At 36.1% G+C, this 576,716-nt stretch overlaps 2 protein-coding genes and 1 long non-coding RNA gene across 3 annotated transcripts; 1 reads left to right on the top strand and 2 right to left on the bottom strand.

Annotated features, from left to right (window-relative positions):
- Window positions 1-33,097: 33,097 nt before the first annotated feature.
- Window positions 33,098-187,001, bottom strand: VWC2L (von Willebrand factor C domain containing 2 like; the record flags this gene model as incomplete). Its single annotated transcript, XM_081242548.1, has 3 exons — window positions 186,606-187,001; window positions 164,118-164,247; window positions 33,098-33,246 (listed from the first exon to the last, which is right to left on the bottom strand). The coding sequence occupies exons 1-3, from the start codon at window positions 186,993-186,995 to the stop codon at window positions 33,098-33,100; spliced, it is 669 nt and encodes a 222-aa protein (XP_081098674.1). The 5' UTR covers window positions 186,996-187,001.
- Window positions 145,284-148,098, top strand: LOC308622040 (ribonucleoside-diphosphate reductase subunit M2-like). Its single transcript, XM_081243091.1, has one exon. It carries the CDS (start codon window positions 145,324-145,326, stop codon window positions 146,500-146,502), a length of 1,179 nt encoding a protein of 392 aa, XP_081099217.1. The 5' UTR covers window positions 145,284-145,323; the 3' UTR covers window positions 146,503-148,098.
- A 3,673-nt stretch (window positions 187,002-190,674) lies between the features above and the next one.
- On the bottom strand, window positions 190,675-529,573 carry LOC308622136. Its single transcript, XR_014016570.1, has 3 exons — window positions 529,546-529,573; window positions 446,057-446,122; window positions 190,675-190,993 (listed from the first exon to the last, which is right to left on the bottom strand). It is a non-coding gene; the product is annotated as an uncharacterized lncRNA (long non-coding RNA).
- Window positions 529,574-576,716: the final 47,143 nt, after the last annotated feature.

Here is a 576,716-nt window from a genome sequence, read left to right as displayed (position 1 = left end):
CATTTTATTGGATTTAAATCATACCTTTATTAGATTGATTTTTAACATATGATTACTTTTCTCCTGTATGATATATATTCAAGGGCTCCATGCTGCTTAAATATTGTAAATATATCCAAATTCCTTTCTCTGGGATTCCAGGCTTCCATGATCTGGCAAATGCATTCTCTGTGGCAATTCCTGATTCATCCCATGCTCACGCTTACCAATCTACTCACCATTCCCAAATATGAGTGTTCCTTCCTAGCATACACAACTTAGCTCTCCCTAGTCTCCCCGCATGAAAGGTTTTCCCACTATCATTTCTTAATTTTCAAAATCCTATCTTTTAAGGCTAAAGTCTAATAAGTCTTTCTGGATTCTACAATCTGAATTGTCTTTCTCTTTTTGGACCACCACAAGTTACTTGCCCCATTCCATAGAATGCATATGAGGATGCCTTACATTATAATTAGATTGTCTATATGTTTGGCATATTGGTCATCTACCCCACCAGACCTAAGCTCCTGAACGACAAGGATGTTTTCTTGTTCAACATGTAACTTCAAGAGTTCTCTGTCTATAGTAAAAGCTCAATAGGTGCTTGTTAAGTTGAATTATCTCACCAGTTCTAAAATATCTGGTTTTAGGATAGGTCTGACGGCTAACTATGATTATACTCTTCTTTTGTATAGCAATTGTTTTTCCTGGCATTTCAAGTTAGCTTTGTTTTCAGCTTGTCATATACACCTCTATCTACCCTGTAGGCTGCCTCATTTCTCATTTTCTTTACTGTTATGAGTTTATATTGAATACTAATATTTTAGTGGTATAAAGAAGAGATAAAAATGAGTGTTTAATCCATTATTTTAAACAGAAAATTCTGCTGTAATATTCTAGCTATCCCAATTCTGTACAGTTACATACTATGTTCTGTTACTATGTTATCTCTGCAAATCTTTCTCTTTGGGGCTTCGCTTCCTCATCTATAAAATGATTGGGGTAAACAACATGAACTTTCAAACATTTCATGTTTAACATTTTAGTGCATTGGGGTTCTAGGCAGATAGTTATTTTTCCAATATTGAGAATTATTTGTGCACACCTACCATAAGATACAATTATAGGAGAGAAGAAAAGAGTGATGTAGATTTAAGTGAGTTTACAATGATCATTATTCTAGCAATGATTCCTGTTAGCAGCTTTTGAATGAGATAGGAGGACATCCTGTTGTTTTACATAGAAAATCCTTGTGTCTGTCTTTGCACAGAGATCTGATCGTCCTTCAAAAAGCCAAAACAGATGCTAGGAAACAGTCTTTCATAATCCCAAATGACCCTATGTGTGCTGTGGCAGCTCTAATGTGTAGGAGTAGCTTTTTAGAATGATTTATTTATGGTGTACAAGATGGGGTGATCTTAACTGTTTTTCATTGAAATGCTTTACAAATAAACACTAGTAGTAACACATAAAAGTCTACCATCCTGAAGAAGCTGTCTCATATTATTTGCCAGTTATTATAACATTTACATTATTTTCTCCAGATTTCCAAAGATGTGTACCACTAAAACAGAAGTGTGAGGTACAAAACTGTGCTCATGAGAGAGGAAATCTGATCACGGTGAGTAGAATACAGTTTGTTTTCTGGTGGGTTGTACTTTTCTGGGAACTTCATATGTGCACTTAGAAGATATTACTTTTCAGTTAATATTTAATTAAACCTACCTCCCATAACTCAAGGATGTAAGACTGTTACTGTTGGAAATGTTACTATTGGAATTCAGCATAATACAAGGATGGGGGAAATAGAAGGATAATAACCCTTCATTGACAGAGGGTGGAGGAAGGGAAATCACTGTGTAACTATGGAATAAAGTCTCTATTTCAGTTGAAGGCTGAGTTTGGGCTCCTTCTGACCTGTAAGGAAAGGGAGGAATCTGAAAGAAAATGCTAACATCCTGGTCCCTGAACTTCAAAGTCAGGAAACAGAATCAGAACCAGGGGGGATTGTCAGTGCTGTGAGAATACTCTGGGGAGAAGGGTTGCTTGCTAAGCAAGCACAACAAACTCACTATTAATATTAATGCCTTGGTTATACAGAAACAAGATCATATTTCTGCACCTTGGAATCCCCTTGAGGTGTGTTGTAGCTTGCCTTTCATTTTCCATAGAGACTCAAATGATTAATTTAGTATGTAAACTACTCTGGTTGAGGACTCCCAGCCTGGAACAGCTAAAAGGTAAAATGGTAGCCAGTTCCCCTTTTGGAAAAGAGAACCTTAGAAGCTATTGTTCGTTTTTTTCATTTTCTTCAAAATGACACAACAGCAAACAACAAGCTCAAAAGGAATCCATCAAACACATCCACATATGTAACTTACTGAGTGTACAGTAGCAACATGAGACACGACACATGCATTCTAAAAACTCACCCTACAACTGGAGTTGCAGTGAAAATAAAAAAATGCCACAGCAGACATCTGAAGTTCATGACAGATGCTCTTTTGAGCTTGGTGAAGTAAAACTAACAATCATCCTCCTCAGGATCATTTCACTCAGAATCCCTTATTTTTCTCAGATGTTACTCAAGTATAACATGACACATAAAGTGAATAAACAATGTATTCCCTAAATAGATCAAACACTTCATTTTCTCCTCAGGGAGGTCTAATGGGAACCATGTAGCAATGGTTACCCTCTTTGTTCTTCCAAACCTCTAAATGTGAATTTTTGAATGCAGTATCATTCAGTTTTCAGAGTTCAAAACCCACTTTCAAAATGTCATTCAGTTCTTGGACTGGAAGAATCAACACTGTGAAAATGACTATACTACCCAAAACAATCTACAGATTCAGTGCAATCCGTATCAAACTACCAATGGCATTTTTCAGAGAATTAGAGAAAAGTTTCACAATTTGTATGGAAACACAAAAGACCAGAATAGTCAAAGCAATCTTGAGAAAGAAAAACAGCTGGAGGAATCAGACTCCCTGACTTCAGACTACACTACACTACAAATCGTGATACTGCTGCTAATCACAGTTTCCAAGGCATACAATCACCTTCAGCTCTCCTACATATAACAAGAGAACTCAGGACCCATTTACACACAGGTAAACAGAAAGGAGCAGCCTGGTGAGGATAACTTAATGGCAGAGGGCAAGCTGAGAGCTCTCTCAATGCTTAGAGATCAATCGCCTTTCCACGTAAGATGAAGTGGTCATATTTCTAAGCATTTTCTCAACAGCTTCATTGCACCTTTATTTCCACCTTGACTGTGCATGCCCTATTGGGTTTCATGGGGATGATAGCATAATTTCTAAAAGAGCCTTACAAGTCAAGATGTAGGTGACTCAGGGTTTTATAGGAAATCTGCTTTCAAGAGGGATGAAATGTCTATGAGGGCCTGTTTCCTTTCCAAATGTATCACTGCCTAGAGAGCTTACTGTATTAATTTTATGCATGAGTGCCTTATTTGTTTCATATGAGATACAGCATGAGGCTTCCGGAGCAAAATATCATTAGGTCTGGAAAAGGATTGGGTCACTAATGCTTTGTCATCAAGGATCATTGGACACAGATTTTGTGTAACTTTTCAAGTATTAAGTAATAAATATCAAATGAAGCGTATTGGTATGTTGTACAAAGGAATGACGCTTGAAATCTGTTAGTAAAGTGATATCCCACTTAAAAGCAAGGCACAAGTGCAGCTGTGTTTGTTACCAGTCTATGCTAGGGCACCTGTAGCGATTGGTCTTCCTCTTCTAGTTTTGACTCTGGCATTGGTGGAAAAGATAATCTTAGTCCAATTTCACTGCTGATGATATTTTCTCATGGGTCTAGGCCTAAAGGCCTACTTAATACTTTGAAGAAAAGGAAGGGGCAGGGTAGGGTGTGAGGGATAGTTACAGGTGCCTCTGGATGTCTCTGCCTATCTGTAGAGATAAGTTATTTTCATGTATAATGTATATTGTTATAACTTTATGTAGTAGGTAATAGCAGATTCAGATTGCTTGGGTTTGGTTCTCAGCCCTACAGCTTTAAGACCTTGGGTAGGTTAATCAGTCTCTCTGGTTCTCAGTTACCTAATCATCTTGCAATTCTACCTTATCTCGATTCTATTAATGGAGACGCTCAGGTACAGAGGACTTAATAGTTTTCCTGACCTCACACATTTAATAAATGGTAAAGCTGCGGTTTGAACCCAGGTTGTCAGTTTCCAAGTCCATGTTTTTTACACTACATTCTGTTGCCTTCAATTTTTGTAAGCATTTAGAACAATATCTGGGACTTAGAAAATGCTTATTATATGTGTATGAGAAAGTTAGCTGCTGCTATTCAAATTTTTGCAGAGCATTGTTATATGCCAGTCACTCTGCTAGATGTTGGGAGTATAAAAGTGAACTAAAGCTGACACTATCCCCATGGAGATGATGGTGAATTTGCAGAGAATGATAATTAAAAAGGAGACAAAAGTCTAATTATAAACTGTAAGAAAGGCTACAAAGTGAAGATACTTGAAATTCTAGTAGTATATAACAGGGGAGTCTGACACAAACCAAGAGGAAGGGAAAACCTTCCCCAAAGAAATGATGTTTGAACTGAGATCAAAGAATGAATAGACATTAACTAGATAAAGCCAGTAGGTCGGGGAAAGAAGTGCGACTGAAGGGCTGGCCTTTCAATCAGAAAGAGAAATAGGAAGCATAGCCACTTTGGGGAAACTGAAGATGGCTGGTGTGTTTGGAGGGTCATGGTTGTGGGAGGTGGAGGCACAACATGGGACAGAAGATATTGGCAGGGAACAGATATTGCCAGACCATGCTGACAATGTTAGGGAGTTTGGATTTTTCCTAAGCGTAACGGAAAGTCATTGAAGTGTTTTAAACTGAGGAGTAACAGGCTTGACTTAGAAACAGATGGTTCTGACATCAAGATCTTCACACATCCCAACCCCCCATAAGACTTAATCTTCCTCATCCCTTTCTAATAATAAACTTTGAAGCAAGTTATTATTTGCTCCAGGTTCTGCATGTATCCTATGTACAAATTCTTGCCTATCTTCCAGAGAACTCTAAGCTTATGAGTTATAACCTGCTTATTCTAAGTGTTGGAAACTTCTTTATATACTACATAGTAGTATTGCTGCTGCCTTTAGAAGGTTTCTTCCTCTTGCAAAGTATAATTTGTAGGTGTTATTTAAGGTTCAGTGTTTGATCCCTTTCCCTAATTTCTACATCATTATACTTTGCTATCCTAGTCTTTTCCATTGGTTCAGCTATAATCTTTATTCTCTTATCGAACAAATATTTTCCCCCAGGTTTACTGAGATATAATTGACTTAAAACATTGTGTAAGTTTAAGGTGTACAGTGTGTTGATTTGATACACTTATGTAATGCAAAAAGATAACCACCATAGGTTACCTAACACCTGAATCACATGACATAATTACCATTTCTTTTTTGTGGTGTGAACATTTAAGATCTACTTTCTTAGTAACTTTCAAGAATATAATATGGTATTGTTATCTACAATCAGTATGCTATACATTAGATCCCTAGGACTTATTCAACTTGTAGCTGGAAGTTTGTACTCTTTGACCAACATCTTCCCTTTTCCCCACTGAAATATTTATTAAGTAAATACTCTTAGTAGTTACCAGATTACATGTTGAATATTCAACAGGGAGGAAAACAGACACAATTTCTGTCTTCACGGAACTTAGGTTTAGGTCTGCAGGTGACTTCCAAAGTCCAGACCTGTTCATCCAGTGGTCTGCTGGCCCGGTCTCTAGGATCAAGGCTTGGAAATTACGCAGCATATTTTCAGCAAGCTTTACTATGATGATTCCACATTTCAAACTTCAGAGCTTTCTTGGCTGAATCCTTCCTGATGCCCTACTCTCCCATTGACCCCTGATCACAAATTCTCTCCCTTGAGACATTTGGCAAAAGCTTCCTCTACCTCGTTCTTCAAATTCATTCCCTTCTTATTTCCAGAGCTATCATCCTAGTGAAGGTTTGTTCCTTCGTACCTGGATCATTGCTTTAATAAACTAGCTGATCTTGTGGATCTGTGGTCTTTCTCTTCTCTAGACCGTGATACTCCTGTGATGGCAGAGTCATTTTCTAGATGTACAGTTCTGATATGTCACTCTCCTTTTCACAGCTTTCTGTAGTGCCCACATTCCTACTAAAAGAAACCCCAACTGTCCAGATGGACCCTCCAGACCCAAAGGTTCAGTACCTTTTCCTCCTCTCCAGGCATCTTACATTGCAGTTAAAATGTATTACTGCTCTTCTCCAACACATCTCATGTTTTTTGCTTTTGTGTCTTTTGCTAATGAGGCTCCATCTGGAATATCTTCCTGAAATACGTCACCTGTCAAATTCTTTCAAGACCCATCCAAAATGCCACCCACTTCATTAAGCTGTTCTTGAGTTCCCCAACCAGATATGTTCGCTTTTTTTTTTAGCTCATCAGCAGACAAATACTAATAAAAGACAGCTTGTAAACATGTGTTCATTTTGGCAGCTATTTATTAAACTATCAAATTAAAAGAAAAACACTGTGCCAGGCACATTTTTTTGTCATTTCTCACGTATGTACTTATCACATTCTATCTTATAATCCTGTAAACTAGAAGCTAGCTCATCCATCCATTCATCTTACAAATATTTGTCAGGTACCTGCTATGTTTTAGGTACTCTGCTCCTGAGTGGGCTGAAATGGAAAGCCCCCGAGTGCATGGAGCAGATGTGTGTAAGGAGAGATGTGTCAGTGCTGGCCTGGCAGGAATATTAAGAATGGGAACTGGACATGTGTTCCTTTAAGTGGCAGAATTGTTTTTATGCAGTAAATAAGGTGTGTCTGGGTGCTAAAGTGGGCAGGGGTGTAAGAGACAGCAAGCCCACACACCATTCGAACTCCTCTTAAGTGGTGGTTCGTTCACTCTGCGTCTCAGCTGGTGGCACCCTGGGAGGTGATATAGGAAGTCATGCTATTCTTTTGTATCAGTGGTTGTATCTTTGTCCTCTGTCCATCCCATGTTCTGCTTATGTGACAGTAAACCAAAGTAAAAACTCATTTTGAACTGTCTCCTAGTGATAATTCTCATGCAGGAGGTATCTGATAAGGTCTTGAGTACTCTAGTTTTGAACAGTCATGCCTTACAAAGTAGGAAGCAGGCTTTGGTTCTCAACACAGTATGCTTCTTGGCCTTACCTCAGTATCAGCAAAATTACCCTAGACCCCATGGGGCCTTTCTAGCTTCAGATGCTATAGCATCACCCTTTTTAGAGCAATAGAGGGAAGGGAGTCTGGCCATGTGACCTGTGTAGACTGCACACGTTTCTCCACATGTAGATATGTAGACTGCCCTTCTTCTTCAGGGGAGCAAAGATTCTCCTCACTTAGTTTCCATCAGAAGGGATTTTTCCTAAAGTCTCCAGCTCTCTGTACCATCACCTTCTCCCACAGAAGTAGAATGAATTACCTAGGTTATGGCTTGACTGAACAAGTTAATTTATCAAGTCTGTGCAAGGTGGATTTAGCAAGAAGTAAAAAAAAAAAAGCCTTAGGCCCCTCCTTAGCACAGACCACTTCCAAGGCCCTGGTTAAGGCCTCTTCAACTCAGAGAGTGATTAAGATTAGTTGCTGCAATGAAATACTTAAAATGTCCTAAAATTCTACAGCTCATATGTGAATGAAACTTGACAGAAGTTTTTCCAAATTCAAGCCCGAAGACACCTTATCTAAACTCTCAGTTAAAAAAAACATCATTCTAGAGAAAAGAATGAATTATCATTTTTATCTCTGTAGAAATATTATAAAATTTTTATCCTATGCAAAGGCACCCAGAGTATTCAGTGGAAAAAAAAAATGGAGAAAAAGAGGGTTAGAGATGAGTCCTAGGAAATAAATTAATAAAACTATTATGTTATCTTGTAGTTTTTGATACTTGTTAGGGTTAAATTTTTGTTAAACTTGTTTCTCTGATTCTAAGTGAATATTTACTTGGTACCTAACTTTGTATTTTTTTTTCCTTAAAAAAGACCTTGAAATTGTGTTGACTTCAAGCTCCTCAAAGCCTGGATCTACCCCCGCTTTCTGCATTTTCCACTATAGACAAGTGAGAGGTGGCGACTCTAGGTAAGTGTGTCTGCCGTGCAGATCCACACTTTCTCTGTTTGTGCTTCAAATCAGTGGTTCCTAAACTACAGCATTCATCAGAATCACCTGGATTGGCGGTTCCACTGTCCATCTCCCCCAGGGGTTCTAATTCAGGAGGCCTGACCCTGATTTGCATTTGTAACAAGATCCTAGGTGATGCTGAGGTTGCTGTTCCAAGAACTCCACTTTGAGAGTCACTACCCTAATCCAGTGGTTCTCAACTTTGGCTGCACAGTGGAAGCACCTAGAGGGGGTTTAAAACTACTGATGCCTGGGGCAAGTCCTTAGTGAGTCTTCTGATTTCATTGGCCTAAGCATGGAATAGTTCATAAGTTTTCCAGATATTTTTAAAGTACAGTCAAGGTTGAGAACCAGTGGTCTAGACCAGCGGTCCCCAGCCTTTTTGGCACCAGGGACCGGTTTCGTGGAAGATGATTTTTCCATGGGTGGGGGGGGTGGTTCAGGTGGTAATGCGAGCGATGCAGAGTGATGGGGAGCGATAGGGAGAAATGGGGAGCGATGGGGAGCGGCAGAAGAAACTTTGCTCACTTGCCTGCTGCTCACCTCTTGCTTTGTGCCTGGGTTCCTAACAGGCTGTGGACCAGCACTGGTCCGCGGCCCAGGGGTTGGGGACCCCTTGTCCAGACTGTGCATCAGGAGTCAACCCACTTAGGTAGCAGATCTAAGCTATGCTCTCGCGTTATCAGTAACAAGGGTGACATTTTACACATCGTTTATTGTGCCCATGGTAGTCCAATGATGATGACATATGAAGTCTATTAACTGAGAAGACTTTGTTATATGAAACAAGTGTACATAGCGTTACGCCACCTATAGCTTTTTATATTTTTAAAATATAATGTCAATATATATATGGAAAATCTGCAATTAATATGTTGGGGAAATCACGATAGAATTCATTAAATGGAAGACTTTATAAGAATTCAGAAAATGAACAATCTTCATCTTGGACTAGAAGTTGGATATTGTAGAATTTGTATTGGTGTACATATCACACGCATAATTTACCATGCTCTGGAAATCTGAATTAGCTTGAAGTTTCTCAGTAACAGTTTTTAAATTATAATTTTATCTTCTTAACTAATTTCATGCCATTTCTCAATTTGATCTGGCTTAGCAGCTCTAAGAAAATGTATTATAATAGTTTATTTAATGCTCAATTTATAATTTTTTCTCACTGGAAACAAAATCTCCTATGATGGTATCTCTAAAACATAGCTGTTAGCCTCATTCACTAAGAACCAAAAGGATTATGGCATCTCTAGATTTCTTTTTAGCAAGACCCTAAAACAGCTGGCCATTGATCCTCTAGTGAGCAGTGGCTTGAGAATGAAAGTAATTTCTTCCTCTGAATATCTGTGCCTCATGGAGATGGGAAGTCTTTAACTACATACTACATCTCTATACTTATTATCATTCCATTTGGAAAAACATGTCACACAGAGCCAAAGAGATCCAGTTAGGCTGTGGATTCTGCTTAAATGAATACCCGATGAAGTGATAAACCCATTTTAAAATGAATTTACTGCTCCCATCAATTCTTTGCAACTCTGAAAAATGTATCAAATAATAAAACTTGAAAATCTGACCCTGCTAAATGCTGCAAGCAATGTCCCAGGCTGCACATATGGTGAGCCCTTTATTTATTTATTTAATTCCTAACAGAAAAAAAAAAAACCCTCTGTAAAGGAATGTTTTTTCCATCTTCCAGATAATGCATTAAATCTGGCTACACATGAAACTGAAACAAACTGTATTGGGTTATTTGGACAAACATGGAATTAATTTGCATTAAGTGCAGGGTGACACTGTCATTAATTATGATAGAACAGAGTATTACAATGGGAGCAAAAAATGCCTGATTCTTGTGGCTGATTTTACCACTGGACAGGTCATGCAAGGAGGTCAGGTTTCCAACAGGGGAGTTATCCTCATTGACAGTGGAAAGAGCACACCTAGTGAGGTTATCTTCTGTTTCACAGCCTTTTGAACTCCATGTGAATGGTCTTTGGGGTGAGGGAATGTATCTTGATCCAAAAGCCATTATTAGGGCTGGAAATTCATGCATCCCACAAGTACTGGAAATTCACGCATCCCAGAAGTACAACTTTTATCAAAGTGCCTCATTTTATCCTGGTGAGAGATTAGTGAGTCTCGCAGGAGCACTGAAACTAATCATTACAACAAATTAATTAATGACATGTACACAGGAGTTATTCCCTTGCATGGAGAGGCCTAGAAAGGCAGCAGATATCATTTTTCTTAATAATTTAATTATAACGGAATGACTGTGGTAGCACCTTGTTTCTGCAGGTCTTCAGAAATTGAAGGCTTAGGTGTGATTTTATCGCTGGCTGGGGATGTGTTAAAGAACCTTTCAGTGTCACTATTCATTTGCTGCTTTCCCATACCTACAGAGCACCTTCCAAATGATAACTACTACTTACCATAATTACTTGTCCATATGACAGTGTAGTGTTGACCCTCCTGCAGTAGAAAATGGATTTTTACTTAATTTTTTTTCCAGTTGTAGTGATAAGTTCGTACTGGGCTTGCCATGCTTTTTGACTTCACCCTCTTTGTGATTAATAGTGTTTTTTTCTGAGATAACAACTTAAGCCTTTGATGACTATCTATTGGTTTTGCCTGTCATTTCCCCTTCTGATAATAACACTCCAGTGTTGGTGGGAGAACCAGCCCTCACCCATTTCAATCCATTCGGTTGAGGTGGTTGGTCCCTCTCCTAGACTCTGGGGGTGGGTACATGGACCAGACATGGGAGATGAGAGCCCAGCATGTGCTTAGATACACTGATTGGTTCAGGGATAGTCATGTGATCATGAAACCTGGGATACTTGCTGGAAATTTTAGAAAAGAGAAGTTTCATGTTTTCCTTCTGGTGTTGCTAAACTGGTAGTATGTGATTTGAGAGCTCCGTTGGACCTTTATGTCGTTATTTGAGGAGAGCCTATCTGAAGAAAGTAGACCTGAGAGATGGAGGGGGTGGGATACAAATGCCTGAAGTTTGAGCACCTGAATCCAGCTATGCCTGAAGCAGACACTTGAACTGTTGAATTGTGAGAGGTTCAAAATCCTTCTTTTTGTTGGGTTGAATTGGGTTTCTATTACTTGCAACCAAAAGAGTACTCTTATACACATGTTCTGTGGTCATCATTCTGAGAATACTAACAAAGAGAAAAGTGCAAATAGAGTCCTCCCAAGTTATACCTGTGTAATGAAGGGTCTAAGTCATGGTGTTTCTAGCCAATTTCTCTGCATTATATTCCACATCAATTCTAAGTCTCAGAGTTCCTGAGGCAGGAGGGAGCTAAGAGTTTCTCACTTTAAAGTGGACAAACTTGGAAATCTTGAATGCTTTCATGAGAAATCGGGAACGTTGTTACTGTCTTCTGCATCTGAATGTGAAAGCCCTTGTCTTTATTTTTATTTTTTTTTCCTTGCCTTTATTTACAACCAAGATTTGACCAAACCAAGCAAAAAACAAGAGAGAGAAGATACATTTCTTTTTTGTACAGTTTAGAACAGGTTTCTCTGTAGAATTCCCAGTCTTTTACAGAAGGGAAAGCTAGAATGGTTGATAAATGGGGGTAAAATATTTGTGAGTAATGATTATTCAGTTTAAATTTACCTGTAATTATTTCATTAGGTGCAACAGAAATAGTCACAGGAGAACAGAGTTGTTAACCCCAGGCTATGATACATTCAGGTACTTTTATTTGAGTTTATTGCACCTGTGCATCGGTTCGTGTAGACTGTTCTGTGAAGATTTTGTGGGGTGTTTTTTTTTTTTTTTTTTTTTTTGACGGTACGTGGCCCTCTCACTGCTGTGGCCTCTCCCGTTGCGGAGCACAGGCTCCAGACACGCAGGCTCAGCGGCCATGGCTCACGGGCCCAGCAGCTCCGCGGCATGTGGGATCTTCCCGGACCGGGGCACGAACCCGTGTCCCCTGCATCGGCAGGCGGACTCTCAACCACTGTGCCACCAGGGAAGCCCTGTGTTTTTTTTGCACAATGTTTACCACCCACATGGTCCTGGAGGTCTGAAATAACATGGGAGAGTCTGTTTGAATTGGGATAAAGGTAGCCTCCCATTGCCTCTTTCCTGCTATTAGGCTACAGATTCTGGGACTCAGAAGTCAAGGCTTTGTGAACAGCCAGTGCCCTGTTTTTTATTGGCTTCAGTTGTTCCGTGGGTCAGTCGGCAACAGCTAAGTGGCTACTGATGTGGAGGGATGAGGGAAGGATGATGTAGGATCTTGGCATTGCTAGCGTTATCCTTGAAACCCCTGAGCACACTGGACATAGAGGGACAAATGAGCAGCTGGCAGGTCCAGCCTTTTGTTTGGCCACAGAGCTCACCAACACAGGTGTCATAGTGCATCTGAAAAGGAAGAAGCTGAATTTAGAAACCTCATTCTATCATTCCTCAGCCCCCCTCCTAATATTTGACCAATGAATTAATATCCATAAAATAGTGACTTTAGTTGGGGATGAGCTTAAACTTCTTAAAGAAAACATTTTTTTCCTTTATATATTTGAAGTATTGACTACGGGAAGCAGGTGTTATGGGTTGCACTGTGTCCTCCCCAAATTCATTTGCTAAAGTCCTAATGCCCTGTATCTCCACATGTGACTTTATTTGGAGGACAGGGTCTTCACAGAGATAATCAAGTTGAAATGAGGTAATTGGTGTAGGCCCTGATCCAGTATGCCTGGCGTGCTTATAAAAAGGGGAAGTTTGGATACAGACATGCACAGAGGGAAGACGCTGTGAAGAGATACAGGGAGAAGACAGCCATTTATAAACCACGAAGAGAGGTCTGGACTGGCTCTTTTCCTCACAGCCCTCAGAAGGATCTAATCCTGCTGACACCTTGATTTTGAACCTCTAGTCTCCAGAACTGGGAGACAATAAAAACCTGTTTTTGAAGCCAGGCAGTCCCAGCAAACTGACACAGTCAGCCAGTATCCAAGGCCCTATAACTCAGGATATCTCATTTAATCATCCCCTGTGACATAGTCATTACATTTCCATTTAAAACTCAGGAGACTTGGTCACAGGAACACAGCTATCTAGTAGAAAAGCTTGAATTATAAACCAGGCATTTGATTGCAAGTCCAGTGGGTTTTCCACTCCCAGAAAAACAATTTCAGGAAGCTAAGGGAGATATATTACTTTTCTTAAAAAAGGAAAAAAAAAAACCCCAAATTTAAAAGGGCACAAAGAATACTGCTTATAAACACCCATTTAGGTGCCATCCAAATTTAACAAATGTTAACATGTTATTATGTTTCCTTCAGACTTTTTTCTTCAAGACATAAATCATTATGAATATTTTTCTTGTGTTTCTCTTTACAGATCACTCCTTTTTCTCCTCCCTATAGGCAAACAGAGCCATTAATTTAGTTTATATTCAGTCCATATTTTAATATTCTCACTATATTTATGTTCTAGTAAAAATAATTCTGTGCAAAGTAATACTTCAGTGGAAATCACTGAGCATGTCCCTTGTGTATGTTTGCAAGAGTTTTCTTTAGATTCATATAGCTGGAAACCAAATTGATGGGTTACCAGGTAGGCACTTCTCCATTTTTACTAAATATTGTCAAATTGATCTTCAAGTGGGTCATACCAAATCATACTCCCACTTACAGCATATGAGAATTAGTTCTCCATAACCCTGGTATTATCAGACTTTAAGTTTTTAGCAATCTGTTGTAATTTTAAAATGTCATATATATACACATATAATAGATGTATATGTACATCTATACATATGTATTCATAAATAACATAGTATTTTTTCCATGTTTTAAAATTTATGCTAAATATATTATACTTTTATGTATTCTATTGCAACTTGCTTTTTTTCACTCAATGTATTTGTGAGATTTATCTAAGTTAATCTAAGTTGATGCTGTCCTTTTTACTGTTCCAGTTCATTCATTTTCACTGCTATATAATATGCCCCTGTGTAAACATATCCCAGTTTATTTATTCATTCTCCTCTTGATGGCTGTTGAGGATGTTTCTGACTTCCTGGCCATGGCAGTCAACATTGCTCTGAATATAGTTATATATGTCTCCTTGTACATACATGTCAGGGTTTCTCTGTATGCCCTAGGAAAGAAATTGCTGAGTCATAGGATGAATGTTAAGCAGTTTAATATTATTATCACCATCATTATTATTATACCTTGCCTTTTAAAAATAGTTCTCTGTGCTTTAGTCCGGGTGAATACTTTCATACCTGCCTTCAAATGAATTATTTCTCACTTTGTATCCAGTGAATCATTTATAACCTATATTGAAATTAGTATTTTTAAAGTCTAGGAATTCTAATTGGCTCTTTTTTATTCTAGTCTACTTATTCTTTTTTTTTTAAATTAATTAATTTGGTTTTGGCTGCATTGGGTCTTTGTTGCTGTGCGTGGGCTTTCTCTAGTTGCGGCTAGCGGGGGCTACTCTTCGTTGTGGTGCGCGGGCTTCTCATTGTGGTGGCTTCCCTTGTTGCAGAGCACAGGCTCTAGGCACGTGGGCTTCAGTAGTTGTGGTATGAGGGCTCAGTAGCTGTGGTGCATGGGCTTAGTTGCTCCCCGGCATGTGGGATCTTCCCAGACCAGGGCTTGAACCTGTGTCTCCTGCATTGGCAGGCAGATTCTTATCCACTGCGCCACTAGGGAGGTCTTAGTCTACTTATTCTTGATTCATACCTGACTGCTTTAGTCTCACAATTTTTGTGCTTATTTTACAAAAGTTATTTCTTTATTTCTTTGAAGATATAAAACATATCTACTTTAGGGTCATTTTTGACATTTCCTATTTGGATTTTCTTCCTTTAGCTCTGTTATTTATCACATACTTGAAATTTTAGTTTGCAAGTTCATGTTGAGTGACAGTTCTTTTTCACACTGTGTGTTCATTTCTTCCTGTCTCTGGTTTTGTAGAGGCTTCTACACTGACTCTGTTTTCTCATATCTCAAGCCAGGCTCCATAGTGGTGCCTCTGTGCTCTTGTCCCATGGTGTTGCTGGAGAAAGTTCAGACTCAGTTGTGACCTTTTGGGCAGCCTGGCTGGGGTCCCACCTGTACGGCTGTCTCTGCTTCGTTTAGCCCCACTTCCCCCACCAAAGTATATTGCTTCACATGAACCAGTGTCCTGAGAATTTGCATAGCTTTCCCCACTTTTTAATGCTTCTGATGCCTTATTTCAGGTACCTGGTTTAATACAATTAGTCTGCTTCAGTCATTTCCCCACATTGTACAGGAATAAAAAAATCTCAGCTGCTGTTTCCAGTTTTCAGTTCCCCATTAATTTATATGTGTGTGTGTGTGTGTGTGTGTGTGTGTATATATATATATATATAGAGAGAGAGAGAGAGAGAGAGAGAAAGAGAGAGAGACTGAACAGTTGCCTCCCTCCACCCCATTCATATATTGAAGCCCTAATCCTCAGTATAATGGTATTTGGAAATGGGGTCTTTGAGAGGTAATTAGGCTCAGATGAATTCATGAGGGTAGGGCCCTCTTGATGGGATTAGTGCCTTTATAAGAAGAGGAAGAGGCATAAGAGCTTTCTTTCTCCAAGAGCATGCACTGAAACAAGGCAGTGTGAGATGCAGCAAGATTTCAAATGCAAACCAGAAGGAGGGTTCTCACCAGGAACTGAATCTGTTGGCACCTTGATCTTAGACTTCTCAGACTCCAGAACTGTGAGAAATAAAGTCCTATTGTTGAAACTACCACTCTACAGGATTTTGTTATAGCAGCCTGAGCTGTCTAACACATGTACAGTGAATAATTCTGGAATCTGGTTGATCTGGTTGGCTGTAGCCCCTACTTATCTCTGTTTCTGTTCTATTTCCAACTCTTGTGAATATTTATATACTTTTTAAAATGTCTGTGGTTTTAATATTTTTAAAAGTGTCTCATCTATCAGTACTGTGTGTGTGTGTGTGTGTGTGTCAAAGAGAAAGTTGAGGTATTAATTCAAGGCACCATTTTGAATGGAAGCCTTTAGGCTATTTCTCTAGGAAGTTCTGTTAAAAAAAAATGTAAGCTCAAATGATAATACGACAGAGATCGAGGTATGGATTAAGATAGAGGTAGCATGTTTAGGACAGACGCTCATTATCCAAGAAACCCCTGGCATTTGCAGATTTAACATTTGCAGTTTTGAGTTTTCCCAATTGACCTCCAGAGGGCCCTGGAATTTTGCTGCCCCCAGCGAGTGCATCTCAACATGACTTGGTGGTCCTTTGTTCTTTATCAAGTGATCGTTATTGAATGGTGCCATCAAGTGCTCACAACTGATTTTTTTTAATGTGTGTAAAATAGAGGTGAAATAAGATATATGACAATAAACAATTAAAAAGAGGTAAATTTATTGGTTAGATATGGAAAGGAAACAGGTAATTTTCAGTAGAATGTGGTTATGGAGAAAACTAAGATACTTTGCCAAATGTTTTGAAATAGTGAATTTAAGAATATGTGGAGGACCCTGGAAGTATTCATAATGAATGTTGGATGTCCATGGTAAATATTTGCCATCGAAATACTTGGAATTGGTCTTGGAAGTTGCCTATGTGATATGATTTGAGAAACAATAGGAAGACTCCATTGTCCCTGAATTCCTCCCTTACTATCAGTGTCTGATATTCCATTGTGTGAGATTCATTACTTTGTGCTTTGACCTCTCTCCAAAGATCTCTTTTAACATGCATTTATATCCATTATTGTGAAAGGAGAAAGTACATTGTTACCAACACTTTAGGCTATAGATTTTCAGATCCACAGAAGCAGCATCTCTTGAATGTCTCTTATATGTGAGACTCTTCAAGGTACTATGAATGACATGAAGATGAAACATAGATACTTGTCTTTTGGGAACTCATGGTCCAGTGGAAAAAGGGATAGAATGAAATATTAAACTATGATATAATGAGTGACATTAAAATGTATCAGTAAAGCTATCCTCTGGCAGCCTAGAGAAGGGAACAATGAATGATTCCAAGAGAAATAAGGACAGTTTTTAGAGAGGAGGCCACATTTGTGTCTTATGAGGGACAAGAGGTACTGGCTTACTAGGAAGAGCTGGGAATGATTCTTCTTATGAATGAGACCCTTAAGTCCAGATCTGGAAGGTGAAAATATGGGTAAAGAAATGGGGCTCTGGGGGAAAGGGTACGAATGGCATAGACAGAGTTCATTTCTCAGTTGTATTGTCATCTGTTTCAGCCAGTTAAGAATCCTAGGAAAAATGCTTTATTCCATAACACTAGGTGCTCTTCATAGTCTGAGTAAGACCTCAGTGATTTTATTTTATGTATGTATGTTTATTGCATGCTTGGGGTAGAGTAAAGACAAAAGTTTGCCTAAAAGTCTGAAGACTTAGCTTCTAGACCAGTTCCACCATTTACTAATCATGCAATTCTGTGCAAAACATTTAACCTTTTGGAGCTTCAGCTTCCCCAAAACGATAATGCAACACTAAGAGCTGCTCTGTCACTACAGTGAGTTCTTGGGATAGAAAGTTAACTAGCATATTTGAAAATACATTGGAAATTGCAAAGTACTACAGAAATATAAAATTAAGTATGAAGTATTCAGCAAGTCAGTGGGTCAGACTAATGCGTGGATCACCAGGGATGAAGTGTTGGTAAAGGCTGAGTTTAAGGCACACAAGCTAGTAAAATAGTATAGAAGATTTTTTGCCCAAAGATATTTCCTGTATTGTGTTTGAGCTGTTGCCAGAATGAGCATACTCTACACTTGGTTAACCCAACCCTAGTCCTATTCCTAATCTGCCATTTTGCAAATAAGGATATAAATATAGCTGGGGATATGCAAACTCACGTTTAAGAATAAGGAAACAATTTAAGGGAATGCCACTGGACCAGAGGGACATCCCCTTTGTATACAGACATCCACCTCTTTAGTCACGAGGAAAAGTGAGTTGAGCTGTTCGTTCTTTAGCATGCAATTGCTAACTTAGCAGAAACTGGAACCCACATCTCCCATCACACTGTTGTCTTTTGTATTTTGAGGAAAACAGCATTCCTACTCTTGTTTTTTGTACATGATACAAAATTAGCTAAAGACTAATAAGCTAAAGCAGTAACCTTGAATTTTGTGAAAGTTAAGGAAAATCAAATGTTGAGAGTTGCATGTCTGCAACTGAAGTTAGTCCCAGGACACCCTTCTGCTCTCAGATTCTGGGCATACCAATAAAATACCCGAAGACAAGCAATACAGTGAAAATTGGTCCTTTAGGTATCATAGCATCTTGACTTAGAAGAGCTTTAACGTTGGCCTCATGCTTCCTGTGGGGCCTGTTGTTGATGCTGTGTAGATGCTAGAATTATCAAGCAGCACTCAGAATGTTTCATCTGAGTAAAATTAAACATGAAACCTTCAAAGTCCTATTGATTCTAGACATGTTCTCAGTGCATTAAATTGAACTTAATGGATTGAGAAATGAGCATTTCAGCACATATAGGTAAAAATTATTTGTATGAGAATCAATTACTCACATGCCCTTTATTCAGCAATTTATGTATTTATCTACATAGGTAGGTAACACCAAAGCATCATGTTGAATCGCTCTGAGATAACTGAGAGTCACTTTTCATTCAAGCCACTTAAATTTGGCTCAACATTAATCCATCATTAGCTCTTGGCTTTGCTTCTCTAAAATATAAGCGACACGATTTTATGAATATTTTGACCATTGGAAACACTGAGTAAGGGCTTTAGCATGAATAGAATACAGAAGAATGTGTGGCTGTACAGATGGATGACCTCCTGATCATCGCCCCATGTATCTTCACTTGGCTTGTTTCTATGTATTATAACTGATATTTTCCCAGCTCTATAGTCTTTACTTGTTCAAGCGTATCTGCTTCATGTCTTTTATGTTAGGACTCTTCACCCTGTATTCCTATTTTAAGCTTGGCCTTGAACTTCAAACTCATATATCCAATGGTCTGCTGGAGAAAGTGACTTAGAAATCTCACACAGTCACCTGTAATTTCACATGCTTAAAGTTGAAAGTCCTACTCCTACAAACCCAACCTGTTTTTCCCCCTGTAATTCAGCTCTCACTCAGACTACACTGCTTCCTCCTTTCAACTCCCATATTCAATTCTCAAGTCCTCACTTTACTGCCTAAAGTTAGCCCAGATGGAACCATTTCTCTTTACCCCTATAAACAGTGCTCTAGTGTAGACTTTTGAGTACAGCTGCCCTCTAATCCTGCTTCAGTAGAGCGTCACTGCCCCAGATGCATTTTCATGGTGTAGCCAGAACCAGAATCCTCTCTCCAGTTTGCACATTTGACCACATAGCTCCCCTCTTGAGAATCTCCCAGTGGTTTCCTGACATCTGCCAACAGGAGTTTAAGTTCTTAACAGAGCTCACAAGATCCTTCCAGATTTGGTCTACACTTGTCTTATTAGCTTCGTCTCTCAATCCGAGGGTACCATGGATTTGGTCATAACTCTCCACACTTGCAGTGCTGCCTCACGTTGCCGTCCTTATTTGTGGTGTTCCCTTGGCTGCAACAGTCTGCTCAACCTTTTTGCATCTAGTTAACCCTTGTTCATCTTTCAAGACTCAGATGCAGCATCCTTTTCTCCAGAAAGACTTCTCTAAAATCCAATGTGAAGTAATCCTCTCTTATGCTCCATCACCTCTTATGCAAACCTCTATATGTTGAAATTTTATTGACAGTTTTGTGTCTCTACTTCTCTAGGCTATAAAGTTTTTTGAGAAAAATACTACTTTGTATTCATCTTAGTACCCTCAACATGAAGCCCAGTGCCTTCCATCTGGTAAATGATTTAAAATGCTCATTAAATTGTCTTTGGGTTAAATTAATACATTTAATAGTTTTATATAAGATTTCCTTTGGCTGAAAGTTTTAGGTAATTGGGTAGATTATGGAAAAGAACTTTGGAAGGATTCTTGATTTAGATACTCTCTGTGTCACTTATAGGTTGGAAACTGGTTTTAAGAGCAAGCATTGTGTTAAGAAACTCCCAAGGGATATACACCAAAGTTTCAGCTTAGTGTTTTAAGATACTGGCTAAAAGTTTCTGGGAACTGGTGGCACTGCCAGGATTATAGGATTGTTGCTATTGTGTAGTAACATGTACTATGAGTGAGTTTTAATTATTAGAAATGTGAGTACCTTTATGTGTCAATTATCAGTAATAATTAATGCCCATTAGATTAAGGAATTCACAGCCTCTGAGGCCCTTCCAGTTTTGGAGTTCTAGGAACTCCTAAAACTCACCCCTAAAAGAAGTCAGAATTAAAATTGTTTTAACTTTATTGTACCTGCCAAATCAGACTGTCACTTGGTTCTGTTATCTATAACTGCAAAAACTGAACCCATCATGTGACCATCTGAATCACTTTTAAAGAAAGCACTTTGTATCAACATGCTCTCTTGGTCATTTTAGTCAATTTCCTCACAGTCTAAGAGTCTTGAAAGAAGAAATCAAAAAGTCGAATTTCTCTGAAGAAGCAGGAGGTTAACCTAAAAACACACAACACTTTAACTGTCTCCTCTCTTTGCTAAATACTTCATCCTGAATGGATCCACTAGCTGTGAGGAGGGGTATGCGCGTTACAAGTTTTTTTTAAAGATGTCATTTAATGCTCTCCATGGATCCATTTGTATGAGATGGTTTTTAAGCAAATGTGTTTGCTCTCCTGATTTTCCATTCATTTGGTGGGTTTTGGCACCAAAATGCTGAGCAGCTGGACCTCTAATTTAAGGAACCTATAATGCACACATTCCTGGAAATGAGGAAACATTTTGTGTTTAGAAAGAAGGAGATTTATTTGACATTGAAGAGTTTCTGGTTTGTTTGTTTATAGAGAGACTTACATATTTCTCCTGACATGAGAACACCAAGAAGAAGGAAACAAATCATAAAGTTTAGGGATAAAATTGATTTTGTATCTTGAGGACTTCTGAAATATTTAATTTTGTTCCTTTATTAATCACCCATTCAAAAAATACTAGATGAATATCTGCTCTGTGCCAGGAACACTGCTAGATGCCTCATCAGCTTATAGTCTGGTGGAAGGGACAGCTAAAAAATGTTACTTATGGGGTCATAAATATTCCAAAAAGAGAAGTCCAGAGGGCTAGGGAAGAACATCCTGGGGACCTGATCCAATCAGGCTGGGAGGCTAATGCCCTTTACACTGAGAACTGAGGGCTGGAAAAGAGAAGGAATGGGGGCAGGGGGGGGTCCAGGTGTGCCAAGCCAAGATTACAGAGCACATAGTTCCTGCTAGGATGAGTTGTCCCCCTTGGGAGATATTTGACACTCTCTCTAGTCTCCAGTGACCCCAGCTTGGATGTCATGCTGCTTGTTCCTTCTCTATTTCAGAGCTAACCTTTCTGAGCTCACTTTCTAAGCCAGCTTAAGACTTTACTGATGAATGAAGGGAGGTGGTGATAAATGACAAATTTGGTTAGAAGTGATGAAATACTACAATGAAGGACAAGCCCTCATCTTTAAAAATAGAAACTGACCTTGACTGCTGGTGCTTTTTAACATTTATTTCTGCTTTGAAGCAGCTCCCTATGTAGGAGCCCAGCACATTCGTAAATTAATGTATATTATTAAAACCATAGAAAAAGAAGAAAAAAAGTAAGTTTATAAGAGTTTTTTCCCCCATCTCTGATCTCTGGGTGAGATTTTAGTTTTTTTTTAATATTAATGATTACATTTCTCCTAGTAAATCAAAGGATGTAGCTCTGGCAATGAAATCAAATCTCCTTTTCATAAAGAAAATAAAGGAATGTAATAATATGGATGAATTTCACAAACAAGATGTGGAATGAAAGAAGCCAGGTTCAAAAAATACATATTGTCTGATTCTATTGAGTTTCAAAACAGGCCAAAGTGAGTTGTGCTGTTTGCAAGTTCACCATGCTTGGTGGGGGGTTATCCTTGGTGGTGGTGAGGGCATTCATTGGAAGGGGGCACACATGGGGACTTCTGGAGTGCTAGTGATACACCCTGTATATCCCCTGTCATAAGTATTATATGTGTGCTTGTATGTATGTATAGTGGAAGTCAATGAGAAGCTTAAAAGATGTTCACTTACAATGAATCCTTTATACAAAGGAAGAAAGCATTTGGCCTTGCAAACGTGGTTCTGGCAATATCTACAGAGCCATTAAGTGGGCCTTTACAAAGATCCAGTTTCTTTGGTTCAGCTCAGTAGCCATAAATCAGTGCTCAAAGAAAATTATTTTGGACTAGATTATTTAGTTCAACCCCAAGTCCGATGATACTAAAGATGCAATTGCTCAAACTAAGCAAACAGTTTAAAAAATCTGTTATCTCATTGTGTGTGTCAGAGTTGAGGGTGAAAGAACATGTTTCTAGGTTGTATTTCACCACATGCGTGATGCATTTCCAACATGCCCTTTTATTTCTCCAGAAGGCAGCTAAAGAAGACTGTATGGTTGCTATATACTCAGTCTATATACAGTGGATTTATATGTCCTGAAATATAGATTTTATGGTAAACAAAGAATATTTTTCTGAGTTGACATCATTTCAATAGGCATGTGAGTTGGATGACTGACCTTCCATTTTCTGTAAGAGCAAATCAATGGGATGGAATATGTGATTACAGATGTACATTCTGGCTTTACTTCCACAAGTGCAAAGAAGGAATGTATCATTGCATGCTACATTGATGTTATGAAATATAATTCTATGCATTCCCCCCCCCCTTTTTTAAGATACTTTATGCTTTTGGGATGAATCATTTCACAACTTTGCTACTGTGACCCTAGCCATCCCCGCTCATTGGAGGATACCTAAGGGGTTTTTTTGGTTTTTTTTTTTTTTTTTAAAAATAAGACCTAGTCAGAATCTCTTAATAAAGCTATTATAGGCTGCTGACTCTGGAGGCTGGGTAGCCAGTGGCCTGGCTGCTGATAAAAAGCACATGCTGGAAGAAAGGGAGTGGGGAATGGAGTACTGCTGTCTCTGCTCTCATTCATGACTGATGCTGGGGCCTCTCCCTCTACTATTTATATCCACAGTGGCCTGCATAGAGCTGTTCAATCACTCATGAGCTGGAAGATACAAGTGGGTATCTAAAGCAAACTCAGGCAATTAAAGTCAACATTCCTGAGGTCAGAACACTTGTCAGGCTGAGAAACAGGCAATTGAGTGGTGAGAACCTCCTGGAACATTGCTGAGTTCTCTGGAGAACCCAAAGTGGCATCCAGCCCAGCCAACAGGATAGGAGCATGCTTTATGTAAACAAGTGAAGCAGCTTGGAGAACATTCTCCCCTGACTGCACGCAGGTACCCCCTGCATATCTGGATACTCAGGGGAGTCCTTCTCTGTTCATCTTATAGCAGTAATGTCCTGCAGGACCACAAGAGACAGTAAACAGAGCAGATAAATGGAAGATATGTCCTCTTGAGCAGAAAAAATGACTGCCTAGTTGCAAAACAAAAACAAACAAAAAACAACCCCCCAAAAAGCAATCAACCCAACTATATGTTTATGTTAATATTTTACACATTTAATAAGAAACTTTTCTTCTTTATATGTATATCGCATTGTCACTGCAATGATTTTAGGTTCCACACAACTTGATTTTCATTCCCCTCAGCAACTTTCTTTTGCTCATGTTCAACCTTCCTCTGAAATCGATGTACCACATGAGACACAAATGATTAGGGATGGAAAATTAAATCTATGAACAAACAGAACTAATGAAATGCTTCACAGCAAGGCAAAGGTGGGATAAGAATTACTGTAGGCTAAACAAGCCTGCAATTGTTAGGCACAAAAGTGGGAAACTGTTCTAGCTTTATGGAGACATAGCAAGAATGTGATCTTAATGACACAGCCATCAGTCCACCGTAATGTCTATAGCTTTTTACATTTCTATCGATATACAGTCCTGTACTATTAACACACGGATACAAATACACATATGCACCTTAGACATTTTCTACTTGCAGTTTAGAAATCGTATGCCTTATATTTATATATCCAGTAACCACAAATCTTCTCTATAAGATGTTGCCTAGCATCTTTTTAATTATCTCTTTGTAAAATTTTAACCCAGGAAACTTATTGACAGTTGGTTTCAAGGCTAGTCTTATGAGTTTATAGAGCACGCGGTCATCCTTAGATTGTCATTTCTGAACATTTGGGAAGGGCTCCTTGATCATCAGTATGTCTCCTGCTTGCTTTCTGATGTTTTAATAGGGGCCACAGTCTTCTATTCCACAGTTGAGCCTGGTACCAGGTAGGACAAGTCAATAGATTAAGCCAAAAATGTAAATACGATGGAAGGATGGCATTACCCAAATTCCTACTGAGATGCAAGGACAAGTTTTGATAAAAGGCAGTGTACTTGGTACCCCAGTTGGGTAGAGGACAGTGAACTCCACTGGTCTGTAAGCTGATTATAGAGCAAAGGACAGATGGCACCGAGATAAGTAAGTGATTCCTTCACAATAGGAAGGTGACATTTATTTATTTGCTCAAAGTTCTTGGTTTAGTGTCAGGCACATATTTACTGATTTGAATGGATTTCATTATTAGCAACAGGGGGGCAGTTACATGGTCTGAGCTGTATCAGTAGAAAGTTCACCTTATATATCAATACTACACGAGGGCATTGGATACTTCCTCATTCTTTTGTCTAGGCTTTTCCTGTTTTAAAACTTATCGCACATTCCATCTCCCAGGAAGCCTTCCTGCAGGCCTGGGATGATGCCTTGCCTTGTGCAAATATTCTCAGTATACCTGTTCATACTTGGAGCACAGCATGCCCCTCTCTGTCATTGTGGACTTGCCTAGCTAATTTGCTCCACCAGACTGTAAGCTCCTTGAGAGCAGGAAAAAAATGCCTCATTTAGTTTTTTTTTAATTAATTATTTATTTATTTATTTATTTTTGGCTGCATTGGGTCTTTGTTGCTGCTCATGGGCTTTCTCTAGTTGCAGCGAGCAGGGGCTACTCTTTGTTGTGGTGTGTGGGCTTCTCATTGCGGTGGCTTCTCTTGTTGCGGGGCACGGGCTCTAGGCACACGGGCTCAGTAGTCATGGCACGCAGGTTTTGGCTCACAGGCTCTAGAGCGCAGGCTCAGTAGTTGTGGTGCATGAGCTTAGTTGCTCTGCAGCATGTGGGATCTTCCCAGACAAGGGCTCGAACCCATGTCCCCTGCATTGGCAGGCAGATTCTTAACCACTGCACCACCAGGGAAGCCCTGCCTCATTTAGTTTTAACCCCAGTGCCTAGTTTCCTAGCTGGAACATTATTTATTGAATAATTGAATACACTTTATTGAATATGACAAATCAAAGGAAAAGTCTAGATGCAGTGATTGGGTTAGCCACAAGGCAACATGGAGAAGAACCAGGAAGCTTGAGCATTTACTTTATTAACATAATGCACTTTAAAAATTCAAATCTATTTTTCTGAATTAAAAAATGACTTTACAGTCTTTTTCTCAGAGTTTGTTTGCATAATGAATTTGCAGTGGAGGAATCAGATAAGAGAGTCTGGATAAACTTTTCTGTGATAATTGAAAGGGCCCTAGAGAACAGTGACTTCTGAAATGGCCACTAAGTCATGAGAAGAGTAGGTGGGTGAGGGCAGCTATTGCCTAGAAGCTAAATAACCTGTGAGTGTGCCTACCTTTCCCTTGAGATGGTAGCTACTGGGAGCCAGAGACAGACCTTTCAACAAGATTAAAGAGATGTTATTAATTACTATTGATCATAGGTCAATAAATTAAATTGCATCTGCAACTGCATCTCTGAAAGGTCTAAATGAGAAATGCAGTTAATGGGTCTAGCTGACCCAATGTTGTGATTAAATAAAAAGTGAATGAATCCAAAAAACAAACAAAGGCCAAGAAAAATGTAATGGGAACAGGGTGGATATCCTTGGAAATCTCAGATTAAAAGGCTCTCCCAGAACCTAACTTGTCACCTAATCCCTGTATGTTCTGAAAGAAAAAAAAAAAGAGAAGGCCACAGTGGATGGTTGAAAAAATTATTTCTTTTTGAATTTCCAAAACCCTGGTGAATGATAATGTAAAAATAAAACTGACATTTATATTCTGAAGGGGCATGAACAGAGAGAGGTGTTGGAAATCTATAAGCAGTTTGTATCATACTATGCAAAAGAAATTATTTCACCATGGTGTGAGATTAATATTTACCACAAATTAGTAAAGAATTCTGTTGTTCTTTCAATGCCAACCTTTGACTTCCATTTTAAGAATACTATGAAAACATGTATGACCAGTGGAGGACTTTGGCTCTTCAAATTGCAATTATTCAAACCAGGATGAAAAAGGCACTGGCAAATAGAAACAGAGTGGGCTGCCCTGTAGACAAGCATATCTGAGGTTAATCCTAAATACCTTGGCATTATCAGCATCTTCAGCATAAAGTCTAAAGTGGGGTATGTGCCACCCCCAAAGAAAGCATGAGCTCCATGCTTTTGGTGGTTGTTATTAGCATCAATATCCTTCTAATCACCTGAACTAGAAATGTGGGCTGCTTTAATTCTTGAATCCCATTTGTTCCTCCATGAAGTCTTGTTGTCCCAACCAGTCTGTTCGAGTGTAGCCACTACCAGATCAGATCCTCATTATTCTTTCCTGGACTCTTGTAATTGCTTCTCCTTAGTGTCTCCACCTCTCTCTCATTAGACCCCATCCCGTCCTTCACTCTGCTGTCAGAATTGTTATTCTAAGACTTACATGTGGCCGTGTCACCCTCTTTTTGATGTTAATTAATCCACAGTATCAATAAAAACCAAGTCCAATTTTCTGAGCATGATTTTCCATCACCTGACAGCTAGGTTTCCTTCCTGGACACATCTTTCACCATGTCCCACCATCTTCAACTTCACACTCAAATCACACCTGTGCTTGTCACACTCCAAAGATACTATTTATTTATTATTTTTCTATTTTTAATGTTTATCTATGATCTATTTATTTTTAAATATGCTAATAGCAAACCCCAAATTCCTGCCCATCTTTTACTCAAGCTTCATGATCCAAACCTAGGGTTACCTTATCCATGAGATTTCTCTTATCATACCATAACCTCATAATGATAGCTGACACATAATAGACTCTTCTTATGTGCCAGGCTCTATTCTAAACTATTTTATGGGTAGCATTCTGTTTAATACTTACAGCCCTGATATAAAGTTGGGCGAGCCTGTGAAAATGACTGAACTTCTCCGAACCTCACTGTTCCAGTCTGCAAAATGGGAATGCTAGTTCATGATTTCATGATAGTTATCAGAATGGTTGAGCTGATGAATGTAAGACATTTTCTCTTGTAAAGTAGCCAATATAGTATCTGATGCACAGAAGGGGCTCAAGACGTGGTAGCTGACTAGCTGAACTTCATATCCGAATTCCTCCCCCACCTCACATAACTATTCATTTGAAAGGCTTTAAAACTGAAAATTAATTTTAAAAGTACAGCTTTTTAAAAAGGGCCCCTACTCAAAGCCAGGGAGTAAGGTAAGCACGGGGATAAATTAAATTGGAGTTTGGGCTTCAAAGAACTATGAGTTCAAGATCTTCAAATTTAAAGAGAAAACCATTAAGTCATTACCACAACTGAAAATGTTTGGCATATAAAACAAATTTTGAATCCTTAAAATTCAAGAAGTTCCTTTAACTCAATGTATTTAACTCTTATTCTGTGAGAGGCACTAAGGCACTAGCTCATCAAAAGAAAATATGCCTCCTGGGTCTATAAGGTTGATCAGGGCGAATCAGGTGTTCATACCAGACAGTACAGTTTGAGGCTCACTGATAAGACTACCCCCCCAGTTGGAGGTATAAATCCCTTATAAACAGGGTAAGAAAGTACAGGTAAGGTTGCCAACTCAAAGATAGCATTTGTCCTTCAAAATCATGAAGGTACCTTTCTTTAAAAGAGTAGTATTACCAACATAAACCCTGAAATAACAACAAACCCAGCACTGTCTCAGTTCATAGCTTTCTCTCCTATGCTTTGAAGTGCCCTTCCATGAAAGTTGAATCAGAAATGAACTGTAAACAATCGTTTGCAAGGGGCATAGGGAAAGAGTTGGATGGATGGGAAACTGAAAAGCACGATAGTCTAATCTTGTTTTAAGAAAATGTTGGTGGAGCCGGAGGTGTGTATCCTTGTACGGGGGATGCCATGCCAATGTTTTCTTAGTGGTTGGCTTTTTTCTTTCTTCCTCCAACAATGCAGTAGATGATGGCAATTTATAAAGTATTGTTCAGCTTTACTCTGTTAGGCAATATGTTTGTCTCAAGGAGAAGGAGAATAACAGTTTGCACTTACTCCATAAGGAAAGCTTACACACGTATAAAAGGCGGCGTCCTCTGGGTGCTGGTCATTGGAAATGGTTCTGGGTCTGGGGCTTTGTTGCCGATATTGGTAGAAAGCCTCTTGCCTACTGCTTGACCTGCTTAGAGTCTAGGGAGGAGTTTAACATGGACTTTAAAAGAGTGATTTTCCCCAAAACAACCCTCTGATAACAACAACAGACCCAGGAGTCTGTCAGAGTTCACAGCTGTCTGTTGGCAGGGTTCACATCCCTACTGTGGACTTAGGAGACATAACAACCAAATGCAATGTTACAGATGGTTTGCTTTGGATCATGCAAATGCCCCTCCTCCCCTGTAGTTTAGAAAAGTCTAAGAAATTTGAATATAAACTGGATATTGATGATATTAAGAAATTATTAATTTTGTTAGGTTTGGTAAAAACTATCCCTTTTTTCAAAGAGATGATTACTCTCTTTGATGATGTAGGGATGAAATATGCCTGATATTTGCTTTAAAATATTCAAGGGAAAAAAATACATGAATTATTATGCAGAACCTTGAGAACTGTTGCATCTTGGCAATGGGTAAATGGAGGTTCCTTATACAATCTTCTCAATATTTTTATTTTTTTTTTTTTTGCGGTACGCGGGCCTCTCACTGCTGTGGCCTCTCCCGCTGCGGAGCACAGGCTCTGGACGCGCAGGCTCAGCGGCCACGGCTCAAGGGCCCAGCCGCTCTGCGGCATGTGGGATCTTCCCGGACCGGGGCACGAACCCGTCCGTGTCCCCTGCATTGGCAGTCGGACTCTCAACCACTGCACCACCAGGGAAGCCCAATCTCAATTTTTGTTTATGATTGAAAACTTCTACAGTAAAAAATTTCTGCTTTGCCACTTAAGGTCCTGTGACCTTGGGCAAAGCATTTAACCTCTTCGTATTCTGGTTTCCTCAACAGCAAAGCAGGGATAATAAGAGTCCCTGCCTCGTAGCTGTGCTGTGTGGATTGAATAGAAAAGGTTCAGTGCACAGCACAAGGCCTGCCACAGAGTAAGCCCTCAAAAATTACAGATTATCATTAGTAGTGTGCATGGATCTGGGCCAGGGAAATAGTTTTCCTATCACTTACCCTCTCACTGCTGGTTTGAGTTCCTCTCTGATCCCTAAATCAGCCTTGCCTTTTCTTAGGACAAATGAAAATGTACTCAGACAAATGCTAAAGCTGATGCCTAATTCTAATTGAATATAGCTCTAACAACACATGTATTTTCAGATGATAAAAGTCACTTAGAATTAGTCATTAAATGAAGAGTAGGGAGAAAGGAGAAATTTAGGAAGGAAAATATACCACAAACCACATTTGCTGGTTAACACACTTTATATTTAACAAAATAGTTTTTTAATAATATATTCTTTTACACATCAAATATTGTTGCTAGAATCCCCTTTTTACAGTTGAGTGGTTTTTTTTCTCACTAGTTTTCAGGCACACCATTTTTCAAAGATTTTAGAAACTGAATCGTTTTTTTAACAGGTGTCAGCTGTCAATCAGGATGTTGATCCCTTATTTAAACAGAGCTGTAGTTAAAGCCAAGAACCAAAGGCGGAGGAGATGTAGGAGGGTAGTGGTGATGGGGTAGCTGCAGACAAAGCTTTCAAAAGAGAAAAAAAAAACAAAAACAACAACAACAGATGAAACCAGAACTGTGTTGTTCAGAGTTTGGAAAGGATTTCTCAATGACCTGGGTAGAAGGAAGTTGTAAAGTGTTTATCAGTTTATGAGAAATTCTGTCACAGTATAGGTTCATCTCTCCCTAAAGGGGGAAAAATGTCAGTGCTACAAAGTCTTAAAGGAAACAGCTTGTAGTGAGACTCTGAGAGGGAAAAAAAAAATCCAAGGACAACAATAAAATAATCCCTCTCTCTGGCTGGTAACAGAGGCTGCTGAGCAGCCTTCATTCTGCAAACTCTCTGAAGAGAGTTTCTTGATGGGTATTATACTTCATTCTCGAAAATTCTTGTTGTGACTCTCACTGTGCCCAGCCTTTGATGCAAAATTTCTGTACCCTGGCTTCCCAGTTGCTCTCACCTTCTGTTTTCTACAAAGGACATAGTAACTCCTTAATAATAGATAGGGTACTATGAAACATGGCTCTATTAATGATGTTTTCTGGGTTTCAAACCTTATTCCTGTCATTTATTATTATTATTTCTTTCCAAGAGTGAAGATTTTGAGGCTGGCAGTAGACAACCTCAGGGCAAAGAAAGCTCTATAATACATCTCTGTCTAGAAACAAGCTGAAGTGTGGAGTGCCTTTACTTTGAAGTGCAGGAATAAATCATGCAGAATTGTTCATGAATGATTCATGACTGTCTTTATGATGTATCCAGGGTGGCAACTGAAAAGTACCACCCTTGCTTCGAATTGGTGTTCTAAGGGAAGGCGGCTTGATGTTCTCCCTCAGACGGCGCCAGCCTGACTATTGGTATCAGAACACAAGCACAGTGTGTGTGAGAAGTGTCAGGTCCAACTCGTCAACACATTAATTTTGGAAATGACAACTCTTTCTTGATGACGGGAGGAGCTTCCAGGGAGGAGAGGCTTGACGATTTTAAAGGAAAACCCAGTTGATGAGACTAAAGAGATGTGTGTCCTGAGGGGGGACCTGTGGTGATGAAGCATCACTCCCTTTGGAGGAGACTGACCCATCCCCTCGGGGCTGCTGGTCGTGCCTGTCTGCAAGGGCTCAGAGGCTCACCAAAGCCACAGCCTCAGCCAGACCTTGCCTGGTACTTCCCCCCACCCACCCACCACGGGGCGGGGGAGTAGAATCTGTACTGATTATTCTAGACCAGTGGTTCTCAACCAGGTGAAATTCTGCCCCCTTCCACACACCCTGGGGACATTTGGCAATGTCCAGAGACATTCTGTTATTACAGTTAGGGTACTGCTCTTGGCATTTAGTGGATAGAAGCCAAGAATGCTGCTAAACATCCTAAAAATGCACAGGACAGCTCCCAATGACAATTAATTGTCTGGCCCCAAATGTCAATAGTGCTGAGGTTGAGAAACCTTGTACAGGAATGCAGCAACTCCACTGGAGCTGTGGCCAAGCCCAGGTGTGAGGGAGAGAGAAAAGGAAAGAACATTGGTAATGAAGACAACCTTCAAGGTTCCTCAAGGACCCTACCAGATCTGCGCCAGGGTTTTCAAGACAGGAGAGTGGAGTAAGTGACTAGCTATGCCATGTGGTTTCAGAATTGTTAAATTTGCACTTGAGTAGAGGTGACATCAGATACCCTGTGTATTTTATTTTTTCTGTTACTATACTAGCAGCATTACCAGGGCAACCTTGAGACTCTTCAAAGGTTCACTTTAATTGTTCAGTGTCTAATATATACATTTTAAAAACTGTTCAACAAATGGAATTGTATTGTGCAAGACTCACTCTACCCTAATCTTTAAATCAGCACTTGAGGTGGAAAGAGTGTCCTGAATCTGTGTTTTAGACAGAGGGCTGAGCGGTCATTACTGTAACATGGCAAACACAGTCCCGAACCAGAAAAACTGCCTGTGTGTATGACTGGCTTTCAGCCACATCTGAACTCAAAAGCCAGAAGTGTTCAGAAGGATTCAGATTCACAGTGGGGCTATTCACCCTGGTTCTGGTATTTATCGTGCCAGGTGACAGAGTGGGTGTAGTGTGTTTCGTTATAAGCCGAACTTAAATTCAGCATCATGAGAAAGTCTGGTGATTGATGCTGCAATTTTGAATACCTGTCTCCCTTTGGATTCTTTAGTGAAGCTCATGGTATTTTTCACATATTAGTTTTTGATTGGCAGTTTCAAAATTTTGTGAATGAAATGTGTGGTTTGTAAGAATCAAATTGTGAATCTCCACATAATGCACTGAGCTCCAGTTCCCCGCCCAGCCCAGCAGTGGGTCCATCTATGTGCACCTCTCTCTTTTCCCTGCAGGGCAAGATTCACTCGAGGGGAGTGATTGCTTGGATGCTTTTGCATCTTCCTAATCAGGAGGGTCCTCACTCCTGACACTGCTTTACTGAAGCTTATTTGACACAACTCAAAACCTTACTGTGCAGTCAAATCTGGCCCCTTAGACTCTAAAGAGGAAAAAGCAAATCACTCCAAGAGAAAAATGCCAGGTTTACAGAAGAGTAAAAATGGAGAAAATCAGTAGATGGTGAGCTGGCAGGCCAGAGGTGTCACCAGAGAAGAAACCTGTACAAGGCTATTTCTTTCTTTTTGTTCCAGAAATCCAGTTGTCAAGTCACCATCAAGCATGGATAATTACAAAAGCAGTTTTGATAGCTATATGCTATATATATTTTATATAGCAAGAAAGAAAGAGAGAAATTTCCTCTTAGTAAAATATTCACTTTTGTCAACCCTAAAAGGTTTTGCTGGTGACCCTGTTGTAGCTGGCAGGAGTTTGTTTGTTTTCTCTTGTTTTAAACGTGTGCAGAGTAGAAGCCATAGCATTCTCTCCTAAGAGCTCGTCATCGGGTGGGAATCTGTTCTACACAGTCTGCTTGCCTTGGCATTCGCGTTTTGAACACTGAGCAGGCTTCCACCAGTCCCCGTTGTGACAGTGACAGATGTTACATTCATCCACTTTCACTTCAATGCCAGCCGGAATGATCGTAGTTCCTGCAAAGCAGTTTGGACCTGGAACACATACATAGGCTGATTAATTGATTAAGTCTGAGAGGCTCCCTTTCTTTCTTCCCGACCCCAATAAAAAGAATCCAACCCCCAAAGCCATGAACGCGTAGGTCAGACTACTCTTAACAGTGTATCTTTAAGGAATTTTCTAGTCATCTCCCTTAAATGCAAACATTTAACTCCTACTGTCTTTTGCATACACCTCATATTCCCCACGTATGTCACGCATTCAAAAGAAAAAAGATCCAATGCTCAAAATGTCTTAGGGTCTGTTACTAAGTACATGCAATTTTCTAAAGTAAGGTAAGGATTAAACTCTATTTGCTTTATGCTCTGGGGTGTAAATGCTGCCAAAGTGTCCCCTGAAACCATCTAGCATGGTCAGCATCACTTGTCGGTACCCTGTGGCCTGTCCTCTCCCTTCCCATGGTGGGTTTGAGACAATGAACTCACTCATTCCCTGGTTTTAGCACTTCCCTAAGCCCAGTTCCTGGAATCCCAGCTTGTTTCTTGATAACAATGAATAATTCATGACCAGATGATTTATTCATGTCCCAAACAAGCTTTGTTAGAGGTTCATTTGATTTTTGTAAATGGAGTTCCTTTAATCTGCTGGTTATCTATTTCTTTAAAGAATGACCCAAAGGTTTGGCTTTTGTAAGTCAGCAGGAATTTTATTTTACTTTTTCAGATTCAGAAAAGCTTTACTGAAAATATCACTTGTTCGTTAAAGATGGATGTTTTTTAAAATTCACCAATCTGTTTTTTACTTCTTATCTTTCTCCTCTTTTCCTTACTTTCCTTTTATTTTCTCTGGTTTTTTTCCCCCTTTGGTTTTTGTTTTCTTTTAACCTTCCCAATGTAGAAATGCGCATGTTCGGTATTGGTGATATTATTTCTCAAATTTAGATGGGATAAAGATTGCTTCCCAAGATGCAGTGGATTATAGCGGAGTGATGCAAATTGCTGTTTCTTAGAAATGATTTGGTATAAGTCTCTGAGGTACGTATTTAGATAAATAGAGGGGGCACTGAGTTGTGTCTACTAGTGATTTATTCATCCAGCATTATTGGCCACTTGCCATTACCACTACAAAGTAGCATGGCAACATACATTGACATCAGTGCCCTACTTTCATTTGCTTACCACTTGATAACGATTTACGAGACTATCTTTACCATGAAATAAATGAAATCGGGGTGATTTGTAGTTCACTTCATAATTGGAATCTTGCCTTTCTAAAAATGGTAACTATTACATTACAGTGTTGATTTCTCAACACACAACTATTCAATATGCTACAGCTTTAATCACCATTGTTTCAGAGCTCCCGGAGCTCAACTGTGCATTTATTTACCAACTGCGTTTACGTACCTATGCCTTTCCTTCACTCAGGTGGACAGACACCTGGGGTGTGTGCCTGGGCATGAAGAGCCAGCAAGAATAGGAGGGATATAATGGGTCCACACAGATAAATTAAACAGCTTAGTGAGCTGTCTTTTTTCGCCCAGGAAGTGCTTCTTCTTAAGATGCTGTGGTTATAAGCTCTTGGCCATCTTAATTGCCGATTATTTAAGGATCACTATATCAATTCCATAAGTCTTAGCGTTTAAGTCATTGTTTGATAGCCTGAACTGTCTTTGGGTCTACACCTCCCTGAGAAAATTCCACACCAAATCATGAATGTGTCCTGTTATTAGAGAACTTGGCAAGGAGTCTTTTTCAGAACGTAGCTGGCTATCCCATGGCTGCTGTTGACAGACCTCTCTCAGCCCTGCTGGTTCTCAGCCAGACAGGGTCTGACCACAGCCATACTAACTTCAGAACTTGAACTAGATGAACACTAACTACTGTTTTCCCAGAACTAGCCCAGAGAAAGCAATAGTCTCTCTCTTTCCACTTCTCCATATCCAACCAACTGTTTTCACCCTAACTGTATACTTTTAACTTTTCCAGATGGGAAAATAATTTATTTTTTCTAAACAGTGGCTCCCAAACAAAGAAGTCCCTGAAACAGAACAGGTAGAATGTTACCCAGAAAGAGTTTTCCCAGCTTCTTTTTTTTTTTTTTTTTTTTGCGGTACGCGGGCCTCTCACTGTTGTGGCCTCTCCCGTTGTGGAGCACAGGCTCCGGACACGCAGGCTCAGCGGCCATGGCTCACGGGCCCATACTCTCCGCGGCATGTGGGACCTTCCCGGCCCGGGGCACGAACCCGTGTCCCCTGCATCGGCAGGCGGACTCTCAACCACTGTGCCACCAGGGAAGCCCTCCCAGCTTCTTGAAAGCATTTGGAAATGTGTCAGTAGAATCTTCACACACTCTCTCTCGTCTGTCTCCCTCTTTCTCCCCCTCTCCCCCCCTCCTTTTCTCTCTCTTTTTCTCTCTTTGTGTGTGTGTGTGGCACACTACTGGCTCACAGGGGGCAGGTTCATCTCAGTGGAACAATAAGAGAAAAAGACAGGGATGGATCTTGGTAAAAAGAGATTTCTAAGTCATCGTGCTTATCTTGAAGAGGGTTTTTACTAGAGCTCTGGTTTTCATATCTGCCCCTTTTGGCATATGCTGCTACCATACAGTGATCAGCATGTATTTGATCAGCCTCTGTACATCATTTCTTAAAACTCATTTAGAATTCCTGCACTCTCAGCTCAGGAAATATTAGTTTCTATTGATTGACAGAATGAAATGAAAGATCCTTTGCACTTTGCCAGGATTGACCAGTCAAAGGCGCTGCCTGTAAATAACATAGTAACCTCTGGACAGTCTACTTGGCAGCCAGAGGTATTGTACAGAATCAAAAACTCCTGTTTGATCTCATTAACAGTGATTTTATAAGCACCCGTCTGAGAACTTCAGGTGTAACTAAAGCAAGCCCCATATTTGCTTGTTAATAGCCTTATCTGCTTAAAAGTAATTTAGATAATTGTCAAGCAAAATGTTTGGCACTATTTAGAAATTCTTCTGGTTTTGGCCCTTTTTTCTTAATAGTGCTGACAATAAATGCTATTTGCTTTCAGCGTGTGAGTGTCCTACATGAATTCCTTACATAGGAGATCTGTCCTTCTATCTACTCTCTTCCTTTTATTTGGGGGCTGCTTTCCTTTTGTCTTGGTTTACGTGAAAGAATAAGTTGCTTAGAAGAGTGACCTCAATGGCAAAAGCAACAAATTTTAATGCTGAAGACTTGGAGAGACTCCAGAGGGTGCAGTGAAAATGATTAAACTGAAGGCTGGCAAATAAGACCTCTGAGAAAAGGTTAAAGGGATTGGAATTATTTAATCTAGAAAGGGAAAACAAAGGTATAACTCAACTCTCAGGGGGTGAAGGCTTATTATGTGAAGAATGGTGACCAAATATTCTATCTTCTGACACCCAGAATAAGTGGAAATGGAGATGCATTGATTCTCAAGGAATTAGAAGCACACACACAAATTACTCAGCGAACTGAGAATTGAGTGTGGCAGTTGCCAATAGTGTGGTGAGGCCTTCTCTCTCAGAGATCTTTCAGAGCACAGGAGGTCTCATCTGTTAGGTAGATTGAAATTGTCAGTTCCTTGAAAACAGGAACGGAGTATCTGTTATTTCTGATGGTCCAGGCCTAATACTGTGTCTTGCAAATATTAAAAACTCAGTATGTGTTTGCTTAACTGAATGAAATAGTATGAACTAACTAGTTATATATTGGAAGCAAAATTATTTTCTGAACTTATAGATCCGGCCTTACATATATATCAGGCCTAGCCCTAGTAATATAGAAATATTTGACCCATTGAGGAAGTTGGAAGTTGAAAAACCAATGGGTTTAGAATGATGAGTGTACTGAGAAGTGACTGGGAAAACAGTGGTGTTCTGAAGCTGGGGACTCCTGTTGGCTTGAGAGAGCCATTATTAAATATTCAGGAATTTTATAACCTTGTTGATATTATTTTGGTAGCTTGAAATTAACATTTGGGAAGTATTTATGCCACTAAAATCAGCAAATGCTACAAATCAGGATTTTAACTCCCCCTCTCCCCACCTGAGAGCCAAATGGTGTAATCATTTATATCATTAGGTTAGGGCTCAGGGTTCAGGGCATTACTGGGAATGTTAAAAGCAATGGGAAGCCAATGAAGTATTTAGGTAGGGGTTCGTGTGTGTGTGTGTGTGTATGTATGTGCACACATAAGCATCTGTGTATATGCAGGCACGTCGATAATCATGAAGTAAAGACTGATTCCATAAACTGCACCAGGGTCATCATGTGATTGGTCCACAGTGCACCCATCTTTGGACTGTCCATGATGTCTCAATGGAGGTAGGACCTTTGAGATTGCAGACAAAGAGTAGAACCCTCACAGGCCCTGGCCACTGTGTGATTCCTTTCTCCTTTGCTCTGAGGCATTAAAAGTATCTGCTAAAATGCTGGGGTAATATTAAATTAGCATCAGCAATTAACACATCGGCTTGAATTAACTGATCAGATTACCCCTTATAGAAAGTAAGGTCCTAAGGGAAAAAGCACCAGGAAACGTGCAATTTCATCTGGAAAAAGGCAAAGGGTTGTTGGGGGGAGCAGGTAATTGCTAGGAAGACAGTTTAGCTGGAGTCTCTTAGGGGACCAGGGTCACTTTTAATCTGATGGAGATACTGGGCTGTTTGGGGAATTGGAGGATCCTATCAGTCAAGCAACAAACCAGTCCTGGATAAGTCAAGCATAAAAGCACTAATTAAAGTTGTATGTAGAGAATATCCAGAATAGCCCAAAGAACCACGCCTGGAGGTAATACAATCAGGAACAAGGGCCAATATCATGCCACAGATATGACCCAGTGAAGACACACCTTGGGTGCAGATATAGCAGCCTGCTCCATCAATATTCCCAACCCAGGACCCTGGATGCTGCTATGAGGACCATCAGCAGAGCTAGCTCCCTGACCAGTCTTGCCAGGATGAGGATTGTGTAGTTCTTCTTGAAGTCACTAGCTTTCAGTGGAAAGTGTGCAGCGGGTCAGCCTGGGGACAGAGCCCAGTCAAACTCCTGCACCCTAGCTGCAAGGGAGGCTGGGACGTGGGTACCTGGCATTTGTAGCTTCTCTAGGGAGAGAGAGACTTTCTTCATACATAGAGGATTCCCCAGTCACAGGAAGGAGGCAGTTGTTCATTTCTGATGCTAAGATGGATGGGGAGAGGGGTCAATGAGGGCAGATTTCATCTGCTTCAAAATTTTTTCTCTGGGGCTGACTGCCAGTGTGCTTGTCTAGCAATCAGGTAACAAATATTCAGAAAAAGGCCACTCTAAGCATGAGTGATACAGCTGTTAAGACAGAGTTCCTGCCTTCAGGGAGTTGACATTCTAGTGGGGTGAATCAGACAAACAGTAGAAAAACAAACAGGACATTTCAAGTCATTCTGAGCTATGAAGAAAATAAACAAGGCAGTGTAGTTGAGGGCCTAGACCCAGGGAGGGAACATTCGTTAGAGTTTACAGAACATATTCATATATGTTTTCTTGTTTCATATTCACCATAATGCTGTAAGGTGTCATCACGAATCCCGTTGCATACATGAGGAAAGTAAAGCTCAGAGAGATTAAGGGACTTGATAAAAGGCAGAGAGCTAGATAATGGGAGAGTTTAAATACCAACGGTCTTATTCTGACTACTTTCCTCAAGGAGAGGCTTTTCTATGTGTCCTATCACTCCCAATGTCAGCCAGGATGGTACCCTTTCCTGTTCCTGACTCCCCAGCTTGCTCTGGTAGGAAGCTCAGATGAGATCCAGATCCAGTTGGCAACAGTGAATTCAGTGAACACGTTGGGAGTTCTTTTTAAGAATTTTCACGCACAACCTTATTTCCTCCTCACATGAGCTACTATTTCCTGTGTATTATAGGTCAGACAATGAGGCACGGAAGTATCAATGACTTTCTCAAAGTCACACAGCTAGTGAGTGATTGAGCTGCGACCCAGAGCCATTTTTCTAGGCTCCGTCCCAGAAGTCAATCTTCCTGTGAGTAGGAGCTACTTTTCATTTCCTGCAAGTTTTGTAGGTTTTTTTTTGTTTTGTTTTGTTTGCGGTATGCGGGCCTCTCACTGTTGTGGCCTCTCCCGTTGCGGGGCACAGGCTCTGGACGCGCAGGCTTAGCGGCCGTGGCTCACGGGCCCAGCCGCTCCGCGGCATGTGGGATCTTCCCGGACCGAGGCACGAGCCCATGTCCCCTGCATCGGCAGGTGGACTCTCAACCACTGCGCCACCAGGGAAGCCCTTCTTGCAAGTTTTAATAGCACCTGGGATGGTATGGGATGGATTAGAGGGAAAAGGTTAGGATGTTTAAGTTCCTGTTTAAGTCTGTGTGTTTGTGTATGTGTGTGTGGGCATGCACACATATGTAAGTAAAGGGAAGGTCTGGCTACACAGTCCCTGTGGGGCAGAGAATTGAGCCCCTCCAGCAGCATTATTCAGCTTCTTCTCCATAAGTGCAAAGCAGGAATTGCTCCCAAGAAGCAGTTGTAGCTGAGAAAAAGTGTGGCTCTAGCGATCGTCTCCAAAGGCCACCAGGCTGGTGCTGAGATCTCTCAGTAGGAGATGCCCTGTTCTTGTTGCCCCAAATCTTCACAACCAAGCCTCCTCCTTCCCGGAGACTTGGAAAGCCAGGATGGTCATGACCATTTTATAGGCACTTCTGGATTATAAACTGGTATATGGCGTCCCTGAAAACCCTCCTTCTGACAACAATTTCATATTGCCTGACAGGCCTTTTTTAAGTATTGCAATTTCTGGCCTTGATTTGAAAATTTATTATTGATGCTTGGTGTCTTTTAGAAATTGGCTGTAAACGATCTTCCTGCTGCATAAATGAGGCAGATTCCTATTGTGTTAGGCTATAAACATCCTATATTTATTTGGCAGGGCATCTAAATCATTGTTTCAGCAAATAGGAGGCTTGTAGGCATCAGTCTGGGATTGAATTGGATTGGAGTATGTTCATCCTTTTAACTGATCTTAATTCTCTGCTTCAGGAAATCTGACAGATGTTATTGTGCTACCAAAAAGCAAGTAGGCTTCCGATCAGGTGAACCCATTTCCGACTATTAAAATCTTGGAGAAAATGTTTCTAGCAACAAGTAATTAGAGCTGATTGCAGTGAAAATTGAACTAAGTGACTGAAACCTGCCCAGTAGCACATTCCAGTGGCCTAGTTAGGCCTGGACAGAGAGCAGAGATGAGATTCAGGTTGTTAATGGGAGCTTGCAGACTGGAGAATGGGGTGCTGCTGTCTACCTGCTTCTAGACCCTCATCCCTATGTTACTTTCCAACTATTTTATTAAACCTGAGAACAAAAACTTCCTCAGATTAAGGTGGCAAGTCAGGAAGGATTGTTTTCTCAGAGGCTGCCCAAGAGGTGCCTGTTAATCATTTTATTTGAAAATTCAGTACTGCTGAACTCCCACACAAATTTCAGTGTGAGGGCTCTGGAGAGTTTTTTGGCCCTTAAGTATGTAAGATTTATAGCATGGTGCTCCTATTAAGCAAAGTCCGAAGACTGGAGCAGAGAGAGGAAGGACAAGGTCAGGCTACACAATAGAGGTAAAGGTTGGCTGCTTTTTTCCTAATTCCAGGCAAATCAGCAGCTGTGAGAATCTGGAGTCATTCACAGTCTGCATTAGCTGGCCCTATATGTCCAGTCTCACCTTCACCAGGATATGTGTGGTCAGAAAATGGCTTGGTTTGCTGTTGTATAAAACACTATCTGGTGAGTTTTTGCTTCAAATGATGAAATAGTCTCAGCCCAATTTTCCAACCTTAAACCAGCTGACCTCCCCTTGTTAGAGCTTTCAGTGTTTTTCATGTTTCTTCTCAGCAATCCTAAAGGTAGGAAGAGCTGGTATTACTCTACCCATTTTACAGCTGAGGGCACTGAGTTTCAAACAGAGAGGAGGTGAGGCGATTTACTACTTATTTCCCAGGTGAGGCACTTTATTTCGAGGTGAGCAGATAGAACTCTGGAGTCATACTGTCTACATTTCAGTCCTCCTTCTGCTATTTCCTGGAGGTATCATCTCAGTGTCCTCAGCCATAAAGTGGGAATAATATTAAAATAATAAGAGTTTTTACCTTATGGAGATTTTGAAGAAGCAAATGAATTAACATGTGTAAAGTACTTAGAACAATGCCTATCATGAACTAACAATAAATGTTAGTTGTTGCTATTTATCACTCTCATTATTATTACTACTTGAGTTACCATCTGTGCTACTTTGCATAGCTTATGGATTCCAGGACCTTTGATTCCTAGTCTGTGTTTCTTTTTTTAATTTTAAAATATCAGTGAAGAAATTAATATGGTTAATGTCAACCAGTATTTTTTGCAAAGTGAGTGGATGTACAACAAAAAAATCATTCCTGTGTGGATTTTCCCCAGCTTTGTTTACTATTTACCAGGAAGCCAGACAGTTGAAGAGAACAGCTGAATAGAGAAAGCATGACTGGGGAGAGTTAAGGGGAGATATATTAGTCTGAACCAGTTGTTGACTGTGGAAGAATTCATTGGGAAATTGATTTAAAAATGATTTGCTTGGATGGTACAGACAACTGGTTTCATTTGTTGGAAATAAAGAGCCCAGATATGGTGGGAGAATGTCTAAGGTAAAGGCTAACAAAGAGATTGAAAACTAATTTATTTATTTATCTATTTTTTAATTTTTTTTTGTTAAATTTATTTATTTATTTATTTTTGGCTGCATTGGGTCTTCGTTGCTGCGCGGGCTTTCTCTAGTTGCTGCGAGCGGGAGCTACTCTTCGTTGTGATGCGTGGCTTCTCATTGGGGTGGCTTCTCTTGTTGTGGAGCATGGGCTCTAGGGGCGCCAGCTTCAGTAGTTGCAGCACGCAGGCTCAGTAGTTGTGGTGCGTGGGTTCTAGAGTGCAGGCTCAGTAGTGGTGGTGCATGGGCTTTGTTGCTCCACGGCATGTGGGGTCTTCCTGGACCAGGGATGGAACCCACGTCCCCTGCGTTGGCAGGCAGATTCTTAACCACTGCGCCACCAGGGAAGTCCTTGCAAGCTAATTTAAAGAGAGAGTAGGAAATGATAGCTATCTATGGATTGATCAATTTATCTACCTATCTAACTAAAGGTTTCTGCTTTTTTATAGCATTTTCTTAGTGCTTAAAAAAAGGATAATGTGTAAATGCCCAGCAATAACAGAAATAATGAATGAATTATGGTACTCCACTTCATAGACTCTTCTGTAGCCATGAAAAGGAATGAACTATAACCTCTAGCTGACTTGCAGGGATTTTCATGAATTATTATTGAATAAGAAAAGAATTATGCAGAGAAGTGGGTATAATATCCTGTTTAAAAAAAATAGACAAACTTCTGTGTGTACATTTGTATAAAATTATATGAGGATGGAGGAAAAATAAAGAAGCACAAATACTAAGTTGTTAATGTGGATTATCTTGCTGGAAGAAGGGATTGCTGATGGGGGAGGAGATGGGGATAGGACAAGTAGCAGGAGGAAAACAAGTGCATCACGAAATATTTGGTTCTATAAACAAAAATAAAGAGAAGTTTTAGACTGACATGCATTTTAAAATCAATGTGTACATTTAATGCTGTAATTGTTCCTTTTTTCCTTTAAATCTGTTAAATCGATAATATGTCTGACAACCAGGTACATCTTAAAACTGAGAAAATGTAGTGAAAGTCATAGAAGTGGGCAGACCATGAAGAGCCCTCAGTGCCCCAGTTTTCTTGACTCTAAAGTTCTATGGCACTGCTGTCCATTATAGCAGCCACTAGCCATATATGCCTATAGAGCACTTGAGATATGGCTAGTCCAAAATGAGATGCTCTGTAAATGTCAAAAACAGACATCAGACTTCAAGGAATTAGTAAGTCTTTGAAAGTAAGAGAAAAGGAGTAAAATCACTCATTAATATTTTTTATATAAAGTATGTGTTGGGTGACAATATTTTGGATATATTGGGTTAAATAAAATGTATCAATAAAATTAATTTCATCTTTTTACTTTCTAATGTGGCTAATATAGAGAATTGAATTTTAGGAAATTTACTTAAATTTGAAACTAAGTTTAGGGAATTTAAAACTCAGTGTATGTCTCACATGATATTTCTATGGGGCAGTACTGGCTCTAAGGAATTACAAAAGGATGAAGAGGTGTTAGGAATGGCCAAGAGGAAACTAATTTTTACATAATTTGGGAGGAAGGAATGCTAGCTATTGTGGAAAAGGGCATAACTTTAAGACAGACGTTCTCAAAACATGCTCCCTTGATCAATAGTATCACTGAGAATATCTTTGAAATGCAAATTCTCCAGCCCCACCAGATACCTACTGATCAGAAACTGTGCATATGGGGTCCAAGATCTGTGTTTCTGTGTTTTAATAAACATTCTAGGTGATTTTGATGCAGGCTAAAATTTGCTTTAGGATAAGGCTTAGATAAAAGCTGTAGAAGATAGCGTGGTTAGTCTGAGTTTTAGAAGATGCCTCAAAATAGACTAAGCTTACCCCAATGGCAGTGAATTCATCATGCTACACAAGCTTTTAGCAGTGGGTCATTCCTGAGGAGAAACTCTGAGCAAGAAAATGGTTAAATGCTTCAATTACTTTCAGGTTTCAGCATCGGACTCTGAGCTGTCATTATTGTGTTTCTTTGTTAAGTGTGATTTTTATCCACACGATAGCTTTGAGAATCAGAGTCATGTGTGAAACTTGGCATTTGAAACCATTCTGGATGCTTTGATGACCTCACTTTCCAAAACCAAGTTGGTTATCACTGGAAAGAAAATAATATATATTTATCTTTGGGATAGAAACAGGTTAGAAAAGATTGTACTACTCAGTTTTATCTAACTTTCATATAAAAGATAGAATTTCTTTAAGCAACAAACTTTCTATCTCTGACAGCGAATTTAGTATCTTTAAAACTGCCTACCTCATTGATGAAAAAATTGCAAACCTATTTTCATTTCCTTAAAATGCTTGAGTGAATGTACTAGAATGGAAGTAGTGTCCTCACTGTGGGGGAGGGGCATGGGACATGGAGTATGCTTGTCAACAAAGTGGGTACCGACACACACACACACTATCCACACAGCATACTTCATAATGGAGATGAAACAGAAAACTTTCCATTTTCATTTTCTGTGTTCAAAGACACAAAATGTCTTGCAACCGAAAAAAAAGAAAAGGTGATGAGCAGGTTATTTCATTAGTGGATCATATGACCAAAGGTGCCCTATTGACATTTCCATGATTTTCATGGTAATGAATTACTTGACATGCCATGGGTAAATTAAGAAACAAAATGACATTTTCTTTAATGTTCATCTAACAATGCCTGTAGATAGCTAATAACTGTGGCACAGAAATGAGAAAAAGATTAGTAAAAATAAATGGTTCACAAACTGTATACTGAGTCTAGTCTAGGAATATTTCTAGTCTAGAAATATAACGTTTAGTAGGCGGGCCTATTTCCTTCCTGTATGGATGTGGCAAAAGTAGATACTGAATATAAATAACAATGGGATAAAATTTGTAAAAAATAGTAAACATATTAAGGGGATTTAATTTGGTCTAGAAGTCAGAGAAGGGTGCCTTGAGGAGGTGATAGATGATAATGAGAGGGAGGGGTCAAAGGAGCTACATGTGAACATCTCCTAAGTGCAACAAAAGCTTGACTCTTAGGGAAGCATTTAAAGTACTGCAGAATAGAGAGCCAGTGGAAGCGGGGACCAAAGATAAAAGCAGAGACATAAGTATGAGCAATTTCTTAGTATTAAAAAAAAACTATATTTGGAGTTTTGGATTGCTTCTAGAGGGCATTGAAACCATGCCATCATCAGATTTACTTTTTAACTAGATTATGCTGGCTTCAATGTAAATAATGAGCTGGAGCAGGGGTGAGGGCCCTGTTGCAGAAAGTAGACCAATTGAATCAGTTCTTACATTAGTCCAGGCAAAGGTAAGTGTGGCCTAGACTAGGGTGGTGGCCATGGGAATGGAGAGAAGTGAATGGATGTGAGCAGTATTTAGATTGAATCAACATGATTTGGTGGTGGAGCGAATGTGTGGAATGAGGTAGAAGATGCTCCTCAAGTTTCTGCTGCAAGCAAGGATATGGGACACTGATGAAGGAGCAGGGTTTGGAGGAAAGAGAATGCAGTTAGTGTTAGGAACATTGAGTTTACACACACGAGTCATCTAGGTGGAGATGAATAGCAGAATAGAATTGACTGAGCTGCCAGGAAGAGTTGGGTGTCCCTGGCAAATGAGTGGTAATTGAAGCCAGGGGAATAGATGAGGGGTCCCTGGAGCTTTTGGTGTAGGGCAAGAAGAAAGAGGGCCTAGGACAGCAGATGGGACAGTTGGAGCCAACTAAGGTGACTGAAATGAAGTCTCCAAAGGGGAAGGAGAAAAAATTAGCCATACATGGCGTCAGAAAAGCAAAGGAAGGGAAATGTTTCTGGTAAGGGCAGTGAAAGCAGTGTTGAATGCAGCTGAGATGGCAAATGAGATATGGGCTGAGAGAGGTTTATTGGTAACTGACAAGAGCACTTTCTGTGGAGTAGTAAAGGCAAAAGCCAGAAGGCTGAGGGAGGGGTGGACATAAAGAAAGCCTGGTCAGTAGCTGAATGAGGCCAGGGTTGAGGGAAGATATTTAAGATGAGAGAGAGAGAAATATGTTTAAATGCTGGTGAGAATCTCAGGGGGAAAGAAGAGTTGAATGTAAAAAGGTGGGATGTGGGGGGAAGATAATTGACAGAACAGAGTCCCTGAGAAAGCAGTAGGGCATGGGATTCTCTGTTCTCAGTTGGGAGAGGGGGAACTTCTTCTATTGTAATAGGCGATAGGAAGCTGCAGGAGTTTCTTTCTGATAATTTCTATTTTCTTTGGGAAGTAGGAGGGATACTAATCTGCTGAGAGTGAAGGGAGAAGATGAGGAAAAGAGAGGGTTGACATAGTCATTCCAGGAATGAAAAAGATAGCGGCCTGGGGAAGCATAATGGAATTGTCGAACAGGGTGAGGGTCCCGATGAGGATGCTGACTATAATTTGCAGTGGTACCCATTTGATTGCTCCTGTGATCTTCCCACTGGAGCCCAGCAATATTGTGGAAGAGTGCCCTAGCAGAGAGCATCATTGAATAGCCTCGTGACCTTGGGCGAGTCACTTATTCTCCATTTCCTCATCTGTGAACTGGGAATAACAAGAGTACACATCTGATAGGATTGTTGAGATTCTTAAATGAGTTAATACACATAAAGTACCGAGAATAGTTAGTAGATAGTGTACCCTGGATATTAAGTGGTTAGCTATTCTCCAGCTTTGGGGTTTTGACAGGCATGAGATGATAGGAGCAAAGGAATGGGAAATATTAACAAGAGAGCGGTTGAAATTGTAGATGAGGAGTTAAACTGGAGAACAAGGGAAATGAAGCCATAGATTTTGAAAATCGCTAGATTGTTTTGTATTTACTGGAAGTCCTCCTGGTATGGATTCCTGGCCTAAAATTAGAATACGCTAGTTTTGCTGACAGAATTGGAGTGTTAATGGAAAATGAATAACAGTTTCTGAGCTCTGTTATTCCAGCTCCCATTCTATACTTTGGCTTTGGTACCCAATTACACAAGGAATTTACATCAAAAAGATTTCGCTGTTTTGAGAATTTTAGCTTAAAGCAGGTCCTGTGTGTGATATTTTACTTTCTGAATTCCTGTGAAATGGGAAAGTTCTTAAAAAAAGAAACAAATTTATAAGAAGCAATATTAAGGGAATCCCCTCAAGTTAAGGCAATTTTGTTTAAAAGCTGTAAATTTGCCAACTCTTCCTGTTCTTTTCCTTGAGGTCCACAATGCAATTTAAGCCAGAAAAAAAATCAGTTTGGCCCAAGCTTGAATTGCTGCAGCATATCAGCCTCCAAACGTGAAATTTAAAAGGAACTCTCTGCATCGCTGATGGGCACTAGACATTCACAGGTGTTATTTTGTCTCCAAGAATAGATTTTGTATGGTCACTCAGATCACACGCTGGGACCCTGGCCTTTAATCATAAATGTAAATGGACTTTAGACACCAACATTTATTTCCAGGTTGGAAAATGAATGAGTTTTTTTTTGTTTGTTTGTTTTTTGCGGTACGCGGGCCTCTCATTGTTGTGGCCTCTCCCGTTGCGGAGCACAGGCTCCGGACGCGCAGGCTCAGCGGCCATGGCTCATGGGTCCAGCCGCTCCGCGGCATGTGGGATCTTCCCGGACTGGGGCACAAACCCACGTCCCCTGCATCGGCAGGTGGACTCTTAACCACTGCGCCACCAGGGAAGCCCATGAATAAGGTTTTATAGGTAAAAATATTACTGACAAGCCTAGTGAGCTGTCTGAAAATAGTTTCATGCGCTAACAAGCAAATAAATAAAATACAATTATAGACTAGGGCCTGTCCCCCTAGGAGTCTAGAAATCTTGATTTTATTCTTTCCCGGGCAAATGATTTTTTCTTTATTTAGAGGAGACATTTAGAGGTGGGGAGGGTGGAGAGAAGAGAGATCAGAGTGGTCTATCTCAGGTGCAAATACCACCATTCTTATCTCAAAAATACCCTTTAATCTGTTGCCTTCCCAGAAATTGCCAATGGACAGATATCAGTTATTAAGGATAGTTTATTTATTCATTTATTCAAAAGCATTTATTGAAACCTTCCTATATGCCAGAGACTGTGCACATCCCTGGAGATACAGTGAGCACAAGACATATTCCCAAGTCTCAATGGGGTATACTCTAGCGGGAGTGAGGCAAGTACAAAGTTAGAAATAGGATTTTACAGGAGGATGTGTGAGGGAACCTAATCAAAACAGAGGAAGAAGGAGGCTTTCTGGAGATGCAAAGACTGAATGAATCATGAGGGGTGAATGGGAAAAATTTTGGTAAAGAATCAGGACGGTGTGGTGGTGAGTGGGGAAGTTAGTGGCATAAGCAAATAAGGGGTTATGGCCCATTGGAGAAATGTAAGAAATTGTGTAGAGTTGGAGCTTAGGGTCCCAGGAGGAGAATAGGGAGCTGAAACTGGAAGAGAAGAAAGGGCAGTGGCCAGGTTCTGGAAGACCTTGTAAGCTGTACTGAGTAGAATGGACTTGACTATTACAGCACTGTGGGGACACTGAAGAATTTTTAAATGGTGGAGGGCTGTAACCATACTTATGCTTCAGCCAGATTGCTCCTGCTGCTGTGTGAGGTGGGTTTGGAAGGTCCCCAGCCTGGTGGAAGCAAGAGCAGTAATTGCTCCAGGAAAGAAATGGGGAAGGTCCACACGGAACCAGTGGCTGTAGGAATGGAGAAGGGGGGATAAATTGGGGTGATCTTAAAGGGAGAATTAATAGAATGTGGATGTAAGTGATACGGAAGAGAAAGGAAATAAGATGATGTCCATATTTTTTGCTTATGTACTGGCTAGCAGGTAGTATCTTCCACGGAAAGAAGAAATATAGGAACTAAGGCAAGTTTAGGTGGAAGGTCCAGAGTTCAGTTCTAGACGTATTGAGCTTCAAATGTCTTTAGCTTATAACAAGTGGAAAGCTTCGAGTAAGTAGTGCGATCTATGGCTTGAGATCTCATGGGAGATATTTGAACTGGAAGCACCAATTAATTTAGAAGTCTTCGGGATATAGATGGTGATTGAATACATGAAAGTGGCTTCTCAGGAAGAGAGAGAGTAAATAATGGGAAGATTACTATTGACAGAACCCCAAGGAACTAACATTTATGTCATGAGTAGAGGAATGGAGCTCTGAGAGTGGTGTGTGAATGAATGGTTATAGAGATGGGAGTAAGACGTATAACAGAAGTTAATGGAGAAGAAGATTTCAATAAGGAGTCAGTTCTGCTGGATGTTAAATAAAATAAGGGTTGGACATATCCATTAAATTTAGTATCCAGCAGGCCCTGGATGGCCTTGGCAAAAGCATTTCCACGTCATTGTGGGGATGAAGCTTGATATCAGTGGGTTTAAGAGTGATGTGTGCACAAAAATATGTAAACTACACATTCAAGAAAACATGTTTTGAAAAGAAGGTGAAATGTAGGGCTAAGTGACGAGGGAGAGAATGTACTGGGCTGGAATTGAGTAATTCAGTCAACTTCTGAGTTTTGTTATTGCTCCTGTTTTTAACATCAGGAGATGTGCCCATCTATGTGCTTAGAGGAAAAAGCCCCTAGTGAAGGGAAAATTGCAGGTTTGGAGAAGAGGAAGTTCTGGATGTTCTGATAAGGATGAGTTCTAGGAGTTGTTCATCGAAGTACCATGATCTTAGGGCCAGCAGCAAAGGCATCAGCAGAGAGCTTGTTAGAAAAAAGTAATGTCGGGCCCTGCCCTAGATTTATGCAACCAGAATCCACCTTTTAACAGAAAGAACATTCTCCTGAGATAGATAGGAAGATAAGGACAGATAAGTTTCTTGATGTTGACCAAGAAGGGAGTTAAAATGATGTTATGTCATTTTGCTGTGAGGGAGTGAAGTGATTTACTGAGAATAAGTAGGGGGCAGTGCATGTAGTAAAAGAGAGCCGGCTAGTGGGGTCTGAATGGGTAGCAGTGAAAGTGACAGAGAAAGAAACCCTGAGCTTACTGTGCTCTGTATGTGAATGTTTGTGTGGATGTCTCCAACAGCCTAGGGCTGGTATAGGAGTGGGCAGACACTTAGGTTGATGTAAGTTTGGAGTTTTAGCAAAAGTGGAAGTCAGCAAGAGAGAGGGTGAATGAATGAACCACAGGGTCTCTGTTGGAAAGAGAAGTCAATGAACATCAATGGGAGCTGATAGACTGGAAGGAAACGGGCATCAATCATAGTTATTTATAGAAATGAGAACTATTACACTGCCAGCAACAGTGGCCACTCATCCAAAAAAAGCTCTCCCTTCTCACTGCAGTGTTTTTGTTTGTGTGTTTTACAAATAACACATTTAAAACATTCACTATTCTCTCTCCCCTAGTCACCTATCGAACTAGAGTCTGAGGCTACTCCAGGCACTGAAACTGCCCACTAAAATAGCATCTTCATTGTGCTATCAACTATGGCTTCTCAATTCTTTAAACGGGAATAAGAAGACTCGTAAGATCTGGCTGAGGGCTTTAAAAGATCAGAATGATATTCTTTGCTACCTTGAATGCCCTTTTTAAAATAACTATTTGCAAAATTTTTACAGGAAGTATGTTTTATGAATATTACACTGATTCTTCACCCAAATGTTTTTTCTTTAACTTTTGAACCTCAAAGCACTTTGTTCTTCCCTTATGACACTATTTAACTATACAGTTGGCCCTTGAACAACACAAGTTTGGACTGCGCTGGTCCACTTATATGTGGATTTTTTTTCAATAATAAATACTATTGTATTACACAATCCATGGTTGGTTGAATACAGATACAGAGGAGCTGCCTATATGGAGGGTCAACTATAAAAGTTATTCACAAATTTTTCACTACACAGAGGGTTGATGCCCCTAACCCTCACATTGCTCAAGGTTCAACTGTGTGTGTGTGTGTGTGTCTCTTTCTCTCTATTTTTAACATAGCTCAGTACTTTCATCCCTTCTAAGAGACTGTAAAATTGTGAATATTAGGAGCTGTCTTGCTAATTTTTGTTGCATTGCTGAGCAAAGAGAAGGTTTTCTAGCTGAATCACAGGGTTCAGGAATAGGGTAGAGTATGCTAGAGAGAGGACTGGTAGAAGATTATGAAATGCCTTTTAGACCAAAATTAAATGTCTGTATTTTAACCTCTAAGATAGGCAGTCTCTAAAAAGTAAAGTAGGGAAGTGATATGATATGCATCTTCTGGAAGCTCACGCTGTCCAGTCCAGTGAATGGAGTACTGAACAGAGATGTGTAAGATGAGAGCAAGGACATGGGTTACAAAACCATTGTGTTCGTCCAGTTGAGAGACAAGCATCTGAAATGAGGCATAACTTTAAATATGGACAGGAAAGACATTTAAATACTACATTGTAGAATTTAATGACCTTGGAGTGGGGATGAGACAGGGGAAGAAGGCTGTAGCTCACTCTGGGTTTCTGGATTGGGTGACACAGGTAATGCCATTCACTGAGATGGGCAGAGAGAGAAACAGGTTCAGGGAAGAGGAAGGGGATGGTGATGATACGTGAAAGGTGGGGAGTGATCAATTTTAGAAATTCTAAACTACTATACTTATGGTAATAAACATTGGTTGAATACGCTAGAAGAAAAATGAATATGAGACTGTTTTGAACTTTAAGGAAGAGCCAAGGTTGAAATGGAAACATATTATTAAAAATGTTTACATTTATTTCCCCCAAGTGGAAATTATAAACCACTCCTACTGCCAAGTCTCTGGTGGGGAAGCAAAACATCTGGTTGAAATTCCACTGACCTTTAGATACACCTGAGTTTTCCTGTGATGCCCATTTTCATTCCAAATGGTACAGCAGAGCCCTAGGGATTGTACTTCCTGGAACATTCCACCAATAAAGAGCATTTGTGCAGCACTTACATTTCACACGCAGGTTTTTGAGCCAACTTGGTTCTAAACACTGAATTGGGCACTTTAAAAACATTTGCATATCTGAGTTTGTTACTTCTTCACATCAGAAAGTTTGCAGAGTGATCGTGAAAGAGCTTAGGAAGTAAAGTCTCTGATCTAGTCTGTTTTTCTCTGAACCTTAGCAGAGGCACATGGATAAGACAACAGAAGGGGCGTCAAGGATGTCTTGATTAGGAATCAAGAAGGAAGATTCAAGAAATGCACCCTATATTTCTAGACAGGTCCCAATTTTTCACAACATAAATATGTGGCTAGGCCAACTTCTTAATACAGCTTGTTTCCAGTGGCAGAACTTAATGTTGTCCTAATTGCTTCTTTTCATTTGTGGTTCTCTGATGCTTTTGAGGGAGGTATAATGTCCTAAGTATGTGGAGCTTCTGTTTTTGTGTCCCCTTTGCTCTGCCACCTGTGGTAAGCTGAATAATGGCCTCCTTGAAATGTTCACATCATAATCCCTGGAGCCTGTGAATATGTGACCTTATGTGATCAGAGGGGGTTTACAGATGTGATTAAATTCAGGATTTTGAGATAGGGAGATTATCATGGATTATCCACATGGGCCCAACATAATAACAATTGTTCTTATACGAGGGGAACAGGAGGATAAGGGTCAGTAGTAGGACATGTGATTAGGGAAGCAAGAGATTGGAGTGATGAGAGAAAGGGGTCATGAATCAAGTATGCCGGTGACTTCTAGGAGCTTGGAAATGCAAGCAAACAGAGTCTTCCCTGATGCCTAGGGGAATGCAGCAGCCCAGCCTACACGTTGATTTTAGAACATCACCCCTTGAGTCAACTTGCAGATGATGCTAGATCAGGAAGGGTCAACTTAGATATCAAGCAGTATTTCCCAATGGATTTTAAAAGAATTTCAAACTGTATATTGATTACTAGTGCTGTTATTAGTTCTCTTAAAAAGAATCTCTGGAGGGGTAAAATTTGGTCCACCTTAAACACAGAAGGTCAAAAAAGTTGCCCTTCTTAAGCAGGTTATTGTGGTGGCCACTTGGCAAATTGTCTATGTTGACAACGTGGTTAGATTTGACTGAAGCATTTGTTGTCTGCCCTGACCTGCTTTCTGTGTACTTAAATCAAGGATTCTTCTATGCTCTCAGAATGGGACTTTGATCCACTGGATTTGGTTGAATTCCCTGCTCAGATCTGAATTTGCAGGCAGCATTTTAGAGTATTTATATCCTGTAGGGAAAACATGAAAATTTATTTATGAATTTAAGTCCTGGCTTCCCCTGTTCATTTTCAGAAATCAAAAGTACATTATCTCTGCCAAATGCAGTTTTTTTTAAAAAAATGCCCACGCAGATCCTAGAGCATATTGGCATAACATTTTTTACAAACTTGTGTAAATGTTTTAAGCTTATAAATGACAAGCCTTGTGTTGTCAAGTAGTGATGAAACACCCATAACACAAGGAGAGACGGTGAGTCACATAGCTTAACAGAACTAACAAGTTCTGAGTAGTACAAGTGACTAATTGCTCTGCTAGTGTACTCTGGGCGACGAGCCCCAGAGAGGAAAACTTTCGTGAGTCATAGGATTTTTGTAGATTTAATGACAACCCTAGAGTTACATTAGCATTGCCTCCAAATTGAGAAGACATTGAAGAAAGCAGAATTCAAATGAACTGGTGTGACTCAGTGTGAAACCTAAATCAATATAAAGAAGCTGGAAGAAGAAATAAAAACTCTCATGCATACAGAAGAGGAAAACCTTCATGTTTTTATGGATTCACTCAACAAGCTCTACTCAGTGCCTACTGTATATCATACACTGTGCTTTTTCAGGACAAAATAATTTGCTTCCAATTGTGACTATGGGAGAGTGGTCATACTAAGCTGAGAATGAATGAGGTCTTGGCAAGACTGTTTTCCGCTAAAACCCAGGTACTTAGAGGATGTGTTTTACTTATTTGCATCCCATGAATTTCTGTACTTTTGGGTATCTGTGACATTGAATGTACTTAGAACACTTTAATGATTGAGTCCTGTTACTAGTGGAGAAAGCTAGGTCAGATTTTGCTGAGTTTTGTTCTGCATGATCTTCAACGAGTGCTGCTCAATTGGTCTCTTACTCCCCAGTAACTTTTATATTGAGGCTGGTATTTATCATTAAAAAAATTAATTGTAGCATTTATTTTTTAAATAAAGCCAGGAGCACAGATGTTAAGAATCACAGATCACTTGGTGAAAAATCTTTGAATACCTCCTATGCTGTCAGCCCTAGTAAATTTTACCTTGTCCCAGATTGTGTATGTAAAATGTTCTCCAGCTTACTCTAGGCTGGATTCATCTACACCTGTCTGTTTTGTGCTACTCTTGCTTGAGTTCTACGGTCGATTCAAGGATTTTAGGACAGTGTAAACTCAAAGGTTTGAGGATGTAACCCCAAGAGTTCTATTTGTTTTCCTAGAATTTACTCAAGCTCTCAAATCATTCCTGGATACATACGGTGACATTCAAGGGGTTCTTCAGACCCCAATTAACAAAATGCCACCAGTTCCAACTGCCCATCCTCCCTATAGGACCTTCCCTGACCTGGGTTCTGTTCTCTATTGTGGCATCTGTCACAGAAGGATATTTATTTACAAGTTCATGTCCATGCTGGACTTTGAACATCACAAAGGCACTCAGCACAGTGTACAGATGTTCAGTAAATGATTGTAGCATTTATCTAAATGTACTCCCGAAAGGAGGTTTTGCCTTTGGTATTAAAAATAGGGTATCATTCTCCTTGGGATTCCTTCTGTGACTCTTGGTTTTGGCAAAGAATCACTTGAACATGCCAGCTCTACCAATGAAAACCCTTCTCACTCAGCCACTTACATGGTTTGTGACATTCAGTGCTCTCAGTGTTCGCTAAAAATGATGTTCATAAAAACTGGAACTTCAGGGATGGAAGAATGACATTCATTTCAAATGTGCCAACATGATCATATGTCAAATGACAAGGTTTCCGAACATGGCATGAATTCTTCTGTTGTTAAAAATCTGATATTTACAATAATTACTTGGCCTGCCTGTAAATGCTACACTTCATTTTTATGAAACTAATGACATCTGTTGCGTAGAAGTGCGCTATTACTCCTACTGTGGCCATTTCTAGAATAAAACAGAGCTTTTGCATGTTCCCCATTAGAACGTTACTGAGAAAGGAAGGAAAACGTTAGAATTCAGGAGAATCTAGGAGATTTTAAAAGATTCAGCAAACAAGATCTAGAGAGCATTTGCTTGAAAGAAAAATAGCACAATGAACATATGGTAAAATCAAACTGAAGTTTTGTACATCTTAATACCTTTGTGCCAAATGCCACAGCGATTCCTTCTCACTGCTTAGTAAATGGGTCCAACCGTAAGAGGAAATGAAAGATTCAACATCGCGAGAAAGAAGAGAGGATTAAGGCTTAGCTTGCTAGATGGTTTTAGGGGCAGTTAATTTCCTAGAGCTATGCTAGGGTTGTTTCTCTCTTGTTTATACAAGTTACCTCCCCCATTCAACCCCAAGCAGGCTAAATTTATGCTCTGGCATGAGATTGCAAATCAAATCCATAAGTTAGTGAGTAGGGTTAGAGATGGAGGTGAGAGGAGAGTGAATATAGAAAGAGTTTACAGGAAGAGAATTATTTTTTGTGAGCATCCCTCAGTTATTTTTGTTAGTTCCAGTGTAAAAAATTCGAATCAGTTGATGCTGAATGATTAAGTGATTTCACGGATTATTTTCCCTCTAAGGTGTAGGAGTGTGGAAAATCAGGTATTCCTCCAATTGTATCGTGAGGACCAGTGGGATATCACAGTTGTCTTTGTGGTGAGATTCTTGGAACATTGTTGTCAAGGATGTTTATGGAATTTCTTGTTTTCTCTGATCTCTACCAAGAAAGTTTTTTTTTTTAACCATATTTTCAATTTGGCTGAAATTAAAAAAAAAAAAAAACAACCTTATAAAATTGCCACAGAGAAAGTTTTTTCAGGAGAGGTATCAGTGCTTTTAGCTTTCTGCTAGCTCTGAAACAGAAATATCACATTATTTAGAAAAACATTTTGTTTCATGTAAGATGCAATGTTTGCTTAGACTTAGTATTACTGTCACAAATACGTTTTGTGTTTTGAGCAGAACGATGTCTTGTTCAAAACACACCCTTTACAATGATCATGTGCTACAATGGTACTTGGTTAAATATAAGTTATGTCATTAATCCACCAGGCAACAGCCATGGATAATTCTATATTTTCTACAACAGCTTGGATAGCACTGTTATGCAGCGTGTTGGCAGAGATATTACTTAAGGATGAGCAATTAATAGTAACAGCTTTCAACGTGAAAGCATACACAGATGTAGCACATGCCAGTGCATCTGAAGTACCTGGTAGGTTTTTTTTCCTATTTAACTAATCTTTACAAAATACCTGTGCTGTAGATAATTCAGCTTTCCAGAATGACTTTGACTATTTTACTACTTTGCTTTTATAGTCTATTTTATAATTCTCCAAAGTTCTATTGAAGAATACATACATCCCATACTCTTCATAGCAGCTACCTTATCATTGCTAGAAGATGCATTTAGCGATGAATTCCTGGAGACTGGGCATTTTACATCCTGCTATCCAAAGTAATAAACATTATTTTACAGTTTAAGTCACATGGAGTATGTGAAAAATCAGGATAATTGGGAAGCAGCATAGCATAGTGAATTTGGGAGCCTGGGTTCAAATCTCAGTTTTGCTACTTACTAGTTGCATACTCTTGATCAAGTTACTTACTTTGTCTATGCTGTAGTTTTCTCATCTTGCAAAATGGCATACTAGTACTACCTCATAGGGTTGCCAAAAGACATAAAATAATGCCTGATCCATAGTACAATCTAAGAGATTAATCCATTAAGTTCTGTAATCTTCTCAGAAAATTTGCAAAGAATGTAGAAATATCTCCCATTATAGACAAGAAAATTGGAAATCAGAGAGGTTAAAAGACTTCCCAAAGGTCAATGTCAGATCCCTGCACCATTCACCATTATTCAGTCACCTGTTGGTTACCAAGTCTTGGCTTGAGAGTCTTTACCCAACTATGAGGATGGAGTGGCATGTGGGTCAGGGAGTATCAGGGGCACCAGTCTTAGGCTGGAATGTCCTAGGAAAGATAGCCAGGTGTAAGAGGGGTTCTTGGAAGGTTACCAGGCCTAAGGAACTTGTAAATTACAGAGGGGCTGAAGAGAGGCACTGTGCTATCCAGTTTGGGTCAGTGGCTCCAACTGGCTGCTTGCTGGTGGCAGCTACTACCTTCTTGAAGGCTTTACTAGCCAGATCTTCTCACAGCACTGGGTTCTAGCTACAAAATGGACCAGCAAATCTGAGGACACATCTCTATGCCTGTACAGACACATGCCCCGGAATATTCTGAATGCTAGGCCTTGGCTGTTCATGTCTGGAGTCCCTCCCCTGTCCCCTTAAATGAACACAAAGCAACGGACTTGGAATCAGAGGCCAGGAGCTCTAATTTCGGTTCTGTATCTTTTCAGCTATATAATCTTTCTGAATCTTAAATCCTCATTTTTAGACAGGGATAGGAATATCATTCCTGTATTTTTATCCTCATAGGGTTGCAAGTTTATCAAATAAAATAAGTAAGAAAACATTTCCATAACTTGAAGAGTGCTATGGTACTCTTATTTCCATAGTCACAATATTGGCAAATAATCACACTTTCTAGGTGCACCATAAAGACTCCAGGTTTTCCTCTTACCCAGAAACACAGTGAAAGTGAAGCCATTTGGCAGATCTGGCTGAAAGCCAGGATTTCTTAATGCCCTGTAGGAACCACTTAGCACTTTGGAATTAGCCAGACTGTTTTGGATTTGAGAGGGCATGTAGGACACTATTTGGAATTCCCTTGTTTATTCAGTTAAGTTGAGACCTTGCCAACCATCTTTATTTTCCTCTCTCGTTTCTCTTGCTTTCTTTGGTCAGTGTATTCTGCTAGAGGATGACTAATCTATAAGTTTTCTGGGAGTAAATACAACATAGTTTGTATTTCTGGAAAGTGCTCTGGATAAGACAAATACTTTTTGTTGGTTATTCAATAACTATCTTGAAAAGCCCCTGTTTATGAAATGAGAAGGGAAGAACCTGATCATATTGATTCGGTTCGCTTGATTAACTTTTTAAGTTGTGAAATCGAATTAGGTTTTCCCTATGATTTCTATTAAATTGAACCACACCCACATGAAATTACTGTCATGATCAGTATAGTTTTTGTAGTTAAACCAAATATATTTCAAGGAAAACTCCCTGGAGAATTGAGAGGCCTCAAAAATGAATCAAAGTTTGGCTCGGTTGGAAATTATGTTTGAACACATCTGAATGAAATCACTCCTGTTCAACCTTTTTAAGAATTTTGGAGGAACATGGGGAGGGGTCTTTTTGTAATTTAACTTGGAAGTCACGTTTTCACACTAACCTTAAAGGGCTGCTGTCACGAGGTTGCTGTTGCTACTGAATATCTGTCAGAGAGATGCACGCTAAATACTGCATTCTCTTAGGTATGAGTCATTCTATGAGTAGGATTTAGATTTTTCAATGAGAACCATCAGGAACTTACAAAGAAAAGGACTTAGTGTGATACAGTGACAGTCTAACACAGGATAGGCGTGCAAGATATGTTTGCTGAATAAAGGAACCTCAAGTTGGCACATGGTTTCTAAATTGTGCACATGTGTCGGTAATGGGAAGGTTTATATAAAACCTTGTCTTGGATGAAAGTGTACGAAAATTGTACAACCATTAGCTATAATCACCCCTGGGATAAATCCATTCCTAGAGTGGGAAAGCCAGACAGAGGATGAAGGTTGAAAAATTGGAAAGGGCATAAGAGAGACACACTAGGGGGATAATCAGATGCAGGGAGCTTGTTTTGATGGATGCCCGCAGCAATTTTCGCTTGCCTGGGGCACCCAGCCACCCCGTGGTGGACACTCACTAAAATAGGAATGGCCTCCTCAGCTCTAGCACCGGCATCTGGATCTTGCATTAACTGCACATTTCTGACTGATGTCAGGGGCAATCGGAGCCAGGCGGCAGCAGGAGAAGTTTGCAGTCACTTCAACTTTGCTCCCACCCCTGTGTTAGGACCATCAAGTCTTGTCAGCATCAGTGATTGCTCACTGATGCACCAAGCATGGAAGATGGAGAGGCACTTGGTGATGCTCGTCCCCAGACAGACACACAGCTGCTGGGTCAGGTGCCTGAGAGGCTCTGCGCTCCTGGTCGGGGTTTGAAGGTGTTGGTGTTATTTTCCAGGCTGCCTGGAAGCTTGGTGGGCTGTGTACAAATGATCAGATGCAAATCGTCCCCAGTGATCACAGCTTGTTTTCCCCAGATTTAACTGTGCTGCACTCAAGGACAAGCTGAAGGGACTCTGTTACTAATCTACCGCCAGAGCCACCTAAGATGCCGGGAAGCCATTAAAGCCAGACAGACTGTCATCGGCATTCTATTCGCCCCGGGGAGCCAACACTGTCCCATAATGAACGCCTTCTCCCACCTGAGCAAGATAAAACAACCACGCAGCTCTTCTGCAGCTGAACTTCCCTCTGGTGGCTGTTTATTATTATTCTAAATTAGATGGAACACTTGCCTCAGGAAAAGGAAAGACTCAACAGTGCTTACTCTTCCCCAGAATGCTAATGCTATTCTAAAATTCACCTAGAGGATAGGACGGTCAATGACTCATTAAAATCTCCACGTTATGAGGGTAAATGCATTAACTGCTTACCACCAAAAAAAATAAGCAACACTATTACTGTATATTTGCTTGGTGTCAGGCACAGAGTTGAGAGAGCCTGGAACAAGCTAATTGTCCCAGTTTTAGGGATGGGGAAGCCAAGGTATGATGGGGTTGAGTGACTTGCCCAAGTCCCCAGCAGATGTATAGGTAGGGCAGGGATGCAAAATGAAGACTGCCCTCCCCCCAAAGCTGGAGTTCTTCACCGTGATGCATACTGTTAGTTTTATCCATGCACCACTCAGAAAATTCTTCCATTATAAATTTGCAAATTCATTCAATGACTTCCTTGACAAATGTTGTTTGAGTTCCTATTCTACGCCAGGGAGCAAGCTCATCAATGAATCACGACTACATGAAGTAATGAGGCAGCTCTCCTGGGGATGGGTTAAGGAGCCCCCAATAGGACGTGTGCCTGAGATGCTCAGCGTGAGGTGGAAATAGCTAAATGTCATTCAGAGACATGAACAAGGAGAACACACACAAGGGAGAGTTTTGGTTTTTGTTTGCCTCTTAGGGTGGTACCAAGACTGGAAACAAAATGAGGGAATTAAAAGGGATGAAGAATCAGCTATGTAAAGAGCCAAATGGCCTTGATAGGTGATGGCAGAATAGAGGACATGTTGCTGTCCATCCGAACCCAGGTAGTTGTCTTTCACAGCTTCCCACCACTTTGGGCCAGAGTGTTTCTGAAGTTGGTCTGAACAAAACACTGAATTTTACTAGCGGAAGTACCAATTTTCTGTGATATTATCCCAAGTATTATCATCTAACTAGCATGTTAAAAACTAAAAACAAACAGAAAAACCCAACAACGACAAAGTGCCCCCTGAGATGGAAGAGGAAAAACTAGATTTTGAGACAGGAGGAGGTAAAAGAAAGTGAAATATTTGGTGGCAGGGTGTGGTGCTTTATTGGCTTCTTTCCTGTGCTGTCTAGAGACAGGGTTTGGTCCCATCTTCTCACCATCTGGTAAAAGAGAGGACATTCTGACAATGCTGAGGGCACATGTTACAGCATCATAAAATCTACCCCAGGTCTCTCTCATCTTGCTTTTCAATGTGTTGTTTACAGATGCTAGGCATTTGAGAAGAAAAGCTGTTATTTACCACACATTTCTCAAGGGGCAAATTAATGTCCCTGGGATTCCTCTAACACAGATGAGGTCTGGGTTCTTCTCATGCAAATATTAGTGAAAGTTTAATGTTGAAAAACATGGAACTCTGAAAATAAATGTCTTCCATCCAGGTACAGAAGATGTTGGTTATACATAAGAAATAAAGACACCAACTCTCCAATATGTGCCCACCATATATAAGGAGAAACCATCTCTTCTGGGAAAAGATAATGTTTCATTCTTAGATGGTATTGCACACTGGTTCCCAGTGCGGGTCATAGGGCCACAGTGCTTGGCTTGGATCTTGCTCCAGAATTTGCTACCTGTAGGATCTTGGCCAAGTTACCTCACTTCTCTGAGCTTCAGTATCCTTAGTTGTAAAATGGGATGTCATGCTCTTAGGTTATTGAAGATTCAAGAGATAATGCACATAAAGATTCTACTAAGTGCCCATTAAATATCGTTTTTGTTGTAATAGTCTATTATCTTCTTTCTGATTTTTTCCAATACAAGTGGCTTATGTGGTATCCTTAGGACATGTAGATTCTATTCAATAAACATTAGAGATTATCTACTATTTTATATGAGCCTCTCACCAAACAGGTGTCAACACTTCCAGGGAGATACTCAATTCTAAGTAGGCTTTCTTAGGAAGGATGAATCAGAAGTGGTATGTTCTAAATTTTGTACCTCATTCCTTTAGCTAATTTATCTGATATTTTGAGTTTTCTGTGAATTTTGCTAATGCAAAACACACACCAATAGCCCTAGGTAGCATTAAAAATATATATACCCCAAATCAAAATTATTTTAGAGGTGAAATTTAAACTGTTTTAATTAAATTGTGCAATATGTTGTATTAGCCAATATCAGTGATGTTTAAAAGTTGTAGTTTATTTTAAATGAAGATAAAACAGTCTGTTCCAGGAAACTTAGTATCTTTGTTAAAATACTAGCTGGAAAAAGTTTAAGCAATTTAATCACAAGTTGCCTATCAAAAAGAAACAGTACATCAGGAGAATACAGAATACAAAGCAAAACCCTCAGCTTATATTAGCTACTTTTAAACAAGGTCAGGATAAGTTCGTTATTCATTAACAAAGTTTGTGGATAAATAGGGAATTTAGAGGTTCTTGATTTAATGGTTCAGAATAATAAGTAGTCAGACAGTAATGGACCTAAAAGTTCTATTTCATTCTCATTGATCTTTTTTTCCTATTTGGTACAAGGTACACACAGAGATTTCAGTTGGCAGTGACAACTTTACTAACAGTGAACTGATCACAGCATTTATTTTGCATTTGCATTTTTTTTTTGATTAAAGTTTTTTATTTATTTATTTATTTTTTTAAATTTTTTGCTTTATAACAAATTTAATCAGTTATACATATACATATGTTTCCATATCCCCTCCCTTTTGCGTCTCCCTCCCACCCTCCCTATCCCACCCCTCCAGGCGGTCACAAAGCACCGAGCTGATCTCCCTGTGCTATGCGGCTGCTTCCCACTAGCTATCTACCTTACGTTTGGTAGTGTATATATGTCCATGCCGCTCTTTCACTTTGTCACAGCTTACCCTTCCCCCTCCCCATATCCTCAAGTCCATTCTCTAGTAGGTCTGTGTCTTTATTCCTGTCTTACCCCTATGTTCTTCATGACATTTTTTTTCTTAAATTCTATATATATGTGTTAGCATACAGTATTTGTCTTTCTCTTTCTGACTTACTTCACTCTGTATGACAGACTCCAGGTCTATCCACCTCATTACAAATAGCTCAATTTCATTTCTTTTTATGGCTGTGCATTTTGATTGTGGCAAATTTTGGAAAAAGGAATGAAAGGGCTACTGAAATAATTTTATAAAGTTTTCAGCAATTGAACTGAATACATTTAAGGAATAAACAGTTTTCCTTGTTGCCAACTGGGCTATGCTTTTTTGTGCCTCTAAGTTGATTTACATCTCCTTTGCAATGTTATCAAGTGTTTGTTATCATTCTTAGCCAAGCATGGTAGTCCCCAGACAAATCAGAGGCAGTATGACCACCAAGGAGAGCACTGTCACACTGCCTTTTAAAAAATTTAATTGATTGAATAGTTGCTTAATTTTATGAGGAGGCATTACAGCAAGCATTGCTAGACATGAAGCCAGAGATCCATTCATGCAAGGAAGATCTATAGATGCAATTTAAAAGTGCTCAGTTTAGAAATTATGAGGGTTTGTCCCCAGTGGAAATTTTAATGTGTGTTGTACAAATAGCCTAGATAGTTAATTCCTCTCTCAAATAACTGAGAACTGAGGGTTTTGATAGAAGTCATCCTGCATTCATCCACTTAATGTCTACTTCTTAAGTAACTTAGAGTTGACAAAGCAGAGTATCAAAATTAAGGTAGCAGGAAGTAAAATATTTTATAAATGTACTTGGGAGAAGGTGGAGAATACATTCCATTGAGACATTTCTTTAACTAAAAGTATACTGTTACACTAAATTATATATACTAATATAATGTATACACTAGTATATATACTAAATTATATTAAAATTATACTGACAGTGAACTCTAAGGATCTGTTTGAATTTTTGAGTTTTCATTGCAATAGTCACCCAATAAAAATATTTACTTTAGTCAAAATATTTTTATTTAGAGTATGTCCTCAGCCACAGCATTTGAAGCCACAAAGTTACTTGCTCAACACACTTTTAATGAGCTGATTGAATCAGAGACGTTTGTACATGATAGTATTTGTTTAACTTGCATAAAATAGGCTAAGCATCTCACTGTCCTTCTACTCATACAGGGAGCCAACTGTACTTACCTCCAGAGTAGGAGGCTGTCTATGGGTCTAATCAAACTGATTTTTTTTTTTTTTTTGCGGTACGCGGCCCTCTCACTGTTGTGGCCTCTCCCGTTGCGGAGCACAGACTCCGGACATGCAGGCTCAGCAGCCATGGCTCACTGGCCCAGCTGCTCCACGGCATGTGGGATCTTCCCGGACCGGGACACGAACCCATGTCCCCTGCATCGGCAGGCAGACTCTCTACCACTGCGCCACCAGGGAAGCCCCAAACTGATAATTTTCTAGAGTGATAACAGCTTCCAAGTATGTGAACAAATTAGTAGTTCATGAGGACCCATTCAGCAATAGTCAATGAATAGCACTCAGTCTGTCTCTCAGTTTTTTATTTTGTCTCTTGTGGTCATTCTGATATTGGGATCTATGCTTCTCACATTGTTTGCCGCACCTTCTTGCAATCCAGTTCTGAGCAAAATCATCGCATTTCCTACAGTACTCTCATGTAAAATGGCAATAAGAATACACTTGTCCCCCAAAGGAGAAAACTGCCTTGGGAGAGGGGATGGGCATTCATGATGACATGCAAATTTACCCAGTGTCCAATTCAAAATCTTACCCGTAGCAAGCCCACCAGAAAGTCCACCACCAATCCATTTGGAAGCAATCTGCTTGTCCTTGGTTGGTTGTTTGGGTTTATTCATTGAGTAAATAGGTTCAATAAGAAATCCATGTAGAATCTTTCTGGGAGGAAGTGTAAAATTAAAAAGGTATGGATATATTCCTTTGTTCCATGAAGTTTTGTTAAGTTGTGATTATAATAATAAGCATTATATTGGAACCTGGGGATCCAAAGACATTAAGACTCAAACCCTGCGTTCCAAGAACTTACAGACTACTAGGGAAGGGGTGAACTGACAGATGAGTTATGATAGTGAAAGTTTTCTTTAAGAAGGCCACCCAACCCAGCTTATGGGAACATGTGCTGGGTGATGACTTGTATGTGTTTCTGGAAGACTGATCCCTGAGCTAATTAAAAAGATGAATAGAGATTAGCCTGGTGTGTGTTTCAGATATGAGTTTTGGGTTTAGGAGAGAGAGGCATTATTATACAGAGAGGAACAAGAGGGAGAACAAAGAAATCTGTATTTAGGAACTTGAAGTATTACAGATTTGTTTTGGGGGTGGTGGTGGTTATTGTTGGGAAGAGTGCTAGGGCATGAGCTTGCAGAATAAGCAGGGGCTGGATCATCAAGCTTTTGGTAAGTCGTACCGTGAATATGGATGTTACACTGAAGGCATTTGTGGGAATTTTAAGCGTGGAATGAAAAGATCAGGTATATATTTTTAGAAAACTCTCAAGAGGCAGTGAGGGTAAAACACTTGGTTAGGATCATAAGAACAATGATAATTTTTGTTCTGTAAGAAGAGGTATATATATATATATTCTGTAAAAGAGATAAACGTAAATCTTTGTTTCTTTTTTCTATTTTTACCCACAAATTTTAAGTTTTTGAGCCTCAATTGGATGTCACCAAAGTTTGAAATTTCCCATAATGGTTTAAGTAGGTACTGGCCAGGGCGAGGCCGTCTCTTAGCTGGCTGAAAAGAATACAAACAGTACGGGAAGTAGCCAAGGCCATGAAGTTCACTCCTACACATGGTGATCATGGGGAATATAGAAGGTACTGCTGGTCTAAGAACTGAATTCAAGTCCATCTAAGGTATTTTCTCAGCCTGAAAGCTGACCTTGAATTGAAAGTGCACTACAACTTAGATACATGTTTACCGAGTGCTACTATAGACCGGGAAGGCCCTGTGGCAGTTACTCAATAAATGTGTGTTTCATGAGAGAAAAAAAAAAAAAAAAAACTCTTTTTTTCAGTAATCCAAAAAATATTTACTGAGCCTTTACTATGTATCATACAACATGCTAGCCAATGGGACTCCAAGGTGGATGAAAATAGGTTCTTATGGGAGTCAGAGTGTAGTGTAATAATGAATGGGTAAGAAAACAGAATAAACACATCTCCTTTCTTATACCAATAAAGATACTGGAGAATATTTAAATGAGTGTGCCAGGAGGACTGTCCAGGGCAAAGATTAGCCTTGGATGGAAAGCCCGAGAAACTGAGACAACGTATGCCCATTCTCTTATAGAAAAGGGCATAAGTTACTCACTTTGTAAGGTCAGAGCCCTGTCTTCTCTCTTGGATGTTCCCAGGTATAAAATATCATGTGTGCATGTGTTTTCATTTTTGTGACTTGTGTTTGAATTTCTATGATGATTTTTAACTTCTGCTATAAAAATCCATTTACCGAATTGAGCTCAGTCCCATGTAGCTGCTTCCAGCCTGAGTTAGGCTGACAGCCTAATACCTACTGTTTGAAATTGGCACGACTTGCACAATTTTAAGAATCACCCTTCTGTTTATATTTCTAAAATAAAAACATATGGTTTAAAAGCAATCCTAGTGTCACTTAGATTATAGTTTTTAAAGTGGATCCTAAGTCTGTTTAAATGCAATAAACCTGGTGTTTTCCATCAGGAAACCAAACTCGGCTCACATTTCAATAGGCCAATGTGGATACAAGGGACTCTTGATTGGGGGGGTGTGGCCTCACACAGTGTGAGAATCTTGGACCCAAGGAGTTGAGAGGGACATGGGAAATTTTACAGAAAATGTATCTTCAGTGTATCTATTTTATAAACCAAATGACAGACTGTAAAGCTCAGTAAAAAATTTGGATGGTGGTGTGCAAAAGTTAGTTTGAGAAAACAGGAAAGAACAGAGTTGTGTGTGTGTGTGTGTGTGTGTATTTCACTCTCCCAAATCAGGAATGTTGCTTTGTTTGTGTTTGATTTAAAACAGATTTCATTGTCTTTAATTTGCATGTAGTATTTTCATTAATTGTGAGAGAAACTAAACTGGTCAGCTGTCCAAGGATTTAACCTCTTGCCAAAGGCCTACTTCAAAACAAACAAGATGATTGGGAATTTCTTCCTGTTTTCACTAATATGACACTAGTTACAAAAACACTGCTTGAAGGAGGGAAACGTTTGCATCAGTCCTATTACTTGATGTTTATGAATTGATCGTGACTAAGAATATTATTCTAAGAGCTAGAGTTAATACTGGAGATGATCTCATGTAAACTTCTTGTTGAAAATGAGAAAAGTCAAGACCCAGAGAGCAGAAGAACTGGCACCTATGTCTCCTAAATGGACATTTCTAATTTATTTGAGTCAGTTTTTCTTTAGGAGGATTTCCCTAGGGATATCTGTGAGCTTGAAGGATTTCTTCACAGCACAACTCCAGGGGGCACTGTTCACATTGTGATCTGAGTGAATGGTGCCCCTTAGGGATATGCATCAACTTGAAGTTGTATGCTCTCTGCAACCCCTACCACTGCTTTCTCGTTGGTGGTGATGTTATCTCTGTTTAAGTGGAAGGTGCTCAAAAGCAGTCCCTAAGACTCCATCCATATCACAACTTCAGTTTTGAAATGTTTCTGTCAAAGAATCCAGGGGTACTAGGCAATGATCTGGAGACTCAAGGAATGCAACAATTTCTTTTAAATCCTAAATTTTAATTACAGTGTGTGCAATGAAAATGTATAGTGCCCAGGACAGTGGTGACCTGAGCAGGATGCTGCAGTGCCGTGAGATGGGCGTTGGGATGCGACATGGCTTTTCAGTACAGCTCAGTGTTGGCTCTGTTTCACCATCTTGGCTGCAGTATTATCAGTACCTCGGACACTTACCACACATCTCAGAGATACACGATGTGAATCAGAGGGTCCGATTTGGCCCTAAGTATGTCACTCTGTGAACCTTTTCTGGGGCTTGGCCCTTGATTTCAGCCACCAATATCTGCAACTGAAGGGAACCAAGACATGCTAGGGTTCTGAAGCTACGACCAAGAAAGAGAGAGAGAATTGAAAGTGTTCCATCCATTTTAATGGCAATGAGTCAAGGAAAACAGTTTAGAAATCTTCGTTCGAAGAGGTACTCAAGAAGTCATGGTTACGTGGAAGGTTTATGGCTAAACTCTGCCTGCCGTTATCCATAGATAATCCCAACAATTTAAATTATAGAAGCCTCATTCAGATAATTCAGGGCAAAGTCATAGGCAGTCCCTAAAACCTCCTGTTTTTCACTTAGTTGGTTAAAACCAGAAAAATGTCTGTGACTTACTAGACAAATGCCTTAAATCAGAGAATTCCATGTGATTTTACTCTTGGGCTGAATTTGCATTTATATGAATAGAAATAACAAATGTGCATTTGAGGGATATATCCTGTCTCTTATCTGATTTTTTCAATTACACTTATTAAATCCCTTGGCTTTTTTTCTTTTTCCCCTCCCTAGCCTTTTAAGGGAGTTCATCACTCTAGATTGATTTAAGGATGCGTGTTGAGGCAGGGAGAATCCAGAGTGGAAGTTACACAGTACAAGGCGGGGGTGAGGGTAGAGACCTGACAAGAACAGCTCTAAGTCCACTGCTCAGTACTAACAGCCTGTGTAGAGCAGACTATGACAGCTGCAGGCTTATTCAATTATTCTGACTTTATCTTTAAATATTGCTACAGCATCTGATAAAGCTAGTGCTTTAAATATATATGTATGCACACATATACATATGTATTTATAATGACTGCTCAAAACAATCCCATGAGATAGATTTGCACATTTCTGTGTTTCTGGGTTGCAAGAGAAAGTGGAGCTTGGTGAGATTAAGTGGTTTATCAGGTAATTGTGAACAGAGCTGTGAATCAGGTATAGCGAGGCAGGCAGAATTCTATTCTGCTCGCTTGTAGAGGTTGTGGGCTTTCCTGGGTTTTGTTCTATAAAAAGAGCCATGACTCTGGAATTTGGTATATGTTTCAGAAACTACTTTGGGTTGAGGAGAGGGGGTCATGAAAATGCACATGGAAGTCAGCCTACTAGGGGCCAATCCCTCCAGCACGAGGTCACTGGCTCTGGTATCTAGTTCCCCAGGCCAGCCTCATGGGTTTTAATGGGGTTGCCTCTGGCTCTTCCCATCCAGGCTCAGGTGGCAGAGACTCAGGTGGGAGAAAGTTTGAGGTTTGTAGACTGACATCTGAAGTGAAGTGAACACTGCCTGTTGCTCCCGACCCCACCTTCTATTCCCAGTTAGTTGAAACCACCAAATAGATAAAGTTGCCATTGTCAGTCTCTTATGTTCAGAAACATGTGACTTAAAAACAAAACATACAGGGCTTCCCTGGTGGCGCAGTGGTTGGGAATCCGCCTGCCGATGCAGGGGACACGGGTTCGTGCCCCAGTCCGGGAGGATCCCACATGCCGCGGAGCGGCTGGGCCCGTGAGCCATGGCCGCTGAGCCTGCGCGTCAGGAGCCTGTGCTCCGCAACGGGAGAGGCCACAACAGTAAGAGGCCTGCATACCACAAAAAAATAACAAAAAACAAAAAAACATACAGCAACACACAAAAAAAATTAGATTGTTTCGTAAAAGCCAGTAACATTACGGTGGAGTTAAAAATCAGAGATATTAGCCTTTCTCCTTCTCTCCTAATTTTGGTACCAACAGAATAGAGATGGATTTAAAAGACATTTCAACATATTCATAAAATTTTTATTAGACGGTTGGAAGAAATGGTGGGAATTTTGTTGATCCTACATGTCAGTGGAAAGGCTACTCATGTCGCATATGTGGGGTCTGTTTCTTAGTGTGGATCCAATGAAGTGAGTTATAATTTTTTTTCCTAGTATACTTATCAAAAAACTCACATTCTTAACCTCAGTATCCATGTGAGTAAAGCAAGAAATCAGATTTTATTGCCAGTTTTTACATCTAGAATCTGAAGTAAAGATGATACGCCTAATATTATTACTACCCTTACTGTGACATCTGGCTATTTATTGCTTCCCTACTGTGTACCAAGTGCTGTGCAGGTGTTTCACTGTGATTGGAAGTGGATTGGATTATGTCGGTCATAGAGCAGTTTTTTGTCAGTCCATCGTCTGTTTCCTATCTCCATGGCTACCTGTGCATTCTGTGATCTAAAGGTTTATAACTAGGCTTTGTGGAAATTCCCAGAGAATTAGATTTCTTCTTCTTCCCATAATCTTACTGAGCCTACAGAGAAATAGCAAGTATTAAGGGATAGCTCCTTTTGGAGGAAAGACTGTGCATTGTAGAAATATAAAATTAGTGTGTAAGGGGAAATATAATATTGCAACTGAGTATGTTACTATAGTTTTCATTTTTTTTTTCTTTTAACATCTTTACTGGAGTATAATTGCTTTACAATTGTGTGTTAGTTTCTGCTGTATAACAAAGTGAATCAGCTATACATATACATATATCCCCATATCTCCTCCCTCTTGTGTCTCCCTCCCACCTTCCCTATCCCACTCCACTAGGTGGACACAAAGCACCAAGCTGATCTCCTTGTGCTATGTGGCTGCTTCCCACTAGCTATATTTCTTACATTTGGTAGTGTATATATGTCCATTACACTCTCTCACTTCGTTCCAGCTTACCCTTCCCCTCCCTGTGTCCTCAAGTCCATTCTCTATGTCTGCATCTTTATTCCTGCCCTGCCCCTAGGTTCTTCAGCACCATTTTTTTTTTTAGATTCCATATATATGTGTTAGCATATGGTATTTGTTTTTCTCTTTCTGACTTACTTCAGTCTGTAGGACAGACTCTAGATCCATCCACCTCACTACAAATAACTCAATTTCATTTCTTTTTATAGCTGAGTAATATTCCATCGTATATATGTGCCACATCTTCTTTATCCATTCATCTGTCAGTGGACACTTAGGTTGCTTCCATGTCCTGGCTATTGTAAACAGAGCTGCAATGAACACTGTGGTACATGACTCTTTTTGAATTATGGCTTTCTCAGGGTATATGCCCAGTAATGAGATTGCTGAGTCATATGGTAGTTCTATTTGTAGTTTTTAAAAGAACCTCCATAATGTTCTCCATAGTGGCTGTATCAATTTACATTCCCACCAGCAGTGCAAGAGAGTTCCCTTTTCTCCACACCCTCTCCAGCCTTTATTGTTTCTGGATATTTTGATGATGGCCATTCTGACCAGTGTGAGGTGATACCTCATTGTAGTTTTGATTTGCTTTTCTCTAATGATTAGTGAAGTTGAGCATCCCTTCATGTGTTTGTTAGCAATCTGTATATCTTCTATGGAGAAATGTCTATTTAGATCTTCTGCCCATTTTTGGATTGGGTTGTTTGTTTTTTTGATATTGAGCTGCATGAGCTGCTTGTATATTTTGGAGATTAATCCTTTGTCAGTTGCTTCATTTGCAAATATTTTCTCTCATTTGAGGGTTGTCTTTTCACCTTGTTTATGGTTTCCTTTGCTGTGCAAGAGCTTTGAAGTTTCATTAGGTCCCATTTTTTAATTTTTGTTTTTATTTCCATTTCTCTAGGAGGTGGGTCAAAAAGAATCTTGCTGTGATTTATGTCATAGAGTGTTCTGCCTATGTTTTCCTCTAAGAGTTTGATAGTGTCTGACCTTACATTTAGGTCTTTAACCCATTTTGAGTTTATTTTTGTATATGGTGTTAGGGAGTGTTCTAATTTCATTCTTTTACATGTAGCTGTCCAGTTTTCCCAACACCACTTATTGAAGAGGCTGCCTTTTCTCCATTGTATATTCTTGCCTCCTTTATCAAAAATGAGGTGACCATATGTGCATGGGTTTATCTCTGGGCTTTCTATCCTGTTCCATTGATCTATATTTCTGTTTTTGTGCCATTATCATACTGTCTTGATTACTGTAGCTTTGTAGTATAGTCTCAAGTCAGGAAGCCTGATTCCTCCAGCTCCATTTTTCTTTCTCAAGTTTGCTTTGGCTATTCGGGGTCTTTTGTGTTTCCATACAAATTGTGAAATTTTTTGTTCTAGTTCTGTGAAAAATGCCATTGGTAGTTTGATAGGGATTGCACTGAATCTGTAGATTGCTTTGGGTAATATGGTCATTTTCCCAGTGTTGATCCTTCCAATCCAAGAACATGGTATATCTCTCCATCTGTTTGTATCATCGTTAATTTCTTTCATCAGTGTCTTATTGTTTTATGCATACAGGTCTATTGTCTCCTTACGTAGGTTTATTCCTAGGTATTTTATTCTTTTTTTTTCAGTGGTAAATGGGAGTGTTTCCTTAATTTCTCTTTCAGATTTTTCATCGTTAGTGTATAGGAATGCAAGAGATGTCTGTACATTAATTTTGTGTCCTGCTACTTTACCACATTCATTGAGTAGCTCTAGTAGTTTTCTGGTAGCAACTTTAGGATTCTCTATGTATAGTATCATGTCATCTTCAGACAGTGACAGCTTTTCTTCTTCTTTTCCGATTTCCATTCCTTTTATTTCTTTTTCTTCTCCAGTTGCTGTGGCTAAAACTTCCAAAACTATTTTGAATATTAGTGGTCAGAGTGAGCAACCTTGTCTTATTTCTGAGCTTAGTGGAGATGGTTTCAGTTTTTCATCATTGAGAATGATGTTGGCTGTGCGCTTGTCATATATGGCCTTTATTATGTTGAGGTAAGTTCCCTCTGTGCCTACTTTCTGGAGAGTTTTTATCATAAATGGGTGCTGAATTTTGTTGAAAGATTTTTCTGCACTTATTGAGATGATCATATGGTTTTTCTCCTTAAATTTGTTAATATGGTGTGTCACATTGATTGATTTGCATATATTGAAGAATCCTTGCATTCCTGGGATAAACCCCACTTGATCATGGTGTATGGTCCTTTTAATGTGCTGTTTGATTCTGTTTGCTAGTATTTTGTTGAGGATTATTACATCTATGTTCATCAGTGATATTAGTCTGTAGTTTTCTTGTGACATCTTTGGTTTTGGTATCAGGGTAATGGTGGCCTTGTAGAATGAGTTTGGGAGTGTTCCTCCCTCTGCTATATTTTGGAAGAGTTTCAGAAGGATAAGTGTTAGCTCTTCTCTAAATGTTAGAAATCCCCTGTGAAGCCATTTGGTCCTGGGCTTTGGTTGTTGGAAGGTTATTAATCACAGTCTCAATTTCAGTGCTTGTGATTGGTATGTTTATATTTTCTATTTCTTCCTGGTTCAGTCTTGGAAGGTTGTGCTTTTCTAAGAATTTGTCCATTTCTTCCATGTTGTCCATTTTATTGGCATATAGTTGCTTGTAGTAATCTCTCATGATCCTTTGTTTTTCTGCAGTGTCAGTTGTTATTTCTCCTTTTTCATTTCTAATTCTGTTGATTTGAGTCTTCTTCCTTTTTTTCTTGGTGAGTCCGGCCAGTGGTTTATCAATTTTGTTTATCTTCTCAAAGAACCAGCTTTTAGTTTTATTGATCTTTGCTATCGTTTCCTTCATTTCTTTTTCATTTATTTCTGATCTGATTTTTATGATTTCTTTCCTTCTGGTAACTTTGGGGGATTTTGGTTCTTTCTCTAATTGCTTTAGGTGTAAAGTTAGGTTGTTATTTGAGTTGTTTGTTGTTTCTCGAGGTAGGATTTATTGCTATTAACTTCCCTCTTAGAGCTGCTTTTGCTGCATCCCATAGGTTTTGTGTCATGGTATTTTCATTGTCATTTGTTTCTAGGTATTTTTTTTATTTCCACTTTGATATCTTCAGTGATCTCTTGGTTATTTAGTAGTGTATTGTTTAGTCTCCATGTGTTTGGTTTTTTTAATAGATTTTTTTCTTGTAATTGATATCTAGCCTCATAGCGTTGTGGTTGGAAAAGATACTTGATACGATTTCAATTTTCTTAAATTTACCAAGGCTTGATTCATGAGCCAAGATATGATGTATCCTGGAGAATGTTCCATGAGCACTTGAGAAGAAAGTGTATTCTGTTGTTTTTGGATGGAATGTCCTATAAATATCAATTAAGTCCATCTTGTTTAATGTATCATTCAAAGCTTGTGTTTCCTTATTTATTTTCATTTTGGATGATCTGTCCATTGGTGAAAGTGGGTGTTAAAGTCCCCTATTATGAATGTGTTACTATTGATTTCCCCTTTTATGGCTGTTAGAATTTGCCTTATGTATTGAGGTGCTCCTATTTTGGGTGCATAAATATTTACAATTGTTATATCTTCTTCTTGGGTTGATCCCTTGATCATTATGTAGTGTCCTTCTTTGTCTCTTGTAATAGTCTTTATTTTAAAGGCTATTTTGCCTGATACGAGAACTGCTACTCCAGCTTTCTTTTGATTTCTCCTTGCGTGGAATATCTTTTTCCATTCCCTCTCTTTCAGTCTCTATGTCTCTAGGTCTGAAATGGGTCTCTTGTAGACAGCATATATATGGGTCTTGGTTTTGTATCCATTCATCCAGTCTATGTCTTTTGGTTGGAGCATTTAATCCATTTACATTTAAGGTAATTATCGATATGTGTGTTCCTATTACCATTTTCTTAATTGTTTTGGGTTTGTTTTTGTAGTTCTTTTCCTTCTGTTGTTTTTCCTGCCTAGAGAAGTTCCTTTAGCATTTGTTGTAAAGCTGGTTTGGTGGTGCTGAATTCTTTTAGCTTTTGCTTGTCTGTAAAGATTTTAATTTCTCCATCGAATCTGAATGAGATCCCTGTTGGGTAGTGTAATCTTGGTTGTAGGTTTTTTCCTTTCATCACTTTAAATATGTCTTGCGACACCCTTCTGGCTTGCAGAGTTTCTGCTGAAAGATCAGCTGTTAACCTTATGGGGATTCCCTTGTATGTTATTTGTTGTTTTTCCCTTGCTGCTTTTTTTTTTTAAATTTATTTGACTATGTTGGGTCCTTGTTGCTGCGCACAGGCTTTCTCCAGTTGTGGTGAGCGGGGACCACTCCTCGCTGTGGAGCATGGTCTTCTCACTGTGGCGGCCTCTCCTGTTGCGGAGCACAGGCTCTAGGCACGCAGGCTTCAGTAGCTATGGCACGCAGGCTCAGCAGTTGTGGTTCGCAGGCTCCAGAGCTTAGGGTCAGTAGTTGTGGCGCACGGGCTTAGTTGCTCCATGGCATGTGGGATCTTCCTGGACCAGGGCTTGAACCCATGTCCCCTGCATTGGCAGGCATATTCCTAACCACTGCACCACCAGGGAAGCCCTCCCTTGCTGCTTTTAATATTCTTTCTTTGTATTTAATTTTTGATAGTTTGATTAATATGTGTCTTGGTGTTTTTCACCTTGTTTTTATCCTGTATGGGACTCTCTGCACTTCCTGGAGTTGATTGACTATTTCCTTCCCCATATTAGGGAAATTTTCAACTGTAATCTCTTCAAGTATTTTTTCAGTCTCTTTCTTTTCCTCTTCTTCTTCTCGGACCCCTATAATTTGAACGTTGGTGCGTTTAATGTTGTCCCAGAGGTCTCTGAGACTATCCTCAATTCTTTTCATTCTTTTTTCTTTATTCTGCTCTGCAGTCATTATTTCCACTATTTTGTCTTCCAGGTCAGTTATCCGTTCTTCTGCCTCAGTTATTCTGCTATTGATTCCTTCCAGAGAATTTTTAATTTAATTTATTGTGTTGTTCATCATTGTTTGTTTGCTCTTTAATTCTTCTAGGTCCTTGTGAAACGTTTCTTGTTTTTCCTCCATTCTATTTCCAAGATTTTGTATCACCTTTACTATTATTACTCTGAATTCTTTTTCAGGTAGACTGCCTATTTCCTCTTCATTTATTTGGTCTGGTGGGTTTTTACCTTGCTCCTTCATCTGCTGTGTGTTTCTCTGTCTTCTCATTTTGCTTAACTTACTGTGTTTGGAGTCTCCTTTTTGCATGCTGCAGGTTTGTAGTTCCTGTTTTTGGTGTCTGCCCCCAGTGGGTAAAGTTGGTTCAGTGGGTTGTGTAGGCTTCCTTCTTGAGGGGACTGGTGCCTGTTTTCTGCTGGATGAGGCTGGATCTTTTCTTTCTGGTGGGCAGGACTACGTCCGGTGGTGTGTTTTGGGGTGTCTGTGACCTTATTATGATTTCACGCAGCCTCTGCTAATAGGTGTGTTTGTTTTCCTGTCTTGTTAGTTGTTTGGCATACAGTGTCCAGTACTGTAGCTTGCTGGTCATTGAGTGGAGCTGGGTCTTAGTGTTGAGATGGAGATCTCTGAGAGAGCTTTCACTGTTTGATATTACATGGTGCCGGGAGGTCTCTGGTAGACCAGTATCCTGACATCGGCTCTCCCACCTCAGAAGCTCAGGCCCGACACCCAGCCGGAGCACCAAGACCCTGTCGGCCACATGTCTCAGAAGAAAAGGGAGAAAAAGAAAGAAAGAAAGGAAAATAAAATAAAGTTATTAAAATAAAAACTAAAAATATTAAAAATTAAAAAATTAGAAAGTAATTAAAAAAAGGAAGAAGGAAAGAAGATAGAAACCAAACCAAAAAACAAATCCACCAATGATAAAAAGCACTAAAAACTATACTAAAAAAAAAAAAAAACCAAAACTGGACAGAACCCTAGGACATATGGATAAGCAAAGCTATACAGACAGAATCACACAAAGAGGTATACATACACATACTCAGAAAAGGAAATATATATATAAAGAAAAAAGGAAGAGAGGAACCAAATCAGTAAACAAATCTACCAATGATAATAAGCTCTAAATACTAAACTAAAATAAACATGAAACTAGAAACAAATTACATGCAGAAAGCAAACCCCAAGTCTGCAGTTGCTCCCAAAGTCCACCGCCTCAATTTTAGGATGATTTATTGTCTGTCCAGGTATTCCACAGATTCAGGGTACATCCGGTTGATTGTGGGGATTTAGTCTGCTGCTCTTGAGGCTGCTGGGAGAGATTTCTCTTTCTCTTCTTTGTTCACACAGCTCCTGGGGTTCAGCTTTGGATTTGGCCCTGCCTCTGCGTGTAGGTTGCCTGAGGGCATCTGTTCTTAGTTCAGAGAGGACGGGGTTAAAGGAGCAGCTGACTAGGGGGCTCTGGCTCACTCAGGCTGGGGGGAGGGAGGAGTAAGGAATGCAGGGTGAGCCTTAGGTGGCAGAGGCCGGCATGATGTTGCAATAGCCTGAGGCACGCCGTGTGTCCTCCTGGGGAAGTTGTCCCTGGATCACGGGACCCTGGCAGTGGTGGGCTGCACAGGCTCCCAGGAGGGGAGGTGTGGATAGTGACCTGTGCTTGCACACAGGCTTCTTGGTGATTGTGGTAGCAGTCTTAGCTTTTCATGCCTCTCTCTGGTGTCCACGCTGATAGCTGCGGCTCACGCCCGTCTCTGGAGCTCATTTAGGGGCTGTTCTGAATCCCCTCTCCTCTCGTACCTCGAAACAGTGGTCTCTTGACTCTTAGGCAGTTCCAGGTATTTTCCTGGATCCCCTCCGGGCTAGCTGTGGTGCACTATCCCCCTTCAGGCTGTGTTCACGCCGCCAACCCCAGTCCTCTCCCTGGGATCTGACCTCTGAAGCCCGAGCCTCAGCTCCCAGCCCCCACCCGCCCTGGCAGGTGAACAGACAAGCCTCTCGGGCTGGTGAGTGCTGATCAGCACTGATCCTCTGTGTGGGACTCTCTCTGCTTTGCCCTCTGCACCCCTGTTCCTGTTCTTTCCTCCATGGCTCTGAAACTTCCCCCCTGTGCACTCCCCATCTCCACCAGTGAAGGAGCTTCCTAGTGTGTGGAAACTTTTCCTCCTTCATAACTCCCTCCCAGAGGTGCAGGTCCCATCCCTATTCTTTTGCCTCTGTGTTTTCTTTTATCTTTTGCCCTACCCAGGTAAGTGGGGAGTTTCTTGCTTTTAGGGAAGTCTGAGGTCTTCTGCCAGCGTTCAGTAGGTGTTCTGTAGGAGCTGTTCCACATGTAGATGTATTTTTGATGTATTTAGGGGGAGGAAGGTGATCTCCACGTCTTACTCCTCTGCCACCTTGAAGCTATCTCCTAGTTTTCATTTCTACTCATCCTTTTAATCTGCTAGTAAGGTAACTGAGGGAACCTGAATCCTGACATTTAAACTGGCTCTGTTTCACTAACAGAATATGATAGTGGGAGCTTCCACTGACAGTCGTATTCCTGTGTGGGCTCTACCCCCGACAGTCAGTAACATGAGAAACTGCTTTGGTTGTGGTGTCCCTTGGGCCACTTGTAGCTCTGACTCTGCCTTAATGTGAAGCAAGCCACTTCTGCAAAGAGTCCACTTAAGAAATGGTTTTGCTCGACATCTGCCTAGTGAAGAGTTCACCCTCCCCAAAAAACAGAACACTTCACTCCCAGGAAAGTTGATTACCTGCAAAATAGAGCTAATACTCCAATATAGAGAAAATGCAAAATTGCTTCTTTTATTTCCACATTTTTCTACTGTGCCAGAACGAATTATCTGTTCCTCTATACATTTGGGAGAAGGAAGGGCAGACTAAGGAAAAAATAACTTGATCTAAAAGGCATTTGTTAATTCCAAGTAATAATTATTTGGCACTGTTTCTTCACATCCTCAGCAGAAAAATGGGTCCTGACTAACACAATCAGAACGTGTTGACATGTGGAAAGTCCTATATATATTTGCTGGAGAGATACAGCCTGCTAGTTGTTTTGCTTGTTTTCCTGCATTGCTTGCATTTTTTATGTTTTCTGTGATCCCAACATGATCCAAGATTTGTAGAGGTGTCGGTTGGAAGGCCCCTGGGAAGTAACCACTTTGTTTTCAATCTCATTGTGTCTACAGAGAAGTAGCAAGATCAGTGCCAAAACACAGTGAAGTTCACTTAAGAACGAGGACAGAAATATCCTAGATTAGGGAAACACTAAAATTACTTTGTCGGTGGAAATATTAAACCACCCCTCTTGCAGATGCTACTGTAGTTTTCATTCTACTTCTTCATCCTAACATGATTACCAATGCCTCTAACTAAATCACACAAAGTTAATATGGCTGTTTAGGCAATGGTATAGAGATTTGGGGGTCTCCCTTTTATACAGGTGCCATGTTTTGTTTTGTTTTTTTAATTTTTAAATTTAATTTTATTTATTTTTTTATACAGCAGGTTCTTATTAGTCATCAGTTTTATACACATCAGTGTATACATGTCAATCCCAATCACCCAGTTCATTACACCACCATCCCCACCCCCCCACGGCTTTCCCCCCTTGGTGTCCATACATTTGTTCTCTACATCTGTGTCTCTATTTCTGCCCTGGAAACCGGTTCATCTCTACCATTTTTTCTAGATTCCACATGTATGCGTTAACATGCGATATTTGTTTTTCTCTTTCTGACTTACTTCACTCTGTATGACAGTCTCTAGATCCATGCACGTCTCTACAAATGAACCAGTTTTGTTCCTATTTATGGCTGAGTAATATTCCATTGTATATATGTACCACATCTTCTTTATCCATTCGTTTGTCGATTGACATTTAGGTTGTTTCCATGACCTGGCTATTGTAAATAGTGCTGCAATGAACATTGGGGTGCATGTGTGTTTTTGAACTATGGTTTTCTCTGGGTATATGCCCAGTAGTGGGATTGCTGGATCATATGGTAATTCTATTTTTAGTTTTTTAAGGAACCTCCATACTGTTCTCCATAGTAGCTGTATCAATTTACATTGCCACCAACAGTGCAAGAGGTTTCCCTTTTCTCCACACCCTCTCCAGCATTTGTTGTATGTAGATTTTCTGATGATGCCCATTGTAACTGGTGTGAGGTGATACCTCATTGTAGTTTTGATTTGCATTTCTCTAATAATTAGTGATGTTGAGCAGCTTTTCATGTGCTTCTTGGCCATCTGTATGTCTTCTTTGGAGAAATGTCTATTTAGATCTTCTGCCCATTTTTGGATTGGGTTGTTTGTTTTTTTTAATATTGAGCTGCATGAGCTGTTTATATATTTTGGAGATTAATCCTTTGTCCGTTGATTTGTTTGCAGATATTTTCTCCCATTCTGAGGGTTGTCTTTTCATCTTGTTTATGGTTTCCTTTGCTGTGCAAAAGCTTTTAAGTTTCATTAGGTCCCATTTGTTTATTTTTGTTTTTATTTCCATTACTCTAGGAGGTGGATCAAAAAGGATCTTGCTGTGATTTATGTCAAAGAGTGTTCTTCGTATGTTTTCCTCTAAGAGTTTTATAGTGTCCGGTCTTACGTTTAGGTCTTTAATCCATTTTGAGTTTATTTTTGTGTATGGTGTTAGGGAGTGTTCTAATTTCATTTCTTTTGCATGTAGCTGTCCAGTTTTCCCAGCACCACTTATTGAAGAGGCTGTCTTTTCTCCATTGTATATCCTTGCCTCCTTTTTCACAGATTAGTTGACCATAGGTGCGTGGGTTTATCTCTGGGCTTTCTATCTTGTTCTATTGATCTATGTTTCTGTTTTTGTGGCAGTACCATATTGTCTTGATTACTGTAGCTTTATAGTATAGTCTGAAGTCAGGGAGTCTGATTCCTCCAGCTCCATTTTTTTTTCCCTCAAGACTGCTTTGGCTATTCAGGGTCTTTTGTGTCTCCATACAAATTTTAAGAATTTTTGTTCTAGTTCCATAAAAAATGCCATTGGTAATTTGATAGGGATTGTATTGAATCTGTAGATTGCTTTGGGTAGTATAGTCATTTTCACAATATTGATTCTTCCAATCCAAGAACATGGTATATCTCTCCATCTGTTTGTATCATCTTTAATTTCTTTCATCAGTGTCTTATAGTTTTAGGCATACAGGTCTTTTGTCTCCCTAGGTAGGTTTATTCCTAGGTATTTTATTGTTTTTATTGCAATGGTAAATAAGAGTGTTTCCTTAATTTCTCTTTCAGATTTTTCATCATTAGTGTATAGGAATGCAAGAGATTTCTGTGCATTAACACGTGCCATGTTAATGCTGTTTTTTTTTTTTTGTAACAAGCTTTACTCAGGAGTATGCATACATTTTATGTATCCTTACATCATTAACTTGCTACATGTTGGAAACAGATAACAGCTTCTTCTGCAACTAATTTACTTTCAGAACTTGCACAAGTTATGCATAATTTACTGAAGTTGATTTCAATCCCTAATCTCCTCTTTATCCTCTCACTACCTGAAAGCTCCAGATTGGATTCCCCAAGTGGCTCCTCTTCTGGTGTTTTTCTCTTTACTCTTGTAGGTGGTCATGAGCCCATGAGCCAGGAGTGGCTGGCCAGGTCTGCCTATCTTTGCAGCTTCATCTGTGCTAAGAATGTGTTTATATTAAATGACCAGCTGCTATGGCATTGGGGCAGAGATAAATGTTACCTCTTGTGTGTTATAAACAAATGTCTAAGTGGGGATCAGTATTAATATTAGAAAATGAGGACTCTGCCATCACTCACAGCTGAACTCAACAGCAATCTCGACCCCCTCTTCCCTGCTTTTGGCATAAACTTGCCCTCCTCATTGAATAATTGCTGGTTGTCTGTGTTACCCACACACCATGAGCCATGGAACGGATGCTCTCATGACTTCTGCATTTTAACTAAGGAAAGGTGAGCTGTGAAGGAGAGAAGGTTTGGCTTGAGCCCCACTTGGCAGGAATTCATTTTAAAAGTACTCTGCAAAGAAAATAGAGACCTAAGTACAGAGTAATTTCATTTTTTCCCCCACATGGTTAAGTTATTTTCTGAACTACTGTAATTCTCATGACTCTGACATAGTTATTGCTATTTCAGCTGCTGGTGCTGTGAGATCTGAAGAACTACCAGTTGGGAAGAAGCTTGTTTTTTTTAAATTTAGGATGCTATTGAATTTACTGAATTGTATGACTTTATAATGGAGTCTCCTGGAACTGCCAGTCCCTCACCTGATAGAAGATCAGAGATAAAACTATCAAATATCTAAGCTTAAGCATGAATGATTTTAATAGATGCACAGACATGATTTGGTAATTCCATCTATCTGAGAGAAATTAAAGAAACCTGAGTGACTGTTTGAGTTCCTCACACATGGATGTCCTATGCAGGATCCATGCAATAATGGAAATGACTCAGCACTTTCCCTCTGAACCCAGTTTGTAGAAAACTTTCATAATTTAGATGTAAACCTGTGATGGAGCAAAACCTGAACCTGGTGATGGCTTTGGTACAAGTGCTTTTTGCCTCACAAGCTTTTCCAAATTATCTTCATGGTTTCCACTGCCTAAAGATGTAAACCAAATAGGCTTTCTTGTGTACTTGGAGGGAGAAATGACTTATAAAAAAACATACATTAAAACGAGAAAACAGATTTTGGTCATTTTGCTCCTATAGACTTTTTCAAGTTAAAAATAGTCAGAAAACCCCTCACAACCAGGAACTATTAATAGTAAAGGCAAATGGTAGCAGTGAAATAATGAAACTGTCACACTTAGAGCCCCCGTGTTTCAATTCCCAGCTCCCTGATTTGTGATTTTAGCTAAGGTAATAAATTTCCCTGAGATTCAGTTTCTACATTTTTTTAATGTGGAGAAGATGATGGAATCTGTCTGGCAGTATAACACATTCACTTCCTTTCTAGGAATCTGAAAGGCTGCCCTCAGGTAAAGACTGTGTGATATGGTGACAGGAGTCTTGGCTCAGGAGTCTGGCTTCTGATCCTGCTCTTGTCACTACCTGGCTTGTGATCCTGGGCAAGTTACTTACTCTCCACTAACTAATTTCTTCACCTGAACAATGTTTATAGTGTCCTTTGTTCTTATATACATGATATAGTGGGTCGAGATCTAAGAAATCACTATTTTTTCCAGCTTTATTGAGGTATAATCAATATATAGCATCTTGTAAGTTTAAGGTGTACACCATGCTAATTTGGTACACTAATACATTGCAAAATAATTACCCACATATCGTTAGCTAACAACTCTATCATCTCACAAAATTACCATTTCTTTTATGTGCTGTGAATATTTCACATCTACCTTTTTAGCAACTTTCAAGAATATAATGCAGTATTGTTAACTCATCACTGTGCCCTACGTTAGATACCCCAAACTTATTCATCTTGTAACCAAAAGTTTGTACCTTTGGCCAAACATCTCCCCATTCCACATACACCCCCTTACCCTCTATCCGCCATTCCTAGTAAACACCATCTGGTCTCAGCTTTTAGATTCCACATATAATGATATCATACAGTATTTGTCTTTCACTGTCTGACTAATTTCACTTAGAATAATGCCCTCAAGTTTCATCTATGTTGTCACAAATGGCAGGATGTCCTTCTTTCTCATGGCTGAATAATATTTCATTGTGTGTATATATACATATATGCATACACTACATCTTCTTTATCCATTCTTCTGTTGTCAGACACTTAGGTTGTCTTGGCTATTGTGAACAATGCTGCAGTGAACATGGCAGTGCAGATATCTCTTCAAGATCCTGATTTCATTTCCTTTGAATATATACCCAGGAGTGGAATTGTTGGATCATATGGTAGTTCCATTTTCAATGTTTTGAGGAATCTCAATACTGTTTTACATAGTAGCTGTACCAATTTACATTCCTACCAACAGTGCACAAGGATTCCCTTTGCTCCACATCTTTGCCAACATCTATCTCTCATCTTTTTGATGATAGTCATTCTAACAGGCATGAGGTGACAGCTCATTGTGGGTTTGATTTAAAAATTGCTATTTTTTGTAAGTTAAAATAACCACATATTGGCAATTTCATGTAATTTGAACTAAGTAGGATTTTTTATCTTTATAAATTTAGAGAGACTATCATAGTGATCTCAAATTTAATTGCAAAAAAAGGAAATAAAGAGACAGGAAATGATTAGAGAGTGGTGGAGGTTTGGGGGGTAAAAGGGAGGCCAGTATTTTCCAGATTCTTTCCTTTTATTGTTTCCCTTCTCTGTGTTAAACTCCTGGGTGGTTTTATATATTTTGTTGTTGTTGTTTTGACAACATGAACATAGTTTTCGACAGATTGTTTTATTCTGCAGTGATCAGGTCACTTGTGGCAAGGGGTTCGTTTCTGGGCCCCACCTGCTAAGAGGACTCTAGAGACAGTGGTATAAATTAAGAAGATTGCCCCCAGTGAGAACCTGAAACAATGGCATGTTAAGAATAGTTGAAAGAACTAATGATGATATCCCAGAGAAGAGAAAAGTTAAGGGGATATTACACTTGTCTTCAGAAACATAAAAAGCTATTGTGTTTAAGAGTGATTAGGTTTATTCCACTGAGATTTAAGATACTGAAATCAGACAAATGGGTAGAAGTTAATGTGATCCTGTCTCATCTCATCTTTTTAGATTTTCTAAAAGTCAGACGTCTCCAAAGAAGAGAGGGTTACCTTAAGAGGCTGTGAATCCATTATTAATGGAGGACAAGTACTTTGTAGGAACATTATGGAAGGGATTCAAATATTAGATGATTGGATGGTTTTGAGGCTTTTTCATGGTCTTCTAGTGCTGAAATTGTATGACTTCATAAAATTTTGATCCTTTCAGGGTTGTTACAGGATCAACAAAAAAGCAGAGAGGCCCATTATTTGAAAACTGTAAAACACTTTGCATATGAACTATGTAAACTTTAGTTTCTTCTATGTGTTACCACTATTCCTACACCAAAGGAGTGTTTTAAAATTAATGTTGAGATATATACCTTGCAATTTACTGTGAGTCATAAAAAATGAGTTAATGTTTATCATAGTGGCTGGGACTTATAGGTCAATAACAATAGCTAAATAACTAAATAACTTCCAGAAAGTTAGAACAGTTGAAAGATTTCCCTTGTGCCGTGCAGATAACTAATAAGAACAATTTTGTGCTAATATTAATTTATTAATGTCAAATAAATATTGGTACTTTAAGGGAAATAAAACTGGTGGTATGATAGACTTAAGTAGGGAGAGGAAGAGTAGGAGGGCTACCTTAGATTGAGTGGTCAGGGAATGCTTGTTGGAAGACATGTCATTTATCATCTCCTACCAGCTCAGATGGTAAGATGAAGTCAAGTCAGGCTTGATCTGGGGGATAAACATTCCAGGCAGAGACAATGGCAAGTGCAAAGCCTCTGAGGCAGGAAGGAGCTTGGTTCAAGGAACAGAAAAATAGCAGGCCAGGATGGGGAAGAGTGATGTGAAATGAGGGGTCAGAGGCAGCAGCAGGCCATATCATCTGGGACCTCATAGACTGAGTTAAGGATTCCCTTCTAAGCATAATAAGTCACTGGAGAGTAATAAGTAGGGGAACAAGCTGGCTATCATGTGGTAAGTGGGTTTTAGTGACAAGCAAAACAGTGGGAAAAGGGAGACCAGTAGAAGGAAGAAGAGACTTTCCCCAGTCCCTTCTAGTTGGGTTCATGATAATGAATCAGTTCAAAGGAGAACTAAGTAGAACTAAGTAGACAAAGTAGAACTAAGCTAGGCTTGAGTCATCTATCATCCTTATGCTTTTTGTCCTTATATCAATAATAAGGACTTTTTTAAAAATTGTGGTTTTAATTGTGGTTTTGCCATGAAATACCTCAGACCCTAATTGTGTTATCTATTTCATTTTACTGTAAAAAATTAACTAATGCAAAGGAACTGTCGTATGAAGATGGGGCAATGCTGGCAGGAAGATTGATCTGTCTTTATTGCCTCTTTAACCAAGTATCTGAATGTTGATGTAGCTCTGTGTATCTGTACAGAGCAAAATGGAAATGTATCCAACTTTCTGGATAGAAAATGGATATTTTCCCAAATATCTGACTTTCTTTCTCCCAAATATTTCAGTTTATATTCAGATACTCTGAGAAACAGTAGCCACTGCCTGCTTCTGAAAATACTAATACTTATCACCTCTCCCTGACTATGTAAAATATTCTGAGCCGATCGAGCAATACTTAAGCAGCAAAATATATTAATGTAGCCACAGAAAATAAAAATTATAGCTAATATTTATTGGACACTTCTCTGCTGGACACTAACTGAAGTGCTTTATATGTATTAACTTATTTAATTCTCACAGTAATGGCATACATAGTAGGTACTATTTTTCACCCATGTTTAACATGTGGGAAAACTGAAGAAGAGAGAGGCTTGCTGAGAAACATGCTCTAACCACACTCACATTACGTTTAAAAGGCCAAAGGTTTCGATAAACAATAAAAAGTTCCATCAAAATAAGGGGACACTTATCTGTTTTTAATCTATGTCTCAACATTCACCAGTAGTGTTATTGATTGACTTTTTTTCTCATAGGAGATGATCTCCTTCAGCCAGATTCATTGATGGGTCTAGGAGTGTGGTAAGGACATGAGGAATAACTTATTTCTCAGAGTGTTTCTTAGACCACCAGTTAGAAAAGGCAATTCAAGCCTGGATATTGAAAGAGGGCTCCGTGCTCAGAGCACTCAGGGAATGGCTCCACATACAGCATCTTTTCAGGGAAGTGCGGTGAGCATTAATTTACTAAAGCATTTTTAAAAATTATTTTGAAGACTCATTTTAAGCCCAGAATTTTCCAGACTCATTCACTATGGAGACATTTTCCCTTCAAAATAATAGTAATATCAGTTTTTGTAGAACACACATAATGAAGTACAGTCTTTTGTAGAATATAGCAGTCAACTTGATACTCTGATAGGAGTTGATTAACTTGGGATCCACGAACTTCCTAAGACTAGCTGCAAAATTGTGTATATATGTGCTATTGCACACAGGTACTGCCCACCTTTTCTAGCCCCCCCTACCTCCCAGGTCTCAGGTTCATTGCCTTCCTCTGATTCTCAAAGGGACCTCTGACCCTCAAAGGGACCTCTGACCCCCAGAATGGTTAAGAATCCCAGACAGGGATTTTCGCTGCAGAAGTACATACTTGATAGAGTGAAATCCTTTTTAGCTAGTGTAAAAAGAATGTATAGAGGGACCAATGAGCTCACTGTTTATTTAAAGTTAAGAAAATAAAAGAGAGAACGCTGCTCTCCCTGACCCCTTCCAATTCCAGGCTTTTAAAAACACAAATCACTCAATAAGTGTGTGGCTCTGTCTTGTACTTGGTATTTCTAGGAAGCATAAAGTCAACTGAAGTATGTTTTCTCTGAAGCCATCAGTGAAAAAATGAAAATGAAATCTCTTTGTGTTCCTCTAAACCTTTGTTTGAGCCAAGATTACATGATAATTGTCTGTAATATATATATATATATATATATATATATATATATATATATATATATATATAGTTTGATGGTCAGATGGTCTCTGAAAAGTAGAGTCTTGCTCTTGAGAAGACCAGGATGTGAGTGAGAGAACAGCGATAGTGGAGGTCACAACACAGCATCGCATTTCCCTCACAAGGGGTAAGTGAGGTGCACGCTGGGACCCTGTGCTGTGTTCCCCATTTGTTGTTGGTACTTAACACAGTGCCTGGCACGTGGCAGTGTTCACTCAATATTTGTGGAGTGAATAAACAGAGGGGCCTAGAAACAGAATAATTTTCATTTTATTGCCCAGAATGTTCAGGGAGTCCTTCTGGCTTAATCCTTTCATTTTTAATATATGAGAAAACCTAGGCTCTAACTCAGACTAAGGGAGAAAAATTCTCAGAACTTGGCGGAGATCTAATAATTTTACAGAAGGTAGAAACTCTTGGAAAAAGAATTTCCAGAACCAGGTCTGGTGACCTTTAGAAAACTGAGATACTATTCGTTCTACTGTTAAGGTGACATTATGTGATTGAACTTCAACATTTAACAACTGAGAATAACTTGGATGGATAGAACCAGGAAACTGAGAGGTTGACAAGACACAAATCAGACAAAGAGGGAGGGACCAATATAATGTGAATTTTATTGCTGTTAGATGACAAAGCATGTATTATGATAATTTGCTTTTTAAAAATGACTGTATAACAGGATGTGGTATGGTTCAATCTATTTGAAATTTTCTTCTTTCATTTTGTTCTCCTGTAATGAATAAACAATGATTTACTTAAAATAAGCTTATGGCTGTATGAACAATGAATTTCTTAATTTTCCTCCCCAAATTAACCTTAAATCATTCCATCCACCATGCTTTCCTTCATAAGCATAGCTAACCCCAGGAAGTAATTATTACCAGTAAAGGCAGGCAATTTGGCAAAACTTGAGTCTCTTCAAGACTTTAACAGTAATTTCATATTCATTTCTCTTTGGTGTCTCAAATCATTTCTTTTTCCATCTTTGAAAAAAAGATCTCAGCTTCTCAGTTAAAGGAAGTAGACGTTAGGATTTCTAAAATACTTTTCTAATGAGGAATCCTCACATTTAAAATGCAAAGGACACCGGCAAATTAGAAGCTTGTCAAACTATTGTAAATGTGTTGGACATCTTAGGGAAATGGGAAAAGCAAAAACTTATCAGATTCCCAGGCTTTTACTGACTCTTGGAAAATAAGAAATAGGTAACTCAGACCCATAAAAAAAAAAAAAAAAAAAAGGAAATAGGTAACTCCGTGGCACTTTTCTCAAGAATGTGAATGCCCCAAAGGCTTCTGTGCTTTGATTCCTGTTGTCATAGAGGTCAGAAAGTTAGGACATGACTGGAGTTAAAATGAAATGAGGTGATGATGGGAGACCAGGAGAACAAGGCCTGGACATTGACACTGTAGCCTTAGACAGAAGTCACTGCTAAATGATAGAATTATGATGAAGTTATTCCTTTTCTGACAAAAGTCAACAGAAGATGTTCACCTGCTTCCTTTCACCTGAAAGTTTAGTAACAAAGCCTGATTTGTTAATGCTTATTTCTATATGGATATAATGTCTGATGAAGTGTCTGAAATATATTACATTTACAAGCAATCAACGTGTTTCTTGAATATTAAAAAAGTTAGCTTTGGGACTTTTACCTTGCATACAAATGTTGTTTATTTCTTTCTTATTGTTCTGTGTTTTCAATATAAATATTTAACATATCAAGATTTAATAAAACCCAAAAAGAGATAACATTTGGAAAAGCAGCTTCTTAGTCTATAAAATAGCTATGGTATTTGTCTATGTGCAAACTTGTATTTTCATAGCTCATAATGATCATTAAGTAAAATGTTTTTAAAAATTTACTCAAATGTTAGGGGTGTTTTTTTGTTTTTTATTTTTTTAGGTAGGTAATATATATTTAAAATACTGTGTGTATGTTTAAGGACTACCATAAAAATTGTCTAGTCGTTATCTGGATTTTAACAAAAATAGAGGCAAACTTGCCATTTATAAACACGAGAACATATCATATTTACATCATTGTTTCCTGTCTTCTATCTTCTCAAAATTTATTAAACTCAATACTAATACAGAGAAAGTACAGTCATCCTATTAATGTAGGAAGGACAATAGTTTGTATTCTGACTTTGTCTCCCTAAGGTAGCCACTTTGCTCACAGAGGTGGCATTTCTCATGGACAGAGGGCAATATTACAAGCCAAGGCCCAGTTAATGTTTACTGAGATAAGCAACTCCCAAAGTAGTGTAGTTTCAGGGGTGTCAGGAAGTGATGCTTCAAGTTATAACAATGCTGATCCCTTGCATTTGGGCAACCCACGGTCACTGTGGGACACCCAGAGTATCTCACGTTCATATCTTCTTGAGCTAGAGGATAAGATCTTTTTCTGGCAAAGCTGGTCAAATTTTATTGACAACGGTTTTGGTAAGGAACCCTTTTATTTGAGAATGGCTGTAAAAAACGTTTACTGCTTTTTATGATTTTTTAAAGGTTTTTTTTTTTAAATTACTTTTTATTGGAGTATAGTTGATTTACAATGTTATGTTAGTTTCTGCTGTGCAGCAAAATGAATCAGTTATACATATATCCACTCTTTTTAAGATTCTTTCCCCATATAGATCATTACAGAGTATTGGGTAGTGTTCCCTGTGCTATATAGTAGGTTCTTATCTATTTTACATATAGTAGTATGTATATGTCAATCCCAGTCTCCCAATTTATCCCCCATTTTCCCCCTTGGTAACCATAAGTGTGTTTTCTACATCTGTGACTCTATTTCTATTTTGTAAATAAGTTCATTTGTACCATTTTTTAAGATTCTACATATAAGCGATATCATATGATGTGTGTCTTTGTCTGACTTACTTCATTCAGTATGACAATCTCTAGGTCCATCCATGTCACTGCAAATACTCGTTGAACAAATACTCATTGACAAAAAAGCAAAAATATGGTAAAGTAGGAGGAAGAAGAGGAAAAATCAGGATCTGTGGAATTAGTTTAGCTTGGGTTTAAATCCTGGCCTGGCCTCTATCTAGTTTTCTTGCCTTGATTATGCTTTTCTGTAAATGGCATATTAAAACTTTGTAGAGTTCTGAGGATTAAATGAGATACTGCATGTCAATTACCTCACATGTTTCCTGAAACATGCAAGCTTTTGAATAAGTAGTACATATAGTATTATTAATATTATTACATGAAAATAGCTGTAATTTAATATTCTACCACCAAGTGCTGACAATTCTAACATTTTCATGTATTTCCTTCTGTTCATTTTTTTTAGAGTTTTAAAGTTTTATTTCTTTGTAAAATGCTTATCAAGAGTTCAAACGGTGCTCGCATTATTCTCATTGTATTTTTTTAGTATATCTTTATTGGAGTATAACTGCTTCACAATACTGTGTTAGTTTCTGTTGCACAACAAAGCGAATCAGCCATATGCATACACATGTCCCCATATCCCCTCCCTCTTGAGCCTCTTTAGGCATACATTTACATTGTTGAGATCATATTATATATACAGTGTTTTATACTTTGTTTTATTTAACACAAAAAGAGATAGTTTTTCATGTATCAAGAAGAGATAGTTTTTCATGTATCAAATTGGCAAGGGTGATAAAAAGATAACACTTGAGACTGAGAGTTACAAGAGCCGTTGTTTATCATCGGTGACAGTATCAGCTAGTATAACCTTTCTGAAAAGCAATTTAGGAAACATATTTCAAGAGCATTAAAAATCATTTATGTTTGACCTGGTAATTTTACTTCTATATAGCCAGTCTGAGGAAATAAGTGAATATATGAACAAGGACTCATGGTCAAGGCAGTTCTTTGAAGGGTCATTTATAACAACAGGAGGATAAAAATCATTACTTCCTACCATAAGGAAACTGCTAGATAAATTATACTACATTAAAAATATAAAAATAAAATGTACAAAGACTAATTAATAACATGGAAAAAGTTCTTGTTATGATGATGCATGGAATGAACATAATGCATGCTGCAAAACCGCAGTATTTTGATTTAGTTTTTAAAAAAGCAAGTATGTATGGAGAATGGCCTGGAAAAATATATGCTTAAATGTTAGTAATGATTATCTCTGGCTGTCGGGATTATATATGATACTCATTGAAGTATTTAGTTGTTTATTGTATTTCTCAAATTTTCTGCTTTGAATGTGGGATTATGTAAACATAAAAGGTGAACAGATATGTATGTATGTATATACACACACACACATACATATATGCATGTTTGCACACACATACATGCATGTTTGCACACACATATTCACCTTTTATGGTTACAGGTATTAAATGCCAGTGTTCAATGCAGAAAATTTGAGAAAAATACACATATACACACACATATATACGTATAAATGCACATACACACACATATGAAACAGAAGCAAACATCATATCCTGAGAATTTTCCCATGCCATTAAATAGTCTTAAAATTTCAGAACTATGTATTTTTAATAGCTTTACAGTGTTTCATTTTGAAGATATACCATAATGTCCTTAACTTTTTTTTGGTATTGTTTAAAATGTGTAAATAATGGCAATGTACGTCTTTGCATATAAATATCTTTGTTAGCATATCTAGACCATTCGCTTTGTGGTGCAAAGACATTGCTGGGTCACGTAAGCAAACCTGGGGGGAGTACGCTTGGGCGTGGGCATACACACACCTGGACATGCCCCTCCAGGAGCAGGAAGGAGGAAACGAGACCAACCCTTCAGAGAGTGGAGAGAAATGACGGGGCATTTCTGGGAAGGAAGGAAAAGGCTTTTCTAATTGGAGACCAGCATATTCTGAGGATGACCTATTTCTTGGGAGAGAATTAACCAGCAGGCTGCTGTGGCCGCTTCATGTTTTGTATTTTTGTTTTTTTTCTTTTATATTGAACTTTCCTTGAAGATTTCTTTGCCTGACAAGACTCTTATCTTTCAAGACACACTTGCACTCTAATGGTTTCCAATGTGGGCTGAGAGCAGGGCTCTCACAGTACCCTGTGCCCACTTCCATCTTTGCAATTTCCCTTCTATGTTGATCTGATCTATATACTTAAGTGGTCTCCATACCCTGCTCTCTTGCATGCACCTCAGGGGCAATCTCAGGGGTAATGAGGCTAATTCTTACTCATTTTTATGTCTCCAGTGCCATGAAAGGTGCTTGGCACATAGTGGGTGCTCCATAACTGTTTTTTTGGGGCCAGCAATACATTGGTACGAAGTGGAAATCCCAAATGGAAGGACAGTGGAGAGGGACACGTGTAACCCTGTGTTTTCTCTCTGTCCTTTGCTCCCTTATCACACTGATTATGAATAAATCAGCATGATGTTCATGTTAAGCCTCTCTAAAAGAACAGAAATTTTCCCAAGCTACCTGCAAACCCGCTTTTTGCCATGATGCTCACTGTAGCTCATTGCGGTCACGTGTTTTTTCTATAAGCTTGCATTAATGTGCTGCTAGTGAGGATCACTGGCCTTCCAGTAAGATCCAGTATTCTCTTTGCTGAGCATGTGGCAAATAAAGCAGGATATTCCCCTAAGGAACTCAAGGGCTTTGTAGAAGTAAGTTATCCAATGTGAAGGTTAATATTTTTATTGCAGTTTATAAATTAAAAGTGATTTCATCTACATTATCTCGCTTAATTTGCTGATATTCCTTTGAGAATATCAAAGTTTATTCCTTTGAGAATAAAGCTGTTCATGCCACAGTTTCAGAAAAATCTTTAAGATAGAATCCTACTGAGAAAAGCGATCCCTGTAATGGTACTGTTATCAGATCATCTTCTTCTGAGAGGTATTCGTAAGTGGACAAATCCTGGTCTTGAAGGATAGGAAGGGGGGAAAATGACATAAAGGAGAAGAAGCACACCAATCAGAGAGAAGTTTTTCATGCTTCACAGTGTTCCTTGCGGTAGCTCAGGTTGGAGGAAGAAAACCCAGCTTAGCATCTATTGTGGTTCTCTTAAAATTGAAAGCCCAGTCATAGGCCAACTTCTCAACTTAATTCCCCTAACTTTTGCAAAGACCTGCATCATCATCATAATCATCATCATCATCGTCATCATCATCATCAAATGTGTGTTTGCTATGTGTCAGATTCTGCTCTAAGAGTCATATATGAATTCTCTAAGAAATTTATGAGATACGTTTATTATTATGTACATATTAGAGATGAAGAAACTGAGGCACCTTGCCCAAAGTCAAAGAAAGTGGTGAAACAGGAATTTAGATCCAGCCAATCTGACTACAGTTTCCTTATCAATTGATACACAGCACTACTTCTCCTCATTTTTATCTTTATATTCATCATGAGCCCAAATCATCTCTATTTGCTCTGAATATTTTAATTACTAGTACTTTATAAGTATATATGTTATGCCATCTTTCAAATGATATTGTCTTGTATTATAGCCATTGGTGTACAAATATTATATCTTACTTTCTTTGCTCCAGTATCACTAGCCTTTCTCCTCTTTGTTATTTACTTATCTCCTACCTTCCCCATGGAGCCTTTCTATAAACTGTTTCCTCCCCTTGGGATTGGATTTTACTTCTCCTTCTTCATCTAAATCAGTGTTTCTCAATGTTGGTTGTACATTGTAATCACATGGAGATCCTTAAATAATACTAATGACTCGGTCTCACCTCCAGAGAGTCTGATTTACGTGGTATGGCCAGGATAGCAAGATTTCCAAAAGCTCCCCAAGTTATTTAAATGTACAGCCAAAATTGAGAAACACTGGTCTGAACATTTACGACTCATTTTTCATATCTTAGTTGCAGCATTTTCACCTCCTTCACTAGGGTTCAATGTCCCTATTACAATCTGTCATAACATGATGTAGTTATAGCCCATAGACCCCTGGAATTGGTAGTGCCCATGGGAAGGAGGGGAGCCCTGAGAGTCTGGGGTACTGAAAGCAAAGTGAAGAAAGTATATGAGCGAGGAGGGGTTGATTAGCTGTGTCACATGCTAAGTCATGAAAGATGAGAGCAAAGACTTGACCAATGGATTTAGTAACATGACATCACTGGTAGTCTTGACGAGATCAACAGAGGCCATTGGAGTGGTGGGAAATACAACCCTGAGTGGAAAACAAAAAACCGATGATGCAGGAGAGAAAGGGAGACAATCGTCAGGGCAATATCCTTGGGTAGGCGAGAGGGATGGGGTTTAGTGCGCTTCATCTCATTTAATCTTTGCCACAGTACTAAGAGGCAGATATTATTTTTATTTCCATTTGACATTTGAGGAAAGTGAGGCTTAGAGAGGTGTCTAACTTGTCCAAGTTCACAGAGCTCACAGTTACCAGAGCTGGGATCAAATGTAAGTCTACCGGCCTACAAAACCCTTAGCAACTATATCCCCTTGTCTCTTATTGGTAAGAAATATCCTTTTATTTGCAGCTAAGTCAGCTGTATATGCATTTCTTCCCGAGCTTATTATCTTTAAGAACCCGTTTCTCCTAAAGCAAAATTCTGCTTAACGATAAACTATATACAATCTATATAAACTAGAGACCAATGTACTCTTTAGATTAAAAGAGAGAAATCTTTGAGACCTGAAACTCTGATCAAACTATTGAGCATATTAGCTTTCTCTGTCAGTGACAAAACTGCCTGTTCAGGTATCTCCTGGCTTCAGGAGTCCTGGTAGAGCCCTGATCCCCTGGCACAAGTAATTCTCAGGATCTCTTACACTCTTGCAGGAGCCTCATAGCAGCTTCCCACAAGCTGGGCTGTAAATGACTGAGAGTCGGTAGCTGGAGACTGAGGTAGAGGATGAGTGTTGGTAGGTGAGGGCAGTATTACACCTGATCCTTGATGAGCTAACTCCTGGGGTGATACAGGAAGAGTAATGTGCTGATAAGTATTTAACAACCAGCTCTAGGAAAAAGAAGAACCCTTGCTTGTAGTACTTGCCCATTTCTGTGGTGTAAATACTCTCACCATGGCTAATTTCAAGCTATCAGCTTGAAGTCCCTAAATGGTAGTCAGGAAGAGATGAGAACAATAGACTCTCAAGAGTCTGTACAGAACTGGCTCCAGCCCACCATCAGATAAGAAAAAGTTTTCCCCTGTATCGCTCAGTGGACATTCTTACTTCCTGAAGCAGCAGAAAGTGAAGCAGCATGAAGAGACAGAAAGAGCATGGTATTCACATTTCCAGAGAATGGCAGTCTGGTTCTGATTCAATGATTAGCCATGTGGCTTTTGCCAACTCGCTTAGCTTCTTTGGACTCTGAGAAATGAAGCAGCTGGCCCTTGAAGGCTCCTGAGAGTTTGAAGATGCTGTGATGCAGTAGCACATAGGATGCTAGAAGTCAGCCCTCTCCTCCGTAGAGGTGGAGAAAATCTCCTGTAACACTGTGTGCTACATTGTGCTTTGGGGTTTCAGATGAAGCCTTGCCTTTCCTCAGTGGCTTGCCCATGCTGTTCTCTACCACTGTGGCCTTTGAGATTTCTCAAAGAGACCAGCAGGGATGTTTGAGGCTGTTCAATGAGGCTGTCTAAATAATGAAAAGGAGTATGCAGTCACACCAGATAACTTCTCATTCTGGGGATAGATAGAACTGCAGTCTTAACCTTTAATTTTACGGCTTTCCCATCTTTTTGCCAACCCTTTAACATTATATTAACAAAAGATGGACTGGGCAGGAGCAGGGAAGGGCTTAATGCTCTTTATGATCTATTTTAACATTTTTATCTTTCTTAAAAATACAGTTTCGTGGCTTCCCTGGTGTCGCAGTGGTTGGGAGTCCACCTGCCGATGCAGGGGATATGGGTTCGTGCCCCGGTCCGGGAAGATCCCACATGCCGCGGAGTGGCTAGGCCCGTGAGCCATGGCCGCTGAGCCTGCGCGTCCGGAGCCTGTGCTCCACAACGGGAGAGGCCACAACGCTGAGAGGCCCGTGTACCGCAAAAAAAAAAAAAAAACCAACCAAACAAACAAAAAACATTTTCCATAAGAATTAAAACTGTATTTTATCCTTTTAAATGTAGCCTTAGATGATGTAGATAACTGTGCTGGCAGCCAGTCAAGTCTACACAAAGCCCAAATTGAATCTTCCTTCTGACTACAACTGTGCATGATATTTTATGCAATTTTTTATGTGGGTCATAAATGAGGTGGAAACCGTGATTATGCCAATTATGGAATAATACATCTCCACCAAAAAAGCAACGGCCAGTTTTCAGACATGTGTATGTATTTACAGGATCCAGCCCTCCTTTTCTCATCACTAGATTGCATGTTGTTGACCTGATAAAAGATTTCTGGGTGAAGTGCTGTAGGCACTTAATAACCTATCGCTATAGAACCTAGGATTGCAAAAAAGTATCACGATTTCCTCTTATAGCACTATCTATTTGGTAAAATGTAGCCCTTTAGCCACTGAATATTCTGAAGTAGGGGGTGGGTTTTAGCTGTAAAAACCTATTCCACTACATATGTAGATGGATCGGCCTAGCTACCTAACTAGACAAAGACCAAAAAAGAATGGGAAGGGAAGTTTAAAAATACAGAAATATCATATTTCACTGTGTTACATGAAATCGTGTCAAGAAAGAAGAAGAAAAGTATTACCTAAAGATGAGGGATTGATGCTTTTCTGATTCTCTTGCCTATGCTTGACACAATATAGATGCTTTCTGTCTGCATCTAGTATTAACACAGAGATTATCTTTAAACAATTTAAATTGGAAAGTTTGAGAGGGAAAAATTAAAATGTTAAGTAAATGATTACAGAATAAAATAAACCTTTGATGTGAACCTTAACAACTGTTTATCCAAATTAACATGGCATTACATTTCAGGCTGTAAAGATGAAGCTATTAGCATGAGTCTGTGTATATGGGCTGAACCATCAATCAGTTCTCACTGACAAATAAAACCCAGAGCCAAAGATATTTGCTCCACCAGCGCTTTGCTGTCATCTGCGGACCACTTCTGGCAGAACGACAGCCCTTCAGGTTGCTGACTGAACTGAGCCTGCCATGTGACCAGCAGAGAGCACTGTAGCTGCAGGCGATCATATTAGGGGGCAGATTTCCTACATTTGAGAATTTGTCTTTAGAGCTTTCTAGAAGGTTTTAACCAGAGACTGGATGACCACTTGCTAGGGATGCTGAAGATGATATTATTGCATTGGATAGAGGGTTCTGTTGTGTAACTTACATTTTTTCCCCCCAACTTTGTCCTTTATTCCATAAAAAAAGAGAGAATGTGTCTCATTAAGACCATCAGTAGCAACTTCTGTTTGGCAATGAGCAGCTCTCCAAAATTATATGTTGAATATTTGAATGAATGAATGAATGGCAGATCTGGCCAGATACCATGTTGAATTCTGTGCCACTGTGTCATGCTTCCGAGGAGCGTCAATAGTGAGAACCTTCTCTGCCACGTTATGCGTGTTCATATGTAATTCTTGAACTGCAGATAAAATATCAGGTGTCAAGGACCTTCTTCCCTCTCATCTTGGCCTAATGGAAGAATAAATTGGGATTTTGCACATCTTCAGAAACGTTACTCGGGATTGTAATTTTGGCATCTTAGGCATCATTTAATAATCAATTCACAAACACATTAGCCTGGCTTGCATAAACATTGGATGTTCCTGATTGGGAAGGCTGACTAATTAAATTTCAAGATAAAGGCATTGAAGCTTGAAGGTCAGATTAAAGGTCTAGTGTACGTAATGATTGGGGAAATACTGATGGCTTTCCTTGACCTTAAGGGAATCACTTATCTGACCAAAATGACATTCATTTTTAAGGTGTTAGCATCAGTTCTAGGACAATTCTAAGATTTCCCTTGTTTGTAGTTGTGCAATAATCTTTTATCTAACTGAGTTTAATGACCAAGATGCAGGCTTCTTCTTGAAAAGAGCTTTGCTGCCTTTGTCCACACAATATAGGTAAATTACCACTACAGTGGATTCCAGAAACATTCAACCTTGAAAATCATATGTCAGTAGATTCTGTGTGGAGTCAGCCTTGAAAGCCACTGATGTTTCAGGAGGAACTTTCTAGCACATGTTTTACTGAGATACTGTAGTTTATGCAATCATCTTCTAGCTATGATTCATCTTGCCAACCTTCATACATAAAGTCAGAAACAATTCAGTTTCCAGTTATGTTCACATTATACATTCTTCTTATGGTCTATCACTGTTGTACAGGGAAACTACCTCTTTTGACAGCCTTTAGATTTGAAATTCTTAGGTGTTGGATTTAATGCATCTCCTCTTGAATTTTGTATTTTGACCTGATGGCAATGGTTTTCGGCTTGCAGCATAAACCCTATTATTCATCAGCAGGTACCTAACACATTGATAACAGAATTTTAGAAGGGGATAATGATTGATTTTGAAATGCATTTGACTCTTGTCACACTTCAGTAGAAGAGGTGCCATAAAGATGGAGTAAACATGGCAAACAAAAGACCTGCTGAACTATTTTTGCTTCAACAAGTAGAATACAGTTTCTTCCCAGCTAATTTGTTGTAAAAAGAAAAAATCATTTCAATTCCTCTTGCATGCATTACACAAAACCATAATCAAATGAGATCAAGGCTATAATCAAATGAAATGAAGACTATAATCAGATGAGATCAGGTGAAATGGATGGTCTATTTGTGAGAGAGGGATAGTTTGTAAATAACATATCTCAAAAACAGAAGTACAAATGACAAGGATTAAGTTCATCACCCCTTGGGATCAAGACCAAAACCATCATATATATATACATATATATCTTTTATTTCATCCAATTCAACATCCTTACATCATTAGTTTAAATTATGCAGGATTTCACCAGATTATGTACATCTTATGGAGAAATGCCATGTGATGTCTTTTCCAGGTGTGTGTATTAGTCTGCTTGGGCTGCCATGACAAAATACCATTGACTGGGTTACTTAAACAACAGAAATTTATTTTTCACAGTTCTAGAGCTGAGAAGCCTGAGAGCAAAGTGCTGGGAGGGGTGGGTTTTCTGGTGAGAGTTCTCTTTCTGGCTTCTAGTAGTGTTCTCCTGTGGCAGAGAGAGATCTCTCTCTTCTTTTTATAAAGCCACAGTCCTATCAGATTAGGACCCCATCCTTATGACCTCAGTTAACCTTAATTACCTCTTAAGGACCCTTATCTCCTGTCCCACTGGAGGTCAAGGCTTTATCATAACAGAATTCAGTCCACAGCAGCAGATTTATGGGTTTTCATTTCCTGGCCACTTTAACAAATATTTACATATAGGTTCAAGGTGTTATGTTGGTGCATAAGAATATAAGTAAGACTGGATTCTTAACCTCGAGGATCTTACAGTAAAGCTTATTGGCTTCTTGCTCTCGAGGGACTTACAGTGCAAAAACAGGGTAAGAGACACACACACAAAAAATCAAAATAAGCCATAAAAATTTATGAAAAGGAAAGATCAGTTCATTTGGGGAGGAGGAGACATGAAAAGGTTTCATGTGGAAGTGGCATTTAAGATGGTTGCTAGAGGATGGATAGACTTTTTGAAAAGCAGAAACAAAAGTGAGGATATTTCAGGCATAGAGGCCAAAGACATATTATTTTCTACTGCTGCTGAAACAAATTACCACAAACTTAGTGACTTACAGCAACACAAATGTATTAAATCACAGTTCTGTTGGTTAAAATCTGTCACACTTGGCTAAAATCAAGGTGTCATCAGGGCTGCATTTCATTCTAGAGGCTCTAGGGGACAATCCATTTCCTTGTCTTTTCTGCCTTCTAGAGGCCATCAGAATTCCTTGGCTTATGATCCCACCTTCCATCTTTAAAGTCAGCAAGATTACATCTCTCTGACTTTAGCTGGGAAAAGGTCTCTGCTTTTAAGGACTGATGAGTATATTGGGTCCAAATTAAGGGTAGTCTCCCTATCCCAAGTTCAGTGACCGTAATTACATTTGTAAAGCTCCATTTGCTTTGTAAGGTAACATATTCATAGGTTCTGGGGATTAGGATGTGGCTAGCTTTGAGGGAGCTATTATTTTGCCTAGTATATGGGCCAAGAGTAGAGCTATTCTAGGATTCATTCTTTTATTCAGTAGTTATCTGTTAGGGAATGAGTGCATGCCAAGCAATATACTCAGTGGGTGCATACTTAAATGGCTGAGGGTGGAATTCCAACTGAGTAGAGGAGCCATTAGAATGTGTCTACAAGGATCAGTAAAAGTCTCAAGTAAGATTAACCTTTCTTTCAGTGTTTTACATTACATTAAGCAGCCCTTCCCAGAACTATGAGAGGGGATACTAGGAGAAAGTTAATTTACTACATGAATCTCCTTTTAAATAGAGGGGAAAACAATCTCAGAACCACAAATACCTTGTCTGCTTCACCTAGAAGGATAAGTTGAAGAATAAGATGTGGAGGAGAAACCAGAAATAATATAGTTCTCTCAGGAGACTTTCTAGAACTAACTGAAAGCAGCTCCCAAAAGAGGAGTTAGATAACATGTGAATGAATTAAGTACTTAATGCATAATACTTAATGCATAAGAGGAATAAATTAAAATTTCTAAACATTTCAGCAGAGCCATAGAGAGTGCCCAGAAATATAAACATAATTGATCATCACAATCTCTGATAGTCAATTCAGCTTACATCTGGATCCCATTAATCAGTTATTAGGATTCAAAAGTTTCCAGAATGAGTGTCAAATGGCTTTCTGATTCTGAAGAAAGAGAGACAAAACTATAATAATGATTGGGATATAATAGAGATTTAATTAAAAAGTAAGGCCCATCAAAATTGAGCCCGGTGCATTCTGCACCAAAATTGTATATATTTTATGATCCTCTAGTCACAAATGGGATCTTATTTTAATAGTTCATAGTTATATAAGGTATAAGGTACATTTTGCTGATATCTTTATTAATAAAATGCAAACAGCTAGCATCTATTTTAATATGGCACTCTGATCACATGCATTCGTTTCCTTTCCTTCAGGAGGCCATCCTTAAGTTGATCATAAAGTGACTGATATAAAAATGTGTAAACCTACAGTCATGAGAATAGGAAATGAACCATCTTCAGTAGGAAATTTCAGCAATGATCTGGAAGAAGGAGAATAAATGAGCTTTAAAGTGGAGCAGAGAAAGCTGTTGCTGAACTTATGCAGTAAGAGGTTAAAGCCAAGCAGAGTCACTGTGCCCTGCAGAACCCCAAAGAAATTCAGCTCTCAGATACACTGGGTAGAGCAGAGGAGACACTGAAGAAGTAGGTAACAAGGTCGTCTTCAAATCAATTGTATCCTCCTTGCCACCTCCCTCCCCAACACCAACCCCACCATCCGAATCTGCAACATCCAGAAGTGAAGACATTTACCTCCCAGGCAAATTCAACATCAGCAGTAAACAAACAATTGTTTTTAAAGTAGTATATTTTTTCTTTAAAGAAAGAAAACCCAAATGTCTTGGCAGTGTATGGGCAGTGTCTTAGGAACTAGAGGCTATGACAGGTATTAAGGGTATTCACGCTTAAGAGCACAAACATCTAAATTGGTTAAGTAGGAATCTTCCAACAAAATGAATGCCTTATGACAATTTAATCAATTACTTTACAGTTAATGTGAATGAACAGTCAAGGTCTGACACACTTTAGAAATTTACTGTCTTCGTTTCAATGCAAGTACAGTTGGGCCTTGGTGTCCATGCGTCCTGCATCCACTTGGGGTGAATCTGAGGGTGCAGAACCCGCAGATACCGAGGGCAAACTGTACTATGTGATTTTATGTAAGGAACTTGAGCATACGCAGATTTTGGTATCCATGGCGGCCCTGGAACCAGTCCCCTGTGCATACTGAGTGAGGACTGCAGTTTATTTAGGAGGTGATCTCTAGAAACTCTAGTGGGAGAGTAGGGGAATGAGACAAGGAAAGGAAGGAGGTGATAAAAGCCTGTGTACAAGTGGGGCCCAATCTCACTGAGAACCTCTGGGACACTGAAAACTTGTTACAGAGTGATCAAACAGGGAGCAGGGATCCTGTGAGCTGTTATACCCAGAAAGTGAAAGAGAAAGGCAAGAGAAAGAGGGAAGAGGAAGAAAAGAAAGGAAGGAAAGAAAGAAAGGAAAGGCTCATGACTTCATGTCTCCAAGGCTGTTCAATACAAAAAAAGTTAGAACTTCCAAACTAAAATTCAGATTAAGTTCTTAAGTAGAGCTGAGAAAAAAGAAACTTCATTAGTAAAAGAAAAAGAGTATACTACATAAAAAGTAAAATCAGAAAACTTGAACAGTTTCTGGAAAGTTAAAAGTGATTATGATTAAAAAGAAAATCCATGGAAGTATTAGAAGAAAAGTCAAAGAATTTTATGAGAAAAAGGAAAAATAGGGGGAAAAGGAGATGGGAAACTCCAGGTCAAAATAAACATATACTAGTTATGCAAGAAGGGAAGTGGGATTATAGTAAACTACTTGGTTGTTAGTGAAAAAAATATTATGTTGTCAGTTATATTGTTACCCTATTTCTAGTTCCATCATTTAAAGTCACCCTATGAATGAAGCTTGACAGACAGATTGTAAATGTCACCACCTTTGATCATGTAAAAGTAGAGATGGCAGTTATAAGAAGTAGAAAGGGAAAGGTAGGGTGAAAGGAAGGGGGAGACACACTGATCATCTTACCAAATGAGAAATCCACAGGTCATTTCTATAGTTTTGGAAAAAGAAATAAAGGTATATCACTTAGAAGTTCGAAAAAGTAGTGATAATTTAATCCCTTACATTAATTGGCTTTTAAAACAATGTTCATGTAATTATCTGTTAAGATTTTGATTACATTTAAAAATGCGACAAATTGCTGCAAATTCTTTGAAACCCACTCATCAGGTGAGAAGTAGGCTGTATGCCATCTAGTGGAAATCTGAGCCCACTTCAGGCTCATGACTGTCTCCAAGGCTGTTCAATACAAATATGTGTTGTTCATCAAACTCACCGGTTACAGATGATGATATACTTAACTTTAAGAGCAAATACTTTTGGTAGAATCACATGAGTGGATAAGAGAGAGTGATTATTTTAGGGTGCCAGCATGGAATATTGGCACAAACTCTGGACTTTGGTCCAGGATTAGAAATCAGAGGAAAAAAAGTCAAAACTTGGTTCTATCACTGATTTGCCAAGAGACTTTGGGCAACTTCCTTAATTTTGCTCTAACAAATTTCTCCATATCTCTAATCAGAAAAGCACTATTCCTATTTATAAATATAAGGGTAAAATATAGTAATGTATATGAACATGATTATTAATGACTATTAATCTTTTTATGATCATTTTATACCTGCCATTATTCTATCTGATTCACTAATTAGTGGATTTCCAAATTATTTAGCACAGAATTAAGGAATCCAAATAGAGTTCAATTTGAAATTAAACTGTATCTGATTATGTTGGGTAGATAATGACATTTGTCACTTTAAATTTATTAGTGAATTCCTTAATAATTTTAAAATATCTATGGTTTGAATATTGTGCCTTTATGGTCTTTAGACACACAGATTAAATATTATAAATATTTTCAGTTACATTTAATTGTGGCAGGTCTAATTTTAAAAACATGTTTCTGCTCTAGTACTTATTGCTTCAAAAAAACATATTAATCTTGACCTTTTTTTTTTTTTTTTTTTTTGCGGTACGCGGTCCTCTCACTGTTGTGGCCTCTCCCATTGCGGAGCACAGGCTCCGGACGCACAGGCTCAGTGGCCATGGATCACAGGCCTAGCCACTCCGCGGCATGTGGGATCTTTCCGGACTGGGGCACGAACCCGTGTCCCCTGCACTGGCAGGCGGACTCTCAACCACTGTGCCAACAGGGAAGCCCCTGAGCTTGTTTTTTTTAAATAAATTTCAAATTTTACAATCATAAAATAGAACTTATTCCTTGTAGGGCATTTTACAAAAATTAGACGAGAAAATTTCCAGTAATTTCAACCACCTAGGTATAATTCCATTAATATTTTAATATATTTCTATTCTTCTCTCTGTATACTTAGACATAATGTTTAAAAAAATTCGGATAATATAGTTTTATATTTTGTTTTCCACAAAACATTATATCATAAGTATTCTCCATGTCATTATATATTCTTCAGAAATAGTTTTATTGGCATAATATTCAAGTAAATGGATGATTAATATATATTTCTAATTTTACTGTTGACATTAGATTATTTCTATTTTTGATATTACAGATTTACTGTGATATTTGTTATGATAAATAACTTTTTATGTAAGTCCTTAACTTCATCTTTGAAAATAATTTTAGAAAAAATTCTTAGAAGTAAAATTACTAAGTTAAAGCATGTGCTCATTTCCAAATATCAGTTTTACCCTAGCCTCTCCAAATGTCAGGTATTATGATTTTAAGACATTCTTAAAACTGATATAGGAGTTAAGGGTTATTTCATTTTTTTAATTGAAGTATAGTTGATATACAATATTGTATGTTACGAGTATACAATATAGGGATTCACAATTTTTTAAAGGTTATACTTCATTTATAGTTATTATAAAATATTTGCTATATTCCTTGTATTGTACAATATATCCTATATATATTTTATGCCTAATAGTTTGTACCTCTTAATCCCCTTCCCCTATGTTGCCCCTCCTCCATCCCTCTCCCCCCTGGCAACTACTGGTTTGTTCTTTATATCTGTAAGTCTACTTCTTGTTATTTTCACTAGTTTGTTTTATTTTTTAGATTCCACATGTAAATGACATCATACAGTACTTATTTTGTCTGACTTATTTCACTTAGTATAGTGCCCTCCAAATCCATCCATGTTTCTGTAAATGGTAAAATTGCATTTTTTTTTTATGGCGGAGTAGTATTCCTACTCCGCCATAAAAAAAAATGCAATTTTACCATTTACAGAAACATGGATGGATTTGGAGGGCACTATATATATACACCACATCTTCTTTATCCATTCATCAGTTAGGTTGTGTCTGTATCTTGGCAATTGTAGGTAATGCTGCTATGAACATTGAGGTGCATGTATCTTTTTGAATTAGTGTCTTTGTTTTATCTGGATATATACCCAGGAGCAGAATTCCTGGGTCATATGGTAGTTCTATTTTTAGTTTTCAAGAAACCTCTATACTGTTTTCCACAGTGACTGCACCAATTGACATTCCCACCAACAGTGTGCAAGGGTTCCCTTTTCTCCACATCCTCGCCAACATTTGTTATTTGTGTTCTTTTTGATGATAGGCTTTCTGACAGGTGTGAGGTGATATCTCATTGTGGTTATGATTTGCACTTCCCTGATGGTTAATGATGTTGATCATCTCTTTATGTGCCTGTTGACCATCTGCATTTCCTTTTGGAAAAACATCTTTTCAGGTCTTCTGCCCACTTTTTAAACAGTTTTTTTTTTTTGATGTTGGGATGTATGAGCTGTTTATATATGTTGGATATTAACTCCTTATTGGTCATATCATTTGAAAATATTTTCTGCCATTCAGTAGGGTGTCCTTTTGATTTGTTGATGGTTTCCTTTGCTGTGCAAAAGCTTTTAAGTTTAATTAGCTCCCATTTGTTTATTTTTGCTTTTATTTCCTTTGTTTTAGGAGATAGATCCCCCAAAATATTGCTATGATTTATGTCAAAAAGTGTTCTGCCTATGTTTTCCTCTAGGAATTTTATGGTGTCCAGTCTTACTTAGGTCTTTAATCCATTTTGAGTTTATTTTTGTATATGGTGTTAGACAGTGTTCTAATTTCATTCTTTTACAAGTAGCTGTCCAGTTTTCCCAGTACCACTTATTGAAGAGACTGTCTTTTCTCCATTGTATATTCTTGCCAAGGGTTATTTCATTTTGATTTGTATTTCTTTGATTACTAGTGAAATTGACCTACTTTATGTTTCTTAGTCATCAGTATTGTTTGTATGTGATTCTGTTCATGCCCCTTGCCTGCCTGCATTGGTATTTTTGTATTATAGACTGCTTTTTATATGCTAAACATATATGTCATTAATCTGTCGCACTTGTTATAGTTGATTACTATTTTTTGGCCAAATATAAACTATTATACATCACTTAAAGTAGAAGGATAAAGATTATGCATGTCCATAGAAAACAGTCTTGTGAAAGACTAAAGATGGAAGCATGAGATAATATTTTCCAAAGTCTTTATTAAACTGCCCTTCATGAGACCTTGTTATTGTTGTTAGAATTAACCATATGTATAATATTTCCATATATATTATTAAGCAATAGAGTCAGATTGCTTGGTGTGAAAATAAGTCATCATATTTCCAACACTTTTTGCTGTTCCCTATCCACACACACCCCCCCATTATCCATAAGAGATTTGGAGATTTAAAAAATCTCCAAAATCTAATGTCATAGCTGAGAGATTTGATCATTTTAAACAATCTTACTGGAATATGGGTTTATACCTCTTTCTGCCCTTCCTCTCCAACCATTCTTATGCATTAAAAAAATTTTAGTGATTGGGAATGTTATTGAATTAAATACAGTGACAGAACATGATCTACAAAAGAAGATAGTTTTATAAGACAGTTAAGATTTTCTCATTGACATTTTCTATTGTAACTCACATTGCCAATTAATTTCTTAATTCATTATCAGTGTAACAGAAGAAAAGACTTTGAAAACACTGTTCTTTGTGTAGATGTCTTTTAATTATGGCTAATTAAATACTGTGGAAGGACCTGATTATACCTTTGAGTATTTCTTAGTCTGAAAACAGGAAAAGAAGAAAAAAAAAACCCATCAAGACTTGTAGTCATGAATACATTGAACAAAAGCTGAATTCAACAACTCTTTTTAAAAAGTGAAAACTTCAAAAAAAGGAACAAATTATAGAGCAGCACTGGGGGAGTATTCTCTAAATATGTGTGCAGATTCTCTATGGAGGCTTATGCACCACTGTTTGTTTTGGTTATTAGGCAGAATCTCAAGTAAACCCAAGTAGAAATCACACTGATTTTGAAAATGAAGAGCAGTGCCAGTGGGTAAACAGGTTCAGGGCAAACTGAAGCAAAAGTCCTTCGAGTTAGGCACAGATTTTTCCAGATGGCCACTGTGCATATGGCTGGGGTACTGTGGTAGCCAAAATAGGAAACGAGAACATGATTCTTTCCAATTAAATCACCACTGTCCTTGAGAAAAGAAATTTCACAGACCATGTCCAGAGGGATGGGGGCAGATAAGAAATAGCATTCAAGTCCATCAAGACATCTTTAATTTAACTAATTATACTATCTTTTTTAAATGTTCAGAACAGTCAACTCTATTTTGGGAGTTTAGGTGAGCAAGGCAATGAGCTAAATGATGCACTAGAAATTCACAGCTCAGAATTCGACTTGTCTATCCTCTTTCATTCTGGAACATTGGGTGAGTTACTTAATCTCCCTGTGATTGTTTCCTCCTGTGTAAAATGGGAATCATATCTCCAGGCTACCTAACAGGCTTGTTGTAAAGATAAAATAATACATGTTATGAGGCACTTTGGAATCATGAAACACTGGATTGTATTTTCCAGGGCTTGGAGAGAATAACCAATGACTTCAGTTCATGCTGTGGCTCACAGCATGGTCTCTCTTAGGGAAGATGTTACTATTTATAATGGGGTAGGATTTCTAGCCTTATTTAGGCCCTTACCCCTGACAAATTCTTTGGTGGTTATTCAATTCATCTTAATTAAAGAATAATTTACCAGCCTCTGTATAATCAGCTTGGGTGGAAGCTGACTTTTGCTGGGCAATCTGGTTGAACTTCTTAATAAATTTCAGGTTCCTAAACCATCAGCCACATAGGCTACTGTTACATACCCTATCATAAGTGAGTAATCAGGGGGAGACTCTAAATACATATACATGGAAAGCAGCCCATTCTTGCAGGACCTTTGATACATCCAATGAGTGCAGGGATCACAGGTGGCTAGTTTCCACACCAGTCATTCCAACCCAACTATCTCTTATTTTCTCTTTGCCTTGTACATCTTGATTTCACCCTTCTCTTAGGGAATCATCTAAAGCTATTTAAAATGAACAAAAAGAAACTTTCTCTCTTCTTGCTTTGAAATGTACAGTTTTTTCATTTTTTGCTTAGTATTTCAGTCTCTACCCAATTGGTCCCATTTGTACACAGACCCAGCTACAATTTGTATAATGCACTGGAATCTCAGCTTTTTTCAAGGCTAATCTGATATATTTTGTTTGCCAGTGTACAATAGAAGTGGTTGTCTTGTAGTTAATAAATTGTGCTCCTCTTCTGTAGAATAATCTACCCACAGATAGAATTTCAAAGGAATATCAAGTAGTTGCTGATCATGGAGCCAACAGCTTAGTACTTGCCATACGCAGGTGGTGAGAACAAATCAATTAGGACAAAAAAGTTATAAAGCAACTCATACTCATACCTTATTTGTCCCATGCCTCAACTCTGTTCCATAGAGACAACAACTTTCATCATTTCTGGCTTTACTTCTTTAGTTTTCCTCTAATTCAGTGTGTAGTAGAATTACCTAGATTGCCATTAAGAATGCAGATTCCTGAGATTTATTCTAGCCTTGCTTAATGGAATTGCTGCTACTGTCTCTGAAAATCCATAAGAGAAAGATCACAGGAAATTTTAATGCTTTCTAAATTTTGAGTATGATTAGCCTAATAAATCTTGGGCCACATTATGACTTTCTTGGGCTCGAGGCACTTTTGACTTCATGGGTCTCTTCCTCCATAAAAATACTTTAAATTATATTTTACTACTGTGTTAGTATATGGATGAATATGTTAATATTATAATAGTAAAATTTTTTTCTTCAACCTAAGTTCGTTTTTTCCTTCTGATTGGAAAAAATAAATAAATATTTTCATTGGCCCCTAAAAGTATTGTGGGCATTAGACATTGTGCCTCCTGTTTCTCCTACAGCCCAGAATGAATCCAAGATTAGTCAACCTAGGGAACTAGCAATCAAATATTCTGAAAATTTAGATCCTAAACGTATCTTTGACATATTACAATGAGATCCAGATCAAAATTTGTTGGAGTTCAGAGGATACAACTTTGCATGAAGAAAATTTGCAGGTTGTCCTTTTGCTCCCAGCTGGATGCCTAGAAATGCAGGCAAGCAGAAAGCTTTCCACTGACTTCTCAATACTGGCAGATGCAAAAGGGGAGGAAATACTGGGTCACCAGTTTGCCCAAGCATTACCATCCTATTTATTAATACTAACAAATGCATTTGACAGCTACATAAAATACAAGTTTATGGAATATTAGGCTATAGGAATAGCAACTATTAGGGCCCAGTGGCTGCAGTCTAGAAAAGCTTCTTATCGGAAGCAGAAGAATGGGGAGGAAGAGAAAAGGAACATGAAAACCACAGTGTAGATAAGAAAGAAGTTCATAATATATGATAGCACTCATGAGAACTTCTAAGAGGAAGCAAGTAAGAAAGACCACCTGATGTTGTACAGAAATAGAGGGGGGACTGCAACTGATAGAAGACCATAAAAATGACCATCTTGGATCCCTAAGAAGACTGGGTATCATTTTAGAGTTTCAAGAAGACAACTAACAGCAAACAATGCTTGAAAATGGTTGTTACTCTGAATGTTTACACTTACTCTTACATTTTCCATTTACAAAGCGACTTACGTAAGAATAGCTAATATTTATTGAGAACTTGCCAATATTTCAAGTTCAGTGGGAATACACACTGAAGCCAAGACTAGATAAGAAGGAAACAGTATAAAAATTATAGAAGAAGAAATAGCAGGGTGTAATTGCTTTGGTTATTGATTGTTCTGTAACAAACCACCCCCAAATTTAGCAATCTAAAACAACCAAGACTTTATTTGCTTCATTCTTGCCATCTGGGCTGACTCAGCTGAGCAGTCCTGCTCACCTCGCAGGTGGTCACCATGGGGCTGTAGTTAAGCAGGTGAATCAGTGGGGACCTGGCTTAGCTGAAACCCTGGGACAGCTGGATTTCTCTTCCTTCCTCTGTAATCTCAGGTCCCCTCTCTCTCTAAATGGCCTTTCTGGAAGGATAGCTTGATTCTTACACATTGGCTCACAGGTCTCAAGAAAGCCATCGAAGCAGCAAGTGACCTTTTTAAGTTTTAGGCTTAAGGCTGATGCATTCTTTTGGTTCAAGCAGATTGAAGGGAAGGGTATACACAAGGGCCTGTATTCTGAGAAGAATGATTCCCTAGGGCCACAACTAGGCCAGATACCACAAGTGTCAGGGAGAACTTTTTCCCCACACCTCAGATTTCTTTCCAGGTGGTGATGACAGTGAAATACTCCACTACTGGGTGACTTATCTGATTGCTAAGTTTGTGAAATATAACAGCATGTTGGCCTCTTGGAAGTGAGCTTTTTCTGTGGGAGTCCAGCATTGCCAGTAGGAAGGTCTGTATTATTTTGGGGTTCAGTAGTAGCTACCGACTGATAAACCTGAAATCACACCTTCCAACTTGGTCTCTATGAGTAACCAAAATGATACTTGCCTTCCATCTGCTACTGCTTTATTTTATTTCCCCAATTCAGGGAACAGAGATGTTATTTGTAGACTTCCTCAGGGATTATAGCAACCTGAGGAGATTACAAATGATGAGATATGTGTGGAGACTCAAAGAAAAGGAATGAAGAGTAAGTGATGAATATACTGAAAAAGGTATTCTATAACCTAGGGAGGATAAATGATTGACAGGATTATAGAATTTTAGACTCATATTTGGCTATCAAATGGAGGTTGATAATTTGTTTACACCTCTTATAACTGAAGCCATAGGTATTTGGTTTTAGTAGTCTACTAATATTGATTTTCCCCTTCCTCCTTATATAACTCTGATCTTGTTGACGATAGCAATGTATACAAGTAAAAATATGTCTCCTAACATTCCTTGTAGATAAAGGGGCCATATGACCAACTGACTTGTGACAGAAACGGTTAGGTGAGGGTGTGGGAGAGTTCTCCAGAAGCTGGCAGTTAGGGGTAGAGACCAGGAAAGCAAATTCAGATAGGAGGTGCTTATGTGCCCTTGTTTTCCTATCTGGAATTTAGACATAAAGCTTATAGCTGCAGTGGTCATATTGTGACCATGAAGTGAAGCTGAAGATGAAATCCATGCACTAAGAATGGAAAAGCAAAAAGATAAGAGGCTGAAACCTTGATGCTATGGTGGAGCCCCTTTTCCAGCCCTCCATCACCTGCTCCCCGACTTAAACTGACATGAAGGAAAGAAAATACCCTATGTTGTTTATGCTCCTGTTTTTTGTTTGTTTGTTTCTATTACTTTGCAGTGAAACACAGTTCCTGAGTGACCATTTTATCAGAGCAGACAAATAAAAGCATATGGATAATGCTTTTTCCAAGAAAGTTGACATATTTCTTTTTCCAAGAAATACGTCACCATTTAGGTGACATATTTATTCAAAATCATATAAGAGAATTTTCTTAAATGGGCATATGCTAGAGATTTCTCATATAAGATAGACTCTTTCATCAGAGCAGTAGCACTTTTTCTTACCTTGCCTGATACTCTTCTCATGAATATTCACATGGCACAACCTTCCCTTCACTGGGGTTTCTATTCAGATGTTTACAGCTCAGAAAGGACTGTCCTATAGTAATAGCCCCATAACACTCTATAGCTTTATTCTATTAACTACCTACTCTTGACATTTTTTACTTCATGCTTTGTTCATTATTGTCCCCTCAATGCTTAGAGGAGTGTCTTATACTTAGCAGTTGCTCAGTGAATATTTGTTAAACAATTGACTTAGGAAATGGAAAAGGCATAACTAATGCACGTTTGATTCTGAAAGTTTTCTGAGAAAACTACCAACAAAACAATGTGTGTATGAAGAATTAGAACTTACAGCCCGTTTCAGGTTGAGAACTTCAAATATACTGTTAAACTTCAGGATAGCTCTGTGCCTATTAAAATAATGTGTCTGTTAAAATTGTTCAGTGTAACTGGCAATGTTTAAGTGAGAAGGCAATTTTTCAAACTTTGCTGATTTCTTCACTTCAGTTTTATCTGAAAGAAATAGAACAGTGAGATATAAGCCTCAAAAGGCACATGAACATATTTGTAAATCACCTTTATGTTGACTTGGCCAGGTAGTCCTTAATTTTTCCTGGGCAGGTATACCCTATGTCTCCTTAGTAATAGAATGAACACAAAGCAGTGGTTTATGTTCATGAAAACTATATCTGTTACACAACAAAATCCAGCTGCAGATATACATGTAATGTACATATATGAAAATGTATATGATGTGTGTGTGTGTATATATAGAATACATGTGTGGGTGTATGTGTGTGAACAAGGAAGTTGTACAAATACACAACTTTCTTGTTTTTCAATACCAGGAACATATTGCTTTACCCACCAACTTTTATGTATTATAGTATTCATATAGCTCATCTGCAAAATTTCACAAAATCTACCTGTGTTTCTAGATAACCAGGGAGAAATGTTAAGAAAAAGAAATATGGAGGATTCAAACAGTTCAAGAGATAAGGCTTGAGGGGATCCTGGTTTTCCTCCTCAAGCAGGAAGTTCTGGAAATGGGGGTCTTTGAATAACAGAGCTCCAATACTTCTCAATGTGTTGTGGAACTATGCACTTTGTTTACCCTCTGGGTGGCATTAGTGGCAGAGATGCCAGGGTCCAGTAGAGTGTTGCTCAATGGTGCACAGTGCAGTGCACAGTGGTTTCGGGAAATAGGCTGCCCAGGGACTGCTTTCCCTAGCACTTTCCAGGCCTCAAGGTGGAATCTCAAGTTCATGCCATGGGGATATAGACAGAAGTGATGGAGGCCACTTCCAGGCCAGGCCCATAAAAATCTCCTAGGGGGGGTCTTCCACTCTCTCTTCCCTAGTTGGCTGGCTGGATGTTGATATTCAGAGTGACCCTGGGAAACATGGAGTGAAGAAACAGAAGCCTGTCAGGCTCAGTCCCACAATGACTGTCTAGAGCAGAGCATCTCTCCCTGTATGTCTGTCTATTGGGTTAAGTCACAGAGATTTTTTTTTTTTTTTTTTTTGCGGTACGCGAACCACTCACTGTTGTGGCCTCTCCCGTTGTGGAGCACAGGCTCCGGAGGCGCAGGCTCAGCGGCCATGGTTCATGGGCCCAGCCGCTCTGCGGCATGTGGGATCTTCCCAGACCGGTGCACGAACCCGTGTCCCCTGCATTGGCAGGTGGACTCTCAACCACTGCCCCACCAGGGAAGCCCGAGATTTTGGTTTTTACTGTTATATCACTGGGCACTACCTCAATTACACATATGCTACAGCTTTAACAGAGGTTATGAAGTTACCATCATTAGAGAAAGCTGACTGAGCAGAGAGCAATAGTTCTCAAACTTCAGAATCTTCTGGAGTGAGTTTGTTATGAATACGAATCCCCAGGCCTCTCTTCCAGATTCTGATTCATTAGATTTGGGATGGGGCCCAGAAATAGGCCTTTTAATCCCAACTCCAGGTGATTTTGATGCACATTTGGAAGCATACTAGATTTGCAGAAATGGCAGCTAGGAGTCTGGGGTTGGAAATGGACAGCAGGTTATATCCTGAGCCAAAGTATGAGCTGGATGAATTAGAAATCAGTGAGTAAGTGGAAAACTTGTCAAAGAAACGTTCCTTACTGCAGCAATGAGTACTAATACTTGGGCACTTATGACCCTGCCATCTCTCAAGGAGGAGAAAGTCTCAAAGATGGGGTGGCAAAATGGGGTGAAGCCAAAAAGGAAGCACTTGACATTTAGAGAGGCAGGAGAGGATAGTTTCAGTATAAACATTTGTTAACAGAAGCCCCTTTAAACCGGCATAGCAAAAGTGAAATAGATCATTTAAGGGAAGCAGTGGTTTTGAGGCCAACACCACTATCAACACCAATTCGCCTCTCACAGAAGAACAATATGTTGGAAAAACAGGAGCTTAAAATGAATGTTTCTTTTTCTTTCCAATACACTATCAAATAAAAATGTTACAGGCCTAAGGCCGGAGACTGTTCTTGGATTGGATCTTTTCCAATGATCTAAATTTAACCAGCTGGGATTCTGTAAGTACCAGTCTATTCAATCTTTTGAAATGCAGAATTTGCCTTTTAGTGGGAAATCTGCATTTCACCTTAAGTGGAACAAGCCATCTTTTCAACTCAAAGAAATATAGTCTTTTGGTACTGTATAATTAGCACAAATAAAAGAAAAATTGTAGTAAGGGGTGAAAGGACCAAAACATACAAATCACCACATCTAATACTAAGGACCATGAAAAATGTACCTCTATTCATGGTTAACTACAGGCCATATCATGAATACTTACTAGGTATGTTCACCATCGGGTTTTTACTAAGAAATGTCTATGTGATGAGAAGAGAATTTGAAAGAAGTGCACTTTTAGAATAAAGGGTTGATAAAATTATAACTTTTTAAGTTAAAGTGTCACTCATTTATTGAAGATTGAATTGGTCAACAGCAACTTTAGGCAATAGTATACAGTTGCATAGGTTGTCTCTTCAATTGTGCTTCTTTTGGGAATTAGGTGCTCTAGTTAAAAACATCTTTGTACTTGTGAAATCCAACTCCAACGTGGACGAAGCAGAGTGGTGAACCTGCTCTTAGAAATAGCAAATTAATTAAGGGGCTCATCAGTGCTCTGAAAGCCAGTGCTCTTGTAGATGAACAGGTCTGGAGACCTAAGCGTAACTGATATTGTAAAATAATACAGGATAGCACCGGGTGTCATGGTCTGTGGGAAGATACCTGATAGCTTGAGTAAGGTTAAAAACAAGTCACAGAGACGATGATGCTTCCTATGCTTGCAGCTATTCTATTTCATCTTTCTTTTCAAATATGTAGGATATTCAATTCATGAAATATCTGAACAAACTTATTGGCTTTTTTAAAACCTTTCTTGTAATTTACATGTTTTGAAGCTGGTCATGAGGATTTCAGAAAGAGGTCATGCTGCTGTTCAGGTTTATATCTCTTGCCTGTAAAATAAGAGTTTGAATGTGAATGTTTTGGGTGCTTCATACTTTCAGAAAAATGGTCACAGCGTTTTCAAGTTTTTCAAATACTTTGACAGAGATAATTCATTTGACATCCACGACAGCCCCGTGTAGTAGATGCTGGAAATGTATTGGTGGAAGTGTATTGGTTCTCATTTTACAGGTGAGAAAACTGAAACAAAAAGAGATTAAGTAATCCCACTAAACTAGAGGGACAGTGAGGTGGTCTGGTGGTGGTTCCCAAATACTGGTCAGTCAGCTGAGCAAAACTGATGTTTGAAAGACCCCCCGATTCATTATCTTTGAAAGAAACAGAGAAGTGAAATCATTCGAATTAAGAAATGTTTGTTGAGAAGCTACTCTGGCATTTCAAGTGAAACAAAGATGAGAAAGCACAATCCTTATCATCGAGAAGCTCACAGCTTTCTGGGGAGAATAAGGCAAATACTTTCAAAACAGGCAAATGTGGGGTAGAAGTTCAGCAGTGACAGATCAGTAAATGATGAGGCACGGGGATAGGCTCAGCACCTTATGTACTTTAACTTCTGCAACCCTTGGTGACTCGATAGTGGGAGGAGAAAGTTGACAAAGTCGTCCTCCTTGACCAAATTTAGGGCTCTTAGGAGCCCTCTTCCCAACTAGGCCTTGACCTTTGGACTTACGTGTCCATCTTTGCATTGCCCAATTTTGACACAGTCTTGCTAAACAAGTTTAGCAGAATCCCCACCCTGGATGTCTGAGTACCCACCACACCTGATCCAGTTCCTCATTCCCCAACATCTCCCAGGTAATATTTCATCATCCTGGTCTGCCTTCAGCAAGAATCCTGTCAAGCCTGTTAGTCAGAAATCTCCCTTTACCCTTGACATACCTCTTAGTAATTTTCCATTCACTGACCATCCTCCCCCTGCCCCCCCGCCATAAGCTCTTCCTTGGCTGGAAATCCCCACTTGTCCATGTTGTATTTAGAGTTGGGGCCAGTTCTATACTGAGGTCTCTTTCCTCCTATTCCAATGGTGCCTGAATAAATTCTGTTTTTACTACTGTCAGGCTCTTGGTTGTGTGTGTGTGTGTGTGTGTGTGTGTGTGTGTGTGTGCATGTTGTTGTTGTTTACAAAGTATTAGCAGAATATTTTTCCAATCCAGATTAAGTATAAAGTCAGACTAATGTAAAAAAAAAAAAAAGTAAAACACATCAAAAATCATTAAGCTAGTCATCAATGTAAAGGTATGCAATACTTAGTTGTTCATGAAAATTCTAGATAAACCAGACCACTATGAAAGCGTTGTAAAGACTATGATGCATTAGAAGATAGTTCAGAAGTAAAGACCTTAGAAATCTAAGAGTTGTTCTAGATGGAAAATTTAGTGGGCAAATGAGAGCAGCAGTGTATTTGTCACTTTTCCAGAAAGTTTTTTATACTTGAAGTATGTCCTTGAAAGGAAAAACAAGAAGGAAACACCCAGAACACCAAATTAGAAAGTTAATTAAAAAACAAAGTACCTGGTGCTATAAGAAAACAGTTGTGTAACATTTCAAGGATGAATTTTAAGCACATTCAAGTCTTGAGGCAGGCAACACTTGCCTAGTTCTGATAAACTTTAATTTCTGATTTGACTTTAAGAACCTCTGCGAGGAAGGGGTAAACAAAGCTGATCCATAGAGACTTTGAGACTCAAAGATAAGCTGAGATTTTCTCTTGAAATGGAAGAGACTGTCACAAATGTGTGAGGTCAAAGAAGACGGGCTCTGAAGAAGGTGAAGGTCAAAGTCGTTCCCAGTGATCCTCAACTGGGAAAGTCTTCAGCAACATGCAGAAATGGAGTTTCCTTGTTTGGTTTGCTGCTAAAATGCTTTTGGCAGTGCGGTTGGCAATACTTATCTGTCTTAAGTCATTCTAATAGCCCTGTGCTCACTCTGCATGGGAAAGCAGTTTTCTTTGCTAAAACATATTCCAAATCAGAATAATTGAGAAGTACTTTACTTCATGTCTATGAGAATAAATTATAATATTTTATTATACCTAGGACTGGATAAATAATTGAAGGCATTGTAGCAAGAGACAAAACCTGAGATAAGCAATTTACAGCATTCCCTGTTCATCTGGGGGTGAGGTTATGCTAAGTAAGATGACTGCAGTCTCACTGTGTACTGATGAAGACATGGTGGGTGCCTTTAGCATGAAATATAATAACTATAGCAAAGTAGAGTGGACCTCTCCACTGATGTCCTTTTGAACTTTAGAAAACTAGGAGTAGGATTATAGAATTTGGCTGTATAGTTGTTCTTTAGCCTATTAGGAGCTGGTGGTACTAGACAAGTACATTATGGAGACAGAATGAGAGAAAAAAGTGGGTGAACAGGGTAAGAATAACCTCACCCCAGAACATTTACAAGTCGAGGATTTGATGTACTTTGCTTGCTTGCTTTCTGTGCAGCAATTCCTTGGTCAACAACCTCTTTGTCATCTCGGTAACAATCCTATTCAGTCGATGAGGTCCAGGTAATCGCCTGCTGCCTGTCCCCTGCCTCCAGTACATAAGATGGAAGGTGACCAGGGCCTGAGCTCAGAATAATCTCCTTTTTGGGTTCAGAGGTGGACACATGACTCAAGCTCAGTCAGACAGAATTCTCTTCAGAAAATTTGTTGGAACTATAAGAAAGGCATTTCCTTTTTTTTTTTTTTTTTTTTACTGCAGTTGCTAGCTTCATAGGTTATAAAACTGATCGTGGCTGTCTTTGCCACAAAAATTGGTGGGATGCCTAAGAATGAAGGGAATAGAGAGGAGAGAAGTGCCAAAGTCCAGAAAGACAGAGACAGGATCCTTAAGATATTTCTGTACCTCTGGGTCTAGCCATGCATGAAAAGATACCTATCCTTAGATTTTTTTTCAGTTCTTTGAACTAATAATTTTCCTTTGGATCTTGTTAACATGGGATTAGGTTTTGTCAGGTGCACAAAGTTGGCTGCCTAATTGAGTAGAACAGGGGTTAAAAGAAATAATACTTATTGATCTACTCATTTAAACCCTGCCTCTCAGAAGCCATAAAGTTCTTCCCTGAGTTATTCTGTTGTGGTGGTAAGGTGTTGTTATGTTTTCCCTAGCTTTCTCAGAGAAGTTAATGTAATCTAACCTGAACCAGTGAATTTTTTCTTTTTTTTTAATGTGCTAGCACTTTATTTTTTTTAAATTGAAGTATAGTTGATTTACAATGTTGTGTTAATTTCTACTGTACAGCAAAGTGATTCAGATATATATATATATACACACACACACACATTCTTTTATATATTCTTTTCCGTTATGGTTTATCTCAGGACATTGAATATAGTTCCCTGTGCTATACATTAGGACCTTGTTGTTTATCTATTCTATATGTAATATATGTAATAGTTTGCATAAACCCCAAACTCCCAGTCCATCCCTCCCCCAGCCTCCCCCTTGGCAACCACAAGTCTGTTCTCTACATCTCTGTGTCTGTTTCTGTTTCATAGATAGGTTCATTTATGTCACATTTTAGATTCCACTTATAATTCTTTCTGACTTACTTCACTTAGTATGATAATCTCTAGTTCCATCCATGTTGCTGCACATGGCATTATTTCTGAACTAGTGAAAATTTAAAAGTTTAACAGATACACATATGCAGATATACTCTACATTAGGAATATACGTTATGATAGATTTTAATATAGTTCTCAATTATTTATCTCCTCTCTCTGTAAAACAACTCTATTTTCCTGCCCCATTAGTACAGACTTGGTCAGATGGTTTGCTTTGACCCAGTGGAATGTGAATGGAAGTGATGAGCCCCATGTGGGATCAGAACCTGTAAGAGCCCTCATTCTTTCTGCCATTGCTTTTTCCCTCCTCTGCCGAGAAAAGTATGGGTCCCAGATAGAGACTGCTCCTTCAGCATAGGCTCCAGAATGAGGAAATTGTGAGAGGCAGAGTCATAGCCAGCTCACATCCAACATGTAAATGTCAACAAGAAATAATAGCTTGTTGTAAGCTTCTAAGATTGTGGGTTTGTTTGTTACAACAGCAAAACCTAATAAACACTGACTGGTACATTAGGCATAAAAAACCTTGAAGTTAAGAAAAAATGTTTATTAAAAAATTTTTTTTTTATTTTACAATTTTTAAAAAATAAATTTATTTTATTTATTTATTTTTGGCTGCATTGGGTCTTCATCACTGTGTGCAGGCTTTCTCTAGTTGCGGCGAGTGGGGGCTACTCTTGGTTGTAGTGTGCAGACTTCTCATTGTGGTGGCTTCTTTTGTTGTGGAGCACGGGCTCTAGGCACGTGGGCTTCAGTAGTTGTAGTATGCAGGCTCAGTAGTTGTGGCTCATGGGCTCTAGAGCGCAGGGTCAGTAGTTGTGGTGCACAGGCTTAGTTGTTCTACAGCATGTGGGATCTTCCCGGACCAGGGCTCGAACCTATGTCCCCTGCATTGGCAGGCAGATTCTTACCAATGCACCACCAGGGAAGCCCCAAAAAATGATTAGTTAAAATCAATTATTTATAGGATCAGTGGATGTCTTCTCTAAATTACAAGTTCCTCTGGTGCATTATAATATTCAATTTACAAAAAAAATTTATACTAGATAAATGAACACATTCATTGTAAAGCCCTCCCCAGTCCTGAATGTATTGTAACTCCATTTTCTTCCTTGGTTGTTTTTTCTGGCCTCTGGTGGTTCTTGTATGTCTCACAGATACAGTACTCCATGGAACTGAACTGTTGCTTTGGTAGATCTCTTTGATGCATTGTTGTTCTGACAGTTCCTCAGGTGCTCTGCCAACAAATGTCACAAGAGAAGGCACTTGTCACAGCTGCACCTCCTTTGTAATAACCTTTTGTGATCATGGTTGATGGCCAGTGGAGTTCTTTGAACACCTGTTCCCCATTGTCACACATCACACTCTGAATGCTGTGCACCCCTAGTACCAACGACTACCTCTAGGAATAGTCATCATGCCCTCTTGCTTCCAAGAGGCTTTATGTTGCTTAGTGGGTTACCCCATGTCCTATCATTCATCCCAGAGTTACACACAGAAAATCACTCTGACTTCTCCCTCTTTGATTTTTTCTTCGTGTTTAATTTTCTAAGATCAGCTGTCATGCTTACTTTTATCCCTCTGATATTATGTTCCCAAAGCCCTAAAGTATTTTGAATTGTATTACTTTCCCTTTCATATTTTTTGGCAAATATATACATGTAAAATAAAAACATAATACTCCTTATTAGTTGCCAGATTTCTACAAATTTCAGTATTTCATAATTGGGAGGAAACCAGAGAGTGCGGTTGGAATGCAGGAAAAAAAGGGGGAAGAAGAAAGCTTATTATGTGCCTATTATTGGGCTAGGAACTATAGTGACTAAAAAGTAGATATTAATTTCCCTATTTTACACATGTGGGAATAAAACTCAAAAGGTTAAGTAAAATGACCAAAGTGCCATAATTAATGGTGCTGGGATTCAAACTTATTTTCATCTTGCAACAAAATTCTTTTCTTTCTTCTATGTGATGCTGTTTCTTAGCATTAGGTGAAAAAGTTCTCAGGGCATGAAGGAAAACTCATACTTTGGGGAAAGTTATTTAAGCTTCCTAGTTAATGATGAGGTTGATAAAAAATTACCATAAGGAATCATAACACTCTATGAATCTAAAATGGTTGACCAAAAGCCTTTCTAAGCCAAGGTCTGTTCCTGGAGTTTGGCTACATCCCTGCCCTTGAGATCCAACTGATCCATTCCCAAATATGTCATCAGCTTAAAATTTGTTCTCTATGTCCATTTGCTTCTGAAAACTCTGCTCAACAATTTGTGGCAGAGACTGGCTAGATAATGGCTGTTTCTTCTTCTCAGGCACGCAGCTAAACTATTCCCAACCTCCTTGCATCCAGTGACTAGTTCTTGCCAAAAGAATGTGACTGAAGGTGATATGTTAACTTCTGGGCTTAGATGCTTAAGAGTAGGTGTGCTTTCTTCACTTTTTCTCTTCCCCCATCTAGTGTGGGACACTGTCAAGATGATCTTGAAGCCACATATTGAAGATGAAAGGTCCTAAATGATTGCATGGAATGGGTCAGCCTCCACCCCAAGGCCACTTGAACAAGAAATAAACTTTTATCGTGTTAAGCCCCTGAGATTTAGGAGGTTTAGCTATAACAGTTGTAACAAGATTACTTACCCTGACTAATGTGTTGTCTCACAGCCACTTCAAATTCAACATGCTTAAAACCTCATTTGTAATCTTCCCTTTCTCTCCAAAGCCTGTTATCTTAGGGAATGATTCTGTGTTAGGAAAAACCCAGCCTTCCCTTCTGTGTTTCTCCTTCACTCACACTACAGCCACACTCACAACATTTCTGACCCCAGATGTGTGAGGGATTTTCCCCCACCAGATGATTCTCTGTGACGCCAGCTGAGTGTCCTACAATTTAACTCAATTCTGACCCTATTTACCTGGAGATAGTATCAGATTCCATAGGTTAAGGGCTCAGTTCCACAAGACTGCTGCCACCACACTCCAGATGCCAATCACAAGTCCAGGTTATTACCTGTGATTCTGACCGATTGGCTATAAGTCTAAGGTTCCCATAAGCTTTGGGTTCAATTTCTTTGCTACAGTGGCTCACAGAACTCAGGAAACACTTACCTATATTTACCGGTTTATTATAGGATATGCTAAAGGATACAGAGGAACAGATGAAGATATACATAGGGAAGATCTCTGGGAGGGCCCCAAGTGCAGAAGCTTCAGTGCCCTTAGAGTTGGGGTGCCTCACTCTCCCACCCTCCCATTATGTGGGTGTGTTCACTAACCTGGAAGGTCTCTGAGATCCATGCTATTGGGATTTTATGGAGGCTTCTTCATGTAGGAATGTTCAGTTATTAACTTTATTTCCAGCCCCTTTCACCTCTCTAGAGAAGTGTGTGTGTTTGCGGAGGGATGCTGAAAATTTCAAACTTATAATTATGGTTTGGCCTTTCTGGTAACCAGTCCTCATCCAGGAGCCCACCAAGAGTGGGACCCATAGAACAAAGGATGCTCCCCGTACTCTAATCACTTAGGAATTTATAAGGGTTTCAGGAGCTCTGTGCTAGGAACAGAGAGCAGAGACCAATATACATATTTTCTTTCATTTCACAAGTTACTGTCCGTTTAACCAGAAATCTCAGCATCATACTTGATGGCTCCATCTTTTGTAATTTCCAGTTATAGCTGGTCGGCAACTATTATTAATTTAACGTATTTAAAATCTCTCCATTCTACCCCCCCACCCTTTTTTTTGTTTTTGCGGTACGCGGGCCTCTCACTGTTGTGGCCTCCCCCGTTGCGGAGCATAGGCTCCGGACGCACAGGCTCCGGACGCGCAGGCTCAGTGGCCATGGCTCACAGGCCCAGCCGCTCTGCGGCATGTGGGATCTTCCCGGACCGGGGCACGAACCCATGTCCCCTGCATCGGCAGGCGGACGCTCAACCACTGCGCCACCAGGGAAGCCCCTCTACCCCCTTCTTGCCATCACCATGGTCAATGCCTTAGTTCTAATCTTTGGCATCTCTTGCCGGGTGACCACATAAGCTTTACAACTAGTCTCTTTAGGTTATTTCACTTCAAACCACTCTTTTCTTTTGCTATACTATAGTTAGCTTTAAAAAAAGATTCATATTTTATTTCTCTTAATCTTTTAATGACTCCTTAACATCTTCTGGATAAAATCTATGAAATTCCATTTACCTGGCACTATCATAGCCCACTTCTGTAGTGACTAATTGGAATTATTTCTTTGAGCACTAGTTGATATGATTATGGCCCAAGGTGATCAGATGAGGGATAGGAGACTGAACCAGCAGTGGACTTCTGATTAGTGTGTAGCAGCTAATGAAGTAGCCTAGTACTACAACTCTGCCCAACGGGGTTTCCCTATATTGACTGTGACTTATCAACCCAATCAGACTCTCTATCCAGTGGGTTTAAATGTGAGGCATGAGAGGAACATAAATAGTAAGAGCATCACAGATAACAGACTTATGTGAAGTGCATCAAACAAAGCCATCTGTGAGCAAAAGCTATAAAGCCATAGAAGCTGCAGTAAACAAGATCCATGGATTGGAGAGACAGGAAAGAATTGGTGGGGAGAAGATGTAGATTTAGGCACAGTAGAATCAAAAGCCTAGGGGAGTAAAATCTAAAGTGTAGTGAATCCCCGGAGGAACAGTAACAGACACGCATTTTGGAGGAGATGAGTTTTGCTAAAGTAGCCAGAATATCAATAAGCCGAGAGCCGTTGTTGCAAGCTGATCAACATTCCACTTTGTGGTGAGACCTGATGGTTTGGATTATGAGATGTTTTCTGTGTTTCTTCACTCTTCCACCTAATCTAATAAAGCCTTATCACTTGATTTAAGCTGAATATGGCAGCTTGGTTGCGTGCAACCAGAGACGTCATGGTCTACAAGGCATCCTGACTTGCCATCTGCTTGCTTCTCCAGCTTCCTCTCCTAATACTTCCATGCACATCAGACGCTTTAAGCATGCTGGCTGCACAACATTCCCCAATGCATTGTGCTTGGGGACACAAATTCTCCAGTGCAGCTCCTGGTGTCATGGCAGGACCCTTCATCGTCAGCTGATTTTTACTCATTCTCCAAAACGTAACGGTTACAAACATCAAAACATAATGGTTACAGACATCTCTTGGATGACTTGCTTGTCTTCAGCATGTTTTGGATTGTATGTCTCTCCTCATACACACTGGGCATGACTCTTTCATTGCTAATTTATCACACTGTGTGATAATCCTCTCTTCCTCTGTCTATCTCCTCTTGAAGGCTTGCAACCCTCCTAAGGCCAGCAACTGGATAGAGCCTGGCACATAGTAGGTGCTCAGTAGTGAGCACAGTAGGTACTTACTAAGTGATGGATTGAATACCTTCAGTTCTTCGAGCCAATGCTTGACAGTTAGTAGTGAATATAAAATTACGATTACTAAATGTATTAGTTTGCTAGAGCAACCATAAAAATGTAGCACAGACTGAATGGCTTAAACAACAGAGATTTATTTTCTCACAATTTGAAGTCTGGAGGTCTGAGATCAAGGTGTCAGCAGGGTTGGTTTCTTCAGAGACTTCTCCTTAGGTTGTAGATGGTTGTCTTTTCCCTGTGTCCCTACAGGATCTTCCCTCTGTGTGTGTATCCTAATTTCCTCTTATAAGGACAGCAATCATATTGAATTAGAGGCCATCCTAATAAACTCATTTTTTTTTTTTTTTTTTTTTTGCTGTACGCGGGCCTCTCACTGCTGTGGCCTCTCCCGTTGCGGAGCACAGGCTCCGGACACACAGGCTCTGCGGCCATGGCTCGCGGGCCCAGCTGCTCCGCGGCATGTGGGATCTTCCGGGATAGGGGCACGAACCCGTGTCCCCTGCATCGGCAGGCGGACTCTCAACCACTGCGCCACCAGGGAAGCCCTAATAAACTCATTTTAAATGAATTACCTCTTTAGAGACCTTATCTCCAAATGCAGTTATATTCTAAGGTACTGGGGGTTAGGTCTTCAACAAATGAAGGCACAGTTCAGCTCATAACACTAACTTACCAAATTTGGTAAGTTGTTTCCTTGGGAGCTTTGAGTTTCACTTTAAGTGCAAAGTATATTAAAAGCAAACTAAGAGCAGCCTAAAGCAGACCCAGTGATTACACAGAGAAGCTGCAGCTGACAATGAGGGAAAAAATAAATGAAAAATAAAAACTCATGGTAACCAGACTTATTGTGGAGATAATTTTGAAATGTATAGAAATATTGAATCACTGTGTTATACACTAGGAACTAAGGTAGTGTTGTAGGTCAATTATACTTCAAAAACAAACAAACAAATAAATTCATAGAAAGAGAGATCAGATTTGCAGTTAACAGAGGTGAGGAATGGGGGGAGGGGGAATTGGATGAAGATAGTCAAAATGTACACACTTGCAGTTATAAGATAAATAGTAGGGATGTGATCTACAACATGATAAATATAATTAACACTGCTGTGTGTTATATATGAAAGTTAAGGGAGTAAATCCTAAGAGTTCTCATCACAAGAAAAAATATTTTTTATTTCTTTAATTTTGTATCTGTATGAGATGATAGACTCCTACTAACTTATTGTGGTAATCATTTCATGATGTATGTAAGTCAAACCATCATGCTGTACACCTTAAATTTATACAGTGCTATATGTCAGTTATATCTCAATATTACTGGAAGAAAAAATGTGGCTATGTATTACAGAAATAAAATAGACAAAATATTTTTATGAAATAAATAAGACAAAGGACCCAAACTGGACATCACATGCAAAAAAATGAATCTAGACACAGACTTTATACCTTATACAAAAGTTAACTCAAAATGGATCATAGACCTAAATTTAAAATGCAAAACTTTATAGTTTTATAAAGTTTTATAACTCCTAGGAGGTAACACATGAGAAAACCTAGATAACCTTGTGTATAGTGATGCCTTTTTAGATAAGACACCGAAGACATGATAATGAAAGAAATAACTGGTAAGGCTAGACCATTAAAATTAAAAAGACAAGCCACAGACTAGGAGAAAATATTTGCAAAACACATATCTGATAAAGAACAGTTATCCAAAATCTACAAAGAACTCTTTAAAGTCAACAATAAGAAAAACACCAACCCAATTAAAAAATGAGCCAGACTTTTACAAACACCAAAGAAGACATACAGGTGGCAAATAAACATATGAAAAGATGCTCCACATTGTATGTCATCAGGGAAATGCAAATTAAAACAACAGTGAGATACTACTACACATCTATTAGAATGGCCAAAATTCAAACACAGATAACATCACATGATAGTAAGGATATGAAGCAACAGGAACTCTCATTCCTTGCTGGTGGGAATACAAGCCACTTTGGAAGACAGTTCGATGGTTTCTTATAAAACTAAACATACTCTTCCCATATGATCCAGAAATCATACTCCTTGGAATTTAGGCAAAGGAGTTGAAAATTTATGTCCATGCAAAAACCTGCACATAGATGTTTATAAGCAGCTTTATTCATAGTTGCCAAAACTTGGAAGGAACAAAGATGTTCTTCAGTAGGTAAATGGATAAATCGTGGTATATCCATACAGTGGAACACTATTCAGTGTTAAAAAGCAATGAATTATCAAGTCATGCAAAGACATAGAGGAACCTTAAATGAACATTATTATGTGAAAGAAACCAATCTGAGAAGGCTACACACTGTGTGGTTCCAACTATATGACATTCTGGAAAAGGCATGAAGACAATAAAAATTAGTGGAGACAATATAAAGATTAATGTTTGCCAGGCATTGGGAGGAGGGGAGGGATGCATAGATCACAGAGGATTTTTAGGGCAGTGAAAATACTCTTTATGGTATTATAATGATGGATGGATGTTATTATACATTTGTCCAAACCCATAGAATGTACAACACAAAGAGTGAATTCTAAAGTAAACTGTGCACTTTGGGTGATGATGCTCTATCAATGTAGGTTCATCCTTGGTAAAAACAGTATCATTCTGGTTAGTGATACTGATAATGGGGGAGGTATGCACGTATGGTGGCCGGAGGTATAGGGGAAATCTCTATGCTTTCCTCTCAATTTCACTGTAAATCTAAATCTGTTCTGAAAAAAACGAAGTCTTTAGAAAAAAAACAAAGTACAAACAAACAGAAGAACCCAAAGGCCCCACTAGTGAAGTCCCTGGGCAACAAATATCACGATTTCTTCCAGGCTTCCTGCATGTAGGGGCAGTAGGGTCCCCTGCCCTACCTTCCTCATCATGGCTAATTTCTATTCATTGATGCAGAGATATGCACATAATTACCAGAGTAGTATGAGTGCTGTTCTGAGCAGCTCTCTGAAGCTGCCAGATGCACAAGAGAGTCTGTTTGGGGCGTGAGAAGAGTTAAGGGGAAGTGGCAGCCTGTCAGATCAATTTTCAACCCCAGTCTCCTAAGATTTCTTGTAAGAACATACTATTACAAATACTGGTGATAACTCATGTGCAGTGGTGCTAAGCGGTAAATAGAGGATTCGAGAGCTTCGAGCTCTAACACCTGCTTTGCCATTGATTGACTGCATGTGCCTCACTAAACCACTTAACCTTTTTATGGCTCAGGGTCTTCTCTGTAAAAAATGATGGTCTCAGTGTCATTCATCATCAGGTTGTTGTGATACATAAGCAATTACAAAGGCTCTGAGTATATAAATATATCTAAATATAGCAATGGCTATTTCCTATTTACACACACATACACACACACACATGCAGACTACACTCATACATTACATGGCATGGGAAGGAAAAAGACCTCTCAAGATTATTCTCTGATGAAATGGTCCAATAACAAATTCATTATTAGGGGTCAGGGCCTATGCCAACTCTACCTTTAATAATTTATTTCTATGAAAAAACTCTTTCAGGTTTTATTATGTCTTTTCATATCTACCATCATAATGATAATTTTCCTAGTACTTTTTTCTTTTTACTCACTTATTCATTCTTTTTGTGGCTGTTGACTCTGCTGGGTACGAGAGAGGGAAAGATGAAAGAGACATGGTTGTTATTTGTTTTCAAGGAGAAGAAACATGAGAACAGTTACAATCCTAAATTCTGAGTGTGGATAGAGATATGTGTAAGGTAGTGCTGGCACAGAGGAAGGAAAAACAGGCCCTGGGGGTGTGAGACAAGGTTGTGAATTTCAGCTTCCCACCACCTTTTGCTGTCGGGTTCTCCTTTTTCTCCTCTGTGCCAGACACTGAGCTAAGTGAGTTTCATACATTATTTCTCATGTCTTATGGCCACCCTATGGAAACAAATATTGTTTTAGCCTTATTTTTCAGATGAGGAAAAAGAGACTCAGAGAGGTTAAATAACTTGCCTAAAGTCACAGAGCTAATGAGCGGCAGAGCTAGAAATCAAATCCAGTCTTATCTCTTTACGACTGCACACTCTTTCTTCTCCAACAATTTGTGTTTAAGATACAGAGTTCTAAAGGTAGAAAATGTTTGTTTTTCAAATTTTAGCTTCAAACAACCCCTTAATAATTTTCATGATGATGTATTTTTTATGTTTATAAAAATATAGATGATCCAGGAATAAGTGCTGCTTAAAAGTTCATTGTATGGAATGATCTCTATCAACATTACTCTGGTGCCAAGAATTTGCGAGAACATGTAGCTTGCAAAAACCAAATTCAATTATGAAAAAACAAAACAGGTGTTATCATGTTGTTTCAGTTTCTACCATGCCTTAGAAAAGCGTTTCCATAGAATTTAAAATAAGCATGTTAGGAATAAAGCATAGTTTTTGAGCTATAAAAACTCCATCGATTTCTGTCTGATGCTGTATCTTAAAATGGAATTCATGTGAAGGCCAAATTGAAACTTGCACTCTCACTGACCAAGCTACCTGTTTACCATTGCTCTGTTGCATGAGCATTGCTCCCTGCTGGTCAGCTGGCTGATAAGTGTGTGTCATTGTTCATAAGGGGAAATTGGGATGGCTGACACTGAGCACATGAGAGGGTCACAAATGGTAGAGTTTTGGAGGGCACTCAGAGAACATCTAGTTCAAAGCCCTTCATTTTAAGGCAAAGCGCTGAGGCTTAGAGTGGTAAAGTGAGTTGCCCAGTGTCACACAATTAGCTTGCGACAAGTCTCAGGGAATTCAAACCACCTGAATCCCTCTCTAGCATCTCTGCATTGGATTGAATAGTGTCTCCCCAAAACTCATGTCCACCCAGTACTTCAGAATGTGACCTTATTTGGAAATAAGGTCTTTGCAGATGTAATCTGTTAAAATGAGTTCACACTGGATTAGGGTGGGCCCTGATCAATGATTGGGGGTTTTTATAAGATGAAAAAACAGACACAAAGACACATAGGTGAGAAGGCAATGGAGGCAGAGGTTGAAGTGATGCTTTACAAACCAAGGAACACTAAGGATTGCCAGTAACTACCAGAAGGTAGAAGAGGCAAGGAAGAATTCTATGCTACAGCCTCTGAAGGGAGGATCGCCCTGCCAACCCCTTGATTTCAAACTTCTAGTCTTCAGACCTGTGAGAGAATAAATTTCTGTTATTTTAAGCCACCCAGGCTGTGGTCAGTTATTTTAAGCCAGCTGGTTTGTATGGCAGTCCTAGGAACCAAATACAATCTCTTCTGCCTAAGCGTGGCTCATCTTGGGCATCCTTCTAGATGGAAAGCCCAAAGTGTACTTCCATTGCCAGTACACTTAAGCGTCCTAGCTGCAAATATGAAGGACAGCATTTTAATCTGTAAACTGACGGCTCTTACACTCACACCTGACAAACACACTTACTGTTGCTTTTGTTCCAATTAGCTGTAAATCACCTTAAATCTCATCATAGGAAGCAGTGATCTATTTAAATTGAATGTAAATATATTGCTGCTTGCTTTTATACCAAACAGAACTAGAACATGGACAAATTACTTACTAGGTGTTATGTGTCTTGAAATCTAGAACTGATAAGAAAGAATAGATTATTGGAGGTCAGGGTAAGAGAAGTATTGATATTCTGGGTACTACATCATCATGGAATTGACTGCCACATTGCAATTTTCAAAATCCTCTTTAAAAAAAAATCGCCAGATACATTGTTCTGATTTTTACCAAGGTCATCGAAGGTGAAAGTAACAGAAAAAGAAATAGTTGAGCCGTTAACTCAGATGACTATATTATGGTTTATCAGAGTCTAAACTCATCTCTGGGGTGTTGTTTATTTGCTTTCTTGGACATCGTAGCAATAGCTGATTACTCTTACTTTGCACTTAATCTGCAGTCACACGGGAGTAAGGTAGAGTTGAAAGCTCAGGCTCTTGACCAGAAATGTCATTTGAGACTGAAGCACTTAGGTTTTGTTTACATGACACATAAACGAGCCAGTCAGTTAGAACTTCACATTTCAAGACCGCTCATTCTTATACGAGAGAGAGTATATTGACTTCCAGCCCACTGCTTGTGTACTGCTGCTTGTGATCAAAGGAGAGAGAGAAGGAGGGGTAGGTGCTTTGCTGTCAGGAGTGGGCTGATAGACTGAACACAAGTGCTTTTAGTGCAAATGGTCTTTTGACATTGCTATGTGGCCCTGGAATGTGCAGATGCTCAGAATCCAGGACAAGAGGTCACAGGGAGAAATGGGGGCGGGGGGGAAACTGGCCATCAAGTACACTAAAATCAATGTTGAATGACCATTTAAATTTTATCTTATTTTTTTGTCAATTTGGAGCAACGTGCAGACATAGTTATTGCTCTTGAGTAAGAGAAGAGGAGGGAGACGTAGAGAAAATTTTCTCCAAGCTGGTGCTGGGGTCAATGAGGTAGGGGATGGTTCACATCCTCAGTAAGGAGTTGAGAGGAAGGAGGAACTGAGTGATATGTTTTAGGAATCTGGTCAGCCTTACATCTCATTTTGGGTCTTTTTAAAGCTTTATTAGAATAAAAAAAATCTTTTCATATACCCTGGGGTATCAAATGCTGTTGGTGAGCACTGAGGAGGATGAAAGCATACGGGTTTTTTTTGTTTGTTTGTTTTTTGCGGTACGCGGGCCTCTCACTGCTGTGGCCTCTCCCGTTGCGGAGCACAGGCTCCGGACGCGCAGGCTCAGTGGCCATGGCTCACGGGCCCAGCCGCTCCGCGGCATGTGGGATCCTCCCGGACCGAGGCACAAACCCACGTCCCCTGCATTGGCAGGCGGACTCTCAACCACTGCGCCACCAGGGAAGCCCCTAAAGAGTTCCTTTAATATTGTGGTACTATTATCTAAGAATGAATGAAACTCAAAGCAAGATGAGGCCTTTCATTATACCTTCAGCATAACATATAGGGATTAAGAACCAGCCTGCCTAGGTTCACATCCTTCCATATCATTTACTAGTTGTGCGATTTTATGCAAGACACCTAGTATTTTAAGCCTTTGTTTCCTCAGCTGTAAAATGGGGATAATGATAATTATAGCTGCCTCATAAACTTGTTGTAAGGATCAAATGAGCTCATCCATAAAATATTAAGTGTTCTATACATGTTAGCTGTTTTTGTTATGGTTCCAGAGACAGTGATGAAATGAAGCAGGACTGTCTGCTTTTCTGAGGTTGTGGTCAGAGAAGCAAAGAATATTTTCTTATAAATCAAGGGGGTGCTGCAAATCTCATAGCAAAGCTTTGTGCCAGAGAAACGAGTTCCCACTAGAGTTGAACCAAGGATGACTTCTGCATCTCTCTCAAGGCTTGCCTGCAATTCGAAAGCACAGCTGTGGCTTCCAGGAATGTGGTGGGTTGAAGGAGAGAACATCCTGGTCCCTTCCATACCTTGGGGAATTTTCCAGCATTGATATAGGACAGTAAGAACTCAGTTCACAGCCTCATTAGGGAGTGGAATGTTCACACAAATGACATTTTCTAATTCATTGAGGTCTATCCATTTTTGTCCTTACATAGGTATTCCTGACGCTTCAGTTCTGAAGGGATGGTATTAGCTGCAGGTGTCATGTAGCTTTAGCAGATGGAAGATATATTAAATTTGGCAGCCTTTTCCTTTTTTTCCTGTCTTCAGAACTTTTGATTTTATCACAGCATAAAATTCAGTCTCTCTGAGTACACGGTTCTGAAAGGGGTTTAGACCTTAAGGGAAGTTAATCAGTGCCCTTAGATGTGGAAAGCGTACCTTGGTTTCAGCTACATAACCAATTGACAAAATAAATGTTTGAAGTTCAGCTTTTCTTACTGAGTTTCCACACGGTTAATAAATAGATGAAGTACAAAAATACATCAATAGCTCAAAAGGAAAAAGAGAGAGAGCATGAAAAAGGCAGGGGAAAGATGTGGTTTCACTTCCAAATGTGCTGAATAAAAATAATTATGGATGTAAGGAGGCCAGCTTTAGGTTTTAATCATTGTTCTTCCACTACCTAATAATTTGCTATTCAGTTCCTGCTGTCATATAGCTTTTGGGTTGGATGGCATAAGCTCACCAGGTAACCACAAGTAATCTCTTTAGTTTAAGCCTGTGGTGCATCAGAGCATGAGAGGCTGGACCAATTAGATGCACTATGTAAAAAAAAATTTTTTTTTAATTAATATTTGGCATTTGATGCCCTGATCTGTAACCAAATGAGTAATTTTGACATTGTTATGCTGTATGGAAACTATCATGTTGACCAAAATGTCGATATGTGGTCTTTAAATTTCCTACTGGGTATTAAAAACTATGCAAGCTAGCAGTTAGAATGTGCGTGGTTTTGTTCTGAATGTATATCATTGAAAATATTGATTTAAATGATACAATATGTGTTGCTTGTACCAAATCTCTCTGCATATTGGCTGCAGTATATTTCCTTAAATCTACCAAGACATTAGCTATCAAGCAGAAGATTGCTTTCTGTGAGTGGGGGAATTATTATCACACTAAGAAAGGAAAAGAGGGGGGTCTTATCATGTCCTAGATAATACATGAGAAAACGGGGAAATTTCTTGAGAAAAAAAAGAGGAAGAAATAATAAGAACATGTATTTTTAACTGGTCTGTTCTATTTTCATGAATTCTGCTGTCAATAATATTGTGACTTCTTTAGATGTGAAAAGACAGACTGATTTTCCTGGGCTGGGGGGTCAGGAGATCCGGGTTCAACTTCTGGCTTTGCCAATATCAGTGTGACGTTGACCAAGTCACTTAGCCTCCTTTGCAATCTGTTACTTCTCTGCAACGGAGGCTCTTGCAACTGTCAGCAATCACAGAGCCACATTTGGCCTACAGATCTTTTTTGTTGACCAGTATTGTTTGTAAATTTCTCCAAGCCAAGCCAACGCTCAAAAGTTGGGAGATTTCACTTAAAAACCAGGTTTCTGCCCTCCATTCGAATATTGGAAGACTTAATACCAGCCTCACATTCTTACATGGCAGAATAGACTAGAGCAGAATGGTGCCTCCAATTCAAATGGCATCTGCTTCCCCCATTTGTCTCAGTCTTCACCACTCCCTGTTTTCACCCCAATGCAGGGACTGATTGCTAGTTCCTCTTGCTATGCGTATTGTTGATTTTCTTCTAGTATGGGTATATATTTCAGTATCCACCACCATCTCTGTCTAATTTGGAAGAAATAAAAGTCAAGGCATCCACAGGTTTCAAAAATATATGGGAAGAGTACCTTTCCTTTTTAAATGCAGACTATCTCTTTGGTTTTAAGATGCTAACAAAGCATTCCTGTTGAAAGAATAGGAGCCCTGCTTCACTTGTTTATGTTACTCTCTCTAGGCATTTAAGTTTGTTATCCCTGGGTCATTTAGGAATAAATGCTATAATTCTATAACTTCATGAAGAAACTTCTCAAAAGATGCCTTCTTTTAAATGTCCCATTGATGTTCAACAAAGAGAGAATTTCTCTGGGAAGATGTCTGGGTCTGATAACCAGTAGAAGGGCTTATACAAGCTGTAAAGCTTTCAAAGGAAGGGCTCTGGGGGCCAGACAGTAGCTTGCTGGACAGTTACAAGCAATTTGCATTAGTTCAGGGGCCTCGGTGAGACTGCTGTGTGCTAGAGAGGACGGCTTTCCCATACCAGATTCCATTTCTTCCTGTATATTCCTTCATTTCCACAATGAACCAAAGATTTCTGTTCTTCTTGCCACTGCATTGAGCTTTTTTGGCAATCAGAGTGACCTTGAGCAGGGTGGGAAGCTGAAAGAAGCAAGCCTGAGGGAAATAACATATCATACCCTTCCTGATAATACATGCTGGCAAATTAGGGTGTCTGTTATGTGCCAGGTGCTATACAGAGTATTTTACATACACTATCTCATTTAACCCTCATAATTAGTTTATTAGGAGCATTATTTTCCTCAATACACATGGGGAGTCTCAGGTGTTGGGAGGCTAAAGAGCTGCTTCAAGGTCACACAAGCAGCACTGGGGAGTTGGTCTCCCTATTGCCACAGGCTCTGCTTGAAATCACTTCACTGTATTATATCAATATGATGGCTACAATGGTTTTAAAAAAGAAAGATCAGGGAATAAAATGAATGGTTTACTTATGCAATAATAGAAAGTATTTTCCCCTCAAATGTTGTAGTATTTCTCTATAAATACACTCTTTTGTCTTCCTATAATTCATATTTGACAAAATACTATCGTACACATTTAGCTCTCACAACAGACTCAAGAGGCAGGCAGGCCAGGTCTTAACTGACAGCATTTTGCAAGTGAGAAAACCAAGTCCCTAGAGGTGAAGTGGCTTGCTCAAGGTCACACTGCTAAGTGAATTGAGCGATAGTTCTCATGTGCCCCGTGCTTGTCACTCCCTAGGACGCCATGCTACCTCCTTCTTGTAGGTAGTAGGTTGATAAATTTTTATGTATGAAAGAGCCTCTCCTCTCACAAAGTGAGGAGAAATGACCTGCTCTCTATGTAAACTATTCAATATAAGATTATTTTCTTCTTTCTCAATTATTCTTTCAATATTACAAGGCAGATGGTAATAAAACAAAAATATTATTGGAAATTAGGTTATACTGATATAGCCATCTGTTCATTTTGAACCCTCAGATTCTTCTATCTGCCCTGGGTAGACTTTTCAGACTGGCATGCCATCTTTGAGGTGCCTGTGATGATTAAATTCTTTCCTCATAGTATCAGGGACCCCGTTTATAATTGATTAGCTCACTTAGACATGTGTTAATGAGACCAAGATAATGATGTAGCTTTGCTCATGTCCATAGATACAGATTGTCCCCTGACCTTGACTGTGTTTCCCAATGGTTGTAGGAAGGACAAGAAAAGTGAGCTATATTTTTGATACCACCAAAATTGTAAAACTCAGTGCTTTCTTTCCCAAACTCAGCATATCAAAAAGCTATGTGTTATATATGGAATCTAAAAAAAAAATGTTCTGATGAACCTAGGGGAAGGACAGGAATAAAGATGCAGACGTAGAGAATGGACTTGAGGACACTGGGAGGGGGAAGGGTAAGCTGGGATGAAGTGAGAGAGTAGCATTTACATATGTACACTACCAAATGTAAAATAGATAGCTAGTGGGAAGCAGCCGCATAGCACAGGGAGATCAGGCTGCTTTGTGACCACCTGGGGGGGATGGTTAGGGTGGGAGGGAGATGCAAGAGGGAAGGGATATGGGGATATATGTATACATATGGCTGATTCACTTGTTATACAGCAGAAGCTAACATAACATTGTAAAGCAACTATACTCCAATAAAGATGTTAAAAAAAAAAAAGCTACGTGTAAACTAGGTGTAGTGCTCTATATATTCCTACATGAATATTCATTGAGGGGGAGGCATAAAAATGGAACATTTCTCAAACTCTGTTCCATGAAATGCTAATAGATATTCTGAACAGATGAAATTACTGCCACCATGGTGACATGGAATGCCAGTCCGTTAAAGATAGGACCTGTGTTCTAGATCTCTTCCATCTGTTGACTGTCTTTGGGTGATGTTCTATATCAGGATTCCTTGTATACAAAGGTGGTTCTCACTATCAGGTATGAGTTAAACATGCAGAAGCATGACCATGATATATTTTCTATCAATGTTTGCTTGGTCTTAATTATCCTTGATGTGTATGTCACTGTTATTCACAAACACCTATAGCTTTGGTGCCTGTGTATGAGACTTTTTTATAGAAAATTCTTATATTTTCTTCTAATTCTGAACTGTAATGGAAATGTCATGTTTTTTGACACTTAGGAAACATTAACCTTGTTTTCTGAGTATAGTACTTTTATTTACCTTGGGAAAATACCCACTGTCACTACCCTGTGACTCTAGTGGTATTGTCTTCATCCCCACCTTCAGGAATGGGAATGTGGCTCTAGCCTGGCCAACTGAGTGTCACGTTCTTCTGTCGAGGGGGATTGGTTCAGGAATTTCTTTATTTTTGCCAATGTGAGTCACACAAAATACTAATGTTAGATAAAATATCTATCCATTCCTTCATCCTCCACTAGATTTAGACATATGAGGAAGTAAGTCTGAACCTGCTGGCAGCCATCTTGTCACCATGAAGGGCCTCAAAATGCAACCAACAAGAGAAATGCAGAACAGAGGAATGACAAAAAATCAAGTCCTCATATTGTCTGAGTCCCTTGATTCATCTAGGTCTAGATAGAGCTGGTGCCCTTGGATTTTTCAGTTAGGTGAAACTTTTTGTCTGACATCAGCTGGAGCTAGTTTTCTGTTATTTGCAACTGAGCAAGTGCTCATCAAAGCAACCAGGGAAAATAAGGAAGCTAAAGGCAGAGGGCAGAGCACATCTATAGTATTAAAGCCTGTAGAGTCCCATGAGTTTGCTCTAGGGCCCCAAGGCCCCATTCAATTCTCCTTTTATTAATGTAAGTATATGAATGACAGTGTTACACCCAGGAAGTCTGCTTATAGAGTACATGTTGGCTGTGTGGTTTAGTGGAAGGGGCATGGGCTTTGGACAGGAAAGAGTGGTGAAAATAAGTGCTACAATTTTCCAACTATGTGACCCAATGATAAGTTTCTAAGCCTCAGTCTCATCTGTACAAGGACTGTTGGGAAGACTAAATGAAATTACATGTGTACAGTAATTGACATAGATGCCCAATAAATGTCTATTTCACAGGCAAATTTACCTTTTACAGCTTTACTTTCATCTAACCTACTCATCTGACAGTGCATAAAACAATGCCTACTTTACCCATTCTTGCCTTAAATTATTCATTAATTCGTCAATTTTAGTCTCCAATGAATTTCTATGAATGACCTTAGTTTTCCATTTAAATTTCACATACGTACCCATGAGATGCAAATTAAAGAGTCTACAAGCTTTTGGGGGGCAGGATTTAAGCTTTGAAACCTTTCTTCTCCCAAGAGATTTCCAGGAATGTAATGCAGCTTAGAACATGGCCAGTCTGGACAGTGTTATCTTCTGCACACTGGGAAGATTACTGAGACATTTGTACCAACAGTAAAAATTTTTGAGAAATCATTGAAATAACCTTTAAAAATTCTTGTGGGAAAAAAGATGGTTTGTAATCAAGAACATACATTTCATAAATGACCTTGGGCAAAATTAATTTTTTTTTAAATTAAAGTATAGTTGATTTACAGTAATATATTAATTTTAGGTGTACAATGTGGTGATTCAATATTTTTAGATTATACTCCATTTAAAGTATTATAAAATAATGTCTATATTTCCCTGTGCTGTACAATACATCCTTGTAGCTTATTTATTTTCTACATAGTAGTTGGTGCCTAGTCTGAATCTGCCCCATGATGTGCTCATTTATCTCAGTAGGGGCTACAAACTGAGGTTCTATTATTTCTGCTTGCTTATTCTTTGAAAGGCAAATACTTTTATTTTCCTATAGGGGGTCTTTCAAACAACTTAAGGCATTTTCTGTTGAAGTCCCTGAAACAATAGTGGAAGTCAATATTTTCCAGTTCTAAGAATTAAAGGAATATGTCACAGATGTTATCATTTGGGATTAGATTGTTCTTTACCTGCTGGTGTTTTAATTGTAATTATGGATGATTTAAGTATCTAGGACTGTCAGAGGCATGGAGGAATGATGATTGAGAAATATCAAGTGGTGTGGGAGCAAAGAGAAGAAAATAAAGAAACTCACAGAACTTTTAAAATAGACTTTCCAATCTGTATCTCCTTAGTTTCCTGGGCTCTAATCTTTAATTCCTATTTTTATTTTATTATTGTGTGAGTAGAGAACAGGAAGTAGGGCAAACATCTATTTGACCCACCAATTCCTAACACTCTGTCAATCCTTTGTATAACCAGACACCAATAAAAATACATTAAACACATTAAATTACAAGTACATGAAATCAGTCTTTGCAGCTGTGCTCAAACTAGTGGACATAATAGTTCAAAGATTCTGTAGAAGGGAAAGCATGAGGATCGGTAGATTTCCCCATATTGGTTACTTATAATTAATTCTTTCCAATATAGCCAAAGTGACAAAGTTCTGTTTACTTTTTTCTCCCTCTAGGCACTCTTTGGCAGATTTTTGCTATAATTTTCTTTGAGCATATTGCAATAACAATTCATTGGCTCTTTTTTGTTTGCTTGCCTAGATTTCCCTTAAACCTGGAGGTTTCTTGAAGGTAGGGACTAATCTTGCTCACCATTGCATTTTTAGCAGTTCCAGCAACACGGCTGGTATGTGGTGGGTACTCAATATATAAGTGTTGACTGAGTGAAGGAGGGCAATAAATACTTGCTAAACTGAATTGAGCACAGAAGAGTTGATATTTTAATTTTCTTGTGCTGCAGGATATATTCATCATGACAATAACAATATGTGTCACTAGATAGATATGGATGCTAAAAAGGAATTCTCATCAGCCATTTTTCAACATTTCACTAAAAAATGTTGGCATCTTTTCTCCCAAGAATTACTTTGAAATCGGTTCCTTCTTTCCCTCCTCCTTTCATCCCTTCCTTCCTTCCTTCCTTCCTTCAAGTTGGCCCTGAGGCATGGTGTTTCCCAAATTTATTAACATGCCAGATCCCCTAATCTTTAATAAATATTGTCATTAACATTCTAACCACAATTTTTACTTGTAGGTACACAAGTACTTACAAAATCAAAAATAGCCTTAAGAATCATTTGATTGGCACTCAACACCCAGCAGCATATAAAAACAAATTAAATTCTATAAAATACTTGTCAAAAATGTACAAGCATTCCTGTTAAATAAAAACAAACCGACAAATACCTGTGGGATATCACACAGAATATGTATTTCTTTAGTTTAAAACATGGGTCCCCTGAGAGTAGCAAAGCTGTGTTGTAGTCCTGGCTCTTTCTGCTTAGTCTTCGAAGATTTCACCTTCACTTGCCATCCTTGGGTTTTTCTTCAAGTGCAAAACCAAAGATTTATATCAAATAATTTCCAAGGTCTCTTTCAGTTTTAAAATTCTATTTTTCTATGATTTTCAATTTTCTCTAGAAAGTAACTGGGGAAAAATTTATAGAGTCTGCTGTCCAGCCCTCTTCTTAGAACTATATTTATTCTATAATGGGTCTTTATCTGTATCCACACTGTCACCATATTGTTTTACATATATTAATAGTTTCTCTGAGGACTTGGATGTAACATCACTTTGCCCTTTGCATTTTTTTTTTAAAGTCAAACCCTGTTTAAAGTTATTAGAGTTTCTTTTCCCTCTACAGGATTTAGCTCTAAGTTCCTTGGATGCTTGAAGAATGCCGTGACTTAGGGAAAATCAGCTCCATTTCTATTCTTTACAACCATGCTACAAAGAAAAGTAATCATATCATGAGTATTCATTTGTACAGCCAAGATTTTTTCTTAGGTCTCTCTTCAACAAGAATGAAATAGTCAAAGTTTACATTTTACTTCAATGTAGGAAATTTTAAGAAGCTGAAATGAATAAAGAGTAGTTTTAGAAAATTTATTATTTTGTTCTAATACCTTCCAAGGTGATATTTTGCTTTCAGTTTTCCCTGAGGAAGCAGAGATCTCAAATACTATTATATTTTCTTTTCATACTCCCATATACATTGTACCCATGATACTTTAAGAGCTTTTAGTGAGGAAGTATGACTCTGAAGCAGACCCACTTCTCATGTAGGGTTGTAGTTGACTGCATTGGTTACATTGGAGCTAACTGGTCATTCCTGACTCTTTGATAGCATCATTAGCACAAAATGTATGGGGTTTTCTTAGCTTTACCGTATTTTGTGTACTTTTCATCATTGGGTAATTCAGTAGTAAAATGCAATCATTTGATGTTTTGTAATAGTTACAGTAACACAGATGTTTTAAAAATGGTTATATTTTGTACTGAAAATATTTATTAAAATTTTATTTATTTAAAATATTTAAACCAAGATCTGAGAGTGTCTTTCAATAAAAAGAACATGCTTCTTTGGTAATACTTTTAAGTCAAAAAAAAATTGGATACCTTTAACGAAGTTTAACTTGGTAATATTAAGTTTTAAAAAGCTCGTATCTTCAATATCTAAGAAGGGGGTTGTAAGCCACCAAAATAATACCGCTTCTAAAAAGTCCAAATGTTTTATTGCTAAGTCAGCAACCATGTACTCTGTTTGGTGGTTTGTCAAATGGAGCAGTTTCCTCCTCTGAGGCTTCCTTCAGATTTCTGAATTTCTGGGCCCCCTTCTCTTCTACTACAGATTCTTGTTCTTAGTGTTTGGCATTAATCTGAGTAACAAAATTACCCACTTTATATTCTTTTCATTTTATCACTTTCATTCGTGCAATATAAATTGTCTTTCCCTGTTGATCTACAGAAAATCTCTTTTAAAATTCTACTAGTCAGCTAAATCTTTTAAGGTGGTAAGTTAGAAATGTTTTAATATCCTCAGCTGGAAAGCACAACTAGATAATCCATTATTAAATGTCCTATTTGTATTTTATGGTAAATAATAACCATAGACCTACGGAAAGTGAAAAGTCCTTGGAATCAGAATCATCTGAATTTGAAAGCTAAATACATAACTTACTGGGTATCTGGCGCATTATTTCACATCCCTAAACCTAATTTCCCTCATTTACATGAGGTAAAATTAAAAAAGAGGTAAAACCTCATAGTGTGTTATTAAGAATAGAAATAATTTGTGTAAACTATCTAGCAAAATGGCTAAGACATAGTAGGTACTCATTATTTGTTGAGTGACAACCACTTGGCAGTTACTGAGAGGGCAATGGATATTACTATTTTAATTTGTTTAACTATGAATTGCTCAGCACTGTTGTGACAGGTAGAGATTGTACAAGCGTGGGTCTCTGTTGAAAAATACAAGTTATGAAATTAAACTATGCTTTTCCAGTTATGTCCAAGGTAGAGTAATTGAGAAGATTTACACCCCCACTAGAAATCATGAAAAACAAATAGAATATGTGAAACAATCATTTTCAAGACACTGGATATTGGGCAAAGGACAGTTATCCCTGAAAAAAGGGAAGCAAATAAGGGGTGTTCTATGATTGCCCTATGTTTCTGCCTTGGGAATTTCTAGTTCATAGTTCTTGGTAGTGAAACCCTGGTGACTCCCAGTGTTGAGGAAACAGAGCTAAGGTTTTGTGGAGAGCAAGGCACCTTGATTTTGCAGGGCAGAGTACTGGTGAGGGAACAGCTGCCCAGAGACAGAACTCCAGAGACCTGCAGATGGTTTCCCTCAAGCATTCAGCTGAGTACTGATCAGGGTATGCATGTGAGGAAACTACCCAAGGCAGGGAAAGAACTAACAGGGAGTAGGGCTGGGGAAAGTACCATCCCCACCAGCCAGACTGAAAAATCATATGATTACCAGGGTATTGAATCCAGTAGTCAATAATTTTTACCTTAGTAGGGAAATAATTAGTCCTGGACTAAGCACTGTTCTAGTCCTGATGAACAATTCTTAAAAGCCAGATGTAAAAGGAAGAAAATATTTCCAAGTAACTTAACTTTGTACTGCAGGAAATCTCAAAAATATTTATAGAAATGCAAAATGTCCAGCACTTAACAAAGTAAAATTTACAATGTATGACATTTCAATAACAAGAGAAAGAAAAACAAAAAGGATCTAGAGCCAACACCTATTAGAATAAGCAGGAAAAAATAAGTTATAATTTTTTTCCATATATTAAAAAAATAAAAGTTGAAGCCAGGAATGCAAAACCAAAACCAACAACAAAAAATCTACCCTCTAGAGATGAAAAGTACAAAGTGTGAATATACTAGATATGGTTATTGTCAGATTAGATAATGCAGAAGAAAAGATTAGTAAGTTTTAAGACATTAACAGTAGAAGCTATACAAAATGAAAATCAAACAGAATGGAGAATCAGGAAAGGTGAATAGAGCATGATGTGTGAAACAAGTTTTGGCAGCCTAATACATGTTTAATTCGGGTTCCTAAAGGTAGAGGACAGAAAAAAAATATTTGAAGAAATAAAGGCTGATTTTTTTCCAAATTTGGATGAAACTATAAATCCACAGAAGTTATTGAAGCACAAGCATAAGAAACACTAAGAAAACTATGTCGAGGTATATAATAATCACATTGCACAAAAACAGTGGTAAAGAGAAAATCTTAAAAGTGGTGAGGGGGTGGGGTTGGAGGGAAACATGTTCACAGGAATAAAGATAACAGCTGACAGCTTGTCTGAACAAAAAAGGCAAGGGAAAATACAGTGGAGCAACATCTTCAAAGTACTGGAAAAAAAAAAAACACCCAAAACTCATCAACCAAGAATTCTATAGACCACTAATGATGATCAGATTGGATTAAAAAGCAACACCCAATCTTATTCTGCTTATAAGAAAAAGACGTCAAATATACAAACAGAAATAGATAAAAGTAGAATGATAGAAAAAGACACAGCATCTAACACTAAACAAAAGGAAGCTCGATTAGCTATTTTAATGTCAGCACAAAGTAGATTACTGAGAGAAGAATATAAAGGCATGAAGAATGTCATATAATAATCAGAAAGAAGTCAATTTATGAAGAGGTCATAATAAATCCTAAATATTGATACACATAATAAAAGAGTTTCAAAGTATAGGTTACAAAGCTGATAAAACTGCTAGAAGAAATAGACAATCCAAGTGTAGTCAGAGGTTTCAATACCCCTCTCTCAATAATTAATAGAACAAACTAGACAGAATAGCAATAAGAATGTGAAAGGCAACACTAACAATCAACTTGGCTTAATTAATAGCTATAGAATCCATACTCAAAAACAGCAGAATATATATTCTTTACAGGCACACATGGAATATTTCCAAGATAAAATGTATTCTCGGCCATAAAACAGGTCTTATTAAAAATTTAAAAAATTGAGTAATAAACACATGTTCTTTCATCTTTGTGAAATTAAATCTGAAATCAATAACATAGATACCTGGGAAATATCCAATATTTGGAAACAAATTAACACATTCTAGATAACCTATGATTCAGAGAAAAAATTAAAAAGAACATCAGGAAGTATTCTAAATTTAATAAATGTGTGAACACAACATATGAAAATTGGCAGGTGATGCTAAAGTAGAACTTGGGGTGTTTATAGAAACACCTGTATTAGGAAAAGAGAAAGGTATCAAATTTATTATGTCAGATCCTAACTTAAGAAATTAGAAAAAGAAGAGCAAATTAAACCCAAAGTAAGTAGAAGGAAGGACACAATGAGTAGAACAGATATCAATGAAATATAAGAGAGGAAATATTAGAGAAAATCATTGAACCCCAAAGTTGGTTTTTTGAGAAAATAAAATTAATACATATTTAACTAGACTAATCAGAAAAAAAGTAGAAAGGATAAATTATCAATATCAGAAATAAGAAAGATTAAATACCTACAGAATTTGAAGATATTAAAGAATTCTAAAGGAATATTAACAATCTTATGATTACAAATTCAGAAACTTAGATGAAATAGTATATTCCTTGAAGACACAAATTTCCAATGATAACTCAAGATGAAATAACCCAATCACCCTACACCTATTAAATAAATTTGTGTTAAAAACCTTTCCACAGAGAAAACTGCAGCTCATAAAACTTCATAATTCATTGGTGAATTCTGCCAAACATATAAGGGAAAATTAACACTAATTCTACACAAACTTTTCCAGAAAATTAAAAAGACAGACTATTTTCCTAACCCATTCTATGTAGTCAGCAATACGTTGATGCCCAAACCTAACAAAGACATTATAAGAACAGAAATCTACAGATTAATATGCCTCATAAACTTATATAAAAAATTTAAACACAAATTTAGCAAATAAAATCCAACAACATTTAAAAAGGATAGTACTTCATGACCAAATGAAGTTTATCTGAGAAATGGAAGCTTGGCTTAATATTTAAAAATAATCAACGTAATTCACTATATTTATAATTATAAAAGAAAATCACATGATCATCTCTATAGATACTGAAAAACTCTTTTTTTTTTTTTTTTTTTTTTTTTTGCGGTACGCGGGCTTCTCACTGCTGTGGCCTCTCCCGTTGCGGAGTACAGGCTCCGGATGCACAGGCTTAGCAGCCATGGCTCACGGGCCCAGCAGCTCCGCGGCATGTGGGATCTTCCCGGACTGGGGCATGAACCCGTGTCCCCTGCATCGGCAGACGGACTCTCAACCACTGCGCCACCAGGGAAGCCCTAAAAAACTCTTAACAAAACTCAGTCTCCATCCCTGATAAAATCTCTTGGCAAAGTAGGAATAGAAAGGGAGTTCCTCAGCCTGATATAGGCATCTGTGAAATAGCTACAGGTAAAAGCACATTTAATTGGGAAAGACTGAATGAGTTTTATTCCATATCTGAAAAGCACAAGGCTGTATGGTTTTAGCACTTCCATTTAATACCGTTTAAGATATTCTAGCAAGTGTAATAAGACAGAAGAATAGAACTAAAAGGCACTCAGATTGGTAAGAAAGGAATGGAACTGTCTGTCTTTGCTGGTAACGTGCTTGTCTATGTAGAAATTCCAATGGAATCTACAAAAAAAAAAAAAACCCCAAAACAAAAAAACCCCTAGATTTAATAATTGAGTTTAACAATGTTTCAGGATCCAAAATCCATATACAACTATCAATTTTATTTCTATATGTTAGCAAATAATAAGATTTTAAAAAATGTATACTAACTACAGTAACATTAAAAAAATAAAATACTTTGGAATAAAACTGATCAAAACACTGCTGAGAGAAATTAAAGAACTAAATAAATAGACATAATCATAAATTGGGAGACTCAATACTGATAAAATGTCAATTCTCCTCAAATTGATGTAAAATATTCAATGTAATGCCAATCAAAACAGACTTTTTCTTTTGTAGAAACTGATAAACTGATACTAAAATTCAGAAAGAAATGCAAAGGAACTAGAATAGCCAAAATAACCTTAGTGGAACAGAATGGAGAGTTCAGAAATAGATGAAAATGTATATAGGCATAAATAGACAACTGATTTTTAGCAAATGTACAAATAAAGTTCAGTGGAGAAAAAATAGTCTTTTTAACAAATGTTATTAAAACAACTGGATATCCATATTAAAAAAAATCAATTCCTTGCATCATATTCACAGTATAATGCAAAATGAATCATCATCCTAAATGTCAAATGTAAAATATTTCTAGAAGAAAACAGGAAAAATACTTTTGACTCTGGGTTAGGCCAAGATTTCTTCGTTACAACACTAAAAGCAAAATTTATAAAAGAAAACACTGATAAATTGGAATTTGTCATAATTAAAAACTTTTGCTCTTCAAATGACACTGTTAAGGGAATGAAAAGACATACCACAGACTGGAAGAAAATATTTGCAAATCATATGTCTAATAAAGAACTTGTCTCTAGAACATATAAAGAACTCTGGAAACTCAATAATACAGAAACAAAAACCCAACTTTAAAAAAGTGGCAAAAGATTCGAACAGACATTTCTCTAAAGCAGATATACAGATGGAAAATTAGCATATGAAAAGATGCTCAACATCACTAGCCATTAGAAAAATGCAATTTAAAACCATAATAGATTCCCGGACCTGCGCGCAGCCCCACCTTGCCGAATCGTATGCAGCCATGCTCTCCGTCCGCGTCCCGCTCGCCACCATCGCTGACCCGCAGCAGCAGCATCCCCACCAGCTCTCGCCTATGAAGGGGCTCAGCCTGGCGGACAAGGAGAACACTCCCCCGTCCCTCAGCGGGACCCGCGTGCTGGCCAGCAAGACCGCGAGGAGGATCTTCCAGGAGCCCGCCGAGCCGAACCCTAAGCTATCTGCCCCCAGTGTGGAGGATGAACCACTTCTGAAAGAAAACCCCCGCCGCTTTGTCATCTTTCCTATAGAATACCATGATATTTGGCAGATGTATAAGAAAGCTGAGGCTTCCTTTTGGACAGCTGAGGAGGTGGACCTTTCCAAGGACATGCAGCACTGGGAAGCCCTGAAGCCTGAGGAGAGATATTTCATTTCGCATGTTCTGGCCTTCTTTGCAGCAAGTGATGGCATAGTAAATGAAAACTTGGTGGAGCGGTTTAGCCAGGAAGTTCAGATTACGGAAGCCCGTTGTTTCTATGGCTTCCAAATTGCCATGGAAAACATCCATTCTGAAATGTATAGTCTCCTCATTGACACTTACATTAAAGATTCCAAAGAAAGGGAATTTCTCTTCAGCGCCATTGAGACAATGCCTTGTGTAAAGAAGAAGGCAGATTGGGCCTTGTGCTGGATTGGGGACAAAGAGGCTAGGTATGGAGAACGAGTCGTAGCCTTTGCCGCAGTGGAAGGAATCTTCTTTTCTGGTTCTTTTGCATCGATATTCTGGCTCAAAAAACGAGGACTGATGCCCTGCCTCACATTTTCCAATGAACTTATTAGCAGAGACGAGGGTTTACACTGTGACTTTGCCTGCCTGATGTTCAAACACCTGCTACACAAACCTTCGGAGCAGAGAGTCAAAGAAATAATCGTCGATGCAGTTAGGATAGAACAGGAGTTCCTGACGGAGGCCCTGCCAGTGAAGCTCATTGGGATGAATTGCACTTTGATGAAGCAGTACATCGAATTCGTGGCAGACAGACTTATGCTGGAGCTGGGTTTTAGCAAGGTTTTCAGAGTAGAAAATCCATTTGACTTTATGGAGAATATTTCACTGGAAGGGAAGACTAACTTCTTTGAGAAGAGAGTAGGCAAGTATCAGAGGATGGGAGTGATGTCCAGTCCGACAGAGAATTCCTTTACCTTGGATGCTGACTTCTAAGCGAACTGAAGATGTGCTCTTATTTTGCTGGTTTTTCTTTTTTTCCTTCTCATCAAAAGAGAAATCAGCTACTTGAACTGTATTAACCGGCTACACCATAAATCGCTCATAAAGTTCATTAATGGCATGTTTAAAACTGTGTAGCTACCTCAAAGTCAATCCTGTTAATGCTAGTGGGGTCACCTAGGTTGAAAGCATAGACAGAAGCTACTCGGATTCTTATGAAAGATCTTGTCCATGTTTGGCGTTTGCAAGCAGGCTGGCTGTACACGACTTCACCCTGGCTCTTAACAGCACCTTCCTTGGCCTCAAAGTGTGGGGAGTCAAGCAAGTTTGATCCAGCAGGATTAAACAGTTACTACCACAAGGCAGTAGGAAGACATCAAACTCACTGCTTCAGATTTTAAAGCAGATTTTAAAGTTTACTTATGATTTGTATATAGAACTGGCACTTTACACACAAATAAACATAGTTTGTACTGTCAGGGTGAAGGCTTGATTTAACCTAAATTTGTTGGTTTCTATACCAAATACAAAAGTATTCTATTTACCACTAACGGGGGCCAATTCAAGATTTACTAGGTGATCAACGTAGGTTAAACCTGTGTAAACTAAGGGTGTTATTTTTATTCTTTCTTTTCTTTGATAAATTGAAGAGCTTTTAAACTCAGTCCTGTGCACACTTAGGTATCAGTATCAGCCAGGTGGTGCCACACAGAACACAGGTTGGTTTTGTGTTCTGTAGCCCACGTCGAGTATTGCAGGGTAAGAGATGTGGAGAAAGGAGACTATTAACTTAGGTCATTAGGAACTGAAGTGTGATCCGGACTCACTGTGGGTAACCTGGGTGTGCATGGGGGCGGTATCATTTAATTTCTCAAATTGTATGTCCCCCAACTTCAAGTTAGTATGAAAGGTCCTTGAAGAGTTTTCCTAGCTGGGATCCAAGATATTAACTTTGTAAATTGGTTTTCAAATCATCCCTGAATGAAAGGACCCACGTAAGATCTTTCTCCTATTAAGTGGTAAAACCAGGACTGAAATTGCTTCTCCTAAAAGTTGAGTGTTTATTCTGATTTTGTTTAATTTGTGTGTAAGTAGGTACTGTTGACTTAACCATTTGTACTTTAAGTTAGAAAGTTGTTCTGCTATTTTTTTTATGTCATATCTGTAGTTCATACTTTGAAATAATTACCCAGTATTGTTTTGCAGTTCGTAATTGATTGAGTGAATATTGTTCCGTGCAATTGCTCCTAGGATTTGTGTAAATATGAGCATCATCTACTGGATTCTTAAACTTCAGTAGAAAGCTGGTGTTATGTGAATAATTAATACATGTTCCACTCAAAAATTAATTTCAGAGAAAGTATAAACTTAATAGATATATTTAATAGGGCTAGTTTGAATCCATCTGCCTTTCTGTTCCCTCCCGCCTCCAAAAAAGATGTTACGTGGAAGGTAATGCATGACACACACCGATCCTTTGGCCGTGTTTGTTAACACATTGTGTTGTGTGTTGGCTGACCACTGGCCTGTTCTACTGTCAGTTTTCTTCATTTATTGTATTAATATAAATGGTAAAATAGTCAATTTAAACACTTCTGTAGTATGGGACCCTTTTCTACCTTTTAAATTATTGTTATAAAGTTAATCTAGATTTTACGGTCCTTACACTTGTGCAACACAAAAATAAACACTTTGCCTGGCGTTGTCAGGTGCAGGTGGCACTTGGAAGCAGATCTTGGGATTCTACCTCCCATTAGCTGTGTGATACAAGCACTAGCTTCTGCCAACTAAGATTCGGTTTTTTAATCTGTTTAAAGGGAAACATTTTGTCTAAAGCATTTCAGAGTCCTGATGTTGAGTACTGCGCAGGTGTCAGTGATTTAAATAAAACCGTTCTCATGTCCAAAAAAAAAAAACCATAATAGAATAATAATACACTTCTATTAGAGTAGCCAAAATTAAACAGGACTGATGATCCCAAGCACTGGTGACAGGTACAGGAATAGGCATTCTCACACATTTTTGATGGAAATTTCAAATAATACAGCCACTCTGAAATAGTTTGGCATTAAAGAAAAAATTGTGAAATATACACATACCATATGATCTAGTATTCCACTTCTAGGTATTTTCACAATAGAAAATAAAGCATATATCCATAAAAAGACTTGTGCGAGAATGTTTGACAGCTTTATTTGTAATAATCAAAAACTGGAAACAGTCCAATGTCCATCAACAAGTGAATGGATAAATTATATGGTGGTGTATCTATATAATTGGGTACCATTCAGAAATGAAGAAGAAGTGAATTAGGATACACACTACATGAATGAATTTCAAAATAATCATGCTGAATGAAAGAATTCAGACAAGAGAGTACATATTGAACAATTACATGTATACCAAGTTCTAAGAAATGCAAATTTATGTATAATGACAGAAAGCAGAACAGAGGTTGCCTGGGTTGGGATGGGGCAGAGAAGAGCTAAAGGGAAGGATTACAAAGGAACATGAGGAAAGTTTTGGGAGTAATAGGTATGGGCACTTTCCCAACTATAATAATAGTTTCACAGGTATACATATGTCAAAACATCAAATTGTACACTTAAAAAATGTGGAGTTCATTTTATGTCAATTAGACGTTGACACAGCTATTTAAAGGGATTAAAATATTCTTAAATATATTTATGACTTATAAAATGTTAATTGTTTTCGTAACTTAAATTCAGAAAATAATTTATTTGAAACAATCACTTCATAGTAGATCAGTGTCTCACATTGCCTTTCCCTTCATTACGGTGCCTTCCTTAGTGACTTTTGCTGCCTTTAAAAATCAGTTGAATTTCGTTCTCAATGATCACGGCTTTGTTATTAAGAAATCTCTTTGGGTGCGACCATTCTTGACAGCTTACCTTGAATATCATCCTCCTGGTATGTCCTGCCTACATCACTTCTAGGCCCTGGGGGACCTGCATTTGCCCCTATTTGGGTTTACCATTCCTGGATCCTCTCCAACCTAAGTGCCCTTGCTTTGACTCCAGGGCATTTTGTGTCTAACCCTTCCTTTCCAGCCTTGTCTTACTTCTTGTCCTGGTATAACATTATCTCCGATACCACTGACTAACAATTATTCACCTTTTACTCCCCTAGCTTCCCCCAACACACACATCCTTTATTTGAAAGAGAACAGACTCCCTAACAGACACCTGTGAAGAAGTCCATGGTTCTCAAACTTTGAGCATCAGAATCACCTAGAAGCCTTGTTAAGGCACAGAATGTTGGGTCCCACTCCCAAAATTTCTGATTCTGTAGATTTGGGATGGGCTCAGACATGTGCATTTCTGACTAGTTTCTAGATAATGGTGATGTTGCTGGCCCAGGGCTACTTTGAGAACAAGTGGTTAGACACTATGGCTTTGAAGTTGGATAGAGCATGGTTCAAATATCAGCTGTATATTGGATGGTAATTTATATACTTTAGTCTCAGTTTTCTCCCCTGCAATAAATGAAAGCTAGTGCTACTCTTAGTTGTTAGGTTAATTATTAGTATTAGATCAGTCATTGAGGAAACATATGAAAAAGGCAACTATTTCCCTCAACATGCACCATCAGCAGACATGTCGGTTCATTTCAACCTCCCAGCGTTCATGGCTCCCTCTCTCACCCTAAAGGCACCTGTGTCAGGCGTTCTCTCTTTCTCTGGTACAGTACCTTCCTACGGTTTCCCTGTTATCCCGGGTTTACTCTTCCCCACATTTAAACTAACTGGGCCTATGTTTGATGATCTAGTCATCTGGTAAACCCAAGAAAAATATATGTGACTTAATTGGTGTCATTAATACCTGATGTACTAGCTATTTTTCTCAAGTTTTTAGTGACATTAATTACGAAAATTTAAAAAATAAAAGAAATTATGAGCATGAAAGTATGTATGAATGTGTATGTGGACATGTACGTTGGCGGGCTAGAAGGGGCACTATTTTTGATGGGTTGAACAGCTTTCAGTACATCTCAGATGACATTGCATGGTGGCTGATTACTTCACTGAGCTTAGGAATCTGACTATTGCATTTACTGGGAGTTAAAACAGAATCCAGTTAAGTTTTTTGCCATCCACCTGGCTTGAGAGGCTTGCATGCCCTCCTCTACACTGCAGTTTTCTTCCTTTGCTGCTGCTTACTGTCATCTATCTCCATTCTTAAAGAAATCATCAAATCAAATCAAAGTGGGTAGGATAAAACAGACACTGAGAATCCCACATCTTCAAACAGGCCATCAGCCCCTGGTGCCCTGCATCTTACCTCTGTTTTAAATCCCAACACAGAAAGATGGAATGAACAGGCTTTTAAGATTTGGATACTACACTGCCAACTATTTTGTTATTTAATGTTGTTGGAAACTAACTGAGCTTAGCCTTCCAGAAGGCAGGTATGTTGCTCTATGGACCTTTCTGCAGAATGAATAAAAGTGATGGGTGAAAGGAGGAGAGGACTCAGGCCTGGCTAGTTACTACCCGGAGCAGCAGCAGCATTACTGGCTGCTCTTTGCCATCACCTTGTACAAATGAAGCTAGTGTGTAAGCAAGATAAGTATGCATGCAGGAACTTCCCATTTCCTTTTTCTCAATTGAGGGGCAACCAACCATAAATATGTTTCAAAAGAGGTTTAACATTTCTGAGGGTTTGATTTGAAGCAGCTCAGAGCTACATTTAAACATCAGAGGTCTTACTGCAAGGGCTTCCTACCTCAGCCTCAGCCATCCTTAGAGAGTTTCCCAATCACTATATGCCAGAAAAGATATTGGTTAGCAAGTTTCCTTTGTCCCGGTTTTATGCCACATTTCTGATATCTTTTTCAGTTGCACAGTTTGATTTCTAAAATGAAATATTATTCCCTGCAATCAGTTCTCCCTCTGCCCTGATATCAAGTCCCATTTTCTGACTCCCTTTACCAAATGCTGACAAATCACATATTCAGTCAATGCTCGAGGCTTCCTTAACTTGTAAATAGTCCAATCCCTATTGTTAGATGAAATATATCATTGTAGATAATACTGGCTAAAACATTACATTAATTTTGCACTGAAGTGACTCATAGGTTACATGCAGTCATTTCTTAAGAAACAGAAGTTAGGTGTCCCTAGCAAGGTTATCAAGCAGTAAAATATCAAGCTGACACAGTTTCCCCTGGAAACCAGTCTGTCTCTACTAGATCACCTTGATATGCATCCTATCAATATATGTACCACTAATCCTAGTGGTAAATTAAAGCAAACTTAATTAGGAAAAAAATCTGATAAGCACCCTCCTTCCCACCACACGATGCCTCCTAAGCTCTCCATTTGAAAGCTCTTCTCTGTGAAATAGAAGACAGACTTTTCAAAAGAGAAGCTAAAAGAACTCAAAGAATCAATTTTCTTATTTAATTTTGGCTCTTCCAAAGGCACAATACAGGTGTGCATTCATTCATTTATTCACATACATTTGCACCTACAATGTGTTGTAGGTAGTAGGAATACAACAGTGAACAAAAGAGACAAAAATCTTTGCACGAACTTTATACTTCTGTGAACAGGGGAGACAAGCAACTAAATAAGTAAAATATATACAATTCAGGTGGCAGTAGGTGTGACAGAGAACTAAAAATCAGAGGCCAGGACTGGAAAGTGGTGACTTGGGGTGTTACCTCTCAGCTCATAGCACCATATGGAGATCAGAGTCCTGGGGATGAGGGGTGACTTGGTGGTCCTGGGCTCCTGGTGGGGTCTGAGCTAAGCAGGGAGAAATCAGTCCTAAGTGTCTCAAGCCCAACGATGAGGATGAGGCTGTGATTGCTGGCCAGGGAGGTGTTAGGATCTTTTCAAGAGGACCCAGAATTCTGGATCCCGTCTTTACCAGTGACGTGGGATATAGAATCCCAAGAAGTTTGGTCTTATCTGTAAGAAAGGGAATCTGTGCCTCTGAGACGAGTCTGTTAGATGCTCTTGCTTCAGACCTCTGAAACTTCTGAGGAAGATAGAGCAATACCTTCCTCGAGGCCCCCCAGGCTCATCTTGCCCAGTGCTTTAGAAGACACTCATTCAAAGCAGGTCAAGGAACACAACTTGCATGGCAACCTTGTTTTGTTTTAGTCTGACTGCACAAGGTTTACACTAGTAATTAGTGAAGGGGAAAAGGGGTGCCGGTGGATGGACATGGCCTTTCCTGCATCTGAAAATCCTGAGTTTCTACATGGCAAAGACATGACTTAAAGGAGGGAATGCAACTTTCTAACGCGTCTACCTCAGGAAGGAGGTTTGGATGAAGGGAAACTCTGCCTTACTTTGTGCCTTCATCATCGGTAGTGACCCATTGGTCTCTGGGTGCCTCTGAGAGCTACACGGATGCCTGGACTGTGTGAGCAAGAGCTTGGGGGTCATTATGGAACGGCAGCCCCATACTCCTGACACAAGCAGTTGTGTTGCTCCCTCAGGGAGGCTCTCCCATGGCCAACGACTCAAGCCTCCCTTAGATAAGACTTGGCAAGACCAAATGCCTTGGCTTTCCCGTCAGACCCCACCCCCTTCAATTAACTCTTAGAATCAAATCCAACTCCTAAGGATTGTACAAATGAAGCTAGTGTAAGCAAAATAAGTATGCATGCAAGAACTTCCCATTTCCCTTTTCTCATTTCAGGGGCATCCAACTATAAATATGTTAGTGATCCCAGTTGCCCTTTTGCCATCATCCACAGTTCAGAGGTGTTTTATTAGAGATTACTGTATACAATCCTAGAAGTCAGCACTATTCTATAAAAACATAGTTGAAGAGAGGCTCAAGAATAAGAGAGAAGGTGGGGTTAAGAATAGAAATGCATGGGCAGTTTGGGGAGATTTATTCAACCCTCTGCCAACCTACTGTTTTTGAACTAGATTATCTGTGAGGTTATCTGAATGTGTAAGAATGAGACATTCAGTACATGTGTGCGCATTACCCTTCTTCAGGGCCCGTAGGCTCCCTTTGGGGTGGTGCACTGAACATCAGAATACTACGTGGTATTGGAAGGTGTGAGCTCTACTTCTTAACATGTCTCTTCTCACCTAGGAGTGTGTGCTTTGTGGGAGGACCAGACCCAACGTTCTAGATGATTACATAGGGAAAAAGTAGTCCCTAAGCATTTCCTATATGTTGAGGAGAAAAAAGAGAAAAGTTCTCATTTTTGCAGTTGTTGGTCTTTTTCCCTTCATTTTCTGAAGGACTGGGGGGCCCCGATAATTAAGTAGAGATGCAATTAGCAGGAAATGAATGTGGCATTAATTTTCATTGTGTCAACTTTGTCAAATAATCTTTTTGAAATCTAATTTGCTGATGAATTGAGAAGGAATCCTGTTGGTTTAAGACAACATAAAAATATTTCCTTTCATACTTTGGAGGAAGCTTTATGAAAGCAATAGGAAATTGTGGCTCATTAAAAGAGCTATTTATAATTACTCTGTTTTGACATCTACTTTATACGAATATGATAATTCTGACTTTCAGTTATGAAGTCAATGAAATGCAGGCTTTGAAATTGCCCTTCATAGGGTATGCTTTCATCACAAACTATTTCAGGGCTCTGTAGCCAATGGATATGTGCAAGTGCCTGAAAATTTTTCATCTTCAGTGTGTTTGTTTAATGTCTGTGTTTCATTTGTTACTAATTGTCTCCCTAAGAGGAAGTGAGAAAATATCAAATTAAGGTGAAAGACTTGCATCTAATTTTCAAACTTAAAAGGCTGAGTTTGCAAAATATCTTCATGAAAATGTAAATGCATAGACTTAAGTGAATACTTTAACAATTACCCTAATAGGTACATAAAATGGGCAGTGATGTTTTCCAAATTCTTTACAAAGAATCTCACAGTTAAAGGATTTGAAAGTCAAGTGGTAGAATTATTAGTTGGTTAATTAACTATAGAGTACAAATTATAACAAGGAATCAGTGCAATTTCTAATAAATGGCATGTCATTGATTATTAAATCATAAAAATAGAAAAAATTTTACATTATCTTTTTAAAGAATTTTTCTATTTTCTCCTTTATTTTTTATTTTATTTTATTTTTATTTTTTTATGTTTTAGAGTGAGACTGTTACAGTGATCTTAGTTGCAGCTCTGCCTCTGGCTATCTACACCTAGAAAGCCAGGCCCTCTTACCAGAAAACCTGTACTTGAATCAGCCACAGATGCTGTGTCTCAAAATTTGGCATGAGCCTGTGGGCGATTGTGCTTGGGGGGTTGCAGTCTGTTAATTCTGTTTATACTTTTCCAGTCTATCTGAATTCAACTCCAAGTGAGTTTATTTATTTATTTATTTTTAATTTTTATTTATTTATTTATAGCTGTGTTGGGTCTTCGTTTCTGTGTGAGGGCTTTCTCCAGTTGTGGCAAACGGGGGCCACTCTTCATCGCGGTGCATGGGCCTCTCACTATCGCGGCCTCTCTTGTTGCGGAGCACAGACTCCAGATGCGCAGGCTCAGTAATTGTGGCTCACGGGCCCAGTTGCTCCGCGGCATGTGGGATCTTCCCAGACCAGGGCTCGAACCCGTGTCCCCTGCATTGGCAGGCAGATTCTCAACCACTGCGCCACCAGGGAAGCCCTCTATTTTCTCCTTTAAATAGTAATTTTAAATCACAGGGATGACGCAGATTTGTTGTAGGAAATTTAGAAACTAGGGGCTAGCAAAGGGAAAAAAGGTAAAAATCATTCATTAGGCTACTACTATTCAGAGTTATGTGCCATTAACCTTTTGAAGTATTTTCTTCCAGTGTTTTTCTATACATACATTTTCTTTTTAACAAAATTATTTTTAAAATAGTGCTTTCTGGCCTACTAGTTTAATAATATACTCTGAACATGAATTTTTTTTGTTTGTTTTTTTGTGGAGATGTCCTTAATTTGTTTTCCATGACATCGTTTGTAATAATTTTTTAGTAGTTAGTCCATGTAGATATCCTATGGTTTTTTAAACAACCTCCTTATTGTCAAATATTTAGCTTTCAGGTTTTCCAAGATTTTGCTATTATAAACAGCTCTGTAATAAATACCTCTCTATATAACATGTTTATATTCTTATCTGATTATTTATTTTTGATCAATTTCTAGAAGCCACATTGCTGGATCAAAGGTCTGCACACTTTTACTGCCCTTCAGAGAAGATATATTGGTTTACACTCTCATCAGTAGTGCTTGAGAGTGCCTGTTGCATCTTACCTTTCCAAAGTTAATTTATTAAGAAATTTAAGGATAAAATTATATGTTATCTAATTTGAATTTTAATTTTTCCTTTTATAAATTCTTTATTTGCATTTATGTTTAGGAAGACCATCCTGATCCTAAGAGTAAGTTAATGTTTACGTTAAAAACAAATCCCTTTATGATCTCATTTTTTAGATTTAGATCTTTAATCCAACTGATAGTTACTTTTGTATAATGGGTAATACCGGAATGTAATTTCACTTTTGTAAAAAATGATTAACCTTTACTTTTAGAATAACACATTCTTTCATCAGACACTTGGATGTCACCTTAATTGTATGCTAGATTGTGATACAAATGTGAATTACTTTCTGATTTTCTGTTCTATTTATCGACTTATTTTTGTTCCACTATCACACTGTTTAAAACTATTATACCTTTACATATTATTTTAATATATCTGGTAGATTGAATTCCCCAAACGTACCAAGTACATTCTTTTTTTTAATTTAAATTTATTTATTTGTTTATTTTTGGCTGCATTGGGTCTTCGTTGCTGCGCGGGGGCTTTCTCTAGTTCCAGTGAGCGGGGGCTACTCTTCGTTGTGGTGCATGTGCTTCTCATTGTGGTGGCTTCTCTTGTTGCGGAGTTCCAGCTCTAGGCACGTGCTGGCTTTAGTAGCTGTGGCACATGGGCTCAGCAGTTAGTTGTGGCACACGGGGCTAGCTGCCCCGTGGCATATGGGATCTTCCCGGACCAGGGATCGAACCCACATCCCCTGCATTGGCAGGCGGATTCCCAGCCACTGCGCTACCAGGGAAGCCCACCAAGTACATTCTTTTTCATGTATTTAAATTTTCCAACTTTTGCCAACTTACAAAAGAAAATTACATTACATGGAAAATTTGATAGATTTCCATTTATCATTAGAAAAATAGCATTCTAACAAATTTCAGTTTTCACATTAAAAATCAGTTATGGCTCCTTACTATTTTAAAAAATAGTTCTTAGTAAGGTTTTGTGACTTTTTAATCTCTCTCTCTCTATATATATATATGTCCTCCACACATTAATATCTATTTTAATGTTTTAAAGTAGCCTATTATCTGTTGATTCTGAGTAGATTTCTATTAGTTTCACAGTTTTGAGCCATTTGAAATTAGTTTAAAATGTATTATATGAGATGAAAAACATAAAGGTAAATAGAAGCTAGTAAAATTATAAATCAATAAAAATATTTGAGTATTTAAAGAAAGAAATTATCTTTTTTGACTATCAACTAATAGCATGTTAAAAGGAAATTTAAATCTATAGTTATTTTTTACAAATTTTCTGATTATTCTTTATTAGTAGTAAATCTGAAGTACAACATAGAAGATGAACAACATTATTTGTCATTTCACGCATCTGTAAATAGAAGTGGAGTTGCTGAGATAAAAGATATATGTACTTTAATTTTGACATATATTGTCAAATTTCCTTCCATGGGGATTGTACAAATTCATACATTCACCAGTGATGTGAAAGGCTGCCTGTTTTACCACGGGTATCAACAACAAAGTAGGTTATTAAATTATAGGATATTTGGCCAATCCATAAGTAAAAAACTGGCATCAAATTTTAATTTGCATTTTCCTTTTAGCAATTTTTTGTATGTTTCAGGAAATTTTGGGTTTTGTGGAATAACTTTTGAAGTTCTTTGCCCATTTTTAAGATTGAGTTGTTGATCTTTCTCCTTATTAGTTTCAAAGAGATCTTTATCTATGAGAGACATAAACCCTTTGCGATATAAGATTAATTTTCCCTTAGTTTTTAATTTGTTTACAGTGGTGTTTTGTTTGCTTTGGGGAGATTTTTTTGTTTGTTTTTAAAATCTAGCCACTTCAGGATTAAAAATCAAATGTCTAGGTTTTCTTCTTGTACTGTTTGGGAAAATAGCTTATATTTAAATCTTTGTTGAATTGAAAGTTTTCTTGAATTATGAAATAATGTAGGATTTTAAAATTATTTTTTTCAGGCAACTATCCAGTTGTCCCAACACCATTTCTTCTACAAATTAACTTTCCCCCATTGATTTGAAATGCTATTTTATCTATCATGTATCAATTTTCATATGTATGTTAGGTCTGTTTATGAAGTTTCTTATATTCCATTGATATCTCTGTATCATGTACCAATGCCACAATTTTATTTTCATAATATACGTACCTATATATATATATATATATATATATATATATATATATAGAGAGAGAGAGAGAGAGAGAGAGAGAGCTCTGTATTCTCATTTTGTACCCTGCTATATTTCTAAGTTTTTGTTATAGCAGTTTTTAGTCTATAGTCTTGGGTTTTTCAAGTATACTCTCATATAATATGCAAATGGTAGTAGTTTTGGCTCCCAATTTTTCTCCTCTGAATTCCTTCTTTTCTAATTATAGTAGCTAGTTCATATCTACAATCTGAAATTTTGAATAATAGTGGACAGCCTTGTCTTGTTCCTGACTTTATCAAGAATGCCTTTAATGTGTACCTATTAAGCATGATTCTGTCTTTTGGGGCTGAGGTAAATATATTTTATATTCAGTTAGTCTTATTTTATCAAGAGTTTTAGTCATCTTTATATATGTGTGTGTATATTTATATAGAAATAATATGATTTTCTCTTGAATTTAGTAGTAGGATAAATTATATTAATATAGAGTTCCTAATTTTGAACTATCTTTGTAAACTCCACTTTGTCAGAATGCACAATTATTTTAACCAACTGCTAAACTCTGTTTGCTAACACAAATATACAGTCCCTTTCCCACAGTCTCTGAAAACCCAATGTCTTTTCACAATTTTGATACCAAAACTCAGCTGAGATTAAAACCTGACCTGAGACGATGGGAGACTCTGTATTTATTCCATCTCCTTGGTATAATTATCATATATTTTGTAGCAGAAGGGTTCATGTGATTGATTGAAGAATGCTGCTCTAGACCCATTGGGTGATATAATATATGATTGGGGATTTTGTGTTTTAATAGATCCCCATTACTTTTTCTTAGTTTGTAATCTTTGGTTTGTATCAGTATTGTACTTCAGAAAAAAACTGTTCTTGTCTCTCCTCTGGAAGAGTTTAAATGACATTAGAATTATCTTTTCTTTATAGGTTTGGTAAAACCTTTTAACTTATAAAAAATAGTTTTTTGAAAATTCATTCAGTAAATAGGCCCATGAAATAAAAAGTTAAAGTTCTCTGCTTCTACATTCTCACTTCTACTCCTTAATTACTCTTGTGATCACTGGATAACTGTTAAAAATTTGGCACGTATTCTTACAGAACTTTCCCTATGCTACATACAAACATAATAAAGAAGGGTTTAAAAAATAAAAAGCAAATTTGTTAGGTTGAATAATTTTTATATTTTTTGAATATTTGTATTTTGTTTGCTAACTGCCTGTTTGTGTACTTTTCTGCTGTTTTTATTATCAGTCTGTAAAGATTTAATATTTTAAAGAGATTAACTCCTGTCTCCCCTACTTTTACCTTGACACTTTTATTCCCTAAAAGTAATCATTGAATCATTGTTAATATTCTATTGTGTATCCACATTTGGCTCTTTTCCTATGTACATATAAATGTAATATCTATCTATTTAAAATTATATATCAGTTAAAAATAAAAATGTCTTATATATCACTTAAAATGTACAAATTATATATAGAACACATTACTATATTATGTATAAAATATTTGTAGTCTAGTATACACTCCTTGCTTATTTTACACAGCAGTGAAAAATGTTAGTAGGATCTTTTTAAAGGCTGCAATATATTTTCACTACTCCACTGAAGTACTATTACATTTCTCCGACCTTTATGCTCTTAAAATGCAGTGGAAATTTAGTGCATGAATGTGGGACAAAGTACAAAAAGTAGAACTGCTGACTTCAAATTTCTTAAAAGTTGTTCCAACATTTTCTCAACTCTTAGTATCTTTGCTGATTTGAGGTATCATCAATCTCAAGTTATTATCAATGCAATATTAGTATCTCATTGTTTTAATTTCTATCACCCTGATCCCTTGTGAGGTTAAGTGTATTTTCATATATTTATTAGACATTTGGTTTTCTTCTCTGAATTTTCTTTGTATACCCTTTGCCTATTTTCTTCCCTGTGGAATTATTTTTCTCTTATTTATTTCAAGGGGCTCTTTGTATATTATATGTGTCAACACAAAGCAGCGTTTTACCCAAGCACCTTTAGAAGGCGTTGGATGGCTCTAAAGTCCTCTCTCTTATTTGTTCACTTCCCATCCCTTTGCTGTCTTCTTTCCATTTACCTTTTGGCTAGTCTATTTCCTTCTTTATTTGTATCACTACTAAACTGGAAGAGAGTAAGGGATATGAAATTAAATATTTGAACAGGGCTTATGACAACTTCAGTTTAGTTGAAAAGGATATGTAAACTCCTCACTTAATGTGCATGGACGATTTTGTGGGTTGTTCCTCTCTATTTCAATTTTCATGAAGTGACCTTTTTTCCGAACCATGAATAATGACTGACTATATATTCCAACGAAAACAGAGAACTCACTGACATACTGACAGATGAAATGTAAAAAAAAAAATGCAGTTAGTCTTTTGGATGATCTAATGATCAAATACTTCACTAGTTAAATGAATGGTCAGTTACTGAAGATTTGAAATATTTACATGACACTCCAAAATGGAACTATTTTCTTTAAGTAGGTGCTGTGCTAACCTATTTTTCATATTATAAAAACAAAAAACCATAAAGAATATTAATTCCCATGGAAAGGACTGGAGCTGAAAGACAGGCCAAAGTAACACAATCTTGGAGGAAGAAAAACAATCTAGAAATGTTAGATCTTTCAGGAAGGCATTTGGATTGCTAGCTCATGAAGATTTATAGAGAAGGGAGAAGCAGATGCTTAATAAAATTGTTTAAAACAGTCAATTCCTATATGAATCACCATAATCATCCTCAAATAAAAAATAACTTTCCTCCTTCTCCTCCTGTTTTGTGTATGCCCAGCCATTCACATCTTTCCTTAACGTTTCTATTGTATTTTATTCAGACTAAATTAATAGACTTTTCTTGGTGCTAAACTAACTTTAATAAGAATGGAGTATTTTTAATGGCTTGGTTATATTTATTGATAACCACTGGAAAATCTTGCTTGAGGTAACCATTGAGACCAAGAAATTAAAAATTTTCTTTCTTTTTTCTTACATCATTAGAGAAATATTTTAGAAGTATAAGTCTTTATATTTATTCTTACAAATTATATTATGGAGAATAAAAAGGCTATCATTACTTATCTAGGGATCAGATTACCTTGCACTTTATAATATTAAAAATACTTATTTGTAAGGGCAATTGTTACATTTTCGTTGGTAAACTACTGTTTTCTGGGAAAATTTCATATGCCTACATATATATCATTGTACTGCTTTTTTTTTTTCTTGCTCTAATCTGAGAACAAAGATTTTGATATTAGCTGAGTACTGTTTGTGGTAGAATCTATTGCTTTAAACTTTCATTTTATATCTTTAATGTCTCTTACTCTTGGCAAGTTATAATTTAGGAAGGCAGAAAAATCAATCTTAGTATGAAGAAAGAGTTTGGCAGCCAAGATAGTCCGCATTTGTGCAAACTAAATTTTTTCAACATTTATGAAGATTTAAGAAAATATAGAAAATATTATAGGACTGTTTACAAATTAGGATCTATTGCCTCTACCTTGAATCCTGAGGGTAGATGTTTATCTTCTTGTTGCTTTTTTTCCAAATCTAAGAAAATAGTACAATGCTTTAAAAATAGTTTACACTATACTGGGCAAATTAATCTTGTCATTTATAATAAGATAGTCTTATCATGTGTTGGAAATTTAAGAAATTGCTCTAGTTATAATCTCTCAGAGTAAACATCTATTTCCCGCCTGGCTCTTCTGCATATGGGTCATCTGTTTCTGTTTTCTGAACTAAGAATGAGAGTCAGCAAGCATTGGGGCTCAGTCTGCTCACTCAAAAATACTGGTACGTGGTCATAAGGATTCTCCAGCAGTCCTCAATATGCTCTTCTTTGACAATGATTATACTTTACTTTTGGGGCATAAGTGACTAATTAATGGCATTTAATAATAAAAAAGATAACATGTCATAATGTATTACATCCAGAATTAGTCTTTGGGCTAATTTTAATTCAAGTTAATTTTCCTTATTTAAAAAAGAAAAACGTTTGCTTGGAAATGGCAAAAGGGAACAAAAGTGGTTGTTTTGTAGTGCTTCATGAACAAAAAATTGGAAAACCTAACTAATATATTTTGTTCTCTCAACATTTTTCAGGAATACTAATGGCTTACTAATTAGTTACCTAATTAATCGAACAATTAAAGTTCATTGATTATATATTTTTGTACAAGGAAAGTTTCATTCTAGGACAGATTTCTACTCTGGCATGTGACAGAAATAAGATAATCTTGGGTGACATAAAATTCAGTGTAACTAGTTTGTTGTGGCTGATTTAACATTTGACATAGACATCAACTCTGGATATACTATTGGTTTGGGTGGGCAGTACCTAGTATGGCGTGGCAGATGCATGTGTAAAACCTGTATTCTAAATATACAGTCTAGCATGTTTAATTCTCTGAGTATTCTGAGTATGTCCAGATGAGAGTTTTTAACTTTCAGTATAGTTTTGTTTACCCTAAATGTGTAACATAGCCAACCAGGGCCTTCTAGGGAAGACAAGATCCTCAAAGACCTGTTTAGATAGTTGCTCCTAGAAAAAAATGGTCTTTAGTCAAAGACTTGTCAATCCTATTTTTAAGGATTGATTAGGTAGCTGATTTTTTCTTCCTTCTGTCCTTGGAGAAAATGAAAAATAACAGGTGCTCTTCTACTTTAGACTAACCATTCATATACTTTATGACAGTTAGGTCTCCCTGGAGCCTTCTCTTTTCCAGGACAAATTATGCAAACTCCTTCAGTCTGTCCTCATAGGTCCTATTCTTCAACCATTAAATCATCTTATTTTTCTTCCCTGTATCTTTTCCAGTTTCTTCAATATCCTTTTAAAAATATAAAGTCTTAAATTTGATACCTTTGCAAATATTAGATCAGCTTGAACTTCAGGAGGATATTTATCTCCACCTTCTAAGTCAGAGAGATTCTCACTATGACACACGTCAGTTGGATGAGAAGGATAAGAAGAAAAAGAGAAGCCAGGTGTGCAGTAATATTAGACTCAAGAGATTTACACAATCAGAAATAATAAAAACTGTGCCTGAAGAAATGTCATAAGGGTTCTTTATAAGTCATTTGAGAAGATACCAAAACACTACAAGTATTATAAAAACAATCAGAGTTGCTTGTGTTTTTTCTTTGGCTAAATAACCTGATACCTCTTTTCACTAATTATAATTCTGCAAGAGAAAAAGATTAGTAGGTGATCTCACATAATGCCAAATTCTGGACCAAAAAAATGTGTAATAGAGAAGATGAGAGTTGCTAATTCAAGGAAAGTCATAGGGATTCAGCATTACAGTGACCTCAGCTTAATTAAGAGCTAGAACTACTTTTTCAAGCATATATTAATGCCAAGTGGGGACATTTGTGGAATGTTACACAGTGAAGCTTTATTTTTTGGTTGGTATATGACCAGTAGCAAGAGTGTGATTTTGACGTTGCTGATATGCTGTCCTAGGTTAATGGCATTGCATTGTCTTCTCTGCAGCCTCACCTGGATTTTGGGTGATTGGCATGCCATAGTCATTTCAACCTCTCCATCCTATGAGGGCCAAAAGGAACCCATAAACTTATAAGCCAAGTTCCCCTCTATAGCAGTTACTCTGAGAGCAGTTTTCCATTGTAATAAAAACCTAGAATAAAAGCCCTAAACTTTCTAGTCTTCCTTACTTCAACTTAAGTGTATGAGTAATTGAATTCTGTAATTCTTTGATAACTTTAAGCCTAAAGTCTTATCTATGCCCAAAGCAAAATACCTGGCATTTATCCTACTCTCTATCCTGGCTTATACACTAGGAAAAGCTTCATAGCCTCCACAAGAGAGAAATTCAGTCACTATAAAAAGATGGTACTGTGTTCTTTCCAAAATTCTCCGTATAGATCAACAATAAATAAGGACCACAACAGAGTCAGCTTATAAGAGTTTTAATTCTCCAGGTGGAAAGCTTCACGATTCACCCATTGCTGGCTTATTTTCACTTTAAGATGGGATAGAAATATTAATTGGCCATGCCCACATTGAAAAACCACAGGCAGATCTTAGAGGGCTTTGGCATTGAATGGTGTGCAGTGGTGGAATACCTGTATTTTGTGCTAACCGCTCTTTGAAAGCTAATGCAGTACGGTCTTACCATTTTTGCAGACAGGACAACATTGTTCTGGTTCATAGACTGGGTTGACACACTCAGGAACTGCGCAGTCTGCTACAACACAGTGAACTTCATTGCTGGGCTCACAGCGACACCATTCACATGGAGAGGGCTAGGAACAAATCTAAAATTAGCCCCTTTTCTCCTATAACTTAATGCTTGCACATTCATATGCTGTCAGAAGACAAAACATCAGTGTTTATACTGGCTTTACTGTATTAACTCCATTTACCATGTGTATGATCACTCTTCCCCCATGGAAGGCCACCTGGACATCCAAGCAAAGGTGGGTTGCCATGTGCAGCTCAGGTTGCCATGAGCAACCAGAGTGCTCATGTATGACTTTTCTTATGTCTTATGTTCCTACTTTTCAAAGAAAGGTTTGGACAACAAATAATGTCACCTCCTGGTTTGGTTTCCAGATGCACTTATTGCTCTGCCTTCCTCTGGTAAACAGGAATGACACTGGAGCATGTGAAATAAGTTTTTGCCATTTTTCATTTTATTTCCTAAGAAAGAAAAGGATTACTGAGAAACAAGAAAATAGTAAATGGAGGTCTGTACCCTTGGTAGAAACTCCTTTTCAAGCTAACCTAGACTCTAAAGGGCGTTTCTTTCCAAGGTGAATTTTAGAGGAGATTGTATTTGGGATCCAAACATCCAGGTACTGCCTCTTGAAAGATTTAGTGAATACCTTTCATCTTGCCTGCTTGCTTTTATGAATGGACTAAAATTGATTGACTTAAAAAATTGACTGACTTAAATTGTCACTATTTAAGAGTCAGAAACTCTAAAAATGGAATTGAAGTGATTAGTTTAGAGAAAAAAAATTAAAAAGCAGAAATTTTTTGTCTTCACAGTACTTACCAACCAAGAATGAGTTTAGGGTTTGGTGTTTCCTTTCTAGAAACTTTCTATACCACAAATAATCTAAAGCAGTGGCCACTCTGTGACTATCTCATCCTTTATACTTTCTAGGTTTCCCTTCTCATAAAACAGAAATTGAGAATTCTGGAATGAAAACTTAGAGGTCTCAGAAGTTATATAGGTCCATACTTCTGAAAACAAGCCATTTGTTCCTGGAAAATTCTGTCTCCAATTCTGTGCCACAGTGCCTCACTTCAAAATTGTGTTAATTAAAGTCCACAGCCTTTATCTCAGTGACTACTCTCCATAATGCCTGCGAGCTCTTGTTTCTTCATGAACTTGACAGTTTGGGTAATATCAATGTTTCTTGACTCAGGTGGTCTGTGAGAGTGGAAGCCTTTCAAACTAATTATTTTTAAATTAATTTTCTCTTTGCTTTCTGCTTGAAGAATGATGGTCTAGCTTTCAACGAACTATTTTACTTTCAAATTTAGTAGAAACAAGAGAATTAGCCATAGAATCTGTGGAAGAAACATTGCTATTTCTTAGCATGGTCAATAAGTTTATTGAAGAGTACGGTTAAGCTCTTTACCATGTGGTTGAGTTGTGTTAAGTATTCCAGAAAAATCTACTGGATCATCCCAAGGGCGGGAAGTTTCCTGAAGCTCCCTCCACTGAAAACCTCAGTAAATTAAGGAAAAGGTTTGTTACCACAACGCATTATTTGATGAAGGAAATTTTGAGTAAGGAAATAGCGTGAGAGATGGATATTCTAGCTTCTATACTGCCTCTTATTTTGCAAGTCCCATTGTGATATCTTAAATTCCCAAGCAAAATTGTCAGAGGTGTCTCCCTGTTCTTGATCAGTCACAAAGAAGTATTTTTGCACAGCCTTCTGAAGTACAGCAAGGACTTGGCCTGCATTTATTGCTAACATGAGAGAAAAAGGGAGTGGCTAACATTGTTTCTGCACCTTGCTCTTCCACAGCTGTGATTGTTCTTGCTGTTTCCCTTCTAGCTGAAGGAGGGGCTGATCTATGCAACTCTAGTGGACTGATTTTGGCACTAAAAATCCCAACGATCCCCTAGATTTTCCAATGCAAAATGTCTACCTCAAAGTAACTGTGGTCCTTGAGAAAGATTTGTTGGATTATTAGATTCCCATCACAGACTGAGGAAGAACACCATTCTGACTCAAACAATGTTTTTGAACATTATTAACTACTGGGTATCATGCTAGAGCAATTTACTTATATCAACTTACTTATTTTTCATAATAACCCTATGAAAGAAGATTTGTTATTATCTCCATCTCACAGATAAGGAAATAGTCTGAGAGAGGTTCAGTAGCTTTCCCAGGTCCTGTAGGCAGTAGGAGAAAGGGCAGGTTTTGAATCTAAGCATCCTAACTGCTATATGGTACTGCCATGTGATAGCAAGCATGGCTATTCTGTGCACTCCCATCTGGGTAGTTTATTGTCCAATGTGTTGTACACTTCTTCAGGCAGACCAGATCCATAGGAATAACCATTAGCAGCTGAATGATTGATTTATAGAGGATAGATACTTCCTGTTAAAGAGAATTTCACTAACTAGGGTAGTTAGTGCATAGATTATTATGGAGCTGTAGAGCTTTTAAACTTTTTGCAAATGTGAGTTTGTAGAAAATTGTAATAGGCTGAAGTTAGGTTGCCACGAGGCTCATGTTCTTGGGGACTTTGGCACCTTCAAGTCTTGTAACCTGGTAGCTACACTCGTGGTAGTTATCTGGGAGAAGCAATAACAGATAATGGTCCAGTAAAGACTCCGGGGCCTCTGCCTGAAATCAGTGGAGGCTGGATGTGTGTACACTGGAGTTCTGAGAAATACTCTGAGGAAGAACTAAGACTGTAAGGTTTAGTGATAAAAGGATGCCAGACTTTTAAAAGGGATTTTAAGTAATGAGAAACATAAATTAGGAAAATTAGACTATCACCCTAGCCATTGGCAACTTCTAATCAATCCTTCCCTGAACCTGGCTTTATGCATATACCAGTCTCTTTCTTCCTGGCCCAGAATCTCTTGTCAGAAACATGTTATTTCCTCTTTTGTTATCATTCAGTTGTTTTTAGAAAGAATGCCTCTGTTACAGCATATTCTTCTCATCTCAAGTCTCTGTGTGCCTGCCTCCACCCCTCCAAACACTCTATCAGATTTAATCTACTGACCTCACACTAAAGCCCCCTCCATCCTCTCCAGCCTCGCCAAGTCTCTTTCCTTTCATAAACTGGCCAGTTTGCACATCATTGTTTTCTTGCCTCGCTTGACTTCCTCTACCACCCCTGCTTCCCACTGTGCTTCTAAAAAGGTGTTGCTTATACAGCCAGAAGTTCCTAGGGGTGAGCAGTGTGCTACTTTGACATTAACATTACTGTAAAAATCCTTCACATTTATTTACATTACCGTAAAAACCCTTCCCACCGTACAGCATAAAACTCTGAAAGGTTTGATGCTTTGAATAAATCTTTCCATCTTAAGTACTGAGCTGGTTACAAATTTCCTTTTATTAGGCTTTTCAATGTGATAACTATAGATTAAATCTGAAAATATGGCCTGTAAAACCAAAGATTAAACAATAAAGCTATCCTTAGAGGAACAGAGAACATACTGGAACAAGTACTTGAGAAAAAATTATTCTTACTAGCTTTTTTTTTTTTTTAGAAGAACATGTGAAATTATGACCAGTACATGGCTTTTGTCAGTTAGAGATCTGGTCAGTAAGATGATTAAATGACACCATCCTAAAATTTTATACATGGCAAATCTTTTTCTAAGAAATCTCACAGAGCATTTTACTTCAGTGAAAGCTTTGAAAAATAAAGTAACATTCAATATATATACAAACATTAACAAATAATTAACATTATTTTTTAATTATTTGTTAACAATTAACAAATTATTTGTTAACAAATTTGTTAAAAAGTTATTAATGTTAATACAAACATTAACAAATAAATAATTATTTGTTAATGTTTGTATAAGGTGATCTGAATATTATATGTCTGTTATGAATCTGTATGCCTTTAGCTTAGTGTTTTTTGAATATCTAACATGGGACTCTGTTTAAGCAGAAACCATATATTTCATCTGTAGTTCTCACTGTCACTGAATATGTTTGCATGGCAAATCCAAATGCTGTCCCAGCTGTTCCTAAAGTTCAAGGGGTTTCCTGCTAGATATATATTTATTTTAAAATTAATAGAATAAAACGGGGCTCTTTCTAAAATATTGGTTTAGGTGACTAGAATCCAAATCTTCCTCCTTGGTATTAGAATGGAAACATGGCAATACACATCCTTTAAACTATGGTTCACTTCTGAAGACCTTGAAGCTGAAATCCCAATGCCACTGACTGTGACTTTGGAGAATTCTAGGAGAATTGGAATTCCAGAATCCCAGAATCCCAGAATCCAGGAAACAGTAGAATGCTCCACAATATAAAAATGCAAAAAAGTAGCCTGAGAACTAGTAACTTAGATTAGCAGAGTGACTGAATAACTCCAGAAAAACAATCAAATATGACCTTTGTGAGAATTTGGAATCTAATGGGGTCATCAAGCGTTAACATAGGATTATTAGAACGTGTTATTGGAGACTGGTTGCAAGGAAGTTTCCAGATGTTTATAGAAAATACACCCTTGTACTCTGAATACAATGAGACTTACTTATCCATACATGAGGAGAGGCTGGATGTTTGGTCCACACAGTAATACCTCGTGGCATTGTTATTTATGTGATGGCTGTTACTGGCATTTTGCATGTAGGGTGCCTGGGAGGAAATGGCCACAGTCTGTAAGGTTTGTTATACAAATTCAAACCTCCAAGTGACAAGGGACATGGCAGTGTTCAGCTTGCTATTTTAATTTGGTAAGGTTTAAGACAACAACACTCTTACAAGTTAAGGAATTCTAAATTAGGAAAAACTGAAAAAAAAATTTCATTTTATTGGCTTCGTTTCAGTGGCTGTGGTATCATGGTTAAAAGCAAGTTCTCTCTAGCCTTAGGACTTGAGTTCGAGTCTCAGATGCTTTACTTTAGTTGTGAATCTTGGGAGAATTACATAGCCTTTCTGTGCATTAGTTTCTTAATTTATAAAACAAAAGAATAACAATATTACCAGCCTCACAGAGTTACTGGGAAGCACATAAAATATGTAAGAAATATAACATTATTATTATAATTCACTTGCATACTTAGCTAGTGATGGCTTTCTGAAAAATAATTCAAAAAATTGGAAGCACGCAACTGTATTTAAAAGAATATTCAGGTTATTTCTCTTATTCAAAGTAGTATATGATTGCAGAGGTCGTTGCAATAAAGTTTTATAGGACTTGGTTTGGTGGGGAGATTTGTGAACTAATAGAATTAATCATGTCAGAAACACACCAAAGAAAATTTCTTATTAGAAGCCTCTAGATAAAGAGTAATCGTGAATGGTTAAAATGACCATTATAAATCACTCAGAAAAAAAAAAAAGAAAGGCAACAAACCTATTTTCTTTTCTTGAAGTCTCATCATTTAGGTGTCAACTCAAATGCCTTCTCTCCTGGGAGCTCTTACACAACTATTCCTCCATCACCTTTCTCCAACACATTGCCCATTCAGTGCTCTCATCAGTTTATGAAATTACCCTATTGATTTGCTTATATTTGTTTATTTTTATCTGCCTTCCCCATAGTTTATAAGCTCCTTACAGTATACTGTTCTTGGCTGTATTCTTGGCACCAAGAAGATATCTTAGTACATAATAGATACTCAAGAAATCTTTGTTAACATATACGTAATTAATTCTGCATGTTCTATGTTTTCTTATTTGTTAAACCACACCTCTGGGCAGTTTCACCTGTGTTTATCATACATGGACAGGATTGTGGTTCAATAAGATATTTGCATTTTACTTAAATGTTGTAAAGGGCACTTTGAGGGGGAAAGCTTTCTGATTATGGGTCATGAAATAAACATTTGGGTTTTGGCATTATGGCAATGAATAGTAAACTTACTTCCTAAAGGTAATTCGAAATTCCTTGAATATCCATCATGTGGATCACCAGTTAAGTCAATTTTCAAGCACTCCACTGACTAGACTAGCAGTTGATGACTACAGACTTTTGTTGCACTAGAAAATACCATGATAATTAAGATGAGAACACATGTAGAGGTATTGTTAAAGGGTCTAAGAAAAAGCTAGCCTCATTTTATAGTGTGTGTCTAGTTTAATGGTTACTTATTAAACAAAATGATTGTAGTATATTGTAAAATATTTTTCAGAAAGAAGCCCTGATTTTTTTTTATTGGAGTATAGTTGCTTTACATTGTTGTGTTAGTTTCTGCTGTACATTGAAGTGACTCAGCTATATGTAAACCTATATCCCCTCCCTCCTGGACCTCCATCCCCCACCCCATCCACCCATCTAGGTCATCACAGAGCACTGAGCAGAGCTCCCTGTGCTATCCAGCAGGTTCACACTAGCTGTCTATTTTACACATGGTAGTGTATTGATGTCAAACCTAATCTGCGAGTTCATCCCACCCTCCTCTTCCCACCCTGTGTCCACACGTCCGTTCTCTATGTCTGCATTTCTATTCCTGTCCTGCCCTGATTTTAAATATGTCCTTTTTCCTAAAGGATGAGTTAAAGTACAAAGTCCAACAAAACACATGCTGAACACTCTGAGAAACAAAACTTGATTCCTAGAAAGTCCTCTGTGAATATTGTTGAAGATTGAATGGATGGATACATAAATGGATAGGATATATTCCTTTTTTTTTAACATCTTTATTGGAGTATAATTGCTTTACAATGGTGTGTTAGCTTCTGCTGTATAACAAAGTGAATCAGCTATACGTATACGTGTATATCCCCATATCTCCTCCCTCTTGAGTCTCCCTCCCACCCTCCCTATCCCACTCCTCTAGGTAGTCACATAGCACCGTGCTGATCTCCCTGTGCTATGCGACTGCTTCCCACTAGCTATCTATTTTACATTTGGTAGTGTATATATGTCCATGTCACTCTCTCACTTCATCCCAGCTTACCCTTCCCCCCCAATGTCCTCAAGTCCATTCTCTATGTCTGCATCTTTATTGATAGGATATATTCTAAGTGCCAAGTTTTAGCATAGTAACTATATCAATGACTTCTGTCCAAGTGATAGTGGGCCTTGGATCCACGTGGCACTCCATTTCTTTGATAACGGGCAAAAATTTTCAGAGAGAACATAGCACAGACTGCTTTTCCAAAAACTTCTTATTAAACAACTATTTAAAATCTGATCTCTACCAAGGAAATGATTCTGCTTTAAGAAGCACTCTTCTCATAGAGATAATTTATGGCATAAATTTCATCACTTTATGGAACAAATCTCATTACTTTCAGACTCTATGAGAAATTTGGAAGACTCTATTTCAAAGTTGCTGATGCCTGTCAGAAATCTCACTGTTCACTTCATTAAAATATACATTAAATTACAGAGTACAAGAGTATTTAACAACCACTGCCAATCCTATAGCCAGTAACTTGCATGTGGCAGATGTCACCTAATAATCAATGGGTCCAATGGATTTTAACCAAAATTCATAATCATCTGAAATAAGACCCATTGTGTCACTGATTAAAATGCCCCTCATTGTCCTATGTCTAATGGGATTGTGGTGACCTTTTCAGTGATTTGTCCTATTGATTGGAGCATATTTGAAACACTGAGGTTTTAAGTCTAATCAATTTATGGACATAGAGCTGGAACTTCTTTATGAATTTCAATACTGCTGAAGCAAATAAAAAACAGGTGTATAGAATTCTTTTTATATAATCACCTCCATTGGTCAGCAGATGTGTATGATTGTATCATTTGCATAACAAGTTAAGTAGTAGATATTCTTTCTGAGAAGTTGGTATTTTCATAATATATGCTGGAATATTATTTCTAGGGTGTCTGTCAAAAACTACTTCATGCTTGTTGAAAACACAAACATTTTAGTCAAGAAATTGTAAAGAGTGCACATAGCTTTGCCCATGTAGATACAGTAAACTAGGTAGGTAATAAGCTAAAATTCAGAAATGATATAAATTAAAAAAATTATTTATTCAGCATATTTATTAAATGTGTATTATACACAAGATAATGTATATAAGGTATACTAAGATGAACTCCATAGCTAGCCTTCCCTCAATAATGGCAATAGTGACAATCTAGATGTCTATAAAAGTAAGTTTTGAGTTTTTAAATCAATTGATTATTTATAAGAATAACTGATGGTACTATTATAATAGAAGACAGAATTATTAAATTTAATCCTTCTACTCATTTGCATTTACTCTGAGCTAATGTAAAACACAAGAATGTTGCAAAAACAGTTGATGAAATACCCAGTCTAAAATTATCATCAAATACAGAAAGTTTATTCATTCTTGAAAACTCATCATTATAGTTGCAACACAACAATGACATTATATTAATGGGTTTTTTTCTTTAAAATATCTTCTTCTAAAAATTATTTAAATATATGTTGGCATTTGTTTTAAGGACAGGCAACTCTACAATTATATATTGCATATTCTGATAAACTGATGGTATATAGAACCATTTGATTAATCTGAGTATTTTCTTTTTTTTTTTTTTTTTTTTCTTTTTGCGGTATGCGGGCCTCTCACTGTTGTGGCCTCTCCCGCTGCGGAGCACAGGCTCCGGACGCGCAGGCCCAGCGGCCATGGCTCACGGGCCCAGCCGCCCCGCGGCATATGGGATCCTCCCAGACCGGGGCACGAACCCGTATCCCCTGCATCGGCAGGCGGACTCTCAACCACTGCGCCACCAGGGAGGCCCAATCTGAGTATTTTCAAGGAGTTTTATGACAATAAAATATAGCTTTTTCTGAAAAATGAAGACAAGCATAGAGAAAAATAAAATATAGATAAGGAGAAGGTAAGCAAAAACCACTCTTCAGTTGCAATCACAGATGTATTTTTTTAAGTAGGCAAATGCACACTTAAGAAGAAATATCGGTGTGTATTTAAGAGGAAAATAAAAGATGTTTCAGTTGCCTCTAAGATCTTCAAAGGAGAACCCAAAGGTGTAGACAAAGGCTAGCAGATTCAAGATAAAGATTTTGATAAAGTATTGATATCACACCTATACTTGTGAAATAGCCTAGAAAAGCAGCAGTCTCTAGTTCTTCACTGATACTCTGGATTGACAATTGCTTTTAGTACAAAGGTCTTTGACAAGGAACTGAATATTTGAAGTACAGCCTGTATGTCTCCATGCTAAGGATGTTCCATTTATTACCCATTTATGCAACAAGGGAAAAGTGAGCAACTGCATAATTTCAAAACTTTCCTGTTGACACTGTGAAGGACAGACTGTTGATATCAGTTAAAAGCCTATCATCTACAACAGCATTAAAATAAGGTCATGTGTGGGTGGGGGAGAATACATCACTGTGAGAATTCTACAATGTGAAAGTTCACGTAAGAGACAAATACGATCAGTTCTATTCTACAGGAAACACTGAACGAAGGTGATAACAGAGAGGGCCATAAACTCTAGCCTTCTAGCCTTGCATGGATGATACTGAATTCATGGCTTTTCAGGGTCTGCGGGATGGGAGTTATAAGCACTCCTGTACAAAAATCCATTTGTTTTAGGAATGCCTATCAGATTATTACTTAACAAATCTTTTCTTCATTTTCCATTTACTACTAATATTCTTTTCCATGTTATAAATAGAGAGTAATTAAAAATTAATAAAGTGCTTTATAATTGCTAATATTAAAATATTTTCATTTTAAATCCAAACAGCAACTTCCTACTGTATTTTATACTACACTATTTGATACTTAATTCATAGCTTACACCTTGTTCCACAAAAATATATTGGGATGGCTTATGGGCAATAATATGAAAGAATATTGTAATTGAAAATTACAATATTGTAATTGAAAAAATCTTGAGTAATTTCTTGATAAACTTTCTGACTTTAGTGTGTATCTTTTGTGCAAGGAAAGCAGAAGCAGTCAAAACTTTGTAGCTGTGTATAAAAATTGTTAGTGCTATGGACCAATGGAATTCATCTATTGGATAATGTGGAGTAGGCACATTTGGAGCTCAAGTCCTGCCATCAAACACTGTTGTATTACCTTGGACAGGTTATTTAAACCCACTTGACACTGGGTTTTCTTATTTGTAAGATGGAGTTAATAATAACATAATATTAAGAGAGCTCTAATTTTCCTCATTGGATTCTTATGAGACAAAAAGGAAATAATGTAATATTTGAAGGAGCTTGTAAATTATGCAGCATTAGGTAAATGACTGTCATTGTCATCATAGCTTTCAACTTCACCAGTGTTTTATTATTTTTTTTAATTTTAATTTCCCTTTGTTCATTTTCAGTGGCTGTGTATTTCTCAGAAAGTATATTGATCATAAATTATTTTTATTACATTATCACATAATCATTTCCAATATGAATTATTTGAGATATTAAATTTGTAAAGAATATATATTTTAGTTTTGAGAGCAATCTGTGCTTCATCTCTAAAATGTAGCAATGTTTGTACTCAGATTGTGTTTAGACTAAGAATGACATTGGACAACATTTTTTAGATAGTTAATTAGATTCTTATTTACAGCGATGAAACTTCAGTCTTTCATCAGAGTCTTGCCAAAAACAGATTTGCAACAGGGTAACTTGAGCTCACATTTTTTGGAGTCCTGATTAAAGTATCTTCTAGTTTCAATGTGAAAGGCCTAGAGTCTCATTAACAAAAGGAAAATTCTCTGTGATTGTCCTTTTTCTCCCTAAGGAAGTTTTCTAAATCTCAGCAGTCAAAGGTTTGCTATTTTAGCAGAATTTATTTTTAATGTTGGGAAAAAATTAAAGTTAGACTGAACAATTTTAATTTTTTCTCTGTCCTATTTAACATACAGTGAAAATAAGTGGTGTTTCAGGGAGCTGGGCTGTCCTCTCCTCATACAGAAATAGGGCTTCATTTGGTAAGCACTGGGAGTTTCTACAATGACTCTGGTATTTCTAAGGCCACAAAAAAATCACTTTCAAGGCCCACATTTTCTTCATTGTTGCTTTTAATTTGTGTTTTCCTGATGCAGAAATTTAAAATGAAAACAATAACTAAATTTGCAAAAATATTCCTGGTCAATCCTTACTGCATTCAGAATGTAGGTTGTTTTTTTTTTTTTTTTTTTTTAATAAATCGTAATGCACCTTAGATGCACCCTTCTTTATTGCCATGGGAGTTTTTTAAGTGAAGCCAATTGAGCCATGTAAAACGTGGAGCAGGCAAAGAATTTACCTCATGTTAGCAGTGCACTACATTTCTGTCAGAAAGATATGAGACTTAACATGAAATATTTCAGAGTGATAATTGAACAGGTATTCCAGAATATAGGATGTGCTCACTCAACTGAAAAATAAGCCATCTCTATCACATTTCTTTCATAATGTCCATAGTATACTCATGGAATCTGGGCAGGTGTAATGGAACGTTAGAATTAGAGTCAGAAGCCTCCCTTCTTGTTTATAAAATGAGAATAAAAATATCTTAGAACTAAATCATTCAATGAAGGAATAAAGATGCAAAATATTTCATAAAATTGTCAACAATTATTTGTATTTCCCTCGGGCACAAGTCTGGTTGTGTCACTTCCCTGACTCAAGCCATTTGGTAATTTTCCACTTGGTCCAGGCTTTGCCCCAAGCTCCTGAACCTGGCATCCACATTGTGAGCGGGTGCCACACTCTCTTCTCTCTCTTATCTCTCACTTTTTATCTTCTCTATACCCTCTGCTCTGGCCACTTGGGTTAACTCACTTTTCTCTGAATGTGCTTTCCATTGACTTTTGCCAATTTTCCTGTTTTGTCTAAAATGTTTTCAGTGCACTGAAATCCTCACTCTTAGGATCTTCCTAAGCTCTTCAGACTGAATTATTTCTTTCTTTATATGAGTTCCTAGAGCAATCAGCCCATGCCATCTGCTATTAGTGGTACCTGTGTTATTCATTTTGATAGACTAGGCGTACCTTGAGGGTCTTATACATTTTTGTACACCCCCCAAGACCTATCACCTCTCTACATGTCAGAGACATTTAGGACATCTAATAGAATCAAACCATGGATTATATAAGTTGACTTGAAAAGATGTAGTGAACTTAATAAGTGAGCAGACAATATACATATTTTCATTTATTAATATAATAAGAAATATATCTATTATATTACACTAAATGAAAAATACCTACTTGTCACACTGTCAAAGGAGAGCAGATGGGATATCAAAATATAAGACATTTTAATCATCTTTGCTTATCTATTTCATCCAAGAATGTCATCTTTGCTTATCTATTTCCATCCGAGTAAGTGGAAAGCTATTAAATTATTATACATCAATGCAAAGAGCAAAGCCGTACTCCTTGGAGACAAATGTGCAAAGAGACTTAACGTGTCTGCTGTTAAGTATGTATAATACATTTAAAATAGGCAAATTTTGATGCCTTTGAAGATTTACACACGTGGAAAGACATCCCCGAGACCACCTACAAATGAAGTAAAACCTATACCTAATAGTACCCAAAGAATTTGTAACTTTGAAGAATGCGGGTTACATGAAAGTACAATTTGAGGGAAGTAGAATGGGAAGGAGAAGAATTTGATCCTAGATCAGAAGTTGGCAAACTTTTTCTACAGAAAACCAGACAGTAAATATTTTTGACCTATTTGGGTCATATAATCTCTGGAGCAACTACTCAGGGCTGGATTGCAGCCCGAAAGCCACTATGCACAATACATAATGAATAAGCATTGTTATTTTCCAATAAAACTGTACTTATAAAAACAGGCGGTGAGCTGAATTTGGCTAATGGATTGTAGTGTGCTGATCCCTGTCTTAGATTTTTGGTTATATGTAACTGGCATCATCATTAGTATTTTGAATAAGTCATTGTCCATTTAAATTGTTTTATGTAACACAAATTAATAAATTACCATAAATAACCACATTAACTGCAATTTGGGAAACTTTAAAAAGGACCAGGCAATAAAAGATAAGCTGAGATACATAGATTTTTATCATTAACTGCCCATCAGAGTCAGATAAAGGAATAAAGGATGATCTTGGTCATTAACAAAATACTTCTTAAACTGTTTCATTGAACGCTTATGAACTTTAAGATGTTAATAGATGTTCAGAGAAAAAGTATTCTGCTGTTACATAAATCTGTGAAATACTGGACTTAAATACAGGTAAGTAATAATAGTAGTAAAAATGTCAGATAACTTTTATGAATCCCTTATTGTGTTCCAAGTAGTTTTTACTATTATCTCTATTTTAGAGATGTTTGCACTAAGACATAAGAGGTAAAGTAATGTGTGCCTAGGTCACTTAGCTGGTAAGTGGTAGAACCTACTGTAAAATATAGTTTTCCCCATACTGTTGAGCTCTTAGCTGTTGAACTGTGTACATACTGACTCTCAAAGCTTTAAAAAATGTTCAAGCACTGTTAGTATATATTAATATATACATTCAAGCACTGCACATTTCCAAGAGATAGTAAAGTACGCATCATTTCTCAAATTTACTTGACCATGAAAAAGAATTAAAAATCCTTACTAAAATTCCAGCTGATCATTAGAATAATCTGGGAAACTTTAGAAAAATATAAATTTAAATCATTTCAGTTGGCATTGTTGGCATTGAAGAGAGAGAGTTCAAGGGATGTGAATTTTTTCAGCATTCTTGCCTTAGATGATACTGATCTTATGCCAGTTTAGGGATATCCCTTTGTTCTAATGCATGCAACTAGAGATTTTTGTACACTCCATCCATTTTTCATACTCCATTCCTGTCATGTAGTGAGAGGTGGGAGTTTGCCGAGTGAAAAAAAATCAAGAACACAGGTCCTCAGTTCCTAAAATCAACTATATGGCAAGAGCAGCTAATTTAGTTCCTTTGTTACTTCCTAGTATAGTCTCCGTGAAAATAAGTAGGTAGTGTTTAATATATTATAATTTTATTTTGGCCTATACTGTTTGGTTTAATTACAGAATTTTTCATTTTTAGACAAAGGATCCTCTTTTTATTAGAGCCTTTGTAAACTTAGGCTCCTTTTGCAAATTGTCCTCTATTTGTATCAAAGACAGATTTTAGATATGGCAATATTTTATTCTTGTCTACTTGTAACTCTGGGTTGTCATGGAGCTAGGTCCTGATATCACATTTCTATAGGCAATTGGATGAAATGAATGTTTGCATCCAGTGTATTTATTGGAAAGGAAGATGCAAGTGAGAATTAAACCTGAAGGCTTAAAATGTAGATAAAAGACCACAGGAAAGAAATATATTTATATTGCCTTTGCAAATAGTAAGCTATGCCAGCCATTGTGGTGTTTTTCCTAAGTTTCTGTTGGTCTTTGTTTTATCATTTGTAAAATAAGTTCAAAGTTCTTTTCCATATCCAAAATTCTATTGTCAGCTCTTAAGAGTAGGAAGGACTTAGATTTTTTTTAAAAAAAACAACCCATAATGCTTGCCTTTTATAAATAGAACTTGTATAAACTCAGATACTAGAAATCCAATCCCATGCCAAGAAATAACAATCATAGTCAAGGGTCAATATTAAAACAAAATGATTTCAAAATCCCAACCAAGTAATGTTTAATTAAAGAAAAAACAACACAAACTTTTGAGCAGTCAGAATTGTTAATTATAAATTGATATGTAATACTTTAATTTTCAAATTCCCAATACTATTAATTCTTTGTAAGACATATGATGACATTATTGTATCCATCCTATAGATGGAAGGATTAAAATTATTTGAGTTTTGTTCATGGTCTCATGACATAATAGAGAGGAAATTAAGAGTTGTGTTCAGTGGATTTGTATCCACTTTAAACAAATTTATACAGTCATAAAATAATATCTAAAAGCTTTTTCAGGACATAAATGAATTTTTTTGTCACTTTAGTACTTTATTCACTCTTTTTGTGGTGTCATTAAATTCTTGCAAAGATGGCTTTATTGTGATGTGCTGTATGGCAGGCTGGAAGCAAGGAAATCAACACTAGGTTGATTTGTGAGACTGAGATTACTGATGCTAATCAGTGGTGATTAATAGTCCAAAGTACAGACTCTAAAATAAGTCAGTCCCCAATTAATAATGACTAAGGCTTGAGAAAGATCACATGGGTAAGCAAACCCACTGATCACTTCAAATCGCCTCTAGTTATTTGTTTCAAGCTCTTCCTCGAAAGCTTGGCAAAATACAACTAAAAAATAGACCAATAGTTTTTTCTTGTGCTCTCCTTCATAAAACACACTGCTTGATATATAAATCAAGCTATAGGAAAACAAAACAAAACAAAAATATTGTCAGGGAGAAGAAGGAGGAGTAGAAAAAGATTTTCTTAAAGTAAGAACATTTCCCAGCTCCCTCAAATTTCACACACATACACATACAATGCGTGTATGAAGCAATTTCAATTTAGACTTTATAGATTATAGGTTAATACACAAAATTTGCACAAAATATGTAGACCTAATTTATGAAATAAGATATAGGAGACAGAAAAAACATGCTTGTTTGTATCACACCATTGACTAATTATGTGTTTTTATGAGTAAAACCACAATGAAAAATAAGCAAATTTCTGACATATTCAGAATCTTGTACAATTAGAGTTAAAGTTTGGAGGGGAGACTACCAGGTCACTCTCTTTTCAGGTTCATCTTCTCACAGTATTGGAGAGACAGTAAGGAATGGACAGCAAAGTCTACACACAGCTCATGACTGACCTCAAGTCTGAGGTAGTCACTAGCAGTGAAAAGCTCCACACATCTCAGATGTGGTCGCAGATCAAACACCAATCTCCTGGTGTGCCCAGGAAACAGAAGCCCATACACAAATCTCTGTAGTCATGCTTATCACACAGTTATCACCGTTAATGGCAGCATCTTGCCATATGAAAGACAGTGATAAAAATCAGTGGGTGAGTCTATATATAACTAATCAAAGGGCCAGCTGACCATCAAGTCTCTTAAAATGTAAAGCAAGTGACTTTTTCAGACTATTTCATCCCTTCAGGGGTTAACTTGGAAGCCATTTATTTCTACAATTATAATCCCTCATTTTAAAAAGTGTTGAGGGTCATTTCCAGTTCTCATCGGGGCTTTTGAAAAATTATTTCAAAAATCTAGTCTATTTTCTAGATTTAATGTAGTTTTGTAGAATTAAAACGTGTCAAGTGAGCACAATATATAAAGAAAGAGAAAGGTTTGAGGAACTTTATAAAGTTTGAACAAAATTGACTTCTAATCTTTGAAACTGGTCAGACATTATACAAATTGAGCAGAGGCTCCCTAGTTATTTACAAAGATGGATGTTCTCCATTGAGAATTATCCACTTTGAGCTTGTTTGTTGTACAGGCTGAGGGCTGAGCTTCAGAGGAGCAACTGTCATTACTGATTAAGATTACTTAATCACTGTTATTTTGTAGCTACTTGAAAGGAGAAGGCATTCTTGAATTCACTCAAAGGCAGTTTCAGTATTAAAAACTACAGCATGTTCCGCAAAACAAAAACTGCATTTTGCAGAGTCAGTGATTGTGGAATTAGTCTTTTCAATCTCCCAACAAAGACCTCAATTATCTTTGTTGTATGAAAGTATGATGTTTTCTAGGACTTTCTTTGGATGAAATCTTACAAATGCCCCTGTTTGTTCCATTAATCATTTGTTGAGAACTTGTATATCCTCTCTTGGGAAAAATATCTTTAAAAATCCCACCCATATTTTTAAAATTCACCCATTTCTCTGTTATTAAAATAAATACAGAGGGTCAAAAAATAAAAAATAAATAAATAAAAATAAAACAAAAGAAACCCTTCCAGTTGTTAGGATGAAACTTTCACTGCCTTGCCTCTAATATTTCAGCAGGACATAACACATTTGATTCCCTTTGGTGGCATTAAAATACATACATACAATCTTCATACCTCTGGAAAGATGCATTCTGTACCCCTCTGTCCAGTACAAACATCTTAGTTTCTGTGCCTCTCATAGAAACTGGTGCCATGGCAGATGAGTGGGTGGGGTACAATAAGCTGTATTTCTGCAAAGTGTTAACTATTAGTCGCTTCAATTGAGATTTCTTTACAGCCCCTCATTTTTTCCTGTTCTTTCACATATGTGGTTATCAGTTCCTAGAATGTGTTACTTTCCATTCTTTCTGTGTATTAAAACAAACAGACATAAGAAAAAACCCTCCCAGTCCTAAATTCAAAAATCCTTTCTACTCACTTTTACAGATTTAATGTTACATTTAATGTCCATTAATGTTAATTGGACATTAATGATGGGGACATAGATTAATGGGAAAGTTGGGAAACCTGTCTTCCTATGAATGTACCCAATTGAAGAGCAAGTCAGTTCTAAACCTTAGTTGGCATCGACATTTTTTATGGGTGTGATGATTTGGCAGAATACTCTGAGTGATTAATTTTCTGTCCTCTTTGCTGCTTTCCTCAAGATTTAAATGTTAAATCCAAAATTCAGGGCAAAAACTAGGCAGCTTATCACAGCATGAAAACATGTTTTTTTTTTTAAAGCAATAACATATTTACAAAATGTGCAAAATGAGAAAATAATCACACTGAACCTATTAAAAATAAAACCCAGAAACCTGATCAGCTGTCAGTGTCTGAAATAAAACTAAAACAGTACAAGTTTTAAAGTATAAAAAAATCCAAAATGGCTAATTCTAGCTGAGTGAGAGTTATAAAAATACTGAGCAAAATAAGAAATTATTTCTCCATTTAAGAAACTCAGCATGAGATAGTTATCACAGAGCCAAAGCTGATAGAACCTACATTTCCAAACACGTTTTTCTGTAGGAAATGCTATTGTAATTTATTATTTATACTTCTTATTTCTCAAAAAGTAGGTTCCAGTGTCATTTTGCCTGAGTACACATAAAAGAAAGATGAGAAAACCTACTATACAATGACCTTTAACTTAATACAATATTACCAGAACACTGGAAAATTTACAGTTTTCAAAAAGGGTAGAGGGAAATCCATTTTCAAAGCTTGCATCAATAAATGTTGAAAAACCCCCAACGTTTATAAATAACATTATTTTTCCATCAGGTGACACATGTATATCAATTTTTTTAACCACATTAAATGTTTATTTTTTACTGAGGTATAGTTGTACAATGTTATGAGTTTCAGGTGTACAACATAGTGATTTACGTTTAAATTAGTGATCAGAAAAGACTGAAATAGGGACTTCAGTATGTCTTTGTAACTGTATAGAGTGAGACCACACAACTAAAACACTGGATGGTCATTACAACACTTGGGATGGAGATGCAATGCAAGATGAGTATTGGTTAGGAAGGGGGGGTAGGGGAGAAGGAGTAGAAAGTAGAAGCAATATGGAAATATGTGCTTTATGAACAATGCGTGTCACCTTTAGGGGTCCCAAGAGCACTCTTTACCTGAAGCTTGAATGCTTCTCTAATTAAAATGGAGAGGTCAAACATAAACAGAAAGAAATTAAGGCATTTTAAAGGAACTTTTTTTATTCTATGTGTTCAGTTATAATCTGACTCATTTTGTTCACCAAAATATATAAGTGCCTGTTATGTGGTTTATATGGGGCTGGGGTTGGGAACAGAGGAGAAAAAAGAAAACACCGCCCCTAGTCTCAAAGGGTTCACTGTCCAGTGGGAGAGACAGGTCCTTTCACTTTACATTATTGCAGTGTGACAGAGGTGGTAAAGGTGGTGAAGAGTTTATATTCTGAAGCCAGGATGCCTGGGTTTGAATCCTAGTTCTTCTACTTTAGATATGGTGTTGGGCAAACTGTTTACACTTTGTTGCTTCAGTTTTCTTGTCTGTAAAACAGTGCTAAGAAAAGTGTAACCTCAGTGTCATTATGAAATGTGCTATAATACATATAACGGTCTTAATGGTGTCTGGCTATGATTATTGTCCTTGTTATAATGTTGTGAGATGCAGCCCAGGATACAGAAGTAGGACAGTCAGAGAGGGCTTTGCAGTTGAGATGAGATTTAAATGGAATTCTGAAGCAGTCTAGTAAGACTTATACAGTTGTGTATAAATGGTGAAAAAGTATGGGACAGCATGTGCAAGCACACAGGGGAGAGAAGCCACTGAGAGTTTGAGATACTTGGAGAGGTTGATGAGTAGAATCTAGACTATACTAAGGAATTTAGATTTTTATCCTTAAGACTGCCCTGAATGTTTTTGTCCTTTGCATGCTGGTCATCTCATTCTTTGTTTTCTGCAACAGTCCCACCTCCCCAGCCATTAATATCTCTTCACCTCTATTCAGTTATATACTTGGTTATAAAGTCATTTTGTTTAAAAAAAACATATTTATCTAGGTCATCTCTATGTATAACAACCTGCATTTTGTCCCTTGTTATTCTTTAGACTGAATCTAAATATTTTGGCCCAGTACTCAAGTTCCTCTTTCCACGTTCCAAAAATGCTATGCAAATTTACCTCTCTCTCCTTATAATGGCATTTTAGTAAGATCCAGCTTCCTGTTATCCTCATCTCCCTCCTCTCCTTGCAGATTTTATTCATCCCAATCTCTGATTTTTCTCAAGCAGTTTCCTCTTTGGAACTTTAACCTCCCTGGATAAATTTTAATTTTTTAAGAACAGGTTCATCTGTGACCATCCTGAAGAAAAAGAAAGTTTGTCTGACCAAACCTCACACCATGTTGATAAGCTTCTGGCACCACAATCCCTTGGTGTTGACCTTCAGGGTCACATACTTTAGACTTCCTTTTCCCCACTTCCCTCTCCATGTTGTTCATGCCTTTCTTGTGGGTGGAGATTTTGCCTTCTAGATACCTTACTTTCTAATGTATGTACAGTACATCTACAGTATCTTATATAACAAAAAGCCCAATAAATGCTTGTTGGATGAATATATAACATGTAAAAATATCTTGTAATACAAGCTTCTTAATAACATGCTAAGATTATTATGTGAAAGTTGCATACAGCTTTAAAGATCAGCTTACAAGAGACGAGAAACTAAATTAGAAGAGAATCAGATGGCTGATATTTACTTAGGCATACATAGTTCACATAGATAAGTAGAACATTTTTTAAAAAGTGTTGAGTGACTTTTAAAATTGAGCTTCCATCATAAAAATATAGGTGAAGACATGGAGCAATGGAGAATTTAGAGTAAATCCCTGGACATCAGAGTTCAGAAGGAGTGAAACAACCTTTTGTTCAATATCTACTGTGTACCAGTCATCACAAGACTGCTAACTTCACATAATTATCTCACAAAATCTTTCCAACATCTCCTCCCATCAGAAGTAATGATCATGATGGCCATTTTGTAGCGAATGCTACTGTGGCTCTAAAAGTTTAAGGACTCCTTCCAAAATCTTACATCTAAGTGATGAATTTGGGATATGAATCCAGGTCTTTCTGACTCTAGAGCCAAAGTGCTTTGATATACGCTTTCTTGTTTGAATGTATTTAGAAATAGGTTAAATAACTTGACAATTTTGGACAGGTAACAAACTTTCTTGGTCTCAGTTCTTCATTCTTATTAATGGTCTCTAAAGCTCTTAAAACTAAATCCTTGTGAAAAAGTGGCATCTGTTTTCTTTTTTTAAATCACACTGATTTAAAATCAATGATATTGAAAGTCAGAGAAAAAGTTGTGCATATCAACGGATTAAATATTAACTATGGCAGGGATAGATAGTTGGAGTAAAGGAATTACTAACTTGATATGTCTTTATTGTTTGACATGGTAAAATAATTACCTTTGAAATAAAATAAAATCTAATAAAAACAGGGAAAACTATAGCATTTTAAGTGGTGAGCTAAGTTAAAAAAAAAACAGTCAGTATCTTTTCTTCTTTTATATAATTTGGTAATCAATATGTAATAATCTCACATTTTATCTGGGGTATTTTTTGCTTGGGCTAGGCTATCTTAAAATATCTTTTTGCATTCTACTCTAGATAAATATGCATGTTAGGAGAGTGACATGATTCTAGAACCATGTCTAGAGTCAATCACGTGTTGATTATTTGCATTTACTTTTGTTAACCTAAGAGTAAAAGTAGCTAATATCAAAATGTGTCCAATATGTTAAAGACCAGAAAGGCATTAATAAATATATGATACTCAACTATTATTTAATGTCAATAATGGTAATTTTACTAGACTCTCAAGACTCTTCTCAATATTGTGCAACAAAGTATCATAATATGTGAAAAAAAGTCTAGAATAACACTTATGTGTAAGAAAGTTGAATACAATAATTATCATTAAAATTTCTCTCGTGTCCTAAGGAATCTAGTTAAAATAAATGGGTTCCTTGGGTAAATTAGAACTGGTTTGAGCCCATAACTTGGAATAGATCAAATGCAATGAATTGCCAATACACAGGAAGTACTCTGATCATGATCAGTTAAAACCTTTTTCCACATATTGACTTCTTCCACCATCTGATTCTTGTAAAGAAGGAAGTTGGATCAGTGCTAATAACTGAACATTTCTTCTCTCAAACATAAACAGTCTCACTGAAAACTAGCTATATCTTCTTTTGCCTACAAGATTCTGAGCACCTTGTCACAGAACTTGGTTAGGTGAAATGAAAATCTTTATATCAAGCCATCAGTATGACAGAAACTCCAAGGCACAAACTGCCATTACATTTGAGGACATGTTGATATATTAATTTATACCTTAAGGGTTCATACCTGGCTGTAGGAAATGCTAATTAAAACTAGCCATTAGAGAAAAGAGACTCCAAAAAGAGATAAAAGTGAATTCCAAGTTACTTGAAAATATGACACAAGCATAAAAGAAAGACTAAGAAATACCATGGAGCCTGAAAGGCTGAAAAATTAGTCTTTTTTTTTTACTACCTTTTACAAGGGACTATGATAAAAATTCAGTTCTCTCTGGGGTCCTGTAAGTAAAAAAAAAAAATCTAATGAGCAGAGAACAGAATGGGGACCACGCTCTACAACAAGTCCAATGTATATTCTTAATATAAAGACCACAGCTCAGAAGTGTCTCTGTAGCACTTGCATTTCCATACACTAAATAGATAACTCTAGGCTATAATTAAATGGCTCCAACTACAGGCTAATAAGCCACACACACACACACACACCCAAAAACTCACAAAATTTAAACATTAACTTAATGGACACATAGCCTTTAAACAAAGTTGTTTCCTTCAGAAAACATATTTTGTTATAACACCAAAGAAATGTTTAAGGGCAAAAATAAAAGATGGCAACATGCTCCAAATACTTCTGAAGGAAAAAGTTATTGTGAAACCCTACAGATACTGATCAACAAACCAATTACCTATTTGTTGACCACACTGGTACTTATGCTAACTGGAGTCATACTTTTGTAAATCAAAGAGAAATTTAAAACTGTGTTTTTCCAACTTTAATTTTAATGTAATAATCTAAGTATGTAGTGTAAAAAGTTAGTATTCAATAAATAAAAAAGGTAACTCATACCTTAAATTCCTCCAAGATTTTGTAATTTTTCCCATGATATTCACAAGAGTTTTTCACTTCTTTGCACTCAGGACAGCATCCATTGTGCTCCACTTTAGTACACTTTGGGTGAATTTTAGGGCATTCTGGCTGGTCACAAACAGGTCCATCCAGAGCACAGACACATGGACAGTTGGAATGCCCTGGGAAAAATCGTTCTCCCAACTTGTATACAAAGCCGCTGTCATCCACACACCCTTTCCCTCGATAGTCATCAAAAATCAGATTGTCATTACTGGAAGCCTGGTCACCTTCATCAGCAGGATAGTCTTCATGACTGATGGCAGCAGAAGTGACCAATCTGGGGATGACCAACAGAAGTACGCAAGCTTCATGAATATGAAGAGCCATCCCCCTCCTCAAAGGATTCTGGATGTTCTCCTAATATTAGATATACTCAGCTCCTTCCATGAAAATACAAGAGGGGTAGGCTGAAAAATAAATATTTAAAAAGAATAATTTGACATATATAAAGAGAATATTGATTCATTTAAACCCATGCTCTTAATATGTTTATTTGAGATCTATTTGGAAGCTACTAAGACCTCAAATCGACTAAGTTCATGCAACTATCTACACTTTATTATGAAGTTTGGATGATTGATCCTTGGCAATATATGCATTAAAATTGTCCTTTATGGACTTATTTTACCTAGGAATCTTCAGCTTAGCTTAAATTTACCTTCTGAATTTCAAAGGTCTAGCTTTGTCTAAATTGTAAGAAGTGGTTTTACCGAGACTCAAAGGGTGATCTTACTAATAGTTACAAATAACTCGAGAATATTTGAATTCACGTTCTCTTTGAATTCACTGATTAATGAGTGACAGAATGTATATATGTTATAATCATCTGAAAGAAAACTCAAGAGATTAGTGAGAAGACGTTCTACTTCTAAAAGAAAGGGAAGAAACCAACAGCTGAATGTAAATTATCATTGGATTCAGCTACTACAAAGGTCTTCCTACCTCTTTACGTCCATAATTGGAGAACAGTGGTCTCAATATAGGTGACTTGTTTAAGTGAACATGAATCTGGATTTTGAAACATAGTTAAGAAGGAAAATAGCACAACTATTCCACAGTGAATAAAAGAAAGAAAACTTTAAATAATAAATAAGAAAATGCCAGGTATTGAAAAGGATTTGTTAAAAATTTATTTGTATTATTGTCCACACCTTTATTTTACTCAGGAAGTAAGCTCCTAGTGGACAGGAAAGATGTATCTGTAAATTATTTTTACAGCAACTTGACTCTAATATTCATGTAATAAATACTACTTGAATTAATTACTTCAATATAAAATAAATGACATTCACATACTCTTGAAAACATAACTTTTTTGACATGCCAAAGATACTTGCATTTAGGCAATTTGCACAAAAATGCCAGTGTAACTGTTTATTGAAGTTTCTTAAAAATAGGGCGTTGCCAATTCATAGAAAATATGCCTTATTAATTTGGTGTTATTGACTTTTGTACACTTCACTTAGTATTAGTGCTTGGTGGGCAGTGTTGGCAGTGGGCTCTTATTTAAATTATCAGAGTGACTAACTCATACAAAGCCTTGGGAAAACTGTGACTTTAGGGAGTAATAGATAAGAAAAGTGTAAAATAGTTCATTTGCCTATTTAAATGGTGCTGGCTTTATGCCAATATTGCTAAAATTGTATATAGGACATTTTCAGATCATTTATAAATGTTATTCGTTGGTTTATTTTCAGATTATAATAGCAATGATAAACCATTGATTTTTAGTCTAACATATGCAGATAATTTTAAATAAGATAAAGATAGCACTAGAAAACTTCAAGAACTATTATACTTGCATTTTAAGTTAGATATGCAAATTCTAGTAATAATAAAATGGAAGGGAGTATATTCATGACCTCCTTTAGGAGAAAACTGCTCTCTAATATTAGAATTCCTTTTGGGTAGGTAATGAAAAAGGAGATGGATTTCTTTTAAAATATGTCAAAAACAGTGAGTCATGACAGAACAACAAAAAAAGATGCAAACCTATAATTCTACTTGAGAAGCTGGAAGCTCCCTTTGACAAAGCATTTTTTCCCTTAAATTACTACAGAGCCCACAAACATAATACAAGCTTCTGAAAAAGAATAATTTTCCAATTAAAGCATGCATTTCCCACATATTTAGAAAGTTTATTTTAGAAGAAAAAGGAGCTATTGTGCTTTCTTATAGTTTTCTAGTAGTATCTGTCAATACATGCAAGATAAGCTGTGTAAAATACACATATCATTCTGTTTCAAAAGGACATAGAAAATGATCTCTTTGTAAGCTACAGGTAGGTATTAATGTGTCAGGTTAGAGTGAATGTAAACTTAAAGGTAAAAATAGGGATGCAATACCTACTTTATATAAACATTAAGCATGCTTTTATTATATGAAATATATTTTAAAATCTGCATGGAGAAAACAAGGTCTTCTTTTCAGTATTAGAAAGTTATTTTTTTCAAGAGCATTCTTCTTAAGCTACTCTAGTGCAGTTTAATATTTATTTAAGAGAAGAAACATTAGAGAACTCAAAATGTTTATCTGAAGATTTTTTAATAAGTAAGCAAACATTGCTAAACTGAGGATCACTTCCCAGCTAAACTTTCCCCCCACCCCATATTGCTACATATGATTTTAAATGACTGCATCTATTTCTTTGAGAAAACAAACATAACTCATGTCATGAGATACACTTACCTAATCACTCTGGAGGTTAAATGGTGGTGGTGGGGGTCATTGACCAATACAAACTAAAAGATCAGATATGTTTTAGAAAAGCAGTTTCTTTTTAATTATCCAAAGAATACATTTTCAGGCTTGAATTAAAGGCAATCCATTCTACCTCCCATTTCAAAACACAGTCAAGAAGCAGTCTCCCGCCCTTCCAGAGAGAAACACTGCAGACACACATAAGAAATATGCTTTGGATCTGTCTTCAGAATTCAAAGCAAGGAGCAATGCTGGTCCTGTAGCAATCCAGACCCCAGTAGCAGAATCATGTTGAACTTATTTTTAGCCTTTTCCCAGATCCTTCTATGAAATTTCCCAGCTGATTACGCCTCCTCCACACATGAGTTCACTTACACAGTGTTTGATATGGCAGTAGAGGTGATTTGGCTAGGCTCTGAGGATCAAAATCAGCAACAGCATGCTGTAGCTTAAAGCCCACTCCACTGGCAATACCGTCAGCATCATCCACGATATGTTGCTTGAATCCCCTCTTAAACACCAGAAAATACTAACTGTGGACGTGAAGGAAAGGAGCAACTTTAGCTGGGTTTCTGCATCACTGAGAGCAGTTTGCAGACTGCTGATCTGGAGCTCATTCTGCCGGCAGTTGGGAATTCCTCAGCACCACGGACAGCGCCAACAACTGGCTTCTGAGCTGAGCTCGGTCGAAATCCGAGCTGCTCCTTTGGACCAGGCTAGAGCGTTCTCTAAGCAGTCGCACTTTATACAGTGGATGCATGCATTGGAAGGGGGAAAAGCATTTTACGTGCAAGATATTTACTTGCATTGAGATTACGATTTTTTTATTTTTTATTGTAATTATACTTAAGGCATTCTCCCATGGGCTTCAGAGATGAAAGTTCTGGAAGAGCCTAGCATTTAGACTTAAGCCATCTGCAGTCTCTGATTATTATTAACAGATAAACTGTAATCATTGTTAAAGAATCTGTGAAAATGTATGCTCCCCAATTCTACTTGACCCTTTGCTTACAGAAAGACTTTCCCTGTGCTACATGATTAAACTTTAGGTTTTCCTGCAGTTTAGATTTGATTTTTTTTTTAAAAAGTCGTCTGGTTCTCCTGCAGTTTGCTTTGTAACATTCAAAATCAATCTCCTGTAATTCATCTAGTCTGTCATTAGGCGTCATTGTAAAGCTGTTTCTTCCAAACTGCTAGCAAAGATGCTCTGTCTGGAAATTCTTATCAAAAGGAGAAAGAAAAAGACCCAGACACAAATAAATCAGCAGAAAGTTATTTTTTTAATTGGGAACAGTAATGAGCACTAAAATATATGTCCAAAGCATGTTTTAAAGCAAATTGTAAATGTTACCTGCTGGCATATTTAACCAGATATTTACTGGTTTGGAACTATACAAGGCATTTTCAAACCTTAAAGGGAATGCCCTCTGCATTGGGATATGCTGACCGTCAAGACCACGTTCGAATGGTGCCGTCGGAGTCTCCAGAAAACAGAGTCTCTCCGTCATGAGAAAATACGACCGTGTGAGCCTCACTCTCGTGGCCCATCAATTTGTGGATCTGCCCCGATTTAAGATCCAGCAAATGGATAACCCCATTGCCACTTGCCTGAGCTAAAACTTGACCTGACAGAGAGAAAGAGGGAGGGAGGGAGGGAGGGAGGGAGGGAGAGAGAATGAATATCAAAGTTTTAATTCAAGCAGTCACAGTTTATAAGCAACAGAATATACAGTATTGTTTCAACTGTAATTCAGATTCATTTTACGTTAGATGTCAGTCATTAAATATGAACTAACTCCTGGCTGTATAGGAAATAATTCCAGTTAAAATTAAGATATGCCAATGATTAGATTATAAAATTTTAAAATGCTCTACTTTATATGCAGAGGTCATCAAATGCCCTGCTAGTCTCCTTATATTTGGGATTAATAATTTTGAGAAGATGAGATTGAAAGCAATTAAGCAATGAAGGCTTTCTTTTTTCAAGTGAATTACTTCTGAAAAAAGCTGTTAAAAAATGGGATTCAAAATGTATCTAAGGCAAAGATATATATATATACATATATACATGTATACATATATACACATACACATATATACATATATACACACAGTGGGTAATTTATAACTTAAATTTGTTTAGTATACTAAATCACTACTTAGAACTAATAATATACATTTATACTTTAAAAATTGTGGTACTCATTAGCGCAACAAATTGTTTTTGGAGTTGAAGTGAAAATAAATACCTCCATTTCAAAGATGTCTTAGGTTTTTTTAATCTAATTTAAAATTCAAAATTCTGTTAAACTAAGATTTTGTGTCATAAGAGAGCTAAATACAGCACAGAGTATTCTCATAATATTTATACCATATATTTGTGAGTTAATAATTTCCTTAAAGTGAAAAACCTATCAGCAATCTCATTCTAACTAATACTTTTTATTAAAGAAGTCCAGCAACAAACTATCAGGGAATTTGGAGGTAAGTAAAAACAACAGAATATGTCTACATAAGTATGTGAGTTAAATAAATGAGTTTAGTACTGTCACTGGGATTATCTAATCATACTTAGAAGGCATATAACATTATCATTCCAGTAATGCCATTTAAAATTCATTAAACTCTTTCAACACATTAGATACTAGATTTAGTACCTAACATATATATTGATAATTCCATATAATCCTTACAATATCTAATGATAAAGAAAATAATATTAACTCCATTATAAAGGTGAAGAAGGAGAGTCCTGGAAAGGCTAAGTAACTTGCTTAAGATGACACTCTAGATATGGAGGGAGTTAGCCTTTAATCACAAGCACTTTGAATCCAGAGCCTGGGGTTTTAGTAATTTTTTCCATATCCAGCACAGCATTTTTATCAGTGATGCCTTCTTGACAGATGTTAAGTAGGTGATATATTGTTAAAATAGAAATTTTCCATTCCGTAATAAAAATTCAATAATAATATTGCCATAACAGTCACAGTCAAATACTTAATCAAGAATTATAACCCAAATTGCCATGAATATCTCTAAAACAGAGAAAAGTTATAAAAGTAAAGTTAATCATAATAAATATGGCCTATTTGCAAACCTTTATATCTACTGAGCTTCTTCATCTAGAACAAAGCCTGACACAGCAAAGAACCTTAGGATGGATTAGAGTGTCCAAAGCAGCAGATGTGAATATTTATTATAAAGCCCCTTCTACTAAGTCTGCACACAGAGGCATTACATATGGATTACACTTCCAGCCACACATTGTAGGCAGTTGTTGTTTGTGACTTTCCTAAGAATCAAATAACTTTTTTCTTGTATTCTTCATACAACAACTAAGAAGGTGGTAAATATCATTTTCTATTTTTGAAAACAAAACCAAACAGAATCAAAGCCTGTAAAGAAAAAGGAAAGAATTTAGCTTTTAAACCACTATCTTTTGTTGGAGTCAAATCTGTAAAAATTTTAATTGGAAGTATTTATGAAAGTTCTTGGTAATTCCTGAAAGCTTGTTCAATAAAATAGAGAAGATGGTAATATTGGAATTTAATGATAAGATTATATAATTCAGCAGCACCGTGCCTCAGGTATCTAAAAATTGTGTCTGTTAGAACAAATTTGAGTCAGCAAGTTTATGGTGAGGTTTGCAGGTTTACTTGAACTCATTTTTAAAAGGCTGTATGATTGTGTGTGTGTGTGTGTGTGTGTATGTATGTATGTATATATAAAATCATGTTCATTTCTAAATATTGGATTATTACATGGCATATAATGTCTGACCCCAAAATTAGTTTTACTGGGATCTGAGATGCTGAACTCTTTCTAGGTTAGGAGATTTTCAAAATTACTTACCAGGATGTGTCAATTACTACATTAGTATCTGTTGGTGTGAGAGACAGAGAGGTGGCTCTCTCAAAAGAAAAAAAATCACAGTATGACTATTGGTGACATCTCTACAAAGAAGAGTATTTAGAGACATGTGCATAGTTATCTTTCTATATATCCTGATGATTGGTAATAAAAAGTAAACTACAATATGAATCATTTGTCATACCAATGTCAGTCTTAATGACAAATTTCGGAAGAATAGAAGTTGTACCTATATCAAACTTGGTCAATGGAGTTAAAATATGGTGGATATGAAATTTTAAATAGTACTATGAGGATTTATGAAAACTTGTACCAACAATGTTCATGTTAAAGTGAGTAAGCCTCTTTCAAAATAGAAATATAATTTATTTTTTATTTCACATTTAAAAATTTTATAACATTTAAATAAAATATTTAACCATTATAACATTTTAATAAAATTTTGTCTTCTAACATGCAATTCCTGAATAGATTATTTAAAATGTCATTTAGCATGGTATTTTAAGAATAATTATACTAAATTATAAATGCACATATTCCACAAATATCACATGGATTTAAAGTATATTATTAAAAAACATAGAATAATATAGTTTGCCAACACTGATTTAAATTTAAATTTATCCATCAAGACTTCAGAATAATTTCTTGTTGGTTAAATCAGTATCTTGTTTGCTGACCAATGAGTTTGAATGAGTATAACATGTATTACTATCCATTTTACTCTATTGGATTAATTTGCTAACTTCTTTTGGCTAAAGAAGGTAAGCACTAAATTTCACCTTCAAAGTATTGCTCTGCTATTGGATGAGTGAACAAACCTTTAAAAATTAGTGTTTCCCTCAAATTTTAGTTCTAAATTAACATAATTTACTTAACATGATAGAGCTTCTTTATACTCTTTTAAAAAGTAATTTTTTGAAAAATATAGGTTTAATAATATCTTGAGCAAAGCAGTCTCAATTGGATTTGGTATAAAACTTGAATGTTTGAATCTCTTGAAGTTTATAAAATGAATTAACCCATGGAGATTGAGTGGTAACATTTTATCTGGGTATGTGTAATCACTTTGTATGAACCAACAAAAACTGGAAACTCATTGCATGCTAACAAACTGTGCAAATAAAATATTGGCACTTTTTCAAACTAAAGAATTTAAAATTAATTTTAGATACTTACATGTGTGAAAATTCAATTTGAGAATATACACCTAAAATACCCAGGAGTTACCTGAATCTTTTAACACTTACCTCCTAACCTAGACAAATTCTTCTTAAGTTTAGGAATTCTGCATATTACCTACTACTGAAATATTTTTGACACTAACTATGAAACTTGACATAATCAGTAATGACTACATGCTTGTTGCAGGAGGAGTTGTGGTATGATATAAATAGTAGTATAATATTGATTTTTTTTGAAAAGAAAGGATATGAATTTCTTCGTCTTTCAGATCTGCTAGAATGAGTTCACAGTAGCCATCGTTTATTGAGCATCTAGAGCTCCACTGGTTACCTCACATGTTCTGCACTCAATCCTTACAGGTAGATATTCTCCCTTTTTAGCTAATGAAGAAAGAGACTCAGAGAAGGTCAAGCTGGGATTTGAATTGAAATATTATTCAAAACGTCTTGCTTCTTTTACTGGCTTTAAAATTTCTTTCATAAATTACAACTCAGATAAGTGTGACACTTGGGGCTTCTCTTTGAGTGCCACTGAATTTCCAAAGTAAATAGGCTAAATTTAATGCTCATATTAACACTGAAGAAAAGAATTATGGGATTGAATTTACGACTTTGTGAAACTCAAACTAAAACATCCATGGGCTTCACATATCAATGAATTCTTTTTTAATTTAATTTTTATTTTATATTGGCGTATAGTCGATTTACAGTGTTGTATTGTTTCAGGTGTACAGCTAAGTGATTTAATTATGCATATACATATATCCATTCTTTTTCAGATTATTTTCCCATATAGGTTATTACAGAATACTGAGTAAACTTCCCTGTGCTATACAGTAGGTCCTTGTTGATTATCTATTTTATATATAGTAGTGTGTAATGTTAATCCAAAACTCCTAATTTATCCCTCCCCCGCCTTTTCCCCTTTGTTAACCATGTTTTTTTCAAAGTCTGTGAGTCTGTTTCTGTTTTGTGAGGAAGTTCACTTGTAACATTTTCTTCTTTAGATTCCATATATGTGATATCATACGATATTTGGCTTTCTTTGTCTGACTTACTTCACTTAGTATGATAATCTCTAGGTCCATCCATGTTGCTGCAAATGGCATTATTTCATTTTTTTTTATGGCTGAGTAATGTTCCATTGTATATATGTAGCACATCTTCTTTATCCATTCCTCTGCTGATGGACATTTAGGTTGCTTCTATGTCCTGGCTATTGTAAATAGTGCTGCAATGAACATTGGGGTACATGTATCTTTTAGAATGATGGTTTTTCTCTGGATATATGCCCAGGAGCGGGACTGCTGGATTATATGGTAGTTCTGTTCTTAGTTTTTTAAGGAACATCTATACTGTTCTCCATAGTGGTTGTACCAATTTACATTCCCACCAAAAGTGTAGGAAGGTTGCCTTTTCTCCATACCCTCTCCAGTATTTATATTTGTAGGCTTTTTGATGATGGCCATCCTGACTGGTGTGAGGCGATACCTCATTGTCATTTTGATTTGCATTTCTAATAATTAGTGATGTTGAGCATCTTTTCATGTGCTTTTTGGCCATCTGTATGTCTTCTTTGGAGAAATGTCTATTTAGATCTTCTGCCCATTTTTTTGATACTGAACTGCATGAGCTATCTGTACATTTTGGAGATTAAGCCCTTGTTGGTCATTTTGTTTCCAAATATCGATATTTTTTCTCACATTTTGTGGGTTGTCTTTTCACTTTGTTTATGGTTTCCTTTGCTGTGCAAAAGCTTTTATGCTTAATCAGGTTCCATTGGTTTATTTTTGTTTTTATTTTCATTACCCTAAGTGGTCAATCCAAAAAGATATTGCTTCAATTTATGTCAAAGAGTATTCTCCCTATGTTTTCCTCTAAGAGCTTTATAGTATCCAGTCTTACATTTAGGTCTTTAATCCATTTTGAGTTTATGTTTTTGTATGATGTTAGAGAATATTCTAATTTCATTCTTTTACATGTAGCTATCCAGTTTTCCCAGCATCACTTATTGAAGAGACTCTTTTCTCCATTGTATATTCTTGCCTCCTTTGTCATAGATTAGGTGGCCATAGGTGTGTGGTTTTATTTCTGGGCTTTCTATCCTGTTCCATTGAGTTATATTTCTGTTTTTGTGCCAGTACCATACTGTCTTGATTACTGTAGCTTTGTAGTATAGTCTGAAGTCAGGGCATTTGATTCCTCCAGCTCCGTTTTCCTTTCTCAAGATTGCTTTAGCTATTTGGGGTCTTTTGTGTTTCCATACAAACTGTAAAATTTTTTGTTCTAATTCTGTGAAAAATGCAATTGATAATTTGATAGGGATTTCATTGAATCTGTAGTTTGCTTTGCGCAGTATGGTCATTTTGAAAATATTGATTCTTCCAACCCAAAAACATGGTATATCTCTCCATCTGTTTGTGTCATCTTTGATTTCTTTCATCAGTACTTTATAGTTTTCTGAGTACAGGTCTTTTACCTTCTTAGGTAGGTTTAGTCCTAGGTATTGGGTTGGCCAAAAAGTTCATTTGGTTAGTGAATACATTGTTCAATAAAATTCTTGGTGAAAATGAAAAATGTCTTACTTAAAACCAAACGAACTTTTTGGCCAAGCCAGTATGTTCTTTTTGATGTGTGGGCAAATGGGATTGTTTCCTTAATTTCTCTTTCTGATCTTTCTTTGTTTATTAGTGTATAGGAATGCAAGACATTTCTGTGTATTAATTTTGTATCCTGCAACTTCACCAAATTCATTGATGAGCTCTAGTAGTTTTCTGGTAGCATCTTTACGATTTTCTATATACAGTATCATGTTATCTGCAAACAGTGACAGTTTTACTTCTGCTTTTCCAATTTGGATTTCTTTCATTTCTTTTTCTTCTTTGACTGCCATTGCTAGGACTTCCAAAACTATTTTTAAGTGGCAAGAGTGGATATCCTTGCCTTGTTCCTGATCTTAGGGGAAATACTTTCAGTTTTTCATTGTTGAGAATGATGTTTGCTGTGGGTTTGTCATATATGGCCTTTATTATATTGAGGTAGGTTCCCTCTATGCTTACATTGTGGAGAGTTTTTTTTTTATATCATAAATGGGTGTTGAATTTTTTCAAAAGCTTTTTCTGCATCTACTGAGATGATCATATGGTTTTTATTCTGCAATTTGTTAATGTGGTGTACCACATTGATTTGCATATATTGTAGAATCCTTACATTCCTGGGATAAATCCCACTTGATCACAGTGTATGATCCTTTTAATGTGTTGTTGGATTCTGTTTGCTAGTATTTTGTTCAGGATTTTTTCATCTATGTTCATCAGTGATATTATCCTGTAATTTTCTTTTTTTGTGCTATCTTTGTCTGGTTTTGGTATCAGGGTGATGGTGGCCTCATAGAATGAGTTTGGGAGTGTTCCTTCCTCTTCAATTTTTTGGACGAGTTTCAAGATAGGTGTTAACTCTCAGCAGACTGGTGCCTGCTGCAGGGTTTCTTAGCAGCGGTGGCAGCTTGCCCACTCCCCAGGACAGCAGGGACAGTGATTGGTGCCTGCTTGCAGGTCCCCTCGCTGCAGCCATGGCCCACGCACTCCAAGGACAGTGGGGGCAGCCATTGGAGCCCACTTGCGGGTCTCTTAGTGGTGGTGGCAGCCTGTGCCCACCCTGGAGCTCAGTATGGCAGTGGTGGCTTGCGCCTGCCCCCAGAGCCCTGAAAGCACATGCGTGCAGGGAAAGAAGCTCCTATGGTGGTCCTGCCCCTCTCCTCGTGTGCCCCCCAACAATGGTGCCTTGCCTTTCTGGCAGGCCCAGGCTTCTTCCGAGTGACCTTCAGTTGCTACACTCCAGCCTCTTCAGGCTGTGCGAATCGTTCCACTTGTAGATGGATTTTTGCTGTATTTGTGGAAGTGAACTGCATGTTCTACTCCTCCATCATCTCCCACATATATCAATTAATTCTTAAAAGCACACATTGTAGCGTATATATTGTACCTACTAAACTACAAACTCATGTTACATCCCTTCCCACATCTCCAGCAAAACTATCTGTCTAGTTCTTCCATTTCAATTTTGAATACTATATTCTGTTTTTCAGAGTCCAAACTGCAGTGGCAATCATTTCACACCTTTTCTCCCTCTCCATCCTTAATCCAACTTTTATCCATTTTTCTTTGCTACTTTTCTATAATTTTCCCATTTCCAACTGTTATGTTTACAATACTGAAGTGCTTATTTTTAAGATGTCAGGACCATTGAAAAGATAATCCCAAGTGATTTTTGGTTACAATTTCTTTACCTTTAAATCTACCTACATTAATTCTTAAAGCTTTCTTCAATTATGCCACTCCCATCCTAAAATACCATAAATTTGAATAGAACAACAACAAAAACAGCAGGAACAGTGACAACAAAGAGACCCCTTACAACTCTTGACATTCTCAGGTTTTGTTTTTTTTAGATCAATTACGTCACTTTAAAAATACACAACTGAGATGAAGTGACTTGCCCAAGGTAAGAACTTGGCATATTCATGGCAATTGTAGAACTTGGTTAAAATCAGATCTTTGACTTCCAAATCAGTGCTCTTTTTACTATTTACTTCTGACACTGAAAATATCCTAGTATCTTAGCATGGCTTTTAAACCCCCTTCGCTAATACAGATCTGCATGTACTCACCCAAGTACACCCTTACATGAACCCTGTGTTCTCCATCAAAAAATTGCCATCATTTCTTGAGGGTATTTTTTCACTTCCCCACCTTTGAATTATTGCTCCTATTATTCCTCTGGTAGAATATTTTTCTTAGCTATCCTTCATGGTCCCTTACTTTATCTTCCTGAGAAAAGTCAACCCATTGATTAAATCCCAGTTCAAAATGATTTTCTTCACCAAGGTGGGTACAAGGCAACTGTACTGGGGAAGATCTTCCTCTTCTGAGCATTTGCTGCATTTTATTCGTACATTCATATGGTAATAAGATGCCATAAATTATAGTTAGCTGTTTATCTTGCCTTCTTAACTTTGTAATTACTCAGGAACAGAGTCATGTCATATATTTTTGCTTTCACCCCAGCTTAGCACCTAGGCTGCTGTAGTCAATACTCAGTTATAACAGTAACAGTTTTCACAACTACCTTTTTTTCATCCTTTTTATTTGCCAAACACCTTTCTAAACACTTTACACACATTATCTCATTTTATCCTTACAGCAACCCTATGGGGTGAATATATACCTGCACTATCCATGATAGCAGCCCCTACTCACATATGGCTACTGACTGAGCATTTGAAATGCAGCTAGTGCAAACTGAAATGTGCTATCATTGTAAAATGCTCACCAGATTTTAAAGACTTAGTATGAAAAAAGAATGTAAAATATTTCATTAATAATTTTATATCAATTACATATCACAATAATACTAATTTGGATGCATTGTATTAAATTTAAAAAATTTTTAAACTAATTTCACCTGATTTTTGAAAACATGGCTACTAAGAATTTTAAATTATATATGTGGTTCACATTATGTTTCTACTGGACGGTGCTGGCACACACTCTGCTTCATGCAGGAGGAAAATGAGACAGATAAAAGCAACTTCCCCAAAGCCACGCAGCTTATAAGTGGTGGAATCTGGAAATGAGGACTATCTGACTCCAGAGCTAACACTCTTATCCTCCACGTCATGCCCTAATACCTCCAGATGAATTTTTATTGATTGGCTCAATGTTGTCTTTAAGCTGCCCTTACTGAAATGTAACATGAGTCAGAGTAAATATCTCTTGGGTGTGCAGTTCCAGTTTCCGGCTGAATCTATGCTTGCTCCTAGGAATACTTTAAAATTAATTTCTATTTAAGTACAAGAAATATTTCAAAAATTTCATTTCTGTGGTTACCCTAATGGTACCTATTGACTCCAAGAATCTTATTGTACAGTTAGTTAGCTTCCTGGGAATATATGAGAGACTTAGGAAAGCAGGTTTATCCTTTTAGAGCTCATAGAGCCCAACCACGTACCCAAGATTCAATAGAGCCTTAATGAGCAGAAAGGTAGATACCTCCACATCTTTGGCAAGTGTTTTATATTAAGATGTTATAAAATTTATTTTATTTTTGCTCTAGGGGAAACAAACCAGAATATATCATCCTTCTGATGCTATGCTTTCAACATTGACTGACTAACATTTCCTCAGATTCACTCAAATAGTATTTCTGAATATAGTGAACATAGTTTGTCCAATTTCTTACACTAATTGTTCATGAAAACAGTTCTTGTTTTGTTGAAAGATTTCAATTTAGTTTTGCATAAGAGATTCCTTCAGAATTAAAAAAATTAAGTTGTTAGAAAATAAAGTAAAATTATCTAAAATCGAGATATTGGAATTTGACTATATGATAATTCATATTCCCTGAAATTCCAAACGAAAATCATGAGATGAATGAAACATTTCAATAAGTAACAATTGGTGGTCAAGTTTTAAGGAGGTAGTGGTTCAGTGACACTTTCCACAGTAGCTTATACAGTGGCCAAAATAATGCCATTTTGTAATGGAACATTCAGATAAGGAAAATAGGTAGTATAAGGTTATGAAATTTACTAAGTCATGTTGACAGGAATCTTTGGCTTTTTCGTTATAATTCACAACACTAGTTAATGTATCAAGACTTAGAAGTTGAGCTTCCTTGGAAAAGTCCTTAATCTAATAATATTTACCCAATGAATCAATTGTTTGGATCAAAGATGAATAGAGCCTATTTAATGAGACTCATTAAATGCTATATCTGTTGAAACTGTACACTTATTGTTAGACAATTAATTTAGAAGACATACTTTTCTTATTACTCTGTCTATATACTTAACACATATATTAGCAAAAAAGGTCACAATGTCCACTTGCATGTTTGATCATGTTACCAAAATATAACTTGCCAGCAATATGAGTCAACAGTTGACTAAAACTATGCAGTTTTCTATTGTTTATACTACCGGGAATAGCATCATTCTGGATTAAATGCATGTGTCTACATGAATTCTGTTATAAGAAATAGAAACAGACTCAAAAAAAGCTTAAATTTTAAGATTACAAATAATGAAAATGTGAATGAAAAACATCATTACATTTCTCATTAAATTCAGTAATTTCTGATGATTATTCATGCTTTGATTAAATTTCAAGCAATATGTTCCCCCAAAGAAACAAAAACACCCATTTTACATTTCAAATCAGTCTCATACACAGATCACAGGAAATTTGTTTATCACAGATATACATGAAGTCTAAAACAGTTGTATGCCACATATGAAATAACAGAGTGGAGAAGGGAGGCTTTGATCAATAAGGAAATGATTTTTATACACATCTGAACCAATCTGAAGCAATTCTCCTGATCAATATAGATAGGCAGAAATGCTTCTCAGCATTTATTACCTGTGGAGAGCATTATTGATTAATTGTATTGATTTTTAGAATGCATGTGGAGAGGCATCTGTTGTTTCTTTAAACGATGCCTCAAGAAAAGTATCAAGAAACTATTTAAGTTTTGAGGATTTGCATTAATGGCTCAACCTGGGTCATTACTCAGAATTTCAGAAACATCACTGAAGGAGATGTGAAATTTGATTTAGTTTACTTTGCACCCTATCACTAATCAATACGTTTCAGGAAAAATTATTTCTTGGCAATTTAATTTACTTAAGTGCTGGTAACAATTTTTAAACTTTTTCAGTATTTTTTTTTTACTATGTATACTCTTGCTAAAATGTCTTAACTTTTCTCTTGCAGGTTGTACCACTGGAACAAGGATTGAGTCAAAGTGTAAATATAGGTTAAAAATAAATGCATTTTAAATTTCTCTTGGTGGAAACTCACATCATAAAATGACACCAGAAAGTTTCAACATCTTATCTTAGGACTAGTCAAGCAGATATGTTATTTAGAATAGATAATATGTTTAATGGACATAACAAATGGAGAGGATGAAGATAAAATCTACTGTTACTTAAACTTGGTATGGAATGTTATTTATTAAGTGAATTTTGTTCCACAGAGTATGTTTTATCTGCTCACCCTAAATAAAGTTTCAAACAAATATGGTAATTGTTTTTTGACTTACACTTGAAATCCACGTCCTATATAGGAAGGCAGTTCTTTGACACTGCAGAAATTCCTAAAACTCAGCAATAAATCCAAAAAGTAAAGTATTTCCCTGCTAGGAACAGAACATTTGATCTTACCATATATAGTTTTTAAAATAATTTCCCCCTATTTATTAAGAGAGCATGAATGAATATCTTTCTGAACAAGTGCTTTCCTATGTGAGCTGTCTTCTAAATATTACAGAAATCCCTTGTGAGATGCACCCTAAAGTCCTAAAAATGTTCTAATTACTGAATCTATTTAGAATATCAACAGCCACCTGCTTTCATTAAGAAATCCTTGTAGACCTCTTTCCTAACTTGGTCTTCACCTATGCAGCTGATCAGTGTTGAAATAATATTTATTCAGGGACCCATGCACCTGGAGATATGCAAACACTTCAGAAAAGCTTTTGCTGATGTCAGAGGAAAATCTAGTTTCAGTTCAGTTCTGAGGATCAGATAAGCTATGGTAAAGTGAAGCTGAGAGAAAATCATAGACTGCAATATCTTTTTCCCCATTATTCTTGAGTAGAGAAAGGACCTGAAGGCTTATATTTTATACCAAAAAGTAATTAAAACTAACTTTTACATATTATTATAATTAAAGTACTTAGTTTTTTTTTTTAACTACTTAAACCATAATGCGTACTACAGTTTAAAAGTCAGAGTTCTAATATTTCGGAAATTTTTCCCTTTAGGGACATTTGTGTCATCACTACCTTCGTCATAAGGGAATCCCCTTTCTGAATGTGGAGTCCTATCTGTGGGACAGAAAACCCTGTCAGCTTCTGTTGGTTAATGTTGAGATGGTGAATTATTAATAACTGCATCCTTATTTTTAGGACTTCATCCTTTTCTACTCCAGGGCAATATCGTCCAATGGGTGAAAGTTGTTAAGTGATAAATCAGCATCACTACACCATTAATAGTTATAGGCAAGAAGATACATATATGTGATTTAGTAGTTACAGTCAAGAAGATGCAAATATGTGATAAAAGAATTATAGCCTGATGATAACCTCTCTACCCACTGCCAAAAAAACAGAAAAGAATGGCTGGGATACCAAATGTAAAAGTTCTTTTGAGTATGGAGTGGCTAAACAAATTAAAGATAGTATAATTTGCTTGGTTTTAGAAAAATCATTAAACTCTTTGAAATCATAGAGATTAGCCTAAATTTCAAATCTGTCATAATTCATTACCTGAGGAAATACACAGTCCTACCATCTAATTGACATTTTACCTTCAAAGAGATTTGAAGGGGTTGATAAAAGATAATACCACTAGTTTCCGTGTTTTAGGTGGCGGGGGGGGAATGAATCAGGAGCTTGGGATGGACATACACATGCTACTATATATAAGATAGATAACGAACAAGCGCCTACTGTATAGCACAGGGAACTTTAATCAATATTCTGTGATAACCTATATGGGAAAAGAATCTGAAAAAGAATGAATATATGTATATGTATAACTGAATCACTTTGCTGTACACTTGAAATGAACACAACATTGTAAATTAACTACACACCAATAAAAAATTTTTTTAAAAAACCACTAGTTTCCATTATCTACTTTTTCCTCAATATTTTCTATTATATTCTGTAATACTTACAACCATATGTGAAGAAAACATTATTTTCATGCTTCATTTCAGAGAAAGAAATGGAATCATAGAGAACTGAAGTAACTTCTTTAAAGTAACAGAGCTAGTGTTAAAGCAAGAATGGCAACCCAAGATTGTTGTAAACCTTTTCTATTCTATAGCCTGGGGAAAAAGGAAAGTAGTTATGTCAGAAAGCTAAGCTGATTTGGTTATTACCTGAAGTGCTAAATAAATTTATATTAACTCATAATTCTGTGAAGGCATCTTTATGGAAATCTAAAGTAATATTCTAGTATATTGCATTCTGATGGTCTGGATTTGTATCTCATAGAAAATTTAAAGCAACTATATGATTAGTTTGTTTTTACTCAGACTTTCTCCATCATACTTTTTCATTCTTACTCTCTTAATCTGGCATTCCAACTTATATCAAATGGGCTTTTGATAAAAACTAAGAGACAATTTGAGATTTAGGGCCCTGATGAATACTTGGGGTTAAAGTTACAAGACACAAATGATTTAGGTGTGTACATGAGGCATAAAAATGACAAAGTTGACACTGCAATTTTTTTTTTAAATAGAATTTGACTTGTCAATAGATGGAGTATTAGTTCAGGAACTGTTCAGTTGCAAGTGAAAGAAAACTCAAAGTGGCAAAGAAAAAAAATAAGAATATAGATTTATAACTCAGAAATACAAGTAGACTGAAATCAGAAATAGTTAGACCAAGAGGTTGGAATGATGTTATAAGAGTGCCATCACTCACTGTCTTTCAATTCTGCTTTCTGCAGTGTGGATTTACTCTCAGGCGGGCTCTGTCTACTTGGTAGTCCCGACAGGTTCAGAGCCTCCCAAACTTAATATCCATGGCAAGAGTACCTTTATTGCTCAGCAGTTTCATGCTGGGTAAAAATATCCCACATTGTCAAGCTGGGATCATGTGCTTATCCCTGGACCAATTACTATGGCTGGCAAGTGGAAAGGTGTGATGGACAAAGCCAGGACTGACTGCCCACTACAAAAGCTGAGAGTGTACAAGAGTTACCCAAAGGAAGATCAAAATGCTGTTATTTAAGAGAAATGAACACTTTGCATGAAAAAAAAAAACCCCAAAAACTACAACCTACTTTGGATAGTCATTCCACCTATGCAAAGCCAGAGTCAATTTTTGTGTTAGAGAAGAAAACAGACAAAAACAAGCCACATTCTAGGTCACTGAAACAGTACTTTCCCACTATTTTTCCATTTGACAATCTATCTCATTCTATAATCTCACCCTCTAAAAGACTCCAGTGTGAATAAATTTCATCTGACTTCACTAAGAAATCAGCACAGTTATTTTGTTAAACAGATTGCCAATGTTTGGAGTCCCTTGATTTACAGTCAGACTTTCAAATGCAGAAAAATCCCAAGGAAAATTGCAAGGAAGGTGGGGGTGAAATGGGAATTACAGTTGCAAAGAAAAGAAAGAGCTGAACACCTATGTAACAAGCAATGTGTGTTAGAAAGTGGAAAATATCACCTAAACTCAAGCCTCCTTTGCACAGACTAGATATTCTGATTATTAATATCGGAGTTCCATTCATATTCCAGATTATAACCTCCAAAAGGAATGCCAACCCAGAAAGTCACACCGAATTTCCTTTAAGTTAAAGAATAAAACTGTTATAATCTCTATAGTTAGAAACATATGTCATAGTTTTTAAAGAGCTTTCCTAATAAACTCAGTGTTTGCAGGAAAGAAAATGACTTCAGAAAACTGTCTTTTCAAGGGCTCTTCTATCTAGGTTGATATACTTTAAGTTTCAGTTAACAATCTTGCACATGTTCAAAAGAGCTTGATGTGATTTACGAAGAGTTCTGAACACTAAAAAGTTTAATATTTCAGCTAGCTCTAAAATAGAGACCATTTTCAGAAAAAAAAAGGCTAAAAATATATACAGCCAAAAAGATAAAGGTTATTTTGAGAAGTCATTATCTTGAGAAAATATACTCTTTTTGCTGTAGTCAGTATTTACACTAAAAAAAAAAATCATTCTTTGGGAATTGTTTCAGAATAAAATAGATGAAAATGCAAGGAGAGGGTATTGATGAAACAAAATTGACAGAAAATCTTAATCATTGGGTAAATGGTGTTCATTATACTATTTTCTCCACTATTATGTTTGGAAAATAAAAATTGAGTTTAAGGAATATTAGACATATAATAAAGTCAGCATTACTGTGTAGTCATTTCTTACATTTAAAACTAAAAATATGTTTGATTGTTATCAGAGAACAACAGTGTTCTAGAACTAGGTATATATACAATGTGTCTAAGTAATTATGTTACCACCTATAGAGAGCCAGATAATGATAACTGAAGTTACTAAATATAATGTGTTAGAAAAACAAAATTGAAACCAAGATGAGATTAATAGATCATTTTAATTGTAATTTGAAAAATAAAATACGTATTACTTAGGATGATCTTATCCTAAGTGCTAAAAAGTAGTTGCTTTCAATGTCTTTTTGAAGTCCTTAACTCTTGTACATAATTCTGAATTAGCATTCAAAAGTGTCTTCTCGACATACAGATGGCCAAGAAGCACATGAAAAGCTGCTCAACACCACTAATTATTAGAGAAATGCAAATCAAAACTACAATGAGGTATCACCTCACAGCAGTTAGAATGGGCATCATCAGAAAATCTACAAACAACAAATGCTGGAGAGGGTGTGGAGAAAAGGGAACCCTCTTGCACTGTGGGTGGGAATGTAAATTGATACAGCCGCTATGGAGAACTGTATGGAGGTTCCTTAAAAAACTAAAAATAGAATTACCATATGACCCAGTGGTCCCACTACTGGGCATATACCCAGAGAAAACCATTATTCAAAAAGACACATGCACCCCAGTGTTCACTGCAGAACTACTTACAATAGCCAGGTCATGGAAGCAAGCTAAATGCCCTTTGACAGACGAATGGATAAAGAAGTTGTGGTACATATATACAATGGAATATTACTCAGCCATAAAAACGAAATTGGGTCATTTGTAGAGACATGGATGGATCTAGAGACTGTCATACAGAGTGAAGTAAGTCAGAAAGAGAAAAACGAATATCGTATATTAAAGCATATATGTGGAACCTAGAAAAATGGTACAAATGAACTGGTTTGCAGGGCAGAAACAGAGACACAGATGCAGAGAACAAATGTATGGGCGCAAAAGGTGGAAAGTGGTGGTGGTGGGGTGGTGGGATGAATTGGGAGATTGGGATTGACATATATACACTGATGTGTATAAAATGGATCACTGATAAGAACCTGCTGTATAAAAAAATAAATAAAAATTAAAAAATTAAAATAAGTGTCTTCTCTACATTGTGAACCATACCATATAATTTTAAATATTTAAAGTTTTAAAATTAAATACTAAGATTTGTATATACTAGGAAACAGTTATTTAGCCAAAGAATTATAGTAATAAGCTATGCTGATACTGAAAAATAATTACAGCTCAAACTCAAAAATTTGAATCCTGAAATCGTTACTATATACCTCCAATTGGACTTAAAAAAAAGTTGCCTGTGTAGATGTAGCTTATATTATAGACACTAAAATAATACAAAGATTTTTGTTAAAAAAGCACTATCCATCATAACCAGAAAGCAGATTGAAAATACAGAATGAATTTCCTGGCACACACTCTATGAACTGGCCAATGGTAGTACCCAAATACACCAGATAATTGTTCCACCATCTGCTTCACATTGATTACATAGTCCTGATGGTACATTTCCTATGACTGAGAGATTCCATTTAAAAAATTAAACATGATTTGGACTTTCTAAATTAGGAGTCTCTTCAAAATAGCATAAAAACTGGTTTCAAAGCAAATCTAAAGCTTTGATATGGTTCTCTTTCCTAGGAATTAACATCTTTAATATTTCTCATGTATAACATCTTCCTTGTTCTTTTTTTTTTAGCTTCATGTTAATAGCGTTGTAAAGCATGAGGGGTTTCTAGTTTTTAATCGAGTGCAAACATGCCTCTGAAGCTGTACAGGGTCCTGTTTAATCCTGCACATAAAACACATGCACACCTTCACTTAAATCATCCTAACTGATATGAATGGCAACTTAATTTACTAGATAACTATTTTGCAATTTTGGCAAAAAATATTTATAAAAAGTATTTTATTCTTTTCCTAAACCTGAAAGTACAAATCCTCATTTATTATAACTTACTCCAATAAATATCTTACCTTTCATGTTTATTATTTAGTGAACTAGTCAAAGAGAAAAAAGTAACATTTTTTTTTTTAACACAACCCTAGATATTCTTGAACAAAGCTTTTCCAACTGGTGACAGAAAGGAGATGGCAAGACAAAGGCAATCAAATCTTACATATTTCCTTCAGGGGCTGACAGCCAAAGAGCAGGACATAATTGTAGGAAAACTGTATTATATTGTATCATTCAACCAAGAAAAGGGATAAGCTACCAGGAAGTCATCTAAGATTCATGAACATATCTTTAATTTCAAGAAGAGAGATTGAAAGGCTGCTTCCATCTGAAATATTTGCATTTTAAATTAATTTTGATTTTTATTGAGGGAATATGACATGGTTAAAGAAATCAAGTTCTATAGGCTTATAATAAATAATACTTTTCTGCCCTAACTCCTTTCACATCACATGGGCCCCTTCCCCAAAGCACCTATTTTAAATCCTTCTAGCTGCTGCTTTGAAATTTGCCACCATATTGGACAATCATTTGTGCCACTGCTATTTTTCAATGTATCAATTTCAGACATTTTCCATGGAATTCCTATTAGGGAGAATATTAGACTTTTATGTAATTACACTCAGTTCTCATCTCTCCATCCTTCCAACTAGTTGAGATCACAATTCTAGGTTCAGTATTAACAAATTCAGTTAATACTTAGTTCAGTTACATTATTATGACATCTATCCTTATCATTCACTGCTGACTCAGTTAGGATGCTCTGATTATATATCCCTTGTTGCACAAACTTACTTCCCAGATTTTTTTTCTTTCTGGGTTGGTTTCCATGTACCTATCACTAATCACTCTTAAACTCTTCTCTAGAACTATAGCACTTCTTTCAGTACTATTCCTTGCATGGTCAAATACATCAAGTTTATTTTTGGATTATTTCCTGGAGACCATACCTCAAAAACAAGAGCTTCATTGGTTGCATAGGAAAAGTCTATCTGGGGGTTCCTAAGAAAAGGTATATGTGTGGATAAAATTCTAAGTGGGAGGCAAACTGACATTTTCATTGTGTGTAATGAAAATTATCCCCTCATGTCACTATCTGTAGGCATTTTCTTTGGGTTCTATTCAATTCTTCCAGCAATGAATACTGCATGGTGGCCTGTGTTCCAGGAGCTGAATGAGGGGAAGGGTGGAGAGAATGTTGCTGGTCAAAATCCATGTTTTGTATTTACATTCTGTGCTTTGTGTTTCTGAGTCCAGAGCCCCTTCTGATTCAATTTTTCTGGAGAACAAACCTTTCCTTTGAGAATTGTGGTTGAAGGGAGAATGCTTGGTTGAACAGGGTGGGAGAGAAGCTCTCAGGTTTAAACTGCTCTTTATATTAATAAAACCATGTCAGCTCCATGCCTCTTCCCTAAATTCTTTGTAGCAAGTGACATCAGTTCCAGAATCATTAGGGAGCTCTGTTGTGTAAATTAGCACATAATCTTAAAGTTTTCCTTTATAGGCACTTGGGTCCCTGCATCCTCTACTTTGCTAAGTCAGTTATCACTCCTTCACCTGTCTCCTACTGACATCTCTAGCCCATTACAGTATTCTCTTCATTTTCTGTCTTTGTGTATTTATACCCATGTCCTTCTTTACTGTCATTGTAGTGGTGTCCTGGCATTTAATTCACTATATTTAATGCATTCTTCAGTGTGATATTTACATTTTGGTGAATAAAAAGTGGTGCCAATTTTCCATATGTATTCTATTCAATAAATTAGGTAATCTAAGCTTTAAGTATATACTTTAAAAATTATTCCACAAGATCTTAAATATGAATTTGAATTAAAAAGATGAATTCCCCTAGTATTTCTGTTTCTCCTTACTTGGCCTTCACTTTCCATAGGTGTTTTACATGTACTAGCTTATTTATTCCTCAAAATCATCCTAATGGTTAATACAATACTACAGAAGAAATTAAACTCAAAGAGCTTCAGGAAATTGCCTTGTGTCATACACCCAGTAAGTAGTAGGGCAAGAATGACCATGCAAAAATTATGGGTATTTGCATGGAATCACAAAACACCCTGAATAGCCAAAACCACCCTGAGAAAGAATAACAAAGCTGGAGGCATCACACTTCCTGATTTAAAACTGTATTATAAAGCTATAGCAATCAAAAAGGTATGGTATTGGCATAAAAAGAGACACAAAGATCAACAAAACAGAATTGAGAGCCCAGAAATAAATAATAAAGACATATATGGCCAATTAATTTATGACAAAGGAGCCAAGTATACACAATGAGGAAAGGATAGTCTTTTCAATAAATCAATGTTGGGAAAACTGGATAGCCCATGCAAAAGAATGAAACTGGGCCCTTATCTTATATCATGCACAAAAACCAAGCCAAAATGGTTTAAAGACTTGAGCATAAGACCTGAAACAATAATGCTGCTAGAAGAAAACGTACAGGGTAAAGTCCTTGATACTGTTCTTGGCAGTGAATTTTGGAGTTGACATCAAAAGTGTAAACAATGATAACAAAAAAGCAAACAAACCAAAAAACAACAAAACCTACCTCAGGAGGTAAAAGACCTGTACTGGGAAAACTGTAAAACACTGATGAAAGAAACTGAAGATGACACAAATGGATGTAAAGATATACTGTGTTCTTGGATTGGAAGAATTAATATTGTTAAAATGATCATATCACCCAAGGCAATCTACAGATTCAATGCAACCCCTATCAAAATACCAATGGCATTTTTCACAGAAGTAGAATAATTTTAAATTTGTATAGAAACACAAAAGACTCCAAATAGCCAAAATAATCCTGAGAAAGAAGAACAGAGCTAGAGGAATCATGTTCCCTGCCTTCAGACCATGTTACAAAGGCACAGTAATCAAAACAGTATGATACTGGCACAAAAACAGACACATAGATTGATGGACAGAATAGAGCACCCAGAAATAAACCCATGCACTTATGGTCAGTTAATCTATGACAAAAGAGGCAAGAATATTCAATGGAGAAAAGACAGTCTCTTTAATAAGTGGTACTGGGAAAACTGGACTATTACATGTAAAAGAATGAAATTAGATCATTCCCTAACACCATATACAAAAATAAACTCAAAATGGATTAAAGACCTAAATGTAAGAGGGGAAACCATAAAACTCCTAGAGGAAAATGTAGGCAGAACACTCTTTGACATAAATCGTAGCAATATTTTTGTTGAATCTGTTTCATAAAGCAAAAATAAACAAATGGGACTTTAAACTTAAAAGCTTTTGCACAGTAAAAGAAACCATGGACAAAATGAAAAGATAACCTACTGAATGGGAGAAAATATTTACAAATAATATGACAAATAAGGGATTAATATCCAAAATATATAAACAGCTCATACAACTCAACATCAAAAAAACAAACAACCAATTAAAAAATGGGCAGAAGACCTGAATAGACATTTTTCCAAAGAGGACATGCAGATGACCAACAGGCACAAGAAAAGATGCTCAACACTGCTAATCATCAGAGAAGGCAAATCAAAGCACAATGAGATATCATCTCACACTGTCAGAATGACTATCATCAAAGTGTCTACAAATAACAAATGTTGGAGAGGATATGGAGAAAAGGGAGTCCCATACACTGTGGGTGGGAATGTAAACTGGTGCAACCATGGTGGAAAACAGTATGGAAGTTTCTCAAAAAAAACTAATAATAGAACTACCATATTCCTCTCCTGGGTATATATTTGAAAAAAAAAAAAAAAAAAAACATTGATTCAAAAAGATATATGCACCCCAATGTTCATAACAACATTATTTACAATTGCCAAGATATGGAAGCAACCTAAGTGTCCATCAACAGGTTAAGGAAGATGTGGGATGTATATATATATATATATATATGTAAATGTATATATATATACACACACATACACTCTTTACATATGTATGGTGTATATATATGGTATATATAGTATATATATGTGTATATATATGGTATTATATATATAGATGTGGTGTGTGTGTGTATATACATATATATACATACAATGAAATATTACTCAGTTGTAAAAAAATGAAATTTTGCTATTTGTAGTAACATGGATGGAATTGGAGGGTATTATGCTAAATGAAATAAGACAGAGAAAGACAAACACTTTATGATATCACTTGTATGTGGAATCTAAAAAATAAGACAAACTAGCAAATATAATAAAAAAGAAACAGACTCACAGAACAAATCAGTGGTTACCAGTCAGAAGAGGGGAGGGGCAACATAGGAGTGGGGATCAAGAGGTACTAACTAATATGTATAAAATAAGCTACAAGAATATATTGTATAATACTGGGAATATAGCCATAATTTTATAACAACTATAAATGAATTATAACCTTTAAGAATTGTGAATCACTATATTGTACACCTGTAACTTAGATAATATTGTACATCAGCTATACTTCAAAAAAAGATGAAAAAGAAAACCAAGTGGCACCACTTCAAACTAAAATTCTTCTGCAGAGCAAAAAAAAAAAAACATCAACAAAATGAAAAGGCAACCTACTAAATCAGAGAAAATATTTGAAAATCATACCTGATAAGGAGTTAATATCCAAAACACATAACAAACTCATACAGCTCAATAGCAGAAAAAACAACCTGATTAAAAATGGGCAGAAGATCTCAATAGACATTTTTCCAAAGAAGAGGTACAGATGGCCAACAGGTACATGAAAATGTGCTTAATATCACCAGTCATCAGGGATATGCAAGTCAAAACCACAAGGAGATATCTCCTCATACCTACTAAAATGGTGACTATAAAAAAGACAAGAAATAACAAGGGTTGGTGAGGTTATCGGGGAAAGGGAACTCTTCTGCACTGTTGGTGGGAATTTAAATTGGTGCAGCCACTATGGAAAACTGTACGGAGCTTCCTCAAAAAATAAAAATTGAATGACCACATGAGCCAGCAATTCCCCTTCTGGGTATTTATCCAAAGGAAACCAAACACTAACTTGAAAAGATACAATGTTCATTGCAGAATTATTTACATTAGTCAAGAATGGAAGCAATGTAAGCATCCATCAATGTATAAATAGATAAAGAAATGATATATAAATGGTATATAGGTACAGTGGAATATTATTCAGTCATAGAAAAGAAGGAAATCTTGCCATTTGTGACAACATGGATGGACCATGAGAGCACTACTCTAGGTGAAATAAGTCAAAGAATGACCAATACTCTACTATTTCACTTATGTGTGGAATCTAAAAAAAAGAAAAACAAACAACCCCAAAACAAAAAACAAAACATGAACTCATAGATACAGAGTACAGAATGTGGCTGCCAGAGGCAAGGGTTGGGAAGCAGGCAAAAGGTACAAACTTTCAGTTATAAGATTAATGAATTCTGAGGACATAATGTACAGCATGGTGACTATAGTTAACAATACTGACTGTACATTTAGAAGTTGCTAAGAAAGGAGCTTTTAAAAGTTTTCATCACAGGAAAAAAATTTGTGATGGGTGTTAATGATTACTACCATAAATTTAGTTAACTAAATTTATGGTAGTAATCATTTCCCAATATATACATATATCAAATCATGTTGTACAACTTAAACTAATACAATATTGTCAATTATATCCCAAAACTGGAGAAAAAAATAAAATTTAAATATAGAAATTCTTAGGCCAAAAAAATGAAGTTTGGTTCCAAGATCTCTCCTCTTAACCATATGCATATGCCTGTTTAAATACAGGTCATGGTTTTGTGACCTTTAATATGATAATACTTACCTCTACAGCCCTTAAGAGCTCCCAAGAACCATCATGTCTAAAGCTACAGATATATCTAATCAAGTGCCCTCCTCAGCTAATGATCATCAGCTCTGAAACATCTCTGGGCTTTGCTCTGCACTTCCTTTAAGCTTCTTTCCTCATGGAACATTTCTTAACTATGCTTGTTAGTTTCATATGTGGATTTGTCTCTTTTGCCTCTTATTCATTGGCAGCTCAATTTTGGACCATGATTTTGAGTCTGATCTGGCTCTCCATTGGAACTGTGCTTCTGGTAATTTTTCCCTGGGCTCCACATATTCTATCTAGTTGAATATGAGCCACATGACCAACACTCCCCTCTGGAATCAATGTTGTATTCCCTGACTACCACCTGCCTCTCTCATCTCATTGGGGAGGGGAATGACAGTGTTCTACTGTCTTTCTAATTGGATGGTACTGGATTTTAACTGCCCCTTCAAATTATATTTTTAGTGATATTTAATTCATCATTCAGAATATGACCATTTTTAACCAATTTATACTCAAAGTGAGCCTGAGATAAAACGAGAGCTGGGTGGTGTAGAAGAATAGTCACTTGTTTGGCTATCCAGGAAGCCAAGTTTAATTTTAGCCTTGAGAGAATTTGAAATCATTATAATTAGATGAGTATTAAAGCCCACAAGTGAAAAGGACTCTTTTTTTTTTTTAAAGCACACCCATTCATTAAGCATCAATTCACAACTGGCAGTTCATTCTCCCAAATGCTTTATCACTGAGCACGCATACAGAGTTATCTGGAGGAGTTCAAGTAACTTGGAAATAGGTCACTGCTGGGGATGTGATATAGACACTATATTTAACTGGAATATCTATAGAAATGTATAAAATGTATATTTGTAGAGAGGAAGATTATATTGTTTCACGTATCTTATGTGATGCACAATAATGGGATAGTTGGTTTAGAATGATTGTAGGGTACACCCTGCACATGGTGCTGGGCCTCAGTACAGATGTTAGGTAATAACCACTCCTGAGCTTGGGCTCCAAGGTTAATTTGAAGTGCACTGCAGAAAAATAGGCACTTATTTCACAGTTGCTTTACAATGCTATGTAAGTTCTGTTTCAGTCCAGACTAATGTCCTGATTGAAGAATGTCAGTAATATGATGATCTGAGGTATCCTGAGAAACAGATGAGAAAATATGACTGGCAGTTTAGTCTTCTAGCCCTGCAATTCTAGAACTAAAAGGTGTTTTTGTAAGATTTAGAAGAAAACAGCTTCAAAAATGGGCTTTGGAGTTTCCAGTAGAAAATGAAAGCAAGGACTCTTAACATAAGCATGTTATTGTCATCAGTGGCGTCTCTATTAAGCTTGTTCCCTTACTTAAACACTCCTATTACTGTCATCTCTCAGGTTTGTCATACCCACTGCCCTGACAGTACAAATATTCCATTGTAAAATCTGTCAAAGAGGCCAGTTGATTTCCTACATCTGCCAACACATGCTGCTCTTAATATCAGCCTGTCAGAACACCTAAGAGAAAGGCATCAGCTTACACGCTTGGAGCTGAGGCTAGGACTACCATCACACACACTGTAATCGTTAGCCTTTCCCTGCTATAAAATTCTGCCTTTTGGAACCATAGAATCTGTTGCTGGAAAATGCTATTGGCATAAATCTATCGTGCAAATTAGATTGCACACATCTCGGTGGAACTAGTTATTTCAAAAAAACATTTCTTTTCCTGGTGTGAATCTGCTTTAATTTCTTTAATGATACGTTGTTTTCAAATGTATATTGGATTTTCCTCTGCCACAATCAAGTGATTCCTGCATAGAAGTCAAGAAAAATATTTTTGGCTTGACTTGTCTTGATTATATTCTATTCTTGTGGGATATATACACCCTTGCATTCATCTTAAGTTTGTCTTATCTGGGGAGGAATGTCCCTTTTGGTTTCAAAAATGTGATTAGGTAATTTCAGGGTGACATACTGGACAGTTTTTCATTTACAAAAGATGGTTTTCTTGGCACCCCATGGGGAGGTCATTGAGCTTTTATGTTCTCTCTTTTTATCTGGTTCTCTTGTGGTATGTGTTTATGGGAGGCCTGGGGAAAGACTATTAATATAAGGGATGTTCTCATAAGAGAATGTAGCTAATTTTATAACAAATACAACAGAACGTCTAAAATCAGTACACATGGTATATTCATGTGATCACCTTGGGAGGATGTGGACTTATCCCAAAGACCTTTATTGGAATGCCTTCAGAGTTTACGGCAGCAAATGCTTTTATCCCTACTCAGTAAAGTTTATTTTAGTATTTGAAATTAAGAAGTCATACATTATCACCATAATAATGAACAAAAGTATCTAAAATAAAAATGATGACTACACACTTACCCCAACAACTTACTTTAACCCCTGGCTTAACTCCCCCTTGATGAAGCTAATTTTAGTATCTTGGTTTATAATCATTCCACAGTTTTCATCTGCTCCTAAAACCTATACACTATATATGGATTTAATTTTTAAGGAGAATATATAGATTATATATATTCTTTAACTCGTTCTTTTCCCTTTAACAATATATTGTGGGTATGGGCAGGTTTACCATGAAATAAATGAACTATGAACTTTAGGGTCCCTTACTTTCATGGGCCCTTTCCAAGGTCCTGAAAGGGGGGAGATCCTAACAATTTTTTTTTATTATATTTTTTATTTCTGAAGGAGGCCCTTGACCTTTTAATGTACCAGGCTCTACAAAATCTGGATCTATTTCTGAGCTTGGACATCTTTCTAGGCCAGTAGGTCTGGTCTATGTATATCCTTTTTGTTCTAGTATTCTCATGCATGTGAATCTTTCCAACAGAAGAGAATTGTCAAATATACAAATAAATACATACAAGGATTACTGTAACATTTTTAAAATATTAAAAATATAACAATCTGGATCTTCTCATCATTTGCAGAGAAGTGAAAAAATTATGGTACAACCATACTTTGAATATGTGTGCTTTTGTATTTTCTAAAGTGATGGCAAATTGTTGGTTTCTAAGGATAGATTCGACTTTTGGAAGCAATCAAAAGGTATTCAGAGTCTTGTGAAAGAAGAGGAGACACTGGAATAGTATTACCTTTGGCTAAACCAAATTAGAACATGACTGCAAAGTCATGGGATTATTTATTTGGCCAAATCCTCCCTTCAACAGCAGTACATTGAGAACCTGCTTTGTTTCAGGTATTCTGGTGGTTAAAACAGGGCCCCATTTTTAAAATGGAAACATTTGCATGATAATCCCCGTATAATGCAGAGTCCCAGATAGCAGGCACTCAATGAGTCTTTGTTAAAAGAATAAGGAAGTAAGAGATAAGATTTGTGGTTACAGAAAGAGGGGTGTTGTGGTGAGGGGAAATAAATGAAGGTCGTCAAAAGGTACCAATTTCCAGATATAAGATTATAAGTACTAGGGATGTAATGTACACATGATAACTATAGTTACGATTGTTTTGTGGCATATTTGGAACTTGTTTAGAAAGTACATCCTAAGAATTCTTATCACAAGGAGAGAAACTTTTCCTTTCTTTCTTAATCTATATGAGATGATGGATGCCAACTAAATTTATTGTGGTAATCCTTTCATATACTGTAAGTCAAGTCATTATGGTGTATACCTTAAACTTATACAGTGCTGTAGGCCAATTATATCTCAACAAAATTGGAAGAAAAAGAATAAGCAAGTGAATCAATAAGATGCTATAATGGTATTATGTATATGGCATTATAAGAACACAAAAGAAGGAGAGATGTTAATTACTTAAGGGTGTGAGACAATGCTTGCTTCACAGAGGATATGATGTTTGAGCTTAATCTTTAAAGATAAAAAGAAACCAAAGGGAAAAAAAGAGTGAACAGGAAACATTTCGGTTAAAAGGAAGTAGTATATAAAAAGGCATAGATGTGTAAAATTGGACTTGTATTAATTGGGCTTGGAGTACAGGGTCTGTATATGATTAATAGAAGCTGGGATTGAAAAAGTTAGGTAGCTGCCCAAAGGCAAGTGGTTCTCGTCATTTCATATTCTTATACTGATTCCTTATTTTCATTCCTCAGTGGTCTTTGTTAGAACAAAATTTCTCTATTGGATGAACTTTGTTTACCATACTTAGCTGACACTTCCCTCTAATGTTCTTTTAAAAATATTCACAGTTTTTCCCTTTCTGGAGCATGCTATGAGGTGGTTATTATCAAAGGTATATACAAGGTAAGAGCCAAGTTGAAATATTAATAGAAAATCAGGGTCATGCAAAAAGATAACACACAAATGGCAACCAGAAAATTCAACACAGTGTCTTCATTATTGAACTTCAGATTTGAATCTGTGCTTGCTGGTAACTGAGTCAAAAAATCAGTTCACAGTTTTAATAAAAAAAGATATAACTCTGAAAGTAATATTCTTTGTGTCTCTATAAAGAATAATTCTTGGAGTCAGAATGCCTTGGTGGTAGTTACTTAAGCTCTCTGTTATAGCAAATGGAGATTTTATGTGGTTTAAATGAGATACTAATAGGTAAGAAGTTTAGTATATGTTAGGAACTGATCTAAGTACTTTACATATATTAGGTCATTTAAACCTCACGGTAACTCCAAAGTTGGGGACTGTTATCTTCTGCCCCATTTTACAAATGATGCACTGAGAAGTTAAATAAGTCTCCAAAGAGCATATAACAGTGAGTGACAGAGCCAGAATTTGAACCCCAGTTGGCCCTGTTCTGAAGCCAGGCTCTGAACTACAGGCCATGCTGCCCAGGTGAAACAATCAAAGCCACCAGACAGTGCCTGGCACATCGTGAGTACTTAACATCTAATGGCTCTTAGTGCTATGATAGAGGACAGAACATTTTCAATCCCTATCTGAAAGCAAACATAGTCACCTAAAGATGACTTCTTTTAGTTCGTCTCCCACATTGCAGATTGAGGAAGCAACCATATGCTTTGGAAACCAGATCAGCAGATGGCTTGTTTGGCGACCTATTGCATAAACTGAAGAAATGAAAGAGGTTTCCTCCCTAGAAAACATGTTCTGTCACTGGCATTCAAGGACCGACCTTCTGTCTAGAGTGGGATGCAGGGTGTTTACCAGGAGGGCATCCAAGATACTTAAGACGTTTTTATATAAGTGAAATTGTGAGTGGAAAAGTAGAGATAGTGGTTGTGAGGAGGAAAATTAGTTAAATCTTCCTTTCCGTGAAACATGGCAGCACCCTGAAACCCAGCATGGTTTCCTGAGTGAAGATCACAGCAAGAAACAGAGGCAGAATGAGAAGTATTCATATTAATTGTCCCATTTAAATTCCATAACCTGGTGTGTCACGAGATTACTTCTAGAGAACAAATGAGTGCTAATAAGTGCTGGTATTATTTAAATAGAAAAGGAGAATCCCACATATAAAATAAAAATTATTGGAAAAATTTAACAATTGAAAATATTATAACAAATAAATTTCAGGTGATAACTGTCATGCCTTGGTAAAGAACAAGTCCTTTCAGACAACTCAAATATCTTTGTATCCAAGATCAAAAGCAGAGACTTGGTTTTAAATTGAAATGATCTGGCATGGTCTTGGACAGGTCAGTAGCTCATATTCAAAGTAATGATGCTATTTTAGAAGTCCTGGACCTAGTATCTTAAATATATATTAATCACCTGTAGAATAGAAGAAATATGTCAGTGACAACAGCCTAATGGGCAAAGTTGTTTTATCAACAGAGATTGATAGAGGGATTGTCATCACATGCGTGAATTTTTACAACATTCTCCACTCTGGTCTCCCAGCATCTTCTCTTCTCTCTCTCTCTAAACAAATCTCCACAAAACAGTGAGTTTTAAGAAATCTAAACCTGATCATGTCACTCACTGCCGGTCCTTTGATGGATTCCCATTTGCCCTATGGTTTACATAATCTCCCTTCTGTTCAATTTTTATATTACCTGCCCCCACCTGTCTCCCACCTCCCAGCCTTAGATTCTCTCTGGTGGAATGTTCTTCCCTCCAAGCACCTCCTTTTCCTTATTATTAAATGAGTTCCCTTCTAGTTCTAGTCCACAGGTCCCTCCTTTTGGGAGCCCTCTTGGATCTCTCCACTATGTCTAGGACCTCTTATTACATGCCTCCACAGTACCTATTCCTCTTTCCTGCACCATGCAACATGTAATTACTTCAATTATTTGTGATAATAATGCCTGTCTTCCCCACTAGACTATATATTGCCAAGGACAAACACTGTACACTGTGCTCAATAATAGGTTTACTGACTGAATGGAATTTGTTGCTTAAGGGATAGGAGAGAGAAGGAAGGGACTAAGTTAGGGTGGCGGCTTCAGCATGAGCAGAGGCACAGAGGTGGGGAGCGCATGGCAAGCCTTTGGATTGGTGACACTCAGTAATCCTTTAGGAAAGGCCTTAGCAACAGTCGTGCTGAGAGAGGCAGAAGGAAAAACAGGCTGATCCGATGGGGCCCTTTCTACTCTATGATTTTCTGTATCTGGCACATCGTTTTACAACTCTCAGAGGAAAAAGCCCAGTCTCTGGTTGCATATTGAAGAACTGTTTGGACACAAAAAAGGGACACGAAGGCAACGTTCTTCATTTAGAAAAAGATGCTCTTATTCAACATGAAAACTTTCAGTAAGCACAGACCAATGTCATGCGCTTGGTGGGTACTCAATAACTGAGCTATTGCTGCTGAGAGAGGATGATGCCAACTCAAAGAGTCTCTCCGCCACTATTATCTTTTCAAACACACCCTCCTCCATGAGAGCGATTAACTCTGCAATTGCAAAATCTGCTGCACAGAGCAGCACCTGCCATGAGTTATAAAGGTACTTATTACACTAATTTTGAGTCACTGGATAGGGAACAACAAAATCTAAGGTTAGGTATGAAAAATGTAGGATCTATCTTGCAACAAGTAGGTTTTGGTTTAGGGATACTGAGCATTTCTTCTCAGTGGAGTTATGTTAACAAAAAGCCATTTTGCAAGGATGAATTATGCTTCTTTGCACATTTGTAATGGAATTTAGTTCTTAGTCAAACATGAATCAGGTTAGAACCCTTCCGTATTAATCAGATTTTTTTGAGTATTTGATCTTTCTGGTCATTGGTGTCATTCACATGGGTAAGCCACAAATATTTTCTATTCACCACATGGCATTCACCCTGGCAACAGGAGGGATAGTCAATGATTCTGCTGCTGCAAAACCTGGTTAACAAATCACTGTGATGTTTATTTTTCTTTTTCCAAATCTTCAGAGAAATAAATTTATGGATCACTTAACCTTTTGCCCAAGGAACAAATCCAAGTCAGTTCTGAATTAATATTGCTCTGAGGATGCAAAGCAAGGTCTGTTTTTCAAAGCAAAGCTGAGGGTTAAGGCAACAGTCCAGGTAAGAGGTAGAACTGCTTATCCTCACCTGATTTAAATGATTGCTCCAGCCCTAAGTATATTTGCATAGACATCTAATAGAATGCTTTTTGTTTGTTTGTTGTGCTTTGCTTTGTTCAGCTTGTATGAAGTAACAAACTGCCTACTACTTTGAACCAGAGTTCTCCAAGGCCAGAAAAATGACAGTCACCTATGTCCCATTGGAGATGGCACAGATGCTGATGCTCCTTCCTCACCTGAAGACCCCAGATCTGGCTTCACCCATAAAATTTGCCTGTACTCAACATCAGAAGGTGTGGAGAATGCATCAAAAATTTTGTAGATGGTTCTGACTTCTACATTACATTCCACAGCTTGCCAAATATGCTGTAAATGTGAGGTTCTAGGCTCCTATTCAAATAATAAAATCTCCTGGGCTTTCTGAAAATATTTTACTCAAAATGAAAAATGTTGGCAGAAAAGAGGCAACCATCTTTGGGAATTATGCCTTCCCGTAGCTCACGCTCAACACATGAAGAACTTGCCTACGTGAAAGGGCATCATTGCTCTTTCATACTTGGAATAACTTTTCCAAAAGAAAAGCACCTCTTGATTTTGCTAAGTTACCAAAGATCTGGTTTGATACAGGAACTGTTAGAAATTTAGCGTTGGCATGCATTTTCTTAATAGTAACTGGGAATTTTAAACTATTTAGAAATGGCACCTGCTTTGCGCCTTCCTTTGAACTATCCCCTGAACACACTGAGCATTCTTTAAAACGTGACAATCAATACTTTGAAATGTACTGCTTCTTAGAATTGTTGTCACTAAGCTTACAAATTTTTTTTTTTACATCTTTACTGGAGTATAATTGTTTTACAATGGTGTGCTAGTTTTTGCTTTATAACAAAGTGAATCAGTTATACATATACATATGTTCCCATCTCTCTTCCCTCTTGCGTCTCCCTCCCTCCCACCCTTCCTATCCCACCCCTCTAGGTGGTCACAAAGCACCAGGCTGATCTCCCTGTGCTATGCGACTGCTTCCCAATAGCTGTCTATTTTACATTTGGTAGTGTATATATGTCCATGCCACTCTCTCACTTTTTCACAGCTTCCCCTTCCCCCTCCCCATATCCTCAAGTCCATTCTCTAGTAGGTCTGTGTCTTTATTCCTGTCTTGCCCCTGGGTTCTTCATGGCATTTTTTTCCTTAAATTCCATATATATGTGTTAGCATACGGTATTTGTCTTTCTCTTTCTGACTTACTTCACTCTGTATGACAGACCCTAGGTCCATCCACCTCAAATTTTCTTGAAAAAAAAAGTGTCATTCTACTTTCCCTTGCAAAGGGAAAAAGGGTATTTACAGGCACAGCAGTACCAAGAATTCCCTTATGATCTGGAGGAAACTAGGAGTGATTATCCATCCCAGTGGATTCAGTAGCAAATAGGGACCCTTTTCTGCTTATTTACTGAAATTGCCTTAATAAATTCTCCTCTGGAGAGTAAGAACCAATTACACTAATGTAGATGTGGAACCAATAATTGACTTCACATCATGGAAAACATCCACTGAAAATGGTGATGCAAACAGTGGTGGCCACGTTCAACTCACTGCTGTTGCCTGATATGTGCTGTGGTGTTTATCACTTCCACTCTGTGATTTCAAGTCACAGCTACCATGAAAAAATGTTCTGTGGATCCCGAGAGCCTCTGAGCCACCTCATGTTGGAAGTATGCTCTGTTTTAACTTTGTTATACACTGATCTATCTCTAAATTAGAAGTAAATTAAACAATGTATATGCCAGTAAATTATCTCTGGAAACTGACTCTAACAGGGTCTTTACTTTTTTTCATTAATAAATAAAATAAAAGAAACTTGGGTCCCATTCTGTTGCTCATCTTCTGCATATTAAAACTCTCACTCATTATTAACAGTTCTTGAACAATAAAGCAGAAGCAGTCACACAGGACTACATAAAAGGCAATTGCAGCAGGGTTCAATAGAAGCATTTCTGAAAACTGTTTTAGGCATTTTCTTCGAGACTGCAGGGGACTAGAAATGCTTTTCAAACACCAACGTTTTGCAAAGCCTGAAAAATTCACATGTTGCTTATTGGGTAAAAAGATCTTTCGTTTCTACCCCATGAATGCCAATAGTGGAATCTGTGCTACTTTAAAGGTCGTCATTATAGGTCTGGGACTTAAGGATCTGCCTTGCTTAAGGCAAGCTGTTCCGTAAATTTTGTTGGATAATGACATACATCCACTGTAAACACACTGTTTTACCATCTTGCTCTATCCTTGCCTTCCTCTCTGCTGACAAGATGTTTGCTAAGTTGACCATTCTTTATTTAGTCCTTCATTTAACAATAATGATTTGTTGGGGGTCAGGCACTGTACTTGGAACTGGAGATGCGGTGTTTTTAAGATGCAGCCTCAGCCCTTGTGAAATTCAGGGTCTGGACAATTCATACCCTGTTTCCTGGATGCTTGGGCTCTCCTGAGCTGTATATATGACTGGGGCAATTTGAGTGTCCTTTCTGAAAGGTCTCCAGAAACAGAAGGAAGAACATGGGCTTAGGAATCATACTGCCTCAAGGTTAATAACAGCTCTGACATTTACAAGCTTTGCAAGTTAGTTCTCAAATTTCCCCTTCTAGAAAATTGCAGAAAGTAATGCATTGAAGGTTGGAGATTAAATGAAATATCTTACAAATAAGTGTATATAGCTCAGTACGTACCTTATCGCTACCCAACTGATATCCTTTCTGTATCCTTTTTTTCTCCCTGTATTACTTTGCCAGGCTACAGGGCTGGTTGGGTAGGAAGTGCCTGAGAGCTATCACATCAGATACTTGTACAACACATATGAAGATGCAGATTTCAATGCAGTAATGTATACAAAGGAATGTATCCATTTTCAAAGGGAATGCACCATTTTTAGGGATGATTCACAAGAGGCTATCTGGTGTCAATCTAATCCCGAGTTCAGCAACCTGCAGCAGATATGCCAGACGGTGGTGTGATGAGCCAAGGTGCTGGGCATGTTGCCATTCCCCAGGTGGAAAAAAGTCCAGAGTCACTGCCAGTCTGAGCCTGGCAGAATGAGTTGTGAGTTTTACTAACTGCTGCTGCTACTTCTATTACACAACTGTCCTTACAGGGCAAGGGGAAACATGGCCAAGTAAAAGGTGGAGCTTGTTTCCTAGTCCTGGGACTGAGGGCACGGTATCCCTGGAACTTGTTTAAGCATTCTCACCCTTACACTTTCCTAATGACAGGATTTTGTGATATACTTTGTGGGGCATTGCAAGTATTCAATCTGCCTATGTTTTCCTCTTGCCCTCTTCTAGTAGAGTTCTGATTTCATTCAGGCATCTGCCCTGTCACAGGTAGCCCTTAAGGGAAGCTCCAGGGATGGGCCCTGATTTGTCCAAACCTATCAAGGTAGATAATTAGGAGAAGCCTGGCTTTTACTGCTAAAGATCAACAAGGAAGCATTTAACTCTAATTGCTACTGGCAGTCTTCTCAAATTTATAAGGGAGAAGTCAATAGAACAGAAATACCTACAGAGCAGAGATACAGGAATCAATTAAGTGGCAACACTGATGATATTACTGAGAAAATGTACTCTGCCTCTTATCAGACTTCCTAATTTGCAAACCAGTGTACTTTCTTACTATTTAAACCAGTTTGGTTTGAAGTTCTTGCTATTTGAAGCCAAATTATCCCTAACTGATTTCCCTTTTATACCAGTTTCTTATTGCTGCTGTCTCCATTACCGCAACTTAATGGCTTAAAACATACAAATTCATTATTTTACAGTCTTAGACACCAGAAGTCTGAAATGGGGCAAGAGAGCTGCATTCTTTCCAGAGGCTCTAGGGAAGAATCCACTTTCTTGCCTTTCTGGGCTCCTAAAGGCTGCCTGCATTCCTTGGCTTGGCTATGGCTCCACCTCTACTTTTGTCATCGCATCTGCTTTTCGGTCTCTGATTCTCCTGCTTCCTCTTACTAGAACCTTTGTGATTATATTGGGTCCCGTGGATAAATCCATGATAACCCCCCATCTCAACAGTTCTAATTTAATCACATCTGCAAAGTCCCTTTTACCCTATAAGGTAACAGAGCCTCAGATTCCATGGATTAGAACAAGCTATCTTTGGGGGGGGCATTATTTTGCTTGCCACATGTCCTTAACATAGCCACATGGTCCCATTTCTAAGCACTACTAAAACCACATTTTACATTTAAAAAATTTGTCATTCATTCATGTCATTTAATCAACATGTATGGAATCCTACCCCGCATGCTAGCCATCATGCTAAGCATCTCTCTTACAAAGATGATTGTCTTTGTTCCTCTTCAAAACAGGAAGACAGACAAGGAGTCAGGAGATCTCTTTAGAGAATGTTTAGTGCTGTAGGGAAAGCTGTGTGAACAGAGAAGGACCCTCAGTCTAACTGCTGAGTTAGGCTTGGTTTCGTTATAATAAAGTCTTTTTAATTGAAGATATAGTAGATTCACTACAACACAAGATTATTATCAAGAAAAATATCATTTTAAACTAATCAGTTTCCAATTTAGTTTTTATCATTTTGAACTATTTTTTTTCCCTCAGATTTCTGCAGGTCTGGTTTTCTGAGGTCAAGCAGACATAGTTTGAGAAAATGACTGAGAGGTCTGAGAAATGTGTTCTGGATAAATTTGCACAATATATTTAAAAGCGAATTCATTTCATAATCTATCTATTGAAACAATGTTTGCTAAGTTACTAAGTTACCAAGGAGTATGCTGTATCCCAGAGGTAATTCAAAATTGATTAAGACATCATGGTCTCTTGTATTCTAGTTAGAGAGAGGTCAGGTATACAAATAACTAAAATACATTTAATACACTCTAGAATATTTAATTCTGCCATGAATTGCCCATTATCAATTTCTATTTTGTTTTTCAGCATTTCCTCTCATTTTTTCCATTCATTATTTTTTACTCCTTCCTCTGTTATTTAAAAATTTTAAAACACAGGAAAACAAAAATCACCTATCATGCAACAGCTTTAAAAATAGCATAACTTAAAGAATCTAAGGCACACAGATTGAAAGATGTGCTGCTATTTTATGTGTCACTAAGAAAGAGAAGAACACTTCCAATTAAGCAGACACATTGTCAACTGAGAAACGATTCCCAATCATGGAGATGTTAACTCGTGAAATTAGGAAAATCTCCCTTTTCCTTACCTCTCATTTCAGAGGTAAACGCTATGCTTAGTTCAATACCAACTTTAGATACATGAGAAAAAAACCACAGGGGGCATGATGTTGTATGATTCCATGGTTAAGAATCTATATGCCGGGCTTCCCTGGTGGCGCAGTGGTTGAGAATCTGCCTGCTAATGCAGGGGACACGGGTTCGAGCCCTGATCTGGGAGGATCCCACATGCCGCGGAGCAACTAGGACCGTGAGCCACAACTACTGAGCCTGCGCGTCTGGAGCCTGTGCTCCGCAACAAGTGAAACCGCGATAGTGAGAGGCCCGTGCACCGTGATGAAGAGTGGTCCCCCTTGCCACAACTAGAGAAAGCCCTCTCACAGAAACAAAGATCCAACACAGCAAAAATAAATAAATAAATAAATAAACTCCTACCCCCAACATCTTCTTTAAAAAAAAAAAATCTATATGCCTAATATTTATAGATATATTGATAGACAACAAAGCATACCAGGGTTACTATTGCCTTTCTTCACTGTTTCCATGTGTTTTTGTTTATATGAGGTGTGTGTGTGTGTGTGTGTGTGTGTTGGTGGGGGGAAGTGTATAAATGTCAGCATGCATTCATGACATTCATGTGCTGGTGGAGAGTCTACTCAGTGTAGACGGTAATGAAAAGCTATATTCTAGTCTCAGGTAATGAAGAGAGACTATGAAGGCCAAGTTAAGGAAAAAATAAACAAGACAAAAAACTGCCACATTTAGTAAGCTGGTTTTTGGCCACTGTTCCCTAACAAGTTTCTAGAAAACCAAAATAGCTCATTATGGAGATACTTCAACTCTTATGTTTTCTAACAATTTCACATATTTTCTTAGAAACCCAAACTCTTATTCATACTAGAAGACCATTTAAAGTTCCGTTTCAAAATTAGTTGAGATCTAGAAAAGCTAGCAAGTGCTAGAGAAAGGGAGTGAGCTGAGGCTGCTTTCCTTCCCCTAAATCTTTAACACTCAAGGGGCTGAAGATGTTAGTTCTACATCTAATTAAAGGAGAAAAGCCCTGTTTTGACATGTTCTTGAAGACCCATATTTATACTAACACAGTAACAGCATGCTTATCTTGAGGGCATTTTGATATTAAAAATCTTAAGAGTACAGTGTATCTTTCCATAATATATCAAGAATGTAGGTGACATGCCACTGTCACCTAACAGGATTTTGAATCATGCAGACCTCATCTCCAAAGGACATACACCAAAAATAAAAGACACAGTGCCCGCTCTAAGGAAGGAACTTAGATTTATTGAATGCTTACTGAGAACCACACATTGAGCTAAATGATTTTGTTTGTGGTGCTTTATTTAATTGAATGAGGCATGCATCTACGTCGAGGTAACTTTGGTGCAGAAATCAAATGTTCTATTTCACATAATGATTAGCTTAGTAAATTACTCTAGTGTTGCTCTAGTGTTTGGGGTCCCCGATTATTCAACACATTTGCTTTTGGGGTGGCAGGTGCAGGCTGCCTCTCCAGAGTTTTGTACTTTGAGAAATTTAGAATTTTTGATGTTCTTTTTGTCTCCATTCTATTTGAGAAAAGAGTTTATGATACCAAATATTTTAGAAGAGAGAGTTTGTCGGGCAACAGGAGCTAGAGGAATAAGCTGGTAAGTGAGTTAAATGCTGGCTTATTTTTATTTCTGCTGAACATTCAGAGACGTTAGTTAGTGTTCTTATGCTGGTAACCCCTCGAATTTCCTGTCCTGTTTAATGTATAATCAGATATATTTCATTGTAAGCATTGATTTTAACATCTATCAAATAGATTTTGGACAAATTTGCTTATTTGGGAATTGGATCTGAAGAAAATCATCCTGGATATTTTTAGAGTCATTCCAGATTCCTTCCCTGGCATATTGCTGCCAAGCACACTTTTGGATGTTCACTTAAAATAATTAGCATAAAGGCTGTCTTTATCAGTTGCCCTTGAGGTAAAAATCCAAATTCTATAGTGTACAGTTCCAGGTAGGTTCTCACAGGCTGGCCTCAATCTACCTCTAGGCATTGTTCTTTATGGACTTTGCATGCTTCTGTTTTAGCACTTTATCCTGCCACATTCCAATTTTGCCTGTTTTTGGCTCTCACTTGATAGACAGACTCAAGAATGAAAACCATGTCTGTTTTCCTTGCCTTCATATTCCTGAAACATGGTCAGTTTTGTGCACGTAGTGGGTGCTCAAAGGAATATTGCTAAGTGAAGGAACAATTTCACATTATTTCAACTGTAACTGTGATTGATGGAACTATTGCCATGAGAAAATGAAATCTGAACAACTTCTATTCCATTCATCATTGGCAGGAGATAAAAAAGTTGTACAGCAAAAATCAATTACTCTCTCCACCTCTACCTCTTCACAAAAGAAGGCCCCTCCCTTCAAGTTTGTACACCCATCAGCAAAGTAATCTGTCTGTCTCTGTCTCCCTCTCTCTGAATGATCTACCAGAACTTTTGAATTAGAAACTAAGGGCCTACAGAGTGAAGTAAGTCAGAAAGAGAAAGACAAATACTGTATGCTGACACATATATATGGAATTTAAGAAAAAAAAATGTCATGAAGAACATAAGGGTAAGACAGGAATAAAGACACAGACCTACTAGAGAATGGACTTGAGGATATGGGGAGGGGGTAGGGTAAGCTGTGACAAAGTGAAAGAGCGGCATGGACATATATACACTACCAAACGTAAGGTAGATAGCTAGTGGGAAGCAGCCGCATAGCACAGGGAGATCAGCTTGGTGCTTTGTGACTGCCTGGAGGGGTGGGATAGGGAGGGTGGGAGGGAGACGCAAAAGGGAGGGGATATGGGAACATATGTAAATGTATAACTGATTAAATTTGTTATAAAGAAAAAAAAAGACACAGGGATCTGAAATGAGAAATGAAATAAAAGCAGACCTCTACGCCACAAAAAAAAAAAAGAAAGAAACTAAGGGCCATTGTTCTGGTGAAGTGGGGGCTTTACTCTGAGATTTCTCTATTTCTTCTTCTACACATTGATTAGTAAGTTGAGCATTGCAAGTCATGGACTGCCTGCATAATAATTTAAGACATTTCCATTTTGAAAATTAAAAAAATTATTCACTTTTATCCCATACAAATATACTAGGTTTGATATTGTTCTGAGAGGATGAGCTGCGTTATAAGGTTTAACCATATAATGTGTGGCTCTTGTAATCACTTTCGTTGCTTTATAGCCATGTCTCATATAATCAATAGTATCATGAGAGGAAATGTAATCCTATATTTTTACTTTGGCATATAGCACCTCCATATCCTCTCTTCATAATATCTGTTGGTGGTGAGAAAGTGCCATTTTATTAAAGGTATTATAAAATTGTCCAAACAGATTCTTGGTATCATTAGTTTATTCTGAAAGCATTTTTTTTTCTGAAGCAATTATTTCTTGTTATTAAGAAAATACCAGTCTGGAGGCATATAAACCTCATCAGGATTTCATAAATAAGGAAAACATATAATTTTATTACATTCTTTGATATACTCTGATTTTCTCATAGACTTGGAGTTACCTAAAATATTCATTGTGAGTTTCCTTCCTTCTTGAGTATTGCTTTGTCATCCAGAGCAGCATTTCCTGGTACATATATACATTTGAATATTTCAACCCAAATAAAAGTTTTATTTCTAATCTTAAAAAATATCAAGATGGGTACAAAATATCATGGCATTTCTTGGGGCCAGGGAGGAAGTGATAACAAAGGAAGGGCTGAGATTTTTTTACTACAGGTTGGAAAAAAATGTTATAATTCTTTTATTCTTACAGTCTAGGAATTATGTCATTATAAAACACTCTCTTTGCCCTAAAATGTAAACTTCTTGGGACAAAGTCTCTGGAATCCGTGTAGTTCTCTCTAGATGAGTGGATGAACAACACAGAGAAAGCACTTATGGACAAGGCTTGACACCTACCTTTGCATCCTCAGCAAAAAATGGCTACTTTTTTTCTGTTTGAAACAGCTCCCTAGGATATATTTCAAATGAGGTTAAACCGGAAAGTTACTTGTTTTTCATTCTTTTTCCTTCAAGCTCTTGTGGTATCCTTGGTCATATGCAACTTGATTTTGTTTGTTTTTAGGAAAGGAAGTCTGATTTTTAAACATTTTGAAGCTTAAATGATAGAGACTGGTTAGTTACACTGTTACGGTGCTTCAAGGAAAGCTGAGATCACTATTTGTCCCATCTGGCCGTGGAAAGGAAATAATATAAACAGCCTGTAGTGCATTCTACCTCTATCATAGAGATAAAGCATGCAACAACGTGGAATTTAGTTTTATATATAATTCTCTATCTTCAAACCTGGTATAAGAAGAGTCACTAATATCTGATTACAGTATGAATCTTCTATATGGTATATCAATTTTATTCAAAATAGGAAATATCTAATAGGAGAAACCTATGAGACTGAGATGTATCTCAAAGTTAAAAGAAGACAAGGGAAGGTCGAGTAATAAACTATACACAAGATATGTACACACACACACAGATCAGACTCTTCTACTCTTTGCAAGAAAATAAATTCACATAAGCCAACGATATGAATTATAATGTTTTCAGATTTAGCTGCCTTTACAGAAAACCTCTAACATAGAGCCTGGCACAGAAGAGCAAGTGCTAATGTGCAACTTGTGCTTGTTCAGTAATTGATTGGCTGTTGTTACATAGGAACAATGGACTTCCCCATAGAGGACTTCCATTAGGGTGACTTCACTGAAGAACACCCTTAGAGTTATCCTACATTCTGAAGGTTTCAGTCAAATATAGGGAATTACCCTATACCCTAACAGTCTATCTTAGACTGTGAACTTGACAATGGTTCCATTAGAGTGACAGCCCTTCAGAGCTCTAAAAAGACCCAGAACAACCATACTAGATGGCAGTTGACCTCCTGGAAGTCAAACATCCATCTACAAATAGGCCTGAGAGTGTCAAGGAGTTTGGGAGTATATAGAAAACTTGACTGAAACATGACTTCACTTGTTCATCCTCACAACACAATCCTATTATTATAGTGTGTTCTAACACATGTTCTTAAGAAGCACAGCAGGTTAGATTTTCCAGGAGAACTGAATTCTTCAATAGAGATGAATGCATTTTAGGGTGAGCACTACAGCTTTGCAATATGTGGAACAGCAAGGTTAAGTGGAGGCATGTTGGAGACTGGATGTGGTTCAGGCATGGATGGGAAGTGGTCAAATAGCTTAAACATTTTGTTATGTTTTTTTGAAAAAAACACCCTACTTAATGAGAAATGGGAAGAAACCTACCATTTCTTTATATAATGTCAGTCCATTTGGAGAATTTTTATGGTAGAATTGAAGAAGAGCAATTAGTAAAGAAATATACACAAGATGAGTCAGAAAAAGAGAAGAAAAAGACAAAGAAGGGCGGCACTGTAGCCATCACAGGAAGGTATTATCAAGGAATAGGTTCTGGGCAATAATGTCAATAGGACATTTCCAAGTAGGAAAGACTACTTGGGGGGAGCATTCACACTAACAAATGTGCTTTTCTGAACTGCATCAAACCATTTTGGTGCTCTATATAACCTAAGTTACAGCAGATGGCAGGAGCTGAGCAATTGGCATTTAATACCATTACTTATCTTCTTGCGTTATCACATTTTCCCCCAATGTTCTAATTATTTCCTTCCAATGACTGGAAGCTCACTGAAGCATCAATCAAACCAAGCTTTGGTTAATTTTATGGTAACTCAAACATACTCAACGTTAAATGATACAATGCACAAAATTTAACGCCTATTCATTAAATTCCAAATTCCCTTGAGTCAGCTATTGGAATTTCCATTTATGGACCTTTGCACTTACTTGCTCACTGTGTTCTTTATGCCATATATGTATATACACACACATATACACAAAATATATACACACACACCCTTATATATAGATATTTCTTATGTATCACATATATCTGTATATATGTGATATGTGTGTGTGCGTGTGCTAGAGATACATATTATATTCATTAGGTAGACATGTACTAGAGATTTTATTAAATATTTTATATATATTTTATTATATAATAAAATCTCTAGCACATATCTATATACATACACACACATTTCATTTTATACTATGTTGGGTAGTTTTCCTCTGGGGAAATGTTTAAATACTTCTGATCTAGGTGATACTTTGAAAAAGTAAGTCATACCCAAACTATCACTCAGTAGTGGAAAAGCATTTTGATAGAAGCTTTATACCTACTATCTGACCATAGTCACAATTTCAGTAATGCACAGGAAACACAGAGTAAAGACCTTTAAAAGTTATCTGACAAATATAGTTGTTCTGATGACTAGCCTCTTACATTTTTCCTAGGTATGCATTTATAGATTTCTTTTTTATTTTCAGTTGTAAGGATAAATTTATTGGTGCTTTATCAAGGCTACTTAGAATGTGATAATAGAATGCATCAGACTGTCACTTTTAGAAAGAAACAGACCCTGAAGACAGTGAAGAACTAGTTTTATATGACAGAATAATAAAAATGTCAGCTCTCCCTATCATCTTGTTTTTTTTGCAGTACGCGGGCCTCTCACTGTCGTGGCCTCTCCCGTTGCGGAGCACAGGCTCCAGACGCGCAGGCTCAGCAGCCATGGCTCACATGCCCAGCCGCTCCACGGCACGCGGGATCCTCCCGGACCAGGGCACGAACCCGTGTCCCCTGCATCAGCAGGCGGACTCTCAACCACTGTGCCACCAGGGAAGCCCTATCATCTTGTTTTTAATGTCATTTTTCACAGCAGGGAAAATTAATATATTTCAAAAGATATAAAGTATAGGAAATGGGCATCAGTCACCTTCATATTTTTAATGGAAATACTGTGAAAAATATAATTTTAATCAATTTTAGGGAACTATGATTCTTTTTTTCATTTACTCAGCTCTTAACACTACTCTCTCTATTATATAAGGAATATTCCTGAAGCATGGATTTTCTTCTATTTAAAATTCTTAAGGTTACATTGCTTATGTCTTGTTTAATTTTGCTATTCACTTCATTGGTAGTGCTGCTTATGATTTAGCTGTCAGATACATTTGGATGACAACTTCCAATCAGTCAAAATGGCAGTCATTCATTGAAGGCTGCTGTTAGCAGGAGAATTTGGTCTTGAATATCTTACCAAGTGACAGTTCCCTAAGTCATTTAATAGGAAAAGGAAAGCAATCCTGATATGAAGAGTTTAAGTAAGTGCTGATATTCAAGTTCAAATTCATATTTGCTCTTCAAACTCACTATGTCCAAAATTGAACTCATAATCTCCTACAAACTTAGGCTTCCTCTTGTATTTCCAATCTCTTGTTAAAAGCAGGAGCATCTCTCTTTCACTCAGGCTTGAAACCTTAGTTATCCTCTTTCTCCCTTATCCTCTAGCAGCCATATTCTTCAGTTTCTAGGATGGTTCCTTTACAATGTGTCTCCTACCATTCTTGTTTTCTTTTTTTTCCCTATAGCTCATTTACACATTTCTTCCTTTCTGGACTGTTGCAATATCTTTCTAATACCTTTTGCAGCCTATATCTCATTCCTTAAGACATACTGACATCACAGTAATCTTCCTAAAGTTATAAATTTGAATAAACAACTCCTCTGTGCTCACAAAACACACAAGCTCACCTCTGCCCAGAGGAAAATAATATAATAAACACACTTGCCTGTTGTTCAACTTACCCCATAATCATCTGTGGTCTACCCTCCAAATTTATTTGCCATTAATCCTTCTTCCGAAGTGTCCCTGTATTTTAGCTGAGTTGACTTTCTAGGTATTCTTAAAGAATACTCTGTAGTTTCAGTGTAAACAGAATGCCATTCTCATCATACCAGAATACAATCCATTTCTAAAGTCCTGTTCAAATTCTATCTCCTGTGTGAAGCTCTTAGTAAACTCACAATCATCCAAACATGAAACCATGAAGATTTATCTAAGCATTGTAAATATGATGAGGATACTAAAAAATATATAACACTGATGCATATCCTCAAGAAGTTAATTGTCTAATGGGGAAATAATATGAAAACAAAGAGTAACATCAATATAACATAAATGGTATGTAACTCTTACCTATAATATGAGGTATTAACAAAGTACTATGGGAACACAGAGGAATGGGTATGTCTTTACTAAAGAGTTAGGGAATATTTTATAGAGTGAGTGTGAATTGAGTTGTTTTCACAAGTAGAACAAAGAAAGTACTTTTCATATGCAGCAAACAGTATCCAAAAGCAGTAAAGAGTTAACCTACTCAACAAGTATTTGAGAATCTACTGTATATCAGCATCAATTATGTATTAGTATAATTACTGGAGATACTAGAGAAGGAAGGATGGAGAGGAACAGAAAGAATTAAAAGACATGTTTTAGTAGAATGAAAAGATAATAGTTACTATTTAGTTGTAATAGGGTGTGAAGATGGAAAAACCCACTAAAACTTTTGGGTTTCCTGATTGGAAACGATGATAAGCCCATTAATTGAACTAGAGAAGACTGGAGAAGGAGTATGTTTGGATCACTTTTCAACCTGTTAAGTTTTAATTACAGGTAAGATGTTCACATGGTGAATGGAAATGTGGGTCCATAGGAGTCATCAACATTTAAATAATATTTGAAGGCATGGGGGTGGATTTTATTTTAAAGAGAGAAGATGTACATTGAGACTAGAGGAGATGTCTCAGAGACTAAGAAAAGAATGCTTAAAGATATAGGAAGTGGTCAACAGCCTTAGATAGTAAAGAATAGTTATGTAAATTATTTGATTCAACCATTACAAGGACCTTTTAATTTGGTCTTTGAAAACCCAGTCCTAAAAGAATGATGGCGGAGGCAGACTGCAGTGGTTTGAGCTGTGAATAAGAATTGAGGAGGCAGAGGTAGTAAGATTATTTTCTAGCTCAAGGAGCTTTAGAACTAAAAGAAAAGTGAAATATAGGTATGTTCAGGAAACGATGTTATTTTTGATGGAGAAAAAAATTGGGTAAAGTGGTATATTGAAGAAAACACAGTAATGGAAAAGTGATTAAAGCTATGGGAGAGAGGGAAGAAATGATAAAGCAGACTATGGAGAAGAAAGAGGGAATGGAATTAAGAGTCTTGGTTAAAAAAACAGGAGAATAACAAACATTTAGAGACTAAACAACATGCTACAAAAACAAACAAACACCAATGAGTCAATAATGAAATAAAAGAGGAAATCAGAAAATACTCCCAAGACAAATGAAAATGGAAACACAACACTCCAAAATCTATGGGATACAGCAAAAAAAGTTCTAAGAGGGAAGTTTATAGAACACAGGCCTTCCTCAAGGAATAAGAAAAATCTCAAACAACCTAAAAAAAATAATAAGAAGAAGAAGAATAAATAAAGCCCAAAGTCCGCAGAAGGAAGGAAATAATAAAGATCAGAGGAAATAAAATAGAGATTAAAAAAATAGAAAAGATCAATGAAACCAAGAGCTGCGTTTTTAAAATGATAAACCAAATTGATAAATCTTTAACCAGGGTCCCCAAGAAGAAAAGAGAGAGGACCCAAATAAACAAAAGAAAAGAAAGAGGAGAAATAACAAATACCACAGAGATACAAAAAATCCTAAGAGAATACTAGGAATAGTTACATGCCAACAAATTTTATAACCTAGAAGAAATGTACAATTTTCTAGAAACATATAGCCTGACAAGATGGAGTCAAGAAGAAGCAAACAATTTGAATAGATTACCAGAAGTGAAATAGAATTTATAATTAAAAAAAAACTCCCAGTGAACAAAAGTCCAGGACTGGATGGCTTTACAGGGGAATTCTACCAAACACATAAAGAAGAACTAATGCCTATCCTTCTCAAACTCTTCCAAAAAATTGAAGAGAAGGGAACACTCCCAAATTCATTCTTATAAGGTCACTATTACCCTGATACCAAAAACAGACAAAGAAATTCAAAAAAAAAAAAACCACGTAAATTACAGGTCAATATCTTTGCTGAATATAGAAGCAAAGATCCTTAACAAGATATATTAGGAAACCAAATCCAATGATACAGAAAAAGGATCATACATTGTGATCAAGCTGGATTTATTCCAGGGTCATATGGATGATTCAACATTCACAAAATCAATGTGGAACACATTATCAAAAGAAAGGATAAAAATCACATGATCATCTCAATAAGTACAGAAAAAACATTTGACAAAATTCAACATCCATTCACGATAAAAACTCTCATCAAAGTAGATATAGAGGGAACATATCTCAACACAATAAAAGCCATTTACAACAAACTCATGGCCAACATAAAACTTAACATTAAAAAGCTGAAAGACTTCCTGTTAAACTCAGGAACAAGACAAAGATGCCCACTCTTGCCACTTCTGTTTAACATAATGTGGGAAGTCCTAGCCATGGCAATCAGACAAAAAATAAAAGGTATCCAAATTGGAAGAAGTAAGAATGTCACTATTTGCAGATGATATGATAATTTCTATAGGGAACTCTAAAGTCTCCACCCAAAACTACAGAATAAATGAATTCAGCAAGGTTGCAGGATACAATATCAATATTCAGAAATCTGTTGTGTTTCTATACACTAATAATGAAATATCAGAAAAAGAAAGTAAAAAATAATCCTGTTTAAAATCACATAAAAAATTACCTAGGAATAAACTTAACCAAGGAGGTGAAAGACCTATACTCTGAAAATTATAAAACACTGATGAAGGAAATTTAAAATGATACAAAGAAATGGAAAGATGTCCCATGTTCTTGAATTGAAAGAATGTTGTTAAAACGGCCATACTACCCAAAGTAAGCTACAGATTTAATATAGTCCCTATCAAAATACCCAAGACATTTTTCACAGAACTAGAACAAATAATCCTAAAGTTTATATGGAACCACATAAGACCCCAAATTGCCAAAACAATCTTGAGAAAAAAAGAACAAAGCTGAAGGTATTACCACCCCCAGACTTCAAACTATATTGCAATGATAGAGTAATCAAAACAGCATGGTATTGGCACAAAAACAGACACATATATCAATGGAACAGAATAGAGAGCCCATAAATAAGCCCACACACTTATAGTTAATTAACCTACAACAAAGGAGGCAAGAGTATACAATGGAGAAAAGACAGTCTCTTCAATAAGTGCTGGGAAAGCTAGACAGTCACATGTAAAACAATGAGACTAGAACATTCTCTCAAGCCATATACAAAACAATGAGACTAGAACATTTCTCACAACATATACAAAAATAAACTCAAAATGGTTTAAAAACCTAAATTTAAGACCTGAAACCATAATATTCCTAGAAGAGAACATAGGCAGAACACAGATAAAAAAACATTGACATAGATAGAATAATATTGCTATGATTTATCTCCTAAGGCAAAAGAAATAAAAGCAAAAATAAACAGATGGATCCAATTAAACTTAAAAGCTTTTGCATATCAAAGCAAATCACTGACAAAACAAAAAGCCAACTTATGGGCTGGGAGAAAATATTTGCAAATGATGTGATTGACAAGGGGTTAATATCCAAACTATACAAGTATCTCATATAGCTCAATATCAAAAAACCCCAAACAACTCAATCAAAAAATTGGAAGAAGACCTGAATAGACATTTTTCCAAAGAAGACATATTGATGGCTAACAAGTACATGAAAAGATGCTCAACATCACTAATTGTTAGAGAAATGCAAATAAAAAGCAGAAGGAGGTATCACCTTACACTTGTCAGAATGGTTATCATCAAAAAGTATCTACAAATGTTGGAGAGGATGTGGAGAAAAGGGAACCCTCATGCACTGTTGGTGGGAATATAAATTCGTGCAGCCACTATGGAAATCAGTATGGAGTTTCCTTAAAATAAAACTAAAAATAGAACTACCATATGATTCAGCAATTCCACTCCTCAGGATATATCCAGGAAAAACAAAGACACTAATTTAAAAAGATACATGCATCTCAATATTCATAGCAGACTATTTACAATAGCCAAGACACGGAAACCATCCAAGTGCCCATCAACAGACAGCTGGATTGAGAAGATATGGTGCATATATATGCAATGGAATATTACTCAGTCATAAAAGAGAATGAAATACTGCCAATCAAAGCAATGTGGATGGAGCTAGAGTGTGATATTCTTAGTTAAGTAAGTCAGATTGAGAAGGCCTAATGCTGTATGATATCACTTACATGTGGAATCTAAAAAATAATACAAATGAATGTACATGCAAAACAGAAACAGGCTCATAGATAGAGAAAACAAAGTTATGGTTACCAAAGGGGAGAGGGGCAAATTAGGGGTATGAAATTAACAAACTACTAGATATAAAATAGATAAGCAACAAGGATATACTGTATAGAACAGGGAATTATACTCATTATCTGTAATAACCTGTAATGGAATCTAATCTGAAAAATATTGAATCACCATAATGTATACCTGAAACAATATTGTAAGTCAACTATACGTCAACTGAAAAAAAAGTCTTGATGGAGTGAGTGGTTTAGGAACGCAGGAGGAACATAAATAAAGATAAATGGTAATTAAATTTAGGGATGGGAACGAGGAAAATTGGGGGAGCTCAATGGCTCCAATTTTGTGCGTGTGCATGAATGGTTCCTACTGTGTTATGGCATTTTCTATTTTTTAAAACACTCATCACATTCTACTCTGAATCACAGATGTACTTGTATTTTATCTTCCTAATAAAATTAGAAGCTGCTTAAGATTAGGTAACATGTCTCGTTTTCTTGTTTCCTCCATGCACTTAGGCAGTGTTTGGTACACTGCAATTTGGGGGGAACTTATATAATGTATTTTTGTAGCTATCTCATTAAGTAATAGTTCAATATATATTCGTTAGGTAAATTCTTTATCGACTAGCCATAGTGAAGAGGAAGCCACGGGTATAACATGAGATTATGAGACTGGAGAAGAGTGAGAGATTGTCAGGATTCAAATTCATTCTCTACTTAAAACAAAAAACTAAAATTAGATTAAGAAGTGATCTCACAGTATGAGTAACAACTCACATTCAATGTGACTACATAATAATAACTTTAGTAACGAAGGCAAAAACATAAATTAGTGTGTGTATGTGTATGCATGTGCATGTATATGTGAGTATGTGGGTGTGTAGCCTAAGAATTCCACTTCACTTGATATCTACATTTCTAAATTATATTATTAGTGGTGTCCTGATCACTTGAAAAATAGTAAGGTTTCAAAAAATCCAAGAAAGCATACATCAGAGATGAAGGATTTTAACTTGCTGATCAATACCAAACTATTGGCAGCTTCTCACTGGGACAATGCAAAAGACAATTTTAAATTGTAACAACTGTATTACACTGAAGTGGTTTCGTTCAGTTTGAGAAGTTTTGACTCTAGTAGCCTACTTTAAGTATGTAACTCCATAGCGATGGACTTTTAGCGTAAATGGAACTGCACCTACCTCAGAGTATCCTATAAATGACAATAGAAGCTTTGCTGAATATAAGGTGGCTACAGAATCTTGCTTCTGTGAAAATGTTAGAGCTTCCTAAAATTGTTGTAAACTATCTTTGAACTTGTTTATAAAGATGAAGTTGGTGGAAAGTTATAGAATACCTAGGCTTTTCAATTGGTTTGTTATGGTTAAAATGAGATGTCAACACCAGAGTTTATTTTTAGTGATTTTTTCTGTCTGTGGCTGTTTAAGAGTTAAAGAAACATGTTTGAATGTCTAAAATACTTGCTTCTCTTGTCCAGAAGAGTATTCTAATATACTTTAAATCTATTAACATCATGTTGACTTTTTATCAATTCATAATCCATCAGTAATTTGGCTGAGAGAGCCATTAAGGAGAAACTACTGATGTCCTAAACATTACAAATCATCTCATTTCACGATAAATATTCTTTGTGCCCTGTCCCAAGAAATGACACAACTGTGGTGATTTATGGCTGGAGGAAGGTGACAGGGTAAACTTGCATACCAAGTTCTGCTCAAGAAGTTGACTCAGGAGGTAAACTTCCTGCTTGTTTTAGAGTGCAGCACCTGAGACCAATCTACATCTTGACAGTGCTCATTAGCAAGCCAATTGTAGACTCAACACTCTCCCTCAGAGGAGCTTTAACCAAGTCAGAGCTCATTAGCAAGGAGTCCTTGGTGGCCAGACAAGTCTCCTGCAGTTTATGCAGATCAAACCTTCTTCATTTAAGTCTGGTTTTAATAATTTATCTCAATTTTTCTAAATTAGAACAAATTGACACTATATTTTCCTTAATATAGTTAATTAACTCTTTAATGATATATATGACATTGGGATACATTCTGTTGCTCTGATCACTGATTTCTCTCGAAAATTTCTTGAATCTAACTTCGGCCTTATGATCCTCTGATATTTTCTCTATTAAAAATGTAAATAGAACCCTGGAGCGACTAATTTGGAAGTTAATAGTTCATCCACAATTGATGTAGAAATACACGACACAGGCACAGCCATGAGAATTAAATGTTCTTTGTAAGGCTAAAGAGCTGGATTTTTCTCAGTTGTTAAAAATATTGTCTTGTGCTCTAAAGTTGTACTAACTCTTTAGCATCGCTGAAACGCCTTTTTGTTGTTGTTTTGTCAAACAAAAATACTGCTTCCCCAAGTGCCCAATATGATTTTAGAACAGTAGCCTATTTGTTGCACAAAGAAAGGACATGAAGTCTGGAGTCAGGCAGTCCTGAATTTAAACCCTGATCTGTCACTCACTAGCTCTATGAACTCAGAAAATTAACTTCAAGATTATTTCTTCATCTATAAAATGGAGATAGAAGTGGCACCTCACAGGGTTGTTGTGAGGAATATAAAATTTTGTACATGTGACGTACTTAGAGCAGTGCCCGACACATAGTAAGCTCTCAATAAATGTAAGCCTGTATCACTATTGTTGTTGGTGTTATTATCTATAAAACAAGAATAAAAAAATAACATATAGGTAGTACCTAGCAGGGGCTTATAGTAAGCCTTTAGTAATTGATCCTTCTCTTCCCCTTCACCTCTGTGAGGTCGTGAAAAGAATCACGCATATATTTACAAGGGGAATAAAAGGAGCAAATTGATATAAATGGGTTACTTGTTACACAAGAATAGATTTAAAACTAATAGGGAAAAAACACTGTAGTAATATGAAATAACAGTGTGTTTGGCAAGGGGAAACTGAAAATACCCAACACAGTCAACTGATCAGCCTGACAAGTCAGAAGTACATCCTTCCTACCGTTATATCTTTCCCAACCCTCATCATCATTGGAAACTCTGTAGACTCTCCATAATGAAATAAGGCCACCAGAGTTCAGAAGACTGCAACAACCAGAGCTCCTAATTCTGGAGCCATAGCTGGTAAAGATCCCCTGCTCACAGAGGTGATGTGAGCAGCAGGAATAACAGTGACTAAGTCTGTGATTTCAGAGTAGGTCCTATAGGTTCTTTTATTTTGGCAATATGAGAGACCAAATGTCTAGAGAACTGCTTCCAGTACAAAAACATATAGCAATGCTCTACAAACTAAAAAAAACCTTTTGAAATGCATTCCTTAATTTATAGGGGAGAGTGGGTTATAGTTTAGGAAAAAAAGTAAAAATGCAAAAATTCTGAAAGACAGAAGATCATTAAAGCTTGAGTTTGCCCTAGAGAACTATCTGCTCATTTCTGGTGACCTGGTACTGGGTAGAGATTGTGCTTTAAGGAATTAAGTGACATTGTGGGAGGGATGTGGAAAACTTGGTGAGCAAAGTGAGCAGTCAGGTCAGAGACTCATTTAAAACTAGGATGCCCAAATGATGACACCAAGACCATCATGCATACTTGCAAACGTTGTTCACTGCACAACCCCAGGGAGTGCTCTTTCCATGAACTACAATGTAAATGTAGGCCACTCAGGCTGTACATGGCAGCTCTGGGAAACACCAACACTGAGTTAATTACAGAAAAACATGCATTTCAGAAGGATCCATCAAGGATATGTGCATGTTCCAGCCATGACTCTGGCTAAAAAGGAGAAGATTTTTCTTGATTTAAATCTTCTGAAAATTACTAATCATAAACTCACACTCCTAAGAGTTTGGGCCCCAAATTCACACTAACCACGTGATCTGAAAACTCCTGAATTCAACTATTTGAAGTTTTCCTGGGATAGCAACATCTCCAGACACTTGCCAGAGCACAAGTAGATCCTCCCTAGCAGAATCTCTGAAATCAAACTCTCAAAGAATTCATATGGGACAGGAGTCACCATAAAGAAAATCACAGAATAAATCAAGTAATAAGCTACAGGAGGGATGATTAGCAGAAATAACAGACTGCAAAATCAGACCCACAAAGACTGCAGATGATATTATCAATACAGAATATAAAATAAGCATATTAAATATATTCAAGAAAATAAAAGACAGAATCAAGATATCATAAAAGACTCTACAAATGGCTAGGCATATTTGAAAAGGAACCAAATATAATTTCCAAAAATAAAAAACTGAATAATTGAAATTAGAAATTCAATAGATGGGATAAAGTGCAGATTAGACACAGCTGAAGGGAACCTGAATAAACTAGAAGATAGAGCAAAAGAAATGAAACAGAATGCAGCATAGAGACAAGAACAGATGGAGATATAGAGGTGATAAGAGAAGGAACAAAGAAGGAATATGACATTTCTCACTGGAATTCCAGTGGGAGATAACAGAGAGGCTGGGGAGATAAAAGTATTTCAAAAGAAAATGATAATTTTCCAGAGTTGATGAAAAGCACCAATCCTAAGAATAATATATTTAAAGAAATTCATGCTAGGCACATAGTAGTGAAATTTCAGAGCACCCAAGACAAGGGAGATCATAAAGCAACCAGGAAGAAGACAGGTACCTTTTAAAGGATAATTATAAGATTGAAAGTGCTATCTCCATAACAGCAGTGGAATCAGAATGGAGAGGGATATCTTCAAAGTGCTGAAAGACAACTGTTGATCTACAAATTTACACTAACAAGACTTCCATGACGATAGGCAAAATGAGGGTATTAGAGAAAACACAAAGTATTTAGGATGAACAGAGCATCTATAACATTTTCCAGAATGAAACTGACCACAAAAAAAAAAGGTATCAGATGGAAGAAAACTTCAGCTCAGGGGATAGTAACCATTTTGGAAATACTAAATCATTATTACCATTTTAACATTAAGTGTTAAAAAATTAAGATAGAATTAAAATACCATCTTCTAAAAGTTTAGTTAAGAGAGGACAAAGTAGCTTGAGTTAAATTGTTTAAAGTCCCTTCCATTATTCTGGAGTAGAGTTAACACAGATTATCTTTATGGTAAACGTTTATGTTGATATTTCTAGAGTAAATGCTAAAAGAAGAGAAATAAAGTATATAACTTCTGAGTTGAGAGAGGGATATATGGATTGAGGTGGGGGCTTTCAATATATACAAAAGAAGAGAAAAAGAAAAACTTAAAAATGCATTTGAATTTTTTTTATTAACTGTTCTGCTCTCTGACACACATTAAATGTCTTTCACAGAAAAGCTTAATTATGGGAGGCCTAGATTACACACACACATGCTCACATGCACACACACACACTCCCTTTCTTCCACTTTATATTGGTTGGTAACATTTGTATGCAATCCTACCTAGGGACAAGTTTTCCCTCTTTTCTCCATAATTTTATTAACCTTTTCCCCTAATTTCTTTCATTTTTCTTCACATAATTTCTAACTCTGTTCAAAAAGGACATGGAATGTATTTATTGGACATGTTTATTTCAGGGGGGAGAAATGTATATATTTGTTGAAGAATATGACCAGGAAGAGACTGACATCAATAGAAGTGACTGATTTCTCCAGTTTACATTTTCAGGTGTATATTTCTCATTAACATAATTCAATCGCAGCTAAGACACACACTGCCATGCGGAAAACAAATGTAATAGAAGCAGACTAGAAATTAGTGGCTTTGTTCTATTTTATATTATAGTAACTGCAATCGCAGGTTATCATTGACCATATAAATAGCACGTTGATTTTCATGTGATGAAAGAATTAAGATTTAGGGGAAGTTTAAATGTCTTAGAATTCTAAAGGAGGCCTTACATCTCCATGCAATTGCATCTTTTATTCCTGGGTGATTCAACCCTGCCTATTAGCATTTGATCCTTGACTAATTGAGTATTTTGTTGTCTATGAAATGAGGGCTTAATTTGTAAAGAGAGTAACTGATCTGCAGACCTCTCTCTTGCAGAAAAGAATGGCTTTACTGAGACCTTCATCAAGGATTGCCCACATCTCTTGCAGATAGATTCTGGGTACTAGAACATTATACAATTTAAAACCTAAATGGTAGGTTTGAAAATGTGACTCTTTAAAATCCTTGATTATCCTTTGAGCACAGTAGTTAGGCTTTGGAAATTTATTATACTGATCTCTCTATGCACAGTGTTATCACAGGAGTTAGAAAATGAAATCAGAGTTGATTTTTTTTTACCCTCAGCAATTTCATATATAATTAGTAGTAAATTTAAGAAATGTTAAAATTAATCAGCTTGATTTTTAGTGTTTTGACAAAGATACCTCCCTATTTTTTGTCTTTGGTTTTTTATGACTTAGTGTGAATTTTATGCAGTAAAGAAACACTGACAGTTGGATCAAATCAATATTTAGATTAAGTCCCATTTGTAACAGGATGATGTAAAAGAATTCTATAGGACTCCTCAAATAAAGAACCAGGAAATCTTTCCATTTGTGACAATAAGGATGAACCTGGAGGGCACTATGCTAAGTGAAATAAACCAGACAAAGAAGGAAAAATACTACATAATATCACTTATCTGAGGAATCTAAAGCAGTCAAACTCATAGAAACAGAGAGTAGAATGGTGGTTGCCAGGGATTGAAGGAAGGAGAAAAGGGGGAGTTAGTAGTCAAAACTTCAGTTATGCACAATGTGTAATTCCTAGAGATCTACTATGCAGCATAGTGCCTATAGTTAATAATATTGTACTGTAGACTTAAAAGCTTGTTAAGAGGCTAGATTTTATGTTTATCATTCTTATAATGATGGTGGAGAAGATGATGATGATGATAGGAGGAGGAACAGGAGAAGCAAGAATAGTAATAATAATAATAGTACAGAGCACAGGTGGAAATTTTGGAGGTAATGGATATGTTACAGCATAGATTCTGGTGATGGTTTATGGGTGTATACTTATCTTCAAACTCAGTTTGTATACATTAAATATTTATAGCTCTTTTGTATATCAGCCATAACAAGCAAAATAGAACGAAAAAAGATACAAGTAGAAAGAGCAGTGAGTTACATATTAAATGTATTAAACGATTTATAAGAAAAGTGGAGGATTCCAACAGACCCATTTAGATCTAGAATCACAGGAGAGCACTAATATCACAAATGAGGTAGTAGAGTAACTGTATCACTAAAGGCTCTCTGTAAAATTTATGAGAAAATAATTGAAAGTAAGTTCAATGGCAAAATAAAATGTATGCTAAAGTTAAATCATTAGCTTGAAGACAGCATAAAAACTGAAGGAGTATAGTTTGAATAGCCAGCAGTAAAAGAGCAAAAATATAAATCTAAAGGGAGAAGGAAAGCACATGGATTTCCCAGGATTTGAAAAGTATACTTTAAAATGTCAAATAATTTCAAAAAATAAAAATCTAGGATAATAGTAAAATGCTGTAAGCAACATCCAAAAAGGAGAGAAGAACAAAGTGTTAGGAAGGACTAAGTGACAAACACACACACTTACACTCACAGAAAGAAAGAGTCAGGAAAAAAATTATCATGTGACAAAGTTAAAACTCTGAGGTCCGAGTATCAGGACAGGATAAAGACTGGAGAAAGTCAGAATAAAGGCAAAATCTCTTTAAGGAAAATGTTATGGAAGCAATTGTGTATTATCAAGTGTATCACTTAATCAAGGGAACTAATATGCGATTTATCCTTCAAATATATGACAATAAAATACTTGGTCTCTCTAAATCATTAAAATTAAAACTTTAAAAATGGTGATAACTTTAAGGACTCAGCTAGGATATCTGGGATACTTGATTAACAGAAACTATTAACTCATATACCATTTAAAAAGAAATTATATTGCTTTTTTATGATGTAAATAGAATACATGTTAATTGTAGAAAGTTAAACTAAAAACTAAAATAATAACATGGATAACAAAATTATCTCATCATATACTACTGTCAATATTTCAGTGTTTTTATATATGTATATAAATAAAAATATATATGTATGCATAAATATATGATCGTATATGATACATGATAGGTAATTTTAATATATGTACATACTTTGATAGAAGTGAAAGAAGTGATCCTACAATACATATATGTGTATACATACATACAGGCAGACACAAACCTTGTTCTTTCTCCTCTTGTAATTTCAGATTTGATTTGCACATTCATTTTTCCTCCTAGTTCTTAAATGAAAACATTAGAAAATTTTCATAGTTTTTCTGTTAACTGTTAGACTAAAATAGACTTTATTCCAGACTATTCATCACATGTCCCCATTCCCATACAGTATGAAAATCCCTGCTCTCATCCAATGAATGATTCTCCCCTCATTCAGCTCAGATCTGCTAGATGCGTGCAGTGGAGGAGGAGTGTCTGGTTCATTATATTTCTTTTTTTTTTTTTTTTTTTTTTTTGTGGTACGCGGGCCTCTCACTGTTGTGGCCTCTCCCGTTGCGGAGCACAGGCTCCGGACGCGCAAGCCCAGCAGCCACGGCTCACGGGCCCAGCCACTCCGCGGCATGTGGGATCCTCCCGGACCGGGGCATGAACCCGTGTGCCCTGCATGGGCAGGCGGACTCTCAACCACCGCGCCACCAGGAAAGCCCTATATTTCTTTTCTTAATCCAATTATTCTCAGTAGACATTTTGGGGCAACTCCAGGTTGAGTTCAGAGAAGGTTATCTTTCTTTCATGGGTCTCCTTTGGAGATTTCTCAGAGAAAATCTAACGGGTGCTGGGGTCAGAATGCTTACTGTGGATCCATTGATCTGGTATTGCCTTTACTCCTGCTGGCTCGACAATTTCCTCTTCAACCTCTGAGCTTCCAAAAGGTCATTATTATTTATTTTATTTTATTTTATTTTTGGCTGCATTGGGTCTTCGTTGCTGTGTGTGGGCTTTCTCTACTTGCGGTGAGCGGGGGCTACTCTTCGTTGCAGTGCACAGGCTTCTCGTTGCGGTGGCTTCTCTTGCTGCAGAGCACGGGCTCTAGTAGTTGTGGTGCACGGGCTTAGTTGCTCCGTGGCATGTGGGTTCTTCCTGGACCAGGGCTCAAACCTGTGTCCCCTGCATTGGCAGGAGGATTCTTAACCACTGTGCCAGCAGGGAAGTCTCCAAAAGTCATTATTAAGTTGGAATTATGTGGCTTCCAAGAGACTCTCTTAGAGTCCCTCTTGAGATGAACCTGAGGCTTGCAAGGAGACAACATGTAGACCCAGAGAAATATGCACCATTTCCTGCCTCTATTTATTAGTGTGGAGTTCACTTCCAACCCAGCCAACCTCATATAACTTTTCAGTTTCAGATTTCTCCAAGGTCAGGTCAGACAATTCTTATCTCGCTCACATGACAAAATACATATCTACTCAGGGAAGTTCTCCTGAAGCCTGCTTACTAAGCTTAAGTAGAAAGGAAAATTCTAGAACTGAAAAATGCAGTATTTGAAATAAAAATTCACTAGATGGGCTTAAAAGCAAAATGGAGATGACAGAGTAAAGAGAGGAGGTGTGAAAATAATAAAACTATATAATCTGAAGGACAGATAAATAAAAGATGCTAAAAACAAAACAAAAAACAAAAAACAAAGCTCCAGGGACCTGTGAGGCAGTATCAGAGGGTTATTATATGTGTAATTGGAGTCCCAAAAGAGAGAAGAATGAGGAAGAAAAAGTATTTGAAGAAATAATATTTGAAATTTCCCCAGATTTGTTAGAAGAGATAAATTACAGAATCAAGAAACCCAGCCAATCCCAAGCAGATTTCAGCTGGAGAATGAGGTAGTCTTGAGGGTCCAGAATAGCTTCACTCACATATCTGGTGCCTTGCTGAGAATGGCTGGAAAAGTGGGCTTAGCTATTGATAGGAGTGCTAACACAGGACTTCTTTAAGACTGTAGTTTCATACCTTGTGGCTCAGGGCTCCAAAACCAAGTTCTCCAGTGAATGCTGTAGAAGGTGAATGGCTTTTTATGACCTAGTCTCAGAAATCACACAGCATCACTTTCTCACTATGCTGTTATTGAAGAAATCACAAGTCTGTGCAGATTCAGGAGGAGAGAACATAGACCCCATTTTCCAATGGGGGAGCATCAAAGAATTTGTGGCTATGATTTAAAACAATTTACGAAACCCAAAAGGAAAATAGCAAGAGACTTAAGCCAGAAAGTCTTCATAAAAGAAGACACCAAGATGGCCAATAAATATTTGAAAAACTGCTCAACCACACTAGTCATCAGAGAAATGAAAAGAACATAATGAAACATCACTACACACCCACTGGAATAGCTAAAATTTAAGACTGACAAGATCAAGTGTTTGAAAGCAGGTGGGCATTCTCATAAGCTTCTGGTGAGAGTATATTTGGTACAACCACTTTAGATAATTGTTTGACAATTATTAAACCTGAACATATAAATACCATTTCAAAAATATTTTATACCTAACATGACCCAACAGAAATATATGCACATGTGTACTGAAAATTTTTACATGAATGTTCACAGCAGCGTTATTTGTAAAAGGCTAACCTGGAAACTCAAATGTTAGTCAACAATACAATGGATAATTTGTGGACTATTCATACAGTGGAATTCTGCAAGCAATGCACTGAATGAACTATGGTTAATTTTTTAAAAAAAGAAAAAAAACGGGATGAGTCTCTAAGATGTGAAGTTGAGCATAAGAACATATACTATGTGCCTCTGTCTGTTTGCTGTTCGATAATAAGCCAAACTAATGTATGGTGTTTTAGGAGGGGCAGAGGGCCATGTGCTCTGGATGAATGTGAAATCACTATGGGGTTACTTTAGGAGGGAGCTCAAGCAATTCCTCCATCATGATAGGAGCCATCTACTGAAAAGGCCATCAGAGCCCAGAAGAGAGGCCCAAGGAAAGCAGATCTGGTAGAGGAACTTGGTATTTGGGGATCTGTGGATCCTGGGGGAAATCTGAAGCTGCCAGTTCTCCCTGAACCCTAAAAGGACAATAGTTACCACAGGATAATAGTTACCACTGGGGATAAGGGAGCAGAAAATGATTGGGAGAGGGCTTGTGGGTTGCTTCTGAGATGCTGGTAATGTTCTATTCTTAGACTTGAGTAGTGGTTTCAGGTGTATGTTCACTTTATAATAATTCATACTACTTCACACTTAGGATTTGTGCATTTCTGATGCAAGTTATGTTAATTAAAAAAATAGAGCAGATAGATTATATACTGGAGTGGGAAAAAAAGAGAGCAAGACTGTTTAGAAGAATATTTAGTCTAGGAAAGAGATAAAGAGTCTGAGTTAAGGTAAAGACAGTGACAAAGGAGGCAAAGGGAGAGATGAGAGTCTAATGGAAGCTGGTTTGTCACTAAGACAGAGAGAATAGGAGCTATCACATCCAAGAAATTAGAAATATTTATAGGGTCTGCATCTGTGCTCAATACAGGGACCAATAGCAGATAACAGCCCACAGTGCAGGCAAATGGCAAGTGAACTTCAACAAAAAGCTGTTGAAATCCAACTGTGAAGGGATGGCGATACTAGGACTCTAGTCCTAGAAGTATTAGAAAGACTAGGTTCTGGAAGCAGAACTGGGATACTGAGTTCAATAGTCAAGTAAGACTACTTTACTCTCCCATTAGACTTTAAGTTGACTAAAGTAAGAATTATTGTTCTTCATGATAGACTAACAAAAAGGCATGTGCCTAGAATATAATAGGCATACAAAAATCTGATAAATTGGTCAATAAATAAATAAATGACTGGAATAAAGAATAACTCATTCACTTGAGCTGAGGTTCAAGGGGAGGGTTTATACAAATTTGTATAAATTAAGATCCCAGTTACTAGAACAAGGTGATATCAGTCAAGGAACAAGATCATCTGGAGCTAGTGGTTCAGGATTGTGTCTATTTCCTTCTTTGTTAACGGGGATGATGTCAGAAGATAGTTTGGTCTGAAACTGCAAGTATATTTTTGTAGTTCCAGCTTTGTATGTAATTCAGCTACAAGAATAGTCATGCACATAGGAATGACTTGTATTAAATTCCCATGTTACAAACCACATATGAACCATTATTTGAAGGACACCTTAGATAAGATCACATTAGAAAAGACTCAAATTTAATCTTAATCTCCATTAATTCATAAAAGTAAGAGAAACATTAAACTTTAAAATATTGACCCTGTTTTTTGGCTAATATTAAAGAAAGGTGTAGAATCATATTGAATACAGCAGATTTTCAAAAGAACCTGTCATTTTTACCAATAGTAAAAATAATTTCTTTAAGTCATTCATATATATAAAAAAGCAAGGAACTATACACCCAAACTAAGTCTTTCGATTTTTTTTAAAGCTCTAAAAGCAGAGTCAAGTTGAAGCCTTCACAGTACTAGGAAAGCCAGTTTTTATTTCACATACTTCAAAGCTATGACATTCTGATTTTTAAAAGTTAAATGAAGACTTTGACTTTATTAAGTGTTATCCCCTCTGCACAAGGAAGTCAGGTTTTAAAAGGTCATTCAAATGCATAGCATCTATACATATCTCCTTTTCTAATACATATTGATACTCACTTGAATATAGAACAGTGTTTTCAATAACTGGTATCTGATAAATGTGCTTTTACCGAAAGTATATGGGTTAAGAAAAAAGAAAAGTTCTGTGGTGGAAATGGAGACCATTATTAAGGTAAAAGAACAAAAATCCATTTATTCTTCACAAGCCATTTGCATGTGGTTGAGTTTGAGTCTCAGAACTGCATCCTGAATACTCTCACCTCATTATTATTTCTGGGTTCTATCTCATTGTTCATTCTCCCTTATTCAAGCTCAGCAAGGCAGATGGTCAATTTTATTAATTATGCTCAGTAATATTATTTACAGTATTGGGAGTTAGTTATGTAAGTTATGATCTATTTGAAATTTGGAAGTTAATTTAGAGGCCATTCTGGAGTAGAACTATCAATAGAGTAACTAAATAGAAAGAGCTTTTAATTATTATTTTAAAGTCTAATACCTCATTGTATGTAAGTTTACCTGGTTAGCTTAAACGTGTGTTAGTTCTGTGACCTACTAGGGCTAACGGTATAATCACTGACATATAAAACCTTCATCTACAAAATCAACATATACAAATCAATTGTGTTTCTGTACTTACAAAAGTACCTGACAAAGAAATAAAGAAAAAACTATCCCATTTACAATAGCATTAAAAATAATAATACTTAGGAATAAATTTAACCAAGGAAGTTAAAGATCTATAGACTGAAAATTATAAGATATTGATGAAAGAAATTGAATAAATGAAAGATATCACATGTGCATGAATCAGAAGAATTAATATAATTAAAATGTCTATACTACACAAAGGCATTTAGAGATTCAATCTAATCTTATCAAAATTACAATGGCATTTTTCAAAGAAATAGAAAAAAGCAATCCTAAAATTCTTATGGAACAACAAAAGACCCAGAATAGCTATTGGCTAGGATGTGGAGAAAAGGGAACACTTGCACAGTGATTGTGGGAATGTAACGGTACAATCACTATGGAAAACAGTGTGGAGGTTTCTTTAAAAAAAAGAAATAAGTAATAGAAATGTCAGAAAGAGAAAAACAAATATCATATATTAACGCATATATGGGGAATATAGAAAAATGGCACAGATGGACCAGTTTGCAAGGCAGAAATAGAGACACAGATGTAGAGAACAAATGTATGGACACCAAGGGGGAAAGTGGTGGTGGTGGGGTGGTGGAATGAATTGGGAGATTGTGGTTGACATATATACACTACTATGTATAAAATAGATAGCTAATAAGAACCTGCTGTATAAAAAAAAATAAAAATAACGTATGATCCAGAGAGTCTACTTCTGGGTATATATCCAAAATAATTAAATCAGGAGCACAAAGATACACTCCTATAGTCATTGCAGCATTATTCACAATAGCCAAGACATGGAAGCAACTTAAATGTCTATTGATGTATAGATGGATAAAGAAAATGTAGTATATATATACAATGAAATATTATTCAGCCTTAAAAATAAAGAAAAGCCTGTCATTTACATCAACATGATGAAGGTGGAGGACATTATACTCAAGTGAAATAGGTCAGATGTAAATGACAGATTATATTACACCACTTATATGAGGAATCTAAAATAGTCAAAGTCAGAATCAGAGAAAAGGATGGTGGTTGCTGGAAGCTGGTAGGAGAGGACAACAGAGAGGTCAAAGATACAAAGTTTCAGTTATACAAGATAAATAAATCTGAGTGATCTACTGTATAACATAGTGTCTACAGTTAACAGTACTGTACTGTGTACTTAAAAACTTACCAAGGGGTAGATCTTATATTAAATATTCTAATCACAAGGAAAAAATAAAAAAAGAGGGCAGGAGGAAAGTTTTGGACATGATAAATATGTTTATGGTATATATTGTGGTGATGATTTCACAGAGGTATACTTATCTCCAAACTCATCAAGTTGAATATATTAAATAGCTACATCTTTTTGTATGTCAGTCATATCTCAATAAAGTATTTAAAAAAGAAAAAGATAAGGTGGTATTTAAATAATGGAGTATCAGTTCCTAAAAGGAAAGAACCCATACTGAGGAGTTCATTTTGCATGAAATGATAAGTTAGATTCAGGGAAGAAATAAGCATGCTATTCTGATCCTACAAGCTGAGAAGTGTGTTTTGTTTGGCTAAAATAGAGAAGTTAAAGTCCTCAGAGTATCTCTTACGACAAATTGCTTATTAGGCATTCCTTAGAATGGCTTGACTGTCTCGAAGAGAGATCTAATAGTGAGGTAAAATTAAATTACAACATTACTTTGATTAAATCAATCAAATAAGATTTAGGCTTAGCCAATCTAAGTCCTATACTTATTTTATAACATTTAAAATTAGTCATTTTGGTAATTTTTGCTTTACTCTCATATTTTTGTCTAGTATCTGTTTTATTATAGACCAACAATAGACATTTGAAGAGTGAATAATGAATATATACTTTTATAGTACAAAAAACTGTTTTGAGTTCATTGGCTTTTTAGTTTTCTGTAATGGAGGAGCAGCAACCATCCCTCATTATCTTACCAAAAAAAGGCAACCCCGTCACCTCTTAGCTAACCCAAATTTCAGGCAATTGGCTTAATAAACAATGTAATTACCTCTAAATAGTACCTTACTAAATTCAATCCTTTTTGAGCAGAAGTAATCATCATAACTTCATTTGATTGGATATTTACTGTTTTTTTAGTTTTTACTTATAATTTTGGTTGCTGTGGTTGGATACCCATGAAGTATCAAAAATATTCTGTTGGCAGAAACACCATTTAGGCATATCAAAAATGAAGACAATATTAAGCAGTGTTAACAAAGCACTTGATTTCAATATTATCCAGTGTCAAAATGCATGGTTCAGGCAATTATTACAATTAGTAGTTGTCCAAGGAAGTCACTAAAAAGAACAACAACTATTACTCTTTAGTGTAAATATTACATACTAGGACTGGGGGCATAAGAGAATTATAAATCGTTGGAATTTCTGATAATTAGACATACTTTAAAGATTTTAAGATTTTTACTTTATTTCTATCAAATCATTTTAGAAATCTATTACAGACAGGAAAAACTGACAGAATGGAGATTTGCCTTTTCATTCTATTCCTGTCCATCCTCAATTAGAAGTTAAGTTGATGCTAAAGACAGAAGCAAGACAAGAGGAGAGAAAAGCAAAAGACCCAAGGACTAATGTAATCTAATCTCCTATCTATAGGAATCCTGTTGGAGAAATTTTTTTCTTGGAGGTTGAAGGAGATAGAATCCATTTTGAATGATAATCCATTTTGAATGATAGTACATCTATTAATTTAATAAAAATTCTCAACTCTGTTGCCTCCTTTTTTAGAGTATATAAGCTGAAATGAACTGCTTACAAATAAGAACTTTGGGTTTCACCTATATATGCCTTTTTTTTCCATTGAAAGACTCTAAGTTCTATAGTGCTTTACAATTTTCAAAAGTTTCACTTAGATGATTTCATAAAATCCCATAATAACCATTTTTTTAACCCTACCCTTTTATTGCCCCTCCCCCTTCCCTCTCCCCACTGGTAACCACTAGTTTGTTTTCTTATCTGTGAGTCTGCTTCTTTTCATTTTATTCACTAGTTTGTTGTATTTTTTAGATTCCACATATATATGACTTTTTAAAGTGGATGGTATCTTTAAACTATTAAAAATATTCAAGTATCCTATTCGTACCAGTTTAGATAAAAATCTCACTATCCCTAGCACTACTCATGTTCCTCTGGAAGAAACTGTCCTTTAATTTCTAGAAGGAATCCAAGTTCTTGGCTTGAAAGAAGATTTATCTTAAGGCCTCAAGTAATTCTTTGGTCACCTAGTTTCACCTTCTTGTTTTCAGGTAGAAATCGTTAGCATCCAGCTTTAAAAAAGAAAAGGCAAGAAAAGAAAAAGCCCTGATTTATAATGTTTGTTGATTTCCAAAGTATAAATACTCCCACCATGGGGCAAATCAAGCTACCAATGTAACATCACTGAATACAAAATTTAAAAGAGAGATGCATATAATTGACTCTCATGAGGCAGTGACCATTCTCTATAGCTATATACTTCCTGGCTAAAAGTATCCATAGGTGATTCTTGTAGTTTGTTTTGTTTTCCCTAGAACACCAGAATGATAGAGCTAGCTTTAGAAGAGCCAGACAACATTCATTACCCTCCCAAGGTACTCCTAAATTAATCTGATATGTAATAGGACATGACTGCCATTACGGTATGGCTTTTCTGCAATTATGAATCAGAGATGACAATTCATGTACCTGCTATTTGTATGGAAAAAAACAAAACATACTTATGGGGGTCTTCAAAGTAATAATTTTGACTCTCTCGTTGATAGATGAGGAAACTGTGTCCAAAAGGGGTCAAATGACTTACTCAGAGTTAAGATTTTTAAGATTTCTTAGTAAGTTGATGAGTTCATTTTTTTGTGGGTTTTTTTTTTTTTTTTTACAAGTTTCCTAAACATTCTTTTTTTTTTGCCCATGGTATTTTTACATATTTGAACTGAGAAAACTTTACTATAAAATAGAAAATATTGGTTTAGATACAAGAACAACATCAGCAAACCCCAGGGATTTATATAGATGGGATCAACACCATGATTTCTTAGACATTTCAATAGGGCCCCAATACCGTGAAGCTGTTCTTTCAGGAGTGGGGGACTTGAATCATTAACTTGCGGGCATGTTCTGCATTACTTGTATTTCTGTTCTGTTTAGACTTATCTGTATTCAGCTATACTGAAAGAAATGAGGTAGCATAGGAGCTTCATTCGGCAGTAGAGAAGTAATCCTACATCTCGTAGCCTTTACTGTTGGCAAATTATTGACATCTAACATTAATCCTTTTAGATTATTCATAAGCTTTTCCTTTCAGCTTTAAGAAGGTGAGAATGGTAGCCAGAGTGGCTCAACACGCAGAGCACTATGGAGATAGTTGTTAGAACAGAGATCCTGGTACAAGATAAATAGGCAGTCAACAAGAAAATTTCTCAATCTATAGAATCTAAAGAAATCATGCATGCAAGATCAGGAGGCTGAACTTAGCTCTACCAATAAAAAGTCAAGATGCCTTGATCTGGGTTACCAGGCCTGAGTCAATGCTCACATCCAGGACCTACTGACTGAAGAAAAGGTTTGATCCCCTTGATGAAGAGAGATGTTGCAACATCATGGAAAGGGTATATGGTAATCATTCACTTGATTCTTCTCCAAAGGTATCTATGGCCATTTCTTCAGATAACATGAAGGAAAGGAAATACCTAGACAATGTGTGTCCTTTTGACATTAATCGGTGGAGACTTAAGCATCACATCATGACTCTCTTTTTAGAGTTGTTGAAGTACATAAGCAGATATAGGCAAGGTAATTAAGGATACCCTATCCCAGTTCTAGGTCACAATTCGTCCATGAATCCATCTAGTGATCATTTCCCTGGCCACCAAACATGTAATTACAGTGGATTTACATCGTGGTTGGCTGAACTCACGTTGGTTCCTTGGTTTCTGGAGTGACAGCATAATGGGGAAAATCAAATGGGGAGTATTTGTAGAAATCAGTGCCACTCAAAGATTTAAAAGACTGAAGTATGATAGTCCTCATAATATCCTCATTTAATTAACCAGTCTGGCCCCTATAAAAACTACACAGATCTTGATGAATTACAGTGCACTGCTGCAAACTCAAACAAGTATTTGTCCTAATGCATCTGGGGCATCAGTATCTCTGATAGAGCAGATGAACACAGTTTCATATACCTGGAATACTACAACTGTGTTCTCTTCCAACTTAATCAGGAAGGAGGATCAAAAGCAGTTTGCATTCATGTTGGATGGACAACAGTACACAATTATGGTCTTGTCTTAAGGCTATATTAACTCTTCTGCCCTCTGTCATAATACAGTCTGAAGGAGTCTGGACAACTTGGAACACATCAGTCCACTCATGTGAATATTTAGGAGTCTGCCATATCAGTGAGGTCTTCAGAGGACCCTTGGTCTGAGGCATATCAGTGCATCTTCTCCAAAAATAAAGGGCAAATGATTGCATCACATAATTTCCACCACAAAGAAGGAACCATAATGCCTGGTAAGCCTCTTTGGGCTCTAGAGGCAGCATATTCTATGCCTATGAATACTATTTCAAATCATTTACTGAGTAGCATGAAAAGCTGACAGCTTGTTGTGGGTTCTAGAGCAGGAAAGAACTCTGTAGAAGGTCTATGCAACCTGGCAGACCATATAATAACAGATACCTATCTGTGGTTGGAAAAAAATATATTGTCGGACTTAAGGCAAGCCCATATAGGAGAGTCACTCACAGACAGCTCAGTTTCTGAAGCAACATCAGGCTATCTGCCTCAAAAAACTATATACAACTCAAAAAACAACTGCTGATGTTTATCACTCTGGTAGCAACAGGCCACTGTCTATGGGACATCAAATAACCATGTGGCCCAAACTGCCTATCCCAAGCTGGTTTCTGCCATAGGCACTAAATCATAAGTTTGAAGGTGTCCAGCAACAATCTGTAATCAGATGGGAGAGACACATCTGGGATTAGTCACCAGTGGGATGAGAAAGCATAAGTAAACATGAGGAAGTTGCATGAGTGGCCCAGACCACGTTATTATTTACCCTTGTGTCAGCACCTCTCCTTCAGTTCACACCTATGGCCATATGGGGGTCTCTTATACGTAAGTGATACAGAAGGCTAAAGGGCAAGCTTGTTTCACTGATCAGTCACATCAGTGTGTGGGTGCACACTGAAAATGGACTGCTAATTCAGCCCCACATGGGGGTAGTTCTAAGTCAGTGGTGAAGGGAAATCCTCCCAATGGGTGGATTCAGGTAGTGTACTCAATTATCCACTTTATGTTGGAAAAAAAATGTAGCCCGAGGTAAGATTACACAAAGACTCTGGCAGTGGCAAAAGTCTTGGTTGGTCAGGGGCCTGGAAGGAGAAGTACTGGGAAGCTGGGGACAAAAGGAATGGAGAAGATATATGTAGAGAGACATATGGGAGTAAACATAAATCATTAACTTTAAATCACATGATAATGCCCTCAAGAGTATCTACTATCAAAGAGGCACGAAAAACCCAAACAGATAGATTGACTTGGCCATTTGATGTCAGTCCGTATCTGTCATCAAACATCCCAACAGCTATGGTGTCATAAACGTACCCATGTGTGGACCAAACATATTGGGATTCCATTCCCAAATGCTGATTCATTCTGAATGTACAACTACCATTAAAAGAAACTAATATTAAGTCATGAATAAAGCAAAATCCCTCAAAGAATCCCGCAAACCTACATTGTGACAAATATTTTTATTAGACACTTTGTACCCTGGGACAAAGTCTAGTTTTAATTAAAATGGATGCATTTTCCTGGTGTGGGTTTGCCTCTCCTGCCCACAAGGCTTTGACTAGTTCCACTATGAGAGGGTTTACAGAGCATTTGTTTAAATGACATGGAAAAACACAAAATAAACTTAGACCAAGAGATGTTTTTTCACGGAAAAGCAGGTATGAAAATGGGCACAGAATAATAGGTGCCATAAGGCCTACCGTATACTCCACTATGCCAAAGTTGTGTGCATGAGAATTATGGAATGACCTTTTGAAATTGCAGCTGAGAGGCCAGCTTGGAGGAGGAGGAACCTTACTCCCAGGGACCCATTGTGGAATTTTTGCTTTCTATCTCTGGAACTTTAAGCAATGTAGATGTAGTTTTCAGGGGAAAACCATTCAAAAGGGGGGTAGTTAGAGTCCCATTAAATTTTAACCTATGACTGCTATCTGGTCACTTCATGTTCCTTCCAAGAGTGCAGGAAGTATCAGAGGAGTCACTGCCTTGGCTGAAGTAATTAACCCCGATGATCAGGAAGAGGTAGGGTTCTGTTATACAAGGAGAATCAGCAAAGAACATGTTTGGAATCCAAGTGATATACTTCAGCATTCCATGGTTTTTTCCTTGGCCAATTTTGACAGTAAATGAAGAGGCAAAGTTATTGTGGCCTGAAAAGGGTGTGGTGACTAGGTGCTCAGACCTATTATATTTTGGCTTCTTCCTAAGGCCAGTCAGCACAGAATGACTGGTTGATGCAGGGGTCAAAGTCCACACCTGCTTGCTTTGATTTGGGACAATTCTGAAGGGCCATCCCAAATTCAGGGCTTCCTATAGGATTGACTGAGGCATCTTTGTTGATGCATTGCAACTTCTCCCTTTGCCCAATTATGTTTCTCTCATTCTCTTACAGGTGCTCCCAAGAGCACTTTTCAATTAACCCCCATGTCAGAGTTTTTCTTGGGGAGTCAAACATAAGGCAGTGCCCTTTCCTTTTCTCATAACATTTCCATTTTTTCTACTTTATCTTCAACGCTATTCCCATAGAGCTAAGAGATCTAGCTGTGCTTGTCCCATAAACTTTTCATTTTAAATTGTTCACTTTCTGGCCTCTTTCCTCTATCTTCTTTTCCTTTTTTCTCTAATGGCCCTAACATAACTGAACTTTTAAGTTGACATCCCATTGATGATGTAGGGGCAAAGTTGGAACCTTTGCTAAAAGCAGTGTTTTATAGTCTTGTGATATTTCACCTGGTTAGGGTACCATTACCGGGCAGTGTTACATTGATTTATATACTCTAGTGAAAGTACTTGGAAGAAAATCCTACCCTAAGGGAGGTCTTTAGCAGGAAACAACAAGACAAAAATGCCAATCTGAAACTTCCTTTTCAATCTTTTTCTAAGTAAATTTTTAAACCTTCCATGCAGAGCAGGTCAAATATTCAACTGTCTGTTCTAGAAATTTTAAAAATTTTCTCCTTCCACCATTCAAATCTGAGTGGATTTTAGAAATTCTATAAAGTACTGCATATGAGCATCCACTAATTTCAATTTGTCTTTTTTTTTTTTTTTTGCGGTATGCGGGCCTCTCACTGTTGTGGCCTCTCCCGTTGCGGAGCACAGGCTCCGGACGCGCAGGCCCAGCGGCCATGGCTCACGGGCCCAGCCGCTCCGCGGCATGTGGGATCCTCCCAGACCGGGGCACGAACCCGTATCCCCTGCATCGGCAGGCGGACTCTCAACCACTGCGCCACCAGGGAAGCCCTCAATTTGTCTTTTTAAAAAATCCTTTTGAGTGCTGCTTTCTGAGCACAGAGAATACTGCTGTTTGATTCTATCTTGTCTATTCAGTTGTTTGATTTAATCAAGTAGACTAAATGAAGAATACTGAAAGTTAAACTTCTTTTCCAAATGTATCAAAGAGAAGTTAACAAAGACAAGTTAGAAATATACATAAAAAGTGATTCTTTTAAGAATTGTCACCAAAGAACTGTAAATAATTTTGAGTTTTTTTAAACTTTATTTTCTGCTATGTTGGCCCCATCGTGTCATACTTGGCACTCCACAGAGTTGATTTTAGATGGAACATTCCTCTGCTTCAAAGGTAGCTTTATTCTTTGAACAGCACTGCTTCTCACAGAATTGAATGAGAAACCTTTGTTTCTGTGTCACAGACTTGCCATTTGTTATTGTTTGCAATGATACTTTTCTAACTATCTTGGTGTCCCTGGCTGGGCAAGTAACTTAGCTTTTCTGTGTCTTGGTTTTCTTATCTGCATAATGAAGAGTTTAGGCTAGTTTCCTGAATAGTCCTTCAAGCTTAAAACACACACACACACACACACACACACACACACACACACACCGAGTACATAGGAAAAGATATATAAAGTAATTTCACCAATGCTTGGAAACTAGTAACTTGTCAATGAATGTTAATTTTTAAGATTGTTATTATTGCATGAATTGAAGTGTTCATAGAGTAAGAAGCTATAATAGAAAATACCAACCAAAAGTAGATTTGAATAATTATAATGACAACATCAAAAGAGGGGGGAAAAATTCTGATTAATATAGACACTTTTTCCTTACCATGTGAATTTTGGACTTTTTATTTTGATGAAATGGATTTAAAAATATAAATCTGATATATCAGATTTAAATACATATGTGTTATTCATTCTATGAGACCATCACTACCCTGATGCCAAAACAGAAAAAGACACTACAAAAAAAAGAAAATTACAGGCCAATATCTTTGATGAACATAGATGTAAAAACCCTCAACAAAATATTAGCAAGCCAAATTCAACAATATATAAAAAGGACCACACACCATGATCTAGTTGGATTTATTCCAGGGACACAAGGATGGTCCAATATTCATAAATCAATCATTGTGATAACACCACATTAAAAAGAAGGATAAAAATCACATGATTATCTCAGTAGATGCAAACAAAGCATTTGACAAAATTCAACTCCCATTCATGATGAAGCACTCAAAATGGGTAGAGAGGGAACATATCTCAACTTAATAAAGGCCATTTATGACAAATCTATAGCTAACATCATACTCAATGGTGAGAAGCTGAAAACTCTTCCTCTAAATTCAGGAACAGGACAAGGATCCCCACTCTTGTCACTTCTAACATACTAACACAGTATCGTAAGTCCTAGCCACAGCAATCAGACAATAAAAAGAAAAAAATACATCAAAAATTGGAAAGGAAGGAGTATAACTATCACTATTTGCAGATTACATGATACTTTAAATAGAAAACCCAAAAGCCTCCATCCAAAAACTATTAGAATAAATGAATTCAGTGAATTTGCAGGGTACAAAATTAATATACAGAAATCTACTGCTTTTCTCTACAGTAATAATGAACTATCAGAAAGAGAAAGTAAGAAAAAAATCCACTTAAAATCCCATCAAAAAGAATAAAATACTTATGAATAAACTTAACCAAGCAGGTGAAATACTTATACTCTGAAAACTGGTAGATATTGATGAAGGAAATTAAAGATGATACAGAGAAATAGGAAATGCCCCATGCTCTTGAACTGGAAGAACTAATGTCATTAAAATGACCATATTACCCAAAGCAATCTACAGATTTAATACAATCCCTATAAAAATACCCAAGACATTTTTCACAAACCTAGAACAAATAATCCTAAAATTTGTATGGAACCACAAAAGAGTCCAAATTACCAAAGCAATCTTGAAAAACAAAAAAAATATGGAGGTATCACCCTCTCAGACATCAGACTATACTACAAAGCTACAGAAATCAAAATAACATGGTATTGGCACAATAACAGACACATAGATCAATGGAACAGAAGAGTCCAGATATAAACTCACACACCTATGGTCAATTAATCTACAATGAAGGAAGCAAGAATATACAATGGAGAAAAGAGAGCCTCTTCAATAACTGGTGCTGGGAAAACTGGACAGTCACATGTAAAACAATGAGATTAGAACATTTCCTCACACCACATAAAAAGAAAAAAAAAAACTCAAAATGGTTTAAAGACCTAAATGTAGGACCTGAAATCATGAAACTCCTAGAAGAGAACATAGGCAGAACAGTCTTTGACATAACTCATAGCAATATTTTTTTATCTGTCTCCTAAGGCAAAAGAAATAAAAGCAAAAATAAACAAATGTGACCTAATTTAAAAGCTTTTCTACAGCCAAGGTGACCATCAACAAAACGAAAAGACACTGTACAGAATGAGAGAAAATATTTGCAATCAATAAGGAGTTAATATACAAAATATATAAACAGCTCATACAAACAATATCAAAAAGGAAACAATCCAGTCAAAAAATGGGTAGAAGACCTGAATAGACATTTTTCCAAAGAAGACATACAGATGGCTAACAGGCACATGAAAAGATGCTCAACATTGCTAATTATTAGAGAAATGCAAATCAAAACAAAAATGAGATACTATGTCAAACCTCTCAGAATGACCATACAAATAAGAAATGTTGATGAGGATGTGGAGAAAAGGGAACCCTTGTAGACTGTATATGGGAATGTAAATTGATGCAGCCACTATGGAAAACAGTATGGAGATTCCTCAAAAAAAATAGAACTATTATATGATTCAGCAATCATATTATACTCTTGGGTATATACCAGGAAAACAAAAACAAAAACAGTAATTTGATACATGAGCTTCAATATTCACAGCAGCATTATTTACAATAGACAAGATATGGAAGCAACCTAAGTGTTCATCGGCAAATGAATGGATAAATTAGATGTGAAATATATATATCCACACACACATATATACACACATTGAAATATTACTCAGCCATAAAAAAGAATTAAATTCTTCCATTTGCATCAGTGTGGATGAAGCTAGAGGATATTATGCTTAGTGAAATAAGTCAGAGAAAGAAAAATACTATATGATATCACTTATATGTGGAATCTAAAAAATAAAACAAAGAGAATATATATAGCAAAAGAGAAACAGACTCACAGATACAGAAAACAAACTACTGGGAGAGAGGCAAGGGGGGAGGGCAATATAGGGGTAAGAGATTAAGAGATACAAACTAATATGTATGAAATAGATAAGCAACAAGGATACATTGTATGGCATAGGGAATTTTAGCCATTATCAGGGAATTTTAGCCATTATCTTGTAATGTTATCTTGTAAAAGTTATCTTGTAACTTTTAATGGCATATAATACATAAAAATCACTATGAATCACTATGCTGTACACCTGAAACTAATATTTCAAATCGACTATACTTTAATAAAAAATTAATGCTTATAATAATAAATCAGTGAAAAAAGTATGTATGTGTTTGAACTGCCTAAATATGTAATTCCCAGCCTACAGCAATTTAATGCAAAAGAATTGGAGCTTGGGGGTCCAAAGTATACTGGGATTCAATGTGATACCCTTTAACCAAAATTTTATTAAGGACTCCTTTATATTATCAATTACCTCCTGTTCATGGACTAATATACAACATGAGTTCAGAATAAAACTGAATTTAACACAAACAGCTTTTCTTTAGATTTTTTTTTATAAGCCTGCTTCTACCATAGAGTCTCCAGGAACCTGCACATAGATGACATTGAGTTAATACAGTGTCAGATCATTCATTCCATGATCTATAACCCACCCTGCTGATGCTCCAGTATCAATCAGACAAGTGACTAATTAACCAGATGGGCCCTCTGCAAAGTTCTCTGCAGGCCAACAAATTCCAGACTTTTCAATCAGGAAGGAGAAATCAAGGAACATTTAAAAAAAATAGAAGAAGGCTATACTATATTTTACCTTTTTACCTTTTTACTCTCAAGGAAATGCAGGCTCTCCTAGTAATAGATCTTGGACAGTCTCATGACTCATGAAATGATGTAAAGAACAAAAATAATTTGATATCTAGAATCTGTACCTTATATGACTTCATAGAGGTAAGTTTGTAGTTTGAACTGAACTTTAAAAAGTATATGTTGCTCCAATAAAAATTAATGTAAAAAAAGTGGGACTCTAAAACTTAAACAACAAACCGACTAATGATAAAGAGTTTATCCTAAAAGTTCCCAGAATGAGAGGAAAAAGAAAACAAAACAGGTCACCAAAAAGGGCACAAAATTTTAAATTATACTGGTTTTCTCACCAGCAACATTAAATGCCAAGAAACAATGGAGCAATTTATATAAAGTTCTGAGGGACAATGATTTCTAGAAAAATCTCAAATGCTATAACCAAGCAAATATGAAGCGAGTATCTCTGGTTAATGGGACAAGGTATTAAAAGGTTAATTTTTTTAAAAAAGTATATGATGGCTATGGGACTGCTTGAAAAATTAAGATTGTTAAAATATCTTATTATTTTTAGTCCAGCTACAGGCTTGAGTGAATACATTCAACAAATACTGATTGAACTCCTACCATGTACCTGCCACCAGACAGTAATGACACGATATGCCAAGGTCTGTGATCTAGACCTTAAAACTTTGTCTCATTTAATCCTCACATTTCTAAAAGAAAACACAATTTTTATCCTTGGGAAACTAAGACACAGAAAGGTTAAATAACTTGGCCAAGGTCTCACTGTCCCTGGATGGTAGAACCACAATTTAAACCCATGTCTATCTTCCAACAGAAATTGTATGCTTAGCTTTTATTCTTAACTGTTTCCTCTTTTTATCCTGTCATTGAAATAACTAGTCTTTTCATTGAAATGATCAGGAGCACTGATGCCTCACAAACATGGTCTAGTTTGATTATGACATGAACATTTTATAATTCTTAAAGTTTTTACAAACTAGATGTCAAAAAGTTATTTACAAAAGTGCTAATCTTATTCCAGAGAAAGATATTCGTAATCTTATTGCTATCTAATATTCAATATTTTCACCTAACATTTTGTCTTCTGTGGACAATTATAAAAGCTTGACAACTAGTCAAATGTTGTAAGTCTTAGTACACCAACACTAATATATAGAACTAATATGATATTTGATATTTCTATCATGCTGGGCTGAGAAAACCTAGGCAATTTACCTCACCACTCTGGATGCCCCTTTCCCTGTCTTTAAGATTAAATTTCTAATATCTGTTGTCCTTCAGTTATTCAGTCGTTCCATGAATTTTTGCTTTTTTGCTTACTGTATTAGTAGCTATCTGTGGCTGCCATAACAAATTACCACAAACTCAGTGACTTAAAACAACAGAAATTGATTCTCTCACAGTTCTGGAGGCCCAGTGTCCAAAAGGAGGTGTCAGCAGGGTTGTTCTTCCTCTAGAAGCTCTAAAGGAGATGATACTCGTAGCCTTTTCCTTCTCCGGTGGCTGTAGCTGCATTACTCCAACCTCTACCTCCACCTTCCTGCCGCTTCTGCCTCTGTGTGTTTGTGTGGGCGTCTCTTCCTCCCCCTTATAAAGACTCTTGTGATTGGATTGAGGGCTCACCTGTGTAAACCAGGATTCTCTCATCTCCAGGTCCTTAGCTTAATTACACACACAAAGACCCTTTTTCCAAATAAGGACATATTCACGGGTTCTAGAAGTTCACATATCTTTTGAAGGGAGGCCACTGTTCAACCCACTGTACCTACCAGCTGCCAGGCATTGGACTTGGATGCTGGGACTATTTTGGGGAAAGAGGCATAATCCTCAAGTTTATGGAGGGCATTTTAATTGTTGCAAGAACTTTGGAAATTATAAAATCCTGTAAAAATGGAAGTTATTATCGCTTAAAAATTAATAACTCCATTTCTCTTCTTGCTTTTGCCTCAGTATGCTAATAAGAGAAAAATAATTGGACTACCCAATTGTTTGATGTTACCCTTCATTTGTGACTAGAACACATGTCAAAGGAAGCTGATCAATAATAAGGAGTACTCTGGGAATAACTGAAGAAAGCATCAATCAGAAACACCTGTTGATGAGGGTGTTTTCCAAGTAGCTAAGAGTAATAATACTTAACGTGGCATGATTTGATCTAAGGACAAAATAACTTGTAAATGATTAAGTTTGATTAAAAAGTTAACCTCCCTGAAAATGATGCCCTGATAACATCATCATTACAGATGAATTTCTTTGCATCTTTAAGGATTTTCATCATAATACACTCCTCTCCTCTACCTTAAAAGTTCTAGAAAGGATAATGCCTTACAGGTTAGCTATTAACACTTGGGGGGAAATAGTTTTGTTCCTTGATATTCAAAGTGTGGCCCACAGATTAGCAAAAACGCTATCGCACAGTAGCTTGTTAGACATACATAATCTCAGGCCCTGCTCAGAGCTACCAAACTGGCATGTAGGTTTTAACAAGATCCCTAAAAACTAGAAGACACAATACATTTGAAATGTTAATTATATCCTTTCCAACTAGTACAACATGTTGAAACAAGGCATTTGTTATACTAGTTCTCAAAAGGTAGACTGCGGCTTTTGTTCACTTATGACAAAGGTCACCAGTGTGTGAAAAAATGAGAAAAATAAGCTTATTTAGTGGGTTCTGTGAAACTACATTTACTCAGTTTAAAGAAATACCCTTTATTCTGATATTAAGAGCTTCCTATTATTTCTTCATTTCATTTCTTTTCCAATGATGATAATATAAGATGGCATGTATGCATGTGTGTACAGGGATGTTTAACCCTTTATTGACAAACTGAATTGGAGAAATATCCATGGTATTTTTTCCCCTTTAAATTATTTGACCTGTAAAATCCAAAAGTGTTATGGACAGAAGATGAGCCACTGAAGAGAAGGGTGGAGTTAGAAGAAAGAAGGGAGGGTGGGGTGAAACGTCAAAGAGGAATTTTTCTTTACATTTTTACTTAACATTTTCTTTACTTTTTTTCCTTAGGCTGAACCTCTTTGGAGAGACCACACGGACAAGGCTTGACAGATTACCATAATGCCACTCAGCTTGGGAGTACTATTTGATAAGCCCTTATTCCTGCTAGAAACGTTCATCAGATACTGTTCACTCCATGAACTACTAGAAAACTTGTTACAAAGTAGCAGACCATGGTGTAGAAAGTATTCTTAAGTTCTAGAGTCTTCCCAAAGGGAAACTCTTGCATGTGCATACCCACCAAATATCCCTTTTCTGTTCTTTGAAAATAGAAATCCATGTTCAAACCTTACCCTTTGCTTCAGAGGTGGTTCTATTTCAGTTAACCTGAACCAGTAATTGAAACATTAAAAACTTTGAAAACTGTGCAAATATATAATATTTCTTCAAAAGTATACTTTGAAAGAAATGTTAACAGGAGAGTGAAAGGTGACAAGGTCTTTGAAAATGAATATCATAACATTTGTGCATTCTTTGAATAAATTAGTGACATTTAAGATTGCTAAATTAACATTTTAATTTTTCTGAAGCAACTCAGTGATTCAAAAGGCAAAGTCTTAAGCTATTTTCCTTTTCTCACAGATCCCATTGTTTCTGATGTAAATGCATAATGTGCACTCATTAATTAAAGGTTATGCTACAACGGATTCTTTTCTCATTTACCAAAGATCAGACCTTTTAATCATTAGGACAAGCATGTTATTTAGTAAACTAAAAAATGCTTATAGATCAAAGATAAAAAAAAAATTCAAGTTTAGAAGATTTTTCCTACACAGCTTTCTTAACAACTAGTTCATGTTCCTTACCTTTCTCATAAAATTGGAAGTAAAACACAAACACATGGGTAAATAAATATTTGATCTTTCCTAGGACTTGTATCTTATAATTAATAGTGTGATGGGATTTTAAATGTTAAGGAAATAATAATTTGCCATGAACAGGGATGGGAGAATTTTGTTTATTAGTTTAGTGTGATTCAATTTGTGAAAATGTGCTTCATTGATCTTTGCAAAAGAACTTTAATTGGAAATGAATATCACAATTTGCCACACCAATAAGCCCAAGTTGCTGCAGTTCATTAAGTACCACACCTGCTATTTAATTTTCCATGGGCAGAAAAGTAATTGATTTAATACACTTAAGGGTGGCCAGCTGGGAGCTCAGAAAACAATTTGAACTATTCAATACTTATTTCTCTACTCATCCAAGTTGTTAAAATACACCCCAATTCCCTGCTTGAGATAAAAATGCCCTAATACTTGATCTGGATATTACTTTATCCTTTTGTATAAATTCTTTTCTTAAATACAAATGTAATCCATTTAAATAATATTCTTTAAAAAAACTCACAAATAAATGAGGAAAGTGCTTTTTAAAAAAAAAAAAAAATACCAGCACACACGGGTTGCCAGATCACCTTTACAAGCAATCTGAAGCTCAGTGGGGTGAGAAGAGGAGAAAGAACAGGGACTTTTATTAGGATAAAAACCATAGGAAAGATACTAAATAAACAATATCAAACAGCCACCCTCAACAGGACAGATACCCTCAACAAATAATCAAGAAACAGCGGTGGAGAATAAGCAACACAGTAAAGAATAAGTGAGCAGTAAATTCCTTTAGATGTAAGAGCTAAAAATAACTGAGGGCCTAAGAAAGACTTCACAGCTTTTAGTTATTTGAAAAATGAGTTCTTACATCAGTCAGTAACTGGATTTGCAGGAACCCTCTGTGCTTAAGCTTGAAACAAAACTAGAGCCATCGGCTTGGTCCCCACATGGAACAATCAACATGGCCATGAAGCAGTTAGGCTCTAGGCTGTGGATTCACATTGTGATTGTGAGCACAATAAGGTCATGGTAGGGCATGGCTTATTACCAACCCACCTTTTTCCCTGGAGAAGTAACTCTCACTGTGCAATTTTCATTTTTACAAAGAATGGTTAGCACTTTTCTGATGGTAGGTGAAGTGAGATGGTTAATATCTTAACTATATTCTAGAAATATTTGAAATGTTCACTAAAATTTACAATTTAAACTTTTTAAAGCCAAATATTCCTCCATCCTCCATCCAAAATATATTCCAATTTTCTATAAAACTATAGGAAAATATCATTTAATTTTTGGAAATATACTTCACTATCAATGTTTCTGTGATGCATTTTTTTCCATAAGGTGAGGCATTTCTGTATGCAAATTAGAAATAGGAGATTTAGATATTCTCCATTCCAGTTAAGGCAATTCTGTCTCTTTAAAAAAGTTAATCAATTTATTCAACCATGGGTATCATTTTCTTATGAGACTTTAAGATGAGGAAAAAGTAGGGATGGGGGACACATAGATAAATCAGACGTCATTAACACTTGGGATGGTTTCAAAAATGTGACACCTGGTTTTCACCTCGGTCAGATGAATGAAATCAAAATTTGGGGAGGAAATGTCAGTATATTTGAATTTCTTGAAAAATGCCATATGTGATTCTAATGTGCAGCCAGGGTTGAGAATCACTGGAACAGTGCAAGAAAGAGCCCCAAACCAAATAATTATAAAGCAATGTGGTAACAGCACTGAATGAAATATATAACAGACAGAGAAAAGTGTAGAAGAAAACTCAGTTATTTCTCTGATTAACTCGGGACAGCTGGGCTTGGAAGAGGGGAGCAGGAGGTTGCCAGTCCTTTTTTTTTTTTTAACACAAGTCTGTATACATTCCTTTCAAAAGAACAGGTGTCACTTTTGAAACTTAGAAGCCAGCAATACATTAGGAAGGTTGAAATAACAATAATATGTGTACAAAATATTATAGAAGCACAGAAAATAGCAACTAATCTAGGTTCTATGACCATAGAAGGCTTTCTCAAGGAAACACAAGTCTAATCTTCAGGTTAAACATTTACCTATCAATCAATTTGAAAACTATTTCAAATTCTCTTATCAAGAAAATACTACACAAATATAAAGAGAGCTTATTTGTAGCATTTATTTAATTTCCAATAATATTCTAGTTTAATAAACAATTATATTCTAATAAACAAAGACATTATATCCCAGATTTATTATTGGAATCTGTTAGTATTTCTGTACTTCAAAAAAAAGTGGTCTAAAATAATTAGGATAAATGTTTCACTTCATGACATTTACATTTTAAAAAACTATACAGTGGTTTTAAATAAATTAAAACAATTTAGTAATAGATCAATTTAACCTACTGAATAGGGCAGAACCAGGGCCACTGCCTTTGACTATGTATGTTTGAGCAGCCATATCTGGTATCCCTAAGTAGAACCGTGCCAAGAACAGTGATTTCCAAATATGAACATTAACATCAACAAAGAATGCTTCCTTTATCCTCTATGCAAAAGCTCACTGATATCATCAGTGGTCAAAATGGTTAAATATCCAACCATAGTTCTATCCTACCCATGTAAAGTTTATGGTGGAATAAATGATCTTAGGCTCCAGATGGCCTTGCCTAACTATTTTAGCCCTCACTGATCTAAATTTCTCCTGCATATATATCATGTATACTATAAAGTAGCACTAATTGGGTTTACCTTCAGTATTCATGATTATTCTGATAGGTCTAGTATTATCTCCCTGACTGGATTCCTGGAGAGCAGTGACTATATTTCCTACCTGTTAGGTTTTTAGGAAGTATTTGGCTGGCTTGATTACAAAATATATAAGATGGGAGATTTCAAGTTTATTTTATACAGTGCTGACCATTGTGTCTGGCCTGGCAGCACCAGGGAAAGGAGAGAAAGGAACACGATCATCTGAAGAGGAGCATAAGTCTACTTGCAACAATGAGTAGTCTATTCATGATTTTTGCAAATTCCTTCTTCTCCTTGGCTACATGAAGACACCTATCCTTCCTTTGTCATTGCTTTATTTAACTCCATATGTGAAATTCTTTTCATTATACTCTTGGCATACAAATTCTTTTTTTTAACATACCTTAAATTTTATTAAGATAAAGCTAATTACTAAAATCAATATACCTCTCAAATTTCAGTGGCTTCACCTAAGGTAAATTCTTTCTCCCTCAATAAAGTCAGCCAGCAGTGGGGCAGATATGAGGGGAAAAACTGATCCATGCAGTCTTTCACAGATCCAGGGTGATAGAAGCAGTGCAGGGTTTAACATGTGGCTCCCAAGATTACTCTGGAGCAAAGCCATTGCATGGGAGCTGTTCAAGGACAAGTTCTGGGAGTGACACCCTTCACTTCACTTCACATCCCATTGGCTGAAATTCAGTGCCATGGCCACCCTACCCCTAATGACAAGGTAAGCTGGAGGATGTAGTAAAATTGTCTGTCTGGAAAAAGAGAAAGGGGGTTGGTGAACAGCCAGAAAGTCTCAGCCACTTAGAAACAGCCCACTCATTTATTAAAATCAGGACTTGAACTCAAATATCCAAATTCTAAATTATGAGCTCTTTCCTAATACTGTTCCCAGTACACTATGCCCCACTGTTCATGCAGAGAATGGATGGATCCATAGGAATGAATGTATTGAGGGAAAGGTAGGACTTGCCATGTCGGGAGAGGGCTGATGGGCCAGGTGGTCTGAAGAGGCCCTTCTACCACCTGTGCTGTACTTTGGTTCTCCCAAACAGCATGTGACACTGTCACATGTCAAAAATTTGTAGGAGAAACATTTGCTAGAAGCAATTACTGGTCTTGAGATCTTCAGCAAACTAATTAATCTCAGAATTGCTATGAGAGACAAGGATTGTTATGTGTCTGGAATAGGGCCTGATGGATAATAAACACTCGAGAAGTGGAATCATTATTCATGTGGTTTTACTTATACACCAGGAGAATGGGAAGAAAGGGGTTTTCTCTCCTAATTTTCCCTGCTGGTAGGGTCAGAGATTCAAGCATGATGGAACTCTGACTTGCTGGGCAGGCCTGTTTTTTGGCTCTGTCCACATCAGGGCACAGAATCAAGCTATTTCTGGTCCCAACCCTTGCCGCTAGTCATGAGAACTGAAGTCGCTGCCTTGTGTTCAAATGCACATTATTGATTCCAATTCAAAAACGTATACAGTGCTCCTGACTCAACAGGTATTTTCACATAAGCTGCTTTCAGCTGCCTTTCACATGGTATTCAGATCTCAGCTGTCCCTAGTTGTGTGTGACAATTTTTTTTTACATCTTTATTGGAGTATAATTGCTTTCCAATGGTGTGTTAGTTTCTGCTTTATAACAAAGTGAATCAGTTATACATATATATATGTTCCCATATCTCTTCCCTCTTGAGTCTCCCTCCCTCCCACCCTCCCTATCCCACCCCTCTAGGTGGTCACAAAGCACCGAGCTGATCTCCCTGTGCTATGCAGCTGCTTCCCACTAGCTATCTATTTTACGTTTTGTAGTGTGTATATGTCCATGCCACTCTCTCGCTTTGTCACAGCTTACCCTTACCCATTTTTGATTAAGGTGTTCTAGTTATTCTTTCTCTGAAAACCATTATCTTGTTCTTTCTTTTTTCCTGGTAAGGAAATACTGAAATACAAACTAGGTGAAATACTGTCTATTGCAGTACTCTCATTATGTTCCAATCTGCAGGTAATTATTTACTAACATACCAACAGGTTTATGTGATTTTTAAAGAGGATTTGGGACATTTAAACAAACAGTTATAAGTTTCCCAACCAAGACACTTAAAATTACTTTTCTTAATTAATGCATAAATTAATTTAACCATGTTTATTGAGCAACTGCTAAGTACCGGGCTGTCTACTCTGGGCTAGTGAGAATATGGTTATTAAGAAAGGAGTGTAGACAAAGAAGCATTAGATAATATCATGTGTGCTATGTGAAGAAGGGCTAGTGTGTATTGGGAGTAGATAGGGTCTCTTAACCCAGATGTGAGAGTACAGGGAGTTCTGGAAGGAAGTGACTAAGCTGAAATCTTAAGAATGAGCAGGACTAGACCAGATAAAGGTAAAAGTGGAGTAAAAATTTTCAGGCAAAGAACCCAAATAGCAAGAGGTGGGACTGGAGAGTTTGGCAGGGGTTAGATCACGGGGTCTTGAAAGCAATGTTGAATACTGGCAGACTGAAACACATAGAACACCTTCACCTGAGCTTGTATCTTGTGTACAATTTCATGGCACTAGACAAACATTTTCAGCACTGGAGAAATACTCTATGTTCTAGGTAAAGATATTTGTTTAAAAAGTATAACCTGAGGGCTTCCCTGGTGGCGCAGTGGTTGAGAATCTGCCTGCCAATACAGGGGACACTGGTTTGAGCCCTGGTCTGGAAAGATCCCACATGCCACGGAGCAGCTAGGCCTGTGAGCCACAGTTATTGAGCCTGCGCGTCTGAAGCCTGTGCTCCGCAACAAGAGAGGCCGCGATAGTGAGAGGCCCATGCACCGCGATGAAGAGTGCCTCCCGCTTGCCACAACTGGAGAGAGCCCTTGTGCAGAAATGAAGACCCAACACAGCCATAAAAAAAAAAAAGTATACCCTGAAAAATGGTTTACAAAATTGTTTCACTGTTAATTGACCATTGCTATATTATAGTTTCAGAGATATATTAACAACAATCGATTGACGAATAAATCTTCCATCTACTCAGTAATATTAATGAGCATCTACTATATTCCAGGCATTGTGTTAGATATTCTAGGGTTAAAAGATGAGAAGAAGAGAAGAATGCCATCTTTTCCTTCAAGGAAGTATTGAGGTTAGAAAAAACAAAACCATAGATTTTTCTAAACAAAAACAATAACAAACGATAACTCTGTTTCTGACATTGTCCCTGTCACCCAGCCTTGGCCACTAGAGTCAAGTTCTACCACTACCTCCTACTTCCACCGAATTTTCCATATAGTCTAGTCCTCTCTCCTCCATTAATTCCTATTATTATTCTGTTGTAATGGCTCTTTTTGCCTGAGTCATTTCCTTGTTTGAGAATCTTACCACTTCCATTAGAATCATGCAATATTTCACTAGCTGATTCTCTGCCTTTACTCTTTTCCTATGTTCCATTCTGCAGTCCTCTGAAACCCTGATTTCACTCTTTCACTCCTCTGTTTAAACACATCCTCTGGTTTACTTAGTTCATTAATATAGAATCCATGTATTTTATATATATTATGCATATATAAATAAAATATATTTTAATATATTTATCAAACATAGATAAAGGCATATTTCAATAAGTAAATTAATTAAAATATTTAAATAAATAAAATACATATTCTATTTTAATAAGTTAGCCTAACATTAAGGACCCCTTAGACTTTAAACTCAACTCCACCTTTAAGATCTTTTCTGTACTTCAAAGCATAACTGGGAGGAGGAGGGGAAGGACTTGCTCACCCTGAACAAAGTCTCAAAACTGGCGTTGTTTCAAAGTGTATTAAGGTAGTATGTCCACTTAAAGGTTTCTAACAACATAATGAGAGTGCTTTAGAAGAAGCAAGGTAAAAAGGAAGATTTTGATATGAAGAAACCCAAAAGAGAGTGGCATCTTTTTACTTGCTCATAATTTATCTAGCTCCTGACCCCAGGCTTGCCTCCCCTTCAGGTTAGGTTCTGGAAACACCTACGTATCAGGAACTCTCCGTTAGAGCCAAATGAGTCTATTCAGTGTGCTTTGAAGACAAGATGCCTCTTCATACCTCTGCTCGCCCCACTTGTAGACTTTAAAACACCACCCTGATACATTAGATCTGATCTAAATTCTGAGCCATTGTGAAGCCTGATTGTTAGAGTCCACACCCTTTGTCAAGTGCAATTTCTGGGACAGTCAATGAGATTATAAGGGAGAGGGAGCAGGGAAGTGAATCGAATCTTCCATTATTGCTTAAGTTATAAGTCTTGTTCTCTAAAGTTTGCTGAGTGTCCTGTTTCTGTGAGTAGAATAATGATTCCTCCAAATATGGCTGATCAGTCATAACTGGCACAGAAGCACAGGCTCCCAGGTGCCAGGTTATTGCACACAGCAGATGTTTTTTAGATTTGTGGCCAGTAGTAGTATCCTGTCAGATGCTGTTGAATCCTGGGTTCTGATAATGTCTTACACCCTAAATATCTTCCAAAAGAAACACATGCTTAGTAATTAAGAAATATACTCAAATTATATGAATCCCATCCTCCCTCAAATATGTCTTAATTCTTTTGCTTCTAACAGAACTCTGATGTTATTCAGATATTTGGAGGCTTTGTGCTTCAGGGGAAATGAAGGTTGGTTACTTTAAGACAATTGTGGTAATTCCATTTTCTTGACAGTGGTTGGTTTAGACAAGGGCATGTGATGTAATTCTGACCAATGAGCTGTAAGAGGAAATCTGCTGAGGAGAGTGAGTGGGAAAATTTTTCTCTTTTCTGAAAAACGTACACAGGCAGAAATTAGTCACTTATTTTTTTGCCTATGGCTGCATGTAATGCCTGGAAACATAGAGTTACTGGAAAATCAAAGCCAGTAGAGAGGAGAATTCACAGAGGAGAATATGGGCATTGTGAAACTGATGAATTAACTTACTCTGGAGCTTTCCTACCTCTGGTCTACTTGTTTTGTTCAATTAATAAACCCCCCTTTTTTTTTTTGTGTTTTTTTTTCGGTACGCAGGCCTCTCACTGTTGTGGCCTCTTCCGTTGCGGAGCACAGGCTCCGGACGCGCAGGCTCAGCGGCCACGGCTCATGGGCCCAGCTGCTCCACGGTATGTGGGATTTTCCCGGACTGGGGCACGAACCCATGTCTCCTGCATCGGCAGGCGGACTCTCAACCACTGTGCCACCAGGGAAGCCCAACTTCTTATTGTTAACATCACTTTTAGAAGTAACCACTGGGATATTTGCAGTCTAAACCTTCTAGGAAGTTACTAATGTGGGTTTGAGACTCAAGTCTTAAGTAACTGACAGGCATCTCTCAAAAGGGAGTATGAGTCAAGGGTTGTGCTCATGTCATTTGGGAGACCTGCCTGCCATGCAGTTCACACTAAGTCCAAGAATGCAGTTGCATTCTTGGACTTGGATCATTTCTGATATTACAACATAGTTTGTTTTCAATGGAGCATGTGCCCAAATTGCTTTTTATGTTAAAGTTAATGACTTGTACTTTGTGACAGTAAAGTGAAGTGGAAAGAACATTGGGCTGGAAGTAAGAAGACTTGGATTCTTGCCCTTATGTTGATACAAAGTCTCTGTATGACCTTGGTGAGAAAGCGGAACACTATGGGATGTGGTTTTCTCAACTGCTATATCAGGAGGCTATACCTGATTATCTCTAATGGGGTTCTGATTCTTATTTTCTAAAGCCCAAAGATACCCACAAATTGCACCCAGGAATAAAGAGTAGGCACTCAACCAGGGGTGTTTCTAACAAGGAGATGTACTTTATATACTTTCTATTTTTTGTGTTCCATTATCTATCCATGCTTATTGCATAAAGTTCTGTTAATAATCCAATAATGAGAGCTTTCTCATTAACTAATTTGGATCACAGTGCTGTCTGCACAGGGTTTGGCAAAATCAGACCTATTGACCATTTGGTGAAGTGCTGGATACAGTGGAGGTAGGAACAATGAGAACTGCCAAGATGTGGGGGGATATCAGCTACTTTTGAAATTGTTGAATGATATGAAGATTATATCATGCAACACAATAGAATCTTGAGACAAAATATCTAAATTGAAAAATTAAAGAAAACCATTTTTATGTATTTACTTAAGATCGAGCATTCAGAAATCTGGTTTAGAGTTATAGAAGTTAGTGTAGGAAATATTCTTAACAAAAAACATTTTATTCAAATCTCAGGGCCTACAAAGGAAGGGAAAGGGAGAGGAGATTTCTTCATAGTTACTACATACAACTTTCATTACTGGCCTTTATTAAAAGAGCCCCAAATAAGGTGTTCACAACAAAACAGGCAAGAGTGACTGCTTGTCACTGAACAGCAGTAGGATAAGCAAGGGGCTTCATCCCTAACTGAAATTTAGGATCCATGCTCAGCTACCTACTGATGAGGTTAAGAGAGTCTCTTATTAAGCAGCCCACGGACAAGCCAGAATGTCCTCCCATCTCACTCAAACTGCTTTTCTATGTTATCGCCGACACAGGCTGCCTTAGTTAATAGGATTATTGCTGTGTTGCATTTCTAGTGCACTGTTTTGCTTTGTTATAACTTTGCACAGTAGGCTACCTACAGAGGCACTCATTAAGCCACTTGGAATTCATAAGCTGGATAGAATATCTTTGAAGAAAAGAGGTCAGAAGAGAACATGGTCACCAAAGTGACCAAGGCTAGAATAACAAAGAAGCTGGTTATACAGAAGATTACAATCAGTACAATCACGTCTTCATTATTAACGCTCCATGAACAAAACAAGCTGATGCAGATAAATGACAAGATATTTCCAATCTTTTTCACTCACTATTTTTTTTTTTTTTTTTTTTTGCGGTACACAGGCCTCTCACTGTTGTGGCCTCTCCCGATGTGGAGCACAGGCTCCGGACGCGCAGGCTCTGCGGCCACGGCTCACGGGCCTAGCGGCTCCACGGCATGTAGGATCTCCCCAGACCGGGGCACGAACCCGTGTTCCCTGCATCGGCAGGCGGACTCTCAACCACTGCACCACCAGGGAAGCCCTTTCACTCACTATTATCATTGGATTAGAAGTCAGATGTCTGTACTGCCTTGAAAAGTACATTTCCATACTAAACTAAGGCTGAATAACCAAAGCCAATGAGAGAAATATTTATGCATGATCTGGTAAAAAGAAAAAAATTGTATTCACCTCAAGCTAACCACACTGTCTCCCTAGATTAACTCATATTCAAAATGAAATCACTCATGCTTTTCCTTCCATTTGGAGGGCAACAAAGAACCTTTTAAATTTTTAAACTGAAGCTATGACAACTGAACCAACAATAGGAAATAATAGTCTCTAAATCAGTTTAATGTGTTTAATAATAAATACCACCTCTTCATAAATTCAACAGCAGGATGGGTTTTCAGAAATGTTAACATGTGGAAAATTATCCTATCTCATGACTGTTCCACTCCTAACATTTTCTTTACAGTTACTGATGTTTCCTTCACTCAGCTGTTAATTCCTTTCCTGCTGAAAAACAGTGAAAAAAAAAAAAAGATGAAACTAGGAATGGTGATGGGAGAGAGGATGGGCTCAGGAGCTTCCATCCAGGCAGTTCTTCCATTAAATTTTTCTCACATTGTTTCAATCCCTTCTCTTTATACATGACCATCTTTTTTTTTTTTTTCTTTTTCTTTTTTGCAGTACGCGGGCCTCTCACTGTTTTGGCTTCTCCTGTTGCGGAGCACAGGCTCCGGACACGCAGGCCCAGCAGCCATGGCTCATGGGCCCAGCCTCTCCGTGGCATGTGAGATCTTCCCAGACCGGGGCACGAACTCGTGTCCCCTGCATCGGCAGATGTACTCTCAACCACTGCGCCACCAAGGGAAGCCCTACATGACCATCTTTAGTTGAACATTCTTCACCACACATCAGGATAATACATTACCTTTTTGCTTTAATGACACTCATCATTGATTCTTCTTTCTTCATGCATGGATTACCTTTTAAAATACCTCTCATCATGACACCCTTCTCCTCACTGTTATTTTTCTAGATGTTCAAAGTCTTTCATGATGTGAACCCACCCACCCTAACTAATGTTTACTAATACTTCCTAACTCAGCCCTCCATGTGCATCCTCTGGCTTAGTCAGATACTTCTCTGGGTCTCCTGACCACTTCCTGCTCATGCCTTCGTTATGCTGCTCCACTTTATTGGAAGTCCCTCTCTTCCCACCTCCACTCATCCTAAAAGCAGTCAACCTTCCAAATTCAACAAGATATTCAGGAAGATATTAACTTGCTCAAACTTTCTCTAGTAAATGGTTGAACCAGGATTCAAATCCAGAGAGACTGTCTCTAGAGTCTGTGTTCCTGACTATTAAATAAGTATTAAAACTAAAAAGTCAAAATGGAACTTTAGGACTTTATTCACATTTTAGAATTTGGAGATAATGAAGTCTGCACTTAGTGTAAATTTAGGGCTTCTCGAAACAATTTTAGAAATCCTACATAAATAAGTAGAACTCAATATTAATGCTAACTGTCATGCATATGTTTTAACATTATACAACTATAACCATAATTACATAAGTGGAACTAAAGGAGAAAAAATATTTTAAATGTATGTGAAAAATATTATTGATGGGATAGTAATGATTCCACTTCTAAGAAAGCATAATCCAAAATAGAGTTATGTATGTACTATTAGTATGTACTAATAGTATGTACTATTTTCAGAAGTGAAATAAGAGAAATTGACCAGGTTTTGCTAATTTTAAAATTATCTACCTATTACACAGTAACAATGGAATGCTAGTCACTTAACCACAAGAAAAGTTGTAATGAAAAAAAAAAGTTATCAGACCTAGATTTAAATATAATGCCTCAAGTAGATAAGTTAATAATGCCACTATGGGATAGATTTAATTACATAATTATTAGTGCATGAGGATATATTTGGAATTAGTAATAATCTCTTTAAATTACTTTAAAATTGTTACAGGTAGCTTAATAAAGATATGATCATTGTCTAATGATATGGAGAAGCAAAAAAGAAAATAGAAAAAAAATAGAAGAAAACTTGATCGTATACCAGGAAGTATTTAAAAATTAAAAAACAAAACAAAACCAAAACACATTAAATATCATGTTGCCATTCCTTGTTAGTGGCCATTAGCCTGAATGTGGGATTTATATTTGATTGCTTATTTCAGGAGTTTTATTTTGTAAATTAAAAGTACCTGGAAAAAAATCATGGATAGAGAAATTGAAGAAAAATCATGTGAAATGAGAGAAAAAATAAAAATTATTTAATTTGGAGAGACCATTTAAACTAGTGGATGTTAGAGATAATCAGCAGGAATAATAAAAACTTTTCAAAATAGCTAATATTTATGAAACTCTTATGTGTCTAGTCTGTTCACTGTCTTTTTTAGCCTTCCGACCAGGCTTAAGGTTGGCATAACAGATTTCAATTTAACTAAAAATAAAATGATATTTTAGAGAAGTTTTCCCAAATATATTTTATGAAAATATCTGAATAAATGAAATGTAACTGAATACTTGGGATTTCCTTAGCAGTTAATAAGAGAAAGATCTAGGAAAAAAATATCCTTAAAATTAAGAAAGAAGTAATTTTAAATTCACAAAGGTCCTTTCAGGAATGCATATATTATTATTAGTTGGAATAACAAGTGTATATTGCACCATTCACAAATATTAGTGGTGATTTTCATTTTCTTGAAGATGGCACTTAGGTAGATATATCATAATTTCAATTTCACTAAAGTAAATGTTTAAGGATTGACTCATCCGGTTTTTAAAAAATGTATTTTGTTTACTTGAGACAACTTTGTAGTTTGTTCATTTAAAATTATGTAATAAGATAACTATAGGTAGTTTTATTGGTTTGCTTTCTGTAGTCATGATTTTTTTATACTAAGTAAATTTTTTTGGCTTATAATAGATAAGAGTTGTTTCCATTTTCCACTTCGCTTTGACAGTGATAACCCTGACTTGAATGCTTTATCAGCAGGCTATGTTCTAATAGAAATGAACTTGGGTAATCTGCTTCAAAGAAAGCAAAAAAATGGATAGACCATACAGATATAGGGTACTAATTACATTCCACCATATACAACTTTTTGATTAGAATAACTGAATGATACTTCTGAAAAATAAGTATAAATCACTTATATTCTAAGGATAGATTGCTATTTAAGGAAAATAATAACAATGCCTTGGGCTCTACATACATAAAGTGACAAAAGATCATTAGTGTGGATGATCAGATTTCTGAAAATCAAATCTGTGCAGCTCAGCAGGCTAGGACACATGGAGAGAGGCCAATATATAGGTCTCTGTCCATAAGAATTGAACACTTAGAGGAGGATTAATCTGGTGTGGAATGTCCTAGGCCTACACTAAACAAATATGACACCAAGAACCCCATGCAAAGGGCTCAAGCTGAGGCCCAGGTACACCTTGGGGATATGACCAAATTTGCCCAGGGTGAAAATTATTCTCTCCATAGCCATTTGGATTCAAATTTTTAACAGGCTATAATGAGTCATCTTTACCTCTGCATGAAACCAAAGTACACATTAGTGCAGCAGGTGAATTTATCAAGTGGTATTCAAGTGTTAAAAATTACTAACTCACCCTGGGAGGGCATTTCTTTTGCTTTTAATTTGGAAGCCCCTGACACATAATTTTCAGTTTGGATTAAGGAGCTTTATCATAACTGTTAAAAGATATGATTCACATCATTAAACATGATCATTTTCATCATAAAGAAACTGATTCACACACTAAAACCCATACAAAATATTTTATTTTTTTCTTTGAATAATTCAACTTAGTATGGAAATACTTTTATCCTTGAAAGTTTAAAATTCTTCATTTTTAAAAATATACAGTGTTAATCTCTTCTATGTAATAACAATATGTTTTATTCTTTTTAATTAAAAAAAGAGTGAGAGTGTATGAGGGTAGGTTTTATACTGTAAGTATACTATATAGATTGAGAAGTTTAGTTGTGCATTTCAGCCACAAAATAGTGAGTATACCCTTATTTCTTGGAGAACATTACATTTTGAACCTACCTAATCAAAGGGAAACTTTTAGAAAGAAAACTTTTAGAAAGGAAATTCAACTAAACTTTTAGAAAAGAAAATCAACTAAAAATGGCCAAGAAAACAGTTTGACAATGTATAGCAGATTGGTCACCCTGGTCTAAGCTCATATACATACCTTCCTTTCCAATTAAGGGGACCTTGAGGAGGGAGAGTATTTAGAATCCTTTAAGGATTATTTATTGTGGGTAAGATGCAAATATATATATATATATATACTTAAATGCTAGTTAGAAAAAGGTGTTTATTAGAGTATGGAATAAGTTTAAAATTTAAAAAAATATGCCTCACAGTATGTGTTTGAGCAGAAAATTTGCTATGTAATGGAACATACACTGATCAAGTACTTACCACCCAGATTCATTGGCCATAAATGCCCTGCCCACTTTCTCTCCTTGGGTGCCAACTGCATGACCTTTCAGAAAGTGATGATGAAAATAGGGATTCTGATTTCAAAAAGGGAGTGAAATGGTAGACCTGAACATGAACTAACTCTTATTGGTAGGTCTGGGTGCTATGTCTTCTACCAATCAACCTCACCATAGTCGATGGACCTGACTTCCCTAAACCCTGTGCAGCTAGAACTGTGACAATGACTATATCAGCCCCCACACAGGGATATGGGCACAACGATTATTCTGTGATAAACCAAGCACTCCCCATTCTGTGAGGAAATAGAACCATCATTAATGGTGGTTATATATTCAAGAGTCCAATCTAGCTAATTTGTAGTTTGGCATCAGACAGGCATCTTGGGAAAGGCAGTAAGATCAGACATTAGCATTATTATGTCTTCTTTGATAAACTTCCTTTCTTTGGGGGAAGGGAGAGTCATGTCCAGGTATAAAGGAGGCTGTTTATAGCCAAATAAGAATGGAATATACACAGCCAAACATCAGCAGAGTCCCTTTGACTAAGTCCATGATTTGCTGTTGAGTTAGGCTGGGTATCACCCATGGTCAAGGTTGATAGGTAGCAAGTGAGCAGGGGTAAATCATGAACTGAAGTGGAAGGTGCTCGCTGCTCATCCTAGAGCTAGGTTTTTCCAGAAGTTTAGTTGGCATTTCAGTTGAAACATTTTAAGCTAAGATTCATGAAAACTGGACTTTTACATTTCCACACACACTAATTTTTCAAGTATGTGAATCAACTCCACTTCAAAAATATAATTTTCTTTTAGTGTTGATACTTTCACTGAAATGCACTAATGTGAATGTATTTGATTATAACGATTAGACAGAAAATCAATATTTTAAGATATTAAAACTCAAGGAAACCCCACTTCTACCTCAAGTAGATGAACAGATGAAAAGTGTTTCAATCTCAGAAAGCTCACACCAAATTACGGTCTGATCAGGCCGTGCTGGCAAAAAATACCACTCTGAGAGGACTGATTCCTTTTAAGGAGAGTTAATCTCTTTGGATTCATTTAACTGTGGAACATCACTCTTTAAAATGTGAATATATTAAATAGAATAATAAATCTGTGAATTGTCAGCATATATTTTATTTCATGATGCTATTCCTATAACGGGATATAGAAAGAAATCACTAAGAAGTTCTTATAATAAGAAAAGATAAAAGAAACAAAAAAATGTGAAGAGTAATTTTTACTTTCAGAGACTTTCAGCGCATATATGGATAGAACTCAGCAGTCATTCAAAGTCAACATTTTGAAGAATACAATCAATAGGATGTGGTTTAGAAGGTAACAGCAGACCATGCAAGGCGCTGACATTGTTCAACATATAAGAAGGAAAGACAAGTAAGACAACTAAGATTTGCATTTTTGTGGGTGTAATCATGAGATTCAGGGAATCTTATCCCCAAAATAAATATGTGATTAAAGACATCCTTTTCAAAGGACTTTATTAATCACTAAGTTCATGTTTCTAGCCCTAATTCAGCTAATTCAGTAATTCTTAAATAATTAGGAAACAAGGCAGTTATAATCCAGCTTAAGAGACAAGGGAGATGGGATTCAAGAAGGTGATCCACGATTAGCCCATGATGGAGAGCATTAATACTTTCATGGATCTATCAATCATTTCTAATGATTCTAAAGCATTCAGTTGAGGAACTTTAGAACAAGTTACCATGATTTAAAATGAAATATAACTCGACTTAGTCCTTTTACAATATTATTTGAGGTTTTACATGGATTTTGGAGAAACACATAAGCACTGATATAAATATTTTGAGATCACTGGAGATTCTTTGATAAAGGATAATTTGGTAATGAAGTTGGACTATATTAGAAGAGCCAACAGACTTTCTTATCCAATGAAGGCCGCAATCATATTCAACCTAATATTCGGCTGGATTTTTAACTTTCTGCTTCTATAGATCTCAACAGAATGCTATTTAAAAGCCTTCAGAGATGAAAACTCTTCAGCTGCTGCTTCCTTTATGAATTAGCACTATGCCCATCTTCAAACAAATATACATTAAAAAAATGTTCAGCTTCATTGAGACATACTGACAAAATTGTAAGATATTTAAAGTGTATATTGTAGTGATTTGATTAGATATACAGTGTGAAAGGATTCTCCCATCTAGTTAATTAACACATCCTTCACCTCACATATCTACCAATCTATCAATCGATCTATCAATCTAGTTTTTTTTTTTTTTGGTGGAACCTTTAAGTTCTATTCTCTTAGTAAGTTTCCATTATATAAAACATTGTTATCAACTGTATTCACCATGTTTTACATTAGATGCCTAAACCCTATTCATTTCATAGCTGAAAGTTTGTACCCTTTTATCAAACTCTTCTTATTTACCATACCTGCCAGCCCTGGCAACTACTTTTCTACTCTCTGTTTCTGTGAGTTTGGCTTATTTCACTTAGTATAATGCTATTAAGAGTCATTTATGTTGTTGCAAATGGCAGGATTTCCTTCTTTCTCAGGGCTGAATGATATTCCATTGTATATACATATACCATATTTTTTTATTCATTCATCCATCGATGGACACTTAGGTTGTTTCCATATCTTGGTTGTTATAAATAATGCCTCAATAAACATGGGAGTACAGATATCTCTTCATGATCGTGTTTTCATTTCTTTTGGATATATACCCAGAAGTGGAATGGCTGGATCACATGATAGTTCCATTTTAAATTTTTTGAAGAACCTCCATAGTGTTTTCTATAGTGGCTGCATGAATTTACATTCCCACTAACAGTGCACGGGGTTCCCATTTCTCTACATTCTCAACAACATTTACATCTTGTCTTTTTGCTGATAGCCATCTTAACTATCATCAGGCATGAGGTGATGTATCATTGTGGTTTTGACTTGCATTTCCTTAATAATTAATGATGTTGAGTATCTTTTCATGTACCTGTTGGAGATCTGTATATCTTTGTTGGAAAAAAATCTCTTCAGTTCCTCTGTCCATTTTTAAAATCAGACTGTTTGCTTTTTGCTACTAAGTTATATAAGTTCTTTATATATATTGGATGTTAACCCCTTATCAGATATATGATTTGCAAATTTTTTTCATTCTGTAGGTTGCCTTCTCATTTTGTTGATGGTTTTCTTTGCCATGCAGAAGCTTTTAGTTTAATGTTATCCCACTTATTTATTTTTGCTTTTGTTGCCTTTGCTTTTGGTGTCAAATCCAAAAAATCATTGCCAAGGAACTTACCCCTATGTTTTCTTCCAGGATTTTTATGATTTCAAGTCTTTAATCCATTTTGACTTAATATTTGTATATGGTGTAAAATAGGGGTCCAGTTTCACTATTTTGCATGTGGCTGTGCAGTTTTCCTAACACCACTAATTGATAGGGATTTCATTGAACCTGCAGACTGTTTTGGGTAGTATGGACATTTTAATAAAACTAATTCTTACAATTTATGAGAATGAAATACCTTTTCACCTAGTTGTGTCTTTTCAACTTCACCAATGTCTTATCGGTTTCAGAGTACAGATTTTTCACCCTTTTTGTTAAATTTATTCCTAGATATTTAATTATTTTTGATGTAGTCGTAAATGGGATTGTTTTCTTAATTTCTCTAATGGTTCATTGTTAGTGTATAGAAACCACCTGATTTATATATTGATTTTGTATCCTGCAACTTTACTGAATTTATTAGTTTGAGCAGTTCTTCTTTTTTTGTGGAGACTTTAGGGTTTTCTATATATAATATCATGCCATCTGAAAATATAGTATTACTTCTTCCTTTCCATTTTGGATGCCTTTTATTTCTTTATCTTGCTAATTGCTCTGGCTAGGACTTATAGTACTAGGTTGAATAAAGTGGTGGGAGTAGGCATCTTTGTCTTGTTCCTGATCTTAGAGGAAAAGCTTTCAGCTTTTCATCTTTAAGTATCATGTTAGCTCTGGACTTATCGTATATGACCTTTATTATGTTTAGATTTTCTATTTCTTTATGACTCAGTCTTGCTGGGTTGGATGTTTCCAGGAATTTATCCATTTATTCTAGGCTGTTCAATTTGTTGGTGTATAATTATTCATAGTAGTCTCTTATAACCCTTCGCATTGTCTGGTATCAGTTTTAATGTGTCCTCTTTCATTTTTAGTTTTATTTAGTTGAGTCCTCTTCTCTTTTCTTCTTGGTAAGTCTAGCTAGACATGTTTACAAGCTCCTTCTGGGGAGACACTGGAATGGAGCAGGCCAGAGGGAGAATGTAGAGATGGTATTCTCAGCCAGCAGTTTTTAAAATAGGCAAATAGGCCTCTTTCTGGAAAAGAATAGGGAATGAGTGTCCTTTTTTTGCCTTCTCCCTCTGTGCTGAGCCCTGGTGGGAATACTCACAGCAAGTCCTCATGAGCCAACGCTATAGTCTTGCAGGTTTTATGGACCCATACCCTGTTGGCTCTCTGAAGTGGATGTTTTGGGTGTCCTTCCCTCAGGTGGAAGTCTTAAAAGTTGGGGTCCTAGATGTGGGGTCCAAACATTTTGCTTTACAGGGAGAAGCTGGGATTTGTGAGTTCCCTCCTGAGTGTGTATTGCTGTGCTAGGGGTGAGGTTTATGGCGAGAACATGTTTCAGTCTTTCCCATCTTTTTCGATGTGGGTAGTTTCTCATTTGCCTGATGTGTAAGAGTTACTCAGCTAGTTTCTAAATTTCTTTCAGAGGAAATTGCTCTGTATGTAGCTGTTGATTTGGGGTTTCTGTGGGAGGAAGTGTGGTCAGGAGCCTCCTGTGTGGCTATCGTGGACCGGAACTCAATATGCATTTTTTCTTTAGGTGGACAAAGGGACTAGAGTGTCCTGAGAGTCTCCTACTTGAGGCTATGTGGTTAAGTGCTGTAGAGTTAGAGAAACAAGAGGCAGAGACACTACCTGCAAGATGTGTATTATTTAATACACACACAGTCTATCTGTTGGAATCAATAATTAACAGCACAAATACCATATAACTTAGTGCTAGATGTGGATCTCAGTGCTGTGGAAAAGTCAAAGGATAAAGAAATCAAACTAAAGGAAAACTTTGGCGAGAAAATAATTAAGCTGGGTTTCAGAAGATGGACAAAATTTATCATGACAAAGGGAAGTAGAAAAAGCAACACGACATAAAATAATGAAGCCTTATGAGTGACTTGGAAGGAAATTGTTATTTTGTGTTTTTTTTCCCATGGAGCAGACCCTTTCAAAGGATATTCACTGCCAGGTATAACCCGCTGAAAAAAGGAGGGTGCTGTATGAGGTTATGGACTATTCATTAAAATCCCTATGTATGTATGTATGGTGTTTATTGCTAAATGTTTTCTGAAAGTCTCCTTACTGAAGAGCTCTCAAATCAATAGGATACATTTTGATTATTAATCACTGTTTTCAGAACATTATAATAAATGCTACCACTGCGCTTTATTTAAGCACAACTACTGATCTGATTGCCCCCATTTATGCATTAGTAATTTTTTTAAGCTTAAAATGTTAATTTCTTAAGTGTTATATTTTTTTCAGGTTAAATTCACAGTGCTATTGTACAAATAGGCAGCACTGGAATTGTCACAAATGAGGGAGAAATTGGCTAAATATCTTTATCCTCAGTGCCACAGTGGTATACGTGTACTTAAAGCAATTTGCTCATTAAGCAGAAACTGTCAGAGCAGAAAAGTTCTGCCAATACCAGCAGAAAGTATCAGTTTGGAATGCAACCTTTCCTCTCAATTTTGGCTAAAGTGTCAAGCTTTTTTTTTTATGCTAATTTTACACATTTTAAAAGTAGTTCAGGGTGTAATCTCCAGAGTTTATTTTGTTTCACAACTTTGTATATCCTCCTCATTTTCCTCATCTGTAAAATGGAGCTAATAAAATATCCAAACTTACAAGTTTTTGTAGCAATTAAAGGAGTTAAAATATATAATGTATCAATATTTAGAAATATCTAAAGTTTCTAAAGGAGTAAAAATATATGAAGTATTATGTAGCGCTAATTTGTAGCAGGCATATATTTAACACTCTATAAGCATTTGCAACTTTTTGTTGTTGTTGTTGCTATTATTACTAAGCCGTAAATTAACAAGAAACCAAAGTCCTTACACTTGCAAAAAAAAAAAAAACAACTGGTTCACAAATATAATTATAATAATAATTCAACAAAAGAACTGATGCAGGCAAGACAAACAAATTAGCCAGTCAAGAAACTGGAGTAAAATGAATTTACTGACAGAAGACTGGTGAGCACTAGAATTATTAATAATTATTAATAATTATCCATCATGTACTTTAATGCTTTTACTAGGCTACATCTTTTTTCATCTATATACAAGTATATTAACGTATTGCTTGCTGTCATCTACGCATCTCATACTGAGTCAGTATCAGATTTAGATGGTGTCTCCTATCAATTTTTCACTTGAATCTGCTGTGATACTTTTCATCTTCTTTCAACTAAGTTGTCAGTCCAAGGTAAAGGCTTGTTCAACTTATTTAAAAAATCCATTATGCTACCCTACATAGTATATTAAGTTGAAGTAGCCTACATAATGTCTCACAAATAGTTTTGGAGTGTATATTATGAGACTTGAATTTTTGTTCTAGCTCTGCCACTACCGATTCTTCAGATCTTAAACTAGTCATTTAAATTAGCCTCAAATTTGGCCTTCATACAATGAGGTGATAGGCTACATGATTTCTGTGATCCTTTTCAGCTCTAAGGTTTTGGTTCTAAGTCTGTAGGAAAAAATACATTTGCGAATGAAACAACTGTCTCTTTAATTCTTTATTCAAAATCAAGAAGAATATACCTGGGAAGCCATTTCCTGTTAGATAGTTAGCTAGGATTACTTGGAAATTACACAATTTCAAGATAAAGCTTCCTCTGCATTTAGAAGAAATGAACAATCTATCAATTGTGTAAACATGAATGTTTCATAAAATAGATTAATATTAAACTCATAGAATATTGAATTAATGGGTTAAAGCATCAGAAACAAAGCCTACTGGTCTTCATCAGTACTATTTAGAATTTTTCCTCACTAGATTTATTGTGACCACATGAAAGCATTTTCTTTTTCTTGTTTGTTTACAAACTTTTTTCATCAATTTCACTAGATTTGATTCAATCTGAATCATTTATAATTTATACTTCATTTATGATATTTCTGCATGGCTTACAGATTCTTCACATTGTATTCAGATAACAATGAAATATACATATATAAAGTGTCCAATTTGATGTTTTAATATATTTACATGCTTTTTTTAATAGGTATACACTTCTGGGGCTATGATCACAATCAAGGTAATAAACATATTTATCACCCCAAAAAGTTTCCTTTTGGTCCTTTGTAATCTGTCTCTCCAACCCGTCTATTCCCCCACTCCAGACCATTGCACTCTTATCCTGGGAAACTACTGATCTGCTTTCAGTTATATAGTTTACTTTGCATTTTCTTGAGTTTTATATAAATGGGATCATACAGTATGTACTCTTTTTTTTTTACTAAGTTCTTTCACTCAGTATAATTATTTCAAGATTTATGCATGTTGTGTGTGTCAGTCAGTAATTCATTACATTTTATTGTATGAACACATCACATTTGGTTATCCATCCACCTGTTGATGGACATTTGGGTTATTTCCAGTTTTGACTATTGAAATAAAGATGCTATGAATACTGGGTACCATTTTTTTGTATAGACATACAGTTTTGTAACTTAAATAAATACCTAATATTGGAATGGCTGAATTGTATGGTTTTTAACTTTTTAGAAACCTGTCAAACTATTTTCCATAGCAGTCATACCATTCACATTCCTGCCAGAAGTGTGTAACAGTTCCATTTCCTTTACATCCTCAACTTTGTCAAAACTCTGTTGTCCATATATGCGTGTGGGTCTATTTCTGGAACGTCTACTCTGTTCCACTGATCTAATTGTCTGCCTTTATGCCAATTATACACTGTGGCATCATAATAAATCTTGAAAACAGGTAATGTTATTCCTCCAATTTTGCTCTTCTTTTTCAAAGTTGTTTTAGTGATTCTACTTTCTTCGTATTTCCATATGAGTTTTAGAATCAGCTTTTAATTTCCTTCAATTAAAACATGCTAGGGGACTTCCCTGGTGGCGCAGTGGTTGAGAGTCCGCCTGCCGATGCAGGGGACACGGGTTCGTGACCCGGTCCGGGAAGATCGCACATGTCACGGAGCGGCTGGGCCCGTGAGCCATGGGCACTGAGCCTGCGCGTCCGGAGCCTGTGCTCCGCAACGGGAGAGGCCACAGCAGTGAGAGGCCCGCGTACCGCAAAAAAACAAAAACAAAAACAAAAACATGCTAGGATTTGGGTTAGCATTGAATTTAATATACAGATAAGTTTGGTGAAAACTGACACCTTAACAATTTTGAGCTTTCTGACTCATAAATAAGGTATAGCTCTCCATTTAGCTCTTCCTTATTTATTTTTTGCAATGTTTTATATGGTTTTCTTTTTTAGTTTGTTTATATGGTGAAATGCATTGCTTGATTTCAAATACTAAACCAACCTTGCATTACTGGAATCTTCCCTATTTTGTAATAATTTCTGCTCTGATATTTATAATTTAGAGTTTAAAACATGTCTTCTAGGTTCTTCAAGTGAAAATTGGGGTGATTAATTTGAACCTTTTTGTCTCTGTAATATCATCATCTAGTGCTATAAATTCCTCTTAAAGTACTGCTTTAATTGTATCCCATAGCTTTTTATATGATTGTATTTTCACTGCCATTTAGTTCAAAATACGTTATTATTTCCCTTTTGATTTATTCTTTGATCCATGTGTTATTTGATTTCCACGTATTTGTGGACTGATTTAATTCTAGTTAATTAAATTTCTGTCAGCAAAATACTTTGTGTGACTTCAATCACTTTAAATTCACTGAGACTTATTTTTATTGTCCAGAATGTGATATATTTCATTAAATGTTTCATGTGCACATGAAATGTATATATGTATTGTGCTGTTTTGAGGTGGAGTGTTCTATAAACGTCAATTAGGTCAAGGTGGCTGATAGAGTTCAAATCTTTTTTTTTTTTTTTTTTTTTTTTTTTTTTTTTTTTGCTGTACGCGGGCCTCTCACTGCTGTGGCCTCTCCCGTTGCGGAGCACAGGCTCCGGACACACAGGCTCCGCGGCCATGGCTCGCGGGCCCAGCCGCTGCGCGGCATGTGGGATCTTCCGGGATAGGGGCACGAACCCGTGTCCCCTGCATCGGCAGGCGGACTCTCAACCACTGCGCCACCAGGGAAGCCCGAGTTCAAATCTTTTATGTCCTTATTATATTTCTGTCTACTAGTTCTCGTTCTACCAGTTATTTAGAAAGGCATATTTACATTTCCAAATATAATTGTGGCTTTAGAGCTATCAGTTTTTGCTTAATGTATTTTGAAGCTATGTCATTAGGTACATAAACATTTAGGATTGTAAAGTCTTTTTAATAAATTGTTTTATTGTTAAAGTTTACTTATTAATATTATTATTATGAAAGGACCTGATGTTATAGTTTGCTCTGAAGTCTACTTTTTCTTATAATTAGTGTTAACATAATGTATAATTTTCCATCTATTTAACTATTTGTATCTTTAAAGTGTGTTTCTTATAAATACAATTAGTTTGGTCTTGCTTTTTAAAAAATCAGTTTATAATCAATTTTTTTTTTTTGGAAGACTCTATATTGTTTTTTTTTAAATTTAATTTTATTTTTATTTATTTATTTATTTTTTATTAGTTTCTGCTTTATAACAAAGTGAATCAGTCATACATATACATCTGTTCCCACATCCCTTCCCTCATGCATCTCCCTCCCCCCCACCCTCCCCATCCCACCCCTCCAGGCGGTCACAAAGCACCGAGCTGATCTCCCTGTGCTCTGTGGCTACTTCCCACTATCTATCTACCTTACGTTTGGTAGTGTATATATGTCCATGCCTCTCTTTCGCTTTGTCACAGCTTACCCTTCCCCCTCCCCATATCCTCAAGTCCATTCCTAGTAGGTCTGTGTCTTTATTCCTGTCTTACCCCTAGGTTCTTCATGACATTTTTTTTTTTTAATTCCGTATATATGTGTTAGCATACGGTATTTGTCTTTCTCTTTCTGACTTACTTCACTCTGTATGACAGACTCTAGGTCTATCCACCTCATTACAAATAGCTCAGTTTCGTTTCTTTTTATGGCTGAGTAATATTCCATTGTATATATGTGCCACATCTTCTTTATCCATTCATCCGATGATGGACACTTAGGTTGTTTCCAGCTCCGGGCTATTGTGAATAGAGCTGCATGTACCAAGTGTACATGGTACATGTCTCTTTTTGGTACATGTCTCTTTTTGAATTATGGTTTTCTCAGGGTATATGCCTAGTAGTGGGATTGCTGGGTCATATGGTAGTTCTATTTTGAGTTTTTTAAGGAACCTCCATACTGTTCTCCATAGTGGCTGTACCAATTCACATTCCCACCAGCAGTGCAAGAGTGTTCCCTTTTCTCCACACCCTCTCCAGCATTTATTGTTTCTAGATTTCTTGATGATGGCCATTCTGACTGGTGTGAGATGATATCTCGTAGTTTTGATTTGCATTTCTCTAACGATTAATGATGTTGAGCATTCTTTCATGTGTTTGTTGGCAGTCTGTATATCTTCTTTGGAGAAATGCCTATTTAAGTCTTCTGCCCATTTTTGGATTGGGTTGTTTGTTTTCTTGCTATTGAGCTGCATGAGCTGTTTATAAATTTTGGAGATTAATCCTTTGTCAGTTGTTTCATTTGCAAATATTTTCTCCCATTCTGAGGGTTGTCTTTTGGTCTTGTTTATGGTTTCCTTTGCTGTGCAAAAGCTTTTAAGTTTCATTAGGTCCCATTTGTTTATCTTTGTTTTTATTTCCATTTCTCTAGGAGGTGGGTCCAAAAGGATCTTGCTGTGATTTATGTCAATTTTTAATTGTTGTATTGAGCCCATTTATACTTAATGTCATTATTGATATGGTCATGTTTAAATCTACAGTCTTGCCATTTATTTTCTATCTTACTATCTGTTCTTCAATCTCCTTTTCATCTTTTTCTTCCTGCTTTTTGTTTTTTCTTCGGTATGCGGGCCTCTCACTCTTGTGGCCTCTACCATTGCAGAGCACAGGCTCTGGACATGCAGACTCAGCGGCCATGGCTCATGGGCCCAGCCGCTCCGTGGCATGTGGGATTTTCCTGGACTGGGGCACGAACCCATGTCTCCTGCATCGGCAGGAGGACTCTCAACCACTGCGCCACCAGGGAAGCCTCTTCCTGCTTTTAAACTAATAAAATATTTTCATGTTTGCATTTTATTTCTTTTTTTGGAATTATTATAAACTCTGTTTTGTTATTTTTATGGATGCTTTAGGTTTTAACACTTACTTAACATATAGTACGAGAACCTTACAATATTAAGACTTATTGCTCTTCTCTTGGTCTTTATGTTATCATTGTCACATATTTTATACATATGCATGTTGTAAATACCACAATGCATTGTTTTACTTTGTTATCTCCTAAAAGGATTTAAATACTAAGAAAAAAATCACACAAATTTATTTGTATAGTCACCATTATCTGGTGCTATTCATTTCAAATACCAGTGTGTATTTATAGTCCATCTCCTGTTGTTTTCTTTTGATTGTATATCTGAAAAGTCATTATTTTGCTTTCATTTTTGAGAATTTTTTTTTTGGTAGGCATGGAATTCTAAGATGACAGGTTTCTTTTACTACTTATTATTTTTTAATATTTATTTAGCCGCACCAGATCTTAGTTGTGGCAGGTGGGATCTTTTACTTGTGGCATGTGGGCTCTTAGTTGCGGCATGCGGGATCTAGTTCCCTGACCAGGGATCAAACCCAGGCCCCCTGCACTGGGAGCGTGGAGTCTTAACCACTGGACCACCAGGGAGGTCCCTCTTTTACTACTTTAAATATGTTGCTGCATTGTCTTCTCACCCTGTTTCTGACAATAAGTTAGCTATAGTCCTTAATTCTGTTCCTTTAAAAATTTTTTTAAAAATTATTTACTTATTTTTTTATTTTTTAATTAATTAATTAATTTTGGGCTGTGTTGGGTCTTTGTTGCTGCACACGGGCTTTCTCTAGTTGCAGCAAGTGGGAGCTACTCTTCGTTGTGGTGTGCAGGCTTCTCATTGCGGTGGCTTCTCTTGATGCAGAGCATGGGCTCTAGGTATGTGGGCTTCAGTAGTGGCAGCACACGGGCTCAGTAGTTGTGGCTCGTGGGCTCTAGAGCACAGGCTCAGTAGTTGTGGTGCACGTGCTTAGTCGTTCCATGGCATGTGGGATCTTCCCAGACCAGGGCTTGAACCCATGTCCCCTGCATTGGCAGGCAGATTCTTAACCATTGTGCCACCAGGGTAGCTCTGTTCCTTTTTTCTTTCTTTTTTTCTTTTTTTTTTACTTTGAATTTAATTACAGTTTATTTTATTTTCTTTTGAACATCTTTATTGGAGTATAATTGCTTTACAATGGTTTGTTAGTTTCCACTGTATAACAAAGTGAATCAGCTATACATAAACATATATCCCCATATCTCCTCTCTCTTGAGTCTCCCTCCCACCCTCCCTATACCACCTCTCTAGGTGGACACAAAGCACTGAGTTGATCTCCCTGTGCTACATGGCTGCTTCCCACTAGCTATCCATTTTACAATTGGTAGTGTATATATATCCATGCCACTCTCTCAGTTCGTCCCAGCTTATCCTTCCTCTTCCCTTTGTCCTCAAGTCCATTCTCTACATCTGCATCTTTATTCCTGTCCTGCCCCTAGGTTCTTCAGAACCACTTTTTTTTTTTTTTTTAGATTCCATATACATGTGTTAGCATACAGTATTTGTTTTTCTCTTTCTGACTTACTTCACTCTGTATGACAGTGAGGTCCATAAACCTCACTACAAATAACTCAATTTTGTTTCTTTTTATGGCTGAGTAATATTCCATTGTATGTGTGTACCATATATTCTTTATCCATTCATCTGTCGATAGACAAAGTTGCTTCCATGTCCTGGCTATTGTAAATAGAGCTGAAATGAACATTGTGGTTCAAGACTCTTTTTGAATTGTGGTTTTCTCAGGGTATATGCCCAGTAGTGGTATTGCTGGGTCATATGGTAGTTCTATTTTGAGTTTTTTAAGGAACCTCCATACTGTTCTCCATAGTGGCTGTATCAATTTACATTCCCAGCAGCAGTGCAAGAGGGTTCCCTTTTCTCCACACCCTCTCCAGCAATTATTGTTTGTAGATTTTTTGATGATGGTCATTCTGACCAGTGTGAGGTTGTAACTCATTGTAGTTTTGACTTGCATTTCTCTAATGATTAGTGATGTTGAGCACTCTTTCATGTGTTTATTGGCAATCTGTATGTCTTCTTTGGAGAAATGCCTATTTAGGTCTTCTACCCATTTTTTTGATTGGGTTGTTTGTTTTTTTTGATACTGAGCTACATGAGCTGCCTGTAGATTTTGGACATTAATCCTTTGTCGGTTGTTTTGTTTGCAAATATTTTCTCCCATTCTAAGGGTCGTCTTTCATCTTGTTTATGGTTTTCTTGGTTGTGCAAAAGCTTTTAAGTTTCATTAGGTCCCATTTGTTTATTTTTGTTTTTATTTCTATTTCTCTAGGAGGTGGGTCAAAAAGGATCTTGCTGTGATGTATGTCATAGAGTGTTCTGCCTATGTTTTCCTCTAAGAGTTTTACAGTGTCTGGCCTAACATTTAGGTCTTTAATCCATTTTAAGTTTATTTTTGTGTATGATGTTAGGGAGTGTTCTAATTTTATTCTTTTACATGTAGCTGTCCAGTTTTCCCAGCACCACTTATTGAAGAGGCTGTCTTTTCTCTGTTGTATGTTCTTGCCTCCTTTCTCATAGATAAAGTGACCATATGTGCGTGGGTTTATCTCTGGGCTTTCTATCCTGTTCCATTGATCTATATTTCTGTTTTTGTGCCAGTACCATACTGTCTTGTTTACTGTAGCTTTGTAGTATAGTCTGAAGTCCAGGAGCCTGATTCCTCCAGCTCTGTTTTTCTTTATCAAGATAGCTTTGGCTATTTGGGGTCTTTTGTGTTTCCATACAAATTGTGAAATTTTTTGTTCTAGTTCTGTAAAAAATGCTTGTGGTAAACAGATGTATATGTATGGCTGATTCACTTTGTTATAAAGCAGAAACTAATAAAGAAAAATGCCAGTGGTAATTTGATAGGGATTGCATTGAACCTGTAGACTGATTTGTGTAGTATAGTCATTTTCACAATGCTGTTTCTTCCAATCCAAGAACATGGTATATCTCTCCATTTCTTTGTATCATCTTTAATTTCTTTCATCAGTGTCTCATAGTTTTCTGCATACAGGTCTTTTGGCTCCTTAGGTAGGTTTATTCCTAGGTATTGTTCCTTTTTATATACTGTTTATAGTGTGTTTTATTTTTTCATTGCTTTTAAGATTTTCTCTTTTTTTTGTGAAAATTTGATTATAATATGCACTGGTTACATTTTCTTCATAATTCTTGGGTTTGGGGTACATTGAGCATTTTGGATTTATGGGCTTTTAATTTTCATCAGACTTTGAAAAATTTTGGAAATTATTTCTTTAAATATTGTTTCTGTTCCTCCTCCATTTCTTTTAGGGACTCTAAATACATGTATACTATACCATTTGAAAATTGTCCCAGATCTCTTTAATGCTCTGGTCAACAGAGTATCCTTTCTGTTTGTGCATTATTTTGGATAGTTTCTATTTAAGTTCAATATGCTTTTCTTTAAGTTCAATATGCTTTTCTTTTGCCACATATAAATTTCCATTAATCTCATCCAGTTTATTTTCTATCTCAGACATTGTAGTTTTTATATCTAAAATTTTGATTTGGCTCCTTCTTATAGCTTCTGTGTATCTACTTAAAATTTTGAAAATACAGAATACAGTCACAAGAAATGTTTTTAAGTCCTTCTCTGCTACTTCTAGCCTCTGTGTCAGCTCTGTGTTGGTTTTATTTTTTTCCTCCTAATCATGGGTGTGTTTTTGTGCTTCTTTGCATGTCTGGTTATCTTTGATCGCAATGCCAGACATTGTGAATATTACCTTCTTAAATGCTAGACATTAAAATAATTCTTACAAATATTCTTGAGCTTTGTTCTGGGATGCAGTTAAGTTAGCTGGAAATAATTTAAGCCTTTTGGGTCTTGATTTTAATATTTATTAATCTGAATCGGAACAGCATTTAGTCTAGTTGTAATTATTTTCTACCATTGAAATAATTCTTTCTAAATACTTAACGCCCCATGAATTTTGAGATTTTTCAGTCTGGCTGGTAGAAACAGGCATTATTCCTAACCCTGTGGAAGTAATGGGAACACTTCCTTCCATTCTTCTCAGATGATTCTTTCTTTATCCTCATGCAATTTCCTTATATGCATGCTCTCATCTGTACTCTGATGAATGTTTACCCTATGCAAATTTCTGGAGTTCCCTGTATATCTATTTTCTCTCTAGAATTCTATTCTGTGAATTCTGGAAGGCTTGATATCCTTAAACTCTTATTTCCACCCACCTTTTAGAGTTCACCAAATTCCACATGAGTTCTCCTTCTTTGAGTTGTGGCCTAGAAACTCTAAGGCAGTAAGCTGATGAAAATGTAGGGCTTAATTTATTTGTTTATCATCTCTCTGGGATCACTGTACTTCATTGTCTGATTTCCAGCACCTTGAAAATGCTGTGTCATACATTTGTCTGAATTATTTTGTTGTTGTTCCTGTTATTGTTTCAGGCAGGAGCATAAATTCAATCACTGTTCCTCTATCTTAGACGGAAAAAGAAGTCAAGTGCCATTTTCAAAATAAGAAATATGCAAAGGTGCATAAAACATGGTACAGGAAGAATAGTGTTTGAACTGCTTACAGTAATGTTTATAATCACAGTCCAGATTTTGGTTAAAATGTAATAGTTTCTCACTAGTTGACAGACCTTCTTGTTGTCTCAAGTTTGAAACACAGCTATTTCAAACTTCAATTCCTTTAGTTTGAAACAGAAACATTCAAAGGAAATAAATTATTCTATTTGAAAAATGGGATTTGTATGTATGCAGTTTAGCAAAACCCCAAATCAAGTATGAGCTTAAAAGAGATAACTGAAAGTTGAAAATTCTCATCTTTGCTCCTTCATATTTCCTCATTTTATTTACCAGAAAATAAGCTTTTCCCAAAGACGGTGCCTCTTAGGAAAATATCAAGTTATTTAAGGCATTTAGGTAGTCTTATATTTTAAACATATATAGGAAGATCTATCAGTACAATAGTAGCTGAAATACAATATTACACTGATACAGTCCATCTATCTTAAGCAAAAGAAGGCTAACACTATTCTATACCTTGTATCATGTTAAAAAGTCTAATTAGTAAATATTATAATTTTAAAAATATACGGACAGAAATGGTACAGTATGATATAAAATTTTCAAAGAAAAGCAGAAATGTTCAGCATTTCTATGAAATATTGTCAATATTATATAGCACTGTGTTTTAAGATCATAAATTTACTTATTTTATGTAAAACTTATTCTCACTGATTTCATTTGAAGTGGGATAGATATTATAAGAATCACATATATAGTGAAAAGTCTTCAAAGTTTACCCTTTAAGCTTGTTAAGCTCAATGAAATTCATATAAAACAAAATCCTGCTGTTCTGCTGTTCTTTCCTTTTTTTTTTTTTTGGTCTCCTAGGATCTATTTTAATAAGTTTTCAGTATATTGTTTGAAGTTATTGTTGTCTTTCATTAGAAGTAAAAACTTTCTAACTTTCAAATTTATGAACTTTTGCCCAAGCTAATTATTAAAATCTATACAGATATGGAATTTGAAATATTTGTTATCACAAAATATCTATCTACATTTTTTAAAAAATTTAAAACACATTTAGTTATTTCTTCTCTGAATAAAAACAAAGTGCACAGATCTTTTTTTCATCCCTATCATTAGCTTTGGGAAAATCTCCTAACTTTGTATGTCTCAGAGTCTCAGTTGTTGAAATAATAATACAGTTTGGCTAACTCACAATGTAGAATACTAACTAGCAATTGGATTTAGACAAAAATGTAAACGAGCATCAGAATTATACTTTACTCTTCAAATTAATTTGTTGCTTATATTAAGATAGTAAATATTACATTTTTGCAGCAAATATTGGCATATTTATTCATGTTCTTACCATCTACCAGGCACTGTGTTCTGCACAGTAGGTATATTAGGGGAAAAGGTAGGAAAAGTCCCTATACTCATGGAATTTACACTTTGTTGGAGAAAATAGCCAATTAATATGATTATCATTGTGATAAGCCCTGTGAAAGAAATAAAAAGGTGATGTGACAGCAAACAATTCTGGTGGGAAGCTATTTTAGACAGGTGGTCAGAACATATCTCCTTGAAAAGGGGTATTTAATCCAAGCCCTGCAGGACTATGGAGTCAATCATGGGACTAATCAAAGGATAACCATTTCAGGCAGATGGGAAATCAAATAAACATTCCTAAGATGTCATAGAATTGAGATATGCTAGGAACAGAAAAATAACTAATACGGTTGAAGCATGATAAGCTGAAAGAGGTAGGTTATTTGGAGATAAAGATGAACATGTAGTCAGGAGCCATATCACAGAAGTTCATGTGTGCCATTCTGAGTTTTTTTTTTTTTATATTATCCCATTGCTCTTATTTATTTATTTATTCAGTTAGTTAGTTTTGGCTGCGTTGGGTCTTTGTTGCTGCACGTGGGCTTTCTCTAGTTTCGGTGAGTGTGGGCTACTCTTCGTTGCAGTGCATGGGCTTCTTATTGCAGTGGCTTCTCTTGTTGCAGATCATGGTCTCTAGGCACGCAGGCTTCAGTAGTTGTGGCACATGGGCTCAGTAGTTGTGGATCGTGGGCTCTAGAGTGCAGGCTCAGTAGTTGTGGTGCACGGGCTTTGTTGTTCCGCAGCATGTGGGATCTTCCTGGACCAGGGATCGAACCCATGTCCCCTGCATTGGCAGGCAGATTTTAAACCACTGCACCACCAGGAAAGTTCCAAGGAGTTCAGTTTTATATTAAGTGTAATATGTTATAAGCAGAGAGTGACAGAAAGAAAACTCATATCCCAAGATACTTATTCCATTTTACCAAACAACAGGGTTAATATCACACTTCTTATGAAAGTCAAAAATACCAGCAAAGGACTTCATTTTTACTTCTTAAATATGTTTGGATTATGGTCCAAAAGGAAGCTCTGAACTCTAAAATACTTGAACAATGACTATGCAAATGGAATTAGTAGAGCAGTTGTTAAGATGCAGCCAACGTTCAGTAACACTATGATTTCAAGTCTAATTTGCCAATTGAATATTTATGGATAAGTAGACTCCTTTGGAAAGTTATTTAATTCAATACATTTTTGAATGCATGATATTGTGCTTGGCTCTCTGAGGGATGCTAAAATGAATAAAACAGAGTTCTCATCTTAAAGGAATTTAGAGTCTAATGTGAGGAGATAAACTATGAGACTAAACATATTGATAATAATGTATCTGAAAGTCAGGAGACATTTTCTTTTCTCTTTTCCAAGTTCTATCTCTGGCACTAATTCATTATAAGATCTTGATCAGGAAGTGAGATTTGTCCTTAAGCAAACATTTCAGGATAAGCTTCTTTACCAAATGCTAATTTTAAAATAAATAGAGGATAAGAGATCCCCTCATGATTCAGAGGTCAATATTTGGATTCTGGTTCCATCTTAAGTGCTTGAGATACATTTTTCTCACAGACTTTTTCTCTGTTGCAATTATTTTCTCCTGAATGAAAATATTCTTTTGAGGCACCTGAGAAAAATCTCCTCTAATAGCTACATGACATATGTTTTTCTACCCCTCCCCTCCAATCAACTGTTTGGAGTAACAAAATGCATGCAATGTAATTCTTATGGCATTACAATTTGTAGTTTGGTGTAGAGTGGATTGAAATAGTTTTGCAAAGTCAAATGCATACTAAATTTACTGCATTAAATAAAAATGTGTGCTTCAGAAGATGTAGACAATTAACTAATTAAAGGCTAATGTGATTTATTTAAGCAACATATACACACAGATAGATTAGTGCACACACATATAATTCTATGTTCACAATCCAGCTAATGTAGCCATGCAAAGAACAGGCATATGTCTAAAGATTAAAAAAAAAAACTAAAACAGAAATAAATTATTGTATCTGGGGGGTGGGATTAAATTGCATGATTTTTTTCTTCTCTAAAAATCTTATAATGTTGTTATAATGTTTTATAATAAAAATTTTTAATGCCTTTTCTCTTCAGAAAGACCATATTAGGCAGTTTCTTTTACTAAGATATACTAGCTTACTTAGGATTTTCCATGTTTAAACTGAAACAAATTTGTCTTACTGTCTATATATTGCATGGATACCTTTAGAACAAAAATGTTCATTGTTACAATTCAAAGTTAAAGTGGATTTTTAAAGATTTTCTAATTGTTCCCAGAAGATGTCTTATCGAAAGGCAAATGTCCAATGGCTCTATCTATAATAGCACTCTATTTCTTTCTATAAGTGAAAAATCTGGCAAATGTTTATTAAATTCAATTTTTAGGGATTGTTTCTATTTTATTAAAGTCAAGACACCAAATTTTAGTCACTAAGGTTATCAGAGTAGTTATTTTGTTGAATCACAAATTTCAGTAAAATAAATTAGTAACATTTACATGTAGCAGTCTCCTGCTTTTCAAAAGAAACTATTACTCCTGAAAAGAACAGGAAAAAATTTCTATACTTTTCTTGCATGCATGGTGTGTATTAATGCAGAAATCTAGAAGCTAGTGGTGTAGTTAATGGTACATAAATACACAATGAAGAATGCACACACACACATACACACACACACACACTCTTCAGACTCTTGCTGTCTTTCCTCACTGTATCCGTTAAGCCATAATTTCTCCATTGTTTACATTCAGAATAAATACAAATGCTACTCACTTATTTTCCAGTTATATTAGTTCTTCTTTCTGGCCTCAGGAAGATAAAACATTAAGTCTTGGAATAGTATGATTATTCTTACATCATTTTCCATGAGGAATGCCCTCCCCCTTCTTTCCATCTCCCATCTACTCCTTAAAACTATATTCAAGTATTTTTTTCTTTATAAAGCCTTCTTGAACATTCTAGTAAACTCTATTGTTTCTTTTATTCTGATGTATGGCTTGAACCCATAATATTTTTCCTATCATCCAAGATTATTGAGCACCCACTATTGGTGGATCACTAATGCTAAAATAGGAGAAACTAAGACAAATACGAAACAGTACCTGTACAACCAGGAGTTGCATAATCAACTAAACAGCATGCCATTGTATGAAACTCAAGTTCTAGATTTATTTAATGAGCAAATTTTTTATTCAGTGGCTACAATGTGCCCGCTCTGATGTACACACTGTGGATGCTTAGTATACAGATAAAAAACAATTTTTATCTTCACAATGATTACAATCCAGCTTTAGGTCCAGTACCAGATCCACCACTGAATGACTTTGGGTAAATATCATTTAGCCTCTGTATATCTTATTTTGCCCATTAATGATATCTTCAAAAATTTTTGTGAGAATTAAATAAAATAATAAATGTGAAAATAGTTATTCAATTAAAATGTGAAATAATTTGGCAGGTATTTTTTAAAAATCATTTTTGGTGTTTTACTTCTAATTTTTAAATACCTAAATCCTATTTCTCCAAGAAGACAGAATGCAGAACCTGCGTCACATATCTCTTGGAAACCACCACAGTGCTTTGAGCCATTATAGTTGGATAGTAGTTTGTCGAACAAGTATTGTTGAATCTAATGTGCTTTATCAAAATACAGGAAGATAAATATTTCTCTCTGACTTCCTCCATAACCATTTGCAGAATCACCGATAATAAGGCTCAGTAGGAAAGACCAAAATAATTTTAATTTTCCTTTTTTATGGGTTTTACAAAACCCATAAGTTTTACACAAAATGACCAGAAAGATTCAAGTGATGGAGGACTAGTTAGTCCCAACAGACATATTAATACTGTGATGATAATGACTAAAGTTTACACCAGGCACTAATCCCTGGTCTATGGCAGGCAAATCTGATATAGATACTATGAAAACTCAAGAAATCTTTATATGATGCCCCATCAGCAGCCAGCAAAACAATTATGAAACATCTTTGGCTTTTGGTTTGTTCTAATATTCAGTAGAGGGTCTGTATAAAAAGATTGTGTCACATAATTACTTCCCCTTGTAGAAGAAAGATATGATAATTTATCATTTAATCCAACCCAGATTATCAATACATTCTTTTCCATTATTTGCTTAATAGAAACTCAGCTAAAATTAGTTAGAACTAATTTGCATTTTGTGGAAAGGAGAAGCAATCTATATGCATCTTCTGTTGATTGTTCAAAATGATTAAATACTCTCCAAAAATAAAGTTTATTGGCAATTGACCAGAGACTCTAAACACTTCCATGCAAATCATTTGATTTCCCTAAGTCACATTCTTCTTGTGAACCATATTCTAGATTCAGCAGGGCTTAATATATGTTACAGGCAGAGCAAACAAAATAGCTATACTTTTGTTCTAATCTTGATTCCTTTTCTGTACCCTCCTTTTTAATTCCTGTAAATTTTCTGTCCTTGTTAATTATAAAGGCACTCATGGTCAAGGTCTTTAACGTATTTCATGATGTGCTTGAGAGTTTGGCTAAGTGTATTTCTTGTTCATTCATTTATTCACCAAATACTTGCCAAGTCCTTAATACATTCCAAGCACTGTGTTAGGCACAAATGATAGAGCACTGGACAAGATGGATTGAGTCTTAGCACCCATGGGACTTACATTCCAGACAAAGAAAGTAAACATGCAAAGAATAAAGGACAATATGATTTTAGGTAACAACAATGCTAGGGGAAAAGCAGGATAGTGGGTTAGTCAGTGATTTTGGTTGTGAGGGACTGCTACAGCTAGTATGTTCAGGAAAGGTCTCATTGAAAGGGTGACAATAAAATGAGAATACAAATGAGTAAGGAGCTATAAAAATCCCTTAGAACTTCCACAAAAGCTAACTCAAAAGGGATTATAGACCTAAATGTAAAATGAAAAAGTGTAAGACTTCTAGAATATAATATCGGCGAATATCTAGGTAACCTTGGGTTTGGTGTTTATTTTTTATAGATATAACAGCAAAAGCACTATCTATGAAAAAAAAAGTTGATAGGTTGGACTCCATTGAAATGAAAGACTACTGCTCTGTGAATGACATTTTAAGAGGATAAAAAGTAAGCCACAGACTGTGAGAAAATATTAGCAAAACACATATCAGATAAAGGACTTGTATCCAAAATATATGAAGTCCGAGAACTCAACAGTAAAAACACAAAGAACCCAATTAAAAAATGGGCATAAGATCTGCACAGACCAAAGAAGTTATACAGATGGCAAATAAGTATATGAAAAGATGCTCAACATTATATGTCATTAGGGAGTTGCAAACCAAAACAATGAAATACTGTTATACACCTATTAGAATGGTTAAAATCCATAACACTGACAATAGTTAATGCTAATGAGGATGTGGAGCAACAGGAACTCCCATTCATTGCTGGTGGAAATGCAAAGTGGTATGGGCACTTTAGAAGATATTTTGGCAGTTTCTTACAAAGTTAAACTTCTCTTACCATATGATCCAGAAGTTGTACTCCTTGGTATCTACTCACAGTATTTGAAAACTTATGTTTACACAAAATCCTGCACACAGAGTTTTATAGCAGCTTTTTAAATAATTGCCAAAACAAGGAAGCAAACCACGATGTTGTTCAGTAGGTAAAGAGGTAAACAGGGCTTCCCTGGTGGCGCAGTGGTTGAGAGTTCCCCTGCCGATGCAGAGGACACGGGTTCGTGCCCCGGTCCGGGAAGATCCCACATGCCGCAGAGCGGCTAGGCCCATGAGCCATGGCTGCTGAGCCTGTGCGTCTGGAGCCTGTGCTCCACAACGGGAGAGGCCACAACAGTGAGAGGTCCGCGTACCAAAAAAAAAAAAAAAAAAAAAAAGCTAAAAAAACTGTGGTACACCCAAAGAAATCTTATTCAGAAATAAAAATAAATGGGCTATTAAACAATAAAAAGATACAGAGGAAACTTAAATGCCTATTACTAAGAAAGAAGCTAGTCTGTAAAGCCCACATAATATTTGATTTCAACTACATGACAATATAGAAACGTCAAAACTATGGAGATAGTAAAAAGATCAGCGGTTGTCAAGGGTTTGGGAAGAGGGAGGAATAAATAGGTAGGACACGGGAATTTTAGAGCAATGAAACTATTCTATGTGATACTGTAACAATAGAAAACAAAAGCACATAACACAAGTTGAACATGTGTATAGAACAAAGAGTGAACCCTAATGCAAACTATGGACTTCAGCTAATAATAATGCATCGATATCTGTTTATTAATTATAACAAAGGTACTGTAAGGTGTTAATAATAGAGAAAACTGTGTAAAGGAGTATGGAAGCATGGGGGAATAGTGGAGAGTGAGTATGTGTGTACTCTCTGCCCATTTTTTAAATAAACCTAAAACTGTTCTAAAAATAAAGTCTATTAATTAAAAAGAAAAGTCATTGCAAGATTCATGGGCAAGGGCAGGGCATCCTAGGCAAAAGGATTAGCAAACACAGAAGAAATATACTTGGCGTGTGCAACCAGTGTATCTGGACTGCAGAGAGAGGAGTGGATGGAGATGAGGTCCATGAAGGAAATGCTGTCACAAAAGCTCTCAGAGGCGATGGAGATGCTTTTAATTCATTTGAGATGTAATGGGAAACCATTTGGGGTTTTGATTTGAGATATTTGATTTGATTTCCCCAAAATCCAATTGGCTATTAGGAGAAGCATGGATTTCAGGAATATGGGTGAGAGTACAGTTAGGAAGAGGTTTCAAGCAAAAAACACAATCAGGAGGTGGTTTTCACAGTCCAGACAACCATGCACATTTCTGTAGTTTAAATGTTTTTCAACTCAGTTTCTTGTTCCTAATTCTGATAGAGGCCACTTTGTGCTTAATTTTAAGTATAGATTCAAAAGTGTTGATAAATTCTTCATAGACCTGATTCTATAACTACTTTAATTATTCCAAGGATGCCAGCGAACTAAATATTCCCCAAGAGCTTGCAAGTAGAAATAAAATACGTTAAAATACAATTCTTTATAAAATGGCCAATTTAGGAAGATGTAGGCACAAATGTCTGTGTTATTGTTCTCTGTTTTAACTGAACACTGCTTATTTTAACATGCCTTTCTGCTTGCATTATAAAAGTTAAAAATCATCTGGAGAAGTAATCCTGAGGGAATTTAGCTCAAAATTCCCAAATGAACTCTTTCCCGGCAAGTGCTGAGGAGTTGTCCATATGCTGATGTTAAGCCTGAAAGATCTTGGATTGACCTTGGTTTGTAGCTGTGCAGCTGTAATGCAATTCTGATCTATTCCATAGCTGCTAATGACTCAACACCTGGGACCTGGAAGTATAACAGCCAAGATTATTTTGCAATGTGATGCAAGAAGAAAACAGTCACTTTGACATGACATAGTGTTAAGAATTTGGTTAATTTAAAAAGACTCCTTCAAAATTTCATCATACTAAGAAAAAATTAAATGACCAGTTTGTATATAGCATAGGGGCCACGAAAAGTTTATTTCAGTCTGTGGTGGCAGCTGTTTCTTGGTCACTGACACAGGAATATACTATTGTTAAGATAATAATAAAAGACAGACTACTACTGTTTTTTTTTTTTTTTTTTTGCAGTATGCGGGTCTCTCACTGTTGTGGCCTCTCCCGTTGTGGAGCACAGGCTCCGGAGGCGCAGGCTCAGCGGCCATGGCTCAACGGGTCTAGCTGCTCCGTGGCATGTGGGATCTTCCCGGACCGGGGCACGAACCCTTGTCCCCTGCATCAGCAGACGGACTCTCAACCACTGAGCCACCAGGGAAGCCCCCTACTACTATTTTTAAAAGTACTTGAAATGTTTCAAAAAAATTAACAAGTGCATATCAAGTTGAAATCAGTTATATTATAAAAGGTAAATTAAGAGACTTTCCAAATATGGCAACTTTTAAACATGGAAATTCATTCAAAAAACTGACTCCAAAAGTCTTAGTTTACCTATTCTTATGTCTAAAATTCCCCTTTTGCTTCCTAGAACATTATATTTTCTCATGTTAAGGACAGTTCAGAGAAGTATTTCTTGCATAGAATACATAGTATACTGGAATAAAGGCATATCTTAAAAACAAAGTAGTTGGAAATAAGGAAAATTACAGAAGGATAAAAATGATAAATTCATTAGGTTATCTAATGGATATTTCATGTATCTAATGTCTAATATTTAGACATTAACATAGTGTCTAAGAAAGAGTAAAATAAATCTCTTTGAAAATTTTCCTTTATTCATGATGAAAACAAAACAACCTCTTACTTATAGAGATGCCTGCCCCATAATTCAGCATTATGTCTTGGATTAGACAAAGAGCCTATGTTGTCAATGTTTTTGGTTGATATTTGCATCAAAATTGCATAGATGTCTCTCATGAAACAAGTTATTTGGCAAAACTTTTATAAATAAGGTAAATAAAATATAACAGGGGCTTCCTTGGTGACACAGTGGTTGAGAGTCCGCCTGCCAATGCAGGGGACACGGGTTCGTGCCCCAGTCTGGGACGATCCCACATGCCGTGGAGCAGCTGGGCCCGTGAGCCATGGCCGCTGAGCCTGCGCGTCCGGAGCCTGTGCTCCGCAACGGGAGAGGCCACAACAGTGAGAGGACTGCATACCAAAAAACAAACAAACAAACAAACAAACAAAAAACTATATATATATATATATATATATATATAATCTATTAAGCTCAGTTGTAATTATATATACATGTACATATATATTTATATACTGATTTTTATTTTCAAGTTGTTAGAAAAAAGAAAAATGTTATTTAATGAACACCTAAATGAAAAATCAGTTCTGTACAATATTCAGATTATTACTTTTATTTGAATATCAAAAATAATACATAACCACCAAATATATGTGGTAAGATAGTATTTCCAAAGTATTAACTTATGTTCTCTACCTTCCCACCTCCAATTCCTGTCCACCTTACAATCTTATTCCCTTTGAGCTAGATTGTGATTCTCCCATTAGTCCAAGGACTAAATAATTTTCTCTGTCCTTTGATACATATGTCTTCTAGAATGTGGAAATAACCCCTGGGAAAAGGACTGCAAAGATGCCGAATGACTGAAATTAACTTCCCTACCTGGTGGCAGAGGCTTATAATGGAAACTAAGTAGATTTTAGAAAAATTTTCAAAAGTACCTTCCTCTGTACCTGGGGTAGTGGGCTGAGATTTTGTCTACATCTTGTATCGATATAAAGGCAACACTGCCCAATAATCAGAACGAAATCTTCATCGTAAATATTTATTAGTGTATTTTAGTTACTAAATCACAATAGTTTAATTCTCTGCTAAGTAAATTTATTTTAGTTCTCTGCCTTCAAACATTAAAAATGATGTAGTCTTGGTAATATGTCACAATTCTTCAACAAAGGGATTTTAAAATTATATTTTGTCCCTGAACTTTCATAATAGAAAGTTTAGGTCAAAATAAGAACTGCTTTAGACACACTCTCTGGCTTTTTATGTAGATACTTCATCTGGATAATTCAGAAGTTCACTTAGAAAATAAATCCAAACATACATTCTGGGATATCTGATTTGGGATTTCTCCTATCAAAACAATAAATGTAGATAACACACACACACACAATTACTCAAAGGCACAGAGGAGTGAAATAAATAAATGAATAAACAGGCAGATAGACAGTTAAGGAGAGTGAATACTGAGAAGAAGGACATGGCTCAGGATATGTTAACCATTTCTTTACTTTCAGCAAGGAAGCTTAGTCTGCAAGATAGGGATTAAAACACTAATACAAAAACCTGCAGTGCTATCAAAGAACCAAAGGACAGAATTTGGGTCAAATATATCTAATTAAGTTGTGTGTGTGTGTGTGTGTGTGTGTGTGTATGCACGTGTGTGCGTGTACGCAGCCAGGAAAGAAGAGAGCCAGAAAGTGGAAGACCTCACATATTTATACAAGCTCCACTCAAATACTTGGTTGACCCCTAAATCAGGCATGCAGAAGGCTGACTCCAAGCAACTCAGCTACAGTTAAAACAACTGAACTGAGATTTGAGTTGTTGGCCACTTTTAGGGGAGACAGACTTTGTAGTTTGAGTTCACCTAATAAAATTCACTTTAAAACAAAAGCAATCAACACTCTTGAGGAAAAAAACAAACAAACAAAACAGAATTTAGAGTATCTACAACCTATTGTTAAGCAAATCCAAAATACAAACCAAAATAACTCAACATACAAAGAAAAGGAAACAAGTGACCCAATCTTTTTTTTTTTTTTTTTTTTTTTTTTTGCGGTAGGCGGGCCTCTCACTGCTGTGGCCTCTCCCCCTGCAGAGCACAGGCTCCGGACGCGCAGGCTCAGCAGCCATGGCCCACGGGCCCAGCCGCTCTGCGGCATGCGGGATCCTCCCAGACCGGGGCACGAACCCGTGTCCCCTGCATCGGCAGGCGGACTCCCAACCACTGCGCCACCAGGGAAGCCCACAAGTGACCCAATCTTAACAAAAAGTAAACATCAATAAACTAAAATCCCCAGATGATCCAGGTGTTGGAATTGGGAAAGGAGTTTAAAATAGCTATAATAATTATGCACAAAGGCATAAAAGAAAATATACCCATATAGAATACAAAAAATTAAATCTCAGAAGAGAAACTATTAAAATAAGACCAGATTGCAATTGTATAATAGAAAAATACAATATCTGAAATGTAAAATTCACTAGATAGAATTAATAGCAGAATACAGATGACTGAAGTAAGAGAAGACTGAAGAAAGGAAGATCACAGAAGATAGACTAATATAAATAATCTAAATTGAAGAACAAAAACTAAAAAGATTGAAAAATAATAAACAGTGTCTCAGGGACTTGTGGTATGCTAACAAATTTTACAACATAGATGAAACGGTAAATTCCTTGATTAAAAAAACTTACAAAAATTGACACAAAATGGATCATAAAATCTGAGTAGCTCTACATCTATTGTATATACATTGTTATCAAAAACATTCTCACAAGGAAAACTACTGGCCCTTATGGTTTCAGTACTGAATTCTATTAAGCATTTAAGAAAGAAATAACATCAGTCCTACAAACCCTCTTATGAAATAGAGAAAGAGAGAACACTCCCCAGCTGGTTTTATGCAGGCAACACAACTACAATACAGAATTCACAAAACATAAAACTATAGATTAATGTCTCTCACATCCTTTGAGAATATTATTAAAATTATCCTGTAATATATAAAAATAATGATTCATCATGATTATGTTTTTTCTTCTTTTACAAATTCAGAATTAACATTTAAAAATCAAACATAATCATTCACCACATTAAGAAACTAAATGAGAAAAATCATGATAATTTCAATGGATAGCGAAAAGTATTTGACAAAATTCAACACTATTCCTGATACAAACTGCAGCATTTAGTAAAACACTACAAGTAACATCATATTTCATGGTGAAATATTGCATTTTTTTTTTTTTTTTTTTTTTTTTTGCGGTATGTGGGCCTCTCACTGTTGTGGCCTCTCCCGTTGCGGAGCACAGGCTCCGGACGCACAGGCCCAGCGGCCATGGCTCACGGGCCCAGCCACTCCGCGGCATGTGGGATCTTCCCGGACCGGGGCACGAACCCGTGTCCCCTGCATCGGCAGGCGGACTCTCAACCACTGCGCCACCAGGGAAGCCCCTATTGCATATTTCAACTTAATATTAGGAACAAAGAAATTCACATAATTTCTATGCAATATTTTACTGGAATTCTTACGCAGTACAATAAAGAAAATTCTATTTGCAGATGCCATGATTGTTTAATGTAGAAAATCCCAAGAATTCTACAAAACAACCATTACAACTAAAAAGTGAAATTACTAATGTCACAAGATATAAGCTAAATGTACAAAAAATAATCGTATTTTTCTATACTAGCAGCAAGCAGTAAGAAAATAAAACTAAAAAAATTTTATTTATAAAAGCATGAAAGTATATAGTAGACTTAAGAATACATTTAAAATAATAAGTATTAGACCTCTACACTGAAAACTACAAAATTGCTGTGAAAAATTAAAGATCACATAAATTGTGAGATATACCATGATTGTGGATTGCAAGATACAATATAGTTAAGATGTCACTTATCCCCATATTAATCTATAGATTCAATACAATAGCAATCAGTTACCTCAAACTTTTTTGGTAGAAATTGATGAGATGATTCTGAAATTTATATAGAACTGTAAAGAAATTGGAATATTCATAACAATCTTGAAAAGAAGAACAACTCTGGAGCACGTTTACTACGGACTTCAAGGTCACTAATGCTAGATTAATGAACACACAGTATAGTATTGACATAAGAATTGACAAGTAGATCAATGTAACAAAATAGGGAGACAAGAAATAGGCCCACAATTTTACAGATATTTCATTTTTGATAAAAGCACCACCAAAGAACACCAACGGGGAAAAGAAAGATTTTTAACATACGGCACTGGAATTAGATAACAAACAGAAAAAAAAATCCTTCACCCAAATTCACATTATACTGAACAATTAATTTGAGATGGATTCTAGATTTTTCCCTTAAAGCTATAAAGTGTTTAGGAAAAAGCAAAGGATAACACCTTTGCAAACTTCCGGAGTTTAACGGATGTTTTTAGGGCAGGTGATAGAAAGCACTATCCATAAAAGAAAGAAAATGGTAATTTAGACATCAAGGGCAAAACTTCAACTCACCAAAATACATTGCTTAGAAAATAAATGAGCCAGCCATAAGATGGAAGAAGATATTTCCAAAGCATATATCTGGCAAATGACTGATATCCAGGATATATAGTGGAATTCTACAGTTCGGTGATAAAAAAATCAAACAATCCAATCAAAAATGGGTAAAATATTTGGAAAATACTTCATCAAAGAAAACATACAAATGCCAATAAGAACATGGAAGGATGCTCAGCATAATTAGACATCAGGGGAGTGCAAACTAAAACTATTAGATACTAATATGCATCCTCTAGAGTTGCTAAATTTAAAAAGATTCACAACACCAAATGATGGTGAGGAAGTACAGCAACTGGACTTTCACAGTTTACTAACAGGAGTGTAAAATTATACCATCACTATGGAAAGAGTCTGGGTTTTTTAAACCTATATCAGCTCTATAATTTAGACATTTCATTTCTTAGTACTTAAGCACGAGAAGTGAAAACACACCCCAAAGAGACTAGGTACAAGAATGTACCTAGTTCATAGTAGCTTTATTCATAATAGCAAAAACTAAAAAGGGCCCATGTCCGCCAGTAGGGGAATTGGTAAATAAAGTGATAAATTCATACCACAGAGATTACTATTCAGAAATAAAAAAGAATGGACTACTGATACACACGGATGATTTCCATAAACATTATGCTGAATGAAGGAAACCTTACATGAACGATTCCATTTATTTGCAGTTCTACAACAGTCAAAAACTGTGTGGTTTAAACAGTCTGTGGTTTAAAAATTCCTGGGCAGTGGTTGCTCCTGAAGGATGTAGGTGGAGATAAAGTGAGAAGGAGCATGAGAGAACAATTTTCTGGGATAATAACATTCCATATCTTATAGAGGTTTGAGTTGCATTGCTTTATGTATACATTGGAAGTCAGCAAATAGTACACTTAAGATTTGTGCAAAACTGAACTCTAGTTAAAAAAAAATATATATATATATACATATATATATATATATATATATATATATGTATATATATATATGCGTGTTGAAGTATTTGGAGTAACTGTAATAATATCTGCAACATAATTTTAACTGCATCAGATAGCAAGATGCACTAATATAAGGATAAGGAGGATACATAGATGGATAAATTAAATACAGTAAAATGTTAATTGTGGAATGAATGTTGTGGGTATTCACGATTAAAATGGTTAAGCATTTCTCTATGTTAGAAAAACACTGGGTCCAGACTGATTTCCTTGTTATTGACAAGAAAGTAAGAACAAGAGAATAAGAGAATGTCTCCAAGCCACAAAATGTGTTCCCTATGGAAAGAGCTAGTTATATTTGTAAAAGAAGGAAGTGGGTGTGCTGTAGAGACAAGGACGCCAGATAGGCACTGATCATATTGATAATGCTTCACTGATTATTTATTTCACACTAGTAGCTTTCATATAATAACACACTGCATCATGTTAAAGCAACAAACATAATAATCATTGGTAATGGAAGAATGTATTATGTGTATTAAAATGCATTTTCCTCCCATTTTATAAATGCAGGAGGTTAAATGATTATCCTCCAGGCTAACAAGTGTCAAAACCTGCCCTGAACTCAGGATTTTGACTGAAAATCTAGGGTTCTTTGTATCATCAACCTACACCACATTTTGGAAATAGATGTCATCTAATTACAAAGAATTTAATCTTTTAGTAGACTTTGCCTATAAAATGGGAAATATATTCTTCTGATAATATTTTTATGACCTGAGCATAATAAAATTTTACTTAGAGAGTGGAAATCTTTTAAAATCATCCACGTAAAAGAAAGATAATCATATTTAAAACACCAACTCATTTAAGATTATTATTATTTGGATGTAATTAATAAGAATTTAAAGGGAAACAATAAGTTAACTAAAGGCATTATGCTACTTTATTAGTGTTTTACTCCAAAAATTTTTGCAGGCAGAAATAAACATTTCTTTGGCTACTTTGACCCTACTTTTTAGCAACTTGTGCTTTCAGGTATGAACAGTTTAACCTTGAATTGAAAAAACAGATTCAAACAGATACTAGAATACATCTGAAACAATGAATCAAAGCAAGCAAGAACATTACAGGAGTATCTTTGTTGGACACAGAGTGAGCCCATGGGATGACACTCTTCTTGAAATATATAAATGAGGAAACCACAAAAGTCAGTAATGTGCATTCTCAGCCATAACACATAACATGAATTTTACTGATTAATAATTTTGTAAGTTAATTTTTACATATGTATAGTTTTGACACAATGAACTGTAACCACATAATGTTAATCAATAATGTTTATCGATAGTACTTAGTCATTATGGTTGCTTAATATTTTCAGAATAAATTCATTTTTATAACATAGAAATAAAGGTGAAAATAAAAGAAGAACTCTAATTTCTTTTAGTCTTTTTTCCCCTTTGCTTATTATTACTTAAAAAAAATTTAAAATTGACAACATGTCTCTAGTTTTGCAGTGACTTTTTTCTTTTTCTCTATACACAGTAGTCCTAAATTTGCTTAAGCCACAAAGCATGAGAAAGTGTGTGTGTGTGTGTGTGTGCATGTGCACGCGTATGTGTGTGTATCAAAATATACTCATCCACGTCCGGATTTGGAAAGTATTTATTCACAATATAATAATCTGAACTGTAACTTGACATATGAATATGCATTTAAAACAAAACATGCTCTAAGTAAAGGATAAGGGGATACTTAAAAGTTTCTATCAGGGCTTCCCTGGTGGCGCAGTGGTTGAGAGTCCGCCTGCCGATGCAGGGGACACGGGTTCGTGCCCTGGTCCGGGAAGATCCCACATGCCGCGGAGCGGCTGGGCCCGTGAGCCATGGCCGCTGAGCCTGCGCGTCTGGAGCCTGTGCTCGCAACGGGAGAGGCCACAACAGTGAGAGGCCCGCGTACCGCAAAAAAAAAAAAAAAAAAAAAGTTTCTATCAAACTGTACTCAATTGATATGCTAAAATAATAGTGCTTTATGTACACACCAAAGGAAAAAATATATATATATTTTAATGGTAATGGTAGTTTGAAGCCAAACTTCTATCTTTTTAATATGATATTAGTATATTTTTCCAACTTAATAAATGGGGCATATCATCAAAATGATGAATCAAAATCTGAGAGAATCATGTAACCTATTTAAGAGAAAACATGGCAAAAACCCCTTTGGCTTAAACTCTGCTTATCTTTTTAAACTTTAATATTTGTCCATTTATATATTTCTTTCCAAAGTAGCTTTATATCTCTATTATATTGCAAACTTAAATGGCATTGTTTTCTAACTTACAAAAGGTTAGTGAATTAATAACAATAAGATAGCTTTTAACTTGTTTTCTTCCTTTAACTGATATTAAAATGCTAAATTTATTCCAAGGTGATTAAGATTAGGAAACAGTAATTAACTAGAGAATTTGTGAACCCGTTCATCTATTTTCTATTCTTAGTAAATATTTAACATAAAATACATTAAAATGTAATTTATACTTGCTTTACTGCAAATCAAACTTGATCTCTGTTAGTACTGGCCTTAGACTTAATAAGGTGGCATATTTTTTCTTCAGTAGTTTCAGATTCCTAGTTATCTACAATATTCCCCCTCTGAATGCTTTCTATTGATACACTTTTCCCCATTGAAGTAACTCATTTCTTTTTAACTTTTTCTGAACTTCATTTGTCCAAAACATATTCAACCTTTTTACATAAAATGATAAATAGCTATCAATGAATGTGGCAGAGATAGCACTTACCAAATATCCATGTGAGCACCTACTTCTACAGGCTTCCTTGTACTTGGTTGTGGACATGTGAATAATTCTTGTCAAAGACAGTGTGAGTGAAAGTGACGTATAGTTTCTAGTCTAAGGTGCTCAAGAGAGGATGTGAGTTTTCCTGATCCTGACTTCTCCTAACCTTGTACCTAGAAGCAAATTTCAAGATGACTGAGTTGCAAAATGAATGTAGGTTGAATTGTTGAATCATCACTGGAGGAATGCTACCAAAGAGTTAACTAATACATACCAAAATTTTCATGAGTGAAAAATAAACTTTCATTGGTGCTAACCACTGAAATTAGGGTTTAGTTGTTAATGTAACATAGCTAGTCTTCTTATAACTAATACAGTACCTAAAGCTACTTGTCCCAAAATAGTAAGTATTTAGGAAATCCTAAGTCAACAATATTTATGATAATTTAATCTTTTAACCAGACTTTTTAGTCATACTACTACTAGACATTACTCATATACTTCATGTGTGTCAGTTTAAAATGATAAAAAATGTTTAAGTGTTTTTTTCATTATTTTGATTTTCCTGCTAACTATAATGCAAACTATAATGTGATTTAACTTTTCATCATGTTATTGTCAATGGTTTTAGTGTTACTTTTTCATATAAACTTTTTTCAGCAATTAATTGAATTTATTGACATGTTATTAATTTCTATATGCACTGTTGTTTCTGATATCTTATTCTTTTCCCTTTTCTTCTTCTTTCTTTAAGTGTATTTATTATCTGTGGGTGGTAAATAATTCTAACTTTTATTCTGAAAAACATCCTTAATTTCTTCTCACTACTGAATAAAAATATATTTCTATTTTTATAAAAATCTAGGTTACAGTTTTTTCATCATCACTTGCAAAATAATTCTGCAGTGTCCTGGCCTTTATTTGATACTTCATTGAGGATAATCAGTCTGAATTTTCTCCCTGATAACTTTTAGGTTTTTTCTTTTTATTATTCAAGTTCTTCAGTTTTACACAGTGTGCCTAAGTGTAAATTTATATTTCTTTGCCTTCAGAGTGCCCTGTCAATCTGTGGTCTCATATTTTTTTTCAGCTCTGGAAATTCTTACCTATAATTTCTTCAAATATTGTTTGTCTGCCACACAGGACTTTTTATTGTTCTTCAAAACTTTTACCTTTTGTGATTCTGTGTTTTGGGAACAATTTTCTCCCAGATATTTGCAAGGCTTACATCATCAAGTTGCTCCACTTTCTCCAAAAATTTCACTGTATCAGAAAATCCTTCCCTGACCATTTTATCCCAAATCTTACACTCATCTCTATCACTTTCTTACCCTATTATTTTCTTCATCGTATTAATTACTTCTAATCTTATATACTTATTTGTTCATTTATCACCTTATCCTCCTAAAATTTAAATCCAGTGAGGATTTTTTTTTTCTCTGCTTTATCATTGTCCAATAAAGTGCTTAGAATAGTGCCTGGCACATAGTAGGTACTCAATAATTATTTTCCAAGTCAATGAAACTTCAACTTCTTAGTTCTGTCACTGTTGATGTATATTGTACCTCTCAATATTTTTACATCTTGTTACCTTTTTTGCTGTGTTCTGGATGAATTCCTCAATACCATCTTTTAAAAAAAATTTTTAATGACTATAAATTTCATTTCTATGATTTCTTATTGATCTTTCTTTAGTATCAGCTGTTCTTGTTTCTTATCTATATGTTTTTGTTGCTTGTTTTTCATATTATTTTTTCCCAAATATTCTGGAATTGTGGATTTTAGATTCATTTTTAAAGTGATCTCCTACTCACCCTTTCTCTTTTTCTCATCTGTCTATCTTTCCCATTCTAGTGGTTTTTCAGTTGCCTGGTCCTTTGAGCCCTCTGTTCAAAACTAGGTCTTTAAATGTCATTTTGGAACTCTTGTCCTAAGATGATATTGAATCTTTCACAGGTGTTCTCTTATTTCAGTTCTGGTTTGTTAAAATGCGTTTGTCTTCTCAGAACTGTAGTCTGGTGCTTGCTATAGAGCTATAGATGCACACAGTGGCAGTGGCAGTGATCTAATAAACAAGATTATTGTTATAGCATGTTTCCCTGAAACAATTCAAGGCACTTAGCTAATATATCTGTGCCAAAAACATTTAGGTAGTCAACTAAAAAGGCAGTATTTAATTTTTTTCAAAGAATAAAGAAGCAGTTTGTGGCATGAAATAGTTCTCTCTAACCTCCCAGATGCCACTGTATGCCACCTAACAAATCAGTCTAAGACACAGCAGCTTAAAACAAAAATTATTCTGCTATATTTCACATTTTCTGTGGATCTGGCATTCAGGAAGGACTTGGCTGAATGGTTTTAGCTTAGGGTCTCTCATGTAGCTGCAGTCAGAGACTGGTAAAAACTGAAACAATGGGAGGTTGGAGCAGCTGGGGGTGGCTGGATTTCTCCGCATGATATTTTGTGTCATCTAGTTTGGTCATTTTCAAAGCATGATGGACACAGGGCAGGCAAGGGCTTATAGGATAGCTCAGGGCTCCAGGGCAAATGTTTCAGGAAAACAGTCCTGAATTACATCACCTTTTCTGACCAAGCCTCAGAAGTCACCCAATGTTACTTCTGCCACTTCTATTAGTTAACAAGTGAGTCTCAAGCCCACCCAGATTCAAGGGGAGGGATCCTAGACCTCATCTCTTGAGGGGGAGGGATGTCAAGATCACCTTATATAGAAGAGCAAGTTGGATGGGAGATACTGTTGCAACCATTTAGGAAAAATACAATCTGCCACAGCTACTAAGAGCTAAACAGCATTCTGTCCTCTTAAATTATGAGTTTGTAAACTATGGGGTCCAATAGTTTGTATTTGTCCAAAGTACCTCTGTTAGTGGCAGAGCTAGAAATAGAGCATATATCTCCTGACCTCCACTCTCATTTTTCCCTTTGTCAGCAGAGTGCCTCCTTGAGGGTACTAAAAGGAAATTCAGAACCTAGGAACACATGGTTGATGTGAATTCCTCTGGAATTTCGAAGGCATACAAAATGATTACCGAGCATGAAAAAAACCAAAATACACATACAGTGGGGACATATACTGGAAATCTGTGTGTACAGGAATGTCTTAACTGAACATATGATTTCTAAGTTACAAATTCATGCATTTAGTTACTTATTCATGCAAAACTTATTTTAGGCTCTTTGAAGTGTACTGGGGGATATGTGAATACATATCAGGTAAGTTAAAGAAACTTCCTCTACTTAGTGCTCTAATTCAATAAAAAAGTACAAATGTCAAATACGATATAATATTGAATCACTAATTTAAAGAACTGAAAAATGTTTGCTTGAGTTAACCTGAAATATCTTTAGATTTTATCAGTAGATGGTCAGATGCTTCCTTAGGCACACACTAGAACTTGTGTTCAGTATAATCTATAAAATAAAAAGATATCCTCTTTATGTGTGAGGAATAGGTTCTTTTTAAATCCAAAACTTTTTTTTTTTTTTTTTTTTTTTGCGATACGCGGGACTCTCACTGTTGTGGCCTCTCCCGTTGCGGAGCACAGGCTCCAGACGCACAGGCTCAGCGGCCATGGCTCACGGGCCCAGCCGCTCCGTGGCATGTGGGATCTTCCCGGACCAGGGCACGAATCTTTGTCCCCTGCATCGGAAGGCGGACTCTCAGCCACTGCGCCACCAGTGAAGCCCAAAAACTTTTTTTTTTAATTAAAAAAAAAAAAAAAGCTCCAGATGATGGCCCAGGTTTCTCTCTAAAGCTTTCAGGCAATATATTATTAATTATTTTGACTATATAGAGGAAATATGCTCAGTGACTTCTATTTTTTAAATTCCTCTTTTAAACATCCAATTTTAAAAAATATAGAAATATATCATTAAGTTAGGCCCTGAAGAAGATGGTGCCGAAGGCATTTTAGCTGAAGATAAATGAGTTGTCTTTGGGGATTGGGGGAAGAAATGCTGGTGGAGAAATGCATGGTAATCAGGGAACTGTAGGATATAGGGAGGACAAATGAGCTGAGAATAGGGTAGATAGTTTAAAAATCTACAAAAATCTATACACATCCTAAATCCATGATTTCAGAATGTTGCTATATAGTCAGAATATTATTGTTGTGCAGTAACATGGCAGTTATGGAACAGCATACAGAAGCAGAAATTTATAGGTGGTGTTTGAGGAACATGCATAATTTATACTTAAAATGCAGATTCAGACAATACTAGTTCAAGGACATTGGAACACAAGAAAAGTAACCAATAGTTCCAGGAAACTTTAAGATGTCTAGGTTTAAGTTCAAGGTTTGGGAAGATAGTTAAGGAAGTTTAGAGTTAGAAAAAGATACTTGGAATAAGAAGTCATCTTTTGGGGGAAGAGGTAGAGAGGATAAGACTACAGAAATTTCTAAACATAACTTATTGTTTAGAGTCCAAAATAAAAATATATGCTGAATATGGAAAATGATTAATGATAAAATCCACTATGTCAGTCAGCAGGGAAGATCATTATGATAAAAAAAAGAATTTTGAAATTATTATTTACTGAAAATCAATAGAGCACTGACAGTCACGACAAACTTTTCAAAATAGCAATAGATTTTCATGTAACTATTTTGAAAAGTTCTCTAAAAATTAGTTTTTGATTACATTCTGAAATGTTTTAGTAGCATAAGAGTTCACTTATAACAATTGTTTCTTCTACCAATATTTTAATCTATGATCATTTTTATCATATTGCAACCTTACTTTGCCTCAATCAGAGTCTCAGGTACTATGCTTAGTTTCTTAATTTCTCTGAAAGCATGGAGAGTAATTTCAAAATCATAGGCATAGTCATTTTAAGTCTTTATTTATTTTCAGAACTTCAGCTTATCATTGAAGAAGTCATATGCTGAGTGAGCTGAAAATTCTATTAATTAGTTACACACTAGTAAGTAAGCTTTAAATCCCAATGCCAATTAAATCTATTTATAATTGCATTTGGAGCTGCTTAATAGACATGTCTCCAATCTTCATATGGATTCTGACCCATGATGCTATATATAAAAAAGTAATTATTTTAAATATATTCAATTTAAATATTTATTTTCTATATATATATATATATATATATATATATATATAATCATCTGAAAGCTTTTCTTTATTTCTTACACATATATAACTGATTCAGTGGATTCACAAGAAAGCCACTATAGTAACAGTTTGTGTGATACACAAAGCATTATGATTAAAATTATATTGTCAAATAATTTATAAATGTCTGCCAAAGTTCTAAATTTGAACTTCAGAAACGTTACTGCTGATCACATTATAATTTCATGTCTTTCTATCTGATAAGTGGCTTTGGGGCAAAAACTGACCTATGCCTCAACATGACTGGGAATATTTGAGAATTTCTTCATTCCTATTCACAGGTTGACTGGAGGCAGTGAAAATGCTAGAACTCTGAACTGAGATCATGAGTCTGATGAGAAAATCCACAGAGAAGGGCTATGGAAACAGGAAGATACTAAGTGTTATGGTGCTGATCGAAACTCCACACTGTTTGATATTTATGACACAATTTAAAATATCTTTTTTCATTAAAATTCTCAGAAAATTATTTGCCTATAAACATTGATTGTATGTGATTGACAAACTATTGAAGGTAAGTACTGACATTGAAATATAAACTCTCAAACAGGAACTGATATGTATAAATGTTTATTCTTACATTAGACAATTGTGACATATAGACTAAAATGCATTGTTTATAATATATTACAGCCTTTTATATGATTCTATGTATATCAAGGATATCATAAAATATAATTTATTATAATAATATAGGAGATTAATTAGTTAGTGATTCACAATAACATAATTAACTTATGGTTCCATAAAACCATACAGAATCACACAGGCCCGGTTCTGTAGATTTTAGGAACTGTTACTCAGGGACAAAAAATATATTTTTTAAAGGATTGTATATTGGTATTATCATGTTTTCCTCCACAGCTTCTTTTTTACTTATTTATTTATTTATTTATTAAACATCTTTACTGGAATAAATGATTTACAATGGTGTGCTAGTTTCTGCTTTATAACAAAGTGAATCAGTTATACTTTTACATATGTCCCCGTATCTCTTCACTCTTGCATCTCCCTCCCTCCCACTCTCCCTATCCCACCCCTCTAGGTGGTCACAAAGCACCGAGCTGATCTACCTGTGCTATGCAGCTGCTTCCCACTAGCTATCTATTTTATGTTTGGTAGTGTATATATATCCATGCCACTCTCTCACCTTGTCCCAGGTTCCCCTTCCCCTTCCCCATATCCTCAAGTCCATTCTCTAGTAGGTCTGTGTCTTTATTCCCGCCTTGGCCCTAGGTTCTTCATGACCATATTTTTGATTCCATATATATGTATTAGCTTATGGTATTTGTTTTTCTCTTTCTGATTTACTTCACTCTGTATGACAGACTCTAGGTCCATGCACCTCACTACAACTAACTCAATTTCGTTTCTTTTTATGGCTGAGTAATATTTCATTGTATATATGTGCCACATCTTCTTTATCCATTCATCTGTCAATGGACACTTAGGTTGCTTCCATGTCCTGGCTATTGTAAATGGAGCTGAAATGAACATTTTGATACATGACTCTTATTGAATTATGGTTTTCTCAGGGTATATGCCCAGTAATGGGATTGCTGGGTCAAAGGGTAGTTCTATTTTTATTTTTTTAAGGAACCTCCATACTGATCTCCATAGTGGTTGTATCAATTTACATTCTCAACAACAGTGCAAAAGGGTTCCCTTTTCTCCACATCCTCTCCAGAATTTATTGTTTGTATTGATGATGGCCATTCTGACTGGTGTGAGATGATATCTCATTGTAGTTTTGGTTTGCATTTCTCTAATGATTAATGATGTTGAGCATTCTTTCATGAGTTTGTTGGCAATCTGTACATCTTCCTTGGAGAAATGTCTATTTAGGTCTTCTGCCCATTTTTGGATTGGGTTGTTTGTTGTTTTGATATTGAGCTGCATGAGCTGCTTGTAAATTTTGGAGATTAGTCCTTTGTCACTTGCTTCATTTGCAAATATTTTCTACCATTCTTTCATGTATTTGTTGGCAATCTATATGACATCTTTGGAGAGACGTCTACTTAGGTCTTTGCCCATTTTTCTATTGGGTTGTTTGTTTTTTTTGATATTGAGTTGCATGAGCTGCTTGTGAATTTTGGAGATTAATCCTTTGTCAGCCTCTTCATCAGCAAATATTTTCTCCAATTCTGAGAGTTGTCTTTTTGTCTTCTTTATGTTTTCCTTGGTTGTGCAAAAGCTTTTAAGTTTCATTAGGTCCCATTTGTTTATTTTTGTTTTTATTTCCATTTCTCTATGAGGTGGGTCAAAAAGGATCTTGCTGTGACTTATGTCATAGAGTGCTCTGCCTATGTTTTCCTCTAAGAGTTTGATAGTGTCTGGCCTTACATTTAGGTCTTTAATCCATTTTGAGTTTATTTTTGTGTATGGTGTTAGGGAGTGTTCTAATTTCATTCTTTTACATATAGCTGTCCAGTTTTCCCAGTACCATTATAGAAGAGGCTGTCTTTTCTCCACTGTATATTCTTGCCTCCTTTATCAAAGATAAGGTGACCATATGTGCGTGGGTTTATCTCTGGGCTTTCTATCCTGTTCCATTGATCTATATTTCTGTTTTGTGCCAGTACCATACTCTCTTGATTACTGTAGTTTTGTAGTATAGTCTGAAGTCAGGGAGCCTGATTCCTCCAGCTCCGTTTTTCTTTCTCAAGATTGTTTTGGCTTTTGGGGTCTTTTGTGTTTCCATACATACTGTGAAATATTTTGTTCTAATTCTGTGAAAAATGCCAGTGGTAGTTTGATAGGGATTGCATCGAACCTGAAGACTGCTTTGCGTAGTATAGTCATTTTCACAATGCTGATTCTCCCAATCCAAGAACATGGTACATCTCTCCATCTGTTTATATCATCTTTAATTTCTTTCATCAGTGTCTTATAGTTTTCTGCATACAGGTCTTTTGTCTCCTTAGGTAGGTTTATTCCTAGATATTTTATTCTTTTTGTTGCAGTGGTAAACAGGAGTGTTTTCTTAATTTCAATTTCAGACTTTTCATCATTAGTGTATAGGATTGCTAGACATTTGTGTGCATTAATTTTGTATGCTGTTACTTTACCAAATTCATTGATTACCTCTAGTAGTTTTCTGGTAGCATCTTTAGGATTCTCTATGTATAGAATCATGCCATCTGCAAACAGTGACAGCTTTACTTCTTCTTTTCTGATTTTGATTCCTTTTATTTCTTTCTCTTCTCTGATTGCTGTGGCTAAAACTTCCAAAACTATGTTGAATAATAGTGGTGACAGTGGCCAACCCTGTCTTTTTCCTCATCTTAGTGGAAATGGTTTCAGTTTTTCAACATTGAGGACAATGTTGGCTGTGGGTTTGTCATATATGGCCTCTATTATGTTGAGGAACGTTCCCTCTATGCCTACTTTCTGGAGGGTTTTTATCATAAACGGGTGTTGAATTTTGTCAAAAGCTTTCTCTGCATCTATTGACATAATCATATGATTTTTCTCCTTCAATTTGTTAATATGGTGTATCACATTGATTGATTTTCATATATTGAAGAATCCTTGCATTCCTGGGACAAACCCCACTTGATCATGGTATATGATCTTTCTAATGTGCTGTTGGATTATGTTTGCTAGTATTTGTTGAGGATTTTTGCATCTATGTTCATCAGTGATATTGGCCTGTAGTTTTCTTTCTTTGTGACATCTGTGCCTGGTTTTGGTATCAGAGTGTTTATGGTCTTGTAGAAAGAGTTTGGGAGTGTTCTTCCCTCTCCTATATTTTGGAAGAGTTTGAGAAGGATAGGTGTTAGCTCTTCTCTAAATGTTTGATAGAATTCACCTGTGAAGCCATCTGGTCCTGGACTTTTGTTGGAAGATTTTTTTTTTTTTTTTTTGCTGTATGCTGGCCTCTCACTGTTGTGGCCTTCCCGTTGCGGAGCACAGGCTCCGGACGCGCAGGCCCAGCGGCCATGGCTCACAGGCCCAGCCGCTCCGCGGCATATGGGACCCTCCCGGACCGGGGAACGAACCGGCGTCCCCTGCATTGGCAGGTGGACTCTCAACCACTGCGCCACCAGGGAAGCCCATGTTGGAAGATTTTTAACCAAAGTTTCAATTTCAGTGCTTGTGATTGGTCTTTTCATATTTTTTATTTCTTCCTGGTTCAGTCTCAGAAGGTTGTGTATTTCTAAGAATTTGTCTGTTTCTTCCAGGTCGTCCATTTTATTGGCATATAGTTGCTTGTAGTAGTCTCTCACGATCCTTTGCATTTCTGCAGTGTCAGTTGTTACTTCTTTTTCATTTCTAATTTTATTGATTTGAGTCTTCTCCCTTTTTTTCTTGATATATCTGGCTAATGGCTTACCAATTTTGTTTAACTTCTCAAAGAACCAGCTTTTAGTTATATTGATCTTTGCTATCGTTTCCTTCATTTCTTTTTCAATTATTTCTGACCTGATTTTTATGATTTCTTTCTTCTGCTAACTTTGGGGCTTTTTAAATTCTTCTTTCTCTAATTACTTTAGGTGTAAAGTTAGCTTGTTTATTTGAGATGTTTCTTGTTTCTTTAAGTAGGATTGTATTGCTATAAACTTCCCTCTTAGAACTGTTTTTGCTGCATCCCATAGGTTTTGGGTCATCGTGTTTTCATCGTCATTTTTTTCTAAGTATTTTTTGATTTCCTCTTTGATTTCCTCAGTGATCTCTTGTTTATTAAGCAGTGTATTGTTTAGCTTCCATGTGTTTGTATTGTTTACAGATTTTTTTCTTGTAATTGATATCTAGTCTCATAGCATTGTGGTTGGAAAAGATATTTGATACAATTTCAATTTTTCTTAGTTAACCAAGGCTTGAATTGTGACCCAAGATATGATCTATCCTGGAGAATGTTCCGTGAGCACTTGAGAAAAATGTGTATTCTGTTGTTTTTGGATGGAATGTCCTATAAATATCAGTTAAGTCCATTTTGTTTAATGTATCATATAAAGCTTGTGTTTCCTTATTTATTTTCATTTTGGATGATCTGTCCATTGGTGAAAGTGGGGTGTTAAAGTCCCCTACTATGAGTGTGTTACTGTCGATTTCCCCTTTTATGGCTGTTAGTATTTTCCTTATATATAGAGGTGCTCCTATGTTGGGTGCATAAATATTTACAATTGTTATATCTTCTTCTTGGATCGATCTCTTGATCATTATGTAGTGTCCTTCTTTGTCTCTTGTAATAGTCTCTGTTTTAAAGTCTATTTTGTCTGATATGAGAATTGCTACTCCAGCTTTCTTTTGCTTTCCATTTGCATGGAATATCTTTTTCCATCCCCTCACTTTCAGTCTGCATGTGCCCCTAGGTCTGAAGTGGGTCTCTTTTAGACAGCATATATACGGGTCTTGTTTTCATATCCATTCAGCCAGTCTATGTCTTTTGTTTGGAGCATTTAAGACATTTACATTTAAGGTAATTATTGATATGTATGTTCCTATTACCATTTTCTGAATTGTTTGGGGTTTGTTATTGTAGGTCTTTTCCTTCTCTTGTGTTTCCTGCCTAGAGAAGTCGTTTAGCATTTGTTGTAAAGCTGGTTTCATTTTGCTGAATTCTCTTAGCTTTTGCTTGTCTGTAAATGTTTTAATTTCTCTGTCAAATCTGAATGAGATCCTTTCTGGGTAGAGTAATCTTCCTTGTAGGTTTTTCCCTTTCATCACTTTAAATATGTCCTGCCAGTCCCTTCTGGCTTGCAGAGTTTCTGCTGAAAGATCAGCTGTTAACCTTATGGGGATTCCCTTGTTTGTTATTTTTTCCCTTTCTGCTTTTAATTTTTTTTTGTATTTAATTTTTGATAGCTAGATTAATATGTGTCTTGGCGTGTTTCTCCTTGGATTTATCCTGTATGAGACTCTCTGTGCCTCCTGAACTTGATTAACTATTTCCTTTGCCATATTAAGGAAGTTTTCAACTATAATCTCTTCAAATATTTTTTCAGTCCCTTTCTTTTTCTCTTCTTCTTCTGGGACCCCTGTAAGTCAAATGTTGGTGTGTTTAGAGTTGTCCCAGAGGTCTCTGAGACTGTCCTCAGTTCTTTTCATTCTTTTTTCTTTATTCTTCTCTGCAGTAGTTATTTCCACTATTTTATCTTCCAGGTCACTTATCCGTTCTTCTGCCTCAGTTATTCTTCTGGAGAATTTTATCCCTTCTAGAGATCCCTTCTAGAGAATTTTCAATTTCATTTATTGTGTTGTTCATCACTGTTTGTTTTGCTCTTTAATTCTTATAGGTCCTTGTTAAACATTTCTTGTATTTTCCCCATTCTATTTCCAAGATTTTGGATCATCTTTATGATCACTATTCTGAATTCTTTTTCAGTTAGACTGCCTATTTCCTCTTCATTTGTTAGGTCTGGATGGTTTTTTTTCCTTGCTCCTTCATCTACTGTGTGGTTCTCTGTCTTCTCATTTTGTTTAACTTACTGTGTTTGGGGTCTCCTTTTCACAGACTGCAGGTTCGTAGTTCCCCTTGTTTTGGGTGTCTGGCCCCAGTGGCTAAAGTTGGTTCAGTGGGTTGTGTAGGCTTCGTGGTGGAGGAGATTAGTGCCTGTGTTCTGGTGGATGAGGCTGGATCTTGTCTTTCTGGTTGGCAGGTCCACCTCTGGTGGTGTGTTTTCGGGTATCTGTGGCCTTATTATGATTTTAGGCAGCCTCTCTTCTAATGGATGGGATTGTGTTCTTGCCTTCCTAGTTGTTTGGCATAGGGCGTCCAGAACTATAGCTTTGGTCATTGAGTGGAACTGGGTCCTGACGTTGAGATGGAGATCTCTGGGAGATTTTCGCCATTTGATATTATGTAGATCTGGGAGGTCTCTTGTGGACTACAGTCCTGAAATTGGCTCTCCCACTTCTGAGGCACAGCCTTGATGGCTGGCTGGAGCACCAAGAGCCTGTCATCCATGTGGCTCCGAATAAAAGGGAGGAAAAAAAAGAAAGAGAGAAAGAAGATGATAAAATAAAATAAACTAAAATAAAGTTCTTAAAATAAAAATTATTTTAAAAAAAGAAAGAAAGAAGAGAGCAATCAAACCAGAAAACAAATCCACCAGTGATAACAAGTGCTAAAAACTATACTAAAAAAACAAAACAAAACAAAACTGACAGACAGAACCCTAGGAGAAATGGTAAAAGCAAAGCTATACAGACAACATCACACATAGAAGCATACACATACACACTAACAAAAAGAGAAAAACGGGGGGGAAAAATATATATCATTGCTTCCAAAGTCCACCACCTCAATTTGGGATGATTCATTGTCTATTCAGGTATTCCACAGATGAAGGGTACATCAAGTTGATTGTGGAGATTTAATCCACTGCTCCTCAGGCTACTGGGAGAAATTTCCCTTTCTCTTCTTTGTTGGCACAGCTCCCGGGGTTCAGCTTTGGATTTGGCCCCGCCTCTGCGTGTAGGTCGCCTGAGGGAGTCTGTTCTTCGCTCAGACAGGACGGGGTTAAAGGAGCGGCTGATTTGGGGGCTCTGGCTCACTCAGGCCATGGGGAGGGAGGGTTATGGATGCAGGGCTAGCCTGCGGTGACAGAGGCTGGCATGACGTTGCACTAGCCTGGGGCGTGCCGTGCATTCTACCGGGGAAGTTGTCCCTGGATCACGGGACCCTGGCAGTGGTGGGCTGTACAGGCTCCCGGGAGGGGTGGTGTGGATAGTGACCTGTGCTTGCACACAGGCTTCTTGGTGGCTGCAGCAGCAGCCTTAGCATCTCAGGCCCGTCTCTGGGGTCCACGCTGATAACCGTGGCTCACACCCGTCTCTGGAGCTCCTTTAAGCGGCGCTCTTAATCCCCTCTCCTCATGCACCAGGAAACAAAAAGGCATGAAAAAGTCTCTTGCCTCTTTGTCAGGTCCAGACTTTTTCTCAGACTCCCTCCAGGCTAGCTGTGGCACACTAGCCCCCTTCAGGCTGTGTTCACGCAGCCAACCCCAGTCCTCTCCCTGGGGTCTGACCTCCGAAGCCCGAGCCTCAGCTCCCAGCCCCGCCCGCCCCAGCGGGTGAGCAGACAAGCCTCTGTTCTGGTGAGTGCTGGTCGGCACCAATCCTCTGTGTGGGAATATCTCCACTTTGCCCTCCGCACCCCTGTTGCTGCACTCTCCTCCATGGCTCCGAAGTTTCCCCCTCCTCCACCCGCAGTCTCCACCCACAAAGGGGCTTCCTAGTGTGTGGAAACCTTTCCTCCTTCACAGCTCCCTACCACTGGTGCAAGTCCTGTCCTTGTTCTTTTGTTTCTGTTTTTTTCTTTTTTCTTTTGCCCTACCCAGGTACGTGGGGAGTTTCTTGACTTTTGGGAAGTCTGAGGTCTTCTGCCAGTGTTCAGTAGGTGTTCTCTAGGAGCTGTTCCACATGTAGATGTATTTCTGATGTATTTGTGGGGAGGAAGGTGATCTCCACATCTTACTCTTCTGCCATCTTGAAGCTCCCAACACGGGGAGAAAATTTTAACCAAAAACAAACTATACTTTGATACTACTTTGTAAAATAAATACAGGCAAACTTGTATGTTATAATACAGTTCTTTTTGTTGATATCTTGGGTTCATCTCAAGGGACTACTGAAAAAGATTGTGAGCACTTAATATCAGTATTTTCTTCCTGATTATTGATAACACTTAGAATAATACTCCTACTGGTTCTATTTCTACAGTCAAATTGATTAAAACTCATTTATCATTATAAAGAGACAAATATTTCAAGACATTGAACCAGGTTTTCAGGCTATCTCCTGTCTCCTCAGTCTTTGAACACTTAGTTACCACTTCCATAAATTTGTACAATGCCTCAGGATCTTAGAGAGGATTTTATTATACTTGCTTTTCATTATGACCCAAAACATTTATCTTTCCAGTTATTGATTTCCCAGTCCAAAGCTTAAGAGAATTCAGTTTTCCTAATGAGCAAGTCATTCTTGAAGTAAATTTTTATTTCAACAACAGGATGAAATAATCAGTATAGGGCCACATCTACTCAAATGATAGTTAATAGATCACATTTAGTATATGAGTAGAAGGTGCCAAATACATGCTGATAGAAGTTATTACATATTTCATGTTTTTTATATATATAAGAGATTTATGTATTTGAATTACATAAACCTTTGTGACTTTGTGAAATGTGGATTTTGCCTTATTTTACCCCGTGGGGACTTACTGTATTATTTATAATATTAACCAGTTCATATGTTACTTTTATTTTCTTATAGCCAGTGATTAAGGAAATTCTATTATTCAAAAATATAGAAAAATATACTGGGGAGAGAAGAAAAGATGATGGAGTAGAAGGACCTGGAGCTCACTCCTCCCAAGAGAACACCATAATCACAACTAACCACTTAACAGCCATCAGTAAAAATGACTGGAAACTACCAAAAAAGATATTCTACATCCAAAGACAAAGAGGAAATCACAACAAGACTGTAGGAGAGGCACACTCCTGTTATAATCTAATCCCATACTCCCCAGGTGGGCGACCCACAAACTGGAGAATAATTATATCGCAGTTCTCCCACGGCAGTGAGTTCTGAGTCCCATGTCAAGCTCCCCAGCCTGGGGGTCTGGTATCAGGAGGAAGAGCCCCGAGGGCATTCAGCTTTAAAGGCCAGTGGGTCTTGATTTCAGGAGCTCCATAGGACTGGGGGAAACAGACACTCCACACTTGGAGGGTGCACACAAGGTCCCACACACACTGGGTCTCAGCACAAAAGAATTGACTCTATAGGAGCCTGGGCCAGCCTTACCTGCAGGTCTTGGATGGTCTCCTTGGGAGGCAGGGGGTGGCTGTGGCTCTCTCTTAGAACATAAAAGCTGGTGGCAAACATGTCCAGGAATAGACATCTGAAGGCTGACATCTTGTTTGGGACATTAGCACTAAGACCTGGCCCCACCCAACAGCCTGCAGGCTACAGTTCTGGGATGCCTCAGGCCAAACAACCAACAGGGTGGGAACACAGTTCCACCCATCAGTAGACAGACTGCCTAAAGGCTTTCTGAGCCTACAGCCACCTCTAGACATGCCCCTTGACAGCAGAGGGCCAACTCCACCCACCAGTGGGCAGGCATTGGCCCCTCCCACCAGGAATTCTGCACAAGCCTCTAGACCAGACTCACCCACCAGGATGCAGCCACCAGAGGAAGGAAATTATGATCCTGCAACCTGCAAAACTGAGTCTGCAAACACAGGTCAGAACCTATCCTGAAACTAGCTGGTCCCTGGCCCTTGACTGATGAGAGGGGAGTATACTGCTGGGACACACAGGATATCCCCTACAGATGGCCACTTCTCCAAGGTCAAGAAATGTAACTAAGCTACTATATACATAAAAATACAAACAGAAATTTAAATAAAATGAGATGGCAAAGGAATATGTTCCAGATGAAAGAACAAGATAAGACCCAAGAGTAATGGAAATAAAAACAAAAATAAACAAATGAGACCTAATTAAACTTAAAAGCTTTTGCACAGCAAAGGAAACCATAAACAAAACAAAACACCAACCTACAGAATGGGAGAAAATATTTGCAAATGATGTGACTGACAAGGGATTAACCTCCAACATATACATACATCTCAATATCAAAAAAACAAACAACCTAATCAAAAAATGGGCAGAAGATCTAAAAAGATATTTCTCCAAAGAAGACATACAGATGGCCAAAAGGCACATGAAAAGATGTTCAACATCGCTAATTATTGGATAAATGCAAATCAAAACTACAATGAGGCATCACCTCACACCAGTCAGAATGGCCATCATCAAAAAGTTTACAAATAACAAATGCTGGAGAGGGTGTGCAGAAAAAGGAACACTCCTACACTGTTGGTGGGAATATAAATCCTTACAGCCACTGATGGAGAACAGTATGGAGGTTCCTTAAAAAACGAAAAATAGAGCTACCATATGATCCTGCAATCCCCCTCCTGGGTATGTATCCAGAGAAAAAAGATACATGCACCCCAGTGTTCATTGCAGCACTATTTACAATAGCCAAGACATGGAAGCAACCTAGGTGTCCATCAACAGACAAATGAATAAAGATGTGGTATATATGTATACAATGGAATATTACCCATAAAAAAGAATGAAATAATGCCATGTGAAGCAACATGTATGGACCTAGAGATTATCAAACTAAGTGAAGTAAGCCAAACAGAGAAAGACAAATATCATATGATATCGCTTATATGTGGAATCTAAAAAATGATATTTACAAATGAACGTATTTATAAAACAGAAATAGACTCACAGACATAGAAAACAAACTTATGGTTACTAAAAGGGAGGGAGGGAGAGGGATAAATTAGGAGTTTGGGATTAAAATATGCACATTACTATATATAAAATAGATAACCAATAAGGATATCTATTGGATAACCAATAACCTAGTGTATAGCATAAGAAACTATACTCAATATCTTGTAATAACCTATAATGGAAGAGAATGTTTAAAAAAGAATATATTATATATATATGTATAATTTAATCACTTTACTATACACCTGAAACTAATACAGCATTGTAAATCAACTATACTTCAACAAAATTTGTAAAAAATTATGAAAAAGAAACATATTCATCTTTTTATTGATTTTTTTTCTAAACAAAATATTTTGGTAGATTCAGTAAATACAATTGAGAGGTTTCTTACTCATCAGGAATGGAGAGATTGGAGAAGAAGCAAAATTCAAAATCATTCATTTTATGTCTGTGAAGGAAAAAATAGAACAACCCTCTAAAATTCCCTCTCTTTTCTTGACATTAGAGAATCAGAATTTGATAGGCCAATCTTAGCCTTTCTATGTTTTTGACAAGCAAAAATTGTAATGATTCATCTCCGTTTTTGCATGTATCCTCCTTTTGTACAAGTCCAGCCTGCATTGAGAAACTTCTAGAGACTTGTGGGGATTATGGGGTGCCTGGCCACGCCAAGTACCTTGTCTTGTGAATGGATGAAAGTTACAACATAATTTGCCAAGATTAGGAGTAGAGGCGGCTATAACCTCAGAAGAAAGGGAAGCTAACAGGTTGAAGTAAGAATTAGACCTGTGACCTTAAATTCATGAAGCCCTAATTTTTTAATGGGCTGAGCAGTTCAGTCTAGGAAATATAGGATTATAGCCACAGGAAGCTGAACCAGCTTTCCTAGTTTTGAATAATTTATCTCCTTGCTTCTATATAAGAGAAAGTTAAGTTTTACCAGACAATTGATTATCTGCATCTTTCTTTAAACTCTGTAGGATATGAAATTCTGAAAGTTTCAGCTAGGAATCTGTTTCAATACTACTAATGAACTTTAATATCAGAATGTTTCTTTTATACAACTTACAACTCTCTTATGGCAATTAAATTCTGTTTCCTTGTCGTATACTTAGGGAAGATGAAAGGCAGTTAGCATGCCCTGTAAAACAATTAACTCTAAGGTCATTAAACTATTCCCCTTTCTCTTAACTTCCAGTTTAAGTAATACTTTTTTAAACCTTTCCTACATCATTTTTATTTTTTAGTTAATTGATTTTTATTTCTTAGAGCAGTTTAGATTTATAGAAAACAATGAAATAGAAAGCACAGAGGGTTCCTATCATCAATTTATTTTTATTTAACTGGGTAATAAAAACTGTACTCTTTTTGAAAATGTTGTCACTAAATAATTTACTTTGAGTTGAACAATCAAGCCATAGGTCCTAAAACTGTGTAAATGTTACAAAAACATAAAGAAAAATGGGATGGGCATGTTTGAATAGTAGTATATAACTAACTTGTTCTAGCTGACAATATTAAAGTCTATAAAGGTACAGCTAAAGGTTAGAAGAGACTTAATGGCTTCACTAAGTTTTCAGAAAGATGTAATTATCCATCTCTATGTACAGCTGAAGGAAAATAAATTATCTATACCTACTCTTATACATATTTCATAGAAAGAGTGGGACTGTAGATATAATTTCTAATCTACTCTTGAATATTAAGACAGATATTGGAAGGAAAAAGTAGTTGTCAAATAAAAGTATTCCATCAGGATATGTATTTTTTATGATTATGAGCTCTTTCAGCATACATTTACATTTAATTATTTATATGCTGTGGAATGTATTCCTCTTTCCTATAAAGTAAATGCTTAGTAGAATTTATATAAATTCTAGCTCTATTATACATTTTTGATGGTGACTGGTTTGCATTATTCAACTCGGATGATTTTATCTGGCACAACTGGCCAATTTCTAAATAGCATCTAGAAGTCATCATCTGAGGTAGATTGTATAGGTAAATTTTATAAATCCTTAGAGAATTTGTGGAAGAAATAAAAAGGAAAACTTCATATTTCTTATTTTAAGACTTCTAGCTTGAATTTCCCTTCTGAGACACCCTTCCTAAACATTGCTTTGGTGGTGGTGTGAATTAGATAGGGAACTTGTGCATTTGAAACAGAAATCAGATAGTTTTTCCGACATCCTACATGGGAGCCAATTATTCATTCATTTACCAAACTTTCTTATCCACCATAAGCCAGATACAGAGAAAGCCCAAGGGATACAATGAAGAATAGGACATAGACCTGTCCTCAAAAGTGTACATTCTCTTCAGGAGTGTGTCTAAAAACAAATGAAAGAACAAAGTCAAATATAACTTAGCATTTTAATTATTTGGCTTTGGAATTCTTTTTCCATGAAATGAATATGAGGGAAATCAGAAATAATAATTCACTCTTTTGAAGGCAGTTTTGTGCTGCTTTAAGACCCCTGTATTGGGGGTGATAAGGAAAAGCCTTTCCAACATGGCAAGATGGAAAGAGCACTGAGGGATGAGGGAAAGGATCTGATATTAGTCCCAGTTGTGCCCCTCGGCAATCATGTGAGTTTGGGAAGACACTTTGATTTCTGTGGTTCAGTTTCCTCATCTTTCTTTAATGCCCACTCTATGGAGGTACAGAATCCTTATCTGGGTTGGTACTGGCTACTTGGACTCAGTGGTGGAGGGTGCACTGTGGGTGGCTGTTCTTCCTATTTTTTGTTTTTGCTTTCTCTCAATAAAATTTTATGAATTTTAAACTGTTTTAATCTGTCACAGTAAAACAGAAGTATGCCTATGCTTCCCAATTTACGTAGCTGATTTAAGGTAATTAATACTAACTAAAAGCATTACATTTCCAACAATAACAGCTTTCCTCTCTCAGGGATTCTGAGTGGGGACTTGACAACCTGAATGTCCTCTGCCTTGTTTCCAGTGCAACGCTAATACTGCTCCATCTATGTCAAAGGGACTGTAGGAAAAAAGCAATGAAGTAATGTCTATCAAGGTGCCCTGCAAACTAAAAACAGCTAGGTGAATTAAAGTTTGCTCTTATTGTTAAAACAGCTTTAATACATGTCCATTAAAATGAGTGTTTATGTGTTTGTTTCCTCAAAGTCAATTTAAAATCCACTTTCATTGAAGAAAGGGGAAATAATGAAGAAGGAGAGCTTTTCCAAATCTAGAAAGGCAGTCTAGTTTTAAAAATGGTGGTTCATTGTTCAGTGGGTATAGAGTTTCAATTTTACAAGATGAAAATTTCTAGAGAGTTGCTGCCCAACAATGTGAATATAGTAACACTAAGCTGTACATTTAAAAATAGCTAAGATGGTACATTTTATGTTTCATTAACCACAATTAAATAAATAAAAGGCAGTTCAATGATTAACTACATCAGAGCTATGACTCCAGTAGCCTTGAAGACCTCAAAATTAAATTTCTAAATCAGTGAACAGCCAGGTATGGCAACTGAATGCCAATTTTCAAATAAATATCATCTACTCTTAAGAAATGTTAGCTGCAGATATGTTTATTGTTAGGAACAAAAATATTTATATCATGGAATGTAGTCATTTAAAATGCATATTAGCCTCATGAGTTAAGTTTTTGTAAGTCAAGCACATAAAGTGATGAATTTTGTGGGAATAGGAAACTAGATAGCACATGAAATTCTAAACTATCCAAACGCCCTAGTAATTATAATTTATATCTATATTTATAATTAATTTATATTTAATTTAAATTTAAATAAAATTTATATTTATAATTTAATTTATGCAATACTCACTGAATAGTGCCTTGTTATATCAACTATAATGTTAATTTAGTAAAATATCTTTACCATATATTGAATTAATTTTCTTGATTAAAATGCAATTACAATTTTGCCATCTGAACTTGGCACCATTACTGATGGAACACATTAATGCTGGGATCTCTAATTTTTTCGCCATTGAAAAGGTAACAGTAGGATTGTTTGTAATGATATAAAATAATTTGCAAGATGATCCTGAGCATAAAAATAACTCCTGAATAAAAGACAGCTTGATTTCAAAGGATTGACAAGATTAGAGGGGAAAATTCCATGGAAATTGGACAGTATGAAATGGACAGTGGGGAAAGAGTGATAACTCAAGACGATGGAAAGTTAGACATAAAATATCTTATTATCATACCTATTCAGAATATACAGTTCTAACATTGATGACTTGAATTTGAGGTAACTTTCAAAAAGCTAGAAATAGTATATTTGAGTTTGCTAACCCATATGGAAATGCTGCATTTTCTGAAACAAATTGTATGATTAACTAAATTAAAGGTTGTTAATACAATAAGAAATCTATTTGATGTTAATGACAATCTAAATTACAATAGTTTATGCAACATGATATCTTGTTCCTAATTCAAATATTTGTTTTAGAATATGACGTAATGCTCTAATCTCTAAATCTATAACAACAAGCTTGTAAATTTAGAAGAATGATAGTATAGTTTCTAAAATGTGAAAAACAGCAATTAAAAGTACTGAAACTGTTAGTTTTAATTTTCATGTACAGAAGCAGTCATATTAAATTTCTTCTGCATGTTCTTCCAAAAACATACTTTGATACTTTTACACTATACTTTTTGACCCCAAATGATTTTTATAAGAAAAATTAGATGAAGTAAAGATAATATTACTCCCAGGAAGGGATTATAAAATTATAGAAATGAAATTATATTATGCACACTACTATTTAATTTACTAAGTGACAAAAGTTTAATCAACAAAATATTGGTCCCTAGATTATTATTAGTGCATTTTAAAATGATATAAGAGATGAACCTATTTCCAGGGCAGGAATAGAGATGCAGATGTAGAGAACAGACATGTGGACACAGTGGAGGAAGGGGAGGGTGAGACAAACTGGGAGATTAGGAACGACATATATACACTACCATGTGTAAAATAGATAGCTAGTGGGAACCTGCTATAAAGCACAGGAAGTTCAGCTTGGTGCTCTGTGATGGCCTAGATGGGTGGGATGAGGAGGGTGGGAGGGAGGTCCAAGAGGGAGGGGATATATATATACGTATAGCTGCTTCACTTCATTGTACAGCAGAAACTAACACAACATTGTAAAGCAATTATACTCCAATAAAATTTTTTTTAAAAAGAGATAAGCACAATTTGCAATTTATTTTTCCCATTTTCCAGGAGGATTAAAGTATATTTAAATACATGTATTATTAACATTTTAAAGGAAACTCATAGTTTTCAGAAATCTAGTAATGCAGAACTAATTCTGAAAACTTCTCATAAATACCATCCTATAAAAACATTCTCCTTGAGAGTAGATCATTAATGATTACATGATGCTATTTACCTTATGAATAAAATACTAACAACAACTAATGAATTAAAACCTGTGTTTTTTAATATTTGATAGCCAGCTCATCAAACACTATTAACTCAAAAATGTTGAAGGTCTATAGGAACATATGTCAGAATGCTGTTAGGAAGTGCATTCTTTATCTTTAGAAATATTTCCTCATATCAAAACAGACCATGCATCCAGAACGTAAAGAGAAAAGTAACAATATGGTTGCAAGTGATAAAATTGTTCTTCCCTTTTTGCTGACCACATAGGGACTCACAATACTCTATCTCCTGATTTTTGTGAAAAAACTATCCCGGTTCTTAAAATAAGGTTCCACCTGTCCTTTCACGATGAGGCTCAAGGATCAGAAGTACACATTATGGATATGGAAAGAAGAGGTCACACTAAGGACAATAAATTCCGGGAATAAAATTGGGGGAAATGCGAGGCAGAGAATTCAAAATAGACATCATGCTGTTTTTCTAAGGAAGATGGCATATAAGCTCTTTCTCACTCTCAGCTTAGCCATAAACCTTATGTTATTTCTCATCCCACAGTCACTATCAGGATGCAGGATATGTTCAGGGGACTCATTTGAATCCAGAGAATGCCTAAAGCTTCATGATCTAAAAATCTCTATGCACCTTATTTGGCGACTCATGATGATAACTGCTGGGCAATCAAGATATAGGAGGTGAATTCAAAAATTGTGCCTTTGAATACTATTCATATTCAGTTTCCTTTTACTAGTGATTCATTATAACTACCTATACACTTAATGTAATTTTTATTGTACTAAACTTCAACAGCTTAAACTGTATCTCTCATCCTGCTTGGCACCCAGGAAATACATGTTTGCTAGATATAGCTTTTATTGTTACTGAACTTGAATTACAGGTATTAATTGATCAGAGTTAATAGGGCAACTGATGGGAATTATTTATGCAATAATATGGTCTGGCAGATGGTTAGACTCTAGTTATCAAAGTCATAAGTGAAATATGTATATTTACTTTCCTATCATATTCCTTTAATAGAAAATGAAGAATTGATTGTACATTTTGTTCTTCAGAATAACAAACAATTCCCACTCCACTTCACTCTACACATTGTATTTCTATGTCCTTAAAATTACTTCAAAATTACAAAGCTAAAAGAAACAAATAAAAATTCTAATTGCACTAGCAGTTGTAGAACATAATGACAAATTTGGGTATATACTGTGGTGCTGTGATAGCTATAATACATAAAACAAATACAAAATTTAATTGCACTGTTAGAAATAAATGTTATTGCTATGATCAAAAGAAAACTAAATGAAACCTAAATGGTTTGAACATTGAAAGTTGTATTACTTTGAATAGGCATGAGGACGAAAGAAAAATAAATTCTTAGTAATTGTTAAAAACTTGGGTGACCATAGACGACTCCTCTGTCCCACTGGTGGTAAAATCTTCAATGACAGAAAAGGGAAGATAGGAGCATCTTTTTCAATTATATTTCACACATATGTATTGAGGGGAGTATCATTCTATTCGGGGGGCAGGGAGGGATCTTTCGAGCTCTAGGTATTTGGTATAAGACATCTCAATGCTCAAGTATAGTCCAATATTTATCTGAAAAAAAGTAGGGTGTAATATCTATTTGATGAATATTCATTTGAGAAAAGTATAATGCAATATTTATTTGGAAAATATTTTTAAATCAGAGAAATATTAAGTATGGACTTTAATAAAATCCATGTATATTTTATTCTAGTTGTAGAAATTTGCTTTTGTCAAATGTTCTATTGAACTCTTAGCTTGCTACCAATTAAAACCATTTAAATCAATACTACATAAACATTCAGGTACAGCCTTTTTACTAATATCACAAAATCTAGGTATACATTAATATAGTAATCGACTAGTGGCACTTAAACACAAAATAAATTGGTTTCCAAATTACATTATTAGAAAGAATTTTTCATATGTTTCGGACTGTGACCCAAATATTTCTGAAAACTGGTTCTGGGTCATTAGTTGGTTCTTTTCTTCCTTTGGCATATTAAAGATAGCAACCAATAAAAAATAAATTAATTAAAAAAACTGTCTGCGTGTGTACATATTTGAGAGTGAGAGATGGGTGCGGGGTATAGTCTGCAGTAGTAGAGTCAGGCAAGTCTGAGGTGAAATCCTGATTCTGGCATTTATCCTCCATGAGGCCTGCGAACAGCACTTGATGTCTTGGAGCTTGATTTTATTTGCAGTATTTCTGTGAGATTAAATGGAGTATTAGAAGAGAAAGCATCTAGTGCAGTGCATGGCACAAAAGAGGAAGAAATTCTGAATAAATATCATTCTTTTTTCCTAATTCTCATTGTGTATATTTTGCAGTCAGGTTGATGCCTGTAATGATGTGGTTTTTTTGCTACGTCCCTACGAACAGGAATGACAATAGATGAATCCTGGCTAAGAACCACTTTGCTCTTTTTTATTCCTTGATTTCTTTTTTCCAATGTGCTTAGCCTGACAAAGGGGAGAAGGAGTGTGTGTGTGTGTGTGTGTGTGTGGGTGTGTGTGTGTGTGAGTGTCTTTGTGAATGTGTGCAATGAAAATGATAAAATCTTTTGCCTTATTCATGACCACAATACTTTGTTCAATGAAGGTTTGTTGAAAAAATAGTGAATGTGTGAAATATGTAAAATACTTCATACCTTTTGGCAGTTATAGCTGAAATCATTTCTACATTTTCATGCAAAAAAGTGAGGATTTGTGGTGAGAAGGATGGAGATGAGGAGACAGTTATCTAAATAATTTTTATACTTTCATTGAAATTATCATCCACTTTTCTACAAATAATTATTACTCCCAATTTGCAGATAAGAACTCTGAGGCTCAGAGAACTGAAGTGAATTTTCATGGTTTACACAAAGCTAAGTGTTTAAGTATGGATCTGGATGCTGAACCCAAGTTTTCAGTCTCTTAGTCTTTCCAAAATATCTCCCGTGACCCTTTGTGATATGTTTTCTATGGCAGTTCAACTGTACAACTTGGAAGAAATAAACAATACATCAAATACCCTGGTTTTCTTGATTTTAATTCTCCCTTTTATTTATATTTATCTATTTTATGTATCTATCTATCTATCTACCTATGATTTATTTTTACTGAGAATTAGGGTGCACATACGAAAGACTATATAGATTAGTGAATTACTGAAAAGCAAACACTTGTGTGACTGCCGTCCATGTCAAGAAAGAAAACAATGCCAGAACCCCAGAAGTGCTCCCCTGTGTGCCTCTTCTTGTTTCCAACCCTTGCTCTCCCTCTTGAAGGTAAACTCTGTGCTAACATTTATGGCTATCCTTCCCTTGTCTTGCTGTGGAGTTCTGTACAGTATGCACCTTTAAATAACAGAATAGTTTCGCTTGATTCTGAACTTTTTCTGAAAAGAATCATAGATTATGTATTTTTCTTGCCTGATTTCTTTTACTCAACATTATGTTTTGCTGTGTGCTCATTCATTTTCATGATAGCATGTATTCATTTCAAGGATATATTACATTTTACTTATCCATTCTACGACTGATTGATGTTTGGGATGTTTTCTTACTCCTCTTCTTAACTAATGGTCTTAGTTTCTTGTAATATCTATTCAATAAAGAAAAATATAACACTTCAGAGTTTAGTGATGCTATATTTGAAGTGATCCTCGTAAATTACCAAAGCGGGAAAAGCAGGATAATCCTAAAAATAAGTCACTGAATACACATTAAATCTCATTTGTTAATGTACATTTATATACATATATATAAATGGCATATGTTATATATATATATGACACTAGTGAAATTTAAAGAAGTTTAAGATGGTTATTGTTCAAATCTGTATTTAGCACTTTTAGAATAGATTGAGCAAAAGCAATATAAAAAGAAACACCCCCTTCCCACAATTCAGTTGTCACTGGTGATTTAGGTAGTATTTGAGTGCATCCTTCTAATTTAAATTTCTCAACATAAAGATTTAAAATATTCTCAAATATTCTTCCATAGTTATTAACTCCTTGACTAACTAGACTTTCCACGACCACTGAAAACTCTAAATCAAATTCACCACTAATGTTGAGTTATCAAAAGAGAATGTTAAACAGGAAAACAAAAATAATAAAAGTAAACCTTATTTCAATTTTGGATAATATAGTGAAATATTCCATACAATTTAGAATATCATCAAGAAATCATCTTAAATTTCATTCTGATTCACTGAAAAAATAAAAAACCTGTTGAATTCTTAACTTTTAATTTAGCAATCAAAATACATAAGCACATTATCACACTTTCTGAAAAACATTAGATAATAGTTCCTGATGAAACCTGACAATATGTTTAAGGAAAAGGTAATGTCTGTGGAATCGCAAAATGTGTGTGGTTTACTTTGTTAAGTGTCTCTCCCCTCTTTCTCAGCCTCAATACTACCCTTCTTCCTTTTTGGGCTCAATATTCTATTAATACCTTCTGGCTACATGAGCTTCCCTAGCATAAGTCACGGATTTTTATGAATTTTAATAGAATAAATCATAATTAAATAGAATCAATAGTTCTATTTAAATAAGAATTTCAAAATTGTAAACAGAAGAATACTATACTTCTTATATTTACGAATACTGTTATATAATTCTTGTAAACTTAAAAACAGGAATATCGTTTATTTGACATATTTTACAAATATATATTAGTTTTGCCTTGTTTTAAATCATGGGTTTCCTTAGTCCATTATGAAGTTTAATAAATGATGTGACTTCATATCTAAGATATTTCTTTAAGAAATCACATGCCATAACACACTGTTGTATTTAAAACATCCACTTAGTAAAGTTGATCTTGATAACTTTAATCTCTATTCTAGATTGGTATGTCTACTTTTTCATTATAGGCCAGAAATATATTTGGGATATATTTGAAAAATATTTGTCAATAAATAACATAGACTATCTCAAGCTCTGACCTAGTCCTGCACTCATTGTGTTTGTTTCCATTGAACACAGTTCTAGGACATGGCTGGCTGTTCCAACCCTGTCTAGCTCCAATGAGTTAGGAAATCAAGAATTATTACAACATTGAAAACTGTAATAGGCTGAGATGGGCCGGAGCTAGTCAATCAAAGAAGACACTCAAACTCCTTGGCTACACTTCCAGTTAAGACCTCTTGAATGAATGGAGTTTTTCTCTATTCATAACCCTCTCTCTCAATGGCATTGATATCCAGAATGGTAGAGAGATGGTTTGGGTCTGCTTAACATGCCTTTCTTTCAAAATATTCTATTAAAAGTTGACCCACAACAACAAGTGTGTCAAATCTACTATTTCTGAAATTTCTGCTCAATGTTTTCCCATTTGACATCTCCACAACAGTGGCCTCCCCCTTGGATATCAGATACCAAATTAGATTTAAGCTGTATTTTCCTGCCTCTTTTTGGACCTAGTCTCAGAATCTTGGTGTCCTCTTGAGACTCACTCACTGTTTTACGTTTCATGCCTATTGTACCAGCACGTACATAAAGGTGTATTTTAATTCCCTGCTGGGAGCAAACTACCAAATTATAAATACCAATTATTTATGAACTGATTTTTAAACTATCATATTTCTCCCTGAGATAAACTGTTGTTTTCAACACATAAAAGTTTAATATAATAAATATTTAATATCAGTGACACATTTATTTATATCTCATCTCATTGCAAGAAAGAATTTGAGGCGTAATCAGTCAGAACTGCACCTAACATTGACATTACTTGACTAATAGTGAAATTAGTATCCTTATATATTCTACAACTCAGTATTTTTGTGGGCTAACAAAGGGTTAGGAACATCTCTTTTCTCTTGTCATGTTTCTTGGTCTATTAGCTACATATTTTGGTTAATGTAGAAATTAGTTAGATGATATAAATATCAATATTATCTAGAATCAGGTAGCACTAATGCAAAACAATATAATTTAATACAAAAAATACTCTAATCACCATGGGTTCACTGTCGTAGAACAACTGCAATGGAAAGGCTGTTGCATATTAAATCTTTATTTTTATTGTGTAACTTACTGAAAATTTAGGAAAATCTTTCTGATTTAGTTATTTTTCACTCTATCTGCTCCAGTATTTCAGGTGTTTCCTATTTTTCTACTTTCATCACATAAAATGTTGGAAGGTAAGAGAAAACTCATTATCAGTTTTATTCAGCAAAACTGGAATAGTTCAGTATTACTGTGCTGAACTTAGCTGATACTTCTATGAAAAGAAACTGTATTAACAGTATAAGAACCCTCAGTAGATCAGAGGCTACATAGATTATAGATCTTTCATTATAATTCATTTTACAACATGTTCAAATCTGTCTCCCACTTTTGCACTGACTGTGTAAATATTTTCTGATGGCATCAAGTCACCTTTTATATCTGATTCCCCCCAAATATGAAATAAGCATTGAACTATGATTTTTAATTTTAGTATTCTAAATTATAGTGTTTTTTAAGCAGAATGAGTGTATGCTTAATTTTTATACTGTAAAATATTTAAATTATTATATTCCAGTGAATAAACTCAGTTCAAAACTTTTCTCTGGATTTTAAATGTATCTTTGGACAATGATCCTTCAGAATAATGACATTTGAAAGTGTATGCACTCTTCTTTAGATAAAAATTGTCAAGAGAGTAAGGATTCATGCCCATTCATTCTTTCTCATGTTGTTAGCTATTTTTATGGGTTAAGATATTTTTCCTCTCCTCTAAGATTCTATAATATTCCAGAAGTGGTCTTTGAATCACCTGCCAGCCCTTCTCTCAAACTAAGAACCAGAAGAAGTGTTTTTCCTATGTGTTCATCATGGCATGCTTTAATACAATACAAATATATTTTGTTCTATATTGAAATTACCCATTTTGGGGAATCTGTTTCTCCCAGTAGACGCCAAGATCCTTGAGGGTAAGGACTGTGTCTTGCTTATGGTTGTATCTTCCATGATGACCACAGCTACTGATATATGATTTGTTAGAAGAATGAAAGACTGTTACATAGCAGGAACAATACAGCTTAAATTATTGTAGCCTTCATTCTACTGAGAAAAATCCTCTCCTGTGGTGTGTGCTCAGTGAATATTACTCTATTGATTGTCCTTCCCCTACTTTCAACATCATGCCAAAGTCAATGTCTTGCCTGACTTAGATTTTCCTTTTCCTTTAATTTTTCTGTCCAATTAAAGTGAAAATTATGGGTTTGTTAATGGCACAAGTTTCAGTGAAAGTCAAATCAGGTACTGGTTCTGTATCAATCTAGCTGTGGAATTTTGAAGAAGTTAATCTTGCTGAATTTTAGTCTTCTAAATTAAAAATACTTTAATTTTTTAAATGCAGGTTAAATGATATTATGATTGTAATACTGCTTGAAAAGGATAAATAACTCTATAGAACAGTGGATGTCCAACTTTAGTGTTCATTAGAATCACTTTGATGTCATTTTAAAATGCTGATGGCTGAGCACCACCATTATAGTTTCTGACTCAGAAATTCTAGGGTTTGAGAATTAGCATTTCTCACAAGCTCCCAGGTACTACTGATGCTGTCAAAGCAAAGACCACATTTTGAGAACCACTGATATAGGGAATTGTTACTCTAGAATGGTTAAACATTTTCGTTTCCTCCTGTATTCATATTACAATCCTTTAATATTCACATATTTCAGTTATTCTACTATCCTAGCTGAATATATTCTTTTCTATTTCAAAACTTAGTTGCTTGAAAACTTACTTATAAAAAACAAGGTAAAATATTTCCTACCCATATATTTTAATATATTAAAATGAAAAATTATTTGATCAGCTATAATATAAGGCTAGCAAAATGAAACAAATATGAAAAAATGCTTTTGAGAAAACCTTTTCAATGGTATGTATATTGAGTTATGATATAAATCCATGGGTCATAAGATATAGTTGAAACTTGCAGAAAGTTAATAAACTTGAATAACAATTAACTCACAACTGTACAAAGTTCTTAAGAAAACTAGGTTTGGATCATGAATTTAAACAATTTGATACATTAATCTACTCGACCCACTCTACTAATTGGAATGCATGCTTGCAGCATACTATGTGACAGACTTGGTGAAAGATTATTTCTTTGCCAGGGCATATTCAATATTCAATTATTTTCTTATTAATAATTTATCCTGCATAATAGAAAAAACACAGTAAATAACCATCTGTCTCCGGGAGCAGCTTTTATATTTACAAATAGACACAGCATAGAATCTCATCAAGAGGAATGTAAAAAGAAAGGACATTCCAGGTTAACTGCTTAAATGAAGGAATTTGCCAGACTTCTATCTTAAACTGGTTGCTCTTCTTGGTACCTCATCTGAATAAAACAATGACAACCCCAAACTGGCCTATAAGGGGGAGAAGATGGTATGTCAGGAAAGTTAAAGGTTTTAGGGTATATGCATACAGACAGACAGACACACAGATGTATACAGTTAGTTTCCACAAGGAACAAATTTTATTAATAACACAAACTCCTAGCTATCCATTGGGAAGTTGGAATTTTCAAACTGGCCACCATCTATGGCAGAAAGAAGGGAACTGATACAGAGAGCAGCTACAGCAACTACTAGAGGTAACCAGGAAAGAAGGGGAAGCCGCATCATGATACAAAGAAAGTGGAACAATGCAAACTCACCATGTTTGTTTCTGGGAGACAGGTGAGTACATATTGCCATCCTGATTGGGAAAGGAGTTAGAGCAAGAATGACAGGAGATAAAATATATGTAGCTTTTGGGAGTAATGAAATAAATTATTAATATCATTGGCTTTTGTTTATTTATTCTTATCTTGTCCTGAAAAGTATTTTAAGGATATTTGGCAGCAAATGTTGAAATAGTTCCTAATACTGACTTTAGCTTATTAATTTCAACATTGAGGCAGCAAATTATTCAGATCATGCTTTATAGTCAGAATAAGTTATACAGAAGACACAGAATGTCTAAAACTTCTATAATCACTCTTTGACCACAAATTAATTGGAATAGTTATCAGGAGGAAGACAGAATTTAACACATTTTAGACATGAAGTTTATATGATTTTTATTACTCAATTAAAAATAATTAATGATATATATTAAAAGCTCTTTCTGAAAAACACTTTACTGAACTTATTTACATTTTCTGGATTAGTTCTCTAGACTAGTGCACTGTTATGTCTTTGAGATGTCCTGAAGATTAATCAATTTGAATTATTTTTATTCATACTTTACTGCCAATTTAACTATTGTCTGATATAAATAAAAGATATGTATAAAAGCCTAAGATATAAGAGTGCATAAAGTAAAATTTTCAAAGATCTTATTACTGAAATTTTAGGAAACCAAGCACATTTAAGAGCCAGGGCATCAGTATCAGCCAGAAACTACCTTTTCTTTCCTCAAAGACTGACCTGCTATCTGAATAATCCTTGAGTTTCATGTTTTGCGATTTCTCATTTTTCAATTAAGGGCTCAAAGTATGACCTTATGAGATTCTGTTAATGTGTTTACCATAGAAGGTTTGGGGGGAGTGTGTGAAAGTGCTTTAAATGGCCTTTAAGTCATTTTGCTGTTCTGAATGCGGTGACCAAATTTTAGAGGGCAGCAAAAGGTCAAGATTGGGAATAAGGCCTTAACCAAACATGCTTGTCTTTCAGACTTGACACTTGCAAAAGAAATGGTGGCTGTAATACTTTTTGGGTTTGTGGTTAATACTGTGTATTTTGTTTGCTCTTTACTTGTGTCCTTGAACTTCTCACTAAATGGTCAGAGCCTTTTTCCCCACTCCTTACATCTGGGATTGGCTGTGTGATTTGCTTGGCTACAACCATTAGGCTGTTATTAGACTTGACACAAGCAGAGGATTTAAAAAGTGCTGTGCATTTTTTACTGTTTTCTTGGACTTCCACCACCATCATGAGAAGAACCCTAGGCAAATCGCCCACAGGAGGAGAGACCACAGGGACAGAGCTGAGCATCCCAGCTAAGACCATCCTAAGACCAGCCAGCCCCTCCCAACTCACTAGCAAACTGTGGACAAGAGAAGGACACCTGAAATCCACTGAGACTTGTGAGAAGTAATAAACACTTCATATTTTAAGCCAATAAATTTGGAGTGGTTTGTTATATAGTGATTTACACATAAAATCCTTTTCAGAGTCTACTTCCAGCTTGTTCTTAAGTAAGGACAGAAGTCCCACTGTCGGTTTTCTACCACAAGTAATCAGATTCCTTGATTCAGGATGACTACTCAGCTATAAAAAAAATAGTATCATTTCTAGGCTGTATAGGGTCAACATGTAAGAAATGATGTTATCAACTTATCTGTAACTGCTTCTGAGTGTCTACATAAGCATTTAGTTGGTAAATTTGATTTCAATAACATAGTCAGTTTAAATGATTAGAATGAAACAAACATTTACTCTGCATTTAGCCTCACTGATTTTTTTAAATCAGATATTATATTTTAAACAAAATGAACTAATTTGTGGGCCAGTTCCATAGACTGGATGCTCAACAATTACAAAGGTAGTTTTGCTTCTATCCTTTTTGATGCTTGAGGTCAAAGAAGAGTACATGAAATATTGTCTGGTCTGTTCTAGGGGTGAGTAATCCTCTGTGATTTTTGTGGTTTTGGTAATATCAAAACTTTGCCGCCTATATGAAGTCAATTTTAATACATAAGTAGTCAGTAATTCAATATTTCACATATTGATATCCCTGCCTCTTATATCTTCAAAGTATATCCAGAATGCAGCTATTTGTTCCTACATTCCCTGCTTCCATCCAGTCCAAGCTCCCATCCTCTCCCTCCTGGGTTATCACAATAGATTCCTTATGCCCTCATTCTCCATAGTCTAGTCTCAGGAGCAGCCAAATTGATTGTTCTAAAAGGTATGACTCTCCAATCGATTCCTATCTTACTCACATTAAAAAAACAAATTCCGAGAATAGTTGGCGAGGCCCTATACGATTTGGTTCCGTCTTCTTCACCCCATGCATTCTCACATTTTGTTCATATGTCCTGCCATCTATTCTATCATTGGCTCATTCTCTTCCAGCTGCATTAGGCTTGCTTGCTTCCCCTTGAATATTGGGGGACACTCTTTTCCCATAAGTTTTGTTCTTTCTCCCCGCTTCCATCTGCATGGCTTAAATGCTACCTTATTAAGTGAGCCCTCCTCCAATCATTCTAGTACAAAAATTAGCAAATTCTTCTTTTTGCCAGTAACCCAGACCCTTTTATCCTGCTTTTTTGTTTCAACATCATCCACTGCCACATGACATATTATGAATTAGTTTATTTTCTTATTGTTTGACTGTTTTCCTGCCCCCATTATGACAACTGCCATTAGAATCCAAGACCCATGAGGTCAGGATTGATTCTACTCTGTTTCATTGCTGCATGCTTTGTGGCTAGAACATTGCCACACCCATATTGGGTGCTTGATAAATATTTGCTAAATAAATGAATGTTCATTTATAATATTCATTTGTTTGCTTTCAACAAGTAAAATGTTTAAAACAAAATTTCCCAGGGTTGTAAAATGAACCTTAAGGCTAAAGTTGTTTGTCTTATCCAACAAACAAGCAAACAAGTAAAGCTCTGTTCTCAGACTAATTATTTGTACAGCCTTTTCCCCAAAAAGCCTTAGTTGTGCAATTCTTTCCTCTACCTTAACTCTCAAGTTTTTCATATAACATATGTATTATTTATTGGTTAAGAAATTGCAAGTCTTTTTGAATGGGTTATAAAATAAATTTGTATTTGATAAATTTTAGACATATCAAAATTATAGTATGTATACATACCAATGAAATCATAAACCTCAATCATAATGATTTATCTTTAATAGAAATAACTAACATGTACTAATATATATTTTTATGGGACACTCACCGTTTTGTCTTAATTTTAAAGAAATAGAGTAACTGTAAAACATTTTAACTTACCAAATTGACTAATGTGAAAGAAAAAGGTAAAGTATGTCTGTGGGGAGACAGCTTCGTGTCAGGCCAAGGAAAGTGGCTAAGAAATCATGTCTTAAATAAATCAAAATTACATTGTGTGGATTGTGTGGATGATGTTTCACTGCCCCCAAGAGGAAGATCAAAATCCTTAGCATGACATTCAAGATTCTTCATGATCCCGGGTCAAAGTGAACACAGCCCCAGTGACAGCTGATTTTCACACCTGTACTCTAAGTTTTGGACATATTGAACGGCTTGCCTTTCTGCAGAATGCTCTAAGTTTTATTGATTTGCTTTACTCATTCTACTCCCTATGGAAAGCTTCTCATTCTTTGAAATACATTTCAAATGCCTCTTCCTTTGGGCAACCTTGCTCAGTGTCTCAGGCTGAAACATACCCTCTTCTGATCTCCATGATTTATTAGTATAGCACTCACTCAGAGTTTTTATGCATAAGTGTGTGTCATCCAAATATGGTTAACTATCTAAGAGTGGGAATCATCTCCTACTCATATTTACATTACCTGTACAGTATTAGATAAAGTTGGCACTTAATACATATTTTTTAAATTGTAATTGGGAATAGATATTTTATTATAATAGAATATCTTTTCTATAGTGAGATTCTATAGAATACATAGTATATTCTATAGGGAATATTTAGACTTAAGTTATTTTAAAATATTATTACCAAAATTATTTTTTTTGCTTTGGTTTTTGCTAGTGAACAACTACCCCTTAAGTTAATCAAACTTTCCACCAGTTTGCATTTTACTGTTCTGAAGGAAAAAGTAGGACATAACTTTTATCTTTTTAAAACAAAAATCCTTCTTTTGTTCTACATTCATTATTACCGATTTGATTTTGTTTATATGCTATATGTATTCAGAAATAAGTTTAAAGGTAAGTCTACTACAATAAAATATTGCAGAGTGCCCACGTGGGAAAATTACTATTCTAGGAAAGTAAATCTTGTAATAATGTAGTATTCATTATTATAATGGATCAGTGAATACTTCAATTTCAGCTTTTTGCTAATGACCTGTATGCCCCAAGCCTTTCTGAAGAGCTTTCATTTTTTGAGTTAAGACTAAACATAGATTACCTCCCAGTGAGAAAAGTCCTCCAGGAAGAGCTGAATGAGCAAAAATAATTCACAACAATGGAAATCTTTTATAATGCAGTTGTTTATGATTATCAAGTGTTTCTGTAACATGTTTCATGTTAAAAATGAAAGGAAAAACATTTGACATTAGCTAGCAACACTAAATGAATGTCTTTTTGACAAGGAAATGGTTCTCTACAAATGACTAAAAATTGAATAATAAGATTCTGAACATTTGTTTGGCCCAAATAAATGGTATTTCACCTTAGTTTCACCTTAGAATTACCTGGGGAGTTTCCAAAAATATAATCTAAGGCCCCATCTCCAAAGATTGTTATTTAATTGGTATAGGGCTTGTGCAGCAGGCATTTTATAGAAGCTCCAGTCAACTCTAAAGTTCAGTAGGTTAGAGAATCCCAGGGTAAATATCCCTGGGGTGAATCTCTTGAAAGTGTATGTTTTATCTGGGTTAGTAACACGGCTTTACTGAAAATAGATGTTTCTGACAATTACACTAATAGTAGTAGGTATTCTACATCATAAACAACTATGTCATGGCACATACAACAGAAAAAAATGTTTATTTTAAACAAAAAACATTACTTGGGTTCTGTGTTTCACAGACTGAGTAGTAAAATGCGTTTTTTCTTAGAGAAAAATGTCAAAATACAATCTGACTGAAAAGGGTTATTAACAAGAGTTTGTGTGAATGGCTAGATTATTTTGGGCTTAAAATAGGTCAGCTTTTCACAGCCTGATAATGGACAACAAGTGTCTTAGTTCATGCTTCTATAACATAACACAATAGACTGAGTGGTTTATAAATAACTGAACTTTATTTCTCACAGTTCTGGAGGCTGGGAAATCCAAGATCAATGCACTGAAAGAATCACCGTCTGGTGAAGACCCATTTCTTGGTTTACAGAACTCTGTTTTTTCACTGTAACCTCCCAGTCAGAAGCAGGGAGGGAGCTCTCTGGGGTATCTTTTATAAGGGCACTAATCCATTCATGAGAACGCCACTCTTAGACTCTAATGACCTCCCCCTCAAAGGCTAGGCCTAAGACCATCACATTAAGGGTTAGGATTTTAACATATGAATTTTGGGGTGACACAAACTTTAGTCCATTGCAGCAAGGGAATTAAATTCTTAACACATATTAATCTTTTAGTTAGTTGGTAAATAATCAAAGCTATTAGGCAGGAGACATGGTTGTACCTGTCACATCTAGTATCACTGAATATCACACTGGATATCATAAGGCACAAACATATCTTTTTATTCAAAGTGAATATTCAGATATTTCCCAATTCTTTTAATATAATATTTTCCAATTGGTACTTTATTAATTCTAAAATAATTCTTAAATAATGTTGGATGATGTTTAATCAAACTAACATTCTAAAAAAATAATCATGGTACTACACTCAGCCAAAACAAAGGCAATGACTTTTTAGATACAACACCAAAGGCATGATCTGTGAAAGAAATAATTGATAAGCTGGGCTTCATTAAAATTAAAAACTTCTGCTCTGTAAAAGACAATGCCAAGAGAATGAGAAGAGAAGCCACTGACTGGGAGAAAATATTTGTAAAACACATATCTGATAAAGGACTGTTACCAAAAATATACAAAGGACTCTTAAAGCTCAGCAATAAGAAAACAATCTGATTAAAAATGGCCAAAGTCTTTAACAGATCCCTCACCAAAGAAGACATACAGATGGCAAATAAGCATATGAAAAGATGCCTCACATCATGTGTCATCAGGTAAATACAAATGGAAACAATAAGATACCACTCTATACCTACTACAATAACCAAAATCTAGAATACTGACAATACCACATGCTGGTGAGGATGTGGAACAGTGGGAATTCTCATCCTACGCTGGTGGGAATGTCAAATGATACAGCTACTTTGGAAAATATTTTGGCAGTTTCTTACAAAACTAAACCTACTCTTATCATATAATCAAGTAATCATGCTCCTCACTTGTTACCTAAAGGAAATGAATACTTTTGTCTCACAAAGACCTCCATACAGATATTTATAGCAGCTTTATTCATAATTGCTAAAACTTGGGAGCGACCAAGATGTCCTTCAGTAAGTGAGTGGAATAATAAACTGTGGTACATCCAGACAGTGGAATATTTTTCACTGCTAAAAAGAAAGGAGCTATCAAGCCATGAAAACACATGGAGGAACCTTAAATGCACATTACTAAATGAACGAAGCCAATCTGAAAGGGCTACATACTGTATGATTCTAACTATATGACATTCTGGAAAAGGCAAAACTAAGTAAAAAGCAAAACAGTAAAAAAGAGTAGGGGTTGCTCAGGTTTTTTTATGGGAGGGAAGGGAGTGACAAACAGGCAGAGCATGAAGTATTTTTAGGTCAGTGAAATGCTTTATATGATATTATAATGTTGGATACATGTCATTATACATTTATCCAAACCCATAAAATGTACAACACCAAGAGTGAACTCTAAGGTAAACTATGGACTTTGTGTGATTACAATGTGTTAACATAGGTTCATCAATTATAACAAATTACCTCTCTGGTGGGGGATGATGATAACGGTGGAGGCTGTGCATGTGTGGAGGCAGGGGATGTGAAAATCTCTGTACTTTTCACCTCAATTTTGCTGTGAACCTAAAGCTATTCTACAAAGAAACAAATAAAAAAACCCAAACATAAGAAGAATGTACACTAATAAGCACATAATTGAAATGCTCATTGGAAACACTAAAGATAGTATGAAATATTTTTTCTTACTTTCTTTAGCATTCCTGTGCTGCATAAAAAGTAAAACCTAAAAACAAAACTAAAGCTAGTTTTGGTTATACATGTAGGGTCTGGAATGTAAAAATTTCATTCTATCAATTTTTTGAGAGACAAGAGGGGGAATAAGGAGCTAAAGAAATACATTCAAGAGGAAAAAATACCTATTCTTTAGCAGTTTCTCTCTATTAATAAAGAGTTAAAAGAGAAAGATAAGCCATTACCAAGTCATGATGTACAGTGAGACATCTTACTTTAACCATTGTACTTTTTTTTAAGGTGAATATTTCTAAAGTGTTACATAGACATAACTTTTTCTTAATCTTGAGTAAGAGGAAGAGGCTGAAAAATAAAAATAGAGACAAATGTCAAGCCTGAGAAAGAGAACAGAGGTGAAAATCCTCACCTATCAGACACTTAAGGGAGAAATAAGACAAGGTACGAAGAAAACACCATTCTATAAATCTGTTTAAAATATAGTTTAGGGCTTCCCTGGTGGCGCAGTGGTTGAGAGTCCACCTGCTGATGCAGGGGACACGGGTTCGTGCCCCGGTCCGGGAAGATCCCACATGCCGTGGAGTGGCTAGGCCCGTGAGCCATGGCCGCTGAGCCTGCGCGTCTGGAGCCTGTGCTCCGCAATGGGAGAGGCCACAACAGTGAGAGGCCCGCGTACCGCAAAAAAAAAAAAAAAAAAAAAAAAAGTTTGGCCCTGCCCAAAATATTTGAAACATTGTAAAAAGAAAAATAAATAAAAACTAGTTGTGGGGATTGAAAACTTTCTGCAGAATAAGAGGTAATAAAACATAGCATTGCATTTGTATATAAAGCTGCAGTTAGGAAAGCATTAAAGAACATTAACTCAGTGAATATTTCTGATGGGGGATTCTAAAATGCAGACAGTGTTTTAGCCAGGATGCTGTTGAACATGTTTGATACCCAACTGGATTATCTAAAGCAAAATAAAGGAATACATTGGTTCTCATAATTAAAACATTGGGGGTGGGGAAGAAGTACCAAAGGTCGTGGATTGAATGTCCACCCTGAAGGTATGGAGATGGAGCCACTCTCTTTCAACCATATGGAAAAAGAATGTGGTAGGAGTATTCCCCTAAAAGATAAAGAAGATATAGAATAGATAGAAAATAAAATATGTCCATCACATGGCATATGATATCTTTTTTTACCCTGATAATTTTATTTTGCTTTTAAGTAAAAAGGTACTTGAAGATTAATTCATTAATCCCTAAAAACACTCACTTGTTGAGGGTTTACTATTTCCCTGACACTACCCTAAGAATTAGAGAATAAAAACCTAACAGAAGCTTTGGGTTCCCTGAAATTTGCAATTCAGTTTTGGCATATTCGACTATGACAAATTCCATAATAGTAGTATGTACAGAACACAGAAGGTGTGTTTAATTCTGATTAGATGTGAGAGGTGTTACTGGGGATTCTGAGTGTGCTTTGGTGTGGGTTGGGATGGTGGTGACATAACTTTCAGGTTATATAGTATATTTCTCTACTGAGAATGTGGAGAATTTTACTGATTTAAAATTAACAAACTCAGGGCTTCCCTGGTGGCGCAGTGGTTGGGAGTCCGCCTGCCGATGCAGGGGACGCGGGTTCGTGCCCCGGTCTGGGAAGATCCCACATGCCGTGGAGCGGCTGGGCCTGAGAGCCATGGCCACTGGGCCTGCACGTCCAGAGCCTGTGCTCTGCAATGGGAGAGGCCACAGATGTGAGAGGCCCGTGTACCGCAAAAAAAAAAAAAAAAAATTAACAAGCTCAAGAAAGGAACAAAAAAACAAACAAACAAAAAATTAAGAAGCTCAAATGCAACTGAAATTAGTTAAACATTAAGCATTTCCATACCTCAAGCAGACAGTACTTGGATAATATCCAATGTCTGAAACTGTATACAACCAGTCAGAAGAATCAAGCAAGTTTTAGATGGCTGTGGGCAGGCTGCAAGGTGAGGCTAATTTTTTGGTAAAGGTTCTAAACAGCCTAGATAAAAGACCATCTGGATCAAAAATTCAAGGCTTTCTAAAAATGTGTAAACTTTCTATTATAAGATAAAGTTTAAACAGTTACTGGTAATAAAATTTAAATTTGATATGAAATATCAAATCATATTACAGTCTTCTATTTTTAAACATCTTATTCTAAAGCTTGTATTCCTTTAACATTAACATATTGATGTATTGAGTATTTTCATCTATATTTGTAAAATTTCCATATAAAATAAACTATCCAGAAATGAGAAAGTATCAATAAAAAATAATTTAAAAATATGATGTTTCTCTAGAGGGTGAACCTACCAATAGGTTTTCCTAGATTCTCTGTCCATGTCAATTAAGTTTATTTTAAGGTTTATACTCTTTAAGCTTCCTTCATCAGTAAATGGCAACCAAAGGAATAGTTGGCCTAGTATTTTAGAGAGAAATAATCATCTGTGAGCTTGCCATATAGAATAATTTATTTCATTGAGAGTAAGTGCATGTAAATTACAGTAAACACGCAGATAGACAGAGGGAAGCTAGCAAGACTTTTTTCTAAAAATTTGGAGACTTTCATGGAATTGCATTCCGTGCTGGTAACACATACTACCCAGTTCTATTCTAGGCTCTCTATCCCCAAGGCCTAAAAATAGTAACTGGCACAGAGCAGGCCCTCCATAAATTATCTTATTTTTTCTTGTCATCTTATTTATTTATTTATTTTTGGTATTTGGTGTTTGTAAGAAAGTAGAAAAACAGCAAAAAAAACCTTACATAGCACTTTATATATGCCAAGCAATTGTTCTAAGCCTTTTAAATACAGTCCTGCATAGATCATCCTAAGTTATATGTAGTACAGAAAATTTCACAAAATCAGAAAAATTTATATATATATATATATATATATATATATATATATATGATTAAAGCTGGAAATATCCTATTTGATAAGTTTTTTCTGTTTACTTTATAAAGGTTTTGTAAATACTATTTAGTATAACTAATAATTAATAGTTTTAGCTTCTCCTAAAGATTAGATTTTAAACAAATATTTCAAAACCACACAAAATCGAGAATTTAAAACAATGTTAATTATTCTAAATTGAATTTAAACATTAATTTAATATAGTAGCCTCAACGTTTTCAAATGCTCAAATTTGTGAATACTACAATTGTACCTAATCAACCTCATAAAGTGTAATAAATCTTAAATTTAAGTGATATTTTTGGATACGCAATTATTTCATAAATATTTGACTGAAGTGAAATGTAGAGTTTTTTCGTTTGTTTGTTTTTTGGGATTTTTTTCTCTTTGTTTGCATACCAAGACTGGCAGTTTGCTTTTCAATTACCCGAGGCCATTTTTCACAAAACAGCAACACTCTCTCAAATTCCAAGACTTCCAAAAATGACTATTCTAGGAGCAGTTCTCTCTGGAAGAGTGGCCATTAGTAAATTCCACTGGATGGAGATGTTGGGGATCCACCAAGCCCACTTGTCACGTGACTCACTCACCCCTGCACACCAGCCTCGAGGCCTGTTCCAAACTCATGCCTCAACAAAGCTACGAATGATTTCATGCCATGCAACTTCATGACCACTTGTGAAACAGCAAATGTTAAATCTGCGTATATCGAGGATCTACAGTATTTAGTAATAAATCAAACCACATTTACCCCGAAAATGGAGTTTGGTAAAACCTCTACAGCATCAACATGTAAAAATGGAGTCTGTGTTGCCAACAGGGCACTAAAATGGACCCAGGAGGCCTCTGGGGAAGCACAGCCTGTGCACATCTCCCCCTGGAAGGAACGTGAAATTTGAACGAGGCCAAGCCGCAAGACCACAGCATCCTGAAAAAAGCTGATACAATGAACTCTTGCCTAGTAACAGCCATAGCAACCAATTACGTACAGTTTCGATCTGCCAGCACCAATCATGACTCTTGCAAAACAATTTATGTAAGCTCCCCCCTTTTCCTTTAAAAAACCCTTCAGCTTTCAACCCTCCTCAGAGCACGTTTAGGTTTCTGCCTGAAACTGCATCTCCTGAACTGCAATTTAACTTCAAATAAATGCTTTTGTTGCCTTACAGCCTGGTCTTATTTCTTGGTTAGCAAATGTGTTATTACACAAGTAGCTCCTGTTTTCACTTTCCAGCTTGTTTTTGTCAAGTGAGTGTAGACTAAAGTTCTGATCATCTTGGCAGGAGCAAAGTGCGTGTGGGCTATGATAGCACGGTGGATAGACAACCAGGTTAAAGGTGGCTTGAAGGCAAAAGGAAGGTCTCCAGGTCTTCAGTATTTTCCTGTCGAATTTCCCCAGATTTGACATGAAGCCAATGCTGGAAACAGTCTGCTTTCCTCCCTTTTGCTTCTACTCCCCACAACAGCAATTCTCAAAGTGTGGTTTCAGGACTTCTTGGAGTCCCCAAGACTTTTTCAGGGAGACCTTGAGGTCTTCCCTTTTCCTACCACAGATCTGTGTAAGCCCTTATTTTCTTGCTATGCTTCAAACAAAACAATGTACCGCAAAACCTTGATGGCAGAAGCAAATATTAGAATCTAGATCTCTTAGGCTACATATTAAAGAAGTTTAAAAACAATAAAGCAATGCCAATCTTCTCCCTTTTTTGGGGTTTTTGAAAATATAGATTTTTGTAAAATGTTTATGTTGGTATGCAAAGAGTATATTATAGTTATTTTAAATAAATTAATAAATATGTATTTTTATATTATACATACATTTAAATTTTAATTTAAAATACAGTATTAAAATACTTAATCTAAATAAGCAAAAGGTTTTTGGGATCCACAATAATTTTTAAGAATGTAAAAGGGTTTTAAGAGCAAGAAGTTTAAGAACCACTGCCCTAGAAGCAGCTTCAAAACCAACTCATAAGTCAAGACAAAAAACCATGAATCAACTCCCAGAGAGCCTACTTCATCAGGGCATTCCATCAGGCATGTGCAGACATTAACTTTTCCTTTATTCTCATAGCTGTTTTATAAAGTAGCTCTTGTCACTCACATCTTCAGATGAGAAAAGTGAGGAATATAGGCATTAAAAAATTATGAAATCATAGCCCCCCCAAATGTGTGGCCTGTTCTTCACCATGTGTGTAGCCTAGTGGGAGTTTATTCAAGTAAGTCTAATATGGTTCTTGCATGTATTAAGCACTCTTAAAAATGATGACATAAACTTTTATAAAATATATTTAGTTTGGAAGCAACAATTTAAAGGTAGCTAGGCTGATAGGGACCTGACTTTTGGAGCACAATGGTTTTTAAAGCATTGGCATTACATAGTCAGAGAGGGTTACATATATGCTTTCAAATTTGTGAAGCCCTTTATTTTACAACTTCCTTTCCTTTTTCTCTTTGCATTTCTCCAAGTCAATTAAAATGCAAACACAGGAGGTTTGATAAGAGGCAGCAAGACAAGTGAGGCATGGGATAGCACTAAAATATGACTGCCTAATGCATGCAAAGTAATGGGAATAATTGGATTTTTAAAGTCTGAGCATTGCATGCTTTACCCATTATCTCCCATTAGATTGATCACTACCTTGCTCTTTTTTTTTTTTTTTTTTGTGGTACGTGGGTCTCTCACTGTCGTGGCCTCTCCCGTTGCGGAGTACAGGCTCTGGATGCGCAGGTTTAGCGGCCATGGCTCACGGGCCCAGCCGCCCCGTGGCATGTGGGATCTTCCTGGACTGGGGCACGAACCCGTGTCCCCTGCATCGGCAGGTGGACTCTCAACCACTGTGCCACCAGGAAAGCCCTGCTTTGCTCTCTTTATATCTAAATTGTTAACCTTTTTAAATTTTTAATAACTAAAACTTTGTAACACTTATTAAAACCTGAGATTGTGCTAAATCTGCCACTTAGTTCTTATAAATCATTGCTCCTTATCTGAATAATAGATTTTAATGTCTGATAAAGTTTGTATTTGTTAATCTATAAAATGATGATTGTAAAAATGACCCTATAATTTAACACTATCTTAATTACATTTTTGTATACCTCATGCCTATACAGAATGCCTATGCAGAATTTTATCATCCATATCTCTTTAACAGAATAATTTCAACTAATGAAAAAATAAGTTCAAGACTGTACTTAATGTTCTTAAGTGTTCTCAAATGTTGACTGTACTTACATATACAAAACATTTAGTGTTAAATATGCCTGTCTGCACCCTACAATTAACATGAAGTTGTACATATCTCACCATAATAAGGGTCATTTATGACAAACCCACATCTAACATCATACTCAACAGTGAAAAGATGAAAGACTTTTCTCTAAATTTGGGAACAAAAGAATATCCACTCTCACGACTTCTATTTAACATAGTATTAGAAGTTCTAGCCACAGCAATCAGACAAGAAAAAGAAATAAATGGGATCCAAATTTGAAGGGAAGAAGTAAAACTGTTACTGATTGCAGATGACATGATACTTTATATAGGAAACCCTAAAGTCTCCATCCAAAAACTATTAAAACTAATAAATGAATTCAGTAAAGTTGTGGGATACAAGATTAATATGCAGAAATCTGTTGCTTTTCTATACACTAAAAATTAAATATCAGAAAGAGAAAACAAAAATATCCTGTTTAATATTGCATCAAAAATAATAAAATATATAGGAATAAACTTAACCTTGGAGATAAAAGACTCTGAAAACTATATAACATTGATGAGGGAAACTGAAGATTATACAAAGAAATAGAAAGATAACCCATGCTCTTGGATTGGAAGAATTAATATTGTTAAAATGGCCATACTGCCCAAAGCAATCTACAGTTCAATTCCTATCAAAATACCAATGACATTTTTCACAGAACTAGAATGAATAATCCTAAAATTTATATGGAACCACAAAAGACCCACAATTGCCAACAATCTTGAGAAAAATGAACAAAGCTGGAGGTATAACCCTCTCTGATTTCAGACTATACTACAAAGCTACAGTAGTCAAAACAGTATGGTGTTGGCATAAAACAATGAACAGACTAGAGAGCCCAGAAAAAAAACCATGCATCTGTGGTCAATTAATCTACAACAAAGCAGGCAAGAATATACAATGAAGAAAAGACAGTCTCTTAAATAACTGGTGCTGGGAAAATTGGACAGCCACATGTAAAACAATGAGATTAGAACATTCTCTCACACCACATACAAAAATAAACACAAAATGGTTTGAAGACATAAAGGTAAGATCTGAAACCATGAAACTCCTAGAAGAGAACATAGGCAGAACACTCTTTGACATAAATTGTAGCAATATTTTCTTACATCGGTCTCCTGAGGCAAAAGAATGATCTTATGGCAATCAATATCCATCCTTAACATCCTTACAGATCCCTATAAGTCAGAATTCTGATCAACTCCTGGTTATATTATTTCCTCAGTCTGTCTTCTATTTTGTTTTGTTTTGTTTTTTTTTCCAACTTCTTCCTATCTCCTTTAACCTAATATCCTAAACAGTTTTATCATGTCCCCATCACAATCAAGCATTTCACTATTTTGGTCTTTTGTATCAAGTTCAGTCACTTCTGTCTGAATCAGGCTACCACCAGAATATCTCCAACTTTCTCTCATTACTCTACTAATTAAACTAAAGTTAAGCTAATTTTATTGTGTTTAGGCATGAATTCCAACTCCTGCCTCTGAGATTTCACATACAATTGTTTGCATCTGGAACAGCTTTTCCCAAAATTTTTGGAATTAGTATCTATTAAGCCTTTCAAAATTAACTAACTGTCTCAATTTTAATTGCAGAAAAGGGGTCAGGTCTTCTTGGGAACTAAGCCAGGAAAAAAATCTGAATGGATTAGGACCTAGACTGACTCATGAGGAAGATGAAGCGTAAGCCAAAATGAAGGGCGAGGTCAGGACTGTTTGATAATATTGACAAAATAAGTTTATAGTTATGGCTGATAGATAAGTGGATTGTAGCAGGTAGAATAATGTCAAAATCCAGAGTCCACATGGGATCAGGAGGAGAGCAATGGCGTTATCATTGCAGCAGCACAACTCTTACAAGGGAAGCTGGTTGCTTTAATAGGAGTTTTCCTTCATTCACTTTTTTTTCCCCCAGTAATTCCACTGTCAAATGAAAAACAAATCTGGTCATAAAAAGGAGAGATTATTCAAAAGTCTGGAGAAAAGAGACCTCTTCCAAGTCTGGGAAAGGAGACAATTATAATGGAGAGAACTTTGTGATTATAAGAACTGTAAGTTTCTCAAGAGTTAGACAAAAGAGATGTCCTTTTACAAAGAAGAGTAAAAAATAAAAAGCTAAAAAGAACAAGATGTGGGCAAGTGGGATGAAAGGGTGGCATAATAGGATAGTAGGTCAGAGAATGTTTTATCCTGAGGCCAGTCTACTCTTACAGGGGTAGGTGGGGGGAGGGTATGCTGGCTCAGGCTGAAAGTGAGCTAAAGTTTAGGGGCCTGGAGGAAGGACAGAAGCTTAATCAAAGTTTGGTTAAAAAACATTTTGTTCCAGTTGATTAGTGGAGATAAGAAGTTCAGCTAGCCATTTCTTAGACAAAGAATGGGAACTGGAGGGTCTGTGTTCAGCCTTGTCTTAGGTAAACAAGGGGGGCATCTATAAGCCTTATTTAAAGTCATATTTGGAAGTGTGCTTCCTTGAAGTAAGTCTTTTTTTCTGGAACACAGAAGGGTGAGGAGATTTCTTAACCTTCAAGTAAAATTAAACATTGTTACCATTAACATTTATTAAGTTCCTTCTATGGGTCAACCACTGGGTATTGGAGATTCAGATAAATTTTAAAAAGGTAGATTTATGATAAAGGTAATGAATTGTAAGATCCAGGGCCCCTAAATTATAAAGAATTTTGTGAGATGATGATAGCCGCAGAGCCTTCTAGATGGTAGGGAAAGCCAGGTTGCTATTAAGTTGTATTTCTATGTAAGTATTTCTGGAAAATTGATTAAAGAGATCTTAGAAAAAAGAGCCTTCATCTTTAAACTTCCAGTTATTTGTTGTCATTTCTTTCCTAAATAGCTAATTTTGTGTGTGCGTGTGTACATTCGTGCACGTGTGTGTGAAGGTATTCCAGACTGTAAAAACTTCAGGACCCAGAAACTTTAGATCTGCATAAGTAAATAAGATACAACCCTCAAATGCCTCACGGAAGATAGGTTAAAAAATCCAACCAACATTTACAGGACAGAATAACCAGTAAGAGTTGGTGACTCAGAGAGGAGAGAAGCCTACTGCCCTGAAGGGGGGAATGTCAGGGAGGAACAGTGGCAGAGGAAAGTTTTTCATGGTTATAGAAATTATAATGTCAGAGAAAATATGGAAGTTTGGGAGGGGTATTTTAGGTAGAGGGAACAGCATGTACAAATGAAATAGAGATATTAGAAAGCACTTTTTCTCCCATAGAATAAAAAAATAAAAATAAAGAAAGATATGGCTGGCCATAGGACACATCCTAAGGAATAGTGGGGATTCAGGTTTGAGAAGTGAGCCTGAGCTCTATCACAAAAGGCACTGTAAGTAAGAAAAAGTTTAACCTTAACCATGAAAGTAATAGGGCTCTGAAGAAATTAGGATCACTTTTAAAAATTCAAATCTATAAACAGATTATATTCATCTACCAGTTTTACTCCCAATAGATCCTTATTGGGCTATAAAAACCAGGACCTGTTAAAACTGGTTCAACTCTCTAAAGAAGAGGTGGGACCCTCACCTACTCAAGACTTCTTACTACCTATTTTCAGGGATAATGGATGGATCTGATTATTATTTTTTTAATTACCAGATAAGTACTTTCTCTACACACATGTCATTCTGAACTGAGTGCAATCCTTCCCCCAAAACACACACATACACACACACCAGGGGATAACTGTCCAAGTCTGTATATTTTGGGTTGTCACAAAAGTGGTACTACTGGCATCTAGTGAGTACAGGCCAGGGGATGCTGCTAAACATGATACAACACACAGACAGCTCCCGTGCATGAATATTCAGCCCAAAATGTCAATAATAGTGCTGTAATTGAGTAACCTGCCTCAGACTTGTACTTGTTCCCTTGTGTTTGAGGCAGAATTCTGGCAGCTGGTCTCTGGGCCTGGCTTTGACACAGCTCCCTACCTGTTTAGATTGCCTTATGTTGCTACAGGGATGGTTTCAGTATGCTCAACATTTATGGAGCTCTATGAAGTCATCAGCTTTGCCTGGAAGGCAGGAATAAGTGGTAGCTTCATGCGAACATTTGTATAAACAAAATCAGCGGTGCAGATTGGTGGATAACCAGTCTGCTTTAAGACTTGATAGGGATGAAGGTATTACAAGATATGGTTCATGTATTATTTGCTTACTGTGTGAAAGATAGACAGAAGCCAAGTGAACTCAATTTTGAAAAATTAGACTTTCCTTTAACTCTGAAATGTTTTGTAAATCTGGAAGAGTAAGGGAAAGGTTAGGAAGGGAAAGAAGGAGTCAAGGATTAGTCTTTCACATAGTAGATGAAGGGAATACACAGCCACATAAAGAACAAAGTATTCAGTGGGGGAGAGAAAAGGGTCTTTGACTATATTGACAATAATGGTGGCCCATGGTGCATCCAGAGGTTAATCTAGGAGATGAAAATTTGTGCTGGGTGGAGTTCTACGTCACAGTGTTCTGGGCACAGACTTGTGGTGTTTCATGGGTCTCCCCACAAAATGCCTTGAGTTCTGAAACTGAATCTTCAATTGGCTATTGTTTAGGGATCTTTCAGTTTCACGTGAAAGAAATCATATTCAAATTAACTAAAGAGAAAAGGAAGACTTTTTGGGTTCACTTAAACTAACAGATGAAAAAGAGAAAAAAGAGAGCTAGCTGGGATGATTCTGAGAACTAAAGCTGCACCAGTTCTTACTCTTTGCTTCTCCCTTTGCTTGGTACATCAGTCTGTCCTTCTGCAACCTGCCTTTCACCATGCAGTGGTGATCTAATTCAATGTATGTCCAGGCTCTGGGCACAATAGCAGTAAACGAGACAGAGAAGTTCCCTGCCCTTGTGGAACTGCCATTTTAGCAACAGTCAGACAAAGTACACGTGACAGACGATTAGCAAGTGCTGAGGGCTGTGACCTGAAAAGGCAGGAACAGAGCACAGAGATTGATGGGTGGTGGGCATAGGAGGGAGGAACGATTTTCATAAAGCAGTCATGGATGTTGCCTCTGAGGAGGTGATATTTGAGCTAAAACTTGAAAGGAATAAGGGAGGGAGTCATCTGTAGGTCTGGGAGATGAGCAATGATGGCAGAGGAAAAAGCACATATAAAGGCAGGGAAAGTTTGTCATGTTCAAGGAAAAGCAACAGGGTTAGGCCCAAGAGACTGGGGGAAATGGTGAATGAGTTTGGAGAAATTAGCAAGGGATAAACCAAACAGGGGCTTGTCAGACCAAAGAAGTGTGGATTTTGTCCTAAAGGTAATGGGATTTCATTGGACAATTATGAGCTGAGGAATTATCAATACATGATTTGATTTTTGTTTTAAAACTGTATTTGGCTGTGTGGACAATATGTGGACAAACAGCTTTTAACAAGACAAAAATGAAGCAGAAGACCAATTATGCACCAAGTGGCATAGTAGCTCAAAAATCGAGTGGTAACTTAGAGGTTAGGAGAAATGGGCAGATTTGGATTATACTGGGAAGGAAAAGCCAAAGGACTTGCTGATGGATTGAAAGAAAGCATGAAGGAAAATATTTTACTCTGATCATGAGGGGGGAGTAATAGTGCCATTCTTTCGACAAGGAAAACTGGGCTGAAGCAGGCTTACTTTACAATTCACTGGCCACAGTCAGAAGAATCCTTGGCAATGACTGATTAGTCAAAGCCTGGACCACTCACTGGCCTACTGGCAACATAGGAGATGTTGGCTTTCCCAGCCTTGATAACAGGCCTTGTCTATGGCCATGGAGCAGGCGTTTGTTACCGCAAGAAGGGAGTGGAGAAGTGCTAGAGGGATACAAAATTTAGTACCATATTGCTTCCAGTGCTCTTTTCCAAAAGAAGCAGAACCTTACAGACCTAAGTTTACTGAGAAATATGCCACAACTGGAATAGGCATCTATCATCCTTCTGATCATTCACTCACATTATACTATTGATACTTGGTTCTCACAATATCCTGAGAAATGAGTATTCTTTTCCTCAAGGCCAGTGGTACCCAAATACCAGTTTATGGACTGATGCTGGCCTGTCCACTTAAGAATCACTTTAGAACCATGTTAAAAATGTCAACAACAAAACAGAAAACCAAAAAACATTTTGATTCAGCAAGTCAGCGTAAGTTTTAGAATTTTTTTAAAATGCTCCCTCGTAGTAAATTCTAATATAGGTTTACTTCCTCCTTGATGAAAATAATTTTTCCTGTTAAAATTATTGCATAGGTACTGTGGGAAAAATGGAATGTATATGAAGAGTCGAAGAATAAAAGTTAAAAAAGAATTCTTGCAATATCATCATACAAATCATTATCAACTTTGAGGTTGATATAACACAACACACATTACCTTTGCTCACCACTTACCTACATTATGACATCTTTCTTGTGTTGTCAAATGTACTACATTGATATGATTTTAAACAGTCACATAGTGTTTTATATGAATGTCATAACATATCTAAATACATGTACACACAGATATACATGCATATTTGCAAATTCCAAATTGTGTCTCTTTTTGTTATTTTCTTACTTCAAATAATGACCATTCTACATAAAACCTTGTTCTATGCTTGGTTGTTTCCTTAGGAAAAAATTCCTAGGAATAGAATTTCTGTGTCAGAGGTATAAATATGCCTAAGGCTTTTGATATATACTGGTTCCCATCCACCAATGAAAGATTACCTTAAAATACTCAGTAGTAATGGACAAAAGTGCTCATGTTTCTGTAGGAATAGAGTGTCATTATTCTTTAAAAACCTTCTGTAATTAATTAGGAATTTTTAATACCAAAGTTGAAGTTTTTTGTATATAAACTGCTCATTTCTGTTCTTCTCTGTGACCCATTTATCTATTGCCCTATCTTTCTATCACATTTTTCTTTCTTATTTACTCATAAGGGCTCTTTATAGATTAAGAATATTCATTCACCTTTTTATATATTAAGGAATGTTGCTTTTCTGTTGTATATTACAAATAAATACTTTTTTCTCAGAGTATCTTTTGTTTTTATTTTTATTGTATTGTTTGAAATACATTATTTTAATTGTATGTAGGTATGTCTTACTTTTTAATGTTTATCCGGTTGTGACTTTTGTTTTGGGGTGTGTGTTTTTTTTAAAGAATAACCAACCTAAGGTTAGATGAGTATTCACCTTATTTCTTCTAAATCTCTTAAGGCTTTATTTATTATATTTAGATCTTAACTCCATTTGTAATTCTTTCAGTGAATGGCAGAAGGCAGGAATTCATCACTACTACCACCACCAACATTACTGCCATAAAGAGGTAACCAAATGTCCTCAAATCATTTATTGAATAATTCTTTCCTTTTCCAATTATTTATAATGGTTATGAGGTATAATTTTTAGGATCACAAGAATATGTTAACTTCTATTCAAACATATCCTATTCAATGTTCTAATTAGATCCTAGAAAGCATTGTTTAGAATATGTTAAACAGAGATAAATGTCCTATGCAGTCCAAATGATAGTAGCAACTATTTAAAATTGTCATAAGGATCTAAAAACACAGTCTTTCATGCATACTTATAAAAAATTTTTCTGATACTGACTGGAGATATGACCCTTCCCCTCCTCTCTTCTCTACTTTTGAACACTGTCCTGGAGTTTCAGCTGATACAAATCACACTTACTCAAGTTGACCACACAGGTTGAGAAAACTGTAGGAGGGAGTATTGATTTCAGATGGTGATCTTGTTCAACATCTGGTATTTATCGCAAACATTAAATTCTCCAATTTTCTTGCAGGGATAGAGCAAGATTGGGGTTGGTAAAGGTCAGGTGACAAACACAGTAGATGGACTTTAAGAACTCCTTTGGTGTTATCTCCACTAAAAAATAAATAAATTCATGTACTTTACTGAAGTATAGCTCTTGGTGTGACATTAATAAATTATGTAATATTATTGACTGCAGAAGGTTGGAAGTTAATAACCTCAATTAGGCTTAATATAAAGGCGAAGGTGCTAATATTTCTGGGTAAAGCCGGGACATCCTTGTTACGGGCATTAGTATCAGTAACTAACCAATAGGTGGTATTGATCATATTGGTAATACCTGGAACCAAGTGTTAGGGTCCTCTGCCTTAGTGATAAGACTCGGTCCTCTGCAAAGACAGACCTCGTTCTATGGCCCAGAATACTCTTTCAAGTTGTTGAAGGGAAAGTGAGAAAAGCAGAGGACATCTCGTTGTGGCCTATTTCGTGAGTGGGTGTGCTATTTCAACAGTCTTCCAGAGTATTTAAACAGCTCTTGGGTAATGCATGCTTTCAAAGTGTCAAATAAATCAGAGCCTCGTCTACTGTTACTTATAAAAATACATAATTAACTCTTGTTCAATTTAATTTTTGTTTCACATGATTTAAAATAAAACAGTACAAATATTTCATATTTTGAAAATATAAGATTTGAATGAATTAGAAATGGATTTGCACTTTTAAGAATTTTTAGTTAGCATATTGGTCTAGATTTTTAATTTTGTAGTTGGCTTATCTTCTACATTTTAAATAAATAATAGGTCAGTTCGGCTACCAAATTAAAAATGAAGTGGAAGTTATGTATTAAATTACATATGATTTATACATAGAATTATAGAATATAAAAACCTTGGGCCATTTTCAACCAATGGCCAGGTTAAACTCAAGAGCAAATGTGGCCCAAATATCATCTTTTACTGACAAAAAAGTGAGAATGAATGTGCTAATACTTATTTCATGATATATATGATTGATTTTTAAAAAGCACTCTCCTCAATATTTTCCTAAGCACTTTACCAATTAATGGGTTAAATCAAAAGATGAAAACCACATAAAAATCACAGATGATTGTCACATAAGCTGATATTACCACATATAGCTGTCACATCAATGTCAATGAAAAGTACTAAAGTATAAATAACAGGAGTAGAGCTCTAATGACATAGAAATCTGAAAAAAAGTTTTGTGAACTAAGTTATAGGGAGTACCTAAAAATGTTTATTAATATTGCCATTGATATTTTATTTGCAATGACAATGATATTTTTACTCTTTCAGTAAAAATGTAGGAGATTTGGGTATATTCACTATGGGGATTTACTATTTAGTCCATTCCTATTGTAGAGTGTTTCCAAAGGAATGATATTTTATTTTAAATTTAACTTTATTGATTCAGAGATTCTACAGTTTCTAAACAGGGCTAACAGCCTTTTAAAGTAATATTAATGTCAAAATATGAATATAAGTTCAGTAAGGATTTTCCCATTTATTTTGTCTGTATAAATTGCATGTTCAGATTTATTCATTAATTTCAAAGTTAAAATTGAACAATGATTAATTTAAACATGGTGTGTCAGAACTATAAATAATACTGTAAGTCAATTTCTGACCTACATTATTTTTATAACATTTTTTTGTGCTTAGAAATTCAGTGGAATGCTGTCAGGTTAACTGCCTTAACTTTATCTGAGTAATGTTCCAAAGCTTCATATTGACAAGTGTACCTGTCTTCTGTTAACTATATATCCCAGGGCCATTTAAACCTTTAACTATTATTAATTGTGGCTATTAGATTTATATATTATCATATAAAGCTAGTATCAAGTAGTTTTCCCTCAATTTAGATTTCTCATCACTTATCCTTCTAATAATATACTCTGAAGTCATTTTTCAATCTAAAATAAAGGAAGAAAATTATAGGTTCTGTGGTTTTGATGGATTATGTTGTGCTATATGACTTATGGTGTTATACTATCCTTCAGCTCTCTCTTGCATTATTTTTAGCTCAATCCTAAATTAGTGTTTTTATTTTGATACTTAAATATTCAATTGAATTCAATTAAGGAATTTACCTGGTTTGAATATGATGCATTTTGTTTTTATTCAATTTCTAGTAATGTAATAGACATGTAGACTGATTTTGTCTTTTCATCTTTCTTCTCCAAGGTTTTTCTATACAATATCTGAGCATTCTCTGCATTTTTCTTGGTGTGTTGTGTGCCTTCAGTTGAAATTAAGAGAATATTCTGGAGCTGGGTAATAATTTATCACTCTACCATTCTGAATTAGGTAATAATATTTGTCTCTATTTTGCATTTCCCTAATAAATAGTCACCTAGGAATAAAACATGTGTCCACTATCTTAGGACAGTTTTCCTTTGTATACTACTTCTTAATTGGGATCTAAACCATCACATAGCTCATGTAGATGTGGAAGAGAAATGACATTAAGATAGCAAACGCTTTGTGGCTTAAGTCCTGATGCTAAAGATCATAAGATGCCAGGATCTCACAAGGAGATGAGGGTGGAGGAGTTAAAGGACAAGGGGAAAGGCTACAGTGGCCTATTGATTTCTGTCTCCTTTGATAAGGTTTCTTCCCTCTATCCTATGCCTCCACCTTCCCTGACATGTAACGCTTGTCATTACGACATGCAACATGGGGTTAATATTAGGAAAATAGTGAAAATCTTTCTTTCAGAGCCTAAAAGTTTTAGGGGTGATTCTGGTCCCAGTAACATTCTACGCTTATTTTGAAAATTCTTACAGGAAAGCAGTGTGACATGGTAGAAAGACCATGACGTGTTAGTGTTTCTCAGGCTCAGTCCTGGATATTTTTTCTAATCTCTCTCTCTGCTAGCCTAAAAGATACTACTTATTTATGTGACTTTAAATAAAATCTTAATGTTGGTGGCTTAAAATTCATAACTGCAGCTTGAAACTCCCCTTCAGAATTTAGACACACATAGTTACTATTCTACTTGAACCTTCATTTGTTCTCATAAGAATCTCAAACTTATCCAGTGTAAACATGAACTGCTGATTTCTCTCCTGAATCTTTCTTCTACATTTCCCTCATTTTCTTCACCTCAGTAATGGCAAACCATGTCATTTAGTCACTGGGACAAGTCAGGAACCTAAGGGTCAAGTCACTTTCTTTACTCACCCCCTCCATGCCCATCTACAACCCATCACCACGTTCTATTAGCTTTACCTCTAAAGTTTGTTCAAATGTGTGTTATTCACTTCTCTCTACCTCCACTGCCTCCTTTGGAGTCCAATCCTGAACTTGTATAGTAGCCCTATCTGTGGTCTCCCCACTTTCACTCCTAACCCCCTGCAATTCTTTTCCTACACAGTTGGTAGAGTGATCTTTTAAAAATGTAAATTAGATCATAACACTCTCCCCTGCTTGAAATCAATCAGCCTTCATTTGATATTGGAATAAAGTCCAAACTCTTTAATGTGGCACCTGTCTATATTTCTATCTTCATCTCTCCACTTAACATCCATCACTGGTCACTCTACTCCTTTTACACTTCATTTCTGATTCTTCTTAAAATCTGCAAAGTATTTTCTGCCCTCAGAGCCTTCCTACAAATTATTCATTGTTACCTGTTTACCTGGCTGACTTTTCCTCATATTTTAGGGCTCATCCTAAATATCACTTCTTCAAGAGGCCATCCCTATAGGCTCTGCCAATTACACTGCTCCATTCTTTGTTCTTTCATTTCATGACATTCAAAGTTTGTTACAACATAATTTTTTTGTGTTTACTTGCATTATATCTGGCTACCACATTAGACTATCAACTATAAGTTTTAGGATAGGCAAGACATGTTTGTTTCATTTACCACTGAATCCCTACTATCTAGTACAGTGGCTATCACACGTAGATGTTGTGTAAAAAATACGTACTGGGGATTTCCCTGGTGGCGCAGTAGGTTAAGAATCCACTTGCCAATGCAGGGGACATGGGCTCAAGCAATGGTCCGGGAAGATCCCACATGATGTGGAGCAAATAAGCCCATGCGCCACAACTACTGAAGTCCGCACACCTAGAGCCCGTGCTCCACAATGAGAAGTCACTGCAATGAGAAGCCCAAGTACCAAAATGAAGAGTAGCCCCCACTCGCTGCAACTAGAGAAAGCCTGTGCGCAGCAACAGAGACCCAACGCAGCCAAAAATAAAAAATAAATTAATTAATTAACAAATAAAATTTTTAAAAAGTACTGACTAAAAGATACTGTGGTCTTACATTCCAGTTCTAGTACTAAACATGCATCCTTTTTTCTCTTTATCAAATGGACTCCAAAAGCAGAGCATTCTGAGTTATGGGGGGGAAAAAAGGCTCCTTACTTGAAATCTAACAGTATGATAAGCATGCGGCCTAGGGGATCTAATTATGCATGTGAAATCCAGTATTGTGACTTTGCAAAAGTCAAACATATTCTTCATGTGTAAAATGAGAATATCTTTTTGACCAGCAAACCCTAGAGTGTGTTATAAAAATCTAAAGTGATAATGTGCATAGATGTACTGCAAGATATACACAAATTTGAAAAACTGTTTCTCTGGGGCTAATTGTCAGTTTGAAAATGTGTGGGTTTATTGTGGGTACCCTTCTTCTGTCTCATTTTCCTGCTTCTAATTCACCTGTAGTTTCAGACACCAGATATCCAAAGCTCACTATAACAGTTTGTAAAGTGAGAGCTAATGTCTCTGAATGAGAGTGAGGGAGGGGATCTAGTAAATAGTCTGGTAATCTTTGAGTTTTATTCATATGTGTACTAGTGCATACATTTTGTGACTATTATGATCCAGGTAGATGGATTTGCCTGTAGCTGATTTTGGAGATCCAGAACATTACTTTTATCTTTAAACATGTCTGAAGTGAACTTTCATATATCACCATCTAGTGGTAACCAGTAGAAAGAGCAAAAGCCCCTTGAAGGCCTGTCAATCTATTCTTATCTATGGGTTATATAATAACACCCTACTTTAGAATGTGACAGTTCAAAATATCTTGCTGTCCAAGTTGTGTTTACCATTTTCTGACTATATTTAAATATTGCATAAAAAGTAACTCTCTTTAGAAAGCTCTATAGAATGCCAGCCGATTTTGCTGATGCAATGGTGTGTTTGAATGGTGCATTTCCTTATTTACCTCAGTAGTGTCTGAGAACTTTATTATTTAAAAGAAAAATATAAAACTAAATGTTCTGATTTTTTTATATAGAGATGATACCCAGTGTTGAGCTTTTGTCCAGTTGAAATGACATTTGCACTGACACAGCCATACTTTCTCACTTGGTCTATTTTTTGTTTTCAAAGCCAGTGTCTGAGGCCATGAAATAAGAGGACAATAAAATAACCTACACTATATATAAAAAAAGAGCCACCATTAAGTGAGTATCTCCCTCTGGTTAGCAACCTTGTACACATATTCTCCCAATAATCCACAGGAAGGTATTATGACTGCAACCACAGAGATAATGAACTAGATTCAGAAAAGTTAAGTAACTACCTAAGATTACACAGCAAATAAATCATACAAATCTATTACTGCCAGAGGACTACTTTTTAACAGAACCACTTCGCCTGAAACCTTGGCAGTAACAGCCCTGAGCTCTACCAAATGAAGCAAATTCTCTCTCTCTTTCACTCTCTCTCTCTCTCTCTCTCTCTCTCTCTCTCTCTCTCTCTCTCTCTCACACACACACACACACACACACACACACACGAAAGATCTTACTTTGGATTGAATGTTAATGAATTTTAATGAAAGCTCTTAACATTTTAACTACACAAATATATTTGACTGGCTTAGCATCAGTAGTAGAGGCTACTGGGGCTTCAGTCAGGTTTCTTTCTCTAGCCAGTACAGCATCCATCCCCCAGCTGCTGAGAGTGTTAGCTGTTAATTGTCCACAAGGGCAATTTTCTCTAAAAAAAAAAAAAAAAAATTGCCTTTTGCCAAAAGCCGTCTTGCCTGGAAATGTTTGAGAAATTACCCGTCACCATGGCCGCCTGCATCCAACAACTGACTGATATAGGGGCACAGAGCTTGGAGCCTGTGCTTCCAGGTTACACAACACTACAGATACTACAGTGTTAATCACACTCCAGAGCTCCCTGCAGGCCAGGCTGAAGATAGACTTGAGCTGAAACCTCACCACTTCTGGCTTCAGTCCCTTCCCTATCCTGCTTCCCTCACTCCATCACAAGTTTCTCTGAAGGGCACTCCCTTACATTAGAATCCCTGTCCCACAGTTCAAGGTCTTCTTTTGGAGGAATCTTATGTAAAACAGAAGCTTATTGCAGTTTCACTACTTATTTTTAAAAATGCAGTATGGCAACAGAGCAACAATCTTATATAGGTACAATTTGGCGAGCAGAATATTTTGCTTACCCATGGGTCCTTGTTAAAGAGAAGAAATATCACATGAAAAAATTAAAATGTAAAGGAAACAAAACCATTCCAAATGGTATAAAATATCAGAACTGTCTATTTGGAAAAGTTTTTTAAAAAGATATAAGGGATTGTACAATGCCACTAAATGCAATAAACAGAACAAATTACAGTTCATGATAAGAAGAGAAGAAAACAGCTTTTGGTAGAATATATTACAAAAATATAGCTAAATGTAGGTAAATAAACTGTGCAAACAAAATACTATTTTCTCCTTGATTTTTGCCCCTGGGTATTTAATAGAAGAAACAAATCTCCATTTCTCCTTAAGAAATACAAAATGGACTATCTTACCAGACTGTAAAGTAACTCAGTAGCAAATTTAACATTATTCATTCATTAGTTCACACAGATATTATTTTCTTAAAGCAACAAGAAAAAAGAAACATTAAAGAAAGCAGAGCATTGAAAGAGAAAATGACTACTTTGTTCTACATCAATCATTTATGCTTTTCACCTTTACCCTACTTATGTCTTTTCAAAGTCAAGTCCAAGGATTCATTCAGACTCCTTGAATAAGAACATATTGGAATTGAAGCTCAGGAACCTGCACACTAAAAGCATTTTCAACCCTTAAACTTACACTGTTATATGTCAATTATATCTTAATAAAGCTGGGGGGGTGGCAGTGGGGTGGAAAAAAGGCACTTTAAGCAATAGTCTTCAAAATCAGTCTCTATGTACCCTTGGGAGTCACAAAGAATTTCCTATGGGTACATGGGTACATAGGCACATAGTTACATGATAATCATTCCTAGAACCTCAACTTCTATAGGAACTCCTTCTTAAAAATTGGTTCACACCATTCTGGTTCACAGCATCTTGGCTTTTCCTTTCCAGCTTCCCTTTTTTCAATCATTTTTTTCTCCCCTACTTTGCTAAAGAGAAGTATGTTACTGCCCTAGGTATAACCAAGTCAGTCATGCCAAACAAAGGAATGGTTAGAAAATGGATGGTTCCTAATGGATGAGTCTTACAGGGGAAGCAAAGAGAGCTTTGGCAAGAGATACTGAAGATGGCCATGCCTTTTCCCCTGCAAACAAAATCTCATGGCAAGGTCTCATGTTTCTTTTTTATCTATCTATCTATCTATCTATCTATCTATCTATCTATCTATCTATAGCTATCTATTGTTTTACTGTTTTATCATTTTATCTTCCTGTCTAGAATTCAGAAGAGGTGATCTTAAGAATGGATATCACATTTTTATCTGAATTGATAATGAAGTTAGTTTGATTTGGCTGATTGGTTTGATAATAAAGACTGTTTTTTTTTTTACCATTTACCATAAACTCAGTAATTTAATTGAATAATTGTAGTTGCAGCTATAAGCTTTTGGCAAAAATATATTTATAGCACAACTACAATATACAACATGTTGGGTGATAATATCCTCTGTGACTACTTAATTTTATGAAATAATTTTGGATATCAACTTTGTGAGAGAATATATACTATTTTTCAAAATGTTCAGGCATACATGAGGAAAAAAATTGATGCACACTGCTCTAAAATTTTCAAACCATATCTCCTAGATAAATTCCAAAGCAAACCATACAATCTGGCAAATGAGGAAGAGAGGAAGTCTGCAAAGGTCCCACTCATATTTCTTTTAAATTTTATTATCTACCTTTAGTCTGAGAGGAGTACCAGAAACTGTCTGTATTGAGACAGATACAGAGGAGAGACCTGGAGAAAATTCCATGACACAGCGGTATAAATATTTAGAGACTGACTGGTATCTGATTGCTTATATCTACATGCACAAATCAAGGTAGAAAAAAAATAATGTAAAACAGGGAAACAGAAGATAATTTTAGGAGAGAGTGGTCATTTTGAAGGTTGGTTCACTCAATTAAGATTCTTAATCATTCTATTATCTCCAACTATAAAATCTGAATTTGTGAAAATTCTAAGTGGCATTATCTAGTTCTTCAAGAGGATTATTGGTAGTTTCAATAATTCAAAAGATAAACTGTGTGAGCTCAATTTTTGATAGAAAGAGAAACACACATCTACTTTAAATAGTCACATAAATTAATATACATGTAGAGGAGTTAACTGTATAATTAAGTTGATTTTTTAAAAGAACCTCTTAAAAACCTCTCTCTTCCCTGGAGTATTTTCAATCACTCTATCAAAATATCATGGAGAAAAAAATGTAAAAAGATGTTTATGCATTCAATACAGAAAATTCATATTTAGCATTTGCTGTGTTTGTGATAGTCTCCTAGGATCACATTTCACTGTAGTCTTAAAAAAATTCTCCAATTCAAGCTTATATTTATAAAATGTGCAAAATGTACAGGTAGAGTATAGGATTTTATCCAAAGACAAGAAACACTGTTTACATGACTGGCATTTAAAATGGTTATGAAAAAATTCTCAACATTATTTGTAGCATGAGAATCATGAATGTCCTAGAAAAGACAATGATAACCTTAGCTGACATGAAAAGTAAGATAGATTCAGTGTTTAATGGCTTTTGTGATTTTTTAAAATGTGAACTGCATGCTTTATGAAAATCCCATTTAGTTTCTGTTCTCAAAAGCCAGCTATCCCATTATTATTCCACATTAGTTCCATTCACTGATTTGATGAGTAAAGGCCTGGTGGCCAGATGCAAATTCTGCTTTCTGATGTTAATTTAACAAGCAGAATAGCTGTGAATCTGTCATTCACCAACCAAAGGCTTGGAGGAGCCACAGAGGATCATTGTGAGAGGTATCACACAAATCTAAGCAACACAAGGTAATTATATGAATTGACTTAGTTCTGAAAGTGAAAATTCATATGACTAAAAGAGAAAAAGCCATGATTTTTTTTTTTTTTGGTAGGGGGCCTCTCACTGCTGTGGCCTCTCCTATTGCAGAGCACAGGCTCCAGATGTGCAGGCTCAGCGGCCATGGATGACGGGCCCAGCCGCTGGGCGGCATGTGGGATCTTCCCAGACCAGGGCACGAACCCGCGTCCCCTGCATCGGCAGGCAGACTCTCAACCACTGCGCCACCAGGGAAGCCCAGCCATGATTTTTTGTGTAAAGATTTGAGCTCTTTCTTGGTCAAGAGATGTTGCTACATATAAAATACTACTCATTTTCTCCTAAACCACACCCAGACTTTCAAAACCTGCTTATAAATGAAGCACAGAGAGAAATGAACAATCCCACCTTTGAATCAATGTGTGATTACTATGAAACTAGTTGATGACTCTGATATGAATAAAAGACAAGTTACAAGGATAGCTTTGTTATTTAAGCAGTGTGGGATTCGCTGTATTAACAGATTTTCACATTTGAACAACGTTGACCAACAGGAGTTCAATATTCCTATAATTAGTATTCAGGGTCATAGCAGGTAAATACAAGGCTAAGGAGAGACTTAGAGGTAAAGCTATGTTGCCTCTGAAGACTGAACCATTACATTTGCAAAGAGTTTGCATTTTTATGAATATGAAAAAATATTCTATGTGGATTAGGTACAAAAGAATGTTTAGTTTCTGAGATGTTAAAAAGACCAGATATCTAGTTCAATGAGCCCCTTGTATTCTGAAATATGGAATTTCAAATGTTTTGATATTTGATTTGAAGAATCAGAGATAATTAAAATAACTGCAAACAGACTTAATTTTCAGATGTTCCTTTATGGTTGTGCCTACACAAAGACCAAGTACAGGTGACACATTCTTTGTTGTATAGTGCTTGGCACACAGTATGTGCTTTATAAAAATGTGTTGAATGACTGAATACACAATGTCTTTGAAAGACGGTACGGGACAAGAATAAGTCTCCCTATAGATCCTCATTATACTTTCAAATATACTTAATATCATGTCTAATTAATGCTTTACTGGCAGTACCTCTCAAATTTTAATTGCAGACTCTCATTCTCCAGCTTTACTGAATCAATTTCACGTGGTCAAGTCAGAGGTTGAGCTAGGTGAGAGGCAGATATTCAGGGAGAAGTGAAGACACAAAAAAGGAATGATCTGGGCAGAGATAGGAGGGCAGACACTTTGACTTGTTCAGTGTCTCATAACTAGAGCTTCTTAAGGCTCTGGAAGGAGTTGAAAAAAGAGCCTCAGCTTTCAAAGTCATATGTTCTTAAAGTCTCTACAATCTGAAAATCGAGAAAAATACACTTTGATAATAAAAATGGAAGAGGTGGGGCTACAGAAAATAACTCAAAGTATGATTTTGTACTTTGTATAAAATGGAAAGGCTGGGCTTTCCTGGGGGCGCAGTGGTTGAGAGTCCGCCTGCCGATGCAGGGGACACGGGTTAGTGCCCCGGTCCGGGAAGATCCCACATGCCGCGCAGCGGCTGGGCCCGTGCGCCATGGCCACTGGGTCTGCACGTCCGGAGCCTGTGCTCCGCAACGGGGGAGGCCACAGCAGTGGGAGGCCCGTGTACCGAAAAAAAAAAAAAAAAGGAGAGGCTAAGAGATACGGAGTCATAAGAGTATTCTGAAAGAAATAGGCAGCTAAGATTTGGTTAGGCAGATTTGTCTTAATCTGAGGTTCTATTATGTATTGTGTCAGACATTGTTGTTTACATGACAGTTGCCAATCCTCTTCTTCCTGGTTACCTCCTGCTATAGACGATGGAAGAGACTCTTTCCCAGTCTCTCTCGCAAGTAGGGGAGGCATATTGTTTATATCTGGCCAATGGAATATAAACTTAAATTGCTGATAAATTCTGGAAAAGTTCTTGCTTTATGATAAAAGGGACAAATATTTGTTGAATGAATGATGGTTGGATGGATGAGTGGTTAGGTCTCATAATCAGAACAAATGATATGATTGGATTGCCAAGATTTTTCCCCCATTTTGCAGTGATTTGCAACACTAACATGTCAATATAAAATACTGATAACTTAAAACACAATACCTACCTCTCATCTGCTAAGCAGCTTAGTCAAGGTCAAGGAATAATTGAGAGATATTTAAAACAAGACAAGAGTTTTATGGATTAAAATAGAAATATACTGAACTTTGTGTGTGTTTGTGGGGATGTATATTGATGCTTGCATATTCATTTAAGGTATAACTACTTTATGCCCATATAGTGTCCCATCATAGTCGTTCCTAGGAGAATAAACCTTGAAAATCTTCTATCTGTCCCTTCTATTGAAATTATTTGCATATTGCAGAAACTCGTGCATTGAGCTCTTTACATCCCCTAAGGGAGAACTCCATCTTGGCAACTCTTAATGCTAAGTCAACTTAGCATTCATTTCCTCCATCTAACCCTTCTCTTCCAAGTGGCACATATGATGTAATGTTACTGCAATGGAAGGGAAGCTATGTGGTTCTTGACCACTGTTATTCCTCCATGGTAGCATCTACTGAATCATCTGAGTCATTTAACTCCCTGGTCATATAATTTGTACTAGTTTACTAAACCACTTCATAATCATTGCTCTGCATTGGTCTCAATCCCCAGTAACTTGTTTTTCCTTTCTTAGCCTCTCTTCTTTTCTCCCCAGCCCATGGATTCTTTATTTAGCTTAGAGAAAAGAAAATCCCCAAATTATTAGATTCTCAAACATCTTTCTCTTATACTTAGAACAAGGACTTAAACTTGAAAGGTAGGATGCTTTATGCTCTAGCTTCATTGTGAGCTATGATGACTGCTGTGGCAGTAGAGCGCTCATTGAGAACAGTTCTACGGGGAAAGACAGTGTGGTGGGGTGAAGGTGGCATGGATTTCTCTGATTAATACCTGACAGTGTCATTCCACAATTTATCCAATATGGTTTTTAAAAAGGATTAATCCTCTAATTTTCAGCTCATATTCATTAATTTATTGATTTAATTTTTGTTTTTTGAACACTATTTTATATCTGTCTGGTATAATCCTAGGTATGTCTGAATAGAGTGCTGAAGAAGAGAGACAAGGACTCTGCCTTAATAGAACTCACAATGTAGTTGGGGAGAGGGACTGTAAATTAAATAAATAGAAAAAGATTATAAAGTAAATAAATAGAAAACAAAGAAATGTAAAATTTGATATTAAGGAAAAAACAGACTGAAGGGTAATCGTGTTGCCCACCTATGGTAGGGCTACTCTAAATATAAAGAATGGGCAGGTCCTGCTGCTCTCTGATTTCCATATAACTCTACATCTGTCTCAGGCAGCCCTTTGCCTCTCAATTTTGGATTAAACGGGCAGTTTTGGTCATGTCTCCACTAATTTGCTCTCTCTCCATCCTGCGAATTTTGCTTGCTCTGTGAAAACTTCTCAGACCTCTCCAGTTCAGGCAGAGCCCCCCATCCTTTGGAATAAAATAATATGTGTGCTCTTTCTACATTTGCATGATGTTTAAGGAAAAATGTCTTTGTAATGTCTCTGGTTCTTCTATCATCTCATCTCGCTATCAAGCTTTCTGTAAACTCTTTTTATCAGATAGGAATTAAGTTAGGGGCCTTGAATATAGTTACATTGGCTTGTGCTACTATGTATTGTTCTTTCTCTTATTTTACCCCAAATTAGTATTCTCATTTCCAAATGCAAAGTATGTCCACTCAGTAACTAAGAAATAAGCTTTTCTACAATAACCATAAGTTATCAGGTACATATTATGTAGCAGGAATTGTACTCACTAATTTACATAAAATTTCTCATTTTATGCAGAGAAGAACTTTATGAGAGAGGCAGATCCCAGCTCAGAAAGGTTATTTTCTTGAACTGTCTGTACATGCTGGATTACAGTAGAATGTGCTTAGAAAGCAGGGCTGCCTCTGCAATGAGCACTTTCTGAAGCATTTTTCAGCCTTTGCATAAGTCAATTTTGTGTGTGTGCAAATCTACCTTAACTGTCAGTCAGCTATGCACATTAATTTTTTAATCTTTAAATATAACTAATTATTGATGTTAATAAGCAATGTGATTCTAAAAGGTCCAGCTGCCACTTTTTTATATCCATAGCAATATTCTAAATGCAAAAGCAAAAACTAATTTTTTTAGAGACTTGAAATCATTATTTCTATTTTGTCATTAAATTGCTTAAATTTTACTGAAGGCTTTCTATTAGAATTAAAATTCATTTTACAGAGGGCTATCTCCCTAGGAACTCAACAATTAGAAAGCAAAAAAAAAAAAAAAAAAAAAGAAAAAAAAAGAAAAAAATTGAAAGCTTTAAGTTTTCAGTGATAAAAGTGATTTGTTGACTTATATGGCAATAATTACACTTATAAATCCTACTATGAGATCAGTGAGTCATGTACTGCCCTTTAAAAGAAACCAAAACTGCTGACAGATGTCTGCTAGCTATCAGGCAATAAGATTTTTATCAAATTATGCCCTTTCATTTTTGGCTCTGAAATTGGTTGCAAATTCACCCTTAAGAAATGCACGAGTAATATTCAACCAACAGCTGGCCTTATAATGTACTGCAGTTCTTCCTGAGAGTATTGTGGGGTGAAAAAGAAATGCTTACATTTTTGCTGTTATGTAAGACAAAAGAAATGAGTCTAAACATTAATCTGTTATGGGTAAGCCCAGCTAGTCCAGTTATGTTAACAGTAAACTGTTAATGAAAATTAGCAATTATAGAGAGACTATGTTGAAATCAGTGGTTACCATTATCAATAAAACTTGAAAAGGTTTCAACTATTTTTGTGACACAAATAAGCCTTGGTAGCTTTTAATATCAGATAATTATGATCAAATTTTATTTAAATGATATACCAGGAATCATTCATTTTATCATCCAGATAAAAGGAACATAGGAAGATGTTTACCACGTGTGAAAGGGAAATAAAGAGCAAAATAGAACACTAGCATATTTTTTTTTATTTTTATTTTTTTGCGGTACGTGGGCCTCTCACTGCCGTGGCCTCTCCCGTTGCGGAGCACAGGCTCCGGACGCGCAGGCTCAGCAGCCCAGCCGCTCCGCAGCATGTGGGATCCTCCCACACCAGGGCACGAACCTGTGTCCCCTGCATCGGCAGGCGGACTCTCAACCACTGTGCCACCAGGGAAGCCCAAACACTAGCATATTTTATGTGACTTGTGGTTGGCAAAGCAGGGCTGTATTATCCATTCTTTGGATATCACTAGAACACTTGATTCAGTCTTGGTTCCAATATATCACATTAACGCTTATACATCTTGTAAATCTTCATCCTGACAGCTTACACAATTATGTAGCAGCTGTGAAAAGACTGAAAGTAAAAAAACAAACAAAAAAACCCCAAGCCTTTTGACTCAAGATTTTTTTATCCTTATCATGAAATACATATACATAATGCACATGTCGGTCATCTTGTAGCACTGACATTGAGCAGAAGAAAGAATTGCAAAAAAGGCATATTATCTTTTAATCTTGGTTGTATAATGCACACATTAGCCTATCCGTTAGTCTGTTAATTATCACATCTATTTTAGATTACACTGTCTGAAAAGACATAGACCATATTTGTGAATGTCCAGTGTACTATCAGTATGTTTACTTTTAAAATGAGGAAACTAATTATCTGTAGTCACAAAAATATAAGAATAATAAAATGAGCAAACTCCTGAAAACTACGAAGTTTATTATTTAGTGTAAAATATATCTAGAATCTCCATTTTTATTTTCCCCCCTCTTTGGCTACAGTTTTTTCATCTCCAGTAAAAGGTAGAAAGGACAAAGAGAAAGAGATAAACTATTCATTTTACTCCATGATCAATCTAGTGCAAGATATATAGAAGATTAAAGACCATTAAACTTCTTAGATAACATAAGGTTCCAAATCATCCTTGCAATCCTTGTTCTCAGTGAGTTCGTGTGTATAGCAGCATGTGCGTGTTGGTGGCAGGTGGAATTTAATAGCATGCAGTTTGATTTTACAGGCCATCTAAAGAGTACTTCAAGTTACTATGATACAAGAAGCTTTCTGTCATAAACTTGACTACATCAGGATCGCCTTAGACATTTCCTCTTTTTTATATTTTAAGGCAAAAATATTAAACCCATCTGCTTGGCTACCAGGTATTTACCTGGTCTAAAATATGCAATTTTACATCTTATGAGAGTGACATTGGCAGAGAATTACAAGACCTTTTGTTTTATAAAATTCAAACATAGATGTGGAAGGAAGGAAGTAAAAGTAGAAGGAGGAAAGAAGAAAAGTATGTGGAGCTAGAGCCATGCTCTAGCAATTCTTGTGCCCTTTATAGAGAAGGTCTGTGAGTGGAGAAGCTGTGCATGCCCCTCCATTAGGTTTCTTCCCTGTGTTCATACAGCAGGATTGGTAGCCAGCAGAGTCAGGAACTGACAAAAAAAAAAAAAAAAAAAAAAAGACTGCTTATAAAACAGGAAGCTATGTTAAAACCTCCCTTGGGATCACGAGCATCTTAATAGAGAAAGCACATTATATCTGCCGCCATGTCAAATCAGAGGCCTCTAATCTGTCCTATTTCCTTTAGCCAAGAAATGTGACTTCCCTTCCTTCTGCTCATTATATCATGTTCAGTTGACATGCGTCTGTCAGCTTAGTACTAGGGAGAGAGATGTGTTATAAGTATACAAATTTAAAATCTATAAATCACATTTATCATTTTAGATATTCCCCTTTGTTACATCTGCTCACATTTATTGCTTTTCCTCCTTCCCAGATGTTCTCTTTGAAACTATATTCTGACTATTGCTAATTTAATCCCTTTCAAACAATATTTATGTCCTTTTTCTGAAATTATTTCTAAATTTAGTTGTAAAACATAAACTAAAGCTCAGTAAGTAAAATTAGCCAGAAGTCATCTTTACTTTTGAATAAAACGGGGTGCTTGTATCTTTAGTACAACTGTTAACTAAACCAATCAGGGATGACTTCAACTGAGAGAAAACACATTTTTTTTAATGAAATCCATTCAAGGCCAAAATGGCCCCAGGTAGGTTTGGTTTGAGTTTAGACTAGGCAAGGATCAAAAGCCATTTTGCACTGGTACAATATTAGAACTTTCACATTCAGCCTGAATTATTAATTATTCCAGAAAAGTTCTTTAGATATAAGAAAAGTCTAATTCTGGAACCACCATCAGGGCCCACACTGCAAAGACACCATTCACAATTTATACCTTACTACTGTAATATGTGTTTGGTTGGTCCACCTCTGAGTATCCAGACAGTCTTTACCTTACTTCTGTGATTATTCTATATACTAGAGTGCATGGTGGTTTCTGAACGCTACCTTGTTCTTACTGTATTAACTTGTCATTTAGAGGAAGCATGAATGCTGACTTCTCAGAAGGAATTTGTTGGTAATTAAATTGGAAGGACAGTATAATCTATTTATAGCTCTTTGAAACTTATCTTGGGAATACATGAACCCTGAATGTTATTCCAGGGATCACAACAGGACTACATACTAATTCTGAGTTCTCGGTAATTTTTATGATCAACTGTTCTTTTAACTGAAATACTGCATCCATTACCTATCAACTCATGGCAGACCACTGTGGCATCATATAAGAAAGGAGGATTAGAACAAAAAAATTTCCACTCTGCTCTGGAAAAATTCCCTAAATACTATGAAATATGCATAAATGTCAGGCCTGTTTCATTCTTCCTGCAATATGTGTATAAAACATATAAACTTGAGCACAATCTGCTGAGTAAATTCCTAATGTCCCTCTGAATTACTCTCCAACTATAGGTGATGTAGGTATTGTAGTCTCTGGTGCTTTTATATGTATATTCATATTTAGTAAAACTGATATTAGTTTTTCATGAGATGGGGTGGAGGATGAAGAACATTATTTATCTGTATAACTTTATATATCTCCATGCTATTTATCTAGGGGGATTTATATAAAATTGATAGTCTCTTTCTAAATAATTGCTAACCCTAAGTGGCCTAGTAATATCTGAACTACTCTAACATCAATTGTGTAATTTTCTGAAAAATAATAAAAACTGTTAAATTCTAGGCACATGAAACCATTTTTGTCAGTTATAGTGTTCCTCAGGACTTCAAATTAAGTTGAAATCAAAATATACCAGTTTTATGTGGTTGACAAATACCAGCTTGCTTACTGCTGCTGATAAACTCAGAGTCACAGGTACGTGTAATATTTTGTGATATTGTCCATGAGAAAGCTTCCTGTAGCCACAGATCCATCCAAGCACATTCAATATATACCTGTTCGGTTGAGGGCATTGTCTATCAGATTCATTTTATTTTACTTCTTAAGTTAGCCAGAGCCACCTTTGCTGGTTCTGTAATAAATAACCCAGTTTTGAAGGAATAGAAAGCAGTGAAGAGAAGATGAAAGGCCATTTTATGGAGAAAGGTGTTTTGACATCATGGAGCAGTTCTTCATGGAAGAGGAATTGCCCCTCTGGGAAAAGAGGTGGCTACAAACAGATGGTCTTTACTAAGTAAAATTGACAGGTCTACAGGTAATGAATTGGCTTCTATAAAAGAGGCAGTTTATCCACTGAGGTTTCAGCACTACGGGGCCTAATTATTCCTGACATATTGCTCACAATATTATGGCCAAATAGGAAAAAATAATTATACAAACTAGTAACACAAAACTCAAGGGAAACAATGCAGGTTATAAAAACATTACCAGAGAATGGGTTCTTTTTGAATGCAGGTCCATCTGTTCCTTCTAATTCTGCAAATGGTGAAGACCAAGTGCTATTACAACAAATCCCTAGGGACTAGATTTTTTTTTTTTTTGGCCTTATACATTTAATTTTTGTTTTAGTAAAAGTTTCTAGATTAAGCAAGTGATTGGAGCTTGGAAATATTTTCATTATTCAGATACTATAGCTGTAATATCTTGTGTATCTAGTTTTGTTGTTTGTTTTGGTGGAAGCGTAAGAAGGAAAGCATGTTAGGTCACCTCAGTTCATAAAAGAAAAAATGTTCATAAGTCAAATGAAAAATTTATAAGCATTCCACTATATGACAGACACAGCTGTCCTTTTATTTATATTTTATATGGGATAAATAGCACTTCTAGAAGAAGGACTTTCAGAAGAATAATTTTCCAGAAAATGTTTTCTATTAATAAACTCATCAAAATATTTATGTAAGAATGTTTAAGTTTAGATACTGGTCATTAGAAATTATAAATATTTAATACTATAAAAGCCTACATGTGCTATAAAATAAACTTAGTTGTATATGCAATGTGACATACCTGTAGGATATCTGTAAGCAACATATTTTCACGCATGACTCATATGACTCAGCCTCATTACTTTATAGACATTCAAAAGCAATGTGAATTTAAAGATCACCTGGAAAAACATTTTTTGATTCAACTCTATTCACTCAAGAAATCTCTTGATTTTATTTTTTGATAGCAAGTTCTAGCTTTGGGATAAAACACACACATCCAGATGTTCCTTTAGCACGAGAGTGCTGAACCAGAGCCATATTATTTTTTGTTCAACCACCTGTGTATCAGCACCTCTTTCCAATTCTATATATGCAGTTTTCTACATTGATTACCATCATTTTCATTATTTCACAAACTACATGATGTAGCAACCACAAGACTCTTACATTCCAATTTCTTAGATTGGTTTATTATAAAAATATACTACGGTGTTTGCGGAAACCCAACATCTCTTGTCTAAAGAAATGCAGTCAAAACAAGAATGTTTTATTCCAAAAATATCCTAATTAGATCTAATTAGACTAAAAAACATTTTTCTAAATAAGAGTTTTATGGATAATAAAAATTAAATATGACCATTATAGAAAATTTCGAAAAGATAACCACCTGTGTTTCCTTGGTTTCTTCTTCTGCATCATGTGTATATGCAAATATATATATACACACATATATTATATATATATACACAAATATGTATTATATATGTATATACTTAAAACTTACATATTAAACATATATACTGAAGTATATGTGATATATATACTTTATATAATAGTATATATATTACATATGTATATTTTACAAAATTGGGAGATACACATATCTAATACTGTTTTATCTATATCCTGTTTGTTTTTCACTTAAATTTATCTTGAACATTATCTCTATAATTAGAAATTTATTGTTAAGTCATATGAAATTTCTGCTTACAGGAAGAAGTTCACTGTTTTTATGAATTATTATTAAACCTCATTGTAATGTTAATTTGACAGTAGTAGAAGTATAATCAATAGTCAAAAAACCACAATACTAATATTTAGCCTTACCATAAATGCATCAACACAAAGCAAATATAACTTCCATAAGCAGCTTTTTTTTGGACAAAAGACTTTCTTTTGGCATAATTCTTACTGCATTACCAATGATCTGACTTTCTGAGGTACATAAAATTCCATTTCTCTTTAGGGAAGGCTGAGTGAGGAGCTCAGAAGTTGAAATCTCAGTGCCTTCATGCTTCAGATTTTGCAATCATGATTATAAACTTTATAATCTAATTGTTATATGTAAACTTAATTATTATATGCAAATGTCTCAGTCCACAGATAGTTCTAGAATTCTTTCTGCTCTAACCATATTTATTTCAGCACAAAATCAGCTTCAGAGTAAATCCATAAACATTTATTGGCACCCACAGTAAGCCAGGCACAACATCAGAGATGTGGAACATGAGGGTGAACAAGTATCCCTTTCTCTGGGAGTTCAATTCCGCAAGGGAGAAACATGATACACAACTTAATGCTAATGCAATTTGATGAGCAATAGAGACTGTACAAAGTGCAATGAGAACACAGATGAAGAAGAAATCTATTCTGCCGGAGAGATGGAGTTGAGGAGTAGAAGTGAGGGAGTGATATTAGAAAAAGTGCTATATCATTAAAGAATGAATCAGGGTTTTCTACACAGAAAAGGAGAAGACAGGAATTCACAGAGCAAAGATGTTGAATCCTGAGTAAAGAAATGGCTGGTAGAACAGCAGCTCCCAACAAGGATTTAAAAAAGGAAACTGCCATGATCGGGTCAGTCTTTTTAAAGACAATTCTAGGGGATAAGATTTTGCAGCTATTTCTCAAGCAAAATAGCCCTTGGCCACAGTTCATATGTTAGGAAAAAGAATTTTTTAAAAATTCAGAGGTTTTGAGCTTAGGCAATGGTGTGAATGATTCTTCTTTTTACAGAAAATAGGATATACATGTCTAATAGGACAATAACTTCACATCCCTTGGCAAGAAAGATTGTTTTAGATCTTATATAAATATAATAAGCTCACATACTAAAAGTTGCCATTAACAGGGTGTCATTTCAAACATTTACCTTAAAATCAGACCTTTATTAATTTTCTAATAATTGTTCCATATTTATGTGCATTCCTGGAGTTAGGGTTTAGCCCTAGTTAAAAACAAATAAGAGACATTCCACAAATAGAAATTAAAAAAATCTAGCATAAAATTCCACCCCAATGATCTGCTAATAATGTCTAGAAAAACTACTGTAACATCAAGGAAAAATAATCTTTTTTTTGGTAAAGTACTCTTTTTATAAAAACATATGTATAAACACACACACATAAAATAAATTCTGCTAGAATCTCAGGGGAGAGCAAGCAAGCTCAGAAAGCTTTAAAAAAAATTGACCATTACTGTACTTCTTTTGTAATATGAGACACTTGAAGAGAGATTCAGGGGAAGATTGTCTTATTGAGCTCCCAAAGGAAAAGAATGTAAAAACTGTACATTCTTTGGAATCAAAGGAAAAGGAGAAGAATCTTTTTCTTAGCGTACCTTTTAAAAATCCACAAAATTATAGGGTTATTTTACTTTCTTTGTGCATAGATGGAAGAGCCATTTGCTAAAATAAACCTTTGAAAGACAACTTAGTAGCCTACTTTGAAAACTACAACTACAGGGTAGAGTGAAATGATAAGAGGGCATACTAAGCTCTGTTTGGAGGATTTTTTTTTCATTGTAATTTTTACTATTTTCCACAGGTCTGTATTGCAATTTTCAAACCTTGCATTTATTTTTAGGGATAACTATTTATAGCATTTCTAACTCTAATAATACTATATATTTTTTTACAACTTCTTATCCTTCAGAGTATTTTAAAATGTATCCACTTAGATATTGTTTATTTTGATCCATTTTAACCCTCAGTTCTTTGGTGGGGAATTTTCACACACTGTTATCAGAAAAAGTCTTTAATAAACCTATATGTAATCTGGAGCCACCCTAGAAACACAGGTTAAAAAAATGTATTTCTTGGTGAAATACAAATGAATATATTCTAATATCTCCTTGGCAAAATATAAATTTATTTGTAAACGGTAATCATCTTCTCTATCATGGAATATTCCAAGGAATCACTACATATAAAATAACAAATACATCAACTCTCATTTCTATTTCCTCACCACCCCCCAGTCAGTTTCCACTGATTGCAGCCCAAGAATCCCCACACCCAACCAACACTGCCTCACATGACAAAAAATGTCCTCATCTGCAATTTTATAGAAAAAGAAACTTAGCTTCAGAGAGATTCACAAGTTTTTCTAAGATCATCAAATTACTACAAAAAAGGAGAAGGATTTTGTAACCAATAGATAATGAAATCCTTTATTAGACTTTGCATATTGATTTATTATTTATTTCTCTTAGTTACTTGGATCAGAAACTGTTTCTTTCCTTTGAATTTATCAAACATAAATAGTCTGGAATTTCTGAGTTTTAAAGAGCATATATATGGTTTGATCTGCCTATCCTCTATCACCTCTTCCTCTGACAGTAACCATATGTTGTCTTGGCTTGGGGGATCTTCCTGTTCCCCAGTGAATACAATCTTGGGAGACTGTTAATCCAGATACCCAACTCTCCACTAGTCAAGGGGAGGGAAAGTGACCAGCTAATCAGATGTTCTTTCCCTCAAACATTCTTCCTGAATCTTGACTGGATTAACACCTGGGCTGAAAGTGGCTGGAGCCATCATATCTTACTGACAGTACTCTGAAGACCATGTTCATTAATCTAATTCCTATTGTCTTTGCAGCTTCTCTGATGCCAGGATTTTCTGAGGCTTGGCTGTTAACTTTAACCTTTCTTTCTTTTGGATTCTGCAAACTGCATCATGCTCTTCTAATCCACTCCTTTCTTAGCTAAATTAGCAGAATAAGCTTTTAATTACAACTCAAGAATAGTAACCAATACAGTATGGTAGATACTGTTGGTTCCCCACCAAAGATACAGACTCCCTTCCACAGAGTAGAGTTGTTAGAAAATGGTTGCTACGTCAGACAATACAGTTTTCAGTTCCCATTGAATCTAGGCAGGGCCATTAGACTAGTTCTCGCCAACTGAATGAAGTGAATAATGATTTTGGCCCTTTGTTCTTGGTGGTAGAAAATATTTCTTTTACATCTCTGCAAAGGTGACTAAGGAGCAGACTTCTTTTCTTCCCTCCCTTCTCTTGTGTATTGGTTAGATATTGATACCCAGAGTGACCTTGGAAACTGCGTGGTAAAAATGGAAGAGCCTTTGCCAGCCTGTGCCACGGCTGCATGGAGCAGAGACCCCCTCACATTGGATCCACGCAAGTGAGAAGTCAACATTTTTGGGTTAAGCCATTGATTTTTGGATTGATATTTTTCATCACTTATCATTATACTAACAAATACCTGCAGGTAACATTAAATGATCTTTTTCAACATTAATAATTTTTTACTTAATTCTATTCTATTTATTTATTTATTGTCCTTAAAGAATTTCAGTAACACTTCATACACTGGTATCAGTTGTAAATCAATATCTTTAAACATGCTTCTTCAACTAGCAATTTATGAAACCACTGAATCTATGAAACATAATAAAAATCTTTTTACAACATAGGAATAGATTTAATTTGCCAGTACACTTTCTTAGTGCAAGGAGCCAAAGTTCTTCTTTAATAGTAGAGCAAAGTTGCTGAAAATATGCTCAAATGTAAACTTTAAAAGAGTTTAACGGGTGCTTTTCAGAAATTATCTGAAAAGCTCATGAAAAAGCACTGATAATGATGAGGGTCAAAGGCTCTCATTAAATGTTTTCTGTGTAGTTATCAATTCAACAAATGCTTATTGAAATGCTAGTATCTGTACAAGGAAAATGCAAATAACTTAGCAAAATGCAACAAAAAACAAAATACAGTTTGTAAATTAGAGAAAAGTACACTGAAAAAGGAGAGCTTTGACATTCTGAGCACCTTAAACAACTTATCTCAATGTAAAGGAACCAAACATTGTTCTTTCAAGTTTTTACTGTCATAATTAAGGTCCAACATAAGTAAAGTGGTAGCCCCAAGTAAAAGTGACCATACCTGTAAATTAGAATTCTTTTTTTTTTTTACCTCACCTCATTACCTTGAAAGCTGTATTAGTCTTGGAAAAATCTCATTGACTGTAGTTTCAAGGGCTAAGGTGTCACAAAATATTGGGATCCTGTGAGGTGCTCCTGGAGATAAAGGCAGAATAGCAATTTTCTGACCCTAGAAATCTTTCAGGAAATCCAATATCCATCCCTATTTCTCCATCCCAGTGCCATGTGGGAGCCTGCCCAGGATCTTTGATGATGATATTGGGACTATAATTATGAAATTCTAGGGATGGAGGAGGTAAGAGTTTTTAATTTCTAAAACTCTGAAGAAATGAATAAAATTATATCAGAGGTCCTTTCCCAGTAAACTAGTTCTTAGAGTTTGCACAGGTAGATTATCTCAAGTGCACAGACAATATGACCAAAGAGGGTACAGAAACATGTCACATAATCACATTTACTGTTACAAACCACAGGATATAATCATGAGCTTATAGAATGCCACTTCTCTTTCACACATCCAGTTGACCTTTAATTGATCAATACTTGTGATATCCTGAAGACAGACAGGCTGAATAGCATAAATAAAAGGCTTATTTGATGATAACCTTGTTTCCTAAACACAGGTTTTTATTACCTTCTCCAAATGAAAGTAATATTCCTTTTTATGTATCTACAACACAGCAAGAAGCACAAAGGCAGCAAAAACTTGCTACGCTGCTGAACTTGAAGGATGCTTTCAGAAAGGGAAGGATATGATGACTTTCAAAAGGTTTCAGTATCTGATTGTCTGCAGGAGCAAACTAATCAGTAGATGAAGCTCTTGTATTTAAGCCAGACATTGGAGAGAACTGCAGCACCAAAGTTAAAAATACACACACACACACACACACACACACACATATATACATATATAAATGCATATATATACACACATGCATGTGTGTGTGTGTGTGTATATATATATATATATATATATATATATATATATATATCTCCCTCCCACAGGAGACACTTTTTAATACAGAAAAGTCATTCGAATTGAGATTTTTGCTAATTGAACCTCTATGAAACAACAATAACATAATTTATATGGTTTCATCTGACTTCTAGCAAAGTGTGACATTTTTAAATCAAAGAGAGATATCTTTTTTTTTTTTTTTAATTAATTTATTTATTTATTTAGGGCTGTGTTGGGTCTTCATTTCTATGCGGCGAGGGCTTTTCTCTAGTTGTGGCAAGCGGGGGCCCCTCTTCATCGCGGTGCGCGGGCCTCTCACTATCGCAGCCTCTCTTGTTGCGGAGCACAGGCTCCAGACGCGCAGGCTCAGCAGTTGTGGCTCACGGGCCTAGTTGCTCCGCGGCATGTGGGATCTTCCCAGACCAGGGCTTGAACCCGTGTCCCCTGCATCAGCAGGCAGATTCTCAACCACTGCGCCACCAGGGAAGCCCAAAGAGAGATATCTTTGATTAAACTCCCACAGGAGAGACAAGTCATTGTCCAGATAAGTCCTACTGGGTAGGCAGATCTCCATATAGTTCTTTTGTACGTTTTTCATTGTATTGCTGGCAGAAATCATGCCATTTTTCCCCTTTTATCCCCAGGATAATTAACTTGTTCATTACCAAGTTGGCTAGCTTAATAGCAACAATACCATCCAGGCTCGAACCCCTTTAAGGATATATTCTAGGCAAATCATACCAAAAAAAAATAACTTTGCAGGTTCAGACAAAATTAATACGTCAGTGTAATGAGGCTCCCAGTCATCTTAGAGAACTTTCTCATGTTGAATATATGTCTTTGAGAAGAGAATATTTAATACCATACTATCGGCTAGACAAAAGCAGTTTCTATTCAATAGCTGTCCATCTTCCTATCCTCAGAGGAAAGCAGCATTTCTCTCCCAAAAATGAAGAGAATACCAATGGGGCTAATCTCTTCAAAGTGCTTAGAGCTCAAAGCAATTGCCTGTAGTTGTAGAGTCCCACCCTCATTATCTCAGCAAAAGAAAAATGACCAAAATGCAAAATACTGCCTCGTTTTTTGGACAGAAATGCTCAAAAGAACATTAAGATAAACATTCACCAACTCACTTCTAAGCTCAACATTTTGAAACCTAATTTACTTCCTTAGAATAAAAGAGTCAAATTATGAACCTGAATCTTTCTTAATACAAAATGTGCCTCTTTAAGGCACAAAATTAAACCATATTGGTCAGCATCAAATAAATAGATTGATTTATATCTCAGATACCATTATAGTTCAGGAAATAATAACTTTTACAATATAGTCATAAATACCTAAGAATTATCAAATTATGAATTACATGATATAGTTAGCTCTTTTCTGAGCATCTTATTTTACATGAGAATTTACTCAGTGTTCTAACCTACAAAAAGATAGGTGTTTCTAGAAACCACCAATAGGAGAAATGGGAACACACCTTACAAAACCATGATTATTTAATTTTAAAAATGACATGAAATGTTTAATTTTCATGTCTCAAAGGCAAAATTGCTCTGGTGAAGTAAGCTGCATTTGGGGTAACGACACTTGCTCAGGCTGCGTTGTCACAGTTTCCCACTGTTTTGATTTCCCACCAGTAGCAACATATCCTTTTGAGATTTGTAGGTACCGAGAATTCAAAGGGACTGGTGGTGGTGGTGGGGTGATTCCCTTTGTTCTCAGGCAATGTCACCCAGCGTACCTTTCCTCAGACCAACTCCTGCGCAAGCCACACAGAGTATATAATAAATAAAGAGGCAAATCAAGCTACCACTCATTATATAAATTTGAAACAAAGAATTACCACCATGAGGAAGACTATTATGCATTTTGAGGTGTTTTAGACACTGGCTTGAGAGATCGACTAGACCAGGATTTTCCAAATTTCAGCTTGAAACCAATAAGTGGGTCATGAAAGTAATGTAGTGCAGCATTAAAAATGATATAACACAGAAAATATCTATTTATATCTATACATATTTATATGTAAATATATAATATACATTATATATATGTATGCTTAAGATCGTGTTTTAGGGTTAGAATATAAAATCAATTTCCTTCTGTGGGCTGTCCTGGTAATAAAGTTCTCCAGTCACTGCATTACTTAAAATCCTTTCTAAAGCTTTAGTTTTCTCCTTCCTTTTCAAAGTAATGTTCCTACAGCTTCGCCCCAGACAATTCCAGGAGTGTATACTCTCTGCCTGCTGAGTTACTTTTATGTCGCTCTAGTGGTTAGCGATGTTTCCCTACTGCCTAGCTCCTTTCCTTTCTCCTTGCCTTCCGTCCCTCCCTTTCTTCCTCTCTCCCCAAACACATACACACACACACACACACACACACACAGCTGTGTGCCCCAGGGGAAGCTGACACCACTGCCTGGTATAAAAGTAACGATTCCCCTTTCTAGGTCCTCGCTCTGAGATGGGCATATATCCCCATCCTGGTCCAAAAGACATGGGAGAAGTCTACCTGGGGAATTTAAGAAACAGTTCCCTCCCTTCTGAAAGCCAGAGGAAGAGACAGTCTCACCACTTCCCCTGGATGTGTTCTTGTTACAGTATGATCTGTGGAGGTGTAAGAGCCACCTTGCGGCCAACATCAGGATGACAGAACCAAGACGAAGAAAGAAACTGACTCCATGAAAATATTTTAGATTTGCCGAATCAACCAAATCTGAAATCTGCCCCACCTGTGGACTTTCTTTTATGTGACATAACAAAATTACTTCTTGTCCGTTCCAGTTGGGGTTTTTGATTCTTATAGCCAAAAGCATCTTAACTAATACATTAATCAATGAACCTGCATAATTAAGAAGTCTTGAAAAATGATATTAATTAAATGGTACTCAATTTATCTAACAATAAAATATATTATAAAGAAAAACAATCAGTATAGTGTAGAACTGACAAGTCAATTGAAAGGAAAATCAATGGAGGGGAGTATATAGTCTACTAATATATCCTTGCCCTGAATAGAGTGTGCTTGTCTACATGGTTGTCAACTTGTTTATTGTTGGCTTCTTCTAATGTAGATCAAATTTCATTACCTCACTGCTAAAAACTGTCCACTGTTTTCACGTTATAGTCAACTAATATTCAATCTCTGTACCATGGCCTATGAGACCCTTCATGGTCTAACTGTTGCTTATCTCTCCTAAGTCATCTCATGCCAATCTCTTATTCATTTTCCTTATTCATTTTGCTCTAGTTAATGTGGATCTTCTCAACATTATTCTAATTCAAGGTCTGTCTACTTGGAGTCCTCTTCCTAGAATGTTCTTTCCCAAGACCTGTGCATGACTTACATCCTCACTTCATGCAGGCTGCCCTTTCTCAGAGATCTTTCCTGAAAATCTTATCTGAAATAGCAACACTCCACCCTTTCATTCTATACACTTACCACAGCTTTATTTTCCTTATACCATTTATGCATGCCTGTGTGTGTGTGTGTGTGTGTGTGAGAGAGAGAGAGAGAGAGAGAGAGAGAGAGAGGTGGGGGGGCATAAAGAGAGAGACAAGGATAGAGACAGAGAGACAAAGAGTTAATTTTGTCCTTCTCCCACTGGAATGTAAATATGGGAGGACAGAGACTTAAGCCTTTTTACCATGTTTATATGGATTATCTCATCAATGCTCACAAAAAAATAACAGGTACTGTGTTTTGTTATCCTCATTTTACAGAGGAGGAAATTTAGGCATAGAAAGATTAAGGAACATGCTCAACGTTAGAGAACTAATACGTGGTAGAATCTGGATTTAAAACCAATCATTGCATCTCTGTCACTCTGGAGGCTGTTGTTCTTAACTTCTCTACTGCCTCTGTATGCAATTAGAATGAAAAAAGGCCCAATATAAACTGTAAAATAACTGTATTATTAGAACACTGTAGGACATAAGGTTGGATGTGGTAGATCATTAGGATAGAAATATAGTGTAAAATGCTATATATACACATATATAGTATTTTTACTATGTTTAGTAATATATAGTAATTCTACATTATACATATAATTATATATAGTAATTTTACATGGAATTTCATGAGAAATAAAATTTTTAAACTCTGATTTATATGATTTCATATGATTTATTTTTCTTTTATATATTTTTCATATTGCTTTTTTGAATATGTCAGTAATAATCACATAAAACATTTAGAATAACCAAAAATATACATGTTAAAAAATAATGCATCCTGTGGGCATATAAAAGGACTCTAAATAGTACTGTGGTCTGAGCAGCAGTAAAATACCCTTTCCTATCTACTCCAGTTTGGAACCACCTGAGGAATAGACACAGGAATTATAGGGATGGAGATAAAAATATCACCTTCAATGTGATAAGGGTGAATTTTAAAATACGACATGAATATGCAGCCTCAGCAGTGTCCTAATATTTTCCATAAATAATTAACTCTGCCCAGCCAATTATTGGCAGTTGTAAAAACTCTGGCTTCTGCTATTGGAGTAGTCTGCTGGCAGAAATGGATGAAAGAAACTGTGTGATCAGAGGACAGACTTTCCCAAGGAGAGGACCACTAGAGAAACTATTCAGTGGGACTTGGTCAGTTCCTTCTGAGCTCTTCAGTTAAGCAAGACACCCCTTTCACAGAGGGAGAGGGGAGGAAGGGTCAGAGATGGAGTAGAGAGGGGCTAGGAATATTCTAGGTCTCTTTCCTCCATGCAAAAGTGAAAACTAGAAGGTTTAAGTGTTAACCTCTCATAGATATGTGTCACCTTTTTCTTGGCTTCAGATGAACCATATTTATTTGCCCTTTCCCTCTTTTCTTGCTGTCTCACGTTAGGAGGAGATGGGTAGGAAAGAGCATTAGGATTAATCTGGCCAACAACAATAAGAAGTTAAAAAGATACCAGCTCTTCACTGTTTCATATCAGGGTAATTTATTTGCATGTTATTTCTTATTTCTTTCATGTACAGATTCTTTTTCCTTTTTTGTATTAAACAATTATGACATATTTACTTTAAGAAATTTACATAGAACATAGGGAAAACACCTCACAGAGAATTCCTGTACACATTTTGGTGGCTATAATGCCAGGCTCTTTATGTGCATCTGTATCAGTTAGGGTCTTGACAGGAAACAAGGAGCACATGCTCAGATAGAAATTTTAAAGAGGCTTATTAATGAAGGGACCATTTACAGAGGGGAAAAAATAGAGGAAAATTTAAGAAAAAAATACATAAACTAGGAGCAGTGGGAAGTTGTTACCTACCCTAGACTTGAAGGGGCAAAGAGTGGAAATGACCTAAGTGGAACCTGGCTAAGAACTGGAGCCTTAGAAGTGGGGCTGCCTGACAGGAGCTATAGCTGTCAAGCAATGCAGCCATCATTACAAATGCATCCAAGGTGGGAGCAGAAGGGATAAATGTTCCAAACTCTCCTCCTGCTCTCTCCTCTCCTGTCAATGCCACTCATTGGTCAATCCCAAACATAAGTCAATGGGCAAGCATCTTTCTCAGGGAATAGAGGAGGGCAGTGAAGAGATAGAATGGATGAGTGGAGGGACAGAGCCAGTGGAGAATGAGCAGTATAACATCCATCTCTCTGTTTATCTGCCTATCTATCTATTTATCTATCTATCTATCTATCTATCTATCTACTCATTGTGAAATTATATCCTATACTCTATTTTGTTACTACCTTTATCTTCACTATGTATTATGAAATACTATCTTAGTACTACATTAATGACACTTTAATTGTTACTTGGTATTCCATTGTATGAGATTTTTGAACAAGTCTTATGCTTACATATTTAACTTATTTTCAAATTGTCTTCAGTTATTATCTTTTCATGACTGGTATTCACAGATGCCCTTTTGAATTACTTTTGAGGATTATTTATAATCAGAATGAATAATGCTCTCTTTATTTTATCATTCAACACTTAAAATGAGGATCTCTAATAATTTAATCACATGAGAATGCTAACTGACTTTGAATTATAGCAAATATGGCTTTGTTAACACAAATTTTACCTGTATTACTCAAAATAGTAGGGCAATATTTTAATCTGATTGACTGAGATATGATAGGGATATTAAGTACTACCGTCAACACAAAATTCATCATTGATTATGATCAGTTGGCTGTCCCAAGCTCCAGACCTGGGTTAAAGCTTTCTTACAAGTAGCAATGTTTAATTGGGACTACAATTTCAGGAGGAAAAGAAAACAGAGAAAAGTTACAGGATACTTTGAATCTAGGCAGAAGAATGGAGGTAACAAACCTGGAAATAAAACCTAGTTCAACTGTCTCAAAATAAACTGGATGTCAGCTACGGCAAACAAGCACACAATAAAAACCAGTACAAAACATGTTAAAAGAGAAGTCTTTTTGATAATGAAAACCCCACTGGATTAAGTGGTAGAAGTATGCTGGTGAAATGAATGACATTAAAATCGATAAAACATTATACAGATACAGGATATTATTACTCCAGGCCTCCCATGTTGAGATGAGGTCTCTAAACACTCTTTTTCCATTGCTTCACCATTACAGAATGTATAGCAAAATACTCCCAAATTCTCACTGATACATATTTTTTTAAATGGAAACACTTTCCTCATGTAAGCTTATATATAGGCAAATATCTTCAAGGAAATTCTTCAAAACAAATCAAACTAATTTAATTTTAACATGGCTGTCAGGTTGATAATAGTAAAAGTTAAGCACCGCTAAATGTTATCACCATCAGCATGTCTCTGTATAAGTTTCCATAGTGGTAATGAGTAGCGAATTATCTATTGATATGAGAGAGGAGAGTAGCAAATCCATAAACGACTTCCTACTCAACAGAACATTCAGCAATATTCATATACATAAATATCTTATCAGCTTCTTAAAGAAGAAGAAAGTGTTGCAAAGGTAACTATAGTTCCTGAAATTGTTCATTATTATGATATCAGTTGATGTCTATTAGCAGTGTCTGATGAATTTAGATTTCTATATTTCATACAGTTGAGTCAGGAACTTAAGTCTTATCATGTCTTTATACATAAATAAGGATAACAATTTTTGCTGTGATTTGATCACCCATAAATAATAGCAAACCAATTTACTCACTGTTCTTTGACTTGATCAAACATATTGGCTCTCTTTTAAGTTTCATGTGTTATTCTTTTTCAGCAAGACTAATTTACCCATACCCCACTGAATATGCATGCATTTTAAAAATTAACATAAGTTATCACAATAATCCTTCTTAGAAATAAAGACCAGAGTTGGGACCATAGCCTCAAACACCATCCATGATCTGGTCTTTGGATAACATTTTGAATCACCCCTCATAATTCTCCTCATCTAACCTCAAACACATAAATATAGTTCCAGCGTAGAGACTTTGTACTGCTGTTCTCACTGCCAAGAACACTCTTCCCTCTGATAACCACTTGATCTATTTCCTCACTTCCTTCAAGTCTCTGTTCTCATTTATCACTTCATAGAGACATTATCTCTGAACATTCTCTATAAAGTAATATTCCACCTCACTACACTCCATTCTGGTTTATTTTTTTTTAATAGCACTTATCACCACTTGTTAATGTTGATTCTATTAGTTGTTTATCATCTACTTTCCTCTGATCCTTCTCCCCTAAGTAGAATGTAAGTTCCATGAGAATAGAATTATGTATATATATACACACTGCTCTATACTTAGCATCTAGAATAGGGCAAAATAAGTGTTTCCTGAAATAATTAATATCATCAAAAGAAAGACAAGAGACAGAGGGTATCAGAAAAGAATTGTTGTAGTTAATTTTATGTGTCAACTTGACTAGGCCATGGTAGCCATGGTACCCTGTTTTGATCAAACACCAGTATAAATGTTGCTGTGAAAGTATTTTTGTATGATTAGTATTTAAGTCAGTAGACTTTGAGTAAAGCAGATTACCCTTCATAATGTGGGTGGGCCTCATCCAATCAGTTGAAGGTCCTAAGAAACATAGACTGACGTCCCTGAGAATAAAGCAATTTTTGCCTTCATACTACATTTGGACTCAAGCTGTATACACACACATACAAACACACATCCTATTGGTTCTGTTTTTCTGGAGAATCCTGACTAGTACAGACATTTTTCTATGCACACATATTAATGTAGAAAAAAAATAATTATTATAAGTAAAGCAAATTCATCATTCCAAAGATAGAAATATTAGATTGAAGAAAAAAGCAAAAAATTAAAAAAACATATGAAATTCCCACAAAAATGTGAAAAGTAAAGGTATGGAAAGAAAGATTATCAGGAAAATACAACTCCAAAGAAAACAGGGTACCAATTTTTAATGCAAGACCAAATAGAACTTAAGGCAAAATCACCATGAGGATGATGTTACAGACTGATAAAAGGGAGAAAATATCAAGTAGGTATCATGATTATGGATATATGTATCTAAAACATGGCCTCAAGATATATGCAGAAAAACTGATAGAATTTTAAGGATAAATTAATTAATACTTGTGGTTAAGGATTTTTACTATATCCATGTTAGAAACTGAGAGCTCAAGCAGTCAAAATAAATGTTATAAATTATTTGAATATCCAGTAAATAAGCTCAAACTAAATTCCAGAAAAATGTTTGACTTAATAAGGTGTGTATACATATGCATTCTTTTTGATTACACAAAGAACACTGAACAAATTGTCTATATTAGAGGCCACAGGATATCAACTTAATACAGGCCATGTTCTCTGACATAATACAATTTAAAATTTTTAAAAGGGTAACTCTAAAAATCCCAGGAGATAAGAAGCCCAATAGATACTTTTGGAAAAGAAGAGAAAAGAGTGGCTTCACATTCATATATTAAATTATACTGGAACATCCAGTAATAAAAACAGAATTGTACCAACTCAGAAAAAGACAACGTTACCAAAAGATTAGAAAAAAGAATTCAGAAAAGACTGTTTCTCTATATGAGGTTGATATATTATAGAAGTGACATCACAGATTTAACTGTATAGTTGATGGTGTCAGGAAAAATGTCTCAATAGATAGGAAAATAAAGTTGGATCTCCCACTATAGTCATTGAATTATTGTTCCCAACTTTGCATTTCTTTCCTGTAATAAGGTTAAAAATCCCTAGGCATTATCCAAGACATGTCCCTGTAATCTGTGATAATAGTATATGCCTCCATCTAAGTGGCTTTGGACTTGCTTATAACTTGTTGTGAACATGTTTTGGACAATGGGATATTAAGCAGACAGTATTTGTCACATTCAAAAGAAGATATAAATATGATTGCTGTGTTTCTTTTTCTTTCCAGCTATGCTTACTGTAGGAGGTTAACGTGTCCCACACACAGGCCCTGGGGTTCAGAATGAGAAGACACATGGAGTTCAGTGGGAGCACAGCAAAGTACATCAGGCCTGAGCCAACCTGAAGCTATCTCATAAGAAAACAAGAAACAAATGTTCCAATAAATCAGGAAGATGCTGGGTTGGTTTGTTATTGGAAGAAACGCTAACTGATAGCAACACCTTGCACTTTGAATCAAAGTCCTAAAATGTGAAAGGTAACAACACAAAGTTAAAAAAGGAAGATGCAGGAAAATGCTTTTGTGACCTAATAATGATAAAATTCTCAAGCAATGCCCCCAAAGGAAAAAAGTACTAAGAAAAAAATAAAATAGTTTCGATTCTATGACATTTAATGATTTCAATTTAGTAAAAGACACCATAGATGAGATCAGTAAATATTTTTCTCTTTGGGATAAATATACATTCAAAATTAACAATAGATTAATACTCAGATAATTATTGCAAATCTGTAAGTCCCAAGAGGAAGGAAATCCAATTTAAAAAAATGGGCAAAGGCAATTAGTTTACAGATGAGGAAGCCTGAAAGACTGACAAGTATGTAAAAAGATGTTCAACATTACTAGTAAGTAGGGAAATAAAATGCATATAGTGCCCACTGTACTGGCAGAATTATAAAATTAAATATTATCTGTATTAGTCTACTCAGGCTGCCATAACAAAATACCATAGACCAGGTGGCTTCAAAAGCAAAAATTTATTTCTCACAGTTCTGGAGGCTAGAAGTCCCAGAGCAGGGTGCCAGCATGGTCAGGTTCTGGTGAAGGCTCTCTTCCTGGCTTGCAGACTGTGGCTTTCTAGCTGTGAGCCTTCATAATCTTTCCTCATGCGTGCGCATGTCTCTTCTTAAATGACTATTCATTCTATTGGATCAGGGCCCCACCCTTATGACCTCATCTAAATTTAATTACTTCCTAAAAGCCCTTTCTCCAAATACAGTCACATTGGAAGTTAGGGTTTCAACATATGGATTTGGGGGGGGGGATACAATTCAGTCCACAGCACTACCAAATGTTGAAAATGCGATTCCTTGAAGGACTGTAAACTAGTTATAGTGATTCTGAAGAACAATGTGAAAATGCTTAATTAAATTAAATAACATACATTCTATGGCATAGCAAGCCCCCCCCCGCCCCCGGGTATGTACCCCAGAGAAACTCTCACAGATGCCCAATACAGAGATATGTATGAGGACGTTTAACACAGAATACTTTGAAGTAGCAGGGGCTGATAGGGAATTTAGGTGCCCTACACTAGTATAATAGACAAATAAAATGATAAAATGAATAAAAATGGAATGCTATCCAGTAGATTGAAGTTATAAACCTGACAGAAATATATTAATATGGATAAAACTTAAGAACATAGTATAGAATGAAAAAGCAAGAAACAATGAAATGTATGACAAAATAAGTTTTAAAAAATCTTAGGTACATATGTATATAAAGTAACTCTATATATTCTTCAAAGATACTTGTAAACTAAGGAAACATATCAAAGATATTTAAAAACTTCCATGGAGTGTAGGAGGGAATGAGATTAGGGATGGAACATGAAAGGTGAAAAGTAATAAAATCGAATGATGATTGTCTATTATGTATTGAGAAGTATGGTTAACTCAGCTCTTTGTATTTGAGGAAGAAGAAAAGAAACGAGAGATAAGATGAATGAAGCGAAGGGACCTATGGAGGAAGGGGGAGGAGGAAACAAGTAGAAGAAGGAGAAAGAGAAGCTGAAGCAGAAGCAGCAGAAACATCCATCATTACAACTAAATTTTGATAAGGATAAGTGGTTCCTAATGCCACATGGACGAAGGAACAAATCAAACATTATGAAAGGCATAGTGAAAGGATAACAGAAGGTCAAAAATTAAAATTAAAATTAAACTGAGTCCATGAGAAGAGAAATCGGTAATGTTGTAGTTAACATTATAGAAGTGCCCATCTTTTTTCTCCAGCTCCATATACAGCTACTGGATATTCTTTACAAATCACACTCTGATGACACTTATAGCATATTATACGTGGAAAGGTTTAACTTATAGTTTTCAACACTCCCAGTTTATTACTTGCACATTCATGGCTATTGCTTCAATTTACTTTGTAAATAGAATCTTACTGGTCTCTTCATAGCTGAATCCCAGAATTTAGAACAGTACCTGGCAGATAATAGGCTTACACTAAATATTTGTCAACTGAATTAACATCATTTCCACCATTAGACAAACAAAAATACAAGAGAGAGAATATAATTCTTGGCTAGAAGGCATGATGTGAAATGCATATACACTATTCCAAATGCATATCTATTATTCCATTTATCAAACTCATTATTTCAAAACATTTAGAGAGTGTTGATTTTCATAATACCAATACTATACTATTTCTTCTTTTCAATTTTTTTTTCCTTTTGCTGGTAGAGTGCATAGTAGGGGATGTTGCATGAAGATGATTTTAAATAATTTTTATTTTCACTCCTATTATATTACAAGTGAGAAAAGATACTTCTGACATCAATTAGATTTGAATAAATCATCTGTGAATATCATTTGAAATTAAATTTTAGATAAATATAACTGAGCGTTATCTCAAGTGCCAACTGCACAGTCTCCATCTCCAAGAGCAGTGTGCTATTTGCTCTGGGTTGATTTGCACGTCTGTTGAACTGCAACTGCTCTTAAAGGATTATCCTATTAAGAAGTATCAGCTGACAGATTAAAGATGATTACCTATTCAATTTTGCAAATGTAATCTATTAAAAAGATGACGAATTCTTGGGCTACTTGATTTTGGGCCATGAAGTGTGTGTAGACTACAAATTTCAACTTTATTATTTTTAAATCTAATAATTATTATATGCTATTAGATTAAAATAGTACATTCCCCTTAATACCATAACTGTGAACCCCTTAGAAAAATTCAAAGGTCTGATTGTGCTTTAATTCTTTATATAAAATGCATTTTTCTTGATTAATATATGCATGAGAAAATAGGTCATATTTCATAATGACCTATGCTAGCATGTATATGTAATTTTTATTATATCTGTAAACATACAGTCATAATTAATTATATGAATTGGAATATCTTATTGCCTAGATGATATTAAGATATAGCTAGTCATGAAACTAATTTCTCATACTTGTTACATAGATAAAAATCTTTTTGAATTTCTTAAATGTGTTGACAAGAAACTATCACATTAATTGTTATATGCATATAACTAATATAAATACATTTGAAAACTATTTCTTACATGACTACTACAAAATTAATCTTCATTAAATGTGATGACAGTAATTTAGAATTCCTCATTTTTTGGACATGAGCTGGATTTAAATTGTTTATATATAATTAGGCACATAAGCTTTGTAATGAACTTCCAAGGAGATATCTTACGTACATAGGAAAACATTTCCAAGTACTTTTTGATCATCTATGCCTATAATGTTACAATTATATTTCTACGCAGTACAACTACAACAGAGAACTAAGCAACAAGTAGAACCATACTTGTTTTAAAAATATTACACAAAATTGAGGATCTAACAACACAAGTGTGACTTCTTTGTTTCATCCAGGCATTTGTAGCTGCAATAGCTGATTGTACCTGTATAATGCTCTAATTCGTAAGATTAATAAGTTATTTCCTGCTCTGATTAAACCAGAATGGGTCAGATTTTTACTATCTCATAAAGTCTTCTATGAAGAATTTGAGTCATTAATTTATTAAAATGTTGAAACTTATGCATTTTTTTTTTTTTTGGCCAAAATATCTGTTCCTACAGAGACTGAATGTGTTGCTAGGTTGGCAAGAAGAAAAGTTTTGTATTGCTGAGCAATACAGCTGTAGTTTAAATTTGAGGCTCAATTTTTAAATAATCTTGATTTTTTATATCAAATTGTATTTCCATTTTAGATCAAGGAAAAGTAGAAAGTTTTACTTACAATTTGATATTTTTAAATGTTAAATAGTATACAAAAGCATTTAAGTTTTATTTTAGAATATTATTTTTATCTCAGGGTACCATGCTCTAACGAATAGTGGGAAAATGCAATACTCAGTTGTGTAAAACTTAGGTTGGAAACCTAATTGATGAAGTCACTTAATCCAAATCTCTCATTTTTGAGAAGATCAAGTTGAGGTCAACAGAGATTAAGTTTCCTGCTCAATTTCATGTTACAAATCATAGATGAACAACAATCTTTATTCTTTAGAGCCTTGCCTTATGCTTAACTCAAATGTCCTTTTCTGACACATAGGATGTGAATTATTTCTAGATGTTTCTACGAATTCAGTCCAGACTCAGATAATACATTTGTGAGTATTGGAGATATGAAATCATTGCAAAAGTAGAGCTTCATAGTTTGTATAATGATGTTTTCATTAGATTAAGTACACACTCTTTCAAACATAATATCTGAAAGGAATAAGACTTAGTTACATGTATAAATTCTATATTTTGAAAAAGTCAGTAACTTTCATTTATATAAAACTTTCATAATTTGTGTAATTCAAATGCATTCCAGTTTTCAGAATTTGTGATCTATTATTAGGATGACAGTCTAAATACTTAAAAACTAATATGGCATCACCACCAACCATTTAGAATGGAAAATAGACCAATCAGAACAGGTTTATGGTCATAACACTTTGTACAATTACAAATATTATTTCTGAATTAATATATCTTCAGTCAATACACCTTTAATTGAAGTTTTCATGGTGTCCCCACTATCATTAGCATACTATTTTCCATACTTGTTGTCATGTGAATAAAAATGTTTCTAAAACAATGAATAGCATGACAAAAACCAAAGAGAAAGAATAGCTTTTTTACAGGTAAAGTGTAAAACCTGTTCCTATGAATCTCCAGAGTTTTTTCTTTACAATTTCCTAGAGCTAAATTCAGGCTCTCATAGAACTGTACAAATGTGTATATTTATTAATATATTTATGTAATTAAAGCTCTCAAAACTCTTTAAAATGGGAGAAATGAACCAAACTCATAGTTCTGTGATGATTAAAAGACTAAAAAGACTAAAAAAGATTAAAAGACTAAAAGACTAAAAACTAGACTAGACTAAAAAAACCTAGCCCAGTTCCTAGATCATAGTATACTTCATTGAAGGTATTAATGATGAAACTGTGCACCTCAGATTGGGACTGGAACCCACATGCTGGGACTTGAACCCAGTTAAAACTCAGATTGGGACTTGAACCCATGTGGCCTAGACTCGAACACAGCCAAAACCCAGTCTTCCAACTGAGATCACAGACCTGGTTTTGGGACTTAATGAAGCTCAGGTTCTTGATGTCTCATCGCAGAAAGAATTCAGTGAAAGACAGTGATAGGTAAGAAGTGCATTTATTTAGAGAGAAACACACTCCACAGAGTGTGGGCCATTTCAGAAGGTGAAAAAGGCACCAGGGTATGGAGTTGTCAGTTTTTATAGGGGTGCGTAATTTCATAGTCTAATGAGTGGGAGGAGTATTCCAGCTATTTCAGGAAGGGGCAGGGTTTTCTAGGAACTGGGCCACCGCCCACTTTTTGATCCTTATGGTCAGTCTTGGAACTGTCATGGCACCTGTAGGTGTATCATTTAGCTTGCTGATGTGTTCAGTGAGCATATACTGAGTCTCAAGGTCTAGTGGAAGTCGACTGATCCACCATCTTGGACCCATTTCGTTCTAACCAGTTTATGTCATGTCCTCAGGCTATGTCATTCTTTCAAAGGTCGTGCCCTACCCCCTTCCCTCCTGTTTCAATGACACACTTGGGTCTCCAAGGGAGATACAAAATCTGATTTCCTTCCGTTCCTCCAGTTCTTTTCTCCAGCAGCAGAGGGGACCATATCCTATTCAAAAACAAAATGGATTTGCATACAAACAGGGGATGAAATAACGGGATTATAAATAATTGAGTAGAGTCATCTGGCCTTTTCTCTCTTGTATTTTATCCCCTCTCCTTGTAACTCTCTTTCCTAGGAAATTGATGTACTAGAATGGGCTTGCTCTTAGGAGGAGCAACTTACCTCAGCTCTGCCTTATGCCTTAGAGATAATAGAAGTTAGCTTGCTTTCTTCCTTTCTTATTTCAGTTTGTAATCAGGCCAATACTTAAATAAATAGCAAAAGTGCCTGCAGGCACTCACCTATTCCACCCAGATTAGTCTGATAGGAATTTACCTTGAGGTGTGGGACTGGAGTTCCAGCTCCCATTAGGAACATATTTAGGGTTCCCCCTTGTTATAAGACACATCAAAAACCTGGCAGATAATACTAGGGAGATCTTCTTTTCCTGTTTTTCTTCCAGACAAATAGTGTTTGTTTGAGTCAAACGTTGCCAAGTGGTCATAAATTAGATTATTTCAATATTCATAGCAAATGAATTATAACTCCTAACAGATGTCACCTATCAATATGAAACTGAATACTATTATTACAACGAGAAGCAGAATAATATAAAGTCTAAATTCTAGTCTCTGGAATTAGACTACCCAGCTTTGAATTCTGACTCCACATTTGATCAGCCAGGTGTCATTAGGCTTGTTGTTAACTTCGTGTCCTAGTTTCCTCATCTGTAAAAAGGAGACAACAGTAACAATCCCATTAAGTTGTAGTAAAGAATAAACAGGTTTTTACATGGGCCAACTCAGAAGGTTCAGACAGTGAAGGGACTAGATCTAGAGGTGTGGACTGATGTTCCCTCACTACTGAGGTAATGACCTTCTGAGCCCTCTCCCTTGGCAAATTTTTCTGTAAAGAGCCAGACAGTAAATGTTTTAGGGTTTCACAGGCCATGCCGTTTCCCTTGTGAATACTCAACTCTGCTGTTGTAATGTGAAAGCAGCCTTAGATAGTATGTAAATTATGGGTGTGGTTGTTGTTACCATTAAAATTAAATATAAATACGGGCCATGGTTTAGCCAATCCCTGTCCTATCTACTATCCTTTTGAATTGCAAGATTTATCAACCTGGTTGGTGGGAGTACAAACTATTCCTAGGCTCCCCTGATCTTTGGGGATTTTTCTTTTTAACTTTTCAGACAGATTTTTCTGTGGCTTTAGGCTTTCGTGGACTGATCTGCACTCAGCTAAAGACTGGAGGGGATCTTCTGTAAATCTCCAGAGCTCTCTCTCTGTGTTGCTGTCCCCTGTCCTGTACTCTGCCTGCAAACTCTAGCTGCCTTGGCCTCCCTGGACTGCCCACTCCATCTCCTCAACTCTGGGAGTCTGTGGGGTTTCCCCAAAGTTTCTGTCCATCCCTGAGATGTGACCTAGAAATTTTCTCCAGACAGTATTATGGGCAGCCATAGAGCTCATCTTATTTACCCCCACTTCCCTTCAGTACTGTCTTCCGTTGCCCAATGTTCAATTTCTGAAAACCATCGTTTCATAACTTTTGTCTGTTTTTTCATGTGTTTCATGTGGGAGGTCCCTGTTACTCCATCTTGGCTGGAAGTGGGAGTCGTGATAGGTTTTTAACATTTCACATACAAGGAAATTGAGGCTCAGAAATGTTCGGGAAGTTCACCAAGATCATTCAGCTAGTTAGCAGTGGAGACAAAATTCAAAACCGGGGTTTCTAAGTCAGTGCTTCCTCCATTATATTACACTGCTTCCAACAGAAGGAGTTAACCACAATCTGCCTTTTAAATACAAAACAGTGAACTTCAGCCTTTACTAACAGAAGCTAATAAATCAAATTTGAACAAAAGATTTGAGGTTTTTCTTATTTTTGTGCAGTTTTAGAGGGGTCTGGTAATTTTCATATTTTATAATGGGGTCATTCTTTTTTCTTCTATTTTAGTATTTCTATTGTGGTTCTCCTTGTGAGAAATATTTAGGATTACCGCCAAATGGTGGCAAACTTTGCTCATTTCAATGATCTGAGGCTGATAAGTTTTCTACTGGAAAGTCCCCATCTGGCTCAAACTTCAGCTCCTGCGTTTTCTAAGTATGTGACTTTTTTGCAAGTGTACTGGAATTACCTTTTACAAAGGAGTGAAAAATATTGCGAAACTACATAAACACAACAAAATGAGAAATGTGGAAAAATGTATGTATAAATTCTCACAGTTCATTTTTATTACTTTCACTACACAATTCCATTTAACATGTTCTGAAATAGTAATACATTTTTGAATGGTAAAACATATGGCATTTGAGTATGCCAAGTGGGAGATATTTAGATAGAGAATATTTGTAAAAATGGTAGCGTTATATTACCAGAAGGTTCTCTGTTTAATGAGAAAGGAACACTTATCCCTTTACAAATATGTAAGTTATAAATATATACTGATATATGTATATATCTATAAACACAAGTAATCTGTGCTTGTTGTAAGAAATGTATTTGCAAATAAAACATTATGTAAATAATACTATGCTGAATGCAACTCCTCTTTTAAATGTGTAACAAGCTGATTTCTTATAGCAACAGAAAAGCTAACCTCGAGATGGTGATTCACATATCTTTAAATCTTTTGATTTTAATTATATATGCATATATAACATTATATGTAGCTTTACTTGCTAGTTAACTATTTAAATTATTTTGAATATTACATGAAAACAAGACTGTTTTAGGATTTCCTCATTACAGAATATAATTAACCCTTTGAAACACATTAGAATATAGTAAGACAGTTATCTCCTCCATTATTTTTATAAGGAAACTTAGTTCAGGATGATTAATTTGTTTATAGCCTAAAAGGTGGGGAAGATCTAAGGGTCTGAATTATAGTCTATATTCTTTTACTATACCACTGGTTTTCAAATATTATCAAAGATACATTTCAAAAATGATACAGTATGAGAAGTCTCAATTTTAAAACAGATAAAGTACCATTTCGCTAGCATATAATTTACTTTTATAAATTTAAAATAAAAAAATTATTTATGAGGTTTATAAATAATGAGGAATATTTAATATACATAAAAATTTGAAATCAAATGTTATGGACCACAGTTTCAGCCTTTAATGACTACTCAAATTTATTTGTATACCGTGTTGGATTTGCAGTGAAGGAATCCCTTATTCATAAAGATAAGCCATTGTATATGGAAACAGCTGTTTTTAAGTAGCACACCTCATAATTTCAAGATGCTCTTCAATTAAGCTGATCCAGAGATATGAAATATGATGAAAAATTTTGTTTCCATGTTATTTAGAATATCTAAAAACTATGTATATGAGTAGTTTATACTAAATTTCTTATATTAAATTTCTCAGACAGAATACTGTCAGTACTTCCACATATATTATATGATATTGTGATGATATTGCATGTGTATTATCAACGACTTTTCCTCAGGCCCAAGGAGGAAAGCTTGTATTGGCTTGCCACTGGGAATAAATAAAAGTATGCCAAATGAAAAGTATTTTGAACTTATTAAGTTAGATTTGATTTTATCCTCATAGTTCAAATATTTTCATGATATCTTTTTATAATTTTCTTTTAAATCATCTTTTCCTGAAGAAATGCAGATAAGAAGAGATCTATGTGTCCCTGTCCTTATTTCGATTTTGTTTTGCTCTTGACTTCACTTTTCTTTACTCTCTTGAGATGAACATAATTTCTGGTATTTAACTTTGTGATTTCATCTCTTTGTTCAGACCCTCAATAGACCTCATTTGCTCTACCTAGTTCCTTCAACTGCTGATATATTTCAAACTTTTAAAATGACGAGTCACTGAAGACTTCTCAACAGAAGCACAAATTTCTCAGTATTCAATGAGAAAAAGACACTGATTTCTCAAACACATAGAATTAAAATTAGTTATAGTATGTTCCTTGAAGAAATGGTCAAAGGAATGGGAAGGTCAGGTTGAAATTATATTCCTTCAAACTGCTGAAGTGTTTTCATTAACAGTGTCCCTGGTTTATACTCTTTATCTTTTATGTTTCTCATTGTTCCAGCCTTGATTCTGACAGTTTTCTTAATATTAGTGTACCATCAAGTATATAGCAGTCATGGAGAAAAAAAATAGATTTGTTGTACTAGGGTCTTTAAGATGATATTGACTTGTATGACAGTATGATAGGAACTGACATATATTTAAAATAAGTTTGCCTGACAATGCATAGAAAAGAAATTTTGGGCTGGATGACGAGGACACTAAAAGGCAGTGGCAACATATTTAACAATTATGACAGTAAAATATGTACCTTGTATTAGTTGTACAGCATTTCAAAACACCCTTTAACTTCTATTATTAGAAAGTACAGCCAAAAGTTTTGAAATTTCAGAATTCAAAACCCAAGGTCATGAGTACTTGGATGCTACCTCAAGATAGTAAAAAGGGATTTATGGATGTGAAAATGTTTGTAAAGACCAAGTTAAATTTCCTTTAGAATTATGATGTCAATGCATATTCTATATATCAAAAAGTATAAATTGAAATACTAATGGGCCTTTACATTATAAAATTAAATTCTCATAGTTGGGATCTTTTATTCTAGACAGTGCTTTCTGTTTGAATTCTAGCAGAGCATAAAAGTCTTAATGTCAAGAACTTTACTAACATATTTTTAAGGAAGTCATATATGTGGTTCATATACCAATCTGCAATGGGAACACAGCTTCAAGTTTTTTAAGAAGACAAACACTGTATTCTGAATTTTAGATATGTGATGTCAATATCATTAAACCAGTTCCATGAAACACACAATTACCTTATGGCTTCAGAATTGCTTCCAGTATATTCATACTTTTTGGACTATTTTTAAATAGAACATCATTATTTCCTTTATATATATTCTATCTTTATTTCTTTGACTAAAATTTGAGCTACTGCAAATAAATATCAAAGATTTTTAAACCTCTCAAAACTTAAAAAAGTTTAAAACATGTATTACAACAGCAAAGGTAAGTTATATCAATAACAGATATATGTTATTTAGCATAGGCTATCATTAAAGAGAGAGATGTAATTGTAATTTTAACCCTTTAAATGATCAAGTGGAATCATTGTGTGATTGTTAATATCAGTTGCTACACTCTTCATCATCAGCAAGGATAAAATAATTTATCTCACTGTTAACAGTTATATTATTGTAGAAAAAATGCTAAACACAGATAATAATACTACAATTATTACCAATTAATATAATTATTATTGGACACAATTTGCAACAAGATGAATATATATTTTAAATTAATTGTAAAATCTAGAGAATATGGGGTATTACTAAATTATTATAAAGTATTCCATTAGTTTCAATTTTATTTTTGCCATACTTTTGTTCTTCCCTACTTTTAGCTATTTTACCTTCAAAAAACTCAATTTACTTACATTGGATGGTGATTCTAAGGGATGTATACTCCAAATTTTGCATGATGCTGCTAGGAACTTGAGTAATCTAAATTAGCACACACTTATCTCCTCTATTATTTCTTCCTTTACATATGTGATAAATGTAATGCTTTCACTATATGACGTGATATATATCATATGATAAATACAGCATAACGTAGTATATTCTAGTATAATATCAAGAACAGATTTTTAAATAGAAGGAAATGCAAAAAACACAAAGTGGCAATAGAAAATAGTTTCAGAACAAATACTAAAACTGTTAGCTTGGTCAAGAATGTTAAACAAAAAAGATCCTACCTGATGAATCAAAGTTCACCTCATTGCCAGGACTTAGACCTACATCAATGGACACAATTGGTAAGAGCTTCCGAAAATCCCATAGCTTTGTAACTCCACAGGCATCACAGGATGCGATCATGTGACCCTTTAAAGTATTAAAAAAAAGAAGAGAAATGTATATACATACATATATATATATATATATATATATATATATATATATATATACATATTACTTATATACAAATATATATAGAAACTCAGACCAAAAAAAACAAAAAAGAAAGATTTCTGTTACAATTTTATTAAATACACAAGAATACATTCCTCTAAACTAAAAAGTATTCATTATATCTTTGTCTTTGACATAAAAGTATTATAAAATGACAACTTAAATATATAAAATCCTATACTAAATTTTAGAAGATGATTTTTCAGGAAATCATTTTGATGATTTTAATTAAATAAGATGTAATAAAACAGAACTATACACACCCATGCAATTTGTCTAAATATATACATATCACATATATGATATATGATCTACATATAAGAACTATACATGTAAAATACTGCACTAAAAGCACACTTCACTTTATTTGCTTGTAATTAGTTAGTATTGATAATTTATAACTCAGAGTAAAAATAAAAACAGAGGTAGGAAAACAAATGGACAGGAAAGAAGAGTTTTATCATAGTGGGTAGAATCACTGGGGCCAGGTAAAATTGATGGCAAGGAAGCAGTGCCTATTGTGTTCTGTTAGACAAAATTATTAGAAATATTTGGGGCTATTTTTTTAACATGTAGTGGAAAAAGGAAGAATGTAATTGGATAAGGGAATGGAAAACAAAAGGAAGGGTGGATGGATTCAAGTGTTATGGAAACAGGGGCGGATATTTTCCCAGTATAGAAGTACTAGCCCAGGTGCATCAGTTTGGAGTTCAACGTCTGTCTATATTCCTCCTGCAGGTCTCTCAGGAGATATCTATTCAGCAGCTACCTCATGTCAGAGACTGGGATATAGTGATGAATAAGAGGGTTTCCATCATTCTGTCATTTAATTTCTGCATCCACTGACCAACTAAATATGAGTGCTGGCCACATCAGGTTTATGTACAATGTTTATAAGTCATTATACTCTTTCCAATTAGATATACAGTTTCCCTTTCAGATCCAGTTTAATTTTTTTAATGTCTAGTCAAAAATCAACCTCTCATTATTTTCCTCGTAAATATTCTAAAATGTTAAAGATAATAACTTGATTATTATACAATTTTCCCTATTATCATTTTGAACTAGCTCATATACTTTTTTTTTCTCATTTACTCTTTGATTTCTATCCTTTCTGTAAAAAAAAAAAGAAAAGAAAAGAAAAGAAAACTGCATAGTGTATTACAGTCCGAGTGGATTTTTTGTTTTTTTCCCTCTAAATACTCCAGTAGTACAACAAATGTCACTAGTTTTAAAATTCTGTAACTGCTGTTACTGGCAAAGCAATACAATAACCTTTTCCTCAAGCTAATAAATGGGATATTTAATCTTTTTTATCGTTTAAAAAGAACATGGAGAACTTGGAATGTTTTCAAATATGTAAACGTGTATTGTGAGAATTGTGAAGAATCAGTGAATTTAATTTTTAGAAAAGAATAGTTCTCAGGATTATAGGGAATATTAATGTTAGAAATAATAAAGAACTCTTTCCAGCTACAAGGGTTTTAAAACATCTTTCAGAATTCGCAGAATGGAATCTTTTTTCAACTGTGAATACAGAATAAATTTTAGTCAGAATTTAATTTGAAGGCACTTCTCATTAAAGTCAGGTTATAGACTTCATGTCCTTTTCTTGCCTAGATTCTATGAAACAAAGACAATCTTAAAGTGTGCTTTATACCATTGAATATTAAATTTTTAGGAAATATACTAAAAATAAAAAAATAGTCCATCATTTTCTGGGTGAAAATTAGTACTTAAATGGGATTAATATTTTTATATTTAATTTTTACCACTATCAAATAATCAATTAATACAGTTTGATAATACTAAAATAATAATAGTCAATACTTATTAAATGCTTCTAATAACCAAGTGCTGTGCTAAATGATTTATTAATAAATAATAGATAGTATTTTAAACAATTTTGAATAACTAACATCATATAGCCAAACTTTTCCATTTCCCAAGGAACTTAAAATTCATGACAATATATGCATTATGGTAAAACAAATATAACTTATAAAGTGGTAGCAATAAGTTTGTGTTCAGATTTGATAACTTGGTAGCTATACTTCCAGTTAACCAGAGAGGCAAATGCAATGCCTTTTGTAGTACCTGTAGCAGAGTAGAACTAAAAAAAAAATGTGTTGGGACTTCCCTGGTGGTCCAGTGTAAAGAATCCACCTTGTAATGCAGGGGACGCAGGTTTGATCCCTGGTCAGGGAACTGAGATCCCATATGTCACAGCCCAACTAAGCCTGTGCACCACAACTACTGAGCTCGAGCACCTCAACTAGAGAGCTCACCTGCTGCAAACTACAGAGCCCATGTGCTCTGAAGCCTGAGTGCCACAACTAAAGAAGAGAAAATACCCACACACCACAACTAGAGAGAAGCCTGCGTGCCACAATGAAAGATCTTTCATGCCTCAACGAAGATCCCATGTGCCGCAACTAAGACCCAACGCAGCCAAAAATAAAAACATAAATAAAATAAAATAAGAAAAAATTTAAAAAATATATTTGTTAAACCAGTAGATGATGAATGCCTCATGGGAGTTTACCTAGAAGTTTTACTTTAATCCAAGTACTTCCACAGCAGTCTTAAGGTAATATTGATTCTAACCCTAATGTTTCTGAATCAGTTAGATAAAAGAAAGAGATAAAAGACGCAGAGAATCCAAAACCAAAAACTTGGACTATCAAGATGTTGTATCCCTCCTCCTCCAGTCTCAGGTGAATTGGAACCATTTGCCATTCTCCTTCCATAGGGAAGAAGAATATTAAAATATTACTCATCTAATAAACCACACAGTATAAATTTTGAGGGATCTGAAGATGGAGGGTATGGAAAAGGAATTAGTTGACAACCTGGGGAAAAAACAAATATTTTATCTAGAATTTATGTCAGGTAAGCAAACAAAGACTAGTTATAGTTAGGCACTTAACCTAACCAAGAAAGAGATTTCAAAGAAAATGTTTTTTGGAGAAAGGTGGAATTGTGACAATTTTAAAGAAAGTAAAAACTCAAGAGTTTTGGAGAACTATCTAAAATGTAATTCTGGTTATGTCATTGGTACCAGTACTGGCTGAGGAGGAAAGGTGATAAAGATGGTTGCACTGAGGGCTTCCCTGGTGGTGCAGTGGTTGAGAGTCCACCTGCCGATGCAGGGGACACGGGTTCATGCCCCAGTCCGGGAAGATCCCATATGCCGAGGAGCGGCTGGGCCCGTGAGCCATGGCCGCTGAGCCTGCGCGTCCGGAGACTGTGCTCCACAACGGGAGAGGCCACAACAGTGAGAGGCCCGCGTACCGCAAAAAAAATAAATAAATAAATAAAGATGGTTGCACTGAAAGTTCTTGGAGAAGTTCGGATTCAGACAGATGGTTGTTTTTGTGACACTGAATTGCCAGCACCCGGCTTAGTTCCTGTGACATGTTTGGCATTTGATCTTGAATAAATCATAGAATAATATATGAATAAAAAATGAATATAAGGGGAGTAGAGAGTAATCAATGTTGACTACATGCAACTGTAATGGATTTTTTTCCAAAATATGGTAAATGAGCTGAAGCTTAGCCACTTAGGGCTTAGCCGCTGCGTGGCATGTGGGATCTTCCCGGACCAGGGCACGAACCCATGTCCCCTGCATTGGCAGGAGGACTCTCAACCACTGTGCCACCAGGGAAGCCCGGGAGATATGTTTATAAAAAGTTGCCCTATATATTTTTTAAGACTTTATTTTTTTAGGATAGCTTTTGTTCACAGCAAAATTAAAGGCAAGATACAGAGATTTTCCATATACCCTTGGTCTCTACACACACATAGCCTCCCCCACTTACCACGTCCCCTCCCGAGTGGCAAACCTGTTACACTTGATGAACCTACATTGACACATCATAATCACCCAATGTCTGTATTATTACGGTTCACTCCTGGTGTTGCACATTCCATGAGTCTAGACAATTGTATAATGACATATACCCACCACTATGGCATCATCAAGAGTATTTTCCCTGCCCTAAATATCCCCTGTACTCACCTATCCCACCATACCACCCCTGCCCAACCCCTGGCAATCACTGATCATTTTGCCCCTCTATCTAAACTTTACAATCAGTTTGTTTGTATTCACAGAATAACTTTTCCTGATTTTTACTGGGATTGAACTGAATCTACAGATCAAGTTGGGAAGAACTGATATCTTGACAATATTGAGTCTTCGCTTCCATTAACATGGAGTATCTCTTCATTCACTCAGTTATTTTGTTTCATTCACCAATGTTTTATAGTTTTCCTCATATAGATGTTATACATATTTTGTTGGATATACTTAAATATTTCATTTTTAGGGGTGTTAATATAAATAGCATTATGTTTTAAAATTTAAATTCTACTTTTTCCTTGCTGGTGTATAGAAAAGCAATAGACTTTTGTGTATTAGCCTTTCATCCTGCAACCTTGTAATCACATATTAGTTCCAGAAGGTTTTTTGTTTGTTTCTTTTTTTTTTTTACTTGTTTTTTAAAATTAATTCTTGGATGGTCATATCATCTGTGAACAAAGATAGTTTTAGCTTTTCCTTCTCAATCTGTGTAAATTTATTCCCTTTTTATTTTTGGTCATATTGCATTATCTATAACTTCCTGGACAATGCTGAAAAGGACTGGTGGGAGGAAATATCCTTGCCTTGTGCCTGATACCTTAGTGGGAAACCTTTACTTTCTTACCATTAAGAATGTTAGCCATAAGTTTCCTTTTAGATATTCTTAACAAATTGAGCAATTTCCCTTATATGCCTAATTTACTGGGAGTTTTTAATCATGAATAGGTATAGTATTTTGTGAACTAGTTTTTCTGCATACATTGATATGATCATGTAATTTTTCATCTTTACCTTATTGATGTCATGGGTTACATTACTTGATTTCCAAATGTTAAACCAACCTTGCATACCTAGGATGAATCCCATTTGGTCATAGTTTTTACTTCTTTTTATACATCACTGGATTCAATTTGCAAACATTTTGCAGTAGATTTTTGTATTTATGTTCATGAAAAATAGTGGTCTGTGGTTTCTTTTCTTGTAATGTCTTTCTCTGACTTTGGTTGTGGGTAATACTGATCATAGAATGAGTTAGGTAGTATTCCCTCTGTTTCTATTATATGAAAGAGATTATGGAGAATTGATATAATTTCTTCCTTAGTTTGTAGAATTCACAAGTGAAACTATGTGGGACTGGTGCTTTCTGTTTTGGAAGTGCATTAACTATTTGGAAAGGTAATATGATTCAACTTCTTTAATAGATATAGGCCTATCTAGATTGTCTATTTCTCCTCATGTGAGTTTTGGTAAATTGCATCTTTTAAGAAATTGGTCCATTTCATCTAGGTTATCAGATTTGTTTCAAGGCAGATTTGCTGAAAACAAATTCACTCAATTTTTGTTTATCTGAGAAAGCCTTTATTTCTCCTTCACTTTTAAAGGATAATTGCACAAGGTAAAGAATTCTATGTTGGTGCTTTTTCTTTCAGCACTTTAAATATTTCACTCAATTTTTTCCTGGCATCATATCTGAGGAGATGTCATATGTAATTCTTATCTTTATTTCTCTATATGTGAACCACTCCCCTCTTGGTTTCTTTCAGGATTTTTTCTTTATCTTTAATATTCTGTAGTTTGAAAATGATATACATAGATCTAGGGGTTTTTGTTTGTTTCCTTTGTTTTTGTATGCATTTATCCTGCTTGGTATTTTCTGTGTTTCTTGGGTCTGTGGTTTAATGTGTGACATTAATTTGAGGATATCTTAGTCATTATTTTTTCAAATATACCATCTGTTTCATTCTCTCTTCTCTTTCTGGTATTCCCATTATATGTATGTTTTACCTTTTGTAGTTGTTCCATAGTCCTTAGATTTTCTGTTTTGTTTTGGTTTTGGGGGGTTTTATTTTTTGTTTTGTACATTTTTAAAAAGCCTTTGTTGTCTTTGTTTTGGTTTTTGATGATTCTATTGATATGTCCTCTGTGGCAGAGGTTCTTTCTTCAGTTGTGTTCAGCCTATTAATAAGCCCATCAAAGGCATTCTTCATTTCTGTTATATTGCTTTTCTCTCTAGTATTTCTTTTTGGTTCTTTCTAGGATATTCATCTCTCTGCTTACACTGCCTATTTGTTTTTTCATGCTGTCTCCTTTATCTATGAGAGCCCTTAGCATATTAATCATAGATGTTTTAAATTCCTGGTCTGATAGTTCCAACATCCTGTCATGTCTGGTTCTGACATGTGCTCTGTTTCTTCAAATTATGTTTTTTGGCTTTTGGTACTTCTTGTAATTTTTTTCTTGATGGTTATACATGATATACCAGGTAAAAGAAACTGATGTAAATATGCCTTTAGTAATGTGCTTGTAAAGTATGGGGTGGGGCAAGTGTTCTATAGTCCTACGATTAGGTCTTAGTCTTTTAGTGAGCCTATGCCTCTGAACCATGAACTTCAAAAGTGTTTCTCAGTTTTTCTCTCCCTCTTAGGTGGAACAGGTTGGCTAGAGTGTGCTGAAACTGGGTTTTTCCCTTCTCCCATGTGTAAGGCAAGCCAGCTGTAATTGTTTATTTCCCTCCCCCCATGTTAGTTCAGTGCTGATAACACACCAGCAGGTTAAGCTCTGTGTATATTTTTTGTAATTCCCCTGCATTGGCAGGCAGACTCTCAACCACTGCACCACCAGGGAAGCCCTAAAAACTTATTTTTAAAAGTATAAGATCGGGCTCCCTGGTGGCGCAGTGGTTGAGAGTCCGCCTGCCGATGCAGGGGATACGGGTTCGTGCCCCGGTCCGGGAGGATCCCATGTGCCGTGGAGCAGCTGGGCCCGTGAGCCATGGCCGCTGAGCCTGCGTGTCCGGAGCCTGTGCTCCGCAACAGGGGAGGGCACAACAGTGAGAGGCCCACGTACCAAAAAAAAAAAAAAAAAAAGTATAAGATCTAGGCTTCCCTGGTGGTGTAGTTGTTGAGAGTCCATCTGCCAATGCAGGGGACACGGGTTCGTGCCCCAGTCCGGGAAGATCCCACGTGCCATGGAGCAGCTAGGCCCGTGAGCCATGGCCGCTGAGCCTGCGCGTCTGGAGCTTGTGCTTGCAATGAGAGAGGCCACAACAGTGAGAGGCCCACGTACCGAAAAAAAAAAGTATAAGATCTCAGGGACTTCCCTGGTGGCACAGTGGTTAAGAATCCACCTGCCAATGCAGGGGACGTGGGTTCGAGCCCTGGTCTAGGAAGATCCCACATGCTGTGGAGCAAGTAAGCCTATGAGCCACAACTACTGAGCCTACACTCTAGAGCCCATGAGTCACAACTATGGAGCCCGTGTGCCACAACTACTGAAGCCCGTATGCCTAGAGCTCATGCTCCACATCAAGAGAAGCCACTGCAATGAGAAGCCCACACACCACAACAAAGAGTAGCCCCCGCTTGCCTCAACTAGAGAAAACCAAAAATAAATAAATAAATAAATAAATTTATGTTAAAAAAAAAGCAAAGAACCAAAGCTTTAAAAGTATAAGATCTCAAAGAATGATAAAGAATAATAAAAATAACACTCATTACAGAAAAATGGAATAGAAATATAAAGTAGAGACTAGAAATAAAACCATAGGGTTTCCCTGGTGATGCAGTGGTTGAGAGTCCGCCTGCCAATGCAGGGGATGTGCTTTCATGCCCCGGTTCAGGAGGATCCCACATGCCGCAGAGCAGCTGGGTCCGCGAGCCATGGCTGCTGAGCCTGCACGTCTGGAGCCTGTGCTCCACAACCGGAGAGGCCACAGCAGTAAGAGGCCCATGTACAGCAAAACAAACAAACAAACAATAAAAACTATAGGCTTCTGGGCTATGGGTTTAGGAGCAGGCCCTAGTTATTCAGCTTCTGTAGGGCATCAGAGACTAAAAGTACTTTGTGTCAGATGGGAGATAAAAGCCTACATATCGTTAAAGCCATGGATATGGTAAGTTTTCTTGAAAATATGAAGCTGACAAAAGTTGCTTTCAAATGCTGTTTGAAGCTGCAATATATTTGTAGGTATATATTTAAGGAATCTGGAGTTATACACAGTCTTACAACTTGGATCTGAACTAAGTAACACATGCTAATAACTTGCTCAGTGGTTTTCAATCCTAGAAGGCAGGATTCCTGAATCATAAATGTAGGACTTATTCTAGGATACCCTGAGGCTATTGGCCTGGGAGACAAAGGAAATAGCTACAATACTGAAAACTCTGAAAGAGTAAGCACAAATAGAGAGCAAGAGAGATAAAGAAGCAAAAAGAAAGAACCACTTTTCTTACTCTACTCAAAAGTAGCTACAATTTTTTTTTCATGATGGGTAAAGAGATCTAAAGTTATTAAGCCTGTCAATAATTGGAAATAAAATTAATCTGAGTGCATTAAAATTACAAAAACACTGAAAAATATTTTTAAATAAGTATGAACCTCGAAGATGTTAATGAAAAATTAATACTCATTAAAGAAAAAGAAATGAAACCAAAACAGTCTAAAATGACTTGAAAAAAACAAGAAAATTGAAACATTAATCATTGAAAACAAAAGGCTCAATACATAGTAAATACCTTAGAATAGACAAAGTTGAAAAGAGAGTTAGTGAATTGGAGATTATACTGGGAAAGTCAGCTAGATTGCATATGTAGAGATAAAAAGATGAAAGCATTCAGACCAGTAAGAGATGTAGGGGAGTATGGAGCTGGATATTCCAATAGATTACAAAAGAAGAGCATGTACAGAGAGGCAGAAGAGCAGTATTTGAAGGTATAATAACAGAAACTTTTCCAAAATTGAAGAAAGATATATTAAAAATAACAGTGTACTCCAAGTATTGAGCATGATATATAAGAATAAAACACCTCTAGAAACAAGTAGTGAAAGTATGGAGCATTATGAATGAAAACAATTATCTATAAGAGAAAAATTACAGATTATTTTAAAAAGTAAAACAATTAGATTGATAACAAAAACTAGATGTTAGAACTAGTGGAATGTCCAAATTCTGTGGGAAAATAAAATTCAATCTAAATTTGTTTACTTAGCTAAATATGACTCTGGACTAAATGTAGTTTAAACATTCAGACTATAAAAGTTTAAATATAAACATCTTATGGAAAGAACTATTAATAATTATATTTTGCCACAACTATTAATAGTTATATTGTCAGGTGATATAATGGTCAGCACAGATATTGAAAAATCAAGAAACTTTAGTCAAGGTTAATTAACTGTTTGCTACAAAAAAGAAATGTCCAAACCAAATCCTAACTCTAACCATCCTAATCTAACCTTAATTTTAATCTTAATTAAAAAAAAGAAGAAGAAATATGTTAAAAAGAAGTAAAGAAAAAAATAAATGGGAAACACAATAAGTTGTGATAGCAATAACAATGAACAGACAAATAATTACACATACACACACACATAAATAGGCTATACTTAACAATTAAAATAGACAACAAAAATATTTAGAAAAACAGAAAATACAATCTTATGCAAAATACAAGAGAAACATTAAAATAAGAACAGTGGCAAAAAAAAATACTCAGAGTAAAAATAAAAGAATTTAATTATGAATTACTAATTAATAGGAAGCTGGCAAAGGATCATCAGTATCAGAAAAAAATAAATTTAAGGGAAAAAAATTATTACTAGGGCTAACTGAGATCAAGTGACTTTCCTAAAATTATCTTAGTAGAATAATTTGGAGTGAGGATTCAAGCATAGGTCAGTTGATTTCAGGGTCTGCGATTTTAACCAATATATATAATGTAGCATAATATATCACAAATGCTTAAATATATTTAATATATTCTTCCATTAGAATATATTTAAGTGAGTGAATAACTCAGATCAATAGTTGTTCACAAAGATGTTCCTCACAATATTATTTATAAGATGGGGCAGTAGAAACATAAGAAATTAATTGTTCAATAGATAGAAAGATAGATACACAGAAGCACATGTATATATACATATCTATATATAGATATAACTGTAACATATAATTATATAACTAAACTATTATTTAACTATGGATGGCATTTCCAAAGATTAATACAAAGGAAAACATACATATGGTAGTGCAATAAAGCAGCAAACAGAGTTATTTACAGTTATATACACACAGAAACATATGTTGAAAATAAGATTGTTAGGACTAAATCATAATTGATCATCTTTAGGTGACAGGATGAATCATTCTTATTTGTTCCTTTTCATATTTTCAAAATTCAAATTTCATGGAACTAGTATCTAATAATTATTCTAATCAGAAAAATATTTTTAATAAATAATGAAAGCAAACCATCATACACAATATGATGTCAAGTCAAGTGATCTAATTTTCATTAGTGATCATGTCAAGTGACCTAATTTTCATTTTCTAAATATCTACTATGTAAAATAGGCAAGAAAGAGGGGTCATCAAGCAAATGGCGGATACATTAAGCCCTAGAAACATCAGCTGCTTTCAATACATGAATGTAATGACCTGCAGCTTGGTATTAAGGTATAACTCTAATAAAATGTTTAGGCTCATTAGGAGGAAAATTAGTATTTCAAACATTTTTCGTACTGATACCTTAGTGTCTCTCTTAGGACAGGCTTGTGCAGCATTAAGCATTAGCTCATTACACTCTTCCCTCAGTAGATTAATGGCACAAATAAGCTAAAGAAATTATGGAATTAGAATGGAAACAGAAGGTAAGTTTTGGGAATGTTCAAAGAGTGTGAGGCTAAATAGGAAGGAATAAAAAGCACTGGAAAGATGTTGATAAGATTGCTGTTGTCAGTACGTACTTCTTCCCTATGCCATTGTCAATCAGTTAGGTATTAATAACTTGAATCACCAATCATGCCCCAGGGATATGGGACCTGAACACCTCAAACAAGTATGTAGCATCTAGAGTACGCAACACTGCACTACATAATCACGATAACCTGTTCAAAGTGATTTCTATTTAATATCTCATTTAATCCTTCATTTCTATAGTTAGGTTATACCACCAGATTATTTAGATGAGAAAATTGAGACTTAAAATACTATACAACTTGCCTAACGGCATTTTGTTAATAAAATGTAGACCCAGGATTCAAATCCAGACAATCTGAGCAAGTGTCCCAGATCTTAAACGTTTAGCAAGGAAGATTTTTGCATGCCTTGACCTAGATGTTTTGGAGAATAGAAGCCCATAAAGTCCCATTTTATGTGCTTTAAGAGCATAGTCTGTTATGGAGGTAGAATGCCCTGAAAGAGCTAATGTTACTGTAACAGAATATCAACAAATATGTATTAGCAAAGAACAAATTGAGCAAGCAAGTGTTAATTTAAAAGGCAGAAGAATAATTAGAATCAGATGAAGACAATTAATGTATATAAAGGAAGAACTATTTACTGAGCTGTACTATGTCCCTGGCTTGGGGACATGATCTAGAGATACAATAGATATAAGCTTTATACAAATACAATGTTAAAGGCAAAGTTAAATGCCAGAAGTAGATAAAGGGTTATTTCTAGTAAAAATTGACCACCTAACCCAAGCCTGAGGGATCAGAGAACCTTTCCTCAAGGAATGCAGTCCTAGGATAGGTCCATTAAGTGAATGCACCTTTCTAGAAACAGTGACATTTTAAGTAGGTGCAGATTATGAAGAGACATTAGTGGACAGAAAGCGGGAGGGCATCGTTAGTATTGAAAATGGTACAATGTCAGAATACAAAGCAGAGATTAACACATTTCACTAGGGGGAATTAGGTGAATTTATGATGAGGTTAATAATGTGTAAAAATTCTGAAGAGTTTTTGGAGCTCACACTGAGAAATATGAATTTCATATGATATAAAAAGTTGTTATGTGTTTTGAACATAAATATTGATATGCTAAAAAAGAATGAAGGACAGTAGTTTCAGGGAGTTAAGCAGGTACCTAAGTACAAAATTGTCTCTCTGAGACCCTGCAAAACAAGTAAACATGACTTTCCTGTGGTTTTCAAGTTTGTGCCATAAGTCTTAGCAAGAATTTGACTGAACCCAGGCAAACTTGTCTGGATCAGTAGGAAACTTCTTCATTCATCAAAGAAATAGTGATGGAGTTCACTAGGTGATAGACACTGATTTAAGTGGTAGATAAACAGGAGTGAACAAAGCAGAGAGAAGTCCTGGACTTATGGAACTTGTATGCTTCTGGAGAGAATCATACGATAAATTAAATAAATCAGTAAAATATGTGGTATGTTAAATGTTAACAGGATTTATGGGAAAAAATGTAGACATGGAATATCTGGCAGAAAGAGTGTTAAAGCATAAATAGCTTGGTCAAGAAAGGTCTCACTAGAAATATGACTTCTGAGTTCAGAGCAAAAGGAAGGAGAGTGATCCAAGAAAACGGAAGAGTGAGATCAAGGTCCTCTGGGCAGAAGTACTGAACATAAATAGGCTGGTGTAGCTGGACTTCAAAGTCCTTGATTCTACATGAAGTCAGGAGAAAAACAAAAATCAAAACAACACTGGGCTATGTGTTTGAATGGATTGAATAGGACTATATTTGGAGATCAGGTGGAAATGATGACAGTTGTAATTAAGTCTAGATTGCTAGGTGCAGAAAGAAGTGTTCCCATGATTTCAACAATGTCTACATACTTATGACTCCCAAATTTACACGTCCAATTGACATCTCTATTTTGAATTGCAGATCTTTATTTTCAAATACCCACAGAATATTACTATTTGGATATTCCACAGATACCACAAGTCAGCTTATTCAAAGCCAAGTTCATCTTTCCCTCAAACTTGATCTTTCTGCTGTACTTTCCATTTCAATAAGAGGTTTCATATACCGTTCAGTCAGCAGACATTGTCATCCTATTCTCCATCTGTCTCCTCTCCAATCCTGTTCAGTTGAAGTAGGCCTCCACTCTCCACAAATCCCTCATTTCAGGTCCTCCTCATCTCACGCACAGACACATGTAGTGAACTCTGCTTCAACCGTGTTTTTTTGCAGTTCAGTTTCACAACTGGTTCTCAGCCAGGGTGATTTTGCCTCCTGGAGGACATCTGACAATGTCTAGAGACATCTTTGATTATCACATCTGGGGGACCTACCACTGGCATTCAGTTGGTAGAGGCCAGGGATGTTGATTAACATCCTATAATGCACAGGGGAGCCAATCCCCACCCCTGGATTTATGAAATTACCTCGGCCCTAATAACAGTAATACCATAGTTGAAAAACTAATGACAGAGTAATATTTTCTAAAATACAAATTTGAGCCCCTCCTTGACCTGCCTCCTTCCTGCCTCTCATCTCCCACAACTTCTCTGCACATTACTCTGCTCTACACCTTGAATACACTATGCTCTCATCCTTTTCTTCTCACTATTTCTACTGACTAGGATGCTGATTTGCTATTTCTTTCTCTGTTAAATATTAAATATATTTTAAAACTTGGCTGTAACACAACTTATTCTAAATTATTCTAGGGAACGTAAGGTATTCCTTATCTTGCTCCTGAAGAGCCATGCCATAAAGCTTACACAACAAATTGTAATTTTTTGTACACATGCATATCTTTTCCTTCTAGACCTATATTGGGCAATGCTACTGGCTACTGAGTACTTGAAATGTTAATTACTGCAACTAATTTTTAAATTTAATTTAATTTTATTTAAAATCGACATTTTCTCATGTAGCTAGTCACAATCATATTGGACACTTTAGACAAAGAACAGTTCCATCATTACAGAAAGTTTACTTAGATAGTACTACTGTAAATCTTTTGTACTCTGTTTGGGGCTTATATTATACACTTAGAAAATATTTAAATGAATGAGTTAATGAATCATTATTTCCATAGCTGAATCATCAGAGCAAAACTTTTCCTAATGCTTATGATTGACCTCTCTCAAGAATTATGCCAGATATTCCCATTGATTTTTGATTTGCTATTTTTGGTATTTAAAATTTGTTGCATTACATTGCTAGATAGCTATCCACTTTGTGTGTAGATTTTTTTTTTTTTTTTTTTTTTGCGTTACGCGGGCCTCTCACTGTTGTGGCCTCTCCCCTTGCGGAGCGCAGGCTCCGGACGCACAGGCTCAGGGGCCATGGCTCACGGGCCTAGCCGCTCCGCGGCATGTGGGATCCTCCCGGACCGGGGCACGAACCCGTGTCCCCTGTATCAGCAGGCGGACTCTCAACCACTGCGCCACCAGGGAAGCCCTGTGTGTAGATTTTTATTCTTTAATTATATTGTAGTTCATCAAGGAGCAGGACTAAATACTTTACTTGGCTGAATTGCCCACAAAACCTAGCATAATGCCTTTCATTATGCAAATGCTGAATAAATTGAAAGTACAGTTCTGGTAGAATTGAGGACACATTAGCCCAACTTCCTGTCTGCCAGATATGGTGCAAAATTAGTGGATTTTTGAAGGTAAAAGGGAGAAGAAGGTTTAACAAATCACTGAGAGTCTTTCTACTTTAAGGACAATTTTTGGAACTAACGTTTTATTCAAGGAGAAATGGAAAATCCCTAACATGGCATATGAAATTAATGCATTCTGCCTCTGGCAATGAGCCCCTTCTAAAAGCACTAGAGATACATTTTCTGACTCTCACGTGAGTTTACTTCATTTTCAGTGTATTATTGGCGTTATTTCAGATATTCATGTATGATATCTTTGTCTTGTAGGCCCTTGATGTTTTCTTGTGATGTGGCTTGTCACACTGCAATAGGCATTCATGATATATTTACATAGTAACATGCTGACTATAATGTCAAAGTAGGGAAAGAGGATTTTTGGAATATGAAGGAATAAACCAAAGAGGTATAAAGTAAAAAATAAAGCTTAGTACTTAATATCTGAAGAGAGAACAATACTAAATTATTTCAGTTTGGCATTGCTGTGTACGTCAAAGGAAAGATTTCAGTTTTGCTGCTGGGTTTGCTAGTAAGTATGGAGTCAAAAAGGATCATTCAAATTTCAGAAAGACCAGATGTTGAAAACACATTCTTGTTTCCCTTAAAAGCCTTCTAAGTGATATATTCAAATTCAATAGCGTTTCTCAATTTCTAAAGAAAACATTAGTGACTATAGACACATTTCTGAAAGAGAATATAAAGGTTGTCCAGATCAAAGTCTCCCACAGATTAGAAAAGTGAAGGCTTGAGAAATTAAGGAACTGGTTTAAGCCTTCACATGAAATCCATGGTCCAATCAGGACTATAATTCAGGTTTACTACAGATACACTGTCAACCTTTATTTTTTTATGGAAGGAAGGGCTAACTATAAATTTTAAAAAGAATGTCGTTATGATTAAAATCACATATTTTATGATTAAATATGTTGACAGTTAAAGGCAGATGATAAAAAGACTCCCCCTGTCAGTCACAATGGAGAATGGAGTAACAGGGACCAGGTTTACTCTCCTGTGTGAAAAATCCAAAAAAATGGTCAGGATACAATAAACAATAGTTTGCAAGACACCGTACATGAGGCAACAAAGGTCAATAACCACTGAGATACAGGAAACTAATGATGTGAGCCATAGAAGATTGCTGTGACATACTGCCTTGATAGTTTCTAGTCCACAGCACAGGGAGAGGGAACTGGACAGCTCATGGCTGACTCCGAGGTTGAGGGGATAAAGCTGAGAGTCCAAGGAAACAAGGCAGCTCAAGTTTGCAGAGCAGTGTACACTAGGAGAGAACCCTGGAGATCTGCAGAGCAATTTCCTCCAGTATTTAGCTGAGTACTGATTGGCATGTGCATTTGAGGAAACTACCCAGAGGCCTGGAAAAGAGCCACTTGAAATGATTAGAGGGAACAGGGAAAGGCACACACGTAAGGCTGGAAATTGTGCCTGTCCCAGTAGCCAGACTGAAAAAGTTCAAGATTCAGGGGCACTGTGTGGACTAGAGCACAAAGAAGTGTCTTGCTTCAGAAATGGGGAAATAATTAACTCTAGATTAAGAATGGCTGCAGTCCCACCTAACAAATCTTAAGAGCAGACATGAAAGAACCAATTTCTAAGTAATTTAACAGAAAGAAAGCTCAAGAAGATTTATAGGAATACAAAAATATCTAGCACCTAAAAATATTAGTTTAATGAATGTATGAGGTTCATGTAATATTGACCAGAGGTTTGTCAATTTTGTTTATCCTTTCAAAAAACCAGCTTTATTGATCTTTTCTATTGTCTTTTTTGATCTCTATTTTATTTTCTCTCTGATCTTTATTATTTCCTTCCTTCTGCTGATTTTGGGTTTTGTTTGTTCTTCTTTTTCTAATTCTTTTAGGAGATAGGTTACGTTGTTTATTTGAGACTTTTCTTGTTTCTTGAGGAAGGCCTGTATCACTATGAACTTCCCCCTTAGAAATGCTTTTGTTGCATCCCGTAGATTTTGTAAGGTTTTGGGGTTTTTTTTTAAAGATTTTTTTGATTTCTTTTTAAAGTCTTTATTGAATCATTTTTACAGTCTTTCTTGAATTTGTTACAATAGTGCTTCAGTTTTTTTTTTTTTATTAAATTTATTTATTTATTTATTTATTTTTTTAATTAGTTTCTGCTTTATAACAAAGTGAATCAGTCATACATATACATCTGTTCCCACATCCCTTCCCTCATGCATCTCCCTCCCTCCCACCCTCCCCATCCCACCCTTCCAGGCGGTCACAAAGCACCGAGCTGATCTCCCTGTGCTCTGTGGCTGCTTCCCACTATCTATCTACCTTACGTTTGGTAGTGTATATATGTCCATGCCTCTCTTTCGCTTTGTCACAGCTTACCCTTCCCCTTCCCCATATCCTCAAGTCCATTCTCAGGTAGGTCTGTGTCTTTATTCCCGTTTTACCCCTAGGTAAAGCACTGTGACAGTGCTTCAGTTTTATGCTTTGGTTTTTTTGGCTGCGAGGCATGTGGGATCTTAGCTTCCTGACAAGGGATCGAACCTGCAACCCCTGCATTGGAAGGCAACGTCTTTCATTGTTGTTTGCCTCAAGGTATTTTCCAATTTCCTTTTTGATTTTTATCATTGACTCATTGGTATTTTAGGAAAATATTGTTTAGTCTCCATGTGTTCATTGTCCCCCCTCCCCTGTGGTTGAGTTCTATTTTCATACTGTTGTGGTCAGAAAAGATGTTTGAAATAATTTCTACCTTCTTAAATTTGTTGAGGCTTGTTTTGTGACCTCTATGTGATCTATCCTAGAGAATGTTTAAAAGAAGGTATATTCTGTTTTTTGTTTGTTTGGTTCGGTTTTTTGGTGGGGGGACATATCGTGTCCTGTAGATATCAATTAAGTCCAACTAGTTTATTTGTCATTTAGGATCTCTGTTGCCTTATTAATTTTCTGTCTGGAAGATCTGTCCATTGCTGTCAGTAGGGTATTAAAGTCTCCTACTATTATTTTATTCCTGTCAATTTCTACCTTTATGTCTGTTAGTATTAGTTTTATATGTTTAGGTGCTCCTACATTGGGTGCATATATGTTAATGAGTGTAATATCCTCTTCTTGCATTGATCCCTTTATCATTATATAATGTCTGTTGCTGAGTAGAGTATCCTAGGTTGCAGGTTTTTCCCTTTCAGGACTTTCAATATATTATGCCACTCCCTTCAGTTCTTTAGAGAAATCAGCTGATATCTTTATGAGGGTTCCCTTGTAACTGGCTCCGTTTTTGCCTTGCTGCCTTTAGAATCTTCTCTTTATCTTTAACTTTTGTCATTTTAATTGTGATATGTCTTGGCGTGGGTCTGTTTGGGTTCATCTTGTTTGTGATGCTCTGTGTACCCTGTACCTGAATATCTGTTTCCTTCTTAAGGTTTGGGAAGTTTTCAACAATAATTTTTCAAATACAGTTTTGATCCCCTTCTTTCTCTCTTCTCCTTCTGCAGCCCCTATTATGCATAGAATGGCATATTTATATTATCCCATTGCTTTTTTTTTTTTTTTTGTCTTCTTGTCTGCTGTTGTGATTGAGTGATTTCCAATATTCTGTCTTCCAGATCACTTATTCTTGTGTGTTATTTAGTCTGCTACTCATTGCTTCTAGATCAGTTTTTATCTTTGCAACTGAGTTGTCTAATTTTGATTGGTTCCTCCTCTTGTTCTTTTCACTGGGAGTGGTTCCTCTGCTTTTTCATTTTATTTAACTTTCTCTGTCACTATAAATTTAGGAGAAACAGTTATCTACTGTGGTCTTGAAGGGGTGTTTTTATGTGGGAGCACCCCTGTGTAAGTCCAATATTTTTGGTGTAAGGAGTGTTTTTATGTGGGAGCACCCCTGTGTAGACTGTGTAAGTCCAATATTTTTGGTGTAAGGGCTGTTTTTGGTATAGATGCCAGCCATATCCTTCCTCAGTGTGTGATGGCCATCAGCCCCTTGCTGGTGGGTGTGATTGGTGTTGTGGTGTCCAGAGACTGCACTGGATGTTGTGTGGGTCCTCCTCTTTGCTCCATGGCTGATAGCCCTGTCAGAAGCTGAGGTCTGCTCCCCAGTTGTTGGAGTGGAAGCCCTGAGTGTTGAGTTCAATAAGGCTCTGTTGTCCTTAAGTGCATGCTGTGTCCCAAAGGAGGTGAGTGCTGAAGCAAGTGAGGCCCGTGTGGTCACGGTTAACCTATGTAACTCCCGTGCATCCATCCATGGTTTTGCCCAGAAGCAGCCCAAAGTTGTGTCCTTTTCTCCATTGTGTTCATCCTGGACCCAGTGCTAGGCTGGTGCTGGGGGGTGGGACCCATACCCCAGGCCCTCTAGGCTATCTCTGTGTAGCTAGATTGAGTCTTCTCTTAGGGTCCATCCTCCGGCGATTCACTGCCTAGTTGCTGCACACACTAGCAGTCCCCAGTTGGTGCGCATTTCAGGGTGGGAAGTGCAGCAAGGTGGCAGCCATCAATGCAAAGGTATCTCTGTCCTGACTGCTAGCAAGCCAGCACATAGCACTCCTCTTGAGCAGAGTTCAGGCCCCTCAAGTCCCTCCATCTGTCCCAGCAGACCTCCCAGTAGGCAAGAGGGCTTCCCAGGGTGAGGTCCTGCCCATATCAACCTTCTCTTCTTCACAGATACCTTCCAAGGGTGCTGGTCCTGTCTTGATACTTTTTTTTTTTTTTTTTTTCTTTTCTGCCTGGTTATATGGGAATCTTTCTTGAAGATTTGGTTGTATAAGAGATCTTCTGCCAGCTTCCAGTGGTTTTTGGTGAGAATTGTTCCACATCTAGATGTATTTTTGATGTGTTTGTTGGGGGAGGTGAGTTCCATGTCCTCCTACTCTGCCATCTTGATCCTCTGAGGCTATTTCTAATTCACATACCTGGTAAGCAGTAGCTGGGATCAGAAACTCAATCTGATTGAATTCAAATCCATTAGATAAACAAGAAGAAAGTCAGGAATAAATTCATATGTAAATCAGATGGAAGGTCTTTATTCAAAGCTTTTAAATTGAATTTCGATGTACATTATTATTTAATTTTGGCATAGTGACCTTGGAACTAGCAGAAGTTGAGGGTAAAAATACGAGATACTGGGGGAGGGGGAGAGGGAGGGGAACGTGGTTCATTAGTGAACATGGCCAGACAATGAAAAGCCTGAATAGAGCTTAGAGATTTATATATTTTCTTGTCACTTTCCCTGTGAAACTGGAAAATAAATTTAAGCTTTAACTAACATGCCAATAGAATTCTCATCCAATGTTTAAGTAATTATAATATGACACATATATGTATAATTAATGTGGTCACTTGAGTAATTCACACACATAGTACACACACACAGACACAGAGCATATATTTTCTTGAAATGCTTATAACTTGAGAGTTCTTTGCCTCTGCCCATCAACTTATTTTCTCTAAAGAACCATTTTTTTTTTTTTTTTTTTTTTTTCTGTACGTGGGCCTCTCACTGTTGTGGCCTCTCCCGTTGCGGAGCACAGGCTCCGGACGCGCAGGCTCAACGGCCATGGCTCACGGGCCCAACCGCTCCGCGGCATGTGGGATCTTCCCAGACCGGGGCACGAACCCGTGTCCCCTGCATCGGCAGGCGGACTCTCAACCACTGCGCCACCAGGGAAGCCCTAAAGAACCATTTTTAAGTAAAGCACATACGCCCATATTTATTAACATTTGAATGAAGCCTGCACTGATAATATTACTTCTTAAAACAACCCAAACTAATGGGTTTTCTAATTTGTGAATTAAAGGACATTCAAATGCTTTAAAAAACCAGTTTGTCAACTGCTAAACTTTTACTACTTTTTGATCCATTTAATCAAGCTGCTCTAACCCATCCTTTTCCCAGAATAGTACATTTCTATCACTCCACTAGTCTACTTTCATTTGTTATGATGAGCTGAAGAAAGAAATTTGTACATAATTTTAAAAGATGATGAAATTTCTTTTTTTAAGGACTCTGATAAAATTTAGTCATTGATTAAATATTTACCAGATAAGTGTTCCGTGTTAGAATGACCCAGTTCCAGGTAACGGAGTGTGGTGAGGGAGAGAGGACAGGAGAGATGCAACACAGAAGTGGGTAAGACATGACCCTAAGCCCTTAATGAGGTATGGAGTCATCTGTTGAAAATAATTTGTAAACCTCCTAAATGAAATAAAATATATTTTCCTATAACTTTACATTTTAGAGATATTTATACATGAGAACAAAATAGATAAAAATGAATCTCTGATTCAACATACTTGAGAATAACACCATGCTTTCTTTCCTAGTGCTCTTCATCCCAGGTTGGACCAATATTCTGTTTGTTAACCTGTAACTCAGCACACTGCCACTCTGTTCTTTCCATTTGCCAAATCAAAAAATAGAACATTCCTATTGGAGTTTGAAATGAATAGCACATGATACTACTGGAGCAGTTTTTGCATTAATTTACATAAGGAACTGGAGATCAGAGGACCCCCTGAAGAGTAAAAACTAGTCACAGTTGATGTTACACTTGAAATATACCAGGGATGGCAATTTTAATGAGGTAGACACTTAACTTTATTAATCTGTTGTCCTTCATCAAGGGAGAATGCCAGTCCTTCTATATTCTCAGACTAATGAAGGGGACAGGGCAGGAAATGAAAATCAGAGAAATATGAGTCTTCTGCTACAGATACTAGAGGTCAGAGAGGGGTTTGGAACCTGGATGTCCACATTAACAGCTGACTTTTGTGCAGACTGTGAAATATCCGGTCAAACCAGTCTCTCTCCTTGTTAGAAGAAGATTTGATTTTTTTATTCACCTAAATCATTTCTACAAATATTTACAGAGCACTTACTAAGAATTTTAACATCTTTATTAGAGTATAATTGCTTTACAATGGTGTATTAGTTTCTGCTTTATAACAAAATTAATCAGTTATACATATACATATGTTGCCATATCTCTTCCCTCTTGCATCTCCCTCCCTCCCACCCTCCCTATCCCACCCCTCTAGGTGGTCACAAAGCACCGAGCTGATCTCCCTGTGTTATGCGGCTGCTTCCCACTAGCTATCTATTTTACGTTTGTTTGTTAGTGTATATATGTCCATGCCACTCTCTCACTTTGTCCCAGCTTACCCTTCCCCCTCCCCATGTCCTCAAGTCCATTCTCTAGTAGGTCTGCGTCTTTATAGCAGTTACTTCTTGAAGTATGGATTCATACGGTCACATTCACCCCCAAACACAAAATTAAGTGGAGAAAATCACATTAAAGGGGATAATTAAATTTTCTTGTAATTATGCTTATGAGTAAATTGGTGTGACAATTCTTTTTGCTCTAATTATTCAGGGGTAATATATGATGCATTAGGCATTATTCATATATGTAAAACAATCTCTTGAAAAACTCATGCTATTTATCATGCATGTAGTTTTTTAAACTTTTTAAACCTCATGCAAGTTTAGACTGACTACAATTAAACATGACGAGAAAAATGTATAATTTTATATTGATATTTTGCTATTAAAACATTTTTGTACTGTGAAAATTACTCAAATAAGATTTCATTGTACTGGAAGACCAGTTGCCTAAATGGTCAAATACTCTGAGCAGTGACACTGTTTCTTATAAAAGTAGTAAATATATTTTGAACAATTTTTGGCAGCTGTATGCTCAAAACAAACATGGACTATCTGAAGCGTGTCATAAATTTTAAAATAATACTTTAAGATTAATAGTATAAAATAAATTTAATCATATCACAGCAAACATTGTCCAAAGAATGTCCTCTAAAATACCGCTTGAGTTCTGACCTGTGTTGACTTTCTAATATTTCCTAATCAATGAATATGTATTGGTTACTTTCTGTACCAAGAATTATGTCAAGGGCTATGGGGTAAAAAATATTAAGGTATTATTCAGCCAAAAGAATCTATTGTGCTTCTCATAGTCAGGGCATTTTTCTATAAATAAACATTTATGAGGTTACTCTAAAATAGCCTCAACCATTCCACATTTAACCAATAAGAACAACATAAGTTAACAATTATCTATTAGAGGTAAGATATTCCACCTGCTTAATCTAATCCTTGTCCACTCCATGTGTCCTGTTCTTCTAACATTGCCACACCTCCACCATCTCAGGAACTTGGCCTTTACTGTTGCCTTTGCTTGAGTTTTCCTTAAAATTATTGCATGGTTTTCTTAAATGTCATTCTCTCGGAGAGTCTTTCTCTGACCATTTCATTATAAGCTCCAACTCTTACCTCATTACTCTTTACTCTAATTGATTCTGGATAGATAACACTTATTATTCTTGAGACTATTCATGTGTTTACTTGTTTAATGTCTCTGATTCTTACCAGAATATAAGGTCCATAGGGATAGAACTTGGTATTGTTCATTGCTGAACCTTTAATATTTAGAGCAGTGTCCAGGACATAGTAGGCACTCAGTAAAGAGTTACATTGAAATTCCATTATTAAACTTTTTATATATGCCAAAATATTTTAAGTCCTCTAAAGAATATCTATATATGTATGTATATATATATATATATATATATATATATATATATATATACATATATATACACATACACACAAATTATCAGTTTCATAGTCAAAGATGAAGTCAAGGAATATGGCATGATCATGTTGTTTCTAATTTTCATGGAACCATCAAGAAAACTACAAACGCATAAATCACCTTTATCCAACTAGGGAAGTTATTGAAGGTTAAACTTTGGAGGCAGGGTAATATCTTAAATGTATTGTTTCTTCTTTGTCATATGCAGTGTTAAATTTCTGAGAACAAAACAAAGTAGAACTTAAGAACCTCTATCAATTTATTACACTTAAAAATATTCTCTAATTAATCTTTGAATATCTGCTTACACAAACTTTTTTGCCTTCACTTTTGTTTGTGTCACATTTTTCTATCAAAAATTATTTTTTCTTCACAAAATATTAGGGCAAGAAGGTTACTTTCTAAAAGATTTAGTTTAAGAATATATACTATGGCATTAGTTTAAAAGATATGAAGTTAATTTTTAATATGTAGGAATTATTGAAATAATTCAAATATTATATAAAATGAAAATGTCATGTTCCACATGCTTTAATTTTCTATTCTGCTGTTGTCTCCAATTTCCCCAGATAGAACCTGCTTTAGTGTTTTTCACCATACATCTAAAAGTTGTGACTTAGCATCATCTAGGTACAGTAATGAATAAGAACTGACATTAGATATCAATATTATTGGCCCAGCTAAATGGTAGTTGACATCAAGTTGTATTGCTGAATAAGTAAACAAAATTATTTTTTTTGTGTGTGTAAGTACTGCCTGACATCATTTGTCCTTCAGAAGATCAATGGCTGCATCACCTAAATGTTATTTGTATCTCTTTATATAAAATGGCCAAAGATGGATATTAAGCACTTTCTGTTTGAGATTGGTTAAAAATAAACAAAATTCAGAATATCAGAAATTGAGCTTCCTTTGCTAAAATGGAGTGAGGATAACTTTTTAGGTAGGCAATTGCAGTATTTACTTTTCCATGATTTTTAAAAAAGATAATTAATGCATTTATATCTGTATACTAGTAACTTGGGAAAAGCAATTAATCTATTCCAGATCAAATTTAAAACTCTTAACTGCCTAATTATTAAATGGTATACTATGATATGAAACAGACAAAATACTCCTATGGAGGTTTATGTTCATTTTTTTTTTAGTGGAATTTAGCTCAAGTTTAATACAATTCCATAATTTCTTATTTAGAATAGTTTTAGAATTTCATTTTCTTATTTTTGTTAAAGTGTGAAATATATACTTCAGTTTTATGTTTATAACATTTATATTATATTAAATAAAATTAAATTATAGGATAGAAGAAAGTCATATATTTGTGTGTGGTTGTTCTTTTATTTATGTCTACTTATTTGAACACAAATGGATAGAAAGAAATATTAGCTCCAAGAATAATGGTAGTAGTAGTAGTAATAATAATAATGATAGTAATAGTAGGCGTGGTAGGAGTAGAAGTGATAGTAATAGCATTTTCGATTTGCCAGGTACTATGTTAAACACATTATATGTATTATCTAAGATTCACTGTTCTTTATATCATTTATTTTTACAAAAGAACTAAATGATTTACTCAAGATTATATATCTTCTCAGCCATAAAATGGAATGAAATTGTGCAAATTGCAGAGATGTGGATGGACCTAGAGACGGTCATACAGAGTGAAGTAAGTCAGAAAGAGAAAAACAAATATTGTATAATATTGCTTATATGTGGATCTAGAAAAATGATACAGATGAACTTATTTGCAAAGCAGAAACAGAGACCCAGACATAGAGAATGGACGTATGGACACCAGGGCAGGGGGAGTGGGATGATTCACCACTATGTATAAAATAGATAGCTAATGTGAAACTAGAGCACAGGGAACTCTACTCAGTGCTCTGTGGTGACCTAAAGGGGAAGGAAATCCAAAAAAGAGGGGATATATATAGACATATAGATGATCCACTTTGCTGTACACCAGAAACTAACAACATTATAAAGCAACTATACACACACATACAGATGGTATATATGGGGCGATGCACAGGTGGGAGCTGGCAGGGCAGAGAGGAAGAGGCACTGGTCTGCAGCAGCAGCTTCTACTACCAGCCCTTGGGGCACTCAGCCCTGTGCTCAAGCAATCATTGTCAATGACAAAATGACTACTGAAGTTATAACTGTATTAAAGTAATGCTAATAATTTGGATACTTTATTTTATTTCTGGCTGCTAGGGTAATGTTAGCCCTTAACCCAGCATATATGTTTTTTTCCCTTTTTTTTTTTCTTTCTGGGTACAGCTGTAAAATATTTGGATATAGGAAATGTGTTATTCTTGCAGCCTTGATATTCATGGTGGATTGCAAAATATACATTTTTCTGAGATATCAAAGATTAAGATTATTTTGATAACATGATTTACAGATTTAAAAGATGTGGTTATCACAAGTCTGTTGAGGGGGAAAACTACTGCATAAAATAACTAACTTGGAATAAATATTTTGCATCAGTTTGGAAAAAAATTAATGAAAAAAAAAAAGATTATACATCCTGTGAATGGCAAAGCCAGGATCCAAAATGTACTAGGAGATAAGTATAACTGCAATTGGGTAATTTTCCAGGGCTCCAAAGTTATGGAACACTATCATTTATAGAAGCTTTCTAAGGAGCAACTAATCTATTGTGAGAATTATCAATAAATGAGTTTGTGTCTTGCAGTTCAATATCCACAGGACTTTGAAAGCCAGTAAAGTTGAAATAAATAAGATTCAATGATACAATGCTGTAATGAAATCCGTGTACTTTCATTTGTCTAAAACTCTGCATTTATTCATCACATTTTTTAATATTAAGTATGCAAAATAAGCTATACTAGATGCTGGAGGTATTGAGCCAAACAAGATTTAAAATGTCCTTTTTCTCATTCTTTTTTACTGCTTTCCAGTGTAGAGAGATTTTTTTATTTTTTTTTATTTTTTTTATTTTTATTTATTTATTTTTTTAAAATCTTTATTGAATTTGTTACAACATTGCTTCTGTTTTGTGTTTTGGTTTGTTGGCCTCAAGGCATGTGGGATCTTAGCTTCCCGACCAGGGATCGAACCCTCACCCCCTGCATTGGAAGGCAAAGTCCCAACCTCTGGACCACCAGGGAAGTCCCCGAGAGATTTTTTTTTAAAACGTGAACAGACAGGGCTTCCCTGGTGGCGCAGTGGTTGAGAGTCCGCCTGCCGATGCAGGGGACACGGGTGCCCCGGTCCAGGAAGATCCCACATGCCGCGGAGCGGCTGGGCCCGTGAGCCATGGCCGCTGAGCCTGAGCGTCCGGAGCCTGTGTTCCACAACGGGAGAGGCCACAACAGTGAGAGGCCCGCGTACCACAATAAACAAACAAACAAACAAACAAATAAATAAGTGAACAGACAGAAAGTCCCACGACAGTTGTGAACCATGACTGATCCTTCTGCTTCTGCATTGGGATTAACAGGGTCACAATGACTAATGAAAAGATGGGGAAAGGAACCAGTTAGGAGAAAGGGAAAGCAATAGTTTCATTTTTAGCATATTAAAATGAGATATAGATATTTAGGCTGAGATGCAAAATAGCTAACAGAGAGTCTGAAGTACAGAGTGGGATTTACCTAGAAATCATCATATGCAGATGAAATTAAAAGCCACAGGTTTGAGTGAGATGATGCAAGAAGAGAACCTGCTACAGAATAAAATTTAAGATTGAGTCTTGATACAGTTTAGTATTTGGGAGTCAGGTAGTAGAGAAGGATCCAGAACAGTAGTTTAAAAAGCAGTGACCACGGAGATTTTACTTCTCAGGATTCAAATAGAAGGTTTTAAAAGTAACTATGAAAAGTAAAGTTTAATCATAATGGAGAAATGGTCATTAGATGAAACAATATGGAAATCAGAGAGTTTCAGGGGAGTTGTTGACTTGGAGTTCATATTTGAATGGTTGAGGAGAAAATGATATGGGAGACTTCTGGGCAACATGGAGGAATAAGATATAATGCAGGAATAATACCACCACTCAAAAGTCAAAGAAATTATGGATATACAGATATAGATATACATACGTCTGAACTGAAATAATACATAATGAAACAAGGAAAGGGAAATTTAAAGTTAATTTAAAGAAAAAAAACAGTTTGTTTGTATAGTTTCCTCCAGTGTTTTTTAGTCTGTCCCAGTATAGGCCAAAGAATGTAGATTTGCCAGTTAAGCATTAAAAAAAAAATGAGGTCAAATTGAACCAAAGTCCTTTGTGGTGGAATTACCAGAATGACAACTGAGGAACCCAGGCTGGGATAAAATGATAAGTAAAGGCAGAAAGGTGATAAGATGCTGAGTAAGATTTTAGCTGATTAGAGCTCTCAATGAAGTGGAAATATTGTACTGGCTTTACTTAGAGCTGGAAGACAGGTATCTTTAGAAAAGCAATGCTTGAAATTGAGATTTTGGAAGTGATTCATTTACAGTTAATGACAAAGTGCTCGCCGTTTGACTTCGGGAGTATGCAACTGAGGATAAAGAAGTGTTGGAGGAAAAGTGGTCAACAAGAAAGTGATCAGAGTGCTGCATGAGCCATATGTGTAGGGAAAGACAGTGATTCGGGAACTCCAGCCTTCAAAGAATGAGGGAGAGTGACTGGGAGCTTCCAGTAGTGAAGCACAGCAGTGAATCTACCTTAGGATTTCAGTGGGGTTATGGCACATTTTGATTTTAAAATATCTCATTTGATCCATGATCCATGACTTCATTCTGAAAGTCCAATCAGCCCTCAATGACTTTGGAACTAAAGCTGACTTAGCCCACACTTCCTGGGGCAACTCTTTATCAGACAAGTTGAACCCATAACCTCTGATACCTGTGGATAGGAAGCTCAGGGTAAGATACCTAGGGATAGGAAATGCAGAGTGGACTTAATCTTTTTTCTATACTATCATATTTTATGAGTATTTGGTTTTTGATTTTTCATTTTGATACAGTCATTTTGATTCTATGGCCATTTTGACATGCAGAATGTGATTGTTATACTTATTTCTGTTATTGATAGGTGCCCAGGCCATCATGTTTTCCCTTATTACATAGACTCTCATCTTCAAAGAGCTGTGTTTGTCCCTTAATCTTATCCCATTACCCTTCCTCTCTCTCACACACCCTTCTACTCCATCCTCTAATGATCCATATACATGATCAACCAATTCCCCTGTAATGCCACTCTCTGTTCCAAACACTTCCTTCACCTTCTTGGCCTGAATTACTTCTCATAGTTACACTCTTCTTCAAGTTCTCTAAAACAGGAAATTATTTCTCTTGCCCTCCACATGACTCAAGGCCAACAGAGGGGGTATCTACTTTACTACAAATTACTATTAAACCCCTTTCCCTCTTATTTGCTTAAAACTCGCAACCACTGTAAAGATAAAACTGATAGACTTCACTCTCTTTCACCATATTCACGGCAGTTACAGTTTCCATGGAATTATACAGGTGGGAAACAAGTTAGAATTTGACTAGTCTTCTATTAAGGCTATATATTATATCATTCACTTCAAAATCAAAATATCCGTATTTTATATAATTAGTTACAATAAAGATATACACCTCTACATTAAAATAATCAATATAACAGTATTTGAATAAAACAACACGTCAATTAAAAGAAGTGAGAATAGTACTCGAGGTAGGTCTGAAGTTTCCTTTTATGAGCTGGTTAAACCTCTAGAACTACTAGTAGTTTCTTTGATGCTACACAGCCTTTTAATTTCGTTTAATGACCAATGAATTGAGACCAAATTCCCAGCTTGAATGTGTGAAATGGAGGTAAATATTCCCAAGGAAAAATGCACTGGTATTCTAATCGAGTTGATTTATAGTGTTCACCTGGCCTTACCAGGCAGGCACAGCATAATCATCCTGACTATGTGTCTCTCAGAACAGCTGGGAATGTCCACAGAGAGATAAGGACACCCACTCCACCGTAACATCACTCTAGAAGAGGACCAGAAAGAGTTTCTAGAAGGCTTGATGGAATCCCTACACTAGTCAGACTATGGGTCAATTTCCTGGAAAACTGAAGGCCGGGGAGACTCCCTCTGATAGGAATACCCTGCTCATTTTCTTGCTATGTATTTTTACATAATTTAAAACAATCTTTTACTTACATTGAATTGTATGTGTCTATTAATATTATTCCAGCAATTACTGTCAACTTTTTAAAAATATTTTGGTTTTGCTTTACAAAATTGACCTCATAAAAAGCTTTCATAGGTCCTTAAAGTGTTTCATTAACAGATTACTTTAAAAAGAGGTTTTAAATAAATGTCTATCTCCAACAGAAAAATCGGTCAGAGGTGAAGACATCAGAGCTCTAATATTATAACATAGAAATAAAATACAATTTATACAGCTTTACAGAACCATATATATATACTGTATATTGTATATTTGTTTCCGTGATTCTTGGTTGCTAGCTGGATAACACTGAGTTTTACATTTTTTATTTCTGCTTACAAACCTAAAATTGTAGACTTTTCCTAAAATTGTGTTTATGTAAACAGCTGAACGCATTTTTAACTGGTAATGTAACTTGAATGCATATCCCTAAGGCATCAGACAATTAGCAGAGCTAACAGTAAATAATTCAAATCTCTGCCTGCCATGTATGTACCGCATGACGCATTTATGACCACAACTTTGCCTGAGGTTTGAATGTGAACTGTGTCACGATGCCATATGCTTGAGACATCCTGGAAGTCTTTCAGTTACTGCTGCCTCCTCCCTCTTGACATTCCCTACCGGGTATGTGAAATACGACAGTGTTCAAAACAGTTGACGTGAGTGATGGAAAATTTTACTTAAGAGTGTCATTCATCATAACAAAACATCACTTCCTTAATAGTTTATTAACTATTTCCAGTGAAGAAGAGATAAATTAATGGAAAAATTCAATGAGGCTTTGGGATATTGATTTGGAATAGGGTTGTAATAGTCCCTTTGGTATGAACAAAATGTGTAAGCAAAAATGGATTAGCCACTTTGATATTGGACACCTAGACCTCATTCATTATCCTGCTTTTGAAATATACATAATTAATGTATGTGTCCCTTGATTACTGACTAAGTCTAATTTGGCTATTTCCATATTTATTAATTTTACTATTTAGGATGTTAAATGGTGTGCTTTTTCAGCTATGATATTGATTACCAAAATAAATGCCTGACTTACAAAATATTAGTTCACTTCATTTTAGCTTCTATTTAATTTTCCTAGGGTATGTGAAGCTCTAAGCCACTTAATAGATTTTTTAGCATAAATATCCTATCATGTGGGTCCACAGTGCTTAAGTGGTTCTATACTCTGCTAGAAATAAAATTTTACTTGGTATTTAGAACTAATCTATAATATATTGGCTCAATAGAGTCAATCAAATGGAAATTCCTTACTAAGACAAATTTGTTAGAATTTAATTTTAGTTGAGCCAATCATGAACATTCCAGGGCTGACGACACCAGCACAATTTCAGTTGAGGTAAACAACATTCCTTTAGTAGGAATGGTTTTTAGTAAATATTTTTCTCTCTCTGAAAGAATAATAACAGCATGATAGTAATGGAGTTTTGACTAAGCTGTCATTTTGAAGTTAGATGTAGGTGATCTATCAGATTTCTTTTTTAGCTAATTGGAAAAGAAAGAGGAGTATGGAATTAAGATTTACACTCCCCTGGGAACTTAGAGCCAAATTAAAATGTTAGCTATAATTAAATCATAGAGTTTGAAGGGACTTGAGAGGTCATCTATCTAGTCAAATTGCTTTCATCTGAGAAGGAACAAACTTAAATCATCCTTCCATGATTACTATCTGAACTCTTTTAGAGACAACCCAAGTGGCACAGAAACTCAAAGCCATGTTTAACAATCTTCATCACTGGTGAAATCATCCTGATATCTACATATCTCAAACTGCAGATAAATATTTATGCTATGTCATCAGTTTACATAAAGACATATGTGAAACCTGTCCATGAGGAACTGAAGAACTGTCAAATCAAGGTTGGTCTATTCTAACCTGAAGAAAGGCCCTATTTCTTTAACATTTTTTATAGGTTTCCTTTCGAGCATTTTTATTATTTTATGATTTTACTTTAAAATTTATAAGTTCATATCCCACTTACTTTCTTGAAGCCCACATTAGACAAAAAGCTTTTTAAAAATGTGTTTAAGTGGAGTTAAGTACAATAGGAGATTTCCTCCTTGTTTCTACCACTGTATAGTGTGCGTGTTTTAAACTTCTGTAACCCTATACTACATATATATTTTTTTTAACTGCTATAATTAATTCTCAAATTTGTTCTCTCGCCCTGTTAATGTGCCATTTTTCTCTGGAACTTTGTTTCATTAAAATGAATTTGTATATATGAAGCAGTAAAATAATTTATTGGGAGAACTGAACTCACCCTAGGAGTGAAGGTGGCATCATTGATGGAATGCATGTGACCATAGAGGGACTGCTCACATTTACCCTAAGAAAACAAAGCAGAAATATAAATCAAATAAATTCAATTTAATATGTGAAAAGAAGAGGAAAGATAACAGATCTTATTTGTTTCAAAGTAATGTTTAAGTCCATAAATAAAACTAATACATACTCATGGGAGAAAAGGCTAGCTTTTGCTGTCAGCTACCATTCAGCATCAGACAGGGCTGTGCTGGTGCATGTGCCAACAGCATTAGTATCTACACTGAAATTCCAGGGTCCTCACTTTTATACCACTGAGCCGGTGGTGAACTCTCAGTAACTGACTCTATTCTGCAATCAACATAGTTTTCAAGCCATGGTGCCAAGTAGTGAAGCGCTTATAGAAAGCCCTTGTTTTCAGCACATTTTCACCACTGCTGAGGGTGTGGGGTTCTTTCTCCTTTTTAATCACAAGATCACATTTTAATTCATAAACTTTCACAGTTTGGTATTAATATCATTACAAGTATAAAAAAGTGTTACAAATGTGCCCAGTAGTATTTTTAACACAAAATAAGCATTTGTTTTGTGAAAACCATACTTTGCATCTACCCATTCAGGTCATCTTTTCCAAACAATAGCTAAAATTAAAATTCAATTTAACCACAAAATTTCCAAGTTTTAATTTAAACAATTTTAAGAAAAATGGGCCCATAACACATTACAAAAAGGATTTAAATGTGGGACCTTTCATTTTGACACTGATGCTCAAAGAGCATTCTTACCTATCTTAGGGAAATAACTCAAATTCCATAGAAGAACCAGGGAACAGAGAAAGTTATACCTGGAATATTGTTTGTAGATTCTTGTTATGGGCAGAAATTCAGATTTCATTCGACAGTATATTATTCATTTAACAGATATCTTTGAGCAATTAATATATGTTCAGCACAATTCTAGGTGCTTAGAATATGTCAGTGAATAAAACAAAGAACCCTGTCTTCACTGACCTTACATTCCAGGGGGAGAGGGAAAGTACAAAGGTACAAAGTGTGTTAGAAGATAAGAAATATTTTAAAAAGGTACAAAATGTGTTAGAAGATAGTAAATATTGTGGAAAGAAGAAAAGTCAGGTAGGGTAAGGGGTGTCATGAGTCCTGGGATTGAAGGGCTAAGGGCAAATCCAATTATCAAGTGGAGTGATGAAAGCAGGGTTTGAAACAAGACTGAGGCAGTAAGGGAGTTAGGCAAGCAGACATCTGGAGTAAAAGCATTCCAGGAAGAAGAAAAGCTAGAACAAATCCCAATGTGGGAGTTTGCCTGGTGTGTTTCTGGAATAGCAAGGAGGCCAGTGTGGCTGGAGAGAAGTCAGTCAGGAGAGCAGGTTTACACAAAAGGCTTCATCTACTTTCATTCACTACCTTGTGCTTACTTAGTCCTAAACCATTTAAGGCTGGAGGAGAGATTACAGAAAAGACTGCAGAATGAAATATTAAAGATACAGGGTCATCATCATGCCCCCTCATTGTTGCAGAACATTCATGGAATAGCTTGGAACTAAGTGGAAAGGCTTTGTAACTAAACTTATTTAATCCTCATTACTGCCATTGCATTCAGCACATTATATTTCAAATATCTATTTACAGAATTAATGCATGCTGTTAATCCCTTTGTATAGAATGCAAAATTTCCCCACATGAATTTAAAATTCATAAAAATATGTTGAAATACTTTGGCACCCTCTCAGGATTCCCCCTACTTAGGCTCTTCTGGTTCAGTATCTTGATACTTTTAATAACATTAAACCAATTATGCTGAGGACTTCGAATCACCCAAATTCGCAAAGTAGAGATAAATTACTTACAAAGCCAAAAAGGCAAAGTATAAGATGTTATGGTTATCTTTCATATATTATCTTAGGAGCGTTTATGGTTAATTTTTTTGAGAACTAATATAAATAGTTATATGATATTATAGTTGTATAGTGAGTGTTAATATTTTAAAATATTTGTTAGTAAATTTGTCTTAAAATACTCTTTGCATTAATAAAAGTTTTATGTTTGGTCCTCTTCTAAACTGAGAACCTCTAAACTATTTGATTAATTAGTAAGGAAAATGGAGTTTTCTGATTCAAATCCTGAATGCCAAGTTTTAATTCAAAGTAGAATCTCTAAGGCACTCATGAAAAAGCCCTGGAAATATGGGGTTATAATGGAAATGCTGATGGACCACATTTGTGCTGTTATAACAAAACCTGACTCGAAGATAAATGTTTCATGAATTAAGGAAAGTTAAAAAAGCTTTTCTATCCAGCTTTGTTTCCAAGATAAAAGTGAATCTACTCTTTTTTTGTGGTATAGGGAATATGTGGGTTACTAATATTCTAGTCTTCAAACAGCCTTAATCAAAAGCAATACCCACACCAGGGCATTAAATTTCAGAATATCTTCTTTGATGAATTCTTGTCAGAATTGTTTTCTTTCAAAGAAGTGGAAAAAATGAAAAAAAAAAAAGGGAAGAGTCTTACCAAAAAAAAAAAAAAAAAAAATCATGTGACCTAACGTGTCACTGCTCCAGTATTTGATTCTCTCAGAGAAGCTGTATGCAATAATGGTTTCCATTATTGGCTCTGGGGATAAAAACATCTGGAACTTAATTCTTGGCTCTGCTACCAAATAGCTATGTGAACTTAAACAGGTTGCTTCACTTCACTGTGCTTCAGTTGCCTCAAGTAATTCTCAAAACAAATCTATAGGTTAAACGCTATTACCCATGTCCAATGCGATAATGATATTTAAACTATAGGTCTGTTTTGAGAATTAAATGAGATAATGCATGTGAAATGTTGGAACAGTGCCTATCACAAAGTAAGAACTTACAAATATTAGCTTTTAGTACACGCTAGATAGGCCACTGAAATAGTGATGATGTCCAAATCAATATCTCTCCCTTAGCTATCTATCTGCCTCCTTAAAGACCTCACGAAGGAGTCTTATCAGCATCAGTGTTGTTTTTTCTATTTGTCTCTCAGATTCATTCCCCATTTGGCCCTTCCCTGCTCTGTGCCCTGATCTCTACTAACTACATCACTGTGGGCTCTCAGGTTCTCCTCCTTCTGGTTGGATTCAGTAAGAGAAAACCATCAGCAGGATATGGAAGAGTGGAACTACGTAAAAGATGGATAAATGACCACTTCAGCTCCCTTCCTGTTCAGCTGTGATTTTCTTATTGGCTCTGCCCTCTACCTAATTCCACTGCTTATGTTGTGCAGGTCCTCTCCAATGGCTACAGCTCACACTGTTCAGTAATGTTCTTCTCCCCCAGCCCCTTCAGACCTAGTGGTAGTAATAGCTTTCTACTGTTGTTAGTGTTTGGGTGCTGTGTTTGGTCCCTTAACCCTGTTCACATTTCTGTAACCATTCAACTTAAGTGTACTCCATGTATCATCTGTTTCCTGCTTGTGACCTGTCTGATACAGCATGTTAGACATGATATGCAAAAGCAGACTTTTTGATTTACTACTTCCCAACTGCCTCTCTTGACCCTTGCCAAATCTTTCCCTTTAAGTAAATGGCATCACTAGTTGCTCAAACAAAAAACCTAGGCAGTCAAAAACCTGAGAATTGATAACCAACAAGGACCTACTGTATAGCCCAGGGAACGCTGCTCAATATTCTGTGATAACCTAAGTGGGAAAATAATTTGAAAAAGAATAGATACCTGTATAGTATAACTGAATCACTTTGCTGTACACCTGAATCTAACACAACATTGTTAATCAACTATGCTCCAATATTAAATAAAAATTTAAAAAAACCCTGAGAATTAGAATAACTCTCTTTCTTTCCCTACATCCACCCCACCCCTTATATCAGTTCCTTCCTCAACATATGCCCTTAAGCTTCCCACCTCTGCTCTCCTCCACTGTCACCACTCTGGTGCAGGACATCATCACATGGAGCAAGAGAACAGCAGAAGCATCCTTACTCATCTCCCTGCTCCTACCTCACCCTACTCCCCATCCATTTCTCTCTCAGACACTGAAGTAATCAATAAAACCTGAATCAGATTATGCCATTCTGCTGCTTACAGCCATCCAATTACCATTGCATGTAGAATAAATTTTAAACTCTTAGTTCCAAAGGCTCTGTATTATCTGGCTTCTGTCTGCCTATCTGACCTCATCCTTTACCATTCTCCCTTCTCACACATTATGCTCCATGATTCTTTTCATGTTTTGATAAGGTCAGGGCTTTCTGAGCAGAGTACTGCACTTGGATGTCAAAATATGCTTGAATAGCAACCCTGAAGATGGAGACTTCCGGAGAGATTTAGGGGTATCTCTCCTTGAGGCACTTGTTTACATTACAGTGTTGGGAAGTCTAAAGTCCTTCCCCTTCTCCTCCTATAGTGGATTTGCTTACATTTCAGAACAAAGGTTTCTCTTTCTCTTTCTACTGCAGTAGTGGAGGGGCACGGGGTTTCATAATGTGGTGGTTCCTTTCCATGGTACGTAACCCCACTGTTCCTACAGGGTACACCTGGTTCTCACTGTTTCTTCCCATGGGGAACTGGGGGGTGGAAAATCAACATGAGCTGCTCTGTGAGCAAATAAATGGCATGAGCTCTGATCCAGAAACCTCCTGTTTCCTGTCAGAATAAATAAATAACTATAGACACCAAAGCATAACACTGTCACACTGGCCTTTCTGTTCTAACAGGCCTAGCGTGTTCCTGCCTTTGTACATCCTATTTTCTCTACCTTGGATGTTTCCAGGAAGCTATACACATGCCCTTGTCCTTCTTCCCATTCTGCTTTCAACTCCAATAGAACCTTTCCAGTGATGTCTGATATCAAATATTCTCCCCCTCCCCTTTTATCTTCTCATTACAGTAGAATAAATTTCTGTGAAACTGCTTTCCTTTTCCCCTTGGGCACTCAGCCAGACTTGAGGTCAGGTGCGGCCATGTGACTGAGTTCTGCCCAGTGAAACGTGGGCAATTGTGAAATAAGTCCAACATAGGCCTGGCCTGTAAAATATCCCACACAATCCTCTAAGCTCTTTATTTTTGTCTGTTTGCAGGCTGAAGGCAGAGGAGCTTCTAGAATATGGCACAGCGCAGATGGAAGGAGTCTGGGTTTCTGAACCACCACAAGGAGAAAAGCCACTGGTCAGGACCTGCTGACTGGACAGTTTATGAATGAGAACTAAGCTTCTACTGTATTAAGCCTGTAAGACTCCAGCGCTTAACTGTTTCAGCAGATGTCGGTACCCAACAAATAGGTCATCCTGCTTTGTTTCTTTTGTATCACTCTTCATTAACTAAAATTACTTAATGAAATTAATAACAATAATAAAGTAATAAAATTACTTGTTTCCCTGTTTATTGTTAGTTTTCCACCCACTACAATTAAGTCCCATAAGAACAAGTTGTTTGTCTTGTCCACCACTCTATCACCCCCAAAGCCCAAGACAGCTCTGGTAGATTTCATAAACAGTTGTTGAATGAAAAAGTAACCAGTTACATGAAGATCACAACTGAAAACTGGAAAAAATCTACACTCACAAGATATGCTTATGTTTTGGTAAATAGCTTGATCTTCTTTCCAACATTCATTTTTTATCTTGATCAGTCATGACATTAAATGTGCAGTGTCTTATTCCTTCCATTCCTTTGCCATAACTTGGTTCTAACCCAGTAGCATATTTAGCCACTGACTATGCCATTGTGTCTTAATGTTTTAAACAACTACATGGAGATAACTGATGACTCCAGGTAAAAAAGGCAGCTTTACATTTACTGAGTGCTTATTATGTACTTAAAGTGTTGTGCTAAGTGCTTTACTTTCATTATCACATTTAATTCTCAGAACAACTCAATGAGATGGGTCGTATTGTAATTCCCATTTTTGGAGATGAGAAAACAGAAGCACTAATCCATGATGGCAGAAGCAAAGAATGCCAGAGCCAAGACAGTACCTCTGTTTTGTTACAAAGTAATCTAACATTTTATGTGCAAGAAATTGAAGTGAGAAGACGGAGGCAACCTTTTAGTGCCATTTGCTAGTTTTTTTCCAGTGTTCTTCCTTCCTGGTAGATATGTACCTCCTGCCCCCCCCCCATGGCTGTGTGGAGCCATGTAAAGAGTTCTGGCCCAAGAGTTGTGAGTGGAAATGACATGTAGTGCCTTTCTCATGCTCTCTCCAACCACATCTTTCTAGCATTCAATTAGAGGTACAACACCCTCCTTGGATATATTTTTCCTATGGCAGAAACCAGTACCATTCAAGGTGGCTGCGAGATGATCCTGGATCCCAGGTGAGTATGATGAGGAGAGCTCTCCCTTCCAACTCACGGAGGACACAGACCATGAGCAAGATATAAATGTTGCTGTGATTCGGAGACTGTGTTGCCATAACACAACCTAGCATAACCTGACTGATGTAAACCCTATGGAAGAAGATTAATCTTACCTCTTTAATTATTAAAAGCTTTTCTATTATCAATAGTGCCATATGAAAAGTTGAAAAAAATACTAAAATAATACTTACAGAAGCCTAATACTCAAAAGTTTAAAAACTCTTAAAAAATTAGGCCTAATATAAAATAATGAAATAATCATAAAATATAAAATCACAAGTAATCATAAAATAAGCAACCAAACATACCATCACTAAAATCATTAAAGGACTGAGGTTCACAAACTTCCCTTCTCATTATAATGACTTATTTATTTAACCAATGGATTAAATATTCTTTTGAAAAAAAAATTAACAAACTTGAAAATATAAAATGGGCCTTCCCAACTCAGATCTTGTTCGTTTTTTTTGTTTTTGTTTTTAAACAAGGCTAACTTTTAAAAGCTCTTTTTGATGTGTTAAAGTGCCTTTAGTAACATATAACAAATTATGCACAAATTTTAGAGGCTTAGTTCAATTTTTATCTATGCATGTTTCTGTGTAGCTGCCATTCAGATTAGGATATAGAACATTTCCAGAAAGTTCCTTCATGCCCTTCTTAGTAAAAACATTCACACAATTTTTTATTAACTATATTTTATTAGAGAAAAGAAACATAGGAATATGGTTGAAAAAAATCAAATGTTACAGAAGATACTCCAATGAAAATTTAGTCTCCTATCTCAGGTCATCCCTAGATGTGACCACTATAATAGTGTCCTTTGTATATTATATGGAGTAGCCTGTGCACATATGTTCACGCTTCTGTGCCATGTTATCTACCTCAGTTACACATAAAATGAAATCATACTATATGTGTATATTATTATGAAAGGTAGTATATTTTGGTGGTAAAGATTGTGATACTGGAGTGAAATTGCAGGATTTAGAACTCAGCTTATTAGAAAGTTATTGGTAATATTTCTCATTTGTCTAAATACTATGTTAAGTACTTTACATATCTTAACTCAATCTCTACCATATGAAATGGGTAATATTTAAAATTCTTATTTAAATTCTTATTTACAGTTGGAAAAATTTGTGTTAAGTGATTCGTATAGTGCCTACACAAGTAAGAGATATTGCCATTCATAGATTAATTGGTAGTCTTATTTTCTATTTTTGTTCTACTTTTCAATTTTTGTTGATCACTGAGAATAAAAGAAATTGCCACTCTCCCAGGAAGGACTCATTGTTCTATAGCCATGTTAACAAACACCAGACTAGTTTTAAACTTGTCCAATCAATTAGTAACTGTTCCATAGTCCTGATTACAAGTAAACAACCAGAACTGGCTTTAAACCTATCTAATTAATCAATGACAACTAACTTCAGTAAACACTCCTAGAAAAGCCAAACCACATCAGACTCATGATTTGAAAGCCAACCAGCCATTTGGCCAGATTCACTACAGTGAACTTGTTCCTAAGGCTGATATTAACCTTTTTCCTCCTGTGTAACACAAAAAACGAGCTTCAATAACCAACACAACTACCTTCTAAGACTCACCTAACCTACTTTTGCCTCTATAACCAACACAACCCAAAGTAAACTCTTTACAAAAACTGGATATGAGATCAGCAACTGGGTTTGCTCAATGGATATAGCTCTGATGAGTATAATCTTCCTCACTCATGTGTATGACACATTCAGTTTTGTTTGTTTGTTTTATATACTGAGTGGTGGTCTCCTCCTTTGACACCACAGAGAGGTTTAAGGGTGTGGTAGTTTGGGGCTGCCATAACAAAGTACCACAGACTTGGTGGCTTAAACAACAAAAAATTATTTTATCATTCTTTTGAAGCCTAGAAGTCACAAGATCAAGGTGTTGGCAGGGCTGGTTTCATTCAGAGGCCTCTTCTTCGCTGTATAAGGCTCTCTTCTCCCTGTGTCTTTACATGGTCTTCCATGTAAAGATAGATAGCCATCTATCTGTATGGATCTGTGTTCTAATCTCCTCTTCTTATAAGGACACTAGTCAAATTGATTAGGGTCCATCCCAATGAACTCATTTACCCTTAATTGCCCCTTTAAAGACCCTATTTCCAAATACAGTCAGATTCCAAGGTACTGGGGGCTAGGTCTTCAACAGGAATTTGAGGAGACATAATTCAGCCCATGACAAAGGGCTGGAGATATCTTAATACCACTATGCATAAAATATCTTAGGAGTGCAATAGCCATTGTGGCATTAGCTGGTTGCAAGAGTTAAACTGTGACATTATTTTACAGTATTTATTGTATTGTATATAGAATTTACATAATTATGTAAATATACTTTGAGACAATATGCAATCTCAAAATGAAAAGTTGTATTTTTATGTCATATTTGGGCATATAGCTAAACAGATGAATATTATGCATGCATATAATGCAGTGGTTAAGAGCACAGGATCTGGTGTAACACTGCTTGAATGTGAATGGAGACTTTGCTGCTTATTATGTCTTTGGAACACTGAGACTCAGTTTTCTCATCTGTAAAATAGGAATAATAAGAGTATCTACATGATGGTGAGGTTTAAGCTAATTCATGTAAAGTGCTTAGACTGCTGCCTGGACACAGTAAGTGCTCAGTAAATGTTAATTATCGCATAGTAACAGTATGCAGATTATAAATTTTGTGATAGCAGGATGACATCTATTATCTTCACTGCTTCATATTTATAACTGCAGAGACCTGCTGCCTCATGAGAGGTATTTAATAAGTAGTTTTTGAGTTAGTGTACACACACACACACACACACACACACAAACACACACACATAATAAGGCCATTCCTAGGAAAGTTATTAAGTTTAGTACGTTTGCTCTTCATCAACTTTCTTTTCTTCACATGACCTCTGCGTTTTCAAGGCAATTAAGGCAAAAGGGTTAACCTCTCAGGACTCTTGATTTTATAAAACAGTCCTCATGGAGAGGAACTATAGGAAATGAAGCCCTAATAATTGAATTTCACACCCATTTGACCATTTCACAGAATAAAATTTTGTGCACTGATGTTTCTTGCCCACAGCACCCCTTGCACTTAGCCACCCCTCAGCCCTGCAGTACAGAGGCACTGTCTCCTCCTAATATTATTCCTGTGTATATTTCTAGAAAGTAATTGCTTATAGTAAAATAGTTTTAAATTTTTAAGGAAAAATTCTCTAAATAAAACTTACTGAAGTTAAACAGGATTATATTGTGCAATTGTGTCCTATGTGTTTTTAATTTCAAATTATGTGACCAATGAAAAGTACTAGTAAATAAGAGAAAGCAAACTGTGTCCAAGGGTGAGCAAAATTAAAGTTGAAACCAGCTTGAGAAAGCTATTCTCCTACTCACTACCAGCGAGATGTAGCTTGTTTCTATTATAGCTACTACCTTAGTCATCAAGTTTAAATATTAATGTCAAAGAATTTTATAAAGATCCTTTTTTAATTGAAAAGGGTCAAATAATATAATAGAAAAATTTGTATAACATTGACATTTTCTGCAAATCTTTTTAAAAATAACTTTGTAAAATCAAAGCATTTTAACTTTATAGGTTTATGAATTGTTAAAGAAAATACACTCTATTATTATTACTGACATAATCCCACTGACATATAAATTGGAAACAGAATAATCATTAACGAGGTTCCTGGTTTTTGTTATTCCATATAAATAACTAACCATGTCTGTGAAAGATTGATTGCAGCTTTTTAAATGTTTGCTGAATGCATGTGTAATTAAGATGAGTTAAATATGCAAATCAAGCCTAATTAGCTTCATTTATTAATGTTAGTTTGCCTTGCCTCTATAAAATTTATGCTGTGAATTTTTTTAGCACACAGTATTTTTGATTTCTCTGTTCTAGGCTAAATTGCTGAACCACAAGATCTATTTATTTATTTATTTTTTACAGAAGGAGGAACAGCTTTCTCAAGGGGTTCTGGGTACCATTTAGAAAGGAAGGTTTTAAAAAAAGTTCCCAGTAGCATGAAAACTAAGTTGTTATTATATATATTTCCAACTACCTTCCTTTAGATTATATTTAATTAATTCCATTTCATGAAAGCAAACATTCTGGGAACTTCTTTTGATGAAACTGAGCCTTCAGTCACAATATGTCCAACATAGTGATTAAGTAGAATATAGAGACTGGGTAGAGCAGGCACTATCAAATGAACCAAAGTTGCCTGTAGAACTGCCTCTTTCTTGAGAAGATATCTAAGTTCTTCTGTATTAACAAAACAAACCTCTATATGTAAGACCACCAGCCTCATGTAATTCATGTGAAAAACACTGTCAGGCATTTACAGGAAACATAGTTATAGGAAACAATGCAAAGGATATATAGTATAAGGCAGGGGGAAACACAACTATTAAAGTTCAGAGTCAATACCACTAGCTCCTGATAAGCGAATGGGAGGGGAAAAATCACATCTCACGGCAAATAGATTTTAAATTTCCACACTTCTCTTTTTGCTATTTAATTCTTCTCACCATCGTACTCTGCAATTCAAGTTTCCAAAATTCAGAATATTGTTTCACATTATTATTTATTTTATTGCCTACTTAAGGGTTTACTGTTATTTTTAATAAAGATTTCTTTTTTCCTGTGGAAAAGAAGTCCTTTTTTCAAGGTTTCTGAGGGGATACACACACACATGTATATGTATATATATGTGTGTGTGTATATATGTATGTGATTATTTTTTCCTAATTGTGATTATAAAAACCCCATAACATGAGATATACCCTTATTATATCAAGGTGGAGTCAAGAGTTAGAAACCATGTCATTTATTCCAAAAGAGAATTTAAGAGGGAAAACGTTATAAGAATACATTTGCTAACCAGGTAGCTGAAAGTGTTAAAAGAGAACCCTAAAGTATCCTAGAGGTAGTAACAGTAGGAAGCCGCTATAATCCCTAGGGCTGAGAGACCAAAGGGAAGAGGTTTGCATTATTAAATCTTAAATATTTAGAAGAAGAGTTTAAACTCAGACCTCTGAGGGGGAGCCTTCTTAGCTGAGGTTAGTGTCTGAAGAGAGGGCAATAATGTGATGAAGATTGTTCTCTTTGAAGATGTCGGCAAGTCGCATTTTATAGTAGAGTCTGGAGTCAGAGATCAGTAGCCTGGACATGAATGTCTTAAAAACAAATATGTTTAGTTTCAGAAGACTAACATATGGAGACCGTCACAGTAACTCTTTAGACTCATTCCCCTTTACCTTATTCTTTCATATTTTAATTCTTTACTTCAGTCAAACCAAATTTTGTATTGCTTTATTGCATTCCTGACCTTATAAATGCTCTTCTAGTAACCTCCCAGAAATGTCTTCTCTACTTTTTAAATGCTCAATTCTTATAAAAGACTCAACTGAAGTATTTCCCTCACGTGAAGCATTTTGTCAACTCCCCCACTCGGCATGAATCGCTCTTTTCTCTGTGTTCCGAAGGTCCTTTAGTTGTACCTTTAGAACAGCATTTATCACATAGTTTGTCAGTCTGCTTCTCCAATTATAGTATAAGATCACTGAAGAGAGATATTGTTTTATTCTCCTTTGTGAACCCAGGACATAAATGCACTCCTTGGCAAGAAGCAGGTACACAATGAATAATGGAAAAATTAATAAATGAATGTATGGAATGACACTGACACTTTGAGCCTGAGTCATGAGGAAATAAAGTTGTCATCTACTGAAATGGGGTATAAAGAGTAAGCTGAGAAATTGGGGTAAAGACCCATTGAGTTTAGGTCCAAGTGAATAATTATAAATATGAATGTGAAGTGGGGGAGTGGCAACAACTTTACATTACTATATACCGTCAGGAGCTGAAGTCTAGTTCAGGGATGGATTAGGAAATGGGAAAGAGAGGAGAGAGACAATGTGAGAACTAAAGAGAAAAACTTGATATTTATTTTATTGATGAATTATAAATGAGGCAGTGCCATTGACTTAAGTAGAATTTTAAAATGCTGTGAAGTGTGAAAAAAAAAGCGTTAAGTCTGCAAATCTAGGTGATTCTTTCAAGAATCATGTGCCAAAGAGAGAAAAAAAAAGTCATTTCAAGGAGTAATAGGATTGAGGATTTTGTTTTCAGTTTATTGCCTTGTTTGTTGTGTCTGTGTTGGCAGGCAGAGAGAAATTATTTTGCAGAGAGGGAGAAGTTAAACATGGAAACAACTGGAAGAACGTTATGAAATGAGGTCTCAGAGAGGGGAGTGACTGAGAAGGTTGTGAAGGATTACTAAGGGAAAAAGAATGGTTAATCCTGAGAGAGAAAGCACAAAGGAAGAGAAGACAGATAGAGATAAATTTTAAAGTAAAGATGAGAAAAGTGAAGACTGTAAATGTCGTATGGCCTCCTCAAAACCGTAGGAGCTGAGTTTATCCACTGAAAATTTGGGAGGGGATGTATTTAGTATTAGAGCTTTAGAACAGGGAAGGTAGGAATTGCTATGAGAAAGGAGCTAAACAGTAAGCATATACGAGAAATAGTAACAAAATGATACAAAAGTGAGGGTCAAGTTGTGTTTAGAAGTAAAGAATCACTGTGGGTGCCAGAAGTATGACTTTGTGCATTTCTCTAACAATGTGCACAACAAGAGTGGCTTGGGGGACAGAAATCCTATTTTATGGTTCCCAATTCAGATACTCAACAAAAAGAATGAAGGGAGGTTAATTAGTTTCATCTGTTGATACATAGGGATTGGAACATAAGATTTGTTACTGTTTTAGCTGAAATAAAGAATGCAGATAAGAAACCAATACCTAAGTATTCCCTCCACTGTATTGAACTTATCCACGTAGTTATTGGTGGAGCTGAGAAAAACTGACCTTATTGCCCCGTAGAGAAGAAACAATCGTGTATCCTCAACTCAATAGACAGATAAAAAGACTGAGCCATAGAGGCACAGGTTCTTTCTCCAGCCTTACCAGTCAGATGCTTATCAATCATATCTTCCTTGGGGGGTGCATCTATGAAGGCTCTGGAGAAGAGGCTTCAATCATTTTTCTAACACTTTCCTCTTAGGAAGCAGAAGTTCCTTCCCCTCTGTGGAAAAGTGATGAATACAGAAAAAGCATTCCTTCCTAATAGATGGTAGCATTATTGAAATTACTGACCACATTTCTGGTTGTGTAGACCTGTAAATAAAGTCATCAGGTATGATGAATTGGAAAAAGTCAAGAAGGAATATAGGGTCACAATAAGAATTTAGAGCTTATTTACTGGAAGTGGAGAAGGTGAGAAAAAGGTTGCAATTAATTCAATGTCAGAGTTTGAGATTACACTGGTAGATGGTAGAGTTATTTCAAGTTATGATAAGTTGTAAGGCATGTCTGAGTGAAGGTGAAAATAAATGACAATACTTAGAATTGGAACTGAGGAACTGTGAGGCTAGGAAGTGAGGAAGGTCTTGATCATAGATGTTGAAACTGCTGAGCCAGTGGTTATCAACAGTGGATGAAAAGTTGAATTACCTGGGAAGAGATTTTAAGAAATATAATGCTTGGGCCCTCTCCAAATAAGTTAGAATCTCTTGAGGGTACAGCTGTTGGAGAATCAGTTTTCTAAAGCTCCTCAGGTGAGTCTAATGTGTGGCCAGCATTGAGAATCACCATGTCAAGAAAGAACTAAAGGAAGAACAGGGTGAAACAGATTTAAAGACAGTGATGAATGTGGAATGGTGTCCTGAAGACAGAAGACAGATAGGACAAGGAAGAGGAAAAGGAGAAAGTAGGGGAGATTACTGAGTGGAGGCAGTGGAAAAACAGCCTGAAAATGGCAGTAGACCTGAAGCAGTAGGATTCCATCAGGGCCCCAAAAGTCCAGGGACTTGGAGAAGGAAGCAACGTAGTTAAGAAGGATATAAAAGATCTTGTGTCTTCACGGTGCAGATACATTTAATGAAAAGAGGTTAATAAAGAGAAGTTTATTTATAGAAAAACAAGGTTGAGTGGACCTCTTAGGTGAGGAGATTGTTAAATTGCTGTGGGTGGACTCAGGCATAAACAGGGAGGAAATAGATAAATCCAAGTGGTAAGAGCCAAAAATGGAGGGCAAGTGGAAAGTTTCACCAGGTCCAGCTGCAGGACATTGCAGCAGTATCAAAACCAAGAGCAAGGGGCAAGAAAACCAGGAGGAAAGCCAAGGATCAGAGCCAGAAATAAATAATTGAGCCAGGATGTTGAAGCTAAAGGTGAAGGACAATTACAACAGTGCCCAAAACTTGAGTAACCTGATGTAGAGCCAGAGAGAAATGGTCAGAAGATCATGTCCTTAGTGGTACAGCTTTCTTGAATTCTAGTGATTGTAGTGAGATGGTCCCACTTGCCCCACCCTCTTCTTCCTTTCTTCCTTTAATGCAGCCCTCCTAAGGGTGAGAAAATAAAATGAGTGTGGGAAAAATACACTAACAGTGTTGTGATTTGAAGCAAATTTGAGAGGTAGGCTGAGAGTCTTGTAGGTACTTGGTAAGGAAGGTGTATTGGGTTCCTAGAGCGGCCATAACAAAGTACCACAAACTGGGAGGCTTAAAACAACAGAAATTTATTCTCTCACAGCTATAGAGGCTGGAAGCATGAGATCAAGGTGTCAGGAGTGCTGGTGCCTTCTGAGGGCTCTGAGGATGAATCTGTTCTATACTTCTCTCTTAGCTTATGATGGTGGCTGGCATCCTGGACATCCCTTGGCTTGCAGCATTCCAATCCCTGCCTCCATTTCCACATTGCATTCTTCCTCTGTGTCTGTCTTCTCCTCCTCTTATAAGAACACCAGTCATGTTGAATTAGGGTCCACTATACTCCCGTATGACCTCATCTTAACTAATTACATCTGCAAAGACTCTACTTAAAATCCAGTACCATTCACAAGTACTGGGGGTTAGGACTTCAATATATCTTTTCTGGAGGACACATTTCAACCAGCAACAGAGGGTTGATAGGTAAGATTTAGTTAATGAAAGCATTTAAAGAACTATGTAACTTGGAGCCTTGATGTGATCCTACATCTGGAAGGGTCCTACTTCTGAAGATGTCTCAGTTGAATTGTGGTTTTCAGTGAGGAGATAAAGGAGAAAGTTGGTTACCCTAAATAATACATGTATGTCCTTACATGATTTAAATTTTATGTACGTAAATATGTTCCCATTTATTTTATAATACTTTATAGCCTTGAATTTGAAAGCATCTAAGAGAAAATTGCCTCATACAATAGTTCTCAAAGTGTGGTCCCCAGACCAGGTATGTCAACATCATTTGGGAATTTGTTTCAAAAGATTCCAGACCCACTGAATTAGAACTTTGGGGATGCACCTAGTCATTTGTGTTTTCCCAAGCCTTCTTGGTTCTAAAACCAAGTCTGGTTTTAGAACCAGATAATTTCGCTTAGAGAACCTTGCCTGTAATTAGGGAAAGTAGCTGTTATGTGAAGGTTGTGTTTGTTTTGGCTGAAAAGCTTTCATCTTGAAGAGTCTGATTAATAAAGAGGATCAGTATAACACTGTTATCTTGAGTTATTCATAAAAAATTTAAATCTTTCATGTGGTTAGCATTGTTTTAAAGGTCTTGTTAGTTCATTAGAACTTATCTGAGAAAGTTCTGGGACTGGGATCTCTTACTGATGTCTACTGGTGGTTTTAATGCTTCAGTCTTCAGATCATTCTGCTGCCAATAAGTCTTTGTCCTCACTTTTGTTTTCCATATGCCAGGTGCCCTATATGAGTCATATACTAAGTGAGGTATATGATTTCTTATGAAAATCTTATCATAAATATTATCGCCCTTTTAAAGGATGAAGAAAAACAGATACCAAGAGGTTAAGTAAATTGCCAATATTTACACAGGAAGGAGTGACAAAAATAGATTCAAATCCAATGCGACTGACTGCAAAGCCCATATTCCTTCAACTACACTACTTTGCTTCAATTCAGAGACCTAAATAGCTGCTTAAACTAATCAGAGTTAGTTTTCTTTTCTAAACTCTCTTTACTCATCTAAAACAAAAACAAAAGATCTGGGCCTTGGGTTAGGGCTGAAAAGATTCAGTCTCTTCTTTCTGATGGTCTCCTAGATTCTTCTGAATCTGCAATCTGATATGATTTACATAAGACTCTACACTGTCTTTCCTCTAGTCAATGGAAAACTTAGCTGTTTTTCCAATTTTCCCTGATTTAAATTTTCAACAGGGATAGCTAGATTGTAGGTATTGTTTGAATTTTACTGGGAACTTAAACACAATGATTAAGTTTTTGCAATAGCCCCTCCCCTGGAATTCTAACTTTCTAACTTGGCTCGTGTAAGAATTGCTAAGCGTAAGGGAATAAAAACTACAGTAAAATATAGCATTTTAAACATCATGAATTGAGAACATAACAAATTATTTAAACAAAGTGCTTTCCCTCCCAGATTGTGAAATGATTATTGCCAAGGGCAGGGACATATAATTTTTTTAGTATTTATAGCCCTTCTATGGTGCTCTACATAATGTATGCTTCATACAGTTTGCTGAATGCATTAAAGGGAAGCAAAGAAAGATAAATAGTGCCTTCTGATAGTGAGGTGGGATGTGAAGAAAAGTTAGTGATTTATTTATTTTTTCTCAGTGGTTGAAAGATCTAATTTTGAAGGGTTTCATGTTTTTCTATATTGTTTTCTATCTTGCTGTGGTTATCTTTACTCCTAACTATGCTTAGATGTCTCTTAGGCTTATAAGAAGCAATGGAAGAGCAGAGATTTGAGGTGCCTTAAAAGATCTAAACAGCAATCCCACAGGTCACACAAAGATTGACGGTCAAGCCCTAACCCACCTTCTCATTGCTTGCTGCAGCCTTCCTCTGTGGTAGCGAGGGTAAAGTGTGACAGTATCTTCCCTACCTTACTTCAGTGAATTGAACTGAATCAGTGATTGTATGTTTCCTGGAAATCCAAAAGATATGCTTTTCAAGGAAATAATTTTGATGAGCATGTAATTATACCTCAGAGCTATGATATGTACATTGAAAATAATTACATCCTTAAATTTTCTAGAGAAATATCCTAGTTTTATATTTACATGTATAACATGTATCATAAATATCATATATATAAGAAAAATATATATATCACGTCTACCTCAATCTACAAAAATTATTAGTTATAATAAATTTCCCAGTAAAATGATTTTTCTCACAGTTATCAATATACCATATTTATTACACTTCATTGGATCAGATCCATTCAAGTGCTGGAAGAGGCAAAAATGTAAAAGGGAAGAATTTGCAGTTATCAGAGCCACAGGGAAGGAGTAATAACTTACAGAATAATCTTTGATGACTACACTTAATTTCTATCAGATATCTTTTGGGGTGTCTGACCTGATGGCAGTGATTCTTTCTCCTCAGGAAACAAGCTTCCTGTGTCCTCTGAGCCACACAATCACATGGATGGGACTCTAGCAGATATGTTGGGAGTACTTGGCCTACTTTCCCCATGAACATCGAGTTGGAGGGGGTCCTGGAGGCCATTTAAACTTAGCAGCCTCTCCTAGTCTGAGTTCCCTAGAAAATGGAGCCTGAAGCAAGGATTGATATGCTAATGCTCTACTTGGGAGGTGCAAACCCAGGGCAGCTCAGGTGAGGAGAGAGAGATGAGGCAGGACAGACAGGGAGTGAGCCCTCCCTGCATTGCCTCCTATGTCCAAAGAGAGGCGCGTTGCTCAGCAGTTGCGTCCCTCGGCATACAGCGTTTCTGACGTCAGGATGCAGGAAAAACCTTGACTAAATACTCCGTGGAAGGGAGGGAGGTCTGAGATTCAGTTAAATTTTCCTTCTTGGAAATCAAAATCCCCTATATTTCTGGGGTGCACCAGCTAGGTACTTTGACAGCTTTGTAGTATACCTAATTCCACACCCTCCAGTGTGGTGTTTCTTTTAAGTCTGAAAGTAATCAGTGGAGTCAGAATTCTTGGCATATGGCTAGTCTGCCTGCCTGCCTGGGGCAGCCAAGGGGAGGGGAGAGCTCAACGCTCTCAGCATAAGTGACTAGATGGCTCTGGCACATCAGTGCAGTCTGACTGGTAGTGCTGGGGCAGTCAGTGAAGATGCACAGGATTTGGACTTGAAACAATCAATACCCATTTCCAAAACTCAGGATAAGGACTTAAATTCTACTTCCATGTTGCACTGCCTTCTTGGATGGATGACACAGAAAACCCAGAATTTGTGGTGTAAACGTTTTTTTTTCATGCGTTCAGTGGAACAAATAAAGTTTGTGTGTAAAAGAGTAAGGAAGACGTGCAGGTAGGAGCAGAGGCAGGAGTGAGAAGGCAGAGTCTCAGGTGTCCTGACGGCTTCTTATTCCTGGATCTAGTACCTTATAAGGCACAGTTATATTCTTGCCCTTAGGTACCCAGAGACTTTTGTGACCTGTTATTTTTATTTAATAATGTTTCTCCACTTGCTCAACTTTATGTTTATTTGTATGCGGAGTCAAATGGTACGGATGGTCTGTCCATACCATCAGATCATAAGACACAAAACAAATATCTTCTTGGCCTCCCTTAAATATTCTTTGGTTTCTAGATTCTAGGTTCTCTTCCCTTGCACTACACCCTCATCCCAGGGGCCTTGATTCATGCCCATAGCTTCCTTTGCCAAAATGTATGATGACTCTGTAACTTACATCTCCAGCCCAGATCTCCCTAAATTCAACTTGCTATTGATCATGATACAATTGGATGGTCCCCTTACACTGGCTGTATCCCAAACTGAATTCATCCTCTTCCACACAAACCTCTAACTCATGATCTGACCCTGCCTACTTATTGACTTTGCCCTACTGAAAGCAAATTATTAACTTATATGCCATTGTGGTTGAATTCCCACAATCATAGTCCAAGAATCTGGTACAAGAACTACAAGAGGCCAATTAATTTGCTAACACAACTTGAAAGTAACAGACTCAGTGTTTGAACGCTTGTTTATCAGAATCTGAAGCCTGTAATCTCTTTATTAAGGCTTAAAATTCACTGAGATATCCTAATTTTCACTTTAGGCTAATTTCTTAATTTTATTTAACTCTCAGCTATGTCCTTATTTTAGTGATTGATTTTAATTTACAGCTAATTCTAATTTATCAGTATGTTTGATCTTTTGGGATGAATACAGTCGTAAAATACTTAATCTCCAGATAGCTTCTTTCTGTTATCCATATATTGTAGATATAATTCTTCAGGATCAGGTATGTGTCTAATTTTAATATTGGGCAAAACAAACTCTAATCAAGAAGATAAATATGCCTTAGAAATCATGCAAGGCATTCTAAATTTAAATAGAAATGAAAATGATTCTTAGATTATCCATACCACTATTTTCCATTCATTTAAGATTGAATATATATGTTTCTGTGTGACTCTGTATTTAAATATATACTATATAAACACATATTTAAATATATAAAATAGATAGTCACATATAAAAGTACTTTCAATTATAGACATAACTTATTTTAATGTTTTTGATTCCATATAAGGGAATGTGACTGAAAGAAATTTTCTTTTCCTAATCAGTTGTAATCAAGACAGGAATCTTTACTTAAGAAAATTAACAATTCCTTTTGAAAAGTCTAAACTCAAGCACAGTTCTAGAATTTACAATTGTTTATTTCTTACTGCAGATATCAGAATGCATTTTTCCTTAAGCACGACACATAAAGATACAAAGAGCTATGATGATGTATATTCAAATAAAAATAAATCAGTTTCACTTAGTTATCATCACGTTTGTATTTCCTTGTCTTGGACTTAATGAGTGTGGCTGCATTTGAATTTTGCTTCTGTCTTAAAGACGTATGCTTTATTTTTCCCCAGAGGGTGTGCAGTTTCTCTCTGCATATTTCTATTTTGTTTTGTAAGAAAACATTTTTATTGAAGTATATAACATGCATACAGAAAAGTGCTGAAAACATAAGTGTTTAAATTAAAGAGTTTATGCCAAGTGAAAACACGAAGATGAACTTAGAGATCATTACTAGGACCTAGAAGCCTACCTCATGCCCCTCCCAATCACTACCTCCTCATACTGTAACCACTATTTTGATTTTTATCAATAACAGATTTGTTTTTTTCTGGTTTTGAATTTTATATAAATGGAACTACTAATTATGTACTCTTTTGTGTTTAAGTTTATGCTTATAAGATTCATCCATGTTGTGTGTAGCAGTATTTCATTATTTTTCATTTTTTTATGGTATTCCAATGTATGAAGCTACTCTGTCTATTGACGGATTTTACTGTTGGACATCTGAAGTTATTCTAGGTGATCGTTATTACAAATAATGCTATATGAATATTCTTTTTCCACTTACTCTACACCCTTGCCAACAGTTGGCACTGTTTTTTTTTTTTCTTTCTTTTTTTTTTTTTTTCTTTTAGCCATTGTAGTGGCTGTAGGTACCTCATTGTGTTTTTAATTTGCATTTTCCAATGACTAATGATGTTGAATAACTTTTTAAATGTTTATTAGCCCTTCAAATACCTTCTTTTTAAATGTCTTGTTCAAATCTCTTACCCATTTTTTTAAACGGAAATTTTCTTTTTCTTAAGATTTATAGGAATATTTTTATGTCTCAGGATTTTTTTTTTTCAGATATTTTCTCTGACTCTGGTTGTCTTTTCTTCATAATGGTACTTTTAATGGACATAATTATTTATTTTTATAATCTTCAGTTTATCAATCTTTGCTCTTAGTAGCAATATATTTTGTGGTCTGTTTAATAGAGCTTCTCCTACCTAAACATCAAAGATGATTGGAATATCTTTTTCTATTATCTTCTAGAAAATTTATTGACTGGCATATCATTTTTAGGTCTATAATTTACTGGAATTAATTTCTGTGTATTGTTTGAGTTTGGTGCAATAATTATTATTTTTCATATAGATATAAAATAGTTCCTGCACTATTAGTAAAAACTATTCTTTCATTGTATTTTTTTAACTTTTTATTTTATATTGGAATATATGTGATTAACAACGTTGTGTTAGTTTCAGGTGTATAGCAATGTGATTCAGTTATATGTACATATACACGTAACTATTCTTTTTCAAATTATTTTCCTATTTAGGTTGTTACATAATATTGAGCAGAGTTCCCTGTGCTATACAGTAGGTCCTTATTGGTTATCCATTTTAAATATAGCAGTGTGTACATGTCTGTCCCAAACTCCCTAACTATCCCTCTTTTATCACATTTTGGGTGACTTTTTCGTTCAGCTTTATTGAGATATAATTGACAAAAATTGTATATATTTAAGGTGTACAATGTGATGATTTGATATGCATACATGTTGTGAAATGATTATCACAGTCAAGCTAATTAACATATCCATCAGGTCACAGTTACTTTTTTTTTTTGGTGATAATACTAAGATCTAGCAAATTTCTCTTAGCAAATTTGAAGTGTACAATATAGTATTACTAACTATTGTCATCATGCTGTGCATTAGCTCCCCAGAACATATTCATCATATAACTAAAAATTTTTACCCCATGACCCTTTGAATTTCCACATGAATTTTAGAATCAGCTTGTCTTTCCATAAACAAAACTGATGGGATTTTTTTAAATTGCTATTGTGCTGAATTTATAAATGAATTTGGGAAGAATTGACAACTTTATGATATAGCATTCTTCCAGTCTTCTTTCTACAGGGCATATTCCAACATGTATTTATGTCTTTTAAAATTTCTCTCAATAATATTTTGTAGTACTTCCACATCATTCATTAATTTCTAGGTATTTGGGTTTTCTAAAATGCTACTTTAAGTGATATCTTACTTTAAATTTAATTTTCTAATAATTTGTTGAAAGTATATAGAACTACGGTTTATTTCTGTACATTGACCTTACATTCAGCAACTTTTCTAAAAGGAATGAAAGGCCAATAATTATCATTATATTTTTAATTTTCTGATAAAAAGTAAGAACAGCCTGATATGTTTCTGTGTGTTCAAATTCACACATATGTTTAATGGTTATATGTATATGACTATATTAGAAATTCAAATATTAAAATGTTATAGGAACCAAATCTAAATTCATTTATAACCAAAAATTAGCTTTGGCTCTTCCCTCCTCTTTTATTGTTGAAATGAATTATGTTTGAATTAAAAAAAAATTTTAATCCTAGACTTTCTAATTAATGTACATTTTCTTCTACTTTTTCAGAGAATGATGATTTTTATGACATCACCTTGGATTCCATTTTTAAAATACCTTAAATGTTTATCTTCAAATACCTTCATTTGGTCACCTAAATTTCTATGAAATATCTAAATTTTTATCTTCAATTACCTGTTTTATTAAATGTATGGCAATTTTATTCAATAGCAGATTTCACTAAATAGCAGATTCCCTAGTCCAATATCTCGCTTTACTTAAGTGATGGGTAACTGATGGAAAAAATCCTGATTAATAATATTTTGAGGCAGATTTGTATGCAAGGGTAGTGGGACTGTTGTGAGTGTGGTGTGGTGTGATGTGATATGTTTAACAAGAACATATCTCCCAGCAGTTTTCTTTAATAGAATTTGAGACTTTGAGACAATAGAACACTATTTTAGGCCTTAGAAAGACAGGCCAGAAATAGCAACAAATTTTCTCATATTATTCATTAGATATTTCTATTTTATTTTTATATAAGATTAAAATATTTGCTCTTCTTTACTTTGTTAAATTTATCTGTCAGAGTATTTCGAGGGACATTTACTCCTCTCATATAAAAGGTGCAGAATTGATGCTTGCCAATTTAACAAAGTGTGACAAATGGAAAACTGAAAATGTTAAGGGTCATGTATTTATCTTTAGAAAAAGTACAGCAAGGATAAAAAGTAACTTTTCTAAAAACTCAATTGGTGACTTTTGTGATCAAGGAGTTGTTCCTCAAAAAAAAAAAAATTGCACATATTTAGGATGAATTAACTTTCCAACCAAAGGGGAAAAAAACGTTAACTTTTAAAACCTAACCTAAAAGATTTTAATATTAATTAGCTATAATTTCTCTTTTGAGTCTATGAGATAAATTTCTAACTAAATGACAGTGTTTTTGCCTTACAAAAATACGGCAGAAATAAAAGAATGTGATGAACAGAAGGCAATAATTGGGTTCTTCATCCTAGATCCTGATTGCAATGACCAAAGGCATACATATAAAAAATGGGAGCTGAAAATGAGGGAAAGGTGCCATCGCTTACCAAAAAATCTTTGGGAATTTTAGCAACACATTACTGAAACTGAAGGGAAATCACAGCTTACTGGCAGTTGCATTTCCTGTGTAACTAGTGCAGTAAACGTGGAGACATTCACTGACAAATCCCAACTTCCTGCTGGAGTTTACATTAGGTCATTATAGAAAAATCAGTATCTTAGCTACTCATCATTAGTTATCTATGTAAATGGTCTTCCTCTGGTTATTTTCATCATATTTCCTTTTCCTCCTGCATTCTGAATGATCATCTTAAGCTTGTCTCCATATCCCTTATATGATTTATTGCATTCTTTTATTCTTTTATTCTTTAAGCTTTTAATGCCATGCCTGGGACAAGTTTGGCTGTCTGAAGGCTTTTGGTCTAAGATGGCTACATTTCTATGGAATGTGCTAGGCCTAGACACACTACTGCAGTGTGTCTAGGATAAATGGATAAATTTCATTCATCCACAGCTCTGTCCTTGCTTTCAGGGCTCAACCATTCAAATTGGATGAGTTTATTAGAGATCTGCCTAGATATTTACTTTCTTCCTGAGATACCCCACTGTTCCCTTGGGACATGGACTTGTGAGTTATCTATAATGAAATCTTTCATGTGTTCCCCCATGCACCACGTGCAGCAGAAACTACTCAATATTGTTTGCTGTGTGGATATACTCCTTTCTTGGTTTCCAGTATTGGTGTAGGCTTTTAGTGTTTCTCTGCCTTTGTTCTTTTGATTATTTCTGTAGTTTCTGAGTAGGGTAGATGAAAGGGAAGCATTGAATATCTTAGTTGACTCAGCCATATTCTTAGAACTTTTTAAGCTGTATTTTCCAATTCATTTTATGAATCAAGAAGAAAAAACTTATAAAACTCTGTGCAATGACATGTCAAAAATAAAATCGTAGAATATTCTTAGTTATACTACTTATGAAGAACTCCAAAGAATATTAATAATGTGTTAATATAATAAAACCATAACCAAGTAGGATTTATTCTAGAAAAGCAAGTATGGTTAAATGTTAGAAACCTTTTTAATATAATTAAATCCTATATTGTCATATCAAAAGAGAGTAACTATATTATCAGCTCAATTGATGCCAAAAATATAGTTGAAAAAACTGAATACTTGTTATCTAATACATTCTATAGTTTCTTACAATAGCAGAACATTTCCTGATATTGGAGTAAAAATAAATAAATGACTGATACAGACTAAGAAGCCTGGCAATAGACTCATATATAGTGCATTTAGTTATTTATTAGGTTATAAATAAGCTACTTCAAAGCAACAGAGAAAGAATTTCCTTTGATAAATGGCCTTTGGACAATTGGTTAAGTATCTGGAAAATAATAAATAAAGATCTACCCCACAAGACATACCAAAAGAATTATATCTGTTGTAAAAAAACAAACCAGAATTACAGAAAAAAATGTAAGTAAAGATTTATTTGATATCAGAGCAAGGATAGCTTTTCTAAACCTAAAACTATGGAAGAAAACATTAAGGGAAATATTGATATATTGATCACACAGCAGAGTAAACACAACTATGCATTAAAGATATAAAAATTAAATAGCCAATGATAAGCTGGAAAAATATTTGCAGCAAGGAAAAAAGTAACAGTCTTAATGTATGAAGAATTCTTTCAAATCAATCAGAAAGGAAAAAAAATCCCCAAAGAAAAATATACAAAGGACACAAAAGCAATTAAAAAGACAAGAAAAACAAAATTGCCAAAACATATATGAAAAGAACTTAACTGCATTCACCATCTAATGCTATTAAGCCACGGTACCAATCCAGCTTATTAAACAGAGATTCCCAGTGACAGCATCCCTGCTTTGTTCTGGTTAATATAAAGGATCTAGATTACCCTGGGCATTTGCCTGCTGTCTGATGTTGAACACTGGTGAGGGACCTACTATTGATACATCCTGAGAATTTTAATAAAAGCTGAGATTTCTTAGAAAGCCCAAATTTGTCAGTATCTATGAGTGGATGCAGAAGTTTATTAAATGCTTAGGGCCTAAAAAATGAAGACAGAAGGGGCCATGTCTGAACAAATGAGAGCCCATTTATCATATCCCTCTGATAGTGCTTCCTCTGCACTTGTTTCTTGGTCATATGATTTCAGGACAGTGCTGGGGTGAGGGTGAAGGGATGGAATTGGAAGGGGACTGGTGAATTTCTGTTTAAGGCAGCTCTGAGTAAACCACTCTTCTGACTCATCCTTACACCAGGCTTTTGACTGACTCATAGTTCATGGGGGCTGTCACACAGCCAAGTAAATCTCCTGAGATGCCAACCTGCTAATTATTCCCTGCTTAGTCACAGCTATGAGGGAGGGGGGTCATGGAAGCAAGAGATAGCTTTGGTTGAAATCTCAGGACTGGAAAGTCATCATGTAAACTTAAGATGACGACCAAAAGACCCTGGGATGCTCACAATAGAGATTTCCAATCATAAAATAGTGTGCCAAGGGAAAAATGCAACCCTTTCAATGGTCTTCAAAAATAAACAGCTAAACAACATACAGATATCAGAATGATTCAAATAGTACTGAAGCATTATCAAAGTATATACAAAATGATTGACTTTAAACTTTATCTTATGTAGGAAACAACTGCATCACACAGAAAGTTTGTAGAAGAATAACAATGTATGTGGCATCAAGAGTAAAACTACATGGAATGCAATTTAACCATAAGGAACATGTAAAAGAAGCGCATACTACTTGGGTATTTAGAAACGCAGGCTTTATAATTTCTCTTCTAAGTGGCACATCTTTAGAGTATATATAGTGTGACTAATTTCCGAGGTCATTTTGACCTTTACTTCCTAGAGCATAAAGTATTATTCTTCTGTAAAGAAGTTCATAGTTTAATGGATAAGGGTCAGGGAATTTAAAAAAAAATGAGACTAAGCAAGAATACCCTGGTTCTTGGGCTCTCTGTTATAAATAATACTCTCATTAAAATTCTGCCTCGGAAGAAAGGCAAGTCCATTAGTCTGGGAGCTAATTTTTACTGGCTCCTTAGATGCATGCATATTAAAAATTCAGCTTTTATAATTGCCAGTCATCAACCACCTAGTCGATGCTGTTCTTGAAGTTTTTAATTATTTACTTCATTTGCATAGACACTCCAATTTATGATCAACCATTTAGTTATCAAGGGACAGTTTAGTAATTTTTCTTTTACATTTTTATTTATCTCTTTTGTATTCCTAGGAAAAGCTCTGAGTCAGACTTTGCACTGCAATGACTCTTATTAGGAAATAAAAACTATGGCCACCTCCATGAGTACTACATGGAAACCATGGTTACTGATAGAACTTAGGCAAATTAGGGTTTTATTAGAACAAATAAAGGCTCTATGTCCAGTTAAAATATGCTCTTTCTGAGTTCAGCATAATGGTTTGTGTAAAATATCTAAGCACAGTGCACACCAATAGTGCTTATTTTCTGTAATTTCCTTTTAGGAGCGGATCTTTCCAGGAAAATAATAACAAAAATGGCGTATTGAGCAACTAAAATACAGTCCCAGGCTATTTTTCATCCCAATATTTTCATGCTCTTGTTAGGAATCTGTGTCATTGTCTACATTTTAAATATATGATTGGAAGACTCCAGAAATTAAGCAACAGGCTCCAATGTCATAAAAGCCAATGATTGTTGTGGGAGTAAGTTGTGTTTCATCCTTGTATCACAGGACATTTTCTGTTATACTGCAGGGCTTGTACACAGATTGGATGTTCTCTCTTAACTTTCCCCCAAAAAATGAGAATTAAGCTCTAATTTGAATTCTATTTACAAAGGTTCACATTATTTTTATAGTTTTGCATCTTCTCCAAGTAACTACTTACTTTCTAATTACTGAAGAATGTTTCATACTATCTCTTTGTCCCACTTATAGATCATGTGGGTGTGACATTTGGTGGTAATGATGTGAGAGAATGAGGAAGAAAATAGGGGCAAAAAACACACAAACAAAAACACCAAGAAGGCGCATCTAATATCAAATATTTAGAACATTTGATAGCATAAAATGTTACTTCAATAAAGCCCTGACAAAGTCCATCTTGAAGAGGCTCTGATGTATTCAAATCCAGACAGATATTTTACTAATATTTTAATCAATATGATACAGTATTCATGACTAGCATTGCCATAATTTTAATTTTTTTCAGAGAGAAATACACACACATACCTATGTGCATAAAATTCTTTTTTCATATCTTTGCTTAAGATTTGAGTGCATTTTCTAAATTTACTCAGCATTAGTACCTTGTCTGAATCCCCCCTAACTTAGGGAAAGTGCACTTTCCCTTGTTCCTGGGGACAGGTGTCCAGACATTCTGGCTGTATACCTGTGGTAGAGCCCACCGTCCCCCAAATCTAATCAAATCTGCCTTATAACATTTGATGTTCACTCTAAGATCCATTGTGTGCCACCTGATGTTTGAAACAATATACGTATTTTCTAAAAGAGTGGAATATTGAAAAGATTTCATTTCCCCCTCCCCTAAGTAACAACTCAATTATTGAATAAAACCATTGCTTTGTCTATCATTTGTGTTCTGCTACCAGCTCAGCAATAAAAGTGATTGATTTGTAATCACTGGTCTTATTGCTCTCCCTCCCTCTGCACTATCTGGAGGCTCTCTTCACATTGAATGCTGAAAAGTTAATGTGAATGGAGCCAAGCAGCCTCACCTGGAAAGTGAGGTATTGATTACCAAGCTTTCCTGTGCTAGAAAACTTTGGTGCCATTGTGTCCAAAGCTCCTGGTGTGCAATCTGCTGAAAACCCCCAGAGAGCATGGTGCATGAAGGACAACAGTGTAACAAAGGATGACAGTTCTGGAAATTACAAAATCACTCCTTCCCAATGCAGGCAAACTTAGTACCTGAAAATAATTTTTCCCTGAAAACTTGAAATCAAAGAATAATTTTGATTTATTTTTCCTTTCTGCTTTTCTGTTTCTCATTTCCAGTAAGACATCCATCTAAATTCACACAGTTATCAATATAAGTTTTGTCATGTTCTACTTCTATAATACAGAGATTATGTTTTCTCCCCTGTGCCATCCTTGTTCTGTATATTTTTTAAAAAATAGATTATTGCAGTTTTTTGAATTTTTTGATATTTCAGTAGACAAAATATATTTATTTTAACTGGATTTTGTTCTGTAAATATTGCTCTATCCTAGGTATTTGAAGTAGAAAAACTTAACCTATTGTATTTGTCCACAGAGTTCAAGCTCAATAAGGAAATGCATGATAACAACTATAATAAAGATGGGAAGTAGATATGCAGTAAATAGAGGTATGAATAAAGTTTGATGGAAATAATTATTAATTGGGAGTGAAATGGGGGAGACTAGGAAAAGCATCATGAGAGAGATGACATTTTTTCTGAGCTTTGATGCTTGAGGAGAATTTTGATGACAAAGGAAGGACCATGACATTTTAGACAAGATTTAGTATGAGATGATGCTTGGCCATTTGGGGCAGTCATAAGGTGCTCTTTATGATTGTAATTCAGGTGTATGGAAAGGTGAGCCAGGAAAGGTGGCTGGGGCAAGATTCTGGGATTCTTTAATTTCATGGGGAAGTTTTAGACTTTAGTTTTTTAGGTGATATAGAATTAACAAGATTTAAGGACAGATCCATGTTCTAAGAAGATAAATCCAGTGTCCACAGGAAGGGAGGATAAGTCAAATGGACTTCTAACATGAGGAGAATCTGTTGAAGGTGATTTCATGAGTTCTAGCAACAGATGATGATCTATACTGGTGAAATGGTAGAAAGAATGAAAAGATGGGGTGAACTTGAGAACAATTACATGCATAGAATACAGCATGACATGATATTTTGAAAGTGGTTGACAAGGTTTAGAGAAAGGAGTGGGTCAAAAAGAAAATAAAGCATTATCAGTTTGCTTGACTAGTCCCAAGTGAAAATTCAAAGGTGAAGACAAGTCTCCCATTTTAATGGAGAAGAATGAACAGCTCATTATATCTGGCCTTTAGACAGTGCTTTATTTTTTAACTATACCCTCAAATATTTCAAAATGCATAAAATTACCAGAGAAAATAAATAACTTTCTATCAGTTATACAAGCTCGGGTGATCTCCTGTTTTTTTTAAAAAAAACTCAGTAGAGGTGCATTATTATTATTACTTATTTATTATTATATTTTTAGGCCTCTCTGTGTAGCATGTGGGATCTTAGTTCCCCAACCAGGGATCGAACTCGTACCCCCTGCATTGGGAGGGTGGAGTCTCAACCACTGGACTGCCAGGGAAGTCCCTTATTACCTACTTAAAGTATTCAAAAATATATGTCTGTCCAGTTACACCTCAGATAGATTATGGAATATCCTGGCACTTTCCAGCTTTACCTATTGTTTAGAATTGATTCTAGTCTAATAAATTTTAATTCTCTTTATTTATCTATTCCACTTTGAATTTCTAACAGTTCTCCATACCATTTGCTTCTGATCTTTCCTCTTTGTAAAGTTTTTTCTTTCTTTCCCTGTAAAGATGTAGATTGTTACAATAGACAAAAATTTCCTCATTTCATTAATTCAAAATTATTTATTATGTGTCTATTCTGTTCCAGTTGCTGTTCTAAGTGTTGTGATATAATATTACACGTGTCAGTTTCATATAACTAACTTAAAATAGATTTTAAGTCAAAATCCCTTTGTAATTTTAGGACTATCTATTTTTGATGATAACTGAAAGTCATTGGTTTCACTATGATAAACATATTATTGGCATAATACTTGAGAACATGGGTTTGGAATGAAACCAAATGTGATATTTAAATACTGACTCTAATCTCACCAGCTGAGTAGACATGGGGAAGTTACCTCAACTCTTTAAACCTTAATTTTCTCATCTGTAAAAATAGGGGTAATATTGGTACCACCAACTTATAGGCTTGCTCTAAGAATCACATGGTATAAAATATTTAAAGCTCTCAGTATAGTGGCAATTCTAGATACTACTCGAATACTATTACACTTCCATTTGCCAAAAGAAAAACTGATTTGAAAATGTGCACTTTCTAAAGTAATAAAATAAAATCTGTATTAAATAGTCCCTCTTTCCTTCGGGGTATATATATATTTTTTAATTCAAGCCATAGTTGCTACTTGTATGAAACATAAATCAGTTATATTACAGCACAGTGTATTTAAACATCTTCAGTGAATTTACAAAATCCTATTTAAGAGCATTTACAGGCTAGAAAATTGCCAGGGGGCCCATTAAAACAAATTTAAATTACTATATCCAATGGACAGCTGAAATCTGTTCATTTGTTTACATTTGATTTCTGTAATTCAGTTAGTAGGTCAACATACAATTTAAGTGCAAAGACTGTGAGCTGAGGAACAGTTGATCAAATAACTTCTAAGAATTAAAATGATGGAAGCCAAATGGCCCTATATATACAATCAAAAATATGGCATAATAATACATGTATAATTAAGAGGTCTCAGAATATTTCTGGAGAAATACCTATAGTGTTATTCAATGGTGACCTCTAAGAAATGGATTTTAGCACCTTAAATGAGTTAATTTTCAGAGCAAGACAATACATGTTCATAATATTTTATAGCTATTACCACTCTTTAAACTAATACTAATGTTATGTGATATGCTATCTTAAACACAGCTACACTTATACCTACAGATATATATTTTACTAAACAATAAAAGGATATATGCTTAGTTCTTCAACATGTTTTTTTTTCCTTTATCAAAGTACCTTGAATATATCTCAATGTCAAATACCTGTGACTCTACATTGTTAAATGACTGCATAGTAATACACTGCATTTATTTTTTCATTCATTCAACAAAGTACTTATTGAGGAAATAGTATATACTGGGCATTTATTTGGGAAGCTAGGGACACATAAATGAATGAAACAATCCAAAGTTACTCCCCTCATGGGAGTGATTATAGTTGGGGGAGAGATAGCTAATAAAAACAATAACTAAGTAATTTATGTATTATCAAAAGGTGATAAATAACATTTTACAACTAGAGCAGGTGAGAGGAATAGGAAATGCAAGGGTGGGGTGAGGTAGAAGGTGTCTTAAGTAGAGTGGCCTGGCATGACCTCACTGAGGTAGTGACATTTGGAAAAAGACTAGAAGGAGGTGACAACACAAGCCACGTACACATCTATGGGAAGTGGTTCCAGAAAAAGGAAAAGACTAATACAAAGGCCATGAGATGAAAGTATGGTGGCATGTTCTAGGAATATCAAGGAAACCAGTGTGGCTGGAGAGGAATGAGCTACAACTGTGTTGTCCAATATGGTACCCACTAATCACACGTTGCTACTGAGCTAACATAATTTTAGATGTGCTGTAAAATACTGAAAAATATCTTATTAAAATATTTATGTTGATTATGGGTTGAAATGATAATATATGTGATATAGTAGATTAAACACAATGTCCTTAAATTAATTTAACATGCTTTTAACTTTTTTAATGTGCTACTAAAAACTTTAAAATTGTATATGTGACTTACATGACATTGCTATTGGGCAGTGTTGACTAGAAGAATGGTAGGTTCTGTGTTCAGAGTGAAAGGGAAGGGGTAGATTATGTAGGGCATTGGCTTCTAATTTATAAAATTATAAAATGAAGAGCTCTTGGTGAGACTGGACATAAGAATGACTGATTAGACTTACCTTTTGCAAGAATCACTCTGGATGCCGTGCTAAGAATAAACTTTAAGAGGACAGGAACTGAAAAAAGAACAGTTAGAAGGATATTACAGTAGGAGAGGTGCTTCCAACAATATTTTGATGAATTGGATGTGGAATCAGAAAGAGAGGAATAAAAAAATAACTCCAAAATTTTAGGTCAGACCATCTGGAAGGATGGTACTGTCATCAATTGATATGGGCAGTATGGTAGGAAATGCAGGTTTGGGGAAGCAGTAGTGAAGATCAGGAGCTTGGTTTTAGATCTTAAGTTTAAGATACCTATTAAGTATCAAAATGGAAATGTTGAGTAAACATTTGGATATATCAGTAGAGAAATCAGAGAAAAGATATATGTATGTCAATCTTTTCTCTGAATTCTACATACTCTGTTTGTGTACATGAGTGTGTAAATTTGGGAGTCATCAACATATGGGTGGTGGTATTGAAAGCCATGAGACTTGATGGAATCACCAAAGGAGTAAGTGTAAAAAAGAAAAGGTCCAAAGGCTGACCTTTGGGTGACTCCTTGGTAAAGAGAAGGACTCAAAAAATGGTGAGATAAAAAGCAGACACATCAGATGAAGGTGAGGTAAAGGAGCAGAATGTTGGAGATGCTTCCAGGAAAGTTGCCAGTTGTAATTTTTTGTTTGTTCTTTTCTTAAGCTTGGAATTCATTAAGTGTCTTGCCCTTGTGTGTTTATAGTTTTAGGAAATCTGGAAATTTTTTCTTCAAGTATTTTTTCTATCCCTTCCTGCTTCAAGGACTCCAGTTACACATATAATCAGTGACTTGAAAGTGTCCCAGAGCTCATGGATACTCTAATTTTTACAATTCTTTTCTCTGTGCATTTGGATAATTCCTATCTTTAAATTCAGCAATCTTTCCTTCTACCACATCTAATCTGCCATTAATCTCATTCACTATACATTTCATTTCAGGCATTATAATTTTCACTTGTAGACATTTTATTTGGGTCTTTTTTTATATTCTACATCTCTGTGTATCTTTTTTAATATATGGAATACAGTTATAACTGTTTTAATTAGAATAAACGTTTTTATGATCTAATTCTGACAACTGTGCCAATTTTGGATTGATTTCAATTGATTGCTTTTTCTCCCAATTATGAGTAGTGTTTTCCTGCTTCTTTGAATGCCTGGTAATCTTTGATTGGGTAAAATATATTCAGAACTCTACCTTGTTGAGTGCTGGATTTTTTCTTATTCCCAGTAATCCCCTTGTGCATTTTTTTCTGGGATGCAGTGAAGTTACCTGTACGTAGCTTCACTCCTTTGGGTCTTGCTTTTATACTTTGTTAGATGGGTCCAGAGCAGTGCTCAGTCTAGGGCTGCTTATTTCCCACTACTGAGGCAATCCTGAGTATTGTAAAATCCAGAGTGTGGTGGTTAATTTTATGTGTCAGCTTGGCTAGGCCATGGCACCCAAGTTTTGGTCAAACATCAGTCTAAATGTTTCTGTGAAGGCATTTTTATATGTGATTAGCATTTAAATTAGTATACTTTGATTAAAGAAGATTACCCTCTATAATGTGGGTGGGTCTGAAAAGAAAAAGGCAGAAGTTCCCTGAGAAGACAGAATTCTGCCTCCAGACTGCCTTTGGACTTAAGGTGCAACATCAACCCTTCAGTCTCCAGCCTGCCAGCCTTCCTGGAAGATTTTGCATTTGCTAATTCCTCTCTATATATATTGCCAGCCCCAACAATCACATGAGCTTATTCTCCCCTCTTTCTCTCAATCTCTCTTTCTCTATATGGAGACACACATACATACATATCTTCTATTGGTTCTATTTCTCTAGAGAACCCTAACAAATATACTGGGTAAATACTAAGAACTTCCTGAGCACTCAACGCAATGCCCCATGAATTATGAGTTTTTCCAACCTGTCTGGTTGGAATAGGCACAATTTCCAGTGCCATATGAGCTTTAGATACTATTTAACCTTTATATGGTTCCTTCCCAGACTCAAGTATTTTCCTCGCATACAACATACGTTGATCAGTACTCTGCTAAATGTTCAAGGGAGTCCCTTTGAAGATCTTTAAAGTTATCTGTGAAGCACTCATCTCTCCGGTACTCTGCCCTGAAAACTCTAGCCATCTTGGTTTCCCTGGACTTTCAACTCCTTCCTCTCAAGTCTGCCATGTGCCATTGCCTGAAAACTCTCTCAAGGAAGTAAGCCAAGGCACTCCTAATGGGGCTCTCATCATTTGCTTCCCATCACTCAGGTATCACTGTTCCTTAATTCCTGATGTCCAGTGTCTTGAAAACCATCACTTCCGTCATGTATTCCTTCACCTATATTACATTTTAATTGTCAGCATTTTACAGTTTATTTATATTTGGAAATAATTTTCTGACTCTTCTCATATATAATAATACATCATGTACTAGAGATTCATCTTGTATTGCATCTTTCTAAATCTCGGCCTTATTCCTACCCCTCAAAAAAGGATTCCTATTAGAATTTTGAACAGTTGTTCTGATTTCATAAAGATATTTTGGGAGATCTGACCTCTTTACAGTATTAAATATTCCACTGAAATTGGAAAAAAAAAACTTTTCCATTTACACAAGTCTCTTCTGTTTCCCAAGAAAATGCTATACTTTTATATTATTATAAGTATTATGCATTACCTACTGATTCCATTCTAAAAGTTTTATGGTTTGTTGTTATTAAAAATGGTCCTTTTTCTTTGTTATTTTTTGTTTGTCTTTTTGTTTGATTTTTTGGACATTTAGTAAACCATCATCTTATTGAACTTTCTTATTATTTTCAAAAAGCATTTCAGCTTATTCTCTTGGTTTTTAGAGGTATACAGTAACACTTTCCATAATTAATGGTATTTTTGCCTCTTTCTTTTCAAAAGAAAGAACATGAACTTAAGCTCTCATCCCTGGCCCCATATTTCTTCTAACTCTCTGGAGCAGTTGAGAATCTAGGGTATGTAAGCTGTGGATCCTGAAAGATGAATCTAATATTCTGAGGATGAGGTGGGAAAAAATAATTTCCTTAAGGAGAATCAATTAAAAGAAGCCTGCAAACTCCCTTAACAAGGGGATACACTCGCTTTTTCTTCTTTTGAAGGTCACTCTCTTAGACTTGGAGGAAACCCAATCACCCTGCACACACCTGCATTAGGGGCTACACAGCCCCAATTTCCTGCAACTGACAGAGGGATTTTACTTATAACCAGGTAAAATAAGGACAAGGGAAGCTGTACTTCCATGCTTTAAGAAAGAATAACCCATTTGACAGAAAATGCAACCTGAATCAAAGAGCAAAAATGATCGTGCCTTACAATTTATTCCACCACTTCCTTCTGAAAATTTGCCATGGCTCAAACCCCATAATATCCCTATATGTATGAAGGCCACGGGTACATACAATAAAAAGCAGGCAAAGAAAAAAAAATACTTAAAGGGTATTAGTAACCAAAGAAATGGTTAGTGAGCCAAAATTCCATAAGTTATATTTCCCAATAAAGTAAAACTGATAAATGCATCAAAAGAAAACATCAATATAAAAGGAATGAGGACTATCAAAGGGATATAGTTAGAAATTAATCTATAACTAAATACTGATTCATAACTTATAAAATATAATGGTGGAACTGAAAAGATAAAAGGCCAGAATTAGCTCAAAACTATATTTGCAATGATAAGATTAACTGGAAGAAATAACTTAGAACAGAGAGAAGAAATACAAGAATATAAGGATCATAAGGGAAAGACAAAAGAACTGGAGGACAGATCCTAGAGATATAACATACCAATAGTGTTTCAGAAAGGGAAAAAGTAACAAATGGTGATGAAAGAATAAACAAATAATAGACTAATTCATAAACTAAAACAAAAACTTGATCCTTTGGAAGCCGCTGACTGGGATAAATCTAATATAAAAATTTTGGTAGGAGGAGCTTCAAGATGGCAGAACAGCAAGACGTGGAGATCACCTTCCTCCCCACAGATACATTAGAAATACATCTACATGTGGAACTGCTCCTACAGAACACCTACTGAACGCTGGCAGAAGACCTCAGACCTCCCAAAAGGCAAGAAACTCCCCACGTACCTCGGTAGGGTGAAAGAAAAAAGAAAAAACAGAGACAAAAGAATAGGGACAGGACCTGCACCAGTGGGAGGGAGCTGTGAAGGAGGAAAGGTTTCCACACACTAGGAGCCCCTTCGCGGGCGGAGACTGCAGGTGGCGGAGGGGGGAAGCTTCGGAGCCATGGAGGAGAGCGCAGCCACTGGGGTGTGGAGGGCAAAGCAGAAGGATTCCCGCACAGAGGATCGGTGCTGACCGGTACTCACCAGCCCGAGAGGTTTGTCTGCTCACCCGCTGGGGTGGGTGGGGGCTGGGAACTGAGGCTCGGGCTTCGGAGGTCAGATCCCAGGGAGAGGACTGGGGTTGGAGGCGTGAACACAGCCTGAAGGGGGCTAGCGCGCCACAACTAGCCAGGAGGGAGTCCGGGAAAGTCTGGAGCTGCCGAAGAGGCAAGAGATTTTTTCTTCCCTCTTTGTTTCCTGGTGCGTGAGGAGAGGGGATTAAGAGTGCTGCTTAAGGAAGCTCAAGAGATGCGCGCAAGCCGCGGCTATCAGATTGAACCCTAGAGACGGGCATGAGATGCTAAGGCTGCTGCTGCAGCCACCAAGAAGCCTGTGTGCAAGCACAGGTCACTATCCACACCTCCCCTCCTGGGAGCCTGGGCAGCCCGCCACTGCCAGGGTCCTATGATCCAGGGACAACTTCCCCAGGAGAACACACGGCGTGCCTCAGGCTGGTGCAACGTCAAGCTGGCCTCTGCCACCGCAGGCTCGCCCTGCATCCATGCCCCTCCCCCCGCCGGGCCTGAGTGAGCCAGACCCCCCGAATCAGCTGCTCCTTTAACCGCGTCCTGTGTGAGCAAAGAAAAGATGCCCTCAGGCAACCTACACGCAGACGCAGGTCCAAATCCAAAGCTGAATCCCAGGAGCTGTGCAAACAAAGAAGAGAAAGGGAAATTTCTCCCAGTAGCCTCAGGAGCAGCGGATTAAATCTCCACAATCAACTTGATATACCCTGCATCTGAGGAATACCTGAATAGACAACAAATCAGCCCAAATTGAGGAGGCAGACTTCGGAAGCAACAATATATATATATATATATATATATATATATTTTTTTTTTCCCTTTTTGTGAGTGTGTATGTGTATGCTTCTGTGTGTGATTTTGTGTGTACAGCTTTGCTTTTACCATTTGTCCTAGGGTTATGTCTGTCTGTTTTTTTTGTTTGTTTGTTTGTTTTGGGTTTTTTTAGTATAGTTTTCAGTGCTTGTTATCATTGGTGGATTTCTTTTTTTCGTTTGGTTGTGCTCTCCTTTCTTTCTTTTGTTTAATTACTTAAAATTTTTTTAAATAATTATTTTCTGTTTTTTATTTTAATAACACTTTTATTTTAATTTATTTTATCTCCTTCCTTCCTCGCTTCCTCCTTTCTTTCTTTCTTTCTTTCTTTACTTCCTTCCTTCCTTCCTTCCTTCTTTCCTTCCTTCCTTCCTTCCTTCCTTCCTTCCTTCTCCCTTTTATTCTGAGCCATGTGGATGACAGTCTCTTGGTGCTCCAGCCAGGCATTGGAGCTGTGCCTCTGAGGTAGGACAGCTAAGTTCAGGACACTGCTCCACCAGAGACCTCCCAGCTCCACATAATATCAAATGGCGAAAATCTCCTAGAGATATCCATCTCAACGCCAAGACCCACTTCCACTCAATAACCAGCAAGCTACAGTGCTGGACACCCTATGCCAAACAAGTAGCAAGACAGGAACACAACCCCACCCATTAAAAGAGAGGCTGCCTAAAATCAAAATGAGGTCACAGACTCCCCAAAACACACCACCAGACGTGATCCTGCCCACCAGAAAGGCAAGATCCAGCCTCATCCACCAGAACACAGGCACTAGTCCCCTCCACCTGTAAGCCTACACAACCTACTGAACCAACCTTAGCCACTGGGGGAAGACACAAAAATCAACGGGAACTAAGAACCTGCAGCCTGTGAAAAGGAGACCCCAAACACAGTAAGTTAAGCAAAATGAGAAGACAAAACAAACAAACAAACAAACAAACAAACAAACACACACAGCAGATGAAGTAGCGAGGTAAAAATGCACCAGACCTAACAAATAAAGAGGAAAGAGGCAGTCTACCTGAAAAAGAATTCAGAAAAATGATAGTAAAGATGATCCAAAACCTTGGAAATAGAATGGAGAAAATACAAGAAATGTTTAACAAGGACCTAGAAGAACTAAAGAGCAAACTAACAATCATGAACAATACAATAAATGAAATTAAAAATTCTCTAGGAGGGATCAATAGCAGAACAACTGAGGCAGAAGAATGGATAAGTGACCTGGAAGATAAAATAGTGGAAATAACTACTGCAGAGCAGAATAAAGAAAAAAGAAGGAAAAGAATTGAGAACAGTCTCAGAGACCTCTGGGACAACATTAAATGCAGCAACATTCAAATTATAAGGGTCCCAGAAGAAGAAGAGAAAAAGAAAGTGACAGAGAAAATATTTGAAGAGATTATAGTTGAAAACTTCTCTAATATGGGAAAAGAAATAATTAATCAAGTCCAGGAAGCACAGAGAGTCCCATACAGCATAAATCCAAGAAGAAACATACCAAGACACATATTAATCAAATGATCAAAAATTATATACAAAGAAAAAATATTAAAAGCAGCAAGGGAAAAACAACAAATAACACACAAGGGAATCCCCATAGGGATAACATCTGATCTTTCAGCAGAAACTCTGCAAGTAAGAAGGGAGTAGCAGGACATATTTAAAGTGATGAAAGGGAAAAACCTAAAACCAAGATTACTCTACCCAGCAAGGATCTCATTCAGATTTGACGGAGAAAGTAAAACCTTTACAGACAAGCAAAAGCTAAGGGAATTCAGCTGACCAAACCAGCTTTACAACAAATACTAAAGGAATTTCTCCAGGCAGGAAACACAAGAGAAAGAAAAGACCTTCAATAACAAACCTAAAACAATTCAGAAAGTGGTATTAGGAACATACATATCAATAATTACCTTAAATGTAAATGGATTAAATGCACCAACCAAAAGACATAGACTGGCTGAATGGCTCCAAAAACAAGACCCATACATATGCTGTCTACAAGAGACCCACTTCAGACCTAGGGACATATACAGACTGAAGGTGAGGGAGTGGAAAAGGTTATTTCATGCAAATGGAAATCAAAAGAAAGCTGGAGCAGTAATTCTCATATCAGACAAAATAGACTTTAAAACAAAGACTATTACAAGAGACAAAGAGGACACTACATAATGATCAAGGGATCAATCCAAGAAGAAGATATAAGAATTGTAAATATTTATGCATCCAACATAGGAACACCTCAATACATAAGGCAAATACTACAAGCCATAAAAGGGGAAATTGACAGTAACACAATCATAGTAGGGGTTTTAATACCCTACTTTCACCAATGGAAGTTTATCCAAACTGAAAATAAATAAGGAAACACAAGCTTTAATTGATACATTAAACAATATGAACTTAATTGATATTTATAGGACATTCCATCCAAAAACAACAGAATACACTTTATTCTCAAGTGCTCATGGAACATTCTCCAGGATAGATCATATCTTGGGTCACAAATCAAGCCTTGGTAAATTTTAGAAAAACGAAATCTTATCCGGTATCTTTTCTGACCACAACGCTATGAGACTAGAGAACAATTACAGGGAAAAATCTGTAAAACATACCAACACATGGATGCTAAACAATACACTACTTAATAACCAAGAGATCACTGAGGAAATCAAAGAGGAAATCAAAAAATACCTAGAAACAAATGTCAATGAAAACACGATGACCCAAAACCTATGGGATGCAGCAAAAGCAGTTCTGGGAGGGAAGTTTATAGCAATACTATCCTACATTAAGAAACAATAAACATCTCAAAAAAGAAGCTAACTTTACACGTAAAGCAATTAAAGAAAGAAGAACAAAACCCACACAAAGTTAGCACAAGGAAAGAAATCATAAAGATCAGATCAGAAATAAATGAAAAAGAAATGAAGGAAATAGTAGCAAAGATCAATAAAACTAAAAGCTGGTTCTTTGAGAACATAAAGATAATTGATAAACCATTAGCCAGACTCATCAAGAAAAAAAGGGAGAAGTCTCAAATGAATAGAATTAAAAATGAAAAAGGAGAAGTAAAAACTGACATTGTAGAAATACAAAGGATCATGAGAGATTACTACAAGCAACTACATGCCAATAAAATGGAGAACCTGGAAGAAATGGACAAATTCTTAGGAATACACAACCTTCCAAGACTGAACCAGGAAGAAATAGAAAACTTGAACAGACCAATCACAAGCACTGATACTGAAACTGTGATTGACAATCTTCCAACAAACAAAAGCCCACCACCAGATGGCTTCACAGGCGAACTCTATCAAACATTTAGAGAAGAGATAACACTTATCCTTCTAAAACTCTTCCAAAATATAGCAGAGGGAGGAACACTACCAAACTCATTCTACAAGGCCACCATCACCCTGATACCAGACAAAGATGTCACTAAAAAAGAAAACTACAGTCCACTATCACTGATAGATATAAAATTCCTCAACAAAATACTAGCAAACAGAATCCAACAACACATTAAAAGGATCATACACCATGATCAAGTGGGGTTTATCCCAGGAATGCAAGGATTCTTCAATATATGCAAATCAATCAATGTAATACACCATATTAACAAATTGAAGGAGAAAAACCATATGATCATCTCAATAGATGCAGAGAAACATTTAGAAAAAATTCAACACCGATTTATGATAAAAACCCTCCAGATAGTAGGCATAGAGGGAACGTTCCTCAACATAATAAAGGCCATATATGACAAACCCACAGACAACATCGTTCTCAATGGTGAAAAACTGAAACCATTTCCACTAAGATGAGGAACAAGGCAAGGTTGCCCACTCTCACCACTATTATTCAACATGGTTTGGGAAGTTTTAGCCACAGCAATCAGAGAAGAAAAAGAAATAAAAGGAATCAAAATCAGAAAAGAAGTAAAGCTGTCACTGTTTGCAGATGACATGATACTATACATAGAGAATCCTAAAGATGCTACCAGAAAACTACTAGAGGTAATCAATGAATTTGGTAAAGTAGCAGGATACAAAATTAATGCACAGAAATCTCTTGCATTCCTACACACTAATGATGAAAACTCTGAAAGTGAAATTAAGAAAACACTCCCATTTACCATTGCAAAAAAAAGAAGAAAATACCTAGGAATAAATATACCTAAGGAGACAAAAAGCTGTATGCAGAAAATTATAAGACACTGATGAAAGAAATTAAAGATGATACAAATAGATGGAGAGATATACCATGTTCTTGGACTAGAAGAATCAATATTGTGAAAATGACTATACTACTCAAAGCAATCTACAGATTCAGTGCAATCCCTATCAAACTACCACTGGCATTTTTCACAGAACTAGAACAAAAAATTTCACAATTTGTATGGAAACACAAAAGACCCCGAATAGCCAAAGCAAACTTGAGAATGAAAAACGGAGGTGGAGGAATCAGGCTCCCTGACTTCAGACTATACTACAAAGCTACAGTAATCAAGACAGTATGGTACTGGCACAAAAACAGAAATATAGATCAATGGAACAGGATAGAGAGCCCTGAGATAAACCCATGCACATATGGTCACCTTATCTTTCATAAAGGAGGCAAGAACATACAATGGAGAAAAGACAGCCTCTTCAATAAGTGGTGCTGGGAAAACTGAACAGCTACATGTAAAAGAATGAAATTAGAACACTCCCTAACACCATACACAAAAATAAACTCAAAATGGGTTAAAGACCTAAATGTAAGGCCAGATACTCTCAAACTCTTAGAGGAAAACATAGGCAGAATACTCTATGACATAAATCACAGCAAAATCCTTTTTGACCCACCTCCTAGATAAATGGAAATTAAAAAAATAAACAAATGGGACCTAAAGGAACTTACAAGCTTTTGCACAGCAAAGGAAACCATAAACAAGATGAAAAGACAACCCTCAGAATGTGAGAAAATATTTTCAAATGAAGCAACTGACAAAGGATTAATCTCCAAAATTTATAAGCAGCTCATGCAGCTCAATAACAAAAAAACAAACAACCCAATCCAAAAATGGGGAGAAGACCTAAATAGACATTTCTCCAAAGAAGATATTGTGATTGCCAACAAACACAGGAAAGGATGCTCAACATCACTAATAGTTAGAGAAATGCAAATCAAAACTACAATGAGATATCATCTCACACCAGTCAGAATGGCCATCATCAAAAAATCTAGAAACAATAAATGCTGGAGAGGGTGTGGAGAAAAGGGGACCCTCTTGCACCATTGGTGAGAATGTGAATTGATACAGCCACCATGGAGAACAGTATGGAAGTTCCTTAAAAAACTACAAATAGAACTACCATTTGACCCAGGAATCCCACTACTGGGCATATACCCTGAGAAAACCATAATTCAAAAAGTGTCATGTACCACTTAGTTCATTGCGGCTCTATTTACAATAGCCAGGACATGGAAGGAACCTAAGTGTCCATCGACAGATGAATGGATATAGAAGATGTGGCACATATATACAATGGAGTATTACTCAGCCATAAAAAGAAATGAAATTGAGCTATTTGTAGTGAGGTTGATGGACCTAGAGCCTGTCATATAGAATGAAGTAAGTCAGAAAGAGAAAAACAAATACCGTATGCTAACACATATATATGGAATCTAAAAAAAAAAAAAAAAAAAAAAAAGGTCATGAAGAACCTAGGAGCAAGACAGGAATAAAGATGCAGACCTACTAGAGAATGGACTTGAGGACACGGGGAGGGGGATGGGTAAGCTGGGACAAAGTGAGAGAGTGGTAGTGTATATATGGCCATATATACACTACCAAATATAAAATAGATAGCTAGTGGGAAGCAGCCGCATAGCACAGGGAGATCAGCTCGGTGCTTTGTGACCAGCTAGAAGGGTGGGATAAAGAGGGTGGGAGGGAGGAAGATGCAAGAGGGAAGATATATGGGGATATATGTATATGTATAACTGATTCACTTTGTTATAAAGCAGAAACTAACACACCATTGTAAAGCAATTATACTCCAATAAAAATGTTAAAAAAAATGATAACCAAAAAAAAAATTTTCTTGGTGACATGTCAAAGATAAATCCACATAAAGAGTAAAATATTTTAAAAGGTATGAAAATTATACTGACAGATTTTACATATATTACTGAAGCAAGAAGACAGTAGAACAACACTTATAGGCTACCGAGAGAAAAGGACTACAATCCTCAAATCCTATAACCAGCTGAAAATCCATTAATCTCTCAATACCACTGTAGTAGTCTCCTGGGGTTCCCTTAATTTGGGTTATCCACTTTATAGGACCTATCCACTTTTTAGTTTCAGAAGTTCAGAGAAATCTCTGGTCTGTAATGTCCCCATCTACTCTTCTTAGTATTTCCATGAATATAGTCATGTGTTTATTTTTCTTCCTTTACTTCGGTGGGATTTGGAGACAGAAGGGAGATAAATGCTTGCACCTCTGTGTGTGTGCTTGTGTGTGTGCATGCACATGCACAGTTCTAATGTATCTTGTACAAAAGTATTCAAGATATTTTTGTTAACTGGACATGTATAAAGAACGTATGACTGTTTTTATTTTGTATATAAAGATTTTTGTCATGTTCTTTCCGTTATTAGGAGACAAATTATGTACACATAGTAAAGGAGGTGTTACGAGTCAAAGCTTCCTGTCTTTACTTGCCACTCTGTGCTCCATTTAATAGATGGAAATTACTAGACATAAGTATAGTAATTATCTCAACACCACTAGGAGTCATATCACTGAACTGATTATTTTAAATTACTGCTGATAGAATCCATGCCAACTAAATAAAACAACAGTGCTTCACTTCATAATAAAATTCTCATTTACTGATTTTTCTCTAATAATACATGTCTTTAATAAATGATAGAATAATTGCTTTTCTACAATTTCTAATTCATAGGTTTTCAGAATTTTGTATAGGACAAACCAAGAAATGTGCTCCAAAATAAGGATGCATGGTTAGAAGGCATTTATTAAGTTGGATTATTTGTAAAACAAAATATTTTTTTTAAATAATGGCAATATCTTTCTTTTGCTGGCAACTGCAATTGGCACTCAGCCACCCGTATCCTAATTTTGTAATTTTTATGCCTCTGCGCTAGGCAGATATTTATCTAAATCATTTAAATCTCTGTCTCCTACATTTTAGACACATTCAATATTAAGAGATGCTCCCTGTATAACAGCACAGATTAAAAGTTAATTAAGAAGAAGTTACAGACGGAGAAGAGTAATTACTTTTTCCGTGGGCATTTGTTTCATTTTTGGCAGGTTAAAATTGAGAAAGCCCTGAAAATCAAATTAAAAAAAAAAAATCATTACTGTTTGCTTCTTTATACATTGAGAAGTGCCAAGTTAATTAAGAAAAGTTATCCATTTAGTAATATAGGATGGGCCAATGGATAAAGTAACCCAGCTCATTCAGTAGGATTATTTTATAGGATTGATGTTTTTAAAGTTCTATATGTTAATTATCCTTAAAAATAGAAATCACCAATATATAATTGGAAATTCTCATAGGATTTCAAATACAGTAGGGTACAAGAAAAGAAATTTGAAGAGTTTTTCCCAGGATCTTTAAAAATATATAAACTCTAGTTGAAAAATAAGTGTAACGAAGTGATTTTACATATCTAATTTTGTGCTACTGTGGTTTAATGGGGAAAAATCCTGTTAAACGGCTGCAGAATTTAGGTTTCCTGTATATACTGTCACTCTCCTGCTGTGAATATTTTTTTAACCTTTATAAATCCCTAGAGCTATTTCATACAGTGGTATTGTTAGGGCAAAGGAATTAGTGGACACATATTAACGATTTCAGAAAATCTCTAGATTAGGACAAATTATTTTCAGCCTTCAATAGGACATTTTTAATTGCCATATATTTATATTAAATTCTTCATGATAATAAGCACTGTAATTAGAACTGCAAGATTACTGCCATTAAAAACCATTTTAATCACCTTAAATTTGCAACAACAAAAAAAATATCTTTGGACTGAAATGATATATGTAGCTATTACAAGCAAAGGAACACAAATGCATCCTGTCTTTGCGAGGAGTCCAAGGCTACTGTTCATCAAAGTGGGTCACGTTCAGCAGAAACTTACAGAAACAATAAACTAGGTGCTCTATTTCCTATGGGTTTAGTTCATGATTAATTAATAATTGATAATAAGGTCCATGATACCTCAGAAACACATCAAGATTTGCAAAGGAAATATGTTATTCTCCTGTTTTCTCTTATGGTCTTTAATGCTCTATAAAACACTTTAAAAGCTTCTGATATTGGGGCTTCCCCGGTGGCACAGTGGTTGAGAGTCCACCTGCCAATGCAGAGTACACGGGTTCATGCCCCGGTCCGGGAAGATCCCACATGTCACAGAGCAGCTGGGCCCGTGAGCCATGGTCGCTGAGCCTGCATGTCCAGAGCCTGGGCTCCACAACGGGAGAGGCCACAACAGTGAGAGGCCCACGTACCACAAAAAAGAAAAAAGAAAAAAAAAAAAAAAGCTTCTGATATGAACAATTATATAAATAAATCCTTGAACTAAGAATTCCCATGGATTTTCTAGTTTGTATTTAGCAATAAAGAGTTAAAGGGCCTTAGGATAAGAAATGAGAAGTGGAGAAGAAGCTATTTCATTGTTTCATTATTATTAACCTCTGAGCTCCACTTAGCCCCTTAAAGAAAGCCAAAACGTTCAACTCTCTTGCTAGCAACGTGCATGAATACAACCCGAAGTTTGAAAAGGAATGATGTGTGGAATGATGGAAAGAACATAATCTTTCGCATCAACAGACTGATATTTTCTCAGCTTGCCATTTCCTGGCTGTGTGAGTCTGGTCAAGTTACTTCCCTGGGCTTCCATTTCATCACTCGTACTGTTGTGATCATTAGAGGAGCAAACCTGAGTCAGCCTGGACCTCCACTCTTAATAATTCATGTGCGATACAGTGGTCAGCATTGGAGTCTGGGGCTGCTGCCCCTAGTCAGTTTTCCAAGAGTTATCTGTAAGTGAGCTGGCTGTGTTTCAGGAACAAAGCTTCTCTTTTGCTCTGTGCTTCTCTACCTGGCTCTGGATTAAACTAAGGGGAAGTTAAAAGCAGTGTGCCTACACAGAGGTCACAGGAGTTCTAGAGGGCCCACTTGTGCTTTAAATGATCTGATATGGAATAAGTACTGATCACACATTCATACCCCTTCTCATCTACAGCCCATCTCTCCTTTCAAGCAACCTTAATCAAAGACAATTTTTGGTCAATTTGTAATTATAACTAAAGAATATCTAGTTTCCACTTTCCCTTGTTATGGTCTAGTTAAGAAGATGGCATAGGAAGTACACATTCCTCCTGGTATAAATTAAAACTAAATTTAATTTTAGCTTAATTGGAACTAAATTTGAATCTCTGGTTCAAATGGAATAGCTGTCTTCCATATTTTATGCAGCATCTCAAACCATGCTTGAATTGTATTCCTCCTCAGTCTTTCTCCTCCAGGTAAAATAATCTCATTTTTCTGCATGAGCTCCAGTTTTCATGTCTTAAGTCACTCTTTTTTGGCCCCATCTGAACTTTGGAACACTTGAGTTATGGTCTCAAATAGGAAGATATGTAGGCCCACCCAATGTTGAATGTAGGCAGAGGATCTTGTCATTTTCACAAAAGAGGCTTTCAGTTTTTGCCTATATTTGTCTTTCTGCAGAATACTTCAACCACGTTGCTAAGGTATGAAGGAAATTTTATAGAAAATTAGCTAAATTATAAAGTTTTCCTTTTTTATTCCCTTTTTTAGTTCATCTTGTATTCATGTTTTTTTGTTTTTTGTTTTATTCCTTTGTTTGTTTGTTTTTTTGATGAAGGTTTGCTGTTTGGAGAAGGCAAAGGGGAACTACAAGAAAAAAAAAGAAAAAGTCAGCCTTGTATGGAAATTGGGTATCAGCATATATAAGTGAAGCCAAAGTACAATTAAAATTGGCAGGGAGGATTTTTTACTTGACTATTAAAAAAACACTACCTCAGTATTGAATTTATACTCATGTTATAATAATTTATGGTACAAAAAGGAAAAGAATTCTCCAAAACTAAGTCTGGAAGAAATTGACTCTAGTTCATTTGTGAACAACACTGCAATCAGCAATGGAGTCGGTGGCTCACGCGGGCAAGTCAGAGTTTACCAGACAGCAAATGTCTGGAAATGAATTAGTTGTGCCCCAGGGACAAGGTGTCTCGTTCCCTTCCTAATTTACTGCCACACTCTGAGTTAAATGAGAAAAATTCAAAAGCAATGTAACTACAGCAAGGATCATAAGACCTCTAGAGAGTCCACTTCTGCTTCAAAGAAGGCTGACCACTGGTCACCAAGCTCTTTATCCAATCTAGCACATTTGGACCAGTTAACTCAATTTACTTTATCAAATGCTTATGAAAGACTATAAGAAGTACTAGGTGAAGGATGATGTTAATGTTTATATTATAAGAAGATTTTAAAATGAGCTACCCTTCTCTACTCCATGAAAAAATAGTCCCACCAATAAAAATAATTTCACAATAATTAAAAAAGAAAATCATTGTTTTAATTGACATGAATAGAGTTTACACAGCCTATTCATGAGTTTGAAAACAATATGCAATTATGTTCCTTTCAATATCTATATGTCATATTACAAATCTTATTGGAAAAGAGGGAAATCTATTTTTCATTAAATAAACTGGAATATGTTAAAATTAAATCTGCCTCTTGGCAGACTTAAATTATCAAGTACATCTAACAACAAAGGATAAAAACTCTGTGATATGCAGCTGCTTGGAGCCTGACAACAGATTATCCAGGAAAGTGATGGTAATGTACATCATCTTCCACAGAGATGTCGTCTGTCAGACTCTGGAAGGCAGATCCCTCATGGGTATGTCAGCATTCTTGCTGACTCTATTAAACTGGATCTATCTGAACTTCCCCATCATGGGTCATCTACTCTCTAGATGCAAGAAAAGTTCTATTGTGAGATTTTACACTATTCTAAATACAACTGGAAAAGGCCTAATTAGAATGTTACATCACATACAGTACATCATTTAGAAAAGCAAAATGAAAGTTAGCACCCACAAGGGAAGACAAAACACAAACTTTGAAGTGAATGAGATGGGGAAGAAAATAGCAAATAAAAAGGCAGATGAGCTTGATACAACTCTACTCTCTAAACGCTGTTAGAACTCTCTAAAGTTGGCCATTTCATCACTCACAGAATGTGCTTCTACAACTATTCCTCATATGGAACATTAGGAAAAGCTTTTCTTGGCTATTCTTCTTGGCCTCCCTTTTCTACCCTTTTGTTTTGATAAATGTCTTTTCTTTTTGAGATATTATTGCTTTGCTATAAAATATTTTCAGATAGAAAAAAACCCACAATGAGCTGAGTAAGAGACTGGCATGTAAAACACAAGCGTTAGCAAAATAGTACTGCACATTGTACTTTAAAGGGTGGAGGCCACAGGAGAGGAAATGCTAAAGTGCAAAGATATTCTTAGGCCTAAATTAAAACAGAACAAAACATCATGTCATCAGTATTAAAGAGTGAGACACTGGCTGTGATTGTATATTTCAAAAAGTAGAGTCATAACTATTCCTTGGGGAAACAAGCCACCCCAATTTTCTGGCATGGCTCACCCTTCTGCATTCTAAGTACTCAACAGTGATGTTTTAGAGTAAAAATGAATAATAGTGTTCTGCCAGTGACTGTCACAGTTTGGCTCATACCCTATAATCTCTTTGTAGGTGAACTTCTTTTTTCCAAAGCCCATAATGATTTTGGTGGGGAAAGAATTTAGTTTAATAACTTGGGGGAAGAAATGGTATGGTGACAGAGAAGGGGAAAAGAAAAGAAGGTAGGAAAGGGGGGTGGAGACATTTAGCAGTGCAGAGTACCAAACTTCAAATACGTATCAGGAGTGGGTGGTGTCTTGTACCATTTTCAGGAAATGACTTTTACATTAGTTGCTTCATTCTATGCAAATAAGTTTGCTTCTTTACATATTTAATGTGAATATGAGACGGGGTTAAAATTAACCACTTCATTCTTTAATGTTTACATGGGTTTTTTAAAAATGTATTATTAAACAAAGCTAGGTAGTCAGAATTAAAACAGACAGTAATAGCAATACAAAACCATAGTCTCTTTGTGATTTTAAATTCATTCATTCATTCATTCACACATGTATTTATTCAAAAATATTCATTAGGTTCCTATTTGGATTTAAGTGCCCATCTGTAAAGATACATATGTGAGTACAAACAGACACATTTCCTGCCTTTATTGAGCTGACAGTGTTGTGTGAAGAAGAATTTGCAGCTGAGTGACTATGACAGTGAAATTTCACGTGGCCAGGTTCTCCTGAGGAAGTGATTTTAGTGTTGAGATCTAAAGGATTGATAGGTGTTAACTAGGCAAAGAAAGATAGGAACACCATTATAAGTATAGAGACAACATCGTATGCAAAGGCCTTGGAGAGGATGTAGCTGGTGAGTATGGGGGCTATAGGAAAAATCAGTTGGATTGGGGGCAGACAGACCAAAGAGGAGGATGATATGAGATGAGGTTGGGGAGGTAGGCAGAGGCCAAGTCTTTTGAGGCTTATAGGTCATATTAAGAGATTTTGATTTTCCCTAAGAACACTGTGAAGCCACTTATGGTTCTTAAACTGGAGGGAGGTGGGATTGGAGGGAAGTATGAATACACAAAATCAGAATGCACTTTGGAAAATCACTGTGGCTACAATATAAAGAAAAGATGGGTGTCAGATAGACTATATATGGATAAATTAATTAAGACATTATTACAGAAATAACTAAAGGAGGTGGCCCTCCTCTCTGGAACTCAGGAGGAGACAGCCCTGCCTTCAGGGTCATTCTTTCCTTTTCTTGGAGGATAACACACGTTCACAGTCAGAGAACTCTACTGTCCTATCCTGTAGAATCCCAGAAGTCCAAGGGCCTTTCTTCATTTTGTCCCACCTCTGTCCCCTTTGGTCTAAACTGGAAGTGCTTCTGCTGGTATAAATCCATCTCTATTCCTGGATTCTGCTGAGATGGCTGATTAGATCCATAAGTTACACTTATCGTCTCCTTTTGGGGTTATTGTTCAGTCACACCCTTGGCATTCTCTCTAGAATACAGTTTCTTTTCTTTTCTTTTCTTTTTTTTTTTTTTTTTTGCAGTATTGCTAGGCTGAGAATTTTCTAAATATTCAAGTTCTGGTTTCTTTTTGCTTAACAGTTCTCTTTTTAATCCATCTCGTCTCTCACATTTACTATAAGCAGAAGGAGAAATGAGGCTGTACCCTCAACACTTTGCTTAGAAATCTCCTCAGCTAAACATCCAAGTCTGTCACTTACTACTTTCCACAAAACACTAGAAAACAATTCTGCCAGGTTCTTTGCTACTTTTTACAAGGATTGTCTTTCCTACAGTTTCCAAAAACATGTTCCTTATTTTCACGTGGCCTCATCAGAAGCACATTTAACATCCATATTTCTACCAACAGTCTTTTTAAGGCAAATGAGGCTTTTTTCTAACAAGCCTCTCAAACCTCATCCAGTCTCTACCCATAATCCTATTCCAAAGACACTTCCACAGACATTTGTTACAACAGCACCCCCTTCTTAGTACCAAAATCTATTTGCCAGCAATTAGTTTGCTAGAGCTACCTTAACAAAATACCGCATAGTAGGTGGCTTAAACAACAGACATTTTTCTCACAGTTCTGGAGGTTGGACGTTCAAGATCAAGGTACCATCAAGATTGTTCTCTTCTGTGGCTTCTCTCCTTGGCTTGCAGATGCCTGCCTTCTCACTGTACCCTCACATGGTCTTCCCTCTGTGTGTTCACACCCCTAGTGCCTCTTTGTTCAAATTTCTTCTTCTTACAAGGACACCAGCTATATTGGATTGGGCATACCCATAAGACCTTATAGGCTCTTAACTAACCTTAATTACCACTTTAAAGGTCCTGTCTCCAAATACAGTCATATTCTGAGGAACTAAGGGTTAGAACTTCACCATATGAATTTGAGAAGGACACAATTCAGTCCATAATAGTCCCTTTCCTATGCTCCTATGCATCTGCTTAATTCCAGTTCCTTACTAATACAATCACCTGTTAGGCTGTGCCCTGATCAGCTCACCTGGACCAAGTTAGGCCTTTTATCACATGGATGAACCCCACCTTTGGTATCCTCGTATCAATGGCTGTCAAGTTTTATATTCAGCTATTCAGCACACAGATCTAGAATTCTGATTTGTTGTAACAAGAAGGAGGGAAATTCTATCTATTTATTGTGAAAATAAATAGAGGAAAACCTCATTTAAAGTGAAATCAGGAAGCCCTGAAAGGAGAGCTCTCATATACTACATACCATACCACTCCTTACAGCCTGCATAACCAGCAAGAAGAAGGAAGGTAAGAACAACCTTAACAAGATCTGTTTGTATAGAATTCTTTGTATAAATTATCTCAGTCTCAACGTCTCATCCATGATGATAAGAATGTTACTTTTCTTCTGATACAAGGGAGGACATTTTTCACATGAAAATTTTATCTCCTACTTTTAAGAAAAGGAAGGAAGATCCCTCCCTGCCCCAGCAACAGTGCACTAACCACCACTTACAGTCAATAAGAAACCACCACAGCCTTGAACTCTTGTTCTTCTCTGATGAACTTTTATTCAAAACAACCCACCCCAATTTCCTCCTATTACTTGACTTTCCCTTTGAGACTTTGGATTTGCCTATGATTCACCATATCTTGCTTGTCCCAAGTTGTAATTCTTTGCTATTACCAAATAAACCTTTTATGCTGGTAAAACAACTGGCATTTTATTTTTGAAGTTGACATTACATACATATATAAATATAAATAAATAAATAAATAAATAAATAAATATATATATATATAGTATATATATACATGTACATCAAACTTTTTACATGTGAACATATACAGAGTATGTATACTGTTTTCTAATTTTCTATGGAACTTAATAAGAGCCCAAATTCTGTTCTGATTTCATGAATAATATCAATTACTTAAGGGATCTGAACAATATCAAGTGCTTGGACAAGAAAGTCATGAATTGAAGCTCTACCACTGTGCGCTACCTGAATTTCTCAGTTTAGACCACTTAGATATTGATGCTGACACAGAAAGTACCAAGACTGTTTTTCAAAGTACACTCAGAGAATCAATCATCTTAATCAAAACAACTTGGGATACTTGTTATAATACACATTCCCGGGATCTCCAAGATAAACTTAAGTAGAATTTTTTGAGCCGAGTCTGACTCTACATTTAAACAAAACTTCATCAGATGATTCTTAAGCACAGTGAAGCTAAAGGACAAGGACTAGAATTTTCTTCACCTTTTGGTCTTGGTATTTGAGACTACCATCTTGTCCCTATGGAATAAAAAGACAATCTTTTCTGGTTTCAGTTCTCTTCTCTACCCACTATCTGGAGCTCACTGCTGGGTATTCCTAATAGGTTCTTTAATAGGGCTATGCCAATCATGTCAATGGTCTTCAAAGGAATAGAAATAAAACCACCTTTAAAATAAAGGCTCTTACTGAAAGGAGCAAAATACTGTAATTTAACTCATCAAGTTTTGGTAACATGAAATGTGAAAAATAAGAAGTGCTTTCAGTTTGCCGATGCCCTTCTAAATAAAGAATTCTATCTGAAGTATAGCTGATTCCCCCCACCCCGACCCCAGGCAGTTGGAAATGCGGGTATAACTTTTGACTCTTCTGAAACTTAGCTACTAATAGCCTGTTGACTAGAAGACTTACCAATAACATGAACAGTTGATTAATGCATATTTTATATCTTATATGTATATCTACCTCTATCTTATGCATGACATACCAAATTTTTCTTATTTTCTTTTTGACATTTCTAGGCTATGTGGTTCATCTGAAAGTTTTTTCAAATGGTCACAAATCTCCAAAAAAATTTCCAACGTATTTATTGAAAAAAATCCAGGTAAAATGGACCTGTGCAGTTTGAACCTTTGTTTTTCAAGGGTCAAATGTATATACAAATAAAATCTAACTTTAATATAGTCTTCCTTTCATCAGCTCTGTTTCTTACTACAGGAACATCTTGTATTTCTTTTGTATATTTTTCAAATGGTGCTTCTATAAATTATACAACAAAGTATGATTAAAAAATACTTTTTTTCTTTTGCCTTGTAATTTGAGGTATGTTATACAACTTCTCTTCAAAAATTTGTTCCATATTGGTCTAGTCTTCCCTCCTTAGATTCTGACCCTAAGACTCCCCAGGGCTCCCTCCAGATTTCTTGCAATAAACTCACAATGGTTGTGAGTCAGCCCGCTGGTCACCAGCTACCTGGCATAGAACCCACTGAACACACGACAGCAAAATCTGGTTTTGAGACATCTTGGAAAAATAATACTATATGAATAGAAAACATTTATTTATAAGCAAGTGTTTTAAAGTTCATAATTTACATCAATGTAAACTTCCATCACCAACTAGGAAAAGGAAGATATCTACAATGAAATAGACATAACCAGAATAATTAATTTGTTTTTCATATATATATATGATTTTTCTCCAAAGCAGCATTGTTATTTCTGAACCAAAGTTGAAATATGGCAAATCAGAAAGCTTAAGAGGAGTTTAAGAAAAGCATCTTTAACTCGTATATTCTGGGTAAGGAGGTGAGACTATCATTCATATAATCCAGATCAAAAAAGCCTAATATTGAAGGAAAAGGTGAGAAGCTTCGGCTCAAATGATCAAGATCAAGACTACTTTTAATATAGCAAAGCCCAATTTAATTTCTTAACTGCTCCTTTCTAGTCAACTGAGGCAAAGCTTTGCTATGAGTAAATTTTCACTTTAGAAAATGTCTAAAATACTAAATTCTCCTTAGATTTCACCAGTGGGAAATAATGGATGAGTTGCTTGTTTCTTTCTTGAAAGCCATCTGTCAAGTTGTAAAGGGGTGTTTGTGACCTTCAGAGAGCCTCAGTAAGCAATGCTGTTTGTTGACTGGGAGAAACTATAGCTTGGTAGCAGAGAGGAGACTAAAGTCAGTGGTGTTTTGTGAGCTGAAATGACTGAGATGGTGTTTACAGCATTTCTCAAAAATTATTTTATTACTAGAAATTTGTAGAGTAGTTTCTAGGGTTTTTTAGTGTTTTATAAATTAAAAATTATACATATATAAGTACTTTCACAATTATTATTTTCTTAGTATTTCATTTCTGTGATAGAAACATCAGGAAAATATTGACATGAAATAGAAGAGACAGAGAAGACAAGACCCTGGAGGAGTAGTAATTCAACACACCTTCTGTTCAGAAAACAGGACAATGATAGACCATAAATCATATTCTACATGGAATTTGGCACTAGAAAGAAAAGAAGGATAGTAGAAATTTATGTTCAGATGACCAGTATACACACCTAGAACTCTGATTTACTGTAATGAGAATAAAGGAACCCATATGTGAGTGTGTGTATAATATTTAGTATTATACATACATAGACTACCTACATTGCTTCCTAATTTTTAAAGGGATTTAATAAAAATCTCAAATTTTCCTCTGATAGCATGGATTACATCAATTACCTAAGAAACTAGGCCACTGCCTATTCCTTCAGATGAATGAATCTTCAGGTATAAAATCTGCTATTTATATGAACATAGACCACTGCTCCAACTTGTTAAATGAATGGTTCTAACTTCACGTCTAAATGCCCAGACATTTCCTTCAACTTCCATCACGTTATTTTTTGTTCCAGCTATCCACTCAATACCTACTATTTTAGAAAAAAGTTAGAAAAATGCAAAAAAAAAATTCACATCAAATTGCTGGAAGGAAGAAATTAAAACAGCTGGTCCAAAATCCATTACCTTCTTGTCTTAGTCTTTGGGATGCTCTAACAAAATACGACAGACTGGGTAGCTTATAAACAATAGAAATTTATCTCTCACAGTTCTGGGGCTGGAATCTGAGATCAGGGTGCTGGCATGGCTGCCTGAAGTTCCTATTCTGGTTTGCAGACTTCTTGTACCCTTACATGTTGGAAGGGGCTAGAGAACTCTAGGGATCTCTTTTATAAGAGCACTAATCCCATTCATGAGGGCTCCACTCTCATGAGCTATTCACCTCCCAAAGGTCCTATTTAATAATACCATCACTTTTGGGGGTTAGGATTTCAACATATGAATTTCGGGAGGACACAAACAATCAGAACATAGCACTCCCTTTAGGCAGTGAGAGCCCCTAAAGAGAGGAATATTGGCAGGTGACTCTGTCTAATCTTTTTGTTAACTGGACATTTGGGTTTATAACTATTAATATTTTCTAGGAAGAAGAGAATTTATCTTTAAAATACACCTCACAGGATGCTCTAGCTAAAGGTGAACCCAGGATCTATGAGGCTCAAATCCCTGGAAAATATGTGGTCAGATATACAAGTGTTGGAGCTATTAAATGGACGTGTTTCCTAATTTAAATATTCCCAGTTCATGAGGTGATCTCAAGATCCTCAAATGGAGACCTCATTTATAATTCTTGGCCAGAAGTGGGTGTCTAATGTGGAAAGACAGGATCTTGGGAGCTGCCTGAGTTGTACTAGAATCTTCTTTATATTTCAAGGTGTTTTGACATTATTAAGTAGAATTTCATACTAGGTAAAAATCTCCAATTCCTGTAAGTCTGATTAGAAAATCCATTCTTTTATGTTAGCTAACTACCTTGAAGAGATTTCTCTGTTAACAAGGATAGATTTTAAGACCTTTTTCACCCACCGTATTAACAGTGTAAAAATGGGCTACATTTCAACATAACTGCTTTCTGAAAAGGTAGATATGGAAGGTCCCTTTTAATGCTGAGCACTTTAATGAACTTGTGTAGATAAAGTTGGAGAAGAAACTTAGGGGAGTTGGCACTGCTCTTCATTCTAGAAAGAAATTGCAACATAAATCAAGAGACACAGAAATAAGGGAAAGAGACTAAAAAAGTAAGTGCTGTATTCTTCTACCTGCCAAAATCTTAACAAAGGCTACTAAATCTCAGGAAATTATTGTACTATGTGTATTTCTTATAGGAACTCATCCAAGGGATAATACTCTTTACTAGGGTGAGATGGGAAAGAAAACCAGAGAAATCATACTTGGGCACAGAAAGGAATATAAAAACCAAAAAATATACATAGAGATAAGGGATTTTTTTTACTTCTTCAAATTATATATTTGAAGCAAATTTAATTAGGTCTCCAAGATTTGGAGGACTTCCAGCTGATAGGTTTTGATACATTTATAGATGTTTGTAGATAATTTGAAAAAATAATATCTCCTATAATTTAGCCTACTTTTTTCATCTAAAAATATTTCATAAAAAGACCGTCTATGTGTGAAAATTCTGAAAAAGTTAGAACAATGATTATAGAGAAGGAAAAGTGCATACAGAATACAAGGAGTCAGTCTTCAAGAAGAGAATCAAAAGGAAGAAAGAAGTGCTATTTGGATATTGTCTGGTGAAGGGAAAAAGAAGCCAGAGGGAGAAATTTAGAACTCAGCAAGATAAAAGGAAATAAAGCACAACTGAAGGATGAATAACTTATCCCCTTACAATGTCCTCACCCCCAACAAAAAATGAATCCGTGCAATAAAAAAACTATGCTTTTTCACAATGACAACAGAGAACATTTTTGAACTATGAACCTCAAAACCAACATAAATCGTCAATCCTGGTGAACAAAAATGCAGAAGTATAAACAGTGTTCTTTTATTAAAAACTACTATAAAATAAATTAGAAATCAGAAAATGAGACTACAAATAACTCGCTGATAAACCCCCTTCTACAAGCCACCAAAACCAACAGTGAAGAAAAAGAAAACTGTAACACAGCACTCCAAACAAAATTAATTATTCTCAGGACTTCCTTGGCAATCCAGTGGTTAAGACTCCATGCTTCCACTGCAGGGTGTGCAGGTTTGATCCCTGGTCAGGAACTAAGATCCCCCATGCCATGCGGCCAAAAAAACCCAAATCAATTATTCTCCAATAAGCATTTTGAGATGTGTGGAAAATAAACAAAAAACTTGAACCAGAAATTCAAAAACTAAGGAAAGTTTTTAAAAGACAGAATCACATAAAAAATGAAAACTAAATCACAAGGTGCTCAAGGAAGAAGGGATTCAAATGAAAACATAAGTTTAATTAAAATAATAATAGGAAAACAATAGAGAAAGTGAAAATGAGATTAGGAAAGAAAAAAAATCTGATCATATTTTATGTGACAAAATTTTTTTCATAATTGTAAATATTATAATTAAAGCTCCAATAACATAAAAAAACTAGAAATGATGAGAAATAGAAAAGGTGACTGGACATAAAAAATCTTTTATTAAATAATCCTTGAGTAAATTGTGAAATACAAAACAAAATTAAAGAATGTATTAAAAATTACAAAAATACACACACACACACACACACACACATATATATGCATGTATCTATCACATAATATAACAGAATCTGCAAGGAAATTATATAGCCTTAAATACCTTATCAATCAAAATAAAAGAATATGATTAAATGAATCAATTAAATATTCTGTTTAAAAATCTAGAAATATAAAAAAGAAACTAAATCAAAAGAAAAGAGAGAGAAGAAATAATATAGGTGTAAGTAGAAGTTAATGTATGTCTGACATTTAGAATGTTAATGTTTCACAGATTCAAAGAAAAATAAAGAAAATAAGTAAATAAAAATTTAAAAAGGGTGTAATATCCTAAAAATGAACACAAACAGAAATAGATGACTCAGCATATTTCAATAAATAATATTTGAATAAATAACACTAACTAATGGGGAGATCTAACCCAAATAACTGTTGAACACAGTAGTAGTTGGACTATTCAGGATAAAGAAAAAAGAACTATAAACAAATACTGAATGCCAATTAACAGGCTTCCTTTCTTAGAGACCTGGGTTAGTAATACTGAAACGACTTTCTGTACATTATAAGATTGACTATATAAGTAAATATATTGTAGATAATTGTAGCTATGTTTGTCAGTGGAAGAGAGGAGACTTTTAAATATGGAAAGAGAGAAAATAGAATGAATTCTGTTACTAGATTGGACTTAGAGATAATCAGTGTGAACACATAGATTTTAATACAGCTAGTTAGCTGTATAGATAGACATAGGGGGGTCTGTATGTGAATAAGGGGACATGTCAAAATGACACTGTGGACATCTTGAAGGAGCTTTCATTAATGAAGAATGGAACAATCTGAGTATTAAAGTAGTAACATAAAGGGTTATAACTTGCTGAATAACTAGAAATACACTAATCCACTTTGATATAAATGAAAAATGAGGGAGATAAGAAAGCTCTTCCTTTCAGTAGAAAATCAACTAATAAATGAAGAAGAAAGATGGAATTAGAAAATCACCATTACAATAATAATAGATGAAGGTGAGAATTATAAATGAATGCCGAAATGAGTAAGTGAAATATTGAGAAGACACAGGATATTTACACCATCTCGAAAATAACAAGATATTTATTAATTACAAAGTGAAATATTAGCTCTACAGTGCAAAGACTTAGCAGTGTACCACGACCAAGTGATCAAAGTTACATCACCATTAATAAGATAGATCAACATATGCCTCCTGATACAATTCCCTGAGAAGGTCATCACTTCTGAGGTATTTTGTTAAACTTTCAAAAGCTGAATCTCAACAAGAGGAAATACCACACAAACACAAATTGAGGGACATTCTATAAATAACTGGCCTATACTCTTCCAAAACATCAATGTCATGAAACACAAAGACTGAGGAACTATTCCAGATTAAAGGGAACTGAAGAGACAACTGAGGGCTTCCCTGGTGGTGCAGTGGTTGAGAGTCCGCCTGCCAATGTGGGGGACATGGGTTCGTGCCCCGGTCCAGCAGGATCCCACATGCCGCGGAGCGGCTGGGCCCGTGAACCATGGCCGCTGAGCCTGTGCGTCCGGAGCCTGTGCTCCGCAATGGGAGAGGCCACAACAGTGAGAGACCCGTGTACCGCAAAAAAAAAAAAAAAAAGAGAGAGAGAGAGACAACTGAATGCAGGAACTGAGACAACTAAATGCAACTATTCCAGATTAAAGGGAATTGAAGAGACAACTGAATGTCTTTTGTTATAAAGACATTATTGGGGCAGTTGGATAAATTTGAGCAAGGTGTATAGATTAGATAATTGTACCAATGAAATTTTACTGAATTTTTTTAATTGAAATTTTAGATAATTTTCCTGTAGTTGTTTAAGAGCATGTCCTTGTTTCTAGATATTAAATAATGAACTATTTATGGGTAAAGGGATATCATGCCTACAATTTATTCTCAAATGTTTTGGAAAAACATATATGCATGCATATATTCAGAAAGAGAGAAAAGGACAAAGTAAATACAGCAAAATCTTAACACTTAGGGAACCTAGGTGAAGTATGTACAGATGGCTATATCTGTGGGTTCCACATCTACAGATTCAACCAACTGCACATCAAAAGTATTCAGAAAAAAACAATTCCAGATAGTTCCAAAACGCAAAACTTGAATTTGCCACAAACTGGCAATTATTTACAAAGCATTTACATTGTATTGGGTATTATAAGTAATCTAGAGATGATTTAAAGTATACAGGAGAATGTGCATAGGTTATACATATATATACAAATACTCTGCCATCTTATATAAGGGACTTGAGCATCTGAGGACTTTGATATCCTGGGGGGTGGGAGGGCCTGGAGTCAGTCTCCCATGGATGACTCTATTGTATTATTCTTTTCAGTAAGCTGCATCTATGCTTAAATGAATGAATGTATGCATGCATGCATGTTGAATGAATAAATAAATAAACCCTTTTTTCATCACCTTTAGTCACCTCCATTGCTGCCATTTTGTTACAAGCCTACCAAAATTTTCTGGCTGGATAGTTGTCTCTCTGCTCCCTTTCAGGGTGTTCTCAACAGGAGAGCCAGAGTAATTCTTTAAAAAGTAAATCAGATCATGTTTCTCCTTTGCATCTAAGGACACAGTGCCCTTTTCACACTGTACTGAAATAACTGGTTTACGTATCATTTTCAACCACTAAACAGTAAATTCCTCAAGGAAAGAACTGCATTTTATTTATGCTTGCCTCATTTTCTCTCGCCACATGTACACACCCATCAGAGTACTGACACTGTGAGCACTAACCATGGGGAAAACACATGATCATGAATTTGCTGCAATTTTCACCTACTTTACAAGTTTATTAGTTGTTACATGATATTATCTTAATTTGGTTTACCCTGCTTTGATCAAAAAACATTTCACTTTTTCTATCATTACAGGAAAATGATACAGGGTAACTGACTTTAGAGTCTCTCTTCATGTCTTTTCCCACTGCCTGATTTATCTGAAACTCTTTTCATGGCACAAGAATGTGCTCTCTGTTAACCGTTTCTCAGACCTCTAAACAAGTAGCGTCTTTCTGATGCTTCATATAGCAGAAAAAAATGGTGTCCTGCATCATGGATATTTCTGTTCCTAAGGCTTAGAGTATGCCAGAAGAGGGAAAGAAAAGGACCACTGAATATTTTGCTCATCTATAGTCTTTATAGCTCAACTTTTCTAAACCACAAACCCTTGCTATACCTTCAAAGTACATTAATATCAAAAGTTAATATAGAACTAGGGGTTTTATTCTTGTCTTTTCTATATTCTTCATTTCCTTATAATTTCAGGATTTGATCTTTACCAAGGGCTTACAAGGTATGATTTTCCCAGAATTCAGTCAAACTGTGAATCCAGTTGTGACTTCCAGATGACTATGGCACTTTAAATTCTCCCTAGCTTTACTCTAGATGGTAGAAACACATAGTCCTCTGGCAAAATCTCCTTTTTGTTCTCCATTCTGGCCCTGGCTCCAAGCAGCTGTATTCCTGCTTCTCTGTTACTAATACAAGTGATCATTATATCTCCTTGGCATGCCCATAAATTTTCAGCTCCCCGTTATTCATTCTGCATTTCATGGCTGTATTCACTTGTAACTATTGGCAAAAATGATTAATTATGGAAGTAGCACCAGATTCACCACTGTAAAATATGTTAACACTAACAGTGCATTGGTAGGTGGACACACAGAGCTCACTAGCTCTTTAAGATCCTTTGTTTCTGTCATGCTGGAAGAAATGACACCCACAAGGACAAAGAGGAGTCAAGTAAAGCCAAAAGGGCCACTGCTCACCTTTGCCTAATTCCTGTGGAATGTTCCTGGATATTTTGCTTTGTCAATCAGACACGAGCAACTTGATTCAAGTGTCTGCACCTGGCTAGATGTGAGCCCCCTAAACACACACTGAGACAAATACTTTGAAGGTCGTTTATTTGGGAAGTGAACCTAGAAAGCACATGCAAGGGAGTGGGAAAAGTGAAACAAAGAAGAGAGAAAGCTCTATGAGCCATAAACTATGAGCAGCTAGAACTAGAGCTCGCTGAAGACCCTGTGAGGAACCATATAAAACATGCTTCACAACTGTAGCACTGTAGGGAGGGGTAAGAATGCTGAGCTATTTATCCACTTACTTCATCTGTCCCTGGAGGCACTAACTTCCTCACACTTGAGCTTAGTAAGTTGTGGCATCTAAGAAGAGCCCTCAGGGAAGGAAACTTCAGAAAGGTGTAGCTGTGAGCCCTTAAGGTGGGAAGTTCATAATGGCCCGGGACCTGTCCAGCAGGGCTACAGGTGAATGCAAGGTTATGGGGCAAGGCATCAACAGCATTTACTACAGTCTCCTAGCTTTATTTTGGAGGCTGACTCAGTGTAGTACATCATCTTTGAACACAGAGCTGTTCAGGGAACACTTGCAGAATTGAATTTACTTGAAAGATATAAGTCATGGATAGAAACCTTTGTATATTTAGTGTTGATTTAAATAAATAACTGTTTCAAATGAAACTGGCTGAGAAGTCTTTGGCCCATTCCTTTGGAAGCCAGATTGTTTCACTAAAATTGTGCCAATTTTTAGCATTTGCCCATTCCTTTGGAATAGAAGCTATTCATGGGAACTGGTTGAGAGGCCTCAGCCCGGTTCCTCCAGGACCAAGCTGTTTCCTTAGAATTAGTTGATATTAGGTCTGCAGGCTGTTTGGTTTGCAAGCTGTTTGAACTGAACTGTTTGAGGTGCATGCCACTTAATCTGTTTCAAAATTGTCCTTTTAGTCTAGAGAAAAACCTCTGAGAAATGAGATTCCAGTTATCTAAATATGTTGAGGGTATCATGCCTACAAGGGACTCCAGCTGATTTCATGTTTAAAAACCTCAGTCCTTCTTCATACACATTTCTAATTAAATGGACCACTCTGACCAAAGACAATTTAGAGTATCAATGGCCATTATGAGGAACTTTTGAAATCTCCAAACTTCATTTTCTAAAAACCAAACTGGACTGTAATAGTACAAAAATTTCCAGAACTGAATGGCATGCCTCTTTCAATTGGTATTTTGAGCCTTCCACAACATTATCAGGAGCCTAAAATTACCTCTGTGCAAAATAAAATGTTAAGATTAACTGAGGCAAACAGAGGGTTAAAGAATGATAAAATGGCTCCTGAAGCCTCAGGCTCTTCTACCTTGGCTTTTTTTTGTCTCTGGCTCCACCTCTGGCACCTTCTTTCTCCTTCCCTTCTATATTGCCTTTACCTCCTCTATACCCTCAGTTCACCCACATGAATTATCTTTCCAAACTTCCCCATTTCTCTGAAACTCTTCTACTTTCTTTCCTCTGAACTTAGCAGAAACTGTCTCTTTAAAATTAAGCCTTCTGAGGATTCAGAAGTTAACTCTTAATTTCTTATACTCCCTGGGCTAAAGCTGAACTGTAAGCCATAGTCAACAATTTTCCCAAAGTAACCAAAGGTCCTCACAGATTTGCTGAGGAATTTAATATAGTCATTCAAGTTTATCAACCTTGTTTCTCTGACTTATAGCATCTTCTTCATACACTTGTTGGTTAAGGTCAGGCCCAACACTGGATAAAAACTGATACTTGGGGAAATCCTGAAAGGTTTCTAGAATTACAACTGGGAAATTGATTTATGCAATGCTTTCTTTAGTACTCCAATTGCTGAAGTTTGCCAATACCTTTCTGCTTGCACTTGGGAAGAAAAAAATGCACCTGGACAGTAATGTCTCAGGATTATACTGAGAGTGCTTCTTATTTCTCACAAATCCTGAAGGCTCATCTGGATGACATCAAGTTCCCAAGAATTTCTACTTGTAATAAGTGAATGATTTGCTTCTTTGCTTTCCTTCTCAAGCCTCCTCACAGAAAGATAGCATCCACTTGCTAAAGTGTTTAGCCTTAAAGGGACATATAGTCATCAAAGAAAAAATGCAATTTGCTCAAACCCAGGTTTGATACTTAGGGCATTTGATATCAGTACAAGAGCTACCCAGACAGACTTCATTACATCCCAAATTTCCCAAAACCCAAAACTAAGTGCCACCTGTGAGGTTTCCTTGGGCTTGTTGGTTACTGCTGAAACTGGATTCCAAATTTGTCTCTTATGGCCATATTTCTATCTGTTTTACTCAAAAACAACAACAACTCCAACCCAATTGTATGGGAAGAATGAGACAACATAGCTTTTAAGGCCTTAAAGGAGAGTTTGATCAATTATCAGATTCCCTTTTTTCCTTTCTGTATCTGAAAAGGAAGGGAATGCCCTTGAAGTACTCACCTAAAAACACATGGACCACGATTAACCCATAGCTAGCAACCAGACCCTCTGGCACAGGGACATCCCCCCTTGCCTTAGAATCATTACAGCCACTGCCCTTTTGGTTAAGTTCAAAAAGAAAATTGTTGGGATCCACTTTAACCATTTCTGTACCTCATCCAGCAGAAGCCCTCCTGATTTCTCATCACATTCAACATTTCTCCATCAGCTGCCTCACTTCTTATGAAGTCTTTCTATTAAGTGCTTCTCACATCACTTTTTTATGTTGTAATAATCTTAACCCTGCTACTCCTCTCCACTCCATCACCAACAAAATCCCTTACAATTCTTTAATGCTGCTAGATCACCTGACTCCTCATGATGAGCTACAGGAACTTACTTTGGGTAATGCTGACTTCTCATGGTTCATTAATAGTTCTTATTTAAAAGAAGACAGTGGCAAATATTATGCTGGGTATGCTATTACAACTCCTTTTGATGTTGTTAAAGCAGCACCCTTACCTATGGCTACTTTAGTCCAACAGATTGAACTGTACACTTTTATATGATCATGTACTGCAGCCAGTGGCAAAACTGTCAATGTTTATACTGACAGTAGATGTGCTTTCAGAGTAGCTCATGATTTTGGAATGTTGTGGCTTCCTCACCTACAGCAGAAATAACATAAAAAATGGCCTCTATATTCAGGAATTATTGGATATATTAATTCTACCTGCCACTTAGCCATTATTAAGATTCTGGGGCATTCAAGCCCAGAAGCTAAGGGAAGCTCTTTGGAAGCTAAGGGAAATCACCCTGCTGACATTTTAGCAAGGAATTCTGCTCTTAAAGGGACTAACAGCAGCCAAACTTCTGTTATGGTCTGATGGGATATTTCACCAAGTGATAACTTAGAAAAACTGGCTATAGCAGCCAACAATTGGCTTCAGAAAAGGAAAAAACAGGATTGGAAATTCAACAAATTGCTAGTTTGATAAAAAGTAAAAGCTCTTGTTTGGACCAAATAAAAACCCATTCCTACCAGAGACTCTAAAATTCCCACTCTTTCACCACTGTACATGCATTACACCATTGGTCTACTGACACAATGATATTCATAAATCAATATTGGTGGGGGAAACATGAACAAGGCCACAAAAAGTGCCAATCTCACGTGACCCAGTTGTCCAAAATACAACCCAGGAAAGCCTGTTTATACTTTCCCCAGACTGCCTAATGGACCAGTAGAGTTATGGCAATAGACATCATGCAACTTTCTCTGCCTCTGGATATAAATATGTTTTAGTCACTGTCTGTATGTTTTCAGACTGGACTTAAGTCTTCTTTTGCAGACAGGCTACTGCTTCTTTTGTGGCTTAAGTCATTTTGAAAAAAAAAATTATCCCTACCTGTGGAAATTTCCTTGAACTTCATAGTGATCAAGGGACCCCTTTTATTAGTCAGGCACTTCAACAAGTCTGTGCTGTTTGGCCAGTTTTACACCACTTTCACTGTGCTTACCAAACTAAATCCTCTGGCTCAGTCAAATGAACTAATAGCATTATTAAGATTCAACTGGCAGTTGTATGGCCAGGAGCTGAGATGTCAGCACTAGGAACTCTGGTCCCAAGTGCCTGGGGCAAGGCATTTACTTTCAGCCCCCTATGGGCAACTGAACCAAGACTAAGCACAAAGGATTAAAACAAGAATGACAAGGCATCTTGCTGATGCCTCCAACAAACTAGGAAGTCTCTCCAAAGGAGGACATGGTCAATATCAGGCACTTCTCCAAAGATACAGCAAATTCCAACCAGCAAATTAAGATTCTGAAATTAAGAGCCTGCTGTGAACTCTTATCTGAAGTGCCAGGTGTGAGGCCACTGCATGAAGCACCCTGTGAACAAGTGAAACTAGACAAAGCACAAAGAAAAAGAAGATAAAAAAGCAAGCTGCAAACCATCTGAAAAAAATGCCTCTGCACCTCTAGCTCTTGCAGAAGTTGGCATCTTCAGTGGAGTCTCCTACTGCAGGGGTACCTTCAACATGGCAGAGGAGTAAGACGTAGAGCTCAACTTCCTCCCCACAAATACATCAAAAATACATCTACACATGGAATGATGCCTACAGGCCACCTACTGGATACTGGCAGAAGACCTCAGGCTTCCCAAAAGGCAAGAAAATCCCCACGTACCTGGCCATGTGGCTGACAGGGTCTTGGCACTCTGGGCTGGTGTCAGGCCTGAGCCTCTGAGGTGGGAGAGCCAAGTTCAGGACACTGGACCACCAGAAGCCTCCCAGCCCCACGTAATATCGATCAGTGAGAGCTCTCCTAGAGATCTCTGTCTCAATGCTAACACCCAGCTCCACCTAACGGCCAGCAAGTTCCAGAGCTGGATGCCCCATGCCAAACAACTAACAAGACAGGAACACAACCTCACCCATTAGCAGAGAGGCTGCCTAAAATCATAATAAATTTACAGACACCCCAAAACACACTGCCAGACACTGCCCTGCCCATCAGAAAGACAAGATCCAGCCACACCAACCAGAACAGAGGCATCATTCCCTTCCATCAGGAAGCCTACACAAGTCACTGAACCAACCTCACCCACTGGGGGAAGGCACCAACAACAATGGGAACTACGAACATGCGGCCCGCGAAAAGGAGACCCTAAACAAAGTAACTTAAACAAAATGAGAAGAGAGAGAAATATGCAGCAGATGAAAGAGTAAGGTAAAAACCCAGCAGACCAAACAATTGAAGAGAAAATAGTCAGTCTACCTGAAAAAGAATTCAGAATAATGATAGGAAACATGATCCAAAATCTTGTACACAGAATGGAGAAAATACAAGAAACGTTTTAACAATGACCTAGAAGAACTAAAGAGCAAACAAACAATGATGGACAACACAATAAGTGAAATTAAAAATTCTCTAGAAGGGATCAAAAGCAGAATAACTAAGGCAGAAGAACGGATAAGAGACCTGGAAGATAAAATAGTGGAAATAATTACCACAGAGCAGAATAAAGAAAAAAGAATGAGAAGAATTGAGGACAATCTCAGAGACCTCTGGGACAACATTAAACACAACAACATTCGAATTATAGGGGTCCCAGAAGAAGAAGAGAAAAATAAAGGGTCTGAGAAAATATTTGAAGAGATTATAGTTGAAAACTTACCTAACATGGGAAAGGAAATAGTGAATCAAGTCCAGGAAGCACAGAAAGTCCCATATAGGATAAATCCAAGGACATTACATAATGATCAAGGGATCAATCCAAGAAGAAGATATAACAATTGTAAATATTTATGCACCCAACACAGGAGCTCCTCAATACATAAGGCAAATGCTAACAGCCATAAAAGGGGAAAATCGACAGTAACACAATCATAATAGGGGACTTTAACACACTATTTTCACCAATGGACAGATCATCCAAAATGAAAACAAATAAGGAAACACTAGCTTTAAATGACACATTAGACAAGATGGACTTAATTGATATTTATAGGACACTCCACTCAAAAACAACAGAATACACTTTCTTCTCAAGTGCTCATAGAACACTCTCCAGGATAGATCATATCTTCGGTCCCAAATCAGGCCTTGGTAAATTTAAGAAAACTGAAATCTTATCAAGTGTCTTTTCTGACCACAACGCTATGAGACTAGACATCAATTACAGGGAAAAAAACGTAAAAAAATACAAACACATGGAGGCTAAACAATACACTACAAAACAGCCAAGAGATCACTGAAGAAATCAAAGAGGAAATCAAAAAATACCTAGAAACAAATGACAATGAACACGATGACAACCCAAAACCTATAAGATGCAGCAAAAGTAGTTCTAAGAGGGAAGTTTATAACAATACAATCCTACCTCAAGAAACAAGAAACATCTCAAATAAACAACTTAACCTTACACCTAAAGCAATCAGAGAAAGAAGAACAAAAAACCCCCAAAGTTAGTAGAAGGAAAGAAATCATAATGATCAGATCAGAAATAAAAGAAAAAGAAATGAAGGAAACAGTAGCAAAGATCAATAAAACTAAATGCTGGTTCTTGGAGAAGATAAACAAAATTGATAAACCATTAGCCAGACTCATCAGGAAAAAAAGGGAGAAGACTCAAATCAACAGAATCAGAAATGAAAAAGGAGAAGTAACAACAGACAGTGCAGAAATACAAAGGATCATGAGAGATTACTACAAGTAACTATATGCCAATAAAATGGACTACGCGGAAGAAATGGACACATTCTTAGAAAAGCACAACCTTCCGAGACTGAACCAAGAAGAAATAGAAAATATAAACAGACAAGTCACAAGCACTGAAATTGAAAATGTGATTAAAAATCTTCCAACAAACAAAAGCCCAGGACCAGATGGCTTCACAAATGAATTCTATCAAACATTTAGAGAAGAGATAACACTTATCCTTCTAAAACTCTTCCAAAATATAGTAGAGGGAGGAACACTCCCAAACTCATTCTACAAGGCCACCATCACCCTGATAACAGACAAAGATGTCACCAAAAAAGAAAACTACAGGCCACTATCACTGATGAACAAAATGCAAAAATCCTCAACAAAATACTAGTAAACAGAATCCAACAGCACATTAAAGGGATCATACACCATGATCAAGTGGGACTTATCCTAGGAATGAAAGGATTCTTCAATGTATGCAAATCAATCAATGTAATACACCACATTAACAAATTGAAGGAGAAAAACCATATAATAATCTCAATCGATGCAGAAAAAACTTTTGACAATATTCAACACCCATTTATGACAAAAACCCTCCAGAAAGTAGGCACAGAGGGAACTTATGCCTATATGATAATAATAAAGGCCATATATGACAAACCTACAGCCAACATCATTCTCAATGGTGAAAAAGTGAAACCATTTCCTTTAAGATCAGGAACAAGACAAGGCTGCCCACTCTCACCACTATTATTCAACATAGTTTGGGAAGTTATAGCCATGGCAATCAGAGATGAAACAGAAATAAAAGGAATTCAAATATGAAAAGAAGTAAAACTGTCACTGCTTGCAGTTAACATGGCATTATACATAGAGAATCCTAAAGATGTTACCAGAAAACTACTAGAGGTAATCAATGAATTTGGTAAAGTAGCAGGATACAAAATTAATGCACAGAAATCTCTTGCATTCCTATACACTAATGATGAAAAATCTGAAAGGGAAATGAAGGTAACATTTCCATTAACCATTTCAACAAAAAGAATAAAATACCTAGGAATAAGCCTACCTAAGAAGACAAAAGACCTGTATGTAGAAAACTATAAGACACTGATGAAAGAAATTAAAGACGATACAAACAGATGGAGAGATATACTATGTTCTTGATTGCAAGACTCAACATTGTGGAAATGACTATACTACCCAAAGCAATCTACAGATTCAATGCAATCCCTGTCAAACTATCAGCAGCATTTTTCACAGAACTAGAACAAAAAATTTTACAATTTCTATGGAAATACACAAGACCCCAAATAGCCAAAGCCATCTTGAGAAAGAAAAACAGAGCTGGAGGAATCAGGCTCCTGGACTTCAGACTATACTACAAGGCTACAGACATCAAAACAGTATGCTACTGGCACAAAAACGGAAATATAGATCAATGGAACAGGATAGAAAGCCCAGAGATAAACCCACGTACATATGGTCACCTTATCTTTGATAAAGGAGGCAAGAATATACAGTGGAGGAAAGAGAGCCTCTTCAGTAAGTGGTGCTGGGAAAACTGAACAGCTACATGTAAAAGAATGAAATTAGAACACTCCCTAACACCATACACAAAAATAAACTCAAAATGGATTAAAGGCCTAAATATGAATCTAGACACTATAAAACTTTTTGAGGAAAACATAGGCAGAACACTCTATGACATAAATCACAGCAAGATCCTTTTTGACCTCCTAGAGAATTGGAAATAAAAACAAAAATAAACAAATGAGACCTAATGAAACTGAAAAGCTTTTGTACAGCAAAGGAACTCATAAACAAGATGAAAAGACAACTCTTAGAATGGGAGAAAATATTTTCAAATGAAGCAACTGACAAAGGATTAATCTCCAAAATTTACAAGCAGGTCATGCAGCTCAGTATCAAAAAGACAAAAAACCCAATCCAAAACTGGGCAGAAGACCTAAACAGAAATTTCTCCAAAGAAGATATACAGACTGCCAACAAACACATGAAAGGATGCTCAACATCACTAATCATTAGAGAATTGCAAATCAAAACTACAATGAGGTATTACCTCACACCAGTCAGAATGGTCATCATCAAAAAATCTAGAAACAATAAATGCTGGAGAGGGTGTGGAGAAAAGGGAACCCTCTTGCACTGTTGGTGGGAATGCAAATTGATACAACCACTATGGAGAACAGTATGGAGGTTCCTTAAAAATTTAAAAATAGAACTACCATATGACCCAGCAATCCCCACTACTAGGCATATGCCCTGAGAAAACCAAAATTCAAAAGAGACATGTACCACAATATTCATTGCAGCACTATTTACAATAGCCAGGACATGGAAGCAACCTAAGTGTCCATCAACAGATAAATGGATAAAGAAGATGTGGCACATATATAGAATGGAATATTACTCAGCCTTCAACAGAAATGAAATTGGGCTTCCTTGGTGGCACAGTGGTTGAGAGTCCACCTGCCGATGCAGGGGACATGGGTTTGTGCCCCGGTCCGGGAAGATCCTACATGCCACAGAGCGACTGGGCCCGTGAGCCATGGCCGCTGAGCCTGTGCGTCTGGAGCCTGTGGTCTGCAACGGGAGAGGCCACAACAGTGAGAGGCCCGCATACCACCAAAAAAAAAAAAAAAAAAAAAGAAAAGAAATGAAATTTAGTTATTTGTAGTGAGGTGGATGGACCTAGAGTCTGTCGTACAGAGTGACGTAAGTCAGAAAGAGAAACTAACATATATATATGGAATCTAAGAAAAAATAAATGGTCCTGATGAACCTAGGGGCAGGAAAGGAAAAAAGACACCGACGTAGAGAATGGACCTGAGAACATTGGGAAGAGTAAGGGTAAGCTGGGATGAAGTGAGAGAATAGCATTGACATACATACACTACCAAATGTAAAATAGATAGCTAGTGGGAAGCAGCTGCATAGCACAGGGAGATCAGATCGGTGCTTTGTGACCATTTGGAGGGGTGGGATAGGGGGCTGGGAGGGAGAAACCAGAGAGAGGGTATATATGGATATATGTATACATATAGCTGATTCACTTTGTTATACAGCAGAAACTAACACATTGTAAAGCAAATAAACTCCAATAAAGATCTTTAAAAAAAATAAATAAGATTCAGTTGGCAAAATTTGTAGAGGTCCTCCAAATACCTGGGACAAAAGCATCACTGTTGATCTTTCTAAATCTTAGTTCCACCCCTTTTAAAACTTATAAACTTTCACTCTTGAGATAGTCACAGGACACCAATGCACTTGAGTTCTGCCTCTTTTTACTCACAACTGATAAAAGGAGAGATATTCCAATATAACCAAAGAATAATTGTTTCTGTTAAAAATAAACTTGCTCTACTGGAACAATGTCTTCACAGTGCACTCTCAGGAGACAAAGACAGTAAGCATTACACCTTGCAACCTGGAGATTTAATCTACTACAAAAGATACCTCCAGAAAGACTCTCTTCTACTTCATTTGAAAGGTTCCTATCAGATACTACTAAGCAACCTTTATGCAATCCAACTCTAAGGAACAGACTTTTGGATTCATGTGACATACCTAAGGAAAGCACTGAACCCTAACTGAAACGGCACATCATTTGGTGACCTAAAAGTAAAGATTCCCTGGAAATCTGTGAAAAGCAGATTATGCAATTGCTAAACCTGACTCTTGATCAGCAGTGGTTTCAGAGAAAGCACTTGATCAAAAGGGAAAAATATAAAAATTTAATAACAGAAATCTCAATTAAATATAGTTGGGAGACCAGAACTGAGGTCTCACACCCTGTGACAATAGCAGAGCCCAACAGGATGAAGAAAGTCTTCTCTCCATTCCTGGAAGGGACGCAGCCTATGAAAAGCCATGGACTCTTTGTTTACTATATCCCTCCCAACTTCCTTTCCCCTTTATAAAACTGTTCTCTTTCCCTTGCTTGCACACCCCAAATTGTAATTCTCTGATGATTCCAAATAAATCCGTTCTTGTTGAACAAGTAACTGGCAGTATATTTGTTTCACACACACACACACACATACACACACACACACAGAGTTGTATATTATTGAAAGAGTATAAATTATAAGAAGATGATAAAAAATAGTGAGGCAAAGACAAAGCAGGTCTAAGTATGGTTTGTTATTGATTTTTCCAAAAAAAATTTTCACAGCAACAAATTCTTTCTCCCCCCCCATTAAATTGTGCTTTAATATTACTCTCTATTTGCTTTCATTTTAGTTAAATTTATTGTTTAAATTTATTGTATTATCCCTAATATTGTGAAGTAACTTTTTCATTTTTAGACTTTCTTGAGCAGTAATGAAAGCATTTAAGACTATGATTTCTTCTAAGTATATTTTTGATTGTTGCTCATGAATTTTATCATGAAATAAATTCCTTATTGTTATTTTAATAATTTGTTACTCTTTGACTCATGAGTAATTTAGGATGAAAATACATGCATACACATATTTAAGTACTGAGGATTTTTCTTTGGTTTATAGGTCTTTATAAATACTGTGGTTCATGGGTTCCTTTTTATTGTTGATTATCGTTGCTTTCTTTTTGCATTCACTCAGTATCTAATAGACCATCTTTAATCATTTTGTACCATTTGGGTTTTGAATATAAGCAACAGAAACTTAGTTTGCTAATTATATCCACACATGTAAAAAATATAGAGAAAACTTTTATAAGATTTGGAAAAAAATCTAAGAACCAAAGGAAAGTAAGTAACAATAACCTTGTCAAATACCTGATAAGAAAAGTCTGGTCAGGACACTTTTTTTTTGTAAATGTGGACTCTAAACAATACTGCAACCAGAATTTCCTACCTGATCCTCCGTCTTTGCATTACTTCTTTCAAATTCGAAGTTCTAAATGGGCAGATCCTTATGCTAATTTCCTAGAAACCACAAAACAGAAAACCCCAGAACTCCTGAGCCCTGCCTCTTACCAAGTTTCATACATTACCGGTTTCCCCTCTAAAGAGAATATTTCTTGGATGCCAGGCAGTCAAATAAACAACAAATGGCCATTTCAATATTTATAGAGGATCCCATAATTTCATTTTGTTGTAGGGCTATATTTGAGACTTTTTGCCTTTAAATATAGAATACATAACTGCCGCAAACTGATGTGTCTGAATTTACCTCCATTTACTAAGAATCCAGATTATTTGTGGTATGTGATGAGTAAAGGGGGATACACACAAGGCAGCTTGTCTCTCTTTTTTTTTCTTTCAGTATTTCCTTTATTGAATGAAAGGCTTTAGTATAATTAATGGTAAAAATGATTACATGGAGCATTTATGATTATTCATTAGAAATATACTTTAATTAATCATTAATAATTTTCTGGCACTGTAGATCTACATAGCAAGAGATGTAGCTTTACTTTACACTGATCACAGCCACACTAGGATGCCAGAAACAGTTGCCAAAAATGCTGCATTTAATTTCTAGTTTCATCAATGTTACCTTAAGATTATAATTGACATGTAGTGCCACAATGAATTAAAAGTTAAGATGATATTGAAGTACAGACAAGCCATCACTATTGAAGCTTCAATGGGTTGAGTGTATAAAAGAATAAATACCAAGTGACAAGATTATTCTTAAGTATTTTCTATATGTTGAACTGCAATTTGGGGACTATGGACAAGATAGGTCAAATGAACATTATTCGGACAGTTGAATTACAAATTGATGCAATGAAATACAGTCACTGAGTTCTTGAAAGTGAGAGCAACAGACAAAACACTGGGTGAAGCAATCTGCAATGGAATTGTTCAATTTCATTAAGCATCATTTAACTCATCAACCAAAGAGACATAACCACAAATCATGAGAGGACTCGCCACTAGCTACCAACATAGGAAAAAATAACTGTTCGTTTTTGACTTCCAAATACATGCTCCCAGTGTTAACACTGTGATTTATTTATTTCTATTTTAAAAAGAGAATGCTGAACTTTACAGATATTAAATATCATGCCTTACTATATACAACCGGGAAGTCACAGAACCTAGATTCAAACTCCATTCTATCTGATTTCAAAGTCTATATTTTTCTCTATACTCTATTTAAGGCAGAAAGGGCTGAATGCAATGCACAGGTATTTCCTTTTGGTCAAACACATTCTACGATTAAGTTACCCTCAATATTCTTACATGATAATCCCATATCTTATTCAATTCAAATAGGGCCAAAAATTTATTTTTGCCAAGAGACCACACTTAGTTTCAACCACATCTAAAGTGGTGATATCCATGCCTCTCCTTTGGTTTTTAACTTCCACCAATTATCTATCCATACAATTTCACTGGCAATCTGAATGAAAGTAAGAAACAGTCATTTGCATTATCAAAAGAGGGAATGAAAAAACATCTCTGTTTAACTTTGGAGCATATTACATGATTCTTACAAGGATATTAAACTAAGTAATTATGTTTTATCCTACATTCATCTTTACTCTTCCCTAAGAACATACATCATGATAAAAGAGGCAAGTTTATGAGGTAGAATTAGACTTAGAAGTTTTTCATTTTAGATGGAACAGTATAAAACTCAGTATCACAGACAGATGCTTACAAATGCCTTTCAATAATCAAGTTTTACTTAATATCATGTTAAAATAGAGATAGGGGGTTTCCCTGGTGGCGCAGTGGTTAAGAGTCTGCCTGCTAATACGGGGGACGCGGGTTCAAGCCCTGCTCTGGGGGGATCCCACATGCTGCGGAACAACTGAGCCCGTGAGCCACAGCTACTGAGCCTGCGCGTCTGGAGCCTGTGCTGCGCAGCAAGAGAGGCCGTGATAGTGAGAGGCCCGCGCACCGCGATGAAGAGTGGCCCCTGCTTGCCACAACTAGAGAAAGCCCTCGTATAGAAACGAAGACCCAACACAGCCAAAAATAAATAAATAAATAAATTAATTAAAAAAATAGAGATAGGATGTAGCGGTAAAGGGATATGGGCTTTGTTGCTGGAAGGAACAGGTTTCCAACCTCAAGACCACCACTTATAGCTGTAGACCTTTGAAAAAGTTATTTAACATCTTTGATCTTCAGAGATGTTAGCTTTTTTAGCTATAATATGGTGAAAATATTCTCTAACTTGCAGTGTTGTGTGATCATTAAATATAACCATGTGTCTAAAATGTCTGACAGAGTAAATGCTAATTATTTTTATTTCAGCTATTATTAAATGACCTAAGAGGAACTGAATTTAGGAATCTAACACACCTAAATTTCATACCTTCCTAGATAATTATTTCTCTTCTAATAATATAAATACTTTAAAATTGATACAAATAACCCATTTCAACCATGAAATAAAAATTGGGCAAGTATATGGAAAAATGTTTTTGAGAAGATTTAGCCTGTGTTATTTTTACTCAAAGGATGAGTTGTTAATATCTGGTGTTTTTCCTTTGGATTGTTCCCACTAATCCTTGAATTCAACCCAATCCATATAATTCAATATATAAGACAGTGCAAAGCAGTGTCTTAACCATGACAAAAGTGAAGTGTTATCTCACCAAGAATATTCAGGTTATCCTAAACAACTGGTTAGGGATTTTACTTATTCTTATACCTTCTTTTACCTCAACTCTACATCTTTATTGGGTTCAACTTAAATAAACTGCATGAAGTATGACTTTATTTCTAACTCTTACAGAATTGAAATAATCTCATAAAACGAATCTATCCATATGTTTGTTAGGAATACACAGTCATTACTAATCATGGTTTCCATTATTGAAATATGACTTTTTTCAAAGCCTGACAACCAGATACAAAAATCTAGTCTTCCCACTGCTGGCCATTGTCATGCTACTTATATTAACTGCAAAGGATAAGAGAAAAAGAATGATGGTATTTGTGTTATGTCTGCAAAGATATTATATGGTGTATATGAGATATAAAAAGAACTGTGGCATCTTAGGAGGTAAATAATGTTTTGAAACCTTATAACATATTAAATTGATTTATTTACTATATGATTATTTTATTATTTTTTTAAAAATACTTATTTTTAATTTTTAGAAAACAGTGATTTTTTTTCAGATAAAATGTTTTCCTACCCAAAAAGCAAAACATCTGATTTTTGGTCTCTCCCTCCTTTCCTCCCTTCCTCCCTTTTTTCCTTCCTTCCTTCAACAACTATTGATCATCTATTATGCCAAAGGCTGTGAAAGTATAGAAGAAAGCTCAGAGTTTCATGTTACAGAAATATTAGTAGGTAAACAACTATGATATATGACAGTTTCTATAAGTATATGTAAAATATATTAAGTTCTTACATGTATTAGTCAATTTTCTAAGCACTTCAATTTTCTAAGCACTTTAATCCCCATTATACCCTTATGTGATAGGGACTATGATTATATATTTTACAAATGAGGCAACTGAGGTACACAGATTTTAGGCAATTATGGCCAAGGACACACTGCCAATAAGCAGCAGAATTTGGGTTTGAATCCAGGCACAATGGCTGTGTGCTATTACTGTGCTGTACTGTCTGACATACATGCAAGATAACATAGATTTAAGCCAAGGACTCTATAGAAACACAATTAAGCACATTTATTTCTCAAATATAACTTCTGGTACCATGTTACTGAAACCATTAGTTATTACAAAAAAGTCAGCAAATTGGTAAGCTTTGTCTTTTTGTGGAAAAAAAAATACCTCATTTGTCAAGTTCAACATTTTAAGTACTTTACCCCAAAAAAGGGCAAAATTCTATGTGGTATAAAATTTTCTTAGTTGCCTCTTGAGACACCTAATCCACAGGGGCAAAACGGAGAACTTTTTTTAGGGAAGGATATGTAAATCTTTAAGAATAGAAGTAAACTCTCCATTTGAAGGGAGGAAGAGGTATTTTAGCCAGAAAAAAATAGCAAAGGAAAGTTTTTTTTCAAAAGAAAAGATCATTGCACTATACTGGCTAATTTCACATGGTTAGTATGTAGTGAGTTTAATAACTGATGGTAGCTGACATTTATTTAGTGAGGGAGCAGTAAGCTTTGCATAGGATTTGTATAACATCTGTAAAGGTCTTTGAATTGAGGTCTCCAAAGTAAGGTGCATCACAATATATGGAAAACAATGCAGTGAAGCTTTTTTCATGTACTGCAACATATTATTGCAGTTTGGAACACTGAGTATTTTTAAGTCGCTTAATTTTATTCAAATAGATCCTTTGATGATTAGAATCTTCACAATCTTTTGTAATGAATCAGACAGTGTCCAAGAAAATGTTTCATACTTTCACAGAACTTCACTGTTACATTTTAGCAAAGCATGTATTTTAAAGTTGACCTTAAAGTTGAGTCATATGCTTTTTTCCCCAAAACACAAGTATTCCTAATTTCTTGACCTTTTATGTTTTGATAAGCATTTGTTAGCCATGTACTATAAAGCAAGTATTTTTGAAAATAATAATAAAGTTAATCATTCCATCAAAGTAAAGGTGACATTTTAACAGTGAACAAAAAAAGGAATCATTTTAAAAAGAAACTTGCTCTATGGAGCATTTGATAACAATTGTTTGGAAGTGCTTCCCCTGCCAATATGTAAGGGTGACCACCTTTCAAAGTTATTGAGTCAAACTCTTAAAAATGTAGGAAAAGAATTTTCTTCTTTGTTTTAAAATATTTGAAAACTTCTAGTTACTTTATAAAACCAACTGATCAACCTCAGGAGGAGAGAAATGCCTAGCAAATTTTAACAAAAATGCCATTGCGTAACTGGATGAGTTTGAAAATCCATTATCCAAATTGATAGCTCCAGACCATGATGCACTTTTTTTCTTTAGAGTTTTGTGTCTTTGTGAGGGATCATTTGCACATCTGATAGTTGTTAAATCCAAGCAGAGATCTGACTAATGAATCATTGAATTACAGTGTTAAACAAATATTTTTGAAAATTAAGCATATTGAATCATCTTTTCTTACTGAAATGCCATTTTAACACTATTCTGATTGCCAGTGAGAACCAACTAAAACTAGAGGCCGTAAAATAAAAATACAGAATTGTATACAGCCTGCTTCCTGACTCTTGCACTGACCAATTGGCTGATCTGAGCAACATATTTTACTCTTCTAAGCCTTTGTTTTTTCAGTTCCTAATACAGATGATAATGATGATTCCATTAAGCATTACATAGCTCTTACAGGTAAAGTGATGGCACACAGTAGGTATTCAATAAGTGTTATCACTAAATCACCTCTTGGAATAGTGAGCTTTGGCACAAGAAGCCAAAGCTATAGTTATATTGAGTTTATATCAAGTATATATCAACTACTACCTTTAATTTTAAGATAATTTCTCTTTATGTCTGCTCCCTAGTAGACTGTGTGTATACTGAGGGCAGGGACTCTGTCACAGTCAACAGTCCAGAACCCAGGATATTGCCTGGCACAAAGATCTTCAATAAATATTACTAAGCTGAATGTGGCTGAGGAATAAAACCTAGAGAGAGAAGGTACAATCTTTGCCTTTGTTTCCACATTTGGGCTTCTGAATATTGTCAGGCTCCTTTAAGAGTTCACCAGATAGCATCTGAGAACAACAGCCTAGGCAGGGTGCAGGTTGAACTGTGAAGTCCACAATGGGTTAGAACCACACAGGATCCAAGAGTAACTTTTTGGTGAGTTCTCAGTTTTTTCACTTCATAGGAACTCAGAGTGATCAGTTACTGGATCTTTTGGCTACAGCTAAGTTGGGACAACACAGTATGCTGGACTAGAGCCTGCAGTTAGTCTAGGGAGCAAGACATGGACACCAAAGGCAGTCCAGGCCATGAACTCTGTGTGTCTGATTCATTGCAGGAGGCAAAATGTCAGCAACTCTGATCTTTGTCAGCCTAGCTCTGAACTCAAGACGTATTACTCATTCTATTCTATGTTTTACTGTACAGTGAGCACATTCTTTTTTTTTCTTTTTTTCAAAAAAATTCTAAAGCCTTAATATTTTCATTGGACTTGTTAATGACTAATAATCTCGGCCTTTATTTTAAATAGGCTTCCAAATCATTGATGTATATTTGAATTTTTCTTGTCCCTTTTTGAGAGGGCATTATAAGTTTTCATTAAATGTATTATATTATACATCATTTTCTAACAATATTACAATCTTCTTTTTCAATTTTAATAAAATAATTTTATTGTTTCATAACTTTGAGGAAAAATACTCTGCATGTAGTCCTATAAAACAGAGCAATTTCATGAGTTTCCAAACTGCAAGCTATTTAATAGCCTCCATTTGGTAATTACAAAGATTTATTCTCCTTTCCTTGTCTCCCACAAAATTCAGAGCCGATCTGTCCAGTTGACTTAGAGACTGACTTAGAGGTCTCTACATTCATTATCTTTGACAATAAGCTGTTAGATTAGGTTAATGATTTAAGACTAGTATATGTTTGGGAATGGGAGAAAGAGGTTTAAAACTAATTTATAGGAATATACTCCACTGGTCATTTTCATGTTTCATCAAAAAAAATATTTTTAAAAATGTCTCAATACTAGTTGATCACACTGAGGTGACAAAATGTTCTGCTTTTGCTTTACTGTGAAGGAAGTCATTCATCTCATTTTACGTTCAGTCTTTCAGTATCACCTGACAGTTTACCATTTATCAAGGAATTAACATAATATAAAAGTTATAAAAAAGAAGAATACCAGAATACTACAGATGTAGCTGATATTACAAGTCTAATAATACCATCCATATCAGTATGTTGTACAGTTTTTACTATTACACAGAAAAAAACTATAGCTATCCTGATTACTTTTTTCAACATCTCATAATATTTAACTACAAAAATAAAATTATTTTTAACTTCTTCACAAATCATTGTGAAATAAAAAAGCTAATAATTTCATATTATATAAACAACATGTAACATGTGCCCTTTAAAAACTATATATAAAATAAGAATTTTTAAAAATCTGGCTATTTCAAGGGTTTTTTTGTTTTGTTTTGTGATTTAAAAAAAATGAGGTAGATCTGAAACAAATCACCAGAACTGCTAACGCAACTTAAGTGAAATGATTCTGTTTAATTCTAGAGTTGCTGTCATATATTATTTGTAGACTTTTATAATAACATTTAGTTAACACCTTGCATTGTCTAATTATTAATAACCTAAATTAAATGAGTTTCCCTTTGTTTTACATGTTAATTCTATTTTATGTAGATACCAATTTAAATATATATTTTTTAACATCTGGTTTGAAATATTTTCAGAAAATAAACTAATTAAATGAACTTCATTTCTAATCATTCATGTATTTACCATAATTTATGAACAATATTTTATTTATACCGAAGTATTTTAGAGTCCTTTCCCTAGTATTAATGACTACAAAGCTAGCATGCATACTACTAATAAAATTGTAATCATAATATTAATAATAAAAATTTTAATTTGACATTAAAACCAAGTTGAAAAATATATATTAATATTATTAAAGAAATACAACCTTTTTATGGACATACATTCAATCCAGATGCTATCCTGCTGTATGCTAAATGCCCTGTGCTGTGCTGAATCCCTCTTTTCTCCTGCTCTCGGACATATTGTAGGAAATAAGACCAGTATACAAGGAGTTCCCAACAAGAGGTAGGAAGGCCACTGTCAATAAACAACTCTAGGCATTTAAGGCAGATACACGAGGCAACTTCTCTTTGTTAGAGCAGTTTTACTTCCAAGCATTAGTGCTCCAGTTTTTCACAGGAAATAAAATAAATAAGAGACATGTTCTCTGATAACATTCAGTTATAGCACTCTGAGAGACAGACAAAAAAAAAATCTAATATCAAAAGAAAATGAGCATAACATTTAGGTCACTACTAAATTAATATTTTCTCTGTGGGTTTTCCTTTACCAATGGCTTTTATACACATTTCACATGTAAGTATTTAGGCTAAATGCATTGAAAATCTTGCTTTTTCATTGATGCTCCATTAGTAGGAGTGAATTCTGTTGTACCAGGGTCTAAGCTATTTTAAAGCAAGGAGGAGGTTGTGGCACCTTTTTTTACCCAACAACAAATCATTCTGATTTTACTCTTAATTCATGGCTGATACACTTTTCCCACAGTGTCCCTTGACTTTTGCCCCTTGACATGCTGCAACATGTGAAGTTGTGTCTAAGGTATTTGTCATTCTACCATTAGCTGTTTTTCTATAATATGTGAACCTAAGGTCTCCTTGTTCTCTATTTATCCTAAATCAATTTGCCTCAGAGGACTAAATAGGGCCTCTCATAATGAACTTGGGTCCCTGTTCATACTAGCTGTATGTTCATTATCATATTCCTTTATTGAAGTCAATCATGCTTTGTATACGGGAAGATAAATGGGAAAGATGACAAGTTGCATTTCTTTCCTGACTCACGAGCCATAAAATATGGATTTTTTTTCTTTTTAGTATAGTCTCCTACATTATCCTCACCAAATGTTGCTAAGAACAAATATGGAGACCCTGTTTTGCATATTTTGGCATGCCTCAAATTACTAAAGTGTGTGCTCAGTTAGTTGTGTTTTCTCTTTCCCGAATCTTTAATCCCTTCCTCTCCCCTACCGTTAAGCAAATAAACATGCTGTCTCCTATTTGAACAAGGGAGATCTCTATTTGGATCCTACAGGTATAGACTTTTCTCCTCTTCATCTCCACAGCCAAATTCTTTGAAAGTGTATTCCCAAATTCCATCTCCATTTCTTCACATCTAATTCACTTCTGAAGCCACAGGAACCCTGGATTATCTACTTTTAACAATGAAAAATCCCACAACCCAGGAAAACTCTGTCTTAGCTAGATAAACTGGGACAGTTGTTCATCTTTAAACCCCTTTTCTTTCCTCCCATTATCTCCACATCCAATCACTCTTCAAATTGTAAGAGTTAAACCCCTTATCGTGAATCCATACTTTCCTTTATATTCTCACAGTCTCCTAGTTCAAATCTCATCTGCTCATAACGTACTGTACAAGCCTCCTATATGAGAATGACTCCCTTAACTCTACTATCAAATTAATCTTTCTAAAAGGCTAACCTAATTATGTTACCCTGTTTGTTTAACATGCTTTAATAGACTCCTTCTGAAAACTATAAAATTTCAATCAGATACTTAACGATCTTGTCCTTGTCTATCTGTATACTCTTGCTTGTTTTTTCTTCCTCCTTCCTTAAGCTCTATTCAAACATATTATTACTCTCAGAATATGCTTTTGTAGCCTCATACTTCTATGGCTTTGTACATGCACTGCTATTTCCTGGAATCCACCTTCTCGAGATTACCTAGTATATCCTACTTACGCTCCAAATCTCAGCTCAAGCACAGCCTCCTCTTGGGAGCCATCCACAGCCTTCTAGGCAGATAAGAGTTCTCCTTCTTGCTTTTCCCCTGAGTCTTGTATCCTCTTCCATTTTAACACATACCTCATTGCATTAAAATCTCGTTTCTCCTTTCTTTCCAAGCTACAAAGTCCTTAAGGAAAGGTACTATACGTTTCCCTGTCATATGTAATGTATCAGCAGAGTGTCTATCTCAATAAAAAATTGTTGCATTAAATGTTTAATGAAGTAATTACATTATTTTTATAGTCCTACTTTTAGGAGGCAGGGTACATAAAAGCACATAGACAAGATCTTGTAAATAGGAACTATTACCATTCTTTTAACCTACATGCCCCTGTACAATTACTTCATAAATTGTACCTAATACCTGAAAAGTGACTAAGAGTAACTGGACCTATCAAAATTGGAAAATGTGTTGATGATTTGCTTACCGTTCTTGCATCCCATGCAGACAGGGACTTATCTGCAGAACCTGTGAGAAGAATGTTGGAGCAAGGAAGAAACTCGATGCTGTTCACAGAGTCTGTATGTCCATACAAAGTGCATCTGCATCTTTCACTGTATAGAGAAACAGTAAGAGTTAAAGCTGTAGGACTTAGCGCTACATGTTTCTTATGCTGTCTATATAATGCTAACAAAGATAGTTCAAGTATCTGAGGCATAAAGTAGTTTTACAAGTGACAAGATGTACAAAAATAACATTTTAAAAGGAGAGTTCTACAACCACCTTATATTCTAAGCACTTTATAGAATTAGCAGCATAAAACTGACTAAATTTAAATTACGTTCAATTTATAAAGTCACTTGGTAAAGCCATCTTTATACTACCTCATTTATTCCTTATCATGAAATGACTACTTAAAAACTGTTCCTATCTCATAAAGGAATACACTGAGGAAGAAAACATTTCATAATATGGGAAGACCAGAGAAACTTCTTTAAGTTGCTCAGTCTCTCTTCCTCCCCCCTCCCCACCCCCGCCTCAGCTGCTTGGGCTTTATGTTAGAATCACCTGAGATACTTTTAGCAGATACTCCACCTCAAGTCCCAGACATTCTGTTTCACTGGATCTGAGATGGAGCCTGAGCAGAAGTGGGAATTAACAAATCTAAACCTGTGGTTCTCAAAGTGTTTTACCCAGACCAACAGCATCAGCATCCCTTGGGAACATATCAGAAATGCAAATTGGGCTTCATCCTAAATCCACTGAATCAGGAACTCTGGGGCTGGGGCCCAACAGTCTGTGTTTTACAAGCTCTCCAGTTGATTCTGATACTCACAGAAGTCTGAGAACCACTGATCTAAATGATTAGAAATAACTCATAAGGAAAGACAACTGCAGCTTTGTCTTTTGCCATTTTATGAAAGGACTGTTTCTTAATGAAGCAGGATATATTCATAGAGCAGTATCACTTCTCATTTGTAATGCTTGATTGTCTTTTAATTAACTTTATTTATAAACTTACTTTAAAAATAGAGAAGAAACAGGATAATAAATTATGCTGAGAACAGAGGAGTCAATATAGGTACATTTCTAGTATGATAACCAGCTCATTAAGCTCTGATCAGCTGATGGCTGTCTGGCTTGAGCCATGCCATATGTGACAGTATGGTGGAGTGGGAAAAACTCTGTGATGGGAGCTGGTAGCCTGGGTTACCAAAGAGAAGTTATTAACCTCAGTGGCAGTAGGGGACCTTCTTGTGAGAATGAGATTACTTAATTTGATGCACTGAGAGGTCCAATCTAGCTTCAACAATCTGAGATTTCTGACCAAGGTTGTAAATGTAAAAGGCAAGGGAAGAAGTCAAATTGAGCATAACATCTAAGAACAGTTTGGAGCAAAGTTTGTTCCTCCTTACTTAAATTTTGGCTTTTTTGAGAAGTTAGAAAATATTAAGATTTATGTGGTTACGTATGTAAGTTACTCAGTTTTGCCCCTTGATTGAGACTTTTCATATCAAAGTGAAGTATTATAGTAATTAATGTCAGGAACAAGGAAATAAAATCAGTAAATTCATTAATCAGGGCCATTTTGTATCTGTTTCTTTATCTTAATATTTCTGAGAGAGGCTGATAATATTTTGATCATTAAGGTTGATGAAAGGTCAATATATACCAGGGGTCAAAAACCATGGCCCATGGCTGGCTGCCGATTTTTGTAAAGAATGATTTATTGGAACACATCAATTTGTTTACACATGTCTATCACTGCTTTCCCATGACAACAGCAGAGTTGCACAGTTATGAGAGACCATATGGTTCACAAGCCTAAAATATTTAATACCTGACCCCTTAAAAATATATTTGGATATTTGTAAGTATGCTCAGATTTTGTTTATGACATTTTTTTGAGATGTGTGCTAAAACTTACAGGATAAATTATTTTCTTTTATTTTTAAAGAAGTACCGTTTTATGTAGAAATTTTTCCTGCTGTTTTCTAATGATTCTCAAAATATAAGTACAAAACATTTCTTTAAACGTTTATATTCCAAAGCACACTATATTGACATATCATCTTTAACTAATAGAGTAATTGCTCCAGATATAGCTCTATGACAGAGAAAGAGAGATTGATTTCATAGAAAAATGAAAATTATATATTATATAATGTAGTAAATTATTAAATTAAATTATATAAGAAAGTCAAGTTTATTATTATGAAATATCATTCTCTAAAAAACATCCTCACATTAAGAAAATATTAAGTATGTTATTTTTAGTCATATTTCATTTATAGAAAGTAAAATTTAAAAAGGAAATGTTTATAATTATAACGTTTATAATTCCTCCCATTTTTCTTTTATTCACCTACTAATTTTTTGAAATTATTTTGTTAATCTTACAATGTCAAAAATTATAACACATACATATGATCAGTAATCACAAATCCCAGTGTTGCTCAGTGCCTCCCATCCTCCTAGTGTTCAATTAATATCTATTTAAATTAATCCTCTGAACCCATACTTTTATATATTTTCTTGATTATTCAGTACTTCAAGAGCAATTCTGAATGGTTGTAATACCTTGGGACCATCAGTTCTTCACCTCCAATGTTTGTGGAGGAATGGTTCACTGTCTCATACCAGGGGCAAAGTCTGAGGCCAGCCGAATCTCTCTTCCCTTTCCCGCCTAACTTCCTTTGTGGATGATTTGCTTTTTATACCCATAGCCCTAACAGTTTTTTTGCAAACACTGGAGTTCAGAAATTTCACCATGGCATGGCTTGATAGCAATTTCCATCATAGACTTTTGTTATTCTAGTAAATAATTATTCTTTCACTATATCTTTATATTTTTCTCTTCCATTTATTCTGCTTGTTTTTTCTTTTTTCCCCCTTAATAACACCAGCTGTTTTATTTTGTCTCACTTTCCTCTACATTTAACATTTTCTCTATAATCCTTATATCCTTATATATATACATAAAATTTCTTTTTCACACCTGTTCTTTATAATTCTTCATTGTGGTTATTTGTGTGTCTGTGAAGAGGGAGCAATCAAAAACCTTTATTTATGTTTTTGATTTCACTTTTTTCCTGATATTTCTAAGTCTGCTTTCCATCTGCATCTATTGTCTTATAAAATCATAATAAAATGCTTTAGCTCTTTTGATGTTCTATTTTATTATGTAAAATCAACTTGAGATATAGCATTTTGGGCTTCCCTGGTGGCACAATGGTTAAGAATCTGCCAGTTCAGGGGACACGGGTTCAAGCCCTGGTCCGGGAGGATCCCACAGGCTGTGGAGCAATTAAGCCTATGCGCCACAACTACTGAACCCACGTGCCACCACTACCGAAGCCTGTCCACCTAGAGCCCATGCTCCACAACAAGAGAAGCCAACACAATGAGAAGCCCACGTACCGCAACGAAGAGCAGCTCCCGCACGCCACAACTAGAGAAAGCCCACGCTCAGCAGTGAAGACCCAATGCAGCCAAAAATAAATAAAATCAAAATAAATAAATTTATAAAAAAAAGAAATACAGCATTTCTGTAATTTGACTGAAAATATAGAGGACTTTTTGCCTGAATTATTGGTAACTTTACTTATGTAATTCCTTGTGCACTGTATGATCTTCAGTGGAATTTGGTTTATATTCATTTATTCTTCAATTTTTACTATTCATCATCAGTTCTGGGGTGGTTTCTTTTTATTATGACTTAACATTATATGGGACAGCTACTTGCTAAAGATTAATGGCAAAAGGAGGGAAATTAGATTTAGGTTAACTCTAATTTCTAATCAGATTTGCTATCTTCCCAAAAGATTCTCACTGAGTGTGTTACTGGCTTCATTCCTGAAGTTCATCTTTCCTCCACTTTTATATTTTAAAGTACGGATGTAGCTTGTTGCCAAACCTCTCAAGTCACAGGCTCTATATTAACTCTAAAGGCCCCTGTCTCCCTTACCACCCTCAACCTGCCTCACCTCCGGCAGTTTCCTTGATCTCCTTTATCCAGCAATAAAAATGTCTTGCTGGGATTTGTGCTACGATGATAAAGTAACCAGTACTGTGCCTCTCCCTCCACAACAAACAACTGTAAAATGACACAAATTATATGAGGCAACGGTTTTCTGGCACTGAACTAAACACAGCACAGGATGGGAATCCTTGAGCAAAGAAAAAAATTCAAAAAGCTCCATGACCTCCCTGACTTTCTGCTTGGAAGCATTTCCCTGCTATCAAATATAGTAGTAGAACCCCAGTAGATTTGAAGTCTCTGAGCCAAGAGGAAATGGGAATAGTTTGACCTGCTGCTCTGCCTGAAATCTGCAGTGAAGGGTATGTGAGAAAAGGGAGCTGCATGGGAAATGGCAGTAGTTTGCATGGGGATTTGCTGTGAATTGTTGGCCAAGGTCTAGATGGCATTTCTACAGAGTAAGACTCTACAAGCCCTGTGTGGTTGAGTGCCGTACGATGATACCAGAGACCAGAAACTGTTGGAAGACACTGGACTTTAATCCCAACCAGGGTGGGTTGAGTGCTGTACAGTGATATCAGAGACCAGGTACTGATGGAAGACACTGGACTTTAATCCCAACTAGAGTGGAGAGAACTCAGTAGGCACCTCAGACTTTTAGTTGTGACTACAGAAAAGCACCCACCATAGGAGTAAGGGTCAGGTTCATGAATTAAGTTCAAAATCAAAATAGACTTGTCCTTACCAAGAATAAAACTAAGCCTGAAAGGGCAAAAATGATCTGCCTATAATTAAACAGATTGCCAGAACAGAACTCACTACCTTTTGTAGAAAGACCACTTAATATAGACTCTCTACAATTTGCTATTAACAACATCCAGCATATAATTAAAAAAAAATAGTACACACGTGAAGAGGTGAAAAATGTGACCCATAATCAAGTAAAAAGCTCAGTGGTAGAAACAGACTCTAAGATGAGTAAATGTTGGTAATCAAAGACCAAGACTTCAACCATATATCATAAGTATGTTTAAGGATTTAAAGAAACAGTTATAATGGGTGTACAAATAGAGACTCAGACAATAAATGGAAACTATAAAAAAAAGAATTGATAAGTATAACACATGAAATAAAGTTTATTGCATGAGCAAAATAGCAAGTTGGATACTGCAGAAAAAAGGATCAGTGAACTTGAATAAGATCAATAGAACATACCTAAATTGAAGAACAGAGAAAAAATATTGAAAAACCATAGACAGAACCCCAGTCATCAGTGGGGATAATCACATGGTCTAACACGGGAATAACAGGGTTTTCAGAGGTGGCGGGTAGGTGTAGAGGAGGAGGGAAAGAGAAAAGGGTTAGAACATTTTTGAAAGAATAGTGGCTAAAGTGTTCCCCAATTTGATGAGAAATATCAATGTACAGATCCAAGAAGCTCAGGAAAATCCAAGCATAATTAAGAATAGACAGAACACACCTAAGCATATCATAGTAAAACTACTAAAAGCAAAATCTAAAACAAAAATCTGAAATTCACAATCAATGAAAGAAACATAACATGTAGGAAACAATGATGCCAATGGCAACTGACCTCTCAAAAGAAACAATAGACAGAATACAATAAAACAACATTTTTAAGGGCTGAAAATTCAATAATCAGTTAAAATACCTTCAATAATGAAGATGGAATAACTTTTCAGATAAATGAAAGGTGAGAAAATTCATCACCAGCAGATCTTTCCTATATGAATGCTGAAGAGAAGGTATTCAGACTGAATGGAAAGGACACCAGATGGAAACATCTGTATACAGAAAAAATATCATCATCTGAAATGATAAACATATGGGTAAATGTAAAACATCTTTTTCTAATTTTTAAAAGATATCTGGCTAAACTAAAAATACCATCATTGTACTGGACAGTGTTTTAAGTACATAAAAGTAAAATACAAGACAGCAAAATCACGAAGATGGGGTAAACATGGAATTACACTGTTTTAAGGTCCTTACATATTAGATGAAGTAGTACCATATTAACTCATTAGATTATAATTAAAAATAATAAATTGTTGATTATTACAACAACATACTTTAATCTCAATAATACTGAATAAAAGAATCCAGATAAATGTCTATGTATCATATAATTAAATGCATATGAAATTCAAGAGCAGACACTCTATGGTTATAGAAACCAGACAGTGTTTGCTATGGGGAGTTGGCTTTCATTAGATGAATGGGAAATTTCCTGTGGTCATAGAAATGGCCTATATCTTCATTAGTTTTAAAGGTATATACCTTTGTCAAAACTCATCTAATTGAACACTTAATAAGCTGCCTATTTCACTGTATATAGTACCTTGACTAAACAATTAAAAATAAATAATACTTTTCAGAATACTTTTTCCTTCTGGCTTCACTCTCCTGGTATGTGAGACACAATAACTACTTAACATACATTTCTGTGAATAATTGAATATTTATAGTGTTCCGATTCTCTTATCAAGTACCTCTCCATATGTGCATGTGTCAATTGTATGCATCCTCATAGATGGATAAAGAATCTTTAATATTTGGAATAGCTATACCATTAACATATATATCTCTGTTTTCTAAAGACATGCATAACATAGTTACTGGGAAGTCTTTTACGTTTAATTAAAAAGGAAATATAAAGAAATAGACAAACAAAAATCCACAAAAGATTTAGCAGAAAAAATGAGAGAAAATAAAATACAGATAACTGCATAAAAAGATCTGTGAACAGCATCAGCAAAATATTAAAGAATGATTACTATTTCTAACCTCCTGTGAGTTATTACTGAAAGATAGCTCCACCTCTGACAAAGTTAAGCATTGCTATTTGCAAGTAGTTCATTAGTGGTAACTTTTTTAAAGGCTGTATTTATTAAATAGAATAAACCTGAATAGAATTTCTATTATTTTTTAATTGAAGCATTTCAACCTATAAATAAGTATGCTCTTACCTTAATCTTTTTTACATACAGAATTTGCCAAAAAACTAAAAAGTCTCCTATTTGCAAAATCTGGTAGTATTTTTAAGGCAAATGCAACAGTATTATAAATATGACTATATCTGTTTCATCGCAATGAAGATCTAACAAATACACATACCCAGAAAATGTATGATTTAGAAATGTGTGTCCTTACATATTATGTGCACTAGTGTGTCCTTACATATTATGTGCACTGTTGCACTGTGCACATTCACAATTGATATTCAGGCTTTGTCTGTTTTCATTAAAACCCAATTTAATTATTTAGGAGTGTATTCAGTTATGGTAGTGGGATAGAGGGAGAGGTTCCTCAATGATATATTCTAGCGTACATAGTTTCCCAAACAAAAAGAAAAAGCTGGGTCTTCATTTAGCTTAAAGGAAGAAAGAAGTGCTCAAGGGGCAAGAAATCTGCTCACAAGTCACTTGTTTAATGTGTGGGGCATTCCAGGTAGGCAGGCTGCAAGAGCAGGCTTGTAAGAGATTAATTAGCTGCCAGAGAAGGAAGTCCCATTCAGAATTATTTGCAAGGTGAAAATGGACTAAAGTGATGGAGCATGACAGCACCACAAGGGATGGAAATTATTTGTATATTTCCATCAAAAACATAAACACTGAAGCCTGATGCAATTTTATCTCTCTTGCTCTGTCTGCTGTTTTCTTATCATTTTTGTAGGGAGAAGTTAGTTCACAAGAAAAAGCCCTTTATTAACCCACCTCCTGTTTTTACTTTATTTCCCCTTTTTTCTTCTCTCTCCTTGCCCCCTTGATTCAATTTATTAGTCTGGTAACTGAAGGATGAATATTTCTCTGAATTTTGAACTTGCTATAAAACAAAGTGATCTGCTCTTCTAGAGCAGATGCCTTTTCATTTAAAATGTATTTCCCATTTGTAACTTGTAAGAGGGTACCGTTTTAATACACTTCTCCCTTGTGAGGCATTAAATTTTAAAGGTCTTATTTCCTTTGCTGTGTTTGCTGTAACACTATTAATATTGGATATGAAACTGTACTTTTGAAACTTCAAGCTTGTATGAACTTTCAGATCAACGAAATGTGGTTAATGGAATTATGGAACATTTACAAAAGGCAGCAGCAACATACATTCAAGTGAATATGAAGAAAAAGGGTAAAAATTTTATCTATCCTTGTTTTGAAAAAAAATACTGGAATTCATTACCTTATTAACCCTTAGTAAGACCTGAATTTTATTTCATTTTATTTATTTACTTAGTTTTTACTTTACAGGTTTATTTCAAAAATTTAGTAATTCTGGCAATTCCTTTGCTTCATAAAGAGCTGAAATTAATAGCAAGAATATTTACATTCTCATTTTGTTTTACAACACATTTCATCAGTTTCCATTTGGCGGCATCTTATTTGTCCTCCTTTTTTGTCTCTAACCCTCTAAAAGGGCAACCCATGTCCCTACATTTTTTTTTTCATTTTGTACTTGAATGATAAAATCTCTCTTAGTTTCTTAACTCTTTACAATAAACCTTAAAACTTCCCCCATATTATTGCACCAGGCTTTAATTAGGAGATTATTCCTGATCCCATCTCTTTTATTTTTTAAAAGTTTTTATTGGAGTATAGTTGATTTATAATGTTGTATAAGTTTCTGATGTACAGCAAAGTGAATCAGTTATACATATACATATGTCCACTCTTTTTAGATTCCTTTCCCATATAGGTCACTACAGAGTACTGAGTAGAGTTCCCTGTGCTATATAGTAGGCCCTTATTAGTTATCTATTTTATATATAGTGGTGTGTATATGTCAGTCTCAATCACCCAATTTATCCCTCCCCTCCTCTTTCCCCCCTGGTAAACATAAGTCTGTTTTCTACATCTGTGAATCTATTTCTGTTTTGTAAGTAAAAGACCTGGATTTTAAATAGTATTTATATAATTGAGCCAACATATAATGATAACATTTATCACAAGGCTTATCTGAAATAAAAATCATTTGTGAAATACTTAAATCTAATAGGCTAACATGAGCATAAGTGAAACATATTTAAATCGTCATACTACAACTATAACATCCAAGTTGAATGAGTGATTCCTCCCACCCCCATCATATTTTTAAAAGTTTATACATAAGCTATTTTAAAAATCCATCTGAATTTCCATCTCAGTAAGGCAAAGTTCTCCAGTGACATCCAAATTTTGACTTAAAAAGTTAACATTTTAGTTAGTTATTTTATATTACTCAAATAATATAAAATCCTTTATCGTACAACAGTTTCTTTGTGAACATAAAATTCAATTGAACATTTAATGGAGGGAGTGATATTTCAATAAAATCTACCAGGGATTATACCACAAACCCTATTTTAAAGTTTACCATAATCTACTGTGAAAGAATAATCTATTATGTGGTCTGAGTGTCTCAGCCAGGAAGGAGCATCAGTAGGCCACAGCTCCTAGACAAAAAAAAAAAAATTTGACCAAAACCCTTGACAATAAATACACTATCTGAGAATTACCCCCAAATGGTAATAAAACCCCACTCCACATATGTAAAGGGCAGATTCCCGGCAACCTCAAGTACCTGGAATGCATCCAGCATTTTGGGGAATAAAAGCAAAAGATGAATAAATAAAATAACCATAATTTAGCTGGGGACTTGCTCAGAGTACCCTCAAGTCCTCACTCAGACTTGTTAAATAGTCACCTGAACTGTTTTTGCAAAGGGTGTGAGCACAGGGCGGGGGTTACAGAGTCTGGAGTGCCCACTGATAACAGTGAGGAAAAAGTGGACGCTCGGCAGTATATGGCAGTAAACTGAATAATGGAAAAAATTAAAATAAAAAGACTCAATTTTGAAATGGCAAACTGAGGCAAATGAATGAAAACAAAAGCAAATAACTATATTTAAACAGTTTCTATTACATTTAACACTGTAGTTTAAGTTGATATCTATTGAACATTTATTATTCTAAGTAATTTGCACAATTTAACACTGTGAATTGTAGTTGGCCCTCATTATTCAAGGATTCCTTATATGAAGATTGCCTGCTTGCTAACATGTATTTATAACCCCCAAATCAATGCTCAGCAGGCATTCACATATGTGGGAATGCAGAGTAGCAACAAAATTGAGTCACATGACATGCACATTTCCAACTGAGGTCCAACTAGGCCATGCTCTGCCTTCTTGTTTCAGCTCCCATAACTTAAACAGTGTCCTTTTTGCAGTCAATTGAGTGCCATCTTTTTTGCATTTTTGTGTTTTTCTGGTAATTTTGGTGATCTTGCTGTTTAAAATGGTCCCTGAGTGCAGTTTTCCTGCAGTTAGATCAGTCTTTACAAGAACTTTGGCTTCTAAAAATCCTAATTAAACTATTTAATATCTTGTTTTTTATATACAAAGAAGGTCAAAAGGGTTGTTTTGAAGCACATCTTTCTTAGAAAAGGGCTTTAAAGAAAAAAGGAAATAAATTAGGTTTAAAGATGATTGTGATCAACCTCATTAACTGTAAGTTGATCAATAGATGTAACATTAAATAATTTAAACACAAAAGCCATTACTGAAATCATCTATTTAGACTTCTCTCCAAAATATTTAAATATATTAAATTTAAACATATTAAGATCACAAGTAGCCACAGTGATACTTTAAAGCTTACACCTCTTTTCCTTTCCATGTCAATTCCCCAAAAGAGATCTTAGTCAGAAACCAGATATCAGGAATGGGAAAAGTCAATGATAAAAGGCAAGATCTCTAGTCACAGAAGCATGGCTGTAGGAGAGTAGGGTTCCCAGCAAAAAGCAAAGCAGAAAGGAGAGAAAGCAGGGCTAGAATGAGGGGAAAAAATCCTTAGAACATCCAGGGACTGGTTTATTTGAGAAAAGAAATTTCAATCCAGCTGTTTCCTCATACTCAGAGCTTTCATTAAAAACTCAGTGTCTTCTGATCACAAAGGGGTACAAAGCTGAATCTGTCACATTATCCTGCTCATTCCCTTCATAGCACCAATTGCTAAGTGAAATTAACTTGACTACTTATGTCATTGTACCCTCTCCCCACCATTAGCTCTGCCTAGGGTTGTACACTCCATGAGGACTCTGGCCTTATCTGTCATGTTCTGTGACTGAAGAGTAGTACATAGTGGGTCCAAAGTCAATAATAATTTATTATTATTAATGAATCTGCAAATCTTCATTGTTTGTGAAGAGACACTATTACTTCACAGTATTTAACCCTCAATCCAATATCCTTCTCTTTCAACTTAATTGTCAAATATTGAATATATTGTTTAAAAATAAACTGAGTTTTATGTTGATTTCAATTAGCTAAAAATGAAAGGATTGTATGATAAACACAAATGATCCAAGAATTAATTCCCCCTGAAGGAGCCTTAGAAATTGCCAGTATTTTAGTTTTTATTTTCTCATCTAAAAGCAGAATTTAGTTAGCATAAACTTCTGATCTTAATTCACAAGCTTACTCTTAGGAATGAAAGCTTTTTAAAAGTATTAAGCTGAAAAATCTTATGTTACTATCCTTGATGGTATCAATCTGAGGATCCCATTTTTCCACTGTGTTACTTTAAAATGTCTGTAAAAATGAGTACTTTTAAATGTTTGGATTAGGATAGAACTACTGGTAAAGAAAATGTGAGAAAGTATTTTATCAGGGAAACTTCAGTTGTGCCATATATGTTATTCATGGCAGAGAGAGGGAAGTTAGGAGTTGTGAAATGATTCCTGTCTAGGCTTTGAGTATGAGTACCTCCACAGTTCTCTCAAACTCTGGACGTGCTTTCCCTGACACCCTTACACTTCCTTGAGGCTTTCCTGGACTCGTCCTCCATGAAAACCCCACCTGAAAATGATCCATGTTGCTCGCCAAATCCCTTAGGGTATTTTTCTTTGTTTCTAATACATATTTACACTTAGTGGCTTTTCCACTTCATAATTCTTGGGTCAGGCAGGCTTTGGTGAGCAACAAGTTAATTTAATAAATTAATCTGTGCTAATGAAATGAGAAGGATGCATGAGAAGGCTTCCTTTACACTAATATACTCCCTCCCTTTTCTCTTGGGCCCATTTCACCTGAGTGTATTTTTAAGTTACCTTCTAAATGTTTTCATAAATACTATATAAAAACCATAATAAAGTCCTTTCTTTCTTCTTCTTACAGAAGAAGTAATTCTAATTGCAGGAATATTAGTCCATATAAGAAAATAAACAAGTAAGATAGATAGTAAGCTGGTGGGAAAATAAATATTCAGGGTCATGCAGGACCTTGTAATAACCTTTAAATTATATGGTTAAGTCACTTGTCTGTATTTGGATCTGTTCTTGATTATGGAAATAATTTTGCTCCATTGATATCTTTAACAAGGTATATCCATTTTATTCCCTATATGTTACAACTGTAATATGGAGAATAAAATTCAGAATAGAGGGCACTTAAAAGCAGCTATGAATGTGTAAGCAAATCAGTCAGATCGGTCTCAGATTCAGTGAACAGAAAGAGATACTTTAATAGTAATAATAGTAATTACTTTCTACTTGCACCTTAGTCTTCTAAACAACTGGAAAATTATTTTCTCTCTCTGAGATATCTATCTAAATAATAGCTGGATTATAAGAGACATGACTTCTAAAAGGATCTCATTTTTTATGTGTAACAAACTAATTAATGAAACTTTGATCATCTTGTTGATCATAAAGAATTAAATACCACAGGAAGGATTTGAGGTAGCAGATTTTAAAGGATATTTAAAGAATATGTTTTCTTGCCACAACTTCATTTATTCAATGGTCTCTACCTTTCATATTGAAACTGATGTTCTCTCTTTTCTTGGTCATTCATCTAGTAGTCCATTAAGTCACCTAAGGTGTGTTTCTCCTGTTTATTAAAATGAATTATATATTAGGGCTCACTGCATTTTACTGCCACCATTATGGCTACTCACACTTCCTCCTCATAAAATCACACAAATGCTGAACTAACTAATGCTTTTAAAGAAAACTACCTTCTGTAAAGAATACATTAAACCAAATTTGAGAAAAGACACACATGGTTTTCTTTATAACATCTTATTGCACTAACTTTTCCTAACGTCCATCTGCTGTTTTTCCACCTCAAATTGATTTGTTAGGATCTGAATATGTTGTTGGAAAAGTTCTGCAGGATACTACGGATTATTATAAAGATAATCATAATAATAATCATTGCCTTGGTTGTGTGATGGAATGTCACGCACCTAAAGATGAGGTTCATAAACAAAACGCCATTTGTAACCCTCATTTACCATGTGCTTTTTACCTCTCATACTTGATGTGTTCAAATCAGGGACAGAATTTTGTAGTGAGGACCCATATACAAATACAGTAAAGTGGCCAGCTTAATATATTAAAATGCCATTTTGTTTCACGAGGTTATAAATATGTCCTATTGTGTCTTTATATTTTATGACCTCTATTTTATTCCTTGGTAAATTCATATATGACATATCCAATCACTCACGTCAAGAATTTAAAACTAACAGCATTTCCATAAAGAAACACATACTATATAAATATATATATATATATATATATATATATATATATTTATTTATTTATTTATTTTTTTACTATATTTCACCTTTGGATTCAGGATCTTTCTTAAATAAAACCTGGAATTTATGTGAGAAAATATTGTTTTCTTATTAAGCATATATTTCTTAAAGAGTGATAGAGATATATATGGAATCAGTACTTCTTTCACTTAAACTTGGATTTCCCCTGCTTTTCTGGCCTGGACCTGGAACTGGACTCAATATGGGTTCAATTTCCAGAATAGAAATTGGGATTGAATACTGTATATGGTTGTAAGGCAGTGCCATTAAAATTATGCTTTAGGGTATTTAGTTTTTCTTAAGAACAATCATAATCAACAAATTATTTATATTTATGGAAATATAACAGTCCTGTTAAAATTACTTGATCCATTCCACTGAATCATATAAATATGGCAATATCTTCTGTACTATGTGATTGGTTCATTGACCTTGATGCTTTCTGCTCAGAGGAGTGGGTCTATGTGTCAATCCCAATCTTCCAATTTATCCCTCCTCCTACCCTTACCCTCCAGTAACCCTAAGGTTATTTTCTATATCTGTAACTCAATTTCAGTTTTGTAGACAAGTTCATTTGTAGCCTGTTTATAGATTCCACATATGAGTGATATCATATGATATGATATTTGTCTTTTTCTGTCTGACTTACTTCACCAATAAAAATTTTTCAAAAAATACATAGCTTTCAGACTCAGGAAGACAAAGTTAAAATGAGAAATTTTACCTGCGATGTGATCTTAAATGACAAAATCTTACTGAGCCTTCCTATCTCTTTCAGCAAAGAGTGGAAAAGAGAACATACATCTCAGGGTTGTTGTAAGATTAAGTGAGATAATATATAAAAAGCCTATAGAGGGCCTCCCTGGTGGCGCAGTGGTTGAGAGTCCGCCTGCCGATGCAGGGGATACGGGTTCGTGCCCCGGTCTGGGAGGATCCCATATGCCGCGGAGCGGCTGGGCCCGTGAGCCATGGCCGCTGGGCCTGCGCATCCGGAGCCTGTGCTCCGCAACGGGAGAGGCCACAACAGTGAGAGGCCCGCATACCGCAAAAAGAAAAAAAAAAAAAAAAAAAAAAAAAAAAAGCCTATAGAACTGGCTAGAAACGTACCAATTTTTCCCATCAATTAGCATCATAAACTATGAAGGATGTAGGATAATAGAATGACAAATTTTGTTGTGAAAATAAAAATCACATTAGACATCTTACACCTGACCACACTTTTGTAAACGGCCTCTTCATTACACTCTGTTGCCTCTTTTCAAAAAAATAATAATAATAAAATAAAATGCCAAAAAAAGAGTGGATCTAAAAAGACTTCCTCACAAATTGCAAAATTAAATAAATATGTCTTCTATATAATTCTGTCCTTTGGGTGTTAGCAGCAGTTGTTCCCTTCAGGGTGTCATTCTCTGTAAACTGTCTCTCAGTCTCATGCTGAGCATACTCCTCTGTTTAAATGAGGCAGTGAAGCAGCTCAAACTCTGCTTGCTTCAAGCAAACATGATCTGCCTGTGCTTGTGCCTGTCACTTCTTAGCTCATTATGTTGCTGTTAGTTTAGCTTGAAGTATTTTGTTCATCCTTTGGGTATGGCCACCCTCCTTCAGATCGCCACATAATTGTTTTCTCATTTCAGGTGCCATCCATTTTTATTACATGACTGGTCAGCATGGCTGAAAGGTGATAAGGATGACTTATATTCCCATTAGACATCTGTACTGTAAGGCCAACTTTTTTTTTTCTTTTTTGCGGTACACAGGCCTCTCACTGCTATGGCCTCTCCCATGGCGGAGCACAGGCTCCGGACGTGCAGGCTCAGTGGCCATGGCTCACGGGCCCAGCCGCTCTGCGGCATGTGGGATCTTCCCAGACAGGGGCACGAACCCGTGTCCCTCGCATCGGCAGGCAGACTCTCAACCACTGTGCCACTAGGGAAGCCCAGGCCAACTTTTATATGATTTTGTTTTATCATTTGTATATAGCATCATTTATACATGATAGAAATATCAATCGATGCATATAAATGTGTCAATTATTCCTGACAAATCTTGATTTCAGGCTTATATAATTAACAATTCTTATGTGCAGCTAAATAACTTATTACACAATTTTTTGTCCCCCATAGTTGGTACTAGTTTGTTTAATTACTTCATACAGTAATTCTTAATTCTATAAAATCTATGCATTAAAAAACAAATATATTTAATGCTCCATTTATTATACAGAAAGAAAATAGATAATAATTTTTAAAGTCAATGTATTTTGGCGTAACTCTGAAAAGAAATAAATAGCAAGTAATTTGTAACCAAATATTGTGTTTTTCAAAGTGTAAATGATTAGGCTCAACTACATTAGGAGACATAATCATGGAACCAGAAGCTCACATCCATGGAATTGCCATGGTTGCGACTGCCATAAATGCAAACTGTTAAGGTGTGCTGTCTAGGAGAATTCAAATTCAAGTGGCCTTACTCCCACTGAGGTAATTTTATGCAATGGTAGAACACTCTTGGTCATGTTTCAATACAAATTTAGTTAAATATTCCCTTGATTTACAAAGTAGTTGAATTCCTGAAAAACAATATATACTAAAACTTTGTAAATGACGCTTTGGTTTATTTTCAATGTGAAATTGGGTCTAGGGTAAAAATAAAAATTTAAAAGGATTATCAACAAGCTTTTTCTTTCAACTTCATGAATATACATAGGGGAATTTGGAAGTCATGAAGCACACAAAAAATTTGTTCATTACGTAGACTGTTCTACTCAGCAAGATGTACGGCATGCCTGGCCCCAATTACTTCAGTCCCCATGAATCACTGAAATAAGAAAAAAACTTTTTGTGATTTATCAAAACATCCCTTTGGGAGTTGCACTGCCTACCATCCTGGTGAACCACTGACTTAATGATTAGGTTGACTTTGTCATTTGTTCTTACTTCTCAATGCATTGCCCAGAAAAGACTCTGAAACCCAAGCACTGAAGATTCCAAGAAAGCCAATTCTGTATTTATTACTGCTCTCCTTTACATCACTTTAAAATATAAACTGGTTGCAGTTGGGTGCTTGACTCATGGCTGTCTCAGCTCCAGTAGTTGGAGTACCAGGAGAAGTTGGCAAAGCAGCAGGAGACAAGTGAGGATTACCAGGAGGACCAGGATGTGGGAAATATATGGAGTCAGATGAAGAAATGAATGTGAGGATGGTAAACCAAAGAAAGGTAAGAACAGCAGGATTTAGGGAAGGAAGAAGCTGGGAAAACCCTCCACCTGCTGCCATCCCTATAACGTACTACTTTTGTTGTTTCCATCATTCAAGCTCATCATGGGGAAAATGGGTTATGTAACAAAATTCCACAGTTGTTTTAAAATTTCCATATAGAGGTTTTTTTTTTTTTTTTTTTTTTTTGTGGTACGCGGGCTTCTCACTGTTGTGGCCTCTCCCACTGTGGAGCACAGGCTCCGGACGCGAAGGCTCAGTGGCCATAGCTCACGGGCCCAGCAGCTCCGCGGCATGTGGGATCTTCCCAGACAGGGGCACGAACCCGGGGCGTGAACCTGTTTCCCCTGCATTGGTGGGCGGACTCTCAACCACTGCGCCACCGGGGAAGCCCTAGAGTATTTTTTTGAGTGACTTCTTAGAGAAATGGTGAATGAATAGATTGCAAAAAAGTAATTAACCTTTCAGTTTCTAATATGATCTTTCCCTACAGTGTAACTCGAGTATTTTGGCTAAGGGAAATTTATCACCTGTATTCAAATATAATAATATTCAATTGTAAATATAAATCACATTTCTAGACATATTACTTAATTTTTATATAAACTTCAATTGGGGACCATATATATATATCATTTATACCCCTTATCTGTCTATAAAGGTAATAAGAATTTGATTTTTCCCATCAGGAATGATTTCTGCTAAAAGTCATATCTTACTTGGACATAATGATCCAGATATGACTGTTCTTGGTTGAAGTCAACTATGAAGACTTGAGAATTAGTTGAGTCATGTGGAGTAGGTATTTCTACTAAGGGCACGCTCAAATGAATTTATTAAATTGGAGCTTTAGAAACAAGAGAATATTTTTAAAAAATAGAACACCCCATGATAACATACCAGGTGATAATGCAAATGTAGATACAGTGAAATTGACATTTGCTATTTCTCCTGCAACCTGGGCTAGAAAAAGCTCTTATCTTCTATATGGTAGCTTGGAAGGGATATAGAGAAAAGGATAAGGATAGCCAAGCAAACATTAAGGAACTCTCTTAGAAAATGAGGAAGCAGAAGGAGGCATACTCTGTCCTCAGTTTCCACAGGCCAAATCTACAGAGACTGAGTCCACAAAATAAGCACTAACCGGGGAATCATTCTCACTGTCCTAGTAGTTTCAGCCCATTATTGAATCAAGTATCATCCCTGTATCCAGCATAAATTTGGATACAGCATTCAAACCCCTACAATTGCTGGCATGCTAGCTAAACAGTCCTGCCTTGGCTATTTTAATAACTGCAAAAATAGGACCCTCTGCTTTACACAATTGAATTATTTGTTCACATTTACAAAAAATATTTCTGGGATTTTTCTAGGAATTGCATTCAACTTGCATATCAATTTGTGGAGAATTGACATCTTTATTATATTGAGTCTTTTAAACCATGGACATGGTCTGTCTCTCATTTATTGAGGTCTTCTTAGATTTATTTCTTTAGTATTTTGTAATTTCAGCATTTAGATTTTGTACTTTTTAAAATTCATACCAATGTATTTCCATTCTTGGAGCTATTGTGAATAGGTTTTTAAAAAGTTATTGGTACAACTGTACATTGCTATTATAATCTTATAAATAAGGTTGTTTTTATTTGTTGACCTTATATTCCACAATTTTGTTGAACTTTATCCCACAATTTTAATATGTTGTGCCTTTATCCAATCAGATTATATATAATTCCCCTGTGATTTATTCTTCTTTGACCCTTGAGATATTTAAAATGTTTTTAAATTTCAAAATATTTGGAGATATTCCAAATACCTTTCTGTCACTGATCTCTAATTTAATTCAGTTTTGTACCAGAAATACACTCTGATTTAAATCATTAAAAATGTATTGATCTTGTTTTATGGCCCAACATACAGTCTATCTTGGTGATGTTCCATGTATGTGTAAAATGAATATGTATTCTGCTGTTGTTGGGTGGAGCACTCTATAAATCTCAATTAGGGAAATTTGGTTTGTATTGTTTTTCAGGTTCTCTATGTCTTTACTGATTTTCTGTCTATTCTGTCAATGACTGATAGCATGCACTTGTATGAATGACTGCTGTTTATATAAATGGGTGGCACTTATCCCACTACTTATCTATTTGTTTCTTACAGTACAACCATCTCAGTTCCCTATGTTTATAATCCCTTTCTTCTCCCCTTTCAGTTGGCTACTTCTTGACAGTGTAAAATGTATGTACTTTAAAAATAGAGTGTTTCCTCCCACCCTAGAAAATTTTTTACAATTTGCTCAAAATAGATATAGTTCCTCTCTTATGGCATTTAGCACAGTATTCCTTGCTTATGTATTGTTGTTAATGTCATTTATTCAAATTTAAGGACTTTGTGGTTAAATAATCTGCATATATTTTAAAATGTGTACAGAGCTCAATATTGTCCTTCTTCACAATGTCAAGTACATGTTTAATTGAGAAATTAAATATCAGCCAAGTGGGAAGAACTGGAATTGTCCAGGATTATAATTCTAGTCTCAGACAAAAGCCAGAGAGTTAAGACAGGAAGATGAACACGGGCATATTAGTTTATGAAAAAGCATGGACCAAAAACAAGGTACTTGATCCAAAATTCAACCTGCTCTTCTCCTGCAGGTTGGTGAGGCTCTGTGGTGCTAGTACAGATCCAGTTCGGTTAAAAATGAGGGTGGCCAGCAGTGGGTGTGGTAGAGGAGTTTGGAATTATCATGGCTGAGTAGAAAGGACAGGGTTCAGGGTCAGGTCAAAAGGAGGCTAAATATCAAGCTGCAATCTAACCTCTAGCATATGGTAGAAGTTCAGACTACATTGAATGAATGAATGGGTGATGGATGTATGAATATAATTCATGACCAATTAAAAAGATTATCATGACCTTGAGCAAATGGACTTTAGATGTTCTTCTATTTCCTCCCACTGGGGTTCCCATAAAGGATAAGTATGATCAGATCTCAGGATCAATTTAAAACAAATAAGCTTAAAAAAGTTTTTAGATACTTTCTTAGATTTTTTAAATAATAGCTGGGGGCAGAAAAATTGACTAGAAACTGTCTTCATTTAACTGGCATTATTAAACAGACAAATGTTTATGTTTTATTAAACTGCTATAGTTATATACATGGTCTAGTTTCTTTTTCCCAAGTTCATAAGTTATAGAAAGGATTTACTAAAGAAATATGAAAACTTGAGCATTTCTTAATTTAAGGATTTTTTGCAATTGTTGGCAACAAGTTTTATAAACTACTTTAATCATATTTTTGTACAATGTTTTAATACTTTATAGAATTATTTTCAATAGCATCAAAAACATACTTAGAACTTATGCTACCTAGTATCATAGGTTTTAATAAATTGGACCCTTTTTTTCAAACTTTTTTCAGACACAGAGATTTTGTTACAAAAGAAAAGTGTTCTTCAAAGACACTTTGTGTTACACTGAAAACCAAAAACCAAAAACTGGTTGACATGGATATAAGGGACTCACTTTTTCATTTATTCATTCATTATGTACTTTTTGAGCACCTCCATTTTTTCTATATTCTAAGCAGTGGGACATATCAGTATACTTCTGATAAACACTCATAAAGCTTTCATTCTTGTGTTTGTGTGTGAGAGACAATAAACAAATAAATATTTAAGATATCCTACTGTGGTAAGCTCAATAAAGGAAAATAAAAGTAGTTGAAGTTATTATTTAGGTAGGTCGTCAGGGACGTTCTCTCTGACAAGATGAATCATGAGCAGAGAGTTGAATGAAGTGAGGGAATAAGCCATGTAGATACCTGAGGAAGTGAGGTCCAGGTGGAGTAAGGTAACTGAGGCATAGAGGCCAGTGGCTTCTGGACTGGAGTGAGAGACAGGGAGAGTGGGAGCATATGGCATCAGTGGAGCAGGAGGCCAACTCATATAGGGCCTCAGAACCATGGTAGGAGTGTGGGTTTCCTTCTCCCCTTATTTGTTTCACCAAAGCTCTATTAAAAGCACCTTCTCAAAACACCAGTGGTTCCATGGAACGTAGTTTAAAATGGCTCACAATGATAATCAAAGTGTAATAGAAGATGCTCAAACTAAGACGATTCACTGACTTTCCAGGTACCAAGAGATGTGATGGGTTTTAGAGACAGTGTTCTACAGGAGAGACAAGGCCCACCGTGGAGCTGGTTGACTAGACTGGAGGACGTATGAAACTGGTGGTGCTAGAGAGTTATGGTGAGCTTCACTGTCTAGTCATCCAAGTTCAAAGGACACAAAGAAAGCTTTGATCAGTTATATACTTTTTATATATTGTATACATTTGGATATATTTGTACACATATTCACACATAAGTATATATATATATGCATGAATGTATATATGTAAACACTGCCAAGAATTTTGTTCCCATAAATCATAAATGAGGTATAGTCTTGTATACAATGTCAATTTGAAACATATTAGGAAGAACCTCAGCAATAAGTTCTGTAACCAGTAATTAGATTTTTTAGTCAGTTGACAATATTCATGTAATTGGATTTGCCAGAATAACATATCAATTATCTAAATCATTTTCATTCATGCATAAAATGATATAAGCAGCATTTACTTCTCTGTTGGGATTCCAGCTAGAGCGTGGAGACAGTGCTACACTAGTCACAAAATCCCCCAATCCTGGGATTGATCTCTCTCAGTTCCATTTAATCCTTTTACTTCATTATCTCTTCTGCTTTTGATGTATGTGATATGGGTGGGAGTTTATAAGTTGTATGTTTGTTCTAATGTCACTACAATAATATTACTATGATGCCTTATGCTTAGGAACCTAAGGTAATGTCTTTATCATTTTCTATTCCACATTATGCTCTAAACACTGGAGGATAAAAAAAAAAATAAGGATGTCAAGGGCTTCCTCAACTCCCCCTATTGCTTGGTACATAATAAATGTTGTTTACTAATGACAAGCCAAATAAATGATGTAATAAAGCTTTGTTGATACTAAAGAGAAAGCACTTTATTTGGGGGAAGTTTGAAAATACTGATTCAAAACTCATTCTCGAAACTAACACGCCACTGTAAAGCAATTATACTCCAATAAAGACGTTAAAAAAACAAAACTCATCTGTTTCTAGAAGGTGAAGTAATTGGTGCCCACAGATTCTTCTTTCATAGAATATCATAGGCCTTTCAAAATATCTTCACAATTATGTTAAATTTGATTCTGATCTATGGACTATAAGAGGCTTTATAAAAGTTTTCAGTATGTTAAGCAAGTCTTTTGATACAGGCCACCTAAATCATGGGTAAATAGTTAAGAAAAAACCAAGGATGGCAGCAGCAGAGTTTAGCATAAAGTAGTACTTGAAACTGTCATGCATTATTATTACTACTATTACTATTATTATTGTTGAAAAACAAACTACCTCAAAACTGTCTTAATGAAGTCTGAACTGGTTCATTCTAAACTTGTTACCTGCCCATCAAGGCAAAATACCAAACTTTCAAGTGACCTTTAAATGACTGATATATTTAGCATTTCCAACTAATTTTACCAAACCTAAATCTATACAACAGGGTACCAGAGTTCTTTGTTTTAAACCATAAGCAAGAAATTATAAGCTTAAGTCTTCATTAAAAAAATATTCCCTTAAGTTTGAAATTTTCAATAGCAGCAATTATTTAGTATTTATTATATTCTACATCATTGCTCACAAAAGCTTAGAATTTATAGAAGACAATGTGATTTAAAGTAAATATTTAAGATTGCAAATTTTGTTAGGAGTGATATTTTGGACTGTAAGAATTCCAGATGATTATTATAGTAATAATAAATATTGTTAAAATAATGATACTATTAAAATACATTTTTGTAACTTTTCTATGACTTACCCTCTCATTAAAAAATGTACTGTTCTGAATTAACTGATTAAAAGCAAAGAATCTGTGATTTTTCTAAATTCCACATAAGTTAACTTTCAGCTGTCACATTTTGCTCAGTCATTTTGTGTTCTTATGTTGTTAAAAGTGTAAGAGTCAAATACACTGTTATTCTGTAATCTTGAATGACCCACACCATGCACATACTTCCTCCTTCCTCTCCCTCTCTCTCTCTGTCTCTCTCCCTCAGACATACACATACGCACAAACACATGCACACTAGAAACTATACCTTGGGGATAGGTTTTATTTGTTTGTGTTATATTTACTTAGTGGAAGACATATTTTATTTCTTATAAATAGTCATTTTTGTATTGTCTTTTCAGAGCTAGAAGGTGCTACGAAATTTTGTTGTAAATAAATGTAAAATACAAAAGCATCATCCAAATTGTTTTCTTTCAATTCCTAAGATAATAATTCCATGATATACTAACTCATTAGTAAAAATGATCAAAAAGAGAATGTAATTAAGATATTTGAACAACTGGCTTCTCAGAGTTGTTTTAAGAGAAGGAACTAAAGAATTTTGTAGGGGTTTTAATTACAATAAAAAACAACTGCAGACAAATGGATCAAAACACATGGATACATGATAGCCTCTATTTTATTCTTAAAATTACTCTTTTAAAATAACTCCTTCTTTTACTGACTTCAGAAGACTGGTTGATAAATTTGACATAAGTTGGTACAAACAATATAATGCTAGGTAGAGCTCTAAAGTCATTATAATATCATTTTATATTTTACTAAGAACATGTTTCTTATGCTTTGACTATAATATATATCAGTTACTGACTTTAATACTTTCAATAGCTTGTCAATTTCTGTTATAAGGGTCACATTTTCCTTAAAAGTAGTAAAAATATATAGTACTTTTGAAAAGTAATAAAATCAGAAACTCAAATATTAATCCAAGAAAATGGATTCCTTCATTAATTGAATTGGTTTACTTCAAAAATGTTGAACAGCACTTTTGATTATAATGAGCATTGTGTGTGTATAGGTCTAGAAGAGAAATGCTGAGAATAGCTTAATTCAATCTGCTATAGTATATCAATGGCCTCGGATAATAGTGAAATTATTATAATGAAGTACTATACTGGATTATTAACATAATGTATTTGTTTTACTCTTTATATTAATATAAAATAAATCTGATCCTCTAATAGGGTGCTACTTAAGTGACTAAAACAAATTCAAGTCCACCTTGAGGTAATGCTATTTTCATTACTTTAATTTTACTTAATTACTACCAGTCTCTTATGTAGGTAAATTTTGTCAATTTTCCTTTTTATAGAAAAGTGTTTTAAATTGCAATGTATTATCTTAACTTTAAACAGGGAATGTTTATAAAACTTGAAACTTAGGAAATACATTTTTCTAAAATAAGAGCAATAATAGAACTCCATATATTGTGAGCAACTTACTTATTGGAAACACAAATATATTAAAAGTTCATTATCTGGACTAATATTGAGAAAAATAATGTGAAAAAACACAAGCCCCTTTGGAAAATAAAAAGCCCCTTGAAAGCTGTAATATCCCAAATTCCAGGCACATATTTTCCTCATAGGGAAAGTGTAAAGGACTTGATGGATTTTGTGCCCCCAAAACTCATATGTTGAAGCCCTAACTCCCAATGTGACTATTTGGAGTAAGGAAGTGACAAAGGTTAAATGAGGTCATAAGGGTAAATCTATGATTAATATGATTAGTTTCCTTATAAAGAGACACAAGAGAGCTTGCTTGCTTTCCCCACCATGTGAGAATACATGGAGAAGGTAGCCATCTGCAAGCCAGAAAGAGAGCCATCGCCAGGAATCGAATCAGCTAGAATCTGTATCTTGGACTTCCCACTTCCAGAATTGTGAGCAGTCAATTTCTGTTGCTTAAGCCATCCAGTCTGTATTTTGTTATGGCAGCCTGAGCAGACTATTATGGAAAGACCCATACATTTTCACTTCAAATGTATTTACTCCCACAATTCATGTGATCTTAATAAGTCTGGTTCTATAGTATACATGTCTATTGAAAGAAAAAAAAAACATTAATCTGGAAAAGCAGAGAGAGAATTTATCAGTCTGGAACATTTATACCAGTAGGATATGGCTGAGAGTAAACTGAAGGCTAGAGGATAAAGCAAAACTGAAGGAAAAAATAGTCATGACTATTTCAAAAGCTCAGCAGTACAGAAATATTTTGAATGCTGGAAAACAGTGCTACACACAGTAGTACACCTACATGGCATTCTATTTTATTGCAGGAGAAAAGCCATGAGGCTTTAGGTCAGAAGACCTGGGTTAAATCTCTATTGTCTTAATAGTAGTATCTTGAAAAAGATTTTTAGCTTCCCTGAGACAAATGTTCCAACATTATAAAATATAATCCCTTACCAAAAAATAACTGAGAGAAATGGCTCATTTGAGTGCCAGAGCATGTACTGTGGTAGCCAATTTCTAAGAGGCCCCCAATGATCTCCTGGTATTCTCCTCCCACACTGTACCAGAGTCAGTGTGTATGACCAACAGAACGTGTGCAAAGCAGTGGTATGTCACTTCTGAGATTAATTTACAAAGGATACTGAAGTTGTCATCTTTAATTCTCTCTCTCTCTCCCACTTTTTCAGAAATTCCAGATATTTTTCTAGCTTATTATGGTGGAAATTTTCCTCTCACCACCAAAGATCCATGCTGGAATATATCAATGTTTTCTTTTCTAATGTATTAACAGGTTAATTTTGTTCTTTTCATCTCTAGATTAAATGTCTTTAAGGTATTTCTTTGATAAGCATTTTCTTATCATCATTTGCAGTTTAATATGTAATACTGTTATTTTCCTTCATTAATCAAAAATTCTATAATTATACTTTAAAATTATCTTAGATCTATTTTAGGAATATATTATTAAATTGTCATATGATTAAATATTTTAGTTACTGAAAATGTGGCATGCAATTTTTAATGTTTAAAAAATTTTGATAATAACTTTTTGCCCTATGACATTATCACTTAATTGACTTTTTAATTGTTCTACAAGTATTTGAAAATATTGTATACTATTTGTTTGTAGGGTAAAAAGTCATATCTATATGCATCTATGTCTATCTTGTTATTATGTATCACATTTAAAGTCTATTTTATTTATTTATTTTTGATCTGTTGAGGACTTAGAAAATAGAATATTATTATTTGAACATCGTTGTTATGATGGTACTTTTCTCAATGTCTCTTTGTGCAGATGTTGCTTTTTTTGTTTTAATAATATCTTACTCTGGTACCTGATGCTTGATGGCTGTTACAAAGGGAGGAGACAAGGTCATGTAACAATTATGGTCTAACTCTCCAGAATGTATTCAAATCGCAGCTCTACTAATTGCTTGTTACATGGAAAGGCAAGTTTCTTAATTTATCTGTCTCAAGTTCCTCATTCATAAAATGGGTATTATGGTAATAATGGTTCCTAGCTGATAGGCTACTGTGAGAGTTACTTGAGCAGCCACTTATAAGCATTTAGAATAATGCCTGACATACAGGAAGCGCTCAATAAATGTTGGCTCATAACTGTAATTATCTGTATTGCGGATTTTAAATGGTATTTATATAAATATATTTCTTGTACTATTTATTATATTTCTTTAAGCTGTACTTTGATTTAAGATTGGTATTTTAACATTATTTGTTTTTTTCATTGCATTTGCCTAGTATTTTGAAACTGTAGGCATCATGATGTTTCAGTCCGCTTTAAAATAAGCAAATTTAGTTCTTTCTTGATATAAGCTGAGAGTCACTAGTTTGTAAGGTTTAACATAATCACATTTATTATAATAACTGATGCTATTATGTGTCATTTTATTTCATGCTCTCACTTTTCTTATAGTTCTGTTTTTGTTTTTCTTTTTTCATTTATTTTTGGCCGTGTTGGGTCTTCGTTGCTGTGCATGGGCTTTCTCTAGTTGTGGCAAGCAGGGGCTACTCTTCATTGCACTGCATGGTCTTCTAATTGAGGTCGCTTCTCTTGCTGTGGAGCACGAGCTCTAGGTGCGTGGGCTTCAGTAGTTGTGGCACGTAGGCTCAGTAGTTGAGGCTCTCCGGCTCTAGAGCACAGGCCGGTAGTTGTGGCACATGGGCTTAGCTGCTCCGTGACATGTGGGATCTTCCCAGATCAGGGATCTAACCCATGTCCCCTGCATTGGCAGGGGGATTTTTAACCACTGCACCACCAGGGAAGTCCTTCTTATCATTCTTTATTTTTTTAAAAGCTTTTATTTCTTTTACTATATTGATTCTAGTTTTGTTTCTTTTTTCTTTAATAAATAAGTTATAAATTATACTTTTCTTTAACTAGTGGTCAAAAATAAAAGTGTCTATTGATTTCTCTTTATGGAAGGAGATAAACTTATTGTCTTATATCTTTTTCTCCAAACTCTTCAAATTCTTTCAGGTTTTTATAGAGATAATCTTGGACATTTGATTCACATTATTACTGAATCTCTTTGTATTTCTTATAGAATATTTAATATTTTCTTGAAATTTGATATCCATATTAATAATACATAAGAACTTAGTAAAATATTATCTTGTTTCTATCACTGTTTCACTCATATATTTCTTAATTTCTTAATTTTAATTAATTTCTAAGTTGGCTGAAATATTTTTAGAAATGTTTGCAAGTAGGAATAAAGGTAACTTTCAGCCAGGAACAGCCTGGATATGGAATTCCTGAGTCCCAAACTCCTTTATTTTCTTTGTATGCATGTATGTATGTACATATGCATGTATGTATTCATTTAAAGTTGTATAAGCACACCTTGTTGTTCCTCTTCTACTCTGGTTTTAAATGAGCTATATTTTACAAAACTCCTCAACATTTCTAGCATTTGGATGATGCACTTTCCTAGTTTCTAGGTGAGGATATATATTTCTCTTTTCCTTGTCTTTTGCCATTGTAATGATATATTTTAAGCAGAGAGTAAAATTCACAGGTCCGATCAATATCTTGGACTGGAAGTAACTCACATATGATTTCTGAGGTTCCATTAGATAAAGTCCTGATATATTGTTTTTACACACTCATACATGTTATCTCTGGTCAAGTCTAAGTATTGTTCTATAGAAGGTATTTCAGTGGGCATGCACTCTAACAGTTTTGAATGGCTGCCCAGGATGGAGAGTCTCGCTGACTCTATATTACTTGGAAATTACTTTTTTTTTCAATCTGTTCAGGGACAGATTAATGTATTTTAGTCTTAATTATTGTATTGCAACAAACTGCTGGAGACGGGATGCAGCCACAAAACATGAGCAAAAAAATTCTGGCCACCGAAGAAATACTTAGAATTTTTGTCATTGTAGTTGTTCTCTGCTGCTTAGTACCATGAAGGGTTGGGACAGGGTTAGTTTGGGGAGTAGCATGGATTGATTAATATTGAAGAATCAAAGCACATAAAATTATTTTTACTACAACTATGGGAATTTTTTAGTATCAAAATTTCTTAATATTTCATTGTGAGAGAACATCATTTATTGTATCCAATGTAGGTAAAATATGATAGGGCATTCAAAAGAAATTAGAAATCATGCCATAAATAATGCTGTGAATTGACACAGCCTTATGTAATAGGATTAATTAATATTTTGGATTTTTTCTATTTTTTCCCCTAATGTCATATCACCAAAACAAGGTTGTATCTAATACGTTCAAGATTCCCTGTGTATACCAGTGATTTCAAGAAGTCAGATTATACCAAAGTTGTTGATTTGTTAGGAGACTTAGCTTATAGCCAACATTGTTTGAGAACTTGCAAGAACTTACTAAAATCATATGTAATTGAGCTAATATTACTTGTTTAGATTTACCCATTTGAAAGTATGTAACAGAGATTTAAGATAAGCAAGTGGTAACATAGTGATTAATAGAAAGCCAAGGGCAAATGAGAAAAAGAAAAAAAAACCCTAGTAATGGGTCTGTATAGCTTTGTCTCTAAAGGGTGATCCTGCCCAGGTTTAGTGACTTTATTCTTCTCTTATGCAGCACACAGAAAGACTTGGAAGAGTAGTGATGGTAAATTATTAGATAAATGAATAAATGAACAGCCTATAGATGATCATTTACTACAAGGTCCCATGGTCTCTGCATATGCTAATTTACCAGTCTCACCAGGATAAAAGAAAAAACAAACAGTTCTTCTTTCTAGCTGTGTTTATATTCTCACCATTAGAGACATTCATGCATTTATAATTCAAAGCAGTTCACAATCTGCTGAATATCACTTTTTAAAATGTAAACGTTAAGTGGAAGAACCCTGGAAAAAGATGTTTTGCCTCAAACATCTCTTATTAGCAAGTTATATGGATTTGTTCATTAAATTTTTACCAAGGTAAAAATCAATTAATTTCATGAAAAAAGTCATTGAGAAGAGTAAGACAGAAGATCCTTTGATACCAAGATGGCAGCAGGGAATAATGACCTGTGAGTCAAGCCTTAGAAAAACACCAAATTAAGAATGGGCATTGAGTGTGCAAGTGGCATATGGGGAACAAACAAGGAGTTGGGATAAAAGTTCATTAGTTAAGATATGCAGAACAATATTTCTTATCACCCCATTACCATCAATTCATATTTCCATGTTCTCTAGCTTTCCGCTTCCTCTACTTCCCCCCAGGTTATGTCTTAATTAATTATTGTTATAATACCAACTTTTTCTTTCATAAATCTTAATAGACACACAAGAGAAAACTATAAAGAAAAAAATTGCATCATCGTTCTATTCAATGAAAATAGTGTTAAGTTAATCATGTAATTTCTTCTATTTTCATCAAATTTTTGACAGACTAAACATACCTCTTATGGAAGAAACAGTCTATTAACGTAAACTCATATATGAGGGAAGAGTAGGTAACTTAGCTATGAGAATTTTTATTTATTACTGTCTTTTATAAATAGTGTAGTTAAAAAATACTACCTTTATATTAAAGGCAGGTATTCTTTAGATCATACATCCAAAAATACTTATCAAGAACCTATATGATGATAGCACTCATCTAGGTGCTGTGAGTAAAGAGAACAAAACAAGTGTTTAGGGCTTCCCTGGTGGCGCAGTGGTTGAGAGTCCGCCTGCCGATGCAGGGGACACAGGCTCGTGCCCCGGTCCGGGAAGATCCCACATGCCGCGGAGCGGCTGGGCCCGTGAGCCATGGTTGCTGAGCCTGTGCGTCCGGAGCCTGTGCTCTGCAGCTGGAGAGGCCACAGCAGTGAGAGGCCCGCGTACCACAAAAACAAAAAAACAAACAAACAAAAGTGTTTGCACTCATGGAACTTAAATTCCCCTGGGTTAGACAGAAAACAGCCATGTCTGAATGCTAGTGAACATACATACATACATACATTTATTTATTTATTTATTTATTTATTTATTTATTTATTTATTTATTTATTTACTCGTTCATTTATTCATTTAATTTTTTATTATTTTTGCTGACCATTAAAACTTATTTTATTTTTAATTCAATTTATTTAAACAAAAACAGTCCAGAAATACTTTGGAATATTTTAAAATAGAAAATACTAGCTATTTCCAAATAGGGAGCCAAAATACTGTAATTAGAAGGATTGAAAATTGAAAAATTTCTACACACTTTAGTGTTTAAAGAGAGTGTAACAGACACTAATTAGATAAAAAATAGGGAAAACTATGCCTGCTACTGTTATGAACAATCTCTATATATTAAGCATAGAATCTATACTCATTAGTATTCTTTAATTATTCTAATTTTTATTGTAAAATGCAATTGTTATATATTATGTGTTAGATGTTGTAAATGTAAAGTTTGCCACAGATTGATAAATAACACCAGAGGATGGTTTTCACTTGTTTCATACTTTTAAACTATGCTAGATTTTTACAGCTATTAATTTATTTGAAATTTCCAAATTAGAAGTAATTTTTAAGTACTTATACATAAAATACAAGAATTCAGCCACAAAGCAAAATATACCCATTTCAACCCAACTTTTGTGTTCTCAATACATTTTTGCACATCCTTGCCAAACTAAACTCCTAAAGCAATAGCTTTAATCATAGCATTTCTTTGCTTAAAAGCTTTTATTTTCATTGTCTTCTGAATAAAACATAGAGGTAATTATTATCATCTGGCTTTATCTTTTACCAAACTCTACAAATAGCCTACATACCCAAAAAACAGGACTCTCCTCTGTTCTATTTCTCATTCCTCACATTATACTTATGCTGTCACTTCCAGCTGAACCTTTTCTCCTCAATATCACCAACTATAAAAATCCTGCTTAACTTCCAAAGTCCATTGTAAAAGTTATCATTAATCCTTTCCCAATTCCTTGGGTTTAATGCAGGTCATAAACTACCTTGTATGAGGGAAATTTATATGCATGTCATATTAGTCTCTAAATTCCTTGAGGGTCTAGTCTTCCACCTGTATATCTCCTACAGTACTTAGGGCAATGCTTACTTATTAATTCCATTGACTCCAGTTAGAAAATAAAACTCTAGTAAAGGGCTGTGACTTCAGCAAAGTGGCAGAGTAGGCAGTTCAACATACCTGTCTCTTCACAAAAATATTGAAAAACAGGCAGAAATGGTCACAACCAACTTTGTCAGTACTCTAGAATAAACAGGCAAAGGTATATAGTAACCAGTAAAATGCTGAATTCAGAAAAAGGCAACCTACAAATGGTAGGAAGAAGTTGTGGCATTCTTACTTGTCCTCGCCCAACTCCCTCCCTGACTCGACTGCAGTAGTGAAGCTGGAAGCCCACGTTCCAGTGTGGGACCCTGGTCCCTGGTTCTGGAGGAAGCAGAACAGACCTTACTAATATTCTATTGTGTTTGCCTTTTCTCATTTGACTGGGGGCTATCTGAAAGATGGGCAAAGGGATTAATATCCAGAATATATTAAGAAAAAAACCTCCTACATCTCAACCTCAAAAAGATAAATAACCCAATGTAAAAGTGAGAGAAGATTTTTTTTTTTTTTTGAGGTACACGGGCCTCTCACTGTTGTGGTCTCTCCCGTTGCAGAGCACAGGCTCTGGACGCGCAGGCTCAGCAGTCATGGCTCACAGGCCCAGCTGCTCCGCGGCATGTGGGATCTTCCCGGACCGGGGCACGAACCCATGTCCCCTGCATCGGCAGGCGGACTCTCTACAACTGCGCCACCAGGGAAGCCCGAGAAAAGAACTTAAATAGACATTTCTCCAAAGAAGATATAAAAATGGCCAATAAGCACCTGAAAAAAATACTTAACATCACGTGTTATTAGAAAACTGAAAATCAAAACCACAAGATATCACATCTCACTTACTTGTATTGCTGTAATAAAAAAAAAAAGAAAAGGAAAGTAACACATATTGGCAAGGATGTAGAGAAATTGTACATTTCTGGCAGGAATGGAAAATAATGTAGCCACTGTGGGAAACAATTTGGTGGTTCCACAAAACCCAAAACATATGTATGTGTACCGGTATCTGCTTGAGTCCCTGTTCTCAAATCTTTTGGCTATATATTTAGAGGTGGAATTGCTGGATCATAAAATAATTCTATGTTTTGACCTTTTGAGATACAGCTTCTGTTTGGGATGATGCAAACTATATTGAATTAGATTCTGCTGATGGTTGTACAACACTGTAATTGTAATTAGTGCCACTGAAAACTGTACACTTAAAAATGGTTAAAATGGCAAATTTTATGTTACGTATACTTTACCATAATAAAAAAACCTACAGTGCATTAATTTTACATTCAAGTAGTATAGTAATAATTATAAGCAGAATATGGCAGATATAATTTCTAGGAACTTAATATGGTTCAGTTTCAAATATATGAATATGAATTTTTTCTATATACCATATACCATTTATTCAATGTAAAGGTAAAAAAAAGTATTTAATTCAATTAGCAATGTGAAGTTTTACACTAATGATGCAATAGTTATAACTGAACAGGTTCTCTCAATATACTCAGATTTAGAATATCAACTACCTAATTTTTCTTGAAAATTTCTTCTAAGATTTATTAAAATCATGTCTTCAAATAATCAACTAAAGAAGCTTGGGGAAAAGAATGCTTACTTAAACTGTTAGCAAGCTGGCTAGGATCACTATCATTTGATTACATTTAAGTTGAAGTTTAAAAAATGAAATGTAACGTATACCAATTTGTTAATATACATATTATATTCACCATCATCAAAAACAACCTAATTACTTTCTTGGGTATCAAAACAAGTATGGCATTAATATGATTAGTGTAGGAAAACTGTAGTCATGCTTAATGAAAATTAGGCCATTTCTGGCAGTGTTATGAGCAAGAGGTAATTATGTAAATTAATGAGTAAAGGTCCTCTCTATGTATATCCATTCGGCACACATATTTTAAAGCATTTATTCTATATGATGACTATATGCATGTACATATTATGTGAATTGCCTGGTTTCATGCATATACTTAGAAGGACTTCTATAAAATATCTCTATGAGGCCAGGATGCACATTTTCCTAAAGCACTATGCCTGCAGATCCTATTAACCAAGAGATTACTCATGCATTTTCATCAGTGGTGTACTGTTACAAATTTTTAGCATTTATCTGTCAACACCTCACTACTGGGCCATATTTTTACTGTTAAATAATTATAAGTAGATTGACAAAAGTGTGGGGTGTTTTTCCAAATTTTACCCACACTCAGTTCATTAAACTGTGACACGAGTTCAGAGTTTCAGCTCTTAGGAATTCAGTCGTTGGCATCTTCTAACTGCCACCAGATTTAAAGCAAAAAATGTAAAAGGCATAGAAGTCAATTGGCCATAATCTTGATTAAGAATCTACAAAGCTAAAATGGCTCCCCACTGAACCAACGAGAAAGTCCACACCCCTAGCTTGGCCTCCTAGCTCTTTATCCTCTGTGTCAAAATGCTTTCCAAACAGTTTTCACCACGTTTCCTCCTATTCTACGCTCTAGCCAGAGTCAATCTCACACCACTCTACAGCCGTGGTAGATCTTGCTCCCGTTAAAATAGGTCATGATTTTCTCTCTATCTGGGGCTCCTTTTCTTCTCTTTTTAAAGCTCATTTCTCTTCTTAAATGCCACCACTTTAGTCAAGTATCCCATATTTATTTAAAGAGTTGTTCTTCTGCAAGCTTCCTATAACACTTTGCATGTCTGTATATTATCTGATTCTTTGAATGAATATTATTTGTATTTGCCTCAACTAAGATATGAGCACTTCAGGAGAGAAGGAACTCAGCATAAAATGAGGCACTAAATATATATATGTACTATGTACAAAAGTTAGAATAAAGCCCTGTAATTTACAAAACACTTTTATATTCATTATTTCATTTGTTTTTCTCAAGGTGATATTGTAACTCGTATTTCACAAAGTGGAGCTGGTATTCATAGAAATCAAGAAATATGTCCAATGCCAAACGTCCAGTAAAACCAGACGGAACAAGGATTTATATTTAAGACTTTCAATTCAAATTCACAGTTTTATATAACGTGGATAGAGAAGAGAAATGAAGAAAAAAAGGTTAGTTAAATCATTGTCCAAGGATTTAGGATTTGAATTAAGTTCATCTGAATTTAAGCCCTGTAAGTTTTCTATACTATCAGGAAAAGCCTTACACTACAGGCTTAAAAAAAGGAAGGTTGATATTTTGAAATTGTAAATCAGTGGATTTAGACAGCTATGTGGACAGCTTCATATAATATGTTGGATATTACAGAACTAGACTACCTTTAAACACTGAAATACATTAATGATTGGCCATTAAATAACTCAATCATTGCTATGTCATAAAAGGAAACATAACCACTATAAACCCCTGTTATCATTTAAAGTAATGTTATTGTCCTTCAAGTCCCATAAAATTGCCCTAAATGTAGTATACACAGTGATTATGCAAAGAGCCTCAGTGTATAATAAAATGTGCACAAAGTCCATAAGACACTATACTCCTATATATTTGTATATGTTTAACCTAAAATTAAGATGCTAGCTCTAATAAACATAAAAAATTATGACACCTTAATGTATAATTATCTTACTTTACTTTTTAGTAATCATAGATGAGGTTAAGGTAGAATTTACATCTTAGGTCTTTTCACAAAAGCTTTTATCTAAATATTTTCATGTATATACATTTTCTGTATTAAGTAAACTATTTAAAATTGACCTTACAATTACAAATAAAATGTAACTTTTTTTCCCCCAAATAGGTACGGTAGTATCTGAATATTATACATTTTATAAATTATTTCATCTGTGTGTTTAAAATGTCTGTGTTTTCATCCTTATTTTGATCTTTTTATTTACCTTTGAGATTTGGCTTTGTTTTAGTTGAGAGGTTTTATTGGGTGAAATTCAAAGTGACAGAAACCAGTTCTCTAATGGATACCTAAGGAGAGATAAATAGATTTGTTGATGGCCATGTTTTATGAGTTCAATTTATAGAAGGTGCTGATGAGAGATTTCGTCAGACAGAATACAGTCTGAGGTGAAGTAGTTGAGTTTTTATGTTCTTACAGTGGAGTGTAAGAAAGGACAGCTGTATTAGGCATGCTGAATGATATAACATGTTCTAATGTAAAAATCACAAGAATAAGGAAGATTAGTTGAATTTACAGGGAGAAAAAGTAGCACTGAATTGAATTAAGTTATTCAAAAGTTGAAACAACTTGAGAAACTCCTGCTGGGTACTGTTAAATTTCCTGCTTAAAAGGTGAGCGCTGATTGAATTTTCCAGTTTCATATGACCTGCAGGAGCTGTAAACAGCTTGGAACCAGAAGGAAGCTGAAGGAAATAACTGCTCAGGTGTGAATTTTATCTGCCCCTCATACTTCCCTTAGTGAGTAGAGGAACAGAGGTGGCCATAGTAAGTCACCTACCATATCAATCCAGATGAAATACCAAGATAGACTAGGCAAAGGTCAAGTCAGAAGACCGGGAAAAAATGATCAAGCAAGCAGCCAAGAGGCACTTAATGAAATTCATTCAAACACTGTACAGAGTTGCAAAAGCCATTCTTATTTTTAATAACAGCTATTTCTCCACCTATTAAAAAATAAATGTATATTGTAGAAGACTTGGAAAGTATGTAAAGATGTATCAAAGAAAATAAAAGTCACCTTTAATCATCTGGCTCAGAAAAAATTATTTGTAGCATTTTGGTATATTTAAGAAAATTATTTCTCTTACTCTCTCAGCTATGCTTGTATTAATATTATTTCAAAAGGATTATATTATATATAATATAAAGTTTCACGTCTGCTTTTATATCTAATCTAATATTAGGGACATTTTTCTTGTTATGAAAAAAATTAATGTTTTTATACTTTTAATTTTTTAATTCATTAACATTTTTGGTTTATATAGTAAATTAGAATTTAAACTTGTGCTTCTTCCACATACATTCACTAATTGAACTCCTACTTTAATGATAACAGTTTTAGATACATTTTTATATGCTCAGCACACTGTATATTTGATATATAATAAACCAATTTCTTCTCTATTGTTTTCCATTATGAAATCATTTTTGTCATTTTTCTTCCATCTTCCATTCTTACATCTTTTTTTTTTTTTTTTTTTTTTTTTTTTTTTTGCTGTATGCGGGCCTCTCACTGTTGTGGCCTCTCCCGTTGCGGAGCACAGGCTCCGGACGCGCAGGCCCAACGGCCATGGCTCACGGGCCCAGCCGCTCCGCGGCATGTGGGATCTTCCCGGACCGGGGCACGAACCCGTGTCCCCTGCATCGGCAGGCGGACTCTCAACCACTGCGCCACCAGGGAAGCCCCATTCTTACATCTTTTGTTGCCTGTAAAATTTTTAAAATCAATTTTGCTTTATCAAATTACAAAAAGAGTTCATGGGATTAAAACTTCTAGGAATGAGTGATGGTAGATTCTTTACATTATATCTAATTTTATGGGATACACATTTAAAGTTTCATCATTAAGGAAGACACTGGCAGTAAGTTTGAAAAAGACAATTCTGTTTTAGTTAAGTAACATTTCCTCTATTGTTTTTTTGTAAAGTGTTTTAAAATCAGGAAAATATGCGAATTTTATCCATTCTCTGTGGCAAATATGAAAATTAATATATGGATTCTTTCATTTACTATTTTTTTCCTACAAAAAACAAATTATTTATTAATCTAACATTAGCCTTACTAGCCAATAATAACTATGCATAAAAATGATGCATATTTTTAACGGTGGTAATAGTTACCATCCATTTTTTCAGTGTACATTTCAAGTACACTTGTACTGTCATACAATCATATTTCCAGAACTCTTTCCATCTTTCAAAACTGAAACTCTATAGCCATAAACAATTGCTCATTTCCCCCTCCCCTCAGCCTCTTGGCAACCACCCTTCTACTTCCTGTCTCTATGAATTTGACTACTCTAGGGACCTCACATAAGTAGAAGCACATAGAATTTATCTTTTTGTGACTGGTTTATTTCATCTAGGCATAATGTCCATAAGTTTCAGCCATGTTATAAAATGTGTTAGAATTTCATTTTTTTAAAGGCTGAATAATATTTTATTTTACGTATACATCACATTTTGTTTAAGCTTTCATCCATCAATGAACACTTTGGTTCCTTCCATCCTTTGCCACTATGAATAATTCTACTATCAACGTGGGTATACAAATATCTCTTTGAGATCCTGCTTTCTGTTCTTTTAGGTACATACCAGGAGTGGAATTGCTGGATCATATGGTAATTCTATTTTTAATTTTTAGAGGAACCGACATACTGTTTTCCATAACAGCTGCACCGTTTTATATTTCCATCAGCAAAGTAAAAGTGTTCCAATTTCTCCACATCCTTGCTACCATCTACTTTTTTTTTAATTGTAGCCATTCTAATGGGCAGGAGGTGACATCTCATTTTGGTTTTGATTTTTATTCCCCTAATTATTAGAAATGTAAGCATCTTTTCATTTTTTTTAAAAAAACTTTTTTGACCATTTGTACATCTTCTTTGGAGAAATGTCTATACAAGTCTTCTGTCCATTTTTTTGATCAGGTCATTTGGTTTTACTTGTTGTTGAGTTGTAGCAGGACTTTGCAAAATATAATGTGGATAAAACCCCTTAACAGATATATGATTTCAAAATATTTTCTTCCACTCCATAGGCTGCCTTTTCATTCTACAGACTGTATCCTTTGATGTTCCAAAGTTTTTCATTTTAATGAGATCAAATTTATCTAATTTTACTTTTGTTTACTATGCTGTCAGTGCTATATCCAAGAAATCACTGCCGAATCCAATGTCATGAAGATTTCCCCTAGGTTTTTTCCTAGATTTTTATAGTTTTAGCTGCTATGTTTAGGTCTTTGATCCATTTTGAGTTAATTTTTATATATGGTGTAAGCTAAGGGTCCAGCTTCATTCTTTTGCAAGTGGATATCTAGTTTTCTCAACAACGTTTGCTGAAAAGACTGTCCTTTCCCTATTTAATGGTCTTGGCATCTTAGTAAAAATTTATTTGACCATATATGTAAGAATTTATTTGTGGTCTCTCTATGCTATTACATTGGCCTATATGTTTGTCTTTATACCAGTAACACACTGTTTTTATTACTATATCTTTGTAATAAGGTCATTTACTATTTTAATATGATGAAGTATATTTCTCAAAACAAACTATCTTGCATTCTTAGAATATACATTATGTAATTATACTCCTTTATTACTGTAACATTTCAAGACTGAAGTCACTAAAATTTAATTCATGATTTTGGAGTCTATATTCATAAATATATATATGTTTGGATGTTCTTCTAAATGCTTCTAAATGCTAAGCAGAGAGTAACCATGTGACCCAGCAATTTCATTCCTAGGCTTATACCCAAGAGAAATGAAGAAATACATTTACACAATATTACACAAATATTGTAGGCAAATGTTGCAGACAAATATTCCATAGAACCATAATTCATAATAGTCAAAAGTGGAAACATCTCAAATATCCAATGGTGAATGAACAAATATGGTATATCCATATAGTAGAATATGCACATGGTATTTTCCAGTGCTGATCTAATTTTATCCTTACATGCTTTTATTTTTATAAAAGTTTTGGAAAGCATAGAGTTCTGTGTTTGGTTTACAAATTGTCTTTTGTAAAGACAAATCACTATGATTAATTTATTAAATATATCCTGTTCCTAACCTTCTTGAGAATACCTGCTTTCTGGAGTTTAGAGCCCCATATCTTCTATTTTCCTTATTCGTTATAAGCCCTTGAAGCATTTTATATTTTTTTCCTTTTTCTCTGCATTCTATCATGCCTTTTAATATGCATCCCCCATAATACTATTCTGATTTTTTTCAGTATGAGTTATGCTCTTAATTTATCTTCAATGTATTTTTGTATTCTACTATCATATTTGGGTTTACTTGAATTCCTCTATACTCTAAAACTGAATCAAAACAGTTTTCTGAGGAGAATTCTGGTACTTCCAATTGGTAAGCCTTTGAATCATCTCTGAATGATGGACCATAGGTGATATTCTTAGAATATATTTATGCATTATGAAGAGCTACCTTATCAAACTTATTACTGTATCTAATATAAAAATATTGTTGAGGGCATCATTTAATGAACCTGCCTGCATTCTTTGATGAGTTCATCAGTTAAAACCCTCCCTTATACTAATAATATAGTTGTGTATTTTTTTCCTTAACTACTTGGTTTGAGTGCATCTCAAACATTCTCAATTATACAAATGAAAAGAAAAATGCCCTTTGCTTGGCTGTTTGAAAGCTTAAAACTAAAAGTGTGCCTCAGCATTAGTGAGTGAGTTATTATAGCATGCATTTGGTATATTCTTGGTTCCATTTTCTTCCCTTGATGTTTATCTTATTTCTCTCTGTTTTAATTTAGACCCTTTTGCCAAATTTTATTTATCCTTGTAAGCTGGCTTAAAACTTTTCTAGAAAAAATTAAAAAATATAAATAAATCAGATTTAGAATGGAAATTAAATCTGGCTCAGGCATGCTTTTGCTTCTTATTCTTTTTTTTTCTTTTTCTTTTTTTAAATTTTTTTTTTTTTTTCTTTTTGCGGTATGCGGGCCTCTCACTGTTGTGGCCTCTCCCGTTGCGGAGCACAGGCTCCGGACGCGCAGGCCCAGAGGCCATGGCTCACGGGCCCAGCTGCTCCGCGGCATATGGGATCCTCCCAGACCGGGGCACGAACCCGTATCCCCTGCATCGGCAGGCGGACTCTCAACCACTGCGCCACCAGGGAGGCCCTAAAATTTTTTTATTGTAGATTAGTTGACTTACAATGTTGTGTTGGTTTCAGGTATACAGTAAAGTGATTCAGTTATACATATACTTATACCCATTCTTTTTCAGATTGTTTTCCCATATAGGTTATTACAGAATATTGAGTAGAGTTCCCTGTGTTATACATTAAGTCCTTATTAGTTATCTATTGCTTGCTTTTAAAATAATGAACATGTGTGCTTTATAAAGAGTGGTAACTTTATTACTTAATAAAAATAACAATACAAGATAATGAGTTTTCTAGAAGTCCACTGTAATCTGGGAGCCCTGAAGTTTTTTTAAACATCTATTGACCTCTATCTCTAGTATTCTAAATATAATTGATCTTGGTTAATAGTAGCAATTTCTCAATGCTAAAAGCTCAGCTATTAATTTTGTACTTGTATAAAATTCTCTTGAAATATTGTACTTTCTGTCTTTCTTAAAATTTTTAAAAATTTTATTTTTTTTTTACATCTTTATTGGAGTATAATTGCTCTACATCATTGTGTTTGTTGCTGCTGCATAACAAAGTGACTCAGCTATATGTATACATATATCCCCATATCCCCTCCCTCTTGCATCTCCTTCCCACCTGCATCTCCTTCCCACCCTCCTTATCCAACCCCTCTAGGTGGTCACAAAGCACTGCTCTGATCTCCCTGTGCTATGTTGCTGCTCCCCACTAGCTACCTATTTTACATTTGGTAGTGTATATATGTCAATGTCACTCTCTCACTTCATCTCAGCTTACCTCTCCTTGCTTCTTATTCTTATTTTCTGCATTTTATGTATTGACACTTTTGCCTTTTGTATATTGTCTATTTAAAATAGGAACTTGGGAGATCATGGCAGGCTTGCCATATTGCCTTCTTGATTTTCAACATTTCTCTACCTTAAAGGACAATGTTACTATTGTAACTGTGAATTCATAGACACTCGATATTCCTTCTGTACAGAAAATAATTTTAAAATTCAATGTATTATAATTGACATTTCTACTTGAATATTTATTTTATGTCACCATAGTAGCCAAATTTTAAATACTTCATGTTTTTATAAATATGAAGGAAAGTAGATTTTATGTTTTTCCAAAATGTTCCTTAAATTTTTTACTTATTCAGAGTTTACATGTCATCTTCAAATTATTATATCTTGAATTTCAATAGGAGAATTTGAGCCCTATTACCATTTATGTTTGAATATGGGGACTGCAATTTAAAAATCTTGGTTATCAAACTAAAAGTGTTTCCAAGGTTAAATATTAATCAACTTATGCCAAATATATTATAAAGAAAACTATGTCAAAGGGGGAAATGAGAAACAACTTATTTCTAAAACAAAAGAGATGCTGTCCTGAATAATATTTTTTAAATGCCTTGAGAAGGTACGAAGGCAATTTAGAAGCTGCTGAGTTGAGTGGAATGCTCTGGAGACCTTTTGAACAGGAGAAGCCATCGTGAAAGGGTCGTGTGACCTGTGGTCCTCCTCGAACTGAAACAGGCCAAAGATGCAAGGGGGAGCTTAAAGATGAGATGACTTGTGTCTGTGTGTGGGTATCCCTCCAAGAGCACATACATGTTAGGATAAAAAAAAAGTCTATGACATGTGAAGACATAAAAAGTCACTTAGTGTAATATTTTTGAAATCCCAGTTTTCATAATTCTTAGAAGAATAAAGGTAAATAAAGATCATTTGCAAAGATTGCCACTGGCCACAGGTACTGGAATCCAAACGAGAAGTACTGATGTGTGTGAAGCAGTCATTGCATGAACCTTTTCTTTGATATAATATGATCAGCTTATCTTATTCTAAACTAGAATATATTAATGGTTCATAACATTTTAAGATTCAGGTGAATCCTCTGACTCATGCAGTACAACTCATGAATAAGAAAATGTGCCAGTTCATGTCACCTAGCTATAGATACATTCAGTGAAAGATGCTTCGGTCACTTCTGATCCAACATTATATATTTTCGTGTCATCTGAATAAAGCTTACATTTTGTTCATACATGTAAGGCTTGTACTCAGTAAAGGAGTGTTACACAGCAAAGATTTGCTAAAGGAGCAGAAAGAAAGAAACCATCTTAATTAATGTCAGTTTTAGAAAATAACCTGAATCTGCTGTGTAGCATTTCACCTGAATATAGGAGTACAGGCATCTCTGTACACAGATTTGTGCACCTTTAATTTTGTCAGATTCAAACCTGCTTTCATACACCTCATCATGTAATCAAATAAAGGGCACATGTAGGCATGATAAACAGTATTTGGAGTTAAATGTTTGGTGACAATATTCTTTCAATCCTACAGTTGATACTTATTTGCTTTGAAGAAAAAGTTTAAATACCAAAGATCTCGTAGTGCAAACAAATATATATTGAAAGTGAAGAGTGGCAATCATTTTGTCAAAAGGTTTTTTAACTCATTAGATTCTCAGTATTGGATGAATAAAAGTTGGACATTAAAAAGGAGTGTTACAGTTGAGTGGTGCCCCTGCCTCCAGAAAAGACTGTGCATATTTGTAGGCACTATTTTCATACAACTTGAACTCTCTCATCATTCTGTCCTGTAGATGTTAGTAAACTATCTGAAGAAAGTATCAAGAGTTGCTCAGATTTCCTTTGTTCTCATTCAATATGGTTATCTGAAGACAAGGACAAAGAGACCCTATTTCAGAAGATAATGGATGGAAAGAAGTTGTAGGGAACCATTTATTTAAGTTCAGTTACTGCAGGATATACACTTATCAAGGAGAGAGATGTGGAGGAGTGATTTAACAGTTTGCAAACTATGGAACAACTATGACAGAAATACATGGGAAGGTGTAGGAAGTAACGGCTTACTTTGAATAAGGTGAAGATTTAAGAACGGATTCTAAGGGAAAATGTGAGGCAGAAGATGGGATAACATGCCATTAGTTAACTATTAGGGGCTACATAGGATATTTTAAAGGGTAGAGAAAATAGGAGACTGTGATGTGGCAGAAGGACAACAAAGATAAAGAGAATTAGAGCAGAAAAATGAATGCTTTATGACACAGAACAAATTATTCATAAAAGCCAATTTTGGATTACCCAACAGAAAGAAGAAGCTTGTGCCTAAGGCACTCACAAAACAGCTACAGCAAAAAGAAGGATAAAGGGCAAAAAGGAAAGGGAAAAATAAAGAACGAATTTTAAAAGAATTTTATATTCTAAAGTAAACAAAATAACATCAAAGGGATTTTCATAGACAAAAATCATCTTGATGGGCTTTCTTATACACATCATTTATTGTTTTTAATTTTTAAATTTTGAATTATGGTGGGAGGAGTTTATTTTTTGTGTGTGTGATTAAGGCCTTAAAACTCACAATCTGACTCTAATCAGAAAAAATAAATAGGAAAGAAAAGTGTATCCTACAGAGGTTGAGGTTAGGCACGGAGGCTTCTTAGAAGGGCATAGTCTTCCACTCAAATTTGGAAGGAACAAAAAGTAAGTGGATTATTGGAGAAGAGTCTAGAGGGAATTTAATTCTGAGGAGTAGCATGAAAAAAATTAGCAATAAATAAGACACGAGTGAGGTCTCTAAGAAAAAAAAGATATTAACTAGAAAAAGAATATGAAATTTACTGGTCAGGAAAACCAGGCTGAAGTGATATTAGATAGAGGGAAAAATAGGTTTAGGGCTTCTCTGGTGACGCAGTGGTTGAGAGTCCACCTGCCGATGCAGGGGACACAGGTTCGTGCCCCGGTCCGGGAAGATCCCACATGTCGCGGAGCGGCTAAGCCATGGCCACTGAGCCTGCACGTCCGGAGCCTGTGTTCTGCAATGGGAGAGGCCACAACAGTGAGAGGCCCACGTACCACAAAAAAAAAAAAAATAGGTTTGGGAGGACAAGGAAACTAGACTAGCCCAAAAATTTTTGAAAGAAAAGAAAGCAAAAACTGAAGAAGTCACACTACCTGATTTTAAGACTTACTATGTACTTATTACAGTAATCAAGACTGTGTGGTATTAATGAAATAATAAATGCATAGATCAGTGGAAAGGAATAGAGAACCCAAAAACAGACTCACATAAATATAGTGAACTGAGTTTTTACTTTTCTCCATTGAATTGCTTTTGTGCCTTTCTCAAAAATCAGGTATTTTGTTTGTTTTTATTTGTAAATTTTCATCAAACAGTGATTCTACACCTCAGCAAACTCTCTGACAAAGGATGTGAATCCAAAATAAATTAACAACTTTCAACAGAAAATGAACAGTAAGAAAACAATCCAATTAGAAACTGGGCCAGAACATGAACAGATACTTCAAAGAAGATATACAGATGGCAAATAAGTACAATCAACCCTTTAAAAACATGGGTGTGAACTGTGCAGGTCTACATATACACAGATTTTTTTCAATAAATATCTACTATGGTACTGCAAAATTCACAGTTGGTTTACTCTGTGGATTTGGAGAGCCTACTTTAATATTATACATGGATTTTCGACTGAGCAGGGGTTCATGACCCAACCCTTACATAGTTCAAGGGTCAACTATACATGAAAAGATGGTCAACATCATTAGCCATTAGAGAAATGCAAATTAAGACCATGATGAGATACTGCTATACACCTATTAGAATGACCAAGAAAATACAAAAATACTAACAGTTCCGAATTCTGATGAGCATGTAGAGAAACCACGTTTCTCATGCATCATGACAGTAATGTAAAATAGTTTAGTTACACTGGAAAACACTTTGGAAGTTTGTAATAAAGTTAAATGTACACTATGGAGAACAGTATGGAGGTTCCTTAAAAAACTAAACATAGAACTACCATATGATCCAGCAATCCCACTACTAGGCATATACCCTGAGAAAACCATAATTCAAAAAGAGTCATGTACCAAAATGTTCATTGCAGCTTTATTCACAATAGCCCGGAGCTGGAAACAACCTAAGTGTCTATCATCGGATGAATGGATAAAGAAGATGTGGCACATATATACAATGGAATATTACTCAGCCATAAAAAGAAACGAAACTGAGCTATTTGTAATGAGGTGGATAGACCTAGAGTCTGTCATACAGAGTGAAGTAAGTCAGAAAGAGAAAGACAAATACCGTATGCTAACACATATATATGGAATTTTAAAAAAATGTCATGAAGGACCTAGGGGTAAAATGGGAATAAAGACACAGACCTACTTGAGAATGGACTTGAGGATATGGGGAGGGGGAAGGGTAAGCTGTGACAAAGCGAAAGAGAGGCATGGACATATATACACTACCAAACGTAAGGGAGATAGATAGTGGGAAGCAGCCGCAGAGCACAGGGAGATCAGCTCAGTGCTTTGTGACCGCCTGGAGGGGTGGGATGGGGAGGGTGGGAGGGAGGGAGATGCATGAGGGAAGAGATGTGGGAACAGATGTATATGTATGACTGATTCACTTTGTTATAAAGCAGAAACTAATAAAAAAAAAGTTAAATGTACACTTACCATACAACCCAGCAATTGTACTCTTGGGCATTTATTCTAGAGAAATGAAGACTTATGCTCACACAAAAACTTATACATGAATGTTCATTGCAGCTTTATTTGTAATATCTCCAAAATGGAAACAAATGATATATCCTTTAAGAAGTGAATATATAAGCAAGCTGGTATAATTATACAATTTACTATGATTTAGCAATAAAAAATGTTAAGTACTGATACACAAAGTAGTTAAATGGATCTCAAGGGCATTTCACTGAATGAAAAAGAGCCAACCTCAGATGTTCACATACTGTATGGTTCAATTTATATAACAATTTTGAATTGACATTTATAGTAATGGAGACCAGAACAGTGGTTGCCAAGGGTTAGACTTTGGGGGAAGAGTGTGATCATGAAGGGGTAACCTGAGGGAGTTTCCTTATGGGGATGGAACAGTCTGTATCCTGATTACAGAGGTATAGAGTTACATTGGTTTCTCTAATTTACATGTGTGATAAACTTTCATAGAACTACACACACACACACACACACACATGAAAATGCATGTAGGAGAGACTGGTGAGATTTGACTAAAGTCTGTGCTTATGTTACTAATACTGTACCAATGTCAGTTTCTTAGTTTTGATAATATACAATAATCGGATATTATCATTGGGGGAATCTGGGTGAAGAGTACATGAAAGCTGTTCATTCTTCAATTTATTCTGGGTAATTAAACTAATTCAAAATAAAAAGGTATAAAAGAGTAATAGGGATCATCTAAAATTTATGGAGCAGAGAAGCAATGATACTCTAAAATTACTCCAATAACCTATTTATAAGAATTTCTCCAACAATCTATTTTTAAGAATTGAGACAAAAAGTTAGACTCCATTTTCTTCTAAGAATGATCATAAAAGTCTATTTAAGTATCTAGGTCAACTGAAGAAGCATGAATTCTACAATATAAAATAGAGCTAAAATACAACTTTAATACTACATTCACATTTGCAAGGTGATGATTATGAGAGAAATATGGGGGTAGAAAGAGGATATATTGTTTGAAAACTGGTTGCCATTATTCCTCTCCCTAAATGCACACTTATGTGTAGTCACTTCTTACACTGATCCTGGTCTTGGCCATGTGACTTGCTTTGGTCAATGGGACAGTTGCAAGCAGAAGCTTGAAAAAGAGGCTTGAACACAGGGGGAAAAGGAGTAGGGAGGGTGTTAGGGATTTAAAGATAAAGGAGAAATGAATGAAATATTCATTTTTTTATGGTTGAAAGTTAATTGACAGAGGAAATGTGGTAGGATTCAACTTGTGAGTTGAGGTTATAAATATAAAGTGAGACCAGTCATCATGATTCTGGTGTGTGTGTGTGTGTGTGTGTGTGTGCGTGCGTGTGCACTTGCCTTTCTGTGTGTGTGTTTCCTATCCATGCTCAGCTGACCAGGTGTAGGTAGAGAGTAGGCAGAGAACTGGTTTAAATAGAGTTGGGATGTTGACAGGCAAAAAATGCAGAGGAAGAGAAGACCAAGGGATTTGCAGCTGTGTGGGAAGGGCAGACCACTGTGATGGACCTTGGATGTCACTCTGGGTAAGAAGGGAGAAACAGGAAGGCTGTTATC

The sequence above is a fragment of the Mesoplodon bidens genome, assembly GCF_964165515.1.
Source record: "Mesoplodon bidens genome assembly, chromosome: 8".
In the NCBI taxonomy this organism is placed as follows: Eukaryota; Metazoa; Chordata; class Mammalia; order Artiodactyla; family Ziphiidae; genus Mesoplodon; species Mesoplodon bidens.
Note: the sequence above shows the minus strand (reverse complement) of the source record. Positions and strands in the feature narration are given on the sequence as shown.

Coding starts and splice junctions, on each gene's coding strand:
- LOC308622040 (XM_081243091.1), top strand. CDS start 145,324: ATGCTCTCCGTCCGCGTCCCGCTCGCCACCATCGCTGACCCGCAGCAG.